The sequence below is a fragment of the Pholcus phalangioides genome, unplaced genomic scaffold (genome assembly GCF_987345545.1).
Source record: "Pholcus phalangioides strain wild (caught in Gottingen) unplaced genomic scaffold, Ppha-v1.0 ptg000007l_1, whole genome shotgun sequence".
Lineage (NCBI taxonomy): Eukaryota > Metazoa > Arthropoda > Arachnida > Araneae > Pholcidae > Pholcus > Pholcus phalangioides.
The window spans coordinates 11437104-11876670 of record NW_028301600.1 but is presented as its reverse complement, the minus strand read 5'-3'; the positions used below and the strand labels follow the sequence as shown (position 1 = coordinate 11876670).

Here is a 439567-nt window from a genome sequence, read left to right as displayed (position 1 = left end):
AACCAAAATATTGTAGAAATCCGCTTAAACATTTAACTTTATAAATAATTGAAAACTGTTATAATCAACAGTTAATATTATAAGCGTTCCTTTTACAGTAGAACTTGATGAATTGGAACGACGTTAATTCAAATTTTAATTCAAATTAACACAATTCCCCGTGTGTTTAATAGTCAATTTAGCGTTGAAAAATAACCTGATTTCAATTCGGTTTTTTCCCCTAACGTTTTGGATAATTCAAAGTTTGGTTTGGTTCAGATATGTCATATGTAAAATATCTCTTTTCTCAGAATTCTAGGAAAATTCTTTCTAACTTCCAGTCACCCTTTTCTTTATTCCGTGTATCGATGTAGAATAAAAAATTTAGCCAATTTAAAAAAAAAACAAAAACAATAAATAAAACTGGACATTTTTGTTTCTGCTCCAAGAAAAAAGCAATTATTTCGTTACATGCAAAATCTGGCTTTTGTGTTTCTGCAGATTGCTGAAGTATTACTAGATCTTGGACGACTTCATTAGCACTTGCCAATGGCAGATGCGTGTACAGATTCAGGAATTTACGAAATTGTGTGGTAATCTCGCGGAAGATTTTATGTCTTGTACGTTGACTTCAAGAATGCATTTGGCAGCAAGACCATGGGATCCATTATTATGTCTTACGTAGATTTGGTTGAGTTCTCGTTTCGTAAATTTGATCAAAGATATTTATCGCAAAGCTTCACTAACAGTAAGAACTGACCTTGGTTCTACTGATAAAATTTATATTCAAAAAGGACTTCTGCAGGGAAGAATTTTAAGCCCAACCTTATTTTCTTTATATATTGTTGAACTTATAAACCGTTTCAATAACTCTGACATTTCTCCTATTCAACTTAGTTCAACAACCTCAATTCATTCTCTATTTTTTGCTGATGATTTAGTAATTTTGGGGGACCCGCCAATAAATTTACAAAGAAAAATAAATATACTTGATAGGTTTTGTGAGGAATTTTGGTTAGAAATAAATGTTGATAAAACCAAGGTCATGGTATTCAGACGCGCTGGTAAATTGAAAAATGCCGAGAAGTGGAGATTACGGAATACCCCACTTGAAATAGTAAATAATTATACATATTTGGGTGTCCCGTTTTCGTCATCCGGTTCATTCACCCTTGCAAAAACTAGATTTGTGGCAAAGACAAAATTGTCTATCCAAAACGCTTGGCCAATTTTTATAAAGGCAAAAGTTTCATCCATAAATGTCGCTATGAAACTCTTCCATTCAATAATATTGTCCGTACTGACATACGTAGCACCAGTCTGGTCGGCAGGCTATATTGATGAACTGGAACATTTTTTTTCTTTTTTCGTAAAAAAATTATTGCAAATACCACCAAATACACCCGGATGCATGGTTCGCGTTGAATTGGGTCAACCTCAAGTGGCAATTACACTGAAAAATCTTAATTTTTATTAAATTTTTTGGACGAATCTTATCTCTATGAATAGCTCAAGATTTCCTAGGTTATGTTTCTCTAAACTTTTGAACAACTTATTGGGCTCACACGGAAACTCCAAAATTAACTGGTTAAATTCCATTTTCAAAATTTTTGACAATACTGGCTTCAGCTACCTCAAAATGGTCGAAGATCCCACTGTTCTCAAAAAAAACAACACCTCCCATTTATAATTCACACGCTGATATCACAGAGTATTCAATTAGACATGCGATTCCTACAAACATGCTATGGTTCTGTTTTTTACCGCACTATTAAAAATGTTTTTGGAGCGGAGGATTACCTTTTGAGCACATCTGGGATTTTGTTCAAAAGAATATTAATTCAATTGCGTTTTGGTAGCAATTCTATTAGGATAAACGACAATTTTTTAATTATAAATTCCAATAGTAACTGTACCTACTGCAATTTAAATCAGCTGGAAACGTGGAATCATGTGTTTCTTTACTGCCCTACTTTTGAGAACTACAGAAGAAAATATTTTGGACATATATTACGCCCTTCCCTCGAATAAATACATTGAGAAATGTCGATATACGTGATGTATATAATTTCCTTATTAATGTAACCAGACATTGATCACTGTACAGTGAATAAGCCTTTTTCCGGTTGATATAAAATTACAAGTCTAGTACTTGGATATAGACTTTGTATGTGCTTGTTGTACAACTAATTAATTAATTTAATTCTTTATTTTATTTACTTTTTTTCTCCTTTTTTTTTGTTTAACGATACTAGTTGTTTCATGTTGAGATACTTAGTGATTGTTTCAGGTTTGCTTATGTTAATAAATGTTAAATAAATGTTATTAATGTTAACATAAAATAAATTATGTTAATAATTATGCATGTAAATTTTGTGTTACTACCCACTTTGAAAATGGCTTATAGCCAAATCAATAAAGTAAGTCTAAGTCAAAGAAATTTTGTGGTAATGAACTTCTCTACAGACGAAATTGTTTAAAACTGAAGTGCTCTAATCCAAGTCTCTCATCTGAGAATAATGTTTTGGAGATTCGTGAAATTCTATCATCATTGTTCATTAATTTTGAAATATTAGCATAGCTTAGCAATATTTTTCACCATGTCCAAACGACGTTCACAAGCTTGTTCAACTAGCCGATCTCCCCGTTAGGAAGTCTCGTCAAAAAGAGCAACAATTCTACAACGGTACAATTATTCAATCATTACACTTTACTCATAGTTTGAAAAATTGATGGCAGATGGCAGCGCAACACATAACAAGCATTATACAGGGTGATTGTAAACTCAACGTACAAACTTTTAGGAGGGACAACACAAAACCACAAAACAGAATCACATTGGAATGTATGACCGGAAACCCCAACCTCATCAACTGGAGCAGCTGGAGGATAAACAAAGATGCAGAAATGACAAGCCAGTAACGGGTGGAAAAACTCTTTATTTAGCGATACTTTCACACGAGCACAGTAGCTGTACACGTTAAGTTTCAAAACAAGTGCTCAAAGTTCTTAACATCCACAGTTATGCACGCAATGAAACTTTTAAAGAGTTTGTCCGCCCATTATCGGCTTGTTATTTCTACAACTTCGTTTATCCCCGAGCTGATGAGGTTGGGGTTTCCGGTCATACATTCCTATGTGATTCTGTTTTGTTTTTGTGTTTTCTACCTCCCCTAAAAGTATTTACGTTGAGTTTTGAATCACCCTGTACACAGAAAAACTTCACGTTAGGTTCACAACGCGTATATGAAAAGTTGTAAGTATTAGAAAAGTTTCAGGATTATGGACGAGGCACATGTGTGGTTTAGTAGTATTAGTAGTAATAAACTTGTTACACTCTGCAAGAGAAAAATTGTGGTGGACCTGTTAAAAAGTAGGTTATAAAGTCACGTCAAATCTTTTCACGAAAAGGATAAAAACGAATCTAAGAAAGCAACAAAGAAGGTCATTATTACTTGCAGAAGCTACGGACATGTCAGAAAAAAAAATTGTCTGTAAAGCCAATGTTCACTCTCCAAATCAACCTGAAGATTCTGTACAATGTTAGAAAGTATCCAGAAAAAAAACAAATAATAATTACAAATTGACGAATGAAATAATTTGTAATCATTTATAAACACTAATTACAACAACAACGAGAATATTGACATAGTAAGTGATAGCATGCAATTCATTTTTATATAATTATCAAGAGTTTTTGTGAAAGTTCAGTTATCTTATGCGGATGAATTGGATAATTCTTACTTTTTTCTGTTACCTCGAACTTCAAATTAATCAAGTTCGACTGTATTTCAATCATTTTTGAAACGCTATTATTTTCGCAAGCTTAAATTTTGAATTTTGCGGAAGCCGTAACCAATATTCTGAAAGGGTGGTATCCAATATGACAATCCATCATTTCTACTCCTACACAAAAAAATGTGCATTTATGTTGAATGTTTGTACGTATCTCGCATTGCTCTTAGACTTTTGTCTTCTGAGAAATATTTTTCAAAATAACGACAGGGATAAACAAAGTGATTATAAAAGTAGCAGGAATTTCTACCTGCAGTTCTTATTTCGGAGATGAAGTATTCTCCGCGGGTGAAATGCAAAACTTTTATGGTTTGTGAAGACTTCCATCATAACTTTCACATAAGAAAAAGAATATATATGCTTAGATTTTAATATAGCATCGCCATGGAGAAGGATAAGTTTGCTGCTTTTCGAATTCTTCGCACGTAACAGCTTCGAAAAGACAAATTTCTCAGTTTATTAAAAACGCAAATTAGAATTGATGCAATTCACACAGTAAAAAAAATATGAAAGACCCGAGAATTTGAAGTTGAGCCAAAATAACATTTCTTTAAGTTGACAATGTTTAATTCTTTTAGCTTTCGATTGAAATAAAAAAAAGCTTTACTTGCTTACATTGAGTTCAAAATACTTAGACAAAATTCTCAGATTTTTAACCTGTAAACAATATGATTACAATAAACTGTATGAAGTTGAATGTTTTGTATTCACCAAGTGTTTTCAGACTAGGTTTTGTTGAGTCCACGACAAAATACTTGAATTTTCTAAAAAGTAAAAAAAATGAAGAGCAAACATAAAAAATTACAGAAAATGATCATGTGGGATTCCACATTTTATATCACTGAACAAAATGTTACTGAAGTATCATCATTACACATTTTATGCTTATTTTTTTTCTGTTTAAAAAATGCTTGAAAAAGTTTCGGTGTGCGTATTTAAGTTTCCATTAAAGTTTTTTATTATAAATTAAAGTTCCAAAAAAACCAAATACATGTTGCCTCTTTTCAAAACAATCCATTCCAAAAATAAAATACATTTTGATTTTTTCAAAATGAACAATGCTAAAAAACAAATAAGATATACTTTTGTAAAGTACCAATTAAAATTAAAGTGCAAATTAATTAATTCATTAACGTATTGATTGTGACGTATTAATTAATCAAAGTATTCAAACAAAATATATACAAATACAAATTAAGATTTTGTATCTGTTATAAACAATTCCACTAATCAACAATAAAATTAGTCTTATCATTGACTTTGAGTTAAACGAACTTCTATAAACAAAATTTATCAATATTTTCTAGTCTTATTAAAATAAATCGATACTTATTCTCTTCAATTATTGAGAATCAACATCATCAAAACGTATCCAAAAAATGAATACGAAAGAATATGTAAAGAATTTCTACACATACTGAAAACAGAGTTATGCGAAAGAAGTAGATTAAAAGAATCGTAGTTATGAACATAAATTTTTCCGTTTGAACTAATCTTCACGAATAGCGTTTTTTTCCTCTCTCATTTACCTACGTATTATTAATCTTAGACATAACAGAAATTTCTATAAAACTGCCGAATAGCTGTCGTGAGGAGAGAAAAAGAAAGACAATCAACTGTTGAAAGGAGGGGAAAAACCATATATAATTTTTTTGCTGTAATAAAAGGGTGCCTAGATATTAAGCAACGAAAGAAAAGGCTTCATCGAAAAAAAACAGAACCATTCTTTTTCATGGAAAAATGGGAAATTTAATCCCGTTTGAGAATCAGGTACCAAATGCTTCAATGAAAACGAGAAACACAAAGAAAGAAAAACAAGCTGGCATTTGTGAAATTAAATCCCCATAATTAAATGGGTTTAAGATGAAAACGATTGGGGGTGGGGGAAACTGAGAGAAATTAAAATAACGAAAATAAATAAACGTACGGAATGAGTATGTAAAGGTCAACTAGTTTAACTGTGTTTTCGCTTTGCTTGATTGAACATTTGCATGTTAACATGCCTCACGGAGATAATAAATCACCAGAACTAATAACGAGTTTTTTTCTTCAAAGTTTACCGAGAAATTCATTTGTGAATTTGCTAAATGATTAGTTCGAATGAACGATGTATCTTGAAAGTTTTTCAAAGTAGACAAGAAATGATGTTGATCACGCTTAAGATAAAAATTTCAAAATATGTGCTGCAAAAAAAAGTTAGTGCAATTTTTTGTTAGTAATCTTTTGGTTTTTGGATTTTTCCAAGATCACGTATAGATAAGAAAGTGTAAACTAAGACAAAATAAATTTCACCACAGAAATTAATGCACCGGAGTGTTTACCAGGTTAAAGAGCAAAATTAATGAATAAGTAGGGAATCAAACGACTTTTATTGATGCAAATTTAATTTTAAAGCGATATGATATCAAAAGACAAACTCCATTGTGTATGCCACACGAATATTTTTTCCAACAGTTGTTTTTAATATATAATCGCATTCTGATACTACAATATTGGGAATTAATTCGCATAATATGTTAGTGGATGTGGTCGTGATTTCACTCTGCAAATACTTTCAATCCGTTATCAGAAAAAAATATTCAAAGGAATAAACACTAACCACATTCAAGTGAATGTTTCTGAGGCAGATGTTGTATTCACGCAGACGTAGACTTATCGAAGGTTCAATTCAGAAAAACAAAAACTCAGAAAATTGCATTTTTGGGTTACGCACGCCATAAGAAGGGTGGAAAATGTCTCTACACATATTGCAAAACAGCACAATTCCCAACTCTGCTTATACCCTCCCAACAGTAATTAAATTTGAATTGATTCCCATTCAGTTCCATATACATTGAATCTTTAATATGCAAATATCACAAAACAGAATTTTGAGTTGTTGCCTATTTGAACTGGGCCATCGATATTATTTGAAAGAGGTACTGGAAAATGGCGAGACACAATCAGACAATCATCCATTTGAATCCTAAATTGAGTAAATTTGTCAGCGATTGGGAAATGTATGTACATTACAATCTTTCCATTTAAATCATGAACTACCCATATGTGTCCTTTATAAGTAACGCAAATGTAAATGGATTACGTATGTAGATATATTGAAGATATTTCTTTTCATTAGAAAAATCTTACATAAAATGGTATAAGCATTTATTTTTAATCATTGAAAAATCTTCGAAGGGGCGCAACTTTCTTTTTTGGCCGTATTCCAATACTTGCAATGAATTATAAAAAAAATATATTCACACGAAAAAGTATAAACAATATAAATATTTAAGTGCAAAAAAAATGACGTTTAAAACTTGGAAATCTATGAACGCATAGCGTGTTCATGCTGGAGACCATTCACCATGCAAAACACAATCAACTGCAGAAAAATCGAACGCTAGTGAAAAACGATATCTTCAGAGTTCCCCCAGACAAATAAGAACGGCAGACGCTAATGTTAGCATGGCTCTTCTCCTTCTATGAACAAGAACGAAAATGGAGAAGTTTTGAAATTTGAAGCTTACGTCCGTCGCTAAATACTTTTTCCTGAAGAGTGTAACAAGATATAGAAAACTAACAGATCCCAACAACTACCATTACATCCTTCCTCAGAAACCGGGTTAAAATGAAATTCAAAAAACGTATTTGTTTTAGCGTCCAATTTCTTCAATGTTGAATAATCGAAATAGTGAAAATACCTCTATTTATTTCAGTATAAATTATAAATTGAAAAAATAGACGTATTATCTTATAGTGGAAAATATAAAAAAAATATATTCACAATTAAGATTCCTATGAATTTATATATATATATATATGTTATATGTGTAAATTTATGTTAAAAGAAGCCATTTTTAAAAGATTATCATTCAAATCAATCGCCTCCGTTCCACAGTTGGTTTTCGAAAGCAACATGCCAGTTCAAACTTTTTTTATCTTCAAGACTTAATTAGATTATAATTTTGGTGATGATGAAAACTTATTGTACCGTCCAATGGGGGACTTGGGTAGAAATTTTGGACATTTTCTGTATTATCACTTTTATGAGTTAACATTTTTTACCAAATGTTGCACCACTGGAGAAAGAATAAGTTTTTCTCTGTGTTTTTATGCAAGGGTTTTGCAGCTTATTATAATGGAGAAAAATGAATGCAGTCTTCCCCAAGTCACCCTGTCAGTTGGGGTGACGTGGATACACTCCTCTATTATCTTAATATTTTGTATTTCGAAGCGTATATTTTCATCTCACGCATTGGGAAGTAATTCGAAACAAATAAAAACAGTATAAATACACGAATTTTCTTTTAACTACAAATATTTGAATTGATAGAAATTATTCTTTTACGTCTGCAATGTAAATCTGCCTATTCAAACATGCCTGTTTGGAGAGTTTATCTTTGTCAATACGAGTCAGATGAATACCAAATCTCATATTTCAGCTCTGACATTCAATATTTTCTAGTTTTTCCATCGCATTTACATGATATACATTATCAAAAATTTGAGTAAACTGATCCGAGTATTTTCTTCCCTCATATTTGATTAAAATCAAATCCCCAACTCTGATGTCGGGTTTAATTTGTCCTTCATCAAACTGTTGTGTAGTGAGAGTTAGAACATGGTTAACATGGTTATCTCTCATTTCTTGTGGTGCAAGAGCATTGATTTCCAAATCTTCTGGAGCGAAGTCGGCTGTCTTCACTTTTCTGTATTTATGTGGTTTTTATTTTTGGTTCTACTATGATTAATACGACTAATTGACACCTCCTCAGGCGTCAATCCGTCTCAGAGCTCTAATGCTCTTCATAGCCATTGAACCTTATTTGTAACAGGTGTTATCTATTATATGCATCACTGACAACCCCAGAAGCGGGAAATGTCGATATGCACCAGTATTTTCAAATAAAATTTACATGTTGAAGTACTCTATGCACTGATAGCACGAGTTTGAGTTTCTTCGAATGCTAAGACCAGTTTAGCTCTATCAAAGTAATGACAATATTTGATTTAGAGAAATGTACGATAGTTGAATGATTTTGTTTCAGAGATTAGTGACGATTTGTTCTGAATCTGTGTTTCCCAAAAGAAGCGACACGCGCCCCTCAGGATAAGGAAGGTGGTATAGAAGTTACATATACACCTTGGTAGACTATGGTTTGGTTCAGCAATGTAAACGATTTTTCCAAGAAAGGGGGCGATGATAAAAATAAGTTGGGAAGGCAGATTTGATACAATCTGTATAATAGAAGATACATCATAACCAGAGATCCATACTATTGATTAACAGCATGTTTTTGTTCTTGCTGGTAAAGCGGGATCCACACAAACACCCGTAGCACCACGCAACTCCAAACCACTCAATAACCGATTTTTGAGGAGTGACTGAGGAGATTTTGACTGATTTCCTCGTCAAACTGGTTTATGCGTGGCTCGGAGCGGTGTAGTGCTGCAAGTGCGCAATCAGTTTAAGATGGACTTACCTAGGTTTTCCTCGAGATGTCACACCTACTCGTGCCTGTCCACCTACTGTCCTACTGTGATATCAGAAAGGCATTCCTACTGAGTTCTCTAGCCACTCATCCCTTAATCGCAGTAATAGGTGCGGATTATATTTTGCTGGATGGTAATTCTCAATAGCAAAATGTAGTATTGCTAATGGATGAGTACGCTAAAAGCAACTACACTGCGTACCCGTGGTAGCTTGCGTAGTTTCGGGACTTCGACATCAATAAAAACATTTTCGAAATAATTTGAAGAGCAGTTTCTCACCGCCTATTCTTTGTTAACTGCTCTCAAAGAGCTTAAATCTGCCATTGCAACAAAATTACAGTGATCGCGTCCATTGAATCCAGTGATTTAATCTATAAAACGTCGGTGTATTGATGTGCAACTCATGTTTAAATCAGAGGTCATAATTCAGGTTGAAGTTCAGTTTGTTTAATTATGACATACTACGTAATTCTATTTTTGATCTAAATGTTGAGCTCTATAAATGCAAAGTAATCACAAAATAAAAACATACGAAAAATTCATTTGATTTTTTTTTAATTATATTTATCGAGTGATTGACTTTAATACGTTTCCGTGAATTTTGAGTCAATCGAAGCAGAACTTTCAGAGTTCTATTGAATATATTACCCCCCCCCCCCCACCGTGCTTAACTTTGGATAAATTGTAAATACATAGGGTGAACGTGACCTGGTTTACCATACGGAAGCGAGGTGATAGAAGAGCCGAAGTGAAGTGTGAAACACTCTACCAACCCAGTCCTATGTCGAATCGTTTTTGAGTGTCAAAAAAAAGAGTGTCAAGTCTGAAGAAAACCAAATGTGTGAAGTTCCTGGAAGATCTACACGCAAACTTAGCATATATTTAGAAGAGCAGAAAATGATCCTATAAAAGGCGACACCATCTTCATCAGAATACCTGGAGTTAATGGTGAACTGCAAGCGCTGAAAGATTGGTGAAGTTCAAAATCGAATTGTTGCCAAAGATTTAATCACCAATTCCGCGAACACTCTTCTAACTACAATCGGTCAAACTCACCAAAAACTTGTAACTGAAATCAGCGTTTGTTCAAGTAAGCATTTTAGTAAATTTCGGCGACAACTCGATTTTGCACTTAGCCAATCTCTCAGCGCTCGTAGCACGTCATTTATTCCAAGTATCCTGAGAGGGGGGTGTCACCTGATAGGATTTTTTTCTGCGAAATCAAATTCTTGCCAAAATTTGTGGCCACTAATTCCGAATATTCGGCGAATATCTACTTCGACGAAAGCCGATGTCAGTGATGTATATATTGCCGAGGAAAGGATAAATTTCTCTTGAACCATGGTTTATAGTAAGCTCTTTTGAAATCTGGTGGAATGGACAAGTTTTTGATATATTTGACCGATTGTACCTAGAAGGGTGTTTGTGGAATTAACGATTAGATATTTTGGTGACAATGCGATTTTGAACTTCGCCAATACTTCTCAGTGCTTGCAGTTCAGCATTAAATCCAGATATTCTGATGAAAATGGTGTCACCAGGTAGGATATTTTTCTATTCTTTCCAAGTATTTGCTCAGTTTGCGTGTAGGTCTCGGAAAAATTTCATAAATTTGAATTTTTTCAGACTTAACGCATTTTTCCCCCATAATCGATAATTCCCTGTAACTCGAAAACGGTTCGAAATATGACAGGGTTCATAGGGTGTTTCATGTTCCACTCCACTCGGGCTTGTCTATCACCCCCTTTCGTTTGGCAGAACAGGTCACGTTCACGCTGTATATGTATATGTTCACAAATACCAAGAAATGTATATCACCAAGAAATGCATGAAAGACAAAAATGCATGCAAGTCGCTTCTTAGTCTGAAATACGGCATGGTAAGAACGTATTAGAAATTCATTTAGATATAAAATATAAGAAAATAAATTGATTTTCCATTATTTTATATTTTTGTGCCTTTTATTCCATTCTTCTATTGGATTTCTCGATTAAATACGCAATACTTTAAGAAAATCCATTTTCACTTCATATGTTGAAACTTTAGCATAACGTTTCCACACACAGTGTCTACTTAATTTTATTCTAGTTCTGAAGATTTAAATGGTTTTCCAAAATATATATATTTTGCTTTTCGTATTGAATATGATGAAATTCCCATACGGTTTGAATGAAAAAAAAAATTAAAACTTAATGGCAACGAGAAGTTCCCAACTTAATGTTGGCCCGAAGAAATATGAAATGGATTTCACAGCGGTGGAAAAATGAAATATAAGATCAGTTTAATTTCCTTTTCCATTCTTATTAAAGGAAATGGGAATGAAAGTATCATCTTGATTGCAACCCACGTACATTCTTAAGCTCCCGTTATTTGGTTTTCTAGGAATTTTAAATAGTGAAGCGAATTCTATTTTGTGGAAAAATTTGTTTTCTTCATAGCTGCAACAATATTATCATGTCTTGCAGCTCCAAGGTTTCGATTTTTATTGACTCTTTGACATTTGAAAAATGTTTCAAATGACATAGATACACTTATCTAACTTAAACAAAAAAATGCATGTTAAGTGTATGAATACGAAGAATGATTTGAATTAAAACATTTATGAAGAAATGTGCGATGAAATGATAAATACTTTGAAATGGAGGAAAAAATAACATGTTTCACTAACAAATAATAATACATTTCCATCCGATGAATCATTTGAGCGGTCATGAATGTCATTTACAAGGAGAAAATTGCTATTCCCAAGCTTAGGTTAGAGACAAAAGACGGTATAAGCTGAATATACCAGGCAGAAAAAGTTTTGGAATTTTCATTTTGGAATGGTCATCAGAGAATCATAGCTGAACATGTTGATAAACTTGAAATAATTTTCTTTTTCAAATCAGTTACCCCGTTGTGTCTTTAGTCTGTAGTGGTAAGCTATATTTCAATACAGTGGTTCTCAAACTTTTGACCCTATGACCCTTCACCCCAGCAATTATTCAATCATGGCTCCGTTACCCTGAATATTATCATTTATTCATGGTTCTTTTGTCCTAGTTATCGTTTACCAGCTGCCTTACATACCTATTGTTTCCCGGTTGCCTTGCTTAGAAAGCGGCATTTCCTAGCCATTTTGCTTCCCATCTGCCTTTTTTACTTAGTCATTGTTTATCAGAAGCTTTACTTAGCATTCACTTTAATTAACATGAAAATGATGACCTGACATGATTTATCAGTATCTACTAATACAAATGCAAATCCAAACACAAAGACCACAACAGGTAAAATGCCCAACGAGGTGGCTGAAAAAAGATGGCAATAAAATATATTGATGTCGAATATACACTCATGTCCATAAATTAAGGTTAATGCCAGCTCCGGCAAATAAAGGTTCAGAAACAAAACAAACGTTACTTATTCATAAAGCCCATTTATTAAACAAAAGATAAAGAACAAAAACGATGGTGTATGTATGATACCATTCATAAAAACTACGATTTTTGCTCCCTGGAGCAATTGTAAAAAATATCTCCTTTACAAAAACTTACTATTACATGGTTGGTATGATGGTTAATACATTGCATGTCTCCCATGCGATGAAATACAGTCCGTACAACGCCTAGGCATGCTGAGTATCAAATTATCGATCTGATCTTGGGGAAGATCACTCCACTCAGCAAGCAATGCTCTCCGAAGTTCCGGTACACATGTAGGAGGGGGTTGACGGGCTGCAACTCGTCGGCCAAGCATGTCCCACACATGCTCTATCGGATTCAAGTCAGGTGAGAATGCTGGCCATTCCATACGGGTTATATCCTCAGATTCAAGGCATTCGTTTACCATGTTTGCTCGGTGAGGACGGGCGTTGTCATCCATAAACACAAATTCTGCGCCCATGGCACCCCTAAACAAACGTACATGTTGTTCCAGAATGATGTCCCGATAAATTTGGGCTTTCATGGATCCGGTTTGAACATGCAGATCTGTTCTGGAACCCAGTATAATTCCACCCCAAACGAGCAATGCTGCACCACCGTAACGGTGTCGTTCAATGATGTTGTCTTGGTGGTAACGGGTACCTGGCGTTCTCCATATGAAAGTCCGACGTGAATCAGACTGCAAGCTAAACCTGGACTCGTCGGAAAACATCACACAAGCCCTCTGTGACGATGTCCACATTGCATGTTCTCTACTCCAGGCTAATCGCTGCCGACAGTGAGTTGTCGTGAGCGGAACAAATCTGACAGGCCTGCGAGCATATAGACCAGTATCTCTCAAACGTCTGTACACGGTTTGCCTTGAAACTGTGGTACCCGTGGCTGCAGATAGCTGACGAGACAGGTCGGATGCTGTGCTCCGTCTGCTTCTTTTGGCAGTTACTGCCAAATATACTGTTATATACAGTTACTGCCTTCATTCGGCGTTGTAACTCGGGGGCGACCTGTACTGTAACGTCTGCTGACATTTCCGTTATCTTGAAATCATTGCCAAAGCTTAGAGATGACACTTTGGGCAATTCCAAGTTCCTCAGATACTTCCATTTGAGTACGCCCACATTCCTGGCGGCCGATAATTCTACCACGTAAAAAATCATCCACATGCGTCCTCTGTGTCATAACTATTCGCTTATGGCACTGAGCGCCTTACAGAACTCTTGTGAACAATTTTATTTCTTTGCCACCATTCCTTATATACCCCCCACGTACACTCTCGTCATTGTGACGTACTATCGGCATCATCTGGTGGCTTCCTGAAATTTGCATATCATTCTTGCAGATGTGTGTGATAATTCTACAGGTGAAATTTTTACTTTAGATTTCGATTTCCGTGTGATTCTGAATTATCCTTATTTTATGGACATGAGTGTATATCTAAACTATATTAAAAACGCAGCAATCCAAACACCAATAAAAAACCAATAATTATAATAAAATAGAAATATACTGCCCATGAAAAATTATGGTTGTCTCATTTAAGTATGGATATCTTCTCGATTTATCTCAATATATGTTTATCGTATTTATTTTTAAACGTGTCAATTGTGTTAGAATTCACGACCGCCTGAGGTGAGTTATTCCATTTGTTGAAAACGCTATTAGAAAAAAACTCCCTGCGACACCACAACCTGGAGTTGTTCCTTACTAAACGATACTGTGGTCCTCTTGTCGAAGCAGTTGATTGACGATGCGTTAATAACTCATGGCTAATCATATTCATCCCGATGAAAATTTTAAACACTTCGACCATATCCCCTCGACATCTGCGCTCTTCCAATGTAAACATTTTCAAAAAAATCAAGTCTATAGCTTAAGGCCGGTGTGCCATCCAGAGCAGACGTGGTTTTTCTCTGCACCCCCTTGACCAAATCAATGCCCCTCTGTAAGTACAGTCTCCAAAACCTGACGGCATACTCCGATCCATGACGAACTAAGCCTCAGAGAAGTGAAAGAATCACTCTGTAGAAGAACACGAAGAGAACGTTTTGAGAATGAAATCGGACATTCTAATTCGATATTTTGGGCACCCCTGAATAACGTTCAGAAAACCTAAGCCGCTCATCAATAAGAATACCCAGATCGGTGATCCTTGTTGCATCCGGAACAATATCTTTTAATACTTAGCCGACATTTACCTGCAGCAGTATCGCTATAGTGACCATTGACCAGCCTTCTCAATGTTCACATACTCGCGATGTTCTCGTGACTGTCATGTCAATGGTTGGATAAAGTTTTATTACAACTAACCATTATGCTGGCAGACATCAATATCTTAGGCTCAGTGCGAAGACCTTGAAAAGGTTTGGCGGAACCCCATAGAGCCGCGACGCACACTTTGAGAACAATTTTTTAAAATTTTACAAAATTTTCTCTCACAGGATAGTAAAGGCATCTGTAGAAAAAGGTAGACAGTACCCATGCCTTAGGTGCTGAAACATAGAAACGTTTGAATCTATATTTTTATGCAGGAAACGTATGGTTTTTTTTTTGATCAACTGATGACCAAAATGTTTTTCTTCCCCTAACTCATTAGGAACTGTCTCTTCCAGAAATCAAAAAAGTTTTCAAAATGCCATTTATTAATTTAGCATTTTAATGAAATTTAATTTTATTTTATATACCTACAAATACATTACAGTGATTTTAATGAACTGTTAAAATGGATCTGCATGATTTTAGCTTTTTTTTGGGGAAAGTTATTGTGTCCAAGTTTGACCTTACGGTGTACTTTTTCAGTCACAGAAGAAAACATAAAAATTGAATCAAGATTTATATTTATCTATGCAAGATTTAATCGTCATATTATACAACATTTTTGATACATATAGAACGTGAAGTTTAATAGTTCATCTTTTTATCTGGAATTATCATTTTTACCAAAAAAATTCTCACTGCAGCACAGAAAGGAAAATTGCGAAAAATATAGACAACTAATGTCAGACAACTATAACATTTGTTATAAATCTTATACTTGTGTATAATTCATCTTCGCAAATGTGAAATTACACTGTGGTATATGAAACTATTTTTTTCATAGACTTAAAGCAATTTCTCACAGAAATTACAATTGTAACATCTTTGGATTTTTCCTTGGTTGGAATGTTACTGCGTGCAATAATTTCAATTTCAACTTATTCTGTTTTCGAGCAATTTCTCAGAAAATCATTCTTGACTGTTTGTCTTGGACTGTGCTTCGAGCAGAAAGAATGAATAAATTTCCCGAAGGTTAAACTAGCTGCTTTTAGTGAATAACAGAGTACTTTTGCATACAAATATCGTAAGACATTATTTTAGATCAAGCCATTATATGTTTTTCATCTATCGCTGGGGACTATTAGCGTTTCTCATTGTAATTGAAGTAAGAAGGCAAACGAGACAAGAAATGTAGATTTTCGAGGAAATATCTGTAATAAATATCAAAACGAGATTACTGCTCTCGTCCTAAGTGTACGTAATCGTAAAGAATCTGGAGCAAAATGAGACTTGTCCATTACACACGGCACTTTTCTTCCATTTATCGAACTCAACAACAACTTTCCGCCGTTCTATATACATTTCCTAGAATGAAAGTAAGTCTTTCGAAAGGAATGATCCAGTTTAGAAATTAAAGTATTTTCGAAGACAGCTTTGTTCATGAAACTATTTTCTAAAAAAAATATACACAGATGTAACTGATTTTTATTTTGTTAAAAACTGAAAAAAGAACTGGAACATAAATGCTACTCTAAAGTGATCAACATGAATAATCGTATTTTTATTCATTAAAATGAAAATCAGTACTTCTCAACCTTTTTTTCACGGCTCAAAATCTTACAAATATCGGAAATATTTAGAAAAAATGCTTCTTCAACTTGAACAATCACTATTTAAAACATTTGCTTTTACACAGGATGGTTTCGAAAAATATTTTAAACTGAGATAAAGCTTCAGCCACCTCGTTGGGCAATATGCCTGTTTTGGCCTATGTATTTGTATAAAAACTGAATATTAATAAAGTTTTAATGCTACTGTTAGATGTTTGTTATTTTCCATTAATGTTTCCCAATACGTGAATAAAAATGAAAGGTTGCTTTTAATGCGTTGTCCAGTTTCTGAATTTTTTTGGACTGCACCAGATATTTTCTGTTGAGTTTCATAATATCTACTATTTTTTTCTTTGAACAATTGCAGGGTGTTTTATTATATGGCGGCAAATATTTCCATTATCATATGCGAAAGATTTTTAATCGAAAACTTAGATTCCTTAAAAGATTTCTAGATGTTCTTAGATTTCTTAGAAGATAATCCACTTCTACCAATATTCTGGGAGGCTTTTTACAATATAACCAACGTAGAGACAGAAAATAACACAATTTCTCTCACTGTTCTGTAAAATTCTCTGGTTGTCTACTTTCATTATCATAGAAAATACACCCCAAAAATTCTTGATTTTCCGAATGAAACATTGCTTTCCGAGGAATTGGTATCGCTACCGACTTCCATTTTGTTTTTCTTTTTAGAATGGAGATTTCGTGACGACATTTTATTATATGCTCATTTTTTGAGTGCACCAAACTCAATACAAGTATTCCGAGATGAAGGTTTTTGCTTTGTTACATATAAGTTTGAGCGATCGAATGCCAAAACAATGAACCCATTCGTATCTATACTTTATTGCATTCGGTTATTATTGTTCCTGCTGAATAAATATTATACTACATATGCACAGACAGTATGACATTCATTTGGCAAATGAAGGAGAAGGAAATTTAATGCAGCACCATCAAGTCATGTATATCTTACGTAAGATATATTATTAATATATACATTTTATGATATATATTATTCATATATGGATTATATACTGACCACATAAAATTTCATGATTTTTTTATTACAACAATTTTAATTTTTTAGCAGAAAAAAATCATGTACTTCATTATTTTTAGGGCTAGAAATATCATATCCGACTATCATTGAAGATAAACTAATTAAATAAAAAAATAAGAAAAATGGAGATGGGAGACAATATTATAGTTGTTCTCTTCTGATGATGATAAGCTCTGTCAAAAAATGTAAAATTATTCTCGCAGGATCATTATTTTAATTCGGAATCATACAATTTTTAAAACGAGCCTACTTACAATGTTGTCACATTGGGATTTTATCTGATTGATCAAGATGACTCTATACCTTTCACAGTGACAAAGCAAAATTCGTAGCATAAGTTATGTTCCCAGAAGTGTATAATACTGTACATGAGATTGCGGAGTCACTACACAGAGCCACAGCTTCGGAATAAACATTTATTACGACGACACATAATGAATATCTGGGTTAATGAAAAAGTAAGAAAGGCATACAAATTTTTGAACCTCACGCTTTCGTGTGCAGTGACTCTCTGCTCTGCTGTTTTCCAGACGGTCGTCTCCAGTACCCGGGATCACGTGACACACTCGAGGTCGTTGACCCGACTCTTGGGGGGTCGTCTGCGTGAGACACCACACACTCCCTCCCCAGTGATCACGAGTAATAAGAGGTGATCGCGTACTATGGAGTAGCATCAGTGATCACGAGCACTGTAGACGATCTGGAAAGTGGACAGTACGTCCAGAACGAGTGGTTCTGACTGGTTTCACAGCAGAATCAGCTGCGAGTCTGTCAGACGTAACTGCGGTTGGTACATCTGGAGATACAGGTACCGGCTCCACCGTCGGATTCACGAGAAATGCCGGTTTAAGCCGATCGACTGACACTGACACAGTTTTTCCTCTTATGTCCACGTTGAACACTTTGTCGGTCCGGCTGATCACTCTGTATGGTCCTTCAAATGGCTGTTCCAGAGGACGTTTCACCCTATCAGTTCTTACGAAAACGTGAGAAGTAGTTTTCAAATCATGGTGAACAAATGTAGAATGTCCTCCATGCCGTTTGATTGGTCGTGGCTGGAAAGTTTGGACGTGAGTTCTCAGCATTTGTAGAAACTCGGAAGCGTCAGTTGAGTTGGAATTAGCTCGTGCTTGGAAAAATTCACCAGGTAATCGTAAAGTTTCTCCGTACAGTAGTTCTGCAGGTGTGCACCCCAAATCTTGTTTCAGAGACCACCGAAGACCGAGTAGAACTGTAGGTAATGCTTCAGTCCATTTATGGGTTTGATCGCATTTTAACGCGGCTTTGAGAGGGCGATGCCACTCTTCCAACATACCGTTCGCTTGTGGATGGTATCCAGTTGTTCTAACCCGTTTTGCTCCGATGAATTTGGACAGCTCTCGGAATAGCTGCGATTCGAATTGGCGACCTTGATCAGTTGTTACTGTCAAAGGTGTGCCGTATCGAGAAATCCAGGTGGAAAGAAAAGCTGCAGCTACCGTGGTTGCTGTGATATCGCGGATAGGTACCGCTTCTGGCCATCGTGAAAACCGGTCTATCATTGTCAGGCAATAAGAATATCCATCGGAAATGGGCAGTGGGCCAATGATATCCAAATGAATATGTTGAAATCGTTGGGAAGGTTCCACAAACGATTGTAGTGTGGATCTCGTGTGCTTGTGCACTTTGGATCTTTGGAATGGTATGCACACTTTTGTCCATTTAGCACAGTCTTTAGCTAGACATGGCCAAATGAATCGCTTTCTGACCAAATCAATAGTACGTCTAATTCCTGGGTGTGAGAGTTTGTGCATATTCCAAAACACATCATGTCGAAATTTTTCTGGAATATAAGGTCGAACAGCACCTGTTGATAAATCACAGTAGAGCGCTTTAGCTGAGTCTGGAAGAAATACTTTCTTCAGTTGCAAAGCTGATTTGCTCTTTAGAAGTTCCTCTTTCCCTCTTGTTGCTCAGCGATGACAGTAAAATCAAGAGGTCCAGGAACTGAAATTGCTGTTACGCGTGATAAGATATCAGCGGAAATATTTTGCGATCCAGGAATATGGCAAATGTTCGTTGTGAACTGCGATATATAATCTAAATGCCTTAGCTGTCTAGGTGAGCATTTTTCACTTTTTTGCCGAAACGCATAGCACAGTGGTTTATGGTCACTGAAAAGTATAAACTCACGAGCTTCAAGCATATATCTGAAAAATTTTATGGAAGAATATGCGGCAAGAAGTTCTCGATCGTATGCGCTATACCGTGTTTCGGTGGGTGAAAGTTTGCGTGAGAAAAAACCTAGCGGTTGAAGACCATTGTCCGTCACCTGGTGCAGTGCACCGCCTATAGCATAGTCGGAAGCATCTACGTGTAGAGCTAATTGGGCAGACGGGGATGGATGTGCCAGCAATGCGGCATTAGCTAGTAACTTTTTGCAATCTTCAAATGCTTTCAAAGTTGATGTAGACCACACAACTTTTGTTTTGTCTTTTCTTTTTTTCGTAGAAACTTTCAATAGATCATGCAGTGGCACTTGTGTCTCAGCTGCATGCGGTAGGAAACGGCGATAAAAATTTATGAGACCTAAAAATTTACGCAATTGCTCAATTGTTTCCGGTTGCTTGAAATCGAGTACAGCTCGCACTTTGTCTGGACTAGGTGTGATACCCGATGGTTTGATCACATGTCCCAGAAATTTGAGCTCAGAAACACCAAATATCGATTTTGACACATTTAAAACTAAGCCATACTGTTGAAGACGTTGGAATATTTGTTTTAAATGAATTTTGTGTTCTTCGGCATTTTCAGAAAAGCATAGAATGTCATCAAGATATACATAACAGAATGGTAAACCTCGTAATACTTCATGCATGAACCGCATAAAAGTTTGAGCGGCATTTACGAGACCGAAGCTCAATCTTGTATACTCGAATAAACCCCAAGGGGTTGTGATTGCGGTTTTTGGTATATCTTCTTCGGCAATGCCAATCTGATGGTATGCCTTGAAGATGTCTAGTCTAGAAAAAATAGACTTACCATGCAATTCTTGTGAAAAGTCTTGAATATGTGGTATTGGGTAAGAATCAAATTCCGTAACACTATTTAGACGACGATAATCACCGACAGGACGTACAGTACCATCTGCCTTGGGCACGATATGTAACGGAGAGCTCCAAGGGCTTTTGGAGGGCCGGATAATCCCTTGTTCCAAAAGGAATTCAAACTCGGTTTTCACCTGTTGTTGAATTTTTGGATTGAGACGGCGAGGCTTCGAAGCCACCGGTGGTCCTCGAGTGATGATATGGTGTCGCGTCACATGTTTCACTGTTTTACCGATCTGTGAAGGGTTGAAGACATCTGGGAATTCTTGAAATATAGCACTGTATTCAGAATCTCCAATGGTAGTGACGGAAGTTTGTGTTGTGGGCTTGATCGATCCGAGTACCCGTAATGATGTTTGCGAATCGATGAGTCGTCGGTTTCGCACATCAACGATTAGGTTGAAGTTGCTGAGGAAATCAGCTCCAAGTATTGGTGAAGTATACGTCAGCTACGAGAAATGTCCAGGAAAAAGGTTTCCGGAGACCTAAATCAAGTTTCTTGACCGTGGAACCATAGGCAAGAATCTTGCTGTTGTTTGCGGCGAACAAATGGAAACTTGGGTGTAGCGCTGACGAATTTTTTTTAGGTGGGATAACAGAAACTTCACTGCCAGAGTCAACAAGGAAATGGTCACCCGTAACTCTGTCAATCACGAAGAGCCTGCTGGATTTGTTGCCCGATTCCATCATACCAGCGATGATGGAAGGTCGTCGTTTTTTTTCTGGAATTTACATGGCTGACGGCAGTAGCGGGCTTTCTCACCGAACTTGTTGTGATAGAAGCAGATATCCCGTGCTCGACTTGAACGAGATGTTGAACGCCTAGCTCGTCGCTGTTGGGAGCTATTACGATACCTCCCTCTAGAGAGTCGATTCACTGTAGCCGTTAGCTCTGCTACTTGTTTGGTGAGCGTTTCGATGGCTGATGACGAAACGTTTCGATCTTGAGTTGACTGCATTTGCGATGATGATGATGGCTGGATTCGACACACATAATTTTGGAGTGTGACTTCAGCCACTTTGTCGGCTAGGATAGCAAGTTGATCTAATGGTTCACTGGAAACTGACAGCACTGCTTGAATATTTTGCGGTAAGCGTTGCATCCACAAGGTGCGCAAGAACTCGTCAGTGACTTTGTTGCCGGAGAGTTCTTTCATCTTTCGCAGCAGTTGACTTGGCTTTTGATCACCCAGCTGTAGCTCGTTCAAAAGTTCCTTGACTTTTTGATGTTCCGTAGCAGCGAACTCCTTTATGAAGCGATCCGACAAGGCTTGATAGCGGTTGATTGCCGGAGGATTTAATATCAGATCCGAGACGAAGGACAAGCATTCTCCGTCCAAGGAAGAGACCAAGGCTGCATACTTCGTGTCATCGTTAGTGATTCCACTGAGTTGAAAAGCACTGTTGCACTGTTGAATCCATAGCTGGACATTGGATTTCCAAAACGGAGGTAGTCGAAGTCCAATCCTCGAAACTTGAGCATTTTCTTCCGCCATCGCTCAGCTCCAACGGGAGAGAGAGAAAAAAAGAAGAGAAGACGAGAGAGAGGAGGAGGTCACACACCAGAAGAGAAGAAGAGCAGATGATGATGCGTGGGTGAGAGGGGTCTGTTCTTCAGGGGCCTGTTTGAGGGAAGAATCGAGTCGTCGTAATCACAGACATAATGGACGCTCGGAAAGAAGAAAATTTCCGAAAATGCATGAGATTAAATCTTCAGTGAAGATGGACTTTTTTTGATGGTAAATGTTCCTAAACGTCGCTGGTCACCACTGCGGAGTCACTACACAGAGCCACAGCTTCGGAATAAACATTTATTACGACGACACATAATGAATATCTGGGTTAATGAAAAAGTAAGAAAGACATACAAATTTTTGAACCTCACGCTTTCGTGTGCAGTGACTCTCTGCTCTGCTGTTTTCCAGACGGTCGTCTCCAGTACCCGGGATCACGTGACACACTCGAGGTCGTTGACCCGACTCTTGGGGGGTCGTCTGCGTGAGACACCACAAGATAATTCCATATTCGCTTTTTGGAATCCAATCTTCATCCTAGGAATATCAATGCAAAAGATTCGTGTTTTATTTTACTATAACAAAGAAATTGAATGAAGAACTGTATTACTGGTTAAATTAGGAAGCATATATTATTGTACATGCACAATTCAGGTGCATTGTCATTTGTATCAGTATAAAAATTACCTGTTGAGAGTTTTTGTTCAAATATGAATTGATATTATATTATTGGATATCCCCCTCTTACACAAATCAATGTTTGTTTTACTGACAGTAACTCCAAGTTTGTAGTTATTGCTGAATTTAGTTACCTTGTGCTCTTTTAAATTTTTATTTGTAAATCTGCTAAATAAACGACTAAATTATATGTAGATAAGACATTTAGATGTGATACCATTTAAATATTGCTCAAATAAAATCAAATGAAATATATCTTGATTCTAAAACATGAAAAAAAAATATTTTCTTCGGGTTTTCTCCATCACTTACAAATTAAGTTATTCTAAGAAACTTTTAAGTTCAAATATTCATGAATCCCGGCAGTCTCATTTGACTGTACAGTATTTGAAAACAGAGATAAAAATTATCACTTGTATTATATTCTTGAAGAACTATTCACCATTGTGAACTACTACTGATCAAAGCACTCGTAGAATCAGTAAACATCGCAAAAAGCTTTCCTCTCTTTCGCCTTCATTCATTTCCACAGAATGGACTCACGATCCAAAATAGCTGTATTTACTTCTAAAACTTGTCTTTCTGTAAGCATATCGTATTCACTTTGAGTGCAAACGTCTCAAGTTTAAAACTCACGCCAAAAGTTTCACAATAACAAGCATAAGCTATGTTGGTACATGTGTGTGTCGTTTGCAGAATTATTTGGACGATCTTGGTTAAGATCAATCTTTCCGTATATGCGGCAGGTAACCATTTCAATGCAAGATTCACGTGTCTTGTATCAATTAAAGTTAGTGGAAATTTTAATAAGAGCTGGAAGAGAGAGAGAGAGAGAGAGAATTCCTCACGTTACTCAAAAATTTGTTGTTTCAGGCAAACTCAGCATGAAGCTCTTCAATATTACAAGTATTGATCAACACTTTTCAGAAACAAAATTCTGAAACAAAGTGGCATCAGCACGAAAAATACATTTCTATCCGGTTTGAAGTTTTGCTTATAGAGGATGCTGAAAAAAAAATTACGCCATGGGCACAAAATGATTTGAGATAAGAGATGACACATTTTGTTTTAAATTTATTTGTGGCTTCCCCAAATTATACGAATTCCTTCCTTAGAAATATACATTCAAGTTGGATGGATAAAAGGTGTGAAAATAACCCGTTGTCTTCGTTTTGCACATTGTTTTATAATTGTATTACATTTTAATTGACTGTGCAATGCATTTTCACACAAGTATTTTCAGAATTTCACGAAGTATCAAGTTATATCCTCTCATTTCAAGAGAAAATGATCTTTTATTATTGTGTTTGGGTCAACACGTTCGTCAATAGAAAAACTAACCAACATTATTTTTTGGATTGATTTTTGAAGTGATGTGAGCATGTCCGGTGATTCTGTTCATAACCAACTCACCGGAACATAAAAATATTATGGAAAACTAAAACAAATTTTCTTGCAAGACGTATCAAAATTGATAGACTTACCATCAACTTCCAGTTTACTACAACTGTACTTGTTTTTCGAGTAGCGATGTTGTGATCCAAAAGTCTCGAAAATACACACCGCTAGCACAGCAATGTCAATGTGTGTAAATGAGTGATAGAAACCACGCACACACGTTTTAGATAAACTAGTCAGAACAAAAAAACAACAAACGTATCGTATTTACACTATAAAGAGACTGATATTTAAAAAAATAATTCGTTTAATGCAATAAATTTTAGAATACAAATGAACCTCGCTACAACGATACTCGATGTAACGATAAATCCCTCTACAACAATATTTTTTGTTCTTCTTTGGAATTGCCTACAGCAGGCGTATACAACCTTTTCAGTCTGAAGGGCGGGTTAGCAACTTTTGTGGATATGGTGAACATATGACCAATAATTACGGAACATTCTCGTAATATGTGGTCGTCCCAACTTTTTCGTAAAATGTCTCGTTTTCTGCCTTATTTTGAACGCCGATATCTCGCATTTATGAGATCAGAATTAGGATTGTTTTCACATGACACAAATGATTGCCTTTGACAATTTTTTTTTTGGCTGTAATTTGCAATTTTACTTGCATTAGACGATTTTTTGACTGAAATTAGTGACTAGACTTGCCTTTGAAAATTTTTGGCAGTAATTGACAACTTTACTTGCCTTTGACAATTTCGGGGTTGTGATGGGTTCCTTTAACATTTTCTTTGGCTATAACTGGCAACAACTTGCGATTGAAAAAGCCTCGGCTGTAATTACCAACATTACTTGCATTTAACAACTTTTTTGGCGATGGTTGATGATAACTTGTACGGATCGCGATTTCCCGTATTTTTTATAAAGAAAATACGGTACGCTTAAGGCATTTATCGTGTCTAATTATACTTTTTTATTGGAACACCTTTCGCGAGCCGGATGGATACTCTTGGCAGGCCGCATTTCGACCGCGGGCCGGAGATTGTGCGCCCCTGGCTTATAGCATAGGTCCTGTCGATACAACGATATCTATCTAATCAATATATTTCCTATGATATAAATCCTTCTATATAACGATATTTTTAAGAGATTTTTAAACCGCTTTAACATTATATTCTATCTTGCTAAAAATAAGTCAGTTCACCAGTTCTTGTTCTTTTAATGACATTGATATTATGCGCAACGTGCCCGTCTCCTCCCGAAAGTGACATGAAGCTACTTTCTTTTTGTAGTAGTATATAAAAGTGCAATGCAGGGAACTTTTTCACAGGGGCAAAAACAAATACCTGAGAATTAATCAAATAATTAATTATATTTTTTGATACGAATAAATGCTTCGAATAAATATATTCTCTGGTAACATCAACAATGCCAGAAGGCAGGGTATGAGAACAGTTTAGTGTTCGGCGACGCATGATGATAAGTTTACCTTTCGATATACCGATGAAAGCTCTACAACGATATGTTTTCTTGCCCCGCAAATAATAACACTCAGAATATTGATACATCGAGGTTTCACTGTATAAATTATTAATGCTTGGTAAGACACGTAGCAAGAAGATGCGGATCCAATTGTTTAAAAACAACTGTTACCACTCTTGCAAAAAATATTTAAGGCAGGGACCTTCAACCATTCAGACACGGTAGAACAAATTGAAACTTTCCGCGAAGCCCGCGGGCCACCAACTGATGTAATCTCAGTAGAAGTGATTAGTGGGGAAGCGTGTTAAACAGGGACAAAAATAATTAAAGACTTTAATTTATTTTGTCACTATTTCTTTTATTAATTATCAATCTTAATTAGTTCTGAAATAATTTTTTTCATTAGATCGGAAAAGTTCCAGCTTAATTACTGATTAAATTATATAGTTCTAAGATTATTTTACTTCTCAATATCTCTTTAAATCTTTTCTCGCATGGATCTATAAGTTGTTTTTTTTCACTAGTTCTGAAATTATTTACTTCCAATGTTCTGAAATTAATTCTTTCATTGATTCTGAGTTTTCATCGCTTTTTTATGGACTTATTTCTGTATTTATTCCAGAATCATTTCTTTCATTGATTCCGAAATTATTTCTTTCATCGATTCCAAATTTTTTTCTCGTATTAATTCCGAAATTAAGAAGAATTCTAGAAAAACCGTTTTACAATGTTTCAACCATTTTCGACGGAAATGATCGACGGGCCACAACAAATAGCTTCGAGGGGCCAAATGTGGCTTGCGGCTCATGCGTTGAAGACCCCTGATCTTACGCATGGTCTCTCATACCTTTAAAAAACAAATACAAAAGGCCCAATAGACAAAATGCCCAACGAGGTAGCTCAAAAAGATGCCCATAAAAATGGTTATCGAATATACAGGGTGCATGTCAAATACGGGGTATGGCATTTTACTGACGAAGATCCAGATGTATACTTCCAATTAGAAAAAAGTTGCTAACTAACGTGTAATACTCAGATATGTCATTCATGTTTCAACGGGTTGTATAGTTATTAAATAAAAAGTAAACTTTTCATACAGTCCCCGTGTGCCACAAAATATAATTAGAAAGTTGTTGCCCTGTCTCTCCTGATGCCTACAAAAAATTCTAATTGTTTCTAAGTGCAATATTCACTGAGATATTCATTTCTCAGTGAATATTGCACTTAGAAACAATTATAATTTTTTTTTTTACCCAATTTTCTTCCGTTTTCCGAATTGATAATATTTGTCAAGTCTAACGTTTTGTCCTCAATTGTTGAATTTCTATACATTTTTGTTTGCTGCGATTCGTTGCAGCCTTTTATTTCCACACCCTTCAGCAATTTCAGCAGTAATTAGCAAAATGCATTTAAAGAAATAAATTGAAATTTTTGGAAAAACTCATCGATATCCCGTATTTAGGATCCGAGTCCCTCGCTGACATTCGTAGAGGAAGGCCGCACGATTTTTTGCTCCGGCCGACGCGCAAACCGTCACAACGCTAGCGGCGCGTATTTGCTTCACCCCCGGGTAAAAAATTTCCCTTTCTACGTCAGCCAACTTTTCTCGTGGCAGCGAAGCGTCATAGCCGGCGCCATCTTGATTTCCATTAGCATCATACATTGCAAGATCAAACAATTAACTATGCGGTAATTCGGCAAATAATAATAACCGTTGGATTGCCGATTCAAGTGCTCGCCAACCGTGCCCAGCTGATTCGCAGCAAGCAGACCTAGGTTGCAGTGTCCAGACGACCGAAGTGAGCAAGACCAGTGTGACGCCAGGAGATCTCGACAACAGCATCACAGGGCCAGAACTACAAGATCCCGGAAAAATGTGAACGAACAATTATTTTGTGTGTTAGTTCTTTTTAGTTAATCAATGTAGGAGTACTTTGGGTCCCGGAATATATTCAGGTTAGTGTTTTACATATATATACTGTATATATATATTCGTATCGTTTAGCCAAAACTTTTTCTTAACGTTTTACACGTGCCATTTCGATAGGGGTCTCATCGTTTGATCAGATTTTATTTATTTTTTAATCCTCATGCCACATGTATTTTTGTACATTTCTCGTCGTTTAACGTAGCCACGTTTTTGTGTATTTTCCCCCTAGCACCATTTTTTTTCTTTGTTCAGACATCCTTCCATTGGATAGGTAGCTAGTATTTTGTACTTCGCTGTAATTTTTTTTTTCTTTTCGAGTTTTTCTGTCTGCTCTCGTAGTTGAATAGCCAGTCCGTAGTACTTCATGTAATATATATGTATATATAGTGCACGTGTTTTTTTTGTTTGTTTCTTTTTTGTTTTTTTTTATTCTCTTAGATTTTAGATAGTTTTATACAATATTTCTCGAAATGGCATTCTTTGATATTTTCCCATGCACGTGCCGAGCCACACACTGTTCTTAGATTTAATTAAATTTTCCATAGTTCGTATTTAGTGCGAGGTCGTATTTAGTAACACACAAAACTGACATGGACATGTCTTTCTCTCTGAGACTATCACTTGACGACCAAGACAGCCCGACGGCCAATTCCTTGGATGATGTCTCTACAACGGGAAACGACACCACCTTCCCCGACACGCTCGGCACAACAATGAATGAATCCGACAAAACACCCAAAGAGTTGATAGATGAAATTAGGGAGATCTGCTCTGGGAACAATAACTCGGAAGGAAGTCGCCTGACCAATATTTCTATTGAGGTTCACAAACTGTTAGACAGCGTAGAGTCCAGGACCATCAAGCTCGAGCTGACCACAACAACACAAGCGAGGGATACAATGGACAAGGACATCCAGACAGACTCTTTTCTCCATGCCTTCACCTCTACCCAAACCCTACCCTCCTTCACACCAATCTTTAACGATATCCCAAATCCTATTCCCACACTTTCATCTGAAACCCAAACATCTCCTCTAGCTGTTTCTCAATCCCAGCCTCTCTCCACTACATCCACATCCACCAACACTCCACTTCCTTCCTCCTCAACACTTTCTTTTCTCCCTGTTACCTCCACTCCCAACCCATCCTCCTCCGCCTCCTCTCATTCTTCTCTCGATCCTCCTCCCAGATCATCTATTATTCCAAAATCCTATGCTCGTACCACCTCCAACACTCGTGCTTCTCTAGACCTCCCCCCCATGCACCCTCTGTAATCCCAAAATCCTCCTCTTGCACCTCCACTGAACCTTCCTACCGTCGCCTTGGACAACCTCTTAATATCCCACATCCTGTGCTTTACACCCTTCCCCCTATCAAAACCCAGCACACCCTGTTAAAACCTCGCAACAAACGCTCATCTAAAACCACTAAACTTTCACAACCTGCAATCAAAGCGCCCTCAACTTCAGCTAACCACCCTACCTCTTCAACCTCTGCTCAAAGTCCTGCCGCTTCAACCTCTGCTCAACATCCTATCACTTCAACCTCTGCTCAACATGCTACCACTTCAACCTCTGCTCAACATGCTACTGCTTCAACCTCTTCTTCCAACACTGTTAACTGTTGCACTGACCCCCCCCCCTTCTCTACCTCAATCATATGCTCAACTTCTCCGTCTCAACAGACAGGTATACACCCTCCTGATACAATTCAAAAGCCCGATAGACGATGAGCACATACACAACGAGCAGGCCAAGCTCAAGGCATTCCTGAGAGCTAAAGTCGATCTACCGGCACACAACATCAACATTCAAAAAGTAAGACCGATCAGGAGTGGTATAGCTATAGACCTACCCACTGAGGAAGACAAGCACCGGCTCGAGCAACTACTAAAGAAGCTGACACAACACAACTCAGAATGGCAGGCGAAGACCCCCATGACAACACAACCAAAACTCATCATATATGGCGTTCCGAGTAATACAACTGACCAACTAGTTATTGACGCCATATCTACAATCGCGCAGGCACCCGGGCAGATCAACATAGATTCTAGAATCTCGGCCAAACCAGACACAACACACATTGTAGTGGCAGTCCCTGGTAGGGTACTCGAACGCATTCTCCTGGCAAAATCACTTTTCATGCACTGGGAAAGTTACCGAGTGCGCGAGTACCTTCAAGTACGACGCTGCACAAGGTGCCAATCCCACAAACACACCACAGGCCAGTGCCAGTCAGAAACACCGTATTGTGCCACCTGTTCCTGTAGGTACACATGCACGGAGGATCGTGTCAGGTGCATCAACTGTTTAATGAGCAATGACGACCACTACACAAAATACCTAACAGGACACAGAGCATCATCCCCGACATGTCATTGCTACAGGGCTTTAACCGAACGGCTGAGGAAGAAAATAAACTACAAATAATTCTCTTAATATTTTAAATAAAAAATTCCCTCAGTAAAATTAGCTACTACAAAACTAAATCCTAAATTTAAAAATGAGCTCAAATAGAATGCCAGATGTCATGTCCCACCTCTTTCCTACACAATTAATTAATAAATCTAGCATTAAACTAATCCAACTTAATTGCGACCACACGAAAGCGGCCATGGATAAACTTCCAATAATCTCAAATAAATACCAAATCGACATATTCCTCATCCAGGAACCCTACATCTACAATAAAAGAATACCCAATATCCCAAAATCATGGTCGGTCTGGCTCGCAAAAGAAAATAAAGCCGCGATAATCTGTCCTAACCAAAACATAAAACCAATTTTAATAGAGACCCTTAATCACACCGTCGCCGTTAAACTTTCTTTCGACAACAAGCCTCTTACTCTGATTTCAGCCTTCGCCCCTCCCCATGGTGACCTGAAAGAAACACTCGCTGAAATTGCAATTATCCTCGATGCAATCAAACCGGAACAAGCACTGATCGGGTCTGATCTAAACGGGCAAAATCCGCTATGGAACTATCCGAGGCTTAACGGTAGAGGCAAAGGGATAGAGCAATTCATTGGCGGACATGATCTTTTTCCTTATCACTCAAACTCAGACCCACCGTCATATGTCCATGGCGACAAAAAAGGCTGGCCCGACCTAACTCTCACAACAAACACAGAAATAGTGCAATGTCTAAATAGAAATATAACAACAGACTTCTCAGCCAGCCTTCATAAATACATTCTGATAGAACTAAACATCTCTGCCAACGCTATCTCACTCACAAGATTCAAAAGTAAATTCGGTCTCTCTAAACTTAACAAGCATCTCAGGGACATCCCCAAATTAATAACTTTAATTAATAATTGCCACACCTCGGAGGATCTCAACGCCAAAACGGAAGCGTTGGAAAACTTAATTTTCCAGGCTTGCCATAAATCTCTCAAAAAGAAAACATCCAAACTTAATATCAAAACCTCCTGGTGGACCCCCCAAGTAATTGCCGCACAAAATAAACTCAAAGCTCTACAGCTTAGAACACAAAAAGCCTCCCCAGATGAAAAACCCAGACTTTATATAATATTTAAACTTGAAAGAGCAAAATTTTATAAACTAATTCGCAAATCAAAAAGAGAAACCTTCAGAGACTTCTATAATAAAGCTTTTAATCCTTATGGTAAACAATATAAAACAGTTAAATCCAAAAGCACCATCCCCTCCCAGCTTTTCAAACTTCTTGGAGAAGATGCACAAGGAACCCAAAGAGATTTTGCTAATATAATTCTGGAAAAACTCTTTCCCACACCACCTAACACGTCCTCCGCACAGAGCACGAACACTATGACATCGTCGAACTACAATGACCCTCCATTCAGTCCGGCCGAAGTGGATAGGATTATAAAACTGATCCCGACAAACAAAGCCCCCGGTCCTGATAGTATTGACGGCCCGATAATCAAGCATGTACACAAACAATACCCAACTCTTTTCCTCACGCTGTTCAACAAATGCCTTGAACTAAAAACATTCCCCAACATCTTTAAGATAGGGCAAGTAATACTCTTTCAAAAACCAGATATAAAACCAGATGTAATCGACTCGTATCGTCCAATAACCCTTTTGCCCGTAGGAGGTAAATGTCGTGAAAAACTTTTGACTCAAAGACTCAACTTTCACCTGGAATCTCAAAACTATAACTCTAACCTTCAATTCGGCTTTAGGTCAGGTAACTCTATAGATGATGCCCTCACCCTAATACTCACTAAAATTAACGAATTCAAGAGCAAAGAACTGGACGTCGCCTTTATAAGTATCGATATTAAAGGAGCTTTTAACAACCTGACCTATTCCTCAATGAACCAAGAACTGCCCAAAGCTCCCCTCCCTAACAATATTAAATCAATGTTTTCGGACCTCCTAGCAAATAGACATGTCTTAATCACAACACCGGAAGGCCTGGCGGTTAGAAAACAGGATATTGGCTGTCCACAGGGTTCGTGTAGCGGACCAGCTTTATGGAATCTTGTGGCCAATCAAACCCTAAAAACCCCCCTCCCGGAAGATGCCCATATCCAAGCCTTTGCTGATGACTTTGCCTTTGTGATAGGGTCAGTAAATGTATCACAGCTAGCGACAAAGGCAACTAAAATTCTTAACGATTTTTCGAATTGGCTTAATGAACATAACCTCAAAATCTCAACAGAAAAAACACAATTTCTCTGTTTCACAAAAAATAAATATTCCCCCTAGGATCAAAATTAATGGTAAAAATATTAAATGCGTAAAAAATCTCAAATATTTAGGCGTAACCATCCAAAAAGACCTCGGCTGGCAATCACACATCAATGAACGCAAACTAAAAGCGACTCGCTTCCATTTTAAACTAACTAAAATAGCAGGAAAATCCTGGGGCATCTCACAAAGCATTAGGAACACTATCTACAAGATGGTGGTCGAGAGATTCTTGGCCCATGGCGCGTCAGCTTGGTATAGGCATCCAACCAAAAAAACACATCAGGCTTTGGATAGTGCACAGAGGAAATTTCTTTTAACAATAACCGGAGCCTATGACACAACAGCTACGCTGGGACTCCAAGTGATCACAGGCAACTGCCCACTGCACCTAAAGCTCCAAATGGAAGCAGTCTACACAAAGGCAGTTAGGTTTAGGAAAAACATTCAACCAGAACTTCTAGACTTTGACCCCAATAACTTTGAAGCACGGGAGCATGGCTGGCACCACCACCCCTCTGGCTCAACTATCCCAAATCAAATTTCGATTGACGGCCACGATATAAAACTAGCAAACACCCACATATACACAGGTGGCTCCAAAACCGATGAAGGCGTCGGAGCAGCCTATTGTGTATACACAAACAATACAGAAAAGCAAACGTGGCAAACAGCGCTAGATAAAAACAACAGTAACTTCCAAGCAGAATTGTTAGCGATAGAAGCAGCTGCACAATACGCAACGGGAGCAGAAGAGCGAGTTTTAATAATAACTGATAGCCACTCCTCCCTTCAAGCACTTCTAGATCCAACAAATAGAAACACAATAGTACGTGTATTGAGGCGGCGTGTATTAAATAACCCAAACATTTTCCTAGGTTGGACCAAGGCCCATGTAGATAATCTTGGAAACGAGAGAGCAGATTCTCTAGCCGCAATCAACTGACACAATAAACTTGATAACCCTTTCCCACTAACGCTCCTGAAGCGACAACTTAAACAAGCAACCCTTCAGAAATGGCAGCAAATTTGGGACCAAGGAACAACAGCTAGGCAAGTGCACGAAATTGTCCCTCGAGTCACATACAACACACTAAACTGGAATAGGGAGGTGACTATCTTCATAACAGGACACGGCCCATTCCCTATATATCTACACGAACGGAAACGCCGCCGAACAGATAAATGTGCCTGCGGTATGGTGGGTACTCCTGTTCACTATGCAACAGAGTGCAAATTTACAAAACATCTACACATGTACAAATATTCCGAAAACAATAGAAAACAATGGTTCACTCAAATAATCAAAAACAAAAACACAGCAGCAAGGATTACTAGCCTTGTCAGATATATACACGCCAACGAAAAACAAGAAATCTGTCCACCAGATTTATAAAATAATGTTTTAAATATTACAAAAATAAGTGGGAGAAAAAACAGAAATGGATAAAAACAACAACAAAAATCATATCCACATGACTGCCACTACTAATACTTGATATAGCATGTACTAACGGGACCCGAACAAGAATTTTTATGACATTCCCGTTACAATGATGTAAATGTGATAACCACAAGTGTCCTTCATATGCCATAAGGTTTCATAATAACCATTACACATGTAGTTTATATTATATATATATATATATTCTTTTTTTTTAAATATAAATATAACCAGCCAGATCGAGTTAACCAAAACACCAAGACCGAAGCTGATCCTTAGCTAAGGCTCTCTCCAGACAATCCCCCATTTAAATCAAGCTCACATTGCTCACCAAAATAGGTTTAGGGCGAGACGACTCGACCTGGCAGTTATATATATATGTATATAAATGTGTGTATATGTGTGTATTTCTCTTTCCTCCATTCAAGTTGTCCATGCATTTCATGTCCACAACACACGTGCGTACTCATATTGTCGGATTCATGTTGCTCACCGAATAAGGTGCTGAGCGAAATGCCACGGGTGCTCCCTAATTGTATATATTCCCCCACACAATACTTCTATTTTGTATATTTTCATTAAATCCACCGGAGCGAATGAACTCAACCCAATAAAACTGATGCTGGCTTCTAGTCGCAAGTTATCAAACCCATTTGCTCACCAATAAGGTGCTAAGCGAGAGAGATGACTCGCTCCGATGGATATATATATATTTTTTTTTTCACAATAACATTCGCATTTCTTTTTCTTTCCTGTGTATATAATATGGCAAGTGTAAGATAACAGATGAGATGGCATGGAGGAGGGGGGACGCTCAATTGCTTTTAAAACATACCTCCATCCTAATATGTGTACATTCATCTTAACTAAACCCCGAAACTTCTCCAACTCCTAATCCCATCTCGTCTGTAATCACCACAAAATTTGTTAATCGCGACAGTACCCAATTGTCCGGGGAAAATATGTTGTAAAAAGTTTGTGTGTGGTTTTTTTTTGACACTAAATAAAGTGTTCCAGACTCTGCCACGAAGCTGGGCTGGAAGAGATCTCGGCAACGGGATAAGTCCAGTGACAAAGTTCTGGCGTTCATTCATTTCGTATTTAGGATCCTCAATTCCCTGTATTCTCCTCGATGATATATGGTGAACCTAAGTATGAAGGTATAATTTTTTTGAACCCGATATGGACATCACTACTGTGGAAACTGATCCCGTTTCCGTGGCATAGGGATTTCATGTATTTCACTCCTCGTTAGCTGACAGTAAAATCCACCATGGCCCAAACCGTCTGGGCGACCAGCTTATATCCCCTAGGGGGACAGAGCGGAGGGAGGGTGTCATGGTATAATATATATAGTGCACGTATCATGTACGGGTAAAAAAAATTAATTGATTTAATGAAGATAATCATATTTGCACATTTTTTCATATTTATCAGACTTTCCAACTGAATTTGAATTTGAGAATTATGCATGATCGTCGGTAAAAGTGATAGATGTAGTTAAATTTAATCAAACTTTTTATATCGAAACGATTAGCGATCACACACTAATCACCGGTGCATTACTTTTGCACAGTAATATATACATTTTAACATTAAAATATATAAGTACCGATTGCGACCGAAGTACCGATAAGTACCGATTGCATTTATATTTCGTATAAATGTGAAAGTCGTATAAATGAGGTTCCACCAAGTACTGTATATCGCACACTTTCCCATTAGCGGACAAAACTTTTGGTCTCATTAATGCCCGTTATCGAGAGGTACACTGTAATATCAATTACAACGGGTGAATAATTTTTATCAAGTCTGCCTGCATGACACCTATGCCATCGTCGTGGACCAGGAGGTGGTCCGCGAACCATACATTGAGATTCCTTGTACTAGAGCATGGCTTTTCACCATGGTATGAAGGTATGAGACCCCCCCCCCTTAAAATAATAGGAATATTTTTATATTGGTATTCATACTCGCACTTTTTTTTTCTGTTGAAAGAAAAAGAGAAAAGTCAATGTCCTCTACGGCCATTTATATGAGAAATCAGAGAAAGGAAACCATTTTTCAGGGAGTGGGAATTTAAGTTGCGAGAGTTTTCTTCTTCGTCATTCAGAAATCAAGACATAGATAGCTAGCATAAGAAAAATAAATAGATAAATATAGAATAAACGAAAGCCAAATATTAAGTCACACGACGAAAACGGAAAAAACACGTTCCCCAGGGTATTAAAAGAAACAGCAGATCAAAAATCGTCTTCTTTGGACAACCTGCAGTGTTGGTATTTTTAGAACATGTTTGCAAATAAAGGTTCACGCTTGTAGAAAGTGTATCACCATACTCCGGAAAACTCATGTCGTGCCCTTTCCTCGCATTCTTTTCATTGCTTTCCCTTTCTTTCTTCCTTCTCTGCCTTTCTTTTTATTGAATTCTACGTTTTAAAGCTTCTTTTTCCCCCTCGAGAAAGAAAATGTTCATCTTCTTTATCCCTGTTAAAGCTCTGAGCCGATAAGAAAACATTAAATTTCCAATGCGGGATCGCAAAACGACTTTTAGAACGTAGCGAGAGTTACAAAGAGACAAATTGAATCTAAATGACCTAAAATATAGGGTGGACCACAAGTCTTGACCCCCCCCCCCTTTCGAAAAAAATATATATATTTACCCCTTTACGATCGCGGACGTAGTATTGTGCTCAAACGCGAGTGGAATAAATTGCCGCTGCGATGGTCGAATTGTCATAGTGACCTACTCGCATTGCTCGGACCCGGGTTCGAAGTGGTGGTCGACCGAAGTTGGTTTTCTGTGGTTCGCAACTTCAAAGTACGAATGCGAGCACATCTCTCCTTTACAGAGTCTCGCCACAGAGAGCAACAGGCTTACAATGGTACAATTATTCAATCATCTCACTTCACTCATAGTTAGAAAAAATTGATGGCTGCACTACACACACATAGTCCATCGATGGCACAATCAGTAGCGTAATGAACTGTAACACTGAGGGTCTCGTGTTCGAAACCATACCTCGCTACCTGAGAAATTTAAAACCAATTAGGCAACTGCTTGTGAGGCGGCAGAACTTTGGAGGTTGGGCCACGATTGTACAAATGTCGAGAGGCAGAAGTGTGCACTTGTATATTATTTATTGCTATGTTTTTGCGTAAAGATACATGGTTTCAGGTTTCAGGAGATCTTGGGGACCCAGGAGATTCCGGCACATACTTCTGGTACAACTCCAGCGGCAGTAAATTGTCTATGGCGATAGACCGGAGTTGTGCTCGGTTTGAATGAGCACCACATATAACAAGAATTACAAAGTAACAAACTTCACGTTACCCTCACAAAACGTACACTCTCGCACCAACATGTATCGAATCGTTAGAAACTTCGCAGAGGAATGTGGACGAGATTCATGTGTAGTTTAGCAGTAGCAGAATAAATCCAAACGAGTTCTTTGAGTTTTCTTCTCTCTCTCTTCCCCATCGCGAAGGTTTATATCAACCTTAAACTTAAGTCGCTTTTTCTTCCGCTCTTTTCTTTCTATATTCCTGTTGATGATTTTTCCCCACACATACATTGTATCTTCCTACTATATCCGTCTAAGAGCGAAAGGGAACACGTAGGGTTAAAAGATACGCTAAAAACGATCTTTTCTACCTTATATATATCCATTCTACTTTTTACTTTCCCTTCCTTTTTTAACGTGGGGTTAGTTTGGGACGAGGTCACCAGATTCATTCGTTAAATAGAGATAATCCGAATCTGTTGCCAAACGCTTGTACGTGAAGTGGTTAAAAAACTGTCGAACATGGAGACAGAGACAAACGTCTTAAAGCATGGCTGCACAACATTTTCAGTTCACAGGCCTGATATTCAGTATTTTTCCATCAGTCGCGGGCCAAAAACTTGTATGTTACTGCCAAAAAACTAAATTGGCCAGTTCACGAACTGGCTGGACAATTCATGAAGCGGCTAATTTCGTTGAATATTAAATACAAATGTAAATACAAAGGCACAGTGGGCAAATTGCACATCTAGGTGGCTGAAAAATTTATGACCATAAAAAGAAGGACGAAGAATATAATTAAAATACCCAATATAAAAGCATATGTCACCAAACGAAAAAAATAATATGATATAATACACTGTCCATAAAAAATATTATGGTTGTCTTACCTAAGTATTGATAGCTTCTCGATTTATCCCACTATGTCAATCGTACTGCTGAAAAGTATCAATTGTGATAGAATTCACACAACCCCCGGAGTTAAGTTATTCCATTTACTGACAACCCTATTGGGGAAAAACTCTCTGCGACACCACAATTTGGAATTGTGGAAGCAGTTCATTGACGGTGTATTAATAACTCATGGTCCATCCTATCCATTCAGCATCTCCTAGAGGTAGAAGGCCTCCGCAGTCTGCTTGTGATGTCAGGAAGTAGTCCATTTTCCCTCAGAATATTCAAAAGAAAAAATTACCTGCTCATGCCAGTATCATCGTTGTGAGGAAAAGAAATGATCGGGATCAGAATTAGCGATTTCTATGCCCCACATCCAATCACTATGCGGTATTTGTGAGCCAATCAGGAAGATTCTACGCCAAAATAAAAAGAAACGAAATAGGATGCTGTGTTTCAAAATGTGGCAAACTTGCTAGTTAGTCTGAATGACGTTTATTGCAAAAACTGCAGAGGCCTTCTATCTCTAGGAGGTGCTGATCCATCCCGTTGAAAATTTCGAACGCCTCGATCATATCCTTCGACACCTGCGTTCTTTCGATGTTAACATATTCAAAAAATTTAGAGATAAGAAAGAAAATATTTTTTTTCTATGAAATTTTTTAAATTGCTAGTATTTTTTTTCTGTAAAATCACATACAAATACATAATCTCTAGCTACAAAAAGTAAATTGCCGAATTGACGATATATAAAGAAATAATTATAGTCAATTGGATATTAAATAATTTCTTTTTAAATATTATAATTCGATAATTATGCAGGGTGGGCGAGAAGTCCTGGACACATTTCCAAAAAATTATAAAAAATCAACCGATTCTCATAAAATGTGGTGTGGTTTAGACTAAAATAATTACCATTTGAGTTAAAAAAATTTTCGACCAATTACAACTCTTTTCAAATTTCCACTCACAGAGGTTTGCTGTATTAAAAAAAACACGACATAACACATATAATAATACCCAAACGATTCATAATTAATGTTAATCACGGTTTCCATTACATAAAACTACCATACGAAGGTTTTTAAGAGCTATCTGATGTGAAGATGAATTCAGGAAGGGAAGAAAATTCAACTGCCCTAGCGAGGAATCGAACCCACGTCCTCTCACTTGCCGTATGAGCGCAATGGACAAAAGATACGAAGAATCTCAATCTATCATTAGAGCTCGTGTGGGCTGAGCGGAACCGTACATGCACAGGGTCGGACCTAACCAGCACTTCCTAGAGATGGCAACCCGTGTGGGGACCTTGTAAGTTCATCTGCAACGTCATTAAGACTACCTAGCAAGTTCAACTGATTTTTGAACACAGCAACATTTTGAACATCCGTCAACATTTTGAAACACAGCATCCTAATTCGTTTCTTCTTATTTTGGCGTAGAATCTTCTTGGTTGGCTCACAAATTCCTCATGGTGATTTGATGTGGGACATAGAAATCGCCAATTCTGAGCGCGATCATTTCTTTTCTGCACAACGATGATACTCACACGAGCAGGGAATTTTTTTCCCTGAATATTCTGAGGGAATATAGACTACTTGCTGACGTCACGAGCAGCGTGAGAAAGCCTTCTATCTCTAGGAGGTGCTGACCTAACTCAGACCAAAGCTCATAATTGCTGATCTTCTTCGCATCAGGCAGTTGTTCAAAACCTTCGCATGAATAGTTGAGAGAGCATCATCCTTGGATAAGTCACCATCTGGTGACAGTGTTCAAATACCGGATGAAAGTTAGGAAAGAACAACGTTTTTTTTTTATCTCATTTTAATATTGCTCTCTCTTAACTTTTCTCTGATCTTTGAACTCAAAGCGAATTCTCAGCGAATATTCCACATAGAAACGTGAAATGTTTTGTTGGCCTCGAAAAAAAACAGTGCAACAACATTCCAATTGGGCTTCGGAGGACAGGGAGTGTCCGTATAAAAAGTTTTTTTTTACTTCAAGGAACATACAGCACCTTGCAAGATTAATGAGATATCTGAGGTCAATACGTTATTCGAATACCTTTTCCAGTTGAAAGTATGACCCTGGGATAAACGGTTCACCAGAGTCGCCATCTGGTGGCGGTGTCATCAATTGTGAGCTCCCGGCCTGAACTAGGTCCGACCATCCCTATATGGTCCCGTTCAGTGCGCACGAGCTCCAAGGAAAGATTGAAATTCGTAATCTTTGTAGTCTAGTGCAGTGTTTCTCAACCGCCGGGCCCGCTACTGGGCCTTGATATCATCCACACCGAGCCGCGAGTGATTAGCCGTTTCATTTTTCCTCTTTTATTTTCCGTTGGTCGTGTTTTTGACCGCGCCTTCGACTCACAAAAATGAATGAAACCGGGCCGAGAGAAGGTTGAGAACTACTGGTCTAGTGCGTTCACCCGGAAAGTGAAAGCACGTGGGTTCGATCCCCCGCAAGGACAGTTGAATTTTCTCTCTTTCCCAAAAATTCATCTTCCGAGCAGCCGTAAAAGAAATCGGCAGCAAAAAAAATTTAGTTTTCATGAAATATTATACATTATTCAAACGTAAGATATCGTGAGAGAGTTTAAAATTGAATTTTTCAAAAACTTCCATTTTTATATATTTTTTTGCTACTAGCGTTGGAAAGTATTATATCCACAGTTTTTTATTCTCAAAAATCATCGACGGTGCGTTTGATTGCGCTCTAATCGGTTGGCAGATTATCAAGAGACGTAGCTGCAAATCGTTTGTGTACGAGTGCATCCAGTGAAACAGTTAAACAGTGAAATTACATTGAAAATTCAACGAGAGAGTACATTTTTCGTTTCTTCTTTTACTTTCCGACTATTTCCACTGACTCATATACTTCGCCATCTGGATTCTTACTAAATGCAGATCCGTATACTTCGCAACCACTTTAAACTTGCCTGTTATTCTACAAGGCGACACTTTCATTGCTTACCCACATCATCCTCATCCGAGAATCCATAAACTTGCATTCCGTAGCGAAAACCAGTCGCCAGGCGGAATAACGCCACGCGACGTGACATTCCACTATGAAAATACTGAAATGAATTAGATGATATTCGTATTTCTTTACTCAAAATTTGTGGTCATTTCTCATCCGTTTCGTGCTATGGACGCAAATGTCAATGGGATGTGAAATGAAATTTTGGTTGCGTTTTTTTTCCCTTAGCAAAATTTAATAACCTTGTTATTTTAACAGATGCATAAAGGGTTGTGTGTGTGTTTGTGTGTGTGTGTGTCACGATACCAATAAACTGCATATACTATGTGTAGAAAAATACAGGGTGGGCGAAAAGTCATGGACATAATTTAAAAACTGATGGAAAGTCAGCCATTGGACATAAAGAAAATGTGGTTTCCCAAAAATAATGATTCATTCAGTCATCGCGTTTGTTTAGAAAATTAAATGAATGATTAAAAGTTCATTATTTCACTCACAGATGGCGCTGCATGACGAAAAACTCGAGGTGACGGTTAAAAAGTGGCACGTAAGGCATGATTAATGTTTTAAACTTACGATTTCAAGTAGCATGAAAATACCACATTTCAATATGACCGCTTTCTCTAGCGCGGGCAACATCGAAACGAGTGAGAGGATGCTCAAATATAAATGTGATAGTTTTATGTAACGCATATCGTGGTTAACATTAATTATGCACCGTTTGGGTAGCATTTTATGTGTTACTTCACGTTTTTTTTGGTGCTACCGTGTGAGTGGAATTTGTTTTAACTGAACAAGTAGAACAAAATAGCTTTTTTTAACTAATCGAAACACATTCTGCGCCATGATAAATATTTTAGTGGAAACCACACATTTGTAAGTCAACTGGTTGTTTTTTTATAATTTTCTAAAATGTGTCCAGGATCTCATACACCGTGCATAATTATCAAATTCTAATACTCTTCAGAAATTTTTATTTGAAATTAAACTGGCGAAACTTTTATCTTTCTTATTTTTTTCCAGCCACATTGTTTCAGAATTTCGCTTTTTTGTGCCTATAGATTATGTATTTGCATTTGTACTTTTTAGAAAATACCGAAAAGTACTAGCAATTTCACAAATTATTTTGCATAGAATTTTTTTTAAACATTCGAGACTCGATAATAAGATCAGTGTTACTAATCAGATTACTGAAAGAAGTATTGAAACAAATAGAACCACTCACGAGCTTCATAAAAATTTTTCTACACAAAAGAGCTTGATACTGACTCGGAGTAGTTGGGAAAATTTAATTCCTCAAGAATTTTTTTTAACGTTTGTATTATTTCATTTATGTCATTATGCATATATGTGGCAAATCCAGTGATAAAAGCATAATAACCGGAGATTATGGATAGTCACAAATTTATCACATTTACCGCATCATATTTCTATGGAAGTAAATTAAAAATTCAACTAAAATCATATATCAACTACATTTATTTTGCATTCACTTCATTAAAACAGAACAGAAAAAATCGTAAATATTTCACCATTTTTTTTTCATTATAAAATCACTTCTATAATGATGCAAAACGTCGTATATATCTTTCTTCGAATTTAAATGATATTGTAGCGCTTCTACATACAGGGCGGTCCAAAAGTCCTGACACCTTTTGAAAAAAAAATTTGAAAAACAAAACTATTAAAGATAGAGACAAGCATTTAAAAGACAAAAGTGTCTTTTTACTTACTACAATTTATATTTACGTACACTTTTAGTGGCGCAGAAGATGCCAAGCCTAACAGCATTTCTTGCAATGTTATTTGTAACATGGGTGTTGCAAAACATGGATGAATCTTTATTTTCCCCGCAAAATGATTTCCTAGCTGTTCTAGAAGTATACAAATAATAAAGTAAAATGTCGCATTATTCTTGACACCATGGAAAACAAGGCATATCAATAAGATTCAGGTCATTATGGAATGTCAAGAGCCTATTTGTGCGTGTGAATATTAGTTAAAAAAATAAATCGATTCTTTTAGTCGATCCTCATATTTGAGGGTTCTCGGAAAATTTCATAAAAACATGAGAAACTATTTAGTTTCTTCAAAAACATCGATAAACTATATCGATCAGGATACCCTATTAATATCATAATCTTCAAAAAAATGGCGTTTTATAATTACTTTTAATCCAATTAAAATATAATTACTTTTAATTGGATTGAGATCGGTTAGATTTTTTTTTCATTTCCATAAAATCGGCAATGGCTATCCTTGAATGAGATGCTGTTAATAAAAGTTTCTAGTACAATCTATGAGAGACAGTGCACTATGGAAAATCTTTAAGAAATCATTTTGAAATTTTAAGAAAACTATGTGAGTTCTTGATAAAAGCATATACGTGTGATCTCGAATACGAGTATAACGGAAGAATGTTGATAATATTTCGGAATTCAAAGTGACAAAATGACACCAGTGCCTTTGTTAGTTTTCAGAAATTGCCAGGAGCGATGAGTATCTTACAAAAACTGTCAACATCAACTAATCATAACTTCAGCAAAAATGAATATAGTCCAGATAAGGTTATTTTAGTATATAGAACAGCAATTTATAGACTAGGAAGAAGCTAAAAAATATAAAAATACAATATACAGGCCCGTTCCACGTTATTTGCGCAACGGATATCTCTGTAACTGTTGACTTTTGAAACATATTTTCGGTTACAAAACTTTTTCAAATGACTTGTTACTTAAAATCTCAATATTTGTTACAGGGGTAATATACATGAAAAATAAACAAATTAACTTTTTATACAGTCCACGTGTGCTCGAAAACCCGGTTAGAAAGTTGTTGTGTGTCTTCTGAGGCCTACAAAAAAAATTCCATGTTTCTAAGTGTAGTATTCGCTGAAATATTCGAATTCGAAAAACCGAGGAAACTCAAGAAAAAAAAACGGCGTTAAATGCGAGTAAAACGGTTTTTCTGCATTTTTAGAGCTGGTTCTTCCCAACTTTCTTCCGTTTTTCAAATTCGAATATCTCAGTGAATATCTCTAAAAACGTAATTTTTCTTGTTGGCCTCAGAAGAGACAGGGCAAAAACTTTCTAATTCGGTTCTTGAGCACATGAGGACTGTAAAAGGAGTTAATTTCTTTATTTTTCATGTATTCGCGACCCCTCAAAATTTTTTTTGAAATATTAAGTAACTTCGTCATTTGAAATATTTTTGTAACCGAAAGTATGTTTCGAAAGTCAAAGGTTACAGAGATATCCGCTGTGCAAACAATTTGGGACAGTGTATATAATTGAGACTATAGATGTGCAAGGTTTTAGTTTTGTTTTATTTGATTGTTAAGTGTACTGGGTTCGAGATTTCTTTAATAAAAGTACACCGTTCCCTGTTTCACTGGGATTCAAATCGTATCAATTACTTTGGTTAAAAAATTGAAAAATCTCCATATGTAAGACTCTAAGATAACAAGGAAATTTCAGTGATGTCAATTCTCTAAAAATTCAAAACTAAGTACGTTGAGAATACTATTTGATTAGCATGAACTGCTTAATGATGCAATAGGCTAAAAAACATTCAACCTAAATGGAAAGTCCGGTGTTAATGTCTGCAACATTTCAAATTGTCAACCCACACACGAAAAAGCATTTGAAAGTGTTATAAGAATTACACTAAACAACTAATTTTCACAGTTTCTGCGTCTGAAAACATACATATTCACTGCTTATGTAATTCGGTGGTCAAACACGAATTTAATCACAAAAAAAGCTGGGTTGGCTACGGTTATCTGTGAAACTGAACATTAACGCTTTGGTGCCTCTCGTAAAGACAATGGTAAGTTCACACATGTGTATGTTCTACAACTTATTTTTCTCTTATCAACCAAGTAATAAAAGCACAAACACTGAGCAACAAGTTTTGACGAAGTTTCTGCGTCCGACACAGAAGTAGCCATTTCTTATGTACTTCGGTGTGGACCGAACAGTAATTTGACCATAGAAAAGCTGGATTGGCAATTGTTTCCTCTGAAATCTTACATTTAATAAACATATAATAAATAACGCAGTAGAATGTATTGAAACACAACATGAGTATATAGAAAAAATATATAGACACAAATATACAGTGATTACATAATTCCCCCGCCGCATTTTACTGGTAACCCGTTTATCCTAGAAGTGTGTTCCTCAATCAGAGAAGGTATCCAAAATAATGTGTAGAACTCAGACAGCGTTATTTATGTTGCAAAAGGTTGTATAGATATTCAAGTATAACAATAAAGTTTGTACATCCATTCTAATTGGAAAGTTGTTGCAATGTCTTTTTTTTCAACAAGGCCAACAAAAAAAATACAACGTTTCTACGTGAAATATTCGCTGAGATATTTTGATTGAGAAATCTAAGAAAAAGTAGGAAACTGCAGCATAAACCAACGGATGACGCTTCTCTCTCTCCGCTTGTGCTGCTCTTTATTAACTTTTTCCCGATTTTCAATTCAAATATCTCAGTGAATAATAAGTGGCTCAAATTTTTTGATGGCCTCAGGAGAGACAGAATAACAACTTTCTAATTGAATTATTGAGGATAGGGTGTCCGTATAAAACGTAGGTTAATTTTTATATTTTAATAATTGTACAACCCCTTGTAACATGAATGACTGTATTTGAGTTCTACAAGTTATTTGGATCATTTTTCTAATTGGTAATATGCCTGTAGAACCAACGGTTCGCCAGTAGAATGCGGCAAGGAAAATTATGGAATCACCCTGTATAGAAACTGCAAGAGTATATAGAAACATAACAGTAATATACAAAAAAACAAAACACAAATGCATAGAAACACAACCAAATTGCATAGAAATCCAAATGTATTACAGCACACTAGTTAATCTATCGGCGTCTGAAACGTGCTTCGTTTTGCATTGTACTTGTACTGGGCATATGATGCATCTCTTACAATTGCCCAACAGTATTCAGCCAGCATTGAGGTTGCTCATTTTCCCAGGTAACGTTTTTCCATTGTCCGTACCAATTTTCCACCATACAATAACGCTTGTAAACACTGTATAACTGTTAACGTAAAATCTCATAAACAAGATGCATAAGCAGGTTCATGTAAAGCAGGTCAAAACCATTCGAAGTTTTAAACTTTCATATGAGACGCAATTTCATTGTAGTCCAGTGTTAACATCGAAAACATTTACCTCTTCGAGAGTTGTCTTGATATCCAACAATACAATGGCAACAGTTGTATAACGCTTTATCATCGATACAATTGTCATAGGGTGATTGGTAGTTTTGGGGAAAAGAAAGTCATGAATTCATATCATCGATGCAGAAAATTTCAGCCATATTTTTCTTCCAAGGCCGATTTTTTTTTTCATCCCTTAGGGGAAAGTTTTGCGATCATTTATTGTGTTGTTTTAGGTTAAAACAAAACATAAAAAGCAATGAACAAAAAAACGCGGTATTATTGGTGGAAAAGTTCCTCATCAAAAAATGAAGCACACACGACAAGATGAACGTGATTCGGGTGCAAGAGTGGAATTGGCGATCAAATGTCGCGGATAACTCGATTTTTATCAATCTCGGATGTCAGCCGTGTGTTACATTAGAGCAAATGGTTCACCTCTACGAAACTGCGATCGAGTGTCAAAGAGATGTATCCGTGGTTTGCTTGTTGTGCCTTAGGCAAAGAACATTTGATGAACTGCAAGGATTACATGACAAGATTTTTTAAACGACTTTGCGTGCCAGTCGAGCAGAGTCTATTTACCTTGGGAAAATTTCCGGTCTGTCGCTTTCTACTTCGGCAAATAGAAGAATTTGGAAACCTTAAATCATGGAAGAGAGGAAAACAGGTATAGAATATATGACGAAACATCAAATCAAACCTGACTATAAACTAAAATTCAATAATCCACACATCCATCGAATTCGGAAAAAATCATGAATGTCTCGTAAAAAAAATTGCAAGTCCAGGTGAAATGCCAAATAGAAATAGTACATTTATATATTTGAATGTGCATTTTTTGGATTTTTGACGTCTATGAAACGGTATTAGAGTCTTCCCTTCCCTTTTCAAAAGTACATTAAGGCAACTTACTACATGAGGGGCACTTTGTTTTCAAGCACTGTGATTTTTACAAAAGAAGAGATCTATTGGGAATTCGCAAGGATCAAGTTATGTTTACAAAACAAGTGAGGTTTGAACCTTAATACTGCATGTAATAATGAAATCCAAAGAAATTTCTGAATCTAAAACTTTGAGATATTTTAAATGGTCCTCAAAACTTTCTTATTTTCAATGTTTACGCCAGACATTGTACATTAAAAACCCACAGTATATATTTTGAATAGTTTAGATGCTGTACCTTGCTATGAGTGGTATCTGTGCAATGAATTAAAAGTTTCAAGGTGCACAGAATATTCTTTGAGATATAGCAGGTTTCGTGAAACGATACGTGCGTTTTGAAGAAAAAATTCAAAATTTTATTTAAAAAAACAGCTGTAAAATATTCAATTCTAAACATATAGCCAAAATGCAAATTCTTTGCACAGCTAATATTATCTGAAATGCTGTTGAAATTGCATGCTATAAAAATTGCATAGTTTTGAGAAATTTAGTTTCTTATGCAATAAAATAACGAAAAAAAAACATTCTTTCAAACAATTCAAATCAGTCATAACATTGGTTTTACTTATTGTATGCATAAAAAATAAAACATTTTTTGTTTCAGGCAAATATTATTTTAAATAAATCTATAAAGCAATTTTCGACAATTTTCGAAAAATTCATCATTTCAACGTAGCAGTTACTTTAAACGCCTTAGGTGTTATTACTATTGTAAAATAATACCTGACAATAGATTATCTAGGAAATATTTAGATAGCCTAAAGTATTTTTAAGTCAATGATACGATTTTAAAAAATGAAACTCAACGTCTTATAAACCATTTATGATATAAATTGTCGATTTTTGTAATGGGGGGAAGCTTTTGGGAGTGATGCAATATATCCGTTAATTGACTCGAATGAATTTCACGGCAGATGCGAAGATAATTTGATGAACGTCTCTCGTCTTAAGAACCGAAGCCACTTAACGTATTTTATCGCTGTCAAAATCTATTACAGAATCATTTTAACGTTATTATAAATGAATGGAAATGACTAAAGGTTTTTTTTTTTTTGCTTTTTGTGCCGTTACACCATTAAGTATCATTTTGAGGCGTTCATAAATTTATTGTTAGTAAATGGCAAACGCCACTGATCATCATAGAAAAGTTACATTCGTTTGCAAATTATACTGGTTCCCAGAAATTAAGCACGTAATGGCTTATACAGGGTGTAAGTACTAATGCGGCCTTTATCTCATCAACCATCCGTCGTACAGTTATGATCCCAGTTCGTAAAATGTTCAAAAATTAGCCTGTAACAGTTTTGAGAGTGAAAATACAGTGTGTCACAAAGTAAAAACATCCACATTTTTAAACGGTCCCTTTTTCCTCGGGCCAACAGAAAAAATTCCATGTTTGTGAGTGCATTATTCGTTAAGACATCTGAATTCAAAAATCAGAGAAAAGTTAAGAAAGAACAGCAAAAACCAAGCGACACAACGCTCCTTTCCCTCATTTATGCTGTCCTTTCCCAATTTCTCTCTCAATTTTTGAATTCGAATATCCCTGCGAATTGCAAAAGTTTTTTGTTGACTTCAGGGGAGACAGGGCAACAACGTTTTAATTGGAAGTTTGAGGACAGGGGTACCGTATAAATCTTTAGATTTTTTTTTGTTTTGTTGCATACTGTATTTTCACTCGTAAAACTGGTACAGGGTAATTTTTGAACGCTTTTTAAAAATTTCCTAAATTCAAACTATATCTGTACGGCGGATGGTTAATGCGATAAAGGCTGCACATTAACACTTACAAGACACCCTGTATAACATAACGAGATCAGTTTAATCTTGTCTCTGGATTGGAGACAATTAGTAGAACACAAACACGTGGTACTCGGGGTACAGTCCGTTCACGTAAAGCCTTCGGTATACAGTGCTGGCAGCAATGTCGGCTGCAAGTGGTTGTGCTGCAACCATGGATGTAACAGTTATGGAGGTTGCTCGTCAATTATGCTTATACTACAACAATATACCGATTATCGGGGAGAGGGTGGACAATTTTTTTTCTCTCGTAAAAGTGACTCGTAAAATTCCAGGTTTGTGACGAGCCCAAGGCATTATATATTCACGACACCAACAGTCCCTCCGATTTTTTTTCACAAAGCCCACCATACTTCTCGATGCACAGCTATACATTTATACAATCCTGAAACTTGGTTTAGACGAACTGCATCTTCCGACATGGAAATTATCAGCTTTCCGAGATCATCAGAAAGATATGTTCTCTCAGACTCATCTCTTAGTTCTTCAGAAAAATTACATCGATGTAAATCCCGTTCCATTAATTTTTCATACACTGTCTGGTTACCCTGCGTTTGCGCAAATACTATTTCATTCACATAGTTCGAGCCAACATATATTTTAAAACAGTGATAGAACACTTTTTTGGGTGTTACCAGATCATAAATCATTTTTTAAGATCACATTGCAATACATTTTTAATTTTTCTCAGTTATTTCGTATTTAAAATGATTGATTGTAACAAATATTTTCACTGAAAGAAAAATAACTATTTTTAATGTTTTTTGCATTTTTAATGTACCATTAGTAGTGTGTTTGTACATGATCGAGCACTTTTTGCCATGGGTTGTATAGATATTACGTTATTATTTTGAAATTTTAATATAAAAGTTGAAACTCATACATATATTTTATAACTTCTAAGAACTTGCAGTTTAATATAAAAGCTTTTGTTACATGATGAAATGCATTCGTATGTCTATGAACGATATATAACTCGAATATTTGATAAATTAAAAAAAAAAATTCCGATTTATGCTTCTATAAATAAAATTTTTTATACAGATTGAATATGAAATAAAGTTTCTGTAACATTTTTAATGAACCGTTCAAAATAAAACTGATTGATATAGGTCCATTTTAAGTTAAGATATATCTATCATCTCTGAAGAGTAATTGCACGCATTTTTAAAACCCCAAATTCATAATTATTTTAATATCTTTCCTAGTAACCTTTTGATGTTCAAGAATCATAACAAACTATTATTTGTCATATAACTATAATTTTCGATGCTTTAAGAAGTTCTTTGGCAAATCTATACAGTTTAGAGCTGATTTTAAGTGCTTATGGAAATAATAATTTTATCTTCTTCGCTCCAGATGTACACATTTTACTAACAGTTCTAAATGGTTTCAAATTGTTTTTAATGATTATTTTTTAAAGTTAAGACTCGAGGTAGGCGTAAGGATACCAAACACATATGGTCCTAGTAAAGATATAGACTCAAGTCAATTAATTTAATGACGTTTTTCTTTTTAAAGGGCGTTTTGACATATAATAAACACAAATAAATAAAATGTTTTTCAAGAGTCAGTTTTGGCTCAGGTTTGAAGAGTATATTCCCGTTGACAGATTCAAACCCCAAAAAACCCACTTTGAAAATAGTTTTTCAGCATCATGTGTATCTGCGGAGAAACTAAACATCTGGGGATTTTCCTTTTTTGTCTAAACTAAATAAAAAATATTCGACAAGAATTGAGCCGAAATACAATATAAAATAGTTTAATTCAAATTCAAATATCAAAGTAATGACCTGAAAAGCTATGCCTACTCAAATATATATGCATATACAGGGTGCATAGAAAACAGCGTGTATGACATTTCACTGGCAAACCATTGATCTCTAGGAGTATACTTCCAATTAAAAATGTTTCCAAATAACATGTGGTACTCAGATGTCATTCATGTTTCAAAAGGTTGTGTATTTATTAAAATCAAAATGTTAACTTTTTATATAGTTCCCATGTGCTCCAAAACCCTATTAGAAAGTTGTTTCCCTGTCTTTTTTTGATGCCAACAAAAAAATCCATGTTTCTAAGTTCAATATTCACTGAGATATTCTCCAATTTAACGTTGTTTTTTTTTCCGAATATTCTCCGTTTTTCAAATTCGAATATCTCGGTGCATATTGCACTTAAAAACATGGATTTGTATAGTTGGCATCAAGGGAGACGGAAATAACTTTCTATTCCGGTTTTAATGAACACGGGGACTGGGTTAAAAGTATTTTTTTTTTTATTTTACAACCCTATGAAACGTGAATGGCATATATGAGTACTACGCGGTATTTGTAAACTTTTTCTAGTGGAAATATTCCTGTAAGATCAACGGTTCGCCAGTAAAATTTTATACCCCCCCCCCCGTTTGCTATGCACTCTGTATATGTATACAAGAGGTCAGTGTGTCAGTAATAAATGATGTTTCGATTTCTTCTTAAACATAACAGGCAAACTATTTATGAGTATCAAGGATTGTGGTAGGCAATTCCAAGTTCTAGGTCCAAGAGAATTTAAATTATCGTAGAAAATGTTAGTTCCAGCATAGGCTATTATCAGATGAGTACGGGATCTAGTGCTATAATTATGAGACGCGAGTGCTGGGGTTATAATAGGATTACTTGTGTGGTCGTGGAATTTAATTGTTTTGAACGCGAGAATGGAAATAAAATAATCATGTAGAAGCGAGACTGGTAGTTTATTATACGGGAAAAACACAGGCCACAAAGTTTATTTATATTGCTATTAGTAGTCCTGCCCCAGACCAGGTGACAGTAAGAGAGAGACGGGGGACCATGTTATTGTAAAGTAACAAAAGTGATTTTAAAAAGGAGAAGAAAAGAAATTTTAGTGATTATTCCTATTTTCTAGCTGACTATTTTTCTTAGCCGATTTGTGTGCTCATTCTATTTAAGGTGAGGTGGGAAATGCACTCCAAGAAATTTAACACATTAACTATGCTAAATGCAAGTATTATTAACTTTGAGGGATCTGTAGGCATTTTCTTATTAATTTGGTGGAATAATAGGCATTCCGTTTTGTTGGCGTTAAGGGTAAAAGGAATACATGCGCATATTATAAGCCAAAACGATAAGTTTTCAAAGATCGTCTATAAATATATCAGATTGTTTCCCTTTAAAGTCGACCTAATTAATTAATTAATTAACTAATTTTTAAAGGGTATTTTGACATTCAATAAACACAAATCAATAAAAACAAATTTAGTAGTCAATTTTAGCTCAGGTCTGAATAGGATATCCTACTGTAGGTGACATACAAGCCCTAACAAACTAATACTAAAAACAGTTTTTTCAGCATCAGTAATGCATCTGCGGAAAAGCTAAATATCTGGGGAGATCCTTCTTTGTCAACAGTCTTCAACCTTCCACACACGGTGGGCCAAATTGAAACTTCTCACGAAGCACGCGGGCCATCAACTCATGTAATTTAGTGGAATAATAGAAGGGACCAATCGGCCCCCTTATATCAATTTTGATTCGTTCTCAAATAATTTTTTTCACTAATTCTGAAAAAAAAAGTTTCTGATAATTTCTGATAACTTACTGATTCAATTAATTATTTCTCAGATTAATTTTAATCTGAAATCACTTAATGTAAATCACTGTGATTTATTGATTTATTGTTGATTGGGAAATTATTTCTATCAGAAATTATGAAATTACTTCTCTCATTGTGTTACTTTTTTCACTAATTCTGAAATTATTTGTTACAGTAATTCTAAATTTTTAAACAATTTCAGAATTATTTCTTTGATTAATTTCGATTTTTCATCAATTTGTTTCAAAATTATTTCTTTCATTTCATTCTAAAACAGTGATTCCCAACGTGGGCGTTAACGCCCCCTGGGGGGGCGGTAGAAGCTTCGGGTATAACATAGGATCCTATGGGTTAGATTGCGTTGAGGGACGATGGGAGAAAAAAAAATTCTGAATTCTGGCGAGGGGACAAAAAAGGTTGGGAAACTGTTCTAGAGAATTATTCTTTCATTTATTTTCTAGATATATTTTTGTCATCATGAATGCCAAAGTAGTTTTTCATCACGCTTTTCATCAATTTCAAAATTATTTATTTCATCCATTTAAAAATTATTTATTCCATCAATTTCAAAATTATTTCTTTCATTGGTTCTAGAACTATTCGTTTTTAAATGTTTCCAACAATTTTCTTAAAATGATCGACAGTCCTCGAAAAAACGTTCCTAGGGCCAAATGTGGCCCACGGGCCATGCGTTGGAGACTCCTGGTCTATACGAAATAAAAAATATTCGACAAGAATTGCGACAAAACATGATATAAGATATTTTATTCGAAACGATAGGCATTATAAGTTAAAACGATAAATTTTCAAAGATAGATCTATAAATATATCAGATTGTTTTCCTTTCCGGTTGACGAAAACATAAATAAACTGTGTATGTGTTTTTGTTTCCTCTCTTTTGTTAGATAATGTTGAATTATTCTGAATAGGAAAAAAAAACCCGCAAAATGTTGACCGCCGTGTGTAAGTTTAGGATTTGGAGAACAGCCAAAGGGTGCAACAGCTGAGCATAGCCATTTTTGGGGCGAAAAAGCCACTTGTCGCATTTCTCTCTCTCTTACACTCTCTCCTCGTTTCTTGACACGGGCCTTAGGTTATGTTAAGGGGTTTCGTACTCCCTCCATTTTGGCGCCCCCCTCTTTTTCCACGATAAGTAGAGGGCGCTGAAAAGCATTTAGAAACGCCGCCCCGAAACTGTTTGTTGAAACTGCGCGTGTGCTACAAAAATTCACGATCGAAGCCTTTTACTTGAGGTTTTTATTCGAATTTTTCTTTGTTGCTCATTTGGCTGCTAAGCGCTTTGCAAAAGTAAACAAACAATTTTTAGATTCGTGTATACTACACATATATCTATTATATACATCAAAAATATTTAATTTATTTATTATCTTGGCTAGAGTATAATATACTAGAAATCTCGAAAAAATATATTTTTATATTTGTGAATATCAAATTGTTGTATCAGAAAACAAATTTTTGTTTTTGAAAACACAATATTTTGGGATTATATTTCACGCTGCTAATTTATTTTCTTGTCTCTTTTAATTTAACAGAGGCGTTTTTATTTCTCTGTTATGTTCGTAAAAAATATCTAGCAGTATTTGCAAGTTACATTCCGTTACTAAGTAAAGGTAAAAGGTAGGTGTGTATGTGTGTGTGTGGGGTGTGTGTGTGAGTGTGGTGTGTGTGTGTGTATGTGTGTGTATGCGTGTATGTGTGCGTGGAAGAACTCTGGAATTTCAAGATATCGATCCGAATAAGTTTCAGGAGTTTTGCCTCCAAACGTTGGCGTCGTTATTTGCGATAGTGCAATTCTATTCAGTGACATTGGCGATTGTGGAATTTTGTGTGTATCTGGACTTTGGCAACCCTGGCATCAGTGCTCAGTTCGAGCCTCGATGCTGGCGGTCGGACCGACGACTGCAGCTCGCTGCGGGAAAACTTTTCGAGCCGTCGTCGTAATAATCACCAACATCGTCGCGCGGGCCGGCGGCCTGAAGGCGCTGTCGTTGGTCGTCCGTTGCACGGCCTTAAGGAATAAGGTGGTCGTCGGCTGTACGCTGACCCCTCGAACCTGCGATGCGGCTCCGGGCCACCGGTGACTAAGAGGGGGGCGTCGACAGGTGCCTAACTGGTCATGTGCGGCGTCTGGCTCTATATCGGGCCTCTCTTGTGGATGGCTGGGCAAGCTGTACGAGCGGCCTCTTTGCAAGGGTAAGTTGATTATACACATGCAAAGAAATACTTTATACAATACACAAACATTTTTTTTCGAGAAATTTATAAAAACTACAATAATACAAAAATATTCGAGAATCATATAATTTTTTAATAATTTATTTGAAGACAAAATGAAGTGTTTGTAAATAAAAAACATATAATTTTTAATATTTAAACTGAAGTGGTTCTTGTGAAAACGTTCATTTTTATTTCTATTTCACTTGATGCGAAAGATGATTAACAATTGATTAGAAAAAACTATCCCGTTAGCATTCAATAGAATATATGCTGAAGAACAAAAAAATTCAACATATATATTTCCTGAATTTCATTATTTTTTAATACACAAAACAAACTAATATCTATAAATGAATTTAAGATTTCCTCAATGAAATGATAAAGCATACAAATCATCAACCAAGAATACCCAAACTTATTATAGTCAAGATGTAAAAACGGCTTGTGAAAGTAGAATCTATGTTGATTTACGATTTCCAACATATGTATCACTTTTTTCAGAAAATATTTACACGAGTCTCACACCACACGTTAGCAGCGATTCAAGTATTTTAGATCCCATTCAGAATTTTACATTATTTCAATTGAAGTGGTATGAATATCTGGATTGATTACACATTTATAGATTTTTAAAAAATACTTCAGAGCATTTAATTACAACTTAGAAGCAAATTTACCCCACAGATTGGTTTAAAGACGGAAAAGACAAATAAATCGCACCACTAATTCTGAAGTGACATCGTTTGAATTTGTTTTTTATAGCGATAAGTTAACTTTTAATTATAAATTTGAGTAACAAAATAAACAACGCAAATTAGTATTATCGTTGTACATAGAGAATAACAAACAGCGCTCGGCGGGGAATATCGTTCGGTTATCTTACACAAATTCCAACTTTGCAGGAAAGGGTTCGAATTATAGTCGTGGCTTAGAGCGGTTCATCAATTAGAAACCATCATTGAACTGAGATCGCGATAAAATTACTTCACCGGAGTACATTGCGCGATCTTGATACTACGAAATAAGCGAGATGAAATGTAAAGTTTAGAAGATTCTAAACTATTTTTTTAGTTTTAATATTTTTTTATCTTTCCATATGTTTGAGTCTGTTCTCGATTCCTTTTATATTAACATTTCTCGATACATTGAAAGATATGGTCTAATTTGAAATTAATACAAATAATTTAAAAATAACGCAATTGTACCCGTACGCAACTCGAAAAATATCTAAATCTAAAGAAAACTATATAATTTTTCAGTTTTTATTAAAATGAAGAAAGTGACAAAAAAGATTCAAATAAACTCGAGGATTTTCGTCTATTAAAAACCAAACTTTAAAAACAATTTTATATATTTCTTATGCGTTAACCAAAAAAAAAATTCAGACATTCAATAATTTCCAAAAGGAAGAAACTAGAACGAATATTTAAAAGATAAATTATTCTTACTGCTGATAATTTTTTTTATCATTAATCTTATATTTAATATCAATTATTATATAGTAATATTTATAATCAATTATTATATAGTAATATTTATAATTAATTAATACAATTTTTATCGTAACTACTGATAAAAGTTTTAACAAAAAAAACGTCGTATTTTTCTTATCGATAACCTGATCCCGTAGGCTGATTGATGATAATTATATTCATATATACATTAATCTCTTCATCTATCAGTGCTATTACTTTCGGTTATCAACAGGTTTATTCTTATTCGTTACGATAAATCTCCAATAAATAATACGTCAAATATCTGATCTGAAATACATCACTCGTTATTGATGAGGATAATAATACTTACATATCTCTTTACACGATGATCAAAAATTCTGCTCTCGCAACAGACTCTGAAACTAAATTTTTTTGTCGTTTCATCTTCAATATACGGAATTATTATATATATGGTATATAATTTATATAGTTTATTTTATTAGAAATGGTTGAGAGAGAAATTTTGTGAATGCATTCACAAATATATATATAATAGTTAAATGGGTACTCGTTGTTAACCAATTATATGCTAAAACTTTATTATTTAACTTTGGCAAAAACAAATTACGTAAAAATGATAACATGAATGAAATATGAAAGAAAAACTGTTTGAAAAAAGTTTTATTAAACTAAAATGATTAATTAATTAGTCATTATTTATTTAAAATTTTACAATATTTTTACTGAGCTTTTAACGTTTATAGCAGTCAGTTCAGATTTTAGGTACAAAATTCAAAACTAAAATTCACTGCTGAGTTAGAAATGAAAACAAGCGTCCCAGAAGACGGACAATGGTAAATAATGGGCTAAAAATCGAGTTAAACGCAGTCCACAGCGGTTTAGCACCCCAGTTTCAGCAACGACGCGTGGAACTTATACCGACATCTCGGAATTTACAGAATGCACTGTGAGTTACCAGTGCAAGACAAAAAAATGGGTTTTTCTCACGATTTCTCTTCATTTATTTTAATTTTCGGGAAAGATATGAAAACCGATATTGATAATGACAATAATATTAAGCATATGGTGTAATATGAGAAATATATATCCAAAGTACTGTGAGTGAAAATTTCTCAATAGTATTTAAGAGAAAACTAATTATATTTCAATACATGAATAAAACCTTTTGTAAGTATATCCTGTAAAAAAAAAGTGGGTAATTAAAATTAAAAAAAATATTCATCGTTAATCAGTAAAACTTGTTGAACAAAAACTATAAAATTAATTAAAACACTCCTTTTTTTCTACTTTGACAAAATAAGAGCTGGGTGGGGCATGGTTATCTTTATCCAGCTGTTCCGAATCGGCTCTAAACTAAAGATCTAATTAGCAGATTAGAGTGTATAAAATGAATAACGAATTAGCAGCAAGTTTCGAAATGGTATGTCCTACCATTGTTTCTTTCGTATACGATTTGATTCACTCAAGAACCCTGACGTGAAACAGCTTTGAAATACTGAAATAATAATACTATTACCATCCTAATTACAAGAAATATCTTAGACACCAAAACAGGTAACAGATACATCATTAACGAGGAAACGTTAAAATACAGAGCAGTAAATCTCATTCTGCGAGACAATTTTGTCTCGGATTTCGGAATTAAATACTAAAAATTGAAATAATTGTGAGAAGACAGATATCCTATTTCTTTTGCGTGAGCAGTATTTATCATTTACTTCAGTCTTTATTCCTAATAATATTGTACGAACAGTCGTCGTATTTGTGCGTTTCTTTTGAGATCTTAATTAATCTCATTATTTTAATGGCTTCAGTGACTAATGCATTGTTTCGATCGGATCGTTGAACTACAAAAAACGTTAGTCTGATACATGCGAACAATAGCAACATATATATAGCCTATATATATATAATATATACAGGGTTTTTAATTAAAGTTCCACTTTGAAATGGGTTTAAAAGGGAAACTACTGGATGAAATGTTATCAAACTTGGTAATAGTTTACAGAAGGTCATGGGGTTCAATTTTGTACAGCAAAACTCACCACCAGCGAGGAATGGCGCCGTATGCAATAGTGTTAAACGAAATAAGACATGAAGACATCGGTTTAAAATGTTTTTAATCATTTCTAAAACGTGTTATAAAGCATGTTTAATGTGGCGTCCACCATTTTCTGAAAGCAAGTTCAATCGCTGCATTCTCAACAGTAGCTCTTAGCATATCAGGAGGAATGTTACGGACATGCACTGTGCTGTCACGGCCCGTGACAGGCACTGTGACTGCTGCTCGCTTAGAGTCGATGTTAAGATGTTTCGTGATACCTGAACTTCAGCAATGTGGCATTTTAAACACCACAGTTTTTATGCAGGACGAGGCTCCACCTCACATTGGTACTGTGCCAAATAGTTACTTCAGCAGCATTTCACGAATGACTGGACTATAAGCCGACACTTCCCCATTTCTTGGCCACGCCGGTCCCCAGACCTCAACCCCAGTGACTTCTGGCTATGGGATTACCTCAAAGCCACTGTTTATGGTGATAACAAACAATTTGGCGGAATTGAAAAATTCGATACACCGACAAGTCCGTAACATTCCTCCTCATGTGCTAAGCGTTCTCCTGTTGAGAACGCAGTAATGCGATTTAGCTTGCTTGTATAAAATGGTGGACGCCACATTAAACATCTTTTATAACACGTTTTAGAAACGATTAAAACATTTTAAACCGATGTCTTCATGTCTCGTTTCGTTTAACAATACTGCATACAGCGCCATTCCCCGCTGGTGGTGAGTTTTGACTTTTTTTTGCGGAAAATTGTATTCCATGACCTCCTGTAAACTATTACCAAGATTGATAATATTTTGTCCAGTAGTTTTCCTTTTATGGTCATTTCACAAAGTGGAACTTTAATTATAAAGACCCTATATATAAATCCGCTTATCTAATAAATTATTTACTGGTGATTTAAAGATTCGTCACTCTATTGAAATATTTAAATAAATTGATTCAGATATTCAGAGATAGAGAAAAATATACAGGGTGTTCTGTAAGTCCTAATGCGGCCTTTATGTTCATCGTAAAAGCATGGTTCCAATTTAAAAAAATGCTCAAAATGTGTTCAGAAATCACCCTGTACCAGTTTTGAGAGGGGAAATACAATGTGCAGTGACAAAATGAAAAATCTAAATTTTTATATGGAAAACCTGTCCTAAAAACCCAATGTGAATGCTGTTGCCCTGTCTCTCCTGAGGACAACAAAAAAATTCACGTTTCTAAGTGCTATTTACTGAAATATCTGGATTCAGAAACGGTTCTTTCCCTTATTTTTGGTGTTCTTTCCCAATTTTTCTCAAAACTCTAAATTCAAATATCTCAGGGAATTTTGCACTTGGAAACGGGATTTTTTTTGTTGTTCTTCGAAATGGCCGAGCAACATCTTTGTTATTGAAAGTTAGATGACGGGGGACCGTAAAGGAATTAAAATGTTTTTGATTTCGTGCCACATTATTTTAACACCAAACGAGACGACAGTGGTCATTCTGGCCGCAAACATCCTTTAATCTGCGATTACGCTCGAGCGGCTTATCTCAAGTACTTGAAATTTCATGACGTTTTTCATCTTATTGACGCTCTTGACTTCTTAAATATGAATATTCTAGATTTCTTAGTGTAGCAGTAAAATTAAGTTCCACCTATAACGACGGTAGCGGTCATTTTGGCCGCTATAGAGATATTGCTGAAATATGATTGCAAGGCATACTGTGACATAGACAGTCTTTTAATACGAACATTAATATTGGGAGGAAATATGTTCTATTATGGTATTTGCTATTCTCCAGTACCCATTTTGAATTAATTTGTTACCATTCAAAGGTACACTTTTAAAACGCTCGTCATCGTACCTTGTTGAATTCATTTAGCATTTTTATGGATCTTTGTGCGCATCTACTACATTACATTCACTTTTACAACGTAGAACGACGAAAAGAATCCTTTTTTTTTCGCTATTTTACCCATGGGCAGGGCTCCAGCCCGGAGGCCGAGAATATTTTTATCATTTTTTGTACCTTTTCACACTATAAATTCGTTGTAGGAGATTCCCGGCGGCCCGACCAAAGATTTCAGCCTGTGGACACTACTGGATGATGTGGGGAGCCGTTATTTTACAATATATCACGCTTTTGAATCAGCAAAATAATAATTCTACAATAGTTGGTAAGCAGAGAAAATCTAAGTTTTGAATACCATGCGCACACAAATTTGAAATCACGGACAAAGGGAATTTTTGCCAGAAATTATGAATCTTTATTGAGCTACTGATGAGTGTTATTGATGTTTCTGATGAGAGGGATTCAATTCGGTAGACAATGTGATCGTCATTGAAAAGCTGTCTCTCTTACGTATTTTACCTTGTTCAGGAATTGGCGGCTGTTCACGTTTTCTGATTCCGCGCATGGAAAATCTCTCCGCAAATTTTTTAATCGTATTATACTTCTAACCTCGTCAGTAGACTGCCAAGTGAAAATGAAGCGACGAATTAGAAGAACTCAAAAATACCATAGTCTCTAACCTCTTTTTAAAGTAATAAAACACGGTATTGGTATTTGTCAAAGAAAGCCCTTTTGTTTAAAATTCCAAAAAAATGGTTCATGAACAAGAGTACATTGCAAAAATATGTCAAAGAGACTGCATATGAGCTGTTTTAAGAAGCTCGATAAAGAAAAATAATTTTTTAATTTTTTTTTTTTATTTGCAAAAACAAACATAAAATATATTTAAAAGACAAAACAGAAACCACATAGAAAGGGCAAGGCATGAACACATATATAACCATATTGAGCTCCAAGGGGCACAACGCCTTTTAGACAGCCCTATGAATTAAATTATTATATTCTTTATGTTGGGGTCAAGATGACCGCTATGGTCGTTCTAGTTAGTTCCGAATTCTCGTCGTTCTGGTGTCAACTCTCAAAACTGGTACAGAGTGATTACTTTTTTTAACACATTTTGAGCATTTTAAAGATTGGAACTATTCCTCTGTGAGGAACTGTTGATGATTTAAAGGCCACATAAGGACTTACGGGGCACCCTGTATAGAGATATATACACAAGAATTTTGGAATTGTTTGTCCTATTCACTATTTTTGCAAACGTTGACATTAGCAGTATACTTGCAATTAAGACTTTTTTCAAATGTTCATTTTTCTAAATTTACGTCAGTTGTTTGAGGGGTTGTAAACATAAAATGATGAATAAAGCTAATAGTATTTATACAGACCCCGTGTGACAAAAACTTCAATCAGTAGAAAATGCTCCGGAAAGACATTTGCAAAAAAAAATTTATACTTTAATATGCAATATTCACCAAAATATTCGACTTTGAATTTTTTGACGAGATCGGCAATGGTTTAGGGCGCGTCTGAATATTGCGGAAATGCAAATAATTAAATGAAAAGTAAAATATAAATGTAATTGCATTAAAAAATGAAATAATCTCGTTACATAATTACCATTTTGTCATCCGAAATAACTTGGAAAAGGAGAAGAGAATGCGAGAAGAATCAAAAACATGCGGTGAATAATGAAATTATAGTAAGATTGTCATTCCGTTTAATTTTTGAATTTAAATTTCAAATACCTCAACAGAACTTTTCATACTTTGTTAAATAAAAAAGGAAATAAAGCTTGATAAATTTTAAGTAGAATAAATAAGTAAATGCAATAATTTCCTGATATAATTACCGTTTTAATATTTCATGTAATTTCGTCTAAGACGACGAGATATACCTCATGTTTGTATTTTAATTCCTGTGGTCGTCTCTCAATGCTTTTCTTTACGAATACGACATCGAAGATCTACCAAAACTTTGCTCTAGTTGTAGGAGGATATCACGTTCCTGCCAAGAAATCTCTGCTATTTAACTGAATTGTGTTCAATATGTGATTGTAATATTACGATAATTGTGATAAATTGGTTTTTATAAATAATAACCAGTTATTATTCATACTTAACTATCGTTTTGGTAAGTTTGATAAATTTATCACTTTTACCAGTGAATATGCATAATACCCAAGCTTCGTTAGTAAATTTGATAAATACTAAAAAAAATGATCACTTTCACCGGATATTATGCTACCGGACTTGGAATATATGACATCTATATTTTTATGGGCATCTTTTTATCAGCCACCTCGTTGGGCATTTTGCCTGTTGTGGCGTTGTATTTGTATTTGTATAATTACAACTGCCATTGGTAAATTTGATGAATGCTTCAAATCGCCTTTATCTGTGATTATGCAAAATACCCACATGTAATTGGTGAATTTGATAAATATGAAAAAAATTGAAATGAGTCTAGCATGCGTGATGAATATAGTTGGACCCCGATATAATGATAACAAATTTTACGATCCTACCCTGATATAATTAAACAATACATGTATGAATTATCATGTATAGTATGTTATATATATACAGTACGATTTATCTTGCTTTCCCAACGACGCGACGCTACGGTATTTTGCGTAATCACCGATAAAAGTGATTAATTTAGCGAAATTTATCAAACTTACCAACGACTCTTGGGTACTATGCATAATAGTCGGTGAAAGTGATAAATTTAGGGAAATTTATCAGATTCTCGGGGATTATACAGTCATGTAAGATTTATCACATTTACTGTATAAAGCAATACGTCCGTAACTCTGCGCAGAAACTACTATAAATACGTTTTTACAAAGAACTTCAACTCTTAAATGCATAGCTTTGCATAGGTGCAAACGGTCCTTCAAACGTTTACTGAAGCCAGTTTGAAGATAAAAATTCAGAATTGCCTTGGCACATATAAGGCGAGGTGATATTATTTCTATTTTAGACCTCAAATTTGATAGTAGATGTCCCAATCAACGACAACAACTCTGTTCTTGAAGAACATATGAGGTTGTGATTTTGCGGATTTGTCTAAAAGTTTTGTTTTGCAATCCGAATTTTTTTTTATTACTATAGTTTGAATCACAAAGAAGGTAGTTATATATATTTGAAAATCAATACTACTTCAATACATGTATTTATATGCGATTTTAGAAGCTTTGCACGTCTTCAATAAGGATCTGTATATGCAGTGCAATTTCAAATAGATGTGTTAAATGATTTTCTCGGGTATCAATCCGTGCCATTAACTATGAAAAAAATTGTCTCAGCTCGAAAAGAAATTTGCGCATTAAAGGGATACATTATAAACAATACATTATAATTTCTGAGTTTCCATTAATTTTATTTTTTTATATTGTTCAATATAAGTACTCATTCTATATCTTTGTGTTCTCATTATAATCGTTTTATACGATTTCATTATCATAATGACTTCTGAATTCGTCATGGCTTCTGAACACACGTGGGCTTTATAAAATAAATATCAATATGATAGAAAAACCAAATCAATTAAAGTAAATTAAATAATACCATATTAAACCGAATGAATTTTGAATGAATTAATATAATATAATAGCTAATGAAATGAAGAATTAATGAAGAATAATGAAATTGAATAATAACTAAAATATAAGTTTGTTTTTCCATTTTTATACCGTCACTTCCCTATAAATAAAAATTTTTAAGCCAAATATGATGTCTTCAACAAAACAATAGTTTGAGAAAAAAAATCACTATTTTGCATTTCTGATATCTCAATGAATATTTAATTTCAAATTTAAATTTAAATTCTTAAATCAATTAATTAATTTTAAAAATGTAATTATAATTCTTATTGGTATTGATTTGTCTTGGCATGTTCTAAATTTCACTGCATACGGAATCTGTGTAAAAAGTTCATTATTATTTTTATTTAGAGTCGAATCCCGTTATAACCAGCTCCAAGAGACCAGATAAATCACTTCGTTATAAATAAATATCTTTATAACGAGAAGTGAAGAAATATCTTTTAGCGTAATTCTAGGTTTTTGCATTGTTCCTATGTAAACTTTTCTGGGGGACTAGAAAAGTGTCGTTGAAACTAGATTTTCGCTATACGGTATTTGTTAAAACGGAATTCGACTGTATATGCAAGCCCGTCAAAAAAGTTACGATTTATCAAACATCAGACTTATTTCAAATTTTTAAAGTTGAAAATATGTTTCTAAAGTCAACGGTTGCCGCGTTAGTCCTATGGACATGCTATTGAAATTATTGACCATTGCGTTGTTAAGTAAATCTGAATTTTCTAAGGATCAATCTAACAACGAAGGATTGGTTGCTTATTTTCGTAGAATCGACGTTGTGATTCTGAGCGATAGTTCGGCTGTAATATTGAGAGCCCATTTAAAATCTCAGTTGGGATGGTAAATCAATGGGTGAAATTTTAGGAAGGAAATTTCCGCTGTTTTGCTTGGCATCATTTCTTATTCGAAAGAAACAAATTTGTTCGACGTATCCTCTCTTATGCACGGATAATGGATTGGATTATTATCTTAATAAGATAAAGATATTTCAGAGTGTTTAAGATGGGTAGCGGATATCTGTCTATATACAGGGTGTCCTGCAAGTGCTAGCACGTTCTTTATCTCACCGACCGTCCGTCGTAGAGGCATGATTCCAATTTGAAAAATGTTCAACAGGCGCTCAAAAATTACCATGTAGAAGTTTTGAGAGTGAAAATACAGTGTGTCACAAAATAAAAAAAAAAATCTAAATTTTTTTTTTTGGATAAAACGGTTTTCCCGCATTTAACGTTGTCCTTTCCCAAATTTCCTCCGTTTTTCGAATTCGAATGTTTCTGTGAATATTGCATTTAGAAACGTGGAGTTTTTGTCAGCATCAAGAGAGACAGCGCAACAACTTTCTAATGGGAAGTTAGAGCACAGGAGGACCGTATAAAAATTTCGATTTTTTTTTATTTTGTTACACACTGTATTTTTACTCTCAAAACTGGTACAGGGTTGAACGCCTCTTGAGCATTCCTTAAATTGTAATCATGCCTCTACGACGGGAGGTTGATGAGATAGAGGCCGTGCAAATACTTACAGGACACCCTGTATAATTATCGGTAAAAGAATAAAGTTAGAAATATAGTCATGAGAGAGAGATAGCAGAAATGAAGTTGAATCTGAATTGGAAGACGGTATTGGTGATGAAAGTTAATAATTCTTCAAGTACATGAATAATAAAAGCAAGGTGACCGTTGACCCCTTCATTGAAGGGTCTAAGGTAGAGGGCACTAAAAACGTATGTAGAGCATTGAATAACTTTTTTCCGGCCATTTTTAACAATACGTTGGTACTCTATGAGGGTTAAATCATTGAGTGAAAAAGAACTCGATGAAATTGAAGATGAAGAGGAATTCCTACAACTTTTTAGCATCGTATTTGTACAGTATCGTCTAACAAAGCACCTGGACCAGATGATATTCACCCCAGTGTTCTTAAGGAATATACGAATGTCTTCTTTTTTTGCCAGTCGGACAGATTGGCGCAGTGTTGTCGAAGGTATCGTCACACCAGATTTAGAAATTTGCTCTAACTTTATTTCTGTTTTCACAAAAAGGTACTTTTAAAATACTTTCGATAAGATACTTTTAAAAATAATGAATTATTATTAACAGTACATGTTAATGCATTGTTATTAAATGCACACTGTGGTGAAGTGAATGAAGGACAATAATGCACTGCCGATTAACCGGCATGGTTTTAGAAAGGGAAAGTCACGTGTAACCAACTTCACGGGATTGGCATTAGAGACAGCTTGTTGATTTGGATATATATATGCTTTTACAGATGGTCACAGTAGGTCATGGTGAACTTTCATATTGGGTGTCTCAAGGAAATGTCCTAGATTCGATACTTTTCCCACTTATGTATAGATTATAATAAAATTATCGATGCCAATTACTATATTTACAGATGACATAAAACTGATGAGCGTATTTTGAAATCTTTGCAATAGAAATTGCTCCAGTTTATTTTAAATGCAAAAGCTGCATGAACACATGTATGGACATGATTTTCAACGTTCGCAAGTGCTCACTGTTGTTAGAATAACCAACGTTACACGTATGAGTTGAATGGGAAAATTATTTCAGATGAAACGAAATTTAGTTATTTGGGACTTCTTATCCCTTCTCCTAAAGCCATCCTTCAGATTTTTATTCGCTTAGGTCGTCCTAGTGTTAAACATGTCGTAAACGCACGGTTTTGAAGGTCTCCTAAAGAAAAAAATTTGGTTTTGAGAGAATGTATGAAGATAGGATTATTAAGGGCTTGGGCTATGAAGAGATCTAAATTTTCATGCAGTTCCCCTGTCTCCTAACTTCTAATTACAGAGTTGTTGCCTTGTCTTTCCCGAGGCCAAAAGATATCCAAGTTTCTAAGTTCGATCGCTGAGATATTCGAATTTAAAAATCAGAGAAAATTTGGAAAAGAACAGCATAAACGCAGAAAAGGAGCATTGTCCGTTAGTTTTTGCAGTTCTTTCATAAGTTTTCTCCGATTTTTGAATTCAAATATCTTATCGAATATTCCACTTCGAAACACGAAATGTTTTCTGTTGGCTCCAGAAGATTCAGTGCAACAACTTTCTAATTGGAAGTTAGAGGACGGGGTTAGAGGAAGTATGAAAATTTCAATTTTTTATTTTGTCACACAATGTATTTCCACTCTCAAAACTGGTATAGGATAATTTTTGAACGATTTCTGAGCACTTTTTAAATTATAATCTCATCTCTACGACGGACGGTTGATGAGGTAAAAGGCGTAATTAGCACTTAAAGAACACCCTGCGTACAATATACATATACTGTATATACAGGGTGCATAGCTACCAGCTAGCGCAGGATTTTACTGGGGAACCGTTGATCCTAGATGCATGCATCCAGTTAGAAAAAACATCCAAATAACGTAAAACTCAGATGAATCATTCATGTCGCAAGGAGTTCTATAGTCATTAAAATAAAAGAAAATAATTTTTTATACGGTCACTCAGTGCTCAAAAACCTAATGAAAAATTTACCTTTTTAAGTCCTTTATTCACGGTATATTTGAATTGAAAAAACGGAAGGGAAGTTGAGGGGAAAACAGCATAAGTGTGTGAATGGACAACGCTTTTTGCTTCGTTTGTGCTGTTCTTTCAAAATTTTTCATCGATTTGTAAATTCAATTATATCGCAAATATTGAACTTGTAAACGTTAAATTTTCTTGTTAGGCTCAACAAAGACAGGACAACAACCTTTTATTGGGTTTTTGAGGACAGGGTGTCCGTATAAAACGTTAATTTTTATATTTTTATAACTATACAACCTCTTGCAACATGAATGATTGAATGGAATTTCTGAGTTCTACACGTTATTTGGATACTTTTTTTAATTGAAAGTATGCCTCAAGGATCAACGGTTCGCCAGTAAAATGCATAGCGTGCTGATAGCTATATCTAACCTCCATATATGGATACACATAATGCAATATACAGTGAAACTTAGATATAATGTACTCTTCGATGTATACGGGAAAAAATATCATCGTAAAGGGAATGCCATTATATCGAGGTGCAACATTGTCATTTCGTGTCACCAAATTTATGGTATTGTTGGCATCTTTTCTTTATGTGCTTTATTTTCTTCTGTGCTTCAAAGTATTTATTCGTCACGAAAAAGCGTAATTGATTGGTTGATTAATGAAACTCATTCAGATGCACTGCCCTTGTAAAGAAGTTTACCGTATTGCATTTTTGTGTCTTACAGAGAAAGTGACAATACCAACAGCATTACCAACATTTTCATTGATCATGTGGTACAAATCACCGCTTATTATTTGACCCTTTTGGAAGAATAAAAACAAGGCACGAAGTTTGAAAATTTTTGAGCGAAATATAAAAAAATATTGTTGTAGCGGATTTCAAAATCTCTTAAAAATATCGTTATAGAGGAATTTATCGTAGTAGAGGATATCGTTGTATCGAGAGGTATTTAACATTGTAGGTAATTCAAAATAAGATTTGAAAAACATCGATCTAGAGGGTTTTATTATTGTATCGAGTATAGGTTCACAGCGAGGTTCAACTATATATTTATTTATGCTGAAATTAATTTAACGGAAGTTGACACCTTTTACATGGTGAAAATATGCTCTAATAGAAATATCATTAAAAACATTATTTAACCATTGATTTATTTCAAATGTTTTACACATGTTCGTGAATTGTATGTGCTACCCTATTTAAAGTTTTTCCAAGGTATAAAGTTATACATATCCTGGATACTTGATGTTTTGTAACTTTTCAAAAACAATGCATTAAAAACAGCTTGCGCACATTCTAAAATACCATGACATCAATGTAATTGAATAAAAATTGATTCAAAATAGAGGAAACAGTTCATTTCATGGAATGAAGCAAAAGTGTGAGATTTCATTGACTTAATCTTATTTAAAATCGGATTTTAAAATTTAAATTTAAATTTCAGAAATTGTTAAATTTAAAATTTAATTTTAAATGCGATTGAGTCAATGAAATCTCAACCTTCAAGATCAATATTCAAATTTTAAATGATATTGAGTCAATAAAATCTCAACATTTTGTTTCATTTCATGAACCGAACTGTTTCTATATTTTGAATCAATTTTTATTCAATTGCATTGATGGTATTTTATCATTAACGCAAGCTGTTTTTAATGCATGGTTTGGAAATTTGCAAGAACGTAGGTATCCAAGATAAGTAAAACTTTATACCAGCATAGGATAGCCCATGCAAGCAAGAACATGTGTAAAAAATTTGAAACGAATCAATGGTTAAATAGTATTTTTAATGAAATTTCTATTAGAACATGATTTTTCACTATGTTGAAGGTATCAACTCCCCTGAAGGCAACTTGTTGGCCAATTGGATTGTAGTATCCTAGAATTCCGTTATAACAAATACAAAATTGTATTTATTTCTTTGAAGCGTAAGAAATTTGTCGCAAATATATCTAGCTTGTTATAGGATTTCGTGAATCCAAACCATCATCGATTTCAGCTTTTGGCTCGACGATATTGTTATCTTTACCAAACAAAACAAAAGTTGGACGTTATATTCTATTTTTAGAGAATTTATGAGAGGTATTGCGCAGGATAGTATATCTGTTGACACAATGAATGTTGTGACAGAAGCTAGTAGCATGTTTGCTTTATATACACGTGTCTTCTCTCGCGAAACATGGAATCGTTTGTGCTTTTAAGCCCGTGACTTGGATCGAGAGTTTTGTATTAATTTTTATAAGCATTTTATTTTGCAATCGTGGTGACTGACTACAAAAAAAAAAAAAAGGTGAAGGAGAGGTTGGAAGAGTTTTACAGAATTTAGTAACGTATTGGAAGCTTAGAAACAAAGAATTGTTGTGAGGGAGGATTAAAATAAAGCTGCGTTGATCCTTTAAGCGTCTGTGCGTAGAGACGCCCAACTTAATCGAAGAGGGCGAGAAAAGCTGCCATTTCTCGCCGAAAGAAAAATAACTTCTTTCCTTTTTTTTTTTTTGGCTTCTTCATAGAAAGAAAATTACTCCTAAGTCAGCAAACAACTTCAATATAAAATAAAATAGCAAAATTTTTTTGAATGTTTTTCTTTAGTTTTATACATATTTTTTGTTTATATATATATATATATATATATTTCCTGAAGTTTTCCTTTTTTATATACGCTGAAGATATAGCGTTACTCAAAATGTAGCGTTTCTTCTAAAGAAATTTCTAGCTTTCATGTACATTTTTAGGTTGGTTTTTTTTTTCATCCCCAGACGACTTTATTCTTAGTTTGGATTTAATACTCTTTTTTGTAAATATCTATATATATTTTTTTGAATTTGATAGAATTTTTGGCGACCCAACATCGTATTTAGTACCCGATTGAAAATAAGAAATTAATTTGAAATATTCCGGAATATTTGAATGACATGCATTTACGCTTAATTTTCATTATCATTAATTTATATATTTTCATTAATTATTTTTTCAATAATTGTTAAATTACTTTTTTGAATGACTCTAAAATTATTTATTTAATTTATTTATAATGCTATAAAGTGCTTTATAGCATTTCTGTAAATTCTGTAGTGATGTATACCTTTTCGATGCACACATTTTGTTTCCCGACATATGTAGCCTATATGAAATCATAGATTTAAAAAATGATTTGACACTGTCCCCCGAAGTCGTTACGACGGCCCTTTTAATGTATCGAATGCGCAGCATTACTATTGATTCTGGAAAGTACCTCATAGTCTAAAATACAGCAGTGTAGATTTCAATGTTCCAGACCTCTGTGAAATTTATTTTTTGGAATTTAATCGTTTTTCTATACTGGTGTGTAAAAAAATTAAGGACGAAGATGAAAAATTGAGGCCGAGTACTCTTTACGGATGAAAGCAGATTTAGTCTGACTAGCGATTCTGGACGCATACACATCTGGAGAAAGCGGAAAACACGCTATAAGCCCTCCAACATCACTGAAAAGGACCGGTTTGGAGGCGGCGGAGTTCTCGTTTGGGAGGTATTGTGCTTTTTACCTGTGCATCTTCTGAGGTGGTTCAGTCACTGGTACCTGCTATTATACCGCGGTTTTACTTCCTCACGTGCGTCTTTTTAGAGATGCTATGTGTCCTCAGTTCCTCTTCATGGACCAGAACGCTACCTTATCGTACAGAGCTGTTGGAGAGTGAAGATATTCAACGTATTTATTAGCCGGCAAGGTCCCTGGATCTAAATCCAATTTAACACGTGTGGGACACTCTAGGAAGATGCTTGGCAGCACGTCACCAGCCGCTAGCAACGATTCCGGAAAAGCGATTGCCGCTACAACCGGAATGGGCAGCAATGCCTCAAAAGCTCGTTGACAGCCATTACTCAGCACGGGCAGACGATGTAAATCCTGCATAGCAGTCAGGGGTGATCATATACCCTACTAAAGGCTGGATTTTCCTTGCCAGTCACTTGTCACATGGACGTTTCGGTCTTCTGTCCAACTGTGCTCGAAGCTAATTTTTTAATAAAGTTCCTTTTTATCCTCGGCCTAATATCCCGGAAACCGCTAGCAAGTCATTGAACGCCGGCCATGAAAGTCTCAGACAATAATTTGTTACATAACCTTCACCGTTACTAGCTGAATGTACTGTGGAAATAACAAAACATTCCCTTCATAGAATGTTTTGCAATCATGTTTCGAATATCGCATGAATTTTGCTTAAGGAGGTTAGTGTACGATCTTGGCTTCCCATGCTTTCCTATGGGAGAAATATCCTTCATTTAAGGAACATCTAAAAACGTTCTATTCACTTTAGGCACTCAAATGTTTCTCAAAGATTAAAGATATTTTTATACAATATAGAATTTTAATTCTTGGTTATTTATTCTCGAATTTTGACTTCAAAATGTAGGGGTGCGATAGCCATGGTCGATAAGATACTCGCCTTAAGTACCAAAGGAAGTTTAGAGGTGTCGCGAGTTCGATACCCGGTTCGACCTTGTCAGAAAACTTTCCTGACACAGGGTACAACAGAAACGGCGCATGATCGCAGCAAAAATTTGCTACCGCAGGGTGTCCCCCATCGAGGCGTTAGCGCACCAACCTCTCGATGAGTATAAAAAATAAGCCTGGCGTTCGGAACCAGCTAAAAATTGTAGGTTCCAGTCTAATTAGCCCTGGTGTGCAGAAAATAACCGCGATGCGATAAAAATGATCAAATGATCAAAATGTAGTTTGATCATTTTTTAAAAGTTTTTTCAAAAGTTTTTTTCAAAAATCACTGTCATTTACTCCTACTTTGTGCCATAAAATATTTTTAAGTCATTTTAATAAGAAATCCTCTAGTTAAAGAATATAACACCTTGGTGTTGAAAGATACGCAACATTTTAAGACGTTTGAACAAGTGGTGTTGGGAGAAAATGTTTGTTATCTGACTAAAAACTCAGGTTTTGAGGCATAAGTGTTTTGATAGAAAACATTCGAATACGAGGGTATAATGATTGCAGCAGTTTAAATAGTAAAACATTTTTAAAAAATATTTCTAGTACACGTAGAACAAAAATTTCAACAGACGCAGAAAATTTCATAGTATTTGAAAATTGCAAAATTCGAAAATGTCTTTTTTTGGAAAATTTTCGTGCACCAACCCCCTTGACCCCCACATAAAAATGACTTTCTCATAGAAATGACATAGATAGTCCAAAATATTATCGTTTTCATCATTTTAGGTGAAAAGTATTTTATATAAAAAAAATGTTATTAAAGTTCACTCCAGTACCATTTTATAGACAAGTGCTCTCGAAAGTAGTCGGATCCTTAAGAATTTATATTTTAAAAACAAATTATCTAAAAAAATATTTCGCTATTTTATCGATGGAAAATTATGATTAAAAATTGTTTAACATCGTAATATTAATAGTCATAATGATTAGTGATGTTGAGTGGTTTTATTGCAAATAGTTTACAGGTTCGTATTTTCGTTAAAATACAATTACATTAAAAGTAAAATTAGATTACCGTTATGTTAGAATACTTAATTACTCATTTCTATGAATTCAATGCTGATGCAAAAACATAATGTAAAAATAACCGGGACGTTTTTTCATTCACATTTACAGAAAGTCGTAAGAAAGAAAATTGTAATAATTTACTATATATCCCTGATGACGAAAAGAAACTAACAATAATGTAATTTCAATAAAGATATCGAAATGATTCCGACTCTTTTGAACCAAATGGGAAAATCCATTAAATGAGGCATTTCGTTAAAGAATATTGACCCTAAAACTGTCCAAAGCAATTTCGTCAATCATATAAAGCGAGCGATAGGGATGGTAAGTACCACGTGTTACTTGAAAACGAATTCAGCGATTAAAAATTAGTATCTTATGACATTTTAGAAAATATTGTCTAGACTAATTTCGCAGATAGATTATCACTATTTACATTGGAATTCGAACTAATTCACAGATATGCTATCTTTGAATACGCGCGCGTTCTACCTTTGATATTTATAAGAGCTTTGAATAACTTGCCGGTTCGTTGTTACATTTTTATGGAAATATTCGATGTAGATTAATCTGCATGTATTGAACAATTACAAATGATTAAAGTGAATAGAATAATTATGGTCTTTATGCGTTTGAAGATTTGTATGGTCGTTCTCAAATTCTCGGGAAGTATAATTTCTCAATTCCGCGTCAGTTGCTACACAAATTCTTCAATATCTGGCGTCGCATATCTGAGTAGAATGGAATGGAGGAAAGTAGATCAATGTAGAAAGCCAATAATGTATCTAAAGGAGATTGCGTTTATATAATTTTGAAATAATCATTATCTGAATCAGCCAGATTTCATGGTCTTTAAACTTTTAACGCTTTAACTGCGCAAATAGAGAGATTTGCTTCTCTCTCTGAGCGAATGAATTTTTCTTTCAGTTTTATTTTGTTGACAAATATATGGCAATCAAACTCAGACTTAAAAACACATCAAATAAAATTGAAATAGGTGACATGCAATGTAAGCAAACCTGTTAGAGAATGGAGTTATAATAAAAAAAGAAGACACTAGAACATATAGTTCATACGCCATCGTTCCGTCATCCTAAGAATTTCATCTGAAAAAAAACCAATTAAGTTGTCAAAAGATGATAGAGAGCAGGTTACTACGCTCATCTATAGACGATGAGAGCAGTTTAAGGGTTAAACACAAATGAGGAGTAGGTCTCACCTTGGAAAAAATAACACCATGGTAAACATCAGTATCGCATTATCAAAAAAATATACTCTCAGATAAATATTCACTCTTATTAATAAATACTTCGACACTGGTGAAGCCAATGACAACAGCCCACTCTTTAACAACTCCAATAGAAAAAAACAATAAAATAAAAAACAATTACTTACGGTGTAATAGATTTGATTAATTTTTCACGTCCCTCTAACACAAAAGTTTGATATTACGTAAGAAAGTTTAGCCATGAGCTGTCTCTATCCATTCCTTTTGAAAATAGTCCAGTATTTAATCATTTTCCTTGAATTTCCATCATGAAAATATCCGGTAGAATTGGTATTTCAAATTATCTTCCTAATCACACTCCATTATGAAATGTTATTTCCTGTCGTATTTAGCTTACTATAAGACTGATCTGTATAAAGAAACGCGAAGAACCTGAAAGTGGGCTTTAGACCTATAATTAGACTTCATCATTCATCATCAGATATCCGTCTTCTTGAAAGTTGCAGAACAACGATCCCAAAATATGTAAGTGCTTATCAATCGAGATTCAGGAATCAGTGAAAATGTCAATTTAAAGCAGCATAAAAAGCCATCTACGAACATAAATATGCGAACCAAGCAATATAAAATTATCAACAATGTTATCGATTTAACATAGTGGGTTATCGCTGATGAATTTGAATCATGGAACTTTACACTTGGATATGTCTGTAAAAAAACATAGCCTCTTCACACCTGAGAAAAACTGACTATTAATTTTTATTGATTGATTTGTGTTCATTGTACGTCCAAATGAAACAAAAAATCACAAATAAATAAATTAATTAATTTGGTCGATAACTTTACTAGGACCATTTGAGTTCAGTGGCCAACATATGTTGTCTTGTATTTCAGGTCTTGACTTGAAAAAAAATTATTAAAAACCGTCTAAAACCGTTAAAAATGAAGTACACGTGTGTGTACTACCTCTGGATCGAAGAGGATAGATAATTTCATTTTATGACATTCTACAGAAAAACATAAATTTTAGGAGATAAATAATTAATGTTTATAAACACATTTGTCGTTTTAGACATTTCTTTATCATAGAGTATGACTTGTCTATGTTTTTTATACCTATAGTAACACATGGTTATCGTCATTACGAAAATATTTTCATCGCATAACTGTACGGTAATGAGGTTTAGTTGTCCAGATATGTAATACATCCCAAAGTTAAGGGATAGGCCTGGGACCGACATTTGGCGCGTAAGTCGAGGTACAAATTTGCTTGCAAATGCATAAAATATCGATTAATCGGAACCAATATTTCCGAACAACACCCGTCTTTTAAAAGAAGTTGCAATCAAAACTGCAGGTTTTTCTATATAAATAATCTAAAAAAATTAATTACAATTTTTTTAATTACTTCAAAACAAAAATAATCATGCTTCAACACGTGAAGCACGATAATTTTTTTAATTCGTTTTTGTTTCCCATAAAGTCAAGTAAAGAGGATCGAAAAATATTCCGTTAAACACAGTGTTACAAAAAAAGCTTTTTTTTTATGTCCGGAATTTTTCAAGTGATTTTGACCGTATTTGGTGCGCTGGTTGCAAATATGAAAACCAGTTTTCTCTATCATCTCTAGTTTTTGAGATTCGGTGGAGCTAAATTATGAAATATTTCGACATTGATTAATAGCTAAGTTTTTTAGGTGGATTCATTTTTCTCTGCTTTTTTTTCTCTTCTCTCTGTAGTGCTATCAGTTGATTGTATGAAGCCGTATGTATTGACATAAAACCTAGTGTTTACATCCAATAACTTAATTTACCAAAATAACAAATGCTTATTGTTGAGAGGGTGCGGATACATCTCAGTGTCAGTGTGTGTTCGTTTTCTCTTTTATATTTTATTTTGTTTTCTATTCGGATCTTGTTGCTCCGTGTATCCAAGTTAAATGTGTGTCGTCCGGCTTTCGCAAAGCATGGTCGTGAGACAATCCGGATCAAGCTAAAGTTTAAAGTTTTTTAATGTGTTCCAGAATACTCATTTCGCAAATCGTAAGCAACTGCATAACTTATTAAGTTCTGTGTCTTGAGGGCTGATGAAAAGAAATAATGGCATCCAGTCGAAGAAGTTGTAATAATCACCCTGATGTATTTTGTTACATATGTATTGACTACATCCTAAAAGAGAACGAAAAAGCCATTTCTGATTTTGTTAAAAGAGCTTTGCTTGAGTACTTTGGCGTTATGCTTGGTGATCAAGATAAAGTTTTGACTCCACACACATAGTGTGTAAAACTTATACAGAGCATCTACGACAGTAGACTAATGGGAAGAAAAGAGATCTAAAGGGGTCAATACCCAATGCTCACTCAACCAAAATGAAAGAGGAATACGATACTGTTGCTTTGGTCATGGAGAAGATTACGTTTCACGAACATCAATGAGTAATTTGTGTGGACTTGAAAATGGTTTACTTTCTCCTTGGTCAGCAAGGGGCTAGCCTTGCTTCTTATGCTTATGGGATAGTAGAGCCAAACAATACCACTGGATAGGAAAAGTCTCCTACGAAAGAGAACATGGTTGTTGGAGAAAGAAATGTCGTTCGTGAACCCCTTATAGCCAGACGAGACAGTCATCTTGCCTCTGCTGTATATAAATCTAGCGTTAATGAAACAGTTCATGAAAGCTCTTGATCAACACAGCCCTTGCTTTGCATTACATAGGTAAAAATATGCATGGAATAAGTACAGAAAAACTTGAAGCTGGAATTTTTTTTATGGTTCTCAAATCAGACAGCTCATAAATGATCCTCATTTCGTAGATTCCATGAATGAGACAGCGTGGATCTCAGTTTTCCTTGTTGTCAAGAAATTTCTTGTCAACCAGAAGGTTGAAAACTGTGTTGACTTAGTTAAAAGCGGGCTCAACAACTTTAGAGTCCTTGGTTATAATATGAGCATAAAGGTTCATTATGTGCACAGCCACTTAGACTGTTTCCCCGAAAATCTAGGCGATACTTGTGAGGAACATGGTATACGATTTAACTATGAGATAGAGAGAACGGAATACCGATACCACGGCAGATGAGGTACTCATTTGATGGCAGATTACTAATGGAATCTGCGAAAAGACCCTGCAAACAAAGTTCACTCAAGAATTTCAAACAAAATAAGCCTTCGGAGTAGAAAAGCAGAACTTTTCCTTTTGTTTATTTGATTGTTTTCATTTCTGATTTCAAACGATTTAAGGAATTATTAAGGTATTTAGATTTACAGCAGTGTTGCTGTGTTTTATTCAATCAATTGAAATGATAAAAATTAATTAAGCAATTTTTTTTTAAATTTAACACCTATATCCTAAGCCTAATTTAATGTTCTAACGTGAATAACGTTATTTTCATATCTCATAAACATGAGCTGATGAGCAAAAACTAATGGCATATTTGTTTTCGGCACATCGAATACACATAAAGTAAGTTAAATAAACCCCGGCACCAAAATCAATGTTGCGCAGTGAAATAATTGAAGTGACAAGTGACCAAGGATGCAATAAGTATTAAATAGCATCATTTTGCATGAACTTTTTCAAGATCGACAATAACATTTGTTTCAACGTATTAAATGGTGACCAAATCAATCTTTGAAATTGAAAGCTGTCGCCCAAGCCTTGATTTCAAATGGTCCAAATTGACGTCAGAATATCTGGCAAAGTTTACATCTTCAGCTTAGCTACATGTGGCATTCTGATTCGATGGACAACATATGCATGCTTGATTATTACATCACAATTAAAGTTAAATATTATTTAAATTCCCATATCGATATGAATTGCGCTCAAAGAACAGACATTTTTTTTAAAGACAATCGCGTAACATCATAATCTCGTAAATCGTGTAGCGTAATTCGAGGTATGACTGTATTGTATTTTATTCGTAACTAATGGAGTAACAGGTCTCACGGTTATCATTGAAAAATAAATAAAATACTTCATATATAGTTTGTCTTAATATTCTGTGATTATTTCTCAGCCGTTTTGAACGTATTATAAGAACCAATTCTTTTTGAACCTTTACGATAGAAATTATGATAGAAAGTCGTTCATTTTATGATAGCCATATGTGGTGTTGTCATATGGGCACCGACTCTCTTTTTCATAAGTGGAAGTATTACATCTGGTGAATATTGTGCCAAAAACATTTAAAAAAAACTTGAATTTTCAAAGCTTCAGAACTTCCATCGTGTACTTTGGGTGGGTGAATGGAATGAATCTTTTCGACCTAAAATACTTCAGCCGTGTGAACCTCTTTGAATATGATAGTTTTGTGGTTGGGAAATGAATTACAGCAGAGCCACCCTTAAGTGTGTGCGACAGGTGCGGTCACACCGGGCTCCGAACCCAACGGTAAATTATTGGTGGCTCTCTTTCACCGATTCTCAAGTTATTTTTTCATTTATTCTGGATTTTCATTTTTGCTGGAATTATTTCCTTTTAATTGTTTTTAATTTTCATCAAATCTAAAATATCCGAAAGTTTTGGGAAATTTTTCTCTCATTAGTTGGAAATTTCGATCAGTGATGAATTTTCATCAATTTTTGAGTAAATTTATATTTTTGTCGGCTTAAAAGTTTTAGTATGGACATTTATAAGCGTTCCTGCATATTCTGAAGTAATAGACACTTTTTCTTCACCCACAAAATATATAAAATAAGGACAACAGAGCTTCTGATCATTTTTTGTGCAACGAAATTTTTGAGATGCAACGGGCCCCGCGTTTGGTAAGGAAGGCCCTGGATCACAATATTTTATAGTTTCCGCGTATAGTTTATGATTTCGCAGAGTGCCATCGGTATGGTTACTTCAATGAAAGGTTTTCATTGTGAGAGAGAGTTTTATTTAATCAATAAATTCGAAAATGTTGTTTTCCATCAAATTGTTAAATGGCATAAAATTGACTAGTTTATTTCGTTTAAAGTCTTGCTTTATATAATGAATATAGTTATTTACATGGACTCGTGAGCTCAATACATTTGAGCAGAAAGAGTCTGAATTATCTGAGAACAATTGAACGTATTGAGAAAAAAATCTATTTTTCTCAAAGTGAGTTTTTTTTGCGAGTGAAAGTTTCTCAAAGTGAGTTGTTTCTCAAAATGAGCGTCGCGGCTCTTAGGGGCGTCGTGGTGAGCTGTAATATTGATTTGTGACCCTATTTATGATTTGAAGTGGTTCTTTAATATGCGAAAATATCTACCAAACTATTCTGGGGCACCATAGATGAACCATGAGTTATGCAAGGGAAGCACGCGTGACAAAAAAACACATAATTAAGTTGAGTAGTGTCAGTTTAATTATACTGACACTACTCCAACCTATATAGTGCCCGTTGTAATGGACGTATTTCATTGGAACTTGACATATACGTTATTTGGATCATAGGAAAAAAATAACTGCGATAAAAAGCGCAACTTTTCCGCCTGGTGGTCAAAATTTGAATTAATTTTTTATTGAATCTTTCTTTTCCTCATGGTCCATATATCCTATATAACAAGTTTCAGCAAAATAACTCCATCAGAATGGTCGCTACATACTTTTAATATTGTTGGTATATTTATAATAACCATTTATGTGAGTTAACCGATGATACCTCCTGTTGGGAAGAATAAAAAATTGATTTCAAATTTTCATTAGAGTAGCCGCTAGCCAATGTTGAGTTTTTTTTTTTAGGAATTGGTGCGAAGTGACGCCGTATTACGGCATGTAAAAAATAATGAGGATAATGCTTGTACTTGGAACTATTAATATATCTATTGTTATATTACAACCAATTGAGCCTCACTTTTGGAACAATCTCGTAGAGTGGTTATTTTATATTAGTTCGTTTTAAAATCTGAGAACCTGAAAGAAGCCCGAAGATACGCAAATATTTAACAAGCTTTCTTGGTCTCTCTCTCTCGTCTAGTTCTCTCCCCCCTCCCCCCATATGTTAGCAATGCATTTTCATAGTCCATCGACATGGTAATGCTCTTAAATCCTTTGTCCATTAAACATATTGTCTTTGTTCGGTAAAAGCTAATCACGTATATAGACAACTCACAAGGTCTGATAGATGAGCCTTAGGATTAATGAAAATATTAATGAGCTCGAACTTCTTAGAATACCGGATTGGAAATTCTCGATCTACATCGTCTGTTCTGTACTGAATAACGAGAGAGAGAGAGAGAAATTCCTGTAGCAATTTATTTTAAAGTCTGATCAAATCGCGGAAATACGCGCGAGTCTTTAAAAGCACATTACTTGAAAATGATTGCGCATACACACACACGTATGTATATGTACGTATAACAACTATTTAATTTCGAACATACTCGACAAATGCATGTTTTATCTCCAATTCACTGCCGACTCAGATAAAACTAAATACAATTATCTGTGATGGATTTTCTAGTACATTCTGCTTCGCCACATATTGTCTTTTCTCGTTTGGAATTATGAGGACATTGAATTTATTATTTTTTTAACATGCGTATCATAAGAAATCATTTACCTCCTCATAAATATTTACTTCATTGATCATTTTTGTCGCACCATGGTCATTTTCTGCACACGAGAGATAATTAGACCGGGACCTACAATTTATTGCCGATTCCGAACGGCAGACTTTCATTTTATATTCATCGAGAGGTTGGTGCGCTAACCCCTCGATGGGGACTCCATGCGGTAGCAATTTTTTGCTGCGGTCAAGTCGCCGTTTTTTGTTGTACCCCTGTGTCAGGAAAGTTTTCTGACAAGAACGAACCAGGTATCGAACTCGCGACACCTCTAAACATCCGTTGGTACTTTAGGCGAGTATCTTATCGACCGGGCTACCACGCCCATAAATATTTACTTGATTTTTTTGGAATATTGCTATGTATAAAAACATTTCATGCGCAATTATTGACATGGAGTCGCATAGTTGCTGTTGAAATAAAATGTCACCCCCCCCCCACATAAATGATAAATTAGACTTTTAAATCATCAATATCCTAGCGTTTCACAAGTACTATGATAATTAGCAATATTCCAGAATATTGAAGAAGACAAAATTCAAAATTCTGAGATTTAAATCTATATAAAAAAATTATGAAACTTTGTTATAGTTTTGATAACACATCAGAAAAAGCTCCGCAATAAGTCTCTCACTAATACTTTTTAAAATTACACTGTTTACTTTTGGTGTTGCAAATTTTGCTAGATGAGATGGTATTTAAAAAGAATTACTGCTTATATATATTGTATTCTCATATAGTTAATCCACCATGTTTTTTTTTCCTGAACACAGTTTTGTAAGAAAATTACATACTTCTTTTCCTAGCAAAAGCCCGATATTATATACTTTTCCTAAATCAATTCTTTTGTTTTTGTACGTTTGTTTTAATTTAATACAAGCTATATCCATCTAATCTGTAAATGTTATTCTCATGGGCTTACCAATATTGTTCTATTGATTTGCATCAATTCACTGGCTTGTAATAAATGTTTCTTTTCATCGCCTTGCTCTCTTCGCCCCATTATTGAACAGTTTTTTCCGAGTGGTTACAGTATTAGCATAAAATAATAGTTTTTCACTCTGGCATAGTTGATAACGGTGAAGAAAATAAATTGAACTTTAATTACTGTCAATCTAATACAGATACATATACAAAGGCCACAACAGGCAAATTGTCTATCGAGGGGGCTGAAAAAACATAAGCATAAAAATATGGATGTAATGCAGATAATACAGATAACCAAAATACAATAAAAGCCAATATCATGAAAGAAATACTAATAATATACTGCCCATAGAACATAAGTAAAGATAGCTTCTCAATTTATCCAACTGCGACTATTGTACTTCTTTTTGAACGTATCAATTGTGTTAGCATTCACGACCCCAGGAGGTAAGCTATTCCATTTACTGACAACCCTATTTGAGAAAATCTCCCTGTGACATCACACAATCTGGAATTTTCCCTTACTAAACGATGCTTGTATTCCATTGTCGAAGCAGTTGATTGACGGTGTATCAATAAATCATGGTCCATCCTATATCTACCCCGTTGAAAATTGTAAACACTTTCATTGTATACCCCGACACCTGCGTTTCTTCAATGAAAACAAATCGAGTCTTCCTTCATATTTCAAGCATTGTGTGCCAACAACAGCACGTGCAGCTCTTCTATGCAAGCCTTCAACCAAGTCTATGTCACTCTGTAGGTATGGTCTCCAAAACACCAGTCCAGGACGAACTAAGCGTCGAAAAAGCCGAAGGATGACTTCAGGAGAACGCGAAGACACCTTTTACGAATCTAATCGCTATTTTGGCTAACGTCGAACAATGTTCAGAGAACATAAGTTGCTCGTCAATGAGAATTCCTAAATCGGTGACCCTTGTTACATCAGACATAGTAACACCATTCAACTCGTAAGTGAAACGTGTGTTGTTCGAACCAAATTGAATGACCATGCACTTATCCACGCTTGAGGTGGCTTAAGTGTCATCTTCCTGTGGGATGCAGTAGTTTGTGATCGGTTTATACCAAGAAATGCATGAAGCAACCTTAAAGGGTCATTCAAGTAATACGTCAGCATCGATGGGGGAGGGGGTTCTGGGTTTGCTGACTTTGATGGGGTTTGAATGATGCTTAGCCCATCAACCAACCGTTATAAAATGGAATATTTATGAAATATTCTTAATGACATCATTTTTACTCGGTGTGCTAAAAACGAAAAAAACCTTTTGCTAGTTTGGGGATACCTGAACTAACATTCTCCCTATTGATAAGTCCTCTACAGAGCCACTTTTGTGATCTCTAAATGTTTCGCGGATCCTTCAAGTGCTCTAGAAATGTGTAGCGGGCCGCTTAAGTGTTCAGGAACTGTGGCGCATGTCACTTAAGTGATATGTGAATGTGCCACGAGCCTACTTGACTGATCTGAGAATGCGCCATGGGCCGCTCAAATCCAATGCTCTGGAATCATGTTACGCGTCACTTACGCGATCTGTGAATGTGGCGCTTAGTTTATTTTTACATAATTAGGTTTGAGGTCGCAGGCCACATCAGATAACACCGAAGGCCAAATTTGGTCAGCGGGCCATGGATTTAGTATATATGGTTAGTATGGTTAGTATAGTATGGTTGAGTTTTAGTATATATGGCCCTTAAAGAGAAATTTTGAGTTCTTGAAATTAACAGAAATTGATTTTACAATAACATTATTTTCGTTATTTTCTTCTGAAATTTAAATTTTTTGTAAATATTTTTCGCATCAAAAAGAAATTTTTTTCGATCGTCTGGGGGGCGGGGATCGTCCAGAGTACGTCTTTGATACAATATGCGTTAGGAGTAAGGGAGCTGAGCAGATGAAATTTTATTGACGGGGAGAGGGGTCGAAAATGACTAAAAATCTGCTGACGTAATACTTAAATGGCCCCCTTAGGCACACACAAACAACGTGACATTCTGATAGATACATTCCCAGGAGCTGACTAAAAAGACGACTAATTTTTCGTCGTCAGTTTCTTGAAACTATATGAAATTATATCATACACTGAAAAAATTAGAGTTTTCTTTCTAGAATAGAAACCAGCAAACTCGATGAAAAATGTTTCATATGGCCAGTGGAACTAAAAAAATAATAATTTTATTTTTTGAACTAGATAAGATTCTAATTTTATTTCAAGGACAACGTTTAGTTCTTCCGGGTGTTCCTCGATTTTCAGTAAGGTTAGCCCGATATTTTTAAAATCGTATTATGTGCATCTTTGAAAGTAGTTCATAGTTGAGCGTAACTAGATTCAACAGACTTTCAACACATTTAGCGTATAGACCATATTTGAATGGAGTGAATGCGGGAATTTCAGCCAATCAATAATAAATCAAATTACTCGGCAAGTACGGCAATCGGTTTAGTTCCCTCCAAGCAAAAGCCTTTGATTCCACGTCATTCTATGTAGCAGTAACTAAAATCACATCCTTTCCCTTTTCAATTTGGGAGCAAAATATTATACAGTGATCTCTCACTTATACGTTTCTCTCAGTTATAAGACGATTTTCTGCACTCCCGGTCAAAGACATAGCAAAACGATGCTATTCACGCATACGTATCTCTCGCTTATGCGTTTTTTCCTTGTTTTTCTGCACCGATTCATAAGTGAGAAATCTTTCTTCTTTTCATAATTTGGAAATTGATTGACGCTTGAGATATTTAAAAAAAAGTTACACATTTTGCATAAAATGACAGTACGAACACGAACTGGACCTTTAGGATAAAGACATCTGTATATCTCTAGCGCAACCTTTATGGGTCACTTTAACAAGCGTGATTTGAAATACAGGGTGGATACTAGCTGTCATTAATTGCACGTGAAATATACAGTAATTACACGTGATATCGTGTGAAAAACTAATATCGAAAAGTGTTTTCAGTGATTTTGATTTAACCAATAATTATGGACGCATTAACAATAATAATATGACAACCAATAATAATTTGACGACCAATATTGACGACCAATAATAATATGACGCAATAAAATTGATGACGGCACTTTCAAATCCTGCGAAATTTACTGAAAATGGACAGCCAAAAATATAACTTGACGTTTTTAAGCTGATAGCAATGCTATAACCGTGAGCGTAATTAAGACAGCTGAAGCTGTACCAACCAGTTTTTTTCCTTGTCCACTCCAAAAATTTCACTTATACAAATACAAAGGCCATAATAGGCAAAATGCCCAACGAGGAGGATGAAAAAAGATGTCCATTAAAGATATGGATGCCGAATACACATCTAAGCTATGTAAAAAATGCAGCAACCTTATTCTTCACTTAACTTACTTGTGATACTTTGTTGCCAAAATCACCACATGTTGGCAAAAAGTGTGGCAACCAAAGTTGGGAAAACAATTTTTCCAATAGATCCCGTTTGGCTAACACTTTACAAATCTGGTGATAAATTTGCCAGTATAGTGGGGCGAATTTATTATGCAATAACAAGGTTAGCATCACTCTACACGAAGAGGAAAAAGCGCCAAACGTGAAAGAAAATGGCTGAATTTGGCTTGTTATGAGGTTAAATATTTCAGTTAATTTCAAATTAGCGGCAAACTACTGCATGGGGATTTTTCTTTCGTTGTGTGCATGGCGATTAGCTTTCCGTTACAAAAATGACACTTCACAACATTTCAAAACGTTATAACTCCCTTAATATTCATCCAATCCTAAAATGGAAAACCTTTTTTATTCGTTTTTTTACAAGGAATCACATGTGTGATTATTGGGCAAACAATAGTATCCACCGTGTATATCTACCCAGTTATATACAGTCAAATCTCAATGAGTCGAATGTGCGGTGGCCGACAAAACAGTTGTTATCGTGTTAGTTCAACTCAACGGAAATTCCGATTTGAGAGTGAGAAAAGAGAAGACAAGAAAATAAGAGCTAAAAATTGCTAAATGATAAATTCTTTCAATAAATGTTACATTCTGAATTGCATAGCTGATGCTGCATTCTATCTCTAAATTCTAAATTATATTGCTAAATTCTAAATTATATTGCTAAATTCTAAATTCTATTGCTAAATTCTATAAGTTCTAAATTCTATTGCTAAATTCTATAAGTTCTAAATTCTATTGCTAAATTCTATAAGTTCTAAATTCTATTGCTAAATTCTATAAGTTCTAAATTCTATTGCTAAATTCTATAAGTTCTAAATTCTATTGCTAAATTCTAAATTATATTGCTAAATTCTATAAGTTCTAAATTCTATTGCTAAATTCCATAAGTTCTAAATTATATTGCTAAATTCTAAATTCTATAAATTCTAAATTCTATAAATTCTAAATTCTATAAGTTCTAAATTCTATAAGTTCTAAATTCCATACAGTTCATAAATTATATTGCTAAATTCTAAATTATATTGCTAAATTCTAAATTATATTGCTAAATTCTATAAGTTCTAAATTCTATTGCTAAATTCTATAAGTTCTAAATTCTATTGCTAAATTCTATAAGTTCTAAATTCTATTGCTAAATTCTATAAGTTCTAAATTCTATTGCTAAATTCTATAAGTTCTAAATTCTATTGCTAAATTCTATAAGTTCTAAATTCTATTGCTAAATTCCATAAGTTCTAAATTCTATTGCTAAATTCCATAAGTTCTAAATTATATTGCTAAATTCTAAATTCTATAAATTCTAAATTCTATAAGTTCTAAATTCTATTGCTAAATTTCATACAGTTCATAAATTATATTGCTAAATTCTAAATTATATTGCTAAATTCTAAATTATATTGCTAAATTCCAAATTCTATTGCTAAATTCTAAATTCTAAATTCTATTGCTAAATTCTATAAATTCTAAATTCTATTGCTAAATTCTATAAATTCTAAATTCTATTGCTAAATTCTATAAATTCTAATTATTCTATAAATTCTAAATTATATTGCTAAATTCTATAAATTCTAAATTATATTGCTAAATTCTATAAATTCTAAATTATATTGCTAAATTCTATAAATTCTAATTATTCTATAAATTCTAAATTATATTGCTAAATTCTATAAATTCTAAATTATATTGCTAAATTCTATAAATTCTAAATTATATTGCTAAATTCTAAATTATATTGCTAAATTCTAAATTATATTGCTAAATTCTAAATTATATTGCTAAATTCTAAATTATATTGCTAAATTCTATAAATTCTAAATTCTATTGCTAAATTCTATAAATTCTAAATTATATTGCTAAATTCTATTGCTAAATTATATAAATTCTAAATTCTATTGCTAAATTATATAAATTCTAAATTCTATTGCTAAATTATATAAATTCTAAATTCTATTGCTAAATTATAAATTCTATAAATTCTAAATTCTATTGCTAAATTATAAATTCTATAAATTCTAAATTCTATTGCTAAATTCTAAATTCTATTGCTAAATTCTAAATTATATTGCTAAATTCTAAATTATATTGCTAAATTCTAAATTCTATTGCTAAATTCTAAATTCTATTGCTAAATTCTAAATTCTATTGCTAAATTCTAAATTCTATTGCTAAATTCCAAATTCTAAATTCTATTGCTAAATTCCAAATTCTAAATTCTATTGCTAAATTCCAAATTCTAAATTCGATTGGTAAATTCTAAATTCTATTGGTAAATTCTAAATTCGATTGGTAAATTCTAAATTCTATTGGTAAATTCTAAATTCGATTGGTAAATTCTAAATTCGATTGGTAAATTCTAAATTCTATTGCTAAATTCTATAAATTTTAAATTCTATTGCTAAATTCTATAAATTCTAAATTCTATTGCTAAATTCTATAAATTTTAAATTCTATTGCTAAATTCTATAAATTCTAAATTCTATTGCTAAATTCTATAAATTCTAAATTCTATTGCTAAATTCTAAATTATATAAATTCTAAATTATATTGCTAAATTCTAAATTATATTGCTAAATTCTAAATTATATAAATTCTAAATTATATTGCTAAATTCTAAATTATATTGCTAAATTCTAAATTATATTGCTAAATTCTAAATTATATTGCTAAATTCTAAATTATATTGCTAAATTCTATATTGAATTGCTAAATGCCAATTGCTAAATGCCAATTGCAAATATGGATGACATGAACTTCTAAAACACAACAACCCAATCAAAAATGCAATTATAACAACTAAAATCTATATATAGGTGATAAATACAATACAATGTCCACACATAAAAATTATTTATGGTTTTTATATTTAAGTATGGATAGCTTCTCGATTTACCCCAACATGTTTATCGTATTAACCGTTTTAACCGTGTCAATTGTGTTACAATTTACTTCCTCCGTGGGTAATCTATTTCATTTATTAACAACCCTATTAGAGAAAAATTCCCTGCGATAGTGTTGATTGTTTCTTTGAAACAATTAAAAAAAATTAAAAATTGTTTCCTGGATACAATTAAATATCCCCCATATCAGTTATGCGCGTATATTATTTGTACAAATGCAATAATAAGAAACCTTTTTGTACGAATGATTAAAAAAAGTCACTGCGTTCTAGAATGAATTTTCTCAGTCTCCATATCCTTATTTTGCGTTCCTGAATTTAGTAATAAGTTAGCCTATCTGTTCTTGAAATTGAGTTTCAACGTTCCAGAATAAATCTACGAAAACACAATAAATGGTTCAATTTGAATTCACCTCTTCTCGAAAGCACGAGCGCTATTAGCTGTAGTTCTATCTCTAAACACCCACTCAGTGTTACTATTAGAAGTTTTAAGGTTCACTTCAGGCGGATCGATGTTTGTGTTTGTCAGCAGCACAGAAAGTGTTTTTTTAATGACTAAATACTGTTCCTTTTCCTTTTTTTTTTGTTATTTCTACCAGAAAAGTCGGGACGTAAATGCGTTTTTCATGTAAGCGTTTGGAATGGGGAAAATCTTTATATTCGACTTCGGTAATTTGAATAGAAAGGCTTTTTTCCCTCTTTTTTTTATGCTGGGTCTTTTTTTGGAAGTCGAAGCATTCACTTCTGATAATTCAGTATCATCTCTGTTCCTACCTTTGCTATTTATCATGTGATAAAGAACGAAATAACTTTGGAGCGGCTTCTCAGATATCGAATCACTGTTTTGACGGGGATCCGGAAGTGTCAGCGCAGACATTTTGCCCCTGTTACGTTTGGTTCCCGGCACATTTTTTTCCCCGAACATTTCGCTCCTGGTACGTTTCGTCCCTGGCACATTTCGCCCTTGGAAATTTCGTAACAGGCATTTCGCTCCTGGTACCCAGATATAATGATACAATACACGTTGAATTAATCATATAGTACGATTTATTATATTTATCAGCGACGCTTGGGTATTATGCATTATCAACGGTAAAATTGATAATTTTTATCTCTTATTAAATTTACCAACGACGCTTGATGCATAATCGAAGGTAAATGTAATAAATTTAGGGAAATTTATCAACTTTGCGGAAATACTTGGTAAGTACGAATACTAACCGGTACTTATGCATAATAACTACATTTATCTCATTCACCAGAACATGTATAAATATATATAATGCAAAAACAAATAATTGCGAACTAAAATAGCAAAATAACAGAGGACTATATAATAGTCACAACAAGCCAGTGACCCAACTATCAGCAGTAGGAAAAACTTCATTCTCTGAAATGTTGAATTCCTCGTACACTTTATCACATTCAGACTCTGGTGCCACAAAGTACGTGGGGTGTTTTTCCCACTGTAGAATTTTTTTATTTTGACCTCAGGGAGTTGAACCCTAACTTGAAGGATTGTGCAAGTTTTGAGTTAGGAATATGGTGAATATGAACTCTTGGGGGCTTTCATCAGTGGGCGGCACTTGAAGTTTAACTTTAATCACTCAACTTTCAAAGAGCTTTTAAGATGGCTTCAGGGAAAAGTGTGATTTATTACCTAAACTTTAGCAATGAAATTCTGGAAAAATTGTATGCGAAGATGAATATACTTCTGCATCATCTTGGCTGAAAAAAGTTGAACAAAGTGGATCTTTACAAACAAAATTAATTTCCAAACAAATTGGAAATTAAAGATTTGCTGGCATTAATGTTTTTAACGCATTTTTTAACATTTCAAAAATTCCAAAAATTAATGCTCAGGTCTGAAATGGTAAAAAAGAATGAAAAAAATTATCGGCCTAAAAATTCAACCCGCTCGCTATTTTATCCCTCGTGTACCTGATATGGTGATCATACTTTTTTTTAATCTATGAACTCGTAGAGAATCATTCCAAATAGCATGTGATTTCATTCGTTAAGAGCCTTTCTTGAGCGCTAACTTTCGTTAGCCGCAACGCCACCTACTTTGATAGCTTGTGCGTCTGCCCGAGTGTTTCGTAGTGGTAAGATGCTCGTCTCTCACCGTGATGGTTGCTGTCATGGTCCGAGGTTCAAAACCGAGAAAGTATATAGATAGGATATTTTCCTAACGAGTTGAGGCGACCACCGATAATGGGCTGCAAATGAAGACACTGTCTTCATTTCCAACCCATCTCATTAATGGCAGTAAATTGAAATATAGTGGTATGGCCAGAGTTGGTGTTTGGTGTAGTAGTAGCTCGTGTGTCTATATGAAAATATGTTGCAGTCCATTATGCTTTTCTATACGTTTTTGCTAATTAAATGTGTCCATCATGTCTCTCTCTCTGTAATTCCTCTATTGTTTCAGTGAAAATATGTTGAACATCAGTAATGTTTAAATTTAATTTTTACACTCCGTGCATGTTAATAAATGTGCCACACGTCTCTTTGCATGCTGGATCCAGTCAATGTCTCGTTCTGGATAGAACACCAAAAGCTGTATTATACATGGTCTCCTGTAGGTGCTAATGCGGTCTTTATCTCATCAACCGTCCATCGTAGACGTATAGTTTCAATTGAAAAAATGCTCAAAATGTGTTCAAGAATCACTCTGTGAAAATATAGAGTGTCATGAAATGAAAAAATCTAAATATTTATACGGTCCGTTGTCCTCTACATTCTGCAATATTCGCTGAGGTATTGTAATTCAAAATCGGTGAAAAGTTGGGAACGGACAGCATAAATGAGGGAAAGGAGCGTTGTCCGTTAGTTGTATAACTTTCCGCCGATTTTTGAGTTCAAATGTCTTTATATGTAAATATATATTTAATTTCAAAAATCGGAGGAAAGCTGGAAAGGAACAGCAAAAGCTAACGGACAACGCTTCTTCCTTTTGCTGTTCTTTACCACTTTTTCTCAGATTTGTAATTCAAATATCTCAGTGAATATCACACTTAAGATCATGCAATTTTTTCTGTTGGCCTCAGGAGAGACAGGGTTACACGTTTCTAATTGGAGAACAAGGGAACAGTATAAAAATTTGTATTTATTTATTTTGTGTTACACACTCACTTTCAATCTCAAAACTGGTACAGGGTAAGTTTTGAACGCCTATTGAACATTTTTCAAATTGTAATCATGCCTCTACGACGGACGGCTGATGATATAAAGGCCGCATTATCGCTTACAGGATACACCGTAATACAGGGTGATTCAGAAAATGTGAGATAAACTTCAAGAGGTGATAGTACACACCAATACAAACTATTGTCATCAAGGAATGCATGGTCTAACATGAAACGCAAACGCGCAAGCGCGTTTTGAAACGGACGCTCCGCAAAAGTTAAAACGGCATTCCTGTTGAAATCTATCGGGAAAAAAAGCAACACTATCCATTTCAAATATAACTTGGGGAAGAAGAAGAAATCGTTCTGGCAGTCCTTGCATCAGGCCGGGAAGCAATAAATTATCCTGTTTCGCACGGCTGCCGATGCAAGCGCGCAAATGTTTTCGAATTGGGCAATCGCCTGTGGGGAAAACGCTCACCGTACATTCGTGCTGCCCCTGTGGTACTTTCGTTTGCAGCTCGTAAATGAAATGCATGTCTGTTTTTTCAACATTACTAAAGTGCGCCATTATCCCGTACGTTATAACTGTTAGAAGGATTGTACGCTATAATAACTTCACAGGGCTGGCGTCCACACCTTTTATTCACTGTGACGCAGATTTCCATACGGTTTCTTCTTCTCCAGGTTACATTTGCATGCATGGTGTTCTTTTTCTCCGTATAAATTTAAGTAGGAATGCCGTTTTATTGTTTGCGGAGCGCGCCGTTTTAAAACGTGCTAGCGCATTTGCGTTTCATGTTAGACCATGCATTCTCTGATGACAATTGTTTATATTTGTGTGTACTATCGCCTCTTAAAGTTTTTCCCATCTTTTCGGAATCACCCTGTATTTTAAGTTAGGTCACTTGAATTTTGGAATTAAAATTTTTAGTGATACTGAACAAAATGTTATCGAAATGAGGTTTATATTCTATTCGATTTGTTAACTAAAATTGAACAATATTCGAAGAACCGTAAACATATGCGCACGATAATTCTCGAGGTCAATGGAACTCGCAGTCACTGAATATTTGCAGCATCGTAATAATACAAAAAATAGAAGTTGATTATTTTATATTTTAGATGAAACACTGTTCACTTTTTCACATTGAAATACCTATATGAGTGAAATACTAGAATTACGTTGAGAGAGAGAGAAATTAAATATTTTTCTCCTGACAGATATAGATTCCCTTAAAATCCTTATTATATATTGATACTTTGAACTTTTCTTATATCTGTCTTCCCGATTTCGAAAATTAATCTACTTGGCAGGTGGTTGGAAATACAGTAGTTCCGGTCGCTTGATAAATGTTGATAGAATCAGTGCGAGTCAGAATAATATACACTTAGCTATTAACTCCAAAACCTTCTGATCGAATATGTGCACAAACGACGGAGCAAGACTACTGAACTTATCAGGTCACCGAGATTATCTCCAGTTCGGATGTCTAGGCTATGTCTAGGACGACGTGAATATTGGTAGCCCTTTGAGAACCTCCAAGATGGCTATTGAGCCGTTGACGATAGTAAAAGTGGCATAATGTTTATTATACTTGAGAGATGTATAGTCGAGCTGTAGCACTTATCCGTAAGAGGAATTTTGGTAGCTTGTGAATATTGGAATAGTCTATGGTCCTGTTAACGAACACGTGTCAACCAGTTCATTAAAAAAAAAATACTGATGAGTTCATGTTGAGAAGTTATGGTGTTGGAATAAAAAAATATGTAATATAAAGGAAACAAGCATGCTAGATACCCTTGTAATGTACACTGAAGTGCAAGAAAAGCTGGTAAAGACAAGCGTTTGCAAGTAAAAGAGAAGTGTAACCAATTAACGTAACTTGATGCGGTCAGCAGCTCCTATATGAGATGCCAGGCAGCTCGAAAACCTATTAGATTGGTTTCTGCTGCAAATGGCAAGGTATTGCGATTTAAGTGACTGAACGTAGCTTATTAGTCGGCAATCGTGATATAGGCCACAGCATTTTAGAGGTATAGATGAAATTTGCATTTTCATGCATGGCCATCGCAGCCGGTTAATTTAAAGAATCCGGAAAGGATTGACATCAAATCCCCAACAAAGGTGCTAACGGAAAAAGACTGAAGAAACGGGACCATCAACGGCTGATAAGAATCGTTTCATGAGAAAGACATGCAGCACTCTTTCTCAAATCACTACAAATTTCACTGTTGGGGCATCAACAAGTGTCAACATGTGAACTGTGCAAGAGTCCTTCCTTGATATGTGCTTTCGGAGCCGAAGACCCACTTGAGTACTTTTGATGACTGCAGGTCACAAAACGATGTGCCTCGCTTGGGCGCGGGGGTCTTCAACACCACCATTGAACTATTGACGACTGGAAACACTTTGCCTGGTCTGATGAGTCACGTTTTCAACTGTATCGGGCTCATGGATGTGTACGGGTATAGAGAAAACCCCCTCGCAAAACCAAGAGCCCTGCATGTCAGCACGAGACTGTTAAAGCTGGTATATAGACCGTCATGGTATAAGACATGGGTAATTATCATGATAAAGGACCCCTGATGAGGACCACAGACGACTCTGAATGGAGACTAGTACGTAAAAATCTTTCCCGATCGCTTACACCCATTCATATCCTGGGTGCATTCCGACGAGCTTGTTTAATTCCAACAAGATAATGCGATACCACGCACGACGGAAGTTGCTACCGAATGACTCCACAAACACTTTTATGACTTCAGCATTCTCCGTAGGTCACCCCTAAATCCTCAGACATAAATCTTACTTAGTACATATGGGATACCATCCAACATTTTGTACAAAATCACCTAAAACCATTATGGAATTGTGGACTGCCCTGAGAGAATCATAGTGTGAATTGCCTTCAAGATAACTTCACACATTAGTGGAGTCCTAGTTGGGTGTACCAGTTTTTTCTGGCACTTGTTTTTTTAAATAAGAACTAGAATAATCAGTATTCACACGAAAGTAACAAAGTTTCAAATAGGTTAAATAAAGTAAATACTAAATTTTCAAATGCAAATTTGTATTTGTTATGCAAATATTGTATTTCTGTTGGAAGGATTTGAGGTAAGCAATACCCTATAGCAACACAGAATCAAATCAGCTGCATATCTCAGAAAATTTAACGACAAACTGTATCCATCAACGAATATTTGTTTCGCTTAAGATGATGGCATGTTCACAAAATGCATTTATTGATTTCGAATTTTGAAAAACCACGGGACATCATTCTGATACTTGTATTAATCACCACGCAGCCCAGACATATATACAATTAAAAGCCGATGGAATTTTGTTCGAGATAATCTAAGGAGTCATTCAACTATGCTTTGAAAATCAATATTATTAGTGAAAAAATGATTCAGTTGTCCGGTCAAAAATAAGTTTTGAGGTATTGCATGACCACATAAATTTATTGTCATGACGAATGCGAGCTTAATTCGTGCCAAAGGCAATCAGTGAGAATAAGCGACACGTGTTCTGTTAATACATATATTATAATACGAAATAGATATACGTCTACTCCACGCGCGTATAGAGATACATGGAGGACTTGATGGCGAATAATAGTGTGACTTACGTTTAACTCGCAGATGGGGGTTCGTTTCAATTAGAGAATAAGCGGCACGTAAACTGTGGAGGAAAGATCAATTGCGGTTTCCGTCATTCACACAAGTGCGGGCGAGTACAGGCTTCTACTACACAGGGATTTTAGACATTTTTTCTTTCACCTGAAATGAGTAGGTGGCACAAATTCAATTCACATCTCGCATACATAGGGAAGGAATAGGCATGCGATGTGTGTGTGCGCGTTTGTTACTGAGTGGCATTATACGTGTTCATCTGAAAATCACTGACGTATTTTTATGTCTTAATGTCGCTGGCAATTCCTGCAAAAACTCTACAGTGCTCAACACATTAAATATGAGATTAGAGATATTTTCGCTTATTCTCTCTCAAGGGAAATTAATCGGCTAGATTATTTATTCTCGATTCCGATTACTATTTGTGGCATAAATATTTTGATCTAGCAAAATATAATAGCAGAGGAAAACATCAGCAAAATACTCTAACACTAAAACAAAAAATAAAAACACGAACAAAATACGTTGCTGAGGAAAACAAACAAAAAAAATCAAAACACTGGCAATGCTACGTTTAAAACGTGGAAACAAAAATAAAGTGAATTCCTTCTTCTCCGAGTGAAAATTTTTGTTGAAAATGATCATTCTCTAAATACGCAATAAATGGAAAAAAACTGATTCCAATTTGTTTTTGAAAATCAGTTCATGAACAAGCAACATCCGAGAAGAAAGTGTTCGATCAGAAGTTTCATTGGGGGAATATGAGTTTGGTCACCGTTTCAAAAAAAAAATATATTGCCTCAAAATAAGTAAATGAAATTATGTTTGCACAGTTGCAGGTTAACTATAAAAGGTAGAAAAAATGAATGCGATGGGGGTGTTTATAACCAAAACCATGGTGATCACCAAAATGATGACCAAGCCTTTGGGTAAGAGCAAAAATTTTGATGTTGTTTATCTTGATTTCCAGAAGGCATTCGATCAGATCCAACATGGTAAACTCTTGGAACGTTTACACGAGATCGGTATTAGGGACAACTTGCTGAATTGGATAGAATGGTTAAGAGATAGGTGACAGCGAGTTATGGTGAACGGCGAATTTTCTGATTGGACAGATGTGAAAAGTGAAGTCCCTCAAGGAAGCGTCCTTGGGTCCGTACTTTTTTCACTTTTTGTCGATGAACTCGATCAAGGTATCGATGGGATTGTTAGAAAATTCCCAGATTACGTGAAGCTGATGGGGGTAATCGAAAACCCAAGCGAATCTTTGCTTCAGACAAACTTTAATATGATTTCAACATGCGATTATGAATGAAAATAAGTGCATGGTCGCTCAATTGGTTTCAAACAACCCATCAATCACTTACGAGTTAAATGGCTTATTATCCCGATGCAACTAGGATCACCTATCTGGGCATTCTTACTGACGCGCAGATTAGGTTTTCTCAACAATGTTCACCGGGGGTCAAAAAAGTGAACAGAATGTCGGTTTTATTCTTAAAAATGCCTCTTCGCGTTCTCCTAAAGTGTTTTTTCCACTTTTTCGGGTCTTAGTTCGTTCTAGATTGGCGTATTTTAGAAACCATACTTGCAGAGGTTCGTTGACTTGGTCGAGGGCAGAGAAGAGCCACGCGTTCTCTTGGTGGCACACGGGTCTTGAGTTATGAAGAGAGACTTGATTTTTTCATACGTTTACGTTGGAAGAGCTTAAAAATTTCAACGGAATGGATAAAATATGGACCATGATTTATTAATAAATCTTCAATCAACTGCTTCGACAAGGAAGTACCAGAATCAATTATTAAGGGACAATTCTAGGTTGAATTGTCGTAGGCAGTTTTCCTCCAATAGGGTTGTGAATAAATGGAATGGCTTACCTCCGTGAATGAATTCTATCCCGATTGGCACGTTTAAAAAGAAATACGATAATCATATTGGAGAAGCTATTCATATACTTAGATGAGACAACCATAATTTTATGGGCAGTACATTTATATTTTTTAATAATTATACGCTTTTTTATTCCTGTTATTCCGTTGCTGTATTTTTGATATAGTTTTACATATTCGACAACCAGATTTTTCTTTTTTCAGCCACCTCGTTGAGCATTTTGTTTGTTGTGGCTTTTGTATTTGTATTTGTACTTATATAGACATTTTAGCAGACGGAGACTGTATAAAAAGTTAATTTCTTTATTTTTTATGTATACGACCGCCATATGAATTTTGGAATTTTAAGCAACTGCACGTCATTTCAAAAAAATTTGCGATTTTGTAATTGAAAATATGTTTCTAACGTCAAATGGATGCAGAGGTATCTTTCGTGCTAACAATTTGGAACATCGTGTATAGAATATATATAAATATTTAGCGTATCTTATATAGAGAAATCCAACGATTCATTAATATAAGTATGTCTCTAGGTTTGGCTTCCAGACCGACTCTAAGCAAATATGAACTTTGGGCTCTTTAATTTATCTTATGTGAATGATTTAAAATGTAGCATATTTAAATCTTATGTGAATGATTTTTAAATGTAGCATTGACGTATAATTTCATAAAACCAAACGAATAAACATAATACACTAAAAATATATAAAAATTTCATAAAAACATAATGCACTGGGAATTAATCTAATACAGTGGTACCTCAACTAACGAAGATGATTCGTTTCAGAATCACGTTCGTTGGCCTAATCGTGATTTCCCGTAAGTTTCCATAGGAAAATCGTTGGATTCGTTCGAGGTTCTGCCCAAAATTCAAGCATAAGTTTTTTAAAACACCAAAAAGGAACGCTATGAAAATGGCAATAACTGATCCGATTGAATGCTAAAATCAACAGCTTAAAAATTTTACAAATGGGAATCTACAGAAATATAAGGTTCTCTCTTAAGCTCTTTTTTCATTTCACACACTAAATACACACAATCACAACCCAGTCAAGTTCGCAGGTGACTCAATCCATTTGTGATTTGTTCAGCTGATTTCTATGATACATACAGATGGAAATGATAAACTTCTAGAATGTCCAGACTGTTGAGTTTGATGCTAAGAGTTCTTCACTGAAAGAATGTATGCTCTGAAAACAAGTTTTCTTTATCAATGCCTCTTTTTTATCAGCTGAATCTTTTATTTCGCATGAAATGGTTCAAAAAATTTCAGAAAGAGAAGTAGAGGTACATCTAAAAAAATATTCCGAGGTAGACATGAGTTAATCGGGCTCGAGAGACAGTAATTCTGATGATGATTGGTGCGAAAATTCAATTCACGACGCTGTTGTTTTGTATTAGCACATGCATCCATATGAACGAAAATGTTAGTCGTTAGCCGAATCCGTATTCGTTAGCCGAGGCAGAAAAATCACGAAAAAAATCTCTGTTAGCGTAAAAATTCGTAAGCCGAAGTATTGCTGCATTTATTTCACACCCATGCATTTTCCTAACGCACCTTAAAGGCCGTCTCATAAGTTTAGAGACTAGATTTTTAACTGCGCTTATGGATGCCTTCAAATTTTGATATCATTTTTATTGCTTGTGATCAGAATGCAAACACCTATTTTAAACTTCGAACATTGTCGAGGAACATAAGTTTCGGATTTTTTAAACTCAAAATTTTAAAAAAGTTTGTCAAAAGTTTTGAAACACTTCCGATTATATGCAAATTTTGAAGATTGCGTCCATATCTGACAGTATAAAAATGGAAAGCTATCGGATTGGTTTTCATTTAAAAAAGTATTATCGAAGTCGTCGCATATTTTGTACTATGAAATCATTCGAGTACTTCATTTTGAAATCAAAAGGAAAGGCTGTAAAAGGTATTTATATTGCTTTGAGCAGGTCAAAATGAAGTTTCTGACGTGTATTGACCCAAAGCGTATCCCAAAAGTCAAAACCTTCTTGTGGTAGTAGCACAAGTTTACGCGAAAACTAAACAGTTAGAAGATTCGCTTCAACGCAAAAAATGACCTCGCATGAAATTATGAAAGATCCTGGAGTGAAAATTTTAACAGATACAATTCATACTTAGATCAGAAGAACTTGTATTTGGTTCATAAAAGAGTGGTTAAGAAATCGCTGCTTGTCACACAAGGAAGCACCAAAGAGAGGTAGAGAAGAGAGAATGAAATAGGCACAAAAAACATGTATTTTAAGGACATAAATAGCTTGGTATCATATTTACTGGTGCAAAAAAATGATACTCACATGTTCTTGACGGATGTTTTTAGCAGACACTAAGGTGGAGCTTCATAATGGTATGGACAGCATTTGCTTCCAATGTGGTCAGGCTTTCTTAACTTTTGAAATTGATCATTAAAACTCTGATGCTTGAATGAGATCCCCGAAAACAATTTATTACTGATGGCAGAAGATTTAGGACGGCCAAAACTTGACATTTCAACATTTTATAACGTATCTATTCAAAGATCTACTTCCCGAAAAAAACTCTTTAATGGTGAAAATGTATCCGTTTTAGACTGACCATCGATGAGTCCTGACTTGAATCCTATTAGGGATGTATGGGGCATACTTATGATAAATGTGTTTGCAAATGAAATACAGTATTCGACTGTTGATGACTTGAAGAGCTCTATCGGGGAAGCATGGTGCAGTTTTGATTTTGAAACCCCATAGGAATTAATTAGATCCATGGAGGATAGTGTGGTTGAGGTTGTTAGAAAAAGATGAAAAGTTTATTAGCTATAATAAAAGCCTGTAATTTTTAGAAATCCGAATTCTCTCTAAAATTTTGGAACAGACACTCTTTGTATGTTTGATATTCTATATATATATAAATGTTCTTTGTTAAATTTCTATAAATGTAGAAACAATTCAGGTATTAACCATTAAAACGTGCCAATTTTACTCACCGTATTTTTCTGATTATTTTAAGAAAAGTGCATTATCTAAACTTTTGAGACAGATTGTATATGAAGATTTGTTATGCTGATTAAAGCTGACGTGGCAAGCAAACATGAACTTTTTAAATGAAATGAGCTGCACTTGATACAAATGATAACATGTTGAAGAAAAGTAAAGAATCAAATTTTTATTGAATTTTGTATTTAAATTTGCGACTAGCGTGACAGAAGGAAAACAAAACTGCATTAATAGCTACAAAATGCATAACACTAAGAGATTTTGAAAACAACGCAGATGTTTATGAATATAAAACAGACTCTTGTTTCATACACGTGCGTGAAATTTTAATGTCAACATTATTCAATGAATTCTGAGTACCCAATATGGATGACAATTTCCCCTTCCCGAGCCTGAAATAGGACAATTTTTAAAATTGAAAAAATGGAACTGAAAAAAATATTTGAAACTTAAAAATTTGTCACGATCTGTTTTACAAACATTTACATATTTTTTTCGTTCAAAATAATGTTTAAATGTATATCGAAATCACTCTCACAATTCGAAGATAAAATAAAATATATCACACAGCACAAATATGTTTCTGAAGTAATATTTTATTAAATTATTCCTATGAAACGCATTTCACGAAATGTCATTGCACTTGACTTTATATTGTTATTTAAAATGAAGTCAAGTATTTTTTGACTTGATGTATTGATATTCTATTTATTTTTGTTGTATTATTTTCACGTTCGAAAAAGCTGCGTTTGTATAAATTTCGGATATTTCTTTATTCCAGGGACAGCAAGCTCAATATTACGGAAATTCTGAATAGTTTTTTCGATAGGGGATATGACAAAAGAGTGAGACCAAATTATGGTGGTAAGTACATGAAATAATTGTTTTGTTTCTATATAAATTTAGGAAAACACAAAACTATTTTTTATAGAAGATAATAATATTAACCGCGAATATTTGTTAACAAATTATAATAATATGAGTAAAGTATAATAATATACGAAATCCTTAATTCGATCTGAACCCAGATTATAAAACAGAAATCGTCAATTCTTAGAAATGCCTAATCGTTTATATGATGAATTATATAAATTTATTGTTATAAATTATTTTTAATTTATTGTAGGGTATCGGGTAATAGAAGTGAATTGATATCAATATTACGTCGTTATTATTATTCGTATTTATAAACAGTTATGACATGTTGTAAACAATATTTGTTTTTATTTGTTGGGTTTCAGTTGCGCCGGTTTTTGTGAATACAAATGCCGCAACAGGCAAATTGCTCAACCTGGTGACTGAAAGAAATATGCCCATAAAAAATATGGATGTCAAATATAACCAAAATACAGCAACCCAATATAAAAGTGTATATAAAAAAAATTAATATACAGGGTGTACTGTAAGTTCTAGCACGGCCTTTATCTCATCAACCGTCAGTCGTAGAAGTAGAGTTTCAATTTAAAAATGCTAGAAAGCCGTTCAAAAATTACCTTGTTCCTGTTTCAAGAGTAAAAATACAGTGCACATTAATATAACTTCCAATTAGAAAATTGTAGCTCTGTCTCTCGTGATGCCAACAAAAAAATTCTGTGTTGCTAAATGCAATATTCACAGAGATATTCGAATTTGGAAAACGAAGGAAATTTGTGGAAAGAACGGCATTACATGCCGGTGAAACGGTTTTTCCGCATTTAACGCTGTTCTTTCCCAAATTTTCTCCGTTTTCCGACTTTTTTTTTGTAGGTATGAAGAGAGACAGGGCAACAACTTTCAAATCGGAAGTTAGAGCACAGGGTGGACCGTATAAGCATTCAGATTTTTCATTTTGTTACACACTGTATTTACACTCTTAATACTGGTACAGGGTAATTTTTGATCGCTTTTTGAGCATTTTTTAAATTCAAGCTATACCTCTACGACGGACGGTTGATGGGATGAAGCTCATGCCAGCACTTACAGGACACCCTGTATAATACACTGCCCATGAAAAAAATTATGGTTGTCTTATTCTAAATAAGGATACAGTGCATTCCACAATTGACTGTTTACAAAATGGGATAGCTGCAAAACGGTGCAGATATTAGAGTGATTCTTGCAGAGTAAAAATGTGCGAAGTCAAGAATTTCAGATACGTCGTTCATGTTGCATAGTAATGTAGTTATTAAATTATAAAATTCATTTTTTATCCGGACACTCTGTGCCCAGAAACCCAATTAGGATGTTGTTGCCCTTTTTCTCCTGATGTGTGTATGCCAACAAAAGACGTTTTACATTTCTAAGTGCAGTATTCTCTGAGAAATCTGAATTCAAAAATCGGCGAAAAGTTGGGAAAGGGGCATTGGGCTACAAAGGCAACGAATATCTCCATCTTTCTTTTGAGCTCGTGTGCTTTAAACATGAGACCATATATGAACGGTCGGACCTAATTCATACTGAATCTCACAATTGCTGATACTGCCACCAGAGATTGGAACTTATCCATGGATGAAACATCCTGAAGATCGACACATTGTCCATTAGTGGTTTTTTTTTGCTGTTCTTTCACACCTTTTCTCTGATTTTTTTCAAATCAAAATCTCTTCGAAACTTGAATTTTTTTGTTGACATCAGGAGAGAAAACTGTCTAATTGGGTTTCTAGGCACAGGGTGCCCGTACAAAAAGCTAATTTCTTATTTTAATAAATATACATACATCCCTCTTGCAACATGAATAGTGTGGCTGAAATTTTTCACACATTAAGACCTTTAAGGAAGCGAAATATCTCGTCGATGCCACTCAAAGAGTTAATCTAAGTATGGATAGCTTCTCGATTTTTTCCACTGCGTTCATCATACTCCTTTATGAATGCGTCTATAGTGTTATAATTCACGACCCCTGAAGGTAAGAGATTCCATTTTACATTTGTGACAATAAAAATAGTGATTTCTTTTATATGAATTCGGAATCGGAGTTCGCTTATCTCTGTTATTGATATAATGCACAACAACAAACAAAGAAAAAAGATTTACATTTTTGGTGCATTTTTCTGAAATAAATTACATTATGCAGGAATTAAATCACTCTTCACCTTTGTTACGTCCTTGTTTGGCAAGGAATCTATCTTGATATGTTTTGGCTTATTTTTACGGAGGGCAATATCACGCACTGTTTAAAGGACTATGCCACCATCAATTAGCCAAAGTTGTAAATAATTTCACAAACCGACGCGTAATTGAAACTCCAGGCCTATATATTACACGAACTACTTGTTTCATCTTTCTATCTATCACTGTTTCCAAGTTATGTCATGAGTTATATCCAAGTTATATCACAGTTTTCCTTTCTAAAACACTTTAGGTCCTTTCTAAAACACCCTGTACATAAAGCCATTCTTTCACTTTTCCGAGGCTTAGTTTGTCCTAGACTGGTGTATGCTGTGAGGTTTTGGAGATCATACCTACAGAGGCAGATGGACATAGACTTGGTTGAAGGGGTGCAGAAAAGAGCTACACCTGTCCTTATTGGCATTATTGGCACACGGGGCTTGAGTTAAGAACAGCGACTCCGTTTTTTGAATATGTTTATATTGGGTGTCGGGGAGATATGATCAGTGTTCAAAATTTTCAATGGAATGGACCATGAATGGGCTACCACGAAGGTAGTATATTCTGTCACAATTGGCAAATTAAAAAAAAATATATGATAAACATGTTGAGGTAAATCGAGAAGTTATCCATACTTAGAATAAGACAACCGTAAGTATTATTTATGGGCATTGTATATAATATTTTATTATGTATATATGTTGATTGTAATTCCATTTTTAATTGGGTTGATGTATTTTTGAAATGCATGACATCCATATTTGTTAAGGAAATCTTTCAGCCACCTTTAGGCATTTTGCCTGTTGTGGCTTTGTATTTGTATTTGTATAAGAAAATCAATACTGCAGAGAGATCATCATCCACCATTGCATCGTTCCATAAAAGTTGTATTCATGTGGTTATACAGGGACATTTTGTTAATGGACATTTACGCGAAAACACATGCAGGTTTCGACATAACGTTGGAACGGCAAAAAGTACAATAATAACTACAAAAAGATTTATTTGATTAGAGTTAAAGAGTTGTTGAAAATCGGCGGCCGCTGACGTCATTGCACAGTCCATAATGACGTAAAAACGATTCTTGTACGCGCTCGAAGATACCAGGTATGCTTTTGATGTCTGCTGCAACACATAAAAACGTCCGCAGCACATGTGTTTCACGACGCGGCTTACGTCAGATATGGTGTGCGAACCCACGGACGCATTCAGCGATCAACTGACATCCATCTTTCGTCTCCTCAGGACTCAGAGCCTGCATGCGTTTTTCGCGATTTTCTCCCTCTCAACGTGGTTTGCGACACCATGTCCCATCGCAATTTTTGCTCCTCTTGATACCTACTAACAACCCTCTGAGTTTGTCGGTCCATTAACGGAACACCCTGTATATAAATTACATATTTTTGTTTCTATTATTGGAATAGAGGTTTTACGGAAGGAGTATTCACACACACACACACACACACACACACACGCACACACATAAAATACCAAAAAAATGCATAATTTAAGGGCTAAAGATATGTACTTTCTATCAAAGAAAAACAGTCCAGATACTAAATAATTCTGGCCCTGTGATATTAATGTTTTCTTTACATACTGAGACGTCCTGAGAAACAAAATATTTGTTCCAGAAATAAAATGCCCACGCAGTTAGCTTTCTCGACGTCGTCACATAATCCAAAGGAACCGAAATCATTCGCTACTCATGACTGGACAGCATGTTGACAAAACGGGATGCTGTCAAAAGTGATTATTATTATTATGGATATTTCTGTACCGAATATAACTACATTATTGCCAAGTTACTTATGATTCTCGACTCTATCAATAATAACGTAGTCCGATTTTTTCGCTCAATTTTCAGACTTTAGTACTACAGAAAAATGAATTAATAATCCTCAATATTCTTCTCGATATAGTTTAGCTTCCGATAAAATACTTACATGTTTCTTTTGTCCATTATCAACACATTGACGACATCATTTCTCGTTTTTTATTTATTTTGAAAAATAAATATTAAAATCTAATTTAAATATTGAAACGATTAAATTCAAGTGACTGTTGAAACAGTATTTATTTATTCACTCTAATAAAAACATTCATCTATTGATCGGGAAGAATTTAATTTCTCATGTTTTAAACTCGGTATAAAGAATATTTAATTATTCAAAAGTATGTGTGGATGTTCGTTAAAACAAATTATTTATCCATTTGTCTGAATCACGATAAAATATTAATCGTTATATTTATATGTTGTTCTTCTCTCATTTATAATCACGCAACTATCAAGCAAACGTTAATGAAAAAATGATTTAGATTGGAATAATTAAATTTTTCTTTTGCACTTGGAATAACGGTGCATGAGTTTTTGAACAAGTATTTTCTTGAAAGCTATCTTAAATAATAATTATTTTTTTTACTTTCTGCCGATAATAAGAGATGAAAACTTTTCTAAAAATCCGCATTTATTACCATTAGTAAAAACAAACTATAATATAGGTTTTTTTAATGGTTTTTTATGCTAATTGAGATTTTTTTTATCATTAGTTAACATAATGAATACTCACATTTTTACTACTGTTATACTTTCCCGAATTTATATTTTGATCTATTGGTTAAAAAAATTCTTGATCGCTTTTTCGGTCGAAATTTTCGACCGCTCTTCCAATTTATGACCGAATTGCCACATTTTTAATATGTAATTACTGAATACCATACCTGAGGGGTTTCGAAAAATTGGAAATTAATTTAGCATATTTTGCTTTTTAATTAATGTAAATAATCAATTAATTAACTTTTCGATTAACACAAATGACTTATTTTTATTCACTTGAAGTTATTAGTGATTATGGTTACGGAAAACTTCATGTACTACGTAAAATGTTATATCATGTTCTGGAAATTATCTGATTTTCAGTACTTACGTTATACAGTGTACCCTGAAAACTATCGCGTGTAAAGAAATATACCAGTTGTCTGTAAAGAACTGGAAGTTTTCAAAGGTACACGAGAGAGAGAGAGAGAGAGAAATACTTTCTGAAATGTCAACTTTCGCAAAGCAATACGTTAATTTGACAAAAAAAATCAATATTTTTAAATAGCTGTAAAATGTAAAATTTTCAACAAAGAGAGCTAAGTTCTTAGTTCATTTCACTGCTAGTGTTGTCTGAAACACAAATAACAATTTCATGAAATTGTCTTGAATAATTAAAGTAAATTCAATTTGCATGCAATCAAGTATAGAAGAAACACGAATGTTCCAAAAACGCGTTTGAAAATTGTTTGTTGCCTTTGAAACCATTGCTCCAGATGAATTAACTGAGCTAGAACTTTGTTTTTATTTCTTGCATATAAAATAACTGAACAGTTTTGGATTTTGTCAATAAAACACTTAAATAAATTGTTTAAAAAAAATGTGATTTGAAAAAATTAATCAGTAATCTGAAATTGCTCATTAATTAAAGAGTGAATTGATAATTAATTAATTAATTAATTAATTTATTTATTTATTTATTTATTTATTTATTTATTTATTTATTTAATTTATTTAATTTACACTGCTCAAAACAATTAGGGGAGCAAGCAAAAGAGTGAACAAAACCGTGCGAGACAGCCACGTATTGGCATACAATGGATAGTACACGCGTATCAATGCGCAATACAGAAAAAAGACGTAAAAAAATTTGGAATTAAGCTTTAATTCTTTGAAAATAGGGAAAAAACATGAAAAAAATGATTTAGGGCAACAATTTGGTTACATGTAAACGATAAAAAAAAGTACAAAACCGTACATACCAGTAGTGGGAAAAGGGGGTTACTGGAACAAAGGACTTAGTACAGTCAAGGCTAGGACCGGAAATAGGCGCAAAAGGCGTTCGATGTACGCATGCGCGCCAGGAGGTCCCGGTTTTATCCCCCCCCCCATTATAAAAGAGGAATGAACCCGTGTTCCACTTTCACTCCGATTAAAAAAAAAAAAATGGAAGATGTATACCGAAATCCGAAGAGTGAGGGTAGTTATGGTGGTGTCGAACCATTATATCGAGCTCTAAAAGGGGAATTTTCTCGAACAAAAATAAGAAAGTGGTTAGAAGGGGAAAAATCTTACACACTCCATCGTGAAAGAAGAAAAAAGTTCCCCAGGAACCGTATTATAGTTGGTGCAATGAATCAACAATTCCAGGCTGATTTAGTTGACATGAGAAACCTGGTAAAATACAACGACGGTTATCAGTATATCTTAACGTGTATTGATGTGTTGTCTAAATATGCTTGGGCCATCCCGCTCAAAGACAAAACGGGGCGGAGCGTGGTGAAAGCGTTTGATCAAATATTTGTCGAAAGGCAACCACATGTTCTGCAAACGGATAAAGGCACCGAATTCAAGAATAAGGTCTTCCAAAAGTTTCTGAAGGAAAAAGGGGTCAAGTTCTTTACGACAGAGGATGACGTCACAAAGGCTGCGATAGCAGAAAGGTTCAATAAAACGCTGAAATCGAGGATGTGGCGATACTTCACAGAAAATAACACGCATAGATACATAGACGTGTTACAAGATCTGGTTTTTGGGTATAATAATAAGTTTCACAGGAGTATAATGATGAGTCCTACCGAAGTTAATAAAGAAAACGAAAAGAGGGTGTGGGACAACCTCTATGGGAAGAAAAAGGTTAAAAAAGTAAAACAAAAGTTTTTTATCGGCGACCAGGTTCGTATTTCTCGTACGAAACACCCTTTTGAAAAGGGATACGAGTCTAATTTTACACATGAAGTTTTCGTGGTGGATGAATACATACCGAGGGAGATACCCGTCTACAGACTAAAAGATTTGATGGGTGAAAAAATTAAAGGGACATTTTACGAACATGAAATGACGAAGACCACACTAGAAGACACCTTTCCTATAGAAAAAATTCTAAGAAAAAGGAAGAGGCAAGGTAAAACAGAGCTACTCGTAAAGTGGATGCATTATCCAGAAAAGTTTATATCATGGATATAAATACAGCGACTCAATCCATCTTTACTCATTTCAACAAGATGGCTTCGTTCTACTTAACGCTCCCAAGCGATTCGAGCATGAATTTCTTTCCTGATAACACCCTTTCCAACTTCGTCACAAAACTCCCCAGCGCGTTAGAGTTTGATTCGGATATGGAAGTAGCTCTATCAGAGCTGATATTTCCCCATTCTTTCCACAACATAACGGAACGGTCTAACAGCTTTGAATTTAATTCTGGAGATGGAGTGATAAAAAAAGGTGTCATCCCTTGTGGTTTCTACGAGAGTACCACAGACCTGATTAAGGTGATGACGAGAAATTTTAGAAAGGAAGATATTGATTTGATTTTCAACAAAACCACGAAAAAAGTGAAGGTGGCTACGAGGAAAGGTGCTAAGTTAATTCTACATACAGGAATAGCAGAGAATCTAGGTTTTGAACCCGGTGAGATAAAAGGAATGATGATAGAGGGGCCTTTCACGGCTGATCCGAAACTAGACTTTCATCTGTTGTACGTTTATTGTGATATAGTCGAACCGCAGATTGTCGGCAACACCTTTGCCCCGTTATTAAGAATCGTAAAAACCGAAGGACACGATGGCGACATCGTCAACGCAGCCTTCGAGAGGGGTCACTACATCCCTCTAGCCCGAAGGAGTTTTGAAACAGTTCACATTCATATAAGGACGCACACAGGTCATCTCGTGTCATTTGAACGTGGGAAGGTGATAGTTAAACTCCACTTCCGACTGAAACATTTATGATGTCTTACCGCCCGTATCGCTGTTGTATAGACAGCGTAACTGATTATTACGTCAACCAAGCGGGTCAAGGTCTTGGATATTATCAGGGTATACCACTGCAACGGGGTTACGGTTTCGGTTCAATATTCAGCTCCCTTTTCCGATCGGCTATGCCTTTGTTCAAAAAAGGAGCGAAGGCTCTTGGCCGTCAGGTTCTCAGGTCAGGTGTAGATTTTGCCAATGACGTCGTACAAGGTAGAGATTTGAAAACAGCTGCGGTGGAAAGAGCAAAAGAGGCTGGTCGCTTGCTGAGTGATAAAGCTTCTACGAAAGTTAAAACAATGCTCGGAGGACATAAAAGGAAACGCTTAGCGAGAAAAAACGTCATTCGTAAGAAAGCTAGGAAGGCAACAGCACCCGATATTTTCGATTGAGAAGATGGCTCTCATCATGACAAACTCACCCGAGTGTCTCAAAAGCGAAGTAGATTTGTTCGCTTTACCCCCTACTCAAACCGCCATAGAAGGTGGAGAATGGATTGAATTTCTCCCACTTTCCAGTATTAAAGACGGTCCGATTGAGTTCAACATTACAGGTAGCACCGAAGATTACATAGACCTATCTTCCACACAACTACACGTCAAGTTGAGGGTCACAAAGAAGGACGGTAAACCACTTCTTGATACCGACCTAGTTTCTCCTGCGAATCTACCGCTACATTCCCTCTTCTCCCAAGTGGACGTCTCTCTCAATGGTAGGAATATCACGAATTCGTCTCACACCTACCCTTACAGAGCCTATATCGAAACTTTGCTGAACTATGGTCGAGATGCGAAGATGGGTCCCCTCACTATGGAAGGTTTCCACAAGGACACTGCAGGTTCCATGGCCGACCACGAAAATAACGAAGGTATGAAAGAGCGGTCAAAACACATTGCAAACAGCAGATCTTACGACCTATTGGGAAGAGTACACTGTTCACTTTTTTTTCAACAAAGACTGTTACTCAACTTGGTAGATGTTAAACTTAGATTAGTGCGTTCGAAACCATCGTTTTTTCTAATATCCTCGACAGCTGATTATAACGTGCACATAGATCATGCCAGCCTCTTTGTAAGGAAGGTGAGAGTTAACCCAGCTGTTGCCATCGGGCATGCTAAAGCATTGGAGAAGACCACTGCGAAATACCCTATCAATAGAGTACTTTGTAAGGTTTACTCTGTGGCACAGGGAAGCATGTCATTCGTCCAAGACAATGTGTATCTGGGTGCAATGCCTCAACGAGTTATCATCGGCCTAGTTGACAATGAATCTTTCAACGGTACATTTAGAAGCAACCCGTTCGATTTCAAGCATTACGATCTCAACTTCGTCTCCGTATATGTTGATGGTCGACCAGTCCCCCACAAACCCCTAGAGCCTAACTTTGAGACCGGAAACACCGTAAGAGCCTACAATAACCTGTTTCGAGTCGAGGAAGATCGTGGCATAGACATAACCAGAGAAGAATTTCATAGTGGTTACACTCTATTTTGTTTCTCCCTACTCCCCGACCAGAGCGACTGCGGACACTTACACTTGGTGAAACATAGTAATCTACGTGTGGAACTAAAGTTTGCGAAAGCACTACCTAAAACCATCTCGGTAATCATATATGGTGAGTTTCAGAACCTTATAGAGATAACAAAATCGAGAAGTGTATTGTGCGATTTCTCTGGCTGATGGATTCCGAACAGATTCGTCGAGCACTCCGCAGAGACCCGAAAACGAAAAAAGTTTTCAGGAACGTTTACGCTAGTGACGCGTTGCCTTCGAGAATACGAAATTATCCTACAGCTCTGATCGTTAACACAGATACCAGTGCAGAGTCTGGAACACATTGGTTGGCTATATATCTTCATGACAATTTGACCGCGGAGTTTTTTGACTCATTCGGAAGACATCCTTCAAACTTTCAGAAAGGTAATATCACGAAATTCCTGAGAAGATATCAACGACTCACCTACAATGACGTGGCGCTGCAGTCAGCTGATACCCAAGTTTGTGGCTATTATGTTATTTATTACGTGTACTGTAAATGTATGGGTGAAAGTATGAATTCTATTGTATCTCGCTTCAATGTGAACAACGATTTACGTGTGTTTAACTTTGTAAGAAAATACTTTTCTTTTTAATAAAATTGATTTGCACAACTCATGTCTCATCATTTTTCACGATGGAACCGTTAACGTTACACCATCCATTCACTGCCGTCTGTGCAGGTGCAAGCGGTAGCGGGAAAACATATTTTTTAAAGGGTCTGCTCGAACATCGTGAAAGGCTTATCAAACCTTTACCGAAACGCGTGATATGGTTTTACGGAGAATCTCAGCCACTGCACGAGGAAATTAGAGATGTTGAATTCCGAGACGATTGTAATTTCGAGGGAGTCTCCAATGCCTTACTGATTTTCGATGATTTTATGTCAGAGTTATCGGGAGAAGAGAAAATGGTTAAGCTATTTACTAAGTATAGCCACCATCGAAATTTATCGGTTATCTTTGTAACTCAGAATTTCTTTCATAAGAAACTGCGGGAAATAACGCTAAACGCGCATTATATTTTCCTGTTTAAAAACCGGAGGGATTTGAACCAAATCACCCATTTGGGGAGACAGTTGTATCCTACGAAATTAAATTTTTTCGAAGAAAGTTACGCAGATGCAACGAAATCTCCGTATTCATATTTATCGATCGATCTTAGGCAAGAAACGGATGAAAAAATGCGTTTACGCACCAACGTGTTACCCACGCAAACGCAGTATGTCTATCAACCGAGACGTTAAAAGACTGGGTACGTCAGCGACACTATTTATTCAACGATATGTCCGCGAGGAAGCAACAAGTGCTGAGATTGTTAAGCGGATGTCCTCAAAGACAACGTAAAGAATTATTGAAGCGGTTACCAAATTCTGACATCAAAACCGTTTGTGAATGTGCATTGAATTTACTGCATGGTAATATCCCAATATCCACCCTCCAAAAAGCTAAACTTCAAAAGTATAAAGGTTTGCTCCGTACGTTAGCAAAGAGGAAAACACCTCTTTATAAAAAGAGAAAGATCCTCATACAAAAAGGTGGTTTCCTTCAAGTTCTTTTACCCGCTGCAATCGGTTTGATTTCAAGTCTGATAGGACATGGAATTCGCTAAAAAAGTTATGGTACTTGTTCCAGAAGATAGAATGAACCGCCATGTTATTAAAGAGCCGCAGCTTACGGAACTAGATACTGAAATGGCGAAGATACTGAACAGTGAATTACCGAACGAGGTTAAAATAAAGTTTTATCAACAGATTTTGAACAAGAGGAATACTGCCTTAGGAAACAATTCGCCACTCGACCGTTTCGATGAAGAAGAAGAAGAACCTAAAATGCGCGATCTCAGTAAACCGCCGTTGAAGAAAAGTGCATCATCTGATATATTGTTAAATTTACCGAAATCTCACCGTGAAATATCGGGAAAAATTATAAGTCACCTTAAAGATTACCCAAATGTTATCAAATGGTCACCGAGCGGTCAGCTTGTGTATAAAGGGGTGGAGATAGATAATACAAATATTTCCGAACTGTTATCCAGTGTCGTGAGCATTCAAAAAAAGAAACCTGTTCCGGGTGAGAAAGAGTTTCTTCAAGGTTTATACGAGATAAGTTTACCGCATTATTACATAAGAAATAAAAAATATATGAAAAGATGGCTTGAGTTGTAAAAAACGTACTGGAAATAAAGATTTTCTTCTCTGAATTGTGTCTCCTGTTGTTAAAAAAAAAACACACACACACAATCGTTTAGAAACATGTACAATAAGCATTTATTTTTCTGTTGGTTACATCAACTTTCTTCTTCTCCGTGGGGATTAATCGCGTGGTGTCCATAAGCTAATGTTGAGACCCCATCATCTAATATATAGCGTTTGTCATCAAGGGGACAAAGACTTACTTTTCGTACCATGGTTGTGTGGAGTTGGTGCTTAGTGTTCGTGATTTTTACCATCGTATGTCTGTACCGCACTTGATCGAAAAGCGAAGACTTGTACAGCTCATGATGCAGTTGATTGCGGGAAACGGTTTTGCTGACTCCCTTGGCCGTTTTCTTGTTTTCCTTAGCCGTAACAATGCTGTACATTTTTGAACGAAGACCGACAAACGATAGAATGGGGTCACCGGGGCATTCGTCCTTCATCAACCCGAGCACTGCTTTGTTATGAGGGTTGTAAAGGGTGTGATTTGGAGGAAAATTTGAAGTGTCGAATTCGTCCATGTTGGATTTTATCACGCGGTGTAGATTTTGGGTTTCGATTGCATACGTTAGCGAATCTGTGTCGGTGAAGAGAAGTTGCGCTTTTTCTCCGAACCGTGATTTAACCCACCGATAGTGAAAATCATAAATTTTGATTTTACTCACGTCCAGAACTACGAAACCCACATACATAGGACGAACTAATTTCAGTTTTAACCTTTTCATTTTTATGGCAACCAATCCATTGCTAAAAATTCTGAAGGCTTCAAAGGCTGGGGATGCAATTAATTTTTTAGCTTTTTTCTCCTTATGCACAATTTTTACGTTAACATGCTTCCGCTGGTTTTCCATGGTTTTCCCGAATACTGCATTGTTCATCAGTTTGAAGAACGATTTTTCGAAATCGTTCGAAGCTGATTGACGGCGTTCGGTATTAAAGTCAATGTACGGTTTCAACCACGGTTTTTGATTGAACTCTATAACCCTTTTTATATATTTTATTTTGAGACCGAGGGTGAGGTAGAGTTGGAGGTTGCGATAATGTACTACATAGTTTTCTTTGTCGTATAAATTGGGAACTAGCTTTGTGCATTCGGACGGTTTCCCCTCCGGGTTAATTTTCCCCCACACGCTCTTCATATGGTTTGAAAACAACTTTTCTGTTATCACCATGTTTTCAGGTGCTAGCGGATAATCGTTATGGTCATTGTGAAGTTCTTTGGGGTATTCTAGCCCGACTTCCAAGACATATCCTTTCGGAGAGTCCTCGGGAACGTTTGCGATGTCTATGTTAGATATTTCCTCTGTGCTCAACCATCGGAAACCTGAATATGGTAGGTATTGGGACATAGCGTAACCATAAAGGTTATTTGCATCCCAATACACTATTTCTTTGGTCGGTTGATTGGGTTCAAACTGTTCGCTGTATCGGCTGTTAGCCTCAGCGTAACGATGGGTGATCATAGAAACACCTCCTCTAATACCGGATTCAAAAAACAAATGCATGTCTATGTCTGTGAGAAGTTCCAAATTAATATCGGTCATCCTCAGACATGCCGAAAAAGCCAAACCAGGGCCTGTATACATATGCGCAGGGTCAATTTTGTAATAGCTCATGCTAAGGTTCCTGAAACGTTCGAACACGTCTGCTAGTAAAAGCACGTCTGATTTTACGTAAAGGTCATGATAATCACCGAGATGTTGAATGCCGAATTTTTCCCATACGAGTTGTGCATGAGTGTAATCATCCACACTTATATCGGTTCCAGTTAGACTGCTGAAGAAAGCTTCGCGGGGTGGTAATTCAGTCTCTGAAAATCGAGAGAACGAGTCGATGTACTCGTACGGGTACACCCCTTTCCTCACAAGTAGGTCAGCATCTTCGAAAATGCTGTCAGTCAATCGAAAATCTGAACGGGTAAGATTGCCAACCAACTTATCTAAAGAAGCCGGTAGGAATTGAAATGAGTCTAAGAAACGTAAATCCCCAATCGAGAAAGAAATGTATTTCTCCAAATTATTAGGGATGACTGAGATATCCTGATCTTTGAAGAGCCCTGCCGCCTGCATGACTAGATGACTGTCATACCCTCTCAAATTATGTATTATTACAGGTACATGGTTAGAATATTTCAGCTGTAAATTGCACGCGTTATGCAACGCTGCAACGAACTCACCCGATATGTGGTCATGGTGTCGAACTCTATCACCACCCAACGGTTTCTCACACGTCATACATACAACAGCATCCTGAAATTTTTTCTCGTCTTCTTGGGATATGTTAAGGGGCTTCACGGTGTTAAGAATGTTTTGAATGCTAGCGTTCTCCTTCACCAGCATGTGAAGGAATACCTGCACGCAATCTTCTCCTCTATACACCACTGGGGGTTTATAAAGTGTGGTGTCAGGGCCTACTATAATATAACTGAAACCACTTGGTACATGTTTTTCTGTGTGGGTAGTGGATGAGTGTGTTGGGTTCGGAGTACAGCAAGAAATTTTCTCTAAGATACACTCAAAGTCAGCGTAAATCGTGAAAGGAACACGTAGCTGATACTGGTGCTGAGTGAATCTAAGCCATTTTTCATCTTCATTAGGCATACATATTCGTTGTAGACCGTGAGGTTTGCAATACTCTTTATGTTCGACCAACAAATTTTCTCTAGAAAACCTGTGTAGACAGTAAGGACAATAGAACCGAGCACCTTTATGCTTAGTTAGAGGGGATAACAACCTACTCATGTTTTTTATTAGACTGTAATGACTGGTATTTTCGTTACATATGTATAGCAAGTCAACGTGGTGAAGACGTTGGGTTGCCTCTGTCACCCTCATCGTGAAGATTTCATTATCCGCTAACCCATAGACATTGACAGAAATGTGTGGGTTCTGTTCTTCAAAGCGATTTATTTGGGTTATTTTGACTGGGAGCTCTATCCCACCCATGTTCAACTCATGCTCGAACTGTAGATATTTTGATACTCGTTGCGGATTCTCGTCTTGGGGGTGAAGGGCTGCTAATACACTCCAAATAAAACATTTATTATCCGTGTTTGAGATGTTTATAATCGCTTTTCTGTTCACGATTGATGGAGGTATGGGTAAGTAAGAAGCTGCTGCTAATGGGTTGTAGGCAGCTATATTCAGGTCTAATTTTAAAACCTTATCAAAGACCCACCCGCTGCCCATTCTTGTAAACTCGTCGAGCGAAGACAGAATTTTTTTGATAGCTGAATCTATCTTATCACCGAGTTCATCCTCAGAATGTATGAGTTCCACTCTCGAGCGGAAAAAAGGTTGTATAAATTCAATTTCATTGGATTCTGTTCTTCTTGAGAAGAGAACGTTCAGCACAATATAAAATTTAAGAGCCTTTTTCACACCTACTTCCCGGAGTATGATGTTTTGTATTTCGACTCGAACCTCGTTAAAGAAAAGAATGGGGTCATATGCGTTATCGGAAGTTGGTTCTATCACTATAACTGTGAAAGTGTTCAACGCATCTTCCTGTTGGTTTGGGGGAGCACCCGCCCCATGAAAGCATTGCCGCTCGTGATTTCGTCTGTTATCGCCTCGGGAAAAGCGTCTGCTGCATTTTCTACAAGTAAAAATTTTTTCTTTTGAGTGGATTCTTGTATGTCGACGTAAATCATGTAGCCTTTTAAACACCTTACCACAAGTCTTGCAAGAGTTCGGTTGCGCATCCTGAAAGCAGAAATGCAACAACGTCTGAGAAATAATAATAAAATTCTCGAATCCTTTCATGTGTTTAAGTTTTTCCCTCAGTAATCTATAAACTTGATTACTTACCGTCTGTTTCGATGTGCCCGGCAAACAACCATCTTGTTCATGAGAATTCGATTGCGCATCCTGAAAGCAGAAATGCAACAACGTCTGAGAAATAATAATAAAATTCTCGAATCCTTTCATATGTTTAAGTTTTTTCCTCAGTAATCTATAAATTTGATTACTTACCGTCTGTTTCGATGTGCCTGGCAAGCAACCATCTTGTTCATGAGAGTTCGATTGCGCATCCTGAAAGTAGAAATGCAACAACGTCTGAGAAATAATAATACAAACAGATAAAATACCTGACGAAGTGGGTACAAAAAATCTATTCATTTTATCTAAAATAATACACTATTCATATAAATAAAAATAGTTGTCTTATGGAAAAACAAAATACGTAAACATCAGGTACCCATAAGATTAAATGGCAACATCAAACACTATAATGAAAGAAACGGTCATGGTTGACGATATGGGAGAAAGACATTAATTTTATCGTTATGTGATTTTTATCTCAATCGATTCTTATGTCAGACATATCATTGACTATCCATACTGAAGTTGCCTTGTGCAGACATGGTTAATTATTATCTGTTTAATATGCATAAAAATGTGGAATTTTGATTTATGGTTTTTAAGTTTTTTCTCTTCTGGGAAAAAAATATTTCTGACCTGTTCTCAATTAATGTAACTCTTAAGTTGTTCACATCTCTCATATAGCACATCGATTTGAGTCACTGAGTATATAAGCGACTTTGAAGTAATATTCACAGGAAAACTCTTAGGGAAACATTGGAGTTCATTCTCCAAGATCAGATCTTGGTTTACCAGAAAATACCGGTCCTTTTTTATAAAACTTTTACTTCGTTTCTTAACCCATTAACGCCGGTTGGTATGGAAATTTGCCATTCGAAATTTTAATTTTTTCCTTTGTCAATAAATGGCTGAAGTGGTATCCTCATTATTTTTGTTATTCTCCGTTAATGGGTAAATACGAATTTTGAAAATATGTCTAATAGATTTGATTAAACGAGTAGAAAAATCTAACGCTAACAAACGTCAATCCGGAAAAGTTTTGCGCTTCATAAAATACTAGCTATAATACCCGACGTTGCCCGGGTTTTCTTCAATGAAGCTTTTTGGATCACTTGATATCTCCCTCTTTCTTTGAGGGACATGCAAACCGTGTCTAAGTTAACCAATATGATGACTCAGAAACGTAGAAATGTATATATTTTTTTTTTCCTTTCTTAAAGAGAGCTAGGTATTTCGACCCTTCTTTTTGAACTTCAAGTTATCCATCTGCCTATTTCAGCTTCCGCAAATGCTTGGTTAAAGCTGTGGAATTTCTTCGATGCACTTTATGGGTCCATAATTAATTTTAAAAACAACTTAAACTATATGAATTTATGCAGTTGAATATTAACGGAGACATTAATTTTCATGCTTGAGAAGATATAAATGAAAAGTTGAAAGCAATGTTATTGCATGAATATCCAACTCGAAAATAGTCCCGACTAATTACTTCGTATTTAATTTTTTTTGGGCTTCGTATCTCTAAACGGACTCAATATTTCAAAACTTGAGAATTCAATACAATTTTTTAAATGAATTATGTGGTGAAAAACCCCACTAAATTTCTGCATTTCTATAGTAAAATCAGCAATTTTAACACTGATTTCAATGAGGATCACCATTTTCCAGGTCCTCAAAGCGATGATGATTATAACGTCTATTCGAAAAGCCTCATTACTGGGAGTATTGAAAATGTAGCAAACCATTATAAAGGCATAAACTATTATACATACACTGACAGAAGTGACAAACCATTAATAAAGGCATATCTGAAACGTATTGTTAGGGAACCACGGTAACCAAAGCAAACGTTCTGAAAGTAATTGTTGAGACCCAAAACCCATTTGTTGCCAGACAGTTTTTCACCCATTTACCCAGGTCTGACAAAAGTAGCCTATTGTTTAAGTCGGGTCCCATTTGGTACATATGCAAAATTTGACGACGATCGATCTAAAATTGTAGATTTCCATAGAGAATATATACACACACAAAATCAATTTATATATAATGATATCCCCCCAAATACTTCAGATCTCATGTGACCAAAGTATGATTATTTTGAATCAAACTAGCCCCCTCCCCATTATAAAACCCTTTTTTCGGTGTTGATAAATATTTATTGTTCAATAAAATATAAGAGAATTTATACTCAGTTGGATACATAATATAGTAACCGTCAATGCTTTGCAATGTTCTAGAAACTTGGGAATTCATTGTCTATTAAAATATTTTGATTCAAATGCACAATGACAGAATTTCATAAATTCTACGAAAATTTTTTTTTCTTCCTATTATTTGAACTCTGATTTGTGAAAGTTAAAATGTTACTGGGTTGGATCTAATGTTTAGAGTTCAACCAGTCTTCCATATGGGTAACGTGTAATCCAGTATTAGAGAAAAATCCCTGTATTTGAACCGGAAAATTTAAACATTTCAAAATCAAGTCTTTCTTCAAACCCAAACATAACATATACTAATAAGTAATACTAATTAGAATTAATTGTAAAATAAATTTGAAGTAATAATATCAAAAGTACTTACAGTAACTTTCTGCTTTTTCGGAGAAGACGGTGTATCGAAGAAGTCTGGTTGCACTTCGCTAAAATGTTCTTCGATTTCGTAGAAGTCGCACAACGCGTTCAGTTCGTCAAGAGGTATGCCAAAGTCCAGAAAATCTTCGTTAAGATCCGACATCTTTCAAGTGAGGAGAGTTCATCAAGCGGATGGGGTTTTTATTTACCTAAGGGGGGGGGGGAAGAAGAAAGTTGATGGGGCTATTTCCCTCATAGCATCCAACAGGGTAGGGGATCTTTACGTGAATAGAGGTCCTTCACGCGTAAAATAAAGTTTTCAAAATCTAACTTGTTTAAAAAGTTCGGATGAACATTCAAATCCCTAGCAATACTCTTCATGTTAATTTTAGCGAACGCCCGGTTGAAATATCGCACGAGTCGTATGTCAAAAGATTGGCTTAAACAATCATGAGAACTCTGACCCGGGGCATCAAGATCGCATCCATCACACTGGAAGATGTCGTTGATACATTCCTCGAGCATGTCACTGAGTTTTTCAGCATATACAATTTCAGGATCCGCGGTCTCTGAAAATGATCCGTTTTTCTTCATGCAATCCTGCATGAAGTCGATGCACTTCACACGTCTTAAATACGACGAGCACTTCGCTGCCGGATCAGCTAACTTCATGAAACAATCGCGGTAGATTGTTATATAGTTCTTAGCCGTATTGAATGTACCGTCTTCTTTTTTGTAAATCGGTTGAAGCAACACCTTTTCTCCGTCTGACTTCACCAACAGATCTTCGCATACCACAAAAAAGAATACTTTTCGGGGTTCATTCGACATCATCTCCCGTAAGGTCTCAAATACGTAGGGCGTCATCGATATCCCTTTCTTTGTAGGGATAAGGGATCCATCTCCACCAGATTCAAACATTCGTAAGTGAACTTTTAAAGTATTTTTGAAGATGACTACCGATAGGTGTACGCCATCACATACGGGAAACATGCTCACTTCGCTGGGTGCTATTTTCGGACGTTTCATCGAGTTGGTCTCATCTTCCTTCTGAACACGTTTTACGGCGTTCATAGTATCCTTGCTGGATGTTGTTTCCATGGCAGATAACTGAAAATATAATGAAAAATATTTTATCGTCTATCTATAATTATTTAAAACGAAAATAAAATAGAATATAAGAAATATTAAATTTTTACTTACACGAGAGTTCGTGAAGACGTGGAACTACTTCAGGAGCAGCAGATGAAGCAACTGAAAATGAGGGTAGCACCTGTATAAATAGGTAGTTGGCGTTATCCGCTTGCGGAAGAAAATGCAGTGATTTAATATGAGAATGCTAGTGCGTTAGCAGGTGTTCGGACCGAAAGTAAAAGTGGCTTTTTGTCAGCGGTGAAAGTTTTCTTGGAAAAAAAGTATATGCTATATTCCCACAGGTTAACAGGTGTTCTATATCCAAAGGAAAGGCCAGCAAAAGTAGGTCGAGCAAGGTGCATCTTCTGAGAACGCCCCCCTTGAAAAAAAAGTATATCCCATATTCCCACAGGTTAACAGGTGTTCAATATCGAAAGTAAAAGTAGGTCGAGCAAGGTGCACCTTCTTGAGAACGTCCCCCGGGTGAACAGGTGCATAACGATCTTCTCCGAAAGTGAAAGTAGGGGACAGGTGCGATTTTCTTGAGAACATCATATTGGGTATTCTTTTATAACGGATCAATTATAATTTTCGTATGAAAAAAAGTCCTGTAGAATATATTCCCGAAGTTCAAGGACCCTATGAATAATCCCCCCCAAGAAGCACCTGACGCGCATGCGTACATCGAACGCCTTTTGCGCCTTTTTCCGGTCCTAGCCTTGACTGTACTAAGTCCTTTGTTCCAGTAACCCCCTTTTCCCACTACTCATACCGTTTAGACATGATGCATGAGTTTTAATAGGGCGTGTGGTCTCCTCGAACAGCTAAGACTGCTGCACACCTGTTTGCCATGGATGCGATGAGGTTATCGATCAGACTTTGGGGAATACTGTTCCACTCCTCAAGAAGTGCAATCTGCAAGTCTCGGACAGTAACAGGCGGCCTTGGTCGCGCAGCAATGCGTCGTCCGATCGTACAGGGGGACTCGTCTGTAAACAGCACTTGGCTCCAATCATGTTGCTCCCAATCTCGATGTTCAGCAGCCCATCTTCTTCCAGACGAGCTCTATGCGGTCGGGCATTATCATCCTGGAAAACAAAGGAATCTCCAATGGCTCCAGCGTAAGGGATGACATGAGGTCGCAGTATCTCGTCTGCATACCTTCGGGCCGTCAAAGTGCCATTCCGAATGATATGCAGGTCCGTACGTCCGCCTATGCTGATTCCACCCCATACCATCCAACCAGCTCGTCTGTATTGTGGCCTTTCACGAACGAATGCGGGGTTATTTCGAGTGTCCCTGTCCCTCCATACCAGAACACGTCGTGTGTCACACTCCAGACTGAATCGGGACCCTCTGTAAACAGCACTTGGCTCCAATCATGTTGCTTCCAATCTCGATGTTCAGCAGCCCATCTTCTTCGGGCCGCACGGTGGCGTGGGGTCAACGGAATGCAGACCATTGGCCTACGTGCATAGAGCCCTCCCTCATGAATCCGATTACGTACTGTTTGGCTGGACACCCTTCGTCCTGTTGCCAAGAGCAACCGTCTTTGCAGCTGCGTAGCATTCTCTGTTCTGTTTCGACGGGCTGTTAACCGTATATACCGGTCATCAGTTGCTGTAGTGGCGCGTGGCCGACCTTGCCCTGGTCGACGTCTAACATTTCCTGTTTCTTGGAATCGATTCCACAGCCTTGCAACAACACTTCTGGTGACTTCAACAGCGTCCGCGACACTACGTTGTGTTTGCCCGGATTCCAGTCTGCCTATAACACGACATGCCATGGATTCCTGTAAATCACGTTGTTGAGACATCCTCAAGTCACCTTGTCTCAAAAAAAAATACTGCGCAATCGAATTTCACAGTTACGGCATTAAAACAGACGTTTCCGCAACATCCCGATTTCTGCCCTTATCTCCTTTTTCTGGTTTTTGACGTCATGAACTTTGATTTGCATATGAAGTTTTCTTCTTCCGTTTCCTGCTAGGCTTTAAATTATGGATGATTCATTTTATGTTACTTATCGGTATACATCTTTGCGTAATTTTGTTAAAACCATGTGCTCCCCTAATTGTTTTGAGCAGTGTATTTAATTAACTAATTAAAATTAATTTTTAATTAACTTTATTTTAATTACATTAATAAAATTAAAATTATTAATTTTATTAAAATTATAAATCTTTAATTAAATTAAATTAATTTATAATTTAACTGTATAAATTTTTTCGGGTGTATTTCAGTCTAACTAAAATATGGATGGTACTGAATTTTACTCTTAGCAAAGCAATCGGTGATGTTCTGCCTATACGCTAGTGTCTTATTTCTAAAGCCTGGTAATTTGGGCACTAAAACTGGTCAAAATAAGCAGCCAAAACAGCACTAAATATACCCAAAATGGGCATTAAAAATGCTCGAAACAGGCACTAAGAAAAGAAATTTATACTTAAAGGAAAAATAACTAATTTTTTTTTTAAGACTAAATTTTTATACATATATATTAAGGATCCGAAAACTGGAAAAAACGTTCTTGCACTTACACTGTCGAGTGATTCAATTGCAGTTTATAATAATCGCATTATTATTTCCCAAATTAAACTAGTTTCATGCCAAAAATGAAATCCTTGTCGTCTCTCAGGATTAAGTCAATTCTAGGATCAGTCAGGAGTATGTCATTACCAGACGCTCCATCCGTAGAGAAAATTATTTGTGGGGCTCCTTTTTCCGAGTTACAAATAATTCTCGTTTATCTGTTGTATTATTTGGAATATATCTATCGTCATTTTTATAGTTGGAACACAGCTACCATGTTTTATTGTTGTAAAAAAGTTAACTTTTTTTCACATGGCCACAACACAGACAAAATGCCTAACAAGATGGGTGAGAAAAAAATGTTCATAACAAATATGTATACCATATTCTTCTAAAATACAGCAACCCAATTAAAAATGTAATTTTAGAAACGTTTCATCCATATTACCACATATGCAGGACTCCTCCAAGCGTGGGACCGTGTGGATGAACCGGTCGTACACCGCTGAGGGCGACTATGGTGTGCTTAATCAACCACTTGAGTGGCGGGGTGGTAAGATGCTGGTCTAACATCGTAAAGGTTGCCGTCACGGTCCCAGGTTCAAAACCGAGGGAGGACATAGATAAGATATTTTCCCTAGCGAACTTGAGGCGACCTGATAGATAGCGCCTTCATTTGCAACCCATCTAAATTAACGACAGTAAATTGCAATATAGCGATATGGCCAGAGTTGATGTTTGGTGAAGTAGATCAGCTACGTCGAATGTTATGTCTTGCCATGGTTGTTTGCAGTACAATAGTCGTGTAAAAAAATTAAGTCAAAACAACATGGGCTTCAGGGAATGAGCCTTGTCCGCTCTTACCCCGCCCTGTGGCACCCATGACGTAAACTGATGACCTCTTTAGATAGTGAGCGGTTAGCTATAATTGTACAATGCAGTCAAATGCGTGAGCAAGGCAGGTTATATAAAGCTTGAAGAGAAACAAAGTTCTAACCATTCTGAGCTTTTGTTATGCATGGGATGCATTCATCTGAAGTAAAACCATTCACCTTCCTGCCAAAGCAAAGTGAATGCATGATAAAACCAAGTTTCTTATATGTCAGGCACTTACGCCTAATTAAAATAAAGCTAGATGGATGCGTGTAAGGTTTCTGATAATGACTGATACTTAAGAGTTCAAAAACTAAAAAAAACCCATCTTTTGTTCCCAATTCTCAAAATAATCGCGTTCTGTATCATATGGTGTGTTTGAAATCTACGAATGAACTCAAAAAACTTAAAACAATGTTAAAATTAGCATTTATGGCAGCAAAATGTTTAACAAAGACATTTTTACAAGTTTTGAAAATAGGCAAAGAGCATTTGTGACATTTTGCCTGAACTTGCGGGCTCTACAGGGTGATTCTAAATTCATGGTACAAACTTTAAGATGAATGAATTAACGCCAGAGAGAGAGAGAGAGAGAGAGAGAGAGCTTTGATACTGGACTTATCCTGTTGCCGAGATCTCTTACAACCCAGCTTCGTGGCAGTCTGGAACACTTTATTTTGTGTCAAAAAAGAAAAAAAACAACATACATAATTGTTACAACATATTTTCCCCGGACAATTGGGTACTGTCGCGAGTAACAAATTTTGTGGTGATTACAGACGAGGTGGGGTCTGGAGTTGAAGAAAAGTTTCGGGGTTTCGTTAAGATGGAGAATGTAAGCACACACATATTAGGATGGAAGTACAAACTTTAACAGGTGATATAAGACTAGGAGTCTTATATCACCTCTATAATATATATGACTACTAAAAAGCCATTTTTGCTCGTAGAATGTGCGGTTGAATCGCAATAGCAAATGCGATAGAGGGTGTTTTAGAGAGTGCACACAACAGCACTTCACCAAAAGCAAATGTCGTATTTTTCAGACGAATTTGCTACAATAATTGCAATCAACGATTCGGGGGGAGGGGATGTATTGCAATGTGCCATCTCATGGCGCGACCTGAATAACGCAAATTCTACCACGAGACATTATAGCACTTGATCATTGTTTGGCACAGCCTTGATTTGAGCAGCCTTTGGCATAACCTTGATGGTCCTAGCACCAATAAAAAACAAACTCCAATCCAATCCGAAGGTGCATATGCACCCTTCAATGTTTGTTAGCATATATCGTAACAAATCTGTCGGGAAAATATGATTACCGCCTTTGCTATTGCGATTCAACCACACATTGCCTGAGCAAAAACGCTTGTTTAGGTATCTTATATGACGTCCTAAAGTTTCCCCCATTAATTTAGAATCACCCTGTATCTATCGCCATGGTAAATTTAACGAAGATAATATAAATTGAAAGCTAAATGCGCCAGCATTCATCATATCGGTGCAAATCTGTAATATTTCTTTCCTTTTAAAGGTTAGAAAAAAGTTCTTATGAGACATTTAATAAAAATAAAGGTAAAATTTCGAGTTCAATCATTTATCCTTGACTTTTTTATTGAAAAAATGTAGCTGCGTAAATATCCTATGGAATTACATTCGTTGCATGTTTAAGCTTGTGGTAATGATATTGTACATAGTCCTAGCAACAGTTAAAGAATTACTCTGATGGTGTTTCGACGCGTGGCAAAGCCTCGAAACTTGAATATGTATAACTGGATATAATGAATTTTTCTGCTATTGGAAAGACACTACTAAAAATGATGCCTCGAGAAAGTGCGGAAAATAGCGTAATATTTTTATGCTTCTTATTAGAATGCTATGAAAATTGCAACCCATTTCACTCTCGAATATTTAATGGCACTTTGCACGCGACGGTTTTGTATGACGAGGAAGCGATGAGCGCAACACGAAGATAAGCACGTCGTACTTTTGAAATGTGTATAAAGTACGTGTAAGAATACATGCTCCCTATCTGAAGCGGTGGTTGAATGTTTCTTGTGGAAAAAGAGCTCCTTGCATAAAAAGATCCAAAAACCCCTCCTCTTTCTTGGGAACGTTCCATTCAAGTGCCGCCACCAACAAGCATTTACCAAGCATTGCGGAACAATACCTACGAATTTCAAACTGCAGACTAAAAATATTTTTCTCTAGATAGTTTTTTTTGCAGAGGGGCAGTAACAGCTGCTTATGAATAACTTGACATTCTTCGCAAATGACAATATTTTCAGTTTCCATATAAATTGCTATTTTTTTTTTTTGTTTTAATAGCTCAATTTTTTTAAATTTGATTTTGGAAGTACCAATAACTATGTCAATGAGAGAGAAAGTTCGTGTAAAAAACAAAAATTGATCAAAACTTATCAACCACGAATCAGAATATGTCATTAGTTATTTTTAATCGCAAAGTTTCCTTAATTATTTCAAAGGTTGAATAATGGCTTTCATATACACACACACTCACGCGCGAATGAATAAACAAATAACCCTCATTTATAGTTGATATTAATTAGTGAAAATAATTATTTCTATATAACGGTATTTACTGCTTTTTATATGTACAGTCAACCCTGGGTTATGAACGTCTTGGTTTAAGTACAATTCTGTTTACGAACTTGTTTGATTTACAAACAAATTGAACTAATCTGAAAGAACTATTGAGGAATTGAGAAAGTTATGGCAGGTGATTTTTAAGGTCTTTTCTGCAAATATGCCTCCTTTTCATGAATCAGCATGCCATTTAAAACTTTTAGAAGGTTTACGTCAAAAAAAAAATTTCAGAAATGTTTTGCAATTATCTCTGACACAGAATTAAAATCCAATGACTTCTAGAAACATCATTTCAATGTTTCACATTGCTTATAGTGCTTATTGATGAAGCTTAGCAGCAAGTTACTTGCAGAACAATGAATTCTGTTTGGAAGGCATTGTGGCCAGAGACCTTTGCAGGCAGAAATTTCAAGGGATTTGACACTGAGATGAATACATGGATTTAATGAGACTAGACATGGGTTCGGTTCTTCCCTGGTATAGGGCATTATTACTCGTTACCTCGTAAGGTTGGGATTGTTTCTCTCCACGGGAAAGTGTTTTCACAGTGCCAGTATGACGATTTCAGTTCGTTTTACATTATGTACGTGAGTGAAAAGGAATGTAGTGAAAATGCACACTAGAAATCTCCGTCGCAGGAACGAATTCATACATTTTACATTAATTCTTATAGGAACAATTATTTTGGTTTGCGAACAATTAGGTTTTTTTATGAACGGACTTTTGAGCAATCGGTGTACACGTCTACACTCTTACGACCAGATGTTCCTTTGTTCTCTGTCAGTGTTATCTGACTATCTATAGACCATGAAGGATGATGTGACCGGCCTGCAATTTTCCGCTGGAAGTTATTCGGATGTAATATAGTCCCATCATACAGCTCTAATGGTGCACGTAATCTAGTCAGCAGTGTCAGCTTTGCCTCCATCTCTACCCATAACCCTAGAGGAGGTAGACCCAGGATGACCTGCAATGCATTATTTGGCGCCGTTGAGTACGCTCTTGAGAGAAACTTGAGAAATCCACGTTGCAATGAATCTAGCTTAGCCTTAAGGCTAGCCGTCAGTCTTTCTCCCCACAACGATGCCGCATATACCACTACCCGCTGTTGTTGTTACATGGGCAGGAGCATACGCACGTCACCAGCAGGCCACGAAGGGGCCCACAAATAAATAAAGACACACATATATATATATATATATATAAGAAAGAGAGATATAGAAACATATATATATACAAACATATAAACACTCATATATATATACCCCAGAATATTTCATCTCATGCCAGAGGATCATAGTCTGAGTCTGATGAAAGGTTGTTATCAGCTTGTGAGGGGAACTGAAATATTCGTACTTTGTTAGGGAGACCGTGGAATGTACGCACTTCTCAAATGGAAGACTTTTTCCTACGAGGTCACCTTAAATCACTCGTTTATGCGACGCATGTGGACACACCGGAGGATCTCATAGCTCGGATCGACGTCGCTGCGGGAGACATCAAAAGCATACTTGGTATCTTCGAGCGCGTCCGGGAATTGTTTGAACGTCATTGTAGACTGTGCAATGACATCAGCGGCCACCACTTCCAACAGCTCTATTGTAACAATTAATCAAATAAATCTTTCTGTAGTTATTATTGTACTTTTTGTCGTTCCAGCGTGACGTCGAAACCTGCATGCGTTTATCGTGATTTTCAGCCTCACAACGTGGTTTGCGACACCATGTTCTATTGCAACTTTTAATGCTCTTGATGTCTACTAACAACCCTCTGAGTTTATCTGTCCATTAACAGAACACCCTGTAGATATTTCGCACTTTTTATGCACTCCTGCTCAGATTTGCGGCAATGTGCGAGGGCTTCTATAACATGTTCTAACATGTCTTGTGAAACAACGCTTATCTCACAGCTGGTGGTACCTTTCAATTCATGATTCATCAGCCAACTATGCGCAAAAAGTCTTGCCTTTAGGTAATTCTAGAGGAAGTATTACGGAGCTGTGTTAGATCTGCATTGCAATGGCCAAATCAATTCACAAAAGTGAGAAACTACGCGATTTAAAAAAATTGTTGAAGTCATCGTTTTTGTGCACAAGTTTTATCCAATGGTGTTTTCGCTTGCAATTACAGGATAGTAAAATCCTGCAACACTTCATATTAGTGATCAATATTTTCAATCGAATTCAGAGGGAACATTAATTTATACATTCAACGCAAAGTGCACATCATGCCACAAAACTTTGCCTTATCTGAATGAATTTCAAATATTTCCAAGCAATCACAACGAAACCCAGCTTTTCCAAAGTTTTTTCAAGCTGGTAGAGATTTTGTAGTCAATATTAATATCTTTCATTTGGCCATACGAATCTGCAACAACCTAATGTGCAAATACAGGGTGATTACTTAATTCCCCTTGCCACATTTTACTGGCGAACAGTTGATCCTAGGCACATACTTAGAGTTTGAAAAAGTATCCAAATATCTAGTGGATCTCAGAAAAGTTATAAAAGTCATTGATATTGCAAGGGGTTGTATAGTTATTAAAATGAGAAAATTAACTTTTTACATGGGCACACCTTGTGCTCAAAAACCCAACTAGAAAATTGCTGCCCTCTCCCTGCTGAGGCCAAGTACAAAATGTCAACGTTTTTTGGAGTGCAATATTCGCATACATATTTTAATTTAAAAAAAACGAAGAAAAGATGGGGAAAGAACGGCTTATATATAAACTACATTGCAACACTTATTTCTCACGTTTATGCTGTTCTTTCCAAATTTTCAACTTTTCTCCAATTTTTGAATTCAAATATCTCAGTGAATTCTGTACTTGGAAATGTGAAATTTCATTTGTTAATAAATATTTCTGTACTTAATGTCATAATCGGTCCGTATAGTACTCGTTGCAATTCATGTACGTGTGGAACTGCTTTTGTAATGGCCTTCCTATAGTGGAGGCAAATATATGACAAAAAAACCGTTTCCTTTCAATTCTTGATGAGTTTCTTTCAGTTGACAACATTCAAATCCTTTTGTCAGAGAGACTTTCTCAATGGAATACATGGAACGTACCGTACATTATGAAAAGTATCGTGATTCCTAGACATTAGACAGTTTCATTTTAACCCCTCAGAATCGCTGAATTAAAAAATGCAGCATTTCAGCTATGAAGCGCTGCATTTTTATGCTAATAAAATGAAAAAAAATAGAACGATTGAACATTTTTCAAACAATTTTGTGGGGAGAAAAACAGTTTTCCCTGTTTTAACCAAGACCCATTTAACATACATCTCGTTCGACCAAACGGGATTTTTGGATATAAGTATCATTCGGTTATTATTATCAGATACCCCGAGTCCCGATGTGATCAAATTAAGTGGCGTGGACTGTATAATTAGCGAAAATTAAGGCTCATTTATACTATAATAGTTAGTCAATTACGTAGAATTATTAGATGAAATAATTCACGTAGCTTACACCCAAGTAACATTAACAATTGAGTTGAGAGCACGATATTTCCATATCCACGAATAGAAAATGAAACATTTGGTAACTTAACCAGTTCGTAAATTACACCCTGGAAGATAATAAGGGAATATTTACAAACTGAAATAAAATATATAACTTAAAAAAAAAATATTTAAATATAGATAAAGAAAACGGTATATGTGCAGTGATCTTTTCTTTTTATGTCTAAGCAACGCAAACACAACACCATTAGTTCCACAAATATGTGTTTGACAGAACAATTATCCAACGTACTTTTTCTCTTCGGTTTCTTAATTTTCTGTTTCGGTCCAGACAAAAATTCATAATTACCAGCAGCTGTTAGATACCCACGTTTTCGGATCGGGGGGGGGGGGGGTAAGAATGACACCATCACATAACTAAATTTTGTTGAAAATTTTCAAGATTTTTCTTGATATAAATTAATTTTTGCCGCAAAAGAATATTAAAATTTCTGCGAGATTTTGTTTGTTGCGTTAGTGTCATCATCATACACATCCCCGTGATAAACAATCAGCAGTTTATTTCAAAAGTGCCAAAAAAGGATAACAACGACAACAAACAAAAAAAAAAGTAGTTGAACCAAATTTGAAAATGATGAAGTAAGGTTTTATTTAATATTATGAAAATTCTTGTGTGTGTGTGTGAGCATATTAATGGGAATAGATGGGCTTTGAATGTTTAGAAGATGCACTTAAACACGTATGTATATACGGACCAACATCTGTTAAGAATTTCTTTGCCTTACGTTTAGAATTTATTGTGGCTAACTAAAAATAGCTCTGCTGTGTTTCCATCTTTGGAGGCGGTGACACTTTTATCGGCGTTGAGTTTAAACCCCTTTTCCTTTCTTTTCGCTTTAAAGTGTCAAGTAGAGCCTTAAACAATGGGAATTTGACTTATTGCTTCAAAGTAGAAAGTGAAATTATTTTCAAACAAGTATCTGTCGGTGGCTTCTTTTTTCCTATTTCTGTCTCTTTGTTAGAACATTTTATACATACACGTGATCTAGAGATATATTTATTCCCTTTCCCAAAACTTTTTTGGCCTTAGTTCCTATCGATTGTTAGGAATTTCTGCAGATCAACCGATTATACAACTCTCCCGTCCTTATAAACCTGTAAATGTTTGGCAGTAGAAGCATAATTTTAATAAGAAAAACTTTGAAGTAACGTTTGGATCAAAAATATATAATTTATTATTTTTCAAGACGCTGTTGGTCTATTAAACAGGCGAAATTTATTTTTATTTGTCTCTCGTATCCAAATTTTATATATTCGGAAATTTTTATTCCTGCATTTAATGGTGATGGCGATTTTTGATGCCGTTTTCGGTGACAATTGGCTATGTATCATATTTAGCAATATTTTATCCCATTTTTACGTATTTTCCAATAAAATATGGTCATGATGAACATTTTTTTAAATACATTTTTATTTTTATTGTGATTTGCAGTTGTTTTTAATTCCTCTACCACTCAGCAATGATTTCCTGTTAATTTGTCAAAAATTGTATTTTGTGGCTACGATTACATCGATATCCCGTCTTTAGGCTAACAATTCCTCTCGTGAATTATGATTATCCCATGCATGAACGTGTAATTTTTCATTTGAATCCGTACGAATATCTCTCGCTTTCGTCCAAACCGAGCATAACTCCGGATAATCACCATGATCTAACTAACTAAAATCTAATTTACTAACGAATAAGTTTGTGCTAGAAGTGTGCATGTGTACCCAACTGTCTTATTACGTATCTAGTGTTGTGTTTGAATTTTTAGTGCTGTCATTTTTAAGAATATTATTAATAGTCCTGGAAAGAATTGAAGCTCAATACAAGATGCCATTCAATTAGAATTATATGATAAGTCTACATGAAGACCACCTGTTCCATTGTCACGGATCATAGGTTGACAAAAACTACTCTAGAGTAGTGTTTCCCAAAGAGTGCGATATCTTTGGGACACTGGAATTGTCCAATATAGTGTTATCCCAAAATATATTCATGAAGGTTAATTTCACTCCTGTGCAAAATTTTAAGGGTATTTTTGTAAAAAAAGGGGAATTTTTCTATCAGTGAGAAATAACTCTTTTTAAAAATTACCTGAAATTTGAAGTAGTATTTCCACTCCTCAACGAAATTTGGAGGAGTAAATCTGAATTTTGATGCATGAATCACACATCTAGATGCGTTTCGGATTGGTGAACACACTGGTCCAATACATATTTGGTTGATTCCAGATTTTTATACATGTCTTAAATACGGATGAAATATTTGCCCTCATGGAATTGTTGACTACTTTTCGTATGACAGATAAAAATGGATGAAAAGTTTTCGAAATCACATACGCAGCTGTCCATACTACTTCAGAATTTCGTAAAAATTAAAGAAATTGGTATGTAGGAACGCAATTAAAGAAAAACCGATTCCAGAAATGGGGATTTCAAATTTTTTCTAAGGATTTTTCACGCATCAAAGGACCGATTTCGTGAAGAAAACTGCATGAATTTGCATTCAGAAATTATCCAGCCCAATCAGCGCAATGTATCTGACATAATTAAAAAAATAAAACGTATGGAATATGCAAAAAAAATTGATTTATCTTCAAAAAACAGGAATGTGCGCGAAAATTTTAACCTGCTATGGTTCACCTCATAAAAATGTGTTGCATTGTTTTTTACACACACACAAAAACATGTAAACTGATACTTTTCGCATATTTTTAATTGAAGTAATACATCAACGCACAGCAATTTAATTAATTAAAGTGATGTTTTAATTAGCAAAAGTGGTTAGCTAAGGGTAAAATATGCAGTGTACTTTGATTTTTTAATGTTATATGCATATTGTTTGCAACAAATACAAAGGCCGCAGGCTAATTTCCCAAAAAAAGTAATTTATCACGGGAAAACTAATGACACACTATCTGTTATCTATAAACCGATAAAATCTTCGTTAGAGAAGTTGAATAGTTTTTACCTTGAATTTGATACCCAACTCCTTCAACCTTGTTTTGTGGAAATATTTGAACACGGAATATTACAGTATCTCTCGGAAAATTATGGCAGCAAAGAATCAATTCTTTTTTTAGATAAAAAATTAGCGCATCGATATAGCTGCATTTTGTACTGAAATGATACTAAACAATGCACTTACTAAAATACCAAAAAAATTGAGGAAAGAAATTGGTATGATGGGTTTTTTGACCATGTTTTAAATATACACGACGCTATAGAGGGTTAAAATATATTAATGGTGACGTATTGATATTTATGCACGATTACAATTTTGGTAAAATTGTTATAAACGGTAATATTTTTCAAAAAATTCCCAATGAAAAAAAAATTCATTTTCATAATTATATTTTCAATTGTAAATTATAATTGTTCACATGAATTCTGAAGGCAAAAAATAGGAGAATCGAGGAACGTATAGGAATGTTATTCTTATAATGGGGGGCCGAAGTGGATGTAAGGTAAGAAAGAACAAAGAGAGTAGAGTTTTTGGACAGAATATAACGCAAGCTGCTGCTAACCGATAACGTGTACGTCTTCTTGTCGCTTCAAAAATGTGTTTCCCCCAACAATAACGGCCGAATAATTACCTTCGAAAGTTGCACGTGCAACGAAATAGAATACTTTATTTTTCCTTACATTAGGGATTGTAGAGCCAAGTGTTGCGGTTGAAAGGAGACTCGAGTTTCGAAAAACACACAAAATATTAATGACTACAGAGGAAAGGCAGAACCCCATTAATAGAAGGGAGAAGCGGATGGATAAATGGTTCAAGAAGAAAATGCAGGTGCGTGTGTTTGAACGCATGTACAGGTGATGGGTTAGAGTAAAGAAAAGTGTAATATATATCTACACTTTCGAAGCAGAAGGAATTGTGTGAATGATCTGAAATGTGTAAGGGAAGAGCCGAGCCGAAAATGGGTTCCGGTTCTATTTTTAGAAATTGCAACGTTATTGATTTTGTTTGCGAATGTAGCTCTGAACTAATCTACAGGTGGGTATCTCGCAGTGCATCTCATTCATCGTGTAAGGCATTCCTTAATTTTCACTACGCTGACGTTTTATACGTCTTTCAGCCGTTAATTAAATTGTCAAGGAAAGTACTTGCCTTCTCGACTGAGCTCACGTTAACAGTCTACGTGGCGCTAGCGTGACAAATATTAGGATCGCTACGTGCTTCCATGAGATTATATACCTCCGACTTCTTAAATACCTACAAATTTTTATTACTATCACCTTGTTTATTGTATTACCGAAGACGGAAAGTCTTGTTTGTTAGAAATATGAAACCCACTCTGATACAGTAAAACTTGGTTAATTCCAACTTGGTTAGTTCGAATTTCTTATAATTCCGAACCTTTACGAAGTCTCCTTGAGTTTTCTATCTAATTTAATGTTAATATTTCTTGTTTAATTCGACTTTTTTTGGAATTTTTTGGATAATTCGAAGTTGGAGGGAAAAAAACATGATTTTTTGAATAAGCAAATTTATTTTGGAAAAAATTTCTACAAGCAGCCAGACTTTGCTGTTCTCGATCAAGTTAAAAGACTATTGAGAAAGACTAATGAAAATTCTGTTTTTCTAAACTTTTTTTTTTTTTTTTGATAATTTAATGTCCATTCTAATATTGATCAGTTGGAGTTAATTTTTGTCGCACCATGGTCATTTTCTGTACACGAGTTTCTGTACCTACAATTTATTGCCGATTCCGAACGGCAGGCTTGTTTTTATACTCATCGAGAGGTTGGTGCGTTAACACATCGATGGGGGCCTCCCTGCGGTAGCAATTTTTTGCTGCGGTCAAGTCACGTTTTTCGTTGTACCCTTGTGTCAGGAAAGTTTCCTGATAAGGATGAACCGGGCATCGAACTCGTGACACCTCTGAACACTCTTTGGTACTTTAGGCGAACATCTTATCGACCAGGCTACCGTGCGCCCTGCAGATGGAGAGCATTGAGATTGTGTACCACTTAATACTGATTATGCTTTTCCTTTTCAAGAATGATAAACAAAATTCGGGAAATTGTTTCATAGCGGGTGATCATAAACTGCGTCCGTAAATCAGGCTTTGAACATGGTCAAGGAATTCCATTAGCGATGCTGATTCCAGAACGGTGGAATAATGTAACAGCTAAGATCAATTATATTATAATCATAAATTATCAAACTTTGGGAAACAGTTTCGTAACTGTTAACAATGGATAATTACTATTCTATGTGAATGCTGATGGTTTAAGTTGTGCAATTTGTGGTCATTTTACAGATCCAGGATAGATTAATTGGATAATTCGAACTTTTTTCCAGTGACTTTGGACTTCGAATTAATCAAGTTCGACTGTAGTTTGCAACCTAAAGCGTATATGCGTAGGTATAATCACGAGTTGATAGAATATTTTCATTGCCGCACCGATAATTAATAAACCAGCACAGGTGGAGAAATTTTTATTCGTAATTATCTGTGTCACCAGTAAAAATCGGCAAGTTTGTTCAAAGGGAATCATATTTATAAAGAATACCAATATACTAAAATATTTATGTATTGTACAAACGAGAAAATAATCCAAAGAAAGCTACATTTTTTTAAATTAATTTAGTTCGGTTTTAAGTATAGGCGTGAGATATTTTTTGATGCGAATAAATATTAAGTAGGTAGAAACCAGAATAACAGCAAAAGAAAATGTGTCTCAAACTATTATTTTCGAATGCTAGTAATTATTTTGCTTAACGCAGAGAAATTCAATAGAACGGAGTTCCAAAATGAAAGAGATCAGTGTTTCTCAAACTTTTTATACCTAGGGAGCAGTGAAATGTCTGAAAGGTGTTGACGGACCCCTATAAGAAGTGTTACTATATTACCTGTGAATTACATGAGAAGTGTTACTATATTTACTGCATTTCAACTACAATTCAATTCGATTTTAGATAGTCTCCGTCATTTACCTCGCATTGATGATTTTTCAGCAATTTCTGCAATAATTTTTTACCGACTGTTAGCAATGTTTCTAGTGATAATTGGCATTGTCCATATGTCCTCTTACCGTATTCAAGACCCCTTAATGTTCCTGTAGTTTTCTTCAATGAAACGTGATTACCAGTTTTCCAAGTTTTTTTTTTCGTGAAATTCATTAAACGTATTTCAATTTTTTTTTTTTACTTCGATTCGCAGCAGTCCTTAATTTCGGCAAACTTTGGTGGCAATTATCGATATGAAAGGATGACGTCACCCTCCGCTATCCATACGAGGTATTTTACAACTGGCTGTTGCGAAGATGAATTTCTTAGAAAGAGAGAAAATTCAACCGCCTTTGCGGGGAATCGCACCCACGTCTTTTCACTAGGTGGTTAATAGGAGGTTCTAAAAAACCTTGTATAGATAGCGGAGAGTGACATTATCCTTTCATAAGTCGCCATCTAGTAGCAGAGTCTGCAGTTGTGAGCTTGGTCTGAGTTATGTCCAGCCACCCATGTACGGTCCCGACACACGAGCTCCAAGGAAACATTGAGCGTTTCGTTACCTTTGTAGTCTAGTGCATTCACGCGGAGAGTGAAAGGACGTGGGTTCGATTCCCCGTAAAGGCTGTTGAATTTTCTCTTTCCAAAATATTCATTTTCGCAACAGCCAGTTGTTAAAAACTTTGTATGAATTATCGATCTCCCGTATAAAGGATGGTAATTTTCCGTGCACTTCTTGATAAAATATAGGTATTTAACACCTAAAATATAGGTCACTCAAGGTATGAGGGTCTAGGTTTTTTAATCGAACCTATGAGAATATTACTAATATCAGTTACGCAATCGAATGAATTTTCATTCAATGAGAATTAAAGTTTGCTTACGGACCACCTGTAACATCGTCCCGGGCCACCTCTGGTCCTCGGAACACAGGTTCAGAAGCGCCGAAGTAGGAATCACATAATTAAAAAATTATCCATTAAAAAACCACTAAATTTTAATATGCGTTTCAGATTGGATGAGAATCGTAGTAAAATAATATATATTCAGTTATATGTGTGCAATGTGAAATTTATATGATGAGGCCAATCTATTTGAGCATTTCCTAATTTCACCAAGAATACGCATGTTTGGTATCTGAAGCTAAAATGCTAATAGACCTATGATCCCTTTGATTGTCCCCTTGCAGAGAGCCATTCGCGTTTAATTAACCTTGTGTAAGATGACAATGAAACTTTGGCAGGCAATCAACCCTACTGTGGTCATATCATATTACTGAAGAGTCCAATTGCATATTCAAGCATAGCATGATTAGCGATTTGATAGAGAACTATGAATACCGTTTATGTGGACCAAACATCATTTGAAGACCACAGTGCTCTTGCGAACTCAGTTCTAAGGCTTCAAATGAATGATTCTGATGTCGATACGTGAAGTCACAGGATTGAGACTCATTTATTGGAGAATGATTTACGAAAGGAAATGCGCCAGTAATATTTCGAGATGATATTTTAAAATAAATAAGCTATTATTATCAAGTTTATGGGGGTCTCATACTTTTAACATGGTGAAAAACTATTCTCTAATAGAAATATTATTAAAAAATACTATTTAACTATTGATTTATTTTATAGTTTTACATATGTTTTTGGCTGCATTTGCTATTCTACGGTGGTATAAAATTTTGTATTTCTTTGATAGGGGCCGTTCAAGTATTACGTAAGCAAAACTTTAGCCATTTTGACCCCCCTCCCCCCCCCCCCTTGTCAGCAAAATTTCGTGATCAGCTCTGCCTCTCTGAATCCTAACTCATATTTTCATAAAGGGCGGTTGTTGACGTAAGCATTATCCAAACCAACCCCACCCCCCCCCCGATTGATGATGACGTAATACTTGAACGATACAACACTTGATTTTTTGTGAGTTTCCAAAAAAAATATGAATTGTAAACAGCTTGTACGCATAAAATATCGTGACGTCACTGTAACTGAATACAAAATAAATTAAAGTAAAGGAAACTGTTTAGTTAATGAAATGAATTAAAAGGTTGAGATTTCATTGACTAGTCTTATTTAAAATTAAATTTTTTAAATTTTAATTTGAATTACAAAAAATTTAAAATTTAAAATTTACTTTTAAATGAGATTGAGTAAATGAAATCTGAACTTTTTGTTTAATTTCATGAACTGACAGTTTCCTTTATTTTGAATTAATTGTTATTCAATTACATTGATGTCATGGTAGTTTATCATTCACGAAAGCTGTTTTTAATGCATTCATTTGAAAATTTACAAAAAGTCAAGTATCCAAGATATGCAAAACTTTATACCAGCATAAGATAGCACATACAAATAACAACATGTGTAAAAAATTTAAAATGAATCAATGACTATATAAATAGTATTTTTAATGATATTTCTATTAGAGCATAGTAATTTTACCATATTAGAATGTATGACACCCCTTTAGAACACGATTTGTTAATTTCTGCACACTTTAGAAAATTTTCCATCTATGAATGAAGTCCTCGCAAATATCGAACTCGTAATATGCGCTATCGAAATAAAGTGTAGGAATATACTCGCTCTAAAGTATAAAAGAAAAGATTAGAAACTTTTCAAGGGTCAACAAGAAATGACAAAATATATAAAAATCACTTTTTCATTTCATTTGATAAATTTTGAAAAAGAAGTTGAAATCTGAGATGTTATACTTCTATACAAACTCTGTGCGAGAGGTGGACTACAGAAAATGGAACTATAACTCAATATTCTATATAAGCGTATACTACAGAATCCATTCCGCCATTGTCAATGTGGTTTTCTCTTTCGACGAAAATAAAAGAAAACTTACTTCAAGAACTAGATACTGTTTTCGAAGGTTTCACACGCAGAGTAAACATTTTTAGTAAAAGCACTGAAGAAAGTTTCCCAATACCTAAATGGATCGAAAACGAAAAAAATGATAAAACATTACAAAGACTATAACTTCTTTTTTTTCAACTCTCCGTGTCTCCAGGTATAAACGCATGATATAATCTTATTGTGAAATATTTATAAAATATAAAACATAGTTATGACTAATCTCTGAATTTACGAAAAATTTAAATTCTTTTGTTCGTATTTTTGGTTGTGACTTAAAAAACAGATTCATCACGTATGCCGAAAAAGATGCGTATTTTTTGTTTTATTAACCTTATTAATATATATCTAAATTCATCATAAAACCACATTGTAATTGATTAAGATATTTCAGTGATAGGTTTTGATAATTTATTTTGATTTGTTATATATAAACATAGTGCAAGACATAATTATAAGACAAGGTAGATAAAAATTACATTTTTTTAAATTTAAATCCCATTTTTTAAAATATTGTTCCTCTAAAATTTAAATAATAAATTTTAAATTTAAATACTGTGTCTAAATATGACTGAACAATATTAAATCATAAAGATAAATATATTATTTAAGTATAGAAATAAGACTAACACCAACTTATTAGACAAAATTGAGCTTAATAAATGAAATAAGTGCATAGTCGTACACGGAAAAAAATTTATTTATATACATAGAGGAAAAATTACTGTTATAAAATTTCTGCCAATTTTATTTTTATTAAGTCCAAGGTTAATAAAAGTCGTGATTTTTTTTCTAAAAAATCAAATAAATTCCAATTTTTGAATATAAATTCAATATTTACTCACACATTCATAATTAAATATGTTGACTTATTATGGGTATTAAATAGTTTTCGTAACAGGTATAGTTCTGACATTTTGACTTATAAACAATATTAAGCTCTAAAGATCTTGCTTTAAAAAATCACACTAGCATACTAAACTACTAAAAATATAATTTATCATACCAATGGCATCTAAGAACAAATCGTTCTATGTTTAAAACAATATTGAAATTTGTACTTGATAAAAACAGAATTCAAAGATACATAATTATATATGCAACTAACACAATAATTTAATCATTTTTTGATCATTTTGATCATTTTTGTCGCATCACGGTCATTTTCTGCACACGAGGGCTAATTAGACCGGGACCTACAATTTATTGCCGATTCCGAACGGAAGGCTTATTTTTTATACTCATCGAGGGGTTGGTGCGCTAACCCTCGATGGCGGACTCCTTGCGGTAGCAATTTTTTCCTGCTGTCTTGTGGCCGTTTTTGCTGTAACCCTGTGTCAGGAAAGTTTTCTGACAAGGACGAACCGGGTATCGAAATTTAATTTAATCAATTTAAATATTCTGGAGCAATATCTTCATAAAATACCACTGTGTAACCATGAACTTTTCTTTTCTTCGAATAAAGCACGGACACCCCCAGATCGTTTTTTTACAAAGCCACATATTCCATGGTTTAAAACTTTTGTGATGACACATAGAGAACGTCCAATTTTATTTGCTATTTACATTTTAGAAACGCCGGCTGTCATGCAATACCCAAATTTCATAAATTTCACTTTCTTGCAGCTCTGTACTCCGTGGAAGTTTTCATTCTGATAAGGTAGTTGTAAAAAGGGTACATTTTTATTTGTTTTTAATCCAGGTCCAATTTATTTAATGTAATAAACGTTTTTAATAACGAAATACTAAACTACTGTAAAACAGTAGAAAGGAAAATGTCTTATATTCCTTTCGTTCTAATTTCTCACTGAAATTTACAAAAATATTAAAATATCGAAAACACTTTCTTGGACGTCCATATAATTTCTCTCACAATTGTAACAAACATGAGCGATACATGTATTTAATACTTTTTCTAGTTGGAAGTATGCCTCTCATAGGATCACCGGTTCGACAATAAAATGGGCAGGAGAATTATTGAATCACCCTGTATATACTGCCCTAGCTACTGTATTTTCGTAAACATACAAGTAACATAGTACTTTGGTTGCCTCCCGATGCTCTTGGCATGAAAACGAGGATTTCAGATTCTAGGAAGGTATCACTAATCCTAGCCATGATATCAAGACTCCAGACCCTTGGGCATATTTGAGCTTTAGCAAGCACACAAACATATTGTAATAGAAACTTCAATATCACTAGCAAGGGTTTGTGCTGAAAACACGATGTGTTGGACCTAAAGGCATCCATATCAGCAGCGATATTGAACGTTTCCTGAATTAACCTTACTGTGAGACTGGAAAATAAGTCAAGCGAGTAAAAAACCCTTTTCCATCCTTGTTATAGGTGAATGAAAGTTATCACACGTAAATATGGGTTATCGCCTTAGAGATATTCAACCGGAACATTGTGATAAGAATATATTGCTTATATAAATACTAAATCCGAAAATATGAAACTAACAACTAATTGGTGATTCATTCATATCACGAACACAGATAAAGATAACATTATTCCCAATTTAAATATTTAATAGTGACTAATTGTTGGGGGAGTTGAATAACGTTTATTTTCATTCGTATATTCATAGTTGAATTTCGTTTATTTGCAAAAGCAGCAATTATAATTATCTTTTTGCATTTAATTAATGTTCCAGTGATTCCCACAGTAATAGACACTTGATGACAATATTTGTTGTTTTAACAATATTTTCGAACTTTGATAGTCACAATATTTAAACACATATGTAACGTTTAAAAATTATTTGCGACAAAATTGTAATGCTGTGCTTTTCTCACTTGAAAATTCAGTGAATCCCTTACACACAATACAAAAGATCCCAAGTGTTTTTCCTGTGATGTTTCAGGAGGAAAGTGATAATAACTAATTATATGCTAAAATATTAAATTATTGTTAATTTAACTTCAATAAAAAATACTGAGATAGTATTTTTTACAGTACAAGATCACTTGAGATAGTGGCCTTATTTGGGGCAATTGAGGCTTTTTGTTTTAATATGCTGGTAGCCCTGACGGTTGTTGCAGGTTACGTTTAAACCAGGTCATCAAGTTTGTTTGGTGATGTGTAACATTTCGTGATAGTTCCAGTAGTATAAAACGTGTTTTAGAGCAGATGAAAACAATTTCACATGTTTTCCCTGAAAATCGGCTAGTTTTTAGGAAAGTACTAATGTTTGCCCCACAGTTATGTTTAAACAAGGGGGTTTCTCTGATCTAGGACAATGTTAGGTGAGGTATTCCCTATAGAATGCCGGTTCGATCATTTTTCATCGCCGTGTTAAGTACATCCCGGCTTGAGTAGAAAAAAATCAACTTTGTCTAAACTTGGGACACTGTCCCATGATAGGCGCTGTTGCAAGTTAGAAAATGCATTGCCATTGTTATGTTTTCGCATGCTGTTCTCATCGTGTATAATACGTTTTCTCGATGCTGGTTCCGATCGCAGCTATTTCAATCCGTTTTATGAGAACTTACAGTGGTAAAACAGATGCGCTCTTATTTCCTGATGTTGATGGCATTCATGAGGTTCCAAAAAGTGGGATAAAGAGCATTGTGAGAAACCACTTACCGTCTGCCGAGATCGCTACACTTTTGTCCTCTTGCTTTTAAAACATCTCAATGTTTGCTCTTTGTTCGTCCCGTGTCAGCTAAAATCGCTACACACATTAACGTTTTTCAAGTTTGTTCAAGTTTTTATACTTTACGTTTTTCTAGTTCAAGTTTAAGTTTTACGCTTCCCAAGTTCATTTCTTTTCAATGTGTGATGTACGATTTCCTTACCAGAGAACTTTCTCGTTGATTTTTGTCATAAAGGTTGTGACGTTATATTTTTTATGAATAAAATAATTTCTGAACTGTTTTCAGTTTGTAAAAAGGTTCTTAGGACTTTTTTTTAGAAAGATTTAACCTGTTCCAAGTTAAATCTGAGGCACTTAAACATGATAAAACACACAAAAACTCTACTGTCCCAATTAAGGGTACCCACGCAAACTCAAGAAAGGCGTATTGCTCAAAGACATAACCCTCCTCAAAACATACAGGAACTTAAAAAAGCGAATAGAATGCTTGGTCTCATTTTCAAAAAGGTCTCTTCGCGTTCTCCTAAAGTCATTCTTCCGCTTTTTCGAGGCTTAGTTCGTCCTGGACTGGAGTATGCTGTAAGGTTTTGGAGACCATATCTACAGAGGGACTTGATTGAAGGGGTGCAGAGAAGAGCTACGCGTGTCCTTATTGGCACACAGGGCTTGAGTTATGAAGAAAGACTTCATTTTTTGAATATGTTTACATTGGATGAACGCAGGTGTCGAGGAGATATGATCGAAGTGTTCAAAATTTTCAATGGGATGGATAGGATGGACCATGAACTTTTAGTACACCGCCAATCGACTGCTTTTACAAGGGGACACCAGTATCGATTGGTGAGGGACAATGCAAGGTTATGGGGTCGCAGGGAATTTTTCTCCAATAGTGGTTGTTAATAAATGGAATAGCTTACCCCCGGAGGTAGTAAATTGTAACACAATTGACACGTTTAAAAAGAAATACGATAAACATGTTGGGGTAAATCGAGAAGCTATCCATTCTTAGAATAAGACAACCATAAGTATTCTTTATGGGCATTGTATAATATTTTATCATGTGTATATATTGTTTGTAATTTGTGTTAATTGCATTTTTAATTGGGTTGCTGTATTTTTGAAACATATGACATCCATATTTTTATGGGCATCTTTTTATCAGCCACCTCGTTGGGCATTTTGCCTGTTGTGGCGTTGTATTTGTATTTGTATTAAAATCACCTTCAAGGATGAACGGGACAAAACCCCCAAACTCTCCTCAACAATTTAGTAGATAGCGTGCACAACGGATGTCAAATCTACATCAGTGTCCGTGGTAGTCACCCTTCATACTGACGAACTTATATCTGCCCCTTTTCCAGCAAAACTATCTCTTTCTGTAACTGATTGCAATTACTGTAAGGAACACCTTTTTTCTTTGGCTTATCTTGTTTTGCCATGAAACGATATCTGTTCCATTTTGGATAATTAAGTGACTGCAACATGCCTATTAAACATGTACCAAGTTTCATTCCTTTAAAGGATCTCTATCATTAATTATGATGAAAAATAGTACTGTACCTTAGCAATTGTCAAGCAGCATAATACTTTTGCCCATTGATCGATAAAATAATTTCGACAATTCTGATTTGTATCTAAAACTAATCCGATATGTTTCGAAGTCAATTTTGATATTTCCGACATGTTAGAAATCAGAAGAAAAAGTACAGCGTTTCTAGTACTGAAGAACTTTGAAATACAAGTTTGAATTAAAATATAAAATATTTATTTTACAAATAAAATTAAATGAAAAAAATTCAAGCATATAAGCTGTGCCAATAAATGAATAAGTTTCAGGGACATCATCCGATCCACTTGTATGCTAATGACATATATCTCTCTCGTCTAGAACACCATTAAAAAACTTGCTCGACGCGTTTCAATTGATCATGTATTTTGATGCACGAAGAATGTCTCATTAACTCGTAATTCAGATGCAGATGCTCATTAGCATTCATCACCGTTGTATCTGGAATGCACGTTTTTCCGTCCTTGAGTAAAAGTACGGCTTCTCTACGTGTATCCAAAAAAAAGAAGAAATGATTCATTCGTCTTTCAAAATTCTGCGACGATCCAAGTTCTAATCAATTCTTGACACCAAAAGCATGGAGATAAAATATATATAAATAGAGCCTCGATTTTCTGAAAGGTTTCGTAATGTTGAGGTAGGAGAAAAGACAAATATTCTCTTTCTCTCTCTCTGTTCGAGTGACGTTTCAAAACAGACGTCAATTGAACTGATTCGAAATCAAAAGGAAAATATGATTCCCATTTTATTGTAATAGACAGACATTTTGTTCCGTAAGTGGCATCTCATCTCGAGGAAGCAGCGACTCTCCACATGGAAAATGACAAAAATCAAAAGAAGATGGACACGGGACGTTTTTTTTTTTCTATTTCTTTTCGCTTTTCATTTGATTTTGGTTGTTTCTTTTATGAGGGAAAAAAGGGACACGTCTTGTTCTTCACATCTAAACGCTTGTATCTGAATTTGTTCCGCCTTCACCGTTAGTTCTTCTGCGTTCGGATACAGTCGCGAAAGAAATAAATTCTTTTGCAGAAATAAATTTTGTCAAAGTCGTTAAATTTTCCGAAGGAAATCGAACAAAAGATATTTTGATCGATGAGAAAATCCGTGAAAATGATAGGCAGTATACTTCATAAAAGCTTTTGTCGACACCAACTGATGGAAAGGAAATGTCCTCCCATATATATTATCTACGTGTAACGGAGAATATATATCCTTACGGATGAATACTCTCTCCTCCCTGTCGCATATGGTCAAGTACTTCGATATTCATAGAGAATATTGATCTTCCTTGGAATATGAATGATAAACCAAAGTGCAAGATTTTTATACAAACGGCTTTTACGAACAGAAAGGGTGGACGGAGAAATGTCCAAAAAAAAAGAAATTCTTCGACGGAAGCGAATACAATCTATGATACCTTATCGAATATAAAACTTTTCCTTTTCATCGTAGATAGAACTGATTTAGAATCCCTTGCAGTTTCTTACCTTCCGCTATGGATCATTTGTTGCACTATAGAGTGGAAATAAGGGATCAAAATCGTAAAAACTTTAGAAACTACCGTCTGCACGAAAAATTATGGGACTAAAATTTTTGTGGCCTTTGAAGTGAAGGGTCTTGTGGAAAATCTACAACGAATAACACTGGTATGAAAATTCCAAGTTATAAAAAATTGTCTGAAAATCTCTTTACTGTTCCTGATTTATATTTTTAACTACTGATTTTACTGATTTTTGTAACCATAATTATTATGGTTAGCTTTTTCAACCCTAACGATCAAAGGATATCGATATGTTAGTGATACATATATAAGGATGTACAGAGATCGACATATAGGGGCCGGCGAAAGTCCGAATTTCGGACATTGACAGCGAAGTGGTCAACTTCGGGCTTTGGCAATAACATATATGTTATTGATTACCATCGGATACCTTTGCCATAACAATGTAACATAAGCGTATAAATGAAGTACTTGCTAGTACCACCAGTAAATGAGTGTATAAACTTTTCCGTAAACATTTCTGGAATAGAAATGCTGTATTTAGATTAAATCTTTCAAAGATATGCTGACAGTTATATCTCCTTGCATTCTTACCTTGCCATGCCTTAACTCTGCAATTGAGATTGTAGCATTCTACACGTTCATCCTGATTCTGTTCAGACACATCCTCATTCTGTTCTTACACTCTATACCATCATCATTTTTACTGAAACGCTCATGTTTTTTTTCTATCAAAATTCCGATATTTTAACGAAATTCCCCTTCGAATCACTTGATAAAATTCGCTTAGCCACTAAAAACTATGTTTTAACCTAGTTCAGGACCACAGGGATTCATGGAGTAACACAAAAATTATCTACAAGTAAATGTACTATTATCTTATAAAAGTAGTATTATCTTATAGTAAATGAGAAAAATAATCGTTTTTCATTAATTTATGCTGTTGTTTTCCAACTTTATTCCTCTGATTTTTTGAATTGAAGTATTTCAGCACTTAGAAACTTCGATTTTTTTTTGCCCCAGGAAAGACAGAGGGACAGCTTTTTCAATATGATTTTTGAGCACAGGGTGTCTGCATAAAAAGTTATTTTTTTTATTTCAGTAACTATACAACCCCTTGCAATGTGAATGGCGTATCAGAATTTCACACGTTATTTGGATGCATTTTTCTAATTGGAAGTCAGCGGTTCGCCAGTAATTTGCTATGCGAGAAGTTAGCAATTGCGAGAAGTTAGCAATTGCGAGAAGTTAGCAATTGCGAGAAGTTAGCAATACACCCTGTATATGTACAGGGTGTCAACTCATGGGAGAGAAGGTAAAATACACATAAAAATTATTTTTTGCCTAGCCATGTGGTGGTCGGAAATGAAAAGTTTTGGCGGAAAAACTGATGAAGACCTCATTGCAAAATTTTCAGTCGCTGCTGCAACTGCTCATAAAACACCTGACATCTTCGAAAGGATGCGTCAATAACTTGCTAGACGCTGCCAGGCCTGCATGCATGTTGGTGGTGACACATTTGAGCACTTACTGTAATTATAAATGTGAATAAGAAGTTTTTTTTTCATTTTCTCAGAATTTCGTGTTTTACGGCAAACACTTTTCATCTCCGACCCCAGAGTACTATACAAAGAATGTTTCTTTTTGTGTATATTTTACCTTCCGATAAAGTTTGGCCCATGAGTTCAGGGATACCCTGTATTAAATATATCATATTATTTTTCTTGTGTTTTTAAAATTAGGTATACCTAATTTAGCTCTTTACTTTTTAGCTCTTAAACTTTTCAGCCGTCGTAATAACACAAACTGTAGCATGAATTCCAGTGCATATAAAGGGTGAAAGTTTATTTCACCTCAAATAACTCGTAAAAAGTTGGCTATAGAAACGTACTTTTAATTAGAAAATGTAATTTAGCGGGAAAAAAATAATCTCGTCCATGTTAGATGTGTTACTTATTTTACCAAGAACCATATAATAACCATAACGTATATGGACCGAGACACTAAATTTAAGTTTTTATACGGTCCCCTATCTTCGAACTTCCAATAAGAAAGTTGTTGCCCTGGCTTTTCTGAATAAAGCCGAATATTTAATGTTTGTAAGTGCAATATTCACTGAGATATATGAATTTAAAAGATGCTGAAAATGAAGGAATCTCATAATTCGGTGCTTTTTGAAATCATATATCCGAGAATATTGTTCTTAGAAATATGGAATTTTCTTGTTGGGCTCAAAAACGACAGAGCAGCAACATTCTAATTGGAAATGAGAGGATGGGGAAACGTATGAGAAATTAAAAATTTTGTCTCGGATCATAAACGGTTCTTAGGCGGTATAAGGCCCAATTTCACACTACAAATGTTTGATAAAAGATTTTTTTTGAAAAGAACTTGAAAAAACGACCAATAAACCTATTCGTTGCATATTCTCGAATGTAACCGATACTCTAATTGGCTGTGTTTTTGAAGTTTTATGGTAAAACTTTTATAGTGTAATACCGGCCATGATAAAACTACCGACGCATTTAAGATGGACACGAATTTCAACTACTACAGTAACATTCCGTTATAACGACAGTTCACACAATCAGAGAGAAGACTGTCGTTATAACTGTCTTCTCGGTATAAACGAATTCTAGTTTTTCGGACTGTATATAAATAGGGGGAAAAACTAGATGAACTCAAATTTCTGTTCCTTTTATTTTTAGTACTTTTGCTGAAATATGTATATAGAATTTATTTCTTATGCATACGCAATGTTGATTATATACCAAAAAATAAATAAAAAGTTGACGATTAAAGCTTGAATTTTTTTTTTCGATTTCACTTCTTATTTCATTATTTGTTTCACATTCGAATAAAATGTGGAGCTTTGTTTCGAATGCTAAACTTTTCTTTCCATAGCAAAACAGTCTAGAAAAATGACCGACTTTCACTCATGCAATTTTGGAGTATAAAATGCCGCAAGATCTGGCAGCGAAAAGCAACTTGCAACAGAGAAAATGTTTTCCTGTGTCTAGTTGTAGAAGATAGTAAGAAAGAAGAGAGAGAGGGGATTTTTCCAGCGAAATTACAACGATGTCAATACCATGGGATGATTTTTGGTGCACCACTGCCCAACCAATGCACGTACAGATAAAATTTTGTGTTTTTCGACCTACTTTTTTGATAACAAGAAGATAAGATACAGCATGTGGTCCTATTATCTATTGGGAGGTAGTGACGTGCCCCGTTTATAAGCACTTATGAATAAGGTGAAAAGATTAAAACGAACGCCGCTCTTTCCAGTCCTTATATACAATTCTCAAAGAAAAGAGAAAAGAAAACATGTGTTCTGATTTCCTTGCGAATTACTCGTAACACAGCGAGATTGTCATTACAAACCGTACTCGTTATAACGGACATTTACTGTATTTCTAATTGAAAGTATGTTTCTATAGCCAACGGCTTAAGAGTTATTAGAGGTGAAACTGACTTAAGTTCACCCTGTATATTCTCGATAGTGTATCAATCATTCAATCTTGGGCAGAAAACATCTCCTTTTTTTCCGAAGATGATGTCACTCTCCCATATCCATACGAAGGTTTTTTAACTGCTGGCGATCGAACATGAATTGGAAAGAGAAAATTCAACTGCCCTTGCGGAGAATCGAATCCTCGTTCTCTCATATGCCTTGTCATATTCATCTTCGCACCAGCCAGCTGTTAAAGAAACCTTCGTATTTCCTTCTTTTCTTATAATTTATATAGCGACAGGAAATATAATCAAGTGCACATTCCTAGTCCCAACATCAAAAGTGAGCGCAATCGCACTAAAAACTACAGATATTGTTTATAAGCGATGATAATGTTTGGTAATTCTCGTGTGTGGAGCTTTATCACTTCCAATCAATATATATGGTAGCGGGGGAGAAGAAATATAGAATAAAAATCTCTATTGGCTACATCAAATTTCTATCAAAGACCGGGCACATAACTCGATTTCCGGGTCAGACCCAAGATTTTCAATCATGACATCGTGTCACGTCGGAGGCATTATTTATCCCAATGATTTCAGTATCCATTTACAAAATGACATTGCCCACTCGGTCTCGAGCTAAATTTGGGCGAGGCTTGTCGCTGTCTGAAGTAACCGGCTGACTGCCTTCTTCCTTCCCATTCAATAGCTATCAGCTAATGTCACCAATCGAAGCTTCTCAATGACATGAGTGTTGTTAATGCTCTTCTCCTGCCCACCTACTCCTGGTCATGGACTACAACATCTTTTAGGCGTCATCGCAACATTTTTTTTGCTTTGCTTGTTCTTTATCCAGTTGGGATTGATTGCTTGTAACGGACATGAAACAAAAATAAAATAATGATAGAATTGTTTAAACAAAGATATTTTAACAAGTCATTTTATTCAAACAGTATTATTTGGATTCGGAGGGAAACGTCGATATCCAACGACATGAAGTACAACTTGTATAATTCGAACTTGTTTAATTCAAATTTTGGATAATTCAAGCTTTTACGAACTCCCTCTACCCTTTGAGTTCTCTATCAAATTTAATGTTAAAAGTTCTTGCTAAATTCGCATTTGTTTGATCATTTGATTTTTGAATAAGCAAATTTTGTTTGGAAAAACTCTACAAGAAGCCAGACTTGACTTTTCTCGATCGAATTGTCAAATAAAAATTTTTTAGACAAATAAAAGTCTGTAGGGTTTGTTTTCCTCCTTTTTTTTAATAATTAAATGTGTATTTTCACATTGTAAAGCTGGAGTGCATCGAGACTGTACCAGATTCCAGAACAGAGGGTTAATGATGTAGCAGTTAAGATCAATTATTGTATAATTATAAATCATTAAAATTTGGGAAATTTTTTTTATAATACTGAGATTAATAATATTTTTAATAATTGATAATTACTATCATATAGGAATGTCGGTTATTAAGTTGCAATCTGTAATCATTTTACGGATGCAAGGTAGATTAATTGGACAATTCGAATATATATATTTTATAATTCAAACTTTTTTCAGTGACTTCGGACTTCGAATTAACCAAGTTCGACTGTATGTAACCCTCTATGGTTCATTCCTATAAAAACGTATTGTTTTTGTTACAAAAATGGATGTAAATTTGTGCTGTTAGGATATTTTTAGTTGAAACAATACATGAGAATAGCAATTTAATCAATAGAGTGTATCTTTAATTAGCTGAAATGGTTAATTCATGGTAAAATGTACAGTTCGCATTGATTTTAATGTTATTTATAAACAGATAAAATCTTGCTTGGCAAAGTTGAATAGTTTTTATCTTGAATTTTATTTCCATCCACCTCAATTTTGTGGGATTTTATAAATATCTGAAAACGTAAAATTTCAGCAACTCTCAAAAAATGACACCGACTAGAAACCAACTTCTTCTAGATAGATAAGTATTATACTTATACAGTCGTATTTTTTGTATTGAAATGATACTAAAAGATTTATTTTCTAAAATACCAAAAAAATTGAAAAAGTAAATCGTTATAATAGGTTTTTCGACTATGAACTTGCCATGTATATCCAAATATACCAAAATATATACGGAACCATAAAAGGTTAAGGGGTCTGCCACCTCTGGACATTGGCCTCAAAAACTATATATGTTCTAGTAGAAATACCACATTAAAAATATTATTTAAACCATTGATTTATTTGAAACTCATTACACATATCTCTGATGATATATGCTATGATATGCCAATACAATGTTTTGCTTATCTCCATTACCTACTTTTTTGCAAATGATTGCACAAAATATGCATTGCACCTTACGTGATGGATAAAATACCGTGACATCAAAGAGCTTGAATAAAAATTGTTTCAAAATCAAAAGAATATTGAGTTCATAAACTGAGAGATATTTAAACACCTATACAAAACTATTTAAGATTAGTAATTGGAACTAGTTAAGATTATCTACTATTGACAAATACTTTTTGTTATAAAAAATATTTAAATTTTTTTTTCTAATTATTGAAAATTTGAATTCTAAATTTCATTAAAAATATTATTCAGTCAATGAAATCTAAATATTGTGTCCCCATTTTCTGAATTGAACAGTTTTATTTATTTTTAATTAACTTTTATTAAAGTACATTGATGCCGTGCTATTATATCATGCGTGCAAGGTTTAACGCCTCTATGGTTCACTCCTTAAAAACGTATTTAAAGTTTTTTCGTACAAAAACGGATGTAAATTAGTACTATTAGCATAGTTTTAATTGGAACAATACATCAGCACAGCAACTCGATCAATTAAAATTGATTTTTAATTAACTAAAATTTACTAAATTAACTAAAAACTAAGAGTAAAATTTCAGTGTGTCCTGATTTTAATGTTACTTATAAACAAATAAATCTTTCTTAACATAGTTAAAAATAATTTTTACCTCTTTACCTAAATCTCTGAACATGTAAAATTTCAGCAACTGAAATATGACAGCAACAAGGAATCAACTCTTTCTAGGTGAAAAAAGTAGTGTACATCTCTTATATAGAGTCGTGTTTTGTGTTAAAATAACAGTAAAAGGTGTACTTTCTGGAGTACAAAAAAAAATGAGAAAGGAAATTGGTATAATAGGTTTTTTCCTTATATATACATTTACCATGTATATTCATATTATGTTGCTCCCAAAGCCCGAAATGCGGCCAATTCGCGAGAGTATTGGTTAAAATTCAATTTTCAGAAATTATTCGAGTTTGGCCTACCAATTTTCGAAGTGGCAGGAGATCCCTATGTAAGACGGTCCTGTACGTGCCACAAATCCATTTTTTCATCGCGAGTGTGTGATACATGGCTATGTTTAGTAGCTGTATTGAATTAGCTTCGTGTGACGAGACAAAAAAAAGATTTGAGCGAAAAAAAAATTTAGAATAGACATGTATAGTTTTTTCTGTGAAATTTGAAAAAAAAATTATTACCGCATCTTGACCGCAATATGATGGGTTGCCATAGCTAAGTAATAGTCCGTGGACATAATTATCACGAAAAAATGCGAAAACTTGGCGATAACCCCCGTATCACTTTTTTGTTATCTGACTTTGGCCAAGGATCTCCGAAAACTTCGCTAACTGGCTCGTCAAAGCCCGAAATTGACTCACCAATTTCGGGATTTGGCAGTAATGTATACATAGGTCCATACAGGGTAAAGGGGTTTCAAAACTTTTAACATGGCCAAAAATCCTCAAAAGCAAGGTGTTAATACATTTGCTCTACTAGAATTTCCATTAAAAATATTATTTAATCATTGGTTTATTTTAAACGCAGTGCACATATTTTTCATTTTATATGTTGTGATATGTCAATACAGTGCTTTACATATCTCCATTACCTATGGTTTTTTTTTTACAAATTTTCAAAACATTAAGAAAAAAATGCATTATCAGTGCATTTCCCGGATAATAAAATAGCATCACATGAATGGAATGGAATAAAAATTCATTCAAAATGCAGGAAACTGTTCAGTTTATGAAATGAGACAAAATATTTTAGATCTATTTATAAATACAAGATTTATAAAGAAAATTTATTTAATCTTTCTAAATTTTCCAAAAATTTGGTTTTGAAAAGTCTGCTGTATTTTATTGAAATAAATAAACAGTTTACTTCAATTTTTATTCAATTACATTGATATCATCGTGTTTTATCATGTGCGCAGGTGTTAATAATACATTTTTCCCCTTAAAGTTTACAAATTTTCAAAAAAAATGAATAGTGAAGATAAGAAAAAAAATTTCAATGATATTTCTACTAGAGCATAGTTTTTGAGTCTTTTTGACAATGCCAAAAGGTACAAGACCCCTTCAAATATCTAGTGAAATCATTATTTGAACGTTCTTTCATCCATGATTTTGTATCAGTGAGGCTTTTATCTAAATTTAATAGAATACTTAAAGACTAACATATGCATATATTTTTTAAGGAATTGAAAAATACGTCTTTGTATGCTAAATTTATTGTTTTCCATATACTGGACATAAACAAATATCTTCCAAAAAAGTCAACTTTTTTAAAATTTAATCCTCGAGTACTATCACATATTATCTCATAATCATCCCAGGGCTATATATGCAGTAAGAAAATCCCAGAATAACGCATAATACAATTATTTTTCTGTACTCAACCACTTTCAATATATTTTACCCATTCAAGTATCATGTATCCCAGTGAAAAAACAAAATCTTTTTCCTGAAAGATAACGACATTTTATCGAGGATTCTTTTTCGTAACTGTAATATTCTTCGTAACAATGAGATGAAATCTCTATTTTATGATGAGGAAGGAAAACTATTTTTATTCTTCACACAGCCCACGTTTTTTTCTACTTTTTTCCACGTAAAAAACCAGAGAAAAAGAGCTTGAGAAATACAAATTTTCGATAAACAGTTATTTACTTTCAACTTGACTTCACTGTAAGCAATGCTTTAAGTAGTATCGTTTTGGGGGGAAAAACATGGTTTTTTGAGAAAATACATCTTCCCTTACAGTTAGTTTACTAACGTACTAGGTTCAATCTTTTCAGAATATATTCAGGGCGAGTTGGAAGAAATATGCCTACATTATATAAATTAGTTTCATAAAAACTGAAAAATGACCTTTATTTTGGTTTTTTCAAAAGCTAAAGAAATTGGGTTTCAAAAACTAATATTTTGATGATCTACTTTTGAACTCTCAAAATATTTTAACTTGAGTTTTTCATTGGAATTTTTCACTATGAACTTAATAACGATAATAATAATAATTTTTTTTCACTATGAACTATTACTTTAAGCCTACAGTGGAATATTTTTCTACTTTTTACTTGTTCTATGAAAAAATATATTTTTTTTAAAACAAATCAAATTTCTCTGGATGCTTTCCTCTGAATAAGAATTCCTTTGTCATACAAAGTACGAAAAACTGGATACCAAGCGGAGATGGATGAAGTTCGGAAAGAAAATGCAAATGTGTCTGTTTATAATCCAACCACCAACCTCTCACAATCCGGGCAAGTGCTCTGCCATCAAGCTACAGAAGACCGTTTTTTTCCTTTCCTTAAGAAAATATCAAATTATGTTCAAGAATCACCCTGTACCAGTTTCGGGAGTAAAAATATAGTTTGTGATGATGTAAAAAATAAAAAATTTTATACAGTCCCTTGTCCTCTAACTTCCATTTGGAATGTTATTGCTCTGTCTTTCCCTGATCCCAACAAAAGAAATTCCGTGTTCGTTAGTGCAATATTCACTGGCATATTTGGATGCAAAAATTGGAAAAAAGTTGGGAAAGAACAGCATAAACGAGGGGAAGGATTATTATCCGTTAGTTTATACTATTCTCCCCCAACTTTTCTCCGATATTTGAATTTAAATTTCTCAGCGAATATTATATTGCACTTAAAAACCGTGGAAATTTTTGTTGGCCTCTGGAGAGACAGGGCAACACTTTTGTAATTATGCTTTTGAGGACAAGCTGTCCGTAAAGAAAGGTTTTTTCTTATTTTATTTTATGACAAACTGTATTTTCACTCCCGGAACTGGTACACAATGATTTCTGAACACATTTTGAGCATTTTCTAAATTCTTAATATCAAACGGTTGATGAGATAAAGGCAGAATTAGGATTTACAGGACAACCTTGCATGTATGAAACATTTTTTTTTAAAGAAGCAATTTTGGGGGAAAAAAGGCGTTACACCGCCCCCCCCTCGCAATTTCGGCTAGCAAGATCCTCGCCATAAACAGTTAAAATAATAAACTGAATATTGTTTTGCTGTGAATGATTAGTGGTTATAGTGTTGATATGATGAATTACAACACTCAAAAAAGTACAGGGTATTAAATTAAGTCCTTATTCACCTTGTATCTTTTGAACCGTTCGTTATACAAATATACTTTCAACAAACTAGAAACAAGTATTGCAAAATAACGGGCCCATTTCAGATGTCATTTATTTTACCAATGGTCTAATATGCATCACAATACAGAATTTAATTTTTTATGTGCTCTCCTTGTCTTTTAACATCCGATTAGAAGCTGTTGCTCTGTCTCTGCTGAACCCAAATAAAAACGTTTCCACGTCTTTAAGGGTAATATTCACTTAAGTTATTGCTGATTGAAAGTTAAGGGGATATCTCAAGTTTTAATAAATTGCACTTGTAAAAACACGTGGCAAACTTTTGCTCTAGTTTATCTCTTAGCATCATGCTGTTGTTTCTCTCATTATCATCGAATTTTGAATAAAAATATCTGGGCCAATATTGCACCTAGAAACATGAATTTTCTTGTTAGGTTCAATAGAGATAGGGCATCAACGTTTTAATTGAAAGTTAGAGAACAGGAGGACCGTAAAAACTTAAATTTTGCAGAAATTTTGCATTTTCTTTTGTAGATATACAGCCCCTAGGCACGTGGATCCAACTTTACACACTGTATAACAATATAATAAAACTCTTACACTAAAAAGTTTGTTGAAACCAACCTAACAAATGAAAATGAGTTGATTTTTTAGCATTAAGAGTTAACGGATGAGCTAAGTAGGTGATTTTAATTATACTGGTTTGCGGGAAGAAACTAGGGGGGACTTGGTACCTTTAACATGGTGAAAAACTATGCTCTAATAGAAATATCATTAAAAATGCTATATATATATATATATATATAGTGTATAGTGGCATAGATTAGTGTAATACAGTGTACATAGCATTAAGAATATGTGTAAGAAATGTGTGTACTAATGTGTACACTAATCTATGCCACTATACAGTTTCACATATTTTTTCACACTTAATTTTTTGTAATTTTTTAAAAACAATGCATTAAAAACTACTTCATGCATGATAAAATACCATGACATCAAAACAATTGAATAAAAATTGATTCAAAATAAAGGAAACTGTTCAATGCATGAAATGATGCAAAAGATTTCATTGACTCAATCTCACATTGAAAACAAACTTTTAAACTTGAAAATTTAAATTTGAATTTTGAAATTTAATTTTAAATAAGATTGCCTCAATGAAATCTTAACCTTTTCCTTCATTTCATGAACCCTGCGGCAGTTTCTTTTATTTTAATTTATTTTGTATTCATTTATATTTATGTCGTGGTATTTTATCATGCGTGCAAGCTGTTTTTAATGCATTTGTTTCAAAATTCACAAAAAATCAAGTGTGCAAGATATATATAAAAGTTTATATCAGCATCATACAATCAGACACATGTTTACAAAATTTGAAATAAATCAATGGTCAAATAGTATTTTCAATGATATTTCTATTGGAAGCATAGTTTTTTTCACCACGTTAAAGGCATCAAGTCCCCTAAAGAAAACAAATTCAAAGATGCCGTTTTGTTGTGAGCTCGCACTATGAAAATCTGCCAATGAAAAAATAAATTTATGAGCTCATCGTGTTCACAATCAAGTACTTTTATGTCACCGATTACCGCAGAAAATACGCAGAAATAGGTTTTTTTTTCTCTTTTACCATTATTTTACCTGAAAGGAAAATTGGTTAGCCATCGTTTCAGATGGAAGAATAGATGCACGAACTCGTTAGCTATATTGTTTGGGAATTTCTTGTGCTCGATACAGTCATTGGTCGTACTAAGGAACTCGGACCGGTCACTTAGTCATTTCGATCACTCTTATTCGGGAAAAAAATTGCGCAATTCTCTGAATATAATGCGGTTCTCCTTTCTCGAACAAAGATGCTTTTAGTTGCTTACGGAAACAGAAACGGTGAGTGCCTGAAAATGAGTGGGATATCGCTTCAGTTTCATCTTGTAGCGGCAGATAATCGTTGTCGAGCTTGTGGGAAAAAATAGCCTCTCGAGAGAAGCGTTTGCCGTGTAGTAAATTTCCTACTTCAACATGCATATTACATGCATATATAATGCTTGTTATGGAGAATTATCTTTTATTCAAATAAAGTAACGTAATTATTCTATTAATGTTGATGGGTGATCACTTTCTAACTCATAAAAGCTTCAAAACATTTCTCGTGGGAAACAATTGTTGTGAATCATTGAATAATATTAATTACTATATTTAAAATATTATGAATAAAATTACCAAAAATACTGCAATAGAAAAAAAAAGCTCGCAATATGTATATGTGTATATACATATATACAGGGTGATTCAGAAAAGATGGGGAAAACTTTAAGAGTTTAGTTGAAGTTTAAGACGTTAAGAGGTTTACACACCAATACAAACAATTGTCATCAAAGAATACATGGTCTAACATGAAACGGAAACGGCCGAATTTAACGGGTATTTGTTGAAATTTAACGGGAGAAAAAGAACATCATGTGCAAATGTAACCTGGGAAAGAAGAAGAAACCGTATGCAAATCTACGTCAAAGTGAATAAAAAGCGCGGATGCCCGCCATGTTCAAGTTAGCCAGACCCGTTTCGCACAGGTGCAGATGCAAGCGCGCAAATTTTTTTCCGATTGGGTAACTACCTGTGGGGAAACGCTTACTGTACATTCGTGTTGTCTCTGTGGTACTTCCGTTTGCAGCTCCGAAAATAGAATGAGTGTCTACATTTTCATAAAAACTAAAGTACGCCATTATTCCGTACGTTAAAACTCTTAGAACGGTTGCACGCTGGAATAATTTCAAAGTGCTGACGTCCACGACTTTTATTCACTGTGACACAGATTTGCATACGGTTTCTTTGTCTTCTTCCCCAGGTTACATTTTCTTGCATGGTGTTCTTTTTTTCCGATAAATTTCAATGGGAATCCCGTTTTAACGTTTGCAGAGCGGCCGTTTCGAAACGGGGTAGCACGTTTGCGTTTCATGCTAGACTATGCATTCTTTGATGACAATTGCTTGTATTGGTGTGTAAACCTCTCAACATTTTTCCCATCTTTACAACTGTTAGAACATCATATATATACAGGGTGGGCAAAATGTCCGTAGAATTTTTAAAAATGAATAAAAACCGGAAAAATAACCGAGATAAAAAATGGTTTGCAGGGTTAGCATCGCTAGATCACGGGAATGTTTTTAAGACAGGGAAAAAATAACTCAAAAATAGCGATAGGTGGCGCTGGTACTAGCGGTGGTACTTGGTGGAAATATGCTAATGAGACGGTTATAAGCACTTGCGTGCTCTTAATCCACTACCAGTTCACCGTTGTAAACCGTGTATGTGGACCTGCTGCACTCTGCCGTTGCTGGATTTGTGATTCGCCTGCAATGTGTTATCCCTTGTGGTGGTAGTCATGGGGAACAGATACTGTTGTAATAAACGATTTGGAGGCATTCTGTTCGTTATTTTCGTATCTTTTACAAATACAAATACAACGCCACAAGAGGCAAAATGCCCAACGAGGTCGCTGAGAAAAAATGCCCATAATAAATATGGATGTCGTATATTTCAAAAATATAGCAACCCAATTAAAAACTAAAATTATAAACAACATATACACATGATAAAATACTATACAATGCCCATAATGTATTTATGGTTGTCTTATTCTAAGTATGGATAGCTTCTCAATTTACCCCAACATGTTTATCGTATTTCTTTTTAAACGTGTCAATTGTGTTACAATTAACTACCTCCGGGGGTAAGCTATTCCATTTAGTAACAACCCTATTAGAGAAAAATTCCCTGCGACACGGTTTACCTCGCATTTTCCCTTACCAATCGATACTGGTGTCCCCTTGTAAAAGCAGTCGATTGACGGTGTACTAATAAATCATGGTCCATCCTAACCATCCCGTGCGATTTCTTTGACTTGTGTACGTCAGCGCTACCTATCGGCTGTTTTAGTTATTTTTTTCCTGTCTTAAAAAAATTCCCGTAACTCTGTATATATTTTTCTTATGCTTCTTTGAGCTTATAATCTGAAGCTTATATAATTTTTCAAATATTGTATTTTTAACATATTTTCATTGTCTTTTTTTCGTCCAACATGTTTTTGAGAAGACAAGCGGCGGAGAACAAGGGTGGGAATTTTTAATGCAATTAGGCATAGCCACCCTTCAGAAACACCTACACTTTTCGAACCATGCATGGGGTTCCCCCTGATGACGACCCACTTCACTGCATAGGTTCTCTTTTTCACTCTCTCATAAAATTGAATTTTTTCCTTTTTTTTCCTTTTTCTTAAATAATTCTTTTTGTGTATATTTATTTATTTATTTATTAAGGATGTCAATAACAACTGTTATATCATTCCTACCCACGTATAGCAACCGGAAATCTAACACAAACCTAATAGGTTTACAATTCATCTTAAAAAATATGGTTGTCATCTCAGAATCAGTTTTTACATTTTTCTGACAAAAATATCATTTCTTTTTGAAAAGAAACCAAACTGATACCGATGTTCTCTTGTCAAAGTCTTGGATTGACAGTGTAGTGATAACTCATGGTCCATCCTACTGAAAATCTTGAACACTTCAAACTCATATCCCTTAGACGCGTACACTCTTCGAATGAGAATATATTCGAAAAATCAAGTCTAATTTTATATCCCAAGCCACGTATATACCAACAAATATATCTTAGTAGTTTTTTTTTCATCTCCTCAGTCAAGTCATATCTTTCTCTGAAAATGATAAGAAAAATGTATTTAAAAAGAACGGGAATATAGCTTCTTCTTTTGCTTTATTGTTAAATGAAGGAAGCAATATATAGAAAACGTTAGTAAATATCTCTCTCTATCATTTTTACAGAAACGGTCTTCAAATCCGAACCACCTACTATAAACCAGTTTTGTCTAACCCCTGGCTTAGAAAACATATCAGTGAGACCTATCTAACACTTTAAGATATAATGAATTATTACGCATTTATATGAATGAATTGGTACGCATTTATATGAATGAATTGGTACGCATTTATATGAATGAATTGGTACGCATTTATATAAATAAAATATACTGTATTACGAATTTATATAAATGAATTATATACTGTAATACGCATTTCTTGAATAAATATATTATTACTGCTTCAAGTAGATTCCAAATATTATTTGTCACCACACACAAAAGAAAACCAGAGATTTGCTCATTTTTTGGACGTACAATAATAAATTTTTCTTCATATCATTTGCATTTCGAGTGTGACCCAAAACGGTTCTAATTCTGTCATTGTGACATATTTTCAACCATAAAAAATCAAAAGAATCAAAATAGCAAAATACCTAAAAAAAACTTTTTCGACAAAACTTTCCACTTCTAAATATCCGTTAATCTCCGTTCACCATATCTTGCTGTGAATTATTCCGTAGCAAGGAGAGCTTATAAAATTTAACATGTTTCTTTTAAATTCCATTTTAACTTAGAATTGCAGTGTTTTGCATGTTAGATCTTATCAAATGCTTTTCGAAAGTCCAAGTAGACAACGTCAATTTTTTTTCTTTCACCCACTCTTTTGATCACGAGATCATGAAAGCGTGCCAGTTTGGTTACACAAAAGCATACTGGTCATGCATGACCATCAATTACATGACCACCCTCCATTCAGTTCAACAGTTGTTATTTAATATTACGTTCAACAATTTTTAGCAGAGCGCTAGTTAACCCCCACCTTTGATAACAAATTTGGATGATCTGTATTTGAAGTATGGATGATAAAACTGATTTCCTTGTTCATATGTTAGAAATGGAACGGGGAAAGGATTAGCGTGCAGTAGAGATTTCACTTTCACCTTCTCTCTTTCTCACCCCCCCCCCCTATTCTTTCCATTTCTCTTATAAATAAGACTGGTCCGACTAATCAATTGGTTGGTTAATCGATCAATTACCAATCACAGTTAAGAATTTCAGTTGAGTTAACTCGATTAATCCGATAAAAATTAGATTACAATTTTTAATAAAAATTCATAATATCATATGTAGCGACCATCTATAGAATATTTGAATCAATATTTTGATCAAATTTTTCGAAATGGTGGAAAGTTGGTTCAACGAAAATTAGTGATGAGTTCAGTTTTAAAGGTTTTTCCAGATATTTTCAGGTTTAGAGGACAAGATCGAAATTTGTTCTCCATTGTGAGCAGTATTTTTCCTATTCGGGAAGCATCAGTGTCCCCCTCACCATGGAAGAGCAGTTTCTAAGAAAAAAAGTAATAATATGAAGATCGAAAATAATTTAAAAATCAATGACTAACTTAAAATGATTGATTTTCTAAAAAAATCACAAGATCCTAGACAAGAAATTCCAGAATCCGACAAAAATTTTCAGCATCATTTCAAGTAGGAAGCCTTAAGTTCTTAATCTATTCTAATATTCTTTTTACATCTAGCGAATAGATGAGTCAGAGAGAAATGAATAAAATATATTTTTGTAGCATCAATTAGTATTAAAAAAGTTTCCTAATAAGTTAATTATGAAGTAATAAATACAATATGTCCCATATAGGGGATACTTAAAAATATTCCATCACAATTCGATTAATCGGCTCATTAATCGATTAAATTTTGGATTCAACAGTTAATAATTGCAATCGATTCCCAGCCCTACTTATAAATACAAATACAAATACAAATACAAGGCCACAACAGGCAAAATGCCCAACGACGTGGCTGATAAAAAGATGTCCATAAAAATATGGATGCCATATATTTAAAAAAAAACAGCAACCCAATTAAAAATGCAATTAACACAAATTATAAACAATATATACACATGATAAAATATTATACAATGCCCATAAAGAATATTATGGTTGGCTTATTCTAAGAATGCATAGCTTCTCGATTTACCCCAACATGTTTATCGTATTTCTTTTTAAACGTGTCAATTGTGTTACAATTTACTACCTCCGGGGGTAAGCTATTCCATTTATTAACAACCCTATTAGAGAAAAATTCCCTGCGACACCATAGCCTTGCATTGTCCCTCACCAATCGATACTGGTGTCCCCTTGTAAAAGCAGTCGATTAGCGGTGTACTAAAAGTTCATGAACCATCCTATCCATCCCATTGAAAATTTTGAACACTTCGATCATATCTCCTCGACACCTGCGTTCACCCAATGTAAACATATTCAAAAAATGAAGTCTCTCTTGATAACTCAAGCCCTGCGTGCCAATAAGAACACGCGTAGCTCTTCTCTGCACCCCTTCAACCAATTCTATGTCCCTGTGTAGGTATGGTCTCAAAAACCTTACAGGACGAACTAATCCTCGAAAAAGCGGAAGAATGACTTTAGGAGAACGCGAAGAGACCTTTTTGAAAATGAGACCAAGCATTCTATTAGATTTTTTGACCACCGCTGAACAATGTTCAGAAAACCTAAGTCGCTCGTCAATGAGAATTCCCAAATCGGTGACCCTAGTTGCATCCGGGATAGTGACACCATTCAACTCGTAAGAGAACCGTGGGTTGTTCGAACCAAAATGAGCGACCATGCACTTATCTACGCTAAACGTCATGCTCCATTCATTTGCCCATGCTGCAATCCTGTTTAAGTTGGTCTGGAGCAACTCCCTATCGCTTTCATTCCCGATTACCCCCATTAGCTTCACATCATCTGCAAATTTGCAAGTAATCCCATAGATACCTTGAACGAGTTTGTCGATAAAAAGTGAAAAAAGTATGGGGCCAAGGACACTTCCCTGAGGAACTCCACTTGTGACGTTTGTCCAACCAGAGAATTCCCCGTTCACCATAACTCGTTGCGACCTATCTCTTAACCACGATTCTATCCAATTCAGCAAGTTGCCCCCTATTCCAATCTCGTGTAAACGCTCCAAGAGTTTGCCATGTTGGACCCGATCGAATGCCTTCTGGAAATCAAGGTAAACAACGTCTACATTTTTGCTCTTACCCAAAGCCTTAGTCACGTGATCATAGAAGCAAAGGAGGTTAGTTACACATGACTTCCCCTTCCTGAACCCATGCTGATTATCCGACAATACATTATTCTCGTCTATCCGCTTCACAAACTGCCTTTTGATGATAATTTCCAAAATTTTCGAGAGGGAGCTCGTCAAACTCACTGGACGATAATTTGACACCGCTTCTCTACTACCCTTCTTAAATATCGGAACAACGTTAGCAAGTTTCCAATCTCTTGGGACGATACCCTCGGCAACACTACTCCTGTATATCTGTGCGACTGGCCCCAACAATTCATTAGCACATTCCCTGAGGACCCTGGGATAGATATCATCTGGTCCTGGTGCTTTGCTTGCACATACATTTCTTAGAAGATTTAGGACCACCACGTCTTCTACTTGAATATCGGTGAGGGTTTTATTACCCCATGCAACACCCGTATATTGAATATCATTATCTCCATTAAAAACCGACGCGAAAAAGTCATTGAAAGCACTATACATGCCTACATTGCTCTCTACCCTAGAGCATTTGGCGGATGGTGCGCTCTTTTCTGAGGTCTCGTAGGATAAAGTATTTCTGATGCCGATGCTTTTTTAGCGAATAAATTATTTGAGGTGTCATAGGAATATTTATTCTACTCATTGTACTTCATTGCGTGCTTTTCCACCACATGTATCACCCCTATGCGCGAGAAATCACCTTTTTTAATAAACTGCTTTATACTGTTTTTAATTTACATAAATGAACTTAGTAAACTAAATCTAAATAGTAGCATTATATTTTTTGCAGATGACACAGTTTTATATGTTGAGGATACAGAAATAGATAGTTTGGTTAAAAGAACAGAGAAGGATCTAACAAAATTAAATCACTGGCTAATTAAACACAAATTTAAAATAAATACACAAAAAACTAAATTTTATGTGCACGAAAACAAGAAATATAAATGACAGTACAGAAATCCACGTAAAATTATACACTCACTGCCAATCTCAAACTATATCAGTATGTAATTGTGAAGAAATAGGTAGTGTTTAATTATGAATACTTAGGAATAGTTATACAAGATAGCCTAAAATGGAAGATGAAAAAAATAAAAAAAAAAACTCAGAATGTACTCAGGAGTCATTTATAAACTTGAATACATAGTTGAAACCATAGTTAAACAACTGCTTGAAAGGTACCTTCTATGCATGGGTTTATTCAAATATAAATTATAGAATATGTGTCTGGGGAGGAGCATATTATGAAAACATACGAAATTTAGACAATCTTTACAATAAATTAATTGAATTAATAAATGTTCCAATAGATAACAAAAACATACAGTGCCACATATTGACACTGAGACAGAACTACATGTACAGAATTTATAAATTTATCATCAAAAACGAAAAATGGTTAGTAAAAAAATGAAAATAGAACCTCGAATAGAAAGAGATATCAAAATATCTATCAAGTACCTAAAAGTAACAAAACAGAGTTTTCGTTACACAGCTCCAAAAATAATGAACTACTACTAGTAATTACACAAATAGTAATAAAAATACAGATTACAATATCTTTATTATGATCAAAAACACAGATATTAACGCAGTACTTTGGAATAAATCATTGCACCAGTGCATATTATAATTATATATATATATATATGTTTATATTTGTATATTGATAGTAGTAATAGTATTATATATTTGTTATTTGTATCTGGTAATTTGCTGTTTGTTCGTTTTAATAAAAAAAACTAACCCGGGAAACTGATTGAATGCCTTACACGAGTTTTTTTTTTTTTTTTTTGTTCATCCTTCACTTCATGCCTTTCAATGGAGAAGATGCCAACGGTGACATTCATTGTTGAATTGAAAATGTATTTCTTGTTAACCTGGATATGATCTGACAAACCTGACTCGACTTCTTTTAACTTTCCTCGTCTCTTCTTTTGCCTGCTTCTTCTATAAAGACACGCTAACGCGTATATCCTCTCTCCCGTTTCTCAATCTCTTTCAAGTATATTTGTCTGATTAAATTTGAAAAAAAAAAATCACCCTGAAGCAGGAAAAACAGATTGTATTCACAAAATCTGAACAAAGGACATTATTCCATGCTATGTTTGGATAAAGTTTTTCTGTTAACTCTTCTCTTTCACCAACAGCTCTAACGTACACTAACTGGTCCTATTGACGGATTCTAACAAAGTAATTGCAAACCTTTTGCAAATTTGGTTGTATGAACACAAATAAAGTCTTTTGTTGTGAGATCTGCCTACAAAAAAAATTGAAAAAGAAAACTAGAACACTATAGAATCACTAAAAAAATCTTAGCCTGTAAAGTTTGATCAACAAGGCGGTAAATAAATCCTGAATGGAACCACGTCTGGTAGGTTTTGAAAGCTTCAAATGGAGAAAATTATAAGGAAGTGTATAGAAAAACGATAAAAACAATAGGAAAGCCTGATACGAGCCCTGTTTAACATGCCGCAAAAACAAATAACAATTGGTTACATTAACTATAATTCCACATCTATTTGGAACACAGTAGTCCGACGTATTTTTGTATAAACGACTTTATAACAACTTTATAAAAATCTGACGCTAACCGATTGGTCATGCTTTATGTGAGAAAAAAAAGAAATATTTCTCTAATAGATGCAAAAGGATTGATTTTTTAATAGTGGCAACGATGTTGCAGCGACGCTATGAAACGGAGCCAGACCATGACATTTATACCACAATTAAGTTACATGCCTAAACTTCCTCAGAGCGAATGAACTCACCCTCCCCTCCCCCCTCAACGCGCGTGAGCAGTAAGAAACAGGAACAGAACATTTGTGAACGAGCGGTCGCGAAATACAGTTGCAATGTTTTTGAACATTCGAGCTGGTGAAAAATTGACAGAGCTAGCGGTCGCAATGCACAACAGTGTCACCATGGACTGTGAGAGGCTTGCATTACACCTGCATTACCTTTCCGAACAGTAGCTAGCCAAATCCCTTAGATGAAAGAACCACTTCGTGGGATTCGCGCTTCTAAACACTTGAAGACGGTCTTCTGTCAATAGGTCGCTCAATTCGCACCATCCAAATATCAGGCAATGCCAACAGTATAAAAAGACTTCGGCATCGCTGGGAACACGTTGTGCGGAATGCTGGTGGCTACATCTAAGACCTTTAAAACTTAGAACCTTGTATGTATGCTATGTATTTAAAGAGTAAATAATTATATTACACTATACAAAAAAATCAACCTCTGTATAAATTTCAACCACTTACAGAAACCCGTAAACAAATCTCTCTCTCCGCCAAAACTAGATTTAAGAAAAATTAATCCTTTGATCATTTTTGTCTCTGCACAAGGTGATTTGATGCACGTGAGGATTAATTAGACTGATGTCTAAAATTCCTTCATGTTAATAAATTGGTGCTGTGATCGATTTAGTGGGAGGGGGGGTTCTTGTTCGTCGATAGAAATATGCGTGTATGGGTTTGTTGATGCCACCTTTCTTCCCACGTATGAAAGTGTTGAACCCCTTCGATTAGTAATAATTCTCACAAAGTCTGAGTAGGTTTCGAACTGATGAAACCTGTAAAATCTGATTGAAACTATAGACGGATGTCTTTTCTACCTAGCCCGAACGCACCTGGAAAAATGAGAAATTATGAATTTTTCTTTTATTAATCACTTGTAATATTGTTACGAAATACCGGTATTAACCCGTCATTCGACTATCGATACACGGGCTTATTTTGAGTGAAATCGATTATCTTTAGTACATTTGACGTCATTGCTTTTCTAGCAAACCCTCATATAGCGTACGGGAATACCGTTTATTGAAAACATCATACTGCCATACGGAAACGGCTTCCAACTAACAGCGCTGATGCAGTGCACATTCCGTGAATTTCCTCGATATCTATAATAAATTTATAGAGCAATCAGTAAATATTCTCGACGTCAAACGTGCAGCTTTAGTATGCGTGAAATATCCCTTCTGTCAGACTAACGGATTGAGTCAGAGAATAAGCAGTTCAACTACGGATAACGTACACTAAATATTGATACTACCTTGCGCTAGTGGTATTGAATGCATTTTTAATAAATCGTTACGGTGACTCTAGATTGTCGAAGGAAAATCACGGTATGTCATAAAGTTAAAATACATATGTTACGTTAAATGTCATAAATCGGTTATTATACATAGTAACTGGTTATTATGCATGTTGTAAGTTGGCATGGTAAGTTTGATACATTTATAACTTTTACTGGTGAGTATGTCTAATACCAAAGCGTCGTCGGTAAATTTGATAAATACTAAAAAAATTATCACTTTTACCGGAGATCATGCATAATACCCAAGCATCGCCGGTGAAAGTAATTAATATAAGACAATTTATCAAATTTACCAACGACTCTTGGGAACTATGCACAATTGCTGGTAAAAGTGATAAAGTGATGAAACTTACCAAATTGCTCTGCGATTACACATAATAACCGGTTATTATGTATATTAACCGCATTTATTACATTTACCGTAAAATATACAAAAGTAATCGCTTTTTAAATGAGTAAAATGTGAATAATACGGTGAATGGGGGTAATGTGATCAATGGCGGTTTCATCAGGTTTGTAATTAGGCTGAGCTACGCACTGCGGCTTTGAACCAAATGGGGGCCTTTACGGAAAACTTATACTTGCTTTGCATATTTCTTAGAAATTTCGACACTATCTTGTTTGAAATAATCTGCTAAATGAAAAGAGTAGGTTGGTGAGCATCACACTTTCAAAGAGGCTCCCAAAAAGTACCCGAGAAGGCACGTTATGGCCTAATCTTATACATAATTTTATTCCTCTTAAAATTTACAAAAGTCCTCAAAAACTGCACTCTAGTAGATATATAATTAAATTTATTATTTTACCACTGATTTATTTCAAATTTTTTACACATATTTTCAATTAGCGATGCTATTACCAACGCAATGTTTTACATTTCTCCAATACTCATTTTTTTCCAAATTTTCAAAAATTAAAGAACATGTATTGTTAACATCTTGCGCACATGACAAAATGGCATGAAATCAATTTAAGCGAATGACATTTAATTCAAAAAAAAGTAAACTGTTTAGTTCATCAAATAAGGTCCAAATATTTGAAAACAAAAACATTTGATTTATGAAAAAAAAGTTTTTAATTGTTCTAATTTTTAAAATTTTCAAATTTCAATTTAATTTATATAATATTGAGGGAATAAAATTTCAATATTATGCCTCATCTTATGAATTAAACAGTTTCGTTTATTTTAGTTTTCTTCAATTTTATTAAACGACATTGATTTCCTGTTATTTTATCATGCGTGAAAGGTGTTCACAATATTTACATATATTTTCCCTACATTTGAAAATTTTAAGAAAAAAAAACATAAGTATTAACGATATGTGAGACATTGTGTTGCGATAGCGTATACAATCGATAATATGTAAACCGAATTCGAAATAACTCAATAGCTAAATAATATTTTTTATAACTTTTCTACCAGATTGGTTTTTTTAGGCTTTTCGATCACAGGAGACCTCTTGATACATATATTAGACCGAGATTACACTATAAAAGTTTGATGAAAGCTGTTTTATAAAACTTGAAAAGTCCAATCAATAAGCATATCGGTTACATTCGAGAAAATGCAACTGATGATGTTATTGGTTGAATTTTTCAAGTTTTATAAAATAACTTGAATCAAACTTTTATAGTGTAATCTCGGTCTTATACAAATAAAATTATTTTATCGTGTTTTAATCCGTAGAAAATAATGAAGTAAATTTTAAATAAAATTTGGTGGAATATATATGGTGTTAAAGTACCATGGAAAACAAGATTATATAAGCATAATAAATTTAAAATTATACGATAAAAAATCATGTATAGAAAGGAAAAAAAATATGTACCAATTATAGAGATTTGAATGGCATTTTAATGACGTAGATGTGAAAAGAAAATATATTTTTTTAAATTTTCACCGAGTTTTAATAATTGTTACTCTAAATTATTTCTTCTATGTTTTAAGGTCCACCTGTTGTTGTTGGAGTCACCATGTACATTCTCAGCATTAGTTCCGTCAGTGAAGTGCAAATGGTAAGAATACGAATATTTTCTTGTTACAAACCTAAAATTTTCCAAATTATTTAATTATTTGAAGAGATTTTTTTTAAATAATTTTTTCTACAAACCATGAGAGTGATTCGTAATAAAAATACACCCTTGTAGTTTGTAAATAGAATAAGAGAATTAATATTTTTGGATCATTCGCATGTAACGAAAAAAACAAGAGCTGCCGTGGCTGCCGTTTTATTAATATTCAGAAATTTCCAAACGCGTAACAGGATCGATTACCCTATAAGCTCAACATTTTCTATTCTGAAAATTATTTTTATTTCATATTTTACTAGCCATAAGCCCTGTTCCCTGGAGGTTTTCCTCTCTTCTCTTTTTTTCTCAATTTCCACAAAAATAAAATAGAAACTGTCTGATATACTCATTCAATTAATTTAGACTGATCGAAAGTTGAAGCAGCAACAGCACTTGCAACACCACGATCCATTAATATTTTGCTACGGGAAATCCCGTGAAGAATGAAATATTCATTTCGTCGTAGGTCGAGCGGGTTGGTAGGAGATTTCAGTGGTGTCTTCGGTTGCACAGGAATTGTGTGGTATGAGTGTGTGAGTGTGTGTGTGTGCTTGCTTTGCTTTGAAAAGCAGCTTTCGTTGTTGTGCCGTAGGGTACCATGGCGACAGCGAGGCGTTTACGCCTTTGCGAAATCACGGAAGCTGAGGTCGTTGTAACTGCATGCAAATTCCAGCACCAGCTGACATATAGATCCATTTGAAACGGTGCCTCCTAGATTGGATCCTGTCTGAGAAATAAACTTTACATTCATAACGGGTAGAAGGTTGGAAAACCGGCATGCCTTCCTTTGCAAATTACGAATGTTATCGTCCCGTTTTAGAATCATTTTCACGTGAATATGTCTTTTAAAACATGTGATGATACTGGGTGCATTCGATAAAAGTTGCTTGACAAAATAAATAAAGCCCCCCCCCCCCTAACTTTTAACATGGTAGAAAACTTTCTTATGTAAAAATATTATTAAAAATTAATATTTATCTCTTGATTTAGTTCACATTTTCACCACATATATTTGAATGTGTATGCTATGTCTTATGTGTGCAAGCACAAAATTTTACATATCTTCAATACAAAATTTTTTATAAATTTTCACAAAAAAATGCATTAAAAGCCGCTTTCGCTTGACAAAATATCATGACATTAATGAAATTGAAAAAAAAAAAAGTTTAGTCCGTAAGATATCAAAAAAGATTTGAGATCTATTCATGAATACTTGGGTTATAAAGTTATTTATTTTAAAAATCTTTAAAATTTAATTTTGAATAAAATTGAGTCTATAAATCTCAATTTTTCTCATCATTTTATTGGGTGGAGAGTTTTGTTTATTTTTATTCAATTTTATTGATTTCATGCAATCATCGTCCCCGCAAGGTGTTTTTGATGCATTTTTTGAAAATTTGTAAAAAATGCAGTATTGGTAATATGCAAACTTCTGTACAAGCATAATATATCATATACAATGAAATATATTTGGTAAAAGTTTGAAGAAAATCAATGGATAAATATTATTTTTAATAATATTTCAAGATAAGAAAGTTTTTACTATGTTTAAATGGTAGAGGAACCCCCTTACGCTCATATCTCAAAGAGTATTCAGAATATATCAGTATTTTGTATGTCTGCGGTTAGGTCTTGTTGAGACAAATCCAATGATGCTACTTTGAGTTTAATACTTCTTCCGGTTCGGGTACCAAGCTCAGGGCCCACTGATTTCGTAACGAAATTGTTTTACGCTATATCTCGAGTGAGTCACAACGCACGCAGAAGTTAATGGTGGCGTTTGATAGGCAGTTTTCACATACATCCAATGATGCTACTTTAGTTTTAATACCAGAACCAAAGACATTCGGCGCCTGCCGCTGGCAAAAGCAGAGGATTATGGCAGCAAAACTCAACTGGGAGCCCGCAGCACAAAGTTCCTTTGGTTGTTATCTGGGCCGTTCGGGAACTCCGAAACATGGTGGTGAAAGCGCAACCGAGTGCTACGGCTCAACTGGGAGCCCGCAACACAAAGTCCCGTTAGCCGACACCTGGGCCAGTCGGCAACTCCGAAATATGGTAGCAAAAGCTGAGCTGAGCGCTGCGGACTCCACTGGGAGCCTGCAACACAAATTCCCGTTGGCCGGCAACTGGGCCGGTCGGGCAATATGAAGACACGGCTGAAAAGCACACAGCCGGCGCTGAATAAGTTTTCTGTTCACATGGCGGGGATATCCGAGTGCTGTTTTGTATTTTTGTAAATTTATTGCTATTTACAATTTTTTTAATGCTTTTTATTGTTGCGCATATAATACACTTGTAATTTATATATGCATAATAATGAGCACCCGACACCGCCCAGCCCCTCACGAGATGCAATGGCTGAAATTAACATTGCCAATTGTCGATAGAGCCTGGGCGGTGCACGGTATGAAAATGAAATGGTTTTAATATCTCTTCCGGTCTTGACACCAGATCCGCGGTCCGTATTCGTAACGACATTGTTTTCCGCTATATCTCAGCAGCTTCACAGCGCAAATAGTAGACAATGGTATCGCCCCCCCCCCAAAAAAAAACAAAGACGATGATACGCTACGGATTTAAATACGTATTTTGGTCTGGACACCAGACACACGGCGCACATTCGTAACGAAATTGTTTTACGTTATATCTCGAGAAGTTCCCAACGCAAATAAATACATTGGTGTCATCTGTTAGCTATTTCAAGGACAAATCCGATGCTACCAATTTAATTATGTCAGTACTTACCACAGGGGAACTGCGGGCTACCAGTGGAGCCTCCCACAAATAAGACGAACTCTCTAACAGAACACAGCAGAACACTACGGCGCAGCCATATGGTTTTCAAGACCCAAGCACCAATTTTGGTCCAAAATCGATTTAATCCAGAAGTTCATCTTTTATATATAGCCAAAGCCTACAGAGCGACTCTGTCGAACGCGTTGCAGGTCATTCTAGGCTGAGACTTGATCACGAAGCAAGAGTGCCCAGGCTGCTGAGATACGCAGAGCCATAGTCGGAAAAGAGACCCTCCAACCAGATCAGTACGAGAACCACTATGTTGAGTGGTCAACCCATCCATCCAAGACACAAACTTGATATCAGTTGCAGCTAAACTAGACGAACCCCACACCGCAAGAAATAAAGTACTACACGGACGGCTCCAAGGTGGAGAGGGCTCAACAGGAGTAGCCTGTATACGCACAGCACCACATGTCATTCTTAAGATTTGGAAGTGCAAGCTATGAGTAGAGAACCTTGCCTTCCAAGCGGAGCTACTAGCGTTGCAACAAGCCCTTAAAGCCGGGTTTTCCTAGGAGTACAACTTTTGCGCCGTGTGCAGCGTGAAAACGCTGATTTGTTAAAAACCTGAAATTCAGGTTTTTTTGACCAATCAGCGTTTTTACGCTGCGCGCGCTGTAGAACCTGCTACTAGGAAAACCTGGCTCAAGGGATGCGGCCACACTAAAAAATTTGGTGCATGTAAGGCCAGATAGTCTCTTAAGTCTGATGGCGATAAATAATCCCTTGACTAAAAACAGAACGGTCAGAAAGGTCAGAAAGTTGCTAGTGCATTGAATCAAAGCGCATGGTGTCCTGTGGGGCAATGAGGAGGCCCACAGATGTGCCGAGGAGGCAACAAGAGATAGAACGACTATAGGCAATGTACTCCTCTCCCACTCGACAACCAAAGCGACCCTATGGAGAGATATGACGGAAGAGTGGCAGCAAGCATGGGATACCGCCGACAAGCCAGTGCGGTCAACATATGTGATACTACCGAGAGTCAGATACCAGATGAATAAATGGAGAAGGGAGAGGAAAAGGAAGAAAGAGAGAAAAGCATCAGACGAGAAGTGCACCGTAGCCTGGACAAAGAATATTCTTTACATACCTAATCTGACGACAAATTTGGCAGATCTTGTTTCATTTCTAATAACTCAGAAAAAGCCAGGTATATGTATGGGTCCAGAGAGATAGGAAGTCGAGCAGATGCATGCAACAAGAACTGGCACCACTAAAGCGCTCGACGAGGCTATCTACTAGGTGCCAATACACGGAGATATCTATCTCGTCGGAGTCAGAAGATAACGAACCATCTGCCTCCGAACCAGTGAACCCGCAACAGGCAACCCACGTGAATATAAAATCTAAGAAATGGGAAAAGAGCACCACACCAGTTAGCCCAATAAAAGAGCCGACAAGCTCACACGACATAACAGCAAAAGAAGCCGAGACCCATGATCCGCTAATACCACAAGGCGGAAAGGGAAAAGATGCTAAAAGCCCACTGTCTGTACAAGAAAGTAGGCCAAGAGCCCACAGCCAGCCCTATATTTTTTTTTTCTATCATTTTATATATATTATTATTTTCTGTTTTTTTCTTTTTCTTTCTTGCTTACGCAACCGGATTTCAAGTTGGACATTTTCCGGCACGATCGTAACCTCCGTGGTACAGAGTTAATATTGCTGTTGTGACAGAGTCTGGTAGTGATTGGTTCGTTTAGTTTAGTTCAGTACCTACCACGAAAAGGTGGGCCTTAAGAACGTATTTACGCCAAAACTTGCGGCCGTGACTATGACACATCCTACTCTACTTTTTTAAGCTATTTTTACCTTCTTACTCAATTAAAATCTGATGGAAATATTTTTGGTTGAAATAATCTTGAAATATGCAAACACAAAAATCACTGCAGGAATATTTCCCAAACAAAAACAAATAAGTGAAGTAAAGGTACGATATAACGAATATACGACTTATAATAAGAATATAATTATAACGAGTGATTCAAAAAAAATCAAATTTTATTATTATCACTATCATTTTGTACAAGTACAAAGTATATGAACAATTATAGAAAAAAAATTACCAAGGAGTTAAGAAAAAAATTTAACTATTCTGGTAAATGCTAGTAAAAGTTAGTATAGACAACGGACAACGAAATATTGAATGGATAAAATTTAATATATATATATATATTCATTTTTACCCATTCAATATTTCGTAAATATATGTATATATTTAAGAATATTATACAAAATTACGAAATTATATATATATATATATATATATATACAAATTCATGACAACGGAAGAGTGTAATTTATGGGGGATGGGTGCAAACAAATTTCCCAAAACACACATTTTCAAAGTTTTCAATTATCAAATACTATTAAATTTTCTGCGTCTAACAGTGTTGAAGTTTTTTTTTCTACCTGTACTAGAAATATGTTTTAAATATTTTAATATCAACTGCCGGCAGGCATTATATATGCTAATGTTTTCCACTAAAATGTTTTTTTTCTCGAAACTACGTTTTTTGTTAGATAAGGAATATTTTTTCGAGCACCACCCATTCAAATGTCTTGAAACTATGTGTGTTTCTCAACACTATAGCGTTACATACTTTAACAAAGGATATTTTGAATTAAATTTATTATGGCGCAAAATATGGGTTAATTTAGGTGATTTTTGAAAAAGTTGCATGTTGTTGAAGTTGAAATTCGATAAAAAAAATAACCAGCAATTAAAATCCTAAAAGCTCGTGTTAAATTGTATGAAAAATATCTGTAGTATTTGAGAAAAAAATTGAGTGCCTAAAGTGAATAGAAATTTTTTTTTAATATTCCTTAAAGGAAGGAGATTTTTCCCATAGGCATGGAAGCCAAGATCGTACACCAACCCCCTTAAAAACAGTTTTACATGTTTTGTAAGTGATTATCAAATAGCTAATGTTACAAAAAATATTCGGTTATAGCAGTATTATCTGAGGCTTTGTAACTTGGGTTATAGCGTTTTGTAAACTATGAAGCATTCGCTTTAAGGTAAAAAAAAAATGGAAATGCGGGATTTTCGTTGTCTCTTGAAGAATTAAACATCAGACTCTTATCATAGCTTATCATAGACTCTTATCATAGCACATGCCTCTTGTAAAAATTGCTCGGAGGTACTTGTAACAAAGAATGGACAGCGAAAAGTCACGTTGTACAAGCTTCCTACCATACACATAGTATTCGTGACGATTTTATTCGAATTTGTCTATCCCAGAGACCACGGGGCTAGACTTTAAGGTCGTTTCCGAATGACTAAAAAAATCGTGCTAAAAAACTTTCAGATTAGCAGGAAATGTTGAGTAGTGATGTGATAATTAAGCGTTTCAATTGTTCAGTTGATTGATATAAATCGTTTTAACGAAACTCTATGCAAAAATGTTTTAGAGAATCAACAACTGTGTGTGTGAGATCAAATCAGTTTCATGACTAGAGTTCTGGTCGTTGGTTAATAAGCGTATTAGAACAAAATGATCTAAAACGGCGGTGGCCAACGTTTTTCCACGTCGCATGCCTCAATCAAACTTATTCTTGATAGCGTGCCACTCTTCGAATTTTACGCCCCATTTTTACGGGACACGAGCATTCTCTCGGTTCCTCCAAAATATTGTTCCGCTGTCCTATTATTTTGGCAAAAATTCATCACTTGTTCGATTTTTTTAAATGTAATTTTATTATAATTATTATATTGGTACAAAACATATAAATCAAACAAAAAAATCCATCAAGAGATCCTATAGGATCCATACTGGTGGACACACAAATTTCATAAGCAGACAGTCATTTTCAATAGTTGAATCAGGATATAATTTATATACAGGGTGTTCTGTTAATGGACCAACAAACTCAGAGGTTTGTAAGTAGGCATCAAGAGGAACAAAAATTGCGAAGAAACCACGTGTCACAAACCACGATGAGAGGGTGAAAATCGCGAAAAAAGCATGCAGGCTCTGAATTAGAGAAGACGAAAGGTGGATGTCAGTTGATCGCTGAATGCGTTCGTGGGTTCGCTCATCATATCTGACGCAAACAGCGTCGCGAAACACATGCGCTGGGGTAAGATCACGCTCTGCGGACGACGAAAGGGACATCAAAAGCATACCGGGTATCTTCGAGTGCGTCCGGTTTTTTTTTTTTACATCGTTGTAGACTCTGGAATGACGTCGGCTGCCGCCACTTCAACAACTCTTGTAATAATTAATCAAATAAATATTTTTGTAGTTATTATTGTACTTTTTATTGTTTCAGCGTGACGTCAAAATCTGCATCCGTTTTTCGCGATTTTCACCCTCTCAACGTGGTTAGCGACAACATGTTCCATCGCAATTTTTGTTCCTCTTGATGTCTAATAACAACCCTCTGAGTTTGTCTGTCCATTAACAGAACACCCTGTATATAATACATCGATAAAAATGAAAAGCTAACGAGAAAAAAAGGAATTATAAACACAAAAATGGGGAGGGAAAAGAAAACAGAATAATATATTACCTAAACAAATAGGTTGATAAGTCATGATGTGCACAGATATTGATATTTATTGGTGAATCTGAAGTATGCAATGAAATAGTGTGTAATGATGATTAGCAAAAAAAGGGAAAAGGAAAAACAATAAGTAATAATAATAATATTTCGTTTGAGTAATAATATAGAACATCCGTGTTCTAAATTGTTTTTCTTTTGAGTCATAAATTATTATCGCAATGCTGATTGTATATGTACGTATATCGGTAGAAGTTCGTCTTACCTACACCATGTAGGGTAGAGACACCGAGAAGACTAGTTGCGTCCCGGCTTACATCTTTTACAGATTTCAAGGCGTTCCCAAACTATGGACGTATCTAGCGTTTATTTTGAAATGAAATTTTGTATTCAACCAATATGATGTAAATATCTGAGCATATAAGTCATATTTAGACACCGGAACCTGAGGACTCGGGGTGTTTATCCCCCTCCAGTAAACTTTGTGAAAGCGCTTATCCGCTTCCTTTCCCTCCCCCCAAGAATTCATAGAGACATACAATGTAATTTTATTATACAATGCATGGTTCCCCATGCCTCGTACGTATGGGATGTCCAGCAACTATGGCGAAAGATGAAAAACGAACAGAAATGCATTGAACACTGAACAACCATAATCATTTTATGGGCAGTGTCATCGTCGTCGTCGTCACCATCATCATCATCCATTTTCTACCCACTGCTGGATGAAGGCTTCCTCTAAATTTTTCCATTTTACTTGGCCTGAAGCTTCCGCCATGCAGTTGACTCCAGCCACGTTTCGGATCTCGTCGATCCATCTTGTTTTTGGACGCCTTTTAGGACACCCTTCTTCACGTTTATACACAGTACTATAAAATTTCTCAACAATACTAATAATATCATTTCTATCTTTTGTGATGGTTCCATCTTCTCTTTTTGGTGAAGGAATTTCCTTTCTTCCAACACAGTTTTTGTTTTACTGATTCTAAGCTCCTGTTATCTTCCAGTGCTTTCTTTACAAAATCGCAATTGAACTTTCTGTCAGCTATTGTAATCCGCTTTCGTACCGACTTACAAAGTTCTGCATGTTCCACTTTTGATTTAGGGTCATCCTTCTTAATATGAAATTCTCTCCGGTGTTTTATCAGTTTCTTTGTTTCTTCAGTTATTTTCTTCATCGGTTTGATTTCTTTTTCCCCAGTGATTTCTTTTGCTACTTCTTTTAGGGCAGTGGTTAAAATTCTGTTCATCGTGGTGATATCTTGTCCGTGTTCAGTGGTATGATATAAAAAATCAATTCGGTTCGTGCGTTCTAACTGTTATTTATATCGATGCTCTTGAAGATTTGTCATATCGATGACAGTTTTTGTATTTTTGATAAGTTTTGCTCTTTCCATTTTAGTGTTGAGCATTATTCTACATCTCACCAGTCGACGATGGCTTCCTGTATTGAAGTTGTTGAGAACACTGCAGTCTTGTATCATATGCTTCTTATTAGATAGGATGTACAGTAGTTGATCTCGCTTGTTGTTCTAGTTGGGCATCTCCACGTCCACTTTCTTTGGTGTTTCTTCTCAAAGAACGATTTTATGGTGCATAACTGTTTGCTTTCTGTAAATTCCAAGAGTCTCTGCCTGACAGTTTTCTCTGTCGTTTCGTACACCGTATAGCCGTGACTTCCGACTGAGCTTTTACCATTTCTTCTCTCTCCAATTCTAGCATTGAAATTACCCATTATTATTTTGATATATGATTGTTTCATTTACTATTCATCTCGTCTAATTCTTCATAAAAGTCTCATATTTCTTCATCAGAATAGCTTCTTGTTGGTGCATAGACTTGAATAATCTGTGTCCGGTATTTGCTTGATATTTGCATAACCAACTTTGCAACTCTATCAGATATGCTATATAACTCAACAATGTGAATTTTCCACTTTTTATGAATATAAGAAATCCCACTCCGCTAGTTCTTTCATTATCTCTTCCTCTGTAGTGAAATACATGTCCACTGGCAAGAGTTCGATTTTCTCCTCTCCTTTTCTTCTTACTTCACAGATGTCTAAGATGTCTCAATTTATTCTTTCCAGTTCTTCTTCCATCTCCTGTAAATGATTTTCTGATGAAAGAGATCGTGCGTTATACGTGGCCAAGGTCATCATCTTATGGCAGCCTGGTCCAACCCATAGATTCTTAGCAACCTCTGTCTTTGTGCCTTTCTGGTCGGTGCCGTAACCAGGGACACTCGGACTGCTATGGACTGGGGGACCTTAGTTTATAGATAAATTTCATGATTTTTTTAGAGGTTTTTCGTCCGTAATCCTCGCTGGCTAGTGCGGGCTGGAGGAAGTCCATTCGCGTCCGTTTACCACGTGTTAAACATGTCTACTTATGAGCTGCACCACGAGAAGGTGCGGATTGGACCATTCGCCTTTACTCCTAGTCGATTCCTTCAAGTTCTCATAATGAAGCAATTGAAGGGTCTTCTCTTAGTTAACAAGTGAAGACTATTGACCAGCTCATGCGCAATGTATTTTATTATTATCGTATATTAATATCATTATTTTTTGGTGATATATGCTTTTATATTGGGTTCTTTGGTTATACTTTACATCCATATATTTTATGGGCATAATTTTTTCAGCCACCTCGTTGGCCAATATGCCTGTTGTCACCTTTGTATTTGTATTTTAATAGAAAATGCCATCACATACTTATTATTTTAAGAGTGCCTACCATACAAAATATAGATTTGGCAGCCTACCAGACCATCGTCGTTCATAAGAATAGGATTGTTTAAAAAATGGAAATAAATTCTTTGATTAAAAAATCGAATAGTATTTCTTTAACTTTTGAAAAAGCGTTCCCATGCCACTTCTGATACCATAGCGTGCCATTTGTGGCGCGGGATGGCCACCCCTGGGTTAGAACAATAATGGTATATGTTTTCAGTTTATGATATATGATATGAGTTTCTAGTCTAGGGAAAGAACGACATGATTCAAGGATTAAGGCCTCGTGGTATTCGACTATGATCGTGCTGCGCATTTTTGTAAATTGTGAATATTTTTATCTACAGTGTCACGTTTCTTGGGGAAAACAAAAACTACTTGTAAGACCAAACCGTCATTTTAAGCGTATTTATTCCAATTCTTTTTCCCTCTATGGATAAAATACCATGTCTCGGTAATGGCAACAAAAAGTAAAATTGAAAATAAGAAGAGAAAAAAGCAGAGAACAACTGAATATGCAGGCACAGAAGGCACTTACTAGTTCTAAAAAAATTTAAAACACTTTTCGAAATTCCGCTTACATGCGAAAGAAAATACAACATCGAAAAGTAGAAAGAAATATTATATTACGCGACGCACACAGAGAATGTTATCAGCATCTTAGCGAAATATTTTCTTATGCTAAAAGGTTCTTAAAATATAAACCTGAGAAAAAATCTGATTCCAGCGAAACAAAAATGGAAATTCTTAAGCTTGAAGAAAATACATGAAGATATATGCTTGTTACAAATATTTCACAGTTTGATTTTGTGAACGGTTGATTCTAATATTAAGTTCTAACATATTTAGGATACTTTATAAAATCGTTTTCACGAAAAATTCAATAAAATTCTTAAAAAATGATTATTTATGAATAAAATTTAACGTTCGTATAATTTTTAATTTGTAATAGGATAATGAACTTTGTATTTTTTACTGCTTTGAAATGAAAACTTAAATATCACCGTTCTTCTACACAATTTACCCATTCATGTTACAATGACAGCTGATTTTTCCATGGCGAGATAGACCAGGGTTAAGCGCGTGAAGAGAAGATTCCGAATGATGTAGAAATGACACGTAATTGAGAGCAACACGTCCAGCACCAGGTTGCTCATAAGTTAATTATCTTAGTTTTTACTATTTTTCTCCATTTTACATTAATTAGAAATGCCTATTTTAAGTATTTTTAGTGCATTTTGCCTGCCTATTTTTACCATTTTCAATGCCTAAACTTCCGAATGAACTTGTTGAAGTTACAGCATTTTTTTCGTTTAATAAAACTCTATTTGAATAGCGTGTAAATAGGCTGGTAGTGCTTAAACGTGCTTCAAAATGTATCTATTTTGATTCCAAAACCAATATGTATGGCAATGGGAATTGTGGCGGAAATCTGTGTGTTTAATGCTGTTTGAATCTAGTACCGTTAATCAAAAGTATAATTCGGCTTTATTCCATTATTGAGGTCCCAGTTATATTTTACGAATCTGCGAAAATGTGATTAATTTTGAGTTTCATATATTGCTGCACCGTTTGTTGTGGAACAGTAATAGTTATGCGCAGAAGTCATTAATCTTCAGGTAAACGAATGGTAGAATGAAATCTTTCCCATAGAAAAATAAAAACGCTTGGCAAGTTGGAGAACTATCTCATCACTAAAAGCATAAATATAATTTGATTATGTTTGTGATTTAACGCTATTGCTCATAAATGATCGAGAAACATCAAATTGTAGCTTCTGAACCAAATACGTATACATACAAAATGAACAATATTTACCAAGTTCCGAAACACTGGTAAACTTTTGCATTTTACTTCGTGAATACGATAGGCGATAAAGAAACTCAAAAGGAAAAATACTCGATACAAAAATAAATAAAATTTCAAATAATATTAAAAACGTGGAGAAAATTTATATTTATAAAATGTATGTTTATGTATAAGTGTTCTGGAAACTCGCATAGGATTCTTTCTTTTATTATCGAACATGACGTTTCGACGAAACCTGCAATATTTTCAGCGATTGTAAGCTGCTGTTGCGAGATAGGTGCGATGGTTTAAAACAGAAAACAAGTAGAAACGAAATTGCCATTTCTCTATTCCTGCTTTTTGAAATATCGCAAACAGGCTCTTCTCTCCTCTCTCTCTCTCTCTCTCATATTTTTATTTTTCATCCTCTGGAATTGAAATCGTTTTCTAGGAAAAAATATTGCGATCCACATTAAAGATCTCACTGGTTATAGTGATGCATGGGATGCTGGTGTAGATATTAAAGTGCCTTGCACACTAAGTTATTCATGGTCGTTAACCAAAATGGGCTTGTGCAAAGGATTCAGTCAAACAATTTCTACTATAACATTCGTCGAGAGTTATTCCGACTCTTTCGACTTGCCTATATAGATGGTATTTCCCCACATCCCCTTTTCTGCCTAGTTCATTTCCAGCCAGTAACGTACCATCGTTTTGAATTGTTATGCAAATTTCGTTATGCTAATTAGCTCATCGTCATTCATCGTTGTCGGGTTATTTAAATACAGACCTCGTTCTTTGTTTGATAAGTAGGAGAGAGTGAATGTGAAATGGGTTTATATAGCCTTGGTTTATATACATGGTTTCATCTTAGCAAAACATAATTTTTAGATTTTGACCTTCAAGAATTTATATTTTTGTTATTTTTATACTTATTTTTTAAATCCATTTTCTTACACGATTATAATGCAAGTCGGCTGTTAACTGTTGAGACGACAATAAAATTGAGTTTTTGTTAAGGCTAAATTATTTCAAAAGCAGAAATACAATTTTTTTTTAATGGGGTTATTCGCTTTTGTTATCGACAATACTGCGGACATAACGTTAAACTTTTTTCACATTTTTCAATATTTTTTGGGAGATTAAAAGAGACTGTAATACAAAACATTTTTTTTCCTTTTTCTAAAGCTTTGGTTATTCTAATTCGTAAGTACGTCGACCATATGCATTTTCTGACGAGAAATAAAATATGTAACTGTTCTTTATCAAAATCATTTTTTAAATACGCCAATAATGGATGTAAGGGGACAGTTGCCCGCCTCTAGATAGGAGGGTCTAAGGTAGAGAGTGTATAGGTATGTATAGTGCTTTCAATGACTTTTTCGCGTCGGGTTTTAATACAGAATACGATATTCAATGTACGGGTGTTGCATGGAGTAACAAAATCCTCAACGATATTCAAAAGGAAGATGTGGAGTCCCTAAATCTTCTAAAAAAATGTATGTGCGAGCAAAGCACCAAGACCAGACGGTATCTATCCTAGGGTCATCAGGGAATGTGCTAATGAATTGGTAGTAGAGAGGCTGCGCCCAATTATCGTCCAGAAAGTTTGACGAGCTCCCTCTCGAAAATTTTGGAAATTATTATAAAAAAGCAATTGGTGAAATGGCTAGACGAGAATAGCGTATTGGTCGGATAATCAGCATGGGTTTAGGAAGAGGAAGTCATGTGTAACTAGCCTCCTTTGCTTCTATGATCACGTGACTAAGGCTTTGGATAAGAGCTAAAATGTAGATGTTTTTCACCTTGATTTCCAGAAGGCATTCGATCGGGTCCAACATGGTAAACTCTTGAAGCGTTTACACGAGATTGGGGCAACTTGCTGAATTGGATAGAATCGTGGTTGACAGATAGATCGCAACGGGTTATGGTGAACGGGGAATTCTCTGATTGGACAGGCGTCACTAGTAGAGTTCCTCAAGGAAGTGTCCTGGGCCCCATACGTTTTTCACTTTTTATCGATAAACTCGATCAGGGTATCGATGGGATTGCTAGCAAATTCGCAGATGACGTGAAGCTAATGGGGGTAATCGGGAGTCAAAACGATAGGGAGTTGCTCCAGACCAACTTAAACAGGATTGCAGCATGGGCAAATGAATGGAGCATGACGTTTAGCGTAGATAAGTGCATGGTCGCTCATTTTGGTTCGAACAACCCACGGTTCTCTTACGAGTTGAATGGTGTCACTATTCCGGATGCAACTAGGGTGACCTATTTGGGAATTCTCATTGACGAGCGGCTCAGTTTTTCTGAACATTGTGCAGCGATGGTTAAAAAAGCGAATAGAATGCTCGGTTTCATTCTCAAAAAGATCTCTTCACGTTTTCTTTGTAATTTTTCCGCTTTTCCGAGGCTTAGTTCGTCTTGGACTGGAGTATGCTGTAAGATTTTGGAGACCATACCTGCAGAGGTACGTAGACTTGGTTGAAGGGGCGCAGAGAAGAGCTACGCGTGTCCTTGTTGGCACAAGGGGAAGAGAGATTTTTTTTTTAATATGTTTACATTGGATGAACGCAGCAGTTGGGGAGATATGATCGAAGTGTTCAAAATTTTCAACGGGATGGATAGAATGGACCATGAATTATTAGTACACGTCAATCGACTGCTATTACAAAGGGATACCAGTACCAATTGGTAACAATTCTAGGTTATTGTGTCGCAGGGAATTTTTCTCTAATAGGGTTGTGAATAAATGGAATAGCTTACCTCCGGGGGTAGTAAATTATAACACAAATGACACGTTTAAAAAGAAATACGATAACATGTTTAAATCGGGTAACATGGTAAATCGAGAAGCTATCCATACTTGTAATAAGACAATCATAAGCATTCTTATGTGCATTGTACATATATACAATAAAAAAAAAATAGAGCTGGGATGGATGTCCGGTATTATCCATATTTGCCGTTAAGAGTGATACCTTTATCAAACTTACCAAGACGAAAGGTAAGTAAAGGTAATAATTTGGTAATTATATATAGTAACCGTTTAATCGCATTTACCGTAACATATACATGGTTTCATTTCAGCAAAACATAATTTTTAAATTTTAATTTTCGAGAATATATGTTTCTATTATTATTTATATTTATTTTTAAATAAATTTTTTTACACACGAGTCGGTTATTAGATGCTGAGACGACAATAGGAAAAAAAATTGAAATTTTTTAAGACTAAATTGTTCCAAAGACAAGAAATACAAAACTTTTTTTTTAAAATCACGTTATTCGCTTTTGTTATCGACAATACTTCGGACACGGCGAGAAACTTTTTTTAATGGCTTTTCCCACTTTTTTCAGATTTTTCAATATTTTTTTGGACCTAAACGAGACATTAGATTTTTTAAAAAAAAGTTCTTATTTTCAAATATAACACGTTTTTTATTCCTTTTTCTAATGCTTTGGTTATTCTAATTCGTAAGTACGTCATGTGCATTTTCTGATAGGGAGATAAAATATGTAACTGTTCTTTACATGGGAATAGAAAAAGGAGCATTGGAATGGATGTCGGGAATTATGAATATTCGCTGATAAAAATGATACATTTATAAAACTTACCAAAACGATTGGTAAGTATGTATAAAAACTGGTTACTATGTATAATAACCGATTAATCATATTTATCGTAATATAGGGGGTGTCCTGTAAGTCCTAATGTGCCCTTTATCTCATCAACCGTCCGTCGTAGAGGTATGATTTCAGTTTAAAAAAATGCTCAACAGGGGTTCAAAAATTATCCTGTACCAGTTTTTAGAGTGAAAATACAGTGTGTAAGAAAATAAAGAAAAATCTAAATTTTTAAACGTTCACCCCGTGCTCAAACTTTCACTTCGAAAGTTGTTGCCCTGTCTGTCCTCAGATGCCAACAAAAAAAAAATGTCATACTTCTAAGTGCAATATTCACAGTGATATTCGAATTCGGAGGAAATTCGACAAAGAATAGCGTTGAATGCGAAAAAAAACGGTTTCACCCGCATTTAACGCTGTCCTTTCCCAAATTTCCACCGTTTTCCGAATTCGAATATCTCTGTGAATATTGCTCTTATAAACACGAAATGTTTTTCTTGACCTCAGGAGATTTACGGCAGCGACTTTCTAACTGAAAGCTCGACCACAGGATGACCGTATAAAAATTGACATATTTTTTTCATTTTGTTAAACACTATTTTCACTCTCAAAACTGGTACGGGTGCTTTTTGAGCACCTGTTGAGCATTTTTTTTTTGAACTGGAATCATACTTCTACGGCAGACAATTGATGACATAAAGGCCGTGCTAACACTTACAGGACACCCTGTATATTCACCTTATGCACCTTATGCTGGCATCCTTATGGGCATCTTTTTATCAGCCACCTCGGTGGGCATTTTGCCTGTTGTGGCGTTGTATTTGTATTTGTATTTGTATATTTCATTCCAGCAAAACAACATTTTTAAGCTTCGAAATTATATCTTTCTATCATTTCATTTATATACTTATTTTTCAAATAAATTTTCTTACACGATTATAACACGAGTCGCTTATTAGATACTGAGATGACAATAGAAAAAAAAAATTGAATTTTTTTAAGATTAAATTGTTTCAAAGGCAGAAATACAAGACTTTTTTTTATAAAAATCAGGTTATTCGCTTTTGTTATCGACAATACTTCGGACACGACGTGAAACAATTTTTAATGACTTTTTTGGAATTTTTGTTTTTGGAACTTTTTTTTTAGAAGACAAAATTTAAAAAAAAAAAACTTTTTTTTTGTAAATATAATTTTTGGAACTAAAAGAGACTGGAATACGATTTTTTTTTTTGCTAATATCACGGTTTTTTTCCCCTTTTTCTATAATGATTTGGTTATTATAATCCGTAAGTACGTCGATCATATGCGTTTTCTGATGGGAGATAAAATATTTAACTGTTCTTTATACGTGGGAATGAAAAAAAAAATACTGGTGGAATGGATGTCGGATGGTCGGGAACAAGATGGTAGCGATAAAATAAGCAAATGTTTGTGGTGAATCGCATATTCATCGCTGTCCCGTATTTTATTATTATTATTATTATCATTCATTTCTTCATCTGATCGATGAAAGATTTTTTTTTTCTCTCCCATGTTCTTTACTCACCGATGTTGAGGAGAACGAACGGTATGTTCTCCATGTTATGCATGAATGTATGTGCTTATATGCACATTTTTCGTTACTGCGTGACGTCACTAACGTCACTGTTTTTCTTCTCTCGTCTTATTCTCTTTTATTTGCTCGTGTACTTTTTGTGTGTGTTAGTGCTTTTTTTTTTTCTGGTAGTGTTTATTTTTCCGCTGTCAGTGGCGTCGGCGTCTGCCGCTACCAGTTGTGTATATGTGTGCGAGCGAGATGCTCATTTCTTTGGGATCAGCGAGAAGAGAAGGATCCTTTTGTACTTTTATACCTTTGCTCAACCTTCCTATTACTTTCGCTCTTTATCTCTTATACACTAGGTTTATTATTATTGTGTTGTTGTTGTTTTTTTTTCCCCTCCTTTCTATCACGTACTCCTTCTATCCTCCCACGGACAAATACATTTGAGGTTCTAAGAAATCCTTTGGGGACTATTCCACAATTTACTAGCGAGCGGAAGGTTAACAGATAAGGAAGCGAAGTACACGGTTGACTGGATGCTTTGCTGGAAAGACCACTCAACCGAAAGATGGTCAAGAGGTGTTGTTGTTGACTAGCATTTTCTGCGATGTGGACTGTCACAAACACGAGCAAAAAAAAAAAACATTCTCGTTTAATTTTATTTTTCCATTATTTCTTCGAAGAATGTCTTAAAATTATTTTTTTTCTTAACAACAACGGAGGAAAAAGAAACAATTAAAACGATTGGCAAGTTGCGATTACTGCTTTGGCTGTCGGCTGTTGCGCTCATGAACTACCTATACGGTGTTTCTGTTCCTGTCTACTCTTAAGTGAATGAACTGGAAATCAATACTGCAACCGTAGGAAAACGACGGCTGCCAAAACAAACTTTGTTATTAGCGTCACATAGATTTTATTTATCCCTTTTCCTCTTTGAAACAAAATCACTAGCATAATTGTAGTTGCATGTATGTAAATAATTTAATATACAGATGAGAAAGAAAAAATATATTTATTATATTTATTTTCGTCGCCTGGAACTACGCAAACACCACAATATTTGCACACTTTTTTTTTCTGTGAGTTTCCGTTTATTGTGTCGTACGAGGGCAAATCAAATATGAACTGGATTCTTTATAATATTTTTTTTTCCAGGGAATAAAAAAAGTAGAAGAATAACGCATCTTATGCCAGAAGCACGAAGCTGCAAATTTCTCCTTTTTTATCATCTGCTTGGATACTTTGTTTTGCTAAGTTTGTCTGAAACGCAAATGTGTATCCCTATTGGAACGCATGTTACAAAACATTTTAGGAAAATAACTTTCATATGCAGGGGTGATTCAGAAACTTCAGAAAAAATGGAAAAAAACTTCAAGAGCTGATAATACACACCGATACAAACAATTGTCATCAAAGAATGCATGGTCTAACATGAAACGCAAACGCGCTAGAGCGTTTGGAAACGGCCGCTCCGCAAACGTTTGCATGCACGGGGTGTTGTTTTTCTCCCGATAAATTTCAACAGGAATGCCACTTCTACGTTTGTGGAGCGGCCGTTCCGGAACGCGCTAGCGCGTTTGCGTTTCATGTTAGACCATGCATTTTTGGATGAAAATTGTTTGTATTGGTGTGTAATATCACCTGTGTTGAAGTTTTTCCCATCACCCGTAGTAACATGGGTAGAGTAAGCATTCAAACGTCATTTCGCACATTCTTTTTCTTTCCAAGGACATTGCACATTCGGGCTTCTGGCATGAAGGGGACGACATAACTTCTACATTTTGAAATACATTTTTCCCAACGGATTGGCAGTTTTTTTAATCCTTTCCTCAAATAAATAAGAGTTATGTGTGTGCTCAGCTAAATGCGCAAGTGCTCCTCTACTCCTGCATCACTGTCGGATAGCTGTGCTTATTAAGCGTTCGAAACAAGTAGTAGTCGTGAGGAATAAATTCGGACTGTAGAGACGGTGTTTCAGAGCTGAGAGAAGAACCGCCTTCAACTATTCAGTTGTTAATTTAGCATTGTGGTGCCTTGCATTGCCGTGTAGACGAATGATACGAAGAATTCACCTAGTAGACACTATTCGGTACTTCAGAATCCAATGATGGATTAAGCTGTCCCATAACTAATACTGTACCAGCTGTTGATTATATTTTGGATATTTGTATGCGGCTATCTACTTCAATAATTTCACAAAGAACACAAATGTTTTTGCAGTGATGCTCGGCGATGGTGGGGCTCATTTTCGATGACATCAAATAAAAAAAAATCATACCAATCACATACACTTCTATTTTGGAGCGTTTTTCTCTTCTGGACTTTGCATAGAGCTTCCTCAAAATTTCAGGCAATTTTATTAGCCAGAAATTTTATAATAATGCGTTGTGCAACGGATTCGTGTACTTCTTGGTCGTTCATTGTGGTACTGAGTACGAGTTGTTGCAGATGACAAGAAGATGTGGGACACTACAAACAACTAAACCAACTGCCAGTAACCGTTAGAGGGCCACCAACCGACACCCATAAACTTCTGGAAAGAAATTTCAGTTTTTATTCCACCCTTAGACGTATTATAAAATTAATTAACGCTTTTCACAGATTATCGAGAAATTTTCAGATATCGTTTGTAAGTATCTTTTATGCAAATGTAAACAAACATAGCATTCCGAGGCAAAAAGACTTGAAGATATATATGATATATATATTGTTATGTCTTCTGGAAGAATTACAGTGAAATGGTGTGTTATGTTTGCTTCCAATTGCGGCAGAGTTCGTTTGCTTCCATAGACATGATATTTAAGGTATTCGCCCTCACCAGAAGTTTTTGAATTCAAGTCCCGAGGACTAGAAAGGCCAGGCATTCAGAAAGCTTCTGGAAATTGCCAAAACATTTCCAAAGTGAGCACGAATCATTTTCATTACTTGTTGGCCGATATGGGGTGTTTCACCACCTTGCATGAAGGCAGTAATCTCTAAACGTTTTTGTACTTATATGACAGGAATGATTTGATTCTGTGGAAATTGGCACTCGTGAGGGAACACCTATTAGGCCTTTGAGAAGAGCACTCCTCAAGACTCACATTTGAACATGTGATTAAAATAAATGGAATGGACATAGTAAAGATGTTGTGATATATATTAATCACTTATTAAGTTTTAGATTTTAAATTTGTGTCTCTCTTGTTCCTTATACGGTACTGTCTCACCTGGTGGTGTAGAAAATTTGAACTAATGTCTAATGTTTTTTATTGCATTTTTCTTTCTCCATGGTCCATATATATAACGCGTATACCAATTTCAACTAAAAGCGTCAACCAGAATAGGTGCTACGTAGGTCTGAACAGGATCGAATTAATAATAACCACCTTGTACAACTTTTGTTAACTTTTTATGAACTAGGATTACATCTTTAAATGTGAGATTTTAGTCGTTCCGTAATCAGCTGATCAGAGAATAACATTCCTTGTAATTAGTCTTTCAGATTCATAGAGGTCCCTTGAGCTGCGGAAAAAATGATTCACTTCTATTCCGTTTAGTTCAACATTGTTTGCAATTGAGGTGTTTATTTTCAAAAGGAAACATTTCCATTTTTTTCCTAAATTCACTTTTTAACGGCTTATCCCTAACGGCCTAACGGTATCTTTAGGATAATCTCTGTCAGATTATGCAACCGGGACTATTCAAACGGGAATATTTTTGGTAAAAATTACGATGCAATGTTTGCAGTTTCTATCAAAAGGGAACATATCCACCTTTTTCATACACTTCGGTATTTTTCACCTATCAATAACGGACACCCATGGGACCCAAATTTTGTCCACTAACGAGGAGTGTCCGTAAATGGATATTAACATACATTGAGTCCCGTCGATGTTATTCAAAATTTTGTCCCTTAATGGAGGTGTCCGATTATGGGAGTGTCCGTTATGGGAGGCCCACTGCAGAATTATTGTGTTTCTCATGTTAATGGCGAGGATACAGAAAAGGTACTTTCCTGGGCTAATTAAAACTTTCTGGAATCAATAGGTGAGGTAGAAATTTTCAATTTTTCAGAAATGTCACCAGCTGTAATTTTAAACAAAAGGTAACATTTCCACTAGAATTTTATTTCAAAACGGAACATTTCTAAAATTCAAATGTAGATAACTCCCTTGAAAGTTGATCAAGAAACATGGTATTTGAATATTCCCCTACTAATACTATATGCTATCTGTTGGACTATTTTATAATTTTGTAAAGCAGCGTTTTTTTTTACTTCTACCGTAAATTTAGCAAAAGTGGAAATGTTCCCTTTTGAAAAGAAGCTCCTCAGTTGATGAGCCAGCCTTTTTAGAGGCTAGTACATGCTTGTATTAGTTAAAATCGAATGTCTACAGAGTAACAATAGGACAAAATGTCTTACTTTTCAAGACTTGAGGAATTTTTTGAAGAGTGTATCCATTAGAGTTTGAGATATGTCCAGAAGAATCTCGAACAAATTACAAATGTTTCAGCCCAAAATAATTCTTCACTAATCTATATTCAACGAATTGTACGTCATCCCAATTAGTTAGACACGATCAATTAGTTCTGCCTAGTTAGGGTGCATCCATATCCAGAGTCAAACATTTTGTGAATTGCAAAACTATGTATCGATATAGAAAACGCAGCGATACATTCCCTAGGAACTTGGTCATTTGATCTTCTACAAAATGCGTCCATTAAGCTTGGTGGATTCCCAAACTGAGATACACGGTTGTGGATTCACTGAAAAGCTAATAGCTGGCTTTCGTAAATGAATATGACCGATGCCATCACCGATAATGACTAGGATTCTGTTCGGGCCTGTGTAATCAAGTCTTTTGGAGAATGTTCTCCTCTCCTACACAGTCGATAGATGGGAGGCTTCGAAATCTCTCATAAGGTATGGCTGTGATATAGCCGTTGAAGAGAGTAATCGAGAAGCTATTTATTCATTCTCAAATGACAACCATATTTATGCAGACTCTAAACTTTTCATATGCAGTTTATATATATTTTTTATATTTCTTTAATATGATGTAACTATATAACGTGTCCTCGGGGCTCATACCCTTTTTTATCACTTTTTATCGATAAACTCGATCAGGGTATAAGTCGGGGATCCGAGCGATAGGCAGATGCTTCAGACAAACTAGAATATGATTGCAGCATGGGCTAATGAATGGAGCATGACCTTCAGTGTGTATTGAGTGCATGGTCGCTCATTTTGGTTCGAACAACCCACGTTTCACTTACTAGTTGAATAGTATTACTATGCTAGATGCAACTAACGTCACCGATTTGGGAATTCTCATTGACGAGCTGCTTAAGTTTTCTGAACATTGGTCAGCGGTGGCCAAAAAAGCGAATAGAATGCTCGATTTCATTCTTAAAAAGGTTTCTTCGCGTTCTTCTGGTCATTCTTCCGCTTTTCGAGGCGGAAGACTGACTCGTCAAACTGACGTAATTCCGGACATCATATTATTTCATATTGTTTATGAATGTTTGCATCAAAGGATTATTTCTTTGTAATTGAAGTATTCAAGTTTTGAAAACTGTTCAGTTTTCTTTTCACTCGGATTTCATTTTATCTTCATATATCTTAAATTAAATTTCTTTCAATTACTTCTCTCCTCGTTCATTTGGTAAAATATTTACTTTTTTTATATAATTCCAAAAAGGTTTAAATATGCATTTGTTGCATCATTAGTTTTTTTTTTGTTTTGTTTCGAGAGTTTTGCTTGTAAGATATATTTTATTTGCTTCATTCTTTAGAATTTCTAAAAAAATAATTATTTGCCTTCGGGGATCAAATTTACATTCAACGTTCACTACCACTTTAAATATAGCTTTTAAATGCGCTATCGTTTGAATTCAAATGAGTTTCCATCAATGGAGATATTATATAATTTAATTCAAAACACGATTATTATCACTCGTCGTTTGCGATGATTTTCTCTTCCATTTTTAGAAATTCCTGATGGGTCTATTCGAATAAATAGCAGCTAGTATCATGTTCATGTTACTAACTACTGAGTTAAAAAATTAATTTTTTTTTAATTTTTTAAATATTTTTCAAGTTTACGAAGTTTTTAATGATGCCCCTGGGGACAGATTCAATTATGCGAAGGTAATCTGCGGACCAAATTTAAGCACATAATTTAAACTAACAAGAAAATTTGTAAAGATTTTAAAATTTTCGAGAATACTTTTTTTTTTAAATCCAGCTGTATGAGTTTAGTATTCTTTAAGTTTTCGAAGACTTAAAAAAAATAGCATTACTTTATCTATAGGTCTGTTTGGAAACATAACTTAGCATACAAATTATAAATTTTGCCAATACAATGTTCAACAGTCGAAAAATGCCATTCATCCAGCTAGGTAGCTGATTTCAACTCACCAATTGAATTAATATTTTTGTATTCAACCCATCAATTTTAAAATTCCCCAGTTTTGTTCATCCATATACACCAGTGGTTCACAACCTAGGGCCATGTGACTCCCTTGTAGTATTGGGATATTCTGGGGGTCACAGGAGAAAATCAGGTGAAAGGGGAGCCGCGACAATTGGGGGGGGGGCACGGAGAGCTGTGAAGAATTAGAGCTTTCAAGTGAAATATGGTGCGAGGAAATGTTATTACTTTCAGAATCCAGCAGAGTTGTCCATAGAATCAGGGTCATCTTAACCGACTGACCCATGTTGGCATGGACCGGGGGTCTCATAGTCATAGGGGGTCTACATGATGAGATCTAGTACTATTATTTTTAGATGTAAGTATGTAAATATGTAAACAGTTACTTCCAGCTAAGTATGGATGCGCCAGAATTTCACTTTGCCCGGGGGCCCTATGATATTGAGACTGCCATACATAAAACCATCACAAGGAGGAGTCTCACCGAACTCTATCCCAGTGTAGGCGAGTATATCTCCCCGTTAAAAAGTTTTGCCACAGAGAGCAACCGGCCTACAACGGTAAATTCTTCAATCATTACACTTCACTCATAGTTAGAAAAAATGATGGCAGCACTGCACGTGTAGGAAGCATTACACAGAAACAAGCATCGCATCAGGTTCACTATACGTATACGCACATTCCAACATGTACCAATTCGTTAGAAGTTGCGTAGAGAAATATGGACGAGGTGCATGTGTGGTTCAGTAGCCCAGGGTAGGCGCGGAACCAGGGCGATGTGTCGATGAGAGTTGATCGTAGGTTCGTGTTGGATCGTCTCATATTTTACACAAATCTATTTTTCACATATTATCGGCTCTTAGATGATATGACCACTCACTTTTTGAACACGTGCAGGGTTTAAGAGATTGGTCTTATTTATAAAATTTTTGTTCATTAAAATTTAGTTTTGGTTATTTTTATTTCGTAGAAATTCAGTTCAATAATTAGAAAGGGTCTAGTTCTGGGATGAGGGCAGTGACCCGGGATATGACAAGGGGAAAGGGGCACGAGAAGAAAATATTGTCCAAAGGGGTCATGGGATGAAAAAGGTCGAAAAACACTAATATACACTTTACATTTACAGAGATTGTGGATACGTCATTATAACAAAGTAGATTTTTCACTCAACACAATTAAATAAAACTAGAAAAAGCAAATTATTAAAAGAATGTTACTGGGAACATTAGGAATTTTACTGAACGAAATACCATTCCAAGTAGCTGAAAAAAATTTAATGTAAATTTATAAAAAAGTGCGATTTAAAATTCTTGAGAATGTCTGAAACATGCAGCAATTGATGTGTTTCAAATATGAAAAATTCGGATTGTGTTTTGTTTCCTTAGTTTCGAGGAACGGTATGCAAAGTAAGTTAATTTGACAATAATGTTGAGTAATCAAAGTCCAAAATCAAAGTCGTCCTTGCAACAAGGCGTTTTCGTATGTACTATCAATCATGAAAAAATGTTGAGAAACAAATTACTTCTTTCTACAAACACGGTGAGGTTACTATTTTTCATCTCATATGTATATTATTGGTCAAATGGGAAGTTAGGTAAGTGTTTTGTTAAAATAATTACTTACAGTCTTTTGAAAGAATACGAGTAATATTTTTACCGGACAGGCATCAAGAATAGCACTCTTGAAATGCGAGGTAAGGTACATTTTACTTGCAATAAAAGTAAATCAACAATTTGTTCAGGGCCGCTTTTAAGGGCCGCAAAATATTATTAAAATGTTTTGGTTACATTTTTTCACCTCAACTTCATAACGAAGTAATAGTTTAAAATTTCTGTTCAAGACGGGGAATCCCTAATATTCAGACGTTGAACCCCAGGACAAGGATTTTTACAGTCCCCCCCCCCATTCTATACCATGAGGATGGGGGGGGGAGGTGTGCAAGTGGATGTGGTTTCTCGAACGCTGAAACAAATGAGACAGTTAATTCTTCAATTTATCAATTATTCTAAATTATACGGATGAGGCAAAATGCATGCTTGCTCCGGCGGAAACATTACCTAGTTGCGGCCCTGTGTAGATAATGCGATCCTGTAACCCCGACGGCTTTTCCATTATGGTTCCTTCCATACAGATATTATAGAGCAGTCATCCTGGGAGTAGCGGACATTATTGTCCAAATTTATTACTGAATGGATTTTTCATTACTAAGAAATAGTAGCTCGACAGTCATTTCTCGGGTGCCAATGTAAACCCTTCGGCGTGCTCACGAACATTGGAGGGATGAGAAACCCCCTTTCAGAGGGCCGCAAAGGTATTTTTGCACCGGGCCACAAAATTGTTAGCCCCGTCCTTGAATTTGGTACACTCTAAACTCCACTGCCCAGAGAATCAGAGGTACTCTTAAACAAGGCTGGCTACTTAGAACTAACTCATTATTTGAATTGAGCCAGTCATGTGGATTTAGCCGCTGACTTAATTAAAACATAGAGCTCACATTGCATGTCATTAATGTCTAGGTTAAGTGAAAGATGTAATTTTTTTTATAAAATAAAGGAGTTTCTCCTACAAAAAAAATTAATACATGATTAAAATCGTCCATCAAATTTTTTTACTAGTTTTCACTAAAAGGACAAGTAGTGTAATTGCTTATATTTCTCTGTACGTATCTATTCATTTTGAAACTCACGCAGACAGTTATTCTGATTTTAACAAATGCTTTCGTATTTAAGATAAAACGACGGTGTTAAGAGAAAATTATAGACATTCGTCTTTTTTCTTGGCAGGATTTTACCCTCGATTTCTATTTTCGTCAAGAGTGGCGGGATGAGCGCCTTGCCTTCAAGGCGCGTCCTGGCCTCCAAAGCCTAACTGTGGGGGCCGAGGTGGCCAATCTGATCTGGGTGCCTGATACATTCTTCGCCAATGAGAAGACTGCCTACTTCCACCAGGCGACTACTCCTAACACTTTCTTAAGGATAAGTGCAGATGGAAAAGTTTTCCGGAGTATGAGGTAATTTTCACATTTTTGAAGTCATTATGAGCATAGTGATTCAAAAAACGCTTATGGTGAGAAATCTCCAATAATCGCAAAATGTGAGACATTTTATTCTAATATAAAAAAGTCGTTCGTTCTGTAGATGATTTTTTTTAAATACAGAATAAAGATATTGCTTTCAATTGTTCATGGCCATTTAGTTATGAGAGAAATTGAATCGTTTGTTGCCACAATAATAGTTTTAATGAAAAGTGTATAAAATGAGCATGTATTAGAATGAAGACAACAACGTTGACAAGTTATTCACATTCCCTGGGTTCTAAGTACCTTACAAAAACTGGTTGTATTAAATGTTGATGAATGGAGACAAATACGAAGAGCTCTAAAAAACAGCATTCTTTTATTTATTGAATATTGACCAACGGGTCATTTTTCCACCATCCAAGTCTTGAAGACATGTACTGTCAACAACCATTGGGACGAAAGGAACCACCGAATAAAAACTCAAACGTAACACTTGCGTTTATCAGAGACGCATATCCACATTCATCTCTTGGGTTTCAGGGAAATGGTAATAAAAGCCGCAATTCTATTGAAAATACAACTCAATTGTACTCATTTTTATGCTTCAAACATTTTGCCTTAATTTTCAAAAAGGTGAGTACTATCTGAATGTGATGAATACCTATGTCTATCTAGTTTATTAAGGGAAAGGTAAGACTTATTCGAAAGTACCAGTTTTTGAAATCCAGACTGTAAAAAGTAAGTGTACTAAATATTAATAGTGATTTTTCTGGTGAAAATTCGGTCTATGCAGTGAATGAGAATTCAGATAGTTTTGGTCTGATTAACTTGTTTTCTTTTTTCAAGTTCTTTTCTTGCAAAGAAAAATGAAATTTTATTTCCTACACAGTTGAAACTTATGAAGAAACTGTATTTTTAGATATTTCGATTATTATTTTTTCATTGATAAGTCATAAAGATGCATGAAGTTATCAATTTTCTATGGTAGGATTCTGATACTTTTGATGTATTGATTTTTTTATACAAATTAACACACGAATTAAATCAACGATGAACCAAAAATCAGGAGGTTTTCGATTTATAATTATACAGTATTTATATTCTTACCCTGCTCATATGATTTTGTTTTGTCTGCAGTGAAACCATTTTTTTATGTTTGTTACGGTAAATGTGATAAATCCGGTTATTATGCACAATCACCGAGAATTTTGGTAAGTTTGATAAATTTCCCTAAGTTGATCACTTTTACCGGCGATTATGCATAGTTTTTAACCAAGAGGCGTTGGTAAATTTAATAATTACTAAAAAATTATCACTTTCACCGACGATTATGCATAATGCCCAAGCGTCGCGTCGTTGGTAAACATGATAAATCGTACTATATGATATACTATAGTACGATTTATCATGTTTTATGAATCTTCTTTGAGAATCTACTACACATGATAATTCATAAATCTATCATTATATCGGGGTACTATCGTAAAATGTTTCATCATTATATCGGGGTACTATCGTAAAATGTTTCATCATTATATCGGGGTACTATCGTAAAATGTTTCATCATTATATCGGGGTACTATCGTAAAATGTTTCATCATTATATCGAAGTCCGTCTATATTCATCACACACACTAAACTCATTTAGAATTTTTTTTTCATAGTTATCAAATGCGGGCATTATGCATAATCACAGATAAAGTCAAGTCACAGATAAATTTCAAGTACAGTATTTATCAAACTTACCAAGAACACTTGGTTATTATGCATAACCGCTATTAAAAGTGATAATATTTTCAGCATTTATAAAATTTACCAACGACACGTGGGTATTATGCACTATCTCCGGTAAAAGTGATAACTTTCTTAATATTTATCAAATTCACCAACGAAGCTTGAGTATTATGCATATTCGCCGCCGGTGAAAGTGATAAATCTATCAAACCTACCAAGACGATTGGTATAAGTATGCATAACAACCAGTTATTAAGCGTAATAACCGACTTATCACATTCAACGTAACATTTATAAGGGAAACGCATTTCTCTAATCTGAATCATTTCAAATATTTGAAACCGCTGGTGCATCTGCATTAGCTTGCAGCAATTTTTATTACGGGCTCGATAAAATTGTGTAAAAAAAAAAAAGCAGAGAGAGAGAGAGAGAGAATGGATTCTTTTAACCCGCGGAAAGTTTTGTGCTCAAAGAACTTTGTTTGATTTAAAGAGACGAGAGAATTTGAGAATTTAGGCGTTTAAAGACTAAAGCTAAAAATATTAGGAAAAATGAAAAGAAATAAAAGAGACGGAACAGCGAAAACAGCACATCCTCGTGGAAAGTATTAAAAACCAAAACATATAAAATGGAGAAAAAAAAGTAATAATAATTTAAAAAAATAAAATAAATAAAGAATCTTTTTCGGGTGTTTAATCATCAGCGAGGCGTGGCGTAGACAGGAAGTTCGCAAAATTTTGCGTATCGATTGGTACATTTGCGCATCCTTTCACAGAGAAAGACAGAAAGTTAAAAGAGTATGTGTTGAAGAGTGGGGCGGTGGTAAAAATGGCCACAACTCTAACCATTAACTGTTAACTTTTAACTCTTCCGGGCGAAATTGAGTTGCCGAAAGAAAAGTAGAGAAGGAAGTAAAAATGTGTGTAAAATTTTTGACAAGTGCCAGTAGCATTGACAGTTTTTTGGCTTGTTTCGAGGTAAGTCCTAGCAACAGTCTTAAATGTCACACTCCATTGTCATTGTGAGGCCTGTTATTTATGGGGGAACAGATACTCCAGTACATTCGTTAGCTCGAGAAAGCGCGATTCTAAATCAACTATTCTGTCGAACGTCGTAGAATATTGCATTTTCATAGAATATGCCACCGAGGCTTAGTTTGTCCTGGACTGTGGATTATCGTGTAATGTTTTGGAGACCGTACCTACGAGGGACATGTACTTGGTTGTGAGAAGGGTTGCAGAGAAGCGTGTCCTTGTTGGCACACGGGGCTCGAGTTATGCAAACACCATGCATGACTCCCGCCGCTCTGTCCCTTGTGGAATATAAGCAAGGGGAAGAGAGACTTCATTTTTTGAATATGTTTACATTGAAAGAACGCAGGTGTCGAGGGGATATGATAGAAGTGTTCAAAATTTCCAATGGTTTAGATAGGATGGAACACGCACATGAATTATAAAAATGCGTTGTCAATTGACTGCTTTGGCAAGGGAACACTAGTATCGATCAGTAATGGACAATTCTATGTTGTGGTGTCGCAGGGAATTTTTCTCCAAGGGTTGTTAATAAATGGAATAGCATGCCTCCGGGGTCGTGAATTCTAACACAATTGACACTTTTTGGATAAACCGAGAAGCTATCCGTACTTAGATGAGACAACCATAAATATTTTTATGGGCATTGTATTATATTTTATCATGTATATATATAGTCTTTTTTTTAGTTTTTTAATTACATTTTTAATTGAGTTGCTGTATGTTAGAAACATATGACATCCATATTTGTTATGCGCGTTTTTTTCTCAGTCACTCATTGGACATCTTTCCTTTTGTGGCTTTGTATTTGTGTTTGTATCATAACAATCGTATGTAGATATCTATTCGAAATATAGTCGTACCCCTACTTACCCTACACCGATGTACGCGATTTTCTGTGAAAAATGATGAAATGTCTCGAATTCAGCACATTTCGTAAGTACTATGGGATTATAGCTGAGATGGAAACAATATTTTTTATAGTGTTATAATCATGTAAAAATATATTGTCCATTCGATCAGAAAACCCACATGTATCCAAGTTGAGACGATTTTTAACCATCAGAATGCTCCCATCATCCACAAATGATCAGCGTAGTAGCCTGCTCAATCATCCTATGATCTCTTTTTTTTTTCACATCAATTTCTTAAAATTACCTATAGATGGCGTCCGGATATGTATTCTAGGTTTCTTTTTGTATATAATTGTTATTATTTCTTTATTTTCTAACAGATTTGCTTGTACTAAACAAAATGTGTGCACATTGTTGAGTTGAGTACCCGACATCAATCTCTATTTTGTCGGTGATAGAGGGTTCGAACCCAGATTCTGTGTTTGTATCACCATTTTTTTTTTCGATTGTATTATACAGTGAAATCTGTACGAAACGGGACGTTGAGAGCCTGAAACAATATTACATTTTAGACAGGTTTCCGTCTCATACAGTGTTCATTTTAGGCCGGGATTGCACTATAAATTTTTATTTATAAAACTTTAAAAATGCAACTGATGAGCGCATCGGTCATATTCGAGCAAATGTAGCCAATAGGATTACTGACTGTTTTTCAAGTTTTATAAAATATCTTTTACCAAACTTTTATAGTATAAACCCGGACATAAATGTGTTTCATCGTGTTTGAAGCGTATGAGTTAAAGTGTCATCTATTTTTCACAAAAAACAACTGAAAAAAATGAATTTTTTTTACGCTGCCTTTTTGAAACATTTCTCCGACTATTTCCACAGCCTAAGGGTGGTAAAAGTAGAAACTAGGAAAGCAGCTGAAAATCTAAACTTTACCACACATATTGAAAATCAATTCCACCTAGAACCATTTGGAAGCTTTATCTTCCGTTTTCGAAGAAGTCTTTGGTAACCATTTAATACGTTGAGTTCTCTCCACAATTATGCTATTTAAAGTTTATTGACAATATACACAAATTCATTCAACTGCCACTCAAACTAATTCCGGCACTTTACTTGACTTTGCACAAAGAAACAAAATTACCCTGTTTCAGCACAAGAACATCACATGGGGGGGGAGTGCAAAGACTTAAACTTGAGAGGGACTCCACTCAAAGGTGGAGTCGACTGATATAATGTATATGTGTATTTATGAATTGACATCACACATCATCGTCGTGCCCCTCCCCCCAGACTTTCAACTCCATCCCCGTCTGTGGAAAATCCTCACGAATATCGACATTGATTTTTTTGGCTTTGATTTTTAGGAAGTATTGAATTTTTCTGGATCTATTCTTAAATATTCAAATTTTTTGATGTGATCAAGCCATTTTAAACAAATTGTCAACATGTCCAGAAAGTCATTATCCAGGCCTTCTCTCGATTGTAGACACGAACTTTGAACTACAAAAATGTTTTAAATGAGGTAAAAAATTCTTAGTATGGAACATTTACGTAAACAAATTAATTTAAAAAAACTTCAGATGTGGTTCCCCTAGTCTCTGTATTTTTACCCATAAAAAGTTTGTCCCTTCGGAAATATATGAAACAAAACAAATGTCTTTGCCGTACGACAACTATTAATAGAGTTATTAGAGACTTCAAAGATTGAGAACGGATTCGGGAGTCGTTCACAAATTGAACAGTGGAAAATTGTTATATTTTTCTTCAAACAAATTTATTTATTTATTTATTCAATATTGTTTGGCCGAGGCCTATACAAGAGGATGCGGAAGTTATGTATGACGGAAATGACGGCTGATGGTACATGGAAATTCAGAAATCGTAGTACAATCTACAATATTTGATGGTAGGTTGTTGCAGTCGATAATAGTTCTTGGGAAGAAGCTAAATTTGTGACAATCTGAAGAGGAGGGCAAAGATGGGCTGTATAATGAGATATCGATTTCAAAAATGTCACTGATGTTAATAAAGTGAATGATTATAGTTGAAGTTCCTCTGATTTTGTTAAAAAAATATCAATACCATATTACTTGTTTGCAAACAGGTATTTAATTCTTTAATCTATTGATACGAAATATGCCGCAAAATTAATAGAGAATATCGTTTACTAGAAACAAACGAGTAATACCAAGTAGAATCAACGTGTAAAAAAAAAAACTAGCACTATAATGCGATTCCATTATACTGCACATTTTTTGCACCGAGCCACGTTAATGGCAGTTAAAAAATCAAAAAATTGAGAGCATAGAAATTAAATACTTCTGAATTTTTGTCTTAAGCTGATGAAACTTTCTTTTTTTTTCATATTACTGCATGGACAAATTTCATCTTGCAGATTGGCTCTAGGGCACCGAATAAAATACAAAAAGCTAGAATTTTTTTAATTTTTTTTCTTCAAAAATTTTGTTTTTGTAAATGTACCTTTCATAGCGGTAGGGAGTTACTCCAGACCAACCTAAACACGATTGCAGCGTGGACAAATGAATGGAGCATGTCTTTTAGCCTTGACAAGTGCATGACCGCTCATTTTCGTTCGAACAAACTACGTTTCACGTACGAGTTTAATGGTGTTATTATTCTGGATGCAACTAGAATCACCGATCTGGATATTCTTACTGATTGGAGGAACGCAGATATCGAGGGGATATGGTCAAAGTGTTTAAAATTTTCAACAGGACGGATACGATGGATTATAGTTATTAATGCATCATCAATCAACTGCTACGACAAGAGGAAAACGGTATCGTTTAGCAAAGGACAATTCTAGGTTGTGTTTTTTTCTAATAGGGTTTGAATAAATGGAATAGCTTACCACAGGGGGTTGTGCATTCTATCACAACTGACGCGTTTAAAAAGAAATACGATAAGCATATTGAGATAAATCGAGAAGCTATCCATGTTTAGATGAGACAACCATAATTTTTCATGGGCAGCATATTTATATTTTATTATAATTATTGGTTTTTTATTGCTGTTTGGGTTCCTGCATTTTTGATATAGTTTAGATATATATTTGACATCCATATTTTTTATGGACTTTTTTTTCAGCCACCTCGTTTGGCATTTTATGTGTTGTGGCTTTTGTATATTTGTATATGAATATTCACCTCATTTAAAATATTTTGGCAACTGGAAGTTTTTTCTACGACCAACTGAAGCTTAGGCAAGGACTTTCTGGACACGTTATATATTCTTTACTCAAACAACTATCCGTGAATTTATGCAATGAGATTGCATTCCAAAAACTTCTTGAATCATGTCAGTAAAGTATGATACATACGGCAAACTGGCTGTATGAAGACATATTGATGTATTAGGAAAGGAAAATTCATCTGTGCCTTCACGAGGACTCAACCCCTGGTCTCTCGTATGTAGGACGAGTGCTCTACCTCTAAGCTATGAAAGCAGGTAGAACATTCCCTCCTTAGAGTACATATGTGTGCTAAAGGCACATATCCGTGCAATGTGCGGTGGCAACATTCTGCAAATAGGTCGCGAATGACATCAAGGCCACCAGATGGCGACAGATATGTGATTATTCCCTCTGCTTTCATAGCTTAGAGGTAAAACACTCTTTTGGCATGTGAGGGTAAAAATTAATTTTTTTTTTCTGAATACACCAATATCTCTTCATACAGCTAGTTTTCCGTATATATCATATTAACAAGGGAGAGGACATCTTCTTCTACATATGTTAGTAAAGATACATAAGGTACGGCGTATCGTCTCCTTCACGATCGAAGCACGAATGTGCAACGTCCTTGGGCAAAAAAACAACGTGGGTAATGATTCTACCCACGGAAGTTATTATCCTATAAGTAAAATGTTTTGTATCATGTGTTTCAATAGGGATAGGAAAATAATGTATCCAACCGGCTTATAAAAAAATTGAAATTGAAAATTGAAAATGAAAATTGAAAAGCTCATTCATGCTACGAGCATGAGGAAGACGATATTGCTTTGAAAAACATACAAATCCTTATTTTTCGTAATTTTTTTCTCCTCGGTCGTAGTCTTTATTGGAACAGAGAATCACTTACATACAAGTGATATGTCAATTAAAATTATTTCAGTGAGTGTTCATGATTAGGGTGACACAACTTCGATTAAACTGAAGATCCATCATAAAAACCAGTCAATAAAAGTTCGACGCGCGAAAGAAACAAGAAAGATGGTTGCTGTTTCTTTTCTTCTTATTTTTGCTTTCTATCAGTTTTCATTCAGGTTCTAAGCCATTGATGTCGGCTGCTCAATATAATCTTGAGATGCATTTTGTCGATAAGGTTATGGGTGCATAAAGCGAAGAAAGCACGAAGGCAGCGACTGCTGCAATCCATCACCAACCGAACAATGACTTAATGCAAGAAACCTTACCTTACTTGTAACGGTAGCTTCAGAGCTAAATCTCCCAGGTACCAATAACTTCTATGAGAAGGCTTTACAAGAAAAATAACGGTCGGCTTATCTTTTTTGTACATGACGCGACATCGTTTAAAGCTCTGCCAGAAAACATTAATTTCGTAAGCTCAATCTTTTCTCGAAAGAATTTGTTTTCGATTTTTACTACCGATTCCAATCTGATCTTCAATCAAGAAAAAGTAATGATAAGCTCGTGTTTCAATATTCGAGCTCTTTTAAAGCACCACAAGTATAAATAACAAAAATAATACATCCTCCGTCCTAAGTCTACCATCGCAAAATATTTTTATTATAGAGCTGAAATGAAAGCAATTTAATCCTGTAATTATAACACTAATTGACATCAATTCTTGATGAGTCACAAATTACTGTTTAAACACTTTTAAGGACTTTAACTGGAAAAATGCAATGTTAATTGTATTGCACGTGAATTCTATTTCTTAGACTTATTTCAAGTCTATAAACTTTTTGATCATTTTTTGTCCTCTTGAACATGTTATGAACTAGATTTATCTAATTCTTCAATGTCTAGTGTACATGATGAACTACAATCAATCGATAATCATTGATTGATTAGAAACTTTTTTATGTAGAGCTGCGTAACCAATTAGTTTTGTTGATGAAAAGACTTTACTTTTTCTTGTTTTCTTATCTGTAGAATTAAGTATCAAATTTCAAATGCGAAACCTGGTGAAAAGGTGGTAAATTATCAAGGTAAAAAAAATGATCAACCACGTTAATTTTCAAACTATAAAATTGTTCAGATTATAATGTTAATAAGAACAATTCAAACTTGATCAAATGCGCATCGAACTAACCTTCAAATGTAGTGACCGAATGACTGCTATTATAGTACATAAAATACACATTGGTAAATTTATTTTCTATCACGATTCTTTTTTTCGAGCTTTATATTCTCTGATGATGAAAATCAAAAGAGAAATATTTTCGGAAACGCTAATAACAGAATACGTAACTCTATAATACGTTTTGGCATGCGAGGGTTATGCGCCGAAAAATAAAATCCTGTTGATTAGAATGTGGGAGGGAGAAATCGACTGACAACACAGGTAATTATAATTCTTCTGGCCACTCGGGAAAAAGCTCCCATGGATATTAATGATGCCATCAACCTTTCAAATTATACCACAATATTAGAAAATAAGAGTATGAATTCTCATAATTTGCTGTAAACTATTGCCGATGGCAACTGCTTCACCTATATGAGGTTTTTGCAGCGTTGAAAGATGTCAGTTTGACTCCCTTCACTTATTTTTTACGAAAATTATGTTTAAAAACTCAGAAAATGGCATTGCAATGTTTACTCTACCTATATTGGATGTCATTCTCCTGCAATGTTTTGTGCCATGTTTTTGAAAAGGGGATACATATTCGCATTTCTGAAAAAAAAAAACTTGGATAGCAAATAAGTAATCCAACCAGCTGATAAACCCAAAAAGTGGCAATTTGCACATTCGTGCCCCTGGCATAAGGGGGGGACGATATTGAAATGCAACGATTTTGAGAATCCTCAAAATTTTCTGTGACGAGGCGCCACTGAGTATTGTGTACCTAACAATTATCGAATTTTATTTTTCCATTATCTTGAAAAAATTGCAATATTTTTAGAGCTCCCCGTGGTTTTCCACAGAATTGTTTAACATAAAGTCATCCCCCCGCAATCCTTATTATTAGTCCAGTGTTACGGAGGATACGCGGAGTATTGTCATCTCATTCAGTTCTTCATTGGTGGTATCGACTGGAAATATGCTTTATAGTTTTATAATTACATTTAAGTTATCGTTTTACCATACAAGGTACATAGGTAACATTACGCACACATTTTATTGACGAACCATTAGCAATCCACGTGTCTAAGTGCAATATTCACTGAGATAATTGAATTAGAAAAATGGATAAAAGTTGGGAGGTACAGGAAAAACTAACAAAAACCGTTTTTTTGCCTCATTTATCCGATCCTCATTTACCCTCATTTATCTTCCAATTTTTTCTCCTTTTTTAAACTCAAATATCTCAATGAATGTTGCACCAAGAAACGTGGATTTTTTGTTGACCTCAGAAGAGACAAGACAACAATTGTCTAATTGGGTTTTTGCGCACAGGGTGTCCGTATATAATTTTTTTTTTCATTTCAATAACTATAAAACCCCTTGCAACATGAATAACGTGTGTGTGTATATACACTGAAGAGCCAAAAAAACTGATCACCTGCCTAATATCGTGTAGGGCCCCCGCGAGCACGCAGAAGTGCCGCAACACGACGTGGCATGGACTCGGCTAATGTCTGAAGTAGTGCTGGAGGTAATTGACACCATGAATCCTGCAGGGCTGTCCATAAATCCGTAGGAGTAAGAGGGGGTGGAGATCTCTTCTGAACAGCACGTTGCAAGGCATCCCAGATATGTTCAATAATGTTCATGTCTGGGGATTTTGGTGGCCAGCGGAAGTGTCTAAAGTCAGAAGAGTGTTCCTGGAGCCACTTCGTAGCAATTCTGGACGTGTGGGGTGTCGCATTGTCCTGCTGAAATTGTCCAAGTCCATCGGAATGCACAATGGACATGAATGGGTGCAGGTGATCAGACAGGATGCTTACGTACCTGTCACCTGTCAGAGTCGTATCTAGACGTATCAGGGGTCCCATATCACACCAACTGCACACGCCCCATACCAAGACAGAGCCTCCACCAGCTTGAACAGTCCCCTGTTGACATGTAGGGTCCATGGATTCATGAGGTTGTATCCATACCCGTACACGTCCATCAGCTCGAAGCAATTGGAACCGAGACTCGTCAGACCAGGCAACGTGTTTCCAGTCCTCAACAGTCCAATGTCGGTATTGTCGGGCCCAGGCGAGGCGTAAAGCTTTGTGTCGTGCAGTCATCAAGGGTACACGAGTGGGCCTTCGGCTTCGAAAGCCAATATCGATGATGTTTCGTTGAATGGTTCGCACGCTGACACTTGTTGATGGCCCAGCATTGAAATCTGTAGCAATTTGCGGAAGGGTTGCACGTCTGTCACGTTTAATGATTCTCGTCAGTCGTCGTTGGTCTCGTTCTTGCATGATCTTTTCCCAGACGCAGTGATGTCGTAGATTCAATTTTTTACCGGATTCCCGATATTCACGGTACACTCGTGAAATGGTCGTACGTGAAAATCCAAATTTCATCGCTACCTCGGAGATGCTATGTCCCATCTCTCGTGCGCCGACTATAACACCACGTTCAAACTCACTTAAATCTCGGTAACCTGCCATTGTAGCAGCAGTAACCGATCTAACAACTATGCCAGACACTTGTTGTGTTATATAGGCGTTGCCGACCACAGCGCCGTACTCTGATTGCTTCCATATCTCTTTATTTGCATACGCATGCCTGTAACAGTTTTTTTGGCTCTTCAGTTTATATATAGATATCTCTCTACATGTTATTTGAATATTTTTTATAATTGGAAGTATACCTCTAGGATCAACGGTTCGCCAGTAAAATGACGTGCTTGCTGTTACCTATGCACCCTCTGTATATAAATTAAAGCTTCTGTAATTTAAGATAGTAGAATAAAGTTTCTACTGTATAAAAATATCAGTGTCTGAAAAATTTCCATCAAAAACAACGGATGTAAGAGACAGGAACTCTAAAAAGAATGCATCCGTCGGGGAAGATGGTTAAATATTAAACGTTCACGCATAATCCATTACTATTATACTCGTTTCACTTTCTAATGGCGAGATATTTTTACATTTTCTTAGTCTTAATTTTTTTTTTAAACATTTTAATATTCTTACGAATGAGTTATTTGTGAAAATACATTTGTCTTATCTATTGTACTTGTCATCTAAGCTTTTGCGTGTGTGTGTGTGGGTAGTGTGCTTTGAAAAATTCAATTGACTCGCGGCTAATGTCGAACTTGTATCAAATACCATAAGTATGTTTTGAATTTTAAAAACCCACAAATTCAGAATTCGTTGCGATTAATTAACGTTTTGTGGTCGTGAAATCTCAGTGCATCCGATTAATTTCTTGAAAGGAAATCTGACGAGTAATTTTCATTTTTGCTTGCTGGGCGTTTGTGCATTGTACGCTGTGCGTATACAGCTACAGTAACTATAGTACGCGCGATACGTATGGCAATTCAATATTTTTCAAATCAGCTAAATAAAACAACACACACACAGAAGTTTCATCTTCAGTTATGTCTATTTCTTTCATTAAAATAATTCTAATTGATAATAATGAATTAAAATGTCTCGATTGTGCACACGTGTTCATTTCCAGTGATTATTTGTACATGGGCATATAATGAAAATTTATCTAAATATTCGTGCCAGACATAGAACAGAAAACGCCACCATTATTCTCTCAATGCTCAATTAAATTAATTTATGAATAAGTTTTTCTATCTCAATGGTTTTTTAGTATTTAAATTGCAAAGGAAATTAAAGATAAACAACCATCCAGCTCGAGTTTCATCACGAAGTTACTCATTTGAACACGAGGATCGTTAAGAACTGAATATGATCATGAAAAGACAATTTTTTTCATGAATTGTTGCTACGAAGTTGCTTGGTAAATGGGCATTAAAAGACGAAAACAACTAAATTTGCGATTATTAAATTACGGTGTTACGTTATACAATAAATCACACGTGCTCAACAAAGGCTCCGCGGGCCAAATGTGGCCCGTGACCTCAAACTTAATTTTGTAAAAATGAACTAAGCAGAGCATAACCAGATCCATTAAGTGATATATATGTTGGCTCATTCTTATCTTTTTTAGTAGCTCGCGACACATTCTTACCTCTCATTCAAGCGTCACCCTTATTACGTTTCAAAACAAATTTATTAAATTAAGCAAATTAATTAGCATTAACATTTTCTGCTTTCCTTCTCAAAAAAAGTGGCAAAGAAAACAAATGACAAGACAACTAAATCGCATTGGTGGGAGGGACGATTAGAAAACAAAATTCTGAAGAAGGGGGCGCTGGAATAAAAACTTTGAGAAAGTATGATCTACGAAGGTTTTTAACAACTGGCTGTTGCGAAGATGAATTTTTTTGGAAAAAGCGAAAATTCAACTGCCTTTGCGGGGAATCGAACCCACGTTCTTTCACTTTCCGGGTGAACACCGTAGACCACTAGACTACAAAGGCACCGAATCTCTAGCTCTTTCCTTGGAGCTCGTGTGCACTGAAAGGGGCCGTACATGGACGGACCTGACTCACGCCAAGCTCACAACTGCTGACGCGGCCACCAGATGGCGACCTATGAAAGGGCGACGTCACTCTCCGCTACCATACGAAGGTTTTTAACAACTGACTGTGTGAAGATGAAGTTTTTGGAAAGAGGAAAAATTCTCCAACCAACTATGTGAGCTTGTCCTGAGTCAGGTCCGGCCGTCCATGTACGGTCCCTTTCAGTGTACACGAGCTCCAAGGAAAGGTTGAGAGATTCGTTGCCTTTGTAGTCTAGTGGTCTAGGGCGTGGGTTAGATTCCCCGCAAAGGCAGTTGAATTTTCTCTTTCCAAAAATTCATCTTCGCTACAGCCAGTTTTTAAAAACCTTCATATGGTAGCGGAGAGTGAACTGACAATCACCGTCGCAAAACTGACAATCTGCAATAAAAATAAGCAAAACAATTATGAAGAAGTTATATTGTGTCATTATGGCACCGAAGCAATTATGTTTTGATGAGGTTTCCTTTGGTTGCCAAAGGCAAAGCTATGTCAAATTATGACTTTGGCTCTTACTATAAACAATAGCCCCACAGAAAGAAGTACTGAAATAAAACGACTGCGGCGGCGTCTATCACTTGAAAATGTAACTAATTTTTCAAACCGGTTCATTTAAAATTCCAGGCCTGCCCATCGAACATACCACTTGTTTCATCTTCATATCCATCAATGTTACCAATTTATATCATTAAGAAGTTAAGTAGTTCTTTCTGAAACACACCATACTATAATATTTTTTTTGATTCATTCCCATTTTAGGTGTTAGTGTGGACGAATTGGTTACAAATATAATGTATCAATAATTGTTTTGAAAATATTTTGAACCTTGTTTTTTATAATACATTTGCCTCGTCAAAAGAAGTGATAGCGACGGCAACACCGAGTGAAATAACGAGATCCAAAATTTATCTATCTATACCGTGAAACATGGCATCTGTTAAATCACAAAAGAGAAACTACAGAATCCTCTTTATATAATAAGGCAATTTATATCTAGCTGTTGGAAGCAATGTGAAATATTACTTGATATAAAACTTTTGAAACGTCGCTTCTCAACGTTCGATGTTGATTCGTATCTCTTCTAACACGCGTGTGCCTCCTATTTTGTGGGCTCTTGGCTACGAATCTTCCATCTAAATCTGTGAGGAGGTGGGTGTATTTGAATCGAGCAACTACAAAGAGACGGGGGGAGGGCTCGTGATAATTTCAGTCGATAGATCAATCATCGATGCTCTTCACGAGTGGTAATATTTATAGAATACATCATAAGAATATATGAGCTCAAAGGAAACTCTGAATATATTTTTTTGAACCATTGAATCGTTGAAAAATTCCGCCGGTTCTTATACCGACGCTTAGCCGTCATTCTTTTTTAGCGTTTTTGTTGTTTCAACCTCCTCACATCTTTTCATGTGTTTCTTAGAAATTTGATTGCTTCAGTGGAAGCTTCATTTTTTTTTGTTGTTATAGTATTATGTCTTCGGTATGAAGCCATATGGTCTCATTGATCTGTACATAACATGTAATTTGTGCTTCCGTCAGTGCTATACAAAGAGAGAACAATAATATTTCAATCACTGTTCCACTATAAACAACGAAAGGTACGGATGTGAGAAATGTCATTTCGTTGCTATATTCGGCAAGACCAATAAAGATCCGTATTTATTACACATAACATCTTGTTTCTTCTCTCCGTGCCTAGTGCCTACCTGATACTACAAGGTGTAACACGAATTTTTTCTCTCTTACCGAGGGCTCATTAATTCGATATTAAATACTTCCAATTGTTCTGCTCCAGCCATGTCAAATAAGAATTAAAATAATGTAAACATTATATTTTACGGCTAAGAAAATTTTAAACTTGAATTATCAAAACTTGAACTAATTAATTTTAGCAGTGACAAGCCCAGGTATTTTGTAAAGATGATTTTACAAAGGAACACATTTTTTTATCTCCTATTTTGCATCTTCTTGAAATAGGAAGACCTACTTCATAATAAAAGCATATGACATTTTACAGAGGGTCTAGTGGTTTCTTCTATGCCACGGAAAGGGTTAAGAAAGATTTCGGACATGAATGAAATTTTTTATCAATATCTTTTAAAATGGAGGGTGTACACAATTTTTTACTTTCATATTTCACCAAAATATTATTTCAGAGGTCACACACACACACACACACACATATATATATATATATTTCTCTTTTTACTGATTATTTTTCACACACACATTGTGAGTGAAATTCCATTTTAACACAAAATATCTGATCGATAATCTAAATCGAAAATACAAATTATATTTTGCGATTTTACATAGTTTTTTTTTTAATGTCCTGCTAAGAGAAAAAATTAGTTTTTTTTAATGAAAAGCTTGATTAATGCATTAAAACATTCAATTAATTGCTCCGAAAAGAAATATTTGCAATCTATCATTTTATTAAACATACTTTGGTGTCATTGTTTATTTCAGTTTATCCGAATTATTTCGCCAAAAAATTATTTCTTTCATCTATTCTGTAATTATTTTTTTCATCTGTCCTGGAATAACTTCTTTCATCAATTCATCAATGCTGAAATTATTTCTTTCATAAATTCTGCAATTATTTTTTTTTTCAAATAGTTTTCTTATTTTTCATTCACCAATGCAGTGGAACCTCCCCTAACGGACAATCCACGTTGATGGACACTTTTCTCATATCCGGTCCCGTGGAATAGGACTTTAATGTATTCCACTCCCCGTTAGCGGACATTCTGGATATCGGACAACAAAATCGGGGAAACTCTAATTTTTTCCCACATTCTAATTTATTAATTCTTAGTCATAAATCGAAAATTGATCCTATTCAACTACGATTATGTTTAATCCCAAAGTCGTTTTGATAAATATGATAAATCACCAATTAATTTATTTAATTAATTGAACATAACTGGTCCAGGATGGTGAATTCGAATGGTAATGTGTGTGTGTTGGTTTATGCTGATACGTGTGAAGAAAGTCAACATTACAAGACTGATAATGTTTTTTATGAATGTTTTTATCTTCACATATTTTAATTTTTATCCCGAAATACGTGTGGTGCACGTACCATGCACGGGTAAAAATAATTAATTTGGTTTAATGAAGAAAATAAATGTTAAATTTTTTCATATTTGTCAGACTTTCCAACCTTATTTGCGAATTATGCATAATCACCGGTAAAAGTGATATTTAATCAATTTTTTACGAGACAATTATTGATTATGTATAACCACTGGTGTATCACTTTTTGCACAGTGACATATACATTTTAACATTAAAATGTACTATGTGTAAAATGTAAAAATGTACTAAATATACTAAACGAAATGTACTAAATATACTAAACGAAATGTACTAAATATACTAAACGAAATGTACTAAATATACTAAACGAAATGTACTAAATATACTAAACGAAATGTACTAAATATACTAAACGAAATGTACTAAATATACTAAACGAAATGTACTAAATATACTAAACGAAATGTACTAAATATACTAAACGAAATGTACTAAATATACTAAACGAAATGTACTAAATATACTAAACGAAATGTACTAAATATACTAAACGAAATGTACTAAATATACTAAACGAAATGTACTAAATATACTAAACGAAATGTACTAAATATTAATTCATATACATTTTAACTATGAATCAAATTTCGATCGAAGCCAAACGTCGCGTCGTATAAATGTTAAAGTCGTATAAACGGCTGTATATTGTACGTTCCTATTAGCGGACACTCCCCGTTAGCGGAAAAAATTTTTGGTCCCATGGGTGTCCGTTACCGAGAGGTTCTATTGTATTCTGAATTTTTATTGCTTCTCAGATTGTTTCTTTCATTAAGTCCAAATTTTCATTAGTGTTGGTATATTATTTTTTTCATTAATTTAATATTTCCTTCAGTTATAAATTTTCATTATTTCAAAATTTTAATTAATTTTCGTGTTAATTTGCATTTAATTGTGTGTTCATATTTTTTGGTATCGATATTTTAAGAATTCCCGGATTTTCTGCAATAATGTATATGTTACGGTAAATGTATTATGCATACTTACCAATCGTCTCGGTAAGTTTGATAAATTTATCACTTTTACCGGGAAATATAAGAATGCTCAAGCGTCAGTGGTAAGTTTGATAAATATTTGAAATTTATCGCCTTTATCTTTAATTATGCATTGAATTTGATAAATATGGCAATAATTCCAAAAGCGTCTGGTTTGCGTGATGAATATTGTCGGACCCTGATATAATGATAACAAATTCTACGATGTACTAGGATATAATAATACGATACATGCATGAATTATATCATGTATTGTATATCTCACATAGTGCGATTTATCATGTTTACCAACGACGCGGCGCTTGGGATTATTCATAATCGCCGGTAAAAGTGATAAATTTAAAGAAATTTCTCAAAATTGCCAAAATGCTCTGCGATTATGCATAACAACCGGATTTATCACATTTACCTTAAAATATACATTGTTGGGATGTCGATTTCTCTTCCCCACTAGTAAGGGCAGCCCTGTACAAATTAAATTTATCTATTACGCATATCGTCATTTCGTAAAGTTTGTCTTGAACGCGTTCAACATGCGTCACCAAAAAAACACGTGTAAGTTTTTTACGAAATAAATCGAATCAATTTTTTTTCCCGAAAACAATATCCCCTACAGATAACAAGATATGTATTTCCACTCGAAAAAACCAATATATTTTTTTCTGTCTGATTAGATGTTTAGTGAGTCAGAATTTCCTTAATAACACACGACACAAGAATTTAAGACTCGCCATAGACTTTCGTTTATTGTCTGTGCAACTACTGAAGCGATGAAAATAAGTTAAGAAACGTATGGAAACGTTAACGTTTACACAGTGAGGTAACGTCAGCTCTTAAACGATATTTCAGTTTCCCAAGCCGATTTCGTAAATGCAAGGAATGCATTCTGTCGTGAAATTTCATACTACATCCTCGGTTTTTCGAACTCAGTAGGTTGCAATGAGGTGCGATGCTTTCTGGCTTTCTACTCTTTTTCATACGTTTTTCGTAAATCTTCTACGCAATGTTTTCGTTGCGATTGAATATAAACAACTTTGATTTTTGGTTGAAGATTTGTTGAGACCAGAAGTTTAGAGACTAGAAATTGCAAACATAGGCAAGCGAAAATGCAATAAAAATGTTCGAAATAATCATTAAAAATGATCAGAATAAGCACTAAAAATTCTCAAAATGGGCACAAGTATTTATAATTAACAGCAGATAGAAAAAGTAACTAAAAGCTAAGATATTAAGGGTTGTGAAAATTGACTAAGAAATTTATCGCGTTCACTCAAAATTATAGTTTATAATAGCTGCATTATTATCAAGTTTTTAATGTTTTTTAACCATTTACAAACACGCACACAATACATAAATACACACACACAATGCATAAATACACACACAATACATAAATACACACACACAATACATAAATACACACACAATACATAAATACACACAAAATACATAAATGCACACACACAATACATAAATGCACACACACAATACATAAATGCACACACACAATACACAAATGCACGCATACGCAATCACATACAATAAAAACATTTTTTTTTTTTAATTTCAAGGGACTGTAAAGTCCTTCCAGCAGGCCTAAAGGAGAATTAGTTATTGAATATTTTTTTTGTAAACAAGCTGCAATGTTTCTTAAATATGTTTTACTATATTTTTGTTTATATACTTTTGAATAAAAATTTAGTATTAAATTACTTATTTTGTGAAGCTGAATAGAATATATATTGTACATTATTTCTCTTTTTCATTATTATTGTACTTTGTGCAACATTTTTTTTTATATCTGATTACAACAGGATCAACAAAATGGTTTCGTAATCTATACTTCTAATGAAGTCAGGAATTATATGACTTAATTGATTTCACGCCAAAAATAAGATGTTTGTGGTCCCTCGGGATTAAGTAGATTCCAGAGTTGAAGATTTTAAAAAGAACAATTCTTTTGATGTCCTCAATACTCAGAATACCCGAGTTCTACAGAACATGGCCTCTGAAATTCAGGAATAAAGCAATTAAACTATGTTAAAATAGGCGTTTATGGCAAGAAATATTAAAAAAAGACGTTTTTTCAAAAAAATATTAAAAATAGGCAAAAAAAAAAAGAATTTAAGGAATTTCGTCTGAATTCCCAGGATTATCAGAAAATAGATGAAACACTGTGAAAAACGATTAATTCTACAATCAATTACCTTTTAAGCGACATTGGCGAGATATCTCGGCTCCCTTGAAATCCTCTTATTTTAGCATTCACAAACCCAGATATTTTGTGAAGTTGATTTACAATAAACATTTCCCCTACACGCTTTAGTTTGCACCTGCTGAAGGTCGAAAAAAAGCCTACTCCATTAAAAAGAAACGAAATTTTGCAGGGGGCTTAGTGATATCTGATGTGCCGCTTAAAGGGTTAAAGAAATAATTCTTCGGTCTAAATTGATGAAAATTCAGAACTACTGAAAGAAACAATTTTTTGAATTTTTGAACAAATAATTTCAGAATTGGCAAAAAAAATAAATTTTAATTAATGAGAGAGATAATTTCGTAAGTTCTGATAGAGATTATTTCAATTTCTATATAAGAGTAATTGCATAATTATTGAAAGAAATTATTTCAAGGTATATTGGGAGGAAGAACAATTTCAAAATTACCACAATAAATAATTACAGAATCATTTAAAGTGATTTCTCATTAATATTAATCTTAGGATTAGTGAATTTAATCAGTAATAAATCAAAAACCTTTTCAGAATCAGTGAAAAAACTGTTTAAGAGCTAATCAAAATTTATAGCGTAAAATAAAATTTCAGAATTAAAAAAAAAAATTTCAAAACAAAAGTCTTCAGTTATTTTGGTCCTTGTTTAACTCGTGGTCCAACTGGTTTCTCCTATTATGATGTCACTAAATTATGTGAGTTGGTGGCCCGCGGGCTTCGTGTGAAGTGTCAGTTTGGCCTGCCGTGTCTGAAAGTTTGAAGATCCCTGCTCTAGTGATTTGTTTTGCTCGTTTTTTACCCATTACTGTATATTACTGTGACATTATTATGATTAAATAAATTGAAGATACATACTTCTCGCTTTAGTTTCTTTAAATGAAAAAGACAAATGGTGTGTAATAACAATCGTACAACAATGGTGTAATAACGTAGCTTCATCAGACCGAGGAAATAATTAAGTTCCATAACGATTAATCTCTACAGCGATAAAATTCCTTGGATTATACCTGAATAATTCAACGATATTTTAAAATTTCATTTTATTTTGGTAGTAATATTAAGTAGATTAGAACATGTTGATTCTAAAGGTATAATTTTTCTATGAATTCCATTTTTTTTTACCAGATGGTTATAAGTTAAAGCACGTCCATGTTCTCTTTCACTTCATATTTATTTCTTAAAAGAAGCAAACTTGGAAGAATTCTCAATTTTAACATTTCGAAGAATGTTTCCTTTCTTGCCGAGTGGCTCTAGAAGCCAAAATAGAGTATAAAAAATATATATATATATATATATATATATATAATGATGCTTTTATTGCGAATGGAAAGGAAAATTTAATTCTCTGTGAACTTTACAATACGTGCACGTTTCGTTTACTCTTTAAATTTTTCGAATGTGATCCACTTTCATCTGTATTTTACGTAATGCTTATTTCTTGTGCTTAAGCCAAAGAAGAAATAAAACATTTGAACAAGTGTGAATTGTAAAATTCACGAGCTCAATTCACGTATAAATTTCGTTTTGCTTCAATTTTAGAACTACCGAATTCGTGCTATTGAATATGCCTTTCATTGCAATTTTGTTTTTATTTAGGCAGAACGAAAAAATTGGTATAGAGATGTACTTATCTCTTCGCAAAGTATTATCTATTTTTTTTTTTTAATTTACATCTTCGAAAAAAAATTGATTTCACTGCATAAAAGATGTCTAGAGAAAGATTAATATTTTTTTTTCACTTTACTCACATATCCAAAAACATCTTACCCAAATTATTCACATTTACAATGGATGAGAAAACACTATCTCTCTCTCTCTCTTTCTCTCTCTCTCCCCCCCACACACACACACACTCAATTACTTTGAAATAAATTGAATCATTGAGGTAAATTCCATCTTTTATCTACAAGTGATCCGTGAATAAAAAAATTCGAACGCGTTTTATGAAAGAAATGCTATTTTTGACGTTCCACTTGAGTTTGAAACATGATTTCTAAAAACTTATTAATTGTATATAATTACATAATTTTAATATGATATTTTGCCACATACTGTTAAGGTGATGTATCAAAATCTAAGGTCTCTCACATATTGTACTTGTCTAATTGAAGTGTTTCATCCGAGATATTTAGAATGGAATTTAAAAAATTCCAACGGTAACTTTAAGAAAAATTTTAAGGCAATTTCAAAAAATTCACGGGTGTAACTTATGAGCATACCATACAATGAAGGAAACCAATATTTTCTGGATATTATGCCGAGGTGAGCTTGGAAAGAAAAGTTATTGGGTCTACACCGGGACTCGAACCCAGGCGCTCTTGCAAACCGCGCAAGCATGATACTTTCTTTTCACCACTGCTCTGCCTTCCTTATTTCGCGCAGTGTGGTGTGAGGCGCTGAAGGAGAAGCAGTACCCTCTTAACTTCAGCAAATAACCCCCGGGTGGGACGGTAGAGAGAGAGATAGATAGATAGCTTTTTCTCTAAGCTCAATATATCAATAAAAGAGATATTTTGTGGATATTATGATTATATTAATTATATAAGTCATAATTCGAGTATATGAGTCATATAATGTGCCGAGTTCTTCTCAATATAATATCGAATAAAATATGTTTCCTTAATATACTGGGCTAAGGAAAAGCCGTCTATCTCTCTCTACCGTCCCACCTGGGAACCATTGGCTGACGTTATGAGAAGCTACTAATGCCTCACTTCAGTGCCTCACGCTACACTGCCTGAAATAAGGAAGGCAGGGTCATGTAGAAGGTAGCATGCAAAAGAGTCTGGGTACGAGTCCCGGCACACACCTGATGACTTTTCTTTCCGAGTTCACCTCGGCATAATATCTAGAATCTGTCTATTCCTTTGATATATTGGGCTGAGTAAAAACCTCTGTATAGCTCTCTTTATACCACACAATCCTTTCGATTTTGTTACCAAACTTGCACCATCTTTAGCTGAATCTAGTGTTAAAAAAAGACATTTTATTGATGAAACTTTTTGCAATCGTGTTTTGCAAATATTAATTTTTCTTAAAATTTCATATGAAAATGACTATTTCATACGAAATGACATAGGTAGTCCAAAATTTATAATTGCTTTCTCCATTTCGAGACACTTTCTATGAAAAAAATGTCATTAAAGTTCACTCCAGTACCATTTTATACAAAAAGTGACAAGAAATGTAGTCGGGTATCCAAAAGGTTTTGTAGGAATAAAATTATACAAATCCCAATTAAGAAACCCATCAATTACCTAAACCGAATTCTAAAACTGCGACGAAAGTAGTGAACGGCCAATACGATAAGTTCAATCTTTTAATGTCCTAGAGGAAAGCATTAAAATTTCTATTCTGAGCGCAACTCGAATGATTTAAAGATAAAACGGATTTGCCTCCGGAGATCTGCTACCGAATTTACGTAGAAACAGTTTCCAAGATAGCCTTTTATATCCAGCTGAATAACGTTGACATCCTATATTATCCTTTAATGTCTATTGTTAACAGTTGTCAAAGGTGTTGAGAGCCGCCAATTCTTGTGAATGATGTCCGCGTGTATGCTGTTTGAAACGCTAAGCTTTCTCTAGCCGATAATCCTCTCTCAAACGCAGTGAGGTATCGCTGTCTGTAGGATGATAATGTCACTCAGCGATTTCACGCCATGCTATTTCGCTTTCAGCTTCTACAGTATGATAATATTTGTCTTCACGTAACTTTGCATATTGAATGCTCAGCAATCAGCCTTTAGATTCACTTCCTTATACCTGCCGATTCTTTTCAATTACTTTCTTAGATCGTCCTACTTTGAGCAATTACGCCAAATGTATATCCAAAGTCGTGTTATACTATAAAAATTGTATGAAACAACTTTTGTGAATCTCGAAAAATACAACCAATAAGAGTATCGGTTAAATTCAAGTGAATGTAATTAATAGGCGAATTGGTTTTTTTTCAAGTTTTGTAAAATATATTTTATCAAACTTTTATAATGTAATCCCAGCCTTATTGTTATTTTTATTTTGTAAAAATTAAATTTTAAAAATACCGTGATGTGAATTTTCCGTTGCTATCGACTAAGGATTACAAATTAATTACCGATCTCAATCAGTGTATTTTTAGGAGGTAATGAATTCCCATAAATAAAATTTAACGAGCAACTTTAAGGCTGGTATTGCACTATAAAGGTCTGATGAAAGTTCTTTTATAAAACTTGAAAAATGCAACCAATAAGCATATCGGTTTGTAATGTAACCGATAGGCTAACTGATTGTTTTTTCACGTTTTATAAAATATATTATATCAAACCTTTATAGTGCAATCTTGACATAATGAAAGTTCGTGTTAATTTGCTGTAAAGTCGGCATTACACTATAAAAGTGTTAGAAAAGTCCTTTTATATAAGTTGAAAAATTCAATGAATAAGCGTATCCATTATATTCGAGCGAATGTAACCAAAATAGGCTAGGTCAAAAAATAATCAGAGTTTTTAGTGCGGATTGTATACCTCGGCGTCTTATGTGCAGTTAGTTTTTCAGACATTTAAATATAAATGTATATTTTAAAATTTAATTCGCAAAAAATATTTTTTAACGATTTATCGATGGCGTGTATATATGCTTGTAGAAACACATTGACGTTAATTCTACAGAAATGTGAAACATAACCTCTTGCATTACCCAAGGCAACATTATTGATGAATCAAATTTATACGTGCGCAATAACCTTTCCAAACCTGAGCAAAACTAGCTATTGAACAAGGAAAAAAATTGTGTTTATTGTATGTCAAAATGGCCTTTAAAAAGAAAAAATATAATTAATTGATTAATTATTTTGGGTCGATATCTTTCTTTACTCGGACCATTTGAGTTAGGTACACATATGAGTACCTGAGGTCTTGACTTGAAAAAAGAATCATTAAACCCTTTCTTTCAAACCGAACACAACTCCGGTCTATCGCCATGGGCAATTTAATATCAAGTGGGTTGTGCCAGAAATGTGAGTGTGTGTATAGTCCTCCGACCACGAGATGAATTTTCGCTGCGTCATGTCACGTCATGTCGGATGATTTTATTCAATTTTTTTTTGGTGAAACGATTGCACATCGAGAAAAGTTCATCAGTGACTGAGCTTTCACGATTGGCATGTTCTTCTAGGATAAAATAGAATTGTTTGACGTGACATGACGTGCCGTAGCCAAATCTCATCTCGTGGTAGGAGGCTAACAGTCTGAGTGCGTTTATAGCGTTGTGTCTCATTTTTCAGTGCTGTCATCTATATTTCAGAAGAGAAGTGAGTGAAAGCCTGTTGCTTTCTACGGCGAGACTTTTTAACGGGGAGATTGGGTCGCATTCGCACCTCGAAGTTGGGAATCGCAGCAAACCAACTTCAGCCGACCATTACTGTGGCGACTTTGGGATTTGAACGCGGTTGACCTCGATACGAGTCCGTCACTGTGATCAATCGACCATCACAGCGGCGAATCATTAAAACAATTTCAAACCATTAAAAGTAAAGGTGTACATATGTAACATGTATTACCATTTTCAGCCACTTCGTTGGGCTTTTTGTCTGTTGTGGCTTTTGTATGGTGACCAGTGGAGCGAAAACATTATACGCCGCCGCTATGGTGTCTACGATGAAAAATACCGAAATTCGGGTAATTTGAATTGGGTGTACCTTTTAAAAGACTTGGACTTCGTTAATACCAATACAACTGCAACACAAAAACATTGGCGGCAAATATAAAAAAGAAATCCTAATATAAAATGTTCGAAGTTGTTATTATTATTTTAAATGTTAATATCGAAAGACATAATTACTTACTTTCTTCACAAGTATATATACGAGTTCCATTTTATATAAGTTGCAACTTACAAGCTTATTTGCAACTGTCATGGCAGTTGAAAGGAGAATTTTTCAAGCACTCCGAATGTAGTGATTGGTAGAGAGAGATGAAAATGGTTTTTTTTTTTTTTGGGGGGGGGGGACAAAACTATAACCATGTTCCAAATTTAAAAAAACATAGTTTGATGATATAAGTATCAGGAGAATGCCTCTATTGCTTTCTCTGTTATCACATTTCACGTTTTTGCAAAATAGTCCGCTTTTTTTTTCAAGCGATAGAGGAGTGCTCCTTGATTTTATTCTGGCTTGAATGAAGCCTTCACGACTCTCGGTTGTTGATACAGCAAGAGATGCTTCAATTACGAGTCGTACGCACCGTTCAACTGCTTGTGTGTGACACGGAAAATTCGGTATAGATGGAAAAGCAGGTTCGGATCATTTTTGTGGGATCACCATTTCCTGATTTTTTATAATAATTGGTTCAGTCACTCGCACTTGATCCCATGAAATTAGTTCCGAATACTGCTTAGCAGAAAAGTTTATTTTCGGAACATGGAATGTACGAATTTCTGCTTTTTATAATCCTTCATTTCTAATTTTCACATTGAAATTATTGGTCTATTGTCATATTTGGCTTCTCTTTCGTCAATAACCCAACATCTTCCAGCACAGCATTCGCAATAATTGCAGCTGATCGATCAGACGCACCAGTTCTATCACAAGCAAGAGAAACATTTGGTAATTTAGTTCTCATCTGAGAGGATGATGGTAGAACTTCAAAAGTAAATGAAGTACTTGCTTCGGCACCGATTGATGGACCAGCTTCAATACTGGTAGATAAAAATGCTAACTTCCACGGTAAACTGTGTTTTGGCTCACATAGATCACTGTCCTCAGAATCGTTGGGTATAGATGAGTGTTCAATGGTTGATGAACTAGTTGCCGCAGTTTCTTCTTGAGATGACTTCAAACGGGATACCATTTTCCTTTTCCTTTCTTCATTGTTTGTCAATTTCTTCGTTGTTACGACATCTACTCGACCAATGGCCATCTTGCATGTACTTCTTTGATTTTGCGAGAAATCTCGTTCTAAATTTGGGATCTTTCTCAACTTGTTACACTTAAAGTCTTCAAAATCACATTTGCATGCTGCAATGTCGAAAAATGTCCGTGCTTCGCACTGAAAGGATTTCACGTTCAACTTGAAAGTTTTGAGAATCTTTCCTTTTTTTCATATTTTTCTGAAGATTCTTGTGTTTACAGTGAAAGTCTTTGAAAATTTTGCATATCCGTTGGTGAGAAACCGTAGGAGTTGAAGCAGTTTTCCAAATATTTTCTGTCTTTGGCACGATAATTTCAAGAATGTCTACAATAGCTGAATCTTTTCTTGATTTTTGTGCCTTCATAATGCGTTGAGTCAGCAAATAACAAAGCTTAACATCGCCATAGGTGGGCGAGACCCGAGAATCCCACTCTTTAGGATTTCCTAAAATGTCACAACAATAAAAGCTTCTGGTCATCATTTTGACTGCTGCTATACACCCTCTCAGTTAAGGGGTAAGATTGAAGATGAATACTGAAAACAAGGGAAAAAAATCGGGGACGAATCACGAGTTCAGAGGAATAGGAAAGCCTCCTAAGCGGTGTCATGCTAGAGAATTCCACACGTGCTTAAAACTTCAGGGGCGATGAGGAACCTCAAGAAGTTTGAATTTTGGGGAAAAAAATTAGGAATTTCATTTCTTCACATAAAGGCATATTTTAAATTCTATTACGATGGCAATTTCGAAATTTTTTTTTTCGTTCCACCTTATTATATAGCCCTGACTCGATATAACGATTAATTCCCTCGGAAACGTTTTTTTTTTTTTATTGCTTGTTTGGAATTGCCTATAGCCTAATTAAACTCTTCTCGCTATCTCTTTTTACTACTATAAATCTCTATGTACCTATATTTTTAAGAGATTTTCTGACCGCTAAAACGATGCTTTTTGAATATTTTCAAATCCGTCATTCATTTCTGTTCTTCCAAGGACTTCTAATGGAATCGGTATTTCCAACAAAGGCTTTTTTATGGAAGAAACAGAGGGCGTGACTCACTTGAGGGTGCATGGGATTACCCTCTATATCAGTGGTTCTTAACCTTTTCAAGCCCGCGGCCCGGTTTCTTTCATTTTTGTGAGTCGAAGGCCCGGTCAAACACACGACCAACGGAAAATCAATGAGGAAATATGAAACGGCTAATAACTCGCGGCCCGGTATGAATAATATCAGGGCCCGGCGGTTGAGAAACACTGCTCTATATCACTTGAATAAGCAGTCACTGAGAAACGGTCTTTAAGCACTTTGACTTGTGTGTTGGTGTGTCTCGTCGATTTTTCGAAGGCAAACTTTTAAGAAAAAGTATTCATTGAGTTGTAGTTTCTTTAACGGAAAAATTTGGTGAATTAGGGTAATGGTGATTGGGGTTGTGTGCACCAATGGGAAAAAAATTGAAAATGTGAAAACATGGTAAAATACTGGGTGCGCCAAAAGTTCGTTGAAATTAAAAAAAATAATTAAAATTAAAACTCAGTTACAAAAGTCCCCGATAAACGGTGCTGACTTAAAAGATGTCGGAATTCAAATGCGTCATTCAGCAAGCTTGACTCCTTTGAGTGCAGTTCATCCTGACATGCTGCACTCGGCTGCCACAAGTGTTGTGACTCGCCATGTTATGGAAATTAGGCACTTACAGTATTACTTGAATGAACGTATGGAGTGCAGAGTTGTACTATTACGTCTCTCTGTTCTCATTGGCTTTTAATATCTGTCAGATTTCCATACATCTGAACATATATTGTACGTCGACACCATCTATCGATCTAACTATGTATTTCTTAGCTAAAAATTTCATGATTTTCTATTCTCAATCGTGTGAACTGTGTGTTTGAATGCCATTTGATTCCTTTCAATCTTATTTTTTAACGAACTTTTGACTCACCCGGTATTTACAAAACACATTCTTATGACTGGAATCAAAATGTCCTACAAATATAACTGCTCTGCAGCCGACTTGTTGTAAGTCTGTACTACAGTGAATACTCGTTTATAACGACTCGTTTTTAGCGAAATCTCAGCTATATCGTCAATAACTCTTGTTCCCTCCTGACCTGATTCCCATTGAAAATAATGTTAATAAACCTCGCTTATAACGTCGATCAAAACTCAAAGACCTCGAAAATAATGGCAATTATTTCGATGCATTATGCATCTAGTTTTATGGTTTTTCCGAAGGAAATCCTAAAACTAGAGCTCATCATCTCGGGAATGTTCGTCTGTTGTTCTATTAATACCTAACGATGGTGAAAAAAGATTTATTACATGTTTCAGCTCCGACTTGCTCAATCGAATAATTCGTAAATGGGACATTCTCGTATTTTCCTGTAATTTTGCTCGACTAATTTTATAAAAATGGCCCGTTTCCAATATAAAGCTTATTTCAATTCGCAATCCTTCGTAAAATCGGGAATGGAGATAGTTCGCATAATTTACAAATTGTACACATATACTAGGCAAAATTCATGACACATTTTAAAAATTGATAAAAAAGTACCAATTGTCATGAAAAATTGCGGTTTGCACTAAAGCAGCGGTTCTCAACAGGTGCTCCGCGGAGCCCTCGGGGCGCCTTGTGCACTTTCCTGGCGCTCTGCGGCCGCTTGAGGAAACTACAAAGAATGGTAAAATTAAAAAAAATAGTTATAAATATTTTTTAATAGTGAAAATAAGTCAGTAACTTTGATAAATAATTTAAAAAATGGTCTACCGGGCTCGGCCATAGAATTTTTACTTGAAAGGGCTCCGCGAGTCAAAAAGGGTGAGAACCGCTGCACTAAAGTACTAATTATGGCATCGATTTTTTTTTTTTTTTTTGATAGATAGAGTAAAAAGTTCAAACTTTCACTGGCAAATGGCGCGGTGATATAAATTCGGAACGTAACACATAATTAAACTGCGACACAGTCAGTGCAAATTTGATGAAAATTACGGTTTGAGTTATTTAAAACCACCAGATTTCAATGCCAGCACTATCTATGGCTAAACAGGTGAAAAAATCACAACAGTTGATTATAATCACCCTCTCATCCGTTTAAACGTAGCGAAAGCGTATTGAAATTTTGCAGTTTTCTGTAACAAACAAATCGTAATAAACACTAATTATTCCCTGTTATATCGTATTTTATGTGTTATGTCGAAATTTTCCGTGATGCATCGACATTTCGAGTGGAATTTAGAACTTTCATTATTCATTGAAAGAAACTCTACACCTGTGTTCTCCAACCTGTGTTCCGCGGACCTCCTCCCCATCGCGGTCCGTGGTATCATTTTCATTCACTATTGCATGAGTGACACATTTAGTGCTGTAAAATTATGCTGTTATGATGATATAATACATGAATTTATATGCAAATTACATAAAACATAAAACATTTTTTTATTTTATGGGAAGGGTGCTCCAAATTGGCCTTCGCTACAGGGGAAAGGGGTCCGCTGAGAATTGACGTTTACTATAGGGGGTTAGCAATGCATTGAATCAACTAAAGTGGGTCCGCGTCATCAAAATGGTTGGGAAACACTGCTCTACACCAAAAGAAATATTTTTCCGCAAACTGAACTTTTTTATGCTAATTGGTTGGTTTTATATTAATTTTTAAAATGTGTCATTTATTTTCCGCCTGGCTTGTACTACCATGTTAACGTTTTTTTTGGTTTTTTTTTTGGTTCGCGCAATACATGTTAATTCATTTCTTTTAATTCATTCCCTAGTGGTTATTTACAAGCAAAAATTACAATTTCGCTGACAATTGGTGACATTTTTGTTAAGAATTAACGATGTTCCGTATGCAGATACTAAATTTAGCGCTAAAACAACTGAACAAAATCAAAATAATCTCATATAAAATAGTATTTGATTGCATATGATTATATTTTTCAAACTTAACAGGTCTCGGAAAACGTCAACCTCGGTTGTAACAACAAAATTACATGGAAATTCGGTGTCGTTATAACTGAATTTAATTCTAGTTTTTTATTTCCACAACGTATTCATTATGTAAACGTGTCTGAGATTTAATAATAGTAATTTTTCCTCTCTCAAAATAGTTTGCACCTTGATGATGGACCTCTTTTCAGCATTTTTACAAAATTTTTCCAATCGGAAATTCAGCTTATTAACGCTTTTTCTTCCCTTCAACGTAATGTTATGTAAATATGGAGAATTTTTCGTTTTTTTTTTTTACGAAATTTTCACTCCCAGTTTAGAAGAAAATTCATTAACGCGTGTGTGTGTAGTCAGAAAAGCGTGGTTCTTATGGTATTCAGGTATATTATGAGTGATTAAATAATCAATAACCGGAGAGTAAAGACGGGACTTTTATGAGAAGTTTCGTTCATGAAATTACTTTTACAGTAGCTAAAATATATTCTTAGTCGAAAAATGATAATGAAAACTGAAGAAATTTTCTTTGTGTAGTTGGGAAGGGGGGCTTTAAAATTTATCGAAATTTTTTTATAGTCTCATCGTGGTTACTTACTAAGAGTTGACACGTGGAAGAAAAGGGTTGATGTATTTATGAGTAGATATTTTTACACAGAAATATAATTACGAAGAGTAAACAAGAAAATTAAAAATTTATTGTAAGTGTTTGTGGGATCAAATTAGGTATTTTTAAAAACTCGTCATGATGCTGTAATTATCAAATAATGAAGTTTTCTCCCACCCTTAAAAAGCGATTATCTTAAAAATTCAAATTATTTACTATTTCAGCACTTCCTACTCAGAAAAATTAAGAAAATATTTCTCGCTAATCGAAGCTTTTAATTAAAGGGAAAAATAATTTAAATGTCAAAAGTCAAGCCATCAATTAAAAATAGTGAGATGTGTCGCATTAGTTTACGTTACGCACAGCTCATTATCACTTCATCTTCACAACGTGATTTGAATTTGATAAAAAAAAAGCAATTCTTAAAATCTCTCGTGAGTGATTCTTAAATACCGTCTTACAAAATTATGTAAATCTTCAATTATATCAGCTCGGGTTTCTGATATGCCCATCGTTTCGCCGAAGAAACGCGTGTGGAGATCAAAAATGAAAACCGCCAAACTCGGTTGTAGCGGCATTCCAGGGACCCGCAAACTTTTATCGTTAAAACCGAGTTAAGATGAAAATATATAATGTTTCACGAAGAGTGTCCGAATAAAAATTCTCCGATTGATTCTAAAATATGTTAAGGTGTCTCCTACCTTTTGGCATTGTGAAACTTTAATATAACGATACTTTATGATCAACACAAATATCGTTATAGAGGGATTATCGTTACTTCGGGAGGCAACAGTTTAACATAAGAGTTTAGACATTTCCAAACAAGACTTGAAGAAATATCTTTGTGGAGGAATTAATCATTATATCGAGTATCATTGAAATTTGACTGTATTTTTTTTTCTCGAAGAAATATAATTACAAATAGTATTTTTTGAAATGGTATTTTATTTCGTTAATACAAATATAACATTAAACATATTATTTAAATACTGTTTTTTTCAATTTTTTAGACATATATATGATTGTATATGTTATCCCATTCTGGTACAAAGTTTTACATATCTCCGACATTTAATGTTTTGTAAATTAATTTTCAAAAAATGAATTTTTACAACTAGCACGCATTATAAAATATTATGGCATTAATGAAACTCAATACATTTGAATCGAAGTACATAAAATTGTTTAGATCATAAAATGTGACGAAAAAGATTTTAAATCCACTCTTAAATACTTGGATTATACAAAAAATTTATATTACTTTCAAAATTTTTAAAATATAATTTTTTTAATATTTAATAACATTAAGCGAATAAAATCTCAATCTTTTTCATCATTTCATGAGCTGGACAGTTTTCTTTACTTTGAATCAATTTTTATTCAATTTCATTGATGTCATTATTATGCACGTAAGCTGTTAAAAATGCTTCTTTTTTTTTAAATTTTTCAAAAATCAAGAGTTGGAGCTATGTAAAATTTTGTATTAGCACACATAAGCATAGTAAATACAATCAAATACACGTGTACAAAATTTGAAATAAATTAATGGTTAAATAATACCTTTTAATTACAGTGGACATAGCTTATAACGTTTTTTCAAAAAACCGTCGTGAAAATACGGTGTAAACGGGATATCTAAATGAACATGAGTAAGAGCTAGGAGAGACTACGAAAGTATGTCGTACTAAGCGAGCAAACGGTTTTCTTTTCAAGTGGGAACGTTATATATAAGTGCGATCCACTGTATATCCCTTGTATAGAAAGTTTTTTACCATGTAAAAAGATGGGAGACATCTTAAATTAAATAAATAAAAATAATAATTACAAAAAAAAAAAAACCAAAGAAATTCCATCTGTGATAGTGATTATTGGGAGGGGGGGTCACATGATGAGTGAACGGTATTTTAATAAATAGACACATAAGGAATGTCTTGAAAAATTTAGAAAATGTAGTTTTTGATAATTTACACAAAAAAAACAAGTTTCTTGGAAAATCACAAATTCACACCCATTCATTTGTTCGATTAAAAAAATTCTAACTTTTTTTTTTCAATAAGAGACGGGATTTATCTAATTGACACAATTTACTTAAAAACATTTGAGTGAGTGAGAGAGAGAGAGAAGAGAAAGATGGAGTTTATACATGTAAATGCGAATAATTTTGGTAGAATTTTTCAGGATAATGTAAATGAGGTGAAAAATTTAAGTCAGTGTTTGGAAATCTGTTGCAAATTCTTGTCTTCGGAAAATCGAAATGGAAAAAAAAAAAAAATAGAAAATAGTTTATGAAGATAAATGCATCTCTATACAAAATTTGTTGTTCTACGTAAATAAATACTAAATTACAATGACAGTCATATTCAATAAATTATATTTTATATTGCCGTACACTGAGGAAAAAATTCAATTAATAAAATCTATGGACCTTAAAAGCAAGGTCCATCAGCAAAATTCAGCCGGGACCACCACTTATTGATTTTATATCCGAGTGGTGTAAATCTTCAATTATACCTCGAATTTCTGTGAATCGTTCATAGAAGTTAAACACGTATGGTGATCAAGAAAAGGTACCTAAAAATATATTTGACATTTTTTTTGAAAATTCAAAATAAAACTTTCAAAAATAGGCTTTTATACGAATATAATTGGAGTAGAATTTTTCATGATGATGTAAGTGAGGTGAAAAATTGATTAGTATATCTTTAGTCATATGTCATGTCGTAAAACCAATGTCTTCGGAAAACGTAAATTTAAAAAAATAAAGAAGATAAGTACACACAGACATCTATAATGAAATTTTTTGTTCTGCGTAGATAAATACTACTATGAATATGTCAATTGCAATGACAAGCGTATTCAATAAATTACTTTTTACACGGCTCCACTGATGAAAAAAATGCAATTAATAAAGTTTATGGACTTTAACCCTGTATGATCTAGTATATATTTGAATATACATGGCAGATAAATGGTAAGAAAAAACCGTTATACCAATTTATTTTCTCAATTTTTTTTTGGTATTTTAGAAAGTACATCGTTTAGTGGAATTTCAATGATGCTATTTAAGTACAATACTTTTTACCTAGAAAGAGTTTATTCTTTTTTTATCATTTCTTGAGAGCTGCTGAAATTTTACGTGTTCAGAAATCAATAAAATCGCGCCAAATTGAAAGAACTAGAAATAAAATTCAAGGTCAAACCTATTTATCTTTCCTAAGTAAGATTTTATTTGTTTATGGATAACATTAAAGTGTCATCAAGGGAAACTATATTTTACCCATTATTAACCATATTAGGTAATTAAAAATCCATTCTAATTAATGTAATTGCTGTGTTGGTGTATTTTTTTAACTGCATATGTGCTAACAGCACCAATTTACATCCGTTTGTAAAAATAATAATTTTTCAGTTTTCAAGTTTTTATGTGGGTGAAACATAAAATTCTCTATGTGAATTAACAGGAAAAATGTCATTGATTTATATCCGAGTTATGTTAATCTTCAATTATATCTCGATTTCTGTGAATCCTTCATCGAAGCTGAATGCATATAAAGATCAAAAAGAGCCCTGAATTTTTTTTTTCGAAATTCTAACCAAAACTTTAAAAAACAGATGCAATATGAATAATTGGGGTAAAATTTTTCATGATGATATAGGTCGGGAGAAATATTTACTGCTCTGTCTTCAGACATCTGTTATGTTGTAAAATCAATGTCTTCGGAAAATACAAATTAAACAGATAATAATAGTTTGTGTGTCAGATAATTACATCTCTATACCAATTTTTTTTCTGGGTACATAAGTAATAAATTGCACTGACAGGCATACCTGATAAATTATTTCTTATACGACCCTATTGAATAAAAAAAATTCAATTAATAAAATATATAGATCTTTTAACCTCTTGTAGTCCAGTATATATGTACATTTGAGTATACACGACAGATACATTGTGAAAAAACGAATTACACAAATTTATTTGGTATTTTAGAAATTATATGTTTATGTGCCATTTCAATACAAAATGTACATGTGTGTGTAGTATTTTTTTTATCTAAAATAAGTTGATTCTAGGCTGCTGTCGTTTGTTGAAAGTTGCTGAAAATTTACGTTCAGAGATATATTAAGGGGCGCATAATTTGGGGGTTGAAAATAAAATTTGAGGTAAAACTATTTAACTTTAGTAAGAAAGATTTCATTTGTTTATAGACAACATTAAAATCAAGAGGAACTATATTTTACTCTTAATTAACCATTTTTTAAATTAAAAAACCAGTCTAATTAATTGAATTGCTATGTTGGTGTATTGTTTTCATTAAATCTGCTAACAGCACCGTCAGGTAACAGGAAACGCGTAACAGGTAAAACGCAAATTTGCGTCCGTCTTTGTAAAAAAAAAGTAATTTTTCAAAACAAAGTTCATCAACAAATTAGTTTAGTTATATTTGACATCCTTATTTTTTATGGGGATCATTCTTCATCCACCTCGTTGGGGAATTTTCCCGTTGTGGCCTTTGTGTTTGTATTTGTATAAAACTCTCTGCCAATCAACAGAAAAAGACATTGATGTTATACCCGAGTGGTGTGAATATTCAATTATACCTCGATTTCTGTGAATCGAAGGTAAACACGAAAAGAAAATATCAAGGAAAAAGAAATTTAATAATTTTTTTTTTTTGCAAAATATAAATAAAAGTTTCAAAAATAGGATGCATTCACATTTGTCTGTTCTCCAAAATTACTTTTCATTTTACTTCAGTGAAATGAACGCTTATAATATAAAAACTCTGCTCCTATTTCACTTTAAAACAAAAAAAATTTCGCCTCCTTTCACAATTTTATGCACTTTTTTTGTTGTTGTTCTCATTGCATGTACCGATATTTACCGGCAGTGGGGGAAACAAAAGAGAGAGCGAAAAGATAGGAAGCGGACGACTTCCGACACTTCCTCATTCCTTATCTTCCCACCATTGCTTTTACTGCGCAAAATACAAGCGTCGCAAACAAAATGTGCCCTTCTAATGGCTGCCCCGTTTTATGGTCAGGGGAGGAAAAAAAAAACAGAAAGCCCAGCTTTATGGGCCCCCCGAGGCAAGTCTTTGAACGGCCAAAGCGTTGTCGAGGAGGTAGCCAGATGTGCTTTGGAGTCGGCTTCTCTCTGCAACGAGTTGTAATTACGAGAAAAGCTCGTTGAGAAGTAGGGTAAAAACAACGCGAAAAAGCCTCGATGGCCGTGCAACTTACCTGAGAGTGTTCCATGAATAGGAAGCATCGGTGAAGGGATCAAAAGTCTGAGAATACGATTTTCAGGAATATTACTACTTGGTGCTCTTCCAAACAACAATACAAACTTGGCTACAACACGCGATATGATTTCCAATATGACAATTTTGTGAAATTACATACGTATGTCGTTCGCACTTGCGAGCAATCGTATCGATGATTTTGCTAAAAATTTTACGTGACTTATGAAGTTACATTATTGCCCGATGGTACAATTAACCAAATACTTTCAACCGCTTACATCAATGTCAATGAAGTTTTCACAATATTTTGAATATATATTTTGTTTCTTATTATTGTTTAATTTATATAGAATGTCCAGTAAATATGTGTGCGGTTCCCCATGACTGCTGAATGGTCCAAGTGTTCTAAGTGTGCATGATATGATCGTGGTTCTCGAAATTAATATTTGCATAACACGCCTGGTGATTGAATATGTAAAACAACGCGAAGAAGCCTCGATGGCCCCGTGCATCTTACTTGAGAGTGTTCCATGAATAGGGAGTATTGGCGACACGGGAACAAACGTCTAAGAATACGATTTTCCGAAAATTAAAACTTGGTGCTCTTTCCAAATAACAATATAAACTTGGCTACAAAACGCGATATAATTTTCAATATGGCAATTTTGTAACGCCGCGCATCGAAGATTGGTTAATGCAAGTAATCGTTCGACGGTTTTGTTAAAAACGTATGTGATTTAAGAAGTTATATTATTAACTAGTTGTAGAATCCACCAAATATTTTGAACGGGTTACATAATATTCCTGAAGCTCTTACAATATTTTAAATATATTTTGTTTCTTACTATTACAGTTAAATCTCTATATAACGATAATCTGCGGAAAAAGAAAAAAATATCACTGTAGAGGGTTTATCGTTACATCGGGAGGCAGATGTTTAACATTGGACTGGATTGGATTGGATTTACATGGATTTCTAAACAAGTCTTATAAAGACGTATAAAAGTCTTGGACAGTATTTTGCTGTTTTATTTCCGAATGAATTTTTCTCAAATAAGGTCATCCTAGTCATGATCAACGTCGTTTACATAAAAAACATTTTTGTACACTTGCAGTAGCCCTTTATTTTGCCACCTTTCAAAAATTTTAACAACAATAGGAAATTTTGTCGAAATATTTTTTTTATGCCAATTAATGATAGCCTGTGATTGAACTATATTTCTTGTTTGAACTATAGCCTGTGTTTGAATCAATATAGCACTTACCTGTGTGAACTACCGTTGACATATTTTCAGTTGCAAAAAGTTTTCAAATGGCATGCGAGATTTCTTGAAATATTGTTATTTATTTGAGGGGTGAAATACATAAAAAATAAAGAAATTAACTTTTTATACAGTCCCCGTGAGCGAAAAGAAATTATTGCCCTGTCTCTCTTGAGGCCAACAAAACAATCGATATTTGGATTCAAATATTGAGAAAATTTTGGATAGAACAGAATAAATGTGGGAAAGACGGATTGTCTCTTTTAGTTTCTTTACAAACTTTTCTTCAAGTTTTGATTCCAAATATCTCAGCGAATATTTCAATTAGAAACGTGGATTTTTTTTTCTGACCTCATGAGAGAAACGTGCAACAACTTTCTTGTTTGTTTTTTATCACACGGATGCCGTTTAAATTTCTTTATTTTTTATGTACCGGACCCTTCCAATAAATTATCACATTTTAAAAAACTTCATATCATTTGAAAACTTCTTGTAACTCAAAGTGAACTTTTAAAATAGCGTTGCCTGTCGACTACATTTCAGTGGCCCGCCAAGACACCGATTAGTGAAAAATAAAATCAGCATTCTAACATGTGCAAAGAAGTGGTGTATCTACAGAAACATCAAATCTCTTGACCAGGATTCTTACTGACTAGTTTTCACTTTGAAACAATATGAGAGTTACAGAAAATTTAATTACAGAAAAACAATAAGACAAAATTTTCTGAATTAAATCAGAAATGTTTTTATCAATAGCGGTCGAGGGGAAAAACCTTAAAATAAATTTGAGGAGCAGTTTACTTTTCCAATATAAAAGTTATTTTTTTAATATCAGACTGGTATCCCTGGGCATTATTGGATAAAATTCTGAGTGAGGGATCTCTAAATTTGTCAAATTAATAAAAAAAAATACCTAATAAATGTGTATTAATTAATTATTGATAATTGTAATTTATTTATATATAGGCTTATAAAAATTTATTTATATATTTTTTTGGAAAGTAAATTCACAAATTTTATAGCAATCATAATTTTTTCATATATTCCCAGGCCACAACGGGAAAATTCCCCAACGAGGTGGATGAAGAATGATCCCCATAAAAAATAAGGATGTCAAATATAACTAAACTAATTTGTTGATGAACTTTGCTTTGAAAAATTACTTTTTTTTTACAAAGACAGGTGCAAATTGGTGCTGTTAGCAGATTTTATTAAAACAATACACCAACCTAGCAATTCGATTAATTAGAGTGGATTTTTAATTTAAAAAATGGTTAATTAAGGGTAAAATATAGTTTCTCTTCATTTTAATGTTGTCTATAAACAAATGAAATCTTTCTTAATAAAGTTAAATAGTTTTACCTCAAATTTTATTTTCAACCCCCAAATTATGCGCCCCTTAATATATCTCTGAACGTAAATTTTCAGCAACTTTCAACAAACGACAGCAGCCTACTTATTTTTTATAAAAAGATACTACACACATATATTATATAGCCATATTTTGTATTGAAATGGCACAGAAGCATATAATTTCTAAAATACCAAAGAAATTGGTGTAATTGGGTTTTTTCACAAAGTATTTGCCGTGTATACTCAAATGTATTCTGGACTACAGAGGGTTAAAAGATCCATACATTTCATTAATTGAATTTTTTTTATTCAATAGGGCCGTATAAGAAATAATTTATTAGGTATGCTTGTCACTGCAATTTATTTCTTATCTACCCAGAAAAAAAATTGTTATAGGGAATAATGAATGAATGAGAATTGAATTATTTTTCATATAATTCAATTCTCTCGAATTCACAAAACGACTGGATTTTTTCTCTCAAGTATCCATCATTCCACCGAAAGTTTCTAATTAATTACCTTTCGCTTTATCTAAAAAAATATGCGTGTTCTCCAGAAGTCTCTGAAACAAAGATATTGTTTTCTTTTTACGTCGCTAGAAGATACATGTTGAATGATTTTCTTGAAATACTTATCGAGTATTCATTATTCAAGACAAACCTATACCTATACACATGTACACAAGAATTGGCTCGTTCGGACTGAAACGGCACGCGACTCTTTCTCTCTGTCTTTCTCGCTTTCTGTTAAAGAAAAAAATATTTTCACAAAATACTTTTAGAAACAGCTGCGCAGAAGTTGAATAAACTTCTTATGTCACGCGGGGAGAAAATCGATTGTTACGCAATATATATTGTCCCAATATATGTTCAGTAATTCATAAGCCGATTTAAGAAATGTACTATCAATAGAACTTGGATATTATTTTCTATTTTTGTAAGTTCCGGAATATCAAATGGGAAATGACTGAAAAGAGGGAAAAACAAATTATTTTTCAAAATAACAATTTTTTTCAATGATATTAACACTAATCGGCTAAAAGAGGGAAACGTCTGTTTTAGTTTTAAGCCGATTTTCTTAATAGAATTGATATATTCTTGGATCATTAGTTACTAAAATCTTAATAAAATAGTTTTATTATGAATTCACTCGTTTGCGATCCAGTTTAATTTATGAAACCATATCCCAATGAGTTTTCTTCTCCCTCGATTTATCTCTTTCCTTCGGCAAGATCGATTAACATCCGTGGAAATCAATTAACATCGGGAAAAAATCGATTGTTACGCAATATATTGTCCCAATATCTGTTCAGTAATTTAATAGCCGTATAAGAAATGTATTATCAATACAACTTAGTCATTATTTTGTATTTTTGTGAGTTCCGGGAAATAAAATGCGATATCGCTGAAAAGAAAAACAAACTATTTTTCAAATTAACAGTTTCTCCAATGACATTAACACTAATCGGCTAAAAGATGAAAACATATGTTTTAGTGTTTTAAGCCAATTTTCTCTATAGAATTGATATATTAGTGCATCATTAGTTACTAAAATCTTAATAAAAACGTTTTTATTATGAATTAACTCGTTTGCGATCGAGTTTAATTTATGAAATCATATCCCAATGAATTTTTTTTCTCTCTCGATCATTTTTTTTATCTGCAAGATCAATTAACAGCTGTGAAAATTAATAAAGCTGATACGAAATCTCATGTGTCAAAGTTTATGAAAACGAAACATTATTTTTTCCGAGTCTTTGATTAAAATTATATTTTCATTGGATACACTTATTTAGTATTTTATTTTCACAATTTTAATTATTTTTTTAACAGCTCGAAAGAATTCGAAATACGGCATTTTTAATACAGACGCTTTAGTTAAACAATGTTGCTTAATATAAATTGTAGTTTTTTTTTTTTTCTGGAAAAAACCTCTTTTAATGTTTTTTGCCCCGAATCGTCTAGATATAGGTAAATTAACGTCACTTTTTTTTTAATCTCGTTTTACAAGAAAATAATGCAAAAAATTAATTACTCGACATAATCATTAATTAGAAGTTGAAAGTGATTGCATTTTTTTTTAAAGTCATGATAAATAACTGAGATATTTCTTTTGTACTAGATTTTCATTCCAACGTTTTTGTGTGTTTTCGATTACCCGGAGGGGGAAAAATTGTTGCACATACACATTCAGCGATGTTTCTACCTTCACCAATTAATTTTAATAAACTCAATTTTTGATAATGTTTCTAGAAAAGAAAAACTGTAAATGCCCTACGTCGTGTATGGTTATATGACATCGTTGGAAATATAACAGGATTATCTTATGTTAATTTTTAAATTGTCTACTTTTACAGACATTGCAGTCTATACACAGGATGTAAAGTCATATCCTAATACTACCTTTATCGATTATTTTCATAAACCTCTCGATAAAATCCCCGAAAAATTCTAATTTGGAGTTTGAAATCGGAGCCACACGCTGACCAGTCGACAACTTCAATATTTTGCACATTAAACTAGACTTTCGCATGATCTGCCTACGACTACGACCTACCTGCATTATATTGCTGCAACTCCCACTGGAGACCAGCAAGATGTTCATCAGATAGTAATAGATCATACTCTAGTGCCTGTAATGTAATGCTGGGCATTTTGGCGACCTCTAAGAGAGGCTGTTGATACCTGTCATTGCAGAAGGATGCAGCCAAAACATCAATGAACCACCATTTTGTCTATGACTACAATTAATCCATGGTTTCTTGCGCAAATCGTGTAAATATTACCTTCATCTATCTAACCCCTCCAGGTTCCACTTCTCATCGTTGAAAATAACTGAATAACCTCAAATAACTCATGAATCGTTGGCTAGATATAAACCATACTTTCATTTCGAAAAGGTATTTAAAGATCCTGTCCATCTTAGATATGCCATTTATTTTATAAGGGCCGTATATGTACCGAGATATAAAAGTTATACAGTAGACTTCAGACTATCCGGCCTAATGTGACGGAAGGGCAAGCCGGATAGGCCGGAGTTATCAAATATCGGCCATACCATCAGCAACATCCATTTTCTACCAAAGCTCGCTGTTATTCATATTTTTTCTGACCTTATTTAGTAAATGTTTGTTATGCACTTCTGAACTGTTCTGGTTTAAAAATTTACTACAGAAAAAGGAAGTCCAAGAATAAAAATATTACACATATTTCAAGGAAAACTTTATAATGTCTAACATAATTTCAGAAAGCATAAAATCGTATACACTGTACAGCAGTGTTTTTCACCGGACCCCCGTATAGGGAATGATTTTCTTTTACTATTATTGCAGGAAAGGCATTTAGTGTTGCGAAATTGTAATTTACTACATTTTTTTATCACATGCAATTACAAAAAAACAACACAGTTTGGATTTCATGGAGAGGCAGCGTGGAAATTGACTTTCACTGCAGGGGGTTCGTGGTGCCTTGACCTTCACTAAAGGAGGTCCGTTTACATCAAAAAAGTTGGGAAACACTGTTGTACAGTACAAACACACACACACACACTTTGAAAATGAACAAAACATAAACGTAAAACGTAGTGTGAGTTCTTACAAAAAATATTTAAACTTATTTTACTGCTCATTGATAACTATAGTCCATTTCAGGTTAACTTTGCAGTGGAGAGAAAGGTAGAGAGTGTACTCCTTCGCCGCAAAATGAAGTTCCCATAAATCGGAGTTTTATGATGATCATTTATACAGAATATTTCAATTTTTTAATGATTTTGAAAAAGTATCGTTTCGAACCGATGTTTTTTGTTTGAAGTTTTTAAATTAGAAAAAAATATTAGTTACCATTATCCAAAAATCTATAGCAACCGCAACGACATTTTGGCGCGATATCCTAGAAATCGTCCATATCTTACCGATGCCGCGCATAGATACACTGGTTAAGAGGCTTTTGTTGCCATAGTAACGAGTGACAAGGTTCCCTCGTAGCTTCCTCTTCACTGCAAAGTTAACCTGAAACGGACTATAAAATATACGAATGTGAAGTAATATTGTGATTTATTAACGTATTATTGTTTTCAAACTAGGTCGGATACTCCCGAACCAGATAGTGGAGAGTCTATTGTATTTCAATACAGCCCCCCGTCATCTAACTTCCACTCAGAAAATTGTTGCTCTGTTTCTCTTGAGGCAAAAAGAATCATTTTTTCCAAGTGCAATATTCGCTGAGACATTTGAATTCAAAATCGCTGAAAATGGAAAAAAAGGGCAGCATATGAAGCACAGAATGAGCTTATCCATTAGTTTATGCGGTCCTTTCATTCATTTCCAGAGGTTTTTCACTTTGAATATCTCAGCAAATATATCTCAAGCCGGCATTACACTATCAAAGTTTAATAGAAATTCTTTTATAAAACTTGAAAAATCAAACCAATGATGCTATTGATTACATTCGCTTGAATTTAACCAATAGGCTTATAGGTTGTTTTTTTTTAAGTTTCGTAAAAGATATTTTGTCAAATTTTTTATACTGTAATCCCGGCCTTTAAATGATGGTATTTCCTTTGTTGGTTTCAAGAGAGACAGAACAACAACTTTCTAATTGGAAGTTAGGTGACAAAGGGACGGTATAAAAACTTAAGTTTTGTGTGATGGAGTAGGAGTGCTGATAATGGAAAATACAGTGCATTCGTGCGAAGTAATTAATTATAAGAACTTTATTATATATTATTTTCCAACCTGATTTTCTTTGCGACCGCTTACAAATAAAAATGGATAATATAATTTTTTATCTCGTCTGAATATGAATTATCTTCAGAAGCTATTTTTTTAAACGTTGGGTATAACGTCCATTTTTGATGAAACGAGGGTGTTCGTTATAACGAATCCGCTTAACGGGTGAATGTGTACAATATCATTACAGCCGTAATAAAAACAAAAAGACAGGCGTTTTTCCAAAACTTTGGTCCCAATAAGTATGATAAATCGGTTATTATAAATAAGAATAGGTCTTATAAGACTTTTATACCGGTGAATATGCATAACGCCCAAGAGTCGTTTGCTAATTTGATAAATACCGAAATCATTATCACTTTTACCAGCGATTATGCTTAATAACCAAGTGTCATTGGTAAATTTGATACATATTGAAATTTATCACCTTTATCTGTGATTATGCATAATAAACTCCTGTAATCGGTAAATTTGATAAATATGAAAAGTATGTAAGATGAATATAGTCGGGCTCCGATATAATGATTACAAATTTTACTATCGTACATCGATATAATGATAAAAAATTTTATGTTCGTACCCCGATACAATGATACATTTATGAATTATCGTGTACAGTATATTATATAGTACGATTTATCATGTTTACCAATGACGCGACGCTTGGTAATTACGCATATGTGCCGGTAAAAGTGATAATTTTTAGTACTCATTAAATTTACCAACGACGCTTTTGTAATATGCGTAATCGACGATAAATGCTATAAATTTAGGGAAATTTATCAAACTTACCGAAATGCTCGGTGATTACGCATAATGACATATTATTATGTATAATAACAGGATCTATCATATTTACCATAACATTTATACGTATTCCTATAGAAAACTGTACCCCGACTCACGCGAATTCGACTTGCGAGGTTGTCGTCGGTCCGGCCTAACGTATAACTTCTATGTGAAAAAAAAATTCTCGCGTAACTTCTGCATAAAAGAAAACAATACAATTTGGCATATGAGATATTTCTACGTCATCATAGTGAGAATGATAGGTATTTTCTTGAAGCAATGCTGAGAGAAACAACAAAGAATTTAATGTAGTTTTTCGGAATTGCGACAAGTCTGTTCCTTGGTGAGTAGAACATGGCGTCAACAGGCCTGTGGTGAGGGAAACGAGTCGCCATGGAAACAGAAATCTTTGGCCTGATACCATTTGCAGTCGACGGCTGTTCTGACGTGAATTTATTTTCTCATTGGCTTCATCTTAATTTTCATTCCCCGTCTTATCCAACTCAATAATAAGGAGGAAGAAATGAAAATGATAAAATTTGGGTTTTTTAAAAAATCATTCATCTTTTTTTGGTTTGCAAAAGACAGCTCAAAAAAATGTAATAAAATAAACGTTGATATTGAAATGTCCATATGTCATACCGTTGAATCTTTCGTAAAGTAAATAAAAACTTATTTTATGAATAAAGAAAATCTAAGATTTGAAAAATTTTTTTTTACTCGAAAAACATCGATCTCTTATCTGTATTATTTTTAGGGATAAATATAATTTAAAAACGAAAAATACGTTTCAGGAATTGAAGTGTAAAATATTTTTTTTTTCTCAAACATACACACATCCATATTACAAATTTATAAAATTTAGTGAAAAAAATTATTTAGTGCTTCATTTAAGGGGTCTCCTACCTTTTAACATGGTAAAAAAAACCTTCTTATGTAGAAATACCATTTATCCATTGATTAATTTTGAATTTTTACCACATGTATTTGATCGTGTATGTCAGTGTTACCCAAAGTGGGCAATATCGCCTTTTGATGGACGATGGAATGAATGGATAGAAGCTACGGGTATAACATAGGTTCTTATGGGTTCTCTTGAGTTGGGGGCGATGAGATAAAATATTTCTGAAGAAGGGGAGATGGAACAAAAAGTTTGGAGAACTGGTAGATACTATCCTTTGCCAGTACAAAATTTTACAAATCTCTACTAGGCGATGTTTTACAAATTTTCAAAGAATGCATTAAACACAGCTTGCGCGCATGATAAAATAACATGACATCAATGAAATTGAATAAAAATTGATTCAAAATAAAAGAAACTGTTCAGTTCATAAAATTTTAAAAACCTTTAAATTTTTTTTAAATTTAATTTTGAATAAGATTGAGTCGATAAAATCTCAATATTTTTCATTGTTTTGTGAATTAAGTAGTTTCCTTTATTTTGAATAATTTTTTTTTATTCAATTACATTGATTTCATGCAATTTTATCATGCGTGCAAGCTGTTTTTACTGCATTTTTGAAAGTTTTTAAAATATTAAACATTAGAGATATGTAAAATTATATACTGTCGTATATAGTATAGAGAATATATGTATATAGTAATTAATATATGTGGGAAAAATTTGAAAAAAAATCAACGGATATATATAAATAATATTTTTAATAATATTTCGACATAAGAAAGTTTTTACCATGCCAAAGGGTAGGAGACTCCATAATGCAAAATATGAATGATATCGTGAAATAAAATTAATGCCTTGTGAATTAACTATTTTTGCAGAAATCAACTTCCTGAAAATCGGAAACGCGTTTTGTGGATTTTGTATAGATTTAATGAGAGTGTTCAGAGGCGGCTTAAACTGGGGTGCACCCGAATGGCAGGGAGTAAGGGTCGGCAGTGTAGAATTTTAAGACTACAAAATTTTCAAAATTTCACAAAATGAAAATTCGCATGTGACATCATGCTTTTGAGTCATACCTCTGCAATGGAGATGTTGAGAAAACTTGAGAGAATAAATAGACAGGGCCTACGACCGTAAATATCAGAGACAAGAATGTAAGCTATCGGGGCGACTCGAAAAAAAAACACTATTTAGGACCTCGAATTTTCGCGCCTCTTGTCAATTCCTCCCATAGCCCTTATATTCTTCGTCAGGGCTTCTAGGCTGGAATCTTTCACGGGCCCCAAGCCAGATTTTAAATAGGGGACCCTTCTACAGTTAATTTATAGCTTGAAAAAAAATGTAAGTCTCGGGCTCCGGGTTGGAACCCTGTCAGCCCTACCCTTTGTGGGTCGTGTCCTCCCTCATAACTTGTCCAAACAATTCCTAACGAAAATTTTTTTTTTTCAAAAGACAAATGTTTTTTTTCCCTTTCATCTAGGATTTAGCGCGTCTCCAGAACGGACAGAAATGGTTTTCTTTGGCCAATAAAACTTTTTTCACCCATTCACCGTAGATTACCACCGCTCTTTAGCAGCGTCCCGTGTGGCCACAATGGGTCACATGGCCCAAGAGCCGCCCCTGTCCTCTATCAAAAGTAGCAAGTATGCATTTTGGTTCCCTCACCGAGTATTTTTTCCAGAATGTTCCGGAAACAAAGGACAAATTCAGCTTCTCACTTGCTCAGTCCCTTGAGTACCAGAAATAACTTTGAAATAAATTTCTTAATAAATATAACCTCGTTTTTTATACATAATCTTTACAGGGTAAGTGATGATGGCTCCCCAAATTAAGTGTTGTTTTAAGGATTAAATTACCTGTTTTATCTGGCATTAAAAACAGTAAAATAATTCTGGATCAAAAAGCCGAAAAATCTGCTTCAAAAGCGCGACGTATGGTCACAACCATTTCGGCCTCTAAACAGTGATGTGCGGCTTTCCTATGAAAGCAATCAGGTTTATTTGGAAGATAACCTTGACTGAAGCCTTGCCAGCCTCCCACCAGGGTCGTCTTTAGGGGCGGCATATTAGGCTTTGCACCCGGGCAGCAGATAAGCTCGAGCCGCCCCTGGAAGAGATATTGTTCACACAATAACATATCACAATTTTTTTTATACAAAACGCATTAAAAACAACTTGCGTGAATGTTAAAATAACACGACATCAATGAAATTGAGTAAAAATTGATTCAAAATAAAGGAAAGTGTTCAGTTCACAAAATGACAAAAAAGATTAGATACTTGAGTTATAAAAAAAAATGCAATTTAAAATTAAATTTTCAATAAGAGATTGAGGCGAAAAAAAATCTCAATTGTTTTCATCATTTTATGAACTGAACAGTTTACTTTATTTTTAATCATTTTTTATTCTATTTCATTGTTGTCATTTTAGTATGCGTGCAAGCTGTTTTTAATGAGGGTTTTTTTGACAATTTGTGAGAAATGAAGTATTGAGATATGTAAAATTTTATATAAGCATATAAGATAGCACACACAATCAAATATATATGGTAAACATTTAAAACATATTAAAAACAACGAATTTGTAATTAGTAATGAGTTTTTTGGCTAGGAAATACATCACTCTCAATTATAAATAAAAACATTTTTTTCAACAAATATTTCAGTTCTTAAAAATATACCCTATATTCAAATTTTTCAAATTCAATTTATTTTATTTGTTTCCGAAGTTAAATAATACATAAAACAGTACAGTAAATAATACATAAATCTCAATGTTTGTCGTCCAGAGGCCTGAGCCTGTACAGAACAACTAATTAAAGGTAAAGACGAAAGAAGGAAAAAATAACACAAAACTTATAATAAAAAATAAAGTTAAATACTAAAATGAATTTGGATAAATTTTTGTAACAGTTATACTGAAATACATGTTCACATAACATTAGATATAATAACAATTGCATTCTATATTCCATATGTTCTATATTCTGCTTGCATAGCTTAGATGGTAGAGCGCTCGTCCGGCAAGCGAGAGATCGAGGTTCGAGTCCCCATGGGGGCAGTGATGAATTTTCTTCCTTGTAATCTTCATCTCCACAAATAACCAGTCTTTCGATGAATCTTGTATTGACAAGTGGAGAGGACGTTTCAATATGCATATGGCCATCTGGTTGGCCTTTGTCATTTACGAGACATTAGTTGATTGTAAGGTGCCTTTCAATATATATATATATATACGCTCCAAGGTATCTGCTTCCATAGCTTAGATGGTAGAGCACTCGTCCGGCAAGTGAGAGACAGGGGTTCGAGTCCCCGTGGGGGCAGTGATGAATTTGCTTCCTTGTAATCTTCATCTCCACAAATAACCAGTCTTTCGATGAATCTTGTATAATAACAGTCGATATGAGGCAACTACAGGTGTATTGATAATAATATAATTCGCTTCTGTAATTGAAAATATACATCAATATCGTCTATTGCTATTAAAAATTCAAAAAGCGATTTTTTTTCAATGATGCAAACCTAGATATATTCTGTATTACTAACGGTAAAGCATTAAATAGTTTAGGAGCAAGGTAGTAAAAATGTTTGCGAAATATTTCTTTTCTAAATGAGGGTATGCAATAAATTCCGTTTGGTCTTCTCAGTGATATGGACTCTCTTTGAGTGCATATTGATTTATTACGATATATGTAGAGTATGATTCGGTAGATGGCGTGTTATGTCTTATGGGGAGTAGATTTAAATTTCTATAAGTTGAGATTTGAGAACGAGCACTGTAAATAATTTTGAAACATCTGTTTTGAATAGAACAAATAGGCTGTAGATTTAGCAATATATATATATATATATATATATATATATATATATATATATATATATATATATTGCTGTATAGTTTTTATTGTGGGCAAAAGTCCGTAGAAACTTTAAAAATTCATAAAAACTGGAAAAATAACCGAAATAAAAAACAGTTTGCGGGGTTAGCATCGCTAGGTCACGGGAATTTCTTTTAAGGCAGGAAAAAATAACTCAAACAACAGCCGATAGGTGGCACTGACGTACACAAGTCAAAGAAAAGATACGCAAATAACTAACAGAATGCCTCGAAATCATTTATTATACCAGTATGTGTGCCACGTGACCATCACCACAGGGAATAACACGTTGCAGGCTAGTCATAAATTCAGCATCGGCAGAGTGCAGCAGGTCCGGATGTATACATGACACCTCTCGGCGGATCGCATCTTTCAGTTCCGACAGATTGGATGGACCTTATCGATACACCCGGGATTTCAAATATCACCATAACCAGAGTCTGTCAGTGTCAAATCTGGAAGTCATGGGGACCTGCAACACCTGCTAATGATTTTGTCTTCCCCGACTGTTCTGTATCAGGAATGCCTTGACCGGAGTAGCAGTGCGACTAGTTGCTCCATCTTGCATAAACGTGACGGTAGAAAGCGCATCTCTTTCACGCAAACATGGCACGACGTTCTCGCGCCGAAGCGTTAAATAACGCTGCGCATACACCGTAGCCGTTTTCCACCCATTTACTGGGCACTGCTTTTCAAAAAAGGGTCCTTTGATGAACGAGCACTGGTGGTCCATGCAGCTGATTCGGACGCTAACGCTTCCATTTCGGCTGCAACACGCGGCGAACGTTGCCTTTCTTAAACATGGTCGTCCGGCTCTTACACGATCCTGCAGCGTTCCAGTTTCTTCAAACCGCTGAACAAGCTTTATGAGGCCTGTCGCTGTGTTAAAGGCTCTTTTCCAGTCCTCACATTTATCTGAACTCGGAATTTACGCAAGGCAATGGTCGCTGATTCCCGGTTCACGTAAAACAATGTCACCAACAATGATTTATCCTTCGCACTCAGCATTCTTGTTCACATACATGGTTTGTAACGGTGAACTGGTTGTGGATTAGGTGCGCAAGTTCTTATAACCGTCTCATTTGCATATTTCAACCGAAGTCGCTCGTACCAGCGCCATCTATTGGCTGTTTTCGAGTTTTTTTCCTATCTTAAAAAAATTCCCGTGACCTAGCGATACTAATCCTCCAAACCCATTTTTATTTAGTTTCTACGGACTTTTCGTCCACCCTATATATTTACGACAATGTTTTAAGCTGAGAGCATTATTATTCGTAAAATTAAGTGCATATAAATTCTAAATGATTTATCCTGATTTCCAAAATAGCTAGACTCGTTAAAATAATTCATGAATACAACCATGTCTTTTCGAATGAACCCTAGTGTATAAGAACATCGTTAACAATGTCCAATCAGTAATTGCAAGAGAAGTAAATCAATCTTCTCTAATTTAGAAAATGTGGAGAAAAACGCTTCTCAGAACATAAAAATGAAAACGAATGAAATTTTTCTAATTATTATTTTGATTTCCGGAACAATCAAACGTTTAAAAAAATTGTTTTCAGTTTTTCGGAGTCGCCATTCAATTTAAATTAGTTCAGATACACAGTCTATGTTACCAATTCATTATTTTTTCGGCAACTAGATAGAATTACTAATGTCTTATTTTTTTCTCTCTGGCTTTCTTATTCCCATTTAATCTATATAGAAAAGAGCGTTTTTATTCATAACTTCTTAATGAGATTTTTAAATTTATGTTAATTCCTTCAAATGAATTGACCCTCGAGCATATCACAAAGTGTATCTATCCATTTGAGTTAAATATGCACCAAAACCACTTTATTCATTAGCTTGAAAATGAGATTTTATTTAAAAACACACACACAAATATCTGTATTGATAAGTTTAATTACTAATTTTTATTTAGAAATGATTTCAAGTTTTGTTCTTGAATAATATTTATTATAGGGAAAGACAATTTCATTTCGTTAGGAATGTATTCAGTCGTTTCTCCGAATTGTGAAATCTGTTCATAGTATCAAATGCATAATATCTGTTAATTGTACCAAAAATATAATGCAGTCGAGTGCACTTATAACATACCCCGGATGTAACATACACCGTGGATATAACATACGAAAAACACGCTCAACTTAGAAAATAATTCGGATATAGCATGCTGTAAACAAAAAAGTCTGGAAAATTTGGTCAAAAAACTGAGTTATTTGTACGCCATGCATTGTATATGCGAGTGATATTTTGCTATTTTCTCACAAAAAGACGTGAATTTCTTCAGTGGCGAGTAATTCTATAACAATATGCTTAAGCTTTTTTAAGCAGAATCATACAGGGTTAGCGAGAAATAGGTTTCCCACTTCAAAAAGCTCTGGAGTGCGTTCTGCTTCAAATGAGACAACATTTGTACTGCAAATAATTTAATTAATTCAAATGCGATGCACTTGCCATTTATTAAATAAAAAAAATAGTACAAAAATCATCAGTCGATAGGTGGTGCTGGAGCACACGCATAAATATTGAATATGCTTACACATATAAATGTTTGAATATGTAAGCACTAAAACTGCTCAATTTGTCCTCCTTCATTTTCAACAATATGCTATAATCGCGCGGGCATTCGGCACCATATTCTGGATATTTCGGCAGACTCACCACGTTTAACTGTGAAAATATGGTTTTGCGATTAGAGTATATTTTTCAAAACGAAGGGTGAATAATTGAGCAGTTTTAGAGCTTCATTTATATGTGTAATCGTATTCAATATTCATGTGTGCTTCGGCGCCATCTATCCACGGATTTTGTATTATTCTTTTTACTTGATAAATGAGAAGCGTATCAATCTGAAGCACAAACTTTATCTCATTTGGAGCAATATAGCGCATTCCATAGCGCTCTGAAGTGGGAAAACTTATTTCTCTCGCTAACTCTGTATTTGTAGTAAACGGTGCCTAAGAATGACACTTCCCGATTCAGACGAATCAGTTAAATGTATATTAGGAAATAGATGTGTATATCAGATAGAAAATATAAATGTGCAGAATGACATTGTCCTGAATTCTATTTCCCTATCTATATATTTATTTCTATACCATTGCCGGCTGCAAAAGTTTAAACGAAATGTATTGGTATAAAGGGTGTCGCTCTCTCTACTGGTCTCCTGAATAAAAATCTTACATCACGAGTACATCTTTGTGTGCGTCCCATTCTTCTTGGTTAATATAGATTTTGGCGTTTTAGTGAGCCTTTACATTATGAAACGAAACTACTGAAAAATTTCACATTTATATACTTTCAACGGCTTCGGCTCGGCATGATTTCTCTATGTAACCTTCGACCCCTGGGGTCAAAAAGCCCTTCTTAGTGAGTCTTTACGTCCTAAAATAAAACTACTGACCAAATGTCATATTTATAGCTTCAGCCGTTTCGGCGCGGCCATGACAAATCAGTCAGTCAGTCAGTGAATCAGCAGCCAGAGCATGTTATTTTATATGTAAGATGGTTTGATTTATTGTAAAAATAAATTATTATTATATTTTATGTGAAAATATTGAGAAAAAACTAATTTTCAAATCGATTGAAAAAGTATATATGCACAGGAAATTCTGTAAGTTTTTACATCGTATTGAATTTTATAAGTGATACCAAAAAAATGTCCACTTTTATTCATTCAATTTTTTACCGACACGGTAACTATCCACAGATTCCACGAGTTTTCGAAAAAAAAATAAAATGAGGGATTCAATCTCTCTCTCAACAGAAACCTATATCAAAGGAATCCATCACCATGCATAGAAACACGCAACAAACCTCATACAAATTTTAAGGTATTGCATCTAGTGACCTTCATGTGTTAATCTATGAAGCCATCTAAAAAATTCCAGACATGCATTTTGGTTGCATCGTACCGTTTATTAGATGTAAACGTTGATGACGTTGATTATGATTACATCACGGAAATTTTCAGAACTTGCTTGGTTTCCTATATATGTGATTTGAATTTTTTCCCCACTATATAAAACTGGTGATTATTGCATTGTACGTCATACCTCACAAAACATACTTCGCTTAAAATATCTTAAATAAATATTATTCATGTACGCGTTTGGGCGGAAGAATTAACATTATTTTTTGCATTTCAACACATGCATGGTTTCACAGACACGAACGGAATGGTAGTTTAGTTTTTGTGAATAATAATGGAGATTTTCGTGACGAAAGAGAGGAGAGAGAGACAACAAAGGATTCGAACAAAGGGAACTTGAGATTCGTAGAATCGAATGATTGAGGATGATGAAATTCGAAAAATGTCTGCCGATATAGAATAAATTTCAAGCCATGTTTTCGTAGACGGCACAAAAAAACACAGAAATAACTTGACTGAAATATTTTATCGTTTCCTCTGACACTGATAGAAAGGTACGAGAAATTTTATCAGGAGAAAATATAAAATAAAATGAACTATATATAATGTGATTAAATAATGAGAAGCACTTGATATTCGACAACATAGTTCATCATTGGATTTTATATACCGGGTGTCCTGTAAATTCTAATTCGGCTTTTATATCATCAACCGTCCGTCATAGAGGCATGATTCCAACTTAAAAAATGCTCAAAATGTGTTCAGAAATCACTTTGTTCCAGTTTCGAAAGTAAAAATATAGTGTGTCATAAAATGAAATATCTAAAATTTAATACCTTTCCCTGTTCTCTAATTTCCAATTAGAAAGTTGTTGTCCTGTCTCTCTGATGTCAAAAAAAAATTCACCTTTTCTAACTGCAATATTCGCGGAGGTATTTGAATTCAAAAATTGGAAAAAAGTCAGGAAAAAAACTGCATAAGCTAACAGACAACGCTTCTTTCCCTCATTTATGCTGTTCTTTCCCCACTTTTCTTTAGGTACAAAAGATTTCTGAACACATTTTGAGCATCTTTTGAAATTAGAGCCAAACCTCTACGACGAACGGTTGATGAGATAAAGGTCGAATTAAGACTTACAAGACACCCTGTATACATATAAACCCTTATAAACTGCCTGTCCGCTTTTACATGATAGCATTAGTGGCCTGGTCAATAGTCTACTGATGATTTGAATTAAGAATGTCGTTGCTTTCTATGAACTGCTGAAATGACGTATAGATGGCGTATGAATACAGGGTGGTCATAAAAAGTATACGAGCCCCTAGTTGCCGCAAAAGTCATCTAATGCTAATGAAATTCGAGACATAGGTCTTCCAAACTATGATTTCGAGAATGGGATGGAAATAAAACCCATCTGCCGTGATTACGGTTACAGAATTTCAAAAAATTCAAATATCAACACTCACTTTTATTCATTGCAAAATATTTGGCGCAGTAAAAAACCATGAATGGCATTGAAACGTTTCCTGTATCGCAAGTAGTCCCAGACCGAGCAGTTAGTGCACCAACTACTTAATGATCTTTTATCTTTGTCTGTGCCCTGCACCCGCGTATATGGAGATACAGATACCGTTTCCACACACATGCCATTCACGTTTTTTACTGCTCCAATAATTATGCAATGCATAAAAGTGAGTGTTGCTACTTGGATTTTCCGAAATTTTGTTGCCGTATCCGTAACCGTGAGAGCTGTTTTTGTTTCTTATCTCATTCCTGAGCACATATTCTGAAACATCCATATCTCAAATTCCATTAGCATAATGGTAGTTGAAGTTCGCTGCAGCTAGCAGCTCGTATATCGTTAAAGTTATTTTATGACCACCCTGTATATATTCCGCGGGTCAAACGTGGCCCACGGGTTATGCGTTGAAAATTCCCTGTAGCATCGTTTTTCACTAAGTTAAACCGCATGAGACTAAGAGTATAAAACAGCAAATATAAATTTGAGGAAAATCATTTTGAATATGTTATTTTTCGTCTGATTTTTTCATCCACCGAACGAACATCTATAGCATGAATTTCGCAAATTTTTAGATCGTTTGAGTTGAACATCGAACATCCGGACTTGAACTAATGTTTACTCACAGAGGAAAAATCTTTCTAACAAAAATCTTTTCCTGAGGCATCGCATGGCAACGACAGAGACTTGAAAACTTTTACCAGTATAGCCTTACTCCATGCGACCGACCGTTTACATGTTGTTATCTGTTGATATTCTTTCTTTTTTCATGTCGGCGGACGTTTCTTTATTGTCTGAAAGCCATGTTCGCTCCGTTTAAAGGAGATGCTCTAAAAATAGATTCCTCTGTTCACCTCTACATGCATGTTCTTCTTCAACATTATTCGTTTCTTCGGGATGACTTTCACTATAACTTATATTCTAAACTGTACAGCATACGAGCCTTGTAACTTTTTGGGGAATTGAATATAATTATTATGCATTTATTGTTTTGAAGTATCATTTCTGAAAATCGTATGTATAAAAATGATTAAATTTCAAATTTTGTAAAAAAAAATTAAAACAACTTGAATTTTAACTTTAACATGAAAACGCCAATGCTATTGTGCATACATGCTCAACCTATGGACGGCTGGCTGGATGTGGCCTTTGGCGTATATGCTACGGTAAATGTGATAAATCGGTTATATAAATTATACTTTATAACCTCGTTATTATGCATACTTACCAATCGTCTTGATAAGTTCGATAAATTTATTTACTTTATTACTTTTACCAGACATTATGCGTTTTTTTTATCAAAGGATGTTTAGACGCGTGACGAGTTCGATACCCGGTTCGTCCCTGTCAGAATCTTTCTTGACACAGAACGGCGACATGACCACAAAAAAAGATCGCTACCGCAGGGAGTCCCACATAAAGGGGTTAGTGCATCAACTCCTTATAAAAAAAACCTGTCGTTCGGAATCGGCAATAAATTCTAGGTCCCGGTCTAATTAGCCTTCGTGTGCAGAAAATGACTGGTGCGACAAAAATGATGAAATGCAGTTTTCCCAAACGTCGTTGGTAAATTTGATAAATACTGAAAACAAGTGTCACAACCAAATGCCGTTGGTAAATTAAATAAATACTTGAAATTTATCGCCTTTAATCTGTGATTATGTAATACCCTAGTGTAATTGGTGAATTTGATAAATATGAAATAAATTCAAAATGAGTCTACTATGTCTGGTGAATACAGTCGGAACCCGATATAATGATAAGAATTTTTACGATCATACCCTGATATAATGATACAATACATGTATGAATTATTATGTTTTGTATTTCACATTCCGATTTATGATATTTACCAACGACGCGACGTTCGGATATTATGCATAAATCATCGGTAAAACTGATATTTTTCAGTAACCTACTTATTAAATTTACCAACAACGCTTGTTCACTATGCATAATCACCATTAAAAGTGATTAATTTAGGGAAATTTGTCAAACTTACCAAAATGCTCTGCGATTATGAAAAATAACCCGTTTATTATGTATAATAACCGGATTTATCACGTTTGCCCTAACATATATAGCTCACGATCTCAAACCTAATTTTGCAAAAATGAACTAAGCGGCACATTTCCAGATCGTTTAAATGACCCGCGGTGCACTTACACATCACCTGAATTACACGTGTCGCAGTTCCAGAGCACTTAAGTGACCCGCGGGAAACTCAAAAACCACTCAAGTAACTAGCAACGCTGTTCCAGGTATCTTAATTAAGTGGCCAACGACATGTATTTAAATCAATGAAATGACCGGCGGTGCAGTCCCGCATCATTCAACTGACCCACCGTATATTTACACATCACTTGAATCACACGAGGCACAGTTCCAGATCACTCGCGGCCAGCGACACATTTCGAGATCACTCAAGTAACCGGCAGCGCTGTTCCAGATTACTTAATTCAGTGGCCCGCGACACGTTTTCAAATCAATTAAGTGATGTGGAACTGGACCGCGGTTCACTTAGGTACCTCCCGGCGTATTTGCAGGTCACTTGAGTGACCCCGGCAAAATTCCGAACTACTAAAGCTGCATACGGCACTGTTCCAGAGCATTGGAGCATCCCGCGGCAAAGTTCCGAACCACTAAAACTGCGCGCGGCACTGTTCCAACGCATTTGAGCAGCTCGCGGTACATTCACAGATAGCTTGAGTTGCCAGCGGCGCTGTTCCAAATCACTCAATCAATTGGCCCGCGACACGTTTTCAAATCAATAAAGTAGTCCGCACTCTCCTAAAAATCAAACACCCTCGCTATTGTGTGTAATACCATTACGTGTTAGGACTTACCTTCAATAAATTTTTAAAATGATTTTTCATAAGAAATATACTGTGTAACAATATATATATTGAAAAAATATTTCAATCATACTCGAAAAAAATGGACCACGTTTTGTTCTTCTTTCCAAAAATATGGAAACGCAAAAAAACCTCATCAATTATGACTTATTTTTACAGACTAAATAAAGAATTTCCGGAAATTCGAAACATATGCATTCTTGCATAATTTTCTCTTCGCGGAATCAAAATTACTTTTTTTTAGTAAAATTTAAATTTTCCTTTGCAGGAATATGAAATGCACCTGCCACAAAACTCGCTTCTTACAAAAAAATAAATGCGGCAAGTATTGCCTTTGGGTTGGCAAAAATTCTTTCCTCGCATACTGCTTGGGAATAGTTGATTTCTGCTCACATTTCGAGAAATGAAATTGGATATATATGTATATCGTAAGGATCGAAATTACTTCATCAAAATGAAGATAAAAATCATTTCGTCCTTCAATTACCGTTCCTGTTATGTTTTTTTTTTCCTCTTCGAAAATAGCTGCCTTGCGTGATGATACGATCGTTAATATTAAATGTAAATATATTCAGCATGTTCATTTGTATTTCCATTAGCTGAAACACATTTGATAGTAATTTTAGCTATATAATACCGAACGATAGAAAAATCGAAACTTTTGTTAAAATCACCTACATTATACAAACGTGAGTGCTCCTGATATTCTTGATAGGTTTTAGAAGTAGAAAATGCTAAATCTATGATATCTGGTGCTAACATTCCTTAATTGAGGAGCTTATTTTCAAAAGAGAACATTTCCACTTTTGCTAAATTTACAGTAGAAGTAAAAAAACGCATTTCTTTGGAATACGTTTGCTTTTGCAAAAGTAGAAAGTAGACCGAAAGGTAGCGTGCAGATAGCACAAACATTTACTATGTTTGTTGATCAACATTCAAGAGAGTTATCCACATTTGAATTTTGTAAATGTTTCGTTTTGAAAGGAAATTAATAGGAATGTTACCTTTTGATTAAGATTTTGAGCTGGTCAAATCTGAAAATTTGAAAATTTCCAGAATGTTTTTCACTAGTCCAGGAATGTACTTTTACACACTGTCTTCTCGTCATTAACATAAGAAACACGATCATTCTACAGTGGAACCTCCCATTAGCGGGCACCTCCACTGACGGACGTAATTTTTAATTACATCGATGAGACTCAATATATATTACTATATATTAGTGGGCATTTCTCGTTAGCAGGCAGAATGTTTGCTCTTATAGGTGTCCATTATCGAGAGGTCTGTTATCGAGATATGGAAAATACCAAAGTGTTTGAAAAAGGTGTATATGTTCCCTTTTGATAGAAACGACCAACTTTACATTGTAATTTCTACCAAAAATATTCCCGTTTGAATAATTCCGGTTTCATAATCTGACAGAACTTATCCCTAAGTTTCATAAACCGTAAAAAAGTGCATTTCGGGAGAGGTTTCCTTTTGAAAATAAGCTCCTCAAGTATCCCCATATCAGTATATACAGAGTGAATAGTGAAGTCCACAATATAACTTTTGAACAAATGATTTTTTAGCAATACACTTTCAATTAAAAAAGTATTCAAGTGACGTAACAGTTTCAAATATGTCATTTGATTTTTAAAGGAGCTTTATTAGTATTAAAATACGAAATTTGACATTTTATACTCTACCCGGAATCTCCCGATTTCAAATGTTTCGCTCTGTTAATAGTGAGTCAACAAAAAATGTTTCATGTATATACAAGTGAAATATCAGCTGAGGTTTTGAATATTGTGATTTTCAATGACATCCGTACTACGTTAGCACCGACAAAATTTGGTACATTAAGGGTCGAACTACTAGAAAATACAAATGAATACAAAAACAAAGGTCCAACGACTGAAAATATATGCCCATAAAAAATATGGATATCAAATATGTCTAAACAAAAATTCAATGAAAGAGTAAGAAGCCATTCAAGTATTACGTGAACATCGATGGGCGGGAAGGGTTTCCGATTTGCTGACTTTTGATGACAAGGAAAGAGAGGATTTTGGATGATGTTTACGTCATCAACCACTCTTTATAAAAATATGAAATATTCTTAATGACATCTTACTCGGTGCGCCAAAAACGTGAAAAACGTTCCACTAGTTTGTGGGCACCTGATCTAACATTCTCCCTATTGATAAGTCCCCTACAAAGCCACTTTAGTGGTGTCTAAATGATCGTGGATCCAACTGATCTAGAAATGTGTCCGGGCTGCTTAAGTGCTATGGAACTATGCCACAAATCACTCAAGTGATTCGTAATTATGCCGCGGATCACTTAAGTAGTCTGGGAATGTGCAGCGGGTAACTTGAATGATGCAGAACCGCACTGGGGGGGGGGGGGGGCACTTAATCACCTTAAAACTGTCACACGTCACACGAGGGATCTCTAAATGTGCCACGGATCACTTAAGTGTTCTGGAACTGTGTCGCGGGTCAATTAAGCGATCTATAGATGTGCAGCTTAGTTTATATTTATAAAATTAGGTTTGAGAGGGCAGCTACACATCAGATAACCTCCAGGGCCACATTTGGTCCGCGGGCCAAGGATTTACGATGTATAGCTTACGATGTTGGTCGCAATGAATTTCTTAAAAAACGAAATTTGAGTTCCTAGGCTTCTAATAGTATTTAAATTAACAGACATTGATTATAATAACATATAAAAGTATTTTAATTTTTTTTAAATATTTTTTGCATTAAAAAAAATATTTTTTTAATCATCTGGGGGCACGAGCCCCCATGCCACCATCCCCGCGTACGTCTCTTATCCTACCAATATGCTTTAGGAGGTAGGGAGCAGAGCCGACGAAATTTTACTGACATAACATAAAAACATGGCCCCCGCTCTGTCCCTTGAGAGGCAAAAAATTTTACTGACGGGGGGAGCTCAAAGTTTTGCTGGCAGTGGGGTGTCGAAAATGGATAAACATTCGCTGACGTATTACTTGAACGGCCCTTAATTATCTCGAAAAACAATGATCATAAATATATTACACTACCTATAAAAAAATTATGGTTGTCTTATGTAATTATGGATAACTTCTCTCGATTTATCGTAATATGTTTATCGTATTTCTTTTTGACCGTATCTATTGTGTTTGAGTACACGACCCCTTGAAGCGCGCTATTCCATTTGTTGACAACCCTATTAGAGAGAAATTCCCTGCGATACAACAACCTAGAATTTTCCCTTGCTAATCAATACTGGTGTCCCCTTATCGAAGCAGTCGATTAATGGTGTAATAAATAACTAATGTTCTCCACCCTATTTATTCCTATGAACCTGCGGGAATGTAACACATTAAAACTATCTTCTAATGTAAACATATTAAAAAATGAAGTCCCTTTTCATAGAACAAATGCGCGTAGCTCTTGTATGCACCCCTTCGACCAATAATATGTGTTTTTGTAGGTATGTTCTCCAAAACCGTACAGCACACTGCAGACCAGGACGAACTAAGCCCCGAAAAGCGGAAAAATGACATTTCGGGAACGCGACGAGAGAGAGACGACCTTTTCTTAAAATAAAACCGAGTTCAGAAAACCTAAGCCCCCTCGTCAATGAGAATTCCAATATCGGTGATCCTAGTTGCATCCGGAATAATATCTTCATTCAACTCCTAAGTGAAACGTGGGGTGTTCAAACGAAAATCAGCGGCCATGCATTGTCAACGCTAAAAGTCTTGCTTCATTCATTTGCCCATGCTGCAATCCTAGTTGAGTTGGTCTCTGTGGAGCACAAGTCCCTATCGCTCTGATTTCCGACCACCCCCATTAGTTTGACGTCGTCTGAGAATTTGGTGAAAATCCCGTCAATATCCTGATAGAGTTTATCGATAAAAAACGGAAAAAAAAAATAGGACCGGAGATACTTCTTTGAAAGGTTCCACTTGTAAATCAAAAAATGTTCAATCAGAAAATTCCCTTTCACCATAACCCGTTGTGACCCATCTCACAACCACGCTCTATCAATTTATAACAAATTTTCTCCCAATACCAATCTTATGTAAACACTCTTCAAGAGCTTAGTATGTTGGACCCGATATTATGCCTTTTGGAAATCAAGATAAATAACGTCGACGTTCCTGCTCTTTTCCAAAGTTTTAGTCATGTCATCATAGAAGCAAAAAGGCTACACATGGTTTCTCTTTCCTGAACCCATGCTGGATTTTCGACAATACACAATTATCGTCTATCCACTTCACCAATTGCCTTTTCATAATAATTTCCAATATTTTCGAGAGGGAGCTAGCTAAACTCACTGTACGGCTTCTCTACTACCCTTTTTTTAAAAAAGTTAAATGTAGATCGGGTTTTTTTTTTTTTAATGTTTAAACACGTTTTCAAACGAGAAATAGATAAAGATGCTGAGCGAAGTCGTTATATATGCACGCACGTAACAGTCTGTCCTAAACAAGTATAATTATGCATGAGGTATAAAAGTATAGTAAATGTCATTATCAAGTAATAGTATCAAGTATAATAAATTTCAATATCGATTCAAGTTTCTCGTCTACCACCACGGAGGCTACCATCAGGTCCTCAGTTCTATCCGAAGGATCCACAAAGAAATATTCCTTCTCTATAGAACCTGAGGTGGCCACCGATAGTCATTGATCATTGATCATTTTTGTCGCACCACATCATTTTCTGCACACGAGGGCTAATTAGACCGGGACCTACAGTTTATTGCCGGTTCCGAACGGCAGGCTTGTTTTTTATACTCATCGAGATGTTGGTGCACTAACCCCACGATGGGGGACTTCCTGTGAAAGCAATTTTTTCTGCGGTCATGTCGCCATTTTTGCTGTACCCTTGTGTCAGGAAAGTTTTCTGACAAGGACAAACCGGGTATCGAAATCGCGACATCTCTAAACATCTTTTGGTACTTTAAGCGAGCATCTTATCGACCTGGGTTACCGCGCCCGTGGCCACCGATAGAAGAAGCCTTCTCCATATACTCTTGTCGAAAGTCCCCTCCTTGCTCAAGACGAGCAGATATAACATGACTTTTCTAGAGGGAAAGGTTTCCGAACCAACTCGATCGGTAGTAAATTGTTGTATGGTGATACGACCGGATTTGGCGTGTGGTGAAAAGAAGAGGTTTTGTGAAAATGACTATGCGTTGCAAGATCAGCAGAAAACAAACTGACGTAGGGAAATGAGAAATGCATATTAGTACACGGGGGAAAACATCTTTTCTTTGTTCAACAAGTCTTTGTGCTCTTTACTCAGCATATCAGGTGTGACACGGAAACAGGCATCGGTAATGTGTCTTTGCATATTCTGCAAAGTTGTTGCTTCTATGTGATAAACTTGCAAGTCCAGGTGAGCAAGTGGTCTAGTGATCATACTGGCCACCAAAGCTGATAATCCGTTTATAATAAGAACTGTTCTTCTCATATATATTCATTTTCCACGGCTCAAATCGTATTTAGACATTGAGGAAACCAGATCTGCATTTAAAGTTGTTTTTCTAATTTTGGTTTAATCTTACAAATTTTTTCGGTGCCAACATTGCGATGAAAATCGTAAAAGTCAGATGCCACGGCTAATATTCCACTTTTTTGTACTTATTTATTATCAAGAAAAAAAAATTCAATTGGAAGTCTCAGGATAGGAGAACGGAAAAGAAATGAAAAAATTTCGTATTTCAATAGCCGCAATAGCGGAGGCGGTAAGGGGTATGTTTAGAGAGTGTTCAACAGCACTTCACCAAAAGCAAATATCATATTTTTCCGACGGATTTTCTGTGATGTGTGCTATTAACCATTCGAGGGTGCATATACACTTTCGAGGTGGATTGGAGGATATTTTTATCAGTACAAACATTGCTGGAACTAAGGGAGTGGGTGTATTAAAATTTGGGGAGGGGGCGGCAGTTTAGGTGGTAACAAAGATCACCGTTATAAAATCATCGAATCTTAAATTTGGGGAGTTGGCAAGATCATGTTTGCCACGGGTGCAAGGACCATCAAGGTTATGCTGCACCAAACAATGATCAAGCGGCGTAATGACTTGTGGGTGGTAGAATTTGCGTTACCCAGGTTGCACCATGAGAATGCCAACCACATTACTATAGCCTGCACCCTTGAATGATTGATTGCATTTATTGCAGCAAATTCGTTAGAAAAATGTGATATTTGCTTCTGGTGCAGTGTTGTTGTGCACTCTCTAAATACGCCCTATATCGCCTTTTCTATTGAGATTCGACCACACATTCTATGAAAAAAATGCTTCTTTAGGACTCTTCTTAAAGGTTTTCCCATGCATTTTGAATCACCTTGTATACAGCCTCATGAAAATAAAAGACATTTACGTAAAATAGGCACGTCATTTGAATAGTTTTTAAAATTCAAAATATGTCTCCATAGTCATTGGTTTGATAGTTAGAAGGGTGTATAATATACAAGATATATAAGGTATCTTGTAAGTGCTACTGCGACATTTATCGCATCAACTGTCATCGTTAAAAGTATGGTTTCAATTTAAAAAATGCTCCAAATATGTTCAAAAATCACTCTATTCACGTTTTAAGATTGAAAATACTGTGTCTCAAAATATATATATATATGCGATCTCCCGTACTCTCATTTCCAATTAGAAAGTTGTTGCCCTATCTCTTCTGATGCAAACAAAAAATATTCACGTTTCCAAGAGCAAAATTTGCGGAGATATTTGAATTCAAAAATGGGAAAGAAGTTGAAAAATAACATCAAAAGCGATAAGAAGATAGGCGATCAGAAGATACAGGCCAATACTTTCTAATTAGTAGTTAGAGAACAGGGGAAACGTATAAAACTATTATTTTTTTCATTCTGTGACACACTGTATGTATTTTCACTCTTAAATCTCGTACAGAATGATTTTTGAACACATTTTGAGCATTTTTTTTAAATTGAAACCATTCCTCTAGGACGAACGGTTCATAAGATATAATAAATAAAGGAAGTATTACCACTCACAGGACACCTTGTATATAAGGACTTTACTATATACCATGTATTCTATACTTTCCAATGACGAATCTTATCTTGAACTAACCGCGGAATTGCTATTAACTGAATTCCATTTCGTGGAAAATGAGAGAAACATTTCGCGGTGTCCAAAAAGGAGAACAAGAATAACACGTTGCGAGAAATCATGAAAAATATTCCACTCACCGACAGATTCTCATTTTTATTTCGTATATCTGTGCCCGTGTCCCTAGTGATGAAACACACACACACAGAAAATATCTTCATCGACGGACATTCTCTGGACAGAAAACTTTGTCCGCAGATGATGAGTGACCGTAGAGAAGGAGGTTGTTTCAACCCTCTCTTCGTTTTCTGAAAGCATTTATATTGTCGAAAAGCATTCTATAAGCCCCTCATCCTTTTATTTATTTCACTGTCGTTAAAAGATTACAGTTAATGATCAATAGCCATAAGTCTATTTTAGATCCCAAGGCACGATAAATTTTTCTGGATCGGCCAGCGTGTGTTGTTAGAACGGCGGTAGAGACACGAATAAGTTGTCGCAGAATGGTTCTTTTCTAATGAAAAAAAAAATCGGAAAATATTGAAAAATGGATTCATCATGTGTAGATATTATTACACCACAAATGTAAATTTGTTATGGAATTCAAATATGGAGCTCAAAAGATGCCTCTTTGAAAGCAAGGAGGGATTGCTAAACAAATACAAATACAGGGCCACAACAGGCAAAATTCCCAACAAGGTGGCTGAAAAAAGATTCTCATAACACAAATATGTGTGTCCTACATTTCTAAAATACAGCAACCCCCAACTAAAAATGTAATTATAAAAACTAACGACTATCAAATGTATAGTATATACATTGACTATCCTATATTCACTATACCATGATAAAATATTATACAATGCCCATAAATAATACTTATGGTTGTCTTATTCTAAGTATGGATAGCCTATCGATTCACTCCAACATGTTATCGTATTTCTTTTTAAACGTGTCAATGGCGTTCAGAATTTACTACCCCCAGGGGAAAGTAATTCCATTTATTGACAACCCTATTAGAGAAAAAGTCCTGCGACACCACAACCTAGAATTGTCCCTTACCAATCGATACTGGTGGCCTCTGGTCAAAGCAGTCGATTGACGGCGAATTAATAAATCATGGTTCATCCTTTCTATGCCGTTGAAAATTTTTAACACTTCGATCATATCTCCCCGACACTTGCGTTCATCTAATGTAAACATATTCAAGAAATGAAGTCTATTTTCCGCGTGTGCCAACGAGGACACGCGTAGCTCTTCTCTGCGCCCCTTTAACCAAGTCTATGTCCCTCCGTAGGTATTGGGCTCCAAAATCTTACAGCATACTCCAGTCCAGGACGAACTAAGGATCGGAAAAGCGGAAGAATGACTCTAAGAGAACGCGAAGAAACCTTTTTGAAAATGAAACCGAGCATTCTATTCGCTTTTTTTTACCACAGTTGAACAATGTTCAGAATTATAAGAGTAAAATTAGCAAAAGTTGTTGACTAGTACTATGCAAGAAAACTGAATATTTTCTGAATAAAACAGTTTTTGAGTTGTTCATATTTTGTATAGATAAGATAAAAATTAATGTACAAAAAATGCATAGTAAAGTCCCCATACACCCCTTAACCAATGATTTTAGAGACACTTTAATAGAAAAAAACTCAAATGCTGTAAAAAATTTGCCCATTTTAGATATAGTAGAACCTCTCGATAACGGACACCCATTGGACCAAAAATGTTTTCCGCTAACAAGGAGTGTCCACTACGTAGAGGTACGATATAGAGTGGAAACTTTTCTTTCACAAATTTGCTCGTATTCATTTTAATGTAAAAATTCATGTTACTAAAAAAAGTGATACACCGGTGGTTATACATAATCATCAATCGTCTCGATAACTAAATTTTGATCAAATTTCTTTACATTTATCATTTTTACCGGCAATTACGCAAAATCCCCAAATAAAGTTGGAAATATGAAAAAATGTATAATCTTTCTATGTGTGTATAGGGGTCGTTCAAATATTACGTAAGCAAATTTTTAGCTATTTTGGACCACTACCACCAAACCAGAACATGGCTCCCACTCTGTCCCAAGATAGCCAATTTGGACCCCCCCCCCCCGTCAGCAAAATTTCGTCATCAGCTCTGCCAGTCTGAATCCTGACGCATATTGGTGGGATCAGAGACGTACACGGGGGGGGGGGGGGAGTGGGGGATAGGGGGCCCGTGTCCCCTCCCACGATCAAAATTTTATTTTTTTAATGCAAAAAAATATATTTTTTAATTGAAATTTCGGAAGAAAATACATTTACTTGTTATTATAATCAATTTCTGTTAATTTCAATGTTATTTGAAGGCAATAAACTCAAAATTTATGTTTAATAAATTCATTGCGACTCACCCTCTAAGCCATATAATGATAAATCGCATGAAGGCAGTTGGCCCGCGAAGCAAATATGGCCCTGGGGGGTTATCTGATGCGGCCTGTCCTCCTAAAACCAAATTTTGTAAAAATGAACCAAGTGGCATATTTACGGATCGCTTGTGTCCTATGGTACAATTCCAGAACATTTAAGTGGCCCGTGGCACATTTTCAGATCACTTAGTGACCCGCGACACAGTTCCAGAACACTTAAGCGACCCGTGACACATTTAGAGATCCCTTGAGTGACATGTGACGTAGTTTTAGAGCACTTAAGTGGCCCCCAGTGCGGTTCTACATCACTCAAGTTACCCACGGCACATTCTCAGATTATTTAAGTGATCCGCGGCATGTAACTACGGATCACTTGAGTGATGCGTGGCACAGTTCCAGAGCACTTAAGCAGCCCGGACACATTTCCAGATCACTTGGATTCGCGAAAATTTTAGAGATCACTAAAATGGCTCTGTAGGACACTTATCAATAGTGGGGGGGGGATGTTATTTCAAGTGCCCACAAACTATCGACAGGTTTTCTCGTTTTTGGCTCACCGACTAAGATACCATAAGAATATTTCATATTTCATAAAGGGTGGTTGATGACGTAAGCATTATCAAAACCCCCCTCCCCCTTGTCATCAAAACTCAGCAAATCGGAAACCCTCCTCCCCCCCCCATCGATGATGACGTAATACTTGAACGGCCCCATAGTATAATGTATAATTCTCTTCATCAAACCAATTAATTATTTTTACCCGCACATCATACGAATATTCAGCGAATATTGCACTTAGAAACGTTTAAGTTTTTTTTAGTTTTTTCCGTTGGCCTCACGAGAGACAGGGCAACAACTTTCTAATCGGAAGTTAGAGGACAGGGGGAACCGTCTAAAAATTTAGATTATTTTTATATTATGATGAACCGTATTTTCTCTCTCTAAACTCGTACAGGGTAATTTTTGAACGCCTTTCGAGCATTTCTTAAATCCGAATTACACCTCTACGACGAACGCTTGATGAGATAACGGCCGTATTAGCACTTACAGGACACCCTGTATATTAAGTGTTTCATATGCATGATCACCACTATCATATCATTTTAAATTGCTTTTTTTTTATGAGTTAAAATATGAGTCTGGCAATCAGCAAACGAATTCACAATGGCTTTCTGCGAAGCAAGTACGCACAAAATAAATGAGCATATTACATTGTTAAACTGGAATTCTGTCTGCGATGTGTTAATTTTGTGTGAATCAAAAATACAATATTAATTACAAAACCATTTATTTTATTGAATTATAATTATTTTGGATCATTAATTCCTCTGTTAAAGAACCAATCGTAAGAAATAACTATTGGGAATGAATGTCATCACAGTCACATTTCACAACATCAAAAAGATACAACATCCAAAAATTTGTAAATATTATAAAAAATTTATTTCCCCTGAAGCTAATGGAATCATTTCTTGCATCGTAGTCGTTGTATTCAACTTTTACGATAAAATCAATTTTAAGCTAATCGTTTTTTTTTTATATGTATCGTTCTGCAGGTTAACAGTGACAAACAGCTGTCCCATGGATCTGCGGTACTTCCCAATGGACCGCCAAGAATGTACTGTGGAAATAGAGAGCTGTAAGTACTCTTATTGCATCTATAAGTTTCATGCTTTGTGGTTTGGTTGAGTACCAAGATTATAGACAAACGTTTGAAAAAAACAAATCCAATGCTATTTCTGCTGTGAAAACGTTTTTCGTCAAATACAATCAACGCCGCTTATTAGCATCTCGAATTAATTTTATTGTTGTAACTTTTGCAAAGAACAGAACGGACCAATATCATTATATGGAAAAAAATTCATTCATAGTTATCGGAACTTCGGATAATGTTATTATTAATTATCAATATTATTTCGGATAATATTATCGTTATCACCCTGCAGGACTATGCAGGATGATAGAAAGTGTGTTCGTGCCTCCTCTCTTATAGCATACATTTCCGTATTTAATGCCGTAATCGGTACGTAGTATTCACTGTTATTCATGAACGTGTGGAGCTGCTTTTGCAATCGCCTTCCTATAGTGAAGGCAAATGTATGACAAAAAAATACTTTCCTTCAGTTCTTGATCAGTTTCTTTCAGTTGACCAGATTCACATTGGTTTTTTTTCGAGTAACTTTCGCAAGGGATCTATGTAATGTATTATATTAAAGAAAGTATCGTAATTCGTGATACGCTAGACAGTTTCATTCTAACGCCTCTCAATGGCTAAAAAAAAACAGGATTTTAGCTAAAAATGGAACAAATGTCCCGTTTTACACATAACAAGTTTCCCATACGTCCCGTTCCACCAAACAGTATGTATGGTCATAGTACTTGCAAACGGAATTTTTGTCAGATATACTTATCATTCGGTTTCCTGCTCGCGTCATGTTAATGATGCTGCCCGGGGTATAATGTAAGAGAGAGAGAGCTGTAATTCTGTAGTTATGTTTTTATAATTGTAATTTAATGTAAATTGTTAAACCCGGCGCAAAGGTGCACCCTGGGGTAGGCTGTAAATCTTTTTTTTCATTGAGAAAATATAAATGCTCTCTCCAGGGAACCCCCATATAGCGAATCACATTCGCCGGGTCAAGATAAGTAACTCATACTTATCATTCGGCTATTGTTATCAGAAATTTCTAAACCCGATGTGATCACATTAAGCGGCGTGGGCTGTATAACAAGTTTTAACCTTCGGATGTTATCCTGGTAATGCATTTACCTACCAACTATACATCTGGTATGGATGGATTCTAGAAATGTGTTCCTTTCTGGATAAATAATATGCATTTATGCCTTCAACACATCTGCAGCCAGCAAACAAACTGATGAAAGTGAAGAAATTTTTAGACTTCCCGCCAGAATTTCCGATGATATTATAACTATTGCTCATTTTATAATTTAAAACACGTAATATTATTTTCAATGAATATCTCGAGGCTTAGAATCATTTCTGCTCCCAGTTTCCGTTCATCCAATGATCCTAAAAATAGACATACACGCCGGAACTAACGCGTATCAATTACTTAATTACCAGATACACTGTTCCAATGTTCAGCATAACGCACCGTTGCATATTTATACGATTGCGTGCTTCTGTCATTTTGTTTATTATTTTTATTATTGTTAGCTGTTTGTTGTATTTAAGCGCATTATTTGAGTTCGAAGAACTTCATTGCGATTTTGGATTCTCTTATAATCTAGCAAATTTTTCAACTGCATACGAAGGAATTCTTTTAGTACTTTAAAATAGGCGAAATTTAGGAAGTACCCTACATTTAAAAATAGTAGGAAATAAAGGTTTGTAATTTTCGTATACACATAGTAAAGAATATTGGCAAAATCCTTCCGCTACACACGCGCGCGCACTTTTATTTGTTTAGTGCAAAACTTTACCATTCCAGTTGAGTTCTTAGATGATAACAGTTGATCCATTATATGATATCTGTATCATTAACGAGCTTTCGAATATAATAATATGTGCTATGTAAGAGGACGGAGTTCGTTTCCCGAGTGCTAATAATGTTTGCGTGTATATATCCGGAGTTGAAATTTAACGAACACTTTAGACATGGGGGGAAATATTTGAGAGTTTAAATCGGCTCTTGAGTAAGCGAAGTATTTTTCTTCATTGCTCAATTAGCTTTTCTTGCTTGGAGTTACTTTAAAGACGCGTCTCGTCTTCTCGAGACTTTGCTTCGCAATTACTGCAACACCTGCTAAACTAGAATGAACGGCGGCAATTAACGAAGTGGTTTAAGATATCGATTTTAGAATGTTTTCTCTCCATGTTCCCATGTACTCTTCGACGAAATAGCGCTTACGATTGCTAAAGGGAGCTTCCTATTAATTGCTGTCGTTCGAAAAGCATAAGCCGATTGAAGTCACAGAACCTGGTGAGAAATTTTAGTGAAGCAAATTGGCTTTTTCCTTGGAATTTCCAAAAATGCGTCAGCATTCAAAGTCTTCTCAAACAGAAATAAGAATCATCTTCATTATCAAGTGATTTAAATTACGAATATTGAAATGTTCTCCGAGCTGCGGCAAATCGAGCTGAAACATATTACAGTAGAACCTCTGAATGGACACCCATGGGTCCAAAATTTTTGTCCGCTTATGGGGAGGTATGATATACAGTGGAACCTCGTATGGACGACTTTCACTCATCTCAGCCACTCGTTGGACATTTTGCCTGTTGTGGCTTTGTATTTGTATACGACATTTCGCTTCGATCGCAGTTGGTTTCTATTCATTTTAAAGTTAAAATGAATCACAAATCGTCTTAATAAAGAAAGTTTGACTAAATTTCATTACATTTATATCACTTTTACCGGTGATCATGCACATTTCCCAATAAAGTTGGAAAGTATGATAAATATGGAAAAAATTATAATTTTTCTTCTCTTCATTAAACCAATTAATTATTTTTACCCGTATGTGCACTATACATATTTCGCAATTAAAATTAAGTTAAAGTAAAATGACTTGTGAAGAAGATAAAAATATTCATAACAGCCTTATCAGTCTTGTAATGTTTACTCTCTTCACACGTATCAACAAACAAAACCAACATTACCATACGAATTGACCATCCTGGACCATAGTTATGTTCAGTTAATTAAGTAATTAATTGACGATTTATCATATTTAACAACACGATCTTGGGATTAAACATAATTTTAGTTGAATATGATAAATTCTCGATTTATGAACCAAAAGTTATTAAACTAGAGTTTTTGGAAAAAAAATTGGAGTTTTTTTTACTGTGGGCCTGATTTTACTGTCCGCTATCGGGGAGCGAAATACATTAAATCCCTGAGGGGAGTGTCCGTAAGTGGAGGTTCCACTGTATTTTCTTAGAAAGTATATGCCTGTATATCATTTTTGATAGGCAAAAAATTCATCAATATCTTACGAATCATTTGATCAAAAATGAAACGAAAGTAATTTTACGCTACGTTACGTGACTTTTTAAGTTGAATCGTAATCATGAAATATCGTTCGAAATCAAGGTATTTTTTACAAACTCGTAGATTTCAAAACTTTTAATGATCTAGAACGAAAAAATAGTTCTGAATAAGAGTTATTACATTTTCACGTTTTATTGTTATTTTAAAAAAATTCAATATTCCAATTTTTTAAGTTTTTCTACAAAAAAAATTTCAATAAAAATTCAGTACAATGTATAAATTCATTATGAAACATGCTATTGATATTTTTATACACCAGAATTTATCTCACAGTTATTGGAAATTTATTAATTTTACTAAAGTTATTTTAAAAAATAATAATAGTAAGTTACTAATACATTATTTTTGAAAATAGAACGGGTGTTCGTTGGAATTTTGAAGCTACCGGTATTCATTAAAATATACTGCGGTGAACCACAACTTATCTTTTTCGGCTTTACCGGTTCCGTGATTTTTTTTTTGCTTCTAATTTTTGTCTAATAAAGTAGTTCGACACAAGGGACGGTGACGTCGTGAGCTGATAACCCATCGGCGTAATGAGTGTAAATGTTAAATCGATATACAGCGTTGCTTTCAGGGAAGGCAACTATTTAAATCTCATTTGCAAGGTTAAACAGTTATTTTTTTTTTCTGTTCTTTTCCATTTCTCGCCGCGTACAATTTGTTTCCAGCAGCTGCTGCTTTTTAACGGGTTCCCGCAAATGCTCCAAGCAAGAGATACAATCAGCAAAGAAAAATTTCAAAGAGAAATGCTCTTAAAACGTGTTTTCGTGATAAGCAACATATTTACTCTTGAAGTTAACCGATACCTCGCACTTTGAAAGGTATTCAAAAAAAAAAAAAAAAACATACATATCATCATTTATATATATAAACGTTATGCTATTTCTGTCAAAATAGAAAAATTACTTCCAAAAATACGTAAAAAAACATACAAATATTTCAAGATGTTCGAATTATCATGATGCAGAAAATCGAACGCACCACGTTTTATAGAACAACTAGATTGAACGAACAAGCAATAATATAGTATAAATTTTAGGAATATTGAAGCTAAAAGCATTCCCCACATTTTAGTTTATGGTAAGAGTTTTTCTAAGACAGTTGTACTGTTTCTGTTGTTAATGAATTGGTTGGGTTTAAAACATAAACGGAAGTGGCGGCTAATGAGGCAAAATTTTAATTTTTGATTTTTTTTTTCAAAGCCAATTTAGCAAATTTAAATTTCTTTTTCGTTTCATTCACAAACATACACACTTGTGTTATACAGGGTTGTTATAAATAAACTGATACTACTGAGACGTATGTAGCACCCATTCTGATGATGGTATTTTTATGAAATTTGGTATATAAGATATATGGATCATGGGAAAGAAATTTTTTTTTGACCAAAGATTTTTGACCACCAGGTAAAAGGCGCTGTAGTGTAAATATAATCCACCTGGCACTACTCGGACGCGACGTATGTAGCGCCCAAGGTGGTGGATGTATTTCATCGAAACTTGGTATATGAGCTATTTTCACCATGGAAAAAAGATAACCGCGATAAAAAGAATCACTTTTTCACCTGGTGGTCTGAAATTGAACTATTTTTATTGAATCTTCTTTTTTTCTATGGTACATATATCCTACATACCAAGTTTTATCAAAATATCTCCATCACAATGGGCGCTATGTAAAGTACGTCGGAATAATGTCAGTTTATTTTTTAACCACCCTGTATGATAATATTCAGAACAAATAATTTGAGTTACTTATGCAGCGATTATCAAGAAAAATAAAATCACAAATAACTGGATAAAAATCCTGAAATATTATTCTAATATAATTTCTTCAGTTTTTATGCCTAAATATAGTGTTGAAATATGGAAACTTCCTAGTTTTAATGATTGCTAAGCCATGGTGAAGCTTTGATGGCCCTACCGAATATTCAAGTTTATCTTCTTGCTTGAAAGAAAAAACTTTGTTCAGCACTAATCTCCGAGTGATGACAAATATTTCTTCCTTTTTTGTGTAACATCATACACTACTTAACCAAACACCAACTCCGGCCATATCGCTCTGTCGGAAATAAAGGCGCCATCTATCGGTGGCCGCCTCAAGCTCATAAGGGAAAATATCTTGTTTGCTATATTCTTCCACTGGTTTGAACCTGGAACCTGACGGCAACATTCACGATAGTAGATGAGCATCGTACCACCACGCCACTCTGGCACCATGAATTAAATAACCTAACTTGTTGAAAATTTAAAAAAAGTAATACCTCACATAAAGCAGAAGGAAAATTCAATAAAAAAGGGACACTTTTTCACCTGGTGGTCGAAAATTTAATTTTTTTTTTTATTTCATAAATCTCTCTCCATGCTGTCATTAAGATATCCTCAAAAATTGGCTGTATTCGGATAAGCAGTTTTTGAGAAAAACTACTCAGAGTACGGGAACTTTAATTATAATCACCCTGAATAATTATGTAACTATTTCATTCCATATATCTAAAACATATTATCATTTTCTCTGTTTTTTGTTGAGTAAAATACTATTTCACCAACAAGAACTCTTCAGTTTATCTGTGTTTCTGTGGTAGTAACAGTATTTAGTATCCTAAACTAAAATAAGAACGTCGGATCCCCCTTCATTCCAACAATCTAACTGCTAAAAATGGATCCCGAGAGCATGTCTATCGGCAAAGAGAGCATGTCTATTCATTGCATAATTTTCTCTAATTTAGTTCCGTCTCAATACATTATATAAAAAAGAAATCGGATAAGTGGAAACCGTTCTGACGATAGTTGATAGTAGAAATATAATATTTATTTATTCATTTTGCCTGAAGCAATTCCATCTCTTTTTGTATTACGTTTTTCAATGAGAATATGGAACATTTATTTTCATTGCGAATATTTGCTGCATGTTACTGATAATTTATCCGATTACAAATTAATTACGATTACACATATTCGTGATCCCCACGGGGAATTTGAGATGGGTTTGTACCTAATTAGGAATCCGAACCTGCATGTTTATCTGCATGTTCATGTTCTGATCATTAGAGATATACAGCATTCAAAATACAGGAAATGTTTTTTTATTTGCAGTGTTATTGCAAATAAAAGCGAAGAGAAGAGAATAAAATAATATTATGATGCTCAGTAGATTAATTTATTTCACACTCTTTTTCCTAAAAAAAAGAGAAATTAACATTTTTGCTGATCTGAACAAGTTTCAAAAATTTGAACAGCAAAGAAAATTGCGAACGCAGTTCACGAAAATGCTCCTGTTGGAAAGCCTGATTTTGCAGTATGACTGTTTAATTACATCTCATCTGCTAAAGGAGGGTTCTTCTTTAGTATATCCGTGGTAAAAGAAAATTTATTAAATTGATTGAATGCATCCAAAAACGTCAAAGTATTTTTGTTTGGAAAATTAGAACATCTGAATAAAACCGGTTATCAAAGTTTGTGAAAATGCACATGAACTTTTTCCACGTGTTCTTGGTTATACTGTATATGTAAACCATGAATCCTCCAAGCGGAAATACGACATTGCATATACAAAAAATGAAATATCTGTAAACATGACATATTACGTGTGCATGTGTTTTGACAGCATGGGAAAAATCTTGGTGAAATCTTGGTGAAAAACAATTCCTGCTAAGGCCATCACTGAATGATCGGCTATTTTGTCTATTGAAAGAGATTCTATGATTTATTATATGATTCTATGATATGTCTAAAAACATTTTGTGTTTACATACTCAAGACGAACAACACTTGAACGGAGATGTTGATGCCATTTCCATAAAAATATTCATGTGATAATCCGGGTTTTTTTTTTAGTCTAGAAATATCAATTTTATCAAATAAAAATTTCGGGAATTTATCTTTTTTTTATATAAAAAGGAAGCAACTACTTTTACGTTTACAAATCATTCCAAATTTAGAATTCTTTAAAATCGCAACCATACTGTAAAATTCAGCTTTCAAACATGAGCATATAATGCGTAGAAATTCTTTGAGATGTTCTATTTTTTTTAAAACAAACGTGTAAATATATTTCATAATTCAGTGCTCGAATAAGAGAAAAAAAAATTGACTTCAAAATACTTCTAGAGAAAATCCTGACTATTTCTCTAAAAAAGTGTTTAGTTTTCAGTATTTATAGCTTTTAGTGAATTTATCTTATTATAATAAAATTCTTATTATAAAGGTTACGTAGAAGAGACCACAAAACGGGTCTAATTCAATAATTTGCACTTTCTTCGAAGCCGAATGTTTAACAAAGGGTTCGAGGGAGGAAAAAAAAAACCAGTCTTTGAGCAAATGCTCTCAGGGAAAGTAATCGATTTAAACGCAATTTGTCTGCCGATAGTTGCCCTTCGAATTAGAGCAAAAGACTTGGAACGAATGTAAATTCGTAGCTCTAACAGATGTTTGTCATGCCGGCTCGAGTTCTCGTTATCTGGGATATATAACGGTAAAAGAGATGACTTAGTCTGAAGGAGATTTGAACAGATATATACATACATGGCATAGCTAATTACGTTCGTGCGGACGGTCATCAACACTTATTCCGAGGAAATCATTCGTAATTCAATATCGGATCACAGCCATCCGCAGACTTCGAATACTCAATTTGGTTAGTTGACTTCGATTTTTAACTGTATTATTTCGCGAAGAAAAATAACGAGTGAATATGAAAAGAGTCGACTGGGGATCCTAACAAAATATTTATGTACTCGAACAACATTCAAACAGAATTTTCTGATTAGAAATGCCTATTATTTCTGCTATGTGAAATACGGGAATAAACCGGAGCTGAGATACGTAAATTTCTCTGAAAAATGCCCACTCCTCAAATGCAAGCAAAATCACAGGATAGTTGCAAAATTGGTAGTGATATCAAGTTATAATCAAGAATAAATTGTTTGGTCGATCAGAATAATATATGGAGGGCTCAGAAGCCAATCAGTGTAAGTCAATAAACATTAAAAATGAGGTAAAAGGATCTTATATTTCGTGGTCAGTATAAGTAGCGCTATTTACCGATAATGACTTGAATGCTTTGATAACTGAAAGTTTCAGCAATGAAGAAGCACTTGCAATACGAAAGTCCTTTTCTTAAAATTTATTTACACAGATTTTCTTCTGGGCTCTCTATATGCAATGAACAACGCTAATTTTCAAGAAGCTACGTTATGAGCAAGGGAATTTGTTAAAAGTGAAAATTTTGCTGTGATTTTTAAAAAATGAATTCCATGGCATCTGTTATTTTTCCAGGCCCGAACTATCAATGGAATTGTGTCCGTAACAATTTCCATGCCCGAAATCCTAGGTTATGGCCAGTCTTAAAAATAATTCGTTTAATGCGATGCTCATTAATGACAATTCACCTGGTTTGTAACTCTTAATTAATTTCAACTCACGAGTGAAAGTTATTGCTTCAACTTGTAAGTTCCTTCGAAATCAAGGTTTTACGGAAACATTTCAAGCCTACTTCTCATGCTGCTCGTTTACACAGATTGATTTCAGGGAATATGGACTTTTTAAAAGACGCGTGATTGTGGCCTTGATCCTTATTTTATGAAGCCATCCTAATAAATATTCCATTCAGTACCTTGTGCAGGAACAACTGTAGTTTTTTTTGCAATTTTTTTACCAAAGTGTTTTTCACTATAAAATATTATATAGGCTATATACAGGGTGATCAGCGAATAAGCCCTTATTTCAAAATTAAATATCTCTACAAGAAAGATCAATAGAATTATGCGGTAAACGGTACGTTTATTAGGAAAACTGTAAGAATGTTGTACAGGAATTTCGAAAACTTAGTTTTTTTTTTAATTTTCTTTAAATTTAAAAAAAAAACTGGAGATTTTGGGGTTCCGAAAATCCTCATTTGTGTGAAGAGAAACCACTGCATTCGCCTAAAGTTACTGCATGGGCTGCGGTATGCGCCATGTGTGCTGACAAATTGTTCCAAAATTGTAACGTAACGTTCAGTAATAATCGTTTCTCGCACGAAGAAACTCTTAATTCTCCGATAATGCCTCTGGCGCATACCGCAGCCCATGCAGTAACTTTAGGCGAATGCAGTGGTTTCTCTTCACACAAATGAGGATTTTCGGAACCCCAAAATCTCCAGTTTTTTTTTTTAAATTTAAAGAAAATTTAAAAAAAAACTAAATTTTCGAAATTCCTGTACAACATTCTTACAGTTTTGCTAATTAAACGTACCGTCTACCGCATAATTCTATTGATCTTTGTTGTAGAGATATTTAATTTTGAAATAAGGGCTTATTCGCTGATCACCCTGTATGTATTATATATATATATATATATATATATATATATATATATATATATATATATATATATATATATATATATATATATATATATATATATATTTTTTTTTCAAAGTTGTAACCAATATTTGAAAAATATTTGTTAATATTTCATATTAATAATTAATATATATATATATATATATATTACCATTAGTTGGCGTACGCAAAGGGGAGTTACCCCCCCCCCCAAGCCGAGATTATAGTGTTATTTTTCAGGAAAAAACGTAACCCTCCCCCCTTGAGAAAATTTTGCGCACGCCTATGCAATTAACTATTACTTACGTGTACTATTATTTTACCTTTTTTACTAAAATTGATCAATTAATTTTTTTTTCTTATTAAAAGACATTTTGACATAAACACAAATCAATAAAAAAAATTAATACTGAATTTTGGCGTAGAAGGTGTGAAGAGTATACAATAAGCACTTGTTTTGGTCGGTATGACTTATTAGACTCTTCTAAGTTTCCCAAACTTTTTGTTTCATCGCCCCCTTCTTCAGAAATCTTTTCTCTCTCATCGCCCCCCCCCAATTCAAGTGAACCCACAGGATCTTATGTTATACCCGTATCGCCCCCCAGACAATTCCATCGTCCAATTTGGGAAACATTTTTGTATTAGAGAAACAAACTTATTAGAAAACGTGAATATTTTTAGCAGATATGATCTGCATTTCAGCTTAAACATATCGAAGTTTTTCTGTGACCGCGGACATGAAACAGTTCAAAACAAATTTCGATTTTCATTTGTCTTCTTGTCCTATAAAGAAGTCTTTCCACAGAGAAAAACAGACGCACAACGCAAAAGGAATTACATTAATCGCAATTTTTCATTTCCAGTTTGGAAAATAGATCGCAGCACTGAACACATCGAACGCACGATCTAGACCAGAGGTCTTCAACCTTTTTCCAGTTGCGAGCATTGCCTGTACCCATCATCAAAAGAAGAGCGCCCTTACGGCAAGTTTAACAAACGAATGCATTAAATGACAATGATTTCACTCCTTCAATGCAATTCCTCTACGGTGTTTAATTGGAACGTTGATCAAGTGCTCACGAGCACGAAATTGGGCATCGAGCACTCTGGGTACTTCAGGGAGCTTCAGTACTTCTGGGTACTTCATTCGAGCACCGGGTTGAAGATGCCTGATCTAGAGGTATACGTCCGGGAATTTAACACCTTTTCTGGCGTGTCACAATTTATTAGATGTTCCTCAGATTAATCTCTAATAGCGAAATATTCACTATCAGTCCCGGAACATGTAACGTGGAATTCGAAAAATAGCTGTGAAGAAAAAACCAGCGCTAATAACTGATTATTTGATGGATGGGTTGACCACAGTGGTTTATGATGGCAGATGTGATTCCATCATCGATCAAAGAAACTGATTCACAATGACGGAGGTCAAACGAAAGACTCCGTCGAGTCAGACTTACTGATATTAATTGCCTCCATGTGTTCTATAAATCCTATACCGTCTTCAATAAAAATAATCCTTAATTTTATATCTTTACGCAATTTTCCTTCAATTTTTATCATGTTTCCAGAATTTCCAACGCATTAACGCTCGCTAAGAATGCGATGTGCACATTGTGGTATATAAATCGTAAATTTTCGGATGTAATATTTTAAAAATTAAGGAAAAATTTAATAAATAGGAGCGAATCGGTCAGTTGGAAAGCATATATTTTGTTTAAAATAAAAAAAATGTCTTGTTTATTAAATTATAAATTAAAACTAATTTAGTACTTTTTGTGGAAAATGGCGTTTTTACACTCTTACAAAAAAAGTACAGCGATATAAGATTATACTATAGTTTCTGCATATAACATTTGGCAATTTATCACAATTTTATCAGTTTTCAAAAGTTTCAGGACTTTGTATTTTACGAAACGTTGTCTAAAATCAAGAATTTTAACCATCGATATCTCGTCGAGTTTTTTTGGTATTTGACACAAAGTTCTATTAATTCTATAATGTCCTACTTTTTATAATTGAAAAATATGCCGCCTGGCAGTCGAGTGGTTAGGGAACTAGCTTCTCACTGTGCAGGTCTGGGTTCGGGCATGGATGTTTACTAACACTAACAAATTCCGTTGACGGATCATGCTGATCCCTTGGGAATACGTGAGGATCATGTTATTATTATTATTTCGGATCAGGGCACGTCAAAAAATTTGATTTTTATAATTTAATTTAAATTAGAGCAATTTAAATTAATTTAAAAATTACATTTAAATTGCATTTAATTTAATTTTAATTCTTATACCTCGATGTCACTGAGGTGAAAATACCACATCTGAATTTACTCTTCTAATTTTTTTTCATTTTATTCTACTTTTAGGAAAACTAAATTGTTTATTCTTTTCGGACATTTTTCTCGTAAAATTCCACGTATGTGTGTTTGTGTGTACACTAGTATATCATGGTTATCTAACTTACTGATTTGAAACAAAAATTGGAACTTTTCCTTCAAATACTTGACATTTCCATGATCCACATTTTTCCACATACCCCCTTTCTTGCATTTCAACTATTTTAATGAAATAAAATTTCGTGGATCTTCCTTTTCGTGCTTTTTTCATTATTTAGCTTTTTTTTCCATTTTTGAAAATGAAAATTCATAGGAAAAACATTTTCATTGTATTTCGACAATATTTGGGTACATATTATGATCTCTAATCGTTTTATGATTTCCAAATTAGTATAAAAGAAGATGTTTGTTCAAAATATTTTCAAAATAAGTTAAAATAACTTTTTTTATGCTTCTATATTACTTTTAATTTTTACTCTTTCAATATACTGTACTTTTGTTTTTGATATATTTAGTAAGCTAGGATGATTGTTCAGTATTTTAATTTCAATTAAATACAAATATTCGAGAAATTTATTTTATTTCTACTGCATGTGAAATGTCTTGTCTACATTTCAATTTTTAATTTTTCAATTTTTGATATTTTTCAACTCGAAAACTAAAGATACCTGCTGGAGTTTCTTAAAATAGCTGGAAAAAATATTCAAAATTTATGAAATTTTGATACTGGGAATGCGTGAGTTAAAAACATACTTGTCATTTTGTATGAACTATAATGCCTCACATGGCACAGAAAAAAAACTAATTTAATTTATGCAAACTATCCTTTGTCTCTGAATAATCGTTATATATTTATACTTCGTTCATTACAATATACTAATAATTAGAGCCCGAAAGATTAGGCACAAAAAATGGTTATAGAAAAGTTACTAAATGCTACGATATTAAGGGTCTGAAAACTAGCTAAAATATTGATTGCACTTATTCAATCTCTACTGTGTCAACAATAGATTATAATAATTTCATTTTTTGTCAGGTTAATTTGATATCATCATGCCAAAGAAAAAGTGTTTGTGGTCTCACAAGGTTAGGTTGGAGCTCGATTCAATCGAATACTTAATTATATAATTGATACATAATTAGCTAACATGCAAAAATAGTGCTAGACAAAATTAAAGAATAATCATATCAAAGTCAAACATTTTCAAATGGAATTATTTGAAAAACATTTTCGTAATAATGACGCATATATTTTTTTTTAATTTTCAAAGATTAAGCTTTGTATTCAGTCGGTCTGCGTAGATTTTAAAAAAGATCTCTCAAATTTTTGGACATGAATTTTGTGTATCTGAAATAACTTGTCATGTTTGTTTGTAGTTCATTTATTTATGGTGTAAAAAATCAAAAAGGTATGAGTTCTAGGGCTAGAGCCCTGTTACCTCCCATCCCGGCATTTTGTAGTATGATGTCAACTAAAGGGCTGTTAGGATAGTTACCGGTTAGCTATTTAACTACAATGCTGTGCAAATGCACGAAAAACCCATGGGGAGAAATAAGATTCTAATATATTCTCAGCTTTTCTTATACAGCTTTTAATGGGTTGCTTTCGTGTGGAAATCTTAATATCTTGATGCGATTTCTATGGCATTTTGATCACTATCTGAAAGCTACGTATAGCAAAGATGAAAAATCTTAGTCACTTTTATGCCTTGCCCCAATTTTCCTATCTCTCAAGCACTTATGCCTATTTGTGGGCCGCCTATTTTATGCCTATTGTATTTGTATTGTATTTGTATTGCCTATTTTATGCCTATAGAGCCGTTGGAAGGAAAGCTTTCTGGTGAGAATTATTAATACTAAGGGTTGAAGATTTGAATAAAATAAAATCCAAGTTCTCAATGCTAAAACATATAAATTCTACAGAAAATGACTTTTAAAATTCATGAATATGCATAAAACAACGTCGAAATAGGAATTTAAGGCAGAAAAATCTCAAAAAAGGCATTTTTACCAAAAAAAACGTTTGAAAATAGGCAAAAAAAGGCATTTATGGCATTTTGCATGAACTCCCGTGCTCTACTAATAATGATGCACTTATCAAGCTCAAGAGTGACTGTGCTAATTCTATAAGATCTCATTTTTATCACTATCGTTCAAAAAGCGTCATTTCAATACCATATATGCATTAAAAGATATTAGGATCATTTGCTTTTCTTCACTAAATTTAAATGTTAGGCAAGGTTAATACAAGTACCATTGGTCTTTCATTGATGTTTGATTTTTTTTTTTATAATCACTAGTGTGTATACCTTAAGCTTTAGTAAATACTATTAATTTGATGGATAAAAAATTTTTTTTAAATTTTCTCGATACAAAAAAACCTCTAACTATTTATAGGATAAAACCATGTAAAAAAATCTTAAAAACATGCCGCATGCATTTTAAAAACGTGGTTCATTGACATTAGGGATGAGAATAAAAAAAAAGTTTGATTTAACCAACACTTAACGAGTCATACATATTTATGAAGTTTTGTTACATCCAAAGCAATTTTCGTCATGAACGTTCGTGTATATTGATGGTAGTTACCAAGTCACTCAAAGAAAAACTCTTAAGAGTGGCTATATTCAAAGGAGTACGTTTTGTAAAAAAAAAAACAAGCTTTCAATTTAGAAAAGCAGAGATGAAGGTTCTTTTCCTATTTGATGGACGATTAACTTGAAATTAGAAATGAACGACTTTTCTGATTGGAAATTTTAAAAGGATTTTCAAGTGAAAATATTTTCCACTTATTAAAAATGATATCTTATCAATAACTTACTTCTTACAGAAAGTTTCTTGCGATAACACACGAATTTTAGTCGTATAATACGTAGTATTGAGCTGTTTGCAGCAAAATCCAATTTTAATTTCATGCTTTAAAAAAAAATGTTTTTTTTTATTGAATGCACCAAGTCAAATTTCGTAAGATTACGACGGACAATTCCGTCCTCGGTAGATCATGAAGGACAAAAGAGTGGTTATTGAGCTGTATTTAACGCATATTTCAAATTAGGAAGCAATGAACACTTTGGGTTGGTATTGGTGCAGTGATGGTAACTAGTGGGAAATTTCCCATATTCGTGGGAAAAATTGGCCAAAATTTGCCCAAGTAGGAAATTTCTTAGCATTTGTGGGAAATTTTAAGAGCTCTTCAAACAAAAGAATTTTTTGAAAAAAAATATAGAAATTAATGCAGTGCAATACTTTTTTATTGTAAAATACTTGATAACATATTTTCCCCGCTAGATGGCAGTACATTTTTCAGAATGCGTGGGAAAAATTTAGTCAAAAGGGAAATTTTTTAAAGAAATTTTGTGTGCTGGAAGAGGTTACCGCATCACTGTATTGGTGTTTGACAGCCGAAGTCAAACATTCTTGTCGTTATTGTGAAATTTTGACTGTTCTTCTGGATATTCGTTCTCTTAATGCTTTTTCCATCAATATTTCCACCAAAAGAGGTTATTCTATGCGTTTTCATGGCATACCCTTTCCGTCTGTCTAAATCGTGTCATGTGTCTGAGCCATGCTTCAGCTGCACGTGTAAATATTTGTCCCGAAAAACTTCTGATGTGAAATTTTATTTCTGGTGATGATGTTGGTAACTGATATCCGTCACTGAAGATTCTATGTCAACAAAACAGTAGGCGCATTTGATGTCGAATTGTGGTAGAAAGGCAACACACTATTTGGTGTTTAGTTTCTGGGTGGGAGTGCAGAAGGATGGATGGGAGCAAAGAACAATATATAAAATAATATATAAAATACAGCAGCATTCCTCAACCTATAGGTCCACGAAGATGTCTCTTTTTTTGAGAAAAGTCGTATACATAGATAAAAAATAGTTGTTTATATAATCGCTTTTTTCTTAAACTTCCAATAGGTGGAATGCAGAACCAGCTTCAAAAAGAAAGCCCACGTGACACAGTGGTAAGATACTCTTCTTCCATTGTGAAGATTGCTATTTAGATCCACGGGTTCGAATCCAAGCAAGAACATCGGAAACAAATTCTATACCTGGGGCGACCAACTATATATATGGCGCCTTCATTTCCCCCGCCCCCAACTCCACTAGTTGGAAATTGCCATATGGCGATATATGACCGGCGTTGGTGAGCGGTAAAGTAGTGGCTTCGAAAAGTCATTTGCAAGAAATTTTGTGTTTTTGAATGCAATGCCCATCGATATATTAAAGATTAAAAAGTGCCTACTATGCTTTAGTGACAGATCGCTGTGATAGAAATTTATATTGGCATGAGAATTGTTTTTAGGCAGTACTCAACAACACTTCACCAATATCATATATTTCCGACGGATTTACTGCGATATTTGCTATCAGCCATTCAAGGGAGCATATGCACCTTTGGATTGGATTGGAGTTTGTTTTTTATTGATGCAAGGACCATCAAGATTATGCTCCGCCAAACAACGATCAAGCGTTATAATAATTTTTGGTAAAATTTGCGTTACTCAGGTTGCACCATGAGAGGACGCACCACGTTACGATACCCTGCGCCACACACACACGCACATACACACACTCCCACACACATCGAACGGTCGATTGAACTTATTGCAGCAAATCTCTCAGAAAAATATGTTATCTGCTTTTAGTGAAGTTCTATTGCGCACTCTCTAAAGATACCCTCTACCGTCCTTGCTATTGCGATTCGACAACACATTCTATGACCAAAAATGCTGTTTATGGTCTTCTCAAAGGTTCCCCATGAATTTTTAATCACTCTATACAGCTGCATAAAAATAAATGGCATATTGGAAATCGACACGTCATTTAAATAGTTTTTCTAATTCAAAATATGTCTCAAAAATCATTGGTTCAATAGACCAAAAATTTTTCAATGACAAAAAATGCTTGTTTATGAGTCTTATATCCCCTCTTAAAGTTTGTGTCATGAATTTAGAGTCACCCTGTAGAGTTCGTTTGACTGATTGACAAGCTCAAACTCAGATAGGTATAAGAAAACGAAGACAATAAATAAAAGAAGAAAAAAATATGTACCGAGACAGTTTTTTTCAATCTTTCAGAAAAAAAAGGGCAAATTTTCAGTTGCTTGATTGTGTTTGTATTCTTACAGACCAATCAATTTTGTTGAATTGTTGAAGTAAAACTAAATAGAGGAAAGCAGAGACCATCTTTTCCATCAAATTGTCGGTACTTGCTGGGGGAAAAACTCAATTTTCCTTTTCCTTTCATTTCTAAGTTTCACATCTGAATGACGGAAAAATGAAGGGATTGGAGGGGAAGAAAGAAAGAGGAGGTCAATCATAAAGTTTATTATTTCAAATATGTAGAAAAACCTACGGGGAGAGAGAGAAACGCAAACATATGAGAAATAAGAGCGTGCACTCAATGCTCTTCAAGAATGTCACGTCTAAAACTGGAGCAAGAACCTCATGGTGTTGCTACTCTTTCGAGCTTCTGTGGCTCATTATTATATCTCCTTTCCTTATACTTTCTTCCACATTCCAGTTTTTTCCCCTCTCTCTTTCTCTCTCTCTCTCTCTCTCTGGAGTTTTTCCAGTGAGATTTTTTTTTCCATTTTTTTTTTTATACCTTTGCTCTTACTGAACTATTGGCGTTCTGCTCTGTTGTCTCTTGACTGTAGAAGAAAATGCCTATCTTATTGCTTGCTCGTATCCGAGACCACTTTTGCCTCATCAGCGTTTTGCCCTCTTCCGTCTTTCGTTGTACGTGTCGGCAAGACTTTGCTCCCTTGAGTTCTTTATTTATTAAAGGGACACAGGCAAAGTTTCTACAATTCAAGCCTCAGGTATGATAATTAGAGGCTCACACGAAGTTATTTGTGTGGTCGGAAAACTCGTGCAGAAGGAAAATGTAGAAGGATATGATCTCAAAACTACTTTAAAAGTTATCTTCGTACGCATATATAATTTTATTTATTTTTTTTCCAGTTGATTAGGTTCTGGTTTAAAATGTTCTGTTCACTTCTTTTACTTTCTTTTTCATTCTAGCAGTTTCTGATAAAAAGCAATGAAAAATTATTTTTAGCTTTTCGCTGTTTGAAATCATTCTAAAGCCAAAGTAGATAAATACTTGCGTCTTATAAAGATACAATTCTATGGTGATAGATATTCATAGGTTACCCCATATCCCTTTCAGACCCTGGTACCACAAATGTTTGGGTTTATTTTTTCTCACTGTAGAATTTTTTCCTTTGATCTCAGGGAGTCAATAGCTATAGGATTGTGTAAATTTTGAGTTAGAAATATGGTCAATATGGACTTTGGTGGCTTTTATCAGAGGGCAGCACTCAGAGTTGAACTTTCACTGGGTTTTAAGATGGCTTCTAGGAGAAAATGCCTCCGGGGAAAAAAGTTTGATTTCTTACATGAAATTTATCTATAAAATTTTGGACAATATTGTATAAGACAAATTTGTCTTGCACATCTTAGCTGAAAAGATTTGAACTCCTCGAATTATTTCTTTACAAAAAAAAATAATAACCACTAAAAATTGGAAAAAAATTGAAAAAATTAGGATTTGTGTTGACATTTATGTTTTTAATTCATTTTTTGAGTGTCAAAAAGGCAAAAACTTTTGGAAATTTCAAAAACTGACTGGTCGGGTCTGAAAGGGGTATGGCTGACGTGTTTACGACATACAGAAAGTTCTGAAATACTTTCAACTCATGAAAGGTCCTCTTAAGTATGTCACGGACTATTCAACCTATAGAATTACAATGATCCGACAAAATTAGAGCATTACTATATTCATATAAACTTCATCAAAAATAAAACACATTATTTCGTTGAAACAATTACAAAACTTAATGCGATATGGGAAACATTCGAGAATGCTAATTCAAAAAAAAAATTACGCCGGGTCAAACATTCAGTAAGCATACGGTTTGAATATCAAATAACGAATCTCTGAGGTTTTTGTTTCCTTACGACTCATGCGTATCACCAATAATCCGAGCTTACCATGGTTTCAATGAAATAGTAGTACACAAGCCTCTGTTGGAAATCTTGGCCGAATGAAGTCATACTTTTCCCGACTAGGTGGTCATCTATTCATACAAATTGCCATTAAGTTCTCTACCAATGAACTCATAAGCACTGAAAGAAAAATTTCAATTTTTATTAACTTTTCTCTTGCATATTTAATGGACGTATTTCAGTTTCTGAACTTATATCAGTTATAAATAGTTTTCGGTAATTGAATACCTACCCTGTATGTTGAGAAACAACAGAGTGCGGTTACTTGCATGCTATCCCTTTCAGACCCGAGCATTTATTTTTTGGAACTTTCAAAATGCTTTTGCACTTTTGATACTCACAAAAATGCATAAAAACATAAAAATTCAGCAATTTTTTTATTTTTTCAATTTTTTCCCACGAATTTCAATAGTTTTTTTTTGTGAAGAAATAATTCATCTCGTTCAAATTTATTCAGACAAGATGATGTACAGTGTATATTTAAATTCGAGCACAATTTTTTCGAAATAGTATTGCTGAATTTTTATGTAAAAATCACACATTTGCCGGAGCCACTTTCTCTTGGAAGCCATCTTAAAAACCTCCTGAAAGTTCAACTTTATGCTGCCCTCTGATGATATCCCCCAAAGTTCATATTCACCATATTTCCAACTCAAAACGTACACAATCCTTCAACTCAGAGCTTAACTCCCTGAGGCCAATACAAAAAATTGTACAGAGAGAAAAAGCAATCCACATATTTCTGGTACCAAGGTTTTTGTCAGCCGCGGCTTCGTTTCCCAATTCATGGTTCATCTACGACACCCCAGAATAGTTTAGTACATATATGCACAACCCGCGGGACAAATGTGGGCATCATAGTCATCTTATTTGGCCCACGACCTCAAACCTAAATATGTAAAAATGAACTAAGTGGCACATTACCAGATCACTTGAGTGGTACAGTTTCAAATTACTAAACTGGCTTGTAGCCCTGTTCCATTTCATTTAAGTGATCCGCGTCACATTTTCCGAAAACTCAAGTACCCCACGGCACATTTCAAAGATCGCTTAAGCAGCCCGCCGTTCATTTTAGATAACTACAGTCACCCCCGGGGCACATTTCCAGATCACTCTAGCAACCATCGGCACATTTACAGATCACTCAAGTGGCCCACGTTTTCAAACCAAAGAAGTCACCCGCGTTTTCAAACCAATTTAATGGCATGCACTCTCCAAAATGTTAAGCACTCTTTTGGTTTAGTAGACATTTTCACTTATGAAACAGCAACATCAAAGCATAAATAGGCACACTAATCAATATCTACAACTCACCGCGACGCCTCTGACAAAGGTTGGTGATGCTCGGCGCACACTTTGAGAAACACTGGGCTATAGCAACGCTTACTTGAGTCTCAGATTAAAATAACCATCAAAATGCTGGAAGAAAACATTGAGATTATCATCACGTACTATCAATCTTTAATATAGTTATATTGCATAGTAAAAATATACCAGGATAATGTCGAAAAAATTTAAAAAAGATAAATGCAAGGTATTAGGCTTGAAATGACGCGCTGGACGGGTATTTTAGAGTCGATGCGATTTACATGATTTAAAATCCGCCAAATGATACACGATACGCCAATTTAGGATGGTTTTATGGGCGGATTAAAATAATGAGACTTTTAGTACGCCGAAAATGTAGCGATTGATTAATCGCGGCACGCGTTGTTGCGATTTGTCGTGAGACGCTCGTTAATGTGGATAAAAGATTTTTCAGGTGTATGGAATTTTTGTCATCTCGTAATCCCTGGTTACAGTTGATGTTGGTTGTGCTGTTGATGGATGGAATTTCTTGATGAATTATCTCGTTTCTGGTTGTTTTGCAGAGCGGATGCGAGGGCACGTGCTACGCGTAACAAAACGCGGCACTGATCGCACCGTTTCCTCGGCAACAATGACGTCAAAGATGCCGGAACTGCATTGGGTGATACCTGCTGTGTTTCGAACACTAGGGGGGGGGGAGGATATACATTTCTGCTGCCTTTTATTCTTTTCATTCTTTTGTTTTTGTCTGTTTCTCTCATACTTCACCCATGTTTCTGTCATGGAATAATATTAATAAAAAATAACCGAAGTAGAGTACAAATTGAAACAGAATCTCATTCAGTTCCGTAATATTTGAGTAATACAAAATTTGAAAAGTTTTCATTCATAGCCCCATTCAAAGATTGGTTTTTTCTTTTATTATATCACATACACATAAGAAAGCTTCATTCGTTTATCTTTGGAAATCCAATTCAATAAAGTACTAACTTTTTTTTTACCATTAAAAGCCTCAAAAGTTTTCCACAACAGGCAAGTTGTCCAATGAGGTGGCTGAAAAAAAAACTTTCCCACGAAAAATGTGATAATATAACCAAAATACAGACACCCCAATATAAAAGCATATCGCCAAAAAAAAAACTATTATTATAACACTGCCCATAAAGTATCTTATTCTAAGTATGGATAGCTTCTCGTTTTATCAAACTAAAACTTTTTTTTTTAACGCATCGATTGTGTTAGAATTCACGACACCCTGTAGTAAGCTATTCCATTTATTAACAACCCTATTAGAGAAAAATTTCCTATGACAACTCAACCTGTAATTGTCTTTCACCGAATGATATTGGTGTTCCCTTGTCGAAGCAGTTGATTGACGGTGTCCATCCTATCCATCCCGTTGAAAATTTTAAACACGTCTATCATATGGCCCCAACACCTGCGTTCTTCCAATGTAAACATTCATAAAAATGAATTGTCCCTGTGTTCCAACAAGGACACGCGTAGCTCCTCTCTGCACACCCTCAACCAAGTCTATGTCCCTCTGTAGGTATGGTCTCCAAAACCTTACAGCATACTCCAGTGCAGGACGAACTAAGCCTCGGAAAAGCAGAAGAATGACTTTGGGGGAACGCGAAGAGAACTTTTTAAAAATGAAACCGAGCATTCTATATTCGATTTTTTTGACCACCGCTGAACAATGTTCAGAAAACTGGAGCCGCTCGTCAATGAGAATTCCCAAATCAGTGACTAGCTGCATCTGGGATAGTAATACCATTTAACTCGTATCACAATATCAACACTTTTCAGCACAATCTCGAGTTGTTTTATACTTACAAGTACAATTTGCGGTTGTTTTATAATGTAAATAAATTTTAAAAAATATAAGTTTTATTTTCATCATATTTTTATTTTGGTATGTATTTAAATATGTTTGTTGTGTGTGTACAGTAAAAAGCCAGGAGACCTGTAAAATCAAGGATATGCACTTAAAGACCGTTATAACGACAGTTTACAATCAGAGTAAAAATTGTTGTTATAACAGACTTCTCTATATAAACGAATTTTAGTTTTTTGTACTGTACAAAAATATATATGGGAAAAAAACAAACCCTTTCTTTTTCCTTTTATTTTGAAATATGCACAGTTAACTGTGTATGCATACACAATGTTGATTGTATAACAAAACACTGCATTCTATAGAATGCAGCAATTTCTGTGACTGGAGTATTCGTTACAATACAAAAGTGTCAAAAGATATTTAATTTAGAGAAAATGATTAAGACCTTGTGTCCGGTTTTGGAAGATTCCAAGAAAAGTGATAGAGAGGGAAAGAATTTTTCAAGGGAAATAAGTAACAATGTCAAAACTAGGTCGTACCCAACCAACACACCAACAAATAAAATATGATATTCCACCTCTAAGAAGATAAGCTACAGCTTGTGGTCTTCTTATCTATGGGGTGGTGCTGACATGGCCCCGATTATGAACACCTATCAATAGGGTGAAGAGATTTAAAGGAATGCCACTTTTTCTAGTCTCTCCGCATTTGTACATAATTCTTAAAGAAAAGGAAAGGAAAACGTGCGTTTTACGAGAATTTCCGTTGTCGTTATAGCGAATGTGTTCTGATATTCATTCATAAATAGCTCGCTATAAGCGAATATTTTTTGTATCTTCAACATTAGCTCCTTTTGACAGTCACTTTCGAATTACTGGTAATAGCGAGATTTTTGTCATAAGCTATACTCGTTATAATGGACTTTTACTGTACTAAATTGAGTTGGTGAGCCACTGAAGTGCGACGTAATGTTTGAAAGCATCGTTATTATTAATTAAAATATTTTTGAAATGCACAAAATCAATCGTTCGTGCAATTTATAACGAATTAGTAACAATTACAAATAATTAGTTAATGATAGCAAGCATTAATATTTTCAATACTCATGGCATTGAGTCACGCTATCCAGTCCTCTATTAGGGTCAAACGTATTCAATTGTTGAAAGGTTTAGTGAGAAAATTTACCAAAGAAATTGAGCATTCCGAGCCTTAAAGAAATGTCGAACGTTCTTTCTACTATGTGGTCGTACATGGTACTGTTCATAGATGCATCTGGAAAGCCCTATACATGTGGGACAACTATAGGCTGTAAAACTCGGGATATGTAACTCCAGCTGGTCAAGTAACAGTTATGCGTATTCGGTTCTCGTCCTATCACCGAAGTAATTTCAAGTTTAAAAAAAGGTTGAAATTCGGGTTTTTAACCAATCGGAGACGACGCGGGTTTCCAAAATCTGAAATAATGATGCACTATGTTCACGCCCTTAAGCAGCATCGGGCGCGGATAGTACATGGGAAGGTCACCGCCAGGGAACATCGCGTGCTGGTAGCATCGCTTTATGAGAGCTCGAGTGGTAAGATGCTCGTCTTCCACTGTGAAGGTTACCATCAACGTCCATGAGTTCGAATCCGGGCATAGAACGTCAGAAGAAAGTAGTTCTTTACCTGCCGAGCTTGGGGCGACCGCCGATGGATGGAGCCCTTATCTCCCACCCAACTGCACTGGTTGCAAATTTCCGTATGGCTATATATGACCGCATATAGAAATGTCCTCTCCACTTATCAGTACAAGATTCGTTGAAAGCCTGGTTATTTGTAGAGATAAAGATTACAAGGAAGAAAACTCCTCACTGCCCCCCACGGGGGCTCGAACCCCGGTCTCTCGCTTGCCGGACGAGTGCTCTACCATTTGATCTATGGAAGCAGATAGAATATTTCAACCTTGGAGCGTATATATATGTTGAAAGGCACCGTACATGGAAGGCGTCAACAATCAACTACTGTAATAGCTCGTGAATGACATAGGCCAACCAGATGGCCACATGCGTATAGAAATGTCCTCTTCACTTATCAATACAAGATTCATTGAGTCCCCGTGGGGGGCAGTGATGAATTTTCTTCCGTGTAATCTGCATCTCCACAAATAACCATGCTTTCAATGAATCTTGTATATATGACCGGTTAATCCAGACGAACTAGAAGAAATGATACAAGAACTGGCAAAGGCAAGTATCCAGGTGGGTTTGAAAATGAATCTACAAAAGACTAAAGTTATGTTCACCCCCGTTCTGTGTTGAAGAAGACGATCTTGCTCAACAACACAGAGATAGAAGAAGCAGACAGCTATGTATACCTGGACAAGACATTACCATGGATAATGGAATCATTAATGAAATAAACAGAAGGATCATTATCGGATGGAGGACTTTTGGCAAAAACTGTGTAATTCTGAAGAGCCAATATGACCTGAATATGCCTGAAAAGAAAAGTGTTTAGCCAGTGTGTGCTACCAGCACTGACTTATGGAGCTGAAACATGGACACTCACAAGCAAGACGATAAAAAGGCTATGGATAACACAAAGGAGCATGGAAAGATGTATTCTAGGCATCAGAAGAAGAGACAAAAACGAATAACTTGGATAAGAAGCCACACAAAAGTATTTTGATATCATTGAAAGAATGTTTAAAATGGAAATGGGCTGGATCATTAGATGGACCACAAGCATTCTAGATTGGTACTCCAGTGGTGTTAAACGTCCGAGAAGGCGTCCCCACGCAAGATGGATTGGCGAGATCAGAAAAGTGGCTGGAGTCAACTGGATGGCTAAAACATCAGACAGAGCAAAATGGGAAAATTTAGAGACCTTCATCCAGCAGTGGATTGAGAATGTTTTATGATGATGATATATGACCGGAGTCTGTGAGCGGTAAAGTACTTCTCTTATGCGTATTAGACGCCTGCATTATTCTTGTCCAAAATGCAACCCAAAACATTACTCTAGGCCACACGTGCTATACCAATGTCCCGCGGGACAAATGCGGCTCTTGGAGTCATCTGTTATGGCCCGCGACCACGAACTTAATTTTCTAAAAATGATCTAAACGGTGCATTTTCAGAGCACTTAAGTGACCCGCGGCACAGTCTCAGCTCATTTTAGTGACCTATGGCATATTCACAGATCCCCGCAAAACATTTTCAGATCACTTGTCAAACCCTCAGCATAATTACAAATCGCTTGGTTTAACTGTAACACATTTGCAGATCACTCAAGTAACTAGTGGCGCTGTGCTGATCACTCAATTAAGTGGTCCGCGACACGCTTTCGATCTAGTGAAGTGACCCGCACTCTCCTACAGGTTATGCACCTTTGCTCTATCAAAACGGAAGTTTGCGGTGGATAATCTGATATGTAATATACAGGGTGTTCTGTTAATGGACCGAAAAACTCAAAAATTGCAATGGGACATGGTATAGCAAATCTCGTTGAGAGGGTGAAAATCGCGAAATACGCATGCGGATTTCGACTTCACACTGAAGCGACAAAAAGTACAATAATAACTACAAAAAGATTTATTTGATTAATTATTACAAGAGTTGATGGAAGTGGCGTCCGCTGACGTTGTTGCACAGTCTACAACGACGTAAAAACGATTCTCGGACGCGCTCGCAGATACTAGGAATGCTTTTGATGTCTGCCGCAGCGACGACAATCCGCGCTATGAGATCCCCCGATATGTCCACAGGCTCGCATAAATGGTGCTAACGTCAGATATGGTGATCGAACCCACGAGAGCATTCAGCGATCAACTGACGTCCACCTTTCGTCTCCTCTGGGCTCAGAGCCTGCATGCGATTTTCATCCTCTCAACGTGGTTTGCGACACCATGTTCCATTGTAATTTTTGTTCCTCTTGATGCCTACTAACAACCCTCTCAGTTTGTCAGTTCATTAACAGATCAACCTGTATAGTCGATAAGAACACAATAAATTTTCACCGCTTTTTACTGTCACACAGACGCTCACTTCTAAAATCTTTCTCATTTCTCTTCTGCATTCAAATGTATAAAATCGCATTGAGGAACCTTTATTTCGATTACGCTCTTGCTGTAATTTGTTCATAAACAATGTGGAATTCCTAGTACTGGGTTCATGATCAACTCTGAGATAAACAAGGCAACTTACTAATTAAAACTCGAAGAATTGAAAGTTAATAGAATATAACAGTTTAAAATAATTTGATAGAATCTTTAGGATAATTTCCTACGTCATTCAGAATTGAAATATACAAAGTTAAACTGAAAAGAGTTTTATTTAACATTCATTCTGGTTCCGTATTGCATCCGCTCACATTAATCTTTTCTTTCAGACAAATTGAGAATAATTTAAATTAGAACTATTAATTATTAATTAAAAACACAGTCACGGGAAACAAAAGGATCAGAATTTTAAATTGAAGAAAGAAAGACCTAATCAAATGTTTACATCTTCTACCATTTTATGCGCTAGTTTCTTTTCAGTACTAATTTGTTTTAGTTTTTATTCTTCATTATTTCTTACGCAGCAAGAAAATCACTTTGTGTATTTTTTTAATTTTTTTTTTTGAGTAGAATGAACTGTTGTCAAAGATTGAAAAAGAATTGATACGGATTATCATAATACAGTATAACATGGAAAAAAAAATCCACGTTCACTTAAAATCTAAAGTAATTTTTCAATAAAATTTTAGAAATCGTATTTACGAACTTCATTTCTGTACATTCTATTGTTGTCAATTTTTTTTTTCTGCATGTAAGTCTGAAACAGACGTTCTGATTGGTTTGACCAATGAATTATCTCCATCTCGGGAGCAACTAATCAGAACGTTGCTTCAGACTACATGAAAGCGCTCGGCTTCATTCTGACTAGAACGTCTGACTTGAACGGATGTACTTTTTTCCGCTGAGCAACCGGGAGTTAAGACTTGGCAACCAACTCGAGTGGAAACCTCGGTTTACATGATAGTGGTTATATTTTTAACCTCAGAAGACGGCTCCCATGGTGTGTCAAAACGCAATAGGAATTCGTGGCTTTTTCATTTGCAATTTGTCTATATCGTTAATTTCGTTTGTGACGATCAAAATAGCCTCAAACCACCGCATATGCGCGAAAAGAAGTGAGTGCCGTTAGATTGAAACTAATATCGATATGTGGAGCAGTCAGTACAGTGGATGTGTGAGCTGAGCTTTCCGCTTGTGGAACCTCTGTGATGCGATGCTACTTTTCCGGCCGTGGTCTGTGAGTTAGAATTATTCTTTGGAATATGCACTGGGTCGTCGTTTCGTTGGCAAGTCAGTACAGTGAGAAATTTAGTTGATGTGCGTTGATTGTGAAGAATAATCTCGTCTTAAACCCTCTGAAGCAGGGCCAGATTCCCTTATGGGCAAGATTGGCATTTACCCAGGGCTCCGTGTTTTAGTGGGCCCGAATTTTATCTCATAGAGTATATATTTTACTTAAATTTTTATAAATTTAATATTATATAATTTTTGATGATCAAAGAATTTTCCCCATAAATCACATCATACTGTTACTAAAGTGTTCATTATTAGCAAACTTTATTAAATATCCACTTAATTTATACCAATTATTAATAGACTTCATACAACATGTACAAGATGGTTTAACGCTCTATGAAAAATTGACTGGAAAATTGTGTTGTAAAATGCAAGGAAACCTTTCGAGAGAAGAAAACACACACCAAAAAGACACAACCCAGAAAAACAATGCAACAGAAACAATATTAACTCCTCGACAAAAATGTTTCAATGTGCAATGCACAATGTGTTGTGCTATTCTTTAATTTCGCATCTTTTTGATCGTAAAAGGAATTATATGAAACGATAAAAAAAGAAATTTTGCATGTTTGATCAACAAAGAAATCCTCAAATCTTCATGAAGATTCTGCATGCTTGCAATGCAAAACCTTATGCATCTGATCTTAGAACACTTTTTGAGACGAACTGCAACAACTTCCATCTCCTTGATTCATGTTGGTGATTCAATGAGACAAATTTCAAATAAGGCTTAATGTTGAGATACAGCATTAAGAGTTTTATAACATCACCAATATCAAACTGTTCTGGATAAAGATGCTTCTCCTTATTAAAAAGGATAAAACATCAGTTCGCTCAAGTGTTTTACAAGAAAAACTGTCATCTTTAGCTTTACTGTATATGAAGAGCTGAGATAACTCAAAAATATCATTTCGATAACATTAGCAATGATTTTGCTAATATTGAGAGTGCGAAAAAAATTTATTCTATTTCATGAAAATTTGAAATTGCATTTTTCATTTCAAATAGTGCACATCCTTTTTCGATGTGTTTACAATCGTGTACTGTATTTACTGACGTACCAAACATCTTCAACCATAGTCGAGGGGTTCCCCCAATACATCTTTTCATCGGGACCCCATCAAGTCAAAGTCAGGTCCTGTTCTTAAGCATGTTAAACAAATGGCGAACAGCGGTTGTGGATTAAAATCGGTGGCCTGTCACAAGAAGGTTAAGGAATGTCATCAAGTCAATGTCACGCTAAGCTCGTTGCGCGGAAGTATTACCGTGATCGGTAGTTGCACGCCTTTGAGTTTTGTGCGCTTTGAAATAAGGCCTCAGATTCTCCACAAAAGGCCCTTCCACAATTATAAGCAACAGAAACCACTATGTTGATGGCTTAATATGCTTCCACACACGTGAAAAATTTTTCAAGATTGGTAATAGCATTGAAGGGATGTAATGCAATTTTACTTCTTACGTTCAATAACTTTTGTACTACTTATATTGCCGCTACTTTATTCACAACCCTCGTATGTTTAGCTTGAAGAAATATGAATAATTTTCAACCGGATAAAACTTTTGTGTACCGAAACACTTCCCTGAATTAAATAGCATTTATTTCAGTGCGCTCCAATAGAAATGAGAACGGGAAAGGATTATATGAATTACATGAACATATAGAATACATAGAAAAAAAACACCGAATAACACGAATCGAAAGAAAAGCAGTCAAACAGTCGCTAACGAATTTACTCTCACAATATTTCCTGGAAGCTCTTTTATCACTCAGGGCTTCTAAGATGCCACTAATCGCAGTGATTTCATCGAGCGGCGAATCTTCCTTTTCGAGATGCTCCTCACGGAAAAGTTTCGGGCGATGGGGACCACAAAAGGAGCAACCATTTTACTAGATGACGGTAAAAGAATCATCGAAGCGGCAGACAAAAGGATACTGATTGCAAATTTTGGACGAAGAACATTTCTCTATCGTCATCTTTAGAAACATTAACGACCACAGATTCCAGGAACCCATGAGAACAAACAAATCCAAGAAGCGTGAAGAAAAAGGAGGCTTTGCGACTAACGTTAGGATCGGTAAGATTTCGATATTGCAGTGCACTATCAAGTTGATAGCCGTGGTTCGAGTGCCCTTTCGTCTGCGAAAAGACTTCTTATCCGTGTTCATATTGACTACAAAACTCCTACTTCGGACGAATAGCTTCTTGAAGTTATTGGAGGAATCCACACTAGTCTTAATCGTCTGCGGAACGGTTTAAGGGTCTTCAAAACTTTCTATTCAATTGGTTTTTCATACTTTTGGGGGTTTTTGTAGCCACAGAAATCAGACATCTAAGTCTGAAAAACAAAATAAACTTATACAAGGTTATCCCAACTATTACGAGTGATCGAGATATTTTTTTTTTATTTTATCGCCTAACAAGGAAAATGTTCAAGGTGTCGTCTTCAAAAAAATATGGAAAAATTCAAATACATTCATATCACTCAGAAAAACGTAAAAACAAAAAAATTAGCAGTGGAATCCAAGACCAGATGCAATTATTGAAGCCCCAAAAAGTTATTAAAAAATCACACATTCGGTTCCTCGTTGCCTCTCGCGCTTCTTGGTGATATTTGTAAAAAACGTTTTTATACTTTTTTTTCTATCTTTCCTCCACCTCTTCTCTGTTCTAGGAACTAGCTATTACTTCTTCTTTGTCTGTGCTGTGCCTGATCGTGAGCTGTTTGAATGGCGTCCCTCTAACACTCTAGAGTTGCGGGATTTTGAAATTCATTCTTGGCCTCTATCGGCATTAAAAATGCAAATATTTACATTTTTTTTGAGTGATCCATAATAGTTCCACCGGATTTTTAATATTTTTGTGCATATTCAAATGAAAAGAATCAGTGGTGTTTTTCAAATTTTTTTTGAAGACGTCACCTTGGGACCCTTTCCTTGTCCGTCAAATGATATTTTCGGACCATGGTTATCTAACTATCTATTTTCTTCATGGTTATCTATCTATTTTCTTCGTGGTTATCTATCTATTTTCTTCATGGTTATCTATCTATTTTCTTCATGGTTGCCTAACTATTCGAAAATATCCAAGACCAGTATCCATAAAAAACTTTTTGAAACATCAAAATACAAATACAGAGAAATAATAATTCTTTGCTAATTCAGAAAACATGTCTTTCATTTTTTTTCTCTTATTTATATCAAAAACAAGACATATAATTGGTTTTTTTTTTTAATATTTCCTAAAATGTAGTTTTAGAAATCAAAATTTAATTAATTTCCTAAAATATATATATTTTAATTTTGTTAAAGGTATGTTTCATTCATTGAAGAAATAGACGGCTTTTTTCTCAGCACAATATGTCAAGAAAACAGATATAGATATATTTTCTAGATGCAGAGGTGAACTCGGAAAGAAAAGTCACTTGGTCTCCGCCATGACTTGAATCCAGGCCCTTCTGCAAACCGGGAAAGCATACTACCATCTACACCACTGAAGATACGACCCTGCCCTCTTTATTTCACGCACTATGGCGTGAGGAGCTGGCCTCGCTCAAAACATAGCATAACATCCAGAAAATAATATGTTTCATACCCCAATATTATATATTGGGGTGAGAAAAAACCGTCTATCTCTCGCTACCGTTCAACCTGGGGGTCATTTGCTGAAATTAAGAGAGGCTAATAATCCCTCTACTTCAGTGTCTCACGCCACAGTGTGTGAAATAAGGAGGGCAAGGTCGTGTCTCCAGTGGTTTAGATAGTAGCGTGCTTTGCTTTTTGCGAGAGGACCTGAGTTCGAGTCCCGTGGAGACAAGATAACTTCCCTTTTTGAGAGAGTTCACCTCTGCATAACATTCAGAAAATATCTGTTTCCTTCATTGAAGAAATGCTTCTTAATTGTTAAGTTTTAGTTCTCATTTTAATGTTCTTTAAACCTCTGTCGATTGGTTCAGTCCTTCACAACCATGATGTATGTAGGTGTGTATTTGAATTTTTCTCAATAAGATCCATCCTGTGATACCAAATTTATTTAATTTTGCAGTTACTCTCTAAATTATAAATTTTTGGTTTCAACCACGTGTATACTAACTGCCGACATCAAATTAGCCTATTCCGTTCGGCGATCGTTGGAAAAAATACTTTACCATTAGAAAATTTTGGTCTCACACGAATACCTTTCAAACGGCTGTTGATTGGTTCATTTCCTTACCATCATAATTGATTAGGTTTCTTTGGATTACTCTGAACAAAGTGTATCTGGTGATACATATGACATTTATTTAAGGTTTCAATTGTACTGGCTAAATTATTCATTTTCAACTTTAACCACATGATCTTTAATCCAAGCTCTAGGACTTGTAACCGCAACGAATGAGAACAAAAAGGAGTCTTTGCGCCCATATATATATATATATAACGTTAGGATTGTTAAGATTTCCATACTGCAATACACTGTCGAGTTGATAGCGAAAAGACATCCTATCCGTAATCATATTGACTACAGAACTGCTACTCGAACGAATAGATACTTGAAGTTACTGAAGAATCTACACTAGTCCTAATCGCCTCCGGAATGGTTTATGGGGCCTTCAAAACTTTCTATTTAATTGGTTTTTCATGTTTTTTTTGTTTTTTTGGGTTTTTTTTCTAGTCAGAAACCAGACATCTCCGTCTGAAAACCAAAAAAAATACAAATTATATCGGATTAATATTACGAGTGATTGGAATGTTTTTTTTTATTTTATTATCTCAGTTTAGTGATATTTTTGGATTTTTTTCTTCATGGTTATCTAACTATTCGAAAATATCCGAGACGAGTACCCATAGAAAAGTTCTTGTAATATCGAAATACAATACAGAAAAAGAATATTTCTTGGATAAATCAGAAAATATGTCTTTCATTTTTTTGTCATTTCTATCAGAAACACGACATGATTGGTTTTTGCCAAATATTTTCTAGAATGTAACATTTCTCTAGATATGTTTCATTTTTTTTATATATATACGATGTTTTTTTTTCTAATCTTCTTCATGATTTGGTGAATTCTAAAACTCGCTTTGTGTCCTGCTAACCATTAAAAAAACCTCGAATGAATAGAAAATACCCTTTTCCATGCAATAACCTACCATAGCCAACATTAAAATTCAGTGTAGCTGACTTCGTTTTCATAAACACCTAAAATTATATCTACTTTTTTTTCATTCTAGAGCACTGGCTGCCATTTAATCAACATGAATAACTTATCAGCATTGCTAAAATAGGCTTCTCCAACTTCTCTCACAAACTTCATATCGTGGTTATGCTATCTTTTTTGATGCGTATGAATGTGAATTTTGGCAGTGTCCCATTTTTTTCCCATTTTTGGATGCATTTCAGACTGAACACTTTTTTTTTGCAAAAAAGAATGTTACTTCAGAGTTTTTTTTTTTTTTTGGTATTTCTTACCTTGTACAAAAATGCTATACGGCATGAAACAACGAATAAATGATTTAGTTTGTTTAATCTGCTGTATTTTTTACCCATGCTGCTGTTTATTAAGTGATTCAGTAACTGTTTTTTTCAATAATGCTTTTCAAATCAGTAACTTCGGTGCCACGATAAGTAAAATTAATTTAAATACTATGGCTTTCCCCATCTCAAATCACATATCATCTTGAAATAAAACAATATTTTCGTGTTACCGTCGTACGTAGAACTTTTACCCGTTTGCTTTGTGCCTTGTTACTAAACCAGTTCATGGCATTCAAAGGTCAAAATACGGTAAAAAACTGAATGGATTTCATGTTAAATTATCAAAAATCTCTCATAAAAACCATAACAACCATAATTTAAAATATTTAGAAATGTTACTAGGAAAAAGTTATCCACAAAGGACTACATCCACTAACTTTTTCATCTGAAAATTCTGAATTACGAAGATATTTAATAATACTTTATTTGCTTGTGGGACCAGACACATGCAAGGAGGACATACAGACATAAAATATACAAGTAATAGATTAAGAATCAACAGTATGTGCAACTGGTAAAACATGGAACATCTCTGTTAAAAGAATTCAGAAACTCCACAATATCATTAAAAAAATAAACATTTTCCAATTTGATTCTCAGAAAGGTGCGACATTTTAAAACATATTTTCGTCTGGTGGGATTGCAGAAAATACACGATTTTAACAGGACAGCTCTCTGTAAATTAAACAATAGACATTCAAAAATAATATTGTAACCCCACCTTTTAAACAACCCCCCCCCCCTACTACATAATTACATAATGTCCTGTCCATAACTTGGCTTTTGATATTGTAAATTTGCTCCGTACGACTGGACTCCCATTCACTTGGGATCTGCAGGTCGCACCGGCGAGATTCAGAAAATACTTTCCTACGATTATTTCAAGATACATAGACCAAACAGCTCAAAACGATCTCTTAGCAATTCTGAGATCAACTAGATAGGCTCAATATAATGAAATACACTGAAGAGCCAAAAAAACTGGTTCACCTGCCTAATATCGTGTAGGGTCCCCGCGAGCCCGCAGAAGTGCTGCGACACGACGTGGCATGAACTCGACTAATGTCTGAAGTAGTGCTGGAGGTAATTGACACCATGAAACATTGCAGGGCTGTCCATAAATCCGTAGGAGTAAGAGGGGGTGGAGATCTCTTCTGAACAGCACGTTGCAAGGCATCCCAGATATGTTCAATAATGTTCATGTCTGGGGATTTAGGTGGCCAGCGGAAGTGTCTAAAGTCAGAAGAGTGTTCCTGGAGCCACTTTGTAGCAATTCAGGCCGTGTGAGGTGTCGCATTGTCCGGCTGAAATTGTCCAAGTCCGTTGGAATGTACAATGGACATGAATGGGTGCAGGTGATCAGACAGGATGCTTACGTACCTGCCACCTGTCAGAGTCGTATCTAGACGTATCAGGGGTCCCATATCCCGCCAACTGCACACGCCCTATACCATCACAGAGCCTCCACCAGCTTGAACAGTCCCCTGTTGACATGTAGGGTCCATGGATTCATGAGGTTGTCGCCATAGCCGTACACGTCCATCAGCTCAAAACAATTGGGGACCGAGACTCGTCAGACCAGGCAACGTGTTTCCAGTCCTCAACAGTCCAATGTCGGTGTTGTCGGGCCCAGGTGAGGCGTAAAGATTTGTGTCTTTGTGTCGTGCAGTCATCAAGGGTACACGAGTGGGCCTTCGGCTCCGAAAGCCCATATCGATGATGTTTCGTTGAATGGTTCGCACGCTGACACTTGTTGATGGCCCAGCATTGAAATCTGCAGCAATTTGCGGAAGGGTTGTACGTCTGTCACGTTTAATGATTCTCGTCAGTCGTCGTTGGTCCCGTTCTTGCATGATCTTTTTCCGGCCGCAGCGATGTCGTAGATTTAATTTTTTACCGGGTTCCCGATATTCACGGTACACTCGTGAAATGGTCGTACGTGAAAATCCAAATTTCATCGCTACCTCGGAGATGCTATGTCCCATCGTGCGTCGAGTTTTTTTTGGCTCTTCAGTTTATTTTTGCAGTGTTATATCAGAAAATTCACTGCTTTTTAAGATACCTATGGCCTGGAAACACATGATTTTTCGAATTAGGATGGATAATTGTCTTTTGCGTGTTTCAAGCGGATGTGTCGTATCAAATCCGGACGAGAATTGCCTTACTTTTAAAGGTATTTAGATGCTGCACGAGTGAATTTTTTCCTCACAATTGAGAATGAACTGTGATAAGTTATAGGTAAATAGACAAAAGATCATTATGGTTCTATTATTATAAATTTATATCATTGAAAATTTTCCATAATATAGGTGAAAAACATTGGTACAGTATTCCACTGTTTTCCAACATACACGGTTTCATGAAAATCTAACTATTCTGATTTTATAGCCCGATTTAATTGTCATCAGACCTATATAATGTTTTCTGTTTAAATTATAATCTATGGATAAAATCTCTTCGTCAGTTTTTTGTTTCCCTGTGCGCAACACTATTAAAAATAAATTTGCCAAAACTTGTGCTTCAGACTAACATTTCAAAAAAATTACACTCATTATAAATCAAATTCATTTACTACTTTATCCCTTTCATATTTTGAAACTACATTAGATAGCAGCAGTTCTAAATACATACGTTGCATAGCAGCACAACGTATAGGATAAGTAAACACAACATAAGATAAAGTTCAAATCCTTCCGAGCATCGCTGTAAGAGTTATACGTCCTTAAAACGAAGATTGGTTGATGATATGTAGAGTCAGGAATAAAATATTTACCGAGAACCAAGAAGCTTTAGCTTCATTTCCTAAAAAAATTATTGCATAGTTGAATTGTGACTTTTTAGTTTATATCTTCGTTCAGTATTTAATTTAGAACATTTTTAGATTTCCAATTTTCAAAATAAAAATATTGTCTTTCCATGTCTTTGAACATTTGTTCGTAAATTTTTGTTTAATTTTCTTACTCAAGATTTTTCAAAAAAAAAAAATCCTGTTTCAATAATTTTTCATTATAACACAAGAAACCTTCGAAGATTTTATTAATTTTCAATACTTGTGATTTTTCCCCTTCAATTTCATTTTATATATTCATTGCTCTCTATTTTTATTGTTTAATCAACATAGGAGTAGTTTTTGAACGTTAGAGAGTTTTTTTTGTTTTTGTGTATTTAAATTGGATTGCGGAATCAGTGTTTCAGGCTTTCGCATTTTGCCGTTCTAGTTGGTTTACGGAAAATTCACCGCCAACAATTCATCGCCGGAAAATTCACCGCCATGCAATTCACCACTAGGAAAATTCACCGACTAACAATTCACCGACAGCAGTTCGATGCGAGTCAGTTAGCGTGGGAGTGAGCGATTGAGTTACTCAGGCATTGAGCGAGAGAGTGAGCGAGTCAGTGATTGAGTGAGCGAGCTACTGAGTGAGTGAGCTACTGAGTGGATGAGTGAGCTACTGAGTGAATGAGTGATCCAGTGAATAAGTGAGTGAGTGATCTAGTGAGTGATCTTAAAGATATGGCGGAAAGTTTTAATAATGACTTTATTAGAAGAAATTGAGATGATACGGAAGAAATTACAAATTGCTGTTGCCCAATACAAGATAGTATATTCAACAAAATTCCATTAACTCTGTTTTATACTCAGAATCTTCTAACGAAACGTTAAAAGGAATAATAACAGAGAATTAAAAGATAATAAAGTAAGTGGATACGCGATGGATTAACTCCCTTAAAATGCTTAAAATCATCTCCTGTTATCACTTTGATATTATAATAAACATTGTTGATCATCAGTAAGCAATGGATTATTTTTTCATGATGAACTAGCTGTTACCAGCGACTTCATTGGTGTGGATTCTGCAATGTCAAATTCACTCAGCGATGATTCCCCCCCATACCACTTTAACACCTCATGATCCCCATGGGTGATGAACTTTCAGAAATCCCGTCTTATTTGCGTGTCTTAGTGCGTGTCTACATCTATATAATGTATATAAAATAACATGTCCTGAAACTCATTCATCATCGCCGAGCCAATACCGCTGAAGCTATAAATATGCCATTAGGTCGATATTGTAATATATACAATATAACATAGAACAATCAGATTTTTAAATCATTTGTGACACTACTAGGTTAAAACTTACTAATTCACTCACTCCCTCACTCACTTACTCACTAGGTCACTCGCTCAATCACTTAATCACTTAATCACTCACTCACTCACTTACTCACTAGGTCACTCGCTCAATCACTTAATCACTTAATCACTCACTCACTTACATACTCACTAGGTCACTCGCTCAATCACTTAATCACTAGGTCACTCGCTCAATCACTTAATCACTCACTCACTAACATAATCACTAGGTCACTCACTAACATAATCACTAGGTCACTCACTCACATACTCACAAGGTCACTCACTCACTCATTCAATTACTAGCTCACTCACTCACATACTCACTAGGTTACTCACTCACTCATTCAATTACTAGGTCACTTACTCACATACTCAGTAGGTCACTCACTCACACACTCATTAGGTCACTCACTCACACACTCATTAGGTCACTCACTCACATACTCATTAGGTCACTCCCATGCTAACTGACTCGCATCGAACTGTTGTCGATGAATTTTCCTAGTGGTGAATTGCATGTGGCGGTGAATTTTCCGGCGGTGAATTGCTAGCGGTGAATTTTCCGGACACGGTTCTAGTTTATGACTGAAATTATTTTACAATAATATGCAACGCGATTATTATTAGTCACCACAAAATGCGTATCAGTTACACCAAACATCATAAATCGGTAAAAAATTTGTTATAGTATTTCCACAATATGATATTCAAGTGGAAAGTAAATTAAAAAATATTTCGTTACTTATGGCTCGGAAAATTGGAGTTACGTCTACTTCGGCTGGCCATATTTCTCCGAGAAAAATACGGCAAGACACGGAAAATCCGCCGCCCCCAATCGTCGCCTAAAACGAAGTTTCCTTCACGATTATCGCTAAAATTACTGAAGAAAATCGCCAATTTTGGTAAATAAAGCACTACAGCAAATCGCAGTAGATTAAAATGAATTCTACGAATAAAAATTCGCTGAGATTCATTCAAAATATAGGTAAAACGAGGCAAAGTAGACAAAAATTGTCGGGACGGTAAAATTACGGGAATTTCCCAGAAAATACGGGTCATATAGTCATTATACGTATTCTGAATTCCAACTAACAACAAATGATGACAGAGTTTCATGGTCGGATTCTTCTCTTTTTCAAGATTGTTCCAGTTTTTCTTCATTCGTTGTACATAGATTTGTTTGTTTGTTTTTTTTTCGTGTCTTTTTGCCCTCATTTTAGTAAAATGATTGATTTTTTTTATTTCTTTACACTAACAGCTTGCTGCACAATTTGTATGAATATGGACAATTTGTTGCGACAAAAATTAAATAAAGTCTCATTTACTTCCTTCTTTGATGTCTTTAGGGGTATTTTGGAACAGCTGAAATAATAATATACAAAAAAATCTTTAGAGGTGAGAAAAGGTTTACCAACGGTGGATGTAATAGCGGTAATGAGAGGAAGATAATTAATTTTCCCCGAGTTTACCGGATACAAAAAAGGAAAAGTTTAAATATAAATAAAGCATTAGAGGACGAAAAAATCCACTAGAGAGAGAGAGAGCAAGCATCACACAAGATGGAAAAACCGAGAATAATGTGCGTTATTATATGAGATAGCGTAGAAAATATCTCTTTTCACTCCCCATTTCACTTTCCCGTGCAGCCATTAAAGACTAAAAAAGTAAAAACTCTACACACAAACACATACAAATTTCAATATAATAATGAAAAACATTAAGGATACTAGAGCCGAATGAAGCCACAGATTCTCTCTCTAAAACTATTTGTTGCCGAATTTTTGCGTCTTTTGAATACATGAGTGATTGAGGTAACAAGATTTCGCTGAACCAACGAACTAATGTGCATTTCGTTCATTTCTGCTTGTTATTATTATCTTCTTTTTTTCATTTTTCCAATTTTTTTATGAGTAATTAGGTTTTCCACTATCCGAGACCATCGAAGTTCACCAAAACTGTAATTGATGAATAATTAAGCTTTCTTATGGAATATACTCTGATAAAAAAAATTGTTTTATCATTATTATAATCATTTTATGACAATATTTGTCTCTTTTTCATCAAATTAATCATCATTGTTATTTTAAATTTCTAGGCCAAGATCCGCCTACGTAGAAAAAAATACTAACGTAGTTTTGTAAACTTGCAATTAGTAGAGATAAATATTGTGTATATCGAGTGAATGAGATTTTTGACTATCGAAAATAGTTGCGTAAATATTAAATGTGTGTACACATTTTTTTTTTTAATTTGAATTACTGTCCTACAATCTGTATGTCACTGTATATACAGGGTGTCCTATAAATGCTAGCACGACCTTTATCTCATCAACCTTCCGTCGTAGAGGTATGATTCCCATTTAAAAAAAAAATTGCAGTTTAAAAAATGCTCAACTGGCGTTCAAAAACTATCCTGTACCAGTTTTCACAGTGAAAATACAGTGTGTCCCAAAATAAAAAAAAATCTAAATTTTAATACGTTCCTTCTGTGCTCTAACTTCCTATGAGAAGTAGTATAGAAATACTTACTCTATTACCATAACACTACTGCTGCAATATTCACAGAGATATTCGAAAAAAGAAGGAAATTTTGGAAAGGAGAGTTAAATGCGGAGAAAACACTTTCCCTAATTTCCTCCGTTTTTCGAATTCGAATATCATCGTGAATATTGCACTTAGAAACATGGAATTTTTTTTTTGTTGGCATCAGGAGAGTCAGGCAAAAACTTTCTAATAGGTAGTTAGAGCACAGGAGGAACGTATGAAAATTCAGACTTTTTATTTTGCGGCACACTGTATTTTCACTCTCAAAACTGGTACAGGGTAATTTTTGAACGTTTGTTGAGCATTTTTAAATTGAAATCGTACCTCTAGAACGGACGGTTGATGAGCACTTACATACTAAATTGATTTTTACATATAATTTTTTAAATAATAATATCATATTTCAGTCCAAAGTATGTTAGTGCATCGCATAATATGGATATATAAGGGGAAAATGCTATCAAAATTAAGAAATTCCGGCTTTTCTTTTTCATATTGCAACAAAAAAAAAGTACCATATTTATTTAATGAGTTCCTTTAAAAAAATGTATAATGATCTCATTATAATAGAAAAAGTACTTTTTCATGTCACAATTTTTTTTTCATACTAGTTTTTAACAGGGATAATAATATTAAAAATTTCGATAGCAATTTTATTTCCAACATTTCGAAATTTTATCTGAAATATTTTGGAATAATTTTATTAATAATAAAATCATTATTTTCAATTCAGATGCTGTTTTGTGGGATGTTTACATGAGAAAAAATATCCAAGCGCACTTTTTGCTATTCTTGCCGTTCTAGATAAAAAAGGGACATAAAACAAGTTGTAGAAAACCACTAGTTTTAAAAACCGAATGAAGCCACAGGTTCTCTCTCTAAAATTAGTTGTTGCCGAATTTTTGCGTCTTTTGAATACATGAGTGATTGAGGGGAACAAGATTTCGCTGAACCAACGAACTAATGTGCATTTCGTTCATTTCTGCTTGTTATTATTATCTTCTTTTTTTCATTTTTCCAATTTTTTTATGAGTAATTAAGTTTTCCACTATCCGAGACCATCAAAGTTCACCAAAACTGTAATTGATGAATAATTAAGCTTTCTTACGGAATATACTCTGATAAAAAAAATTGTTTTATAATTATTATAATCATTTTATGACAATATTTGTCTCTTTTTCATCAAATTAATCATCATTGTTATTTTAAATTTCTCGGCCACGATCCGCCTACGTAGCTTAACATACTGACGTAGTTTTGAAATAATTTTGTAAACTTGCAATTAGTGGAGATAAATATTGTGTATATTAAGAGAATGAGATTTGTACTTCATTGAAATAGTAGCTTAAATGTGGGTGTACACAAATTTTTTTTTGAAATATAAATTACTATCATACAATCCATATGTCACTCATATATATACTAAATTGTTTTTTTACGTACAAAAAATTTATAATTTCTTTAAAGAATAATATGATCATATTTCAAAGTATTTTTTTCTGTTAGTACATCGTATAATATGGACATGTGGCAAAAAGTGCAATTAAAATTTATAAATCCGTGCTTTTGTTTTTCATATTGCAGCAAAAAATGTCCATCATATTGATTTAATGAGTTCCTTAAAATATATAATGATCTCATTATAATAGAAATATTATTTTTCGTGCCGTAATATTTTTTTCATACTGAGTTTTTACTAAAAATTATAATAACAATTTTATTTGCAATATTTCGAAATTATATGTGAAATTTCTTCGAATAATTTTATATTATAAGAAACTAAATCATTATTTTTTCAATTCAGATGTTGTTTTGTGGAATGTTTATTTGAGAAAAAAAAAATTTCAAACGCAATTTTATCTATCCTTGTTGTTCTCGATAAAAAAGGGGACATAAAAGAATTTCTACTCGATGCATGATGACTCTTATAGCTCAATTTTTCTCTCTTTCGCAATTGCTTTCTCTTGAAAGGAGAGATTATATTATGGAACTCTAGGGACGTATAAACTTTGGTCTAATTCGTCTCTTGAAAAATTGACTTGGAACTGCTTTTTTTTTTCCTCAATTTTTTATGGTTTAGAATGTATCGATCAAAGTTTATTTCATTGCAGTCGCTTACAGTTTTTAGAATAGATCTATACCGTATTTATGAGGAAATATCGTTTTCTCCTTAGAGTGATTTTAAAAAAATAATAATAAAACAAACAAAAATCGCCAACCTTCGAATACCGAGTAAATAGCGCCGAACGTGATAAAAAAAAAAGAGGAATCGATGAAAGATGCGAGAACATGTGCGGATGATGTTCTCAGCATGAATTAGTTGTGAAATTCCCGCATTTTGTGTTATATCACAAAGAAACATTACGACTGGCTATTATCATTGCGATGTGAGTTTTACGCTCGATTTTTTTTCTTATTATTAGAGTCGAAGCCACTTATTAGAATTATGAACTATATTATCATTCGGGTATTGCTATCATTTTTGCAAAGAACTCAACGGACCAATATCGTTACATGGGAAAAAAATTCGTTTATAGCTATCGGGACGTCGGATATTGTTAGTTTTTCTTTTCTGTTTTTTTGAAGTGAAACTTCTTTATGCGTGGTGCGAAGTTTCACGTCAGAAGAAGTGAAACGAAGGAGCGGAAATTACGTAAGCTTTCGTTTCCCTTAAACTTAGTGTTTCTCAACCTTTATTAGAACAAGGATAAGTAAAATGTCTGGGACATTCCTGTAATTTTCGTTGTTAAATTGTTTTATAAGTTTTTTTTTAATTTGTCCCGTTTTATTCAACGGTACTTATTTGAATTATTAATATTTACCAAAATCATGAATACAAAGTGTATGAATAAAATTATGAAAATTATGGCAGAACTCATCTCACATATTTGTCAGGTTTAACGTTTTGTCCACTATTTTTTTTTTTTGAATTTTAATTACGATTGATGATTGTGCCTACTTCTGACAATGTTTTTCGATGACAATTGGTGATGTCCCGCATTTTACGGATTACTATTTTAAAGATCCCAGTTTACCGTATTTTTCTCAATGAAATGTCATTAGATCATTTGAATATTTTTTCCGAGAAATATATTTTTCACATAAATTTATTTCCACACCCTTCTGCAATTTTAGTAATGGTTAGCAAATTGCATTTACAGCAATAAATTGCAATTTTTGGCAAAATTTAGCGGAATCCCGTATTTGGAATTGCAATTCACTGCATTTTATTTGAACCTATTGGATCCATTTGGATGTTATTAATATGAACTGCAACGGATGAAAAATTTTATCAAGTCAGCCTGCTTACTACCTTTGGTCCGCGGACCATAGGTTGAGAAACTCTGCTTAAACTGAACCATTTTGCGGTTTGTGCCGGACGAAGACAATTTATTACCTTTCCCTACACCCGTGACACCGCTGGAATCGCGGAACGTCCCCTTTAGAGATGGTGAAATGGTCGTTGCATACAGTTTGAAAATCGGGTTAGGGTTGAGTGTGTGTTCCCACGCTTCGAAATCCTGCAACCAGAATTTTCGTTATCAATTCAATTCAATTTTATTCATCACATCATAAAACTTGCATTGGCAAAACGAAGAAAAAATCCATCCAAGGGATCGTTGTTGATCCATACTGGTGGACACGATTATTATTAAGTAAATTTTCAAACACGAATAGTAAATATTAATAATAAACTAATAATTCAAAAAAAAACAATGAAAAAACGCAAGACAGAGAAATCATCTAATGAATATGACATACATGCACACACATATACGCAGACACAAAATATTACATTGATTTGAATTAAGATTATTGATTTGTTTTATTAATATAAATAAAATAAATTATAAATGAAGCAAATAATTAGTATTAAGATAAATAATGGCAACAACGGAAGGTGCGATTCAGAAATTTTTTGAGTGATGGGGTAGTGTTTTCCTTATCAGCCTGCAGAACTATGCAGGAAGGGTAGAAGGTGGTTCCATCCTCCCTTGTTCCAAACATTTCCGTACTCAATGCCGTAATCGGTCCGTAGTATTCGCTGTTATCCATGTACGTATGGAGCTGCTTTTGAAATGGCTTTCCTATAGTGAAGGCAAAAATATATGACAAGAAAAATCCCTTTCCTTTGGTTTTGATCAGTTTTTTCAGTTGACCGGATTCAAATTTCTTTTTCCAAGAGAGTTTCTCAAGGGATTTATGTAATTGTATTGCATATTAAAAAAGTATCCTAATTCATGATATACATTAGTCAGTTCCATTCTAATGTCTCACAAAAACTGAACAAAAAAATACAGGATTTTAACTAAAAAACAAGAACAAAAGCCAAGTTTTAAAATTTAAAAAAATATCGAACAATTGTCCCGTTTTACCAATACAGTTTACCATACGTCCCGTTCTACCAAACGGGAAATATGATCATAGTACTTGCGAACGGGAATTTTTCGGATATACTGACCATTCTGTTATAGTTATCAGAAACCACAAATCCCGATGTGATGAAATTAAGCGGCGTTTACTGTATTCACTATAAAAGCTTTCATTCTAACTTTCTAACATGAGAAGTTAAATGTATAAGTGATGCAAGATCATTTCATTTTTTTTAATCGTTAGCTGTGACTGTCAGATAATATTTTTTGAAGCTCGAAATATTTCTGGCACAACTAAGAGAGTTCACAAAACTATAAAATATAGAAACATTTTTTTTCTTATTATTTTTGCCTTCTAAAGAAAAAAAGGAACCCCACCCTATACAAAGGATAACGCTTGATATTTTTGATAAATTAGTTTTGGAGTTGTGTTAGATCAACCACAGAGAGTGCTATAAAACATTCATTCGGGTAACAAAGCTCAAGACGCATATAGCTAAGCTGGTTTTCTTTCCGTTTTTTATCTCTATTTTATGCTGCTAGATGAAGTGTTTCCATTGTTGCTGATAACGAGAACAAAGAGTGAAAGCTCTAGGATAAAACATTTCCTCCGAAATAAATCGTCTTTATTTTTCGTAGCGTATGTCCGAGAAATTCTGTAAAGTCATATTACACAATGGGGGAACGGGATCCTACGGGATACCTTTCAATGTGCTTACTAATACTCTATGTTATTGTTGGTGTTAAAAGTTAATGGTAGGATGTGTTCGGACACCAACCAGCAAGCTTTTACATGAATACGTCAGTTTCGCATTTTAGACTACTCGAATGTCATTGTGGAAAAAAAAATCGATCTTTCTACTACTATTTCTTCACTTTGGAAAAAATTGATATGGATTGCACAGATATTAAATTCTCCCGATCAAAAATGGTCCATCCTTTTCATACATTCAATGAAATACATTCCATACATTCCAATGGTCCGTATAGAGTCAATGAAATTTTATTTAATAACTCAGAAGAGATTTTAAAGAAGTTTCAAGACAGGTAAAATGCTGCACTCTGATGCTGCCTAATGACTGTAAGCACTTGCCTTCGCGATGTAACTGAACGGAAGTGTCGTTAGAATTTCCTCAGCAAGAAAACTAACCTTAGATATTATAAGGTATCTTTTAAGTCCTATATATATATATATACATATAGAATGCTGTCTTGTTATCTCGTCAACTGTTTGTCGTAGAGGTATGGTTCTTGTTTAAAAAATGCTCAAAATGTCTTCAGAAATCACCCTTTATCAGTTTTGAGAGTGAAAATGCAGTGTGTCATAAAATAAAAAATCTGAAGTTTTATACGGTCCCCCCTGTTCTCAACTTGCAAGTAGAAAGTTGCCCACCTGTCTCTTCTGAGGCCAACAAAAAACATTCCACGTTTGTAAATGGGATATTTGATATATATACTCGCTGGGATATTTGAATTCAAAAATCGGAAAACAGGTTCGAAAAGAACAGCATAAGTGAGGGAAAGGATCTTTGCCCGTTAGTTTATGCTGTTCTTTCCAAACTTGTTTCCGATTTTTCAATTCGAATATCTCAGCGAATTCTATAGTTAGAAACATGAAACTTCTTTTTTGTACTCAGGAGAGATGGGGCAACAAATTTCTAAATTTCTTTTCCCTTTAAACCTCTGTCGATTGGTTCAATCCCATCCCTCACAGCCATAATAGATTAGGTGCATTTGAGTTTTTCTCAATAAGATGTATCCGATTATACCCATGGTATTTATTTCAGTTTGCAGTTACTGGCCAAATGATAAGTTTTTGGTTTCAACTACGTGTGTACTAGCTGCAGACATCAAATTAGTCTATTCGTCCTCTGGTGATTGTTAGAAATATACTTCAACGTTATAAAATTTTGGCCTCATCCGAATGCCTTTCAAACGTCTGTCACCGCTCAAATGGTTCAGTCCTTCCCATTATAATGGATGAGGTCTTTTTGAATTTGTCTGATCAAAGAATTAACTTCAACCACGCTCTCTTCAATCCAAGTTCTGCGACTTGTAACTGCAACGAATGAGGTATTTTCAGTCGTATATGATAAGAGTTTTTTTTCATTTTGGAATACTGAAAAATATTTAAACTTTATGCATTCTATGATTTTTTTTTATTTGTGCATATTAAGACCTGTACTTAACATATTTCATTTTTTCAACTTTACAAACTGTAACAAATGCGTCAATACATGTAATGTTGCTCTTTTCACCTTCTTGTGCAAAACGTGTAATGAAAATAGACTTTCTGATTCGTTACGTCGGAAGCACTAAATTTTGGGTTATCCACTGTGCACTTTAACCTCGTAATTATCGCTCGCTCATACTTGCTGAGCAATAAACATTCAAAGTCTTCCCACTATTCGTCACTATCGAGTTTTCAAACTGGCATCGTAATTTATTAGGCGTGTTCACGTCAAAACATAATTATAACTAAACTCATTAATTTTCGAATGAAACTATCAGATCGGAGGATATATCATATCGTTGTGAAGGGTACCACTTCACAACAATAGAAACTGCGTTAGACATTACATTGTTTAATGTTTAATACCATTTATGTTCCAGATATCAACAACAAACTTCACGTAAATTTTTTATTCAATATTCACAGTATTTTAAACTTGACACACTCCCAAACCCACTAAATCGGATCTCAGATGGAAGTTTGAAAGCAACAACCGTAGACACTTGATGACTCCGTGTGCTGAATCTAAATTATTTTAAATTTTTCTTATTATAAGCTGGAATACTTTTATTTAGTACTTTTTTCTTGCTGTTTATGATATAATTTCGATTATCTCAAGGAAAAAAATTTAGTGTGACTTTTACTGATTTTGTGTTGCATTCATGACCGTTCTGTCTTTCTCAAACACAGTTGGATATCCAATGAGAGACATCCGTTACCAATGGGCGAAAGGCCTTGATTCCGTTGGAATGTCTCAAGACGTTGAGTTGCCTCAGTTTAAAGTTGTTGGTCATAGGCAGAGTTCCAAAGAGGTTCCTTTATCGACAGGTAAAATATTAATTTATTGAAATTTCTATAAATATAGCTCGCCTTTTTAGAATATACTTGTTTAATATTATTTTATTAGGGTAGCACTACGGATATAAATGAGCTTTGAACCGTGAATTATTGTACTATTTTGTGTATCTAAAATAATTTTTTTCCTATTCTCTGCGGCTGCCGTAGCTGAACTTTCAGAGTGTTGCCGTCCGTTATACAGGCTGTCCCAAATTGTTTGCACAGCAAATATCTCTGCAACTGTTAGTTTTATAAGCATACTTACAATTACAAAAACTTTGAAAATGACGTGCAGTTATTTAATCTCAAAATTTGTTTGAGGGTCGTATATATAAAAAACTTCATTTTATACACAGTCCCGTGTGAGCTAATACTTCCAATTATTGAAATGTAAATCCAATCTGAAAAAATAATTTGCAAAAAAAATCATATTTGTAAATACAATATTTATCCACGTAACTAATTTTAATATCACTGTATTGGCAACTTATTACTGTGTTGGCAAGTTTTCATTATCTCAAAAGTTGTTATTTTTGAGGACTACACAAAATAGAATAACTCACTAGTTTTATTTTATTTTTATTCACAACAAATAACAATTATATTTTTTGACAAAAGTTTTGAAAATTGAAACTTTTAAACTTTTCAATTTAATCTACATTTCGCAATTTGTGAACCATACCCTCAACTATTGGTGATAAATGCTGAAAACTTTGAAGTCGAATATCTCCGTTAATATCTCTTTAAATTCAAAGCATTATTTTTTTTTGTAAATGATTCCTTAAAACCGCATTCACATTTCATTAAATGGAAGTTTTAGCTCATATAAGGTCTACATAGAAAGGTAATTTTTTCATTTTTTTATTATTCATGTGACACCTTGGGAAATTTAAGCCAGTTTGAGTAACCGCACGCCATTTGAAAACTTTATGTAACTGAAAATATGTTTCTTAAAGTCAATGGCTGCAGAGATATCTGCTATGCAAACAATTCGGGACAGCCTGTATTTGCTTGTTGTTGTATATCTCGTTTAGGTTTGTACGGATGAATGAAAACGTTCACTTTTTCAAATGATGGATTTACGATTAATTGATAATAATCAATGTAGATTTGTTAAATAGAGTACATTTTTTGCTAAAAAATTCAAAGTAAATGCGGTATTGCGTAACATTGCATATGCTAGTGAGTAAAAATACTCATTTATATTTTATATTTTCCATCAGCAGCAACATCTGCAAGTTTTATTAATGTATTTTACGTGAGATAGGATAATATAAAGTTAACTGAAATATCAAGTTTAATTACACCTTTTATCTACTGTCATCAAATCTACAATTCTTAATTGATGTCGTTGTGAAAATGTTTTTGGAATGGAATTTCCAAATTTAAGATATTTATACAATTACACGGCTTAATACCGTAGCAATGATGCAGTGTAATCAAGAGGAAGAAAAGCATTTATCCCTTGCTTATGCTTACTGTTTTCCCTCCATTGTAGAATCGCGAAAGTCATTTTATGTGAAATAATTTAGGCATATTATAAATGAAGAAAAGAAAATTTATTATATCGAGTTCCTAGAGATATTCCTTTCTATTCAATGTAATGGCTCCCAGAGCTTAAGAGCTGCAGAACTTCCTCGTGTATCTTTGTGACAGGATCATGTAATTACTTAATATTCGAAAGATAACGACCGTAGAAAGTGCGCTTATTTTTGTTTTGAGCAGCATATGCATCGAAATGTAATAAGATTATCCTTTATAACATTATTTTCCAAATGGATTCTCATTACGGCAATAATTAACTTTACTTATATTTTGGCTAATATACGTAGAATTTCCTTGGATCGCATATGTTGGTGATATCTAAAGACAACTTGAAAAGGTGACGTTCACGAGTAAAAAAAACACAAAATCGAAGAAATTAGAATGCTATATCTCATTACATAAGTTAGGTTTTAATGTTCTACAATGTTTTCAATTTTTTGATCGAAATATAAAACGGCTGAGCACGCAGAAAACTTGCTTATGTACATACAGAAGTGTGTCAAATTTAAAGGGTGTTTGAATATAAAAATGAACGGGGAAAATTGGATCTGTACAGTGACTTTAATCAGTCTTTTGGGCATGCAGAATGTGATATTTTCATCAGTATATTATTGTTACAATGATGTAATACAGTTTCATCATACAGTTACATGATATACAGTTTTATGTAACAATGATGAATGCGGACATAAATAATTCCTCTAATTCAGAAGTGTACTGTAATCAGATTTCTTAGCGCAAAAAAAAAAAAAAAAATTCATGCAAATTTTTCGAATTAAAATCATGTCAATATTGTTTTCGGACCAAAAAAGTGTGTTTTTGATGGACTTTATGGAGCCTGCAACAAACCTCACGTGACAAGTCTACTAAGAAACACTTTTAAAATTGCGGCGTGCTATTCAGAAACGTTGCTGAACTGGCAAGAAATTTTATGCAGCGCGTTTGAAAAAGGCTTGTTCTATTGTATCAAAAATGGTGACTTCGTAAAAAAAATATCAAGATATTTTTGTGCTCGAAACCAGTATTAAAATTTTTTTCTTGTATTTCTTTTTTTTAATAAATAATTGGCTCTTTCGTTTGAAATGCGAAAAGTATTTTAATCGTTTAAATTACCTCGAACTGTTCGTTTCTACATGGGTTTTGATTCATGTTGATAAGCATAGAAATGATTTGAAAATAAAATATTCTAATCTGATCAGAAGAAATATTTGAGCAATCATCAGATTGTCTCTTTAGATTTAAAATAATTACAGTTGGGTGACATTTACGTTATCAGAAGCTGCTGAACAAGTCATTAATTGATGCGAGATGTTTTGGTATTTCTAATGGTTGAACTTTTAAATACCGGAGAGATAAAAATATTTTTGCTTGGATAAGCATTTATATCTTATTATACAAGATTAAGGACGGAAAATGGAAGGAACTTTTTTCACACCAAGTGACATCTCATACATCGAAAATACAGGGTGTCCCGTGAATTCGTAAATAACTTACAAATTCATAAAATTTGAATTGGTATATTTGAATGCGGTTTGCAAAAAAGTTCTCACAAAATGATGATTTTTTTCAGTGCAGAAAAAAAAATTGGTTGAAATATTTGTCGATAGAGTGTTGTGCACGAAAGCAAATCACAGAACTCCATAGCAGAACTTTTCTTCAAGCTCTTCTGTTTCCGAAACGTTCGTAAAACTTCAGCCTGCGATTCATGGTGCAAGTATATCAACTTCATCAGTGGTACGGTATCCATCAATGTGAACATCAATGTGAAACTTTATGTAACCGGGAAATTGAGCCCCTGATTGGCATGATGGAAAGATGCTCGTCTACCACATTGAAGGTGTTGCCGTTAGATCCCAGGTTTGAACCGGGAAGAATATAGATATTTTCCCTTACGAGCTTGAGGCGACCACAGATAGATGGCGTCTTCATTTCCGATCCAATACGTTAATGGCAGTGCAGTAAATTGCAATACACAGCGATATGGTCGGAGTTAGTGTTTGGTGAAGTAGTAGTAACGGGAAATTCACAAATGAGCTGTTAATCGTACACCTTGCATTTTATCAAACCGATTTGCATATTTTCAGTGCTCCTATCGTCAAAAATATTTCAATTTTTTTTGTACCAAAAAGGACTCCTTTCGTGAGAATACCCTTTTCGCAATTAAACCAATTACTTCAATTTTTATGAATTTCTATTTATGGGACATCCTGTATATGGGAACATATCATGACTCCAATTGTACTTCTAAGCAAAATTGAAATTATTAAGCAAATTGTGTGAAATTGTCTTATCAGTAAAATAGGCCAAAGGTAATTTTCACGTCAATAAAAATAATATCTAAATTTTTATGAGAAATAGTTCTTTTCAGGGATATCCGAGCAGCAATAGCTCTAGTCGTATAAATTCCAGCTTCTAGAAACGTCTGAATCAAACAGCATATATTCGCAGCCATCAGTCAAGCTAACAATCGAAACCTGAAAAATACGGAGCTTGACATAACAATCGATATCAGAAAAATAATTTTCTTAGATTAACTCCGAAACATAGAATGAAAAACAAAGAACATTGTATATTGTGTTTCTTTCTTTAAGACAGTAACAAACGAACACAAAAAAAAAACACATTAACTCCTCTGAAGATATTTTTTACGATTTTTACTCTTTTCGATAGAAAATATATATAATTTAAAAAATTCTTTCTTTTTTATGTTCTAACTGTCGCAATTTACATTCCAGAAAAACAGTTGCAGATTTAAATGCGAATTGTACTTTTCGTAATGCTTTTAGCAAATTAAAATCACAGACTTGGTGTCCGTTTCTTGGTACAATGTGGCAATGATGAGAGGAATCTAAATTTAGCAATTCTTTTAATTTTATTTTTTTACCATTGAATAAGATGAAAGAGAAATTGAAATTCCATCTTTTAATGACCAAATTCTTCCTTTCGAGAGAATCATTATTAAAAGAAAGCAAAGTTCTTCAATTAAAATTTAATTGCCTCACTCATGTCTTCGATATTCATGGGTAATTAGAAAAGAGGTGATTTTTTCCCCCACTTGTTACGTATATATGTTACAGTAAATGTGATAAATCTGTTACTATGCATTCTTTCGAATCATCTTAGTAAGATTGATAAATTTATCAGTTTTACCGGTGATTATGCATAACATCAAAGAGCTAATACAATTGAATAATCGACGTTGGATATCCCAAAATTCGTTTGGAATTTTGGGATATCCAACGTCGATTATTCAATTGTATTATCAACCCCAAAAGGTAATTCATTTCTATCAAGGTGCTGTTGGTAAATTTGATAAATGATTTAAAAAAATTATTACCATTACCGGTGATTATATATACTACCCAAGCACAGCTGGGTCATTAGATAAATACTTGAAATTTATCCCTTTTAACGGTTATCATGCATACTACACTAGTGTAATTGGTGAATTTTATATCCGTTATATCGAGGTCCGATTGTAGAATGCGTCGAATTGGAGTACATTATATTGAAATCTGATTGTATATGCACATAAACTTGTAAAATATCGTTAAATCGAAGAAATTTGTTAAATGAGAGCATTATATGACTGCACAATCGCAAAATTTCTTAAATAATAGTTCGTTATATCGAGGTCCAATTATATAATTCGTCGTCAAATAGGAGTCATCGAATTTGTTGTTATATTGGGGTCAGATTGTAAACACGCGCATAAACTTGCAAAATATCGTCAAACAAAGAATTTGTGAAATGAGAGGTATGATCATGAAATTTTTCGAATGGCAGTTCATTATATTGGAGTAAGATTGTAAAATTTATCAAATGTTACTTCGGGAAAAATTTGTTAAATCGGAGTTCATTATATCCGGTTCAGACTTTGGCTCATTAGTATGGCAATTAGACACGAATTAAAAAATTCAATTTTTTATACAACTCCGGGTCCTATGAGAGAGAATTAACTACAGAGCGATTTTTATAGAACCGGTCCAATGAATTTGCCAATAATTCTATAGTTGATGCATGTAACCGCTAAACATTACGAGAAATTAATCTCTCAGCTTCTTATGGTGGAACAATTGAATAGTTTGCGGATGGTACCAACAGGTGGCAGCACATGCGGTGCTTAGTTCAAGGGCACATAAGCCATCACCTTCTATAGCAGAAAGCCTCCGCGCGAAGTTTTGACGTCACTGAAGTCGTCCATTTCACCTGTAGCCATTGCATATAGAGTCCGACGTATGCGAAATCTTTACTTTTTTTGCAGTATATTCGATGACTATAGGTGAAATGGACGACTTCAGTAAGGTCTTCAGTGACGTCACGTGCTTCGTGCGAAAGCTTTCTGCTATAGAAGGTGATGCATAAGCCACCCAAGATCCACAGACCTTAAAAGTCTTTATTTCTTTTTTTATGGGAGGTTTTCTAAAAAACACAGTATACACATTGAGCATGGAAGGACTAGAGACACCCCACTTCACATCTCCTAGAGGTATCGAAGCGTTCCTGAAGGATGGGTGTATAGAGAGTATATACACATATTACTCTGGGGGGTGTGCGCAAGGTGCGGTCGCACCGGGCCCCCGCTCTTACAGAAACAATAATTTCTTCCATAAATTCTGAATTTTCATCAAATTCATCTGGAAAGAAATATAATTCAGGAATTATTTATTAATTTATTATTTATTCATAAATTCTGAATTTCCACAAATTTGGAATTGTTTTTTAAAATAAATTTTAAATTTCCGGCAATACTGGAATTCGGCATTATTCAAATTGTTTAAATAATTTCTTTCATTTATTCTGAATTTTTATATAGGGGCTAGAATTATTTCTTTCATGTATTTAGAATTTTGAATTTTCATGGGTGCTGGAATTATTTCTTTCGTGTATTTTTAATTTTCATTGGGGATGCTAGAATCATACTTTTCATTTATTTTTATATTTTCTGACTTTTCCATTCTCCTCCCCACAGAATATATAAAATCGGCGCTAAGGGAGCAACCGAAATTATTAAGACGCCTCTGGCCCCGCAATTAATTTCGCACCGGGCCCCACGTCTAGTAAGGGTGGCCCCGTGTGCACAAGCAAACCTCACACCCACACATTACAAAATTCGAAGAATAAGATTCTTGCTGCGATCAGGATAAAACCACCAAATGAACACTGCAGCACATCACTGAGGATATGACATATGGAGTTGCCGCTTGCCTTCAACTAAACGGCACCCACTTTCAACACCTGCTCTAATTACAATGAATGGCACTCAGACGTACAGTACAACAATCCAAAGTTATACGTGAAGCACATGATGATATGTATGTGGTACCTTTTGTGACGTACCTCCTTTTATGCGGCCGGTTCGATATGAATCACCCTGTATTGCAATATTCTTCATGCAATACAGGATTCATTATTCTTCATGTAAAACAAAGACAATCATTCTTTCACGACCCCACTGACCAATTTTGCTGAGAAATGAGTGTCTTGCGCGAATTTCAGGGGGAAAAATAAAAAATTGACCAATTTAATTTATTTATTAGTAGGACAGTAACATACAAAGGGTGTAGCTAAACTGATGGTCAGAATTTTTAATCAACAACATTCACCATACAATGTGGGTCGGAAAGCAAGCGGCGAGCCGCGATAGGGCATTTTCTCTAAAGTGGATGAAACGTCACTTTTCGCCAAGCCCATCATTCAGCTGCTATTCGTCCTTCAGCAGGAGCTGTCTGATTGACTGCAAAATGTACCAGCCAATCTTCGAGCGATTATGCGGGTCGGAGCACCAACCTCACGATGAGTATATAAAAACAAGCCTGCCGTTCGGAATCGGCAACAAATTTTAGGTCCCGGTGTGATTAGCCCTCATGTGCGAAAAAATGACCGTTATGCCACAAAGGTGATCAATAATCATAAACGTGGAATTTTATATTGTCCTATGGAGAGACAGGGAAACAACTTTTTAACAAGGTTTTTGAGCACAGGGTGTCCGTATATAGTTATTTTTTATTTTAATAACTATACAACCCCTTGCAATATAAATTACATATCTGAGTTCCACACGTTAGTTGCACAATTTATCCAGTTGGAAGTATGCTTTTAGGTTCAACGATTTGCCAGTAATTTGCGGTGCGAGGTGTTAGCTGTGCACCCTGCATATGCTAATGTCGCTAGAAGTCTACTAATTTGTATCCTTCACTTCCGTTGCGGTTAAATGAATCCGTGCGGAATCTTTACAATGAATATTTCGCTTTAAAAAAATTGAATATTTAATGACGGTAAAAATTGCATCGAAATACGAGATATATATATATTAATACGTAATACTAAACCATACTTTAAATTTAATAAGCAGTTTTTAGGATTATTAGCTTAGGAATCTAAAATTTAAGGCAGGTTGATTAGAGATTAACATTTGAAAAGCATTGAAATATTAATTTCCTCAAACACTCAATTGTTTAAAATGCATCAGGAATATCCCATTTAGAGCTTCGCACTACTGCTTATCGTATGGCTGGAAATTTTTGTTTCAGTTTGCATGTCTGGAAACCATATCTCTTGTAGTCATCATCACGCCGAGTCAAAGAAATTACGATAGTTTTATTAAAACTCTAGATTAGTTCAAACCTTATCGAATGTATCATAAGAATGCTAATGTTACTTAGGTCTAAGCTCTCCAAATCCCATTAAACTGAATAACGAATTACGCAATACGAAATTATTATTACAAGTAAGATATACAGAAAACTGGATGTTGTGAATATATATATATATATATATATATATATGGAAGGAAAAAAACTCATCTCTACCGGGAGTCGAACCCGGGTCTTAAGATTGCCACTTAGCTCTTACCACTAAGCAACAGAGGACATAGAGATGTTCTTTCGCTAGAGCGTATATATGCCGTTTTCCTTCATTAAAAAAATCAAATATATTTTCTGTATATCTTGCATTTTCGTCATATACACGCTCTAGCGAAGGAAAATTCCTGTCTCCTCTAGAGCTTAGTGGTGAGAGCACTCGTCCGGCGATCGAGGGACCCATGTTCAGCTCCCGGTAGAGGGAGCGATGAGTTTTTCCTTCCTTAAAAAAAAATCAACATCTCGGATAATAAATATCTTCACAGCATCACAGTTTTCTGTTTATCTTGTATTAACAAGTTGAGAGCGACATCCTGTCATACATTATTACAAGGATCAATCAAGTACAGGGTCTTTCAAATAGGAAGAAAGGGCACCCTAACTTAGAGAACTTGTAAACAGCGATAGATGGAAAGAGATAAAACACAAAAAGTTTGTTTGATGGGCAGGATTCGAATTTCAAATACGATGGTTTGTGAAATTAGTTATACCTTTTGCTAATAGATGGCACCACATACCTCCAACCGCTGGGTAATATTGTCCTTCGCAAACAGGGGTCACATTACAAAACAAAGGATTTGAAATGGTCGCCTTGCTTAGCAATGACATAACATTTGAAGCGAATTTCCTGCAATTTCTCAACGAATGCGATGCTTCACAAATAAACTATTCAAGCTGATGCAGCGTTTGAGGACTCACTGCAAACAATGACTTCATAGGTAGAGATAGACTTTTGAAAGTCGGGGGGGGGGCATAGTGATCAGGATGTAAATTCATATATATGCGCATATACCAAAGGTGCCAAACCTTCAGGAGAGTGTGGACAACTTCACTGGTTTGAAAACGTGTCGCGGTCCACTAAATGTATTGCAGATCACTTATATGATCTGGAAATATGCCGCGGTCCACTAAATGTGTTGCAGATCACTTATGTGATCTGGAAATATGCCGCGGATAACTCAAATCATCTGGGAATGCGCCGCAGGTAACTTCAGTGATGTGAAATTTCATCACGGGTCACTTAAGCACTCTAGAACTGTGCTACGGGTCACTCAAGTGATCTATAAATATGCCTCGGGTCACTCAAGTGATCTATAAATATGCCTCGGATCATTCAAATGATCTGAGAATGTGCCGTGGGTCACAATGATCACCCAGGTGATCTCTAAATACACCGTAGGTCACTCTAGTGATCTTTAAATATGCTATGGGTCACTCTAGTGATCTGTAAATATGCCGTGGGTCAATCTAGTGATCTGTAAATATGATGCGGGTCACTCTAGTGCGTACTTGCCTACTACTACGGAATTTCCGTAGTTTCTACTATAAAATACGAAAATACGGCAAATCGTGCAAAACTACGAAACTTCTTTTGTTCAAGGATTTCTTTTAATTCCATTATCCTATCTAGTGCAAAATAACATCACGCAAAGACGTCATCTCCAAAGAATAAATATCGAGTCAATAAATAAATAAACACATATATTATATATATATACGCACGTACACAGAGTTATCTGTTAATGAACCCACAAACTGAGAGGGTTGTTAGTAGACATCAAGAGGAACAAAAATTGCAATGGAACATGGTGTCGCAAACCCCGTTGAAAGGGTGAAAATCGCGAAAAACGCAAGCAGGCTCTGAGCCCAGAGGAGACGAAAAGTGGACGTCAGTTGATCGCTGAATGCGTTCGTGGATTAGATCACCATATCTGACGTTACTACCATTTATGAGACGCCTGTGGACAACCGGGGGATCTCATAGCGCGAATTGTCGTCGCTGCGGCAGACATCAAAAGCATACCTAGTATCTGCGACCGCGTCCGAGAATCGTTTTTACGTCGTTGTAGACTGTGCAACAACGTCAGCGGCCGCCATTTCCAACACAACTCTTGTAATAATTAATAAAATAAATCTTTTCGTAGTTATTATTTGTCGCTTCATTGTGACGTCTAAACCTGCATGCGTTTTTCGCGATTTTCACCGTCTCAACGTGATTTGCTACACCATGTTCCATTGCAATTTTTGTTCCACTTGATGTATACTAACAACCCTGTGAGTTTGTCGGTCCATTAGCAGAACATCCGGTATATATAATTGATTTTCTGTGTGTGTGTGTTCTTTATACAAATCTGCAATTTCATACCAGTCTTTGCTTTGCCAAATTTTGTATGTGTACCGAACAGGCCCCAACTTGAACAATATAGGTTACTTTAAAACTTCGTCAGAGCTGGGCAAATGCTCGATAGCGTCAAACAAACTGTCCAGTAACAGTGACTTTGGTTACTGTGGTTCCCAACAAAGCTTGCAATTTTTTAATACTCCCCGATTTTTCTTCTATAAGAATAAAACCCGGCAGTGTCAGGTATTACTGCTAGTATGACATAGAGAGAATGCCATGTTCACAATATGTCTCTAAAGTTGAAGATAATTGATTTGCATTCTAAAAAAAAATGTTTTTGGGGTCCCCAACACAGTGGCGATGAGCATTGCCACTACGGAGAGGCTTTGTTCTATGTTTTGCATCTAGCGATCTGGGAATGTGCCACGGGTGACTCAAGTGATCTGAGAATGTGTCGCGGGTCACATAAGCGATCTGGGAATATGCCACTTGGTTCATTTCCCAAAATTATGTTTAAGGTCACTTGGGTGACATCAGATTACTTCGAGGGCCACATTTGGCCCACTAGCCATGGGTTGAGCATGTATGGCATATACATTAGATCAGTCGGCTTCCCCCTTTATGCTGGGGGAGTCTCCCATGTTTCTCCGTATCTCGGCCCATGAATGACTTTCAAATGGCCAAACAAAAGAAATTGTGGAATAGAACGACTATGGTGCCATTTATAAATTAAATTGTAATATATTTCACAAACTGGTCTAATCGAAATTTTAGGCCTGCCTAGTAAACGTACCATTTGTTTCGTTTTTCTATTTTTCCTCTGTTTACAAATTACGTCATTTCAAAACTGGGAAGTCCTTTCTGAAAAACCTCATGGATGTGACTGCTCAGTTTACATTGTAAATTGGTTTAAGTTTATGTAAATAAATATCTAATAATTGCATTGGAAACTTTTCTTATCGTTAATATATTTCTAGGATTATATTCAAATTAACTCATGGTTTTTTCTTTGAAATAGGAAATTATTCTCGTTTGATATGTGAAATTCAGTTTATCAGGAGCATGGGTTACTACCTGATACAGATCTATATCCCAGCTGGTCTCATCGTCATAATTTCGTGGGTGTCCTTCTGGTTACACCGGAATGCAACACCAGCGCGGGTTGCTCTTGGTGTAACCACTGTGCTTACGATGACCACTCTTATGTCCAGCACAAATGCCGCCTTACCGAAGATCTCTTATATCAAGAGCATCGATGTATACTTAGGTACATGCTTCGTTATGGTGTTTGCTTCTCTGCTCGAGTACGCAACCGTCGGCTACCTGGGTAAAAGGATTGCCATGCGCAAGACCAGGACGCAACTTATAGCCAAGATCGCTGAACAGCACAGGCAGCGGTGCCTAGCCCAGCACGCCCATCACGCGGCCTCTTCTGCCTTGGGTCCAACACATCACTCTGATCCACCAGGTGGGGAAGCAGTTTTGCTCGCAGGGAACGCCGAGGTGCCTCTCGTAAGGACAGCGGTAAGTTAATGTGTTCAAAAAACTTTTTTTTTTGTCTCATAAACCAAGTAATATAAGCATGATAACACTGAACAACAAATTTTGACAAATTTCCCAAGTCTGAAACAAAAATAGTCATTTCTTATGAAATTCGGGGTGTGCTGAACAGAAATTTGGCCATACAGAAGTTGGATTGTCTACGATTTTCTCTGAAATTGCACATTAAATTAACATATAATAACACAATACAATACATTGAGACACAGTATAAGTACAGGGTAGTTATAAATAAACTGACATCACTCGAATGCATGTAGCACCAATTCTGATAGAGGTATTTTGATTAAACCTGGTATATAGACCATGGGGAAAAGAAATAGTATAATAGTTACTATTAAACTAAATAGTAACTATTACTCTAATTACTCTAAGAAAACTAATAGTTAGTTCAATAAAGAAAAGTTTAATTTTTTATACCTTGTGAAAAAAATGGCGCTTTTTCTCGCAGTTATCTTTCTCGCAAGATCCAAATAACGTATATACCCAGTGTCAATGAAATACGTCCATCACAATGGGCACTGCATAAGACGGAGTAGTGTCAGTTTAATTAAGCTGAGTAGTGTAGTTTTTTATTTAAGCTGAGTAGTGTAGTTTTTTATTTAAGCTGAGTAGTGTAGTTTTTTATTTAAGCTGAGTATGTTAATTATACAGACACTACTCCGACCTTTTAGCGCCTGTTGTGGTGTCTGTATTTCATTGAAACTTGTTATATACGTCATTTGGACCAGGCAAAAAAGATAGATAACTGCGATAAAAAAAGCTCTACTTTTTCACCTGGTGGGCAAAAATTGAAGTTTTTTTAATTGAATCTTTATTTTTCCCGTGGTCCATATGTCCTATATCCAAGTTTCATGAAAATACCTCCATCAAAATGGGCGCTTCATATGTTTGAGTGGTGTAAGTTTATTTATGACCACCCTGTATATAGAAAAAAAAATTGCAATGGAACATGGTGTCGTAAACCACGTTGAGAGGGTGAAAATCGCGAAAAACGCATGCAGGCTCTGAGTCCAGAGGAGACGAAAGGTGGATGTCAGTTGATCACTAAATCGTTTGAATGCGTTTGTGAGTTCGCTCACCATATCTGACGTTACTACCATTTATGCGACGCCTGTGGACACACAGTGCACATCAAAAGCATACCTGCTATCTTCGAATGCGTCCGGGAATCGTTTGTACGTCGTTGTAGACTGTGCAACAACGTCAGCGGCCGCCACTACCAACAACTCTTGTAATAATTAATCAAATAAATATTTTTGTAGTTATTATATATTGTACTTTTTGTCGTTCCAGCGTGACGTCGAAACCTCCATCCGTTTTACACTATATTCACCCTCTCATCGTGGTTTGCGACGCCGTGTTCCATTGCAATTTTTGTTCCTCTTGATGCCTACTAACAACCCTCTGGGTTTATCGGTCCATTAACAGAACACCCTGTATATTTTTCAATTGAAGTTTTTAGTAAAAAATTGAGTAAAAAATAACGATTCGAAGAGGGGAAAAGAATTGAAAATTAAGAATTAAATATTGAAACAACGTTTATTCGTTACTGTGTGAATATTTTCTAGAAAGATTTCCTGGAAAACATTTCATTGACAATTTTTTGTTGCTTCTTCTCTACCTGGAAATAAAATGAGTGAAAAAGAAGAAAAGTAGTACTCATTATTTGAATTTTAAAACGTAAAAAAAACCAAATTGAAGTATTTATCATTGCATAATAAATGATTTCCAAAAAAATGTAGCATTAGAATCAACTTTGAATTCTCAATTTATTTCAGAGTTTAGAATGAATTTCAGCTTAATTAGAGAAACAAAATGAGGTTTATTCAGTTGAAAAAATATTTGTCAATATTTCTCTTCATTATAACTCTTTTTCCATAATCTCAGCACTATTTGCGTTTCATTAAAAAAAAAAGTCAAAGTTCATAAAATTCTTTGAATAGTAAGACTATTTTACTAAAAAAAAAAGTACAGAATTTAACTTAAATTAAATTCTTTGGACTACTGTGAAGAATAATCAATATTTATATAAAAGCGTAATAAAACTATTTTTCTCTCCATCTAAACTCAGGAATATATTTTAAAAAAAATAGTACGGTTTGCTTTAATATGATTTTTAATTATGGATCTTTGTTGTTTGTGTTATTCTGGTTTATTTTAAAATCAATTTGCACGTTTTCTGAGAGATAATACGTATATTTGCAATGCTATACTCCGGCATTTCTCAATTCATGCTTCGTGGACCAGTGATGGCCCACGACGATGGCGTAGGGAAAAAATTCTTAACCTGTAGCTCGCGGGACTTCCAAGATGTGTCGTTCAAATCCAGTAACAGACAGGTATTTTTGAGCTATATGTCATGACCCAAATTAGATTCGCGGGGGCTTCCGAGATGGGTCGTACAAATCCACTAACGAACTGGGGCTATTGATCACGACCATAGATTACAGAGATATATATATATACCGGTATTATTATCATTAATTACTCTATGAAACTCGATTCGCGGGTGGGGGGGGGCGTTTCGGAGATAGGTCATACAAACCCACTTAAAACCCAGGATTCTTGAGCTATGGGTCATGACTTAAACCTCTGATTCGCAGAGGCTACAAACCCACTAACAAAAAGGGGCTCTTGTGAGCTATGGGTCACGACCCAAACTTGATTCGTAGTGTGGCTTCTTAGATGAGTCGTACAAATTCACTTACAGTCCTGATACAAATGCACTTATTGCGTCAGTGGTTTCACTAATTTTGAAGAACAAACAGTCCCATGGGTCGTGAAGCTGATCTTGTTAATGATTTTGGGTTGCGGCTGGAAAAGGTAAAGAACTTCTGGCACAGGGGATCCATAGGCAGACTTGGTCATTTAATTTTAATTTAGTGAAAAATTATCCAATCGATGTAATTGATACAGTATTAGCAATATACCTTTATGGATTCAACTAAAAACTACATAAGACTTAGGGCAGGGGTCTTCAACGCATGGCCCGCGGGCCACATTCAGCTCTCGAGGCTCTTTGTCGTGCCCGCCGATGATTTTCAGAAAACGGTTGAAAACATTGAAAAACGATTAATTCTAGAATTGGTGAAAAAAATAATTTCGGAATTTTGATGAAAGAAATAGTTCTAGAATAAATGAAAGAAATAGTTCTAGAATAAATGAAAGAAATAAAAAAATATATATTCCAGAAATGATGAAAATTCTCAGAATTACTGAAATGAGTAATTTTCAAGTTTTCGAAACAAAGAATTTCAGAATTAGGGAAAAAAATATAAATCAATGAGAGCAATAATATTTAGTAATTTATGATAGAAATTATTTCACAATCAATGAAAGAATAATTACTTAATTATTAAAGAAATGATTTCAAAATTTATTGAGAGGGAAAATAAGTGCAGAACTATCGAAATAAATAATTAAAGAATCATTTAAAGTGATTTTAGATAAAAATTAATCTGAGAATCAATAAGAAAATTATTAAATATATATTATTATCATAATATAATTTAATCAGAATGAGGAACTGAGGAGGAATCAAAAACTTTTTCAAAGTTAGTGAAGAAAATTATTTCAGAACTCATAAAAATTGATAATTAATAAAAGAAATATAGTTTCAGAAATATCTTCAACTATTTTTGTCCCTGTTCAACTCGGGGCCCATTGGCCCCTTCTGTTAAAGATGTCACTAAATTATGAGTTGGTGTGCCGCGGGCTTCGTGGAAAGTTTGAATTTAGCCTGCCGTATCTGAAAGGTTGAAGACCCCTGACTTCGGGTCACTATCTGATCGAGAAAAATGCCGGAAATTGTGATCCTAAATACGGGATATCACTAATTGCAGCAAAAAATATGCAATTTACGACAATTTTTTCTAATTATATCTGCAGTTGCTGATGGGTGGAAAAATAAAGGGCTATTGCTGCAAATTGCAGTAAACAAAAATGTATTTCACGAAAAAAAAGCATCCGTCATGGTTTTGTGACCATATTTCATTGAGAAAGTGAAACTGTAATTTTTTAAATACGGCAAAATACACCACATCAAATTGTCACCAAAAAGCCCATAAGCCGGCAAAATCACCGAAGTTTGCTAAAAAATTGCCAATAGATAGGATATAAAGGGATATACTGGAAATTGCGACAAATTGAATGTGGTTCGCGAAATAAACGTTGAAAATGACAAATATGTTGGATGAATATTTATAGCCATAATTACCATAATTTAATTTGTAAGTTATAAAACTTATCCTCATTCAAGATTTTAGTAAACATTACAATTGCAAATAAGCTTCGGTGAAAAAAATGAGACAACTGTAACTTCGTTGAAAAAATGCCACAAGTGTCAAAAAATGCATGAATGTTTCATAAAATATGGGACACATGGTCACTGCATCTGTAAGTCAGTAGTCCGTCGAATTGTTTCAGATATTTTACTGGTCTTAGGTATCAGAAAGGTTGAAAAACGCTGCTATACACTCGGAAGTTTTTGAATACTATCAGAAATCAGATGTTTCATACAAGAATATCTTCAAATATGTAGTGAACACGAAACAAATGATAAACATCTTGCCCTTCGAATATATTTTATTCCGTGAAACTGCTTGAAGCATTATTTTATTATTTTGTTGGCTCAGTACTTCGGTTGTGGAGATGTTCACCAGCAATTTCTGTTCGCCCATTCGCGAAATGCAAATTACCGAACGTAATGTAGCGTAATGATATGGAATGTTTGTAATGATCATCACCTGAAATTGAAAATGGTCTCCTGATATCCCGTTTGGCTTCACGAAGCGGAAAGAAATAATGTCTTCTGTATTTTTCCGATTTTCGGAATTTTTTTTACTGTAAATATCACTTGCTTTTTGCCCGTCTCTGTCTGTCTTGAGAGAAACCTCTTACACATATATTGAGCTCTCTCTCTCTCTCTGCGTGTTCATATACGTATATGGCAAGGGTTATCGGTTCGAATACACATCTCTGTAGTTCTGAAGATTATTCTATGAACAGAAAGCGTTCTCCCGGATCAAACTGAGGATTGGAAATTTCGTCTAACACAACCCCTAATGACCTAATTTTCTGTTAGCTTTGTGAAAATGTGACTATTCTTTTATTTTTTTTTTTGCAAACTATAACATATTTCGTGATTTCTCATTTCCCTGGAAATCATTGATACCATTTTATTGCGTTCATTATGTTCAAAGTACAGTACGCATGACTCGTATTATACTGGACGGGTGTGCATCAAATATATTTTTATATTAACTGAATAATCATATCGTAATAAAAAATGTAAAACCTTTGTTTTTTAATTTTTCCAATAAAGCCTATGGTCAATTATCGAATTGTTGATTAAATTTGAATTCCATTTAAATGAAATATATTTTTGTTTTTAAAGGAATTTTTTTTTTTTCGTATACAAATACAAATACAACGCCACAACAGGCAAAATGCCCAACGAGGTGGCTGATAAAAAGATGCCCATAAAAATATGGTTGTCATATGTTTCAAAAATACAGCAACCCAATTAAAAATGCAATTAACACAAATTACAAACAATATATACACATGATAAAATATTATACGATGCCCATAAAGAATACTTATGGTTGTCTTATTCTAAGAATGGATAGCTTCTCGATTTACCCCAACATGTTTATCGTATTTCTTTTTAAACGTGTCAATTGTGTTACAATTTACTACCTCCGGGGGTAAGCTATTCCATTTATTAACAACCCTATTGGAGAAAAATTCCCTGCGACACCATAACCTTGCATTGTCCCTCACCAATCGATACTGGTGTCCCCTTTCTGTCTATAGTTCAGGTTTAAGATTTTATCGACTCAAACAATGCCCGTTTTTCCCGTATATTTTCAAGAGAGAAAGCCTACTTGAATTTTTATATTTCACATAAATTATGGACTAAAACGATTCTTCCAATTTATAAATCTTGTGAAGATAATTTTAACTATAAATACGAATCTTCATCTTACATATTTGTCTCGTTAAATTTTGCTTTCGTATATTAATTCAGCGTTTCTCAACCTATGGTCTCAACTCAATTCCAACTGGATGGTAAATTATTCAATTGTTGTAATTGATATTATAGTAATATCCATAAGAATTCACAAATAAAATTGTACCTTCTTAGGTTCATTATACCTCATCAAGAAAAATGCTGGAAATTGCGATCCTAAATACGAGATATCACTAATTTGCAGCCCAAAAATGCAATTTACGACAAATTACTGCGAAGAAGAGGGCGAAAATGGAAAAATAAAAGGTTGCTACAAATTGAAGTAAACAAAAATTTTATGGGAAAAAAACATTCAAGTGGCCCGATTACTGTAAAATACGGGACGTCGCCAATTGCCTTTAAAAACATTGTCATACGTCAGCAAAATCCCGAATTGTAGTGAAAATTGCTGAAAAATTAAGGAAAAAAGTTTAACTTGAGAATGTGAGATGAATATTTTTTTTTCTATTTATACCCAAAATTTTATCATAAGTTACAAAAAATGTTGTTTATTAAATATTTTAGTTAACATTATAAATTTAAATAAACATCATTGAAAAAACGGGACAAATGTATGAAAAGAAATTCAGAACCACTATAAATACAGAAATATCCCGTAATACGAGTTCTTGGGTTCCGAAAGGTTGAGAAACACTGGTATAATTCATTTAAGTTCACTGCGATTTGCAGTAGTGCTTTTTTCTTGCCATTTGCAATTAATTGGTGGTTTTAGCAATAATCAGCAACTTTGTGCTCACATTCGACATCATTTTTGGTGTTTTCTGGAAGACAACTGGTAATTTCTCGTATTTTCCGGTAGGTTTTTCTCCGAGAAAATATGATTTAAGCCTGTTCATGACAAACAATCTACTGAACACATATACGCTAATTAAATGTATTTCATTAATTTTTTGAATGTCTCAAGAATTTTGGTCATCCTCTTATAACTTAACCCTTTAACCCGCATAGCAGAAATCACTGAACCTCCTGCAGATTGCCATGGGCTTTTTCGATTTTCCGCGGGTGCAAAGTAAGGCGGTAAGGAAATGTGTTCCGTAGAGAAATCAGCTTTACAAAATATCTGAGCTTGTCATTGCTAAAATAAAAGGTTGGTAAAAATTTAAGTAGGCGAGAAATCTCGTTAATGCCGGTGAACCGATTAAAAATACTGTATTTGAAAGGGTTTTTCTTAAATATTTTTATTGATAATACATTTTCCCTCTTGTAAAACTTGAAGTGTTAATATCTGTCATGATAAAAAACCATAAAATATAATGATCATGATAATCAGGAATTAAAATATTATCTCTGTATATTTAGTGCTTTCATTAACTCTCAATAATGGCATTGATTACTTTAGATATTTTTAAGTGGAATCTTAAAGTACTCTTTCTGTCTTTTCATAGCAATACATAGGTTTTTATCTCGGTAAAAAAAAAAGTTCGTTAAATATATATATATATATATATATACTCCAATTAATATATTTAATTAAAAGTTGACGCAACTTCAACCACTACATTCCATGGAACTTGAGTAGTGAAAATAAAAAAAAGTGTTAAATAAAAGGAATGTGGGGTCTGCTTTAGGGAGTATGCAACTGGAATGTGAACTCTGAATTACCGGAAAGGAATTTCTTAAGGAAATTCTCTCGTCGTCTTGCCACCTGCCTTCAACCCCGTTTGTCTCTTACAGCCACAGACTCGTATAGTCATTTACACCACGAGGGTGTCTTTTAATCTTAATTTTCAAAAGAAAATTTGCACGCTATGCTATGGCATTGAGAAATTACTTCGAGGAAGAGTAGGATTTTTTTACTTTTACTTTCTTTTAACTTCCAGCATAAACTGAATTAGTCTAGTCATTATTCCTTGCTAAGCCAAAACGGTACAGATGATGTCTGCGTTATGTTTCGGGTGGGATGATTTCCCATAGTCAACATACATTTTTTCATCTTTTTGATTTAAATCTACTTACTAAAATTATGACCTTCTTGCAAGGTAATTTAATCAGTTTTGTGTTTCTGTTCTTAACTTGTTCGATTTCTTTTAATCTTTACGCCATGTTTGTTTTATTCCTTTCATAAAACGTCCAGGAAATGTTTCTTCAATATTCTGTTATTTTTGCGTATTATATTTATTAATAATGTTCTAATCCGTGAAGGAGGTTGATTTTTAGTGGCTGGATTGTATTCTAATAAAATGTACCTCAATACTATCAACACTCAGATAACGAACTTCTCGGTTCGCGAAGAAATTGGTTTACGAACATGCAAGCCGGACTAAATCCCCCCCCCCCCTAGGGAAGTATATTTAAAAAGTCTCTGGGGATTAATAGATGGAGTCTCATAATGATTTTCTTCTTCTTTTTTGACAAAAGAGTTTGTTAAAGAATTAGATTTCATCAGAAGGAATTTTTCGGCCCAAAATTCAAGTCCTCTTATCCAGTTTATGGATGAGCAGAACATATGAAATTTTATGAAGCTCTAAACCAAAGAAGTTGTTTTTCAATAATATCCGACATAGAACCAAGTTTGGGTTCACACTGGACGGATACGATAAACGATACGACTGCGACATTAACACGGATGTGTTAAAAACCTGAATTTCAGGTTGGTTCACTGTGCATCATTTAACATCATTAGTCAAAAACCTGAATTTCAGGTTGTCTCTCTCTCTCTCTCACAGCACCATTTAATATCATTGATTAAAAACCTGAATTTCAGGTTTTTTAACCAATCCGTGTCGATGTCGCGATCATATCGCTTGTTTTTTTAACCAATCAGTGTCCATGTCAATGTGTATCGCTTATCGATTCGGTCCAGTGCGAACCCGGTCGTACATTCAATGACATCTGGAAGAATCATTTTATTATCCTACATTGTATAGGTCTCATTTGCAAAGCTTGGCAGCGAGTGATTTAGAGAACCGTGAATTTCGCTTGGAGGAAACTGTTAATCTTTTCAACGTATTTTGCCAACGTATTATGTTTAATCTTTTTCGTATTTTGGTTACTTTGTTCCGTACTTGTTTAATAATTTCTATGGGTTTTATGTTACGCAACGTGAACTTAAAGTACTGTTGTAAAAGTCACTCTAGAAATCCTCGGGATCCCAGGAACTGATTTTTTTTACATTGATTGGTATGGGAGAAATTGTTTCGGTTTACGAACGAACTTCAGGGATGAATTAAGTTCGTAAACCGCGGGTCGACAGAAAACCAGTTCCCAGATTATTTTTTCGGTCAGATTTGACATAACTGTTGATGGCAACTAGAGTCAACAACTGTCATGCATTTGTCGTATTTTGGTCCTTACACATACTTTTTTTGGTCACAATCTTTCGTATTAGGCTTTTCTTTTTAAAACTTCTCAATTCCCATATTTATCTTTAAATATTCCCGTGTTTTGATTATTAGTCATTGCCGCCAATTTTCGGTGTATTACGACACACCTATTACAATTCTACCCGGATGTCGAAACATAAACTCTGCGAATAAAATATCGAGGAACAATTTTTATTACTCGAATTCGGTCAAGAGAAGATTTCATGTCTAAATAAAAATAACATCGTTTGATAAAACATTTCCTAGCTATAAGAAGTTGTGTAATGAAAGTTCATCGACATTTTTTGAAAGAGACTTCGAAAAAGCAAGTTTTTTTTTTAATCGCAACTGAGATGCCTCCAGCCATAATAAGTGTCTACCAGTTGTGGAATATTTTGAATCTGAACAGATCTTGACTAAATTGAGCAAGCTGATAAGGCAATGATTTTTTAATTAATTTGTTTTTCTTGGACGATCTTAGGCATCTGGGAATATGGTGTATTCAATACTTTTAGATGGATAGACCTATAGAGCGTGAATAATCAATAAACAATCAATCCAGTACATTAGGGATCGGGCGCGGTAGCCCGATCGATAAGATGCTCGACTAAAGTACCAAAGGATGTTTTGAGGTGTCGCGTGTTCGATACCCGGTTTGTCCTTGTCAGAAAACTTTCCTGACACAGGGGTACAACAAAAAACGGCGACTTGACCGCAGCAAAAAATTGCTACCGCAGGGAGTTCATCATCGAGGGGTTAGCGCACCAACCTTTCGATGAGTATAAAAAACAAGCCTGCCGTTCGGAATCGGCAGTCCCGGTCTAATTAGCCTCGTGTGCAGAAAGTGACCGTGGTGCGACAAAAATGATCAGTACATTAGGAAAACAACTTCGGTAAACAAAAAATATTAAGAGAACTATAGCTAGACGCGTTGCGGTACGGTATAAAGTTCCTTCTTCAGTAACCAAGAAAAAATGAAAGATAGCGAAAAGGTAAATATATACATATATAATGACATGTCTTGACTGGTTCACTGATTCATCATCGCCAAGCCACAACCACTGATGTTATGAATATGAAATTCGGTCTCAGTATAGTTTTATTTCATCAAGAAAAGAGCCACTAAGACAGGATTTTTCGAAATTCGACCTCTTAGGAATAAGGAGGTATAACCCACTAAGATAAGGGGGTTCAAATATTATACAGAGGAATCATGCCGAGCCGAAACCACTGGAGCAATATTTATGAAATTTAGTCGGTAGTTTCATATTTTATGACGTAAATACTCACTAAGAAGGATGTTTTTCAAAATTCGACCCCTAAAGGGGTCATAAGGGGGTTCAAAGGTTATACAGGGAAATCATGCTGAAACCACTGGAGCTTTAAATATGAAATTTGGTCAGTAATTTTATTTTGTAATGTTAACACTCACTAATGATGGGTTTTCAAAATTCTTACTATAAGAGGGAGGACATAGGGAGGGGTTCAAAACTTATGTGGGGCAATCATCGCAGAGCCCAAACTGCTGGAAGCTATAAATATGAAATTCGGTCAGTATAATATTTTGTAATATAGAGACTCTCTAAGACGGGATTTCTGGAAATGCAAGACCCAAGGGAGTCATGAGGGATTAAAATTTTATTGGAATGCATCATCGCCAAGCAATTTTCAGATTACGAAATCCTGGCGAGCAAAGCCGCGGGTAAAATCTAGTACCTTATATAGCAAGAGTTACTCGCTGTTCAAGAGCAACGTCTTCAGTTCGTCAAAAGTTCGGTGTTTGCAGAATTGACGATTAAAAATTGCTGCGACAATTCGATTTTGAACTTTGCCAATCGTTCAGCGCTTGTAGCTCAAAATTAAAACCAGATATGTCAATGAAATTGGTGTCATCTCTTATATCATTTTTTTTTCTTTCCAAATGTGTGCTTAGTTTGTGTATAGGTGTTTCAGAAACTTCACAAATTCTGGTTTTTCAGACTTAACGCATATTTTTTCCATCATCGATTATCCACTATAAATCGAAAATGGTTTGAGATAGGACAAGGTTGGTGGGGTGTTTCATAATCCCTTGGGCTCGTCTATCACCCCCCTTTCGTTTGGCAGAATAGGTTGGATTCACCCTGTTGTATACTAAAAACCATATTTATAAAAACAAACAGTAAAAAGATGTCTTTCATTTTGAAAATTAACAGCTAGCGGGGAAGGGCGTGATTTTTCAGCAAAAAAATTAAGAAACCAAGTACAAGCCCATCTCAAAGGGGCCGGAAAAATTAGTAGTGCCTAGGGTGTCGAGAGCTTGAAGGTCGACTCTGCTAAGAGGGGGGCCGAGGCAACCACCATCTTATAAATGCGCCCCCGAATGAAATTTCATCTGAAAAAATGGCCAAGTTCTACGCGAATCATGCAAGCTGAAGTAAATTTCGAAGTCGTCAAAATCTTTCTTGTATAAAAAGGTAAAGTAAATTTATTGACATTTTCATCGTGACAAATACCAATTGCAGTCACGGAAATTAAAAATCTTCGTTGCTAAATGTATAAATCGGTATGGAAATGTGACTCGATGAATAATCATCAGAAAAAAACCGAAACCTAATCATTTCGAATGTGCCAATTCATAAAATAATTAGTTTGATTAAAAAACTCAATTTTTACATCCTTCATTGAAGCTTTTTACACGCAACAGTTTCGATGAAATTTTTAAAATTTCTCAAAAAATATTGCCCTGTTTCGTTGATCAACATGTAATCTAATTAAAACGACAGCGTAAAAAAAAAGATCTCGAAGTAAACACGTACGTACTATATGCACCTTCCCTCAAAAAATTCGACTTGATAGTGAAGGAGAAAAAATTACCGTGTTTTGGCAACAGTGTTGATTTTGGGAAAATAATTTTTCAAATATATATCATTTGCAAGGATGACGTCACTCTCCGCTACCATACGAAGGTTTTTAACAACTGGCTGTTGCGAAGATATATTTTGGAGAGAAAATTCAACTGCCCCTGCGAGGAATCGAACCCACGTCCTTTCACTTTCCGGGCGAACGCCCTAGACCACTAGATTACAGAGGCGCCGAATCTCTCAATCTTTCCTTGGAGCTCGTGTACACTGAAAGGGACCGTGCATGGACGGCCTTCCGTCCTTGCATAAGTCGCCATCTGGTGGCAGCGTCAGTAGTTGTGAGCTTGGCCTGAGTCTGGTCCGGTCGTCCATGCACGGTCCCTTTCAGTGTACGCGAGCTCCAAGGGAAGATTCGGTGTCTCTGTAGTCTAGTGGTCTAGGGTGTTCACCCGGAAAGTGAAAGGACAAGGGTTCGATTCCCCGCAGGGGCAGTTGAATTCTCTCTCTTTCCGAAATATATCTTCGCAACAGCCAATATGATGGGTCAGATTTTTACGTAATAACAAGGTTATGACATTATGATATTACTCTTCACGAAGAAGAAAAACCGCCAATCGTGAAAGAAAACGATAGAACTTGGCTTCTAACGGGATTGAATGATTCAGTTCATTTTCAAAAAGCCTGCGACCCTCTGCTGAGGAGGAATTTCACTTTCATTTGGTTGTTTGGCACGTAACTGACCATTACAAAAATGTCACGAACAAGTCACAAAAATTCAAAACCTTATAACTCCCTAAATGTTCGTCCGATCCTAAGAAAAACGGAAAATACTTTTCTTTATTAGTTTTTCACAAGGAGTCACGTGTGTAATTATGGGGCGGTCGATAGTTACCACCTTGTATAGAGACCAGTGTATAGGAATTACACTGTAATAATAATACAGTATATTATATCATAATTAATAATCCTAACTCGTAAATAGATATCAAGTTAAGTAACTCTAGTTCCTAAATCATCCTGGGACACCGGTTATGGTTAAATAGTGTTTTAGCAAAAGTAAATATTTTATCTCCCTAAAATGTTTTATCTAATGAGATATCGATATAAGTTAGTAATGTGCGTCAAGTTAGAAATTCTCGATCATATCCGCTTTACTAAATTCAAACCGCAAATACGGGTGCTTTCTCGTCTATCGATATTTCATATACTTTAACCACGTCAACTATATCATGGATTTCTCATACTAATTGCATTTGAAATTATTATTACTTTTTATAAATCAATATAATTCTTACAAAGTATTAATTTTCCCGCGTTTTATGAGTTTTATGACTGTTATCGATTTTAATTAAGCACAACATACACTGAAGTGCCAGAAAAACTGGTACAGAGACGAGCGTTTGCAAATAAAGGAGAAATGCTACAAATTAGCGTAACTCGATGCGGTCAGCAGCGCCTGTATAAGACAACAGGTAGCAAGGCAAGCTGTTAGATGAGTTTCTGCTGCTAAAATGGCAGGTTATCACAATTCAAATGATTTTGAACTTGGCTTAGAAGTTGGTGCCCCTGAGATGGGTCACGACATATTCGAGGTAGAGATGAAATTTGGATTTTGAGCACAAACATCGCAAAAGCGTACCGTGAATATAAAGAATTCAGAAAAGTGCCAAATCTTCGACAAATGGCGCGGGCGGAAAAAGACCCTACGGAAACGAGACAACCAACGGCTCAGAAGAATCTTTTCAAGACATAGGCGTGTAACACTGCCTCTACTCACTACAGATTTTAACGTTGAGGCATCAACAAGTGTCAGTGTGCGAACTGTACACGGTCCCTCCTTAATATGAGCTTTCAGAGCTGTAAGCCGAATCGGTTACCTTTGCAAGGCACAAAATTATGCGCCTCGCCTGGGCTCGCCAGCACCGCCATTGGACTGTTGATGACTGGAAACACGTTTCTGGTCTGACGAGTCACGTTTTCAGTTGTATCGGTGTGATGGACGGGTACGAGTATTGAGAGAACCCCATAAAACCATGGACTCCGCATGTCAACAGGAGACTGTTCAAGCTGATAGAGGCTCTGTCATGTTTTGGGACATGTGTAGTTGACATGCTATGTGGGGACCCATGATAAGGCTACAGACGATTCTGAATGGCGGTCAATTCGTAAACATCTTTTCCGACCACTTACACCCATTCATGTCTTGTGAGTATTCCAACGGACTTGGACAATTCCAACAGGACAATGCGACACCACAAACGTGGGAAATTGCCACCGAGGGGCTCCAGGAACACTTCTGACTTCAGAATCCTCGGTAGCCGCTTAAATCCTCAGACATGAATGTTAAAACACACATGGGATACCATGCAACGTGTCGTATCAAATCATCTCGCACCGTTTCCGAATTGTGGACTGTCTTGAAATAATCATGGTGTGAATTGCCTTCAGGATAGCTTACACATTAGTGGAGCCTATGCCACGTCATGTTGCAGCAGTTCTGAATGCTCGAGGGGGACCTACACGATATTAGGTTCGTGTTACCGGTTTTTCTAGCACTTCAGTGTACATGTGTAATAAATTTCTCGTCATGACTAGGCTAACCATATTTTCTCGGAAAAATACGTAAAATATGGGAAATCGCCAAAAATAATGACGAATTTCGATGCAGATGTACTTTATACTTCAGTGTAAATTATTGCAGTAGTAATAATGTTTCTTAACGTGTATAGTGGCCATATTTATCCCCTATGAAAACACTGACACATCTCAGACAATAGCGGATTAATTGATCTCAAACTGCGAAATTTCTTTCGAAAAGCATAGGACATCTTTCGGACACTTGGATTGGCCACAACCTATCTCCAATCGATATCCTGTAGATACATTAGAAAGGAATCGGGGAAGTCATTCGTTCCTTTCTAGTTCCACCATAGACCTTAGTGGAACACTAGCACAAATTATACTAGAAATGAAGATTAAGGTATTGCATGTCACGAAAAATGCTTGTTGAATTCACAGAAAGAGGCTCAAAAAAGTAATTGAATGCACGACTTTCTTTGTAGCCGTGCATATTACGTAACAAGAATACAGTAAACTCCCGACTTAGGCTATCCAGATTGGCGCGATTTCGGAGTTACACGATTTTCCATAAAAAATTCACATTTCTGCAATTCAAGCATAATCACGGTATTATTGCTACGATAATAGATGTTATTAGATGAAAATGTGTTTTATTCTATTTTAAAACACTATTATATATGTAATGAAACACTGATTTTTGGTAAACTACATGATATAAAGATAAATCTTTTGCCGTGTAATTTGTAAATGGAATTTCGAGGCTGCTATAGTATCTGCCATGTTATCAGAGAAAGTCAGAGAAAGAAAAACAAATGACGGGATATTTTGGTGAATCTTGATCCAAATCAACTAATATTTATAGTGTCTACGTTCGTTAAAATGACCACGTGTTATTGCGATAGTTACAATAAGTCTCAAACATTCTTTCTACCCCCCCCCCCCCCCCATCTCATGTTATTTTCATCTAAGATAGCTACATACAAAGACCATTCAATCCCATAAAACGTACGAACTCAGTTCTGCCCCGTATGTAAAAATTCGTGTTTTTCGTTTGCCGAAAAAATGTGTTTGACCTTGACTCTAGATATTGGATAGATATATACTACTTAGATGCTTGCATGTGTAATGAACTATTACAAATTCATTACTATTTTCTAACCTCATGCATTTTCACAGCAACTACTACATTATAACAATATAAGTAAAATATATGTTTTTATTTATAAAAACATGGCCCTGTATAAGCAGTACAATTCGGAATCAATTTTTCAAATTATTTTTCTGTCTTCCAATACATGTAATTAACTACGAAAAAATTAACAGCTCAAAAAACAAAATTCAGTATTTATCCCATAAAGTAGCATTGACGAGATATCTCGCCTCCTTAAAGGATTCTTTTTCAGCATAGCAAGCCCAGATATTTTGTAAAATTAATTTCTCAATATTGTAAACTTTTCTCTACGCAGTGAAACCTCGATGTAACGATACTCTGCGGACCAAGAAAAAATAACGTTGTAAAGTGGATATCGCGTAATGTCGAGAGGCAACATTTTCATCACATGTCATCACATTTATGCTGTTGTTGTCATCTTTACTAAATCGGCATTCTTAGTAGCAGTAGAAAATGCGCTTTTATGTATTTATTCGCCCCAAAAAATTGTAATTGATTAGTTGATTAATAAAATTCAGTCAGATACATTGACCCCGTAAAGTTGTTTATCACGTTGCACTGTCGTATCATACACAGAATGTAGCAATACCAATTACTTTCTCAGCGCTTTCGGTTATATGCTGCGATGCAAAATACGATGTATTAAGACGCATTCGGAAGAACGAAAACAGTGACGAAGCTTTGAATCTAATTCAAAACGATTTTGAACAAATAATTTGAAAAAATCGGTGTAGAAGTTTTAAAAATTTTCGAAAAATATCGTTATAGAAGGATTTATCGTACTAAAGGATATCACTTTATATCGAGAGAAGTTCAAAATTATACTACAAGCAATTCCAAACCAGATTTCAAAAATTGTCGTTGTAGAGGGATATTTCGTTATATCGAGTATCGTTCCAGCGAGGTTCATCGTATTCCTTACCTTGCATCTGCTGAAAATTGGGGAAAAAAATTCGTTCTTAATTAAGAAAGATTAGGACATTTTATTGGGGGAGGGTCTAGTGGTTTCTGCTATACTGCTTGAAGAGTTAATTTTCTTATAGAGCTAATTTTTTTTTCAAATTTTTAATATAACGACATCCTAATATAAAGACCGTTCTTTGTAGAACGAGAGGTGGTCGTTATAATGAACGTCGACTGTAATTTGTTTGTTATAGGATCCAGATTGTGGTGTCGCAGGGATGTTTCCCTAATAGGATTGTAATTAAAGGTAATAGCTTACACCAAGGACTCGTGAATTCTAACACGATCGACACATTTAAAAAGAAATACGATAAGCATATATTGAGATAAATCGGAAAGCTATCCGTACTTAGATAAGACAAGCATTATTTCTTTTTATGGGCAGTGTGTGTGTGTATTATATTTTAACATAATTATTGGCTTTTTCATTACTCTTATTGCGTTACTGTATTTTTCACATAGTTTAGATATGATCCGTCTAATTTCAAAACCAGATGGATCACTTTTGACAAATTTTCAATAGAAACAAAAAATAATCAATTGCATTATTTATGGAAATAATTCTAATTATTTATTTTTACAAAGCTATGTATAATATTATTTATACGTTAATGAACTTATATGTCAGCTCTGTATAAATATTATTTAATACAGAGCTAAAATTTGGTTAGGACACTGTGTCTGTCTAACGTTTGAGAGAGGAAAGTATTGGAGAGAGAAAAAAATTTTTTTTTTCTTTTGGATCTATCTAGTTTTGCAACTGAGCAATGGGCTCTATCTATGCCTACGCGCTTCTCTTCATCTATCAGCTTTTGTGTGTGTGCGTGTGTGTGAAACTGATTTCTTTACTTATCTGAATTTGCAAGCAACCGCATTACCTACTTTCACACCGCAAAATGAATAGCATCTAGCTGCTTTTTGAATGTTATGACTTCCCTTACTGATAGATCTGTAAGAAAACTAAAAATAAATGTAATAATCTGAAAATCGAAAATAAAAAAATAACTATTGTCTTATGTAAATGTTGATGATTGAGTTGCAATTTGCGGTCATTTAACAGATACAGGATCGATTAATTGAATAATTCGAACTTTTTCCAGTGACTTTGGACTTGAAATTAACCAAGCTCGATTATATCTGGTTTTGAAATTACACAGCTCATATATTTGACATCTTTTTTTTTATGGGTATCTTTTTTCAGCCACCTCGTTGGACATTTCACCCGTTATGGCATTTGTATTTGTATAAAATTCACTTATTCTACCCGAAAATATTCTAAAGATATGTTGGTGTTTGCGTCGGGTTGTGTATATTTGTCACACAAACATTTCGGTGGTCGATTTCTTAATCAACGAAATTGAATACAGAGCTCAATGCGGCTGACGCATAGTTAGTTTGCAACGCGTGAATTGTGTTCGGGTTCATTTAATATCCAGTTTGTATATTTTGAGGAATCGCCCAGCTTGTGTGTGCTAAAGTCCAAAATGGAGGTCATCAACCCCATTTCTGAGAGCGAGCACTAGCCAACAAGCAAGCAAGCAAAGCAAACCAACAGTTGGTTCGCGCGGCGGGTCTTTCCCTTCGGTTATCTCCATCAGCGTTGCTAAGCAACAGGTCATCTCTGATCCGTGGCCTCCCATCATCGCAGAAACAGCCATTCAGCGAACGCAGCTCCAGTGGCGTCACCAGAGACGCCACTGTCGAGGAGAAACCAGCCTCACATATCTGTACACATAGATTTTACTCAAACAACTCAGCTCAGCGCGGGAAAATGGTGGCTCTCTCCGACAACAACTTCTTGTTTTTGTCTTTTCTTACCCTCAACAATTATTTTATATTGTTTTTATTTATACGAAGTTCTGGTAATATGGAATACCATTTTTTTCCCGATTACTCCAATTTGACTTTCACCTGGCGTTATTCTGTGAGAATTCTGCGAGTAAATGGCATCGTGGTACTATTTCATACCCCAGCAAGTATTACTGCATTTAAAAAAAATCAACAAAAAAGAGTTTTTATAATCCTTTCGGACCCTAGCCTTCATTTTTTGGAATTTTCAAAATGCTTTTGTGGAGTTTTGATACTCAAAAATGCATTAAAGACATAAATGACAGCAAATCTCTATTTTTCAACATTTTTTTACAAATTTCTAATTTTTTATGTGAAAAAATAGTTCCCTTTGTTCACATTGTCACAGCGAAGATGATGCAGGGTATACGCATCTTCACGTGCAATTTTTTTTAGAACTTTATTACTACATTTTATATAATAAACTACACTTTTCCCGGAGACACTCTTTCTCCTGGAAGCCATCTTTTTAACCCTTTGAAAGCTCATCTTTATGCGCTGCCCTCTGATGAAAAAGGCCCTTAAAACTCATATTCAACATATTTCTAACTCAAAACTTACACAATCCTCTAAGTAAGGCTATAAGACCCTTAGGTCTAAAGAAAAAATTTTACAGTGAGAAAAAAAGCAACCCACACACGTGTGGCACCAGGGTCTGAAAGGGATACAAGGAATGGATGCTTTACGTACAAATACAGAGGTCACAACAACCAAATTGCCCAGCGGGAAAAATTCTCTGCCGCACAATAACCTGGAATTGACCCTTACTAAACAATACTGGTGTCCCCTTGTCGAAGCAGTTGATTGACGGTGTATTAATAACCCATGGTCCATCTTATCCATCCATTGAAAATTTTAAACATTTCGATCATATCGCCCCGTTGAACTACTACCGCTTTTTGACCACCGCTGAACAGTGTTCAGAAGACCTAAGCTGCTCGTCCATAAGAATACCCAGATCGGTGACCATATTTGCTCCCGGAATAATAACACCATTCAACTCGTATGTGGAGCGTGGGTTGTTCGAACCAAAAGAAGAGATCATGCACCTATCAACGCACGCTAAAAGACATGCTCCATTCATTTGCCCACACTAATCCTGTTTAGGTTGGTCCCTCTGTTAGTATGGTCTCCAAAACCTTACGGCATAGTCCAGTCTAAGATGGACTAAGTCTCGAAAAAAGACGGATATGACGGACAATGACGAACATGACTTCATTCATCGATTAATTTAGTCGCTAAATAATTTTTCAACTTTCTTCAATTATTTTCTCAAATCCGATCTTTTACAAACATACGCATTCGAAAGAATCTGAGGGATTCAGTTGCTATTTTTAAATTGCATATTCAATTTTTTAACGTAATTTTCATGACTAAAGAATGAACGTGTGTATAAAATTTACTCAGAAAGGAAAATTTACAAATTCAATTAATATTTACATTATTTTCACAAGCAGGAAACAGTGTTTATACGAATTCGGAAACAGTCATGCAAAGAACACCGCGACATGTCGAACACACAGATATTTGGTACGGTTCCCAACAGCACTATCCTCAAGCTGAACCTGGTACATTCATTATTACACCATTAATTTGAAATCAGCATCGAAATACTGACGCTCTTCCGAGACACCATTCCGAACTAAACACTTTGGCTGTCAGACAAAAAATGCTTATTTATAGGGTGGAAAAAGTAGAGAGAACAACGTCATAAATCTGTCAAACACGTGTCCATAATCAGCTTGTAAAGTACTGACAACAGGGTGGACCAGATGCATGTCTTTCTGAAGGAGTGGCAAGATGCGCAATGTGTGGGGTATGAAATGACCCCACCTCGCTAGTTAAAGGTAAAAATATGATAGAAACCTGAAACCTGTGCTGCTATAAAAATTTTTCTACCTCCCCTAAACGTTTCTACGTTGAGTTTTGAATCACCCTGTATATTCCTTTCATTAAATAAAAAAAATATATCATTGTGAATAAACCTTTTTTAATAAATTGGAAATTGTTGAAAAATAAAATGCATTTTGTATTTTATTTGAAAATCTACTGTCCTGTAAGTTCCTTTTATTGGCAAAAATCACTAATTTCTAAAGCCTATAATTTCTAAAGAGTTAGATTTCTCAGTAACTTTCCAAGAAAGAAAAATTATATCATGACAGTTATGGAGCGAAATTTAATTTTCATTCTCCGTTAAAATCAATCAATATAATAATAATAATAATAAATACTGTAATCAGTGCATTCGCTGAGGGAAAAAAACATTATTTATTATCCGCGCCAGCTAGAACTTATAAATCAGTTTCTATGGTGGGATACGTGGAATTTTTAATATATGGAAACTAAAGTACGAAATTATTTTTCGATCAGTGAATAGTTTTAATAGAAATAAAGAGTATCAGGTTTCAAATATATACACATCATATTTAATCAATGGATCCAGTGAGATTAAACTTAGGTGAATTCATTCAGTTTAAATTACGTTTAGATTTGACTTTTTTTTTTTAAGTTTCGAATATCACTAAAAGAACTTGACCTTTTTATTACTCATATTCTCTTCCTTTGATATCAAATGAAGTAAAAGTCTGGGAGCGGATGCTAGATACGTAACTATGGATACCGTTACCAAAGCAACCGAAATCACCAAATCGCTTTACCACAATTTTTTTAACTCCCTTGGCATTTCCCTCAATGAGAGTCCTTTTATTATTATTAACTTTTCGGCCCGTGTCAAATCAATGTCCAGTTGATTGTAGAAAGTTCTCAGAATTTTACTATCATATGGATACATAGAAAGATTTTCCACTTTATTTTTTTAGTTATTCCGATTGTTGAAACAAGTTTTGTAATATGCAAGGCCGCCGTTTCCAGATGCGGGGCCCGGTGTGAGAATAACATCGGGGTCAGAGGCGTCTTGATAATTTTGGGACCCTTAGTCCCGATTTTATCCAGGGTGCATAGCAAATAGGGGGTATGACATCTTATTGGCGAACCATTGATCCTAGAGATATAATTCCACTTAGAAAAAGTTTCCAAATAACGTGTAGTACTCAGGTATATCATTCATGTTTCATGGGATTGTATAGTTATTAGAATAAAAAAAATTATATAGCCCCCCCGTGTGTCCTAAAACCAAAATAGAAAGTTTTATCGAAGAGATCGAAGAATGAAAATAATCCCCACACGGATCACTAGTTTCTGCACAGGCCTTAAGGATGAATCGGGAAAAGACGAAACGGTACCTAGCTGACATCTCCTTATATTGGGCAGTTTTGAATGGAACCGGCTATTATCCTATAACAAAGCATGTCCACAGTACTTTGACACCTCTCTATCTTAGACATTGGACACCTTCTGAGTTCTTATCTTGAACAGGTGCAGCTCGTTGTCTGCTTGAGTGTTGAATACTTGACAGTATATATGAAGTTGTTGTTGGGAGGGTAGGTTTCCCTAAGGCGCCTTGATAAGGAGCCTTGCTATTTACAGTGGCTCCACCTCTCAGGCAGATTTATAGAAAACATATTTATTGAAACAACTTTATTATTAACCTACAAAATAGGGGTGTAACAGTTATTTTACTTGCACTTGTACATCTCCTTATTTCTCTTAAGATCTTTATTTCTTCCTGTCTCCATTTCAAACAGTTATTCAGTCTTCTATTGTGAGTCAGTGTTCTATATGTGAAGTGTCGTTTTAGATTTCTTAGGCGGTTTTTTTTTTCTGGCCGTCCCGATATTTTTGCAAAAAATGTCCCGGTGTTTCCCCGAAGCCTACTTGAATTTTTATTCTTTATTGAAGTCAAAGATTGAAGTTTTTTAACTCATAAATTATATTATGATAATTAAAACTATAAATAAGATCATTTGAGTTGCACCACAGTCATTTTCTGCATACGAGGGCTAATTAGGCCTACAATTTATTGCCGATTCCGAACGGCAGGCTTGTTTTGTATACTCGTTCAGGGGTTGGCGCGCTAACCCCTCGATGGGGGACACCCTGCGGTAGCAATTTTTTCTGTGGTCATGTCGCCGTTTCTGTTGTACCCCTGTGTCAGGAAAGTTTTCTGACTAGGACGAACCGGGTATCGAACTCGCGACACCTCTGCACATCCTTTGGTACTTTGGGCGAGTATCTTATCGACCTGGGCTACCGCACGCCCAGAATTGTCGAAAACCACGAAAATCTTCTAGCTTTTCATCGATTGTAACGTATTACCCTACCTACGGTTCTTGACACTTCAATACAAACTTTCAAAAAGAAAAATCTGGATTTTTTTAAATTTTATCTATTTTTTTCTTTGTTCTCTATCATTCATATTGTCGAATAGCATTCAACTTGATAGAAATGAAAAGCGCTAATACTTGAATTAAGTTCCGTTTGTTTACCTTGTTCGTGGGAATAGACTAACACTAACACTCTCGCGTATGAAACGCGAAAATGGCTCACTAAAAACAAGAATGGAAACTAGGTTGCTTAATCCGCATAGGAATCCATAAAAAACTTGGCAACTGATAAGAATTTTACTGATTAGAGAATTCACGGAATTTATGCTTTTGTTATGGTTGGAATACTGCAGTAGTGGATCCCATATTGAAAGAATAATCGAAACACGATCAGAAACCGTGCAACTATCCCACACTAACTCAAAACTACGACTTCAAATTTGTAGGCCTGGGCAGGGGCGTAGCCAGAAATTTCGTTCGGGAGGGGAACCAAAGTGATAGAACAATAGATTTGGTCATCTTTTTCCCTTTTTTCGGACATTTTCTCACATTTCGGGGGGGGACCAGACCACCTTCTAGAGCAAGAAGCCTTCGCCCGCGATTTTTCGACGCTGTGACGTCACCTCACTCCGGCTGGTTTTTTCCCTATCGGTAGTGTTTGCCTCCCTGATCGCCATTATTGACATCCGTTTACACGCACGTGAGCGCAGTTTTTTTAATGATATATAATTTCTATTTTAAACATTTGTTTTATTCATTTCTTTGCATGGAGATGCCTTGCTTTAGAAAGTATTTACCAGACCCCCAAGTCCACCTCCCCTCGCTACGCCCTTGTGCCTGGGTGTCACACATAGTATAAAAACGCACTTGTGAATTCGGTGACACATCTTCCAAATTTGGAGATGAGCATATATTATATAATATATTTTGGAGGTTTTTACGCGGATCCAAAATCCGTCCAAAAAGAAATATAAAAGGAATTTTTCATTAATATGAAAGTAAAAAAGTGTAGGGATTTTTCCCCTTTACGAAAATGCGACATTGTGCAAGTCAAGGCTGATTAGCGCCAAGTTACCAATCATCGCCAACCAGTAGGTAAAATTCCCTACTGTCAAATCAAATCACGTGAACAGAAAAATCGCCATCGGGCCGAAACGGGACATATGGTCAAAACAGATACAAATTATCTGGCCAATCTCGTATGTCGACAGGCCGAATTGATGCTGGCTGTTTGGAAAATTTTGTCTCTCTCTCCTTCCCCCCCCCCGAAAATCAAATATTTTTCTGTGATTTGACGCAAAAAAGGAAATTTACGTTACGCTTGTGGCCCCCAACCTCGTCCCCACGGGTTAAAGCATCACACGTCTTTGTACTATTTCTGTCAAGTCAATGTTTCACTGTAGATATGACTTGAAAATTTTAAGCCATATCTTCAACTTCAGCTGTTTATTTTGGCAAATATTATCAATTTTTCTTTCAGTTTAATATAATTTATTTATTTATTTTTTGGAATTAAATGGCTCTTATTGATTTCATTTTTTTTTCATTCATTTAGGAGGTCCGTCTCAAAATGATAGAACCAAAGTGCTACTCTAAGACATCAACGCTGGAGAACCATCCTCTTAATAGCAGTCACGAGTACGACACTGTACCTTTTTGCAAGAACACCAACAAGCTATTTGGAGTGAGCCCTAGCGACATAGACAAATATTCGCGTGTCGTGTTTCCTGTATGTTTTGTGTGTTTCAACCTCATGTACTGGATCATTTATTTACATATCAGTGACGTGCTCGACGAGGGAATTGTACCCCTTGGGAGCAAGTGAAACAAGATAATGAACCAAAAGATAAAGTGTAAGGGATGGATAACAAAGAAAAAAAAATCGACAAACTCTGGAAAATCATGTCCTGCTGAAAAAACCATTAAGCACCGCGTCTCTTTTTCTGTCTATCAAACCCTTTTCTGTATGGTGTGCGTGCGTGTGTGTGTTTGTTTTCTACGAAATTGTCTCACATTTTAGTTTTGTGGTGTAAATGTCACCTCATCACCAATCCTCATACTACGTGGCAAGTAGATTATAGTTGCTGAGAAATGAAGCTTATAATTTTTCTCAGGTTCCAGAGGAATTCACGGATATGAAACTATGATCAGAGTTCTTTTATTTTATAACGCAATGTCCTCGCTGAAGCTTTCATTAAGGAGCTTGAAGCAGCAGGCTTGTCAAAAAAAAAACGATGAATTCGGAAGTTCTTATACTATTCAATGTGCCAGAATGATTTTTTTTTTCTGGAACAATTTTGAGCTTTAGGACAGTAGAGGCTTAAAAAAAAAACGCTTCACGCGTAGAGGCATCCAGTGTAAACCGTCCTTAAACTAATCAATACAACAATTTTCAAAATTTTGATTTATTCAAGATATTTCAACCATAACTGGAGAACCGAAGATATAATAATCTGAAAATAACCAAAAACTAATTATCAAACTAATTTTGTAAAGATTAAATTTTCATAAAATTTACCAACACGATCTTTTCACCTCATATAAAGTCATAATGAGTTTAGTTCATGGACGTTTTTTGCTCATGCCTCTACAGTGGGTGTGAAAAAAAAAAAAAGTGATTCAAAACTCATTGTTTTCGTGAGCAAGTATTGCAACTGCGGATATATTTTTAGTAAAAATCTGTAAAAAAAAATAAATATTCATATGACCAGGGTTTTTCTTTATTCATGTCACAAAGAAATGGCCTTACATGTAATCATACAATATAGAATACTTAGATAGGTACGAAAGAATTAAAAAAAAAGTGAGCTCATAGTATATATTGTTATTTCTAGACTAAAAGTCATTAGAAATCGCTGTTCGGAGCTAGACTTTTCTAATAATTCCAGACTGTTAATATAATTATTTTTTTTCCGACGAGCGCTAAATTTTTTCTGAATATTCTCTGCAGTGATATTTATTTACATTTCCAAAGAAAAATGAATAAAGTCAAACGCATCAGGACCACTGACGTTTTTTTATAAGTATGTGCACTTTCGGGTGATGATTACTAAGTGGTATCAGAGTTTCTGATTGCTCTATTCCATTAAACAGGTTGTCTAATATATTTTTCGATTGACTAAATGCGAAATTGTAAAGTAAAAGAAAAAAAAAAATAGAAGCAGTGCTTGATATTACTGTTTAATTAAATTCCCTCCATTTAACTTTGACTCAAAATATTTTTTATTTTCAAAAAAGAAATTACTATTATCTAATATTTCTACGGAAAGTAGCCTATACTAACGTCTCCATTCAAAATAAAACAGAGTTCGAAAATATGAAATAACTATCATTGATCGTAACATATTACATAGAACTGAGAATACGAGAAGATAATATTACTGAAAAATATAAAATGAAGAAATATAGTACAAATAGAAGAATCTAAGAAATATATCGAGAATAAATATGAAATGACGCAATATAGTGAATAGAAATCGATGAAAATATGTATAAAAAATAAATTTGATATTAATTAATAATCGAAATTTATTATATTACAGCATCACTATCGGGTAGTATATATGTATGTATATGTGTGTATATACATATGTATTTCTGTAATCGAGAAGGCTAATAAAAGGCGCACAAAAAAGTCAACTTAGTGCTGTTGGCAAATGAGAAATGCTAGACAAAAATTTAATATAATTTTTTTTTAATTTGCAAAAGCTGTATCCCGTTGCAAAAATACGTCTTTGAAAGCGGTGAAATTTTTTGTTCAAGTAAAGGAATTTCTATAAGTATCTTTAAATACGTTTTTCTTAACGATAATTATTTTATATTCGTTTTTAATGGTTTCCATCAGATCCTTTTTGATATTTGATTTATTCGAATCCATTTTCAAACGAAATTTATCAAAATCACAAAATATTTCTTTAATTTTTTTGACCACTCACATCATGATTTATGACATTTTTAAGTATGATAAATTTATAAATTTTTATTGCATTTTTTATTGCGAAATTGTATTATTTCACACCTTATTGCGAATTATATTCGTAAAGTTTGAACGTTTTCATTTAAAGTTTGGTACCTGCTATAAAATCATAGGTAAACTCGACAGTAAATATTTCAAATTATATTTAACATGTTAAAAACAGTGAATTATCAACCAAAAGAATTCGGAAACATTCACATCATAGGCGGAGATAGACTTAGAAGTCTGTGGGGGGGGGGCCCACGATGATGATGATGATGTCAATTCATATATACATATATACATTAGATCAGTCGACTCCAGCTTTGACGCTGAGGGGGCAATGCTCCCCACGCCCCCCCCCCCCCGTATCACCGCCCATGATTCACATTTTTATAATAATTTGCTCTTAGAACTCAACTATTCGTTCACGAAAAACAAGAACCCAAAGAGATATGATTCATAATTACTATTGATAGCGATCGCAATGTGTATGATATTTGTCTGTGTGTATATTCGCAAACATCGATTCAAACGGGGAAAATATATATGGATCATCGTGTGTAATTATGAGACGTGTGAAAATAGAATCGTTAAAACTAGAACGCTTCAACAAACGAAATAAAAATAAAAGTTTGTTCTCGATACCGAAACTAAGAGACATATTGAACTAAATAAAAATAAAAATAAATATATTTTCACATATCATGCTCAAAATATGTTTTTCGATATTCCATCACAAAATTTGTGGTTGTGTATTTAGTTGAGTTTCTGTTGAAACAATATGCACACAATATATATTTTTTTTCACACATCAGTGAGAAACCAATCTTTTTTCTGACAATAGAATACTTCGAGTTTCATATATTGATGATTTTATCAAAATATCATCCCAAGTTCCCTTGAGTGAAGTAGAACGAGGCATCAGTAAAATGAGACGTTGTAGGCCACATAAATAGTGTATTAGCTTAACCCTTAAATGCGTAGCTTTGCATATGTGCAAAATGTTGTTTAAACGTTCATTACTGCAACTAGTTTGAAGATAAGAATTCGTTATTGCCTTTGCACATAACGTGAGACCGTTTTCTTTCCAGAATTTGCTGATAGATGTCCCAATTACCAATATTAAGTTTTTGCTTGTAGCAGAGTACGCGGGGGCTGTGATTTCGCTAATTTGTAAATTTGTTTTTTTTTTTTTTTGCATTTTTTTACCTTGATGTTTGCAACCCCAATTTCTTTTCTTGCTATAATTTGAATCACAAAGAACACTGTGTTATACACAGGGTGATTACAGTTAAAGTTCCCGTACTCTGAGTAGTTTTTCTCAAAACTGCTCATCAGAATACAGCCTAATTTTTAGGATATCTTAATTAGACCGTGGGAGAGAGAGATTCATGAAATAAAATGAAAAAAAAGTTAAATTTTCGACCACCAGATGAATAAGTAGCGCTTTTTTATTGAACTTTTCTTTTTTCCATGGGCCATAAAGCGTATATACCTAGTTCGAATGGAATATGTCCCATAGAACAGGCGCTACATAGGTCGGAGTAGTGTCAGTGTCTATGTTCTTTATGCTGACGGGTGCTACATTGCTCTGAGCAGTGTCAGTAAACTGAAACTACTCAGACTTATGTAGTGCCCGTTCTGGAGGACGTATTCCATTGAAACTTGGTATATACGCTATATGGAAAATGGAACATTTAAAACGCAATAAAAAAGAGCCACTTTTTTCACCTCGTGGTCGAAAATTGAACTATTTTTTTTATTTCATAAATCGCTCTTCCATGGTATCATTAAGATATCCTAAAAATTTGACTGTATTCGGATAAGGAGTTTTTAAGAAAAAAAATTACTCGAAGTACGGGAACTTTAATTACAATCACCCTATATTTGGAAAGTAATTGTTCTTCAATAAAGCCCTATATATATAGGGCTAATAATATATCTAAATATAGATTTTTTCCTAATTATTTTCCTGGCTTTCAATACGCGTCATTAACTGTGAAAAATAAATTTTAGTCCGAAAAAGAAATTGAACGTTTAAGGGTTAAATCGAATGAATTTTTTCTTATGGATTGGATTGGATTTAGAATTTACTGGCGCAAGGACCAATTAGGTCAAGCTGCGCCAATTTTTTCTTATGATTTCATACAATCCTAAGTTGATTTATTGATCTCTTCCTTATCCGATTCTTGTGATTCTTGATATCTGTATCGACTGCCAGGATTTTATTCGCCTCAGAAAACGAATTATCACTCAGCTTCGTCAATCTACGATCTGTCGGACGAAATACCAACAAAGTTCACCACTATGCCTGATTAACTGAAAGATGTATGATTCAGAGACATATACATACACATAGAGATATAGAGTGAGAGAGAGAGAGAGAGAAAAAAAAAAGATGGACAGGAGCAGCTTTCTCCTAAAACTGCGCTAAATCATGACTTCATTATTTTAGTGAGAACAATAAATGTCAACGAAAAGACGTTATCTCTACTAGTTTTGTTTTCCTTAACCCTTTTTATTACTATGATTTAAAAGCCCAGTGTTTCTCTTGACTTCCGATAACGAGCTTATCACACAATACAAAACAAAACATTCAACTGTTTGCTGCAAAGGAAAAAAAGATGCAGCTAAACCCTGATTTAGAAAATTGACCAGAACTGCGAGGTTCGTTTATTATTGAAAAATATTTCGTATTTTTATAAATTTTGTTATTGCACAAATACTATAATCTGGCAACATTTTATCATATCGATTGCATGATGGATTGGATTGATGGGTTTTATTTTTTCCAGATTGTATATTTTACGTGATTGAAATCATTATGCGTTTGTTTCCGATTTGTATTCCTCTGATATTGTAGTCAAATTAATTGTTCCGTAATGTATTTCAGAAGCATGCGTGTAATGTGTTTAAAATGTGATCAATTTAAATCTCGTGTCATATTATTGACACATATTGCATTAAAAACCGTCTTGTGTACTATTTTGTGCATCATACTATTTATACTACGTCTTGTATCGTACTTGGTGAGTAGCAACTTTCATAGTATGTGCAGTTGTACCCCCAGTATACGCGAAATAATTGTTTCGTAAAGCTTTCTGTGAACTTTGAGCATGTTGTACGCATTTTGAAAAATACAGTATTCCCCATCCGTGAAATGATTTACTCTTACAGTAATTTTACTCCCTAATAAAGCAATTTGCGATCTCCTTTTTAACCTCTGAGGGAATATTTAGATTCCTTAATGACGTCATAATTTCACAGAAATTTAGTAGAAGTAATTCAAGACGTAAATGAAGTAGTACTTTTGCCATCTATTAAAATGTTCTTCTTATATACAGGATGGATAAAATGAAGACGAAAAATCTTATAGCTGTTATTTCATCTCCACAAGGCCTCTAGTTATTTTTACAACTAAAACTGTATTTGGACTCATATATTCGTGTATTCGTGGACTCGTATTTGTGGAGTCCGTAAATGCTGATCTCGTGAATACTGGGAGCTGACTGTATCATTATTCCATTACATTATGTTATAATGAATATTTCAATATTGATTGGACTTTATATCGAGAAGTTATTATTCGCCTTCGTCAATTTTATCTGAAATTATGATTTCAGATGTGATGAATACGTTAAAATTGGTTCACAATAAAAACAAATTTTTGTACCAATATTTAAAAATTACATATACTATATATGTTTTGTTCAATATAGAAAAATTGTTATGTTATACCCGTTTTAACGTATTCTGTATTTGCTATAACAGAGCTTATTTTCGAATGTTTTGACGGTATCTGGAAGTTCTGAATTGTTTCTCAGGGAGAAAGAAAACCTGGAAAGTTTCGTTCGGAGAACTCTTTAAATTTAAGGTGAACTTATTTTTATTTTCATGGCTGTTCAGAAAAATAATTATTTACGGCAGAAACTACTACATCAAATTTACTGAAAATTCAATATATACTTGCGAATTAAACAGCATAAAAATCAGAGATTTCATATTTTATTTAGGGAAAGAAATATATATGTGATATATTTTGAGGTTTTGAAAGAATCTACGACTATTAAAACTATTTGGTTTCAAGTTTAGATTATGTGTGCTAATTGGTTAGAACTTTTTTTAACATCAAACGTGTTCGTAAAAATTATTATATTTGTGATATTCAAACATGATTTAGCATAGAATATGGAAATATTCTAAAGGAAAAGTAAATTTTACGATTGAGCTTTCAAATATAACTATTAAGTAACTTGTTTCCGATTTTAAAATAATCTTGAAACTAATTTACTGAGAGTCGTACTCGAAAAATTTCATGAACATTTTTGCTTTAGTCATACGTATACATGAGATAGAATGTAACTTTTACATAGTCAACTGACGTCAACTATAAAACGACTTCAACGAATCTGTTTAAAAATAAATACGCAGATTATATGCACGAATGTATGTAAACCTACATATCGAATATTACAGTACTGATTATATTGAATTAATAGATGAAAAAGACGTGACTTCTAAGTGCACATAATCGTAGAACCTGTGAAAAAAATGGAGCAAATTAATTCAGTGAGAATTCAAAAAATTAATTATTTAAAAATCGATTGCATGTTCACGAGTGTGTTCAAATATACGTTCAAATATACTCGAGCAGTTTTTTTAAAACATACAAACTAAATCATAGCTAGAAAGGTAGTTTGACATGAGGTAATGAAAGCGCCTATAATTCATCTGATATGAAATATGTATATATATATATGAAAAAAACACAACATGTATATCGTGTATACATAAAAGATGCAGCGCTTTTGTGTACGAAAAAAAAATACATTCATTATTCAAATGTTCACAAAAAAATTAAAAACAAAGAAAACAAATGAGATTTTGTACTATGACTATTTTAATATTTCATTTGGACAGACGTGTGCAAAGACTGATATAGCAATTGGAAAATGTAGCAGCAAGGATAGGCTTGAGTAAAATAAAGACGCAAAAAAAATGAAAAAGCTTTGGCTTTCACTAATTGAAGAAAATAACATCAAGGAACAAAAGACAAAACGAATGAGAAATCAATCAATTTGACAAGAATTTCATGTTAGCGAGATCGACAAGTGAAGCCAATGTCCATGACTTTGACTTATAACTAAATGTTTTCTTCACAAAATGGAATAGCTCTGCTATAGAAAATTGTTGATCGCCATGGTAAGAATGGGTCATTACGAAAATGTATCCAACCGTGTATGTATATGTACTGCCTATTTTACGTATGTTGGTGGCTTGTGCTTGTTGTAATTGATATTAAAGCATGTGTCGGTAAGGAAAAAAAAAGTATGGAGAAATTGGAAAGTATATAATCTATGATGTTAATGTTTTACGGTGTTGGTTCTGGTTTGTAACCTTGTAAGTATTGAGATGATGGAGGGCAGCTATTGTAACCCTTGCTGCTATAGGTCACTGCTTTTGTATATATATATCTCCATGGAGTAAGTCCTTGTGGTTTTGCACATTGTCACTGTTGGTGAAGATGAAGTTTCAGGTTTTGTATAATAACGCTTGGCTGCTTGTAATAAAACAATATTCTCAATAGCCTGATTTGTTTATTTTCAGCGGTACTCTAATTTAAGGTTACTAACTCTAATTAATATTTATGATACTATATATTAATTATACTATAATATCATAATACTACTATACTATAACAGCATATATATGTATAATATAATTTATAATTAATATTTATATAATTTATAATTAATATGTATATAATTTATAATTAATATGTATATAATTTATAATTAGTATTTATATAATTTATAATTAATATGTATATAATTTATAATTAATATTTATATAACTCATAATTAATATTTATATAATTAATATCATTAATACATACTTACTGTAATTAAGGTTCCGACTGCTTTTGAAACGTCATTTTGGAAGAATATACCGATTTATATATTTTTATGAAAGTCCCATTTTTTGTAATTCCCAAACAAGCCTTGTAAATAGATATTTTCTGGATTTTTATGTCGAGGTGAACTCGGAAAGAAAAGCCACATTTGGTCTCCGCGAAGGACTCAAACTCTGGACCTTTGCAAACAGGCCAAGCATTCTGCCATCTACACAACCGGAGACACGGCCTTTCTTTCCTTAGATCGGAAAATATCTGTTTTTTTGATATATTGGGCTGAGAAAAAGCCATCTATCTCCTGCTTTTTATATGACGCTTAGAACCGGAGTTGCGTCCACTTTAGTGTTGCGTTTTTACATACAAGTAATCCGTGAATAAAAACTTTAAACACGTTTCACGCGAAGAATGCTATTTTTTTACATTTTACTTGAGAGTTTGAAAAATTATTTCTGAAAATGTATTGATATTGCATCATTACAAAATTTTAATATGCTATTTTGCCATATATTGGCAATATAACATTGTTGAAGTTACGAACCAAAATCTGAGGTCTATCACGTGTATAATTGCAGTGTTTTATACACGATATGTTCAGTTTCACACGTACACGTACATTAATCTATTTGGGTGTAACTTATGAGCATACCATACAATCCTTTAAATTGTGGTACCAAACCTGCATCATTACTAGCTGAATCTACGGTGAAAAAACCAAACTTCGGTGAATTTTTTTTAATCGTGTTTCGAATGTTACACGAATTTTGCTTAAAATTTGACATAAAACGATTTTTTAATAGAAAGAAAACGACAGTTTTCACTCCGGTACAAATTTATAGAAAAGTGACGAGAAGGTGAGTCGGATATCTTGAATTAGAAGCATAATGATTAATAGAAACCTATAATTAATATTGACTCGATTTTATTATCCGAAAAATTCATTTTTTATCATTTAGAACATGTATTAAAGAACATAAAAGTTTTCCACGATGATCGATTGTCATTGGGTAGATAATTGTAATCCTAGTCTAAGAGCTTGAATATCAAATGGCACTTATCAAATTTCAAAACTATTTTTTACGGACCTAAATATTGAATCAAGAATTTAAAAAATATATATATATATACCGAAAAAAAAATTCAAAAATTCGGTAATGCTGCCATCTATCGAATTCTATACAAAAGAATCGCATGAGAAAAATATATTTGATAAACTATAAAAAAATTGAATAATTTTTTTTTACAGTATAAGACAATAACAACTACACAAAGTGTTTCGTGACAATGAAAAGACTGGATATAGTTCAGTGTTCTATATACTGATAATATTATTAATAAATGTGCTTTGTGTCTATTTCATTATCTTATCGATCACGTGGAAAAGCTTTTATCATCTAAAAATATACACTGTATATAATAACAACTCGATTATTTCCCGGTTTATCTACATGATAATAATGATAATTCTACATATTTATTTCTGATTAAACTTTTACTGTCATTAAATTTATGGTATACTGGCATTTTGTTATCAGTTTTTGAAGTGTTTGATTCTTTTAACTATATATATCGGGTGATTCCGAAAAGATTAAAAAAACTTTAAAAAAGGCGATATTACACACCAATACAAACAATTGTCATCAAAGAATGCATGGTCTAACATGAAACGCAAACGCGCTAGCGCGTTTCGAAACGGCCGTTCCGCAAACGTTTGCATATGCACGGTGTTCTTTTTCTCCCGATAAATTTCAACAGCAATGCCACTGTAACGTTTGTGGAGCGGCCGTGCCGAAACGCGCTAGCGCGTTTGCGTTTCATGCTAGACCATGCATTCTTTGATGACAATTGTTTGTATTCGTGTGTACTATCACCTCTTAAAGTTTTTCCCATATTTTCTGAATCACCTTGTATATATATATATTTACTGACGATACTTTTACTCCCTTATGGCTCTGGGATATTCTAAGGTGACCACAGGGGAGAATTACATGAAAGGGGAGCTCTGAAAAATGGTAGAGGGAACCACAGAGAAGGTGAAGAAATTAAGCTGTTAAATGAAATATATATGGTGGGCAAAAAATGTGACTATTTTCAGAATCAAGAGAGCTGTCCTTAGAACCACGTCCATCTTGAAAAATATGTCCATAACCTGGGCCTCATATCTAATGGGAACATGATGAGATCTGGTGCTATGATTTCGAGTGTAAGTATAAGTAAATATATGCAAGCTGTGTTACTAGAACAGCTAAGTATGAGGCAGCCCTGGAACATCACTCTGCCCCAAGCACCCATGATGTTGAGACAGCCATCCATAGAACCCCATAAGAAAGAAGCTCACTGAACTCCCTCCATGGGTAGGCTCAGATCCAGGGTGAGGACCGATCAACCCTCCCGACCTCATGTGTCGAGGAGGAGTGATTAATTTTTTAGGTTTGTTGGACCGTCCCGTATTTTACAGACCTATTTTTCCTATATAATTGGGCTATTGCGGATGATCACCCCCCCCCCCCACCATTATGGATCCGAGCTTGACCTAGGGTACCAGAGATCGATCCTATTTATAAAATTTTTGTTCATTATAAATTTAGTTTTCATCATATTCAATTCAATAAGTAAAAAGGGTCTTGCTCTTGTATGAGGGTATGGCAGTGCTATAACTAGGATTTTTGCCGCCCCACAAATTCGATAATATTATAACGGTGTTCTTTGTTCCCACTTGAAACTGCCACCCTAAAATTTTTTCGCCCGGGACAGTTGCCCCCCCCCTCGTGACCCCCTCTAGTTCCAGCACTGGGGTAGGGAGTTCCGGGCAGGACGAGGGGAGCCACAAGACGAAATATGGTCCAAAGGGGGTCATGCGTTAAGAAAGGTTGAAGGCCACCACTTTAAATACAAATACAAATACAACGCCACAACAGACAAAATGCCCAACGAGGTGGCTGATGAAAAGATGCCCATAAAAATATGGCTGTCATACATTTCAAAAACACAGCAACCCAATTAAAAATGCAATTAACACAAATTATAAACAATATATACACATGATAAAATATTATACAATGCCCATAAAGAATACTCATGGTTGTCTTATTCTAAGAATGTATAGCTTCTCGATTTACCCCAACATGTTTATCGTACTTCTTTTTAAACGTGTCAATTGTGTTACAATTCACTACCTCCGGGGGTAAGCTATTCCAGAGAACGCGAAGAGACCTTTTTGAAAATGAGACTAAGCATTCTATTCCCTTTTTTGACCACCGTTGAACAATGTTCAGAAAACCCAAGTCGCTCGTCAATGAGAATTCCCAAATCGGTGACCCCAGCTGACTGAATCCGGGATAGTGACACCATTCAACTCGTAAGAGAACCGTGGGTTGTTCGAACCAAAATGAGCGACCATGCACTTATCTACGCTAAACGTCATTCTCCATTCATTTACCCATGCTGCAATCCTGTTTAAGTTGATCTGGAGCAACTCCCTATTGCTTTCATTCCCGATTACCCCCATTAGCTTCACATCATCTGCGAATTTGCTAGTAATCCCATCGATACCCTGATCGAGTTTGTTGATAAAAAGTGAAAAAAGTATGGGGCCAAGGACACTTCCCTGAGGAACTCCACTTGGGACGTCTGTCCAACCAGAGAATTCCCTGTTCACCATAACTCGTTGCGACCTATCTCTTAACCACGATTCTATCCAATTCAGCAAGTTGTCCCCTATTCCAATCTCGTGTAAACGCTTCAAGAGTTTTCCATGTTGGACCCGATCGAATGCCTTCTGGAAATCAAGGTAAACAACGTCGACATTTTTGCTCTTTAAAGTACCAGGTCAGATAATTTGTTATGCACTAACATGTATAAAAATAAGAAAAACATTAGTTTTCTTATTTTTTTTGACACAATGTCAGTGTATATATATATATATATATATGTCAGTGTGTATATATATATATATATATATATATATATATATATATATATATATATATATATATATATATATATATATATATATATATATATATATATATATATATATATATATATATATATATATATATATATATATATATATATACACTATCCCATGTCAGTATAAAGTTTTATATGTCTACAATACTCAATTTTTTTTGAAAATTTCCAAAAAAATGCGTTAAAAACAGCTTGCGCGCATGATAAATAAGCATGACATCAATGTAATCGAATAAAATTTTATTTTTTATTCATATTTACATATTTTTTTCTCGGCCACCTCGTTGGGAATTTTGCCTGTTGTGGCCTTGTATTTATATAAACGACACTGTTAAGTTCGTGAAATGAAGCCAAAAATTGAGATTTCATTGACTGAATCTTATTTACAATCCATTTTTTAATTTAAATTTTTGAATCTCAAAAAGTTAATTTTTTTTCAATTTAAAACTTAATTTTAAATAAGATTGAGTCAATGGAATCTAAATCTTTTGCTTTATTTCATGAACTGAACAGTTTCTTTTAGGTATATATATATTGAACTAATTTTTATTCAAACATTGATATAATGCTATTTTATCATTCTCACAAGCTTTTTTTAATGCATTGTTTTGAAAATTAGTAAAAATTTAAGTGTTAGAGATATGTAAAGTTTTATACTCACATATGATACCATATAAAATCAAACATATATGCAAAAAATTTGAAATAAATCAATAGTCAAGTAGTAATTTTAATGATATTTGTACTAAAACATATTTTTCACCATGTTAAAAGGTAAGAGACCCGTAAAGAGAAAAAAAAACAGCTTTACTTTATGAATCTTTTTCGCATTTTTTTTTTTACTGGAATTTCAATTAATCCTCAGAACCTAATTAGGTCCCAAATGCTTCTTAAAAAAATGATAGACAAAAAATTTTCATTTCCACTCTTAATATTAATACAGAAAATATAATGAAGATCATCTAATATTCGCAATTAGTTTTTCTTCACAACACGGTATACAATTTTATTAATAATATCCATTGATGAATGCGTATAAGAACAAATAATAATGACGGTAGATTTCTATTAGAGGAAAAAATCACTTCGATATTGCAATAGTAATCAACTAATTTTCTCCGTATGAAAATCACATTTATTACGCCATCATCTTGTCGGAATTTCCGAGAACATAAAAAAAAAGGTTTCTGAGCGTTTATATTGATTTGGGTATAATTATATTCTTTTGCATGAGATATCTGCATTATTTCCCTCATATTACGTAAAGTTGGCTTGCTAAATAGTTGATCAGTCCTCTCAAGCATCCAACGACAGAAAATGTGTTTTGTTTCCGTCACTTTTCTTCGTGTTTTATTTAGGGGTTTTTTTTTTTTTTTTTTTTTTTTTGCTATGTACTGAATTTTTCTGGACTAGAACTGTTTTTGAGGAAGCTGTTGCCTTGCTCAACATGATCATGTTCGAGAGTTGGTTCTCTTAAAGGAGCGAGCTAGATTAATCTATCAAGGATGACCGAACCTAAGGCAGTTAATTATTACATTTTTACGCGATCAAACCGATGCAACGGAAGTTCTTCTACTTATTAAATTAGGAACTGCGTCCTAATTGCTAGAAACATTGTTGTCCGGGCTAATCATTAAGGCCGTATCTCCTAGCGAAAACCCCACTCACAGAATATTCTGCCGTGAAGGGAAGCCACATACAAGGACCCTACATTATTAATGCATATCCTCTCTCTAAATCGATAGAGAGATAATATTATTATTATCATCATGATTTTACTTGAGACTATGCGAAGCAAATTTTTACTACACTAAATGAAGAAATTCAGGTCATTTATTTGTGTTTTGGGTGGATTTACATTTTGGAGAATTATTTCGTAAAAAACATTTCCGTTTCACCTCTTTTTAAATAAAAATGCATTATTGAAATCAGTAGTTTTGATTTTTACTCGAGTAGAACTTGATGTAAATTTAGATAATTTATAGTTGCGTAAATTTTGTGGCACAAAATTATTCTAAATTATTCTAATTTTATGTTGTGATACAGGAGTATTTGGAAAAAGATTTCAGAAAATATTCGGATCACCTAAAACACACATTTGTCCCTGCAGCTGTTCATTCGCAAGCTTAGTAGGAAATCATCTGTTGATAAAACTAATGACGAAATAAGACCAAATTTCACACTGAAACTTTTTCCAGCCATGATCAATGCCGCAAAAATAGTACCAAAATTGGCCAACAGGAGAACTTTGTCATTCTTCCGAATTTCTGTGGGTTTGCTCATCCTGACATGAAGTTTTTCGAATGGTTTTGGAGACCATTTTTACAGAAAAATATAGAGTTAGTCAAAAGTCACTCACAGACTTAATCAAATGAGTACAGAGAAGAGCGAGCTATTTCAACAGTTGAACAGCTATGAAGATACACTTGGTTTTAAGGAAACATTTATTTCCTGGATATTATGCTGAGGTGAACTCGGAAAGAAAAGTCATCTTGTCTCCGCCGGGACTCGAACCCAGGCTGCTGAAACATGGAGTATTGGTTGGCGTAAACTGTACCACAATAATCCATAGGGGGAGATAGACTTGGAAGTCTGGGGGGGGGGGCACGATGATGATGATGATGTCAATACATATATACATATATACGTTAGATCAAGTCGACTCTACCTTTGACGTTGGGGGGGGGGGCATTGCCCACCCCGTATCTTCGCCCATGCAATAATCATGTTAAAAAAACGATATTCACTTCTATGATATGATGACAGAAATATTTATTATTGCAACTCTATACTATATTTATTTTTATCAAAGTTTTTTCCAACCCTCTCACAAAGCAATTTGTTTGTTGAGCCCTGAGTTTGTATTTCTATTTTTCATTCGCCTTTTGAACATGATCTGATTTGATGATGTTTCTTTACAACTTCAGTATTATATATTAAAAATCAAAACATCAATATTCCAATTTCGAAAATATTGAAAGGCATAAAAACACAAAATCAAAGTTGATTTTACATGTCAGTATTCTTATATTTCCATTGAGAGTTTCCTATCGTTGAACTTCTTACATGATTAAACATGGTATGTGATTGAAAAACCATATTCCGGTGACCCTATTGAGCAATGGAACTCTCAAATCCATTGAAGGTTGCGAAATTTTCCATCTCGATCTCTGTTTTCAATCAATCCATTACCATATAAGAAATTATATGATAAGTGAAATGTCTCCAGCTGATATAAAGTTCTACTGCAGGTTTACATGGTTGAAAAATAGTATATGATGACAGAATAATAATAATCTTCGATGCTTCTATGAAATATTATACTTCGAAAGCCTTTATTATAATGCAGGAGAGGGGAATGTTTGAGTTCGTTTCATTGGGTAAATCTTACAAAACAACTCGTGAATCCCTAACCACTTTGCATTTTTATGTTAAATGTTTCAACTCTGATTTGAAAAATTTTGCTTCGAACTTCATATACGACTGTGACAGTTCCTTCGATCGAAACCAACTTTAAACTTCAGCTGAAGAGGTGTCTGAAATGTATTCTTATTCAAAAACAATCACGTGCCCTGAGAGAAGGGTGTCAAAAAAACCACGTTTCTCCAAACTCAATATGCAGTCATTTCTGATATTGAAATCAGTAAATATTGACGTGGTTAGATTAATGAGCTTGCATCCAGAACATGTGAAAGTACTACTTTTTTTCGTCCTATTAAAAGGCCCCTCAGAGTCTATTTGTCTGCCGTTTATTTGTTGCGATTGGATGTATGATCTTTAAATATGTCTTTATGACCCAATCGAATAGAATTCTTCTAGTTTACAGAGTTTTAATGAAGCAAAATCATTGGGATAAGAGAAAGTGAAATCAACAAATTGCCAACATAAAGGCTTTTGGATAAAATTGTTAGAAGAAAGTATTCGGACCAATGGATGGTAAGACACTGACAGAGCATTAGCAGAGAAAAATATTAACGAGTTAATAATACACCGTCAATCGTCTGCTTCGACAAGTGGGCAATTCCAAGTTGTGTCGCAGAGAGGTTTTTTTCTAACAGGGTTGTGAATAAATAGAATAGCAAACCCCGGGGGTTGTGAATTCTAGCTCAATAGACACATTTAAAAAGAAATACGATGAACATATTGGGATAAATCGAAAAGTTATCCATACTTAGATAAGACGAAAATAGTTTTTTTTTTGTCTTTATGGGGGACGTTTTTATGGCTTTTGTATTTGTGTAAGTCTATTTGCGCTTCCAACAAGCACGAGCAGTTTCAACTGTTTCAATACGAGTCCTTAAGACACAGGTAGCACGATTATTACCTGTCTCATTTTCTGCTAGCATCATTTCAAGCCCTTAATATATCACCGTTAGTTATTTGCCAACGTCACGTGCGTCTGCGTCGTTACCAACGAAACTGGACCATAGAATGGGATGAGGAGGAGGGAGAGTGTGATTTCTTCAAACCAAGAGGACAATCTTGGTTACCAAGAATATGAATATGACATGTAGTCCCTAGATGAATTTGTGTAAAGACGAAAAAGAAACCGAAACAAGTAAAACAAAATTACCAGCTATTAACATAAGGTAAGGAATTCTTCCAGCAACTTTTGAAGAAATATAAAAAAAGAAAGAAAATTACTCCAATTCTTTATTTGAGGATGGCAATTATTAAGTGTACGATTACATGACTCAGCCTCGTTGCTGTAACAAATAATTACAACTCAATTATACAGGGCATTTCAGCTCAAAGGGACTTTACAAAGGTGCACGCTCTTTGAAATAACAGTTATACAGGGCGTTTTAGCTCAACGGGCTAAAACTTGCTCTTTACAATAATATCTCGGATCTCCATGTGTCAAACTCCCATCACTCACAATAAAATATGATAAATGAAAATAATATAACAATAATTATGATTGTACAAAGCCATGTTATTCCTCTTTCGAATGATATCAAACATGCAGATATCGTGAAATAACATAATATGTTAAAAATGATAAAAGATGCAGTTGGCCATAGCGATGCCTACTGAGTACGTCGAATATGCGACTCGACGGTGTGTGAAGTTCGGGCCCGACGTACAGAGTACGTCGCTCAAAGTTGAGGGGCTAATTACAGTAACCGGTAGCAGATATGATCAACGACGGTGGTTCGAAATCTCCGACTTCTCGCCATTTTTCTATGGAATAACTCTGAATACCAACAACCTCAGTTCTCCGATGATTAGTTATCAATCAAATCAATGATTACTAATATAAGAATGTATGACATTAACTTTGGTGCAATCAATCAACTTGGCCTTCTCAAACAGCCTAAACCAAGGGTATATCTGTTTCCAGTTATCTTTTCCCGTTCTTTGTGTTTTACGTTTTTAAGTATTTTTTCCACACAGTCCAGTTCACCTCAATCATTGTCAGTCAGAATTTTTGAAAAAAAATTGCCATGATTTACATATTCAGATTTTTTTTTTGTTTTATGCAATAGGTAATTAAAAATATATCTTAACCGTTAATTACTAAAGATATAATTTTAATTCCCTAACGCGTCGCACTTGATTACGAACTTGAATGTCCACGTGTAACTGAAATAACAAAGTAATTTTGAGGGTTTAAAAAAAAGTTTATTCTTCAATTTTTATTCTGCAACAACATTTCGATGTATGTTTTTCGGTGTATAAGTTGTGTAAATTCAGTTTCAAAAATAAGAAATCAATAAATTACGAAATTGATCGATTTTATCTTGCCACCCACCATTCCCAGAAAATCTCACACGTTTTCAACCATACTACTACTAACAAATGGGGCTGATACAATTAATCGATTAATCCATCCAGTTAAAAATTTCAATTGAGAATCGATTCGATCAATTCGATTGAAAATCGATCAAAATATTCATAAAATATAAGTTTGTAAATGAAAAAGAATTTTATTTGACGAACTCAATTATATGCCTTAAATTAATGTTCCTATACATAGCATTTTAGGTATGTGACCATATTTGAACATTATTGAATCCATAATTTTATCAAATTTTTCGGCATTGGGAAATGTACATATCGGTTCAACAAAAACTGGTGAGGTCTTCAGTTCCAAATTGGTTTTGATGGGATTTTTAAACGAAAAACTCAAAATAAACAAATAGTAGTCTCCACTATGAACCACTATTTCCTATAATTTCTAGGGGAAAGAACCAACAGTATGATGAAGATCTCTCAAAAGTAGTTTCGAAATCAGTGACTAACCTAAAATAACCGATGTCTTAAAAAAAACGAAAAGATTGTAGTTGAAAATTTCCAATATAAGTGTGTTCAGCATACTACATTTTTCCATGCGGAGACTGCTACAGTTTCATAATCTATTTCTGTACGAAAAATGAATAAAATATTTTTATAGTACCATTTAATCTGTATACAGGGTGATTATAAATTCATGAGTCAAACTTTAAGAGGTGATATAAGACACCTAAACATACATTTTTGATCGTAGAATGTGCGGTCGAATCGCAATAGCAAAGGCGGTAGAAAGCGTTTCTAGAGATTGCTCAATAGCACTTCACCAAAAATAAATATCATATTTTTCCGACAGACATGCTGCGATAATGTGCTATAAACCATTCGACGGTGCACATGTTCCTTTGAATTAGATTGGAGTTTTTTGGTGCAAAGATCATCAAGGTTGTGTGGCGCTAAACAATGATCAAGCGATATATTGACTTGTGGTGGAATTTGCGGTACCCAGGGTTGCACCATGAGAAGGTCTACCACATTACAATACCCGTCCCCAATGGTTAATTGCACTTATTGCAACAAATCCGTGTGAAAAATATATTTGCTTTTGGTGAAGTGCTGTAGCACTCTCTAAAAATACGCTGTACCGCCTCTGCTATTGAGATTAGACCACACATTCTATGACCAAAAATGCTTGTTTAGGAGCCTTATACCTCCTCTTGATGTTTGTCTCGGGAATTTAAAATTACTCTGTATATAAAATGATTCATCCTTGAATGATCGTCTTGACTGATTCATCATCGCCAAGCCGAAACTGCTGAATATATAAATATGAAATTTAGTGAGTAATTCTATTTTATGGTGTAAAAACTCCCTATGAAGGTATTTTTTTTAAATTCGACCTATAACGGGATTCAAAGTTCATATATAGAAATAATCACTGACCCAGAACCTCTGAAGCTATAAATATCAATTTCGGTCAGTACAGTAGTTTCATTTTGTGACGTAGAGACATGCTAAGAAATGATTTTTCGAAATTTTCAATCTCTAAATTGATCAAAAGGGCATTTAAGTTTTATATAGAGAAATGCTTAAGCTATAAATGTGAAACTTGGTCAGTAATTTTACTTTGTAATGTAGTCTGACTCAAAAGGGATTTTTCTAAATTGAACACTTAAAGGAGTCATAAGAGATAACTTTTAGATCACAAAATCCAGCCAACGAATTTGCTGGTAACAGCTAGTATTGTAGACAGCAAAAAATCCAATGTTGTTAGCTAAAAATACAAAAAAATTGAACACCAGACAAATGTTTCGGGGCTACTATAGCCCCTTCGTCAATAGAAAAAATTAAATGAAATGAATAGACCTGTTATATAGTGCAGGTTACTCGCTTAAATGAAAGCACGTGCTCGGATCGAGGCCGACGCCTGATGTGATGATGGCAGAGGGAAAGACAGTGATGCTGATGAAACGATTACGATTATGAGACGGAGTGTATCGATGAAGTGCAGGAAGGGGTGAGTTTAAGTATTGAGACCATATCTTGAAGAAAAATGGAGTGCTGGAAAAATCGTTAACCAAAGAAAAGGAGTTTATGGGAATATGGAGCGCTTCAAAGAACTCCTCTTCTGTGGTTAACGATTTTTAAAGCACCTCATTTTTCTCCAAGATAAGGTCTCAGTACTTAAACTTATATCTTCCTGCTACTGTATCAATGATACACTTCGTCTCACAATCATAATCGTTTCATCATCATCATTACAATCTTTCCCTCTGCCATCATCATATCACGCGTCAGCATCGATCCGACCATGTGCTTTTATTTAAACGAGTAACCTGCGCTATAACAGGTCTATTCATTTCATTTTATCGTTCCCGCTTACGAAATAAGCTATAGCAGTCTCGAAGCAGGTGTCTGACTTTCAAATTTGTGTATATTTAGCTAACATCGTTAGATTTTTGCTTTTTAAATTATGCTACAAAGGTTATTCCATTATAACAGCTAGTATATTATAAGTTACGAATACTATGTCAGATATGAATGTGGTTAGCGTTCAAAAATATTCAATTAAATTCGACTAATCAGTCAATTAACCTCTTTAAGATCACGGGCGTAATATTACGTCCAAACACCAGTGGAATAAATTCAAAGAATAATTCTCTGCTTTTTCCTCTCTTCACCATCGCGAAGCTTTATAGCAACCCAATATCATCTACGTAAGTTTCTTTTTCTTTCCTACCTTCCTTTGTGATGTATCTTTCTACTATATACATGCAAGAGCGAAGAGTACACGTAGGATGAGGATGAAAAGATGACTACAAAACTCTCTCATCTGTATTATCTATTACTATCTGTCCTTTTCCCTTGTATACAACTTCTTTGTATATTTCTTTCTTTCCCTCTTCTTCCTTTTTCTAATGCGTGGTTAGTTTAGGACAAGGTCACCAGATTTAGCACCGATTCGTTAAATAGAGATAATCCAGATTTCTTGCCAAAACCTTTTACAAGAAGTAATCGATTAAAAATTTTTAATTAACCAGTTAGATGTTTTATTACATTGCCAGCCTTACCAAGAAATAAGCGAACAAATACGATCATAGTTACCAACACCATTCAGAAATTTATCACTTTCATTATGATTCCAACATTTTACTCACTACAGTGAGTTTTGAGCTCATCAGAAAAATCAGCAAGTGTTATTATATACGTCTATACATTTCTCGACTTCTTAAGCATTCATCTTCATCAAGCAATATATATTTAGCATAAAAGGCGAAAGTCGCCGGCAAAGAGAAAAAGAAAAGGAGTATCATAAATCATTTGGCTTTTTTCCTCTTATTTCAAACTTGCGCATGGAAATGTCATCACCTCTGTCCTTTTGTTTATATGACGACGATGGATATGAATTAGTCTCAGACTAAGATTACCGGATCATACATACTGTATTCTCTCTATTTTAATCTTGAAGCCGTAAAGAACCATCTATCTTCTCGATCTACCTATTTATGAATGTGTCACGCGAACTTTGACGAATAATAAGTACGTGATTTTGCGAACAAAACAGGTACAATAAAATTTATTCTCTTCATTATTTCACACCTGACCTAACGGCAGTTTATTGTTGTTCAACTGTTCTGTGAAATTATGGATTTTCTTGAGCGCAATTCAGCAATTTCTCGCAGATGTACAGATGAAAACTCAAGTTTGCAAATTTTAATCAATTTCAGCTGTAGATAAAGTACCCGCAATATTTTTCCAGGAAATAACTTTTAATTAAACATGAATAGATTTCTAATACCAATTGCTGATTTCGTGTTTTTTAACACCGAAATCCAGGGTTTTTTCAGGATAAGGTAATGAAGTTGATCATTATATGTGGATCACACACTGCTGTAGGAAGTTTTAAGTACAAAAAATTCACATTTTTAAATTTTTTTGCAACATGAAAAGCAATTCTAAATACTTTACAGTGAAACTTCGTTACAACGATACTTGATATCACGACAAATTCCCCCTATAAAATGATATATTTTTTTAAATCTTATTTGGAATTGTCTGTAGTCTAATGCAAACTCCCCCTGTCGATACAACGATATCCCTTACTACTATACTTACTCTCTTACTATAAATCCCTCTGTAACGATATTTTTTTGAGATTGTTTATAAACTCTATATACAATGATGTTTTTCTAATAATTTGCTCAAAATCGTTTGAATTTGATTTTAACTACATTACTTGTTTTCGTTCTTCTGAATGTGTCTGAAATAATTGGTTTGGTAGTATATACAGGGTGTCCTGTAAAGCACTGCCTTTATCTCACCAACCGTCCGTCGTAGAGGTATGATACAATTTTCAAAAATTCTCAAAAGCCGTTCTAAAATTACTTTGTACCAGTTTCGGGAGTGAAAATACAGTGTGTAACAAAATAAAAAAATAAATAATCTAAACTTCCATACGGTCTCCCTGTATTCTAACTTCCAATTAGAAAGCTGTTGCTCTGTCTCTTCTGATGCCAACAAAAAAAATTCCATATTTCTATGTGCACTATTCACAGAGATATTCGAAGACCAGCGTTAAATACGGGTAAAACGGGGTTTCTGCATTTACAGTGATACACTGTATTGTAACTTTCAAAACTAGTACTGGGTTGATATTTGAACGCCTTTTGAGAATTTTTAAATTAGTATCATACTTTTACGATGGACGGTTAATGAGACAAACGCCGCATTAGCACTTACAGCAGAGGTCTTCAACCTTTTTCTAGTCGCGAGCACTGCCTTTACCCATCAAAAAAAGAAGAGCACCCTTACGGAAAATTTGACAAACGAATGCATGAAATCAGGATGATTTCAATCGTCGAATGAAATTTGTACAAAGTGTTTAATTGGAACGTTGATCAAGTGCTCGCGAACGCCGAATCGGACACGAGCATCGAGCACTCTGGGTGCTTCAGGGAGCACCATGGTGCTCGCAAGCAACGGGTTGAAGATGCCTGACTTACAGGACGCACTGCACTGTATACTCTGTTTTAATCACTCCGTGGAGGGTTCCACCCATATTTGTCAATTATTAGCTCAGATAATTGCCAGATTCTGCAACTACACATGAAAATCATGGGCCTAGCCAATAAAATTCAGTGAGTTCATTCAGCATTCTTGAATTTTGATACTTCACCTGCTTTGGACTTCAAAATTCATACGATAAGTAAACCACAGCTCATCGAATTCATATTTTCTATTTTTTAAAATGATTTCATTTGATTTGTCATGTACTGACTCTCTGGCTACACTCTTAGGATGTAAAAAAATTTTATTATCTTTTATTGACACACTTTTTATACTTGTACACTCACACACCCAATAATCACATACAAATAATTTCTTATCTTCTTCATCCAGCTCGTACCGAGCACCATAGAACAGGGAAGCTTATGGGAGTCTATAGAGAAAAATGTATCTACTTCAGTCAGTCAAATAGACTATGACACAACCGCATCATTAACTATGAAAGCAATCGATGATATTTTTATTTGTCATTGTCACAGACTAATTAAATGTAGTTTCTGATCAATTCTAGTAAGGTTTATATAGTATAAAAAATATTAAAAGCCAAAAAACCTTGGCTTTTATTTTTTTATTCTAGATTCATTTGAATTTCAATAATTATGGGTCTTAATGGTACAACAGCAGAACGTAGGGAGATCAAGAAGTTACATAGGCAAAATGCTTAAAGTATTTTCAGAAACGTTCTGCATCCAGCCAGTGTCTGAGTGTTCCCTCTCGATGAGAGCCCAGATCCGGGTTTTGATAGTTTTCAAATTTCAAATTCATTAAAAAAATTCAATGCTTCACATTTTTTGCATTCAAATTATATTTCTCGTCATCAGCAATTCTGCTTTCAGTTTTTTTGCTTTTTCATACTTTGCCATATTGGAATTAGAAAAACGAAGGAAGTTTGTGGGAAAAAAACAGCATTAAAAATGATGCAGGAAAACCGTTTTACGCGTATTTTCAATGCTATTTTTCCCCAACTTTCCACCGATTTTCGGATTCGAATACCTCAGTGAATATTGCGCTTAGAAACGTGGATTTTTTTTTGTTGGCATCTCAAAAGAGACAAGGCAACAACTTCCTAATTGGTTCGTATAAAAAGTTAACATTTTTATTTTAATAACTTTACAAAACCCCTTGCAACATGATTGACATATCTGAGTACTACTCATTATTTGGATACTTTTCTAATTGGAAGTCTGCCTCTAGAATCAATGATTCGCCAGTAAATACTGTGACGGTGTCGACTGGGGAATGGCCACAATAAGGAAAACAATTAAATTTACGATTAAGGACTATTTTTGCGCTGTGTTTTGTGACGTCCGTCAACAAAGAAATTGACCATTGAAAATTAATGGAATACACACAAAAGGGATTAATAATAACAAATTAATTTAATAAATTAACAAATAAAACAAGAGCTATTCGAAGAAGAGATCCTTATCCAACGTGATATAATACCATCGTAAATACATGAACTTGACATGCCGACTGTTAAACGATTAATTACCTCCATAAACATAAAAATTGAATTAGTTATTGAGAGAGATAATTCCGAGACTATATTGATACGGCACTCACCACCAAATCTTTCAGATCCACCTCAGTTCTCATCGTCCATATTCATCACCGGAGATCCCCTCTTTCGTTCTACTCGCACTTCCTTCTCGACTACAGGGAAAAAAGACCCCGTTTTTAGCAGCGTCTCACCTTATATAGGCCCGATGGTACCAGCGGTTCCTCAGAAGAATTGCTTCTCGGAACTCGCCAGTTCCCTTCATGTCGGCGGCTCTATTATTACGAGAGACCGTCGAGGCGCCAGAAACTGTAACACCGTCTGCGTCTCGCGGTGTTACAATACCATACGCCCTGTTAGCTATGCACCCTGTGTGTATATATATGTATATATATATATATATATATACACACACGAATATTATCCTAATATATAGAGTTATATATTCCCTGCTTGATTTTTTATAATTATTATCATTATTAATTCAAAATAATTTTTTCATTAAATTATACCTTTTTTAGTTTTCAAGAGATATTTATTTTTACTTGTAGGTGAGATGATGAACAAAAACTAAACTGTGAAGTGTGTGCTCAGGTTATCAAAAAATTTTTCAAAGCGGATAAAATGAAGATCTTTTTCGTTTTTGAGTAAGATTTTCATTTCCTTGTGAAAAAAGTTCAACTAATAAGAAATTGTAATTAAGAGGGAAAGATTGACTAATTCCATTAAACACGTGAAAAAATGAGTAAAATCCAGTCTTCCAAGACTTCGAGCGAAATAATCGTTTGCATCAATTCCTCCTTTTTTCGGACTTTGAAGATATTTCAATTATTTCTTCACTGAACACACAAGCAGAACTTCTTACAGTCAAGATTAAAGTTGAAGAAACTGTTCACGTTTTTTCCCTTGCATTTGAAGAAGGAATCGATAAAGTTAATCTTTTTTTAAGAAAACGTTTTCATCACTACTTTTATTATTATTATTTTTTTCAATCTTTAATCCTTTCACAAAATTGCTTTTCTTGCTCTCTGGATGAAATTTTCTGAAATATTTAATTTCTATCAAACTAATAGCTGTTTGAAAGTATGTTAATGCAATTTAAAATGTGAAAGAAAATTTGCTTGATTTTCTTTAAAAAAATGATTTTTCATTATAAAATTAGCGTTATTTTTTGGTTGAAACATAAACATCAGTTGCGATATACCTCCACGATAGTTATTAATAAAAATTCCTTTTTCACTCTTTCTGAAAAAAAATCATAATATGTAACGAATTTGGCATTTTGAGGAGAAAATGTTGACACGTTTATAATGGGATTGAAAAATTGGTAAATTAATATGCTAAAAACTAGTGCACATGTACACTGATAATTAGAAAATAAAATAATATTTAAATCGCAAACGTAAACTTACTACGTGAAAGTAAAATTGTTTTTATAAATACAGAGTGTCCCACAATCGACTGACGGTTTTCAAAATGGGATTGCAAGATAACGGTGACAGATATTGAAGCACTTCCGCAATAAATGTGCAACGCGTCAGTAATTTCAGAAACGGCATTCATGTTATAAGGGAATGTACAGGTAGTTATCAAAATGAAAAAAAAAAATCTTTTTGTACGGACGCACTGTGCCCAAAAACTAAATTAGAAAGCTGTTGCCTTATCTCCCCTGATGCCAACATAAAATTTTCACGTGCAATATTCGCAGATATTTGAATTCAAAAACAAAGGAAAGTTGAGAAAGAGGCGTTGTGTCTCAGTTTTTGCTTTGTTCCTTCCCAACTTTCTTCCGTTTTTGAATTCAAATATATCTGTGAATATTGCACTTAGAAACATGAAAGTTTTTTTTGTTAGCATCAAGAGAGACGGAGCAAGAACTATCTAATTGGTTTTTTTGTTTTAATAACTATACATCTTCTTGCAACATGAATGGGGTATCTGAAATTCCTGTGACTTCGCTTTTTTATATTCCGCAAGAATGACTTTAATATGTCACCGTTTGCTTGCTATCCCATTTTAAAAACCGTTATTTGATTGTGGGACAGTGTATATGAAAAATACTGACGAAAACTGTGGGCTGGCAGAGTGTGGAAAGGAAAGATACGACGACGAGAGAGAAACGAAACACGTCTAGTCAGACGAACGACATTTAATACAAGCAAAGAGAATAACGATCATACAGCAGCGGTCAAATTGAGGAAAAGAAGAAAGTCCCCAAAACAGGAAAAAGTTGCGTATATGGGGAAAGAACATGAATACACACACTAAGAGGGGGGGAAATGATACCATTCCGACAAAAACTATATAAAATTCTTGTCAATTTTTTATTTTTGCGATTAATTTTGTGATTATTAGCGAGATTTTAATATAATCCATAAGCTTATAGAAAAATTAAAAATAAAACACTAGATCATAACGCCTTTTTATAACTTCATCAACTTTTGGAATTTTTAATTTTTCTTTTTAATTATAAACGAATACATCATCTATCAAATTTAAACTTAAAATGGATGTTGATCATGTGTCATAATCTGTCACGTGAATTTAATGTTTCACAAACTCTAGTTGGGAATTATTTTCTTGAATATTGGTGTTCTTGTATTAGAATCTATGTGTCCACATTTTGTGACACTCGTAACATACAATCTTCTGCAAAAAAAAGAACGAAGCACAATGAAGAAAGTGACTGTTTTTATTGAAATTTAATATGTGCAATACTCATACACAGATAATCAAATGATTAAAACTTCAAGGACGGAGAACTCATCAATAACTACCAATGTTAAAATCAGTAATTAGTGAAAGCCGCCCCCCCCCCCCGGTGACGATGCATGCTTGCATACATCTATGTAAGGAGTGACAAAGATTGTTAATCTCATTTTGCGATACATTCTGCCAGGCATGCATCAATTGTTACTCCAGATTTGCACATTTTGGGGTGCCCGAATTGGCCAGCTTTGCTGGCCAAGGAAGAGTATCAACAGCACCGAGGCAGTCCAGAGATATGCGATCCGTATTTGGCCTGGCATTATCTAGTTGGAAAATTGCCTCAGGATGACGTGCCATGAAGGGTAATGTGACCGGCCGCAGGATGTCATGAACATATAGTTGAACTGTTAAAGTTGTATGCAGGATGACTAGAGATGACCTGCTGTCATAAGAGACAGCACCCCAGACCATCACACCAGGAGTAATGGTTGTATGCCTCTGTAAAACAAAGGCTGATTGGGACCGCTGGTCTTGGCCCCTCCACACACGGGTCCGATGGTCATCTGCTCCAAGATTGAAGAGGGATTCATCGATGAACACTATGTGACGCCATCGCTGAACGTCATGGCAGCCATGATGATCAGCAACGACACCACTCTAGACGACTCTGCCGATGTTAAAGGCAGTTCCATCACACTCCGGAGCCTAAGACACCTGCATGGGCAACGCCCCTACAGCCATCTGATTCCCCCAGACCATTCCATCAGGGTAACCCAGTGGGTATCCCCCTGTTCACCACTCGGCTGGACCACGGTCTCCCAGGACTGTTTAGTGAATTCAAAATCGGTGCATACAAATGTTGCGTAATGTGAAGTAAGTCTATTTAAAGTCAAAGCCGTACATATCTCGGAGAGTTTAGAGTTACTTGTATGGCAACGAGAGAGTTATTATGGTTGATGTTATGGAGAATAAAAAGTAGTATCTCTCTAAAGATGTCTCTCTATGATCTCGCCTCTACTTGTTTAAAAGATACAAAACACACACACACACACACACACACACACACAGAATAACAAAAATGAGCACCAGCTGCGGGAGCTGTGGAAACAGCCCATCGCAGGCCCTACGCACATTCTAGATTATATGAAGATATTTACAAATAATATAAATGTTGACTGTGGGCAGGATTTTATTGTTGAGTATAATTCCTCTTGTGGGCCCATCCAGACACCAAGGGTCTTCCTCTGGAAATAGGGAGCGGTGCTTTCTCTTAGTGGGCCCCAGCCTGACACCAAGGGTCTTCTGCAGGTTTGGGGAGCGATGGTTCCTCTTGGTGGGCCCATCCAGACACCAGGGGTCTCCTCCAGAACTGGGGAACGGTGTTTCTTCCTGATGTGCCCGACCTGGCGCCAGTGGTCTCCAAAGAAGTTGGAAACAGTGATTGTTCCCCCTTGACCAAGGGGACATGTTGGTCTCCAGGTATATATCTGATCCTGGTGAGCAAAATTTAAAACTAAGAAAAGCAAAAAAGATTAGTTAGAAAATGTGGTCATGATTCAAAGGTACCTGTGGATTATGCAATGAGTTCCTTGGCCTTCCAGAGCCCTCATTCCGCTGATGAGTTCTTTGCATGAACCATTGCTACAAGCACCTTTGCAGAGCCGTGTCCGTACGGTGCAGGTGCATGGGCGGAGATACGGAGGGGCGTGGGGGGCATTGCCCCCCAGCGTCAAAGGTGAAGTTGACTGATCTAATGTATATATGCATATATGAATGGACATCATCATCGTGCCCCTCCCCAGACTTCCAACTCTATCTCCGCCTATGTGCAGGTGGCGGCCTGTTGCTCGGTATGACCAGCCAGCTTCAAGCATCTCGACTATGTGACCACGTTCGAAGTCGTCCAGTGTGCTATAAGGTCTTCGACAACGTCGTAACGGCATTATTGGTTGTATCACCAGGAACTGAAACGCCAACAGAAAGAAAAGATAAACCGACCGCGATTGTTACCCGATTTATACAATTAGCAGTAGAAACTCACGCTGTGTCCGAAGTTAACATTCATTGGCCTTGAAAATTTAATCATTTGCATACTTGGTATAAGGGAATTCATATGTGAAGATCATCGGATTATTTGTAGGGTGCTTCGTTTTTCTTTTTTTGCATGATGAAATGAGATTGAGTGTATATATCAATCGCATTTCATCTTTTACTTCACATCAATCTATATTTGAAGATTCAATGCAATACAGCAATCATTGAAGAGTATGGATATAAAAACTGACTGAGCACACAAAAAGAATATTTACTTTAAGAATAAAAACTTTTTTGATGTAAGATTATACATTCCTTCGTTTGATATTTTATTAAAATCGCTATCGATACTTTAGCAACAGAATCTCTCAGAGAAATTTTCAAGGAACATTTGGATAAACATTAAAAACAGGCAAGATATGAGCTATATACAATAACTATGCAGTTTTTACCAAAATATTCATCGTCGAAAGATAAATTTGTTAAAAAATCTGAAAACCACTTTTCTTAAGAAAATAAAGCTTTATGCTTGTATCAACAAAAACGAAGAAAAATAAAACAGATTTTGCTTCAGGCGTCAACTTTGACTTCTTCAAATCTGCAAAAAATATAAATTTTCAAAAAAATACTCTCTAGATACGAAATTAAAAGAGGGAAAGTGGGATGGAGAAAACTGAATAATCTAATGTTCGGAAAGCGCATAAGCATTTTTTTGCATTACGCCAAATGTCATTTACTTAGGAAAAAAACCAATCAATTTCTTGCGGCTTTCTTCTGTGAGAAATATCTGAAAAACACTTTTTGACTCAAATAACTTGAAGATTTCCATTTCAATACAGATGATGGAAGACGAAGTAAAGTTTGATATAAAAAAATGATAAATGGGGAAAAAAAAACTTCTTTTAAAATTTGCCAACTTGCAAAGTTTTTAGCAGGAATATAAAAATATACATATCAGTATTCGCTTTAAAACTTTTTTTTCAATAATATACAGTGCATATTAAAACAAAATTCGTTGGGGAAACCGACTGTATTCAACATAGATTTGTATTTTGTTTGTATATAATTTTCGCTTATTTGGTTGATATTCAGAAATCACGATTATATCATTGATGAAATTTGCAACTTATGCTTTACCTGAATTTTCCTTATAAGATTTAACTCTGTGCAGACTCAAATTCTCAGAACTGCTTCTGGGTAGTTTTAATGCAACTTGAGTGCTGCGATTTTTTCAAAACAAAAATCAACCTAGAAGCAACATGAATATCTCGAAATTTACTTCTAGAACGTATATTATAGAATTTATTTTTAGGAACATAAGCGCCACGCTAGTACCACGAAAAAGCAGTTCTTGAAGAAATATAGTGTAAATTTTTGTATACGGGGTGTTCGTAAACTATTTCGACAAAATAAGAGGAGCGATAGTATCCATCAAGATAGAAATATTCACTATGAGCCCGAGGGCACATTTCTTCCCAGACTGACAGAAAAGCGTGGCGTTAAATGTCTAAGTAGAGTTTTCATCAGTAAAAAAAATAAATATTAAAGAAATCATATATGTCGCGCAACATATTCACATCAGAGGAATGCTCAGATTTGGTGCTCAAAGTGGTGTCCTATGACGCTGTTTCAAAGCTCACACCCAGCGAATAAAAAAATGACGCGCACGCTCTCGTAGACTCCTGGTGTCGTATATTCCTCGGAATTTACTCATGCAAGAACAGACAAAAAAAAAACATCCCTATCAACATTGTGCTGTTGAATTATAAAGATTATGTATGCATACGTAAAATGATTAAATTCCAAAAAGTAAATTTCTTGCGATATTTACAAAATAATTATTTATACTCTAACGACTGTATACATCACAATACTGTAATAAAATTACATTAGTTGTTATAGTTATCAAACCACGAGGCATCTGCATTTATTGCATGATTAATTCATAGTTTGTGTCTTTTGCAAATGAAAAAAATGTTGAAATTTGAATTCATATTACTATTTATATGGTTAACCGTGTGAAATAGTAGATTTAGTATTTTAGGAGGAATGTATAAAAAAACCTCTTTTTAAATAATGTGTTATTGACTCCCGTTACCTGATAAATATTTCTATATCGAGTTGATGTTCTATTGTTTTTCATTGTTAGCTTTGTATAATTCACTGCTACAAATTTTATAATTCTATATAGTGCCCCACAATCGACAGTCAATTTTTTTTTTAATTGGATAGCAAGAAAATGGTGACAGGCATTAAAATCATTTTTGTGGAATATAAATGTGCGAAGTCAGGAATTTCAGATACGCCATTTATGTTGCAAGAGGGTGTGTAGTTATGAAAAGAGAAAAAGTAACTTTTTGTACGGATACCCTGTGCCCAAAAACCCAGTTAGAAAATTGTTGGTATGTTTTTACTGATGCCAACAAAAAACATTTCACGTGTCTAAGTGCAATATTCGCAGAGATATTTGAATTCAAAATCCGGAGGAAAGTTGAGAAAGAACACAGGAGAAACTTACGGACAACGCTTCTTTCCCAACTTTCCTCCGAATTTTGAATTCAAATATCTCTGCGAATATCGCACTTAGAAACGTGAATTTTTTTGGTGACATCAAGAGAGACGGGCAACAACTTTCTCATTGGTTTTTTTAGGCGTTTTTGGGTGTCCATATAAAAAAATAATGTTTTTCACTTCAATAACTATATATTCCTTGGCAACATGAATGACGTATCTAAAGTTTCTGACTTCGCACATTTATGTTCCGCAAGAATGACTTTAATTAAGATATGTCACCGCTTTCTTGCTATCCTATTTTGAAAATCTTTAGTCGATTTCGGGACACGCTGTATATAAATGTGTTATGATTAGTGTGTACATTCTGTTCTATTGTTGTTAGAGTTACTACTTGTTATTAATAATTTTATTCTATCATACGTGCTACTTCATCCTTGTATGTTTGTATCATATGCCTCAACCCAGGCGCAAATGAAAGATGGTGTCATCTACGAATGAAATTAATTTACCATTTAACCTCATTTTACTTAGATCATTAATATAAATCGAAAAATAATGATTGTCCAAGAACCGATCTTTGTGAGAATTCTTCAATAATAGTATTCGCGATCAAAAAAAATATTATTTTCAACAGAAATCTCATTGATCGTTTAGTACAGGGTGTTTCAAAATTCACGCTCATCATAGTTTGCGAATGTTTTGTTTTAATGAATATGAATTTTTTTAACACAAAATAACGGATTAGACATAAATTGAAACATTACCTTTAATAAAAGTTTAAAGCAACGTTGAATTTATTATAAATCTTGAAAACGTTGGCGTTTTTTTTCTCTGGACACATAGGCACATTTTTTTACCAGATTGCTGGAGACTTCACAAAGTCTGCGAGAATTAATGGTGGAATTGCGTTAATGATGTTAGTCTTGAGTTCATCAATCGTATGTAGATTATTGCAGTATGCCATATTTTCAAGATAGTCCGAAATTTTGGCATTGGTCCAACTACAAACCCTTATATTGTTCACGAACAGCCCTTAGATGATAAAAAATATGAATTTGGTGTGCCAAATCACGCCGTTGGATTGTGGGGCCTATTTTTTGTTAAAGTCTACATAGACATAATTACTCAATTCATGTCACTGATGACCAGCGATGAATGGTAATCCTGGTTTCAACAGAACAGTGTCACGTCAAAAGAAAGTTTTCATGTTTTAACTCAATTTTTCGTCGGTCGTGTCATTACGCGCGAACTTGGGCCGCCTCTTTCGACGGACTTGTAACCCTAGGGACTTTTTACAATAATCCATATACGATTGATAAACTCAAGACCAACATCATCACAGCAATTCAATATTAACTGTCGCAGACTTCGTAAAGTCTCGAGCAATCTGGTAAAAAAATGCGTCAATGTGTCCGTGAAAAAAGACCAACATTTTCAACATTTATACTAAACTCAAAGTTGTTTTAAACTTTTATTGAAGAGGTAATGTTTCAATTCATATAAGTCTAATCCGTTGTTTTCTGTTAAAAAAATAATATTCATTTCAAAAACGTTCGAAAACTATGTGCGCGAATTTTGAAACACCCTGTATATTCGATCGTCTCTAATACGATGGGATCACGTTGATGACGTTGAGCTCTCTATGTTTCGGTTCTGTCAATTTTACCACAAGACGGTATCATGAAAATATATTTTTTTATTCTTCGAACGCAGGAAAAAAAATGAATGTGAGATATGAGAATATATCATATTCCGTCATCGTTATGAGCGGCAGTGTAGATAGACACGGGTGGCATTTCCGGTGCATAATGCGATCTGGGAGAGAATCCCCGTAGCATGCGCATTATCTTTTGAATGCAGCCGTTGTACGCGAATTCCCTTGCTCCTTGTGACACAATCTAAGGAGAACCATTTCCTGCTTTGAATGCACTTTATTAAGGAACACGTAAAGAATTCTCAAGCAACGAAAGTATGTAACTACACGCAACTGTGGCAGCAAGAGAAATTGTTGCGATGACGGCTAACCATTCTCTGGTCCACGGCTCCCAGGAGCAACCTCACCGATGCTAAATGTCCGGAGGGAATCTTTTTATGCATTGTTATGACAAGAAAACAAATATTGAATGTTTTTATTACTCAGCAACTCGTGGATCAATAAGATTTCAGTATCACCATTCAAAGGTGCTGTGGAACAACGCGAGACATGTAAAAACTACTTATTATATTATTCAAATCAAACGGACGTAATAGTTTTGGTGTGTACAAGTGTATACAGTAAAAGTCCGTTATAACGAGTACGGCTTATAACGAAAATCTCGCTATTACGAGTAATTTGCAAAGGATTGTCAAAGAGCTAATATTAAAGATACAGAAAATATCCGCTTATAGCGAGTCATTTATGAATGAAAATAAGAAAATATTATACAAATACAAATACAACGCCACAACAGGCAAAATGCCCAACGAGATGGCTGATAAAAAGATGCCCATAAAAATATGGATGTCATATGTTTCAAAAATACAGCAACCCAATTAAAAATGCAATTAACACAAATTACAAACAATATATACACATGATAAAATATTATACAATGCCCATAAAGAATACTTATGGTTGTCTTATTCTAAGAATGGATAGCTTCTCGATTTACCCCAACATGTTTATCGTATTTCTTTTTAAACGTGTCAATTGTGTTACAATTAACTACCTCCGGGGGTAAGCTATTCCATTTAGTAACAACCCTATTAGAGAAAAATTCCCTGCGACACCATAACCTTGCATTGTCCCTCACCAATCGATACTGGTGTCCCCTTGTAAAAGCAGTCGATTGGCGGTGTACTAAAAATTCATGGTCCATCCTATCCATCCCATTGAAAATTTTGAACACTTCGATCATATCTCCTCGACACCTGCGTTCATCCAATGTAAACATATTCAAAAAATGAAGTCTTTCTTCATAACTCAAGCCCTGTGTGCCAATAAGGACACGCGTAGCTCTTCTCTGCACCCCTTCAACCAAGTCTATGTCCCTCTGTAGGTATGGTCTCCAAAACCTTACAGCATACTCCAGTCCAGGACGAACTAAACCTCGAAAAAGCGGAAGAATGACTTTAGGAGAACGCGAAGAGACCTTTTTGAAAATGAGACCAAGCATTCTATTCGCTTTTTTGACCACCGCTGAACAATGTTCAGAAAACTTAAGTCGCTCGTCAATGAGAATTCCCAAATCGGTGACTCTAGTTGCATCCGGGATAGTGACACCATTCAACTCGTAAGAGAACCGTGGGTTGTTCGAACCAAAATGGGCGACCATGCACTTATCTACGCTAAACGTCATGCTCCATTCATTTGCCCATGCTGCAATCTTGTTTAAGTTGGTCTGGAGCAACTCCCTATCGCTTTCATTTCCGATTACCCCCATTAGCTTCACATCATCTGCGAATTTGCTAGTAATTCCATCGATACCCTGATCGAGTTTGTCGATAAAAAGTGAAAAAAGTATGGGGCCAAGGACACTTCCCTGAGGAACTCCACTTGTGACGTCTGTCCAACCAGAGAATTCCCCGTTCACCATAACTCGTTGCGACCTATCTCTTAACCACGATTCTATCCAATTCAGCAAGTTGCCCCCTATTGCAATCTCGTGTAAACGCTTCAAGAGTTTGCCATGTTGGACCCGATCGAATGCCTTCTGGAAATCAAGGTAAACAACGTCGACATTTTTGCTCTTACCCAAAGCCTTAGTCACGTAATCATTCTCTATAAAGGCAAAGGAAATTATCGTATTTTCCCTTTTTTGAGAATTATACATAAAATGGACTCTAGAAATTTTTTTTTCAAATTTCTTCACCCTATACATAAGTGTTTATAAACGGGACATGTCAGTACCTCCCATAAGTATGAAGACTACATACTGTCGTCCGTAGAAACTTTAAAAAGGAATAAAACCCAGAAAAATAACCAAAATAAAAAACGGTTTGCAGGGTTAGCATCGCTAGGTCACGAAAATTTTTAAGACACAAAAAACCTCAAAAAACAGCCGATAGATGACGCTGGTATGAGCGACTTCGGTGGAAATATGCAAATGAGACTATTATAAGAACTTGCGCTCCTAATCCACAAGCAGTTCACCGTTTTATACCGTGTATGTGGACCTGCTGCACTCTGCCGTTGCTGGATTTGTTACTCGCCTGCAATGTGTTACCCCCTGTGGTTGTGGTCATGTGGAACACATACTGCTGTAAAAATGATTTGTAGGCATTCTGTTCGTTATTTGTTCCACTGTTCAAGTCTTGCCCGAGTTCCAACTCCAGAGATGTAGGTGCTGACAGCTTTTATACTAGTTGCAGTGTTAATTGATGTGGTTGCAGATGGAAATAATATAACTTTCTCTGCTTGTGGCAGATCATGCGATACTTCTGGAATGTTGGTGTTGACTCCAGCCTCTCAGTGAGTTTCTTTGGCGACATCTCTTTGTGGTTTCGGAGGTTGTTGTGGTGTTCTGTTGCGCATCTCACCCATATTGCTAATCTGCTGTTGGAGAAGTTTCTCGATCTGTGGTTGAGCTGAGAGACGGTCTTGGTGCAACTGAGTAAAAAAATGTGGTGTAGTCGAAGTGAGCGTTGGTTCCTGAGGAGAAGATATTTCTGTTTGGCAGAAGTTGTCCCTAGTAGATTTGAGGATGTTGTCTGCCCAGATATTGATTGCATCAATTATTTTATTGCTTCTTTTGCGTTGTTTAGCGGGAATGTAGAACCCTACATTTCCTCCGGCTTTATCACTTGTATAGGAGTTCAAAATTTCCCGAAGCTCCTCCAGGAGTACTAGTACATTTGGTTGGAGTGTCTTATGTGCTGAAATTTGCGTACAGTATATGCTTGGGAAAAAAAACCCATTCCGCTGATTATTATGTCAATGGCAGACCATACAGCTACTATTTGGGCTGTACTGAGCAGTAATGCTGGATACTGGCTGGTGGTCACTTTCGACTATGTACAATAAATGCATTTCTAGAAAGGTTTCTTCAAGTTGGAAAAGGTATCTATATTAATCATACTGTACAATCTTCTAACATCTATACATTTCTTTGTTCACTCAGTACGAATAACACATTGGTTTTTTTTATTTATTCACGTTTCAGGGGATTCACACATTTTAGAGTAAAATTGACCAATGTTTTGTGAAAATCGATATACAAATAGCGATATTTCCGTAGAATGCAGTCAGCGTTATTTTCAATGATAGTGCCGTAAAACGTCAGGACATCAAGACGATGCTAAGAAATTGTAACAATTTCCTCTGCAGAAAAAAACCATAAAAGATACGTGTAGGCAAACATTTTTGAGTTCATATATGCAGTAACTTTATACGCTAGAAGCTAAAAGAAAAATTTTGTGCAGAAGTTGCTGGAATGGACAGCAAGGAAATAAATTCCACTAAGAATCCGTAAAGCGAAGACATAGTCGGCGTTTATGTGCAAAACTACGAAATTATCGCGTATCATGGGTCTAAGAATGCAAATGTGTTAGGATAAAAACTCACAAGAATTCTCGTGTACTACTATATCTATTTCTAATACGGTAAAATTCTCGTGTCATTAGTTTTAGAAAAATTTCGTTATCTCCTTGATTTTTCAAGTTAATATTTTAGATATAATTGTTACGAAGATACAGATCCTAAAACAGCCGATTTTCATACAGAGATAATTTCTGAAATTCCTAAAATTTTTCATAATAAAATACTCATTATACAGTGCTGTATACGTATGAAAAAACTTGAGTTTGATTCGAATACCTCTTTGAATATCAAATCTCAGGCATTTAATCCCCTGATGAGTCTCAAGACACATTTCCATGTTTATTCATAAATCTCAATTAATTTAAGTAAATATGGCAGATGTTTTTACTGAGTCCCCGGAGAAACTTTTAAGAAGTGGCGAAGAAATGAAATGTGAAAAGTAGAGAAAACACTCATCGGAATGGAATATTAAACACACGTGTCTTATTTTTTATCGTCAACTACAAAGCTTTTCAGAAAAAGCTGTTTCTACATACTCGAGAATTGGATTCGATATCACGATAGCAAATATAAGTATGTTCCAATTGATAACGTTCAACTTAATACTTTTTCTCATTATCCTTCAAACGCAATCTGAAAGCGAGGTTGAAAAATTAACGTGGCTAGAAAATTCTTTTTCCTCCTTGAAGAATTTGTAATCAGCAAATTTTTTATCATTTTTAAGAAGAACTAGCAGTAATTCAGAGGAAATTGTTAAATAAAAATGCTTTATTCATTTCACCACATACATTCCAAAACTTTTCTAAATTTGTAAAGCATAAAATTTGTATTCTAAAATTAAGGTTATATTTGTCTAACTACAGTATTTTATTGACGATATGTAGAATGAAATTAAAAAAAAAAAATTCACTCCTACACGTTAATAGATTTGAGTGTAACGCTTATGAGCATATCTTATAATCCTTTAAAGTTTCGTTTATTACCTGCACCATTACTACACTGCTCAAAACAATTAGGGTAGCAAGCAAAAAAGTGAAGAAAACCGTGCGAGACAGCCACGTATTGGCATACAATGGATAGTACACGCGTATCAATGCGCAATACAGAAAAAAGACGTAAAAAAATTTGGAATTAAGCTTTAATTGAAAATATGGAAAAAACATGAAAAGATGATTTAGGGCAACAATTTGGTTACATGTAAACGATAAAAAAAAAAGTACTGTTTAGACATGATGCATGAGTTTTAATAGGGCGTGTGGTCTCCTCGAACAGCTAAGACTGCTGCACACCTGTTTGCCATGGATGCGATGAGGTTATCGATCAGACTTTGGGGAATACTGTTCCACTCCTCAAGAAGTGCAATCTGCAAGTCTCGGACAGTAACAGGCGGCCTTGGTCGCGCAGCAATGCGTCGTTTCAGGTCAGGAGAGCACGCTGGCCATTCCATACGCTGTATTGTTTCAGCTTCAATCATGTTCTCCACCAGACGAGCTCTATGCGGTCGGGCATTATCATCCTGGAAAACAAAGGAATCTCCAATGGCTCCAGCGTAAGGGATGACATGAGGTCGCAGTATCTCGTCTGCATACCTTCGGGCCGTCAAAGTGCCATTCCGAATGATATGCAGGTCCGTACGTCCGCCTATGCTGATTCCACCCTATACCATCCAACCAGCTCGTCTGTATTGTGACCTTTCACGAACGAATGCGGGGTTATTTCGAGTGCCCCTGTCCCTCCATACCAGAACACGTCGTGTGTCACACTCCAGACTGAATCGGGACCCTCTGTAAACAGCACTTGGCTCCAATCATGTTCCTCCCAATCTCGATGTTCAGCAGCCCATCTTCTTCGGGCCGCACGGTGGCGTGGGGTCAACGGAATGCAGACCATTGGCCTACGTGCATAGAGCTCTCCCTCATGAAGCCGATTACGTACTGTTTGGCTGGACACCCTTCGTCCTGTTGCCAAGAGCAACCGTCTTTGCAGCTGCGTAGCATTCTTTGTTCTGTTTCGACGGGCTGTTAACCGTATATACCGGTCATCAGTTGCTGTAGTGGCGCGTGGCCGACCTTGCCCTGGTCGACGTGTAACATTTCCTGTTTCTTGGAATCGATTCCACAGCCTTGCAACAACACTTCTGCGACTCCAACAGCGTCCGCGACACTACGTTGTGTTTGCCCGGATTCCAGTCTGCCTATAACACGCCATGCCATGGATTCCGGTAAATCGCGTTGTTGAGACATCCTCAAGTCACCTTGTCTCAAAAAAAAATCCTGCGCAATCGAATTACACAGTTACGGCAGTAAAACAGACGTTTCTGCAACATCCCGATTTCTGCCCTTATCTCCTTTTTCTGGTTTTTGACGTCATGAACTTTGATTTGCATATGAAGTTTTCTTCTTCCGTTTCCTGCTAGGCTTTAAATTATGGATGATTTATTTTATGTTACTTACCGGTATACATCTTTGCGTAATTTTGTTAAAACCATGTGCTCCCCTAATTTTTTTGAGCAGTGTAGATGAATGTACTGTGAAAATAACAAAACATTCTATCCTTGGACCTTTTTGCAATCGTATTTAGAATATCACAGGAATTTTGCTTAAAATTTGATATCAAGTGACTTTTTCATATAAAATGACATAGGTAGTCCAAAATTTATTGTTGTTTTCATCATTCTGGGACATATTTCTATCACAAAATGTTATTAAAGTTCACACCGTTACCATTCTGGTTGAAGTTCTGGCGTTCATTTATATATTCAAAATTTTACATAAAAGTTCTCTCGAACGTAGCCGGATATATTAACACAACTCTAGTAGAGAATTTTATTCTCAAACGTTCAAGAATAATCTGTGGTTTTCAAATGGGTTTGCTATATACACGATTGCTGTTGTCCAAGGGCTAATTCCTTAAGGAAACTTCCAATCACAAAAAATCCATTTCTTAACGTTGTAAAGTTTAAATTTTTATTCCTCCGTAGATACTATAACTCATAATCAGTAAAAGTATTTATCTTCAAGCAACATACTCAACAACTAACCTTCATTTAATCTTTTTTCACAAGTTAATGTAAACTGATGATTAACACACAATTTTACTATTGAAACCGGCCGAGTTAAGCAACGTTGAATTTTATGAACTTTGGACGTATCCCTTATCAGAAAATGCACCTATCCTGCCAAGGAGCCATATAAAAATTTACACAATGATCGATATTCTGTTTTTGAGACTCCATTCAGTGAGTTTATGAGCTCCTGATGAATGAATTAACTCATTTTTCTTGGGAATAATTCTGTGGTGTTTGGTCAGAACATGATTTCTCTAAAAATGGTTTTTTGATCTAGTTGTAAGTCTTGCTAATTATAACTAATTAGAAGTGAGATAAATGCACAAATACGTGCGTACGGCTAAATGACATGCTGATGTAGGATATTTCATTCGAATTTGTGTGTGTACACTTTATTTTTCATTTTTAAATGGCAATGAAAGTGCTTATATCTCAAAAATGTGATTTTGGAGTTATCATGTTCTGACCAAACACCACAGAATTATGTGTATGACATGACATCCCCCTCCTTCCGATCAAAAAATTGTGATTTTGAACTTTAACTGCCAGTATGATTACCTTATTAGGGTGCATTCAGTAATTACCCCAATAGTAATTCCATACAAATCTTACTGTGACGCTCGATCTCAAAATCTATACTTATCGAAAAGATTTTACAGGTATTGACGATGAATGAGTAATTAGTTAATATTTTTTCTTGCGCGAAAAATTAGTATAGTTAAGATCTTAAAGATAATAATGTGTGTTTGTGTGCAATACACATCAATCAAAGATCTATACACATTTCTCACATACCATTCTTAATGATAACTTTTTTTTTTGAACCAAAATATGTATTATATTCCTTTTTTTAAACTGGATCACCTTTTATTCCACAGATTAAGCACATATTACCTAGAAAGCACCAAAAATTGCGAGAAACTAGTTAAGTTGATTATCAACTTTATGAATATTTATCTTCATCTCTCCAACTGCATCCATTTAATCTCCACCAAGGAATGGAATTATGGACCATTGCGACACTTTTTACTTCAACATTTTGTGCCTTAATTTTATTGCGAAAATATCATTACGATTCTAGCTTGGAGAAAATTGCTCAGAAACTTAAGGACGAAGATTAAAGTAGGAATGGAATTCTGCTTGCTCAGAAGAAGTCCATTAAGGTTAATGAAAAGCACTGAGTTTAATCTGCATTCTCCTGTGGAAGTTACTGCTAGATCTTAATCACAAATGACCTAACAAAACTGCAAAGAGCGAAACATTGTGAAAGGATTCTAGCGAAAGTATTCCATTTTCACAGGTGAATCTCCAGAGCACGTGCCATGGAATACTTCTTTGCCATCTCGAGTTCTGTGAATATTTATAACACAGGTGAGTGCATTTTTAACTCAGGTGCTTTCTTCAAACCGCATGAGAGTATATATTAAATGTATTTTGATACATTATCCTCTCTTTCATCAACAAACACCGCTCAATTCAGCGCGGTAATGAGATTTTTGTTTATAACCAACAACTGTAATAATATTATATTGTAACTGAGTGCTTTTCGTTTTTATAACTTATCTAACCAATACCGTTATTTTAAGAGCTTCCCCTTGTATTTTATATGTGATATGCATTAATCTAAAGATGCTTTCAGGAAAGTTTGTAGGACGTTCTTTAACACCCTCACGCATTCTAGCCATGCAAAAAAGTGAGCTTCACAGCAATTCACAACCATCGGTATGAAAGCAATGCGTGACTTGAATATTATCCAAATATGGGATTAAAAGTTATTGAAAACCGGGAAGTTTTTTTTCAATGCAATATCAGAAAATTGAGTAAACACTAATGATGTGCGAGAAGGTTCTGAGAAAATTATGAATTATAAAATCCCGTATCTGGTAAGTGATGAAAATTTGATTTACCAAAGCCGTCGATGCCTCAGAATATCGGAATCGAAACACTTTCAAAAATTAGCTCGATGAATGTTCAAATTAATAAAAATTATCGTATCTCTTATACCGAACTCTAATTGTACTCGTATTCTGAGGTCAGTATGCAATTTATATGCCCATATAGATATACGCATATCGTCCTCCGGATAGTATTCGAGTGATTAGCGCCGCTGTGGTGGTCGAGTGGTCATAGTGACGGACTCGCATCGCGGGATCTGAATTCAAACCCCACCGTCGCCACAGTGGTTAACCAACTGAAGTTGGTTTTCTGTGGTTCCCACCTTCGAGGCGCAAATGCTAGTCGATCTCCCCGTTAAAAAGTCTCGCCACAGAGAGCAACAGGCCTACAACGGTACAGTTATTCAATCATTACACATCACTCATAGTTAGGTAAATTGATGTCATACGGCAACACTACACATAACAAGCATTACACAGAAACAAACTTCACGTTATGTTCACAACGCGTACACGCACAGCCCAACATGTACCAATTCGTTGGAAGTTCCGCAGATTAATGTGAACGAAGTGCATGTGTGGTTTTGTAGTAGTCGAGTGGTTAGCTTGCTAGCCTTTTCAAATCCCGGTTAGGGCTTGGAAGTCTAATACCAAATTTCCTGAACAGATCGTACAGCTCTCTTAGATATACCAGAAGATTTTTCTTTTTTTTGCCGGTCCTCTTTCCAGCATTTTTTTTTCACTTTTGCAGTTGCAGTTGAAATTAATTAATAAGCATTCATTTCAATTTATTTCTGAAACCTCATATTTTCCGAATAGCGATTATCTTTACAGAATACTTGAGCATGCGTGTGTTTTTTTAGGAGGTTGATGTAATTGTTTAGAATATACTCAAACTGCACAGTACTTGTAATTTTTAAAATTAAATTTTCATATTGCTCTAAATTTAAGCTGCCTTATTTGAAGAGTGGAGAGAATACGAATGGGAAGAAATTTAAAGCTAAAATTACATTTCATTAATCTTTATAGATATTCCACGTATAATATTTCAAAAAAAATGTCGTGATCGCCATTTTCTCCGTTGAAATATTTGAACTCTCGCAGTTACATAGACGGACATCTACTTCTTATGTTTTTCACTTACACTACTTCTCAAACATCTCTTGCTTGCCACTTTTTCATGTATATGATTGAAACTGGTGCACTACGACTTGGTTTACATTGAATCGCGCCCAGATACTAAAAAACGCGATGAAAATTCAATAACATTCTCACTCTTCAATTAAACAATCAGATGTGTGCATTCCGATATATATTCTTTTTTATTTTACTTTATTGAAATATGTATTAATTAATTGGTTTAACGAAATACTCGGCTCAAATCGCAATTGAATATCTGTTCATTCTGTTTAATATTGTGTTAGTTTAAAGGTTAAATTCTATGGCAATTATTATGATGAAAATATCTGAAGCTCGAATAATTATATTAAAATCTATATTGTGGCACGTCGTTAATGTATCTTGAGTATTTAATTGAGTATATGTTTTTTTTAAATATTTAATATGTTATTGCCACCGCTCGCGACAAAAAAGAAAAAAAAACCGCATCTTTCGGCAATAATTAAGTTCGGTTGAACACAGCACTTCCAGGGTCAACGATAGTGATTTCAACCTAAAGGAATGAAATCTCTTATTTGAAGTAACGCTCTCGGAAATATGACTCAGCCATCAGTCTTAGCAAGTAAAGAGACAAGTACCACTCAAGTCAGGCAATCAAGCAAAGACATGCCTTTTTTTCCGGCGACAGGATATCAGTCGACCCCCAACCAATAACTCGTCTCCTGTTATTATGGTTGAAATGACCAGATGACCACATGACCAAACATTGAAAGGGGGCCAGGGCCGTTGCCACTGGATACACTCCAACAACAAATCAAACACATTTTTGCCCCTTTCCCAACCCCTCGCTAAGAAAAATAAGAACTTGTCGTTAGTTTCTGTATGGTTTGTTCACTTCCTGCCAATAGAAAGTTCATCGATGAAAGGTGGCGCCGATTCGCAGAAATACTCACATAATTAAACAACCCCCCCCCCCCCTACATACACACATTTGATGGTCATATCAAAACTATTGCTATGTCAATTTCAAGAGTGCATCGCTATTTGGATCAATTTTCTTGAAATCTATCTCATCTTCGGTATTTTCTATCAAGGCTGTGTATCTTATGATATCATTTTGTGCGAACTATAATATTTCATCTTGTGCAATTTTTATTTTATTGCAACTTGCGGACATAACACATAAAACATACATTCAAAACAACTGAGAAAAACACAAAATGGCATGCATAACGATGACACTGACACTCTGTGAACCAAATGGTCTAAAAGTTCTTCCAATGGGTCAATATGAATTTAATTAAAGGGTTGATTGGATTAAGCAATAACCTTGTTAATATATTCTAATTGGTTAGTATTTTATAAAATCTTATATATTTTTTTTTAATTTTTTAACTGAACAAAGAAAACATATATATGTAGTCGGCACTCGGTATTCACGGATTTCATATTCACGGTCTTTTTTCCCCATTTTTCTGGAAAGCACTTTCCTCTCAATGCTAATTCTACTATTAAAAGAAGATATAAATTGTACGTGTCAAATAAACATTACAAAAACCCTCCTAAAGGTTTTCCTGATGCTTCTGGAAAGGTTTCTAGAAGACTTGTTTAAATGTTCCTCTGAAAGTGTTAAGAACTTGAAAGAAAAAATCGAAATATTGACAAAATATTTCGATTGCTATTTCGATTCTTTGATTGCTACGATTTTCCGTTATTGCGTCATCGATGGATTTTCAGTCAAATATATCGAGGAAAAAGGACTTCGAATTCTATCAGCCGTTGCTGTAGCTACACCTACTCTTAGCCCTGGATCCACACGTCTCTGATCCACAGTCATAGGCTAGACTAATGAATGGCACATTCTTGATACGTAGAAAAATTGGTAGAGAAAACCTTGTCACTATATATATACACTCATTGCCATAAAAATTTGCGCACCCAGAAGAAGTCGTCAAAATGAAACGAAATTTTACACATGTAAGTACTACGTTGATATAAGTAAGTGATTAGAAAATCCAAGAAAAAGGATCATTTATAGCTGAAAAAAGTACAGATGAACAGAAGTTTTAGTACTCTGTTGGACCCCCTCTAGCGCGAATGCATGATGCGATACGAGCGGGCATTGAGGCAAACAAGTTCCGTATGATGTCCTGAGACATCTCGTTCCACAGTTGCTGTAAATGCGCCTCCAGTTCGACCAACCTCGTAGGGTGTCCAACTTGCCGTCCCAAATGATACCAGATATGCTCGATTGGTGACAAATCTGGGGATAGAGCAGGCCAGGGAAGGGTGGTAATGTGGCGGAGGCAGTCTTGTGACATCCTTGCTGTGTGTGGCCTAGCATTGTCTTGTTGAAAAATGGCTCCTGGGAGCCCTGCCATGAGTGGCAACACATGTGGCTGAAGGATGTTATGGACGTACCGCTGGGCTGTCATTGTGCCATGGATCAATATTAGGGGTGACCGTGTATCGTGAGCAATGGCACCCCATACCATGACACCAGCTGTGGGATCCGTGTGTCGCTGTAAAGCGAAGGCAGGATTGAAGCGTTCACCACGGGGCCTCCACACACGAACACGATTGTCATCACTGCTCAAGTTGAATCTCGATTCGTCGCTGAAGACGACCTGGTTCCATTCCGTTGCAGTCCAATCCCGTCGTGCTCGACACCACTCCAAACGAAGGCGTTGGTGGGTGGGTGTCATTGGCAGCACACGTAATGGGCGCCGCGATACCAGATGTCCTTCAGCCAGGCGCCTTGCGATGGTTCGGGAAGACACAGGGGCCCGTAGTGAAGCTGCTGCCTGTGTCTGGATAGCGGCCAATGAGGCAGTTGGCTCTACGCGTGCGTTTCGGATGATGTGACGGTCTTCTCGACGACTGGTCTGTCGAGGGCGTCCTGAACCTGGTAGCCGTGTAAATGACGTCTCTTCTGTCCACTGGTCCCAACACCTCCTCACAGTAAAATCAGAACGGCCTAGTTGACGAGCTACTCACCGAGCTGACCACCCAGCTTCCATCATCCCGATGATTCTTCCCCTATCGAACGCTGACAACTGCTCATATGGTCTTCGACGGCGGCGTACCGGCATGTCTACCTCAGCATTTCCTTTGCAAACGATTAAATACACTCCAGCAAGCTCTGCTAACCTGTTTTATACTCCAAGGAGAACGAAGTTCAACGCCCTCAAGTGGCATTACGCAATGCGCAATCACGCTGCATTTCTAATCATTTGCATATCTGCCCGACATGTACCTTCAGGCCAACTTTCGTTTCGATCCCACAATTATTTCTTGGTGAGCAAATTTTTATGGCAATGAGTGTATATATATATACAGTATATATATATATACTCTAAGAAATTTACTTGAATGAAGAAGAAACAGTAACAGGCATTTATGTTCATAATGTTCTTTCAGAAAACATCGCTGAGAGAGAATCACTGGAAGCCCCTTTCTACTTCGGCAGCCCAAAGCAGATATAAACGAGATATCTAAAAAACAAAAGTTTATGGTTTGTGTTATTCTCGGATTTTCCGTATTCGAGGTGAACCCCGGAACGTAACCCCCGCGAATACTTAAGGACGACTGTGTATTTAAGTACCAACATATAAAATTGCGCTGTTGATATACACAGAATTCACGTACAATCATATTTTCACATGTACTTTTCAAATGATTAACAGGAATGATTTATATTTTTGAAATTTTATACCTTTTTAAAGCAAATTTAATTTGACTGCATGCTTTTTTTCATCTATTAAAATTTTATCCTTTTGACTACTGATGGTACTTAAAAATATCTTTTTTTAACCACCGTGACATCCCTTATATACGTTGTTGAGTATTGGTATAAAGATGTAACTACTTTACAATTACCAGATGACCGCACAAGTGTGGGACAACTGCTTTTTAAATATGTTGATTGATAAAACTGTTTTATGTTTTGCGCCTGTAAAAGTGCTTACTTCATTACACTTTCGTATAATGGAGTATAAGACGGCTTTTCATAAAATTTTCTCTAACAAATGAATGAAACAAAACGTTTTGTTTGTGGTAAAATACATATTCACGAAAATATTATTTAATATGTTTGAATTTGAATTTGTATTTAGTTTTAATAGCACGTCTGGAAAACTTCCAAAAATGGATCCTTTGACGTTACAGAGGGTCCGCGATGTAAAAAAAGAGGTTGGGAAACACCTTGGGTTTCTGTAAACCATGACAGATTATGCCAAAAAGAATAATTTTGGAATTTATATACACACTTACTGTTTCCCTCGTGAATTAAAAGACAAAATTACTATTTACTGTAGAATCATTCCACACTTGAGATCTTAAATGAGCTTTCTAAAAGAGCAAATGACCTTGACTAGCCTTTCAAGAAAACGGCACTAATCTCAGTTTATTTTCTTTATTATTTCTTATTTAAAATAATACATTTTTAATATCTAAATAGTCAATAATACAGTTTTCGGTACACTTTATTCTGTATATATTTTTTTGCTTCGATTATTCTAAGTTATACTCATTAGTTTTTCAGAAATAATTAATTGTGTTCTTCGTCGACGTAAACTTTCAGGTGGAGAGAATTAATTAAATCATGAGGAAAAACTCCTGTGATACATACCTTAAATAGCTCGAGGCAGAATAAAATAACCAGGTGATTTTTTCCTCATATCAATATGTAAATCAAGGACAGACTTTTTCTATCCTGAGCAAGACCCTCAAAAGTGATAAGAAATGCTGGCTTTTATTAAAGAAAAAAAAAAAGGAATCGATCTGAATAAATGAAAGATAACATTAATCTAGACCGAGGGTGGCCAATTTCTTTCTGTTCGAGGGCCAAAATAATGGTTAGACGCAACGTCGCGGCCACACCAGGGACAAAACTCCGTGCGGTATATAAGCCGCATGCACAAAGGATGAGAAATCCGGTATATAAGACGCACCCAGTTGATTACTTTGCTATGGTATTTATTTATTTATAAAACAAAGCTACAGGTTTAAACCCAATTACAGCTTGCAGTAAAAATAAAAATTTGCACAGAATAGAAAAAGCGACATGATAAAGTACACAAAAGACAAATAAAAAGTAACAAAGAATTACGCAAAATACAAAAATTCTATACAAAGATATATACAACGCAATCACAGCAAAAATCTTCTAAAGTCGGTAACAGACGAATGAAAAATATCCAGATGTTGAGGAAGCGCATTATAAAATTCGGAAAATCTGTTTATAGCACAGAAATGACCAATATTAGCATTATATGATTTGATGGCAAATAAACAATTAGATCTTGTATTGTGACACTTAATATTGAAACAGATTTCATTAAGAATTGGTATACAATCAATTTGGTTAGTCAACAGTTTCTTGAAAAAAATAACGAGCAAGTACTCTCTGCGTTTTTGTAAGCTATTGACATTGAAACTGTTTCGTAGATGAGTGGCAGATAGAATATTGTTATAAGGACCATATTTTTTGAAATATAAATACCTTAGAAAATTGTTTTGAATAATTTCAAGACGCATAATATGGCAAGCGTGAAATGGGTTCCAGATAATTGAAGCATATTCAAGTTTAGATCTTATAAGCGTATTAAAAAGGGATATTAACGTATTACTATCCTTGAAATCTCTCGACATTCTTTTAAGCAAACCAAGTTTTTTATATGACACAGAGCAAAGATTTTTAATGTGATCAGCAAAGTTAAAATTGGTACTATAAATAACTCCCAAATCGGTCGCAGAGGTTCTTCTAAGCAATTGACTATTATTAATGTTATACGTAAAAAAGATTGGATTCTTTTTGTGAGTGAATGAAAGAACAAAACATTTATCAATATTGAGATTAAGTCTATTAAGTAAACACCATTCGTGAAGTAAAGACAGCTCATTTTGAAGGCTATAACATACATCAATACAATCAATACTTTTAAAAATCTTCAAATCATCAGCAAAGAGTAGACAATTTTTGAAAAGTGCGGATAGATCATTGATAAAAATGATAAATAACAACGGGCCTAGCACAGATCCCTGAGGGACACCAGAACTAGCAACAAAACCTTGGCTTAAATTGGATTTATAGGAAACATACAGCATTCTGTTGGATAAGTAGGAAATGAACCAATTCACTAAGTCAGAGTTAAAACCGATTTTACTAATTTTGCTGATAAGAATTCCATGATCGATATGATCGAAAGCTTTTGAAAAATCAGTATATATTACATCAAGTTGTCGTTTTTTATGTATGGCGTCGATAATACAGGCATTAAGACTCAGGAGATTAGTGACAGTAGACCGACCTACCATTGACAAAACCATGTTGATTCGCGGAAATAAAGGACTTGATCTGATTGAAAATTTTTTTGTGTAGTATCGATTAAAAGATTTTAGCGAACGGAGATAAAATAACAACAGGTCTATAGTTCTCGATACAAGATTTGTCACCTTTTTTGAAGATGGGAACAACTTTTGCTCTCTTCCACTCGGCAGGAAAAATTTTGGTACTAATTGATAAATTGAAAATAATTAGCAACGGAAAAACAAAATTTATAGCACAAGCTTTAACTATATAAGAAGGAACACCATCCATACCTAGAGAAGAGCCTTTAAGTATCTTTATACTATGAACAATATCATCCACAGAAACATTATCAATGGTAACATTAGAAGAATTAGGAAAAGCCGTATCGGAGATATAGATATCATTTGTAGCACTGGTGATGTAGCTAGACTTGAAAAAATTCTCAAATGCAGTTGCAGTATCAGAAGTAGTCGACAAAAAATTATTATTACATTTCATATTTAAAGGAACATTTCTATTTTTGATAGTGCAGAAAGACCAAAATTTTTTAGGGTCATTTTTCAGTGATGATTCAATATGAAAAATATATTTTTTATACTCCTTCATAACTTCAGATTTAATTCTGGCTCTGTAAAGTTTATACTGCATTAAGTCAAAAATTCTATTAAATTTCAAATACCTATTGCGGAATTTTTTCTTTAGTCTAATACAATGTATAATATATTTGGAGAACCAAGGAGGATATCTATGTTTAGATGAAAATTTGATGGGGACATAATTGTTGAAGGCAGAGTAGATGCCAGAATAAAACATGTCAACAGCATCATCAACATTATTGCACAAGTTTAAAAAATTCCAATCGTAATTACTAAAAACTGAATACAATAATCTAAAATCGCTATTTTTGAAATCATAATAACTACGACGAGAATTATTAACAGTACGTCTAATATAACGAATACCAGAAAAAGAGCATATCAAAGCCGGGTGATGTTTATCTATAGGCACAATCGGTAAATCATCTTTTGTTACTTCAATTGAGAAAAAACGACTAGAAAATAGTACAAGATCAAGTATTCTGTTAAAGTGATTAAATATAAAATTCAATTGCTTTAAATCAAACAAATGCATAAAATTTGAAAGATCTGAAACAGATCCACAAGAAGATCATAATTATCACACAAATTCATTCTTTCAAAAAGATTAAAAAAATCAATATAACATTGAGTGCTACAATTGGGAATAAAATAAGCAATACACAAAAATAAAATTTTACCCGATCGGAGGCCGCAAACATTATGACCGGATTTATTAACTAATTAACTTAACTCTTCATTTAATTAAATACTGATTATAAATAATTATTAATGAATTACTAACCGAACTCTTCATTTTTTGGAAACAAGTATTTATATGTTATATGTTCTTCTTATACCAGACCAGATTCAAATTTTTGCCCCTACATCCAGTCCTCAAGGATGATGATGGGGTTACAGACGGGCTAGTAAACAGTCTAGGAAGATGTATTTAATGTATGTCAGTAAATATGTGTTTGTGCATGAGAAATATTGTCAAAATCCGGAAATTACAAATTGTTAGAGCTCCAAAAAATACTGAGAAGAAACATATATCAGAGATAAAGATTTTAGAGTTCAAAGGCAACTCTCGGCTCAAAGTCATATTACTTGACTAGACTAGAATATTCCCGACTTTGGTGAAGAATTTGTCCAGGACTGTTTTTTTTATCCTTCTTTAAGCAGCACTTCATAATATCTTCAGACAGGACATTGCAAATTCGAACATGTGATATGTTGAGTTGGAGCTGGGCAGCGGAATCATCATCTGGCTACGGGAAAAAGAGACGGGCCCCGTCGTTCGTGATTGCACGTATTAGTACAGTACTTCGTTGGTGAACTTGGTCTGCTTGTTGATGATCGGATTGCTTCCGGATAAGTCCTCACTGGCTAGAATTTTTCCAGTTTTTTTTTTCAAAGTTGGGAATTCATTCTTCAAGTCCGCAAAACTGTACTTAAAAAAGTTTTGGATTTGGCACATGTATTTTTTCCAAGTTTCTCGGCAACTCATTCAGCGAAATCAATACATCCTTTATGTGCTGTCTTTCAAAAATTTCCCCTGATAGCTGATTTTGGACTTTCTTTTGGCATTCTTCATGGTTGCGAAACTTTTCCTAAGCACTTCACGATAGAAATGTGGTGTTGGTGATCTTCTCCCGATTTTTCAAACGTGGTGAACTTTTCCTGAGATTTTTCAGGTTGGGGTTTTTTAATCCTCGAGCTGGTGTTGTCAGTTGCTTGCAGCTCAGCTAAATCTTTTTTATGTGACTCGTGCATTTTTTTTGTTTTTGTTTTGTTGACTGTAATTTATTAGTTGCCAAGAAAACTTATTCATATTTCTTTTCTTTCAGCAAATTATGAATGTTAATGCTCTAACTAGAGTGGGGAATGTTTAAATACGTGGGGCGCTTAAAGTTTATCAAACAAAACAAAAACAATCTGATATTTTGAAGTTAGAGTTAGTTTTTCTGAATTTCGTGCAACGCTTTTCCAGTTTGCTTTTCTTCCAGCTAAACACTTGACTGAATACTTTTACCAGTGCAACAGCACGTTATTTTTGAATTTTTACGGAAAAACTTGGTTAATTTTTTTAATTCAGGGATATTTTGCCCGTCGAGGTCATCACTGACCTCCGATGATTGTACCAGAAAATCTGCTACTGCTACTTCCATAACTCTCACAGTAGGTTTCTGAAATCAAACGTGTGACCTGTGTATTTAAAGAGATTTTGTGTTTGTGTGATGAAAATACAAAAATTGATTTTGTCGAATCAGAAATAATTTTTTTCTACATTAACCACAATTTCGTCATTCGAAACTAATGTAAAAAATATAATAGCTTTTTATCTTTCGCGGGCCACACAAAATCACCATGCGGCTCGTGGGCCAGCAGTTGGCCTGATTTAGACGAATGAATTATTTCATATGTGTGAGTAAATTAATTTAGGAAACCGATCTGCATAAATATGATTCAATCAATTTCACAAGTGAAAAAAAATTCTATCTCTAGTAAATACATGAAAAAAAATATTGATTAAAAACTTATACTGTATAATAATTTTAAATAGTTCGAAAGAGAGATGTCGAAATTTGTTTAAATATCGTGATTATTCTGGAAAAAAATGTATGAAGCCTGCGGTCCGGGCCATTGATGTCGTTTGTATTATTGTCATTTTAATGTGTTTGTTTTTGTTCTTGTGAGGTTTTGCAATTTGTTAAAGTCACTTTTTTCGACTAGGGAACACAACAACTTTAAGCTCCGCTTTCATTGTCAGTTCACGCTTAAATAGCGTGATGGGCTCTATTTGTAATTGAAAATTGCAAATGGTAGTACTTCCATAAATTCTATTTGTAATTTCGTGAAAGCTATTTGTATTTTCCGATATCAAGTCTAAATTTTGAGGTCATGTTCAAAGAGCGCGTGACCAGTAAAAATACAAATATAATATATAAAATATATAAAAATACAAAGCCACAACAGACGAAAAGCCCAACAAGATAGCTGAAAAGAGATGCCCATAAAAAAAATATGGATATGAAATATAACTAAAATACAGCAACTTGAAAGCAATTATCAGAAGAAAACGAAGACAAACACATTTTGTAGATTATGACGAAATAATATACATTGCCCATAAAAGAAACACTAATCCGAATAACTTGAAAATTTGCATGAATACTCCTGAAGCAATGTTTTGTTTGGAGAAGGAAAACAAACTTAAAAAAATCCATCAACAAGTGGCACTGAACTCGTGAAATACGGAAAATTCGCATCGGAAAATCCATAAAAACAACACAAAAGTCAATTCACAAAACAAATTCACCCTAATCTCGTTAATGAGTCACTCTTGACCAAAAATATGATCCCATAAGAGGAGTGACTCGTAAAACGCTGTAATCCGTGACAGTGCTGATTCCTGTCTCCCTATTGATGCATTCGTGTAGAAAAAACAAAACAAAATGCAGTTATACAAACAATTTCGGACATGAAAATTGATTACTCGAGTTTTTCTTCATCCATTAATGTTTATTTGCTACATAATTACGCATTTGAATAATGAAAAATGCAGTCGACGCTCGATATAACGATCCCCTTACGTCGAAAACGGGCGTTATATTGAGAGGGCCGTTATATCGAAAGTAAAACATATATGACAGTCGTTCTATGAAAACATTTATGACATATCCTACCGGTCGTTGTAATGGAGCGGTCGCTATTACGTAGGGAGGGTCGTTATAACGAGCGTCGACTGTATTACTTTTTTTTTATTTTTAAAAATTTTTCAAATTTTTCTTCATTTTTATGGAAACCAAAGTATCGTCGCCTTGTATGGCAGTTTAATTCTTTTGGAATATCATAAATGTAAATAAAATATTCTTTATCAGTTCGAAAAAATTTGGCAATTTTTCATTGAAAAAAAAGATAAAAAAAAAACTGGCTAGTTTTGTTTTTGTGGAATTGGAAGTTAAAAGTCACGATCTTTTTCTCCAAAGAAGATTGAAATTGGAAGTCTGTGTTGTGTTTTCCAGTCCCGATACAAATTTTACTTCTTTTGGTCGATTTTTCATATTCCTCCATTATAACGCTGCTTTATCTTTAAAAGTGAACAAACTTTTTTTTTTTCAATTTGGAGAGCATTCTGACCGTGGGGTGAATACAGGGTTACGCATGTTTGACAATCGTACAGTCAAGATTTGTTTGAAACATCAAAAAAGCCGACAAAAATATTGTGAGCAAAATAGTAGCAAAACTAAATATATTTTTCTCTTTGAAATAAAAAACAAAAACAGGGCGAATTTTCTGCCATGGGCACTTTCACAGCAAAAGTTGACGAAGAACCCCAACTCGCCGAGAAAAAAAAATTCCAGCTGATTCATTCCCACGTTAGAAAATGTTGAAAAAATATTGTTGAAAGAAATTGTTCAACAAGCTATAGTGGAAGGTTGGGAAGAGACGGAAAATGGAGGCTTGGGTGGCTTCTGCTTGAAATGCTTGGTATATAATGCTTTGACGTGGTAAGAATGGACGTTGAACTTATCGTGTATACTGTGCGAATAATTTTAATTTTCGAAAGAGTGTACTCACAAAAGTGACTCCTTAAGCTGAGTTGGGTGACGCATTATGAGGAGTTTAATAACATCACAACCCCGTAGAGGACACAATTGGGATTTCTAAAAAAATGACCCCAGTAAGTAGAGTGACGCAATAACGAGTTTTGACTGTACCTATATGACTCGCGCAAGCAATGCTTAATATGTTATCCATCGTCGTCTACTACGAGTTGGAAATGTAAAACTGCATGTTCCACAGCAGATCAGAGTGTGCCGGTGATGACGCCGGTTTTCAACTCAGCCAAGTTCGCAATCTCACCAGAATACACAACATTCTTGAGGTACCTCCACAGCGTTAACACCTCATCTTTAAGGAACATGCAGTGTTTTGAGCTTTGAACTCCTTAGCAAAACACAACGTATAGACCATTTCTTGCGGAAGTCGTAGGTGTTTGTTTTGTGACTTCATTTTTGTGTTGTTTAAATGAGTTATGAAATTTTACGTTGTTAATTAAATTGCTATTTGACCTGGTGGACTATTGTTACTATTCTGCGAGTGGGATTTGCCATGTTTTACGTGAACAACACTACCTATTGGTAAATTTTCAAGCTGTTTTTTCCCCTAGCCAAACAAAATTTCAGTTCTTTAGTTGTATTCATGCAAATTTTCAAGTCATACTGACCAGCGTTTTGAAATCACATCTTTAATTACTTTATAATTGCCCTGTAGTTATAACGAGTAATTTATGTGACAAATCTTTCCACATCCAACATTAAAAATAACAAAAATTTCTTATATCTTGAAGCAAGAAATTCTTATACATGAAGACACATGAAAATATCTTATACGTGAAGAAAGAAATTTCTTAAAAAAGTTAATTGAACGTGAATATATTATTATATGCGTTTTGTGATTGACAGATTCATTAGTTATATATTGTATTTTGATTTCTACCTCATTCAACAAATAATTGTTTACAACATTTCCTCTAAATAACTCGGTGGTCTAATCCAGACAGCGCCAGTGATATTTACCCCGACCGTAATCATTCAAGTTTAACTACGAAATTGAAATTCGGTAATACCCCGAAGTTACGCGATAGGTGGGACCGACACTAAGCGCGGGGTACGATTTTGCATATAAATAAAATAAATAGTAGTTAATTGGAACCAATATTTCTAAAAAACATCAGTTTTTATAAACATTATTGCAATCGAAAGCATTTTTTTCGTACATGTAATTAAAATATTCTCATTATTACTTTTAAATCGCTCCAAAATACGCACAAACGAAAGTCATACGTAGTGCAATATTTGGTTGTTTTTTTATGGTCCATCGAAAGAAATGAGCTTCTTGTGTTTTGAAGCAAGGTAATTTTGTTATATTAGGAGCCGTTCAAGTAATTACATCAACGAATTTTTAGCCATTTCTGACCCTCCTCTCCCCCTTGTCAGCTTTGCCCCCTACCTCCTAACGCATGTTGGGATTAGAGACGTACGCGGAAGGGGGCGGCATAGTGGGCTCGTGCCCCCCCCCCCCCCTCCCTAGATAATAAAAAATTCATTTTTTGACGCAAAAAATATTTTTTTAAATAAAATTTCGGAAGAAATTACCTTTATATGTTATTACAATCAATTTCTGTTCATTTCAATGCTATTTAAAGGCAGCTCAAAATTTATTTTTAAGAAATTCATTGTGGCCCCCATGGCTGGCGGACCAAATGTGGTCCTCGGGGTTATCTCGTGTGGCCTGAAAACTCAAATCTAATTATGTAAAATTCAACCAAGCGTTACATTTACAGATCGCGTGAATGACCCGTGGCACACAATTGCAGAGCATTTATGAGGCCCGTGGCACATTTTTAGATCACTCAAGTAGGACCGTGGCACATTCACAGATCAATAAAGTGACCCGATACAATACAGTTCCATAACACTTAAGCGGTCTGTGGCATACTTGGAGATCTTTTGAGTGACATGTGGCACAGTTTTAGAGCACTTAAGCGGTCCCCAGTGCAGTTCTACATCACTCAAGTTACCCGTGGAACATTCCCAGATTACTTAATTGATTCGTGGCATATGTACGAATCACTTGAGTGACGCGCGGCACAGTTCCAGAGCACTTAAGAGGCCAGCGACATATTTCCCGAGCACTTGAAGAATCCGCCAAACATGTAGAGATCACCAAAGTGTCTTTGTAGAGGACTTATCAATAGGGAGAAGTTAGATCAGGTGCCCACAAACTAGCGAAAGGTTTTTCTCGTTTTTGGCACACCGAGTAAGATGACATTAAGAATATTTCATATTTTTATAAAAGATGGTTGATGACGTAAGCATAATTCAAGCCCTTGTCATCTAAAGTCAGCAAAAACCCAAAACCCCCTTCCCCCTATCGATTCTGACGTAATATTTGAATGACCCTTTAGTATAACAAGTATAAATATTAGTTTTATACTAATAAATATTAGTTTTTGTCGGTTTGTATAGTCAAGCAAAGTATAGAAATTAATTAGAGTTTCAGGTGAGTAAATCAGATGCTTGTCAATAAATTTTAAATAGCATCATTTTTTGCAGTCAGCGTATTAAATGGTCAAATTATTCTTTAAAAATGGAAGTTATGTTTCCAAATGATTGTAGGGTCCAAATTGATTTTCAGAATCTCTGGCAAAGTTTAAATATTAAGTCACTTATCTGGTATTCTGATCGATTCGACAAGACAAGCACAAGAGACCCATATATTTTACTTAATTACAACATTATATACAAATACAAATACAAATACAACGCCACAACAGGCAAAATGCCCAACGAGGTGGCTGATAAAAAGATGCCCATAAAAATATGGATGTCATATGTTTCAAAAATACAGCAACCCAATTAAAAATGCAATTAACACAAATTACAAACAATATATACACATGATAAAATATTATACAATGCCCATAAAGAATACTTATGGTTGTCTTATTCTAAGAATGGATAGCTTCTCGATTTACCCCAACATGTTTATCGTATTTCTTTTTAAACGTGTCAATTGTGTTACAATTTACTACCTCCGGGGGTAAGCTATTCCATTATAATTATAATTAGTTATATTTTTTAATTGATTAGTATTGTTTCCGTATCAGATATAATCCCATAACGCTTACGAAATCAAAGAACCAGGCATTTTTCAACTCCGAAACCGTATTAATTGGGGTACCCAAAGTCGGGATATGACGGTATAAAAATTAAATTTACATTAACATTCTACTGATCCCCGTTCTACAATGACATTTAGCATTGGTATTTTTTGAGACATAGAAACGGCCAAGTTGGGAAATATAAAATGATAAAATATTTTGATTTATAAATTGTTAAACCATGGTTTTTTGTGTGTGTAAAAACTCTGATAGAAGAAGAAATTCAAAAATGGTCTCGCGGATAAAGTTGTATATAATGAGCTGAAAATCAATACTTTTTTATTGAACGAAGTCAAGGTGCTTTAATATTTATGGGGTTTTGTACATTTTTCTTCTTTTAAAAAAAAAGGATGAAATAGGACTGGATCACGCAACTGCATCTATGATACTACACATTAGAATGAATCGTTATATTTTTTTTTAAGGTGATTATGCGTCATTCTATCAAGCGTTTTCTACGCGCTGACTGTAAGGAAACAGTATTTTATGCGAATATCTAGATCAGGAATGGCTTTGAAAAACATTTGAAACCGAGTTATGCAGGTTCTAACTTCTAAACACCCCGTAGTACAGTGAAACCTCCCCTAACGGACACTTTTCTGATCCCCGGTCTCGTGAAATATGGCTTTAATGTATTTCACTTCCCGTTAGCGGACAGTAAAATCAAACTCTAATTTTTTTTTTTTGTCCAAACTCTATTAATTTTTTTGTCAGAAATCGAGAATTTATCATATTCAACTAAGATTGTGTCTAATCCCAAGCTCGTGTTGATAAATGCAATAAATCGTCAATTAATTACTTAATTAATTGAACATAAATATGGTCCAGGTTGGTGAACTCGAACGGTTGGTGGTTTGTTGGTTTTGTTTGCTGATAGACGTGAAGAAAGCCAACATCATAAGACCGATGATGTTGTTATGGGAGTTTTAATCCTCACACGCGTTTTTTTATTTTAATTTTTATTGGAAAATCAATGTGTAGTACATGTATCATGTAAGGGCATAAATAACAAATTGTTTAATGAAGATAAGTAAGGTTATACATTTTTCTTATATTTTTATCAGACTTTCCAATTTTATTTGGGAATTACGCATAATCACGGGTGAAAGTGATATATAAATGTAAAGAAATTTAATCAAACTTTCTTCACTATTGGTTATTATGCATAACCACCGGTATATCACTTTTAAACAGATACACAGTGAAATTATACATTTCCACATGAATATATTAATATTGAAATGAACCAATTGCGACCGAAGCCGAACGTCGCGTCCTATAAATGTCAAAGTCGTATAAACAAAGTTCACACAACTGTGTATCGTACGTCCCCATTAGCGGACAAAATGTTGGTTCCCATGGGTGTCCGTTATCGAGAGGTTCTACTCTATCTTTAGAGATCCTCTCACTTAATAATATATTTTTAAACATTTAAAATTTCACAACTGAATATGGGCAAGTAAACTACATATAATGTGATAACACGTTTAACATCAATTACCAAACATTACAACACATAAACAAAATGTGAATACAGTAAAACCCCTCAGGTGCTGTCACCCCTGTTTTACGGCCAAATAAACATTTCCCGCGAGAAGCTTATTTAACCCCTTCGCTTACAAGCAATTGGCGGGAAATTCAGATGATTTGCATTTCACGAATCGGTGATAGATATGGTAACCTTGTCCTAACCTAACCGCGTTAAATAAGGAAAAGAAGGAGAAAGAAAAAAAGTAGAAGGAAAGGAAGGAAAAAATGAAAGGAAGGAAAAAACAAATGAAAGGAAGGAAAAAAAATGAAAGGAAGGAAAAAACAAATGAAAGGAAAACAGTGTAATAGATAAGTTTATGACCGAGTACGTAATAAGTAGGTTTATCTCTTTTCACCCTCACCTTGCCTGTTCTGTTTCGCTCTTATATGTACATAGTAGGAAAAATATACATCAGATGTGGAAAAAAAACCACTAACATGAGTACAGAAATAAACGGAGGTAAAGATAACAACTATTCTCACAGACTTACGATGACAAGGAGAGAAGAAAGAAAACTGAGAACTTGTTGAATTTATTCCACTGGTGTTTGGACGCAATATCACGGCCTTGATTGTAAAGCGGTTAACTTATGTATTTCGAACTCCTGCTTAACGACCACCATAAGATACGGTCACAGACATGATTTTCATCATTCGTTTAATCGGAGTAAAACCGTTGTACGGACACAGATATTTGTAGTTTCGTTTCAGATTATGCTCACTAGATAGCAGCACAATTTCAAGTATTCGGTACTATTTCTGACTACTTTAGAATGAAATTTTATCTTGAAGTTTGTTAATGTTTAGCAACTCTGCTGTCAGTTTAGGATCTAAAATCACGTGTTGTTTGTTACGCTCGGACAGTTTACAAATGATTCCACGCTGTTTAATATCCAGCTGTAGTATATTTGTCGTTCTCTATCACACTGGGAGAAAAAATTGATGACATCATATACAAACGATTTATGACGGTATTGGTTGGAGATTATGCTTCTGCAGATGATAACGTGAGAATAGAAGATCATACCACCGAAATTATTCGACAAAAAAGCCGATCGTTGGAAATTACCACTATCAGAGTCATCTGAAGAATAAGACGATATGGAAGAAGCAGAGTCAAAAAGCAATTCGGTTTTTGAAGTACTGGACGGTACAGTAACGCTTTCCGAACATTCTTCGGCACTGGCTAAAAACCGTGGTGTGCAGAATGCTTTTTTTCAGTCTCAAAAAGGTCTCTTCGCGTACTCCTAAAGTCATCCTTCCACTTTTCCGGCAAGTAGTTCATCCTGGATTGGAGTATGCCGTTAGGTTTTGGAGACCGTATTGACTGGCGGGACATTGACTTGGTCCACGCGTGCTCTTGATGGCACACAGGTCTCGAGTTATGAAAATATATTTGATTTTTATATATGTTTACGTTGGAAGAGAGCAGTTGTCGGGGGGATATGATCGAAGTGTTAAAATTTTCAACGGGATGGATAGGATGGAGCACGTGTTATAAATACACCGTCTATCAACTGCTTCGACAAGGGGACAATAGTATCGTTTAGTAAGGGGCAATTCCAGGTTGTGGTGTCGCAGGCAGTTTCTCTCCAATAAGGTTGTCAATAAATGTAATAACTTACCTGCGTGGGTCGTGGATTCTAACACGAGTGGCACGTTTAAAAAGAAGTACGATAAACATATTGTGACAAATCGAGAAGCTATCCATACTTAGATGAAACAAACTGTAACTTTTATTGGCAGTATGTACATTTATATTTTATCATACTTATTGGTTTTTTATTGCTCTTATTGGTTGTAATTTTGGTATAGTTTAGTTATATATTCGACAACCATATCTTTATGGGCATCTTTTTTTCAGTCATATAGTTGGGCATTTTATCTGTTGTGCCCTTTGTATTTGTATTCGTACTGGACGGATTAAATTCCTGTAAACACAAAATGACGGAAATATATTGGTTTCGCAGCTTAAAATACATTTTGACGGAGTTGGAATACTCAACAAAACCCACACCATGCAGTTTTTCCGAAAGACGTGAATTCAGTTTGAAAACGTTTTTAAATAACTTTTTTTTTATCCTCACGTATTCCAAAGAGATCCATATAGTTTGTCCAGAGAATTTGCCAGTGTCAAATTTCATTGTATAATATTACTTTTGTAATTTTAACTACTCATCATTGCAATAATTATGTACTTTCATAACATTAAATGCATCGTATGTCAGAATTTCGTTCATTTTCAAATGATGAACCATTTCAGTTATTCTTAATTCTGCATTTTACAGTTTCAACAGGAACCCCGCCCCCTCCCAATACGGTCACCCCTTTCTTACGGACACATTTTTTTTGTCCCGTGAGTGTCCGCAAAAGAGGGGGGTTTCACTGTGTCAGTCGTTTGTTTGAACTCTGAGAATACTTTAATCTGTTTGGAAGTTCTCATCAAGTGCAGATTTTACGTACCATATTCCTGGGTCTATCAACTACAGTGCTTTTAGGTTTTTTACTCCTTTACTTACGAGTTTTTGCACCAAATTTTGACGATGTATAGGCAAGTTACCGGCAATAAATCTGCGAAACCGGTATTTGTATTAATACAGTATTTGCGAAATGAAAGAGGGAAAAAAATGAGTTGAGCAAATTTTTACTTTTCGTAATCAACCAAATCCATCACCCTTACCTTACATATATGCTGTATTATTATACGGTAAATGTGATAAATCCGATTATTATGCTTAATCGCCGACCATTTTGGTAAATTTGTCACTTTTACATGTGGTCATGCATAGTACCCAAGAGTCATAGGTAAATTTTATAAATACTAAAAAAATCATCACTTTTTACCTGCGATTATGCATAGTACCCAAGCATCTTTGTGAACGTGATAAATCGTACGGAATTTATCACATTTGAGACAATTATGGAATCACTGTATATTATATATATGTATCCATAATGGCATATTACATCCAAATACAAACTTTGGAAATACATACCAATTGGAAAGCATTTCAACCATTCAGAGTTTTTTCTGAGCATTAACCCTTTAAGTGGCATTGACGAGATATCTCGCCTCCTGAAAGCCCTCTTATTGACAAGCATTAACAAGTCCAGACATTTTATAAAGTCGCGGTTAATTTTCCGGTGGTGAATTTTCCAGACACGGTTGAAAATAATAATAAAGCCTACTTCATTTGAAAAGATATGGCATTTTGAAGGGGTATAAGTGATTTCTGCTGTGCCGCTTAAAGGGTTTTATAACAAATATTTATTTGTAGAATACTAGGGAAAAGTTTGTTTTTTTTCAGAAAATGTGTATTGCTTACGTTAAACAAATTTGAAGATTAATTTATATGTAAAAGATACATCGTTGAGAGTTGATATCGACTACATGAAATTCAACTGAAGCTTTCGTGTATATCCATCGGTACGGGAACCCTTTAAGCAAAATTTTGATTAGTTTGATATTATTGTCTCTTCGGCTTGTACGAACATGTGTTGTTTTGAACTCACATCAGAGAAATCCGGGGATTCATATTTCATTACCGTTTTCCATAACAATGGGTACAATTTAAATGGGAAACTTGATTTTGAATTAAACAGATGAGAAAGCACTATTCGTGTGGAAGATTGAAGCGTATAAACTCGCTTCGACATTGAACTTATCAACTCCTTCCGTGAACAATGGTTTGCTGCGGATTCTTATCTCCATATCACCTATTTCGCTTTTTCAATTTTCGACTCTGTGATATGCAATAGCTCTTGATGACGATGATGAATATTTAAGGAAAAGGTCACTACTTGGCATTTTCAAATGTTGTACGAAAATCTATTTTTAGTACCTTAAAAATCTTTGAACAGTCCATAGTTCGCCATCAATTATGACATTTGCTGAGAGTCGTAGGCAGCTGCTGAATGATTTTTACTTCTATACAGGGTGAATCCCACCTATTCAACCAAACGAAAGGGGTTGATAGATGAGCCAATTCGATTGCACACCCCACCAACCCTGTCCTATTTCAAACCGTTTCGAGTTATGGCGGATAATCGATTATAGGAAAAAATGCGTCAAGTCTGAAAAAAATCAGAATTTGTAAAGTTTCTGAAAGACCTACACTCAAACTAAGCAAACAGAAAAAAAAGAAAAAAATGCTATAAGGCGACACCAATTTCATCGAAATGTCTGGTTTAAATATCGAGCTACAAGCGATGAAAGATTGGCATGGTTCAAAATCAAATTGTCACACCAAACTTTTTAATCGCCAATTCTGCAAACTCCCTTCTAGCTACAATTGGTCAAATTTGCCAAAAACTTGTTCATTCTACCAGCTTTCGAAAGAACCTAGAATAAACCAAATTTGTCATCTAGTTCTGGAGAAATTAAGTCGTTTGTTTGCAATTTATCACTGACATCTGGGTTCGTAATTTTAGTAGGTTTTGGCGACAATTCGATTTTTCACTTCACAGATCTCTCAGCACTTGTAACTCGCCATTAAATACGGATATCCTGTAGATAAAGGTAGTGTCACCTTATAAGATTTTTTGTACAAAATCAAATTGTCACCAAAATTTGTAACTGCCAATTCCGAAATTTCGTCGAATATTTACTTTGACAAACGCTGATTTCAGTGATGTATATCCCAAACAAAATACTAAATTTGAAAGATACTCCTGAACCGGAAAACCAATATGGTTTATTGTAAGCTCTTCAGAAGATGGTGGAGTGAACAAGTTTTTTTATCAAATTTTGACTGATTGTAGCTAGAAAGTTGTTTACAGAATTGGCGATAAAAACTTGGTGACAATTCAATTTTGAACTTTGCCAATTTTTCAGCGCTTGTGTGTAGTTCGTCATTAAAACCGTATTTTTCCTGTTTTTTTCCAAATGTGTGCCTATAGTTTGCGTATAGATCTTTCAGAAACTTTACAAATTTTGATTTTTCAGACTTGATGTACTTTTTTTCTATAATCGATTATCCACAATAACTCGAAAACGGTTTGAGACAGGACCGGGTTGGACGGGTGTTTTTCATCGTCCAATTGAGCTCGTCTATCGTCCCCTTTCGTTTGGCAGAATAGGTTGAATTTACCCTGTATATACAGGGTGGTAACTTTCGATCGCCCAATATTTACACACGTAATTCCTTGTGAAAAACTAATGAAGAAAAGTGGTTTTTTTTTTTTTTTGATCCGACCCATAATTGATGACGTCACTTCAAATCCAGCCAAATTCACCAAACGTATAACTCGGCGTTTTCGGAAATGCTAAAAATGTATTAACCGTCACCCAGGAATCCAGAAAACGAAAAAGATATAAAAAAAACAGTTTTTTCCTCGCACTTCTGAGGAAAGAGAAAAACGTTTTACAAGTCAATCAGATGATGTTCTTTGCATCTCGCAACGCCAGCTTTACAGAGGTCATAAGATAGAGAGGATAAAAGCGTTAATCGTTTTTTTTTATTCTCCAGAAAGTGCTGAGTCTATTTTTTTTTTTGTTATAATTTCTAATTTGATGACATTCTGCATGTATTAGGTGACATGCACCTTATATTAAGTGAGTGCCACGGATCAGCCTTGCAAGCAGCAAGGTTATACGCAGTCAACGGTATCCAACGCGAACACACCCAGACCATCGAACATGGAACATTTTCAAGCTCCCAAAATAAATTTTGATGGTTCTAGGGTATATTGGGGCTGCTGATTTCAAAACTGCTGTTGGTTTTGACGAATGGCTCTAGTTTTTGAGATAATGCATAATATGAAATTCCAATATAGTCTGCAGTCACTAATATGTGCGTGGAAATTTTTCTTTCAACTTCTTATTTATTTTCATATTTTATTCAACACATTATTACATTTATTTCACTTCCAGATATGAGTGGTCTTTATGTATTGATATTAAGTTTATTAGCGATTTATACTTCGCACAGTTTCAATGTGATTTGCCGCTGTGGTGGTCGAGTGGTTATAGTGCCGGACTCGTGATGCGAGGATCCGGGTTCGAACCCCACAGTGGTGGTCGGCTGAAGTTGGTTTTCTGTGGTTCCCAACTTCAAGGCGCAAATGCGAGCCGATCTCCCCGTTAAAAAGTCTCGCCACAGAGAGCAACAGTCCTACAACGGTAAAATCATTCAACCATAACACTTCACTCATAGTTAGTAAAACTGGGGGCAGATGACAGCACTACACATAACAAGCATTACACAGAAACAAACTTTACGTCAGGTTGCACTACACGTACACGCACATTCCCGCATGTACAGATTCGTTGGGGGGGGGGGGGTTCATGTGTGGTGTAGCAGTAGTAGGTAGGGGCTCGGGGATCCATGATGTTCTTAAGTCAGCCACCTCGTTGGGCAATTTGCCTGTTGTGGCGTTGTATTTGTATTTGTATGCTGCTTAAGGAATGAGCGGATCTAGAGCTTGGTGTTGGGAGGGATGATTTTACAAAAAAATAAAAAAATAAAAATAAATAAAATAATTAGTGACTGTGAATAGGGTGATCATACGTTCTTCAGTTTCTCCCGTATTTTCAGGCATAGTCCAGATTTTTTTCTGTTTTTTCTCCGTCCCGAATTTTTTGAAAAAACGCACTGGTTTTTCCTATATGTTAGTCCAAGTTTCCTTGAATTTGTTGTTTAATCAAAAACGTCGATACAGGTAATTTTAAACACATTGATTTAATGCAATATTATCATATAAAAATTTCAAAAATTTTCATGCATTTTTGCTTGGGGGTGGGTGATCAGTCTGATCACACCCCAATCCTCCCCCCATAGATCCACTCCTGGCTTATGGTATTATATATATGTGTGTGTGTGTATATATATAAACTGTAGAACCAAAAAAACTGGTACAGGCATGCGTATGCAAATAAAGAGAGATGGAACCAATCAGAGTACGGCGCTGCGGTCAGCAACGCCTATATAACACAACAAGTGTCTGGCATAGTTGTTAGATCGGTTACTGCTGCTACAATGGCAGGTTATCGAGATTTAAGTGAGTTTGAACGTGGTGTTATAGTCGGCGCACGAGAGATGGGACATAGCATCTCCGAGGTAGCGATGAAATTTGGATTTTCACGTACGACCATTTCACGAGTGTACCGTGAATATCGGGAATCCGGTAAAAAATTAAATCTACCACATCGCTGCGGCCGGAAAAAGATCATGCAAGAACGGGACCAACGACGACTGACGAGAATCATTAAACGTGACAGACGTGCAACCCTTCCGCAAATTGCTACAGATTTCAATGCTGGGCCATCAACAAGTGTCAGCGTGCAAACCATTCAACGAAACATCATCGATATGGGCTTTCGGAGCCGAAGGCCCACTCGTGTACCCTTGATGACTGCACGACACAAAGCTTTACGCATCGCCCGGGCCCGATAACACCGACATTGGACTGTTGAGGACTGGAAACACGTTGCCTGGTCTGACGAGTCTCGGTTCCAATTACTTCGAGCTGATGGACGTGTACGGGTATGGAGACAACCTCGTGAATCTATGGACCCTACATGTCAACAGGGGACTGTTCAAGCTGATGGAGGTGTAGCGACCCTTTTTCAACTGTTTATTATCATTCTTTTTATTATTATTATTATTTATGTCAATGTGGCAACATGTGTATTTTTATGCAGTCAAAGCCGACTATATTTATTGTTTGTTTTGCATTCGGCTTCTCCGTGCGTCTGCCACACGCTCCTGCTATTAAAGTTATAATGGTTGTATAAATTGTAAATAAAACATGTAAATACACTGCTGGCCACCGTAAATGCAACACCCTGAAGGAAGCATGCAAATAATATGAAATTTACAACATGCATTAGCGGAGGTGAGATATGCAAATGATTAGAATTTCAGCACAGACGCACATCACGCGCGCCTGTGGCGCCACTTCAAAGCGCTATTTAAGGCTTGGAGATTTCGACGATTTGAAGTACGGCAATTACGTTTTTCTTGTGGTTTTTTCAAAAAAACGATCAATTATGCCTCGTAGAAAACAGCGATCATCTTTTGATCAAGTATCCGAGTTTGACAGAGGAAGGATAGTGGCCTACCGAGATTGTGGATTATCTTTCAGGGAAATCGGTAGTCGTGTTGGACGAAACCAAACAACTGTAATGCGGATATGTGATCGTTGGATGCAGGAGGGTACGACGGACCGACGTGCTCAACGATTGACCCAGATTACATCCCCAGCTGCCACACCAGATCAACTTTGGCAACGCGTGGAAGCTGCTTGGTCTGCTGTACCCCAAGAACACATCCAAAGTCTCTTTGAATCAATGCCGAGGCGTGTGGCAGCGGTGGCCTCCAACAATGGCGGCTACTCTGGCTACTGATTTTGGCAGGAACCACACTTCACAGAAGTCTATAAATTTAATCATTTGATGCTTGGTCAACATGTTATCTACAAAATAAATATTGTTGCGATATCTCTTGTCTTTCTTGGTGTTGCAATTTGGGTGGCCAGCAGTGTAATTAACAATCGCTATATTCTACTTGTGAGCGAGCCTACCGGCGACGAAGCGCCCCGACCACGCGTAACAGAGGCTCTGTGATGGCATGGGGCGTGTGCAGTTGGCGTGATATGGGACCCCTGATACGTCTAGATACGACTCTGACAGGTGACAGGTACGTGAGCATCCTGTCTGATCACCTGCACCCATTCATGTCCATTGTGCGTTCCGACGGACTTGGACAATTTCAGCAGGACAATGCGGCACCCGCACGTCCAGAATTTCTACAAAGTGGCTCCAAGAAAACTCTTCTGACTTTAGACACTTCCGCTGGCCACCAAAATCCCCAGACATGAACATTATTGAACATATCTGGGATGCCTTGCAACGTGCTGTTCAGAAGAGATCTCCACCCCCTCTTACTCCTACGGATTTATGGACAGCCCTCCAGGATTCATGGTGTCAATCACCTCCAGCACTACTTCAGACATTAGTCGAGTCCTTGCCACGTCGTGTTGCAGTACTTCTGCGTGCTCGCGGGGGCCCTACACGGTATTAGGCAGGTTTACCAGTTTTTTTTGGCTCTTCAGTGTATATACCATTGAAATTCAACTTCATAATCAATAGAAAAAATATCCGAAACCAATAATTATTTTTAATATACCAATTCTTAACATAATAAGTTTGATTAAAATTGTCTGACTAAATCGTTGTTATTGTCTTACCGCTGTTTATCGCTGTTTCCACCTGTCACCTTTGCCATGCTACCATTTTTACATTCTTTATTGAAGCTTTTTACGTGTAACAGTTTCAATGAAAGTTCAAAAAATTCCAAAAACTTTGCCGTTTTATTGATTAACACGTAATCTAATTAAAACGACAATTTAAAATAACGATCGCGTAGTAATCACGTACGCACTTTATGCACCTTCCCTCAAAAACTTTGACTTAATAGTGACGGTAAATGCATTGCCGCATTTTGGCAAAAAAGTGTTGATTTGACTAAAAAAATTTCAAACAAATCTTATTTGGCTAACACTTTACAAATCTGGTTTTAGACATATGTTACACAAATACAAAAATAAAATACACAAATACTAATATATAATAAACAAAATACACATATAATACAAACACTTTGTACCCTCAAGAGACTGAAAAGTCCTTCCAGCAGGCCTAAAGAAATTAGTTATTTTATTTTTATTATTATTCATTTTTTTTGCAACAGCGTTATTACATTTATTAGATATGCGTTCAAAATTGTTTTCGTTTGTATATATTTTTGAATAAATTTCAGAATTAATACTATACTATTACTACTATAATTAATATACTTATTGGGAAGCTCAATATAATATAATTTTATCATAAATCATTTCTCTTTTTTATTATTGTATTCTTTACTTCTACTCTGTTCAGTATTGTTTTCATATACTCTTTCAATACTTTCAGTAAATTCTTTCGTAATCTGTGCTTCTAATGGAGTCAAATATTATATGATTTATGTTTTTATTATATTATTAAGTTGGTTTTCAGCGTGAAAAATATTTAATATCTTAGGGGCAATGTAGGAAAATCTCTTTTTATATAATGCTTTGGCACTTGATGAACTCTGAATTATTATCTATTTGTAATTCTATTTTGATTTTTCGATGAGTATTGTGTATTAATTGTGTAAATTTTATAACTGTACAAAAAGTTTTGACTGAAAGATAAAGTATGGCATTGCATTTTGGAACAATCTATTAATATTTAAGATCTTATTTTGTTACATATATTATCTAATTTCCGAATATTCTCGTAATATGCTGCTCCCCAGGCACTGATTGCATAATTGATAATTGAATGTATCCATTCGTAAAATAAATCTTTTAAAAAACGTTCATCGATCACGTTTTTTTTTTTGTAAAAATGATATGCATATTTTATATTCTTTTTAACTAAAATATCGCACTGCGAGTTCCATTTAAGATCATTCTGTATTGTGGTACCCAAATAATTGTGCTCCCAAACAATATCTATTTCTTGTCAATGGCACTGACTGTTCTCCAGGCACTGACAATGATTATCTCTTCTTAGGGCCCTTTCACACGGAGCGGATGCGGATGCAGACGCGGATGCGGATGCGGGTCCGGAAGAAGTTTTAACATTTGAAATGTACTGCGCGTTTCAGACGAGCCGAAAAATCTCCGCACCTAGGAAATGTTCATGCGGGTCCGGACGTCGTCCGCATGTGTCAAAACCTAAGTGCGGGCTCTTCATCCGCACATAGAAGTTTTGACAATAGGTTTATTCGGAGCTATTCAGACGATGCGGATGCGGAGCGAATTCGTCCGCATCTTTGGCTACTTTTTGAAGGTGATTTTTCACGGAATTTTTTTAATTATTTGCCATAAATACCCTTAAAAACATCATATGATGGTCCCTGCTCATTAATATAATGTACCTACATACGTCTATCCCTTTGTTTCTTTCTGAGATGGAGATATAGCAACTTCAACTGCCTTTTGTCCATATTTCACAATTTTATACAATAAAACCTGCCAACAACGGCCACTGACGGGACTAAAATTATAAGCCGTTCTGTTCATTACGAATATTTAATTGACTACATACTTTAATAACTTTTAAATTTAATTTAAAAATTTTAATTTTTTTTCTTTTTAAATTTTTAAAATTATTTAAAAATATGAATATCTGAAATATTATTTTAAATATTTGTTATGTTTTTAAATTTTTAATCTTAATTTTTTTAAACATTAAAAAAAATACTTTTATTAAACAACGTTATCCACGTACGGTGTTCACTCAGGGCCGGATTGAGACGTTTGAAGACCCTAGCACTTGAATATTTTTGGTGGTTCCCCCGATACCTACAAGTTTATTTTACTCGATATTCAGTCTATAAACTGAAAAAATGAAGTTTTATATTTCAGAAGTGAGACTAATCTAAGGATGGGATTTCACTCTAAAAGGTTTATGAAAGTTATTTTATAAAACTTGAAAAATGTAACCAATAAACACATCTGTTACATTCGAGAGAACTTAACTGATCGCCTATTGGTTGCATTTTTCAAGTTTTATAAACGAACTTTTATAGTGTAATCCCGGCCAAAGACAGAATTGTGATGTGAATAATTCTAAGCATAGGCCTTTTGAAAGTCTCCACCCCTCCCCTTTTTTACTACTTGCAAATTCTTTGATATCTCCTGAATTTTTTTTTCTTTTTTTTTTGGAACATCGAAAGTTTTGGATGTTTTTGGATTTGATTTTTCGAACATTGGATGTTTTTGGAATTTTTCTTCCATATTTTTCCGAAAAGACAGATTTTTTTTTTCAAAATATTTTGAAAATATTTGAAGATATTTTCTCCCATCGACTACTTGTGAGGATCGGAATGAAGACATCTTTATTCCCATATTCTATGTGGCTCTAGATTAAACCACCAAAGAATGCCTCTAGGCTGCCTATGGCCACTGAATCAGGGGTGAAGGTGAAAAATAATTACAAAAATTGCGAAAAAACAGTTTTTATGCACGAATTTCGAACTAAAGATGCGGGCGATTCGTACGCATCTTCAGTGCTCGTTTGAAAGGGTATGCGGACCCGCATCCGCTCCGTGTGAAAGGGGCCTTAGATGAATGGTTGTGTGTCTCTCAATTTCTCTACATGTTTCAACAACAACAATCTCTATGTTTCTTGTCTTTATATAGATGAATTTTCTTTTTTTGAGTGTCAAGTTTTAATTTGTTTAATTAATCAGATATTAATAAATTTTCTGTATTAGAGTATCTTCTACATAAAAATACTGTATCATCTGCAAAGTTTATCAGTTTTCTATTTAATCGCAAGTTATTTAAATCATTTATATACAGTGATTCCTCGGTTTTCGTCGATAATCCGTTCGAAAATAATCAGTGAAATCCGAAACCGACGAAAATCGAGGCAATTATCTCCATATTAATCAATCAAATCCAGTTAATTATTTCTCCAAAATAATACAAAAAACACGTTTTGTACAGATTAAAAATGTAGTATTTAATAAGTTATTATTTTTAATATTTTAAAATGAATACAAAAGACTAATGTAAAGAATAAATGAAAATTTAACATAGAATTTAAATTTGCATACCTTTCTGAAGCCCCTTCAATGCGTGTAGAAGACGGCGAGAAGGTGGAGGGGAGAGAGAGGTGCAGATATTCTTGTTGGGAAGGTAGAATCCCCCCCCCCATAAGGACCTTAGGTATCAAGGCACTTCCTGGGGCACTGTCTGAGTGCACTTCAATTCGGACAAACATTTTTCGGCCCCAGACTTGTCCGAACTCGCATCTGCGTCGTGCCTAGTAACATTGTGTATGCCAGTGCAGCTTTCGAATTTTTCAAACCAGCCTCTGCTGGCCTTAAAATGAGTAAGTACATTAGCACTCGTCTTAGGCATTTTCTTAATGAGATCGGTATACAACACTATGGCTTTTTACATATGATGGCCTCCTAAACAGAATTGCCATCTAACTGTTTTTCATTGATCCTTTAATAATTATTCCATATCTTCAATTGCTTGCGATCTTTATTTCGTTAGCACATTCAAACCTTTCGCTTCATTAGCCTTCTTTATAGCTTCCTTTTTCACCACAGTGAAACATATCGTGGATCCCATACATGATTCCGATTGTAGCAATCTTGATGCCACTCTCGTATTTTACAGTGATTTTCCTCTTGAACTCGATCATGTTCTTGGCCTTTTTCTTCAAAGGGCTGCTGGCTCTGGAAATTTTCTTTGGATCCATAGAATTGTTTGGCTGGATGCGTAAGGTGATGCTCACACAACGAGAAACAACGCCACGCTGAGCAGGATGATGAAAATTGGCAGCGGAGGCAAGTGGGCACATCAACGAAATCCGAGACAAATTTATCATGGAAAAAATCGACGATAACCAAGTCAACAAAAACCAAGGTATCAATGTATATTAAAAATAATATAGGACCCAGAACAGAATCATGAGGTACACCTTATTTCAGTTCTTGAAAAGCAATAACTTCTTTTTGAATTACAACTGCTTGTTTCCTGTTTCAGTAGTATGATTTAGTTTAGACCATTCAATTATGTTTCCTCTTACTCCTATTTCAAACAGTTTATCTGATAAAATATCCAAATCCAGAAAATAGAACGCTCGTTCCAAATCTAGGAACACAGTGATGGTATATTTATTAATGTTGAATCCATGGTATAAATAGTTAATTAGATCAAGTATCGTCATTTATGTATTTTTATTATTTTTTTTCTTTTTTTAAAAATCCTTATTGGTTAGTTGAGAAAATTTTTTGTCTATTTATGAAATCAAGAATATTATGCATTTTTGCATTTTAGACATTTATTCGGTTATGTTTGAGAATACTGGAAGTATTGATATTGTTTAGTAATTTGTCAAATCATTACTATCTCTTGCTTCATATATACAGGATAGACTAGAGAATATTTGAAATAATGGTAAAATATTCCATTCAATACAGAATAATATATTAAATTTTTTATTGTAAGTAAGTGGTATTTCGCAATTATTTTAATCATATATATATATATATATATAATTTTTCAAATTTATCTTTTTTTTCTCTCGTCAAATAGAGCTAGTCAAATACAGCTATTATATAGGATGTAACTAAACTGATGGCCAGATCTGTAATTAACGATAGAACTCATCAAAACAAACACCTTTCACCACACAATGTGGGTTCGCAAAGCAAGCGTCGTGCCGCAAGAGAGCGCCTGCGTGGTGAACATCGAGAACACAGTAAAGACGAATAATAAAAGACAAAGAATTTTTATTATTGAGAAAACTTCCCATAAATGCTCAAATGAGCGGCCGCCAGCTTCAATACAGGCGTCACATAGGCCTTGCCTAGATTCCTAGCCTTTCACGAACGTCTTAAGCTGCGACGCTAGTTCTGGCATCAAGCTCCTCTGGTATTCGATTTAACGTTCTCACGCTCTTTGCTCGACGTGCGCCCTGTCTTTGAGCGAGGAACGCGCCCGTCTACACGAGTTGCCTGTGCAAGCGTTGAAATGTTCTCCGATCGGGTAACGCCCTATTTAGAAATCGCTCCTGTTAAGTCAAACTGCTTCTACGCATTGAAATTTTCAGCCTCCTAAATAAGGTGGATATCGGCCTTCTCCGCATTTGCATATTGCTGTATCTTTGCCCGGGAATTGCAGCTGAATGACGGGTTCTGCGAAAGGTGACATTTCATCCACTTCAGAGAAAGTGCCCTCTCGCGGATCGCCGCTTGCTTTCCAACCCTATATTGTATGATGAAAGCTGTTTACTTTCTCGAGTTCTATCACCTCTTACAGTTCTAACCATCCGTTTAATTGCACCCTGTACGTATAGCCATGTATCACACGTTGTTGATGAAAAAATGTATTTGGCACCTACCGGACCGTCTTATATCAGCGCATTAACTTTGGCCAGAGATCTCCGGTCACTTCACGAATTGGCCGGCTAAAGCCTGAATCATTTCTTAACATTGGACGTTGGCCAAAACTCTTGGGCAATTCCCGGAGTGGTCGATCGTTTAGCGAATTAGCCTTACTTCGGGCTCTGGCGGTAAGCCCGAATATATAAAGATGATCGAATAGATTTACATACTGTATATAGAAGGAAAATTTTAACAGTTCATAAAATTTCAATACGAATGAATGAATCGACACGTGTGATTATGGTCTGCAAACACGTAATCAAACAGCTTATCTCGATTAAGCCGATCAATAATAATCTCGTATCAAATATCAGGGTGTATCAAAGGCTTTAGCTTAGAAGCTACATTTCCCTTCTGACGTTGCTTCAAAATGCCAATGCTTCTAGAAATTATTTAACCGAATGGAATGAAGCATGACCGTTGCAACATTGTGCTCTAATACGTGCGATTAATAGACTCGGAACTCATTCACAGCTGACGTGTCTTTCGTTATCCTTAACCAAGTATTACACGGAAGCTCTTATATACGAGTCACCCAAATGTTACGAACGATCAAATGTTTCAAATTGACCGTTTCGGAATCTGTCGTAGAATTTCAGTTTCTCCACGTTTTCCAATTAACTTGTGCCAAGAAGGCTCTTATATTAGAGTATGTCTTGTTAAATACTCCAGTTCCCGCAGATATAGCGACCATTATAACAAATAACGTTTACGTTGGCTCACTAACAGTGGGGAGACAAAATTGAAGTAGTTTCACTTTAATATATTCGCAAAGTATATTTATATTTTAGACTTAGAATTTCGTTGTTGGTGTCGGTTAAGATTCCACACGCTGTCTTGTAAGACTATGCACGAAGATCATCATTTGTGTGAGAAAACTTGCCCCGATATATATTATTTTTTAAAATACAAACACAAATACATGGTCACGACAGGCAAAATGCACAACGAGGTGTGTGAGGAAAAGATGTCCATAACAAATATGGATGTCATATATTTATAAAATACAACAATAATTTTACACATTTCCCTAGTGAGTTTTAAAAGCTGGAAGATTATCAGAGAAGTTGCAGTTTTTTCGAGTTTTTATAAATGAAATGAAACTGAAATGGCATAAAAAGAAGCAATCACCATTTGGGAATCCAAATATATTGAATTTAATTTTACTCTAAAATTTGTGGCATAATCTTTCTCATTGGAAAAACAGCGTTATTAGCCCTTTAATTTGCAAACATTGAAATATCCAAAGGAACAATTTCTTGAGGATTTATATCAAGTAAATGAGGTATCCTAAATGCTATTACATGACAAAAAAAATTATCGTGAATATTTGCAAATACGGGGTATTGCACTTCAGGCAATACACTGTATTTACATAAATTTGAATAGTTTAAAAATACCATTAATTGTTCGCCAACATACTTTCCTGTTATTGTTGAATAATGCACAGCAATGCGTCTCCTTCACACATGGTATTTCCTTCCAAAATTGTCCGTGCTTGGCTTGTCAAGAAATACGAGAGATGCGTGTCTTTGAGCCATTCGGTTGGTTATTATACAGTGTGGTTCTTATAGAACTGGCCTGATGAAATTGCTAATAATTCTACAGTCGATGCATATAACTTCTAACCATTAGAACATATTAATTTGTGGAGTCAAATAGGGGAATAATTTTCCGATGGCGCAAACAAAAATGTAGCACATATGGTGCCAAGTTCCAGGGCAGGTAATGGTGGGCATTCTTATGGTGTCACCTTTCGGGATATGTGAATCAGGACAATCACCGAAGCAGCACTGCAAAACATCGCGGAGAATATGATACATCCAGTGACAGCGCACTTTCAAGAAAATGGCACGCACACCTGCTCTAATCACAATAAATGGTACTCGAACTTACAGCTCAACAATCCTAAGTCAGTTATACAGGGTTAGTCCAACCCTCCCGGGTAAACGGCTTACATCCCACCAGGGACAGAGCCTGGACTACGACTGGCCTTTAAGTTATACAGGGTGTCCCATCAAGATCGCCCAAACTCTTGCACAGCCAGATTCCTCGCTTGGAATACATAAAAAATGCCCAAAGAACTGTAGCTGTGAGACCCATAGTTTTCGAGGAAAATGCGAAAGAAAAGTATGACGTCATATCCGGTGGAAAAAAAATTATTGGAAACATATATGAACATTTGTATTTGTATATGTTTACATAGGAAGATGTTCAAAATGTTCACCTCGCATATCGAAGCATGCATTTGCGCGCCGTGGAATGACGTCAAGCCGTCCAATAAAGTTTCGCATTTTTCTCGAGAACTATGGGTCGTAAAGTTACAGTTCTTTGGGCATTTTTTATGCATTCCAAGCGAGGAATCTGGCTGTGCAGAGTTTGGGCGGTCTTGATAGGACACCCTGTATTTCACCCTGTAGAAAGTTCATAAACAGCTCACAATTAAAAATATAATATTTAGGAGTTCTGCTTTGAGAGAAGCATCAATGCCGAAACAAGCTGAAAATATACAATGCCTTTATTTGAAATATATAAGAAATTCATGCTGTGCTTTTGAGAGCAACACGGTCAAATAAAGAGGGAAATTTCTCATGCCATAGTTAATTAATTGTCCGGTTTTTAAACCTTGGCATCTTGCATCAATATAATAATATATTTACCGCTTTTGCTCCACAGATAATTCTGTTTGATAGAGGTTTATACCTTGTTTGCACGACCTGATAACACAGGGTGGAGCGTATTGTTATCTACAAAGTTGAATTGACAACCCCCTTGAAATGTGCATGCTCGTGCGTAACATGAAACATGTGTATACGTGGTATCAAAATAAGTTATGAGTTGAAAATTGAACAATTCGTAGGATGAGACTTCCATCTGGTGCAGATACGAATTGCGTGAAAAACCTTAACTCTTATATGCAGGTGTGTGCATATATTCAACTTCCCAAATGAAAACAGAAAGACGGTTCATGTTTTAATAACTTTATACAGCTCTAAAATAAAAGTATGCTCAAGCAATTAATATAATATGTGATCTGGAAAATACAGAGATCACTGCAACTTGAAAAGCTATTCGTCTATTAGGATGTACTCTTTTAGACGACGAAGATGCACGCTTCCATGTCACACTTCAGCATATATTGTAGAATAATAGGCATTTCATGTCTGGTAGCGTCCAATCGTCTATCGTCTGCAAACGATGCACCAAGGCTCGCTTCTTCAGATAATTTAATAGTATTTGATTCAGAACTCTTAAATGTTTGAGTGGAATGAACAAGTCGAATCTCTCTCCGAAGTCGAAAATCAGACAATTTGGAAAAGTCTGTTGGAATCATAATTCCAAGTGTTATCCACCATTGCCCCGCAATTCTCATTGACGAGCGACTTAAGTTTCTGAACATTGTTCAGCGGTTGTCAAAAAAGCGAATAGAATGCTTGGTCTCATTTTCAAAAAAGTCTCTTCGCGTTCTCCTAAAGTCATTCTTCCGCTTTTTCGAGGCTTAGTTCGTCCTGGACTGGAGTATGCTGTAAGGTTTTGGAGACCATACCTACAGAGGGACATAGACTTGATTGAAGGGATGCAGAGAAGAGCTACGCGTGTCCTTATTGGCACACAGGACTTGAGTTATGAAGAGAGACTTCATTTTTTGAATATGTTTACATTGGATGAACGCAGGTGTCGAGGAGATATGATTGAAGTGTTCAAAATTTTCAATGGGATGGATAGGATGGACCATGAACTTTTAGTATACCGCCAATCGACTGCTTTTACAAGGGGACACCAGTATCGATTAGTGAGGGACAATGCAAGGTTATGGTGTCGCAGGGAATTTTTCTCTAATAGGGTTGTTAATAAATGGAATAGCTTACCCCCGGAGGTAGTAAATTGTAACACAATTGACACGTTTAAAAAGAAATACGATAAACATGTTGGGGTAAATCGAGGAGCTATCCATTTTTAGAATAAGTCAACCATAAGTGTTCTTTATGGGCGTTGTATAATATTTTATTAGGTGTACATATTGTTTATAATTTGTGTTAATTGAATTTTTAATTGGGTTGCTGTATTTTTGAAAAAAATGACATCCATATTTTTATGGGCATCTTTTTATCGGCCACCTCGTTGGGTATTTTGTCTGTTGTGGCGTTGTATTTGTATTTGTATTCGTACTTCGGGATATGAGTCAATGCTCCAACATTTTTCATTAGCAGTCGGCATAGACAGTTACTGCACTATCGGCATCATCCTCAAAAACGTATATATACCAATAATCCCGTGCACTCGACCTTCTGTCTTGTGCGAAGCCTTTTCATTCACGTTATTGTCCGGGATTTTCATGTATCTGCATCGGCAAACTGCCCATGCGGAGAAAAGTGTCTTCTCCACTTCTTGATACAAGATATATAAAATACTGGTTGTTATACGAATACAAATAAATACAAATACAAGGACACAACAGGCAAAATGCCCAACGAGATAACTGAGAAAAAGATGTCCATAACGAATATGGATGTCATATATTTCTAAAATACAGCAACCAAATTAAAAATGTAATTCTAAAAACTAAAAGAAAGATATATAAGAAAAATAAAATAAAAAGAAAAGAAAAAAAGAAGAAAAAAGTTGATGTAGAGATGCTTATTTATGGAAAGAAAAGTTCACCTCTGCCTCCACGGGGCCTTGAACTTACGCCGGTCGCATACCGAACGCGAGTGCGTTACCATTACGCTATAGAAGCAGATAAAATATTTATTCCTCGAAGCGTGTATAAGCTAAACGGTACCGTGCGATGAACAGTGACATACTCTCTGAGGAAGTTATATTTTATCTGCTTCCATAGCGTAGTGATAGCGCACTTGTCTGAAATTCGAAAGGACATAGATTTGAATCTCCGAAGAGGCAGAGCTGAATTTCCATAAACTTACACTACTTAGACGCATGTAGCGCCCATTCTGATGGAGGTATTTTGATGAAACTTGTAAATGGGGAAAATAAAGATTCAATAAAAAAATAGTTCAATTTTTGACCACCAGGTTTCTAATGCATTACTTTTTTCCCATGGTCCAAGTAACGTATATTCCAAGTTTCAATTAAATACATCAACCTCAACGGGCGCTACATAGTTCATAGTAGTGTCAGTGTAATTGAGGTAAGTAGTGTCAGATAAAAGCGCCACTTTTTCACCTGGTGATCAAAAATTGTTTATTTTTTATTGAATCTTTCTTTTTCCCATGGTCTATATATCCTATATACCAAGTTTCATCGAAATACCTCCATCAGAATTAGGGCTACATACGCCTCAGTGTAGTGTCCGTTTATTTATAATCACCCTGCATCTTATACAAATGGTATAGTGATTTTCCGATTCCCAGCTCTGAAGATGTACAGTAGTTATGTCATGCATTTTGAGCCACATTATGACAAGGTCGCGATTCCAAATGCGTAGATCTTTACGGGTCAGGTAAATTTCAACAAAAAATTGAATGATCCAAAAGTAATACAGAAAAAAAAAGTCACAAATCATTATGAAAGAATTAAGCTTAAAAGTTTTCGGATTCTTTGGCCGACGTGAAGTAAGTTTTGTCTTTCGACGTTTCGTTCGCACGAGTGGCAAACATTTTCAAGAAACCATTACGTAACGGCGGGCAAAAGGCTACTACTTATGCCTCCTCCCTGCTTGAATCGCACTGCCTCGTCAGGATTGGACTGTTGAGCCAGTCTGTTTTCCCAATTGGCCGAAGTTGTTCCTAAGGGCTCTGGATAATGCTTGGGTTTCAATCTCATCATTTTTAAAATGTGAAACCAAGCACTGTTGGTTTTCCAACATGGCACAGCTTCGACCAATGGGGAAAACAGACTGGCGCTGACAGACCAATCCCGACGAGGATGATGATTTCTTGAAAATGGTCGCCATTTGCGCGAACGAAACGTCGAAAAACAAAAACTGTACTTCACTTCGGCCAAAGAACCCGAAAACCTTTAAGCTTAATTCTAATTTACACGATGACCACGAAAACCTTTTTTGTTTCATTATGAAAGAATTCAATTATAATCATCGAGCAAAAGTCAATGTCGTTGAGAGAACCTCTTGTAAATAATATTACATAATCTGTTCTTCTAATCCCAATCCAAACCTATCTGGCCAAACCTATCTTATACCCAGAACTAAAAAAATAAAATTAAAGCTAGAATCAAAAAGAATGAAAACATCAAAAAATACTGGGGAAATTCACATGCTTAAATAAAATTTCTGTGCCAAAAAAAAATTGAACAAATATTTACGTTTTCATAGAAAATACTGAAAACTTTTTTTGTGGATAGAATTCATTTATTTTATTTTTCTCTAAAAACAGCATCACTAGCTTGTTACAGCTTGAGAAAGTCTGTTAGTATTTTCCGTTGTGTCTAAGATTACTATAGCGTATCTGATGGCAAAGTGAGTAGGATGACTTTGTTCTCTAGAATCACTGTTTCCCAACTTTAATATTGAACGAAAACAAATAAAATTGTTTTATGTCTGGACAAAATCGAATTTTTTTTTTTCGAATCTTTTAGACTTATTTTCAACATTAGGTAAATATTGTAAAGAAAAAAAATCGCGTAGGATTTTGATGACAATTCAAAAATTTTCGTCAAAACCGTGCATAGCAATCCGAGAATAAGTTTATCCTGTTGCTTTTTATTTAAAATGTTATTTTCACACACACACAATTAGCTGCCCATATAAATTGTTAATATAGTAGACACCGCTTATTAGAATCAAGAATATTGTTGTCATTCGGGTAGTGTTTACAATTTCGCAAATACACCAATAATACAACATGGAAGAAAATCGTTTATAGTTATCAGGATTTCAGTTTGTTATGATTTTTTTTTTTCGTTCATGGTTTTTTTTTTTGTCTATGTTGAAGCTAAGGTTGAACCTGGCTTATTTTTAGATATGCACCCTGTATAAGTATATTATAACTAGAGCCCGGATTATATGCAAATGCATACGTGCATATGCATTTCCATATTTTGACCTTTTTTAGCATTAATGCATATATAAATACATAAAATCAAATAATTTTCACTATATAAGTGCATATTTTTGAAGGTTTATTTAAGGTCACTCAATTTTTTTTTACAATTTTTCAAATAAATACTGTTCATATTTTCATAGCATCGGTTTTTTTCCCGCAGGTGAAATTTAGTGAATTATTACATATTTATAAAGTATTTTACGAATACTAACATAATATAATACTATAATACTGTTTTATTGTAAGGTTATTTCTAGAGCTATGTCAAAGTGTTAATTTTTTTTTAGAAATAGTGTCGAACTTCTTTTGTTACTGGTATTTTATATATATATATATATATATATATATATATATGAGGGAATATTTTTCTCTTAATGAATACATATGCACTAAGAAATAGAAAATATACCTTTTAAAAAGACATCTGCTTTTTTATTTTTGCATGGGGATTTTTTTAATTCATGTTTTCTAATTTTTGTACATATTTCGGAATTTTTCATTTTTTTAAGATTTCTAGTGCATATTCTGGAGTGTTTAATGCATATTTTGGCATTTTAAGTGCACATTTTGGCATTTTAAGTGCACATTTTGTATTTTAAGTGCACATTTTGTATTTTAAGTGCTTATTTTAGCATTTTTAAGTGCTTATTTTAGCATTTTTAAGTGCTTATTTTAGCATTTTTAAGTGCATATTTTAGCATTTTTAAGTGCATATTTTAGCATTTTTAAGTGCATATTTTAGCATTTTTAAGTGCTTATTTTAGCATTTTTAAGTGCATATTTTCGCGTTTGTAAGTGCTGCATATTTGCATAGTTTTAGAGCATATTTTGCCTTTTTTTAGTGCATATAATCCGGGCTATAATTATAACCATCGATTGTCACTCCGTAACTTTAAAATCTTTTTATATACGGTGGGGGAACAAAGTTCTAACCAGAAAGTTATTATTTGGAAAAAAAGATATAGAAAATAAAGAAAGAAATATCTTCTCAGAAATAATTCCCATCGTTATCTATATAACATTCAACCATCTCTGTTTCAATTTTTGGAAAGCTCGTTCGAAAAAAATCAGAGTTTAAGAGTTGAGAAAACTGACGACCTCATTTTTGGCCTCTTCAGAAGTATTCGGTTTGCTCTTGTTCAAGTGATTCTATAGAGCAGTGTTTCCCAACCTTTTGAAGTTCGCGGCACCCTTGGGAATGACATCAAAATTTGGGCACCCTTCCTTGAATACAGAGTTTACTACAACAAAAATCACTGAGTTAAATGACATCAATAGAGTATATACTGAAATATATACAGAAATATACTGCTATAGAGAGACAGGAATAGGTGGAAGTCAGTGGGAGCAAGGTCGGGAGAGTATGGAAGGTAGTCCAGAAATTCCCAACCGAATTCCTGAATCTTTGACATCGTGGCTCTCGGGGTGTGCGCGGCCTGGCGTTATCTTGGAGGTAAAGAACGCCCTTGCAATTCACGAGCGATACCTTTTTCTGCTTCAAAATCTCACGAACATGGTCAAAATAGCTACAATACACTTCGGTCTAGATTGCCCGTCTACTGGGAAGAAAGGCATAGAAGATTAATCCATGGTGATCCCTCCAGACAGACAATAGGACCTTTTTTTTTTAGGTCAGTGTGCGTCTAGCGACTTTTTTTGCCCTCGCATCAGGCTAACTCCAGCTGGATTGTCGAGGAGAATGTCCGTAGTAGACCAAGTGCTGAGTAGACCCACTTCTCATCGCAGGTGATTAAAGGGCCACATAACAAGGGCTGTCTCGTGAGACGCTGGAATCGGTACCAGCTGACGTCACGCGTAACGCTATTCCCCCGAGTTCGCCCGCTTTACTCTCTTGTTCATTACGGTAAATTGCCCAATCGCGGTGTACTGTTGATTTTACTGAATTCTTTCTAAAATTATCTTTTTGATTATTTTCATTGGTATCTATTTATTGGCTTACTTCGTTGAGCCATTTGAACGTTTAAAATAAGAAGTTTAGCATTTGCTCTTATGAGGTAACTTCCACTAAGAATATTTTTCTCGAATCTGATTGAAAGCCAACTTGACAGATATTATCTTCGGAACTTTCAAATAATTTTTAATTACCTTTTTTGTTTTCATTTGAATTAGATGTAGCTTTTTTAAAAGCCTTGGACTTCGTTATTGACAATTTAACTGCAGCATAAAACATGGGAAGCACAAATACAAGCGTTCTTACAGTTTACTCGATGGAGCCTCTTACATTTGGACACCCATATTTTATAACTCTCGGGATATTTAGGAAAAGTATGATAAATGATTTGAATTCTCCAAGTTCCTTTGTCTTTCGAAAATAAATTGTTCTTGCACGTTGCAATCGCATAAGAACTCATATTTGTTTATCACTGATTTACACAAGAATCTCAAAAAATTATAAAAATACCACCCACCCACACCAGTGACACTAAAACAACACCATAAACGAGAGATCACTCACTTAAAAAACGGTGAAATAAGCAACTAAAATTTGAAATAATCTTCTTCAATACAGTACGTTTTTTAAATCTCTGTGCGAGAAAGTAGAAGAGGCCGTGGCATTAATTAACAGTTTAGAGAGCACTCCCATTGAGTCAAGGCGGCAGCATTAACACTAGAACGGCCGGAGCAGTCATTTTCACTGTTTTTTGATATTGATGTAATGCGCTATAATGTGGAAAGTATTCAACGTGCACACTCAATTAAAGGTGATTTTCTATTATTTTTGTACTTGTTTCTGCGTATAAAAATTTGAAGGCATTGAAGGTTTTTTCGGGAGATATCGACGTTCATATCTGGAACGGCAAAGAGCAGTCATTTTGAATGCTATACGTAAATTGTATGTTTTCTTCTTGTGGTGGGCGTTGATGTATACTTTTGCTTTTAACTTTATTCCCCATCATTCATTTACGGCACACACAACACAACATATATACCCATTAGAAATAAATAAATAAAATAATACTATTTGTTGCATCATGTTACTGGCGCAATCTGAAAAGTAAGTCTATTGGCAGAGACAGTATGTGTATCCACAATCAAAACACCACATCTTATTCAGCTATAGCCTCCGTTATCAAAGTTGAAGAAACTTTATTTCTGATCCTGGCAAGCTCAGTTTGACATTTCATAACTCTTCATGCGACCATCTGCTTTGAAAGCTTTCTAGGAAACATAGGTTTACTTACATTGAGTATAAATGGCTTATAGAAGAAGGATGTATTAGAACAAAATAATGATAGTTTATCAGTATCAAATGATGTTTCGGACAATAAATCTGAGCCTGAGACTTACGATGCAAACTCTGATTTTTTAATGGTTTTTTTATAATTGTGTATTACTTATAAATTAATTTGTAATATATATATGAAATTTTAAAAGTGCTCCAGTTTTTCCTTGATAGTGAAAATTTATTGTGGCATGATAACATATATTATGCATAGTATGAGCGAACAACTAAATAGTGTGAATAAAACAACTAAAGAGTGATATACATATAAAAGGTGTACACCATCAAAATGGAACGATGTGGGATGTGATGTAAATGCAATGCGTTTATCTATGGTTTTTTCATGGTAAATCTTTTCCACAGCTGAAAAAAACAAACTCTAAATGTTCATATTTAAAGTTATTTTAAGTTCGAAAGTCATTTTATGGACACCCTGTATGCTTAAGAAAAGGTAAATTTCTTGAAAATGACTCCCAGCTGCCTTTATAGGTATAATGTGTCGTCCGGCCCTTCTAGTGTTAAAAAGATGAAACAGCCCTTAGTATATATCCCTGAGGTGATTACGTGATCGAGAGAAATGGATCGTTTTTCTCCCTTTGCAGCAGTGATTGGCAAATCTGAACGCGTTTGCCCATCATCGAGTCAATTGCAAACAACTAACGAAATTATGCGTACTACTAAAACACACTAACATTTCCAAAACGATTGCGAATATGCAAATTAGACTGTAAACACGACTACCGCACCTCGTCTGGCGCCACCTATAATTTCTGGCAAGAACTTTGTTCCTCACTTTATATTAATTGGATTAAGCATCTTGTGTACAATATAAAATGAATCAAAATGTGGAAAAAAGGGTTTTACAGGTTTTCCGCACCTCAAAACGGCTGTTTATAGGTCCGACACATTCTTAGAAATGGTCATTGATATGTACAGGCTAGTCATAATGAAAGTAGAAGTGTTTAAAGACAGAAAGAGAGATATCCCCTGAGAGAGAGAGAAATTGTGTGTAAAATTTTGTTCTGCCAAACTCAACCTCAAACTTGATGTAAAAAATACAGCCAAACTCGGTTATAATGACATCGATGTCATTTTTTTTCGTTATAAATGAGTTTTTGTTACAACTGAATTTAACTTCTTCAAGTAATTTCAAGTGGGAAAAATATAATCAGATTAATTTCAGATTAATGATCAGATTAATTTCAGATTAATAATCAGATTAATAATCAGATTAATAATCAGATTAATAATCAGATTAATAATCAGATTAATAATCAGATTAATAATCAGATTTTATCAGATTAATAATCAGATTAATATCAAATATAATTTTCTGAAATACCACACAGAATTTAAAATTTCATTATGATTACGATAACCATATTTTATCGAGAAAAATGCTGGAAATCTATTCATCGCTGATTCTCGCCAAAAATATTTCTGCTCATCGTCAATGAAATTGCCAATTATTGTTTATAAATAGCCCTTGGTGGGAAATAAATCGTTATAAAAAGTCTTCAGTGAATGAAAATGCATTCGTGGAAAAAAAAGTTGAACATGGCACACACACATAGGCCTGATGAATATTTCTATGTATTTATACACAGCATATTCATTTTAATAAACATTACACAAACTACCTTCATCTACGATTTTAGTTAAAATTGTAAATTGAAACAAATTTCGCTAAAGAAAAAAACTGGCTAATTTGTATAAAAAAATTCAGGAAGGGCAAATTTATGAGAAAATGCAGGAATGTCCCGTGTAAAGATCATATCAATGAGCAAGTCAGAGCGTCAAATATGTAATAAATCTTTTTTTCATCGTTTGATATACATATAATAGCATATGGACACTGAATGCGATCATCTCTAATTTTAGGATTTCCTTGGGAAACGCCATAAATACGGACACAACATGACGAGAAATATGTCGTTATATCCGAGGTTGTTTGCGTGTTCAACGACGTTGTAAGCAAGGTTCATTAACATTATTCTCTAGAGGAATCATCTCGAACCACCAATGTAATTGATGTTATAACCAATTTCGACCGTAGTTTAGATAAAAAATGTGTTTAAATTTATCCCTTTATAAAGGTGAATTGAAATTGTGACAATTTACTTGCGCCTTGTTCGAAAGACGATTTATTTTTCGAAAATATCATTCGTTTGGACTCATCATATACCTCAAAACAATCAAGAGTATTTCCCGTTCACGTTTCAATAAATCAAACAGAACATAAATAATTCACAATAAAGTTTCAAATTATTCATGACTCGTCTTCAAAAACATGCGATCATCAATTTCACAGAGACAGGCATCTTATAGTTCACATGCTTGCTCCTAAACTGCGAACTATTTCCCGTGCGAAGGTAATAAATTTAAAATTACGCGATAATACAGTGTTCTGTTATTCCTACGTGGTATTCGGAATACATCCAAAGAGGCAAAATGCAATCTTGATTCTGTAATATTATCATAATTTCGTGAATATGGGGAGAAGCAGAACAAACCTGTACCATTAAGGATAGATAAGAAGGGAGCAACACACTGACTGAGTGCACATACTGTGTACTATTCTCTTTTACTATCTGAGCACTGAGTTCGAACGGAGAAGCGTCTAATTATGAGCGGTAAGATTGAATAGAGCCAAGGGAGTCACTGCGACCGATTGCAAAGCTTTAACCTGCATTTGACAGAAAGGGAACTCGATGAGCAGATACGGCCATTATATAGATAGAATATCACTTCCTCGATGCACTTCCATACTAACAATTACACGTATAATGCGCACGTACATCAAATGGCAAGGTGTAACTTTGTTTCTATACAGTTTTTCGAATATACAAAGCAATATCATAATGTGACTATTTTTTCTTTCTGTATTAATCCCCAAATTATTTGTCCAGTAAACATTCTCACCCCAGCCGTTTACTTTATAGTACCATATTTCCAATTATACAAACTGTTTTCAAATAGCGTAGAATTACAAAAATCTCATTGATATACAGGGTGGTCCCGAAGTCTTGACCTTTTTTTCAAAACATATATATAAAAGCCATTAAAGGACTTAAATGATCTGAAAGAGAGGGTTTCAAAGTTTTTTCACTTACTACAAAGTTTCAACATGCTCACCTTTAGTGACGCGGAGAAAATGCCAAATCTATATGCATTTCTTGACATGTTATTTGTAACATGGGTGTTACAAAAAGAATGGAAGTAAAAAAAAACCCATTAAAACCTTCTCTTTGAAACGTTTCAAAGTATCTGACTGCGTTTCAAACGTCATTTTGGAAGAGGATATCGATTTTTATTTTGTTTATTTTTCATTCTTTATGAAAGCCCCATTTCTTGTCATTCCAAAAAAGCCTTGTTTTCTATATAACACTAAAGTAGACGTAACCGAGGTTACGTCTACTTTAGTGTTGCACTTTTACGTACAAATAATCCGTGAATAAAAACTTCAAACGTATTTTACGAAGAATGATATTTTTGACATTTTACACTTGAGTTTGAAACATGATTTCTAAAAGTATTATTTTTGTTGTATTATTACGAAATTTTAATGATATTTTGCTACATATTGCTAAGGCTACGAACCAAAATCTCAGGTCTATCACATATATTTGTCTAATTACAGTACTTCATACACGAAATGTGAAATGAAATTTCAAAAACTTCACATGTACATTAGTAGATCTGAGTGTACGAGCATTTTATACAATCCTTTAAATTTTGGTTCATAACTTAAACCACCACTAGCTGAATAACCGTAAAAATAACAAAAAACGTTCCACTCATACAATTTTTTCAATCCTGTTTTGAATATTAAATGAATTGTACTTAAAATTTGACACACAAATGATTTTTTCGTAGATAATGACATAGGCAGTCCAAAATTTATGTGTGTTATGTTATTATTGTTTTCACTATTTTGGGACACTCTCTATCAAAAATGTTATTAAAGTTCACTCCAGTTGTATTTTATAGAAAAGTGGCAAGAAAGGTAATAGGATACTCTAAGCCCCCATAACATCGAAACCTTTTTTCAAGTTCTTTAAGCTGTTTGTCTCTAATAGCTTTTTTTTTGTATTCTATTTCCAAATAGCTCCAGAGTTCTGAACATCCATGTATTATTTTACACGTGAAAATTAAGAAACTTAAATTTTATGCTGACTGTGCACTAAATCTGAAAATTTAGAGATATGTAAATTTTGTTCTTAATAAATTATTTATAAAAACTCTGATTTTAAATTTACAATGCATCGAGATATTTGACTTTAAAGTCAAAAAATATTTGGATATTTGTTGCCAATGGTTGAAGGCGTGATTCATAAATTGCGAAAATGCGAGTAAAATTAAAAATGTGGTAATGTGATCAAAATTGAATATTTCCGTTTAATAAGTGTCTTATACATCGAAATGATTTTGCTCAAGAGGATGAGAACCAAGTAAACTATGGAACTCAAATAAAAGTAGTTTGTGTTTTCACAATTTTGAAAAAAATATTTAAACATCAAATACCTACATAGTTTTAATTTCAGCAAAACTTTATAGAAATTATAAAAATAAAAGTGAATGAATTGAAATAAATTTAAAAAAAAGAATATAAATAAAAATTATTAAATTAAAATAAATGATAAAAATAACCAAATGAAGGCTTAGTAATTAATCCATGCTCAATAGTTATTTAACCTAATTAATGTTAAAATAATGATATAAATCATTTCCTCATTGGTAGACTGTTTTTGTCCAAAAATGTAAAGAACTTAGAAAGTCAGGATCCATAGAAGGTAATTGTAGCCGTAATTATAAATTACACGTGTACACTTGATATATTTATAGTTGAATAGGACACAATTAGGCAAATAAGTCCAATAGGCACTAATTTGAATATTATTTATGAAAAAAATAACTTTTTTTTTGTCATGGTAAAAGCGATTCCCTAAGACCTCATTAGTTTGTCATAATTGACGATAATTGCAATACTACATTTTGGCGGAGGCCTCTCAGGCACCATGAACCCAGTATACCCATACGTTAAGACCGTAAAAATTTCACTCCGAATCCTGATTTTTGTAAAAGATGTTGGTAAAAATAACGTGTGCTGCCATCTTGGAGCAAAATCTGCCATAAAAGATTTGTTTCCGATTTTTCACACAATATTGATAACAGATTATTAATGAAGGAAAAAAAAACATGCATCGATATCTACCTTGTAATATCCCTGTAGTTATTTGATTCAATAATTATTTTTAGGGGGAATAGCACTGTATTTAGAATATTTGTACATTAGGTAAACGTTGTGTTAAAAAATAACATTTTTTTTCATCGAAATTTCTTTGTCTGAAAGGAAAAGTATTTTGCATACACTGACATTCATTTCTTTTAAAATCCCACGATAGATATAGGAATGTATTTGCTTGAAATACGAAACTCTGAAAGCCCATTAAGAATGTTTCTATTCATTTCCAGGTCAACAACAAACAAAATTTACAATAAAGTGAAAAATATCGGAAGTAAAAGCTTCCGAGGAGGTGAAAAAAAAATGATTCGGTTTTTCGCGGACAAATGCACTACTTTATTCCGATATCATTTCCTATTGCATTAAAAACCAGTTACTCTTTTCATTAGGATCACATTCAATATGTCATTAGCTCGGTCATTTGCAATACTCCCATTAAAACCTGGTAAGAAAACCTTTAATTGAAAAACCGTTAGCTTAGGAATCGATTTTCCGTCACTAATTAGTGTATTACATTTTGAGTTTGCAAAGAAAGAATTTGATGCAGTTTCATCGCGAAGCCCAAAAAGCGTATCATTCTTGAGGTCACTTATTAGAAAAATATCTGTTTTCAATAAAGATTTGACTTACTTGACCTCATTCACGAATATCGTGATTCTCTTTGAGTAGTAAGAGAGAATCATAGGGCGTAGCCATAAAATTGATTTTCTATTTCAAATCAAAATCTATAAGTCTATAATCTTTGTAAATGATATTAATTTTTATGTATCATTTTTTTTCCAAATCAAATCAAATTATGAAGGTTCACCAGGTCATTTTATAAGAAATTCAAACTGTGCGTGTGCTAGGCCACTTTGAATAAAGGGCATCCAACAGTGTGGCGGGAGTCATAATAACTGACAAAAAATACCAATAGGTCATAGCCCACATGTGAATATTTTTTCTCTTTACTAGTGGGCCAAATAGAAAGGCTGGTGTGCCAAAAATTCCACCAGTTTACATGTCAGAAGTCGAGGTAGCCCAGGTCGACCAAGTACCAAAGGTATATAAGATACTCGACTAAAGTACCAAAGGATATTTAGCGGTGTCGCGAGTTCGATACCCGATTCGTCCTAGTCAGAAACTATCCTGACACAGGGGTACAACAGAAACGGCAACAGGACCACAGAAAAAAGTCGCAGGCAGTCCCACATCGAGGGGTTAGAGCACCTACCTCTCGATGAGTGTAAAAAAGGCTGTCGTTCGGAATCGGCAATAAATTGTAGGTCCTGGTCTAATTAGCCCTCGTGTGCAGAAAATGACCGTGATGCGACAAAAAATTATCAAATATGTTAGAAAAAAAAGGCTTTAGGTACAATTTATTAAAGTTTTTTTTTCAAGTGTTTTCTTCTATATATTCTCTAATTGGAAATTATTTCTACAATTGAATTGAAGGTGAATAACGAAATGTGTAAAACATGAATGAAAACACCATAAAACTCACAAACTTATGCTCTTGACATTTTATTCTTTTATTTAACGTATTTACAATTGATCAAAATGATGAATTTGCACAAAATGAAGTATATAAGAAAAGTTTTCAAAAATTGTACAGAAACAATTCGTTTGAAAATAAAATTGGTACAAAAAAAGTTATCCACGGTGCATTGTTGGGAAATAATATCATAGAACTTCTGTATATAATAGTGGATGGGAAGGGGAGAAGTCCGTGAAATCTTTTAAAAATTCACTTAAGTGAAGAAATTATCGTATTGCACTGAGAGTTTCCATCCTGGATTTTTTAAAATGAGAAAAAGTTATGCAAATCGCAGATAGGTGGCGCAAACACATGAAAATACGTTGTACAATGTAAATATATAGAAATTCTAATTAAAAACTGAGTGTTCAATGCATTTTTTATTGGTGTGAGGTGTATAGAAGTAACCCGTTTTTAAAAAAAAAAACCTCAAGTTATCCGTAAATAGCTTTTGTTGTATACGAACACTTGTTGATGTAACATGAACTACAATAAGCACAGTTTTATCAATCGTCTTCTGTCAGCCAACGCCACCTATCAGTAATGTTTAATTATTTTTTTTCTCTGTCAAAAAAGTCCCTATGTGAAAAATACCAACTCTGTCAATCGCACTTCTATAAAATT

The 439567-nt window shown here is 34.9% G+C and overlaps 2 protein-coding genes across 4 annotated transcripts; one reads left to right on the top strand and one right to left on the bottom strand.

Annotated features, from left to right (window-relative positions):
• Positions 1–54408: 54408 nt before the first annotated feature.
• LOC149084914 (gamma-aminobutyric acid receptor subunit beta-like) lies at positions 54409–349626 on the top strand. The gene is made up of 8 exons (XM_089232655.1): positions 54409–54720; positions 100150–100232; positions 168395–168462; positions 194716–194942; positions 263505–263587; positions 310623–310760; positions 322318–322823; positions 347382–349626. The coding sequence occupies exons 1-8, from the start codon at positions 54644–54646 to the stop codon at positions 347649–347651; spliced, it is 1452 nt and encodes a 483-aa protein (XP_089088781.1). The 5' UTR covers positions 54409–54643; the 3' UTR covers positions 347652–349626.
• On the bottom strand, positions 112005–120252 carry LOC149084915 (uncharacterized). Of its 3 annotated transcripts, XM_089232653.1 has the most exons (5): positions 119573–120252; positions 118380–119479; positions 115950–116009; positions 115785–115844; positions 112005–115679 (listed from the first exon to the last, which is right to left on the bottom strand). In XM_089232653.1, exons 2-5 carry the CDS (start codon positions 118530–118532, stop codon positions 112068–112070), a joined length of 3885 nt encoding a protein of 1294 aa, XP_089088779.1. In that variant the 5' UTR covers positions 118533–119479; positions 119573–120252; the 3' UTR covers positions 112005–112067. The 3 variants fall into 3 exon arrangements, with proteins under 3 accessions (XP_089088779.1, XP_089088778.1, XP_089088780.1); XM_089232652.1 differs by having other exon boundaries at positions 112005–115844; XM_089232654.1 differs by lacking the exon at positions 115785–115844.
• Positions 349627–439567: the final 89941 nt, after the last annotated feature.

What these genes read in the sequence shown, in the direction of transcription:
- LOC149084915 (XM_089232652.1), bottom strand. Translation starts at nt 118,532, where the DNA reads ATGTCGGATCTTAACGAAGATTTTCTGGACTTTGGCATACCTCTTGAC. An exon ending in CGAAAAAGCAGAAAGTTACT is followed by an intron (nt 116,010 to 118,379) that starts GTAAGTACTTTT and finishes TTCTACTTTCAG; the next exon opens with GATGCGCAATCGAACTCTCA. An exon ending in CAGGCACATCGAAACAGACG is followed by an intron (nt 115,845 to 115,949) that starts GTAAGTAATCAA and finishes TTCTGCTTTCAG; the next exon opens with GATGCGCAATCGAATTCTCA.
- LOC149084914 (XM_089232655.1), top strand. Translation starts at nt 54,644, where the DNA reads ATGTGCGGCGTCTGGCTCTATATCGGGCCTCTCTTGTGGATGGCTGGG. An exon ending in CGAGCGGCCTCTTTGCAAGG is followed by an intron (nt 54,721 to 100,149) that starts GTAAGTTGATTA and finishes TCTTTATTCCAG; the next exon opens with GGACAGCAAGCTCAATATTA. An exon ending in AGTGAGACCAAATTATGGTG is followed by an intron (nt 100,233 to 168,394) that starts GTAAGTACATGA and finishes CTATGTTTTAAG; the next exon opens with GTCCACCTGTTGTTGTTGGA.